Source organism: Manis pentadactyla, chromosome X (genome assembly GCF_030020395.1).
Source record: "Manis pentadactyla isolate mManPen7 chromosome X, mManPen7.hap1, whole genome shotgun sequence".
Taxonomy (NCBI): domain Eukaryota; kingdom Metazoa; phylum Chordata; class Mammalia; order Pholidota; family Manidae; genus Manis; species Manis pentadactyla.
Window position 1 is genome coordinate 9752849 of NC_080038.1, and position 506889 is coordinate 10259737.

The following is a 506889-nucleotide window of genomic DNA, read 5'->3' on the forward strand; positions in this document are numbered from 1 at the left end:
TTGGCCTTCCCGGTGTGGGAAAACTTTCTAATTGGGTATCAGTGGAGAATTTAATGAGCCTGCTATTTATTCTCTCTTGAAGGCCATTAGTGAAGACTTAAAATAAAATTTCCTTTTTTTCTGTGCCATCATGTGTTACAAATTAATGTAATCCTCAGAATGTTAGGAGATTCTATTTTTATTAAGACATGTAAGTAGAAAATGCTAATTAGTCATGTCTGTAAAAGGATGATGAAACATAATACATATTGATTGTTTCATATGGATTATTCTATTAATAAATATTAATCATTCCTACATAATCTGAAATTCCTAACACAATATATGTGTGTGAATTGAGAAATGATTCCTAATTCAGACTATTTGTCAATTCATAATGATTTATTATTATTTATGTATTACTATTTTTTATACAAGGGGAAGTTGCCATGATAGAGAAAAACATACTTTAGTAAGAAACAAAATGCAAGAAAAAAGGCAAATTAGATGGAGATACCCAAATGTTCAGAGAAGAAAATATTAAATAAACTATTTTATAAATATATAACCCCATTCTCTCTTATGGTTGGGACCATAAACTATTAGTTTATTTGAGAAACTGGACTATCTGATTTTGATAGATATTTACTGTCTTTTCTAACAGCTTTATTTAGATACAACAGTGATAAATAATTTTCCCTGGACAATCAGAACATTTAATTCCCTCAACCACAATGATTATTCAGGATTAGGCAGGTGAGTCCAGTGAAGCCAATTGTCCCAATCACAGTCAGTCCCTGGACTTAGTGGGAATGACAGAAAAAAAAGTCTTATCCTTTGGATTTGAACCTGAAATGATGAATATCTAGAGTTTTAGGCTGACATCTTTTCACCACAAGGACTGTGGGAATAGAGAGAAAACAGTAGAGCTGAGAAATAGCAAGAAAATAAGTCCTAAGGATGTATGTAACTTGAACCCCTTGATCAATCTTTTCCTGATGCCAATTCTCTGCCCTTTTTACTTAGGTGACTAACAGGTTTTTTTCTTAGGCTTAACCTGTTTGAGCTGGGCTTCCATCTTACACAGAAAAAGAATCCTAATTGATATATAAGCCAAGTGGCCTTTTAAACAATGAGAGGAAAAGAGTTTCCTTCTATCCCTTCCTTCTTAAAAAGAATGCCAGTGGAAAATTTCAAGGGGCTCATATGCCCCCTAATGGAGAGAATGCAGGTTGGGACCACAGAGCCTCAGAAAAACCATAACCCAAGTTCCTTATACAAAATCAGAGTAATGATCCTTCAAATTCAAGAACAGAATTTGGGTTTTCAATCCCAGGTTGTATTTGTGTATCTAGCAGAATGTCCAGCACTTGATAGGCTGTTGATAAAGATAATGGATGGGTAAATTAATTGAAAAAATGCTCCCTCTGTTTGTACTTCTTAATACAAAGTTTTTATTCCCATCCAGTTCTTACTAGGACCATGACCCTGTGTATGGATCTGTAGCATGTAGCTTCAAGGTCTACTTTTGGTTGTATTTGTCAGTTGCTACTGCATAACAACCAACTACACTTCTGTGAATTGGCAGAGTCTGGACGTTCTAGGTTGGCCTCCAATCGGCTGTCCTGCTTCAGGCTGTGGGCCTACCCAGGGTTGCCTTGCTGGGTGCTAGGCTCTGTCCTGATCAGTGTGTCTCATCCTTCAGCCCAGGCTGAAGAGGTAGCAACTCCCTGGGAAATGATCTTCTCATGGTGACTGCACAGACACAGGCTTGCATGCCCAACCATCAGGTATGCTTAAAATCTTTGCTCGCATCATGCCTGCTAGCATCTCATTGGCCAAAGTAAGCCACCTAACTGGCCCTGCCATCAGTGGAACAGGGAAATGTACTCCTCTAGTAGAGGATGGAAAAAGAGAGAGTATGTTATCAACGGGAATCCCACCACAGTGTTGTAGAACCCTTTTCACATCAACAGTTTTTTTTCTTGAAAAAACAAAACCCACCTTTGATAGCTCTAAGTCAAATTGTTCCTTTCATTCACTTAAACACAACTTATTGAACATCTACTACTGTCATACGTGTTTACGTCTGTGTGTGTAGGAGGGAAATGGAAAGGCTGAAGACCTCTCAGAAGAAATCTACAACTATATTCAGAGGTTGACCTTCTTCCTCAAGGCCAGCCCCACACATCCGATGCCATCCTCCCCTGGACAATGAGTCAACGTCCTGATGACCATCAAGGAGAAATACACGGAAAGCAGGGGGAAACGTGGATGGGATGACAACACGCTTTGTTTCCGCATCAGTATCCATGTGAATTCTCCCAGTGCGGATGAAGCACTACCCGAGTTCCCAAACGAAGCCCTCATTGTGGTCAGTCGTGCTGCCAACGGAATCCGCTGCAGCTCCTTTGTGCCCCACAGATCCGCCCTCTTTCAAGGGGAAGCCGCGAGAATGGCTGTACAGTCTGGGGTGGTTTCCCAGTGCTGAGCTGGTAGCACCTTGTGCTGCCACCTGGGGAGGTCCACTTATAAAAGATGCCGTCACCTACACCCCCACATGTCAACCAATGTTCCTGTCCAGTCAGCAACTCACCCTACAGATCAGATCGCTCCTGTGCCGCAAAGACTAGAGTCTCTGAACTCCCTGCCTTTCAGTGCAGGCTTGCTGAGTCTGCCCTGTACCTGCTCATGAGCGCCAACAAGCAAAATGTCAGGACTAGCGAGCCAACGGCTAAACATGGCCTAGATTAGAAATCAAATTGTGTGAACTTACAACTAAATAACTTTAAAAACAAAGGTAATACTCAAAACTCATCACTTTCTAATGATTTTACTGTATTATATGATCATGCTCTTGAGACCAATCACATCCATCATACCTGTATATTAGAAATACCACATGATGCTGTGGGACTGTACACATCTCTTCCCAATTCTGCATTTGATGATGCTATATCAGTAGCTTGGTATCCGCCACTGTGGGAGTTTTTATACCATGGGAATGAACAAATACTATAAATCAGAACTTTTTAAACATTTTATGTTCCAGAAAACTGGTTGTTCAATATTTACAAGTATACTACTAATGATCTCCATTACCTATTTTATTTAATAAAGGCATATTTATATTTTTGGCCCCTTTTAATCTTCATGGCAACCCAATGGGATAGGTACTGTGGTTGACCCCAGTCTACTGGGGCACAGAGAAGTTAAGTACTCGCCCACACTCACACAGCCAGCAGGTGGGCAGTCTGGTCCCAGGCTCCATGTTATTCACTGCCCATGTACCCTTTCCTTTTCTGAAAACACAGCACATTCTAGGGAGCACTCTACATTCACCCATAATTAGAGTCTGAGTTGTTTTAATCTCCAACATGCTTAATATGCTCTCCCTGGTCCCAGGCTCACTCTGGTAGCTGGTCTCAATCTACAGACTTAAAGGCCCAGATCCAGGGTGGCCTCCGGAGCCTCAATGTGCTGTGGAACTCCCCCTCCACCAGTCTCTCCTCCTTCTCACCCTATAAGCCTGTCTAGTTTGCCAAAATTGTTGCTGTTGATTTCACGTACTAGCATTGCGATCCTGAAGAAATATTTGTAAACCATCAGAGGCTTAGTTTCACCATCCATAAATTGGGGCTCATGACTGACTGGTACCATACATGCAAACCCTTGCTCTGTATCAAGCAAATGTGAGTTGAATTGGAATGAGCTCCCACTCCCCTCTGCACATTCTCCCTTGCTAGCTTGTCTGCAAGGATCCATCCGCAACTTCATCCTGCCTACAACGCTTTCTCCAGTCATCAGGAAAGTGATAGAAGATCCTGCTCCCAGGCAGCATTTCTTGGAGAGTAGTCATTCCTGCTAAGATGCGGGATGGCTGCATGGGTCTGCAACATCAGTAGCAAGCCTTTCCCCCAGCAGGAATCCAATCCAATTTCAATGGGGCTTCTAGGACTTATACACTATGGAAACACAATGACTGATTTTCACTTGTTTTAGCTCCAGCAGTTTCCTACTGGCCCATTCCAATGTCCCCACCTCTCCAAGCCCCTCTGGCTGCAAATCAGCCTCTTCCTTCTTTGTGACAAAAAATTGCCTGTGGGTCTTTCAGGGCTGCTGCCCCCTTTACTGAACATGAGTTCTCCCCTCTAACTCAGTGCTCTCTACCCCATCAGCCTCATACACAACTACGTCCTTGTGCTCTGCTCAGTTCGAACTTGTTAGAAAAGGAGAGAGATCTTGTAACAGAGGAATTAGCTAGTCAGAGTGAACTCTGTCAGACAGAGCAGGACTCAAGCCCTCATTGCTCTACAGCCCAAGTCAGCAAAGTTTCTCTATAGACGCAGATAGTAAATGTGTTACATTTTGCAGGCTAGACAGTCTCTTTCGCAGTGACCCCAGTCTCCTGTTGTAGCTCAAAAGCAGCCACAGATAATCTGTACACTAGTAGGCCTGGTTGGGCGCCACTAAAACTGTATTTATGGACATTACAATTTGAATTGCATATGATTTCATATGCCACAAATAGTCTTCTTTAGATTTCGGGCAGGCGTTTAAAAATGTAAAACCATTCTTAGCTTGTGAGTTATATAAAAATGGACTGTAGGCCAGATTTGCCCCCTGGGCCAGAGGTTGCTGACCCCTGCTCTGTAGGAAATGTCCCGCAGAACGAGTCTGTGGGGTTAACATAACCTTCGCAAGGTGCCAGACGTTCGGAAGTAACACCTGTGCCTGAGCCTACCTGGCCGGGTGTACCTGTCACTGGGCAGCGTCGGTTTTTGATAAGACCTTCTTAATGGCTCTTTAAGTGTTTGAAAAGCAGAGCAGGTCTTTTTAGCAGTTATGTTCATCAGGGAATTATTCTTAAAAGAAATTTTAACCAACTGAGTGGTCACTGCCAAGCCCCTGTCTTAGAATCAGTTGCCTAGAAGGCAAGCCTGAAACAGCTTCGGAGGCATGTGGCTTATCCAGGAAGAGAGAGAGAGAGAGAGATGGAAGCAGGGTTGCGGGTGGTGGGCCTGGAAGAGAGAGAAGGGGCTCGGCTGGAGACCAGCTTCTTCCTGAACGGAGGGAAGCTCTGGAGCATAAACAGCACCTTGTGGCAAGGCGACTGGCCTTTTGTGCCCCCAGCCAACAGATCCTTAGCTGTGGACCCGGGTAGGGAGGGCGGCCTTAATTTCCAGGAGAGGCAGCCGACAGGCAGCTCAGGACAAATCAGAGACGGGGTGGCGGTGAACCGCTAGGGGCCCGCGCTCACAGCAGCCGACGGATGGGAGCCCCGGCCCCGGAATGGGGATCTGCGTGGGGCACCCTCAGGCGTGCAGCCGGCTTCCAACCCCAGGGACGCACGGGTCGCCCTTCCATTCTGGCTCCTTCCTCACCACAGACGGCCCTCCGGAAGCTCTCCCAGAGCCTCCCAGGAACGAGAAGGGACCGTTTGGATGGAAATGCTGCACTTCTCACATTCCCCAGCTGCTGGCCACCTCGGCTCTAGGAGAGCTTTTCTGGTTCTGAAGAAGGCGGCTCATAAGGCAAGGAGAGGGGAACTCTTTGTCGTCCACTTCAGCGGCCACTGCCCCATTGCCAACCTTTAGCAGATGCCATCTTACCTACCCTCCTACTCCCTTCCTGGGAGTCATTTCTAGCCGCTCAGCCTGATGCCCCTGGTAGGCCCCTCACAATGCCTATTTTGGATGAGTGGATCTTCTGTTTATCCCCTTATTGTGACCTACTCAGTTATTCTCTTGGGAGTAGTAAATGTTTCAGCCACAGTGAATGACAGATGCTTAAACTTTAAGTGTAAGTAAAAAATGAGTCGAGGCACCAGAGGGTTCTAAAACCTTGAGGACATAATAACTGGCTTAAATTCACAACCGTGTCTAATTCCTCTAACTTTTGCTAAGTGAAAAATCACAACCCTAATAGGTTTATCTTAAGAAGAAAACCTTGTCATGCATGAAAAAGCAAATTAGAAATATAGAACATAATCCCTAACCCACCTCTGGAGGAAGCCCAGTGTGTGTCCTTTCCTAAAGCCTAAGGGCCCAGTTTGAATATCCCTAGAATGTAAATGCTGTGTGTCTGGACCCTTGATTGTCTCTAGTGCCATAGTTACAGGAAGTGTTTAAAATATACTGGCAAACTTGTTTGCTGTAGAATTTCTCTAAACATGCACAAAGAATGCTTACAGAACTTAAAAGAAAATAAAAGCCTTTTGATGGATTTTTCCCTTCTTTCCTCTCATCCCCCCACCTCTGCACTGAAGCCCCTAATTGGGGGTGGGGGTGAGTACAGTAGACAAAACTGGTCATGTCACTTGTCTAGCATCATTCAGTGGCTTCCTATGCCTCTTAAATCTGCCCCATGAACCCCAAGGTTCTACCTAGTTCAGCTCAGCCCTTCTTTCTGGTTTTATTCACAGTCCTCTTCTCACTCTACACACCAGCCACAATGACTATAAATTAGCCACAGGGCCTTTGCACTTGCTTTGTACTGCTTGAAACACACTTGCTGCCATGTTTCTCCTGATTAATGCTTACTCATTGTTCAGACAGCAGCTCAAATGTCACCTCTATTGGGAAACCTTCCCATACTAACTTCACTCTCTCAGACAAGGTCAGACCCCTAATTTATAGGCTCTTCTAGTCCTGTGTATCTTTCCTGCAGATAGCACTTATATTTTTGTTTCTGTGATAATCTGATTCTCTGCCTCCCTCACCAGATGGTTGGGATTATGTCTACTTTGATTGCCGTTAGTCCTACCACCTAGCACAATGAAGTAATTTTGGGAAACACAGAGTTAAAGAGGAGGATGTAAGTCACATGGAGCAGAAGCAAATGGTCCTAGTCCAGCCCACCCTAGATCAGCAAAGCCCCCCAGTCAACCAGCTAAGTGTTTATTTTTTAAGCCACTAATACTCTGTGGATGTTTGTAACCAGGTATGATCATGGCTCTGGATGATTGATATGCAGAAATTTTCAGAACTTTTATTGTACTCATAGTATAATAAAAATCTCCAGGAAGGAATTTTAAAAATACAGCACTTATCTGACCATGAAGTGCCTTTTGTTTTCACAGACTATGTTATGGGGCTACTTTTCTGAGAACATGATACAGGATTCTGTGATTCTAGAGACCACTTCGCTTAGTTCTTGGAATTAATATGTAGTCCTTTTTTACTAAGATAATTACAGGTTCATATGAAGTTAGAAGAAATAAAACAAAGAGATCCCATGTACCCTTTACCCACTTCCCCAGGGGCAGTATTTTGCAAAACTGTAATGTAATATGACAACCAGGAGATTGACAGTGATACAGTCTACCGATCTTATTCAGATTTCCCCAGTTTTACTTACACTCTTGTGCATATTAATTCTATACAATTGATCACAAGTGTAGTTTGCATACCCACCACCACAGTCAAGATGCAGAATATCTCCAGTACCACAATTGCATAGACCTCTTGTGTTGTCCTTTTATAACCAAAATCCAAAATTAATTCAAAATGGATCACAGACCTGAATGTGAACACAAAACTATAAAACTCCTAGAAGATAACATAGAAGAAAGCCTAGATGACCTTCAGTTTGTCAATGGCTTTTTAAATACAATGCCAAAAGCACAATCTATGAAAAGACATAATTCACTAAAATTAAAAATTTCTGCTCTGCCAAAGTCAAAAGAGTGATAAGGCAAGCCATAGGAAATGTTTACAAAAGACACATCTGATAAGGGACTATTATCCAAAATACACATAGAACTCTTAAAACTCCATGAGAAGAAAACAAAGAACCCAATTAAAAAATGGGTGAAGGCCTTAACAGACACCTCATCAAAGAAGATATACAAATATCAAATAAATATATGAAAGGATGCATATGTCATCAGGGAAATGCAAATTAAAATAAAACCAAGATAGCAGTACATACCTATTAGAATGGCCAAAATCTGGAATGCCGAGACCACCAAATGCTGGAGAGGATGGGGAGCAACAGGAACTCTCTCGCTCATCACTGGTGGGGATACAAAATGGTTCAGCCACTTTGGAAGAAATTTTGGTGGTTTCTGACAAAACTAAATATATTCTTATCACACAATATAGAAATCATGCTCTTTGTTATTTGAAAACTTATGTTGACACAAAAACCTGTACATGGATGTTTATAGCAGCTTTATTCATAACTGCCAAAACTTGGAAGCAGGCAAGATGCCCTTCAGTAGGTGAATGGATAAATAAACTGAGGTACATCCAAACAATGGAATACTATACAGTGATAAAAAGAAATGAATCTCAAGCCATGACAAGACATGGTAGACATTTTAATGCATATTACTAAATGAAAGAAGCCAATCTGAAAAGGCTACATACTGCTCAATTCCAACTATATGACATTCTGGAAAAGCAAAGCTATGGAGACAGTGAAATGGTCAGTGGTTGCCAAGGGGTGGGGGAGGCAAGGATGAATAGGTGGAGCGCAGAGGAGCTTCGGGGAAGGGCAACTACTCTGTATGATGCTATGATGGTGGATATATGTCATTATATATGTTTGTCTAAACCCACAGAAAGGCAGTCTCTCTCCCTCCCTTCCCCTCTCTCTCTCACCACATATACCATATGGTCTCTCAGCACTGCTTCTCCTTGCTCATGTATTTATTCTTTCTTTCTTTCCTCAGTTATCTTTGTTTCTCTGGGTTCAGGGTCATCCTTCCACAGACTCAGAATTTTCATGTCCTCAGTTCAAGCCAGACACAGAGGATTCCTATCCTTCTCTGGCTCCTGATTCTTATTCCTATGATGAAGGATCTGGTTGCCCTAGCTTGAACATATGTTGTCCTCTCCTAGTCAGCAGTGGCCAGTGTCTGGGAGTGACAATAAGGCACCTGTCCCAGAGAACTGCAGTGACTGTCACCCTTGTGGGTGGATCTTCATGGGCCTGTCAAATCTGCCCCATGCAGTCTACTAACGCACAATTCTAACTGGGCCATTGGATGACATTTTGTTAAACATGATACTCTCTCCTCTAGTGGATTTAGATGGATTTTGTCTAAATTAGTTGAATTTCAAGTTGAAATGAGGACATGTTTGCAACACATCTTAAAATGATGAAATCCACATAGATACATTCCTACTTACATTACTCTTAAAATCTGTGACAACTTTGGGCCTTTGGGAGGTTGGCAACAACAAAGCAACACAAGGTTAGGACAGCCCCACATTCTGGCCCACCCCTGTACTTGATGATTGCCAATCCGCCTTTGGCCTGCACCTTATGGGACATCTTTGGATAAGCATGGGGTACTTTAGTTTTGAGTACACCTTTGTTATAATATGTAAAGACAAGAAGTGGAGCTGGAGAAGGGCATCTAGAAACATTTACTTCCTACTGACTAAGTTGTTATTCATGTATGAATTCCCCAAAGAAATAGATATAATAATAAAAACAACAATAATAATAATAATGAATAGCCATAGCATTGCCCTGAAAACGAAATGAGATGACACACATAAAACACTTAGAACAATGCCCAGCATTGAGGAAAAACACAGTAGATATTAGTCACAGGGTAACTTAGCACCATCAGTCACCAACTGAGCGGACGCAGTTGAGGTTCTCAAGTAACAAACGAGATTGAACTTCGAAGTGGTCAGTGATGACTCACACTGACCAGTATGGCTGTGCAGTGTGGTTTGGCCATAGGTAGAACTGGTCTCATTGAAAAAGTGACAGGCTTCCAGATATATGGGTATGTTAAGCAGATACATTTAAGGACTGGTTATCAGCTTCCTTTGTATCAGAAGAATAAGACAGAAATTTAGAATTGGCCATGAATTCAAACTCCAAAGTAAAATAAAATTAATTACAGTAAAAATTCCTTTTGTTTCCTGGGCCTATTTCATTTTCCTTCATAATATATGGATGAAAACATTTTTAGAGAGAGCTGCCAATTTTTAAAATCCGGGCTACTGGCATGTGGGGAAGTGTTGGTATTCACTCTGATTTTCAGGTTGTAATTTTGGTCCTAAGGTATATGTTCTGACAAGAGAAATTAATGCCTGAATTGGAGGTGTTGAGTAATTTTAATTTGAAGAGACCAAGAGAATAAGACACTGCATGTAGATCATATTTTTCTTGTTTATTTCAGTTATTCAAAATAATTATGTAATTTCCTCATTGTTATATATTATAGTTCTTGGGATAATAAACAAACACTGACACAAACAAAAAAATGAAAAACAAAATCCCAAAGTGGAAGGAAAAGTCTACTTAACTCATAAGCCCACAAGAGATCTAAACTAGGGCTTCTCTAACAAAAGGGAAGTATCTCTCCCTCTTCAAAATACCTGAGAATCTGGAAAACTGTTAGGAGAGTGTAAAGTTGGGGTTATGTAGCCCTGAAATAATCTCTCAGAACACTGAATAAAGCACGCCAGATGGTGTCGGTTGGCTCACAATAGTCAACTCCACCGTCTTCTCCCATGCCACTTTCTACAAAGAGGTTTAAAAAAAATACTTACATTTCCTGGCCTCTCCTGTAGCTACAGGTTTCATGTGGCACAGTTTCAGTCAGCTCCATGGAAGAGGAATTCTGCTGCTAACTTCTGGAAAAGACCCTTTTTCCTTGTAAAGGGACAAATGTGCAAAGAGTACTCTGTGGTATAGCTCCTTCACTCTTCCTTCTGCCTTGAATGCGGACAAGGGATGCTCTGATGCTAGAACTGCAGCAGCCATCTTGTGACCATAAGGCAGTAACCTACGGCAGAGAAGCCAACAGGCTGATAATGACAGAACAGCAAGATAAGCCAGGCCCACTCTTTGTTATATAATAACTTTATCTATTCATAAAGTAGGGGGTGGTATGTTCCACAGATATTCTGCTGAACTGCTGAGAATCAGTAGCAATCATGAAACCTAGTGTAACCAGTATGAACACAGTGGTTATGGCAGATTGCTTTCCTGGCCCCAAGCCTTCCCCCTTCCCTGCATCTACACCTTCTGCCCTGCATCTTTGTAGTGACTCTTACCTCTTTCCCCACCTTGTGACATCAGGCTTTAAAGAAAAATGCACTATGTCATGAACTATTCTCCTACAATCTTTATTAGCTGCCTTGTATTCAGTTGGATACATATGGCAGTTACTTCATCTCTCTTATTGCCTATCTATGGTATATTAAATTTTTAGATACAATTTTTCAAAATCCTGTGTAGAATACCTTGAGAAATATTGCTAAATCTTGGTGCATAATAATAATTTCCTTAGGAAAAAGTCCTAGAAATGGAATTGTTAGGTCAACAGATATAAATATGTTTCACAAATTTCCCATACACAAGGGCCGTGTTGATGCTCACACTGTTCTCATCACCGAAAGTTACGAATCCTTTCAATCTTTTCCATTCTGGTGGATGAAAAATAGTATCTTGCTGTAGATGCAATCTGCATTTTAAAAAATTTGGCAAAGGTGAACTTTTAAAAGATATTTATAGATGCGCCTTGTTGGTGAATTTCTTATTCATGTCTTTTGTCCTCATTTCACTACAATTGTTTTGTTAGTGTTCTAACATTATTGACACTGTTAGTGCTCTAATACTATTAATAATAGTATTAATTCCTCTCTTACACATGTTCCAAATGTTTCCTAATTAATCAAATGCTTAAAAGATCATGTTTATTTGGTGTTTATTGACAAAAATTCTTTGTTTTACTTTATGAAGTCAAACCAATCTATTTTTTAAATGGATAGCTTCTGTCTTTGCTGTCACAGAAATGCAACAGAACTTATAAATTTTTATGTCTTGTGTACAATAGTAGTGAAACTTCTCACTGAGTCGATGTAAACAAGTCAAAGGAGGTAAGTTGACTGTATTATATGGATCTTAAGTGTTGTGCACAAGTTTAGGTATCTTCTTATTCTTAACCATATTAAATCTTGCACTTTTGAATGTTCTGTGATTGGGACTATTTTTACAGATGAGAAAACTGAGGCTCAGGAAAACATATGTGTTCATGTTACAGAATTTGGAATTGAATTTTCTGTTTCATATTATTATTATCCTAGAAATTTAAATTTGTTTCTTAACTTTGATGGTACTTTACTAGTCATATTTATTTGATAATCTGGGTCTGATCACGGATCTGACCCCAGCTATAGTTATCTCTTGGAACAAAACTGGCCTCCTAGACTTCTAAGAGAGCAGAAGAACAGGATAATAGAATCTTCCCAGCCCGGGAGTGGTTACTTCAATGCCTAACACAGACGCCCATTCTTGGGGATGGGTAACAGAACTCCAGGTATCTCCAACTGCAACATCAATTTCTACCACTGGATGGAGAGAAACTGGGTTTAAATGGGTTTCTTTCATGAAATCAGGACAAATAAAATACTAAGGAAAGCCCAGAAGAAAACATCTAGCGCTTCGAAGCTTTTAAAATTTGTCTCCTGCTGTTTCCAATCATAAATAACAACCTGGAAGCAAAGGGTCTACATAAACAATGGGACTGCTGTTTAGAACATGTGACACAGCCCCTCTGCCCTCAGTATTCTTAGGATGCCAGGGTCTTAGTTAACAGCAAAACAGTCAACAGGTGTCTGCAAAGCTGGTCCGTGTGAAAGTTTGTGCTGATGAGGAAGCTGCTACGTATCAAAATGGCCAGTGCAAGGGAGGCGAGGGTTCTCAGAAAAGCAAACGCTTTTGGAATTTCCTGGAATGAGCCCACATTCTAGTTTCCAGTGCCTAGAATTCTAGTTTCATAAAGTCTTGGGGTTGGCAGATCCCTTAAAAGTACTTCAAGCAGACTGATGGTTGTTTGGCACTTGGGCAGGGTAGCTGGGACTGACTGCAAATGGGCATGGGGGCACCTTGTGGGGGTGGTGACAATGTTCTAAAATGGAATGGGGGTGATAGTGGATCCACTCTGTAAAATTTACTAAAAATCATGAAATTGTACATCTTAAATGGCTGAAATTTATGATGCATAAAATAAAGCTCCATAAAGCTATTTTAAAAAGTCATTTGGTCCAACTCTGTCCCCAGTACTTATCGTCTGGTGTCTGTGGCCTCATCACATCCCCTCTGGCTTTCTCTGATAGACGGAGCTGGCTTTGCCCAGCCTGCCCCCAATGGCAAGTCAGATAATAGTTCTCCTTATGCACAGTCTCCACCGAGGAGGGATGGAAGGTGATGTACAATAGTGTTTCCAAATTCTTCAGAATTGGAAACAATACATTGAAGTACTTGGGCGTTCTCAGAAGTTCCCCAAATTATAAATTATTCTTTAAATTCATCAACATTCTTCATACTCTTTACTCATTATTATGGATATCTAAAAAAATAATTAATGAATAATAAATATTAAGGTCCGTAGCGTTTACAAAGAATAGTGGCCTAAAGTGAATATTCAAAGACTAAAAATACATCAAAATTATTGCATATTGCCTGAATATTATCTGAATATTCCTATCTCTTGACAAGATTAAGAGCACTGCCCAGAATGACATGTTGAACTGCCAATTTAAGCAATTTGCTTCTCAATCTTTTTATTCTAATGTACAAATCATAGGATTTGTACGAAGTGTAGTCATTGGTATAAACTTATGAACACTTACTTTATTTGCAAGCATGAAATACAATTAACAGACAGGGCCACGAACACACTACACATACACAGCGATACATACAAGACTGATGAATTAGATCATGACCGCTTTCCTGTGAGCTCCCGTCTTTGTTCCTGGAAATGTTGGCCTTCACCTTTCACTCTGTGTGTAAGGTTTTATTCAGAGTTTTCATCCTGCTTTTGAGTTAACATCAGTAGATTCCTTTGCAACAGTAAGTTTCTAGGTTGAGAGTTAAGCTTACATGCTTACAGGAGAATGATACTACTTTACCCCGTTTTCCCAATGAGGTTATCTTAAAAATGTTTCCTAGGGGAAGAAACTCCATAAGAAACACTAAGACCAGCGCTTTTCACAGTGTGGCGCCTGGGTCAGCAGCATCACTATCTCAAGCTCCACCTCAGACCTACAGAATTGGAAAGCTGCAGGTAGGGCCCAGCAACCTGTTCTCACAAGCCCTCTGGAGGTTCTGATACAAGCTGGAGCTTGAGCTAGAGTGCCATATAAACACCCCAGCTCTCTCACCCCTAAGGAGGGAGAACCTCAAGAATGCGTTCTACACTTACTCCCAGAGTGTCCGTCTCCAACTGAGCGCATAGCCTCTGGGGGTAACCGGCTGGATAACATACCCTCTGCTGACTGCCTTCTTTTCCTTTTACTTCTCTACAGGTACTTCCTTAGATTACCTCCCAAATGAGCTACTTACACAGGAATCCTTGTCTCGGGGGTAACTGAAACTTTCAAAAAGGCAGGTGGGGGAACAAGAAAAAAGGAAGCTGGTGTTGGACAACCCCTACTCAGATTTCAATCTGCAGCTTAGAGACTGAGTTTCCTCGTGTTGCCTGCCTGCCTGACAGAGAGGAGGGAAGACAGGTGATGAGAAAGGCCTGGACCTAGAGAGCATTATGCTAAGTGAAATAAGTCAGAGAGAGAAAGACAAAGAGCACACAATTTCACTTATACATAGGATCTAAAAAACAAAAAAGAAACAGACCCATAAATCCTGACAACAGACTGGTGTGGAGGGGGCTGTGGGGATGGGTGAAATAGGTGAAGGGGATGAAGAGGTACAAACTTCAAATTACAAAATAAATAAGCCACAGGAATGGAAGTACAGCATGGAGAACATACCCAATGATATCATAATATCTTGGTATAGTAACAGAGGGCAACTACACTTACCATTGGACAGCTCTAAGTTATGCCGTCCACTGAAACCAAAATAATATTGCACAGCAAATGTGTTCCAATAAAAAAAGAAAGGCCTGGAGGTGCCCAGCAAGTGATAATGATTATTCACAAGACCAGCCGAAGGCAGCTTAGCCATACTTTGAATACTTCCAGATGTTGAACAGCTCTAGTTACGAAATTTCTCTATAGTCTGTCTTGCCTACAGTTATAATCACGGTACGTTAAACAGTAATAAAATAACCCCAAAATCTCAGTACTCTGTTACAACAAAGGTTTGTCTTTTGCTGTCATCACAGTCTGCTGATGGTTGGGAGACTGACTCTCTTTGTCAGCTCTTTTCACTGGAAAGGAGACTGAGTGGGAGATCACATAGCAAGTTTTAAGTCCAAGCCCATCAGTAATATGCATTCTTAGGCTCACATCTCACTGGCCAGCACCCAGTCATGCAAGGGAGTTGTAAGGGAGACTGGGAAATATAGTTTCCCTGTGCACCCAGAAAGGGAAACAGAAATTGGTTAAGAAAGTATTTTCTCTGCCACAATTCATATTCCTGTGGCCAGAGCTGATGAGTGTTATGTTTTGGTGCAGTAAGGTTACCTTATTTTTCTACCTTGCTTGTAAATATTCCACCAAAATGTCATACTCACAGATGTCTCAATGTCCTTCAATATTGAGAATGTTCTTTCAGTCAGTAACACGTGTCTGTGCCTCTAAGCTTGGTGTGTGACCTCTGCCCCTATTCAAACTGGAAGGCGTAATCTTCTCCAGTTCAGTCTTTATTGACTGAGACTTCTGGTGCTGGGGCAGGATGTACAACTGCCCATATTCCCCACCTGGCTGCCTACATGCTATTGAATGTCCCACTTCTCTCTCACCTTGAGTCACTTTACTGCTGTTCATATTGATTGGTCATACGTTAGTTCAAAACTCAAAATGTGAGTCCACTTCTATGTCTATTCCCAATGGAAATGTGTACATGTAGTCACTAAAAAATGTCTCCTAGCATGTTCACAGAACAATATTTGTAATCAGCAAAACCTGGAAACTATGCAAATGCCCATCAGCTGTAGAATGGCTAACTTATGGAACATTCGCACCACAGAATACTATACGGCGTTGAGAGCAAATGACCTATAATCACATGCGACAATAGGGATGAATCTTAACAACACAATGTTAAAGAAGCCAGACAAAAAGAGAACTTACTGCCTGGCTGCATTTATTTAAAGTTCAAAAAGCTAGTCTGTGGTGTAAGGAACCAGGAGAAGGGCTGCCTTTGGGGAGTCACTTGGACAGGGAACAGGGTGGGGGCTGCTGGATGCTGGTAATGTTATGTTTTCTTCATCTGGGTGCCAGTTACATGGAAGTTTGTTCAAACTGGTTTTCAGCTATACATTTAGGATTTGTGCATTTTTGTGCATTGTCGGCTTCCTCCCCTTCTCCGAACCGCAGATAAAGGAGGCGACGCGATGAGATATCAAAGAGCTGAGTAGGCCAGCCAGGGGACTCAAGGCATACCAGCTCAAGAGTGGTGCTGAGAAGGCACCTCTTGTATATATTAGTCACACAAATACATCCAAGGACAGTTGGTGATCTCATGCATACAACCGTTGGCTCTTTATGATCTCAGTGCACAACTCCCTCTGCAACATTCCCTAGCACAACACAATAGGAGAGATAGCTATGTTGTGGGAACTGGCCTTGGTTAAGGTATAGCGTTCTTTTAAGGCACAAACCACATTCCTCATCACTGATTAATAGAGAAGAACAGTTGAGTCATGATATTCTGAGCCCACAGTGCACGTATGCTGTTTCAGTAATTTTAAGGAAAAAACTCAGCACTACGCTACACTACTTAACATTTTCTTCAATAAATCCTCACCATGTGTTCCTTAAGTACAAGGATTTAGTTTTATTCATCTTCCTCTCCCAAGCACATAGTAGAAACCCAATTTTCTTAAAACTGAACATAAATTTTTCTCCACTCTGCTTGGGTCAGCCCACCACAGCTCACTACCAAAAAAAAAAAATCAATTAGTTTCAGTTTTACTTAATTTAATACCTAATTGTTGAGTGGACCTAGCAAGGAATTAGACAATAAAAATAATGTCACAAAAATACCATAACAGCTGACTTTGTTGAGCACTGGCTTAAAGCCAGGTACTGAATTTAATACTTACAGAAATGGTGTAAGTTGTACTTTTATTCTCATTTTATAGATGAGGAAACAGGCACACAAATTATCAGCACAAGGTCCTTGATTAAAACCAAGTGGATCATATTCCAGAACTGCTACTTTTAATCGCTACTTATATTAGTTTTCTATTGTTGTATAATAAACTGCCACAAACTTAGTGGCTTAAAGCAGCATTTATTATCTCACGGTTTCCATGCGTCAGGTGTAGCCTAGCTGGGTTCTCTGTTTGGAGTCTTGAAAGGGCACAGTCAAGGTGTTAACCAGGCTACAGTCCTATGTAGAGGCTTGACTGGGGAAGCATCCACTTCCAAGCTCTTACAGGCTGTTACAAGAATTCACTTCCTTGCTATTGTATGACTGAGGTACCCATTTTCTTGTCAGCTATTAGCTGGGACCACTCTCGGTTACTCAAGGCTGCCCTCAGATCCTTGCCCCCTGGCCCCCTCCACTGGCCCCCTCACAACATGGCAGTTTACTTCTTCAAGGTCAGCAGTAGAACCCCTCTGACCTCCAGACCCTCTTTTAGAGGGCTCACCTGATTAGTACAGGCCCATCCAAGATTAATTTTCATTTTAATTAATTCAAAGTTAACTGATTAGGGATCTTACCTTAGTTACATCTGTAAAATATCTTTCCCATTGCCATCTAATGTAAGCTAACCATAGGAGTGATATTACATCATACCATACTCAGGGCTGAGGGTGCAGGGAGGGGGGTTAGAGGGTTATACAGGACGTGTGCACCAAGAGGTAGGAATCTTGGGGGCCATAATAGAATTCTATGTGCCATACCACCCTATTTAAATGGGAAATAAAGCCAAGAGCAATGTAATACCTTTGGTGACAGATGGTAACTACACTTACTGTGGTGAGCATTTCATAATGTATATAATTGTCAAATTCCTATCTTGTACACCTGAAACCAACACTATATTGTATGTCGACTGTACCTCAATAAAAAATTGTAATACTAAATAAATAAATGCAGGCATGTTAGATGTTAGGAAAGAGGATGGTGGAATATCCAACACTAATTCATCCTGGAACCATCACCCACAGGGAGGGTTTGCATGATGGGGCGTGATGCTGCCCCTGCCCACTTGGCCCTGCCACGTCCCTTGTGAGGCAGGGGTGACATTCATGAAAAAGCAGAAGGACTGAGGTGTGGTGCCTGCTCTGAAGTGCTCCGCGTCTTCTTTAACAGCTGCCCCATCTCAGGAACAGTGCACCATTCCAGAAACCTGAAGGGTTTTTAGAAGCCCCTGGAAGGTACCCAGTCAGTGGCCTGCCCCATGCCCCTGAGGGAGTGGCCACTGGCTGGCAGGCAATCCCCTCCTGGGGCCCTGCAGCCCCTTCCTCCCCGCAGGGGATGGGAGCTAGTGGATAACTGCCCTGGCTGTCTCATCCTCTCCGGGGACAGCTGGGAGGTGGGCTCCACACAGCTCCTCGGAAGGGCCCAACGGCGTCCAGCCCTGGTTGCGTCCAGCAGTAACTGATCACTAGCTCATCCCTTATTGGCTCTTCTTCCTGCCCAGTTTCATGTCCTCTTCCTCGCTTGTACTTTCTGGGGCCGCCCCCCAAATAACTGCCAGTGCCCAGGCCTGTCTGCTTCAGGGGGTGGGGGGCCAAGTTGAGACACGTGGTTCCTCCTCTGTGCCTCACATTTAATGAACACCCAACCTCCAGAATCTCTTGCCTCTCTAACCACTCTCCCCCTGAGGCCTGCACCACTTATTGCTGGGATGAGCACACTAACCTGGCCTCTCTCCGCTGCTTGCACCCACCCTTCCCTTGGCAGCCAGCGTGCTCTGTCTAACGTGCACGCTTTCCCTTGTCAGTCTCTGTCCTCACAATTCCAAAAGAGCTCTTCTTTCTCTAATAATACGAATCTAAATTCCTCAGAGGAATATACAAAGTGATCCATTCATTTGTTCAGTGAGGAGTTACTGAGTGCCCCTCTTGTGCCAGGTACTCTGCTAGATGCTGGTGATGAAAGAGGCAAGCACGGTCCTCCGTTCATGGAGCTTAGAGCTGCAGGAGACAGATCGTCAGCATCCTGGAACTATGCTGTTCAACAGGGTAGCCACCAGCCCCACGTGATTATTGAAACTGAAATCAATTAATTGAAAAATTCAGTTCTTCAGTGTCACTAGCTACATTTCAAGGGCTCATTCATCACATGTGGGGTGGACAGTGTAGATATAAGACATTCCCATCAGCACAGAAAGTTCTACTGAGCAGTGTAGCAAAGGCCTATCTAAAAGGGGGACTGCATCAAGATGTAGGGGGACCTGCAAGTCAGAGGAGGCCTCTGCAAGGACAAGAAATCAGGGCTGAGTCTCAAAGGGCTGGAGGAATTGGCTGGGTTTGGGGCATGGCAGGAGGGGGAGGCAGCGAGGAGCCTGGAGCATCCAGAGAACAGGTGGAACCCGGGACCGAGGGCCAGGCTGGAAGTGCACACAGAGGCTGGAAAGCACGGTAGGAGCCAAGGAGGAAGGCTCTGTGCCAGGTGCGCTAAGGATTTTGACCTTTTTGCTAAGAGCAACATGAAGACATTTCCCCAATTTTAAAGCATGGCCAGGTTCCTGTTTTTAAAATGCCACTTATTGTAAGTGCTTTTATGCAGGAACGAGGGAAGACTGGGACAATTCTTTCTCAATGTATTTTCTTAACTTATTATGTTTTAAAAATTTATGTCAATGCGTATTGATCAAGTTTATTCATTTTAACTGTAATAAAGGACTCCATTGTATGAATAAGCCACAGTTGGGGAATGGCCACAAGTTCTTTAAGGTTTTAAAACATACGAAGCAGTCCATTATGTTAGTGATCTGTACGTGGACTAAAAGCATCTAACGGCATTTATAGGACCCGTATACACACACCATCTTCAGGGGAAAGAGGGAGGAAGAAAAGGATGGGAAAGGGAGTTGGAGATTCAGTTTTATGTGCATTGTGTTCTTTCTTTTAAAAGAGATCTGAATCAACAAATGGAAAATATTTATCTCTGTGAAATCTCCATAAAGAATAAAGTATTGATCTCTGTAAAAGAGGGCTGAGTTACTTTTTCTGAGTTAATTACATAAGTATCTGGTATTTTTTTGTTCAATATTTTATAATTAATATTTGAACAGAGTAAAGATAAGCTTGGGGCAGGAGTGGCCCCAGGACAAGCAGGAAGCAGAGTGTCACGGTGGTCCGAGCGAGAGTTCATGGGCACTCGGCTGAGGACGCTGAGAGCGAGGCAGAGAGGGGCAGCGGGCCTGCACAAGCAGAATCACCAGGACGTGATCAAGTGCACGCAAGATGGCCGCATGGGGTGAGATACCAGGAACGAATCTCGAGTTCATGGGATGAGGACTGGGCGGATGGCAAGGCCATGGCTTTAGACTAGTGAGGTGGGAGCCATAGAATGGGGGAGCGGGAGGAGAGGAAGGTCAGTGACGCCCTTTTGGAAACGTGAGGTTTCTAATACCTCTGAAATACCTACATTGAGATGACAGGTGGCAGATGGTAGTACGAATTTGGATCTTAACAGAAAGGTCTAAGCTGGAGATATAAATGTGGGAGTTAGTATATAATGAGATAGTAATACATCTTAGGTTTGAAAGATGTAACCTACAGAGGAAACATGGCGGAAAGAAAAGTAGGGGCAGGTGAGCAGCCATAGGATTACATTTCCTTCTCCATGGCTCCTGCCATACTACTTTGTTCTACAGCATATGAATTATATAACTCAAAATAACTATAATACAGAGAGTTGTAATGATTAGTTTCTACATTTTAGAATGAAGCTCTGGATAAAAGTTCTCAGATACTTAAATCAGCCATTTAAAACAGATGGAGGACTCCTGTCTTGGATTTGAGTACTGGCTCAGCCACTTGCGTGCTGCATGATTTGTGATGAATTACTTTACTATTGTGATGCTCAATGTCTCTGTCTAAAAAATGGACATAAGAGCACCCTTCTACATCACTTCGATAATGTGAGCTAATACACACAAATTGGTACATTAATAAGTGCTGAGTAAAGTGACATAATATAATAACAGTAGCAGTAATAATATTATCTTTATTGCATTGTGGAATTGCATCAGTAGAAAACGTCTTCCAAATATATCCTAGGCCATTTGTATATACAAGAGGTATTTCTAGCTGGGATGCAAGTGCAGCAACAGAAGTATTGCTTTCTTAAGCTTTAACATTATCAGGTTTTGGTCATTTGCTATTTAAATGTCAAACTATTGACATTTTGCAGCTGAGGCATTGTAACCCTGAAATAAGCAACGGACCTCATTCTGAAATTTGCTTTGAAGTATGAAAAATCCCTTATAAAAACAGCAATAGTACTGCTAAGAGCAAAACCACACTCTTGCTGCCAACTGCTTTTGCTGATAAGAGGAAGTAGTTGAAAGAATGGTGGCTAAGTTTACTTTTTCTGAATAATGCTGGAACACTCCACCCGCCTTGCTCCCTTGCTTAGCACTCCCTGCGTCACAGCTGTTAAAGGGTGCACACAATAGGAATCTTCCCTCTGAATAAGGTAGCATTTGGATTGCCTGAGAGGCAGGAAGGGAATGGCCCAAGCTCTGCATTATCATCATTATTAATAGACCAACTTTAGAACATGCATATGATCCTCTCCATTTGACTCACTTGCAAAATGATTTTCACAAAACCTAGAATATCACGTTTATTTTGCATATTTATTTCATTTTGTTTGAAATTTTTTGTTCTCCTCTTTCCTTATGGAGAAAACAATACCCATGCATGCCGTTTCTGATTTTAAAGGTGCACAGAAAATCTTAGGAGGGGAAGTTAGTATCATAAGATTAATGAGCACATTTTAAAATATGTTAATTATTTCTTTTTCAAGCGCTCTAATGAATCTTCTATTATCATGCCACAGCTTCTTATTTATCAGAACTTTTACAGATAAAAACTTACTCTGTCTTCCCCTAAAAAGGAACAGGAAGATTGTCATGAAACTTCTCCCTCTTTAGCAGAGAGGGCCACAAGCGGGCACCCATCTGGACTCTCAGAGCTGCTGTATCAAGCCGTTTCCCAGCCAGGCTTGCCTCCCCAGCCCAGTGATTCCTCAGGCATGTGTGGGTGTCTTGGGCTGTGGTCCCCAATAAATGGACCCTGAGACAGGTCATCTATCAGCCCTGGAAGTGCTGGTAGGCAGGGAGAAGCTGGCGCAGGGTGGGTCAATGGGTGGATCACTGCTATGGGCAACTGGGTCTCACTCCAGTTCAAGACAGCTGGAGATGGTCTCGAACATGCCTCAGAGTGGCCCCACCTGAGAGGCAGAGAAGTCAGCGTGCTCATTCTATCAGGCAAAGGTGGTGGGTGTTCCTAGAGGCACAACTGCTTGGCACACGGGTGCATGAACAAGTCTGCTTCCATAGTCAGAGAAAGCCCTCAGCCCTCTACAGAGTCTAGTATTTGCACTAGAAAGCCTTTTGGGGGTGTATTAGTTTCCTGTTGTCACAACTTAGTGGCTTAAAACCAACACAAATTCGTTATAATTTTGCAGATCAGGAGTTTAAACTTTGTTGGCAGGGCTGCATTACTTCTGGAAAGTGTAGGGAAGAATCCATTTCCCGTCCTTTTCCAGCTTCTAGAAGCCACCTGGATTCCTTGGCTCAGAGTCTTGTCTTATCTTCAAAGCCAACAGCCGAATGTCTGCCACCTCTGCTTCTGTCACCGTATCTCCTGCTTGGGTTTTGACCCTCCTTATTCTCTCTTGCAAGGACCCTTGGGATTACATCAGGCCCAGGCAGATGTGCCAAAGTAAGCTACTCATTTCAAGATCCTTAACCTAATCGCATCTGCAAAGTCCTTTTTGCCACAGGAAGTAACCTAGCCACAGGCTCTGGGGATTAGGCTGTGGACATTTTGGGGGACCAATGGTTCCATACCTACAATAGGCCATAGAAGATTATGTTGAATGCCCAGGGCTATGTGGGGCATGGATGGTGTTTCTTTCCAGACAAAAATAGGCTTTTGCAAGATAAATGTGGCTAATTAGTCTTCAAAACCTTTAGGGAAAGAAAAAATAGGTGCTGGCCAACTGTTACTTTGATTCAACTAACAAAACCAACACCCTTCGCTGTGAAACCCTAATAAACATACTATCAAGGGGGCATCTAGCCATTAGTTTTAGCATCAGAGTTAACATGTTTTGAGGCCCAGGCTGGCAGAAGAAAATAGAAGGCCTGAATTTCAATTTCTTGTCAGTTTCATAAGGGAACAGAAAGCCTCAAGAGAATCACATCTTATTTTAGGGGCCCATTTAATTGCAGGAAGTTTCAAGAGCAAAAAAAAAAATGTGTTTTCCTAGGGAACACTGCTGTTCTGGTTATGAAAACAAAACCAGCAAGCATCCACACAGGTGCTGGGCAATACAGGGAGGTGAACATCAGGGGAAAGAAGGACTTTGCCTCTCGTGATGGGCTTTTGCAAGAGGAACCAAAAGCTTCGAAACCAAGAGCAACTAGCACTTGCTGAAAAGAATGAGGATGAGTAAGGACGAGGAGAAGAGACCCTGGCTGCTCTCTCTTCTTAAATGGGGCTTTGAGAGGATTATTTCCACCCTTCTTCTTGTTGTTTTTGTTCCAGAATAATTTATTGACTGATTTATTTCTAGAATAACTTCCTGAGTACCTCCAATAAATGCAGGTCTTGGGCTAGATATGGAAATTCGGAGATGAGCAGGAGCGGGGTTCTGTCTCAAGCTGATCAGTCCTTTTTGAGCAGATATAGGTAACTCAAAATTTCAGGACATGGCGACACTGCCTATTGTGGAAGAGTAAATTCTTTGACCCCAGCTCTTTACTCAGCCGAGGGCACATCATATATCCACAGCCTTATCAAATCCTCTTGGTGGGCAGCGTGGCTTCTCTGACCCCTTAGCTTCGGGTTTGGCTCTGGGACTCACTTTGGACAATGGGATGTGAGCAGACATGATACAACCAAAGGCTTGAAGTGGGTTTGCTCTGTCGGGCTTGTCCTTCTTTAGTCTGGTGTGCTGCCTGAGAAACATATGCCCCCCAGAGATCCTGCCTCTTCATCCTGGGTCCCTGAATGAGGCATTTTGAGTTCGCCACATGCCCTGGGTAGCCTCTGGCCCACGGAAGATGAGAGGCATGCCGAACAGAGCTGGATTCTACCTGCAGCCTGGAAGCTGAAGTCTGGAACCAATATCCTGGATACCAGCCTAGCCCAGTCTAGATGCACCCAAACCACAGGCCTGTGAGCACTAGAATAAATGATTATGGCTTAAAGTCACTGAGTTGTGGGATGGTTTATCAGGAAGCATTATTATGGCAGCAGCTGACTGACACACTGTTACAGAAGCTGGGGCTCTGGGATCCCAAAAGGCAAAGCATAAGGAGGCAGCCGAGAAACAAAAAGAAAACGAAGGCACGAAAGCAGAAGAGAAAGTAGGTAATCTGCCTGTGGTGATGCCATCCCCTCTTTATGCACACAGGGCCAGATGAAGAAGGCCGCCAAGTGCCACGTCATCCTGGGCCCGGCTGATGTGGAAGTCAGGATGTAGTCAGGACTTCGTGCCCCTCAGTGTGACCCCCTCCCTCCCACCTCTGCTCTGGGTCCCAAAGGCCTTTTACAGAAACGAATTGGAAAGAATTACAACCTACAAAGCTACACTTAGAGAAAGCCAACAGTCATAGCTTTTTCTATCCTTTACCATCTTATGCAGTAATCTTTTCCTTACGAAAGTTGAAAAAAATGACTTTACATGAGAAAACGTTTGCTACAGCACTGTGAGTCCCAGGCTTAGGCACTCACAGGGGACCCTATATTGTTGTTGCAATGAAAGACTGTCATTCCCTCTGCACTCACCTGCCTCACTCTAAAATGCAGGGACTAAGATGGTGACAATGCCCAATAAAGGAGAGGTTGTAGTCCCATGACTGGATATAATTTCAGACAACATTTGGAAATCTCTTCCAAAGGCTCCTCGAAACATAGCATAGGGAGACCTATCATTCTTTTATAGGTGTTCAGCTGATTAGATTTCTACGTTTTGGTCAGACAAGAATATACAAATTCTTCCCGAGTAATACCCCGAAGTACTCACCTTTGTCAAGCCCACATCGCAAGTACATTAAAAAATAAGCAAAGGTGCCAGGATCTTGTACAGATATCAAGATGGAAGGGTATGTGTACATTAAAGTTAATCTATGTGCTAGGATCCCGAAAATATTTTTCTGTCCTAAGAGTTGAGTCCTTTTAAACTCAAATCATGGTTTGTATGTTTAATGCCTCTGGATTACTAGCTTTTATCACTTGAGAGCAAAGTAGAGATTAAGAAATTCTCTTCTATGCTCCCTCCAAACACACACACACACACACACACACACACACACACACACACACACACACACAGAGCTGGGCAAGAAGTCAAAAGGAAAGCGCTGGAAAAGCTCAGCCCAGCCAGCCCTGAAGACTTTTTTTTGTTGTGATTTTCCCTTTGCTCCCAGCCTTCCAAGCCCTGCACTGGGGGGGTGGGGGTGTCTGCATGCTTCTCAAGTGACTCACACTCCCAAAGAGGTGGCAAGCCTTGCCCTTTATCATCAAGCCTTCTAGCTCACATTCCGGAGGATGCATAGTACAAGCAAATGCAGAAAAGGATTTTGGAAAGAGCTTTTCATCAAATAGGCCACACCTTTCACTGGGAGCTGAGTCCTGCCTGTGGGTGGATTACACAGCCCCCGTCTTAGCTGTTTCCATTCCTCCCTCCTCCCACAGCCTCTCTGTACCTCCAACTGAGATCTTCAAGTTGAGCCTTTGCTATTTGACCTAGCAGCTGACCACAATCCAGATCAACAGGCAGAAAAATAGAAACAGAACTGATACAACCTGAATCGACCCAAACTCTGGGAGGAAAGGGTTTTGGTGTTTGATTTTCGTCTTTCAAGAAAAATAAAACTTGGAAGCCAAAAGCTGTTCTCAGCTGTGAAGGCAGCCCCAGGAAAGTTCTGGAAACTAGCCAAACTCATGTTATACAATTCAGTAAAAAAGGGAGACTCCTTTCTGCCCTTTCTCAGTTGGGTTCTTTGCTTCTGAATAAAAATGCCTCCGCTATGAGAGGTGTGGCCAGAGCCCTTGGGCTAGCAAAATTGTTTGTGTGACCTTGTACAACTGCCTTTGCAAATATGATACAATATCTTTGTACAGGAGTCCACGGAGACCCCTTTCAGTGTAAGCAAATATAACCCAGTAGGTACGGAGCACATTTGTAGCGGCAGAGCGCTGTTTCCTTGGAGGAACAGCCCGACCTGAGGAGGGGCGTTGTCCTTTGGGACAGTCCCTCCCCTGTCAGTACATCCCCGTCCCTCCACATTGCCCATTCCGCCAGAGGAAGCTCCATCCCCACAGCTCTCTCCCCCTTTCTGCTCTCAGGGATTTGTCTCCAATTTTTTTCACCTACTTCTATAAAATTTGTCCTTAACTGAAATGTACCAGGGTCTCCCTCCCTCACTACCTGCCTTTTCTACATTTTTTTTTGCTTATTCTTTCTCACTTAAAACCCTGGGAGTGGCAGGGAGGTGCGGTAGACCGGCAAATCCCAGGCCTCGCTCTGAAGCTCATTGCGCCACCTAGTGGCCGTATGGTCCCTGGCAACTCACCGCAATGGCACTTTTTTCAGTTGAAATATCAGGGTCACCAATTTTGCCTAAGATGATGATTTAAGGATAAAGCGAAATGATCCATGTGAAATTGTTTTGTAAATTGTCGATTGCTAATTGCATGTTATGATAACCAGGAAACCTCTGTTTTATTGCCAGTTTGGGTTGGAATTTTCTTACGTGAAAACGTAAGCACCTCACGCAGAGCTTCGAATTGATACATTTCTCTAATTTTCAGTCACTTCCACCACCCTTTCCATCTTTTGCCATCCAGGGCTTAGCTCAGACCAAGATTCTGAAACACAGCCAAGTCCCTAAATGGCAAAGATAAACCAGCAAAGTGACTAACACTGAAAACTGGGAAAAACCACCTGGTGGCACGAGACGTAGCAGTAAATCCAAAGAAAAGGTAAATTTAAAGGATTCAAGACTTGAGGATCCAGACGACAAAACACCTGACTGTGACAATAGGCATGGGAAAGATAGCTCCGAACAGACCCTGTGGTGTGTCTAACACCAGCCCCAAAGTCCTTGCTTTCCTAAAGACATCGGACTGGAAAGTTATTTAGACTCAGCTGTGGATGTTCTGTAAAAGTAAGAAATGAATTTTTACTGAGGAAGAAGTACAATTTTGTAATTGTGTTCTGAATATGTTTTCTACCCTGAGATTCCTTACCCACCAGGGAAATAGATTCTTGTACTTTGAACAGCTGGTTGAGAGTGTGATGGAAAATTTATATAAAGCTGGGGCTCTGAGGAGACCTCAGGGGTAAAGTTATATCCCCAAGCCTGTAGTTTTATCAATTTTTATCTCTTGTCTGCTGGTTATGGATGCAACTAGCCATGAATACAAAAAGCCTTCTGTTTGGAAGTGCTTCTGGCACTTTCTCATAGGAAAATTTTCTTTTCGAAAAAATGGCCGTGGCACTGACCACTTACAAGGTTAGAATCTATCCAGTCATGGCTCTAGCCATTTAACCTCAGGTCAAAGGGGCATGCTTTTGAAGATCCCTCCTTATCACTTGTGCAATGATGCTTGCTGTTTGGCATCTGATCGTTCTGACCATGTGATTAGACTTGTTTTTAAGGACACCAACACCCCTGTCTGTGTCTGTAGCCATGCTCTATGCAGCCCAGGTCTCAGTTCTTCCAGGGGAACACAGTTGTGTTTTTAAATCACCTAGGAGCTTCCCCACGGGTGGGCTAGCAGTCAATCAATAATTTGGTTTCTGGTTTAATAGGTTGGGAACAGGATGATTAAGAGGTTGGTTTTTGTGTGTGTGTGTTTTTAATCAGAGGATCATAGCAAGTCATTTGCAAAGGTATCGGGTCTATCTTTCTTAAAGAGAAGTATAAATGTTTTCAGATAACAATACTATTAAGGTCTGCTTGGATAAAAATCCCATTTTCTGTCTGTATAGTAAATGTAATTTTGCTTTGAGTTCTGGCAGTAATTTCGGTATTTAGGCCCCCCACCCGGAAACATGTGAGCTGATGGAGTGTAAACATCTTAAAAATATTAATTTACCCTTAAACATCCACATCCTATGCTAACCTTAATGTTAGGTGACTTCAAATTATTTATCTTCAATCTGAACATGTGGAAAAGCATAAAAAGGACAGATAGTACAAAGATCAATTGGACGAGAACAAAACCACCTAGTACTTGCCAGACAATTTCTCTTGAGGATAGTATCAGGTGATAATAGTTTCCACTATACCATCAGCCTGCTCCTCTCCTTCACGTATTAAAACGTGCCCTTGGGCCAACCAGGAATTTGTTGAACAGATGATATGTGGCCAGTATAGGAGAGGAAAAAAAAAACCACACAGTCACTATTCTCAATGAATGTACAGCCAAGTGGACAGCCTTAACTGTGCCTCACCTGTAAAGTGGGGATAATACCTGCTTTAGCAGTGTTATACGCAGCTAAAATAAAACAATATAAAATGTAACTAAATGAAATAGTGTGAATAAATAGAACATGCACTATGAAACTAGCATGACATCTTGTGAATTCTTTAGCTTAACAAGCTTAACACTCCCCAGCGTTGGGTATCGCTGTGCCTGCGAGTGGGTGATGCAGTGAAGAAACACAGCCGGTGTTCCAGAAGGGGATCACGGATGGCAAGGGTAGGCATTTATTCTCTGCTGGGAGAATCTCCCCTTTGCTTGCATCTGTGAAGCTGTGATGTATTCGAAGTTAGTGAGCTAACATTATTTACACTGAACGAAGTTCCAGCTAGATGTAAAGGATTAAAGGTAAAACCAACTGACAGACCCCAGCAGAACAGGGAAAGGACTAGAAGAAAATGAAGGTGTATATTTTCACTCTTGGGGTAGGGAAAGCATTTCTAAACATGACATAAACTCCAGGAGGAGATACATGAATAAGGATAAATTTGCCTTTAAAAAAATGTAATGCTTCCGATTATCATTTAAATTTGAAAGGATTAAACAATTTTCAGATAAGCAAAAGCTGAGAAAATTTACCTCCCACAAATCACCTCTACAGCGCATTTTGGAGGGACTGCTATAGATGGAAGTTTTCCTAAGGCTAAACACCTGTCACCAGGGGAAATAAAACCACAGCAAAAAAAGCAGAACAATTCATTACTAAGCAGATGCAAAATCAAATCAACTACCTCCAAAGTCAATCAAGGGATAGACAAAGAGTACAGAATATGATACGTAATATATAAAGAATGCAGGAGGAAGAAAAAGGACCTTTAGGTTCTGTTTATAATAGCATACTAAGTGAGTTAAATTAGACTGTTAGACAGTAAGGGAATTGCCCTTGAACCTTTGGTAACCACGAATCTAAAGCCTGCAATGGCAATAAGTATATACCTATTGATAATCACCTTAAATGTAAATGGACTGAATGCACCAATCAAAAGACACAGAGTAATAGAAAGCATAAAAAAGCAAGACCCATCTATATGCTGCCTACAAGAGACTCACTTCAAACCCAAAGACATATACAGACTGAAAGGGAAGGGGTGGAAAAAGATATTTCATGCAACTAATAGGGAGAAAAAATCAGGAGTTGCAGTACTTGTATCACACAAAAGAGACTTCAAAACAAGGAAAGTAACAAGAGACAAAGAAGGACATTACATAATGATAAAGGGCTCAGTCCAAAAAGGGGATATAACCATTATAAATATCTATGCACCCAACACAGGATCACCTACATATGTGAAACAAATACTAACAGAATTAAAGGGGGAAATAGACTGCAATGTATTCATTTTAGGAGACTTCAACACACCACTCACTCCAAAGGACAGGTCAACCAGACAGAAAATAAGTAAGGACACAGAGGCAATGAAAAATGTATTAGAACAGGTGGACCTAACGGACATCTACAGAACACTCCATCCAAAAGCAACAGGATACACATTCTTCTCAAGTGCACATGGAACACTTTCAAGAATAGATCATATACTAGGCCACAAAAAGAGCCTCAGTAAATTCAAAAAGATTGAAATTGTACCAACCAGCTTCTCAGACCACAGAGGTATGAAACTAGAAATAAATTACACAAAGAAAATGAAAAAGCCCACAAACACATGGAGGCTTCACAACATTCTCCTAAATAACCAATGGATCAATGACCAAATTAAAACAGAGATCAAGCAATATATGGAGACAAATGACAACAATAATTCAACACCATAAAATCTGGGGGACACAGCGAAGACGGTGCTAAGAGGGAAGTATACTGCAATACAGGCCTACCTCAGGAAAGAAGAACAATCCCATATGAACAGTCTAAACTCACAATTAATGAAACTAGAAAAAGAAGAACAAATGAGGCCCAAAGTCAGTAGAAGGAGGGACATAATAAAGATCAGAGCAGAAATCAGTAAAATCGAGAAGATTACAATAGAAAGAATGAATGAAAGCAGGAGCTGGTTCTTCGAGAAAATAAACAAAACAGATAGAACCCTAGCCAGACTTATCAAGCAAAAAAGAGAGTCTACACATATAAACAGAATCAGAAAAGAGAAAGGAAAAATCACTATGGATACCACAGAAATACAAAGAATTATGAGAGAATACTATGAAAAATTATGTGCTAAAAAACTGGATAACCTAGAAGAAATGGACAATTTTCTAGAAAAATGCAACCTCCCAAAGCTAACCCAGGAAGAAACAGAAAATCTGAATAGACCAATTACCAGCAATGAAATTGAATTGGTAATCAAAAAACAACCTAAGAACAAAACTCCTGGACCAAATGTTTTCACTGCTGAATTTTACCAAACATTTAGTAAAGACCTAATACCCATCCTCCTTAAAGTTTTCCAAAAAGTAGAAAAGGAGGGAATACTCCCAAACTCATTCTATGAGGCCAGCATCACTCTAATACCAAAACCAGGCAAAGACCCCACCAAAAAAACAAAATTACAGACCAATATCCCTGAGGAACATAGATGCAAAAATACTCAACAAAATATTAGCAAACTGAATTCAAAAATACATCAAGAAGATCATCCATCATGATCAAGTAGGATTTATGCCAGGGATGCAAGGATGGTACAACATTCGAAAATCCATCAACATCGTCCACCACATCAACAAAAAGAAGGACAAAAACCACATAATCATCTCCATAGATGCTGAAAAAGCATTTGACAAAATTCAACATCCATTCATGATAAAAACTCTCAACAAAATGGGTATAGAGGGCAAGTACCTCAACATAATAAAGGCCATATATGACAAACCCACAGCCAACATCATACTTAACAGCAAGAAGCTGAAAGCTTTCCCTTTAAGGTCAGAAACAAGACAAGGATGCCCACTCTCCCCGCTTTTATTCAGCATAGTTCTGGAGGTCCTTGCCATGGCAATAAGACAACACAAAGAAATACAAGGCATCCAGATTGGCAAGGAAGAAGTTAAACTGTCCCTGTTTGCAGATGACATGATATTGTACATAAAAATCCCTAAAGAATCCACTCCAAAACTACTAGATCTAATATGTGAATTCAGCAAAGTTACAAGATACAAAATTAATACACAGAAATCTATTGCTTTCCTATACACTAACAATGAACTAGCAGAAAGAGAAATCACAAAAACAATTCCATTCACAATTGTATCAAAAAGAATAAAATACCTAGGAATAAACCTAACCAAGGAAGTGAAAGACCTATACTCTGGAAACTACAAGACACTCATGAGAGAAATTAAAGAAGATACCAATAAATGGAAACACATCCCATGCTCATGGATAGGAAGAATTAATATTGTCAAAATGGCCATCCTGCCCAAAGCAATCTACAGATTCAATGCAATCCCTATCAAAATACCAACAGCATTCTTCAATGAACTAGAGCAAATAGTTCTAAAATTCATATGGAACCACAAAAGACCCTGAATAGCCAAAGCAATCCTGAGATGGAAGAATATAGTGGGGGATGGGGTGGGGGAGCAATATGCTCCCTGACTTTAAGCTCTACTACAAAGCCACAGTAATCAAGACAATTTGGTACTGGCACAAGAACAGACCCATAGACCAATGGAACAGACTGGAGAGCCCAGATATAAACCCAAGCATATATGGTCCATTAATATATGATAAAGGGGCCATGGACATACAATGGGGAAATGATAGCCTCTTTAACAACTTGTGTTGGCAAAACTGGACAGCTACATGTAAGAGAATGAAACTGGGTTATTGTCTAACCTCATACACAAAAGCAAACTCAAAACGGATGTCTGAATGTAAGTCATGAAACCATGAAACTCTTAGAAGAAAACATAGTCAGAAATCTCTTGAATATAAACATGAGCAACTTTTTCCTGGACACAGCACCTCAGGCAAGGGAAAAAACAAAATAAAAAATGAACAAATGGGACTACATCATGCTAAAAAGCCTCTTCACAGCAAAGGACACCATCAGCAGAACAAAAAGGCATCCTACAGTATGGGAGAATATATTTGTAAATGACATATCCTGTAAGGGGTTAACATCCAAAATATATAAAGAACTCACACACCTCAACACCCAAAAAGCAAATAACCCTATTAAAAAATGGGTAGAGGATATGAACAGACACTTCTCCAAAGAAGAAATTCAGATGGCCAACAGGCACATGAAAAGATGCTCCACATAGCTAATTATAAGGGAAATGCAAATTAAAACCAAAATGAGATGCCACTTCACACCAGTTAGAATGGCTAACATAGAAAAGACTAGGAACAACAAATGCTGGTGAGGATGCAGAGAAAGGGGAACCCTCCTACACTGCTGGTGGGAATGTAAACTAGTTCAGCCATTGTGGAAAGCAGTATAAAGGTTCCTCAAAAAACTAAAAATAGAAATACCATTTGACCCAGGAATTCCAGTCCTTGGAATTTACTCAAAGAATACAACTTCTCAGATTCAAAAAGACATATGCACCCCTATGTTTATCGCAGCACTATTTACAATAGCCAAGAAATGGAAGCAACCTAAGTGTCCATCAGTAGATGAATGGATAAAGAAGATGTGGTACATATACACAATGGAATATTATTCAGCCATAAGAAGAAAACAAATCCTACCATTTGCAACAACATGGATGGAGCTAGAGGGTATTATGCTCAGTGAAATAAGTCAGGTGGAGAAAGATAAGTATCAAATGATTTTACTCATATATGGAGTATAAGAATAAAGAAAAACTGAAGAAATAAAACAGCAGCAGAATCACAGAACCCAAGAATGGACTAACAGTTACCAAAGGGAAAGGGCTGGGGAGGGTGGGTGGGAAGGGAGGGAGAAGGGGAATAAGGGGCATTACAATTAGCACACATAAGGTTGGGGGGGGCACGGGGAAGGCAGTATAACACAGAAAAAACAAGTAGTGACTCTAATGCATCTTACTACGTTGAAGGACAGTGACTGTAATGGGGTATGTAGTGGGGACTTGATAATGGGGAGAATCTAGTAACCACAGTGTTGCTCATGTGATTTTATATTAATGATACCAAAATTTTAAAAATGTAATGCTTCCACATGTCAAAAAATTGGTTATGTTAAAAGACAAATGACAGGCTAGGAAAAAAGTATTTGCAACACATATAAAGACAAAGTTCTTTCAAACCAAGAAGGTAAAGACAGCCAACTCAACAGTAAAATCATCAAGGACATGAACAGAAATTCACAGAAGAAGATAACTCTAAGGTGCAATAACATTTGAAAAGATGGTTAAGCTCACTAACAATGAATAAATTGGAAATAACACTGAAGAAGTAGAAAGCCATCTATCAAAAGGAGACTTTAGCTTTATCTATAATGTTCTAACTTTCTGAATAGAATTACCTATGCATATTCTATAATCATAATAAATTTAACAAAAAGATGTTCATGGCATATTAAATGAATAACCAAGTTACAAAACCAAAAAAAAATAAAAGGTTGCCGAAGCTTAAAAAGTGAACTATACCCAACGGAAGCTGAAGAATGGGTAACCATACACCCTCACATATTCTTGGAAGAAATATAAATTCATATAACCTTTAGTAGTTCAAGTTGACAACATAAATAAACTCTTTGAGGCATAATCTTTGACCAAGAAATTACCCTTCAAGGTATTTATCCTAAAGTAATATTTGGAATGAAGCACATAGATTCTTGGATATTTACTGCTTCTGTAGTAGACAAAATTTGGAATATATTCCCGATGTCCACCAATAGAGAGTTTGTTAAATAAATCGTGGTACATCTAGTTTCAGGGTTTCTCCACCTCAGCACTATTGACCCTGGGGCCAAATCGTCTTGGTGGAGAGCCATCCTGGGCACCGCAGGATGCTGAGCAGCCTCCCTGGGCTCCACCCACTGGGTGCCACTGGCACCTTCTGCCCAATTGTGACAAACAAAAATGGCTCCAGACAATTCCAACTGTCCCCTGGGGAGCAAGGTTGCACCCCGCCCCGCAGGCTGGGAACCAGTAGTTTAAGTGAATATGATGTGGTCTTTAAAGGGAATATATGAGAGCCACACACATGGACATGGAAAGACAAGCACAACATACTGTTACATTAGATAAGTGATTGCTGCATGTTCTGTACGTTATAAGCTGATTTGCATAGATAAAAATAATTTTGTATAATTATCTGTGTATAAGGTTAATATGTCCCTAGGGAAAAAAGAAATCAAGAAAAGTCCTGGTAAATCACTGGTCAGCAACGATGATCCTGAACCTCTAATCTTGGACATGAAAGACTGTTTAATACAAGCAAGTCACGTGACCTCTCCGATTCTCAGCATCTCTCATCTCTACACAATGTTTATTCAAATAATAAATGATTCGTGAGGAAGACATTCAGAAAAATGATAGAATCACTTTATGAAAATATTCTGTCTCTGAAAACAATCTAACTTTCGCTTTGAGGCTATTGCGTTTAAACTTTTGCAAAATAGATTCATAATGATTTGTCGAAGAATTTTTTGGAGTTTGAAATTCCAGTTTCTGAACCCATTAACCAATATCTGGTTCACCTCTCTCCCCTGCCTTCTCCACGATCCCCTGGGCGGAACTTCTGCTGTATTTACTTGGCATTTCTCTTTATTGCAATTCATTTATTTTTGCACTGACCTTTCTTTTTAAACAAAGAAAATATGACCTTGAAACTCTGGAGACACAGGCCATTTAAAACACGAAGGTCTCTGGTTGTTTTTTGTCTTACACTGATATCTATCTTATGGACTATGAAGAACTTCCCAGGCTTTCATTGTTTAAAAATAGGCAATGATGATCAGAGGTCTTAGATTTTAAATGTCTAAAGCTCAGAGACTGATGAAGGTTGGGCAGCAAATATGAGTTGTCCTTACTGATATGTCTCTAAATGAAAATAGAGAGGGTGAGCACATTAGCTGTCTAATTCTCTGGGCCTTCAGTGTCAAGTAGAAGAATTTATTTGATTGAGGGCTTTCTGTAACAGGAGACCCCATCTGTGGTAGAAAGAACAAAATTAACTGTTATGTTTCATTTGTTTTCATTATTCACAAAACAGCATGTCTCTGAGATCAAACAGATTGCGTTCTTTTCTTCTTAACGCAGCTATGGCAAGTGTCACTGAGGACAGAAAAATGTATTTTGTCTTGCAGGCCGGAGAGCCTATAGGAAATAGGGAGTGCATCGGATTCGGGATTTTAACACAAATTAAGTAATATGATCATATTCAAAGGAGAAAATGTTCGATGGACATCACACAAACTTCTAGAAATGTCGAATGTAGAAGAGGCATTGCTGGAAATGATGAAAAATTAGGGTACTGGATGGAGGAAGATTAGACAAAAACTCCAATTATGCTCAAACCAGGAGAGCTGTCTTCTGAATTACATGCTCTTTGTATAAGCAATTGGGAATTAATTTCAGAGTGCCTCCCTTCAGCGAGTTCTGTTATTTAATGCCAGTGGCAACTCTGAATCATTCCAAAGTAAGTTATAAATTAAGTCACAAACAGTAGTTTTTTACTGAGAGTAGCCCCCTTGGATAATAAGCAACAGTAGAGGGTCTGATCGGACAGCCTGGCTGAAAGGCCACTCTGCCCTGTGAACAGCCGCATTCCGATCTTCACCTCCATCGCAGCCACCGCCCCACCCCGCGGCATTGAACTTGCTGTGCAACCCTGTCCGCTCATTGTCCTGCAGCTCCTCATCTGCCCAGGGAGGCTTTGGGGTTTTCCACCTCTGGTTTTCCAGAAGTTCAACTCCATGTGTTAAACTCAAAATGAATGATCTGATGGTGGCACCCTGGTCTCTTCCCAGAGCTGCCCTGAGTTTATCATAATTCTTAAAATTCATCTGACACATCAATGGAATTTTCATCAGCAGGAAAGGCTGAAATGCGCCCTCTGGACACAGAAGTAACAGATTAGCATTTTGCTGAGCGCTCACTTTCATGGAATGGACAAAGTCGATTGTTCTTTCCTGCTCTCCATAAACCCACAGAGCTATGGTAAGCAGGCCCCACCTTCAGTTAAATATTTAGTATCTCCTTGTTCATTTATTTCTTGTCCTTTTTGTTTTCTCCTATATGAAAATTTCAAAATCCACTATAATACTTTAATTCTGAAGTTCTTTCCACTGGGAAGAGACAGTCATCTGTGCAGATTAATAAATAATGCACACAACTCTAAGGCTATTTTTCTACTAATCTTTAGCAAAGCATGAACTATTATCTCATCTGTGTTATAAACTTACAGAATTGATGAGCTCTGACCGTGGGGCCACATAACAAGGCATTTGACTCTGTAAGACATTATTCTATGTGAAGAGTTTCCACATTAATTTCTGAAATATGTGGGTTAGTGATATTTCATTAAGAAACTCTTAACGAATGCAAAGTGTTCACTGTCATGGAAGGATTTAGTGGGAACTTAATGGATTTATTCTATTACTTTGCCCATTTAAAAATATTCTTTAATTAGATGTTACTATTAATGGACCTATTACACACATTTCAAGGAGTCTCTCCAATTATTCAGAATTTAATCACTAAAATTTATCAAATCAGATGGAGAAAGCAAAGATGAAAACAGTTATATATTTAGATAAGCATCCTCGACTCTAAAGACATGCTACAACTGAACAACTAAGATCTAATAAGGAGGGGTGTTCCTCAAGGATATTTGAAAAATTGATCATCCCAATTTTTCTCTTATATACAAGAGTTCATTCATTTATTAAACAAACATGCTTATTACTAATAATGTGTGAGCTACAGTGATTTTTGTACAAAGCGGAATTTCAGAATCAAACGAAAGCAGAAATAGACAATCAGACCTGTAACTACACTAGGACTTGGTGTGTGCTAAAGTAAGAATGAGAATAGTGTGCCACGGAGCCCAGCAGGGAAGTTCACCTGACTCAAATGTGAAGGCAGGAAACGACTTTAGAGAGAAGGTGACATTTGAATTGCATCATAAAAGTTGACTTAATGCTAATCAGGCACATGAGAAGAAGCAGGGTGTCACAAGCAAAGAAAATACTGAAACATGGACCCCTGTGTGCTCAGGAGGCCCTGGAGCCCAAGGGGAAATTGGAATCGCTGAAATTAATGCAGTGGCAGTGAAGATAAGGAGAAGAGGATGAATTAGAGAACTATTTCCGAGAGCCTGATGTGCCTCGGGTAACTGGTCATAGGCACAATGGGTTGATGGAGCAGTCTAGGGCATTTACCAGATTTCTGACTTGGCTGACAGTATGTATGGTGGTGCCTTCCACCCACATAGGAAATACAAGAGTAAGAATGGGTTTGTGCAGGTTGGGGTGTCAGGGACTATGATGAATACCATCTTTGACAGGCTTTTAGAGAAGCCTATAGGAAATCCAGATGTCCCAGGCAGCCAGATATTTGATACCCTGGAAAGAGAGCTATACTGAAGACACAGAGTTGAGATAGTTATTATTTCCCTGTGGGGTATCTCCTGATTATATCATGAAACCAAGTTGTTAGGAAGGGTACAAATTTATTTTAGTTGTCAAAGAAAAAATTACCTATTTTCAAAATTTGCATCTGGTATCATCATCTGCCATAAAGCATGTAGACCTGGTGTGTAAGTGCAGCTTGATCTCCTGCACACACTCCTGAATCAGGGACTCCAGTATTCTGCCAAGGACTAGGCATTCCTGGAACGTGGGCTATGGAAGAGGATTTGCTTGGGGTTGGTATGAATGGAGAAAAACCAGTCCCAAGAAAGAAGTCAACATGTGATCAGAAAACTGGGATTAAAAAAACAAATGATATACATGAATGTTCATAGCAGCCTTATTCACAATAGCCAAAAAGTGGAAATAACCCAAATGTTTCTCAACTGACGAATGTATAAATAGAATGAGGTATATCCATACAAAGGATGTTATTCAGCAATAAAAAAGGAATAATGTACTGATACATGTTATAGCATGGATGAACCTTGAAAACATGCTAAGTGAAGGAACCCAGTCATAAAAGACCACAGACTATATGATGACATTTATAGGAAATGTACAGAATAGGCAAATTTATAGAGACAGAAAGTAGATTAGTGGTTGCCGAGGAGCTGGTGGGGGTAGGGGTTGGGAAGAAATGAAGTACCATTGCTAAAGGGTATAGGAATTCTTTTGCAAGTGATGAAATGTTCTAAAATTGATTAGATGGTAGTGATAGTTGTACAGCTCTGTGAATGTACTAAAAGCCATTGAATTCTACACTTTAGGTGAATTGTATGGTATGCAAATTATATTTCAATAACACTCTTACAGGAAATGAATTTTATAGTCTTATTTCACAAATAAGTTTCCGTAACTATTTATTGAGAGCCTACCAAAAAAAAGCAAATAATGTCCACATGACAAATTATTGAGGGAAAGAAAAGTTGCAGATTAATGCATATCTTAGGAACCCATTTTATCAAAGTGAACACCAAGGAAATCCTTAAATATGTGTATTTCTGTTTCTGAAAGCAAGTTAAAGTTATGGAAGGATAAACACATTGCTTTCAATAAAAGAACAGGAATGGAGGGAGAAAGTAGACTATTAACTTTTAAAAATACATGTCTGGATATTTTTCTGTTCTTAAGGTGAGCAGGTTTAATACAAAAATGTATAAAGAACAAAAACAAATGGGGTACCAGGCCTTGAGCCTCCATACAAGGATGACAGCTCTGTCTCTCTCTTGCCTGTGTCCTTCATTGTCCACCCACTCTAACGCTCAACCCAAGATAGGTCAACTCAGCCCTGCCTGACCCAACCTTGTATCCAGGATAGGGATTCATCCAAGCTTAAAGATGGAGGCAGGGCTGGGGGGAAGAATGGATGGTAGATAGAGAGGTGGATAGGAAGATAGATAAAAGCAATAATGGGGTATTTGGAGATCCTTTTGTCAAGCACCTAGTCTGTGCCTGGAACTTTATATCCATCCTCTAAGTTATATCCTCATGACAAACTCAGGAAGTAGGTATTCTTATCTCCATTAAACATACAGAGATGCTCCGACTCAGGAAAGTTAACTCAACCACAGTCACATCATTATGGAATTAGAAAGGCATGTCTCCCTGGCTCCTTCTAAAACCTCTTCAAGCTTTGTGTCCATTTGTCATGGAGATTTGAGTCCATCGGTATATTCAGAGAAGAGGGACAGATCTAGCCTCAAGAACCGAATCAAATTGTATGGGGGTAGTAGTGTCCTTTAACAATAAAGTGGGGTCCTGGCCAGAATCTTTGAGGAAGAAGCTTGGTAGAAACTCCTATGGGCTTGGGCCAACATGGGGGACGACAGAGTGGAAAGACCAAAGACCAAGAGGAAAACAACCCAACTCTGAAATAGCCTAGAGTCCATGAGGATCTTGAGAAACGGGAAGCTTATCTTCAAGGGGCTATACCTTTGGGAGCTGTCTGAGTACTTCTGATTTTTCTGAGGATATTGAGGCTTGGGCCCACTTTGCAGTAAAAACAACTTCTCAGAAAAATTTTTGAGAGTCCCACAGTCATGGCTGGAGTATCAGCAAGTGGTCTAATCGCATGCCCCCTAGATGGAGGCAGTGTCCATGAGGAGGACGGAGTGAGGGTCCACGGCTCTCCTGCCTCTCTGTGGTAAGCCAGGCAGCTTGGCTGGACAAAGGTCCTGAGGAAGAAACTACTGAAAAATGGAAGCTCCTGACTTTTATGGTCAGGAGCTCTGGAGACCTGAGAAAGGATGAAATTCAGATGATCAGGCTGCTCGTTAACCTCCAGACACTGCTATGCTTGTTGTCCTCTATGAAGGAGAAAAGAAACTAAAAGCAAAGCACAGGGAAGCTTCTGTGAGGACCAGTGTTTCCTTCCTTCTATAGAGAAGAAAACCAAGCAGCAGGGCAGGTGCTGCCCCTGAGATGCTGAGACTAGCCCACCAACCACTGAGGAGAACTTCTGTCCTATAGTAGCCACATTTCCTCTGAGGACAGCCGAGTGGGTGTCCCCAGTGGCAGGTGCCAGTGAGCATCTGTTGCTGGCCTGGAGGCTCAGAGGCAGGAAACCCTGGGAACCCCCACTTGGCACAGAGCACCCCTTCTCTCTCTGAAGCAGTGTTTCTCAGTGGTGCAATTCCACCCCCTTCCCACCCCAGGGGATATTCGATTGCCTCGCCTGGAGGCGGGAATGCTACTGGCATGGCTGGTGGGTTGACGGGTGTGAGGCCAAGGATGCTGCTAACATCCTGCCGTGCACAGCAGAGCCCCACCACACATGCTAATCTAGGGCTGGGAAACCCTGCCCTAGAGGACAGTGTGGTGAGTCACTGGCTCAGACAGCCCCCCACCACCCCGACCCACTGGGAAAGAGGCGCGGGGGTCAGAGGCGGGGACAGATCTGTGAGGGTAACAGCAAGTGTCAGGGGCACTGTCCTTTGGTGAAATAGGGCCCTCAAAATAGCCAAGATGGATCGATGAGGCCCTAAATTGGTTTCTATCTTAAATTACTGGTTTCATGTATTTCCTAGAAAAAGCGGTTATCTGGCTCATAGCTGGATCCAATAACTGCGACTCATGCCAGGAAATTTAGTGTAAGCCACCTTTCTTCCCATGCCTGCAACATCCTTAATCAACGATTACGATCATCAGGCTCCTCATAAGATGCTCGGACATCCATTTTTCTGGTTTCTAAGTAGACACAGAAATATGGAAAAGCTGAGGTGCTTCATTATTCAGCAACAAAATTGATTCACTGAGAGCCCACAAGCATAACCACTTTAACTTAACAGGTGCATTAGCATAATTTGAACTGCATAATAGCAAAGCCAAAAAGCCACTTGGTCACTGACAGATAGAAAAAAAACCAAGAAATTTAAAAAAGAACAGCCTTCAAGAATGCAACCTAAACCTGTGCTGGAGAAAGAAAATAATCCTACCAACTAAAGATGCCTCTGATCAATATGGAAGACAGAGGGAACAGATCACTGAAGAGTAAGCACTACCAGATTTATGGGCATGTAAGGAGCTCAAAGGTATCTTACAAAGTCCAGACAGAATTTTACTCAAGTTGGTACAGTGAAGTAGAAGAAAGAATAAATACTTCAATCTTCACTTATCTCCTTCAGAAATAATGGGTTCACCTCATGATAGTCTCCTGTAGACCTCAGGAGGGAGTTCATTTTGGAGGTATGTGTATACCATGCTAGGAACAGAAGACTCCTAACCTCTCATTGCAAAATAAAAGGTTGGGCCCCTCATTGGCCCTATTGTGTTTTCAAGGAAACCCTCTTTGGAGAGGAGGGTGGGGAAGCAGCCACCCCTCCCCTGTCAAAGAAAAGCCCTCATTTTACAGAGAGAAGACAAAGGAGTATTTGTTTCATTCCAACTAAGTACCAGGCATTTAGAGTACAGACAATTCTCGTTATTCACCATAGTTACATTAGCTGAAGTCACCACAGACGTTGAACTAGTGAACACTGCACCAGTGCTCCTGGGAAACACAGGGTTAGGTTTCTGTGATCATCTGTTCACATTTTCATCAACCACTCAATACATAAGCTTGTTTTATGTGTTTCTGTGTAAAGACATTTTATTTAATATATACTACTGATTCATTAATACTGAACTCACAGCCAAGAACACTCTAACTCATGCTTTGAACAAAGCTTATCCAACACATGTCTCTGTAAGGCACATCACAGCCTTCTTGAACTTAGGAAGACTAGACAGCTCTTCAGCCGTGTGCGTGTGGGTCATTTGAAACAATGAAATCATCAACAAAAAGTACAAAAATGCAAAAAACATGGCACTAAGTAGACTGGAAAAAGGACACTTGTTTTCAGTATGAGAGCTGGAACAGGAAGGCAGGGTGCCGGCTTGCTCAGCCTCAGCTGGGGATGTGTGCTTTGGGCAACTCAATTTTTTTTTTGGCATTCTGCACGTCTGTGAATGATTGAGAACGGGACAGAAGTCTTGGTTGGGATTACAAACAAATTTCAGCAAGTAGGAAAATTCACAAATACAGAATTGTATATTACCCTGTTTAAACCTTATAGTGACCTTGCAAAGTAGGCAACGTAATCTCCATTTTATATAAAGACAGTAGGTTCAGAAAGGTTAAGTAAGTTGTCCAAGATTACCAAGCGAATAAGTGATCAATTAGTTGAACAATTCTTGAGCTTCCATTGCACCATGCTAGGACTTAAAGTCCACTGAAGCTCATCCACTAGCAGCAGTGGAAAAGATCAGGGGACTTAGAAGTCAAGACACATTCAGGAGCTGTCCATTAGCTCCTATTAAAACCCGTTCTCAAGTAATGCAGCCGAACACACCCTCTGCTTACCCCCTTCATGTGCTCTTCTGTATCAAAAGGAGCAGCTCGGCGGGCACTGCCTTCTCCTAAGTGGGAAAGGTGAGGCCTAGCCCGAAAAGGACTACTTCACAAACACTGTAACTGTGGGGGCAGAAACGTGTTCCCCCTTAGCCAAACCTCCAAGTTACCTGATACAGTGACTCTGAAAATTTCCCTGTTATTAGAAAGAGCAGCTGACAGAAAGGTAAGCAATGTTCTCCTACTTTGGGCTTCCCTTGCCTCCTACAAACGGGTCAGTCCTCAGTCTGAAAATGGTATATTTACCCTGGTCTGACTTTTCTGAAACTTCCACTGGGAGTTGCAGATACCTCAGGGAGCATTTTCAAAGACCTTGAGTTTCCACACCCATTGGGTCAGTAGCCCAACAACTGCTTTACTTTGTATGTGGAGCACAGCCTCTCCTGCTCTGAAGGTCAGTCCCTTGGTCTTCTGTCCTCTGCAACCTTCCCGTCATCTGTCCGCCCACTGCACTAACTCTCAGGCATGCAGAGCTCCCGGAGACCTCCTGTCAAATCCTGAGGGAAAAAGCAGGGAGCTGTAACTCTGACACTAGCTAGCATGCTCCTGGGCTCCAACCTGGCGAGAATCACTGCCCCTGTGCCCGCCCTCCCTTCTTCCTCTCAGCGAGGCAACCACTGGGCCTCCTGGCCCCCAGCTTGCAAAGACTCACAGTTAACCAAGGCTGGACCCTCCCAGCTCAGGGCAACGGGGAACTTCAGGACAGCAGTCTGCAGCCCAAGCAGTCATCACTTGAAATGGCAAAGGAGAAGAATGCTAGAAGACCTATGTTTACGGGCACATAAGGGAAGCTCCAGGACTTTCCTGAGTTCTTCCTGGGGTAGCAGGAAGGACTTGAGGGAAGAACTGGTTTTGCCAATTATGGGGATGGGATGAAGAAACACTGCTTTAAAATGATTATTGAGACCCTATTTTATGACCAGGCCTCGTGAAACATGGAACACACATATTGGGTCAATAATATGTGCCCAAGCACTCATAGAAAGGCATTCTGTTTACTAAGTCTGAATATGACACCCTTTCTTTCCTTCCCTCTGGAGAGGGCACGGCTGTGTACATCAGTGCAGAGTTCTAGGAGTGATACAGTCCCATGGGCACTGCTTGGGGATATCTTCAAGATTATAACACCCAGCCTTAGTTTAGGGGAATAGAAAATACTTAGTATTAGTCCATATTTGATGCCTACATTTCAAATGAGATTTCTTGTAACTTACAAAAGCATAAGTAGTAAAAAGGAAATTGGGGCTGACAGAGATGACAAATGAAAGGGGTAAATTCAAAAGAATTCTCAGTGTCCTTCAGGTGTTCTCATTTGACGCCTGGCTGAGGATAAGTTACACTTTTTATTATAAACTCCGTAATTTAGAGAGTACGAAGTTTCCATAAATGCCTAATGCATATTTTTAAGAATGTTTTGAAGCACCTTCAGTGAAAAATAAAAGCCTTCAGAATGAACTGAATGAACCTTACTTTTTCAAACATTGATGTTTCCAACTAGATCACTATCTAGAAATTTCGAGCTTAAAAAGCAGAAGGCTTAAGAAAAGAGGCTTATTCCTCACTTTTTATAGAAATCCATTTGCTTCGGGAGTGGGAATAAAATGAGATATTTTTTAAGTGAGCAGGGTTAAGTATCACATAATGGTTTTACCATAATACACAGTGGCTCCTCTTAGGTACCATCCTTTGAGGAAGTGCCATAATTGAGATCACAATAAAATAAGTTGGGTTTTGTTTTGTTTTTTGAGACTAAAGCAACTAACGTTAATGGCTCCCAAGGAGCCTTCATGCCTTTAAGTATCTGCCTGCGAGCTACTTAGTTCCATTTAAAGAGTTGTAATCAATAGAAAGAGACATGTTCCCTTTTGTCAAAGCCAGGTTGTAAACTTGCAAATAACACAGAGTGGCTGGTCAGGAGACAAATTGCATAAAGCTCTAACTCTGGCTTATTAGGGCCTTGTCTTACTTATGAATCAACCATGGTGCCTAGAGCAACATCTTGCTCCTATCTGGTGCCTTATAATTCTTGCTAATGAATTAATGAATGGGTGATTGTACTTGTCATAGCGCGGGGTGGGGGTCAGGACAGAGGAGGCAATGAATGACAGTCTCACCCATGATAACCCATAGGAACTTGTCGCTCAGTAAAGTTACTACTCCCTCCTTTGAATCTGGCCTTTTCAGACAAATTCCATTTCACCTCTTCACTTTCTTGTATGGCAGATTTATTGTCTCCTTTCTTAAGTGGATATACCAATAAGTCAGATTCAGTTTTTATCTGGGTGAAGGATACACCGTACAGGAGGTAAGAATAGGGCCAGGAAATATGTTAAACTCTCTTCCTGCGGTAGCAGTGAAAATCTCAGTATTGCCAAGTTATCTTAACCAAGCTGGTCGTGTGTAACTGTGGAATGTCATTATACACTAGGATGTTCTACCATGGTACCAATGTTTACTATACCTGAATACAATGACACCTTATCACTACAGGCTACAGATACTCAGGGAAGGAGTTCAAGACCAACCCTTCTACGGTGTCCTTATGTGCCATAAATCCAACCATAAGACTAGAGGTCCACCTTGACGTTTTCCCATTTCTAAGCTTTTAAGCTATGGTGGATAAAGTTCCTTGTGCTTTTCTAATTTGATGGCTAACCTTTGGAGGGGATTCTACGAGCTAAGAGAAGAGCATTGCTGCTACTCCCCCCCATTGATTCAGCAGACATTTGGGGCCCCTTGTATGTGACTGGTTGTGAGCTGGGAGCTAAGGATACAGATGTATAAACTATGGGACCCACTCATAAGCCCTTTTAGTCTGGGAATCATAAACATCTGCATAAATAAATAACTCTATAAAGAGAGATATAAGCTGTGATAAATGCATATACAGTGTACAGACAGACCGAAAAGAGACCATCATCAATTCTGCCCAGAAGATTAAGGAAAAGCTTCACAGAAGAGATGAAATTGAACCAAGCCTGAGTAATGAGTTGGTAGCAAAGTAGCTCAACCCCTTACAGTAAAGTGGTATTTTTCAAAGTTGAGCAATGAAATGATAGAAAAAAATGGTTTGGCCTCCAGAATCGACTTGCCGTATTTTTTTATTTGGATGATATTTTTAAATGCCCACTCATTAACCTGTGTATAAAATCCTTATGCTTTTATTCTATTATAAAATCTAAACAAATTCACAAAATACATATGATCAAAGCTACAATACCAATGGAATACAAATTAGCCACATTTCATTTAATGTAATGGATGGTGGTGCTTTGCTGAAACCAAGTTGCTGATGTTGCACCTTCTGTTTCTCTGGCTTATCAAACAGATATGGGCAAAAGTAATAAACTTCAAAACAAAATAGTACCAAAGCGCTTATGATGAGAAACTGCAGTTGCCTGCCCTAGGAGAAACCACTATTTCTAATTTTGTTTCTCTGATAGAGACTGGTTTATTTCTCAATAATTTGCTTATATTGATGTTTTATGTATGTATCAACCGTAAGCATTCTGGATCTATTTCTTGATTTTTAGATGTGGACTTAACCCACTTATCTGCTTCTTGCTTCCCCTCTGTACTGTCCCTAATAGAGGGACAAGAGTCTTTACCTCCGCAACATTCAAGAGCATTTTAAGTCTCTATGTTTGAAACTATCAAACATACGCTCTTCCTCTTTTCTCTCGTTTTGTTCGACAAAGACAGTACTACCCCATTCCGATGTCTGTGTCTGCTCCCTACGTGTCATCTCCCAGCCATTGTCAAATACCTTTCTTTGCATGATAGCATTTATATCCTGACTTGTAACCATCGTTAAGTTTCTTGTGATTTGTCTATGGGTTGATCCTAATGGTTAAAACCCGAGCAGCTTTCTTAATATCGGTTTGGCCAAACATTGTTCACCCAAGAACCAAATGATATTCTCTGGAGGCAGACGGCCAGAGGCAGACGGCTGAAATCCCAGCTCTGCTTGTACCCTCTCTGTAAACTTGGGCAAGCAACCTCCCTGTGCTTCTGTTACCTCATCTGAAAGAGTAGGGAATAACGACTTCACCTACCTCACAGGGCTGCTGGGAGCACCTAAGTGAATCAGTATATGTAAACGTAGAGTGCCGAACCTAGTAACTCCTCAGTAAGCATCAGCTGTTATTTGAATACATTTCTTTCCCATGCCTTTCAGAGGAGAATGTCCCTAGTGTCACGTTCAAATTGATTTATCTTCTCTTATATACTTGACTAATGGCCTTTCCCTTCTGTGTCATCTCCAAATTGTTCCCATTGTCTCTTCTGCTGATTCCCTTTATATCTGGACAGTTTTCTCAGAGAGTCCTCCGTCCTCGGGCCCCTCTCCTCCGAGCTGAGCTAGCTGTCCTCTACGTCAGCTCACACCTTGTTGGCCGCAGATTTCCCTTCCCCATCACCGTGGAACTCCTTTCCACATCTCCTCTTTCTTAGATCCTCTATTTCCTCTGTTCCTTGTCTTCCTATCTCTTGGCTTATTTCACCATTTTTTCCCATCTAATATCGACCTCTCCGCCACTACCAAAACGTGGCATGTCAGATCACACAAACAATTTTGGCCAATAGCCATAAGCAGTGACTTTGCTAACTGGTTGACTGATGAAGTTTCTAGTTCTATGAATAACTTGGTTTTTCTTAATTTCTAAAAAATCTATATTATTGATTCTATTTTATCTTTTTTTTTTAATGTATCCTTCCAAGTAATTTCCCAAGGAAAAAATGCATAGGTGCCCAACTTTCTGAAAGTCCATTCTATCCTCACACTGGTTTCATAGCACCTCTATTTATGGGATTTTAGGTGAAAATCACTTTTCCTCAGAATGTTGAAATTCTTCCTTTAACAGCTTTTAGTAGGGTGCCCATGTGTCCCAGTGTACCTATGACAGTCATGGCTGATGCCTGTTACCCCAGAGACTGATCCACATGTCAAGGGTGAGATTTCCTGGGTTGGACAATAAATGATATGGTCCTTGTAGCATTTAGCATCCGATGTTGCTGATGAAAAGAAAGATGGTGGTTTAATTCTTTGTCCCATTCTAGGTAACATGCGTTTTCTTCTATAAAGTGTTTAGACTTTTCTCTTTATCCTCAGTGTTCTAAAATAGAAATCATAGGCCGTGTAGCATTGTTCTTTTATTGTGATGGCCACCTCGTTGTCCCTTTCAGTTTGAAGCCATTTTCTTATTCAGCTATAGCAAATTCCCTTTCCTAATTTCCTTGAAAACTTCCTCCTCTCCATTTTCTCTATCCTCATTTTCTTTAATTCCTAAGTTTCTGATTTAGGTGTCTGAGAGGATGTTTTGGCCACTTACCCAAACAGGGGATACAAAGGGAGGAGCCGATGTAGTAGTAAGGAAGCCAGTTTTGGACAAACTCTTTGCCTGTGGAACATCGAGGTATGGATCAAGATTACATGTTCTCTTTGCAGAAAGTCTTCCTTTCCCTTTATAATTCTCTCTAATAATTAGGCATATGTCTTATTTGTAGTGTTGTGGGGATTGAAACATTCACTCGGGAAATTATCTGGGGAAAGTATGTTTATCAAAACTCCCATGAGTCAAAATATGGCTTCTCAATGATGCCAAAGGTCTCAGTGTAGGTTACCATTTTCCAGTCCCTGGAAAGAACAAACAACACATCCACTGACAGACAGGGAGGAGTTCATACGGATTCCAAAGGCAGAAAACTGATAGCCAGGGGAGTAGAACTGAGCAAGATGTTTTAAAAGCAGGTCTCTTCCACCCTTTTCCTTTTCTAGTTTCTCCCTTCTTAATCACACATTACCTGAGCATTTCAGCTCTCAGATTCCAGGGTAACTTATAAGGCTTGGAGTATGGTATAAAAATACTCCAAGACCATTAGACATTTCCAGTTGACTATGCCACTTGAGAAAGAGAAGAGGCTTGAGAAAATGGAGCATTAAAATGCCTCTCCTGAAACTCTCCTGGAATCCTGTGGCTGCCACTGTACAAAATGTTTCCTTTTAGTACAGGAAATGGGAGCCTTGGGGTCCCTGGCAGTTGGTTGTTTAGCTCATTTAGTCATTTAGCCTACAGGCAGTTTAGGATGGTTCCTAAGGGATTCTCCTTAGTTTTTTCCCACCTTTATTTCTTTGACACAGTGTCAGCAGACATACATGCTAGTGTTTAAGTGGTTCCAATGTGGTCAAGGAATCTATGTATGGGTATTAGGAGGCCTTAAAGAATGGGCTGAGTCAAGAGACTGCTGAGAATCAAAAGTAGGATACTAATAGCAGAACGCCACCTATCTTGCATGAGACTACACCGCTGACCCACAACAAAGATTTAGAAGTCAAAGTGGTACCTAGAGAAGATATGATTTCCTGCGAGTGATGGAAAATCCTCTTACCATTGATCCGCAAACATCAGCAATACTATGGTGAACACTATGGTGAATTTCCCAGATGCCCCTTCAGGAATGAAGGACTTACATCTCCAGCTGCTGGGAGCCCTCATCAGGGACTCCCTCAGCTCAACCTAGCAGACCAGACCAAGCTCATGCAACTTTGCTTTCCAGAGCAACTTCATCAATGATGAACAATGCAGGGGACATAAGGCCTAGGCCGTGGGATGTCCCTGGACAAGTCTGAAGGGCCACTCTAGCTCTAATGTCTAAGAGGGATGAGATGATGCCTTTGTTTAGCGCCTCCCAGCTCGACTTCTCCCTGGCCCAACCCTGCTTCCTTCCTCTCCCTTCCTTCAGGGCTTATCCTAATCACTCCCTTATAAATGCCTCGGCCCTTAACTCCAAGTACCATCCTGTACCATGTAACCCAGCTTGTAACAAATGGAAAGAGCTTAAGTGCAGGTTCCTTGCCAAAAGGCATCATGATACCTCCAAATCTACAGGAGCAACTTCTAGATGTTTGTGGTGCTGCAAAGTTTACATAGCGCTTTCATCACATTAGTCTCAAATCTCCTCTGTGAGTTAGGGATAACTTCATCTCCATTTTATGGATCAGAAATGTGAATCTCAGACAAGTTAAGTGACTGGCACATAGCTCAAGTCACTAAAACATTAGTGGGTATCCTAATGACAGTGATGCAGAGTGGCCTTTAGGCCTTTAGGTTGGGAGCTGCTAAGTTTTTTTGTTAATTAAGGTATCACTGATATACACTTTTATGAAGGTTTCACATGAAAAACAATGTGGTTACTACATTCACCCATATTATTGAGTCTCCCACACACACCCCATTGCAGTCACCATCTATCAGTGTAGTAAAATGCCACAGAGTCACTACTTGTCTTCTCTGTGCTACACTGTCTTCTGCATGAGCCCCCCACACCATGTCAACTAATCATAATACCCCTTAATCCCTTTCTCCCTTCCTCCCCACCTGCCCTCCCCCACCCCTCCCCTTTGCTAACCTCTAGTCCCTTCTTGGGTTCTGTGATTGTGCTGCTGTTTTGTTCCTTCAGTTTTTTTCTTTGTCCTTATACTCCACAAATGAGGGAAATCATTTGGTACTTGTCTTTCTCCACCTGGCTTATTTCACTGAGCATCATACCCTCTAGCTCCACCCATGTTATTGCAAATGGTAGGTTTGTTTTCTTCTTATGGCTGAATAATATTCCATTGTGTATATGTACCACATCTTCTTTATCCATTCATCTACTGATGGGCACTTAGGTTGCTTCCCTATCTTGGCTATTGTAAATAGCGCTACAATAAACACAGGGGTGGGAGCTCCTAAGTTTGACTGTTCCCTCCTATACAAACTGATACACAGTTTCCCACTGCTGCCATAATAAAAGTCACCACAAACCTAGTAGCTTAAGACAGCACAGATTTATTATCTCACAGTTCTGTAGGTCATCAGTCCTGGTGGCCTTAGCTGGTATCCCAGCTTCATATTTCACAAGGCCAAAATCAAAGTCTTGACAGATTGGGTTCTTTTGTGGAGACTCTAGGAAAAGTCCATTTACAAGCTTATTCAAGTTGTTGGCTAAATTCAGTTCTTTATGGTTGTAGGACCAAGGTCCCTATTTCTTTGCTGGGTATCACCTGGGGCCAGTCTTTGCTCCCAGAGGCTGCCCACATCCTTTCTTCTACTCCGTATGTGCACCCCCAGCCCCACACCAGCACCACCACCACCACCAGCATCAGCATCAGCAAGCCACGTCCTTCTCATGCCTCAAATCTCCACAGCTTTGCTTCCGCTGCATCTCTCTAAATGCACCTTTCTGCCTTCTTCTACCACATCTCTCTTCCGACTCTGGCCAGAGAAACTTCTTTGCTTCTAAGAGTTCATGTGATTAGATTGGACCCATCTGAGTAATCCAGAAAAATCTCCCTATTTTAAGGTCCAGTAACCAGAATTACACTGGCAAAATCCCTTCACCGCAATATCTACTGTTTGGTTGAATAACTAGGGAATGGGAATCTTGGGAGGACATGGTGGAATCTGGCCTACCACATTTCATGACTTGTGTCCCTAAAGCAGATGGCAGCCCCAGGGCCCAGTGAGTAGGCTGTGTCTGATACATTTGAGCTTGCTATCTTTGATTGTTGCCACTGAAATGAAGCACCACGAAAAACCAACAAAATTACACCACATTCTTTACCCTCAGCCTCCATCTCCTTGCCCACCCTATGGTCCAAATATCACTGACAGTTCTTTATGGGCAGGGATTCCCAAATGCTCCTAATGATACATTCACCTGGTTCCCAGGATTTTCCTCTCTAGATCCTGACTTGGTGAATCTTATCCTAAGGGAAGACGGAGATACACTGTCACAAGGCCCTTTCCTGCCACCAGGCGTTTGCATTTGCTGTTCCCTCTGCTTGAGCTTCACCTCCTCCTGGCTCTTGGCAGGTCCAGCTCCTTCCCATCCCTCAGGCCTGTTTTCACCTTCTCTTCTCAAAAGGATCTTCCCTGAACCACCCTACGTACTTGAGATTCCTTCTCCCTGGTTCTATTTCAGTCCTTGTTTTCATTTCCTGTACAGTGCTGATCATAATCTGCACATATTTTATTAAAGAATTTACTTATTTCTTATCGACCTAGTTTCCTATCTACCTAGTTTAGGCACCAGCATGTAATATTGAGCAAGACAAGGACCATTTTGCAATCTCTCCCTTATGCTGAGCGCACTGCTTGATGTTCAACTGGTGTTCACTGAATGAATGAATGAATGAACGAACGAACAAACTGCAGCAAAGTCTACAAAAAAGTCTACAAGGACAAAAAACATTCCCCATTTTCTCATTATGTGAAAAACTAAAATATTTTTGTCCAATTTGAACAGATTTTGGAGATGTGGATGCAACTGTCAGTTAACTGAGCAAAGATCTGTGTAACACCAATATTTCAAATATTAAGGAAGACAGAAACCATTTTATTCCATGAGCACTTATTGATAATAATCATGTGATAGCAATTGTCACAGTTCTCTGCTTAAATATGTACCCAAATGTGTATAGACTTTTGCATAAATGCTAGTGGATAATCTAAACTTTGTGCTAAAAACTACTTGAAGTGTTCCTCAATTGGTTACTGTAAGTGCTGGGTCTAAGTCCTGTCCTTTGGGGAGCTAAGGACCCCTGAAACTGCTTTTGCTTATGTATGTTTCAGATCTGATTCACAAATAAGTACACAAAGTGAGGAGCTCCTGCTTCTTCTCCAGACCATAAATCTCTTCCCCATCTTTCTCTGTCCTCTGTGCCCCAGGAGGCTGACTTCTACAGACTGCATCACGCAAACCTCTGTACCTCTGGCTTCTGGGCTGGGCTTAGCTAATAGGAGTCACCTGGAGAGTGATGAGAGCACAGGAGATTTAAATAAGGTCAAAGTACTGATTCCCCCGGCTCCCTTCCAGCTGCCAATCATTCCTCCATGATGACAGTTCCCGTGGAGCCCCTCTTCAGTGGTTCCAGCTCTCACTGGCCTGCTAGCTGTTTTCTCTTTTGCCTCATCAGGCCTAAGGGTGCTAACAGCCTCCTGATGTTGCTATACTGTGGCATCCCTACATCCCTTAGTGATTCCCTTAATTCTACCCATACTTCCAGATAAAAAGATCACTAAAAAGACCTCTTCAAAATTCCCAGCTGACTGTATTATTTTCCTTGGGGACTCTGACCTATACATTCATTTCCCTTAACCCAATTTCCCATTTCACCTGTGTGATGACAAGAATAGAGAAGCTGAGAGGGCATCTTCTGCTCCTGCCTATCTATAATTTATGACCATCCATGATGCTAGGCAAATTTCCTCCACCAGTCTTTTCTCTTTCTTCATATGTCTGGTGTTTCAAAAGACTGAAAACGGCAAAATAGAAGTTCACAATTGGACAGGGATTTTCTTTTCTGCTCAGTTGAAAAATCGAGCTAAGACTTGAAAGCTAATTTGAATTTTTTTTAAATGAGGAAGCCGACCTTGAGTACTTACATTTGAAAGCTTAATTGTTCCGCTTTTGAGCATTTTCATTGATTTGTGAGTGATAGTAAATCATTTGAGTGGACTATTTTGCTTATAAAGTGCTTCATTTGGCTGTATTTCAAGAAATGCAACGTGGCAAAGCAATACTTATAATATGAATGGTTCAGAAAACAAACAAGGAGCTAATAAGCTCTCAGTCTTTGAATCACTGTAAAAGGGTCCTAAGCGCTTGAACAAAGCTCACCTAATGAGTATTTACCATTTTGCCTATAACTGCAAAGGGGCCACTTTCATAAATGGTTTGCAAAATATCCAATGCCTCTTTATGCCACTGAACTTTTGTACAGATAAATGCGGTATTGTATGGAAAATGGTTGGGATCTTAGGTGGACAGGTGACACTAGTGTTGTGGAAGCAGTGGACCAGGTTCTATTCCTAGTTACGACACATTCGAGAAATCACACTTTCAACAAGTCACTTCACCTATCCGTGCTTCGGCTTTCTCATTCTTAAAGCAATAATAATAAAACCTGCCAACTTTAAAAAAAATGAGGAAATGTATCAGTTTGTGTTCCCTCCAAAGCAGAGCCTGAGACAAGCACTAGAGTGCGGGCTCTCTGTTTGGGAGGTAAGCCCCATAGAGCAGCAATGAGCAGGAAGAACGAGAAAAATACAAGAAAAAGCTTCCAGAATGAGCTTGTTACCACCATGAGAAACTCAAGCTCAAATCCAGTGCACTCACTGACCCTCCATGTAGAATGATCCTGGGAGTCATTTCTCGGAAGGTGGTCACCGGATGTCAGCTCCCTCACACTTCCCGGTGTGTCTCCCAGGGCAGAAAAGACAAGCAATGCTGTGTGTCCTTGAGGTTGGATACCTTTAGGGTGCATGGAACTGTCCACCTCAGTGCTGCTGAGATGAGAGGATGCAACATGGGACAGAAAGGTGTCTGTTATAAGAAATATACTTTACATGTTTTTTGTTCATGGCCTGAACTAAGGCAGTTGTGGTGGCGGTAGAGGGGGTACTAAGATTTCAAGAGACACCTGAGATAGAAATGACAAAGCTTGTGACTAGCCAAATAGAAAAATCTAGAATGAACTTGGTACTTCTAGCATGGAATCCTGGATAGATAATTAAGTTGATCACTGAGGTAGTAAATATGGTGCCAGGACTGTTTGGCTGATGGAAAATAAAGAGATCGGTGTTAGGCCATACTTGGTTGAGGATAAGGAATCTGTTCACTTTCTAGCTTCCACAGCGCTCAGCAAGGCAAGGCTCTCACCATCACGATGTCACTACAGGCCAGTAAGTGGGAAACTAGCGGAGGCCCCTTTTCTGCAGCACAGTAAGTAGACAGTCAGATGGATCAATGAATGGGTTTCACATGGGGTGATGGCAGGGCTGGATGTCCTTAGTCCTCTCCATGGCTCGTATTTCCTTCCCCACGGAGGGATAGCCACCGGTGGGGTCCTTCTGGCCTCACCGTCTGAGAATGAGTACCCTGTTTGGTACAGGATTATAAAAGGGGCTTTCACAACTCTGTTCCTCTCTCCTCCTGTCTTCAGTTGGCCTGCCTGCAGAGAGTATAGGTTTTTTATTTCTCTCAACCCTACCTGTGTATCAGAGGCTTGTGGTTTTCCAAGGATGCTAGTGATGTAGTACAGTAAGTCTGACTGATTCTGGAGACCAGTGTTAAGAAGCCCACTTGTTCACAAATATCAACCACATTGTCCAATACCCTAACATTGGGTATCTCTGTGAGTTTACAGCACAGGTACTAAAGAGTGATGCTATTAGGGTTCCCTGAACTCCTACAAATGAAGGCCATTCAACTAGAAATAACCACCAAAGTCCTGCCCACAAATTGCAGCTCATTCCAGAAAGACCTTTGTGATAAACAGAGACTTCATAATTACTTTGGAATAGGCTAGGTTTCAGAAATGAAATAAGAAAGTGCACATTTCCAGGAATTTAACAAAGGGATAAGCCAGAAATATGGGCCGAGCTTTGACCTTGAATGACCCCAACTGAGCAAACATTCAATTATGTATGTAATCATAATGCATAAAAGGAATACACTGGAATCTTGGAAATACAAAGAGAGAACACAATTAAGTATTTCCTTTTGGAATAGAATGTCTTTATATGACACACTGATCTAATTTACCAGAAAGGACAGCATTTTCTGGCTATTTCTCTTTCAGGGTCAGAGTCAGTTTTCCCTGTTACCAAGCATCTTGGCAGAATTAATCTCTTTGTTCTTCAAAGGGCCTTAAGAAAATTAATCCAGCTCCCTTATTTTTTGCTCCCTCTAAACCAGGGTGGACAAAGGCTTTCATAAAGGGCCAGATAGTATTTTGGGTGCAGAGGGTCTCCGTCACAACTCAGCCCTGCCCTTGTAGCACTGAAAGCAGCCAAAGGCAATAGGTAAGTGAGTGAGCCCGGCTGTGTGCTGAGAATAAGAACACTTGGTTTCCAAAGTCACTGGGCCAGATTTGACCTGTAGGCTGTAATTTGCCCAGTCCCTGTTGCACCCCAGGGCTACTGAAAATGTAGTCTATGGACCAGCGTCCATCTAAAAACAAATATTTGTCATGAGTCCACATTGAGAGAGGTACAGAAATTGACAGTAAGCATTAACAACCTTGCATTGCAATTAGACATCATCAACCCCCAAGTACCTGAATTTTTTTAGTGATACACTTTTACTATATTTAACAAAAGTATCAGCTGCTGATGAATTGGAAACAAGACACCTGATCTTGAGCCAGACCGTCAAGAGAAACAAGACTCTAAATTCCATGCTCATCCTCATTTTACAGACAGGTAAAGAGACTCCGAAAACCAAGCTGTTCAGTGTCATCCAGTCAGTTAGCGGAAGAACCAGACTATGAACCAAGGCTTCCTTAGGCCTGGTCCGGTGATGTTCCCCCGTACGGTACAAATTTCACGGTCTATGTTAAGGACTTCATGCCTTAAAAATTTTCCTGCAAGGCCACAGCTATAGCTCTGAGCCCTTTCATCTGCTCCAAAGGTTAGATGACCCCATGCCAAGTGATGTTCTTTCAACGTAGAGAATAGAAGCCTTCAGCTTCTGAAGTCCTAAATCTGTGTCTGGTATTACCTGGGCCCAGGCTGTTGCTCCAGTCTGCCTGTTCTCAATTATTTAATTAAGATTCTGTAACTTCCAGGGTAAAAAGCAATGAGACAATAAAAATTAAGTCCAGTATCCCTTTTCATCTCTACCCATGCAAAGCTGCTGGGTTATGAAGACGGCCCTATGGCTCTCAAACAAAATAGCCATATAATTCCACATATTCTGCCACCCTCCTATTCTCTACCACCCACCTAGAAGATTTTAAACCTTCTACATACAAACAAATAGCTACTTATATACCCAAAAGGAGTCCAGATAGCTATTAAGAGTACAGTGAGTAAGTAATGAGGGGCAAATGCCTTGTCTCTTGGAAAATGGAGCAGCTGACACAATTTGCGGAGGCCTGTAAAAGCCTGCAAATCTAAATGATGCCAAAGATTCATCAACTGCATCGGCAAGACCAGCTTACAGAATGGTTACTGAAAAGCGAGCGAAAAATATTGACAGAAATGAAGATGACACCTGCTAACATAATTCAGCCTGTGGGGGAAAAAGGCCGCCCCATGGTAGGTCAAGGATCCGTTTTAGACACCATGGTTTCAATTTCATTTAGAGTATATTCTAAACATTCACAACAGTCTTGATTTCAGATTCCCCTGAGTTAACATCATTGGTGAATGATTTAAGATGTGGGCTAAAGTTTGCTTCTTCTGAATAAACTCTGCATAGACTAGAGATAATATTAGACTCTCCTTCTGCACTTGATGCTTACAGACTTTATTTCTGCTTCCACATCATTGTTCTCTGTCCCTTAAATGGAGTCTTGAAGAGCCTTTGCTAAGGAACATGGTGAGCTTATTTGTTTTATTTTGTTTCTAAATATCTGCACGAAACAAAAGACATAATTCATATGTTCTAATGGTTCTGATGGGCCTTTTAATTAGTCCAGGGTAACACTGATGGGGATTTGGAGAACCACTGTGTTGTTAATCTATGTAGGGCAATGAAAACATTCAGGCTGACATTCATTCAAAAATGCTCACGAAGAGGGAATGTAAAATGGTACGGCTCTATGGACAGCAGTATGGAGGTTCCTCATATGAGTGGAATAATACAGTTTGTATGTAACTGGCTTATTTCCATTAGTATAACCTAAACAAGACTGAACCACGCCCTTAAAAATTGTTAACCTGATAAATTGTGTGTGTGTTTTCACCACAACTTTAAAAATTAACTTCAAAAAGTACTCACTGATCGTTTCCTGTGTCATCATGGAGGCTGGAGAGGCAGTGCCGAACAGGAAGACAGCGTGGACTCCGACACTGGCAGACCAAGGTTCACACCCAGCCCTGCCCTCTGCCAGCTCTGCTATGTCAGGCAAGTTAAGGTTCTAAGCTTTGGCTGTCTCACGTGTGATAGCTCAGCTTGTAAGATCGGGGATCAGAGCAGAAGTTATCATCACTGTAAAGCTTCTAGAATGCTCAGAAAATAACGGCTCTGATGATGACGATGATGGTGATGAAGATGGGATGTTGCACCATTCTACAGGAGAGGAAAAGAATAACAGAGAATCTCCAATCTTAAGTGCCTTTTAGTGATATTTAGGTTTTTCTGATTTATTTCTATCTAGAAGATAAGGGGAACCCTCCAGTTTTCCTTACACTGCTGTAGGAAGCCAGTCCAAGTGGCTAACTTAGCCCCTTATTTTACAACAGAGTCATTTCAACAAAGAGCCCACGACCTCCTGTTATTCCAAAGCCTTATTTCCCAGAAGCAAAATAACCTTCTCAAATAATGACCTGCACCCGGCTGCCACTAAGCTGAGTGGGCGTTGGCTATGAAAGAGGCAGTCCGCATGCAAGAGCCAAGAGGAAAGCGCTCCACACCACATTTCATCCATTCTGTCCTTGTAATTCATCTCCATGCGCATAATGTTAGCTGTCCTATAGCCCAGGTGTTTTATGACTGGTAGTCACAGATTACAATGCCATGTATCACAGTAACCCCAGCACTTGTCAGCCGTGTGGATTATTTTTAGGGCCTTCCTTTTGAAATTTTTATCTTAGGAAACACTTCTCATGGGAGATCATGATTTGGGCTGTAAAGAACTCTCGATACAGTGTACTGCATTTGCATGAAATGTGATTGAGCAGAAAATAAAAAGGGCCAGATAGCTAAAGAGTGGTGGAGGGCTTTCACCTTAAGTGATCAATAAACACAAAGTTCTTAAACAGGCTTCAGATTTTGATTCTCTAGACCAGAAGCTGGCAAACGTTTTTGTAAAGAGCTAGACAGTAAATATTTCAGGCTTTCCGGGCCACATTGCCTCTGTCACAACTATTCAACTCTGCTGTTGTAGCATGAAAGCAGCCACAGACAATACATAAATAAATTAGTGTGGCTGTATTTATGGGCACTGCCTTTATAGACACTGAAATGTGTTCCAATAAAGCTGTATTTATGGACACTGAGATGTGAACTTCAAATAATTTCCACTTACCATGAAATACTTTTCTCCTGTTGGTTTTTTCAACCATTTAAAAGTGTAAAAAAAATCATTTTTTCTTACCTGCAGCCTGTACAAAAATAGGCCACAGGCCAGATTTGACCTGTGAGCTATAGTTTTCTGACCCCTGACCTAGGTAAACTGTCCTTTGGAATGTTGTCAATACCAAGAGAGGTCCTAAATGTCCACAAAATAAAATCCAAGCATCTTAGCCTAGCATGTCGAGGCTTTTGTTATTTGATGCACTCCTTTCCCTAGTTGGCTCATGTCCTTCCGGTTCACAGCCTTTTTTGTATGTATGTGATACATATGTTAATGTCATATACCATCAGGGTATTTTTGTCTATATTCTAGCCAGATGGTCATCTCTGTGAGGACAGAAATGTGCTTCATTCATGGCTGTGTATATTCACAAAGCTGATTCTTAACACAATGCTTTCTGTATAACAGGTGTTCAATAAATGTTTGTTGATGAATGGATTTATTAATGTATTCAGACACAGTATCAGAGCAGCTTTAAAATGTGCTACCACACCTCTGTCCTTGTTCCCCTTGAGCCCTGATGGGGAGGCGATGGGGGAAAGGTTTCCTCTGGAAAGAGGACAATTCCTGACATGCTGCCAAACATTTTAGACCACATGCCCTTGGAGCCCTTATGCTGGCAGCAGGCAGGCAGAACTTCCATGGCTCCTGAGACAAGGGTCACATCACAAAGGGATATTTCATAGAATCTTAGCAATTAGAGCTTTAAGTCACCTTGGAAATCACCTAATCCCACCAATCCTTGTAAAATGAGATGGTAGAGCTCAGAGAGACAACAGAACCCCCTGAAACCTCCTTGGAGTCAAGGCTGGGATAGAGCTGTGGGTCAGCTTGTTCAACTCCACTTTGTTGAATATACATTTTTATTCCTTATGGGGAAATAACTAGAAGTAGAATTCCTGGACAAGAGTAAGGTGTGTGTTTAACTGTATGAGAAAATGAAACTGTTTTCCCAAGTGCTTGACCTGTGGGCTATAGTTCTACCTGTAAATTCACATTTCCACCAGTAAAACACAAGAGAATTCACTCTCACCACATCTTCACCAACACTTGGTGTGGTGCGTGTTTTTCATTTTAGCAATTCTGATGGGTAGTGGTACTCCTTGGAACCATATCAGAGGTTCCAGGGAGCTCCTCACACATTTTTAGTTTGCATTTAATTTGCATTTTCCTGTTCACTGATGACGTTGAAAACCGTTCACGTGCTGATCGACCATCATATAGCATCCTCAGTGAAGTGTCTGCTCAAATCATTTGTCCCCTCTTTATGGAGCTCTGTGTCTTTTCACTGGGCTATAGGAGTTCTGGAGCCTGCCATATTTTAAAGAGAGCCTTGCAAATGGTTTTTAGAACATTTGACCAGAATAAATGTATTTTGGTTCACAGTATTTCATTAATGCCTCACCAATATATACTACTTATATCCCACATCATATTCCTAAGCAGTGATACTACTTACACTTCTTTGCTTGCTAAACTGACATACTTTCAACTTGTAGCTGAAATGCTCAATTTCTGCCTGATTTCCACAAAAGCCACAATATTTCAAACCAATATATGAAAGTAGATGTGGAGTAAATTGAATTTCTCATATTGTCATCAGGCCTGTTGACCAAACGCTATTTGATTCACAAAGCTCTTCCCAGGGAGATGGGTCAGTGTTTATTTTCCTGGGGTTTGCCTCTTTTAAATCAAATCAGCCAACCAACAGGCCTTTCTTGAGTGCTCTAAGTCATCTCTGTAATACATTTCATGTACTACGTATTAAATTCCAGTCCACAAGTCAAATTCCTCTTCTTTGACCTAAGGTTTATTTGCTTTTTTTTTTTTGACAGCCTGTATTAAGCCTCTTCATCATTTTTAGCAGCAAGATACCCAATTAGGAAAGCGAATTATTTCCCTGAAACTTGACATCATCATAATTCCAGTACAAGTAACAATAGTAACAATAGCACTCATAAAACCTTAAATTTTTATAATTCATACCATGTGCATTCAATTCAATTATATCTTACTAATACTCCATAGGGTGGAAGTTACTTTTCTGTTTCACTGATAAGGAATAGTTTCAAGGAGTAAGGAAACTCATCTGAGGTCATGTAGCTGATGACTAGTAGGGAGAAAATCTGAACCCTTGCCTCATAAAAGAGCCCACCGGTCTTTCCACATTGTGAGGAATATTTTCCAAAAGGAAAGTCTACTCCAAAACGAGACATGAAACAGGAAATGGAACTCCTGCCAAGTGCTGCTATAAAGCCAGTAGCCTGGGAATTTGGTTCCTTTTTCAGTCCAGGTACAAATATTTTAACGAAATATTCTCACTATTTAAAAAGAAAAGTCAAAGAATCAGAAAAGCACAAAGAAGAAATTGAAAATCAGTTGAAGTCATAGCACAGTTAACTACCTGGAACATTTAAACATTCTTCTAAATTGCTTGCTCCCAGTTTCCCCTCCACTTTGCCTCTCATGGCCCACACATATGCACACACACCCTGCCCTATATGAGATATTGGTATCATGCACCTATATACTTTTATTGCAAATGGTCCTCCACCATTCTTCTCAGAGGTTCCAGGGAGCACCTCACTCACGCTGGGGAGTACATTCCACTCCAGCACCCCTGTTACCTGGCCAACCTGCTGCCCCCCCATTACAGAGTATTGAGAGCTGGACCCTGGATCTGCAGGGCACTGCTTTCTTAGTCAGGTGACTGCTGCTGCTTCCTTACTTGAAATTTTCACAAGAGAACACTTTAGCCCACCACCATCTCCATCACAAGTGAGGGATACACACTCTTCCATATCTCTCACCAGCATATCTCAAACCAGGCTAAGCCTTTGCACAGGACTTTCCTGTAAAGCTGGCAATAATCAAAAGAAAGTAAAAAACAGGATCTTTTGACAGCAGTACCCAAATGGAGACCCATCTTTAGGGTCCCACAGGAGGGGAATTCTCAACCTTGTTCCCAGCCTCCACGTGGAAGATTAACCACCATCCCTAGGAGCTCATGGGGCTGCACGTATCATTCTGACCCTAGATTCCAGAAAAAGAGGAACTCCTTACTCCATTATAGTGGCCACCTGACCAGGCCTCATGTCACATATCAAACTGACCTTTTTACAGGATGATCAAGAGGGAGAATGGCATGCTATCTAGATACAAGTGCTTATTCAACCAAGTATGTGGTCCAATCTTACGGCCTCAACAGAGTTAATTAGGCATTGATCATGACAAGAGGAATACATCCACAGATTGCCCCCAGGCCCTAACAAAATCTGAACCCTTGTTTCATAAAAGAGCCTACCAGACTTAAGCAGCCCATCCCACGCTTGTTTGAAACCAGCTCCCCACCATCAACAACACAAAATCCAAAGGCAACTTACCACAATGAACCTGCCTCCTGTGCCACCAGAGAACTCCACTCATGACTTGCCTTATTCAGTTGATTTCCTCCTTTTTGCCCTGTATCTCACCTTCTTAATTTCTATTCCAAGACATGATGACCTCAAACCTGAATGATATAGCTGTCATTTTACAGGCAAACAACAAACTGAGTTATATAAGAACTACTTTGATTTTTGACTATTTATCATATAAGTTCAATTCCCATCATCACATAAGTTCATTTCCCAAAGATCCCAGCACTCCGTCTTAAATAATATCACATGGAAGAACAAAGAACTCAACAGCCCATTTGTGGCTTGCTTCACCAAACTTCTCAGCTGAGTTTTCTTTTTAACACTTCCTCACTGGGAATTAAATACAAACATTACATACATATGTTATTTTACTTAAATGGTATCATACTACAAAGCAATCAATCTACCAGCATGTGAAGAAATATGACATCATAACCAGCTTCACCGTTTCTAGGAATTTAAAAGTTTTTTCCAATATTTGCATATCAATCATTTAAATTACAATTACCATAAGTCAAAAAAACAAAAAAAGATATTAGGTCAAGGAGGAGGAGAAAATCATGACAGGAAAGAGTACTGGCCTCCCATCTGAGTCAATTTCCTTTAAAAAACATTCCAGGGAAACTGGAACCCATGTTCACTGGTGGTGGGAATGAAAAATGGTGTGGCCACTATGGTAAACAGTATGAAGGTTCCTTGAATAATTAAAAATAGAACAACTATGTGATCCAGCAGTCCTGCTTCTGGGCATATCTCCAAAATGAATTGAAATCAAGATCTCAAAGAGATTGAGCACTCATTGTAGCACTATTTGTAATAGCTATGATGGGGAAACAACCTAAATGTCCATCAGCAAACAGACAGATAAAGAAAATGTGGTATGGACATACAAGTCTCAGTAAAGGGATGAAACAGGAGGCCATTAGACTATGAAGGCACTACTGCCTTTGCAGCAGCCTCTGTAAGCAAACTGAAACCCAAGCCAGAGTCAATTCCTGTAAATGCCTTGAGGTTAAGAAATCAAGACTTAAGAACCACCAATCACAAACAGCCAACTAGACCTTCCCAAATAAGGTAACCACTTAAGCTGTAGCCAAATAGTTTCCTTGCTTTGCTACAGCGCCTGCTCTATAAAAGCCTTTCCCTTGGCTCCAGCTGGTGGCACCCTGACCACTTTAACTCTGATGCTGTCTAATGCAAATCGATGTTTGCTCAACTAAAATCTTCATGAATTTAATGTGTCCCTGTTTAGCTTTTAACAGCCTTAAAAAACAAGGAAAGTCTGCAATAGGTAACAACATGGACAGACCTGGAGGACATCATGCAAAGTGACATAAGCCAGATGCAGAAAGACAAGTACCACACGATTCCATTCCTATGAGGTATCTAAAATAGTCAAATTCATAAAATCAAAGCCTGGAATGGTGGCTGCCAGGAGTTGGGAGGAGAGAAAATTGGGGAGTTATTAATCAAAAGACATAAAATGTCAGTTAAGATGAAGATCTAGAGATCTGCTGTACGACATTGTATGTATGGTCAACAATATTGTATTGCACACTTGAAATTTGTTAAGAGGATAGATCTCATATAAAAGTATTCTTACCACAATAAAATAAAAATTTTTTAATTTCCAGGAAACCTGACCCAATAATTTCTGCTTACCGCTCACTGAGCCGTCCTCATCTTCAAGGAACACTGAACAATTTATTTGAGTCTGGACACATTATTGCTCCCAGGAAAAGGGGGGTCTGTTAGTAAGTCAGGAACACTAGGCAACAAGAGGTGGCTGCCCTTAATTTCTTTTCATGCACTTGATCTGTCAGAGAGATGTTATGCTCTGCCACTACTATTACATTGTGTCACAGTTCCTAATATTATGTTAATTGGATATAACGGTTTCTGACAGTTACATCTTCGTTGTGGATTTTACCCTTGTTTTAAAGCGACCTTTCCTGTCCTCGTTAAAGCTTTTTAATCTCTAATTAAATCCTTGTTTGCTTTGTATTTGCCTACTATATTTCCCACATTCTTTTATGTCTAATCCTTCTGATTCTCATGCATAAGTTTCTCTGATATTCAGCATATATTTGTATATAGTTTTCTTGTACAGAGCATGCACTTTTGTTTTTTAAATACCTGTCTCAGAGCTCTAATATACAGATGTACTCTTTTCCATTGTAAGATAAGACAAACGTTTGCTTATAAATCTTTTCATGGTATTTATATTTTAAACACTTTTTTGACATTTCCTTCATTTTTTCTTTTTTTATGTAATTGTTGGTTTTGTCATCTCAGCTCCTGTCTGGTAAATTTATAGTTCTGTATCTTATTTTAAATTATGATTTTGACTTACACACAGATCACCTAATTAAAATATGTTAATTTTTAAATGGAAATGGAGCATCTATTAACAGTTTTATGGGCAAGGAGAGAAAATTCTGACCCCCCATCACCTCCCAGTTTTGTGACTGCTTCTATGATTTTTAACCCAATCACCTTTATGAAAATTGTTTGTTTATATCATTGTATCAGCTGCAAACTAGAGGCTCTCAAACAATGGCTTAAACCAATAACATTCCTCATTCTTGCTGAAGCTATCTCCCACCTGCACCCTGCCCTGGTCTGATCCTCTGAACCTTGTCTCTCATATCCAAGAATCTTGCACCATCCTCACATACAGAAAAGCTATTGTTCCTCCAAAGTCTTCTCAACATTAACTAATTTTATTGCACCTGGTCATTGTTCCCCAGAGACAAGACTTGGCAAACATTAGGTTCTTTCCTAGTTCCCATGTCAGCTTTTGAATTAAAATTGTGTTGTGTACATTTCTGTATGTATTGATTGGAAGGTAGAAATATGTACATACTTATTCTATTGCATTTTCTAAAATCATCCCCAATTTACTTCTGATACAGTAATGTATCTTTATTGTTAAAAATTTGGAAAATACTAAAATCATAGAGAAAAATCATTTTTATGTGTATATTTCTTTCCATTGTATTATATTTGTGTGAGGGAAGTAGGGGGTGGAATGTTTGGTTTTGGCTTTGTTTTTGTTTACAAAATTGTGACCATAATTTGTAACATCTTTTTTCACTTAATTCAATATGAACATTTCCTCTGTCATCATATAGTCTTTCAAAATACTTAAAAGCTACATAAGGTTTTATTATATAGAGGTACCATAATTTATATAACCACTTCCTGTTTTTAAACATTTCTTTTCTTCCTAATTCTTTGCCATTAATAAGTAAGTAGCGCTACAGTGAATATTGTTTTCCATAGCCTCTGCTCACATCCCAGTTACATCCTTAGGATATATCCCTGGGAAATGAATATCTAGTTTTTTGTTGTTCATTTCCAGTCTGCCCTCCAGGAAGGTTGACAAATGTGGACTCCCAACCTCTATTTTGTTACTATTTAACCACACCCGTAACACTACAAAGTATCATGTGTTACGGGGGAAAATTGCATTTTTGGATAGGCCAAAGAATTCCTCATTATTGCACAAATGACATCGATAGCACTCAGCTACTCAGCTACAAATGATGTATATGTTTGCCATTGTATTTGTTTTCTAATTTTTTCTAGTGCCTTCATTTTTCTATGGAGATTTTATGTTTCATTGATGTGTTTCTGTGGTCTATTGCACGTTCACTCTCCATTCATCCAAACTGCATGTTGAAAGAAAAATTTCAGTGTTTTAGTCTATAATCTAAAGAGGAAAAAGGCAATCAATTTTTCAGCAGCAACTTTTCTTATTCTCTTCCAGAGCCAGAGGCACATTACCATGAAAACTGTGTTGTCTTTATGAAAGTAAAATGTGTGTTCCATCAATGGACACAAGGGAGAAGCTAATTAGCTTGCACTAGAAAACTATATTTAATCTTCTTAGATAAAATTATATGAACTAAACTCAATCAGTTCAGATTTGCTCAGCAACTCCTTGTGAAGTTTTTAACCACGTAAGTTTGTTCTTCCTTATCTTTATCAAAAGAGATGCCTACATGGACAGGGATTGATTTGGGAAATGAAATCTTACACCTTCAAACAGGAAAGATATTAAAAATATTTCATAACTAGTCAGGCATGAGAACTGACTGATCAAGATGGATACCAGCTATAAAGAATGTTTCTGACCCCATGGGTGCGCAGCAGCTAAAAAAGAGTCCTGCCAATGAGATGACTTCTCTCAGAATGAGCCATATCTAGGGGCCTTAGCTCCTTTCTTCTTTTAACTCCTAGGATTCTTCTTTCAGTTGGTATTCTACCATCAGTTCAAAAGCCCCTCAGTATAGTAAAAGAAAAATAATTGCAATTGGTAGGGAAGAAACTAAAAGGGGTGGAAATAGAGAATATAATTTCAGAAAGTCATCCTAATTCAATAAATGTCTAAATTGAGTATTTAAGTGTATAATTACTATACAGGTTTACACAGAGCCCATTATCTAGAGACAAGAGAACCAATTCGAGGATTAGAGGTTCTGCATAAAGGTTAACTATTTAAGAGTTGGCTAAGAACACAAGCCCATAAAAACTATTGGTTTCCTAATTTTAAAAAAAAGAAACATCTCAGAATGTCAAAAAAAAATCCTAATATTGCAAATAAACCAAAACAAATGAAGCTAACTGTATACCAAATTGGCAATATAACCAGAGAAAATAATTATTTCTAGTGTCTCTAAAACACAGTATTTTGACTTTGTAGCCCCAGGGCATCCATGATAAGGAAAAAAGAAATGCAAAAAAATCTTAAATTTCATTCAGTACTTTTATAGCTAATGGGATAATACTGTCTTGTTATTTTGAAACCATTTTTGTAAGAATAAAGCAAATAAATGATTAAATACAAGAGTTTTCAGTGTAAGGGAAAAGTGCCATAAATTTAAAACCAAGTAAGTAAGAATACTGCAAAAATCAATATAAACTTGGTGTGTGTGTGCGTGTTCTAAGGCTGGCCACTGATAGCGGCTGGAAGCAGTAATGTGCCAGAGACTGTGATTCCTAAATGCCACAGACTACTGCAAAGAAGCAGGGCTCTTTAGGCAAAGAGTTGTTTCTAGGCATGAGACAGGGGAAATGCTAGGTGAACACGGGACAGCCTGTTGAGCCAGAAAGCAAGAAGTACTCAGCGACTAATGACATTGAGTCAAAAGGAGCTAGCCCAAAGGCGTACCGCTAGCCAAATATGCAGCCAGGCATCAAACAGTGTAATAAGGGTGTATATCTGAAGAATGCAAACTGATTTTCATAATATTCTAATCAAAATTAGCTGGCAAGTTTATAAACCTCTGCTGCAGTAATGAAAATCACAGGTCTTCCAAAAAACATGACTACCACTGATAGAAACACATGAACTATATTAACATCCATGAGTTTCTAAGAGGACAATAAAACACACATTTGCCATCATTGGAGGAGCTTATTACACCTACCCCTTACTTTGGAATTTGTATTGAAGAAAAAGAAACTGATTCATCCTTATTTGCGATAGGTATTATATGTTGCAGTAATCAAATTGACACAGCTGATGAGAAAGCTCTTTCTCAAACTAGAATGACAGCTGATAAATGTAGAACAAATGATAGATTTAGAAAACCACCAATTGGTAGCCTCTTATGTAGTCCTTCATTAGGGCAAGGATTACCCACAGATGTTAAGAGCATTAGTAAAATTGTTGATGGGGAATTGGATAATCACTTGGTATCAAAAAATCGGGCCCAGAGATTACAAACTGCTTGCCAGAGGGAAAATGTATCTCTGCAAGGGAGGAATCAGGCTGTCACCACATTAACCCAGCGATCAATCAGCATTTCAAATAATAATTCAACGATCAGACCTTATGAGCCCCCTAAGGTGATGTGGTAGGAAATACATACCACACCTTATGAAGTGTTCCTTCCAATAAATTTTTAATGTGAATGCATTCAAGCCTAAAGATCTGACTTCCATTTTACAGGAAATACAAGGAACAATGGGACATGTAAAATTACCCCACGAGGCAAAACCTGAAAAAGTCCAGCAAGTGAAACTATTACGGAACTCTTTTTTGAAGCTGACCTTTGTCTTGGGTCCCACTGATTGTCAAAGGCTTTGGACAAACGCGAACAGTCATCGCACAGTGTAGGCTGAACTCACAGCAGAAGGCTGTACAGCAGGATGTGCGCACTGCAGAAAGCATCATCGGTCATATTACAAGAGCGACTCCCTGTCATAAGTGGCCTTACAAGCAGAGGCAATCTGGGAATCCTGGACTCCAGAAAGGGGCAAACAAGTGTTACGTTGTTGGACGTGTCTACTGAGCGCATCTGGCGGGCTTGGGGGAGGTTGAGGCCACGTGCAACACCATCTGCTGGGGGAGGGAGAGCTGCAATCCCAGCGGGCAGAAAACCAGGCAAGAGCCACCAATTGCCTTCAGCAGACATTTCCACATGTCTCCTTGGGGGATAATCCCCTATGGGGACTTCTGTCCGATCTCTTCAGCAGGTCAGTGGAGGGGGAAAGAGAGAGAGAGATGGGACTCCCAGTTTGTGGTTCCATGTATCCATCCTAACAGGCAAAACCTGAACAAACCAAAAAATCAACAACTCTTCTAAGCTCCCTAGAGCAGTAAGGTCACAGGCCAAGCTGCTGCCCGCCAAAGTAGAGAGACTGCCAAGCAAATACAGAGAATCACAATCTAACAGAGCACAAATTTAGGAGCTGCAGCCTCGCCGGCAACCAGTGTCACCGCAGGAAAACCAGAACTGTAATTGACCAATCGCTGGAGGCTCCTCGTAGACAAATCTGGGAGTTAAAAACTCTGAGGAACCCAATCATAGGGGGCCCCACAATTGTCTTGCCAGTGGGTTTCAGTCCTGGGCAAGTTGACAGCAAAATGTTCTTTGGGGTGAAAGGGTTTATTACCTGGCTTGTTCTCCCGGTTGTAGGTCGAGCACTAGCGTCTCTACCTCCTCCCAGAGGACTGGGCCGAGCTCTCTATATAGCGCAATGATAGCTTCTTGCCTAAAGGTGTGGAAGTGGTAGCCTAGCAACAGGCCAGTTTCATCATCAGGTGCTTTAAGTTCAGTGAGGATCCTGGCCATAGGAACCCCAACTTCCCCACAATGGGGCTGTTGTATGTTGTTCATGGATGCCTAGCTGTGCAGGAAAACATGAAACATGGACTGGGAGGGTGTGCATGCCTCTGTGCCAGCAGCGGGCGCTGGAGAGGGTGGGAGATGGGACTAGAAAGGAGGATGGAGGGGATTTCAGCTTCATCTGTAATCTGCTTTTTAGATATGTGCAAGCAAAAATAGAAATAGCACACAAAATACCAAGTGTGCTCATTCTTGTTAGTTGGTACACAGATATTTCTCTTATTTTTCTCTCTCTCTTTTTGCCTTCTGTGTTTAAAGTGAAGGTTCCTGTGGCCAGGATTCTCACCTGGCCCTGGTCGGCTAGCTCACTACACATGTGTGGGCAATGTGTTGTTATTGACTCTATTTAAAGAGCCCTGCGCAGTGTTCTTGGTGACACAGTGGCAGGGCTGCAAGGCTGCAGGAGAGCAGAGGCTGGAGTGGTGGCAGCACCGAGGACGGAGGCCCAGAGGATGACTGTGTGGCAGAGGGGCCCAGAGGCAGAGACCAGCTTGCTGCATGCAGACTCGCTCTGAGTGGATGGGATTTTAGTGATTGATCTGCCCCATGGAAATAAAGTTGGGTATAACCTTTCACCCCAAGAATGTTCTACTGTCATTTCTTTGGTCACATGGAATCCATAGTGAACTTGCCCGGGGCTGAAACCCATTGATAAGACACCTTCCTTTCAAAATACAAGCATAAAAACCAAAGCAATGGACATTAAAAGGAGGGTGATCATATTGAAATTGTTTAGAACCAACCCTGGGTTAAAACTTACCCTCAAAACTCATCAACTCAGTCTGTCTTTCCAAACCTGGGAACATCTTGATTCATTACTGCAGACGTAGTATCTTCAAGAATTAAACAGGTATTGAAAATTGACATATATATATATATATTCCATAAAGGTTTAATGAATAAATCAAGCCTGCAGATTTAATTATATATTTCAGTTAATATATCAATATGTGATAAAATATTTTAATTACATTTATATTTATGTCTTGCCAATGGGCTTCAGCCTTGGGCAAGTTCACTATGGATTCAGTGAGACCGAAGAATGACAATGGAACATTCTTGGGGTGAAAGGGTTTATACCCAACTTTATTCCCACGGTGGCAGGTCCATCACTAGAATCCCATCCACTCAGAGTGAGTCTGCAGGCAGCAAGCTGGTCTCTGCCTCTGGGCCTCTCTGCCCCTGCAGCCGTCTCAGTCTCTGTCCTCGGTGCTGCCACCACTGCAGTCTCTGCTCTCCTGCAGCAGTGCAGCCCTGAGCACTGGGTGGAGCTCTTTCTATAGAGTCAATAAGAATGCATTGCCCACACGTGTGTAGTGAGCTAGACGACCAAGGCCAGGTGAGAATCCTGGCCATAGGAACCTTCACTTTATCCGCAATTTAATTATATATAAATATAAAAGGCTAGAGTTTATTATCATTTCCTACTGAGTACTAAATGACTGCAAGGAAGCTGAAGACTTTAATTAACATGTCAGTACAAGTCTATGCAGGACCTCTATTAATAAATGTGCTAATTGGATAGCCCTGTTGAGAACCTTCATTCATTTGGAATTAACTGTAGCATACATTATTTCCAATAGGAGATTGAATATTTGGACAGCACTTTTAGCTTTGTTTTAAAACAGTATCAAGATATTGAAAAGTAAAGATTCCTTATATCCTAGGCCCCTATTAGCCCTCCCAAGAAAGAAAACATCAGCAGGTTTTTTCCAGAATTTTTCTATGCAGATTCACTGTTAGATTTCTCCACTTATAATTATCCACCTGGCTTCGTCATTTTTACTTTTTGTTTGGTTTGATTTTTAACTTTTTATTTGAACATTTTTAGCTTCAGTTGAATCATATACTTTCAATTTCCCTGTTTTACACATGAGACTACTAAGGTGCAGAAGGCAGGGCGGATCTAAAACTCAGAATTAAGGTTTGCAATATTGGTTGTCCAATTGCTCCCAGTTGCTGAGGGCAGAAATGATCTGCTAGAATTTAGGGACCAGCTTTGTCAACATGGTACCGGCTTATCCTCCAGTCTGTGGCATGACTTGGAGAAGTTATAAAGAAGGAACTCTACTTGAACTAAGCCTTAAAAATTGGGAGATAGGTATGATCTGAATTAGCAGAGAAAACCAGGAAGGGCCATCTAGGAAAACTAACATATGGGGGATATGAACGTTAATATTTAACAAGTCACTAAGTAATTAACTTCAAAAATGTGATTCACTGGCTTTTTTAATTGTTTAGGAATAGTGGCCCCAGACTTTCATGTCCATCTCTAACAGATCTGAGCAGATCTAATCCATCCTTAACAGATCAAATCCATTCTGGCTAGCCAAAAAAACCTGAAGTCCACATCTTCTTCCTGAGATGCAAATTCCCAACATGTGAAGACATGAGTTACCGGAAAGAATTAGTGAAATTGTTTGGTGTCTTGATCTGGGTGATGGTTCCATGAGTATACACACATGTCAGAATTAATGGAGCTGTACATTAAGATGTGTGCATTTTATTGTATGTATCTTAATTTACAATTTTTTTAACTAAGGAACAAAGAAAAATATACAATGCTATGTCAGTGGTACAATTAAGTACTTACCTAAACAGTACTTTTTATAGCTGTTTCAATTTTATTAAAATCTAGTTATTAGTTACTGATCAATTGCATACATAATTTATATAAACACGACTTTCAATAAAAACAATTTTCTCTGCAAAAAGACATGGGATGGTATGAGTAGTTGAAGGTAGAGATAATAAAATGTGAAACTGAGTCCTTCCTATTTTGAACTTTTCAAGTGAAATTAGAGTCTTCACTTAGAATCTCCTCAATAGGGTCTAAAAGTTTAAATGAAATTAGCAGGTTAAAGTCCTTCACAATGCAATCAGTCTTATCAATTATAGCGGCAGCAGCCCTGAGCACCTTGTGAAGAATTGCCAATAAAAATACTAAAATAAGCTTTGCACAAGATGGGAGCATCATCATATCTGTTTTCAAAATTACTGTGCTGTAATTGTGGGATCTCATTATAGATGGTAAAAACCATATTCGTTCACCTGGGATAAGAGCATGTGATTTTAAATAGCATCACTTCAGAAATGACGACTGTGAATCCATGCTAATTATACTGTTGTGCTGTGCGTGCCATAAAGAGAGAATTCTTACCATGATTTGTATCAGTAAGATGTTTATGGCTATGAGCAGCAATGAAGCTTACCTCAAACTGACTTACGCAGGAAGGTAATGTAAAATAACACGTGCAACTGAAGTCCAGAAGGTAGGATGAGGTTCAGGGATTCACTAGTGCCATTACGGACTTGAGTTTTTCTGTTTCTCCCCTCTGAGATTTGAAATTCGCAAAAAAGAAAGAACTTCTTCCTTCTCAAGGCTGTAAGGTTGGCTTGCTCCTGAGGTATGCCTGCTCTGTGATTGCGGATGGCCGGCAGTCATCTACCCCCATCCAACCTTGCTCATGTCTATCAAATAAGGGAAGGCTTCTCCCAGATCTCTCCTAAGACTGAGGAGGCTTCTTTCCCAAATACTCTGGGCAAGTTTCTCCTAACGTCTGTCTTTGGTCCAAACTGGCTAAGGCCTGTCAGCCCTGAACTGATTACTAGCAACAGGGGTGGAATTTCCATGATTAGAATGGAGACAACATGGCTGGGGTGCAATGGATTCTGGAAAATTAACTACAATATCCACCCTACCATAATATTTTTTAGTTCAATATCAAACCTTCTTAGGACATCAAGGAAGCCCTCTCTGAAAAACTGAAATAATCCCCAGAAATACGGTTTAATTCAGCCAAGTCTGTCTCCATCAGCACTAGAAGAGGGAGTATCTGCCATTCCATCATGTTTCATGGTCCCAGAGATTTTTGTGACAAAATAGGCCATGCCCTGAGAAGTAGCCGCTTAAGAAAACTTCTGTACATAGGTTCTCTGACCTTATTCTCTTTTTGTTTGAAATTTGCAAAAAGGAAGGAGTAGCATCTTCCTAAAACTAGACTTCTCAGTACATAAGCTTTCTCTCCACTCTGGTGTCCAGCAACACCACGTCCTTCACCTTCACCATGATCCGCTCTGTCCAGGTATACAAGTAGATTTTATGGTAACTTTGGAAAATTTGGGGTTCAAAATAATAACTGCTTGGTGGCTGGTTGCTGTATACAGTTAAGCTAATTTACAGATACAGTCCTAATTTGGGCCAAGATTACAAATCCTTAAGACAATGCATCTCCAACTTTAGTGTTCCTGATGTTGTTAGAATGCAGGTTCTGGTACAGTAAGTCCTCAGAAAGGATTATACTAATGCCAGCAAGGGGACCTCCAGGACAGCATGCTGAGATGACGGCTCACTAGGACAAGGGCAGGAAGAACAAAATAAGCCTTCTAGGGAGCGGAGCTGCAACTTGTATCATATTCTTAGAGAAGATGGAGGGTCAAAGTGGGCCTATGGAATCTGCTCTCTGTTGTCCAGAAGACTTAGGCCAGCCGACTGTTCTTCCCACACAGCTTCCTTCTGATGTAACAGATGATCTCAGCTGCCCAGGCTCCTGAGACTTACTGCTCTCTTGCATTTCCCAATTCTGGATCTTAAGTAACATACTGATTCACAACACTGCAATTAGACAACCGACGTGCCAGATCCTGCACACACTTTCACCTGACCTAAATTCACTGTAACAGTCAACTTCCTTGTATACGCACCTGCCAAGCTCTGGAGTCCCTGTGAAGGATGATACCCACCTGCTCCTGTCTTCCATGTGACACTCTGAGTCACATATCTGACCTCACAAGAGTAGGTTTGAATGACAAAACCAGAAGGCCCACCCCTTAAGTGTATCTTCTCCGCTCTCCCCCTGAGACAGATACACACGCTCATGATGTTTGTGAGATCTAGAGGGACTCTCTGTTGCGACAATGCCCCTTGCTGGAGGGGTCCCCAGAACTAAGCCAGTGGATTCCTGCTTCCCCTTCTTAGACCAGTGTTAGGGAGAATGACTGACAGAGAATGATTCTATTCCTGTCATCTCATTCAGTGCCTCTCCCAAAATAAGCATTTCCTTTTGAGCATCACTGAAACCCATTCATCCAATTTCTGCTTGAACTCTTCTGAGGCAGCCCTTTCCTTTTTTTTTTTTTTTTGACAGCTCTATATTTTGGAAGTTCTCTATTCGTAGCTGAAAACAGGCATCACTGTATCACTTCCTCACTTTGGCTTTGGTGCTAATTTTTTTCATTCCTCTTCCCCTTAGAAATCCTTCACAAAGTTAAAGGCAGGAACCACTTCCCCTGAGGTTTTTCTTTCCCCAGTGAAACATGACTGGTTCCTTTAATGATTCCAAACTTCACATGATTTCTGTACTTTACTATCTTAGCAGCTCTTGCTTGTTTCTGTCTTACCAATTTCCATCTGGACACTGCTTGCCCAAGACTTCACCCAATAAAGTTGAAACATTAGAGCAAGTCCCTCCTTGGATGTGAACACTGTATTAGATGTTAACCCAGAATAAGAATCATCTGCTTGTTTGTTTGTTTGCTTGCTTGCTTGAGCAGCCAGTTCACAGCATGGAGTTTTATGGTATTTAGGTCAACTAGAACATCTAGAGCTTTTTGGGTTTCCACAGAAACAGCTATTAAATCAGCCATCTCTCATCCCAGGACAAAAACATGGCACTTAGAATCAGAAGATGTAATCAAGTTTCTGGCTCTCACCACTCACCAACCTTAAATTAGTCACCGTCCTCTTTAGGCCTCTATTTTTCACCTGGAATATGGGACTGTTCAAAAGATCCACCTTTACCTAACTCATGGGGTTCTTTGGAAAATCAATTGGGACAACACATGTCAGATACTTTTCTTGATTGAAAAACAATATCAGTTTTAGTAATGCTCAGTTATTATTCCATGCCTGTGTTAAGCCATTAATCCAGCACCCATTCCATTATCCTATTAATCCAATACCTATTTCATTTTTGAAGCTACCACACCTACAGGATGTCCTGGGTTTGGAAAGACAGAGTGAGTTGATGAGTTCTGAGCCTAAGTCTTAACCCAGGGTCCGTTCCAAACAATTTCAGTATGATCACTCTTGTTTTAATGTCCATTGCTTTGGCTTTTATGCTTGTATTTTGAAAAGCAGGCAAAAAGAGAGAGAGAAAAATACAAGAAACATCTGTGTACCAACCAACAAGAATGTGCACACTTGGTATTTTTTGTGCTGTTTCTATTTTTGTGTTTTCACATATCTAAAAAGCAGAAGACTACAGATGAAGTCAAAATCCCCTGTTCCCCTGTCTAGTCCCATCTCCCACCCTCTCCAGAGCCCGCTGCTGGCACAGAGGCGTGCACACCCTCCCAGTCCATGTTTCGTGTTTTCCTGCACAGCTAGACATCTATGAACAACATACAACAGCTCCATATGTGTCTAAAACAACACGAAGGCGATCATAATACTGTGTGTGTCTTACTGCAAAGGGCTCTATTTACTCAATGGCATGTTTTGAAGATCTGTGTTAAAACACATAGTTTCTGTATTCATTCTTTTTTAAATTAAGATATAGTGACATACAACATTATATTGGTTTCAGGTGTATCCTGAACCATAGAGATCCGACAATTATTACATTACAAAATGTTCACCACAATAAGTGTACATACATGTATTCAGTCTAACCACTGTATTCAACATATGCACATAGTATAATATATTTATAGATTCCTCAGTTGGCCAGTAATCGGGGTGTTTCCCAGTTATTTTATAATTACAAATGATACTACCGTGCATATAGTCCTAGAGCTCTCCTGATGCTCCTACGCCAGACCTTTCTCTGGGATTTATCCCTCAGTGTGGAATCATGGAGTTCCAGGCCATTTTTCATAATAAATACTGTCAAATTTCTCTCCAAAGTGGGTATGCCCACTTCCACTCCCACCAGCAGTGATGAAAGTCACTCCTACCCCACATCTTTTCTAACACTTGGTGTTGATGAGTTTGAAATAGCACCTCATTTTATTTTCCAAGTTTGAGCTTCTGTTATATATATTTATTCGGCATTGATGTTTCCTGTTCTTTAAATCGCCTGTTCCTATCTGTATTCGTTTCCTAACGCTGCTGTAGCAAATCACCAGAAACTTAGCGGCTTAAAACCACACAAACTTATCGCATAGTTCTGAAGGTCAGAATTTCCAACATGGGGCTCACTGAGCTAACATCAAGATGATGTCAGGCAGTGCTTCTGGAAGCATCAGGGAAGAATCTGTTTCCTTGCTGTGTTGTAGGACATTTAGCAACACCCCGGCCTCTAACCATAAAGCCAATAGAACTCCCCTCCTCCTCCCACCTGCCACCAGTTGTGACAACCAAAAATGTCTTTAGACATTGCAAAGGTCCCTTAGGGGTACCTAAGGGGTGGGGGCTGCAAAATTACCCCTGGTTGAGGACACTCAATCTAGAGCTTTCTACTCTGAGTCAGTCTCCTTTTCCTCCTATTGTACTAACTGAAGGTTCTGCCAGAGGTAGAGCTGGATACAAAGACGGCAAAGAAAGATCCTGAATTATCCAGAAGTTTGAGTCATGTAAGTTAGACAACTACACCTGAGGTCTGAAATCTTAGCAAAATGAGACAACCTGGCAAAAAAGGCATAAAGGCATAAAAAAGTTTTAAAAATGTGTTTCTATCTAGATCACATTATATTTGAGAACATGAACGGAGGTAGTTCTGGTTGTAATATGCTTGGAAATAAGGCTTCTGCTCATGTTTGCTAGGTTATTTATAGGTGTACATTATTTCAATATGTCATATATACAATCAAACTGAAAACCTCTCTTCTATTTTAATCTCCTCTCATTTTATGTTAAAAAGAAACCACAATCAGTTATGAGGCAGAGTGGACTAAAATAGGTTCTCTCAGATTTCACCGTGACCCTGAAAATTATCTGAGAAAATAATTGTGACGTGAACAACAATTTCCATACGATTGTAGAATATTTCTATAGGCTTCACAGTTTTTCCTTTTTCAAAAGTCCCAAACCTCAGCTTGGTGTATATTATTAAATTGCTCTGAAGATCCAGGGTGCTTGCAGTTAGAATTCTGACTTCTGTCCATTCCTTTCCTCCGACATTTGAAAAGATCTGAAGGACCTAGATTGTGTCTCCCAGATAAATCTTTCTTGTCCTGCTCACACTGATCTAACATTTTATGATGGTGAGATGTGTGCAGATAAGCCGCAGCCAGTGTAGTCACACACACCGCTCGTGAATTCTTTTGCCATTCCTGTCGATCACAAAGACACGAATTAACCTGCGGCAGGGAGGCTGGGGGGTAGGAGAGGCAGGACGCCTACAAAGTTAGAGGGGCAGGGCGCCCATAAGGACGGGAGAGCAGGGAGAAGAGCGCTGGGAAGGGTCACAGGCCTTGGCTTACGGATGAAGCTGGCAACTCCAGCTGCCCTCCGTTTCCACTCTTGAGGAATGAGGGAAGAACTTAGGCCACATAAAGGCATGGATTCCATCCCATTAGGCTGCACGCATAGCCCTGCCTCAGGACAGGAACGCAGACGGCAAATTCACCCAGATGTACCTTCTCTGAGAACCAGAGAAGTCCTGACACTGGCGAGGGGATGAAGGAGCTGGGGGGAGCGGGCATCTCTCTGAAGAGCCTTTGGTTTTCCAAATGACAAAGGGTGCAGGAGCCTCTCTGAAATGTTGGCTCCAAGGTTGAAATTTAAACATATGCCACTGGCAGAAAGCATAACTCTCACAAGGCCAATTTATAGCATCTACTCAGAGCAATAATGTTTAATACATATTAAATACTGATTATGGCTGATTTTCCCAGGCCTTCTGTCCATTTCATTGCCTGATAAAATTACCCATTTTTCCATGTCCAGAGGGCCAATTACAATACGATGTGTTGAATGCTGCAAGAAGGTTCCACGTAGGGGGCAGGAAGAAAAGAGACCATCATGCATTAGAGAAGGTTCAAATATATATATATTTTTATTATGGATTATTTTAATTTTGTCATGTAAGTTGCTGCAACTTACATTGTGATTTTTAAATAGACTTTACATTTAGAGCAGTTTAAGTTTAGAGAAAAATTGAGAAGGCACAGAGAGCTCCCATATATCCTGTGCCCCACACATGTGCACTACATTGACACACCATAATCACCCCAAATCCATCATTTACATGAGGGTGTACCCTTGGTGTTGTACAATCTATGGGTTTGGACAAATGTATGACATATATCCACCATTACAGTATCATACAGGGTATTTTCACTGCCTTAAAAATCCTCTGTGACCCACCTATTCATCTTTCTCCCCATAACTTTGCCTTTTCCAGAATGTCATACAGTTGGAAGCATATAATATGTAGCCTTTTCAGATGGGCTTCTTTCACTTAGTAATACACATTTCTGTGTCTTTTCATAGCTTAATAGTTCATTTCTTTTCAGTACTGAATAATATCCCATTGTCCGCATGGAACACAGTTCATTCATTTACTGAAGGACATCTTGATTGCTTCCAAGTTTTGGCAGTTACAAGTAAAGCTGTTTTAAACATCCGTGTGTGGTTTTCTGTGTGGACATAAGTTTCCAGCTCTTCGGGGTAAATATGCCACAGAGTGCAATTGCTGAATCATATGGTAAGCATGTGTTTCCTTTTCTCAGAAACCACCCAACTGTCTTGCAAAGCGGCTGTGCCACGCTGCATTCCCACCAGCAATGAATGAGAGCTCCTGTCGCTCCCCATCCTCACTAGCAGGCAGTGTTGTCAGTGGTCCAGATTTTGGCCATTCTAGTAAGTCTGTAATGGTGTCTCATTGCTGTTCTAATTTGCATTCCCCTTACAACATATGTGGAGTAGGTTTTGGTTAAAATATATTTCAGCATGGAGGGCAGTTAAGAGTAGTAGGGAGAGGCTGGTCTTGGGAAGGAGCATGGGGCAGAACTGAAGGACCACAACTGCCCTGGAGGAGGCTGGCTTCATCTGGAGGGGAGGAGTCACTGAAGGGACGAGGGTAGAGGTAGGGATTGGAGCGACATGATCAGACTTGTCTCTCAAAACAGTCATGGCTGCATGCAGAGCATGAACTGACCAGTCAGAATATAGGACTCCAGGTAAGAGACGATGGAAGACATGGAAGGGGGTCTGGAATTAAGTGAATGGATTCCAGAGGTCTTTGGAGGAGGAATAGAAGGGACTTGGACTGACACTGTCTCCCCACAGCCTTCCGTGACAGCCCGTGCTGGTGGGACATCAGGCCTCCTTCTCCTGTGCTCGCCGGAACCCCGCCTGGGCTTCTACGGTCAGGCCTGCTGCACTAGCCAACAGCGGGGAGTGGAGTGGGAGGGCAGAGGCACAGCATGGGAGTCAGAGCGCCTGGTTTTCAGTTCCAATTCTACTACTCATCAGCTCAGCTACGTTAGGCAAATTGCTTAACTTTTTCCATTGTATCTCCAATCCTGTATCTATAAAATGGGAATTCTGTTTACCTTATACATTAAAGTTGGTTTGAGACTCAAATGTGATAGTGTATAAAAGTGACATTAAATAATATACAACTATATTCTGCTATTACTGTTTCCGTGTTCATCACTTACCTCCCCCAGTTACACACATACACACACATCCACACATGCACAGACACATGCACAGATACATTACATGCAAGAGCACAGCGTGACATAAAAGAAAATGATGTGAACGCAGAGTCCAAGGCCTAACCTTGCACCTGGCTGGATCTCTGACACTGGACAAGTCACACTCCCTTTGAGTCTTGATTAATAATAACAGCTAATATTTCCTATGTGGAATTAAAGCTAACATTTTCTAAATAGAACAAAACAGAACTGCTGTGCATGCACTAACTTATTTAATCCATATAACCTTATAAGACAGGTATTGCTATTATTCTTCCCACTTTATAAATCAGGACACTGAACACAGAGAAAGTAATATGCTCAAGGCTACACAGCTAAGAAGAAGTGGAGCTGGGGTTCGACCCAGCAGTCTGTTTCAAGAGCTCACCTCCTTAACTGCTCTGGGTCCCTTGCAGCTCTGAGGGTATGAGTCCATGTTAGCACCTTGCAGTGTTATTTGCCCTGCAAGGTACTAAGGATATTTCACTCTTTTTTAAAGAATGGATTATTTGTATTCTCCATTTGCATTGTTAGCTGTCTTTGGAAATTTGGCAATGTGTACATTTATTTCATTAATTTCTCTTCCCATCAGTATTTCAGGGCTAGACCAACCCTCCTAAGACATGCTATGAGTCACCCTTCCCTATTTCAAATGACTTGATGCTCGGTGACTTCAGCTATTTCTCTAGGGAGCCTCAGTCCACATTTCATATTCCAGTAATTCTTTAAATGAAAGTCATTTCTAAAACCATCCTCTCAATTTCCTTTATTGCTTCCTTGTGGGCACCAGTTTTATTTGGCCCTTCCTACTTGTCCTTAAATACGATCACATGACCTCCATCAGCAGCTCTTTATCTTGGTAATCCACAGCATTCCTCAACCCTGTTCTAATATCTAAAGGTAAATAGGAAAAGTAAACTTGACTTTAATGAATTTTCCATTTAAGGAATATTTATTTTTTCATGCTCTGTCACATGCACAAAATACACTGAATTCAGAGACCTTGCCAAGCTCTTTAACAACGCACATCTTGCGGTGTTCTCCCTCCCTCTCCCCACCCCTCTCTTTCTCTCACACACACACACCTATTAAATTTTTTCTCCCTCATTGGGGACCAGTGAAAGATTTTCTAAAACTCAACAGGCACCTCTGACATTGCACCCTTGTGCTCACTCACAGCTTCAGCCATGGCGGAAACCACAGGGGACCTATCTGGAAGTCTTCCTGGTGGGAGGTGTACAGCCCTGAACCTATTTATAAATAGCCTATCTTCCAACTGGGCATAATTTTATAGGGAAGAAACAGTTACAAGGTGTCTAACAGTCATTTCAAAGACAATGTTTAGATAGTATCTAAACCCAGCAGTTCTCAACCTGGGGTGATTTAGCACCCACAGGGAACTTGCAATATCTGCAGATGTTATTTGTCACTACTAGGGGGAGGGCAGGAGAGGACTACTGGCTTCTAGTGGGTGGAGGCCAGAGGTGCTGCTAAACGTTCCACGATGCCCAGAACAGCTCCCCACAGCAAAGAAATCTAGCCCAAAATGTCAACAGAGCTGAACTTGAGAAACTCTTAAAACCTCTGTCAACATTTAATACAATTCAGCTTCCTAAAAACGTGCTCTCCTAACAGTCACATAACATTTTAGTCTGCAGACAACCTTGATGCCACTAGTTTCCCTCGAAAGTCATTCATTCTGGAAATAAAAGCATGGATCCATTGAGTTACAAAGACAAGCCAGGCCCAAACCTTCGGTAACCAGCAAAATCAGCAATCCACCACCCATTTTTAAGTGTTTCCAAAAATTCTTCATTTTTAAAACCAAATAAGGCAACTTTAAAAAGCATGCCAACTTTCTTCTTGTAATTTAATTTCCTGTTCTGAGAATTTCAAGTTTCTAAGACTTACTGTCATCTAATCTCACCTCTGCCTTCATTTTGTTTCCTATGAGAGGCTCTGTGATCTCAGCCTCCTTGAGTTTCTAAATGAGAGACTCTAATGTTCTGACAAATGACGTAGCCTCAAAGTGCACCACCAGACGCGATGCACATCTGAATAATTAGAGCAAGGTGATGCTGGAAAGGGTTGTATCCTTTTAGTCCTCATACAGAAAAATGGTATTTATTCTTATCAACCTTATTTCCACAGTGAGTCACGGCTGGAAGCCACTGGCACCCTCTCGGTCACTCACGGCCCCAGCCTTACAAACCCAGCCTAATGGCCCTTCTTTCCTCGGCTCAGTGCCACCAGGAACTGTTGGCTCACCCCAAAATCAATCCTCTCAGCTACTCTCTAACTTTCATTTAGTAAATTTAGAATATTATGATGAGCCCTTCTAACCCCTCTCTGGGATAATGTCCAGGAGCCACTTTGCCTAAACAAAGTCATTGATTTTAATGGAACCAATGAGAGCCCATTTGTATAGCATGGCATCCTGACAAAGACGGGAAAATGCTGGGACTCATTTGTCCCAAATTCTATCTCTAATTATAATAACAACTCTGCAACCAAAGCGATCTTTTAAAAAAGCGAATCACATCATGTCATTCCCAGGTCAAACCTCTTCCATAGTTTTCCATTCCTGTTAGGATAAGATCCCAAATCTGCTGTCCAGCCCGTGAAGCTTTTTTTAGGCCCCGCCTCTCTCACCAGCCTTGGTGCGCTCCCTTCCCATTGAGTCCTGGGCTCCCTCTTCTGGAGCTCTTGAAATACTCCTCCCTCTTCCTGGAAAGTTCATATTCTCCCACCTGACTCCTTCCTTTGCTTAGCCAACCCCTTTTCATGTTTCAGATCTTGGCTTCATTTCCTTAAAGAAGTCTTCTCTGCTTGTATAATGTCTGCTAAATATTCCACTTTAATATGACCAAGTCCAATGTCAAAAGGTGAGGATATGTACTATGATAAGGAGAAGGCACGAGAATGGATATAGGAGAGGGGGAAGAAAGCAATCGCCACATTCCTCTTCCAGGTGTGTACGGGTGGCGCCTGGGCATGTGCCCATGCCCGTCTGGACACGAGCAGCCCATTTATAGAGCTGAGAAGTTGTCTCAGGGGTCTCACCTACACTTGTCCTCCACCCAAAGCCCCATCACACCGGGGCCGGGGACAGGTCTTAGTGCTGTCCTGAGCAGGGAGGCAGTTGCACACCTCAGAAAGTGAAGAACAGCCGTCCTGGGGCCAATCCCGATATGCTCAACTAACCATAGGCAAAGCCGACCAAAAATGAAATGTGCTCAGTAAAGGCCAATCCACAACCACAGGAACAATTGAGCACCCCTCTCATGATCAGCATGAGCCACTGACTGCTCCCTCTTCACCAATGACCATCAAGACTTGCTTTAATCCTCCTCCTCCTCCTAGACAAACATTATTGAGATACCCAGTCCCCAAATCGTCCCAGCTGTTGCGAACAGGCAAGATAGAAGAGGCCCTGATTTCTTAAATCCTCCTTAGAGGATTGAGCACAAGCCTGAGCCTTCTAAGGAGGCCCTCTCAGGTCCCTGTCATTGGGATGACTGTAGTTCCTCTGGAAGATGGTATTTATTTTGCCAACAAGCTCAATAAAGATGACTTCCTCTGAGTACAGGTGTGGTATTGGGGTGTGTGCTCAGTGGGCCTCAACTCACTCCTTTTGCTAATTATTCCCTATTCAAGAGATGCAGTGCTCTGACATAGGCCTGGTTTGAAACACTGAATTTCAAGCACAGCTCAGCAGCATAAAGGAGGCTTCAATAATATCACCAAGTGAATCCACGATTACCCAGGCCAGGCAACGTGGTAGGTACTAGATGGATGCAGGAAGCAGTCACTGATCAGACACAATGGTGCTCTTCTGTAAGTCCTGTATGGAATGGTCAGTAACATATCAGAGAGACTGAATTTATTCTTCCATTAGTGCCTAGACTCCAGCAAGATCAAGAAAGTTTCCATAGGATAAAATGGGGTTTTTTTCCCCCAACATTAGCTCCTTATCAGACTCAAACCTGCACAGAGTAAGCAAAACCAGTTCTCACAGGGACCCACAGACTCATTAGTGTGGCCCCAATTCCTGGTTCATTTACCTTCTGCATTTTTCTCAATAAGTATTTTATACTTTCATACATAGCACTGCTTTCATTTGCAGTCACTGAAGACTGGAAATGAGCAGTAAATTTTCACTTCTATCAATTTTCCAGATGCCATCAAAATCATACACTATCATATTACTAGAACACACATGCTCCCCATCACAGAAATACCATTGATCATAGTATTATCAGTAACTGGTACACTCTCTTGAAACAAAGTATTATTTGGAAAAAATATAGATATGTATTCAGCATCAGCCTCAATACCTCACCAGTTAAGAAATGTTAAATCTTATTGAAATATTTCCCCAGGTATTTAACCAAAATAGCTGTAGAAGCAACAACCTACTTTTTCAACGTATCTTAATCCTTCAATTCTATAAACGAAGATGCCTGCGTTTACTCAGATGAGGAAGCGGGTAGGTGACTGACTTTCCAATATGGATTAAGCTTCTATGAATGTTGCCATAGAGGCCTAGGCTCCAGTTTTCCCACTTGGCTTTGCCTTCTTCCTTTCATAATTAAAGAGAGAATTATGCAAATGCAATAGGCTTTAGACTATATGCAAATCCTCCTGTGTCTGCGCTCACGGCCTGTTTGTATTTCCCCACTCTCTTGGATGGCCAGCAAACACTCTTGGCCAGTGACATTCATAAGGGGATATGCATTCATTCCTTCCAGGAGAGAGGCTTTGAGCTGCCCCTGCAGACCCTGTGACATCTCCCCGCGTGCCCTGGTAACCGGTGAAGCTTTAGTGTGCAGGTTTCTGTCAAGTTCATTTATAAGCTTAGTGCTTTCCAACTCAAAATTCCAACAAGAAATTTTAAAAAGAAGTTGAAAGCCCAACCCTAAAATTCATATGAAAGTGAAAACATATTAAAGAGAACCAAGAGAATTTTTAACAAGACATGGAGCAGACCCACCAGCCAACTCATGATGCATGTGTACGCTAATGAGAGAAATAAACATTCACTAAATCATGGAATTTTTAGGTCAGTTCCTCTTCACAGCATAAGCAACACCAAGCAGAGGTGGGCATTTTTACTATTTTAAAAAATAAGGCCTTTTTTCAAACAATACAAGACACTATAGAGCTGCACTGTCCAACACAGGAACCACTGGTCATATGTGGCTATTTACATTAAAAATTAAGTAAAATGAAAGATTCGGCACCTCTGGCACACTAGCCACATTTCAAGTGCTCAACAGCCGCATGTCACTAACAGCTACTCAAGGGGACAGCACAGATACAGAACATTTCCCTCGTCACAGAAAGTTCTAGTGGACAGCACGGAAGGGTTAAATAGTGAAGTCCTCCAATCGCTACCCCTTCACCAACCGCTCCTACAGATTGTCATGCGTCATTTCCGTCCTCCTTCTCTTTTTATTTTTTCTATGGTTTTACATTATAAATACCATATATCTGCATATATACATGTCCACACTGCTTGGTGACTTGCCTTTTTAATTCAGCTAACATGTCCTGGACATCATTCCGTGTAAGTAAATATACATACCCTCGATTCCTACTTCATGGCTGAACAATATTGCTTTTAAGGAATTGTCATACTTCATTTAACTATTTTTCTCCTGCTGGACATTTAGGTGGTTTCTAGAAGTAACCATTCTTAGCATATTGATATGGACCCTTGTACTTCTTTGAGATTCCTAATTCATGCCATTGTATCTTTTATATATTTTTTCCCTACTTTGACGTAAAATATGGTATGTATCATGTTGTGATTTCTCCTTTTCCATTTAAATAACAGTGAAGGTTGGAGATTATCTTATGTCATTTGTATTCTCCTAAATCTTTTCTAATAATTCCATAATTCTGATTTTACATTTAGCTCTTGAATTCAACTGAAATCTATTTCTTAGTACAAAAAGTAACCATCTTAAATAAATATATATAAAATACAATGGTGTGAATTAGGGATCTCAAGTATTGGTTTTTTAAAAAAAAATAGCTAATTCTATCTATTTTATTCTCTGACTAGTCCATCTCTGCCTGGAAAATTTAGTCATCCACTAGTCACAAATAAACATGCATCAACTTTTGAATTCCCTTGTCTGTTTCAATAATCCATTTTGTTAGTTTTAAATACGATTGTGTTTCATTTGAAGCACTGTGGCTCATGGAGTACTTACAAAATATTTTGTTTCTGATATGGCAAGTTATCCTCAATAGTCTTTTTTTAACCTCTCTGGGTTCTTTTTAATACATTTTCACTTTGATATGAATTTTCAGGTTGGGTTGTCAACTTCCTTTTAAAATTGCTGGTTGGAATTTTGAATTGGAAAACACTGACCTTATAGATGAACTTGATAAAAGCTTACATCTTTATGTCACTGCATTTCACCATACAAAAATGTGACAGAACCATGTTTTTCAGATATTCCATATCCTTAACTACATATTGCTTTTTTAATTTTCTTCACCTAAATCTTACAAATGGTATAAGACTTAGTCCTGGCTTTGTTTTTTTATATGTATCTGCTAGTGTTGATATTGTGAACATAATCTTTTTTAAATTCCATTTTCAAAGAGGTTATTGCTGCTATAAGAAGGCTATTAATGTCAATGTTTTTATTTTATATATCCTTAATTATATGAGCATTACTCATAATTTCAATCATTTTTCAGAGAAATCTTCTGGCTCTTCAAAGCAGATAATCAGTATTATCCTTAGGTAAAGACACTTCTCTCTGATATTTATGCGTCTACATCTTTTTCCTGTCTTTCTGCTTTGGCAGTACAGTGCTGAAAATTGGGATTTTGTATTCTTTATGGATTTAATAAAAATGCTTCTTACATTTCTCTATTAAGCACAAGAGAAATCCATCTTAAATTATCAAGTGAATTTTCAGAATGCATAAGATGATTACTAGGTTTGACTCCTTCACTCTGTTGCTGTCATAAATGACATATATAAATGACCAAATTTTAAGCCTTCCATGCATTCCTTGGACAAACCCTACTTAATTATTATGTAATACTGATTTAATATGCTGCTGGATTTCAAATGCTATATTTATTTAGAGCTTCTGTATTGAGCTCAAAGGTGAGGTTGGCCAAATGCTGTGTGTGTGTGTGTGTGTGTGTGTGGTAGTTTCATTATTTTTCTATCAGTATTATGCTAGCCTCAAAAAGTGAGTTTTGAGGATTTTCATATCCTTATATGCTCTACAATAGTTCACAAAGCATGGAAGCTGTCAGAGCTTGAAGGTTGGGAGAAATTACCCAAAAAATGGCATCAGAGTGTAACATTTCTATTTATGTCTTCTTTATTTTTCTTGACATCAGACTTATCAAAGGATAGACTTATGGGTGATCTTTTAAAAGAATCAGGTTTGTAGAGAAGACAAGTAGCGACTCTGTGGCATCTTACTACGCTGATGGACAGTGACTGCAGTGGGGTGGGGGTGGGGGACTTGACGATAGGGGTGAATGTAGTAACCACAATGTTTTTCATGTGAAAGCTTCATAAGAGTGTATATCAATGACACCTTAATACAAAAAGAATCAGGTTTGTGTTCTATTGATCAACTCAATGATTTTTACAAAAATACCATTAACATCTGCTTTTCCATTACGTTTGTTTCTACTTCTTTTTAAGGTCTTTCTCTTGTCCTTCTATTGGGCTTTAGATTTAACTGCTAATTTCATTTGCTCTACTTCTCTAGGAGATGTATTTATAAATGTATATTTATCTTCCAGCATGTTTTTGGCTATACCCCACATGTTTCGTTTAGAGTAGGGCTCTCATCAACCTTGATTGACTTTACAATTCACTTTCCTTTCCTCTTCATTGCAAGAGTAATTTGGGTTATTTTAGCTTTAACTTTGTCACTAATTTCTAATTATATTAGCTTGTGATCAGAAAATATAGCCTGAGATTTCTGCTTTAGAGAATTTGTTGTCATATATGCTTGGAAAGATTATTTTTAGTCTGTTGGTTATGAAAATACATGAAGTTAAGCTTCATAAATGTGCAATTAAAAGCTCAACTATATAGTAGTGCTTTTGTGTTTTTGATATCAGTTCCTGGCAAGTTGTGTTAAATTCTACCAATATGTTTGGGAATTTGTTATTCTGTATGTCTATTGGTTTTTCTTTCATTTATTTCAAAATTCTATTGTTCATAGCTGTTATGTCTTCATAAAGAAATGTTTTGTCCATATGAACCATCTTTTTCTCTTTTACTAATTTTGGCTTCACTTTTAACAGTATTAATATTTCTGCTCTTTTCTTTTGTTTTAGCATTTCATGATGCATCTTTTCCACCTTCACTTTTTCATTTTTCTGTTATTTCACTTTAAGGTTATTTCTTATAAACAGCATATACCTGGATTTTTTTGAATTGTTCAACCAATCTAAGTTTTACTTTTTCTCTTTTTTAAAAGGTGTATTTAACCCATCTACATTTAATGCAATTTTTTTGTTTTGTAGTTATCTCCCTTAGCAATTAATTTATTTTTATTAAAGTATCATTGATATACAATCTTATGAAGGTTTCACATGAACAACATTGTGTTTTCAACATTTACCCATATAATCAAGTCCTCCCCCTCCCCCCGCCATTGCAGTCACTGTCCATCAGCAAAATAAGATGCTATAGAGCCACTACTTGTCTTCTCCGTGCTATACTGCCTTCCCTGTGACCTACCTATATTGTAATTGTGAATTACAGTGCCCCTTAATCCCCTCATCCCTCCCTCCCCACCCCCCACCCCAACCCCTTCCCTTTAGTAACTGCTAGTTCCTTTTCAGTGTCTGTGAGTCTGCTGTTATTTTGTTCCTTCAGTCTTGTTTTGTTTTTATACTCCACAAATGAGTGAAATCATTTGATACTTGTCTTTCTCTGCCTGGCTTATTTCACTGAGCATAATACCCTCTAGCTCCATCCATGTTATTGCAAATGGCAGGATTTCTTTTCTTTTTATGGCTGAATAATATTCCATTGTATATATGTACCAATCTTCTTTATCCATTCATCTATTGATGGGCACTTAGGTTGTTTCCATATCTTGGCTATTGTAAATAGTGCTGTGATAAACATAGGGGTGCACATGTCTTTTTGAATCAGGGACTTGTTTTCCTTGGATAAATTCCTAGGAGTGGAATTCCTGGGTCAATGGTATTTCTGTTTTTAGTTTGAGGAACCTCCATATTGCTTTCCACAATGGTTGAACTAGTCTACATTCCCACCAGCAGTGTAGGAGGGTTCCCCTTTCTCCGCATCCTTGCCAGCATTTGTTGTTCCTTGTCTTTTTGATGTTGGCCATCCTAACTGGTGTGAGGTGATATCTCACTGTGGTTTTAATTTGCATTTCCCTGATGATTAGTGATGTGGAGCATCTATTCATGTACCTGTTGGCCATCTGACTTTCGTCTTTGGAGAAGTGTTTGTTCAGATCCTCCACCCATTTTTAATCAGATTAGTTGTTTTTTGGGTGTTGAGGCATGTGAATTCTTTATATATTTTGAAAATTAACCCCTTATTGGATAAGTCATTTACAAATATATTCTCCCATACTGTAGGACGCCTTTTCATTCTGCTGATGGTGTCCTTGGCTGTACAGAAGCTTTTTAGCATGATGTAGTCCCATTTGTTCATTTTTTATTTTGTTTTCCTTGCCTGAGGAGATGCGTTCAGGAAAAAGTTGCTCATGTTTATATCCAAGAGATTTTGCCTACGTTGTCTTCTAAGAGTTTTATGGTTTCATGACTTACATTCAGGTCTTTGATCCATTTTGAATTTACTTTTGTGTATGGGGTTAGACAATAATCCAGTTTCATTCTCTTACATGTAGGTGTCCAGTTTTGCCAACACCAGCTGTTGAAGAGGCTGTCATTTCCCCATTGTATGTCCATGGCTTATTTATCGTATATTGATTGACCATATATGGTTGGGTTTATATCTGGGCTCTCTATTCTGTTCCATTGGTCTATGGGTCTGTTCTTGTACCAGTACCAAATTGTTGTTTTTTCTTTGAGAGGGCATCTCTCATATTTATTGATCAAATGGTTGTTAACAGTTAACAACAATAAAATTCTGTATAGGGGATTCAATGCACAATCATTAATCCACCCCAAGCCCAATTCTCATCAGTCTCCGATCTTCTGAAGCACAACAAACAAGTTCTTACATGGTGAACAAATTCTTACTTAGTGAATAAGTTCTTACATGGTGAACAGTACAAGGGCAGTCATCACAGAAACTTTCAGTTTTGATCACGCATTATGAACTACAAACAATCAGGTCAGATATGAATATTTGTTTGATTTTTATACTTGATTTATATGTGAATCCTACATTTCTCCCTTATTATTATTATTATTATTATTATTATTTTTAATAAAATGCTGAAGTGGTAGGTAGATGTAAGATAAAGGTAGAAAACACAGTTTAGTGCTGTAAGAAAGCAAATGTAAATGATCAGGTGTGTGCCTATAGGCTAAGTATTAATCCAAGCTAGACAAGGGCAACAAAACATCCACGGATGCAGAAGATTTCTCTCAAAACAGGGGGGGTGAGGTTCTAAGCCTCACCTCTGTTGATCCCCAATTTCTCACCTGATGACCCCCCTGCGACTGTGCCTGTCTTAGGTTGTTCCTCCCTTGAGGAATCTTACCCGTCTCTGGCTAACCAGTCATCTTCCGGGGCCATACAGGGAAATGTAAAGTTGGTAAGTGAGAGAGAAGCCATATTGTTTGAAAAGGTTAGCTTTTTACTTCTTTGCAGATTTATGCCCTGTGGGTTTTATGCCTAGCATTTGTCTTGAGGTATCTTTACCACTTGGAAGAATTATGATACTTGGCAAATTCGATATGAGGCACGAATTCTATTTAAGGGTTGTAAATAGGAAGGAAGAAGAAAAGCTATAGAAGTAGCAGACAGAAGAAAACATGGGAAGATTGGTTATTTCTTTGACATATCTTCTTGTAGAGTAACTTAAGCATGTATAGGTTTTAAACTACTAATTAAATTGTGGACACACATTAACATAATAGGAATACAGTTACATAACCAAAGCAGACCTACAATTACCAGCCATCTCCAGTGAAACCAAGAAAACCAGTTAGGCACCCTAAGCATTTGTGAAAACCTATCTATGATATGATGGATATTGTCTAACTGAATAGTTTGAGAAAAATCAGACAATTTAAAACAACACATTCCTGTGAACTATTCACATCCCATATGTTCTTTTAACAGTAGATAGTCTGTAGTCGCAGGATTTTGGAGCACTGCAACTTGCACTTCTCCTAATTCTTGGTTGAGTTCCAACAGTATAGATCCAGTCAAATTTGTTATTTTACTGTATGCACAGGCCAGTTTAGATATCTCCCCCTTCATTCCAATGGCAATTCCAGGAGCCAGTGGGATGAATGCAGCTACAACTGCAATAGCGCCAGGATCTTTGTTGACATTTTTTGATGATCATCTTCTGGAATGACACTTCCAGAGTATGTTGATGTTGGAAATTCTTCTTCATATCGTATCATATTTCGTTTTCTGGGTAGCCAAATTGGGCTTTGATCCTCTGTATAAACACAAACAGACCCTTTGCCCACACTTTGATATGCCCTTTATACCATTGTGAAGAACTTATCGGAGGTCACCACACAGGAACTGCTGTTAGTCCATTCTTGGGTTCTGTGATTCTGCTGCTATTTTGTTCCTTCAGTTTTTCCTTTGTTCTTATACTCCACAGATGAGTGGAATCATTTGGTATTTCTCTTTCTCCACTTGGCTTATTTCACTGAGCATAATACCCTCTAGCTCCATCCATGTTGCTGCAAATGGTAGGATTTGTTTTCTTCTTATGGCTGAGTAATATTCCATTGTGTATATGTACCACATTTTCTTTATCCAGTCATCTACTGATGGACACTTAGGTTGCTTCCAATTCTTGGCTATTGTAAACAGTGCTGCAATAAACATAGGGGTGCATCTGTCTTTTTCAAACTTGAGTGCTGCGTTCCTAGGGTAAATTCCTAGGAGTGGAATTCCTGGGTCAAATGGTAAGTGTATTTTGAGCATTTTGAGGAACCTCCATACTGCTTTCCACAATGGTTGAACTAACTTACATTCCCACCAGCAGTGTAGGAGGGTTCCCCTTTCTCCACAACCTCGCCAACATTTGTTGTTGTTTGTCTTTTGGATGGTAGCCATCCTTACTGGTGTGAGGTGATATCTCATTGTAGTTTTAATTTGCATTTCTCTGATAATTAGCGATGTGGAACATCTTTTCATGAGTCCAAATTGTTTTTGATTACTGTAGCTTTGAAGTAGAGCTTGAAGTTAGGAAGCATAATCCCCCCAGCTTTGTTCTTCCTTCTCAGGATTGCTTTGGGTATTCGGGGTCTTTCGTGGTTCCATATGAATTTTAGAACTACCTGTTCTAGTTCATTGAAGAATACTGTTGGTATTTTGATAGGGATTGCACTGAATCTGTAGATTGCTTTAGGCAGGATGGCCATTTTGACAATATTAATTCTTCCTATCCATGCACACAGGATATATTTCTACTTAGTGGTGTCTTCTTCATTTAATGCAGTTATTAATATTCTTGAATTTATACATGCCCTCTTATTTAATATTTCTATTTATCATGACTTTCCCCTTGTTTCTTCCTTTTATTTCCTTGCCTATTGCTGTGTGATTGACTACTTTTTGTTCCGCTTAATTTTCCCCTAGTAACCTAGAACTAGTCATCATTTTTCAATTTTGCTACTTGATACTCTTAAATTTTTAACAAAACCAAATTTAAAATTATCGTCTTTTAGTTGTATTCAAAAGTAATCAGTAGCTAAGTCCTCCTCCTGAATAAGACAAAATCTCACTTCCTTGTGTCCCTTTTATATCTCTTTTAACATCTAGATTTTCAAATCCTGGGTTATATTATTATTATTAGGATTATCATTATCATTTTTCTTTTGCATCTATAGTCATGCACAATGATCAATAGCTTTTTCTGGTTTTTTGTTTCCGACTGCTACACTTACGCCACATCTCCCTCTTTTGGCTTATATTTCCACCCTCCCAGCATCCATTTTTCAGTAACGCTTCCAAAGTGACACTGTGAGTCGCTGCATATCGAAAAACATCTTTATTTTTCTTTACACTGGAATGATAGTTTTCTAGTGTATAGGACTCAAATTTTAAAATCATTTCTCTCAACTTTTCAAAAATATGTAACAAGAAGGAAGAGAAGAAGACGGATAATATTTATCCAGGTTGGGCCACCCTGCCAGCCACTTTGAATATGCTCATTACTAATGTGGAGGTAGTGGTTTGCCCGTTTTATGTACATACGTGGAAACCAAAGCTCAGAAAGATGTTCTTCTGCCAGTTACACGGCAAATGGGTGACAGAGATGTTTTCAGTCCAATGTCATTGGACCTCAAAGCCCATGCTCACATATTCTCCAATAGAAATATGTGAGCCACATATGTGAATCTTTTGGCACTAAATTTTTTTTAAGTAGAAAGGTAAAAATTCATCTTAATAACACATTTTATTTGGTGCAACATATCCCAACTGTTATTTTGACATGTAATCAGTATCAAAAAATTAATGAAGATGATACTTGGCTTGCTTTCTTCTAAGTCTTTGAAATCTGACGCCTTTAATTACCTTTACAGTATGTGTCAATGTGAACTAGCTCCAGTTCATGATTTCCATGGCTGCATGTGGCTAGTAGCCACTGTTAGGGGCAGCCCAGCTCTGCACCTGCTGCTTTGAAAGCAAATACTTTCTTTGCTAAATACCAGTAGGAAAGGGTCCTATGGGGGTGATTTTTTTCCAGCCCATTTTGACATAAGGAAGTCTGGCTCTTCCTGGAAATAATTTTATGGCTGATTTTTGCTGATCGCAGATATACAACTAAGCCCTGCTTGGTCCTCATCGTGACTATGTTGCACAGCCTGTCCTCCTGATCTATACAGCCAGAAGTCAGTGGTGCCTTCTTAAAGCCAACTGTTAATCCGTTCAAAAGACAGATTAAACATTTCCCCCATTTGATGCCAGGTGCATGTATATTTTCATACGTGCCTGCCTTCCTTTTTCACGCAAATACCTGGCCCCAGCTCAGACAAGGCTTTGTATCGCTCTTGGGAGAGCCCTGGGGCTGGGTGACCATCAGCTAACCTTCCTTTCCTCAGCCCCCAAGAGTGTTATGAAAAGGAAACAACACACACACAGCAATTATTTTAATACTCTGAAGCAGCCAACATTTCACATTCTCTTCTGCCAGCACTTCCACCAAAAATTAATCTCACCGGCCCCTCATACCAGCTCCCTGGAGCCCCATAACTCCAGCGGTATCAACAACTTAGAAACCAGAGTTATAAATAACAAAGGATACCCTCTCTCAATGGCTCATGTCACGGGTTGACAGGCTGGGATAGCAGAGACCGGATCGCAGCATGTGGGAGCTCTGAATTACAGTTTGCCTCCCATGACAGGCGGCAGAACACAGCTGTTAAAAGCCCGGCCAGAAACCCTTGGGATCAGCACATCACAGCTCTGTCTTACTTCAGAGTTGCAGAATCTTGGACAAGTCACCTAATCTCTCTACCCCTTATTTCCTTCATTTTAATATGAGGATCATGCCTGCTCCAGGGGGCTGTTGGGAAAGTTAAAGGATATGATGTACATAAAGGTTCATTATATCTCCCCCAGTAAAAGGTAGCTGAAAAGTATTTTTAAATAATTTACATTTTATTTTTTCAGCTTAACTTTGGTAAAACTGATGAATGAAATTGTATATATTTCAAGCGTACAATGTGATGATTCAACATACGTGTACTTTGTGAAATGATTACCACAATCAAGTGCATTAACATACCTGTTGCCTCACATGGTTACCATGGTGGAGGGGACACCCAAGGTCTCCTCTCTTAAATTTGTCAAGTACACAACTCAAGAAACACAGTTTCAAGTGTCGTTAATCGGGGTCACCACACTGCACATTAGATCTCCAGACTTAGTCATCGCAGAAATGAAGCCTTGTACCCCTTTATCCAGTATCTCCCCAACTCTCCCACCCACTCCAACCCCGAGCACCATTCTACTTTCTTCTATGAATTCAGCTTTTTATAAAATATTAGATTCTACATATAAGAGGTCACATGGTATTTGTCTTTCTCTGGCTAATTTCACTTTTTACATTATGCATGTAATTTTTAAAATATGTTGATACTAAAGCAATTAATTTCAGGCTTAGATTCAATTGCTGGCTCTGTTGCTTACTCGGTTTGAGACCTTGGATGTGATCCTTACTTTTCTGCTATTCAGCTTCCTTGACTCTAACCTGACAGAGTAAAGGTCTTGGTCTCACAAGGTTGTTGTTAGAATTGAATAAGGCAACCTAGGTAAAGTACTCAGTACAATATGAGCCATACATTGAGTGCCCTGTAAATCATAGCTCTTGTTAGAATGGATTGATATGATGTTACATTGACACTATTTCCATCATAATGTTTTAAGAAGCAAAGGTTAATTCAAATTGACACTCCTGGTGGAGTGTTCATACAACATCCCAGCATACCTCAAACTCTTAAAGATACAATATCCATAGTCAACTGGCAACCTTTGGACATAAAGGCATTTCATTTATTTTGAAAGGAACTCATTTGGATACTGGCAGAGGACACAGACCTGCAAGCCAGCCCGGCTGGAAAGGTGCCTAGTGCAACACTGTGCACCACAGCAGTAATCAAATGGTCTTCTGGAGCTGTCCATCCACCCGGCATGCCCTGTCCATGTTCTCCATCCTCACCTCCTATCATTTGTCCCTATCACATCCAGTCTCTGAGTGGCCTCTGCTCACATCACTCAGGTGCATTCCATCCTGACCCTTCAGCTCCTAATACGAGCTTAACTCCTTTGCTCACTGCCTGACTCCAGTGGCCATTAGTACCATGTGGGCCTTGGATGGGTTTTCCTTTAGCCTCCTTATTAACCAAATGGTATTTATTTCCTCAAATCAAAGAACAGGCACCTTATTACCTGGGCATCAGGAAAGCAAGATGAGAAGGCCGCAGAATCCCAGAGCTCTCATCTCTTTGACTTAAATTTGTGCAGCAAATGAGCAAAAGCTGGATGTGGCAACTGATTTAAATCTATCTATATAGTGTTCCCTGTTTTCTGTTGCCCCCAGAATCTCAACAAAAAAACCCCAATGCCATTAGCCATGCAAATGCCTCTAGCAGAGGCGCAGCTTGTTAGAGGACAGTGACAGCAGGACGTACATGAAACGTCTGATGAAAGGCAGGCTCCTCAAAACAGAGGGCTTCCCCCTGGGAAATTAGGGCTGGCAAGCTCAGGAGCACACTCCATATGTCTTGTCTGCCATCATCAGCTGCAGCCACCTGTGACTAGATAGCCCTGCCTTCTAACGTGCCCCAGGGCTGGGCTCTGCTCAGCTGTTCACTTCTTGCTTCACATCTCCCCACTTGTACTCTCATTTTTGCACTCTCTTCTGCTCTTTGTTCACTGAATTATTCATTCAACAAACATCTCCCTGGCACTGTGAGAGACCATGTTCTGCCCATTTCTCGAAAAGATCTTGCTGTTCTACCTGCATCAAAATCATGTAGGCTAATAATTAAAGTGCATATTTCTGGGTTCCTCTTCAGCTCTTTTGAATGAAACTGTGTCATGTGCGGGAGCTTGAGGGCTTGAACTTGGGACAAACCCTCCATGTGGGACTGTGACACTTTGCTGAGTGTGTCAAGCATTGACATGAAATTCCCTCTGTTCTGTCCACCTTTCTCCTACAGCAGCATCAATCAGGTCGACACAACACCCAGGCCTCTTACCACCAGTTAGACAAGGAAACATTAGCTGCTTTCACAGATACACAGCCCACATGTTGTGGCTTAACACGGTAATCGTTAACTCCTCACTCAACGAAAAAAATTCAGTGCTGTGTAACTAATCATGCAGCTTTCCTCAAAGTGGGGATTCAGGGCCCAGACCCTTCTTTCCTGCGGCTGCATATTTTCAAGGGGTAGCTCCCTAAGTGTCTTCCAGGGGGTACCCTCCATTCCAACCTACCAGAGGAGAAGTAAGGAGGACCACACCTGGGGATTTTCATGAGCCTGGATGTACCATTTCCCACTTCTGTCTACATTACCCTGGTCACATTCAGTTACAGGGCCACAACTAACCTCAAAGAATGCTGGGAAGTGGTCTAGCCATGTGCACAGAGAGCAGAGCATTTTGAAGAAAAGTTATCAGTCTCTACTTCATACAGCTCATTCAAAAAAAAAAGGTATTTCTGTCAGCACCAGTCAACAGTAGCCATAAGCCCACAGACTGGAAGGAGGTATCCAGAGACTTGAGAATTTCTATTAAAATGGGTTGCAACTGCTGCTGCTTGCATGACCCCTGGAAAAGAACAGAAATCAATCTATTTAACCCCTACTCTCTCCATCTAAGCACCACAGGCTACTGCAACCATGCTGGGCCCTAAAGGTGCATTGTAGTCTTATTGTAAAGCTCAGGACCAGAAACCTCAGGTGTCTTCCAGATGGTTTGCAAAAATTTTCCAGCTGGAAGCCTAACCAGAGTTGATTGATATGCTAGGACAGAATATTCTTGACATATGGGAGCACTGCATTGAGGCTTGGCCACTAAAAGCATACAACCAAGGGCATGTTATGCTGATAGAGATCCCATAGCGAGTCCACAGCCAGAACCTTGCAGGCCATGATAAAACGAGCAGATACAGTAACACAGAAAAGCCAGAATTCATTACTAGAGCCCCTTCCTTCTGGGCTGTAGAAGGATTAGCAGAGAAGTGAGATCCACTGAGCTCCTGGGACTCAGTCATTTTTTAAAAAGAGAGAAACCTGCCCCAGGCGGCTCTTAACCAAGAGATGGACAGTTGGTAACAGTGAGAAAGGCACCAGGGTGCTACTGTTTGATGACATTACGAACTGGAGTCTTCTGGGAGCAGGCTGGTTAAATTTTCACTGGACTCAAAAAGAAGCTACAGCTCCATTCTGGCAGGAAACAGGGGGAAGTGGGCTGTTTAAACCCCAGCAGAGCCGAGAGCTCGCTCAGTGGTGGTAATGACAACCACGAAGCAAAAGCATATGGCAAGGATAATCAGGAGCGGACGAGTGAGTGGGAAGAGTGGGACAGGGCAGGGGAAGCGCCCCCATCAGGGTGCCACATCGAAACCACTGCTGTGCGAAACGGGGGTTCCCGTCCACCAGGGAAGCAGGAAAAATGACCACCATAAAGATGGACGGTTGGAGCATTTATAGGTTAGTTTCCTTCCCTCAGAGTGGGGGTAGCCCCTGAGGGCACATTCCTCAGATTCCTGGGCTCTACTTGTCCAAGCACCTACTGAGCTTCTGGGGTGTCCAGTGAGACCCTGTAGCCACACGCAGAAAAGTGTGTGCTAGTGGTGAGACCTGGTAAGTGCAGGCTGTGTCCAGATTTGCAAGGAACGGTCCATCTCAGCTGCAGCTGAAATGAGAGGGTGGCCCAGCGGCTATGACACAGGTTCCCCGGCATCTTCCTTAAGAGATCAGCTGAAAGCTTCCCTTCTCCTGAACTTCATCACTGGTTTCTCTGAAAACGAGCAGCCATCTCTGTTTTCTCACCTACCATTTGATTTCAACCCACTGTGATCAAACTGCAAGCTCAATGAAGCTGAGTTACTGTTTGATTATGGTATTGGGGATCACCAAATCAGATGGCCACTCCTTTGCCCTTCTCTCTGAGAGCTGCTGGTATAACGGTGGCACTTACAGCCCTGGGGCTGCTGGATAAGGCCACTCCGGGTGTATGGACCTTAAGAAGTGTGGCGCAACAGGAAGCCATTCTGCTTAATAGAACAGACAGCAGCCCCCCAAGATGGTAGGTAACTGGAGGCATTTTCTGCACGCCTCTCTGAGCTCCAACATCTGTTCTTCCAACCTACAAAAGCATGACATTAGAAGCTATTCTTGTATTAAGGACTTTTCTGTTTCCCAGAATCTCCAAATACTTTACTAGAAAATATACTGGGCTTTCATGAACTGACATCAGAGCATGAATAGCTAGCAGCCACTAGACCCCAAGATGGTTGGATAAATGGGTCATGGATTCTGTGGTGGGAAAAGGGATCAGTGGTGATTAAGGGCAGCACTCACAACAAGTTCGCTTGACTTCTCAATCTGCCGTGTGCCTGGCCTGAGTTCCAACACCATCTCCCAAAACCCTGTAAAAATGTATGTTCTCACTTCTCTCCTGCTATTTTCATTGTCTCAACATGGCCTTTCCTTTCCAAAGGGCAAGTCAGAGCACCTCTAACTCTGACTTTGGGTCAGGGTCACCCAGCCACTGCCCCACATGAGTTATGACTGCATTCAAGTTCTTTATGTGGATAGGAGCTAAAAACAATACTAATTAGGAGGAGGATGGCGTATATCAGTATACAATATATTATGACTGATATACAATTGATCAATATTCATTGATAATGTATTAATATTTTAATATAAGATTAATTGAACAAAGAAGCTCCAAGTGTGGGTGCTTTTCCTGGGTGCTTCCAGACCCTTCCTATAGTCTTCCCTGATCTTGGCTGTTCCTTTTTATCCACAGGAAGGATGAAAGCAGGACAGGAATGAGTAATTCCATGAAACAATCCAAAGTCCGGGGCAGAGTCATGTTTGGAAAATATGTCAGAGCAGACAAATGGTACCCCTTTCCTTCCCTTTTCTACCTGGCTACTGTGCTCCTCCTGCAGACCCTCCTCTCTGCAAGCCTGACACTAGCAGGCACTTACGGGCACCATCCTCTGCACCAGCGTTTCTCACCCTTGGCCTCACTCCCATCGTGGGCCAGGGTTCTGTGTTGGGGGAGTGGGTCCTGGGCACCTCAGGGTGTTTTGCAGCAGCCCTGGCCTCTGCCCACGAGCCACCAGGAACAACTAGTTGTGACAACCAAAAATATCTCCAGACATGGTGAAATGTTCCCTGGGAGGGGCTGACCATCCCCCCAGCTGAAGACACCTGCAGGCCCGAGAAGTCAGGGAGCCCCAAAGGACCCCAGTGGATACCACGGCTCTGTGCCCGGTGCAGAACTGGCTGCGAGGTTAAATGTTGGATATCGGCACTGAACCGAGACCACTGTCAGATGAGGTTAGAGCCCAGACCCCCACATAACTGAAACAGAACCAAGGGGCCCCTAGTTCTCAGCATAGGGGGATGGTGGAGCAGGCCTTTTATCTTTATTTAAATGGAGCCTTCAGCAGAAAGCATTTCTGAATAGCAAGCCCCATACACAGATCTCTTTGGTAACCTGACAGGCGAGTATCAGCACAGGTGCCAGCTTCCTGCTGTGTTCACACATCTCCTTAAGCTTTCATTTCACCCTCAGCAGTAACAAGCTGATGCCAGTTCATTCATGACCTGCTAATGGGGTGCATTCTCATACTTATCTGCTTTCTCGTCGTCAGTGGCCTTTTGGGAATGCTCCCTGATGGCCCTCTAATCATTTCCCACCCCTTTCGAGAACATTGTATTAATTCAAGCTTGTCAAATCTTCTATGATATATCAGGAGCTAATACCTCATCAACCTTACCTGGCACGGGAAAATTCAATTTCTCAAGATACCAGCTGTTACCCTGGAGACCCTGCATATCTGTTTAGAACAGCTAATAGGAAATGTTCTTGCTGAGCTCATTTTCTTTCTTTGCAGCTGGTAAAATTCTATGAACTGTGTGTAAATTATACTTTGATGAATCTTAAAAAATAAAATAAATTTATGGCATAGTAATTTAAGTGCCTCTTTATTATCACCCTAAATAACAACAAATAAAATAACAAACACAACACATATATGCAAGTCACAGGACTTTTTTAAAAGACATTTTTTGTGAAGGCTGTTGTTACTTAGTTTCAAAAAGAGCACTGGACTGTGGAGTGGCCCCTGATAGGGTTGGAGACACAAAGTATCGGATAACTGATCATATCTGGTTTTTTAATATATTTTTTTATTGAAGTATGGTCCATATATAATTGTATATTATATTGGATTCAAGTATGCTACATAGTGATTCGACAGTTATCTACATTTATAAATGCTCACCCCAACTAGTGCAGTTGCTTTCTGTCAACATAGAAAGGTGCTCCAGAACTATTCACCATATTCTCTATGCTGCACTTTCATCCCCGTAACTAATTTATATATTAAGATTTTGTGCCTCTTTATTCCCTTCACCTACTCACCCAAATCTCTCCCCCATGGTAAGCACCAGTCACTTCTCAGTGTCTATGAGTTTGTTACTGTTTTGTTCATTTTATTTTCTTTTTATACTCCACAAATACGGGAAATCATATGGCACTTGTCTTTCTCCACCTGGCTTATTTCACTGAGCATAATCCCCTCTAGCTCCATCCATGTCGTTCTAAGTGGCAGGATTTCTTTCTTTTCTGTGGCTGAATAATAGTCCATTGTGTGTATGTACCACATCTTCTTTATCTATTCATCTATTGATGGAAACTTTGGTTGCTTCCATATTTTGGCTATTATAAATAATGCAGCAATAAACGTAGGGGTGCATATGTCTTTTTGAATCTAGGATCTTGTTTTTTCAGGTAATTCCTAGGAGCAGAATTACTAGGTCCTATGGTATTTCTATTTTTAGTATTGTGAGGAACCTCCATACGGCTTTCCATAGTGGTAGCGCCAATTACATTCCCACCAACGGTGTAGGAGGGTTCCCCTTTTCTCCACATCCTCACCAGTACTTGTTATTTCTTGTCTTTCGGGGAGTGGCCATTCTGACAGATGTGAGGTGATATCTCACGGTGGTTTTGATTTGCATTTTCCTTATAATTAGCGATGTGGAGCATTTTTTCCTGTGCCTGGTGGCCATCTGAAGTTCTTCTTTGGAGAAACATCTGTTCAGGTCCTCCGCCACATCTGGTTTTTCTTTTAATGGTTACCAATGTTAAAAAGTCAATTGATGGATTGAGATACACTGTAGCAAATGGAATTAAACTTTTACAGCTCATTTTACAAGGTAAACATTATATCCTCTCAAAGACATCACAATTCTCCAGAGCTTTTTTTTAAAATAGGAATTCTAATCTCTATTTCTTTTTCTTTTTCTTTCTTTCTTTTTTTTTTTTTTGCTTTGTTTTGATGGTGATGCTGTTAGTATTTTAAAATATTCAGGTATAACTGGCATATGACATTGTACAGGCATACCTCTTTTACTGCTGTTCACTGACACTGTGTTTTTTACAAACTACAGATCTGGGGCCACCCTGAGCCAAGCATGCTCACTGGCACCATTTTTCCAACAGTATTCGCTTACTTCATATCTCTGGACCCTAGTTTGGTAGTTCTCACAATATTTCAAACTTTTTCATTATTATATTTGTTCCGGTGATCTGTGATCAGTGATCTTTGATGTTATTACTGTAATAGTTTTGAGGCACCACAAACTGCACCCATATAAAAGGGCGAACTTTGTCAATCCATGGGTGTGTGTTCTGACTGCTCCACCATCCAGCTGTTCCCCACCTTCTCCCTCTCCTGAGGGCCTCCTTCTTACCTGAGACACAACAATATTGAAACTAGGCCAGTTAATAACCATACAATGGCCTCTAAGTGTTCAAGGGAAAGGAAGTCATCCGTCTCTCACTTTAAATTAAAAGCTAGAAATGATTAAGCTTAGTGAGGGAGGCATATTAAAAGCCAAGACAGGCCAAAATCTAGGCCTCCTGCACCAAACAGTTAGCCAAGTGGTGAACCAAAGGAAAAGTTCTTGAAGGAGAATGCTGGCGAGGATGCGGAGAAAGGGGACCCCCCTACACTGCTGGTGGGAATGTAAGCTAGTTCAACCATTGTGGAAAGCAATATGGAGGTTCCTCAAAAAACTAAAAATAGAAATACCATTTGACCTGGGAATCCCACTCCTAGGAATTTACCCAAAGAATATAAGTTCTCAGATTCATTAAGACATATGCACCCCTATGTTTATCACAGCACTTTTTACAGTAGCCAAGATATGGAAGCAACCTAAGTGCCCATTAGTAGATGAATGGATAAAGAAGATGTGGTACATATACACGATGGAATACTATTCAGCCATAAGAAGAAAACAAATCCTTCTGTTTGCAACAACATGGATGGAGCTAGAGGGTATTATGCTCAGTGAAATAAGCCAGGTGGAGAAAGACAAGTGCCAAATGATTTCCCTTATTTGTGGAGTATAACAACGAAGTAAAACTGAAAGAAGAAAACAGCAGCAGACTCAGAGACTCCAAGAAGGGACTAGTGGTTACCAAAGGGGACGGGTGTGGGAGGGCAGGTGGGGAGGGAGGGAGAAGGGGACTGAGGGGTATTATGTTTAGTACACATGGTGTGGGGGGTCACGGGGAAGACAGTGCAGCACAGAGAAGGCAAGTGGTGACTGTGGCATCTTACTACACTGATGGATGGTAACTGCAGTGGGGTGGGGGGGGACTTGATAATGTGGGTGAATGTAGTAACCATATCGTTTTTCATGTGGAACATCCATAAGAGTGTATATCAATGATACCTTAAGAAAAAGAAAAAGAAAAAAAGCAACTGCCACAACCACCCCAGCCTTCAGCAGCCCCCACCCTGATCAGTCAGCAGCCGTCCACATCAAGGCCAGACCCTCTGCCAGCAAAAGGGTTATGACTTGCTGAAAGTTCAAATGATGGTTAGCATTTTTCAGCAATGAAGTACTTTAAGGTATGTACATTGGTTTTTTTTGGACATAATGCTATTTCACACTAGATTACAGTATAGTATAAACACAACTTTTATATGTACTGGAAGACCAAAAAATTCATTTGACTTGCTTTATGGCAATATTCACTTGATTGCAGTGGTATAGAACTGAGCCCACAGTATCGCCACAGTGATGCCTGTACTGCAAAATGATCACCACAGTAAGTTCAGTTAATATCTGTCACCATACATAGTTAAGGTTTCTTTTTTTGTAATGAGAACTTTTAAGATTTACTATCTTTGCAACTTTCAAATCTACTCTCTTAGAACTAAGTTTAATGCCAGTTGTAAAAATATTCAACTTCATCATTTGATCCAGAGACAGGAAGATCAATGTCACGTATAATCTTACAGCAGTAATTTTAAAGAAGGAGGAGCATAAAAGATATTTCATAATATCTACAACTATAATGTGATATGAAAATATATGTGAGATCTATGGACAGCAGAGTCAACAAGTCCTGGTATACTAGTCTGGTTGCCTGAATTCCTAATTGAAAGAAATGCTCAATTTTTTTACTATACACATTTTTAATATAAATTTACATGCCTCTTGAATTCTGTCCTTAGATTCCCAAGTTAAGAATTCATGTTCTAACAGACTGACGTAGTACATTGCAAAATGAAGGGAAAAAATAAGGCAGAGTCCAGAAATGTTTGAAAGACCATGTGACTCAGTTGCCCCACTCAACTCAGCATCTGCTCCTTACCTCCTTGAGATTATCTACTGAGTTTCCCCATCATTCATTCAGCCTTGACCTCAGAGACTCCCTTGCTTTTCTCTGAATACAATACTACCTCAGGGCCTTTTCACTTGCTGTCCTCATGGCCCCAGGTGGGGGGACCAGCCTTCAGACTTCTACAGAGCTAGTTCTGCCACCACCTTGAGCTCTTGCCTTAAATGCCACCTTCTCAACTAAGCTCTCCCTGACTTAATATTTAGAATTGCAATATATGCACTGAGAGTTCATTGCAGCATGCCTAGAATTGGCCTACACTCTTCCATTGAGATAAAAAATGCATGTGCATGGCCCTGACCCATGGCCAAGGCATGAAACCTGTTCATTAATAGTGTATCTGTGTGATCATGGGTTTGAGGAGTCTGAGGAGATTTGGACCAGCTTGTCAGTACTGCTTATTGATAACAGTGAGATTGATGATCTGCACCTGGTCAGGGTGAGCCCCTCAGGGGTCTCTGCTGTGAAGGCTGGGTACACAGCAGAAATATGCTTACGTTAACTAGCAAACTATAAAAACCTCCAGCCAAGATTCCATTTCGAATTCACTGGTTCCCTGAGGTACCATGAAACTTCTATGGCTTGTGATCAGAAAGCAGGAGCACACCCTGCCACAGCCCTTACAGACATAGAGGACACCAGATGCCCAGCCCTGATTTCTCCAGACCCCTTGCTACAAGATGGTCCTTGGCTGTGATGCACAGTCTCACTATAGTGCTCTTTCTCTATTGACTCCTTTTCCTGTAATCCACTCCAGATCTGTGAGCACTGTTATATGAGGGCCTGTGAGTCTTCTTCAGCAATCAAAGCCTGGGTGACTGGCACCATCAGCGCACAGTCCCGACCCCAACTCTCCCTCCTCGTCGTCTCTGGTTTCCTTGTGTCCATGGCACTTACCATCACCCGATGTACTATATATTTTACTTATTGATTTTATTACATTAACATATTTATTATTACTTTGCTAATTATTGTTTATTGTCCTCCCACAGGGGCACTCCATGAGGGCAGGGCTTCTGGTCCAGGTTTTTGTGCTGCAGTATCTCTGGACCATAGCAGACCTCCTGCATTTATTATTTGATGAACAAATGAATTAACTGAAGAAAGAAGCAGAGTAGAAAAATCACTTAGAGTTCGAGTCTGTTTTGGCCCAGCTCTGAGGGCTGAAAATCAGCACACAGAAGCTTAGAAAGATGGACAGTGATGAAGAGTGTGTTCACCTGCTGATTATACTCAAGTCAGTTATCATAAGGGACAGAGATGTTAACTGACAGTTGGGTAGAATAGGAATTGAGGCACCTAATCTACACTGACTCGAAGACCAAAAACCGCTGTCCATGAAGGGCTGTGAGTGGCAAGGAGCTTGTCTCCCTGGCAGCTATTCCAGCCTCCAAAGGCAACCAGTCACCCAGTTTCTCTAGTAGTTTCAGAGGCTTTTGTGTTCTTAGGGGCTTTGTCCCAGGGGTGGGGGGAACGAAATGGTGGGCAGCTGGCAAACGCCACAGGGCTCATCAGACAGGGGGATGAGCAGTGAAGTCTGGGGATCTAAGGGCATGGCGGGGAGCCATTTCAGCGTATCACTGCTACAGAGGTTTGGCTGCCTTCCACTGGCAATATGAATCTGTAAATGCCGAGTCTTTCTGGGCTCCCATTTAGACTGCTGATCTAGAAAACAAAGCGTAACTTTGAGAGCTGCTTAGTGCTGCACTAACAGTCCTTTCTTGGTGAACAGCAGTGATTTCCAAATCTTCACCTGCATCAGAATCATCTGAGCAACGTTTTTTGAAATACAGGGTCTATCTACCCTTCCTCTTCACTCCCCACCCTAAATGGGACTCTAAGTCATTAGGTCTGAGGTGGGATCTGGGAAAGCAGTATTTTTAGCACTTCTGTGTGTAATTTCACAGTTGGGGAATATCTTCTCTGAGCTATATTATAAAGAATTGGTCATTTCAAAAATGATTAGTGATTTCTTTTTTTAATTAAGGTATTATTGATATACAATCTTATGAAGATTTCACATGACCAACATTGTGGTTTCAACCTTCACCCATATTATCAAGTCCCTCCCTACCCCATTGCAGTCACTGTCCACCAGCGTAGTAAGATGCTAGAGAGTCATTATTTGTCTTCTCCGTGCTGTACTGTCTTCCCCATGACCTACCTATATTGTGCGTGCTGATTATAGTGCCCCTTAATCCCCTTCTCCCTCTGGAACCCCCTACCCAACTCCTTCCCTTTGGTAACCACTAGTTCCTTCTTGGAGTCTGTGAATCTGCTGCTGTTTTGTTCCTTTAGTTTTGCTTTGTTGTTATACTCCAGAAATGAGCAAAATCATTTGGTACTTGTCTTTCCCCAACTGGCTTATTTCATTGAGCATAATACCCTCTAGCTTCATCCATGTTGTGGCAAATGGCAGGATTTATTTTCTTTTTATGGCTGAATAGTATTCCATTGTGTATATGTACCACATCTTCTTTATCTGTTTATCTACTGATGGACACTTAGGTTGCTTCCATATCTTCGCTATTGTAAATAGTGCTGCAATAAATATAGGGGTGCATATGTTTTTGAATCAGGGATCTTGTTTTCTTAGAGTAAATTCCTAGGAGTAGAATTCCTGGGTCAAATGGTATTTCTATTTTTAGTTTTTTGAGGAACCTCCATATTGCTTTCCACAATGGTTGAACTAATTTACATTCCTACCAGCAGTGTAGGAGGGTTCCCCTCTCTCCGCATCCTCACCAGCATTTGTTGTTCCTTGTTTTTTGGATGTTGGCCATCCTAACTGGTATGAAGTGATATTTCATTTTGTTTTTAATTTTCATTTCTCTAATAATTAGCAACATGGAGCATCTTTTCATGTGCCTCTTGGCCATCTGAATTTCTTCTTTGGAGAAGTGTCAGTTCCGCTCCTCTGCCCATTTATTAATCAGGTTATTTGTTTTTTGGGTGTTGAGGCATGTAAGCTCCTTCTATATTTTGGATGTTAACCATTAATGGATCTGTCATTTACAAATATATCCTCCCATACTGTAGGATGCCTTTTCATTCTGCTGATGGTGTCCGTTGCCGTACAGAAGCTTTTGCTTCCATGTAATCCCATTTGTTCATTTTTGCTTTTGTTTCCCTTGCCTAAGGAGATGTGTTCAGGAAAAAGGTGCTCTTGTTTATATTCAAGACATTTTTGCCTATGTTTTCTTCTTTGACTTTTATGGTTTCATGACTCACATTCTGGTCTTTGATCCATGTTGAGTTTACCTTTGTGTATGGAGTTAGACAAAAATCCAGCTTCATTCTCTTGCATGTAGCTGTCCAGTTTTGCCAACACCAGCTGTTGAAGAGGCTGTCATTTCCCCATTGTACACCCATGGCTCCTTTATCATATATTAATTGGCCATATATGTTTGGGGTTATATCTGGCTCTCTAGTCTGTTCCATTGATCTATGGGCCTGTTCTTGTGCCAGTACCAAATTGTCTTGATTACTGTGGCTTTGTAGTACAGCTTGAAGTTAGGGAGCATAATACCCCCAGCTTTGTTCTTCCTTCTCAGGATGGCTTTGGCTATTCATGGTCTTTTGTGGTTCCATGTGAATTTCAGAACTATTGGTTCTAGTTCATTGAAGAATGCTGTTGGTAATTTGATAGGGATTACATTGAATCTGTATATTGCTTTGGGCAGGATGGCCATTTTGACAATATTAATTCTTCCTAGCCAAGAGCATGGGATAAATTTCCATATATTAGTGTCCTCTGTAATGTCTCTTAAGAGTGTCTTGTAGTTTTCAGGGTATTGGTCTTTCACTTCCTTGGTTAGGTTTATTCCTAGGTATTTTATTCTTTTTGATGCAATTGTGAATGGAATTGTTTTCCTGATTTCTCTTTCTATTAGTTCATTGTTAGTGTAAAGGAAAACCACAAATTTCTGTGTGTTAATTTTGTATCATGCAACTTTGCTGTATTCAAAAATCAGTTCCAGTAGTTTTGGAGTTTCTTATGTACAATATCATGTCATCTGCAAATAGTGACAGTTTGACTTCTTCTTTACCTATCTGGATGCCTTGTATTTCTTTGTTTTGTCTGATTGCCATGGCTAGGACCTCCAGTACTATGTTGAATAATAGTGGGGACAGTGGGCATCCCTGTCTTGTTCCCTATCTTAGAGGAATAGCTTTCAGCTTCTCGCTGTTCAGTATGATGTTGGCTGTGGGTTTATCATAGATGGCCTTTATTAAGTTGAGGTACTTGCCCTCTATACCCATTTTATTGAGAGTTTTTATCATGAATGGATGTTGAATTTTGTCGAATGCTTTTTCAGTGTCTATGGAGATGATTATGTGATTTTTGTCCTTCTTTTTGTTGATGTGGTGGATGATGTTGATGGATTTTCGAATGTTGTACCTTCCTTGCATCCCTGAGATGAATCCCACTTGGTCATAGTGGATGATCCTCTTGATGTATTTTTGAATCTGGCTTGCTAATATTTTGTTGAGTATTTTTGCATCTATATTCATCAGGGATATTGGTCTGTAATTTTCCTTTTTTGTGGTGTCTTTGCCTGGTTTTGGTATTAGAGTGATGCTGGCCTCATAGAATGAGTTTGGGAGTATTCCCTCCTCTTCTACTTTTTGGAAAACTTTAGGGAGAATGGGTATTAGGGCTTCACTAAATGTTTGATAAAATTCAGCGGTGAAGCCATCTGGTCCAGGAGTTTTGTTCTTAGGTAGGTTTTTGGTTACCAATTCAATTTCATTGCTGGTAATTGGTCTGTTCAGATTTTCTGTTTCTTCTTGGGTCAGTCTTGAAAGGTTGTATTTTTCTAGAAAGTTGTCCATTTCTTCTAGGTTATCCAGTTTGTTAGCATATAATTTTTGATAGTATTCTCCAGTAATTCTTTGTATTTCTGTTGTGTCTGTAGTGATTTTTCCTTTCTCTTTTCTGATTGTGTTTATGTGTGTATACTCTCTTTTTTCTTGATAAGTCTGGCTGGGGTTTTTGTTTATTTTGTTTATTTTCTCAAAGAACTAGCTCCTGGTTTCATTCTTTCTATTTTGTTCTTCTCAATTTTATTTATTTCTGCTCTGATCTTTATTATATCTCTCCTTATAATGATTTTGGGCCTCATTTGTTCTTTTTTATCTAGTTTCATTAATTGTGAGTTTGAACTGTTCATTTGGGATTGTTCTTCTTTCTTGAGGTAGGCCTGTATTGCAATATACTGTCCTCTTAAAATGCCTTCGGTGCATTCCAAAGGTTTTGGGGTGTTGAGTTGTTGTTTTCATTTGTCTCCATACTATACTTGATCTCTGTTTTATTTTTGGTTGTTTTTTTTTGTAGATAATTATTTTTTATTGAAGGGTAGTTGACACACAGTATTACATTAGTTTCAGGTGTACAACACAGTGATTCAACATTTATATACATGATAATTCTAGGTGCCAGCTATCACCATACCAAGTTGTTACAATATTTTGACTATATTCCCTATGCTATACATTACATCCCAGTTACTTATTTATTTTACAATTAGAAGTGTGTACTTTTTTTGTGTGTGAGGGCATCTCTCATATTTATTGATGAAATGGTTGTTAACAACAATAAAATTCTGTATAGGGGAGTCAATGCTCAATGCACAATCATTAATCCACCCCAAGCCTAATTTTCGTCAGTCTCCAATCTTCTGAAGCATAATGAACAAGTTCTTACATGGAGAACAAATTCTTACATAGTGAATAAGTTACATGGTGAACAGTACAAGGGCAGTCATCACAGAAGCTTTCGGTTTTGCTCATGCATTATGAACTCTAAACAGTCAGTTCAAATATGAATACTCATTTGATTTTTATACTTGATTTATATGTGGATACCACATTTCTCTCTTTATTATTATTATTTTTAATAAAATGCTGAAGTGGTAGGTAGATACAAGATAAAGGTAGAAAACATAGTTTAGTGTTGTGAGAGAGCAAATGTAGATGATCAGGTGTGTGCCTGTAGACTATGTGTTAATCCAAGCTAGACAAGGGCAATAAAACATCCACGTATGCAGAAGATTTCTCTCAGAACGGGGGGGTGAGGTTCTAAGCCTCACCTCTGTTGATCCCCAATTTCTCACCTGATGGCCCCCCTGCAACTGTGCCTGTCTTAGGTTGTTCCTCCCTTGAGGAATCTTACCCGTCTCTGGCTAACCAGTCATCTTCTGGGGCCATACAGGGAAATGTAAAGTTGGTAAGTGAGAGAGAAGCCTTATTGTTTGAAAAGGTTATCTTTTTATTTCTTACTTGATCTCTGTTTTTATTTGGTCATTGATCCATTGTTATTTAGGATCATGTTGTTAAGCCTTCATGTATTTATGGGCTTTTTGTTTCTTTGTATAATTTATTTCTAGTTTCATACCTTTGTTGTCTAAGAAGCTGATTGGCACAATTTCAATCTTTTTGAATTTACTGAGGCTCTTTCTGTGTCTTTGTATATGACCTGTTCTGGAAAACGTTCCACGTACATTTGAGAAGAATGTGTATCCTGCGCTTTTGGGTGGAGTATTTTGTACATGTCTGTTAGGTCCATCTGTTCTAACACATTGTTCAGTTCCTCTGTCTCCTTTCTTATTTTCAGTCTGGTTGATCTGTCTTTTGGAGTAAGTGGTATGTTGAAGCCTCCTAGAATGAATGCATTGCATTCTATTTCCCCCTTTAATTCTGTTAGTATTTGTTGCACATATGTAGGTGATCCTGTGTTAGGTGCATAGATATTTATAAGGGTTATATCCTCTTGTTGGACTGACCCCTTTATCATTATGTAATGTCTTTCTTTGTCTCTTGTAACTTTCTTTGTTTTGAAGTCTATTTTGTCTGATACAAGTACTGCCAGTTCTGCTTTTTCCTCCCTATTATTTGTGTGAAATATCTTTTTCCATCCCTTCACTTTTAGTCTGTATGTCTTTGGGTTTGAAGTGAGTCTCCAGTAGGATCTTATAGATGGGTCTTGTTTTTTAATCCATTCTGTAACTCTGTGTCTTTTGATTGGTGCATTCAATCCATTTACATTTAGGGTGATTGTCGATAGATATGTACTTATTGCCATTGCAGGCTTTAGATTCATGGTTAACAAAGGTTCAAGGGCAGCTTTCTTACTATCTAACAGTGTAACTTAACTTGCTGTTATGCTATTTTAAACACAATCTAAAGGTTCTTTTTTTTCTCCCTTCTTCTTCCTCCTCCACTCTTTATATATCAGGTGTCATATTCTGTACTTTTTGTGTATCCCTTGACTGACTTTGGGGGTAGTTGATTTAATTTTGCATTTGCTTAGTAATTAATTGGGCTACTTCCTTTACTGCGATTTCATTTTCTCTGGTGACACCTATTTAGCCTTAGGAGCACTCCCATCTGCAGCAGTTTCTTTATAGCAGATGGTTTGTGGGAGATAAATTCCCTCAACTTTTGCTTATCTGGATATTGTTTAATCCCTGCTTCAAATTTAAATGATTATCTTGCTGGGTAGAGTATTCTTGGTTGGAGGCCCTTCGGTTTCATTGCATTAAATATATCATGCCTTTCTCTTTTGGCCTATAAGGTTTCTGCTGAGAAATCTGATGATAGCCAGATCAGCTTTCCTTTGTACATGATCTTTTTTCTCTCTCTGGCTGCTTTTAGTACTCTCTTCTTGTCCTTGATCTTTGTCATTTTAATTATTATGTCTTGGTGTTCTCCTCCTTGGGTCCCTTGTGTTGGAAGATCTGTGCACTCCCATGACCTGAGAGACTATTTCCTTCCCCTGATTAGGGATGTTTTCAGTAATTACTTCCTCAAAGAGACTTTCTATCCCTTTTTCTCTCTTCTTCTTCTTCTGGTACCTGTATAATGCGAATATTGTTCCATTTGGATTGGTCGCACAGTTCTCTTATTATTCTCTCATTCCTACAGATCCTTTTTTCTGTCTGTGCCTTGGCTTCTTTGTTTTCCTGTTCTCTAATTTCTATTTCATTTACTGCCTCTTCTACCTCATCTAATCTACTTTTAAATCCCTCCATTGTATGTTTCATTTCAGATACTGTATTTTTCAGTTTCTATCTTCCTTGAAGTCCTCCCTGAGACCCTGAATATTGTTCTGTAGCTCCGTGAACATGTTTATGATTTTTATTTTGAAATCTTTATCAAGAAGATTGATTATTTCAGTTTCTCTTAGCCCTCTTTCTGGTGTTCACTGAGTTTTTGTTTGTATAAAATATTTTTCTGTTTTGTTTTTCTAGTGATTCCTATGGAATAATAGCTTTGTGCAAGCAGTGCCCTCTAGTGCCCAGAATCTCTACTCTATGGAGCTGCCAAGCACCTAGAGCACTGGCAGGGGTGGCAAGTGAGCTGTACCGGTGCCTGCCAGGAGGAAAGTGCTATTTCCTGCTTCCCAGTTGCAATGCCTGCCTCCACTGCCAGGTCCAGTGGGCTGAGTGCACAGGAAGGTGCCTCTGTGTTATGCCCCTATAGCTGCCATAGGTGGGGCCACCCTCCAGCTGGCTTGTTGTGATGGCAGGGGCATCAGGTGTGCTGACCTGGTGCCTGCTGGGAGGAAGGAGTGGCAGACTGCATATTGCAGTGGGGGTCATTGGGGCTACATTGCCTGCAGGGGGTTGGAGCATCTGAAGCTCCTGAAGGTTCCCAAACTGTTGGGTTAGGTGTGCTGGGATCATTTTGTTCACCTGCCCTTTCTTCTGAGCAGCAAGCTCTATGTAATCTTTGCCCTTTTAGCACCCCTCTTGCTGTTGGGAAGTCTTTCAAAGTGCCCACCTTTATTTTGTACTGGATCAGCTGGTTGTGTGTACCTGTTCTCAACAAGCAGCTGGAATCTCAGCCTCTCCGTGTATTCTACCTATCTTTGCTTTCCAACCGCACTAATTTCCAGAGTACCATGTAATGTGGGCTCATGCTCCCAGAGCAGATCTCCAGGGCTGAGTGTTTAGCAGTCCTGGGCTTCTACGCCCTCCCTGCTCCATTTCTCTTCCTCCTGCCTGTGAGTTGGGGTTGGGGGAGGACTTGGGTCCCACCGGATCACAGCTTTGCTACTTTACCCTTTTCTGTGAGGTCTTACGTTTTCCCCAGATGTAGGCAGTCTGTTCTGCAGTCTTTGGGTCACTCTTTCAGGATTAGTTGTATTTGCTGTATTTTCATGTTATATGTGGTTCTGGGGGGGAAGTTTCTGCCTCACTTCTCAAGCCGCCATCTTTTTCCCCCTGCCCCGTGATTAGTGATTTCAATGAGCAAATCATATTTATTTCTTTTGAAATACAGGGGAAAACTCCCCTTTTTCATGTTCATTTTTCTCTCAAGGAATCTATTGGTTTTTATTTTTTAACTTTTTTCCAGTTGTATTGGGCTATAAATGACATATAATTGTATTAGTTTAAGGTGTACAACATACTGATTTGATATATTATTTCTTACGAGAGGTGCACCATACATCTAGTTAACATCCATCATCTCACACAGTTACAATTGTTTTTCCTGTGATGAGAACTGCTAAGATCTACTGTCATAGCAACTTTCAACTACATAACACTATATTGGTAATGACTGTCACCATGCTGTACATTACATTTTTAAGTGTCAAAGTGGTGAAATATTCTCAGAGGTGACAGTGTGCTTTGCTGTGGGCTTGGGGAGTTTGTGGACACCTTGTTTCTAGCTTTCAATTTATTGTCCTCTTATTTGAACTTCCAGAGGGAGAGAAGATAAAGAGCCAGATGCATAGCCCTATAGGTTTGCTACTCAGTTGGTTGGGAAGAAGCTGGTGCCTGGTTGTTACTCATCAATTGTTGGGGAGGCAGGAAGGGGTAGATGACACCTGGTTTGTCCAAGAGTGAAATAGTCCATAATTGGAAGAGCTGGAGCTAGAAGAAAGACGTTTTCCCCAATGTGCCCACCCACGCTCCAGTGTAAAGTTCTTTCACAGTTCTGTACTGCCACGATGAAATCATGAAGTAGCCAGAGGTCACCTTCAATTGACCTAGAGTGGCCAAATGCATCTGCATCAGGTTAGACAGATTCTCCTCAGCTTGTGCTCAGGCCATAAAGGTGAAGCACACTTATAGGTGACATCATCAAAAACATCCTTAATGCTCCTCTCCAGCAGATATTCTTCTGAAGCAGTTGACGGGAACCAGCCTCACTGTACATGGCCTAACCATTCCTAGAAAGCGTCATGGCTGGAGGCAGTTGGTGTTGGCTCCTAAAAGCTAATTGTACACATGTTCCCAACTCTGCATTCAATGGCATCAGGGTGATAGCCTGAAACTGGCCACAGTGCACATATTTATACCAGAGAAATTGGTAAACACTATAAATCAGATGTATTTCCTTCTCGAGACCCAGATGTTAAACATTTACCAGCATACACCACTCAAAGGCTGCTGTCCATGCCACAACATGCAAAACTAACATGTCATTATGTTGCCTCCACCCATCAGGTAAAGTGTTGCTAAGGTGACCCTCTATATTGAGAGGAGCCAAATATCACATATTGTCCTGTCTTTCCCCATCCAGGGAAAACAAGCCTCCTCACTAATTTCTGAGTCATTCTTCTCAAGATTCAGAGAGATGCTTATTATGCCATGACTCTCCACTCAAAGAAGGTCCATTGCCCCTATCACAGGCCTAAGATGATGCTGAGAGAAAAAGTCATTTGTTTTGATGGCTTCCTCCAGCACAGAACAGTTGGAAGTCTCAAATCAAAGTCAAGTTTTTCTCTCCCTTGTACAGTAGCTGTCTCCAGTCCTGACCGACAGTGGTCACAGGAGACACAAAAATTCACAGCCCAAGGAAAACTGTCTGCCAGCCTCATTTAACAACCAATTTGGCATCCCCACAACTGGTGGGGCTCCACAGAACAGCTGCCTTCAATCCACAGTTTACTGAACTAAAGACAGAGAATTGCTTATTCATTAATCAGAGGGAAAGGAGTCATCATTGACCAGGCATAGGAAAGAGGGGACCTGTAGCACCCTGGCACCTGAGACAGTCGGATGCCCACTGGGCTAAATCTTTCCAAATCTCTGGCGCACTGGTTGTGCTCTGCCTGGTACTAGTACACCTGCCTGGTTCTTCCTCTCTTCTGCTGCTAAATCCCCAAACAGTAGGGTACATGTTCACTAAACCTACCTAACATGGACGTGATCGGAACAGAAGAACTTATTAATGAGCCAAAGGGCACAACAGGGCCTGTTTCCATTATTAACTCTCGGTAGCTAGGGGCTGTGCAGAATTTTTAAGGTTTTTTCCATCACTGTAGTTTCACAGGTCCAGAGCATACCTGATACAACCACATTTGAAATAACATTTCTATAAACACCACAGTTAATGTCAGTTCTGGACAATGCAGGGAGGAAAACGACCAAGGTGATGCTCTAGTTAATAGTCTTCCAAGGAAACCATTCGCACCTCAGATGCTCACTCTTAGCTTTGTCTGAGAGAATCCCTAGGCTGTCTTTGGGTGACAAATAACCCCAGTGGCTCTTTCTATTCAAGTGTCAATCCTCCCTATTAAGACTAGAAAGGTATGGCTGTTACAGCAAGTGGACCTCTTAGCTCTGCCCCTGTTGGGCTTGTGCAGTAAGCAGGTGGGCTTCCCAAGAGGAAAGGTGATTTGCAACTGTGCTGCTCCTCCAGCAGGCTTTTCTCCTTATGAAAAAGGGTATAAAGGACTTCTAGCCTGGGGAACACATCTTATCTAATATCCTAGAAGAGACAAGACAGTGGACCCACTGATGACCAAAATCCTGGCACTCAGACTGTTTCAATAATCATCTGGTTCTAAGGAATAGAATCTACTCGAGCTTGTTTAAGTACAAGGATAAAACTCTCATGGGAGAGGAAGCTGTATAGATTCCAGGTTCAAGGAAGAACAGAAATAAAAAAGAAAGTTTTGAGAAGCTTAACACTAGATATACATGAATACTTACTCTGGTGTCCCACCATTTACTTGACTCAGTGGACCACTCTGAGTCTTTGTAGTGCTTGATTAAAATTTTGCAGAAAAGGAATGTAAGCCACCACCAGTCAGCCTCAGATTGACAACTTTGGGAATGCTGCCCATACCTGTCTCATTATACTGGGCAAAGCCATGTAGGACAGTTTCCCATTCTCAAGGTTAATAGCAAGGAACAAGGTAAGCTAGAACAGGAAACTGGCTGTGGAAAACAGATCCACTAGCATCTTTACTCAGTATCCTAACAAGTCATAGAGTAGTGCCATATAGCCTGCAGTTTATTTTTGAATGAATAGTAATCTGGATTTGCACATGATAAAATTCACCTCTGTAAATTTCACACACTACCATCATGTACACTGGCTCCAACTTACATCGAAAAATATATCTATGTACAAAGTTCAAGTAGCCAACCATTCTGTCATTTCAGCCATCCAATGGGATGATTCACTGTGAAAAAAAAATCAGCTGAGTCAAAATGGTTGAGCTGGTGATCTAGAGCTCACCCAAATTGGAAGGACAGAGGGATTTGACATTTGTGTGGCAAGATAAGTTATTGTGATGTTAATTGTGCTTACTTCTCACTTTTTTTCATTGCTAATTCTAGTTCAGGGGTCAGCAAATGTTTTTCTGTAAAGGACCAGATAGTCAATAATTCAGGCTATGCAGGCTTTATAGTCTCTGTCACAACCACTCAACTCTGACCTAGACTAGCCAAAGCAGACACAGATGATGTGTAAATGAATGAGTGTTCCAATAAAACTTTATTTACAAAAACAGGAGGCAAGATGGATTGGGTCTGCTAATTGTTGTTTGCCAACCTCTATTCTAGATCATTTCTCTTCCTCCCTCTTCAAATCTCTATTTCCTTTTAAATGTATACCATCAGAGGATGCAACCCACTACTCCGCCTTGTCATGGCCATCAACAAATGTCTAGTTTTCAGGCTTGGCTATGTTTGTCATTGATCCTGGCAACTTCTCCCTTGTGGAGAAGATCATTCACCCTACATTCTTGTTTCTCGGCTCCTGGAAGCCTTTACTTCCAATGAGGTTTTCCTCAATCTGCCCACTTTCTCCTAGGGTCTGTCATGTCCAATAACCAAACTACCTCCAAAATCTTGATTTCAAGACTCTCACTAACAATCAACTCCTCTTGCTCAAACCCACTTACTCTAGACACTGACAGTCCTTTGATTCACTGAGGTCCTGAGACTTCCAATCCATTGGCCATTCCACTTTTCTGCTGTCCACCAGTCCTGCCTCCCTGTCCTCCTATCCCTGCTTGCCCAGTTTGGACAGCAGTCACACCCTTGTATACTCCCCTAACTCCCTTGCCCCTCTCCCACTTCTGCACCCCTGCCCCAGCTGCATCTGAGTGCTGAGTGTGGCTGGAGGAGAAGCACAGTCATGACCACAGATCTCAAGTGGGACCTCTGCACGCCCAACAGGCCGACCACATTCCTCCGGTAAAGTTACCTTCTTCACTCTTGGAGACAACTGCTTTACACCTTCGCCATCTTCCAATGTCCCAAGTTACCTCCTCCTACTTGTACTTCCTGTCTCGTTGGGAAAACTGAAACTACCCAAGCCTGTACTTCCCTGGGCACGTGAACACTTACGGTGTGGGGTTGAAGGCTGGGGCTCCCTAAGGGCAGGCACCTACAATGTTAAGTGCCCGCTTTCCTGGTTTGAGTTTCTGAAAGTCACTGAGGGGATCAGGCTAGGTTTTCCCAGAGCTGGAAGGGAGAGGACGGTTGGAGACCTGGGCTGGAATTTGCTAACGTGGGGAGACATTAATTTCCCAAGACCGAAAGGGTGTGCAGCTTTAGGGCAGCTGCCAGAAGCAGGTGTTCAGGTCCTCTTCTCACACACCACCTTGGGGAAGCGGTACGGCATTAAAAGAGAATTGCCCTAGGGTCCCAGGCACCAGGGCTCCCGGCCTCGTTCCGGGCATTTGGTTATGTGATTGCCCCTGAGCTTCCTGTCTCCAAGGAACCACGTGGGCCTAGACAACGAACATTATCAGCACCCACCTCAACTAAAGACCAGGAGGTACTCCCTGCGTGTTCTGGACAACATAAGACCCTTGAGATCACTGCTTCAGTGGACCCCTTCAGTGGGGTCCACATCGTGACTGAGGCTGAATTTCCAGCCAGGCTGGTAGTGGTCTGGGACCAACTGAATTCACTTCAGAGAACTCAAGGAAATGGGCCATTCCTTTTATTTTATGATGAGGAATAAAATGCCCACCACTACATTTGATTCTGTACAATGCAAGTCAAAGAAATAAATGTCCCCTGGTGGCTTTCTGAAGTGCATTCTTATTTAAGGAAAATGCACAAAATGTGAATTGGATGAAAAACGGTGATACCATCCCCGTTTTTATGGTCATACCCCAATGTTTAAAATGTTAATATTTAGTCTTCCAACAGAGATATCTTCTAAGCCCATGAAGCTTACCCACCTAAAACCTGTGTTAAACTTCCCACAGGCTTGTAGAACCACCTGATTTCAGTGTACTCCAAAAAACCAAGCTTTCAAAAAGGGCATAAAAAGTGAAAAAAATGTCATATCACTGGGAGTGAGCAAAGAGGCCTTGGGTGGGGAGGAAAGTGAGAGAAAATCAATTCTACTTGCTTTGGCCCCACAATGGATTTTGCAAAGTGAAGGGTGGAAAACCAATCTTGGCAAATCAGTGAGAATTTATACACTTGAAGGTCGTGGAGGGTGAATCAGGCAGAAGGATGTTCTCTTCCATCACATCATGGAGGATACAGCATGAAGGCTGGACCCTTTCCTGTACTGAAAGGACTGTGCCAAGGATTTTTGTCGTGCTCCTCATCAAGATGAGCCCACAGCAGAAGCCAAGCCTGAAGGTGACTTCCTCAGTCCCGGCTCAAACACCCCGACGGTGGGACTGGAGTAAGACACCCCAGGTCCTGGGAGTGCCTGCTCTTAACTCACCAGAACTGGCCTTCGGATTACATCAACAGAACAGCCTCCTCCCTTAGCCTGCTTCCAGTGGGTGCCTCTGGCTTTTCGGGGCTGCTGGGCCACCAGATCAGACAGACCTCCAGCAGCTGTACAGTAAGGCCATGCTATGGTGAGTAGGGACTGGTGACTCCCAGTGACATCACCAGGGAATCAGACAGGAAACCAGAGAAAGGAAGGTAGGCCTGTCTAGGGCTAGGATTCCAACATATGAATTTTGGGGGACACAGTCCATGATGTACCTAGATTTATGAAGAGTCATGAAGGCCAGTGTAAGAGAGAATGGTGCTCACCCCCTAGGCAGGCATGCCAGTGACCTTGTACTTAGTGGGCAGGCTCCAAAGGGAATGGATTCAAGGCTGAGGATCCCCACTTCTTGGCCCCATCTTGGACCCTCATTTGCCATCGCCAAACGTCGATCTAGACTGCTGTGGTTAAAGGACCTATGTGGTCCCTGACTGAGCTGTATGACCTTGGGTAAGTTATTTGACCTCTCTGTGGCTGTTCCCTTAGTTGTAAAATGGATACAATAACACGCCTATATCATAGGATTATCATATGAGTTGATATTTGTGAAATTCTTAAGAGCCACACCTGGTGTAGAGTTAAGCACTATACACGTTTGATTAAATAACAAAAATAATCATTATCATGTTATATATCGGACTTCAGACAAAACACAAAAGTGATGGTCATTACCCATTAGCAGATATGGTAGGCAGAATTCTCAGACAGCCCCTAAATTGGGCCCCAGGTATATACACCCCTTGTGCCACTTATTCAATTAAACACTAATCTAGGCACTCATTTGACGGGAGTTTGTAGGTATAATTAAGGTCCCAAAACAGAGGATTATCCAGGAAGGCCTAACCTAATCAGGTGAACCCTTTTGAAGCACAGTTTCATCCATCTGGCCACAGCATAAGACTCCGGGAGACGCACTCCATCTGGCCTGCAGGAAAGCCGGCACCTGTGCTGTGCACTTCCTATGAAGGGGGCCACATGGCAAGAACTGTGGATGGTCCCTAGATGCCGAGAGTAGTCCTCAGCTGACAGCTAGCAGGAAACAGGGTTCTGCCAACAACCAGTGATCTTGGAAGAAGACCCCCCCAGGCCCCAGATGAGAACAGTAGCCTCAGCCGCAACCTAGATTTCAACCCTGAGAGACCCAGTCGAGCCGAGAATCCAGTCATGCCATGCCTGGACTTCAGGCCTACAGAAACTGTGAGATAATAAATTTGTGTTGCTTTAAGCCACCAAGTTTGTGATCATTTGTTATGCAGCAATAGAACACTAATACAGCAGGAAAGAAAAGAAAAAAACATACATATACAGCTAGCAAATGAGCAGCCAATTTTGTTCAAAGCCCAGGCAACTTCCTTTAAACCCTGCCAGATTACAGATAAAGATGTTGTCACTGACAAAGTCAGGATAACTCACAGTTCAGAAAAAAGTCAGTTGCCACACTGGGCTTGGTCCCCTGGCAAGGCGTTGTTCTCCACACACCTGTATCAATGGCAGGGCAAGGCTGACCCGCCTGCCCCAAGCGGCGGCAAGTTTGGGGGCTCCCAGGCTGGTTCAGGGGGCCAGGGGAAGGGCTGCGTGAGGGCCAGCCTCAACCTGACCTCATGTCGACCTTTGACCGACAGACCCAACTCCACCTCCACTTGCAAGACCTGCCGGGAAATTCACAGGGGTTTTAGGACCCAGGGACCAGAGCGCTGGGACTGATGGAAGAAAATGAGAAGGCAGAGTGTAATGGTTATGAGTCCTGGCGTCTGCATTAAACTCTGGATCCACCACCTGCTATCTGGGATTCTTTGCAAATTCCTTAGCCATCTGCATACCCATCTAGAAAATGGGGATAAGAATTGTGAAGATTTGAGGTAAGGCTTCTGAATCACCTGCACACGGGGGGGCTCGCCATTAGCAAGCCCTCTAAACTGGGTCGTTGTTTAAGTGCTTTTAATGCTGACTGGGTCTTATACTCAAGCCCTCCCCGGGGCTGCCCTCGGGTGACAAATGCCCACCCCAGTGCCCCAGAATGGACAGCTGAGTGCCCGGTTCCTGTTTTCTGAGCCCCAAGTGTCTGCTTAATGACTAACCACTCCAGCCTGGTGCGTGAAGTATCAGGCCACATCCATCAGCCCCAATACAAACCGAGAAGAGAGCCATCTCCCTTCCCTGGCCTGCTTTCTTCTGTCACTGTAACACGAATTGTGCTAGCCATAGGCACCACCTGGTCAGCGCTTCTACTGGATAAAACCAAGGCAATGCAGCAAGCCAACAGTATGAGACTGGGCCACAATCAACATGTTACGTTTGCACTCTAAAAACAGACAAAGTAATTACCATTTTCAAAAGATGGTTCCACAAGCCTAAAAATTTACATCCCTCATTCATGAAGGTGTGGGGGTCCATGAAACGTCACCCAACCAGCTTTGAGGAGACTTTATGAGGCTGAGCCAGATTGTGAAGATAAAGCAAAGGTCTATCCCGCTGTAAATATAACCACATCTACACTCATAAAAATAGCCTTCCTATTTAAATAGAATCTTCTTTATGAGCATTGCTAAGTGAGGTAATTTGAAGTTTTCCTAAATTGCAGTGAGGGAGGTGGTGGCAGTGTTTTCCTCTTTTGTGAGATGACCATCTATTACATGGATTTGCAAATTGGTTAATTGTCTGGAAGATGTAAGAAGAAAAATGCTATGCTATTAATTCTGTACAGTCCTGGGTTAAACTCAGAGGATTTGGCTAAGGGAAGATTAACATAGGCAAGAGTCTGTCTAATACATTTTATAAGAGAAACCAGGCTATTTTTTTAAACTAGTGTTTTCAGAAAGAAAACAATAGCAAAACGCCTACAGCTCCTCACTCCTTAGCAAATGATGCCCCCAACTAGAGTTTAAGATCCAGGTAGTCTATCTGTTCCTGGCTCCTTCGGTGTGGCCAGCCTGGTGCCTAGCATAGTGCCTGACACAGACACAGGCCCTCACTAAGCACTTCCTGAACAAATGAACTAACAAAATTTAATGAATTAGCAAGTGGCAGGATGCTGGTGTTCCTTTCCTGTCTAAATTCTGAGCAGCTATAAATGTAAACATGATCAGATCAAGGACAAAAAAGGAGCAGGGAGATGAGGTTCTATAGTCGCACTGGAATTTTGGGGTACATTGGAAGAAAAGGAGGAAACCTGGTGTTAATGGAATTTAGCACCATAAAGTTTTCATTCCAGAATGGAAATTTCCAGAGCCTATACTGTAAACCATCTTACAGTGGATCATTTATGGGGAGTAACCCTTTTGCTTAAGTGGCTATGTGGCAGTAGTGCCATCTGCTGGGTAACTAGTTGGGCATTTTAGAACAATATTCTAGAGCCTTTTTGTCATAATAGCAAATTGAACTTAGAATCACAGAAATTACACCAGAAATACCTTTAGAGATCATCTAGGCCGTATATCATCTTATAGGTAAGAATTTGCCATAAGTAGGTAAAATAGTTTCTTTCTATTGATGCAATGGAGCCCGGAATTTTCATCTTTCAGAGTAAAGACTGAAACTACAGCCATCATTGCTAAGTTGTATCACAGGCCTCATGTGAATCAGAAGCTGAGAGGCAGTTCAAGTCTATGTGTCAAGCATCCAAAGTGGGCTGTCCAACAGAAATTTTGGCAACAATGGAGCACCAGAACTTTCTGTGATCATCTGTATGTGTGGGTGCTGTCCCACACAGGAGCCTCTAGCCATGCATGGTTCTTAAACATCTGAAATGTGGCTAATGACAGTGAGGAACCAAGAAAATCTCAACATTGCCAAATGTCCCTTGGGGGTAGCTGAGAACCCCCCCAGTTGAGAACCACTGAGCTAGTAGCTATTGTATTGGACAGCATGGTTCTAGAATGTGCCTAACATGTACATGACATTTTGGTTGAGAAAAAGAACTGACCCCCATACTGTACTAGGCCAGTAGTGGCTTTGTCATAAGAACAAGGAAGGTTAAAAAGAAAGTCAGATGTAGACAAAGAAATGTCTTATCTTCCTTCTCACATCACAGAGATGGAGCCAACATGGTGATACTGGAAAATTCTGCCTCACTCCAAAGTCCCCAGGTCAGCACCAGAAAACCTATATGCACTCGAGTCTGTCCCATGGGTAACCAGACAAACGGACCTTGCTGAGTCTGGGTGTCTTCCCTGGAGAAAGGGGAGGGACCAGCACCCCTGTGATAGGTTCCTGCCAGGGCCGCATGATTTGACACGTAATATGCTCCTGGCTCAGCGCTTGGCATATAGTAGATGCTCCAACAGTAGTTGTTATTTTAGCTGTCCTCTTACAGGGAAGGAAGGAAAAGGTCTCCGTGCCTCCCAACCAACAATACAAAAGTACCCAGTGTGTTTCCATTGAAAATAAAAATCTAATGGAAAAAACTAGGCAAGCTCTATAAACCTGACTTTATTTGTAAATTCCAGCGGCTACAACACTCGATAATGTTTGCCTGTTGTTTGTGACACATCTAAATGTGGAGCAGAAACCGTTTCAGCTCCTCGGGGAAGACAAGGTCAGCGATCTTATGATGCTGTCGGATCCCAAAGCACTTCCGAATTCTAAGGCGGCAGAGGTGCATCAGAGAAGGAGGCTCTGGAGAAAGAGCATAAGATAAGCCACACATTGGTCTCACTGATCTAAGGCTGCCCTCCCTCCCTTCTGTTAAGGCACACAAGCTATCGCAGTTTTACAAAGAAATAGTATGGCTCTGTTTCAGACCATCTTCTAGTTTTTGTAGGAAGCATTTTTAGGCCATGATCTCTCTTTTCTGGTATCTAAATGAAATGGGTTTGTTAGGTTTTGACTTAGAATGGACTGAAAAAAATTCAAAGCTGAGTCTCACTACTAGAGGCTTCCAGAAGCTCATTTCGGAACTACAGAGCTACAGAAAATTCCCCAATAATGAAAATAAAGTTCATGTTTAATGACTTTGTCTTCGACCTTAAAAAAAAAAGGTCATTGTTTCTAGATGAAATATTTTTATAACTTAGAAAGTTTAAGGTATTCAAGGGAGCTCTCAGTGAAGCATATGTGTATGTTCTTATTAAGTCAAGTTTGTTTTTATATTCTGCCTTCAGAGCTTTCCCAATGCTTCAACTCATGGGTGAAAAGTGAACTAGCTTGGGGAATCAAACCTTGCTTAGGCAACCAGCCAAGAGTTTACATGTTAGGGCAGTGGTTCTCAACAGGGGTTGGGGGTAAGGAAAAAGGAGGGCCGTTCTGGGGGACACTTGGCAATGTCTGGAGACATTTTTGGTTGTCACAACTTGGGGGAGCTACTAGTATCCAGCAGGTAGAGGTCGGGGGGCAGCGGGGGCTGCTAACATCCTACAGTGCGTGGACAGCCCCCTACTGGCCAGGGATATGAACAGTGCTGAGGTTGAGACACCCATTTAAGGGGAAAAGGATGTGAAATGATCCACTCCAAACCCCCCACACCAAGTTGTAATGGGAAGTCCCTTTTGGTTATTAAAAACACACACAAAAGCAAAGCTATATACCCTCAGGAATCCCCTAAACCAGCAGTCCTCAATGCAGCCTGCATTTCGGAATCACCTGGGGTGGGGTGGGGGGAGGGGGTTAAACATCACGACATCAGGCCCCACCTCACAGGTGTTGCTTCAGTTGTAGGGCCCGTGCCTGCGGATTATTTTAAAGGTATGTGCCTCAGGTCATTTCACTGTGCAGCCAGGGCTGAGAATACAACCCAAAGGATCTGGTAGCCTCTCATTTCCTATAGCATTACCACAAGCTACAGGATAAACTAGGTTGTCTATTCCTAAGGTGACACAGACAAGAAGTGGACATAGACACAAGCTTAAAGCAATGAAGGCAGCCTTCGCAGTCAGGCCCTCACAGCCCATTCGGAAGGCCCCTGATGGAATAAGGGCACCTTCCAGATGCTGCCCAGAGAGCTCAGGGTATATATTACCAGGCTGCTCCCCGGTGTACTCGAGGCACATAGTAACAAGCTGAGCAAAGTACACTGTGGGGAAACGGAACGTCGTCTCATCTCACCGAGGGCTGGAGAAGGATGTGACTAATCCTGTGAGCCAGATACACTGGCAGGACAACTGTAGGAGGTACTGAGACTTATGAAGAGCAAGAAACGTCAGGCCAAGGCTGCTGGAGAATTAAAAGCAGGACGTCAGAGTAAGCTTCGTGTAACTACTGGTGCAAATGGAGTATCTGGTGGTTAGTGCAAGCTGGGAGACATACAACCACCGTAGCCATGATTCCACGTAAATAGAGCTGAAAAGCCACTGCAGCTGTGTCGCCACTTGCTGGCACCTGCAAGGACACAGGGGGTTTGCCTCACTTCACGATAAAACCCGCTGAATCTATTCGTGAACTGGCATATTGCTTTGGGTCTTGATTTCTTTTTCCCCTCAGCAACATTCACAATGCTTTCAGGCCAAAGCGTACTCGGGCGGCTCCGGTCGTGCTGGGCTCACGGAGTCGCTTTTAGTTTTCATTATGGGCCGTGAGTAAACACTGCTTTACATGCTTTTTAGGGAGTGGTGGTGGTAATATTCCTGAATTCCTTGCCAGGGACACCCAGAGACCAAAATCACTGTGTTAAATCCTCAGGGCTGGCTTTCTGCGCTGGCCTGGCCCCGTGTCCCATGGGCTGCCAGGCTGCTGGGAGGTGACCTCACCAAAACCCCAGAAATGACTCATGGAGGCAAAAGAAGGGGTGATTCTCTCCAGAGGCAAGTGACATTTTATAAGCCAGTGGGGTCACTGGCTGCAGTTGCCAAAATGTGAATTAAACACATTAAAGGCAACGTAGGTATCCAAAGAATGGCTTTGGGAACTGAAGTGGAAGGAAGAGTCAGTGGAGACAGTGTGAACGTCCAGGAAGATGACCTGATGCGGCGGGGGGATCATATACACAGGCAGGTGTGGGTGTGGGTGTGAGACTCTGGCTTCAGGGGCTGAGGCAATGCTGCCTTTGTGCATCCTTCCCAAGTAAAGAAAATGGTATCTTACAACTGTGTCAGTATAAAGATGAACATAATCCAGGTTGAGTTTTACTCATTTTCTTCCTTGTGCTTTTAAAAGAAATTAAAATACTTATGTGGGGGGCCCCAAGCATTGTGCCATCTATGCCTGCTGGAGAAATCATCCCTGAATATTTAGATAGAATGTTTTGGAAACAAGAAATGGTCAAACTGTAGGCAGAGTTGCCTGGTGGTTATCCCCCTGCTTAATGCAAAGGGCTTTCTATTGGACCTGCTCTCCCTGTGCCTGGGCTCAGGCTTCCCTAGGGTGGCTGGCGCAGCTCTGGAAGCACAGATCCTGTATGGGGAGCTCCAAGGCAGGGCTTCGGCCTTGAGCAGCCTGGGGCAGTGGGACTTGGAGGAAGGACTCTGTGGCTACTTTACAAATCTGCCGAGAGCCAGGCTTAATTCTCAGTGCATCGGGAAAAAATGCATATTTCACATCAGAATCTTTCTGGTAGGGAAGCCGGCTTCCAAGTCCTGCAAACCCTAAAACTTAACAAGGTCCACGCTGGTGAGAAAACTGCTCTCCACCTCTAGGTGCGAGTAAGAATGCAATCTGAGGGACCCAGCCCTGACCTTGCGGCCCTGCCCCTTGCTTGCTGGCCAACTACAATGTTTAGTCATTGCCGTCACTTCCCATTTATGGAGGAGGGCAGACTTTGTGTTGATTGGCTTGCAAGAGTGCCCATCTTCAGACTGCTGTGCATCATTATGACACTGCATGAGCTGCATTCTACCTCTGAAAACCAAGGACCCCTGAGTTCTTCCAGCCCCTCTTCATTATACAACCCAAAGAGGTTTCTGTTGCATCATTCTAAAGTACATTTTAAATAATTTTAATAATAACATTTAAAATTTTTGAAAGCTGGTCTACCCTATATATGAATATGAGATCACCCCAAATAGCCTGTCTCCAACCTGCAAAGAGCATGATGGTCACTGACTACATAACCAGCGCTGTACTTTGAACACTAAATATCTCCGTTCCCCATACTTGCTGATGGCAGAGAAGGAGCTTTCTCAGAGTGCTGGAAGTCAGAACTCTGTAAGTACCTCCCCGCTAGGTCCTGCAGGAGTCTCTACAGATTGGGGCTTAGGTTCAGGCAAAAAGAAGCACCTTTTCTCTGCAAAAGCTGGATCACAGAGCTCCCTGGAGGCAGCAACTCCACGGGCCGCTTGTCTTCGGCATTCCTGGCCTGGATGTCTGCTCCAAAGTCCATGAGCAGGTGGGCCAGCTCACCACTGGCTACCCTGGCCACAGCATGAAGAGGGGAATCCAGACCTCGACCTCTGTTCACACTTGCTCCTAAGCAGTCATGAGAACAACAGGGTCAGCGAGAAGCAGAGCCCAAGCATCCCTCAAAATGCCCTAACAAAAGGGCATCCATAGTGGACACAGCAGTTCTCCGGAGAAATGGGAGATGACTTGATTCCACTTAATAATACAAGGAAAATGCCATTTGACAGTGTGGCTGAAGGTACAACATGAGCTATAAGCATATGAGGTTTAAAACCTCACCTTTGATGTTACGCTCAGTGAAATAAACCAGGTGGAGAAAGACAAATACCAAATGATTTCCCTCATTTGTGGAATGTAACAACGAAGCAAAACAGAAGGAACAAAACAGCAGCAGACTCACAGACTCCAAGAAGGGACTAGCGGTTACCAAAAGGAAGGGGCTGGGGAGAGTGGGTGGGGAGGGAGGGAGAAGGGGATTAAGGGGCACTATAATTACCACACACAATATAGGCAGGTCACGGGGAATCAGTACAGCACAGAGAATACAAGTAATGACTCTATGACTATAGCATCTCACTATGCTGATGGACAGTGACTGCAATGGGAGGGTGGTGAGGACTTGATAATATGGGTGAATGTTGAAGCCACTGTGTTGTTTATGTGAAACCATCATGAGATTGTATATCAATGATACTTTAATAAAAAAATAAAATAAAACCTCACCTTTGAGCACTATGCACAGGTGTGATACATGTAAGAAAAATACTGGTGGTATGAAAATGGCACACTCATTATTAATGGAGCCAAGTATTAGCCAGTACAGACCAGAAGTGACGTTAGACGGTGAAATCCCATCTATAGCAAGCAGCCATGTTCACACACTGAGCAACTGCCACGTGGTTTAAAACCTGGGATTTGGAACTATGATCTGGACTGTGAAGAGTAATCAACTTGGGAAGCATCTCTTAGATTGGGGTGGGCAATCCTGAGACCACAGGGAACGTGACAAAATCCTCTTCAGGAGTAAGGTGGGTTTCCAGGACCATCCCCAGCCAGTTCCATCTGTGTGCTCTCAACAAATCCCCACTGCAGCCTGGATGCTGGCCCCCACTGTGGGGACACGTGGCTTTGCTTGAGTGGCTGCCCCTCTAGTAAAATGGGCATCCATGTTTACTCAACAAATGTTACCTGAATTGTTTTTGTATTGTTCTTGGCCTTGTGAGGGACACTGAACCTGGCCCTTTTGAATGTCAAACCTGGCCCTTTCCTGACTAAGGAGCTTACAATATACTTAGGGCCACGAGAAAGAGAAAAAGAGAGAGAAAGAGAAGATCTCCTAACTCATGGCAATGGCTACCAAGTCAGTAGAAGGCAAAAAGAACTACAAGAACATTCAAGGGGGGAAAGATTACAGGAGTTTTAAAAAATAACCAGGATTCAAATAATTAGAGGTGATGAAATGGTGTTCCAACACTGAAGAAAGGACAGGACATGAGCAGAGAAGTAGGAAATGATGCCACATAGGCCTCTTCAAAGAAAACCTTGAATTTACTACAAATGGACAAGTTTGTTTCTAAGGCAAAGAGAATTGGTTATGGAGGGAAACTCAGCCCTAATCCAGCAGCTGAGAGAGGAATGCAGGCTAATAATGTGGCTGGAGGGAGGAGGGAGGTGGCGGGAAGGGAGGGCATCACCAAGGCCCACCCTAGGAGGGGATGTCAGCATCATGATCCTCACCCTTCCCGATAAGTGAGAAACCTAAAGTACAGACAGAGTAAAACAACTCCCCCTGGAAACACAGCCCACATGAACCCGGATCTCGCCCAACTCCACTGCCCACCCTCTTCCTTCTGCTGCAATACAAAGAGCTTGACAATACATTTAACTTACTTTTCATGTTCTTTCCTTGTTTCATTTTGTTTTATGTTTTACCTGACTGCAGAAGCTTCTTGGCACAGGCCGCCTGGTGGTTTTCACAAGCCAAATACAGTGGGGTGCCCAGGTGGCTGATGTTACAGTCAATGTCGCCCCCATGGTCAACAAGGGACTCGATGCACTGCATGTGGCCTGCAGCCCAAAGCAAAAGAAAACGGTTACAGCACAAATTCTCTTAGCTGGGGAAACAACACTTCCCCATTTTTTGTGTTTAAATTTGCCACCAACTTGTCCACTAAGGAAAGGTATTTCCTTTACTTTGACTAGGGAATGGTTGTAAACTCTGCCATCAGTTAACAGCTTGATCATGAGATGTGCTCTGCAGCTCTGGGTGGAAGGCCACGGGAGTTGACTAGCCACAGTCAGCAACCGCCCACCTTTTTCAATTGTCAGTGGCTTTGTACTCAGTCTGGGGACAGAAATTGAAGTGAGAGTTGGGAGAGGCACAGAGGAACGGGGACTGGAGGTGGTCCTGTACAAGCAGGGGCCCAGTGTGGGCCATGGGGCGGGATGGAAACTTCCAACCCCACCAAGGGCAGGGCAGGGGTAGCAGGTCACCCTGGGCACAGGCGACACTTGGAAGAAGCTGTCAACTCCAGCATGCGCGGGGCGCAGTCCAGCAAACCGGACTTGGTAAAAGCTGAATCACTCTCCCCTGGTCGAGAACGTCGTGATTTAAATACTGCTCCTTGGTGTTTCTCTTGTTATACCATTTTAGTTCTATGTATCCCATGAATATGATGAGTTAGCATGTCTCTTAATGAATAAATGTCAATGTTTCGGGAGGTAATTACAATATGGGTGTCACATGCTGTAAGGATCACGGGAAGCCAGTCTGTGGAAAGTCCCTGGGGAAACAGAAAGCAGCAAAAATACGTGACAACCAGCTGATTTCACTTACTTGTGGAATCTGAAAACCAAACCAAACAAAATGAACAAAATACCAGTAGACTCACGGACACTGAGAAGTGACCAGTGGTTACCATGTGGGGGGGGGCCTGACGGGGAGGGGAGGGAGGATGAAGGGATAAAGGGGCGCAAAAATTCTCAGTCATAATAAAAGGTGGTCATGGGAACAGTAGTACAGCATGGAGAATATAGCCAGTGATTCTGTAACATCCTCCTATGTTGACAGATAGTAACTGCATGAGTTGGGATAAGAATTTAATAATACAGGTAACTGGTGAACCACTGCTGTATACTTGAAACCAATGTAAAATTGTATATCAAGTATACTTCAATAAAAAAAATGGTTAACTGTGAGGTGATAGGTGTGTTGATTAACTCGATTGTGGTAATCATTTCACAATGTATATATATACCAAATATATCATTTTATCTGTCAATTATACCTCAATAAAGCTGGGGGTGGGGAAGAATTACTCCAAAGTATATATAACATATTTCTAAAAGTTCAAAAGTTTGCTTCACTTAGCAAACCTAGATGACCCTGAGATAATATTCTTTAAGGCCCTAAAATAGAAGAATATAATTTATTCTATAAAATAACTTCATTTTATGGTCTCACAGATTCAACAATATTTTCCACAAATATTGACAGTCTACTATGTGCCAGGCCCTATTCCAAAAAGATAGCAGTAAACAACATTCCAAATGCTCTAAAAGGGTGGTTCTCAAACTTATTGTGCATCAGAATCACCTAGAGGGCTTGGTAAACAAAACACAGACAGCTGGGTCCCACCCCCAGAGTTACTGATTTAATGATGGGCCTGGAGTGGGGCCCAAGAATCTGCATTTGCAGCCAGGTCAAGCAGATGCTTCTGGTCCCAGGACCCCACATGGCCAACTATTGCTCTAAAATAGACCTCCTTTTCCCTCTTCCTTTCAACAGTAAGATATCCCTTGGAGGAGGAGTAGAAAACTTCAGTTCTCAACAGATTTACCTCTCTTAGCAGCTTCATGGATGGGGGATGCCAGATCACTCACAGGGTTGGGGCTGGCTCCATGCTGCAGAAGCAAATTCACACAGTCCTGGCTGCCACTGACGCAAGCATTAAACAAGGGGGTATGCCACTCTGTAGTGATGCCGTTCACCTGGAAAGGAAAGCTCCAGTGTGAAGCCTTTGCAATTCCTCCCATCACAACATGGAGACTAGTTTTCCCATCCTTGAATCTGGGCTTGTCCACGTGACAACAGGCTTTGGCCAATGGGACAGTCACCAACGTGATGCAAGCAGAGCGCTTGCCCTTTCTTCTGCTCTCTTGGAATCCCTGCTACCATGTGAGCAAGCCCAGGCTGCCTGCTAATGGATGAGGGGTTACATAGAGATTTTCTGTCTCCGCAGACATCCCAGCCATCCTGGCCAAAGGCATCATGAACCAGCCTGCCCCACCTATTTGCTCTGTCTGGGGCACACAGCCACACAACACTCCCCAGCCTCCCTGGCAGCTAGACATGGCCTGAATTCTGGCCAATGGGATGTGGGCAAAATGATATATGTCATTACTAAGACTGCCCCTTAAAAATCTTCCACTCACAGTCCTGCATGTTTTCTTCCCCTTACAGCCACCTGGAACACAGATGACCCCTCAAGCACACATAAAAGTCACTTGTTGAAGACAGCAGAGCAACAGGATGAAGGGGGCCTGTGTGCTCAAATCACCTCTGGGAAAGAGCCGCTCTGGCGGGAACACCCACACTGGAGTTTCAGCTGAGCAAGAAATAAGCTTTCATTGCATTAGGCTACTGAGATTTCAGGAGTTCGTAAATTCTTAAAATCGTTAGAGTTAGGCACATATAAATGCTCAGTAAATACTGCTTGAGAGAATATGAGAAATCCACAATTTTCTGATTAGATTTTTCTATCCCTTTTGAGCATGAAAGGACTTCGTTAATAAGAGACTTACTGCTCCCTACTTTCAAATTCAATGGCTTTGTATCTTCCTTCTCCAGGATCTCATTATGCCATCCTGATTCTCATGCTCTAAACAACAAGCCTATACCTAATCTCTCTCAATCCTCACACTGCAACAAGCTAGGCAATGTTTTTGTTCATTTTCCTCTTTTTTCAGATACAGACTCTAAATCTCAGAGGCTAAACAACTTTCCGAAGTTTCCAATATTAGTAAATGTTAGACATGGTCTGGAACCATTTCTCAAGTCCTATGTTCTTACAATATTTCACTACCTTCCAGCCACAGGAATGAAGGCAGGAAATCTAACCACTATTTATTGGTAGTGGCTGTTAAAAAAGTGATATAGACTTGAGCCATGACTTTCTAGCTAGAAACTCAGTATTTCATCTATCGCTAAAGCAAATAAGCTTGATGGACATAATACTTTTGAACAACACTTCTCTTCATATTTCAAATCAGACTAATCCAAAATGCTGAAAATTATTCAGAAGGTATAGAAATAGTCATTTGCATTCACATTTTCTAAGATGTTACTTGAACTGAACTTACCTGAGCTCCCCATTTTAATAAAATGTTTACACAAGAGGGATGTCCTCCGAGACAGGCTTCATGGAGTGGGGACACGTGATCTGCCGTGAGAAGGTTCACCGGCCACCCCTGGAGGAGGGGAAATGGGCAGAGTAAGGGGTACAAAGCAACAGCTCCATAACGTTGCTTTTCAGCCACAAACCTCGTACTATGACAACTCTTTCAAAAGTTAATCTGCCTCAAGGAAAACCCATTAGGCTATCATCAGACTTCTCAACAGAAACCTTACAAGCCAGAAGAGAATGGCACGATATATTTAATGCAATGAAACAGAAGGGCCTTGAACCAAGGATACTGTATCCAGCATGACTATCATTTAAATATGAAGGAGGGATTAAACAATTCCCAGAAAAGCAAAAATTGAGGGAATTTGCCTCCCACAAACCACCTCTACAGGATATTTTAAAGGGACTGCTCTAGATGGAAGTACTCCTAAGGGCAAATAGATGTCAACAGAGAAAATAAAATCACAACAAAGAAAGCAGACCAACCAAATACTAACTAAAGGCAAAAAAGAAAATCAACTACTCACAAAAGCAGTCAAAGGAAACACAAAAGAGCACAAAATAAAACACCTAACATATAAAGAATGGAGGAGGAGGAATAAGAAGGAAGAGACATAAAGAATCATCAGACTGGGTTTATAATAGCTCAATAAGTGAGTTAAGTTAGATGGTTAGATAGTAAAGAAACCAACCTTGAACCTTTGGTAACCACAAATCTAAAGCCTGCGATGGCAATAAGTACATATCTTTCAATAATCACCCTAAATGTAAATGGACTGAATGCACCAATCAAAAGACACAGAGTAATAGAATGGATAAAAAAGCAAGACCCATCTATATGCTGCTTACAAGGGACTCACCTCAAACCCAAACACATACACAGACTAAAAGTCAAGGGATGGAAAAAGATATTTCATGCAAACAATAGGGAGAAAAAAGCAGGTGTTGCAGTACTTGAATCAGACAAAATAGACTTCAAAACAAAAAAGTAACAAGAGATAAAGAAGGACATTATATGATGATAAAGGGGTCAGTCCAACAAGAGGATATAACCATTATAAATATAGATGCACCCAATACAGGAGCACCAACATATGTGAAACAAATACTAACAGAATTAAAGGAGGAAATAGAATGCAATGCATTTGTTCTAGAAGACTTCAACACACCACTCACTACAAAGGACAGATCAACCAGACAGAAAATAAGTAAGAACAGAAGGCATTGAACAACACACTAGAACAGATGGACTTAACAGATATCTACAGAACTCTACACCCAAAAGCAGCAGGATACACATTCTTCTCAAGTGCACAAGGAATATTTTCCAAAATAGACCAAATACTAGGGCCACAAAAAGAGCCTCAGTAAATTCAAAATGATTGAAATTCTACCAACCAATTTCTCAGACCACAAAGGCATAAAACTAGAAATAAATTGTACAAAGAAAACAAAAAGGCTCACAAACACATGGAGGCTTAACAACATGCTCCTAAATAATCAATGGATCAATGAGCAAATAAAAACAGAGATCAAGCAATATATGGAGACAAATGAAAACAATAATTCAACACCACAAAAAATCTGTGTGATGCAGCCAAGGTTGTGCTAAGAGGAAAGTATATTGCAGTACAGGCCTACCTCAAGAAAGAAGAATGATCCCATAAAAGCAGTCTAAACTCACAATTAATGAAACTAGAAAAAGAAAACAAATGAGGCCCAAAGTCAGTAGAAGGAGGGAAATAATAAAGATTAGAGCAGAAATAAATAAAATTCAGAAGAATAAAACAATAGAAAGAATCAATGAAAGCAAGAGCTGGTTCTTCAAGAAAAAAAAATAGATAAACCCCTAGCCAGACTTATCAAGAAAAAAGAGAGTATACATACATAAATAGAATCAGAAAAAGAGAAAGGAAAAAAAACTGCAACAGAAATACAAAGAATTATTGGAGAATACTATGAAAAATTATATGCTAACAAACTGGATAACCTGGAAGAAATGGACAACTTTCTAGAAAAATACAACCTTCCAAGGCTGACCAAGGAAGAAATAGAAAATCTGAATTGACCAATTACCAGTAACGAAATTGAACTGGTAATCAAAAACCTACCTAAGAACAAAACTCCTGGACCATATGGCTTCACTGCTGAATTTTATCAAACATTTAGTGAAGACCTAATACCCATTCGCCTTAAGGTTTTCCAAAAAATAGAAGAGGAGGGAATACATCCAAACTCATTCTATTAGGCTAGCATCACTCTAATACCAAAACCAGGCAAAGACACCACAAAAAAAGAAAATTACACACCAATATCCCTGATGAACATAGATGCAAAAATACTCAACAAAATACTAGCAAACTGAATTCAAAAATACATCAAAAAGATCATCCATCATGATCAAGTAGGATTTATGCCAGGGATGCAAGGATGGTACAACATTCGAAAATCCATCAACATCATCCACCACATCAACAAAAAGAAAGACAAAAACCACACGATCATCTCCATAGATGCTGAAAAAGCATTTGACAAAATTCAACATCCATTCATGATAAAAACTCTCAAGAAAATGGGTATAGAGGGCAAGTACCTCAACATAATAAAGGCCATATATATAAAACCTACAGCCAACATCATACTTAACAGTGAGAAGCTGAAAGCTTTTCCTCTAAGATCAGGAACAAGACAGGGATGCCCACTCTCCCCACTGTTTTTCAACACAGTACTGGAGGTCCTAGCCAAGGCAATCAGACAAAACAAAGAAATACAAGGAATCCAGACTGGTAAAGAAGAAGTCAAACTGTCACTATTTGCAGATGACATGATATTGTACATAAAAAACCCTACTAAAGAATCCACTCCAAAACTATTAGATCTAATATCTGAAGTCAGCAAAGTTGCAGGATACAAAATTAATACACAGAAATCTGTGGCATTCCTATACACTAACAATGAACTAGCAGAGAGAGAAATCAGGAAAACAATTCCATTCACAATTGCATCAGAAAGAATAAAATACCTAGGAATAAACCTAACCAAGGAAGTGAAAGACCTATACCCTGAAAACTGCAAGACACTCTTAAGAGAAATTAAAGAGGTCACTAACAAATGGAAACTCATCCCATGCTCTTGGCTAGGAAGAATTAATATTGTCAAAATGGCCATCCTGCCCAAAGCAATCTACAGATTCAATGCAATGCCTATCAAAATACCAACAGCATTCTTCAACAAACTGGAACAAATAGTTTTAAAATTCATATGGAACCACCAAAGACCCCAAAGAGCCAATGCAATCCTGAGAGGGAAAAATAAAGCAGGGGGGATCTCACCTCCCAACTTTAAGCTCTACTACAAAGCCACAGTAATCAAGACAATTTGGTACTGGCACAAGAACAGACCCACAGACCAGTGGAACAGAATAGAGACTCCAGCTATTAACCCAAACATATATGGTCAATTAATATTTGATAAAGGAGCCATGGACATACAATGGGGAAATGACAGCCTCTTCAACAGCTGGTGTTGGCAAAACTGGACAGCTACATGTAAGAGAATGAAACTGGATCATTGTCTAACCCCGTACACAAAAGTAAATCCAAAATGAATCAAAGACCTGAATGTAAGTCATGAAACCATAAAACTCTTAGAAAAAAACATAGGCAAAAATCTCTTGGACATAAACATAAGCAACTTCTTCATGAACATATCTCCCCGGGCAAGGGAAACAAAAGCAAAAATGAAGAAGTGGGACCACATCAAACTGACAAGCTTCTGTACAGCAAAGGACACCACCAATAGAACAAAAAGGCATCCTACAGTATGGAAGAATATATTCATAAATGACAGATCAAATAAAGTGGTGACATCCAAAATATATAAAGAGATCACACACCTCAACAAACAAAAAGCAAATAATCCAATTAAAAAATGGTCAGAGTTGCTGAACAGTTCTCCAAAGAAGAAATTCAAATGGCCAACAGACACATAAAAAGATGCCCCACATCCCTAGTCATCAGAGAAATGCAAATTAAAACCACAATGAGATATCACCTCACACCAGAAAGGATTGCCACCATCCAAAAGACAAACAACAACTAATTTTGGTGAGGTTGTGGAGAAAGGGGAACCCTCCTACACTGCTGGTGGGAATGTAAACTAGTTCAGCCATTGTGGAAAGCAGTATGGAGGTTCCTCAAAAAACTCAAAATAGAAATACCATTTGACCCAGGAATTCCACCCTAGGAATTTACCCTAAGAATGAAGCAGCCCAGTTTGAAAAAGACAGATGCACCCCTATGTTTATCACAGCACTGTTTACAATAGCCAAGAAATGGAAGCAACCTAAGTGTCTATCAGTAGATGAATGGATAAAGAAGATGTGGTAAATATACACAATGGAATATTATTCAGCCATAAGAAGAAAACAAATCCTACCATTTGCAGCAACATGGATGGAGCTAGAGGGGATTATGCTCAGTGAAATAAGCCAGGCGGAGAAAGAGAAGTACCAAATGATTTCACTCATCTGTGGAGTGAAAGATAAATTCTAGCTGAAATAAGCAGGCAAGGAGAGGCAACAAAGGGCCAGGTAATTTATTTAAATACCCCCGGGTGAGGTTCTGTGGCCTTCTTGTCACAGGCCATAGAAGTCACACCCGGTTAGGGAGGTGGGGGGCTTATAAGGGATTAGGAGGGGGAGGAGTGGGCAAGCTATCCTAGGGGGTGTGGAGAGGTATGATTGGCTAAAGGTGACACAATAGTCAACTAGAAACTTTTTTCCTTCCAAGAGGGAGGAGGCTGACATCCGGGTCTTAGTTGGCACATCAGGATGGAATTCACGGAGAGCTGTCCCCTTTCCATATACGGCACGGACTTTGGGGTCTTTTCTGTTCTCCCCCTATGGCATCTCTCTGTTCTGTTTGCATGTCCTTGTTTTTCCTTTCTCCAGCCTAACATGGAGTATAAGAACAAAGAAAAAACTGAAGGAATAAAACAGCAGCAGACTCACAGAACCCAAGAAAGGACTAACAGTTACCAAAGGGAACAGGACTAGGGAGGACAGGTGGGAAGGGAGGGATAAAGGGGGTGTGTGGGAAGAAAGGGGGCCTTATGATTAGCCTGTATAATGTGGGGGGGCACAGGGAGGGCTGGGCAACACAGAGAAGACAAGTAGTGATTCTACAGCATCTTACTAAGCTGATGGACAATGACTACAATGGGGTTTTTGGGGGGAACTTGGTGGTGGGGGGAGTCTAGTAAACATAATGTTCCTCATGTAATTGTAGAGTTATGATACAAAAAATAGTTAATCTGCCTCAAAATCTGACAGTACACCAAGGTGCTGACAATGACATAAACCAATAAACAAGGGACTTTCACACTGCTGGTGCAAGTGTAATACCACACACCCACTCAGGAAAACGGTTTGACACTATCTCTGAGAGTTGATGATAAACTTACCTACGACCCAGCCATTTGGCTCTTGGGTGTATGTATACACTCAAGACTGGGCTTCAGTGCGCTCTTACTCTCTCCTGTCCTCTTGGTGGATCATCGTGCTGACGAAGTCCATGACGAGGAACTGAGGCCCCAGTCCAACCACTGTGGAGGCAGTGAATCTTGCTGACAGAGTTAAGTCTGGACTTGGATCCACCTTCAGATGAGTATTAAAATGCCTGCAGCTCTGGCCCCCAATGTGACTGCAGACTCCTAAGGGCCCCTGACCCAGGTAAACTGTCTCGGCATTCCTGACCCACAGATACTGTGAGCTACATGTTACTTTAAGCTGCAAGTTTGGGGGTAAATTGTGACCCAGCAAGAGATGGTTAATATGGGGCCAAAGCATTAGGTGATCCTCCACAGATGGAGAGACGCAGAGAGTCCCAAGGCAGATGGACAATTACATTCTTCCTCTAGGTGCTCTAGGTCTGAAGAAGCGAGTATCTGAAAGGCCCTGGGGTTCATCAACCTCTAGGAAAATGTGCTCTCCAGGAGAGGGGTCATGAGCCCAATTCAAGCAGAACAGTGAAAAAACTCCAGGAGAGGGTCTACAGGCTTCCTGATCTTAGAATCCATTATCCTTAACAGGAGAAAACTGGGTGCAAAAAAAGTTCTTTATCTTGGGATGCATCAGTTAAAAGTACAGTTAGTTTAATTAATGACTTGGTAATATATTGTGCCTTTCTTTCCAGAATAGTTAAAATTTGCCTAAAATCATTCCAATACTCACTCACCATCATTCCTAAGCACTTCTACTTTTATAAATCAGTCCCCAAACCATCCTGGCCTTTTGACTTTTCAAACTTCGTGGGCAAGCTCATACTTTCTGAGATAGCCAATCACTCTGGCCATACACCTGAGTCTCTGAGATCTTGAACCCAGAGCCTTCCTTTGAGGGGGCCTTGGAAGGGGTTCTGTGAGGCCTGACATAACCCGCTTGGAAATGAGAAATTCCAATGTCCTGGACAGTATTTTGCCACCCAGCTCTGCAGTTTTCAGGCAGGGAAGGAACTGTGTCTTTCCTTCCTTCATAACCTCAAATCCCATCTGTACCCAATAGACACCCAATATATGTTGACTGACCCCCCTGACTCAAAAAGAATTTGAGTTATCGCATTTACCCCTTCACAAGTACTGCCCATGACTTTACAATGTGGCATCTGCTATTTCATTTTATTACTGTCATTATTATTTTCTTATTTTTTGGTGGCATCCCTTTAAAGATGTGTTCTCAAATCCTTTTTTCCTCCTCAACACCCTGTATTTGTCCAATCCCTTCCACTCACACTGCTACAGTGTACACCAGAAATTCAGAGCATTTAACTCTGAATTTTTAACTGCATTTTTCTCTGCACAACAGATCATGAGATAAAAGACTATGCTGTAAAGGAATTATTAGGTGTCCTGTTGTTATAAACGTCATCCTCCAGTTACCACTGCCATTTCTACACTATCATGTAGATGCTGCCACATAAGTCCAGGCATATGAAAATGTAAAAGAAAATTCACAGTACAAAAAGTTTACACCACACATCACATATTCACATTACAAAAAGGTTCTTTTACATCAAGGTTTCCTTGACAAATTTAGGATGGCATTTACAGTTCATCACTGAGCTACAGTTCTACTTTAAATGAACTGTGGTGATTTTTCTGAATTCTTGACAAGTCTGAATCATATAATATTTTAAGGTAATTTTTAACCCATTACTTCACACAAGGTTCAATCTACAGTGGGTTCACAGTTTTTTTTTAAAAAAAAAAGAAAAAAAACAGGATTGACTGGCTTTATCTTTAATTTTTCTGTAATCAGTTGTCTTCAGTTGTCTTCTAATGGTAACCTATACTCAGAAGCTCTTTCTGATGGTTCCATGGGGCTGTGCACTATCAGAGCACCCATGGGTGACACTGTGCTCCGTACCTGGCAGCTTTCTGTCCCAGCCCCAAGTCATATGCCCACCCAGACTGAACCAACTACAGGGTTAGGCTTTTTCCTTTGTCCTTTCTGTGATGAACACACTCTTCTGTACACTCAGCAGAAAGGAAAGTCATGAGCGCACATCTCACGTTCATCAGAACACATTCCCTTCCACTTTACCAAGGAGATCAAAGCCATCTTATGGCAGGGCTTCCTACATCCCCTTCCTCCCCACCTCTGCACCACTCTGCAGGTCTCTGATCTTCTTTTCCTTCACTGCTCCTTTCTTTGAGGAAGAAATGTGGGCACTGGCACCAGCAACCATGACCGTGCCGGCCCCTCAGCACGCCTGATCTCCCTCACCCAGCGCTGCTCACTGCGTCTCAGCGCTCTCCTCTGCCAGCATACTTTCCTTTGGCTTTCAAGGTCTTTCTATTGAATGATCACCAGCGACTTCCTCCTTCTTAAACCAATACACATTGCTCCATCTTCCACCTCCTTCCACCTCTGAATTTGCTGTTTTCATCTTGACCTCATGAAACCTCTCATGTGGCTTCTGAAACAGAGCTCTACCTAGAAGCAGCTCTATCTCTGACCTCTGACGGCCATTTTTCTTTCTCTTTCACTAACTCCATCCTCTTCTTCCTTCCATCTCCGAATGCAGTTTGCAAAATTCCGAATGCAAAATATAACTTGGTTTAGTTTAGCAACAGTGTTTTCCAGTATTCTTTGGCTCTCTGAGGTGCTGTGTAGATTGTAATGGGAGAATAAATAACATTTGTGATGACAGTTACTGGAATAGGTAATTTACAAAATGTCATCTCAGTTAATTCTCTCACACCATATAAGGTAACATAATGGATTGAATTTCGGTTCTCAAATCTTTACTGTCCTATAGCATTGCTTACAATCACACCCTTGACATAACTTCATAGTTGACAAAACATACTTCCTTGACCCTTTGGACTTGGTTGTCTGACTTGCTTTGACCAATGGGATGTTAGTAGATGTGATATAAACAGATTAGAAGTATTCTTGCCTAGTTGGGCTTGGCCTACAGTGCTCCAGCCTTTTGCCATGAAAAGAAAATTCCTTAAGGAGCCATTGCTCAAAGGATGGGAGACATGTGAGCAGAGCTGCACCCAATGCACAGCTTAGAGCCAAGCCCAGCCTAGACTGGCTGATCCAAAGACTCGTTAGCAAGAAATAAATGTTTATGGTATTATGACACTGGATTTCATGTGGGCTACTGCACAGCAAGATCTACTACAGGTAGGTATTGGAATGCTCATTTTATGAAGGCAAAAACTGAGGTTCCAAGAAGACAGAGCTTGCTCAAATAATGTGACTGGGCTTATTAGCTAAAGACATGGTTGCAGCTGATCTTCAGTTAACCTATAATACTGAAATGAATGTCAGTCCAATTTAATAAGTGATATATAAAAGCTGCAACGATCATTTTCCATCCTATCAAAAATAAGGTATATTTTATTTTATCTGGGAAGCAACTTAACTTCTTTTAGCTGGAATTATGTGCTACTATCTATATTTCAATGTATAATAGGCTGCTGTTATCATACACTGCTTAAGATAGTGGCTTAGGGGGTCTGCAAATTCTCTCTAAAAATTTAGTTACAGGGGATTTCTTAGTCTAGATAGGTCCATGAGATTGGCATTTTTAAAAAATTTAGAACAATTATATTGTGGAATCACTATGTTGTTCATCTGAAACCAATATAATATCATGTATCAACTGTATTTCGATTTTTAAAAATTAAAACATTTTCACTAACCACTACCTGAAATTTATGATGTCCTTCAATTATTAATATAGACAACACACCACAGTAGTAATAGCAGTACAGAGGACTATTGTTGAGAGGAATCACAGATATTCTTTTACTGCCTTACAATTGTTGCAGATATCTAAAATATCTCAAAATATGCAGTCATCCTATTTAGAAACTATGGTGGTTATTAGAATTGCCAGTAAATCTCCATTTTTAATGCATTAATAAAGAAGTCCATATATTACTATGTCACACTTGTTTTCATATTTTGAGAAGTCATCTCAGTATTGTGTTTTATGCATTTAAAACATCAGTCTGAGAAAGGGTCCGCAGACCCTGCCATGCTGCCCGCAGGGGTCAGCGGTACAGAAAGGGCCAAGAGCTCCTAACTTAAAAGAGCTGCACTCTTTTCAGGAAACAGAACATTCTGAGCAAGAACTTTATTAGAATTTTGAGTGCTGATTTAAACCCTCTCTTCAAGGTGCCTGTGGTTAACTTTCCAGTAACTTTAGACCAGCAAAGCTCAAATTAACGTGTACTAGGAATTACACCTGATGAGCAGAGACCCGCAAATCAAACCGGGAGAGCCACTGTCAGCTGGAGAGTCAACAGAACTGAAAATGTCTGTGAAACTGTACGATTACAGATTTTAAAAAGACACTTTCAAGGGTTTCTTTCGCATCAGGTGTTTTCAACATCAGCACTACTGACATGTGAGGCTAGATAGTTGTTTTATGTGGAAGGCTGTCCTGTGCAATGTAGAACATTTAGTAACATCCTTGGTCTCTAGCTACTAGACACCAGTATCATTCCCCCCTCCCTGCTCCCAGTTGTGACAATTAAAAATATCTCCAGACATTGTCAAACATCCCCTAAGGGATGAAACTGCCCCAGTTGAGAACCACTGTTTCACATGATAATTTTTAAGAACACAGTCTATTGAATACAGTGAAGGCAACTTGAATGCATGAATTGGCCTGTTATTCAGTCAATAGATATTTATTGTAGTACCTACTGTGTGCATGGACTTGTGCTAAACTATAGTGTTATGCCAGCCTCTATATAAAGAAATGTTTTGACAGAATAGGATTCACCTCATTTTGCTGAAGAGAAAATTTTTATCTTAATACCAGGCTATGGTTTTTTTTCTCAGTGAGGTGACTGATAGGATGTTCTTAGTATTTATCTTTGTTGTTTTCCAAAAAGCTACCTACCTGGCTGATGAGGTTCCTGAGAGACAGCACACGTCCATGGATGGCAGCTTCATACAAAGGAGACCAATCTGACACATCATCTGCATGGAAAGGGAGCAACGGGTCACACCCTGCTGGCACACTTTAGGCCCGGGGACTCACCCCAGCCCCTCAGTGAGAACCTCCCAGGTCTTAGCGGACAGAGACACGGGAGTCCATCAACCAAAACTCCCATCAGAACTTCACCACTTTTCCCCTTCATTGACATTGCCTGCACACCATTTATTTGTGATGTCTCAACAGCTAAAGAAGGAACTACAGCCAGTGTGCAAACTGAGAGCAAAAGAGGTGGATTGAGATGACAGGTAGGTTACTGTACTTACATTTACACACCTGTTTCAAAGGCAAATGGTCCATTTAGCTAAGTGAGACCTTCGCTAATGACCAGCATTAGTGTGTTAGCTGTGGTTGCCAGTCTCATTTCCTGCACGAGAAGCCAACTGTGACACCTCAGCAAACAGTGCCATATACTAATCATAGTCATCATGTAATTGCATACACTATTAGGCTTGGAATCAAACCTAAACAGAGCCATATCTATTTATGGATTACCTTCTGTCCCAACATCAAGCACAAATCAGAGTTCAGTCTGGCTTTGGGGGTAGTATTTACCCCTCAAAGGCAACGTGCCAGTGTGGCCAAGAGAAAGCCCTGAACTCAGACCTGTGTGGCTTCTTCTAAGCTGTGGGTCCCTAGACAGACTCTGAGCCACACTTTCCTTCCCTGTAAAGTGAGGACAGCAATATACCTACCCACAGCTCAGTCCTTAGTAGCAACTATTATTATCCTGCCCTAACAGTAAGCACAGAGTCTCGATGACACCCCATAATCACTGCTATTTAAAATAGCAAATTTATTCTACAACCATACGGAAAGATAACACATTCTTAGGAAGGAAAGCTGTAAACCCTATCCTAATGCATTAAATACTTTCCTCTCTTTGTAATCAAGTACGGATATAACCTAAATGAAGCATAGATCTGAATTTTTTTCATCTCAAGCTGCACCTAATTTCCACAACAAATAAATGCAGGAAGTCATAATGTGAGGATGGTTGCCTGAACTTGCTTCAACTGCACCTCTGCCTGCTTGAGTAAACACACTACACACAGACAAGGCAGGATAGTCTGGTACCAGTTGTGCCATGTAAAGGAACTGGTATCTCCTAAAATCTGAGAAGACCTGGAGAGCCAGGGTAGTTCTTAATGCCTTGCAAACTCAAAGGCCCTAGTGGACAAGGCTAGAACACCCTGTACTTAACATGCATTGGCTGGGGTTGACCTGCTACCTGGAGCTATCAATGACCTGGATAATCTGTCCCTGTGAGCAAATCACCATCCTTCCAGATGGATTCCTGAAACATTTAATAGGTAAGAGGAAGCTGAGTCATGCTCCTGCAATGCTTTCCTTCTGGGGTCACTAAGGTGCGTGAGGCAGCTTAGTGAAATGGCTTGTCCTACCTCCAAAACCTTATGCTCGGGTCCTTACAGCATTCTCTGGGGTTCCTCGTTCTCTCAGGTAAAATACTGCTGCTTTTAGGGCTTGGAGCCCACAATCTAGACTGCAGATATGGAAAGATTTCTCTCCAACTTACAATTAAAAGGACAACTAATTTCTCCCCTGTTGGTGCTGCCAATGTAAAAACACCAACCACACAAAATCTTGAGTGAGAAGAGTGAGCCAAAAGTTGAGAAAGTTTTGAAAATTAGTTTTAAATTAATTTGCAAGTGTAGCCTAATGTATCACCGTGTGTGATGATTAAACCATTTCTTCTTCCAAGTGCTCAGCGGCTAAGAAATAGAGCTGCTACACTCCTCTACCTTTCTTAAAGCAACTTCACACAATTAGAGTTGACAGCCCAAACACTCCAGGCGGCTAATTTGGGTCATAAATTGTAACGCTGTTCAGATTTCATAAAAATGAAGCAATTACATTATCAACTATAGAAAAAATGGGCTTTACTTTCTATTCATTCATCATGGAATCATTACTCCTTCTATTTAGGGCAAATAAAGAATTAGGTACTACTCTAAGAGAAAAAAAGAAAAGGGCTCCCTGAGGTTTGTACCCCTGCATTAGAATGTAGCATTTACAGAGCAGGTGAAGACTGTGCCTTTGAGAAGTACAAGGTGTGGTCCTACTACACATGGTGGGGGCTGACAATTTCTATCTGTCTAAAGGCTTTATTGAGTTATAATTCACATACTATCTAATGCACCCTTTAATATGCACAATTTAATGGTTTTCAGTATTTTCACAGAGCTGTGCAACCATCACAATTTTAGACCATCTTTATCATCCCAAAAAGAAACCCCTTGCCCATTAGCAGCCACTCCCCACTTCTGCTTCCCCCAACCCCTGGCAACCACTGATCTACTTTCTGTCTCTATGGATTTGCCTTTTCTGGACATTTCATATAAATGCAATCACACAACATGTGCTCTTTTGAGACTGGCTACCGTCACTCAGCATGTTTCAGGGTTCATGTACATTATAGTGTGTATCAGTACTTCATCCCTTTTTATGGCCAAATAATATCCATTGTACAGATAGACCACATTGTATTATCCATTTATCAGTTGCTAGGCATCTGTGTTGTTTCTATTTCTTGGTTATTATGAATCATGCTGCTATGAATATTCACATACAAATTTTTGAGTGGATGTATGTTTTCAGTTCTCTGGGATGCACACCCAGGAGCCCAACAGCTGTATGATATGGTGACCCAATGTTGAACCTTGTGAGGAACCGCCAGACTATTTTCCAAAGTGGCTGTACTACTTTATATTCCCATCAGCAGTGTATGAGACTTCCCTTTCTAATTGAAAGTCATTTCAAATTAGGGTTTGGGGAGCCTACCATAGTGTGCCTATACCCCTGCCCAGAAGAAAACCTTGGGTCCTTGTAAAGCCCAGATTCATTCCAAACTCATGCAAGGACTTAAGTCTCAACAGGTCTCTGAACAATTGAGTGATTAGATAAAAACTTAAAATTGTAACAATGGATAGGTTGACATTTTTTCTAGCATTGAGTGCATGGAGATACACACGCATACACACAGAGTTTAGGAGATGCCATAATTTGCAACATGGATTAGTCCACACACACACACTCTCTTTAGCTCCTGCAAAAACTGAAGAGAGAGCTGATAAGTGCACCTTGCGTGATCCTGCCTGGGAGGATCGGAGAGCCCTTTCTCCAGGGCTTTCCAGAGCCCACACCCCAAGTGGGCAATGAGCTATAGGCCCAACACATGTGCAATTAAACCCAGAAGCAGCTTTCCCTGCCTTCCTACTGAGAAGTGGAGAGAGTGGAGACTATCGATGAAGGGGACACTCAAGGTCACAATCCCCTTTGCCAAGGGTCCTCCAAAGTCTTTGAAACTCAAAGTCCATTATTTGTATACAATACATCATCGAAGCCCATGGTATGTATTAAGGATTCTTCCCCAACATTTGTTCACCCAGAGTGTACTGGTTTTACTGCCAAAAAATAGATGTCAAATGGGGTCACTGGCAATGCCACAGATCCAATAGCGTAGCTCATGGCCCAAATGGGGCAGGGAACTTTAACAAAAACACTCCACAAGTCCTCCAATTAGCACCATTAAACTTACCTTTCTTTTAAACTGAGTCTCCATCAAACCCTGCAGCACATTAGGAAAGCTGCCATTTCATTTTCATTGCAATTTCTGGAACTATTTTTTAAATTTCCATTATTTCAGAAGAGATTTAAAATGCACTAATTGGTACATTCTGAAAGAGCTATTAACGAAGCTCTAAGCTCTGAGGCAATAGCATAAATCTACCCACCCTGAGAAACATTTTGCAAGGTCAAGAGGGAGAAAGAGAGGTTGGGCTGCTCTGAGAGGGGGGAGTTGGGGAGGGCGGCGTTTGCCTTCAGTCTTTGGGACGTGATGGGGGAGGTTCAGAGGTGTGCACGAACACTGGAGAGGATCTGGGAGCTGTGTTCATGATTACAGTGGACCACGGCTGGATTTTAGGACAAAGAAGAAGAGGAGGAAGAGAAACAGAGGCTCATGGTCAGAAATGGCAATGGAAAGGCCCACTAGGCAACCCTTGGGCAAGTGGGGCCTGTCCACTGCAATCCTTTCTCCAGTTCCATTCCCCAGCCTCTTCTGTCTGTTGGGCCGCCTTCCCCACAGGGACCTCACACCACCACCCGTTCTGTCTGATCAGGCCGGTTTCCCTGGAAAACTCACCCCTGCTGAGGCAACGACCCAGTGCCTAAAACTCCACCACCAGAGAATGATGTTGCTTCCTTTCCACACCTTCTGCATGTGAATACTCTCTACAGGGTGGGCTCCATTTTGTCAGGAAAGGAATTTCTCTACAAAACCCTGAAGGATAGACACTAAAAATGGGACCATTGGTTACCTGCCCAGGGGAGTCTGGGTGGCTGTTAGTCAACCCTTCAATGTATTTCCCAAAATTTCACTGACAAGGTATGTATGGATTAGGTTCCTCAAGCCCTAACAAAATACCACAAACTGGGTGGCTTACTGCAGAAATGCACTGTCCCACTGTTCTGAAGGCTGCAAATCCGAAATGAAGGTGGTGTTGGGGCCACACTCTCTACGCAGGCTCTAGGGGAACCCCTTCCCTGAAGCTTCTAGCTTCTGGTGGCAGCTGCCCATCATTGCTGCTTCTTGGCTTGTTCCGCCCATCACCCCACTCTGCCTCTCTCATCACATGGCCTCCCTATCAGTCTCCTCTCCTCTTCTCGTAGGGACGCTGGTCTCTGAATTATAAGCCTATCTTAACTAATTACATCTGCAATGACCCTCTTTCCAGATAAGGTCATGTTCTGGGGTCCTGGGGGTTAGGACTCCAACATACTTCTTGAGGGGGACACAATTCAACCCCTAACATGGTATTTTCAGGGGAAAAAGACATACTTTTCCCACTTCTGGGGCAGGGGAGGCAAGCACTAGACAAATCTCTGTGAAGAGTTGGTTGACAGTTTCCTCTCCTTTCCTCCCTGTCTGCAGAGGAGCAGGCAGAGAAAGGCCTGTACATAGAGTGCAAGCAGCAATGTTCCCCCCAGACGACCCACACCTGGGCCCTATTTTCCCTCTGACCTGGTCCTGTGTCCTGTGCCAGGGGATACGCTCCACCTGAACTGAGTTTCTCGGCCTGGCCACTTGGAAAAGGCATTGTGAGTGCTTACATTCCATACTCTAAGGTCAAGACTTGAAAAGCATAAACAAATGCAATCCAGCTACAGCGGAGGTTCTGCCCAAGGGGCAGGACTGATGCAAAGCAGAGAAAGACGGCACTGAGGTGGGGAAGGGGAGACAGCCTGGGAGGGTTTCGTGCACATGTGGGGATGGTGGCTCGGCTGGGCATGGAAGGTGACCGGAGTTTGCCAGTCAGATGCAGAGGAGGAGGTGGTAGGAGAACGAGGCGTCCTGGCATCTGCTATCTGCTTGTCTGTCCTATGTCCTCAACTAAAGGCCTGCCCGGGCTCCATGCTCGGCTCTCGGCTCTCGGCCATCCTACCATTTCTCGTTTCCCAGGATTTCAGCACTGCCCCTGTGCAGAACATTCTGAGGTCTCTGATGCCCGAGCTGTAGTCACTCCACAGCCCCCATCCATGCCACCATGGTATGCTGGGTGGTGGGCAGGGGCACTGGCACTTTTCTGTTCAAAATACCAGGCTTCTCCCTCCCCGACTCTGCTGCCAAGCCAGGCCCTCTCCCCCAGTTCTCTGCCACCGAGCCCTCTTTCTTGACAGTACTTTAGGCTTGAACATTTTACACTTTGGGCTGCCTTCTCTCCTTTAGCCCCAGTATTTAAGCAACACAGCCTGACTTCTCTTTCATTTGAAATTGTCACCCATACTTTCCCTTTCTGTCTTTTCCAAAGTTTGTTCCAAATGTAAGCTTCATGCTCGCATTAGTGCAGTGGTTCTCAAAGTGTGGTCCCCACACAGCGCCTGCTACAGCATCAGAAGCTCTGGCAGAGGGTCCCGCTGTCTTCATGTAACAAACTCTCCAGGAGATGTTGGTGCATAGGCGATTTGAGAACCAGTGGATTAGTGCAGGAATTTGCCGTGATCCCATCCCAGTCCATTCTGACTGTGCTACCAGATTCATTCACTTTCTTCATTAGTGCTCCAGAACCATCGATGGCTCCCAGTTCCCTGCCTCCCCAAAGCTAAACCCCTCACCCCATTTTTCAGTCTTCATTATTGGGTTCCACCTCTCCACACTTGTTCTCATGAGACTCCCTAAGGCCCTCTGCATTCTAGTTGGGACAGCGTGTCCATTTTCTAAGTGCCATTCCTTTGAGCATATATACACCTGCCCATCCCCAACCACCCATCCTGCCCCAGCCAGAGCTGGACTGGAACCTTTTGAAACCATCAACAATAAGAAGTGGCTGGTGCCCCTCTCTTGGGTGGAAAAAAAAAGCAACATAATACTTAGCTATGAAATACTCATGCAGAACTCAACCCAATCACTGATTCTTTCCATTATTGATTGGTTTGCTGCTATAAAAATACATTAGGTTCATTTTTAAAAGTGCTTTTTGGTGCCACTCTGCTTCCTATTGCTCCCAGTTTGTATCCGTATAGCTCACTGATTCGGTTCTGCCTTCATGGATCCAAATCCACTCACTGCTGACTGCTCTGCTCATTTCACGAGCAAACTCAGATGAACGAATGAATGAATGAGCAGTCTCGTCTGCTCCATTAGCCAGAGGGAGGGCATATTGCATTTTCTTTCTGCTGGTTTCCCCCCTTCAGCAGCTGCACAGGAGGGTGAGAAGTCCTAGTGGACCGCAGGGTCCCTGCACATTGTCCCTTTGGTCAACAAGTGCTGTGGGCAGCCTACCAGGGTCCTGAACAGAACCTTCTCTCCTCGAATGGGCAGACCTGTTTTCAGAACCTGTCCGGTCAGCACGCACCTGCTGGCAGCTCTCGAGAAATGACAGTTGCCCAGAAGCCTGAGACGCTACACATTAGCGAAGACACCACCTGGCAGGTGAGAATCCTGCCTGTAAGGCACTTCTCTAAAAGTTTTTTTAAAAAGTTTAAAGTGAATCAATCAGTGCTCAAGCTATGAACCTCATTTATAAATCCAGCCCCACTTAAATGCCAGACACCTAAGACCTTTTCATGAATGTTTTAGCAGTAAAAACGTCCTATGTGTAAGTAACTTTCAAACCTCTAATGTAATGTAAGTGACACATTTGAACCATGAAGAATTATTCTTTGGAGTTTTAGTTTTTACTGGAGAATAAATGGGACAGATGACTATATGGTCGAGCAGACTCTGCAGATAGAGGTGTACACATTTTTTAACTGTGTGAAGGATATATATCAGCAAACTATGGCCATCTGTCCAGTCTCCCCTGGACACACCTCAGAGGAGCCACTGAAATCCAGGCCCTCTTCTGTCTTCTGCCCTGAGTACATGAGCCAACCTCCCCAGCACCGATTCCCCAGGCCCCAGACTTACCCCCCATCAACAGGTTTGAAAGGAGCCGGGCATCAGGAAGGTGTCCTGGCCTCAGGGGCTCGCTGCCAGTCCTGTACTGAGGTTCTTTGTCCATGGTGCCCTCCTGGGCTGGGCAAGCTGCATGCTCCACTTTAGTTGCTCTGAGAAAGTCCAAATTCCATGCTCCCTCGGCTCCTGGGAAATTCCAGTGCCTCACTGTCCTGGTCAGACGGTAAGGAACCGCCATCTGCAGCAGAGAACAGCACAGGGAGGGTAATTAGAGCACTACCTGTGGGCAGACGCGTGCACACAGACACACAGGCACATGTTCCACCTAGCTGGCTGGAGGTTGGCCAAAGCCCACAACAGCCCCCCCGCCAACCCCAAGTCTGCAAAGTTGCTGATGTCACGTCCTTTCCAAAACAGACCAATCAGTGAGGTAGTCTTGGTGTTTATCAGAAAGGAAACACAGTTTATAACTTTTGGAGAGCTGGACAACAGGGTGGGGAAAGGAAAGGCCTATGGTAACATTTTTTTTACATGTTCTGCTGTAATCTGTTATTTGGAGGCTTCTTGTTGAAAGGCACCCCCACCTCAAGAGCTGAGAAAGTTAGTTTCACTGTAGCACGGCTGAATTGCTGACACAGCAGCTTGCCCAGCACGCCCTGGCCATCTGCACATGTGGTTCCAATTTTTCGCCGGAGTTCCTTATGGGAAAATGTATCTATATGTTACAGAAATGCACATTTGGAGGCACTGTTTTCTCTCTCCTGACTGCAAGAATCTCATTAACTGTCCTGCTTCCTCCACACATGGTAGTTTAACTCCTAAATAATTAGTGGTTGCTGTTGGAGAAATGGATTGCTAGGTGGCATGGGGGTGTGAGAGAGACTGGCTAGCCATCTTGTAATTGTTAATTATGAAAAGTTTTACTTTGTGATGGCTTCGCCCATTTGCCTTTACAAAATATTTGGGTTTCTGGACATGTGTCTTTTCAGACAAACCCAGTTGCCCTCCCCACACGTAGGGGCTGGTTCAGCTGATGGGTACCCCTAGTCTCCTCCTCGTCTCTTCAAAGTGGAAGGGGATTTTTCTTCCCCATTTGGGAAGGCTCTGAATTAGTCTCAAGCATAGTCTGGCCATGAAATGATTGCAGACTTTCAAGACCAAAGATGTGGCCTTACTGTTTCAGATTTACGAAGCCTCAGTTGAAACACATGGAAGCTATTTTTAACAATTTGAGGAGAGTCCTTCGTATTTTAAAATGCATTTCCATACACATATATGTATACACATTTATCCCTTTACATTTTTCACATAAATGCAATGGGAGATCTTTCCATTTCAGCATATATAGCCATGGGCCTTTCTTTGATCCCTACTATGTAGCAGTCCATATTGTGCCAAAAGTTCTTCATTGCTCCCCTATGCGGGAGGCAGAATATACCATTTCTTTTACTGCTGCAAAAATATTGCAGTCTGTATTTTTGTACATGTGGCTTTGTGGACATATGCAGATATTTCTGGAGGACAGATTCCGGAGTGGAAATGCTGGGTCAAAGGTATGCTCAAACACAGGTGATAATTTGTCTAGAACTAAAGACATACACAAGAGTTGGGTACAAGTCGAACTGGAAAATTTGGAATGAGATCAGTGGACCATAGCAATGCCAATTTCCTGGTTGTAATATTGTACTACAGTTTTGCAAAAACTTATCACTGGGGGAAACTGGGCAAAGCTATAGGAGATCTCTCCATATTGCTTCTTACAACTGCATGTGAATCTACAATTATCTCAACACAAATTTCATTTTGAAATAAAGGGGCTGTTCACTTAAAATTGAGATGAACCCTGCCAAATTGCCCTCCAGCTCTATTTGCAGAATCAACTGAGAAGGCCAGAGGCATATACACTGTTCACCACTACAGGAGGAAAAAGCTGAAGAACAATAAAACTTGTACTTGCTGGGGAGGGAAAAATTGACTCCCAATGTAGACTGGATGACAAGGAGTTAAACAGAGGGGCACAATGGGAAAGCTGGATACCACCTTCCCAGGTAAAATCTTAACAGTACAGCTTCTTTATTTACTTTTAATTACATTCCAAGAAGATCAGGTTTTTCCATATCAAATTTAAGTCTCTTGTCCAAAATGACAAGGATTTCCAGGTTGTAGCCTTATTACCTAATCAGTTTTTAATCTTCCCATTATATTTACAATGTTGATCAACACTTGTGAATATCGGAGAATAGGAATGGATTTTTTAGGTGTTTAACAACAGTTGTAGTCAAGAATTAGGAAGCCATTTACAAGAGAAGTTCATGCACTTTTAAGGCTCTGTATGGGAAAAAGTTGAATTACATGTGTATGGGTTAATGTGATAGAGAAACGGGCGGGCTTATCGCGAACCACAAGCAATCTTACCAGGTTCTAGTCAGTCCCTGTGAGTGAGTTCAGGAAACTTGGCCCAGGTTAGGCAACAAAAGAGAATTATGACCTGCAGCCACAGTAAGGCCACAGTCATTCCTTCCCAAGGGCAGTCTCGACATTAGCCAGGGCCTCCACCCTGCCCTTCACCTAGACACCACAGCTGACATCACTCACGGCGTAGGAGACTTCCTCCCGTAGCCCTTGTGGAGCCTCGCAGGTCACCTCCAATCAGTGATTGTTGGCCCAGGAGCTGAAACCTTTTGTCATTCCAGTCAGCAATTTTTCTAGCACAAAACCTTTAAAACCTAAAAGGTATACATCTCCTCTGAGAGTTTGGAATGATCAGCTTTCCCTGCCCAAAGCCTATCCATTGTTTTGGCGTGACTGGCTCTGCACGCAGAGCTATCTGATGCTGCTACTTTAGAAAGCAGTCATTCATCTTCCTACTCCATCTAGCTGTACAGTAAGAGTCAAACAAGGGTGTTTTTTTAAAAAATCTGGCATAAGGCACTATTCTTGAGCAAATAATCAGGCAAATAAAAATTGAGAGTCTGTATAACAATGGCGAAAGACAAGTTGGTGGGAGGCTTTCTAGATTAATGGAGAATAAAGAGATTTGATAACTATAGGTGATGCATGGTCCTTGACTGGATCTAAGTGGGGATGGGGACAAGGGATAAAAGACAATGCCAGAGTCGTGGGAGCATAAACTATGGACCCTACTGGATAATCACGGCCCATCCATGTCAGACTTCCTGAGTGTGATTACTGCACCTTGTCAAGAATAGAGTCTGTGTTCTTGGGAGACACATGGTGAAGTGCTTAGCACAGAGCCATGTGGGGTGTGACGCAGAGGGAGAAATGCACACCCCTGTGTACACATTTTGCACAAAATGGCAAAAGTTAATGCAAGCTCTATGGTCAAAGGACATGAGTATATAAAAAGCCTGCCTTGCCCAATCTGTTCACAGGCTATTGTCAGTCCTCATAAACCCAAAGATGGCAGGTCCCAGCCCTTCAGGCTGATTGGAAACACTGTTCTCATCACACATTTATGTAGGGTCATAAAACAAACAATGGCCTGTCTTTATTAAAATTTTTGATATTTTGGTCATCATGGGCTTTTTTCCTCAGCACTGAAATTCTTAAATACTGAATGAAAATATTCATGTTGGTGACTGAGTTTGTCAGTGCTCCCTTAAGCTTTCCGCCTCACCTGCCTCATCTAATCCTAGCCCTGGTGAAGAAGCACCAAGTCCGAAGCTCACTCACAAATGGTTCCTTTAAAGAATATTTCTATGCATACTAATTATACATGGGCTTACATCGATGCATATACATTACACAGGTGTGTGGACACACATGCATACATATATGTATACATACATGTATGTGTGTGCACACTGAGAAGCAAATGTGGCAAAATGCTAACAGTTGGTGACTTGAGCTGATGGACATGCAAATATTTGTCCTATTATTCTTGCAATTTTTCTGTAAGCTGGAAATTTTTTAGGATATAACAGTGGCAGGGGCAGAAAAACTAATAAATGAAAATAAAAACCTGGTTTACATTTTTTTACAGGTTAAGCATGTTAAAATATGAAGCAGTGATTCTAAGCATGACCCATGTACTCATCCTAGTATAGACTTGGCTAAGGGAAGGAGATATCTTCCATATGCAAATGTCCATGTAGGAGCAGCCCCTGGCAACGATCTGTGACAGGAGAAAATGTGCAGTTCTCGCATGCGGAGGGCACCCAGCGCTGACACACTGTACTTATTTGACAACTCATCCCCCACCGTGACTGCTTCAGGCAATGTCTCCAAAGCATCAGCGGTTCTCTTTGTATCAAGTGCATAACACCTTCTCAGCAATGGGCACTGTTACCAAAAAAAGAATCATCTGTAAGCCTCAGGTTTACTGGGCATGGCAATATTAGAAACATCAGGGAAGAGAATTACTTTGGGAGAAACAGTTCCTTAATAAAATATGAACAAAAATGTACAGATGTTGAATGACATACCTAACCTTTTAAATAAGAGATGAGGCTTAAACCTTTAAGTGACATAGACAAGCTTTTTTTTTTTAATAATGGGTCAAAGTAGATAAATGATGGATGGACAGATGGACAGACACATGGCATACAGATGGATAAATTAGTGTCTAGTGTCTATATAAAGACAGATGGTATCTGCATAGGTAATGCTGGGTATTTGGTTATGAAAATATTTTTCCCCTAAAATGATTCATAGTATATGTATATTTTAAATTAGTTTAAACTATTATTTTAAGTAGTTTTATTAATCAGTAAATACCACTCCAAACATCTTCTAAGAAATTCCTCAAACACGTAAAAAGATTTATTAAAAAATGAAGTTCATTCTTCAACGAACTGGAACAAATAGTTTTTAAATTCATATGGAACCACCAAAGACCCCGAATAGCCAAAGCAATCCTGAGAAGGAAGAATAAAGTGGGGGGGATCTCGCTCCCCAACTTCAAGCTTTACTACAAAGCCACAGAAATCAAGACAATTTGGTACTGGCACAAGAACAGACCCACAGAACAGTGGAACAGAATAGAGACTCCAGATATTAACCCAAACATATATGGTCAATTAATATATGATAAAGGAGCCATGGACATACAATGGGGAAATGACAGCCTCTTCAACAGCTGGTGTTGGCAAAACTGGACAGCTACATGTAAGAGAATGAAACTGGATCATTGTCTAACCCCATACACAAAAGTAAATTTGAAATGGATCAAAGACCTGAATGTAAGTTATGAAACCATAAAACTCTTAGAAAAAAACACAGGCAAAAATCTCTTGGACATAAACATGAGCAACTTCCTCATGAACATATCTCCCCGGGCAAGGGAAACAAAAGCAAAAATGAACAAGTGGGACTATATCAAGCTGAAAAGCTTCTGTACAGCAAAGGACACCACCAATAGAACAAAAAGGCATTCTACAGTATAGGAGAATATATTCATAAATGACAGACCTGATAAAGGGTTGACATCCAAAATATATAAGGAGCTCACGCACCTCAACAAACAAAATGCAAATAATCCAATTAAAAAATGGTCAGAGGAGCTGAACAGACAGTTCTCCAAAGAAGAAATTCAGATGGGCAACAGACACATGAAAAGATGCTCCACATCGCTAGTCATCAGAGAAATGCAAATTAAAACCACAATGAGATATCACTTCACACCAGTAAGGATCACCACCATCCAAAAGACAGACAACAACAAATGTTGGCAAGGTTGTGGAGAAAGGGGAACCATCCTACACCGCTGGTGGGAATGTAAATTAGTTCAACCATTGTGGAAAGCAGTATGGAGGTTCCTCAAAAAGCTCAAAATAGAAATACCATTTGACCCAGGAATTCCACTCCTAGGAATTTACCCTAAGAATGCAGCAGCCCAGTTTGAAAAAGACAGATGCACCCCTATGTTTATCAGAGCACTATTTACAATAGCCAAGAAATGGAAGCAACCTAAGTGTCCTACAGTAGATGAATGGATAAAGAAGAGGTGGTACATATACACAATGGAATATTATTCAGCCGTAAGAAGAAAAGAAATCCTACCATTTGCAACAACATGGATGGAGCTAGAGGGTATTATGCTCAGTGAAATAAGCCAGGTGGAGAAAGACAAGTACCAAATGATTTCACTCATCTGTGGAGTATAAGAACAAAGAAAAAACTGAAGGAAGAAAACAGCAGCAGAATCACAGAACCCAAGAATGGACTAACAGTTTACCAAAGGGAAAGGGATGGGGGAGGATGGGTGGGAAGGGGGGTTAAGGTGGGGGGAGAAGAAAGGGGGCATTACGATTAGCATGTATAAAATGTGGGGGTGGGGCACGGGGAGGGCTGTACAACACAGAGAAGACAAGTAGTGATTCTATAGCATCTTACTACACTGATGGACAGTGACTGTAAAAGGGTATGTGTGGGGGACTTGGTGATGGGGGGAGTCTAGTAAACATAATGTTCCTCATGTAATTGTAGATTAATGATACCGAAATAAATAAATAAATAAATAAAAATGTGAAAAAAATGAATTCATGCTAGTGTTATTCATAATAACAAGAAATTCAAGTGGAAATTGCTAAGGAATATGATCCAACCATGTAAAAGGATAATTTATAAGGGTTTGAACTTAGAAAGTCATTAGAATGTGGTTTGGAAAAAGCAAGAACCAGAAGTAATTTTATAATAGGATTGCTACATGAAATCAGGCAAAGATACCAGAAAACCAACCAACCAACCACGATGTACTGAAAACACCCTGAAAGGAGTCACTAAAACCTTACTTGTAAAAATTAACTAATAAATATTAAATACCTACATGAATAGTTCTTTTAAAATCCAGTCACCCTGCCAGGGCCCTTGCCTAATCGATCACTTCATCTCAAACAGTAGCTCCACCATCGTCACTCCTTAACCTAATCTGCTCAATTGTTCTTCTTATCATTTCCTGACATGAAGATATAGATGTACGTGCCACTTATTCCCTGTTGTCTCCATGACACATAAGCTTTTCAAGAGCAATGACCTCATCTGTTTTTTTCACAGCCTCAAACAGTATCTGGCACATAGTAGATGCTGAGTAAAAATGTGTTGAATGAATTAATCGATAGGTTAACCTAGAGTACTTTGAATATGATCAAAATTGTAAAATATTACACCATTTTGGGAATAAAACATCCCAGATCCTGTGAAAAATTAAATCATCTAAATTAGTGTTAGGAACCCCCAAAAGCAAGCAATATAATCTCATATAAACCAGTCAATTCATCTGATAGTCTAATTCTGGCTTGATGGAATATAGGGCTCAAAGGGAATTTCAAGACTATCTCATGTCCAATCTCTCTATTCATAAATCCCAAAACACTGCAACAACTCTAAGATACAGGGGTCTGGACCTGTTCTATATCCACATCCTTCTAGTCTCCTGGGACTCAGTTCAGCATCACAGCCCCGTCACCAACACAGACACACACACACCCCTACCAGAGTTGGAAGTCCATACAAATGATCATGAAATCCATGGTCTGCAGTTTCAGAAAGTGGATGGCACAGCAGAATTCTCAAGTTCCTTGGGGAAACAGATAGACTGAATATCCTAGGACATCCTGGGGCTTAACATAGAGCTCAAGACATTCAGCAAGATACAGGTTGACCAAAAAATGCCCTTGGGAGAACACTTTGAATATAGAAAGCTTCCAGTTCCCGAATGTCCTATGATATGTATTTTTTTTCAACTTTTTTATTTTTTTTGTTTTGTTTTGAAATCAGTACTAGAAGCTGCAGTGATCTAAGCAGCAGCAAGTTTGTGCATTCATCCTTTTTTTGTTTGTTTAAATACGATTAAATTATCACACTGCTGGCATACCTCATTTGCATGAAAGTCTGCACCATACATACTAATTGTAGTAAAGTTATACCCCACCCCCAACCCAGGGAAAAGAACTACTCTGGAAGATAATTTTCACTGAAATCTAACCAAGCTCTGTTAAGTGGACTGTGACAAGATTATAAATGATATGAAAAATAACATTTTAACAATTGCCCATCAACTTAAGGAAATGGTTTGCCTATACAAATTTTTTATAATTTTCGTAATTTTAATATATTCCAACCTCATATGGTCCTCAGAATTAACCCATAATGAACAGGAAAGAAAAAAGTAAAGAATGCAACTGAGTGCTAAGGCAGAACATTTTGCCAGAAGTGATGAAGGTAGAGTATATACTAAATATCAAGTGCAGAATTTCGTAAGTCCAACAAGATAACAGTCTATATTTCATACTTACACAGGTGAAGTGGATCTTACAATTACCAGTTGCGTTAAATGCACCAAATAAAGCTCCTAAAATTGATACTATAAGGCACCATCTTAAGTTTTCCAGGCTGAAACTGTGCATAATTTTAAAATGGTTTTTTTTATTTATTTACTTTTTTAAACATAACACAAGGAAGGTGTGAAAACTGGTGTAATAGCTCAATAGAATAAGTATCTCAGATTTTGGGAGGGATGAAGAGGGAGATATTCAGAACCCTTCACCAGAATCCCCCCAACTTGATCATAGTAGATTCATGATGTGCTTTGTGGATGTGGTTAGTCAATGACACCAGCTTGACAGATCTTTCTTTCTGCACCAAATCCCACTGAGTTATCTGGTCCCCTTGGCTGGAGCCATTAGGCGAGGAGCACTGGCATCATCCAGGGTAATGTTCTTCAAGCAATTGACCAACCTATCAGGTCGCAGAGCTGCAACAGCCTTGGGGCCCTCGCAGACTCACCAAACATTATAAGTGCAGCACTTGCCAGTGCGCTAAGAATCACAAAGAATTCCACCTCATCTCCTGCCTGTAGCTCAATGCCATCCTGAACTTCTTTCACATGGAAAAAGAGCTTCTTGCTATCTCCTACTTCATAATTCATGAAGCCAAACTGATCTTTCACACACTCTACTGTGGCCCTAAGCAGGGGTGTAATGTTGTAGGCCATAGACTGTGCATTTTGCCCCCTGACACACAACTGGAACTTGACACTCTCCCCTTGCTGCAGGCAATCCCCTTTGTTGGCCATCCCAACTATGCCAAATGGATAGACTTCACCTTTCATATCCCCTTCCTCCACAATCTCAATCATTCCTTGGTATTCAGTTTGTGTTGGATCAACACTCCTCAAAGGACGAATGACTTTACCAGAGTAGATAGTGGGATCAGCCTCCTCAGTCATGCCATTCACAGAGTGTGTTTTGTTCACTTTTTCTGAACTGACTTTGTTGCCTTTGCCTTTGGACAAGCTGTACTCGACCATGTCCCCCAGTTCCAGGCTATTGACATCACCAGAGAACTCACTGTAATGGAAAAAGATTTCCTTATCATGATTAGCTGTTTCAATAAATCCAAAATTATCCTTCAGAGTCGCCACATAACCCAAGAGCCTCTTAGAGCTGGAATTACGACCTAAAAGTCACACACAAGTTGCCATCTGCTGCCCAGGCCTTTGTTTGTCACTAATAGTAAATTCAACCTCATCTCCTATTTGAGGAGAAGTAGGTCCTTCTACACCCTTGGCTTGAAAAGCAATAGTCAGCTTCACTCCACAGTCATCATAAGCAATAATACCATCCTCAGCCTCCTTTTTTCTTTGCCTTTATTTGGGCTAGTGGTTTTAGGATTGGAAAAAATGGCTTCTTTTTCTACAGTGTCCAGAAAACGATGATGTGAATGGGAATGGAATGAAACCGTGCCCTTGGGAAGCTTTTTAATCCTAATAGCATGATTCCTTTGGGCAGAGAGCATATCAGGAACCACAGTAAACTCTGCCTCACCTGCAATATGCAGCTGGTTTCCATCCAGAATTTCACTGAAGTGGAAGAACATACGAGCATCACGATCCACACATTTGATGAAACTAAAACCATCTCTCAAGGTGGCAATTACACCCATTTCTCTGGCTTCATTAGTGAACTGAAATGTATTTGATAGAACTTCTATGTTGGTTGCTCATTCTAATTCGTCATGTCGGTCTGTTGAAATATTAAACTTGCCATGGTCACCCTCTAGTAGGGTCACCTTGGATTTTGTATCTTTGTCTCCAAAGGGAAGTTCTTTAGGGGTCACAAAGTCAACTTTGATGTGCCCTGGCAATGAGTCATTCTGGTTTTTACAGGGTACTTTGGGGATAACTTTGGTTACAGTTCCTTCAAAATGTTCAATGCTGGTATCTTCAAAAATAACTGTTCCTTGAGGCAACAGTCTCACATCGGTTGCAACTTCTTTACCATTTCTGTCTTTGATTGTGAATTCCACATCATCTCCAGGCTGTAAGGTCTCTAAGTCACCCTTAAATTCACTATAGTGAAAGAATATCTCTTTTATAACATCTCCTCTTTCAATAAAGCCAAACGCCTCTTTCATGGCACAAACTACTCCCTGACAGCGGGCTTGTTTCTTTTCCAACAGCATTATGTTATGAGCACTTACCACACCAGTATGTTTATTGTTATCAATTACAAAGTTTATTTTATCTCAGGTTTTCAGCTGAACATTCCCTTCCACAGCCTCAGGGGTGTAAGTCAGATAAAACACTTCTTGTCCATGGACTCATTCCTCAGGGAGGATTTCAGGTTTTATCTTCACCCGTTTAACAGCAATGGGTTTCCCAGTCCACCGGTCAGATGATACTTCAAATTCAACATCATCTCCTCCTTTTAAGTCCTACAGGTTGCCATTATATTGTGAACAGCGGAAGAATAGTCTAGCTTGACATTCTGAACACTGAATAAATCTGTAAGAGGATAGCAGCTTTCCAATAACCCCAGTTTCACGCACTGCTGCTTAAGTACCATTGGGGTACCCATTGTGTTCATTGTTATGAAGAAGGTTTGGATTAAAACTCATCTTGCAGTGATAATCAAATATTGCACTTTCAGTAGTATTTGCCGATTCTTCTTTTTCAACATACGTTTCAAGGGATGGAAGTTGCTAGTATTAAAAAAAAGAGCGAGAGAAAATTACCTATCAAGGTAATAAAGAATACAACTGCTGCTGCACCCGGCAATCTCACAGTACAGCACTGAAGAAAACAAAGACTACTAGCAGCATTGGGAAGTGCTCTTTCAAAGCTATCAAGTAGGCACAAACTTCTTGTTTCAGATCAAGTGTTCTGTCTTCAATTTAGGTGTACTCTTCTTTGGTCTTGTTGGTTGTTTCAAGGTTTGTTCCTTGCCTGATCTGAACTTGAAGCAGCAGTTTCAGGTGGTAAAGTCTGTTCTGTTCCACTTTATACCCAACAGCTCAGTGCCCCCTCTCCAGCGCCATCATAAGCAGCACCGGCACTATGATATGTATTTTATCAGTATTTTCCTTTAAAGTGTCTGTCTTCCCTATTATGCTTAGAAAAGGCCTTATCTTTCATGTACATTCATGAACATTTTATTCTAGTATTTTACAAGCATCATTTAAAATATTTTAACATTTTCAAAAAAGCAAGATTTGTTTTTGGAATATGATGCTAAATAAGAATTTCACCTTTTTTCCCCAAATAGTGAACTAATTAAGAGTAATTTATCTAATATTCCAAAATTGTGAAAAGTAGAAAAAGGTCTAGCACAGTACTAATAGAAATATAATGCTAATTTCATGTATGATTTAAAATTGTAGTCCCATTTAAGAAGTAAAAAGTAGGATGAATTTTAATAACAAATTGTATTTAACTGAACATACTCAAAATATTATCATCTCCATGCATAATCAATATTAAAATCATTAATAAAACACTTCACATTCTTTTTATTGTCCTGAATCTTCAAAATGCGGCATATATTTTATACTTAAAGCACATCTCAGTTCAGCCTCACCACATTTCAACTGCTCAATAGGCACATGCAGCTAGTGGCTTTTGTACTGACTAGCACAGCTTTAGAGCACTGTGTCCCACCCTCAGCACTCTTGACACTTGGGACCTGAGAAGTCTTTGCTGTGGGGGCTGCCCTGTGCATTCTAGGATGATCGGCTGTATATCTGGCCTCCGTCCACTAGATGTCAGTAGTGTCTCTCCCCAACTTGGTGCAAACAAAAATGTCTCAACTTTGCCAAATATCCCTGAATGGGGGTAGAGGTAGGTCAAAGTTGTCCCCAGTAAAGAATCAAAGGTCTAGAAAAACTGGGTGGGGGGAAATCCATGTATGGAGGCAGGGCAAGGAGAAGAGGCAACAGAAGGGGGTGGAGAGAAAAGGGAAAAAAGGGGGAGAAGAAAAGGGAGGAGGGGGAGGGGAGGGCTGGGTTTTGAGTATACCTTTGGGCTTATTTTGGGCCCTAACTCACAGAAGTAATATTGACCCAGCATTAAACCCATCTTGGTCACTGGCAACAGCAAGCAATTATTTCAAAAACCTTGAGACTCTTGACTTGGAAAATAAGCTGACGGATGCTTGGGTTGCAACACGCATCAAACAGAGTCTTCGGGCTCGGGGAGTTGGGAGCACCTGGCATTGCTCAATCTGAGAACGGTTTACTGCAAAGAACAGCATTTAATATCAGGACTGATGAGCAACAGACCTCCACCCTGCTAATCTCTTCCAACTTCTACCAACCAGGACCTCAGTAACTGGAAGTCTCAACTGTAATGTTTTTAAAGTATTTAGCTTTTTTATATGTAAAAAAGGAAAGGAAATCAAAATTATAGCACAGATTTATTCACAGAAGGAAAGAAAGAAAGGGGGAAAAGGAGGGAACTCAATCAGGAGCACATCTTGGACTACTTACATATTCATCGTAATCACATTCACCGAGATTTACATGTGTCTGTACCATTTTCAGAATGTTGACCATTAGATAATTAAAGATCATGAATCTTCAAAAATAGCTTATGATTTCACTCTACTTCATAGTTTAAGTCTCTAAACAAGAGTAAAATCGGAAAGGTTTCTGGGTGCCCCTTGGTTAATGAGAACATTAAACTAACCAGGAACTTCTGCTCGGAAGTGTTCCAGCTCATCAGGATTCACTCTAACTGGCTTAGCTCATTGGAAGATGTGGAGAGTCTAGCTGCTAGGCGTCTACACTAGGTACCCTGGGTAGAGCAGGCAACAACCTGGTTACTTCCAAGTGTCTTCCCATGGACAGCTGGCACTACCGATATAGGAGGAATCTTTCCAGTGGCTCCGGCAGATGTAGTTTGTGGATGGTTTGATGACATGCTCGGCCCAAGCATTTCCGAACACACAGGCGGCAGAGCTGGGACAGAGCAGGGGGTCCTGAGGAAGAAATAAAAATAGTATGAAACTCATGGTAGTCAGGTGGGGGGTGAAGTGGAGACCAGAGGACTGGAAAAGGGCGAAACTTTCTAAAAGCTCATAAGAAGCTGGCTCCATATAGGAATTATGGAGCCAGGTAGCAGACACTAAATACACACAAGGGCTCCCAGTTAGCACCCCCCAGGACAGGGATGTTTCCTTAAGTTGATCCTCCAATGGTAACTGTATTACTGATATTAAGGAAGGAAGCTTCCCAGAGGCAAGTTACGGATGATGTGTGGGGTCTAAAGGAAGTTCATTCACGTACTATGTGGGCCAGTGACTGTGGCAGGCTGGCCAAGGAGCAAGCAGAAACGGCAACACGAGCACATAGGACCCGGAGACAGAGGTCCAGAGCAAGGGACGACTGCCGAGTGAGTGTCAGCAGGCAGCCCAGGGTGTGGGGTCGCAGGGGCAGGGTTACACGTGGCAGGCGCCTGACACTCGAGCCTCAGGGCCCTCCCGGACCTCCTCACTCTAGGTGCCCAAGGTGGTGCTGGCTGGGTCCTGACTCACACTCGGAGGGCTCCCCCATTCCCACATGGATCGGAGCTCAACAGAGGATCCAGAGAAAGGACGCAAGTCACTGAAACCCCCATGATACCCTGAACCTCAGTCTCATGGAGTCTTACAGAGTCCTCACACCCAAGGCTGAAGGAGAGTAAACTACCGAATGAAGAGTCCAAAATATGATTGCTACGATGGTGTTTTTGGATGGAACACTAGTTATCCGGGGGCATTTGTAATGTCCCATTATTTCCTAACCTGACTGTGTTGATGATGATCCCTTCCAGCAGATCTATGTAATTACTGGACTATGCAAGTTTCTCTTTTCAAAAACCCCTCCTGTCACAGCATCTTGCACCCCATGAGAAATGTGAACAGCGTATGCAAACAGCTGGAGGACACTCAGGTTGTTGTTTCCCAGGAGCATCCATGGGACAGAAAACTACCTGGATGAGCAATAGCCCTTAGTTAACATCTTGGGAAGCAGGAATGGGAAGCGTCTCTACCCATCACCCAGTTAAAGCTCCCCTGGAAAACAGTAACATGGGCAAACTACCCAGTTTGCCTAGAGAAGTTCAGATACCAGAGTGCACAACCTTCTAGAGCAAGCAGCTGTATTTATGAAGCAGAAGACAGAGGAACTTGCTTACAAGAAATATAAATCCTGGACCTGGAAACATTTTTGATAGAAGAAAATAAGAAACATGACAACTGCTATAAACCATTTTCTCAGCCCTGAGCTGGGAAGTACCCAGTATTTCCAAACTGGGACCTGGTAAGGAAGATCATAATTCTGCAAGTAGCGATTCCAATGAAAGAAGAGTCATTAACGACGCAGGCTACTGGAAATAATCTAGACCAGTGGTGGTTCTCCAAGTGCGGCTTCAGACCAGTGGCGGCAGCATCTCCTGGGAGCCCAGGGCATGAGCTTCTGACCCAGGATCTGCCTTTTAATGCCATCCCCAGGTGACTCATGCCTGCTAAAGGTTAAGAAGTATTCACCTAGGGAGTATTCCTAAACTATATTCCTAAAACTACTGAACCAAGCATTCCACTTGGAAGGTATGTAAGATGTGGGGGTGGTTTCACAAAATAGAACTGGTGAGTCAGATAAAACCCTCCCAGCTAGTAACTGTTTCAGAAGACTCGGGCTTGAGGCATTAGAACATTAAGAGTGCACGTTCGGGGGTCAGACTGTTTGGTCAGAATCCTAATTCTACTTCCTTAGTAGCCATGTGACCTTCTGCAAGCCAATCTCTTTATGCTTCTCTGTTCCCATTTGCAGCTGGGATAGCATCAATTACTATAAAGTTCTTGCTGCTTTAAAGTTTTAAGAATTCAGTGAGATTAATCAATGTTTCAAATTCAGCTCAGGGCCTGATACATGTAAAGCTGAATAATTAACAGTCTCCAAAGCATACAAGTGATCAATAGTATAGGCTCAGATAATGTTCTCTTTCTGTATGGACATAGCATGGTTCTTGCAGCTGGACTACACAGCATTTTAGAGACCTGCCTTTCCTTCTCTGGCAGGTGCAGTCACATTGACCCACACTGGAAATGGGAGTGAGGCAACGAGGAACACACACTCACCTGGCTCCCTCATCTGCACAACTGGCAAAGCACTTCACCATTTAGTCCGGTGTTGAAAACGCATGCTCTGTGCCTGCCCCATGTTCTCTAATTCAAGTATTTCTAATTTCCCCTAAATTGCCTACAAGTGTCACAAAGGCACAGAGTTCTGGTCTGCTCAGTGGTGTGCTCATGCCAGGATAGGCATGGTGGCTCCACCTTTTCGTGCTGAAAACCAAGTTCTCTGATCACTTTCTTGTTATGGAAAATGAGAAACAATTCTCTTGTTATAAGGGAATACATACAGCATATAAAGTCCCGCCTCGGTAATGCGAGGACTTGCAGCCTCCCACAGGCCACTCCCAGTTAAAAAGAGAAAAGGAGAAAGGTAAGACAACTGAGAGGCGAGGCGGGAAGGAGAGAGCAGATGTGCTTATGGGAGAGAAATGGACACCCGGCCCTTCCTTACCTTCCCGGAGCAGGAGCGCCTGCTCCACGTTGCTCTTCGGAGCCGCCAGGTCAAGGGCACTCTTGCCCTGAGCGTTCCTGCTCTTCAGGTTCGCCCCATAGTCTGATAGCAGGTGGATGACTTCTGCACTGGACTGCCTCGCAGCGGCATGGAGCGGGGTGTCCAGCCACTGGCCGTGCTCAACACTGGCTCCTTAACAAAGCAGATGGCCACAGTTCAAAACTACATGTTAATGTAGAAGTACAGTGAGCCTGGAATATAGTAGCTATAGGTAAAGACATTGTAAATGCTATGACATATCGGACATATCTCTGAAAATATGACTTAAGCCTAGAACCTCAGCAATGCCTACAAAAGACAGTCTCACAATATTTTGGTGACAAATGAGAAAAAAACATATCTTTAGTCATTTAAATACTTTGCTTTCCTCCCCTTATGAACTGTATAAAAAACAAAATTAAATATTTTCATTTCCTTTTCGATAGTTATTTTGTCTTTTGGCAAAAGATAGAGCTAAGTTTATTTAGTATTTATATTATTCTGGACTCAAAAAAAGATTTCTGAACTGCTATACGGAGTAGTAAATGATGGGGGATAAAATAGGCAAAAAAATAAAATTTCTTATTTAAAGTTCTTACTATAATTTCCACCTTTATGTCAGTGGCTAAGTTTAGGGAATTTGAACCAAATAAAAGTTTCAGAACATTCTGACTTTTCCCTAGACTCTCTCAGTTTCTGTATATTCCTTTCAGAGCTAAAAAAAAATTACTAACTACTTGGCAGGATTGATCTAAAGTAGTCTATGGCAGATACCTGTTGTTGTTACTATCCAGTATCTTCCTGGTATACACACCTTGAGGCCCCTCTGGGGAACCGTCCCCTGTTCATGAGTTACCAGCATAGACTGAAATCTAGGCCTAAGCCAATCAGTGCATTGCAATCCCTTGGCCACCATGACTGAGTCAGAGATGGGCATGTGACTCAAAAAGAGCCAATGAAATACAATTTTTCCCTCCTAAGACTTGAGAGAAAGACTCTTGCTCTTTCTTGAGACCACCAAGGGGAACCATATCAGGTAAAGGGAGCCAAACTCCAAGGACATGGAACTGAGAAATAGAGATACTCATCTCTCTGCGGAAGTTCATCAAACGCTGAACTTTGTCAGAATTTTGTCTAGCCTGACAAGAGCTTTGTCTTTGAAGCCATGGAAAGCCAACAAGGTTAACAGGTGCTTCTCATGAAAAGATATCTGGAAGTTACCTAATTCTAGAAGTTTCTTCACACAGTCTACCCTCTGGTAGATGCAGGCCACATAGAGGGGTGTTCCAAGCTGAGGTACTTCTTGGTCAATGTTAGCGTTATTTGCCAACAGTATCTCCATGCACTCTCTATGACCTGGTGGAACACAAGATAACCTCACTCAAGTAAAGGAAACATTGACTAGTCACAGAATTACAGGATTGCTTATCTGGAATGGGCTTTAGAAATCACCTAGATTCTTTTTTTTTTAAGCAGGAAAATTTTTTTGGTTATCTTAGACATCTCCAAAATAAAACCACTAAAAAGGAACATGCCCATGCTTCCCCCACTTGAATTCCTCTTTGCGGCCCACAAGATACCTCCAACCAAAGGGCACCATGGAGTGCAGCTGAAATCGCTCACTAGAATGAACCCTACCTATTTACAAATAAAGGCTCCAAGATCCACAGGGGCAAATGACTGATTCTATTATTACTGTGAAAAGCCAGTTCTCAAAGCCAAAACCCAGGCCTGACCCCTCTCCATTACAAATCTCTCATTCTCTTCTTCTGCCATGCATGTAAGGTTGGGTCTTTGGCCACACCACACAGTAGGCCTCCTTATTTTGGTTAACCTGGAAGACACCTATGAGAATTAATAAAAAGTCTCAAGTATAGAATATATTTAAATGTACTTTCAAGTTCAGTGGCTAACAAGAACTAGGTAAGCAAGCATTGCCCTTAAGAGTTTCCAATGAATAGACATGATTAATTTGCAGCATATGAATGATTTGTTCAGGGGCAAATTCTTCTGAGATATTGACAGAAACTTGTAAAGAGTTTGTTCTCTTTGAAGATGTAAATGTTTCCTTAAAACAATCTTATCACTAACTTAACCAACCTTTTCTTTATAGACAACATAAAAGTAAGCTTCATTTCAAACTGACTTATCACAGTTTGAAATGTATAATTATGCATCGAAATGTACAAATGAGGGTTCTGTGGATTCAACCTATCTGTTCACATAAGTAAATATTATACCTGGATTATAACATCAATATGTCACAGTATTGACTCAAACTGACCCAGCTTGTTCATAGAAGTTTAAAGCTGTAAGAATCCAGAAATAATATCTAATCAGTATCAAAAAATGGCAAATAGGGGACTCTCTTGTCCCCTCCTGGCCTGAGCCAGGAGCTCTGTCCTTTCGCTTTATCTCTAAATAAAAGCCTCTCCCTGGCTCTCCTACCTTGAGTGTTTGCGAAGTTCATTCTTCAACTCCGTGAACAAAAACCCCGGCATCATTTTGGGGGGCTCATCCGGGATAACTTCAGAGATGGGAGCATCCTCTTCAAGTTTAAAGCCAGACACACCTCTGGCATGCATTTTAAGGAGTTGGGAGCAATTTAAGCCCCAAGCCCTGAAAAAGAAGTGCCTTATCTTCTGCATATAAGCCTGGCCTCAATACAAACTCTCCGATTAGAGTGGCTTGGCCCCTGAGAGAAGTATACAATATAATAAGGTTATGCAGCTAAATTTATTTTGCCATAAGGAAGGAAAATGATCCAAAGTCCTGTGGGCTATTACAATATAAAACTGGTTTTCTAAATCCTTTTATTGGAAATCTATTCTACTTATTGGGTTCATCATTATCCTCAAAAATTGGGAGGTTTTTAAACTAGGCTCCCTGAGACAGAAATTAATCTTCTGCAATACAGCCTGGCTTAAATCTTTCAAAAGAAAAGAATGCTTAAAGAGAGGCTTGACTTTGTCAGGTTTAGTGAAGGTTTTGTAAGTAATCTAGCAATGGTTGTTAAGAATGAGTGAACTAAATAAGTGTAGTAACTGAACTTCTTGGCTGCAAGGATGTTGGATTAAAAACATCCTACATTCTGCAAAATTCCCAAGCCTCCAACATCAAAGGACTAGGAGTGTTTTTCACTGGTATGGTCACCTAGCTTCCATTTTTATACCATCTCTTGGTTTAGAAGATATAATTTGGCATATCAAATCCTTAAGCAATTTTACTCAAAAGGCCTTAAATGATACTATCCAAGGAATAGCTCTCCTAAATACTAAAGTTAAACTAATGTGCCAAGCAGTTATACAAAATAGAATGGCACTAGACATCTTAACAGCAGGACAGGGTGGGACCTGTGCTATAATTAAAGTTGTATATTGTGTGTATATTCCAAATTATTCACAAAATGTCTCTGATTCACTCCAGGACCTCCGAAAGCAAGTCCAAGCTATGTCAGGCCCAGAAGTCCCATAGACTACTACAATATGGAGCTGGTTTTCTAAATCCTTTTGAAGCCATAAAACTGCAAATGGTCATGGAAATGGGACCCAAGATAGAAGTGCCCATCTTCGGAGGCCCTCTCAACTGACCAGTGATGGAGACCTAGCTGCACCCTTTACTGTGACCCCCTCTCAGCAGGAAGCAGCCAGAGTGGTTGTCGCCCACTTGCCCTAGCGGTAGGTAGGGTCTCCATCTGTAGAGGGGGGAATGAGACAGGGACCATGGGCTTAGACAGAGTAGGGTGAGGGCCTCCAGAAAAAACAAAGCAAGATAATCCATTGTGGGATTTGCTTTGGCTGCTGGGGGACCCAGCTTGTTTTTCTGACTTTACGCAGGCGCTGCTTTTCTTCCTCCAGCCCTAAACAAATGATTTACACCTTGGGCAATGTAGCAAGCAAGCCCAAACAACAGAGGAAAAACAGGAAGGATTCCATCTTGAAAATAAGATTGCATCTTAAAACCCAGTTAGTTAAAAAGGAGCTTTCTTAACAAACAGACAGTAACTCAGCCCACCTTGGGAGCAGAGCAGGCAGTCTTGAGTGATATGCTCCCAGACCAGGAAGCTGCTATCCTGGGAGGGAATCAGAGCAGTAAAATTCTTATAAAAAACCAGAAAGACTAATAAGAAACTTAATGTCTCTTCAAAGATAAACATTTAGAGACCATCTGGTGGATCTGCATCCCTAGCCCTTTGTCTCTCAACTGCCTATGAAACCCCTGGACAACACACCGCCCCGGGGCTCTCTTGTCCCTCCTGGCCTGAGCCAGGAGCTCTGTCCTCTTGCTTTCTCTTTAAATAAAAGCCTCTGCCTGGCTCTCCTAAAAAAATAATAACAATAATAATGGCAAATACAGGGTATCTAATAAACATTTTTGAATAATTCTTATCCTTTTTCTTTTTCTTTTATTTTTTTGCAGAACAAACTGAGCCTAGTTTGAGTAAAATTTAAGTATTCTCAGGAAGTTTCTAAAAAATGAATATATAAAAGTCAAGTGATTAGCACTAATTTAACAACATCTAAAATATCAAATTTACTGTTTATCCTTCCTTTCTGTAGACATAGGTCCCTAACATGCTTTCATATACAAAAAAAAAATACGTGGAGACACATGAATCCATTTGTTTACAATAAGCACATATATAGATATTCTTATAACAGACACTCCATATATAACTACCTAAGCACTGGGGAATTACTTATGTGATTCTAACCATTCCCATTTTTAAATATTTGGATGGAAATTCAAATAATAGATTGATTTTACTTAAAATGAATTGTTTTTAATTTTAATACTTTCATATCATTTCTAAAGTAGAGTATTTCCCTACAACTTCAAGGACTTACTTAAAGTTTGAGAAATGAGCAACATGAGTTATTAATCAATACATGTTTATTAAATATGTATAGAACATCAAAATGATAGAGAGTTAGGTCTTTAGAATCATTTAAAGCAATCCACTGCAAAAAAATATTACCAAGTAACATGTTTAATAAATTGGGGGAAATCTTTCAGTATTATCTTTTGAAATTAAGACTTGCATCCCCAATTTTACCAGCAAGATCACTGTTTCACAGTGTTCTAACTTTTCTGTTGTACTTCTGATCTCAATATACGAGAATAACTCCACCGCTGGGTGACACAGAAATGTTGCTCTTTAGGTGTGGCCTTTAACAAATGGCCTTGGCCTTTCAATGGCATCTTCATGTCTCGTGTATGCACAGAATTTTTAAATTCTTTAATTTTAGTCTTTTCTCTCATTTCAGAAGTAAGTGAGAACGTAGGAGTCTAAAGTCAACGTCAAGGTTTCCAATGCCATGCTTTTTAAAGTTGCAACTTTTTTTCAATAACTAATGACCTTGAAGTCATCAGCTCATCTAGAGTTTATTGCTTGTTGTGGACAGTTAAGTTTGATCTTCCGTTAGAGATAACCAGACACTTGCATAATTTATTTTATGTTAGTGGTTAGGTTTTATGGGCCTTGGGCGGTGAGCTGTTCTTTTTTAGTCAGGACAGAGCCATAAGCACAGCACAACTCGTGGAAGTCACCCCTGCCGTCCTGACTCCATGAGCTGCCACCAAGACACCAGCAAAGAGCCTCAAGAAAGGCCTGCCAAGAGACTATCCCCAGGAAGCGGGACACCTGACACACAACCCCAGTCCCAGGTTATGAGAAGAGCTGGTTCATGCCCATAGTGGTATTTCCTGAAGATTTACGCAAACTGAAGTTACTGCTGTGGGATTCCTACGCCACACATGATCTACTGGTGAAGATCTGGGTGATCCTCGCCTGGTGATCACTGTACCACTGATTCCTGCAGACTGGAGTGAGCCCACCACTGTTTTGTGTGCACTGTGATGGCCTATTTACCTCTTTTCACTGCCTCATGGATGGGTGAAGCCAGGTGCACCTCAAGCTGGGACTTGGCTCCAAACTCCAAGAGCACGTTGACACAAGGAGCGCTGCCACTGCAACAGGCATTGAAGAGAGGCGTGGCGCCGTGGACCGTCACTCCGTTGACCTAGGGAAGGGCAAAGAGAGACCCAGAGGGTTTGCTGTTCCTCTCCGGCTATCTTCAAGTGAATTCCTGCACATTGGCCTGGAGAAAGTCCCCATGCTGGTGAACAGGGAAGCGGGGGAATTCTAAATCCTTACCGGATTATGTCTTACAGGCATCAACAGTCTATCAACTCTCACCTATAAAGAATATCACAAGTGGGTAAAATGGGATGCTTTAAAAATGAATTCATGGGTATTCCAGAGCCTCTTAGGAGCCTTCTAATTGTTGAGGGGTGGTCCTATATGGTGGTTAAGAACATGGCCTCTGGAATTATTAGCTTGGTTCAAAGCCCAGCTCTTTCTCTTTTATTTGCTCGGAGATCCTGGTTGGGATACTAACTTTCTGTGCCTCAGTTTCTATCTGTAAAATGAGGATTATAAAGGGATCTACCTCATGAGGTCACTGGGCAGATCAAGTGAGTTTATGCCATGTGAAATGCTTAGAATGCTGCCCGGTGCCCAATGAGCATTCACAAACGTTGGCAACAACATTTCCATTAATATGGAGCTAACCTCCCCTCCCAATCATGAACAAGCATGGCAGGAACTAAAAGGACTACAGAAAGCAGCTGGCGCCAAGCCCCAAAAATCTCCTCGGCAGTTCCCCACTGTTCTCTGTCTCTTGCCACAGATTTCCTTTCTGGTCTACAATAATCCATACAAATTGCACATGCCAGCAATGACCCCTGAAAATATCACGACCAAGCCAAAGGCACAAAGAAAACAGCCATCAACATGGTATCTCCAACCAGCCTCGGTGCCTTCTATGCATGTGGGAGGCACGTGAGAACCAGCACGGCTTGGGGCATCTCTGAGTGTCAGCAGTGAATTAGGAAGAACACCATCCGGGAGACAAGGCATTCTGGCAGGAGGGACCGGCTCTGATAGGACCAAAGTGTAGGACAAGGAGGGCTTTGATGGCAAACCATTTGTCTCAACAACTGTGACAATCAGTATCTTCAATTTTCTTGTTTCAGAAACAAAAAAGATATTTCTCCACAGTGCTAGGAATGCCCCCATCAAACTGGAAAGTTAAAGATGAAATGCTACAATGGCAGAGACAGGCCAAGGATGGGAGAAATGTGTATAATTCATACACTCCAGGGGTTTCTAACCTATTTACATTTTTACTGAGAAATATTCGGTGGAACTGGTTTGATTTGTTTTCACTAAGTATCACCTTATCCTCAGTCCAGGAAGTCTTCTAATTTGATTCCCTGTAAGCTTCTCTCTGTTTTTGGGTCAGTGAACATTTATTGAGCACCTACTAGGTGCCAATGTTTTGGAAGTAAAGGCATGTAAGACAATTGCCTCTCCTTGAATAGCCTGGATTCTATCAGGGAAGACAAGCACAGAGTTAATTTTGCTACAATATTAAATGTTTTAGATTCTGATAGAAGCAGGACAAAGGAGAACACAGACTTGAGAAATGTTTAGGAAGTGGTGATTAGATGGGGATGTGGAAGAAACAGGATGATCCCAGGCTTGGAACTTAAGAAACCAGGAGTATGTTTCACTTGGCCTCTGAGGCTGGACTCCAAGAGGAACTGGTCCCAGAGGGAAGAACTGGGTAAGCACAGGTTCGAATGCATTCTGAAAATCCATTTCCTCTTACTCCTGTTTTCATTTTGACTTACATGTTAAATAATATAATATTTACTATTCCCTCATAAGATTGCTGAAGACAAGGGACCACATCTTAGTCTGTTCTTTGCTCTGCACAAAACCGCTAGGCCCTGCTGTTGTCTGATACTCGCCACCAGCAGTCTGCCTGTGACTCCCGTCATCTAGTTTGAAAGGAAATGGCCCTCAGCCAACCTTGCCCTCATCATTACATGGGAGCTGACTAAGTGATAACTTCAAGAAGCACTTCTGAATGGAAATACCTGGCCACTACGGCATCCTGAAAATCACTTGGCCCAAAGAAGACTTCCGTGTTCAGGTCTACATGTAGAAACCCAACTTCCATATAAAATGCAAAGAAAACCTTTGTTAAGCACTTAGAAACATTACAGCTCAGGAAGGAACAAAATAGCAGCAGACTCAGAGACTCCAAGAAGGGACTAGTGGTTACCAAAGGGGAGGGGTGTGAGAGGGTGGGTGGGGAGGGAGGGAGAAGGGGATTGAGGGGTATTATGATTGGTACACACGGTGTTGGGGGGATCATGGGGAAGACAGTGTAACACAGAGAAGACAAGTAGTGACTCTGTGGCATCTTACTATGCTGATGGACAGTGACTGCAATGGGGCATGGGGGGAACTTGATAATATGGGTGAATGTAGTAACCACAATGCTTTTCATGTGAAACCTTCACAAGAGTGTATATCAATGATACCTTAATAAAAAAAATTACAGCTCAGGAAACAATGAATGCGAGGACTGAGTTTAAAAAAATTAGCAACAAAACAGTATCTGGCAACTAAGTAAATATCATTGAGATTTTTAAAACTTTCAATTGTAGAATTCTTTTTTGATATTTGTATTATATAGAGAGCCTCAGTCACTCCTTGAGAAAAGGATAGAATTTGAAAATAAGATAAAGTTCATTTTGCAGTTTGTTTTCAATATATTACTTACTAAAAGCTCATTTAGTTGGATAATTTTGCTCAGTAATAATACTTGTTGGCTTGGCATGTAGAATTAAGAGTTCTTTTTGTTGTTGCTTTTAAAATAGGTTCTTACTGAAATGGCAGGGTGAGAGGAGAGACAGAGGCTTCCTCCTAAAACCATATACAATTAGAAAATATAGTTGGTGCAACTAATCCTGAGAGCAACAGGAAAGAAGACGGCGTCAGACTGCACACACCTGGAGAAAAGAGCAGACCTCACCGAACGGGGTAACGTACCAGCGCAATGGCCCAGCGGGACCCGAGCCCTTCCCCCACCCCAGCTCTCTGGTGGGAGGAAGACAAATGGAGCAGGGAGGGAGTGGAAGGCCTGGGACTGCTGAATACCTAGCTCCGGAGATCTGCGCTGGGAGCACAAACCTACATTTCATGGTGCTTTCATGAGAGTCGCATGACTACTGGGTTGGAAAGTTAATACAGGCAGAGTTCCTGGGGAGACTGGGATTCCAGCTGCTTGTGGAAAGCAGGGATCCATATCCGGCTGCTCTGGGACAAAAACTTATATCTGTGTGCTTGGCCCCCTGGTTCAGGCAGTGGAGACAGGCACAGCAGCCGGGAAGCGGGGAACAGCTGTTTCCTCACTCCAGGTACCAGTACCGCTCCCCTGTGACCCCCGACATTGCTTCAGGGGCTCAGCAGCTCCAGAATAGAGCTTCTGGACACTAGAGGGTGCCATATACAAACATGAAACGCCAAAGAAACCTTGTCCAGAGTAAAATTGTTAAATCAACTCCCGAGAAAGATTTAAATGATATGGACCTCGTGACTCTTCCTGAAACGGAGTTCAAAATAAAAATAATCAACATCCTAATGGAGGTAAGGAAAGGCATCCAAGAACTCAGGAATGAACTCACGTCAGAGATCCAATCGCTGAAAAGCACGATGGAGGGTATTAAAAGCAGGTTGGATATGGTGGAGGAGACAATAAATGAAATACAAACTAGAGAAGAGGAATACAAAGAAGCTGAGGCACAGAGAGAAAAAAGGATCTCTAAGAATGAAAGAATATTGAGAGAACTGTGTGACCAATCCAAGCGGAACAATATTCACATTATAGGGATACCAGAAGAAGAAGAGAGAGAGAAAGGGATAGAAAGTGTCTTTGAGGAGGTAGTTGCTGAAAACTTCCCCAATCTGGGGAAGGAGATAGTCTCTCAGGCCATGGAGATCCACAGATCTCCCAACACAAGGGACCCAAGGAAGACAACAGCAAGACACATAGTAATTAAAATGGGAAAGATCAAGGATAAGGACAGACTGTAAAAAGCATCCAGAGAGAGAAATAAGATCACCTACAAAGGAAAGCCCATCAGGCTAACATCAGACTTCTCAGCAGAAACCTTACAGGCTAGAAGGGAGTGGCATGATGTATTTAATGCCATGAAGCACAAGGGCCTCAAACCAAGATTACTTTATCCAGCAAGATTATCATTTAAATTTGAAGGAGGGATTAAACAATTTCCAGATGAGCAAAAGCTGAGAGAATTTACCTCCCACAAACCATCTCTACAGTCTATTTTGGAGGGTCTGCTATAGATGGAAGTGTTCCTAAGGTTGAATAGCTGTCACCAGATGTAATAAAACCACAGTAAAATAGGTTCTTACTAATGTTTTACAATAAATTTTCCAAGATCAGTTTTCAAATTACTTTAGTTCAAGTTGATTTTTTTTAAAGGCAGCATCAGAATTTTGAAAGCTTCCTGTGAATTCCCTCATCTGAATGTTCACACGTGGGCACAGAGGCTGCACGGAGAGGAGTAACCAGCCATTCAGAATGTGGACGCAGATCGGGCCAGGCCTGCGCACTTCCGGTGGGCCCACCCTCAGGGGTCACGTCTCTTTAAGTGTTAGCACTTGCCCTGGGCAGACTGAGTTGGGGGACAAGGGAGGGACTCACGTGTGCTCCCTTTTCCAATAAGGCTTTAGCGCAGGCCACGTGACCTCCAAGGCATGCCTCGTGGAGAGCAGAGACCCGGTTAATTGTCACGAGGTTCACATTGACACCCTACAGTTTGGAGAGAAGTGGGTTAAAGGCAACATTCCAGTAGCAATGAAAGCAACACTGTCACACACGTTTCTGAAGTGCTCCGGGCCTGTGGGCATTACATAGAGGAGTGGTGGCTGTGACCTGGGGCTGCTTTGACAAGGCGAGGGAGTCTTGAATTCATTTATTCAACAAAGTCTTATTCAGCATTCTGGACCAGGCATTGTGCTCATGTCTGTGGGGTCTTTAAAGCTTATGACATGGGTCTCTGTCCTCCAAGAGTCTAGTGGGGAGACAGAAATGGGGGGAAAAACCAATAAGGGTATCACTATACTGGAAGCATGTTCAAATTTCAGTTGGGAGCATGGGGTACCCTCCTATCTGGCTTGGCGAGTAAGAGGAAACTTTGCAAATGAGGTCACATTTAGCTAAAACTTGAAGCATAAAAAGTCTCAAGCTAGAAGGCAAAAAAATGAGTACTCCATCAGGAGGGAACAGAACATGCAAATGCAGGAAGCCAGGAGAGTGTGGCCACAGCTGGGCAGTTACTATTTCTGGATCAGAAGGAGCCCACACATGATAGAGGCAGGAGAAAGGTGAAGTAGCTGGGGGAGAGGAAGGTCAGTGAGCTGAAGCCAGATGGTGAAAGGCCTTGGTTTCCAAACAGGGGTGCATGTCTTCTAGGGGATGAGGTGCCTTTCAAGTCTGTGAGGCTGTGGACGGTCTGGAGCGAACAGCTTAGGCCCTTTAGGTAAAGCACAGCAGTAATGCAATAGAAGATTGCTTCAAGAGGTAGGGCTGGGAGGAAGAAGAACCCTGAAGATGTGGTGATGAGTCCAGGCGCAGGATGGTGCGGGCCTGCTATGGGTGTGAACCGCAGTGAGTGTAAGGAGCAGGCAGCAGAGTTCAGGGGGTAGAACTGGATCTGGAAGAGAAGGACAGCGCCAACGCTTAAGAGCAGAAAGTAGGTGGTACTCCTAGGACTCATCTGCCACAGCAGCAGCGCCTGCCTGCCACCGCACCAGTGTGGGGAAGTCTCTGCAGTGCAGGGGCTGGGGGTGGAAAGCAGGGTGCGGCCCCCCCAACCCTTCCTCCTTACCCAGGTAGAGCACCTCTGTCCAGTCTTAGCACATTCCCCCTCCCCATAATACCCTGCTCCACCTTGAAGTCCAGGTGACAGATGACAAGATCAGCCAAGCTGCTATGCCCTGATTTTAACAACCTAGCCCTTAACATTTCCCCCCAAGATTACCACCTCCTGTCTGTGAAAAGAATCAGGTCCCTGCCAGGTCCAAGCTGAGTTCTGCTTTTGATTCTCTGCCTCATAACTGACCTGTTGAAAGCTTCTAGAGCCTAGTGCATGACCCTGAACCCCAAAGCCCAACCTAAGTTCCCACGGTCTCCTGCCAGAGACCTCAGTGGGGCTGGCAGATCCCGGCTATGACCAGCAGCTGGGCCATCCACTAGTGCTTGTCCCCTCACCTGGGGCCTCTCTTCACCTCCTTGGTGCTACCTCATGTCCTGAGTGTGACGTGATGACTCTAGAGCTGTGCTACATATTTCAAATTGGGTATCTAATACAATCAGAAAAGTCTTTTCCTTTCCCTTTTCCTTTCCCTTTCCCTATATATCATTTCCTTTTAAGAAAATAAGAAAAACAGGCCAGTCCACAAGGTGGCAGCCGTGTGCCAGAAAAAAACTGATCCCCTGCAAACTCGCAGGATCCCTGGACTTGTACAAACGTAATGCTGGGCAGGCCTGAAAGAACATCTAGGATGAATCACCTTCACTGTGCATGAGGAAATGGAGAAACAGAAAGTTCCAGTTCTGAAGAAGGCTGGAGGCCACCCAGCTGTCAATGACAGCCAGCCCAATCAGGAGCTCCTGGATCCTTAGTTTAATGTTTTACACCACCACACTATCTGTGAGATAAAGTACAAAATGAAGTAGAATAATACATTTTTCACTAGTGTGTAAGGGTAAAGAAGTGGGATGTACTAGGAAAAAGTTAACTCTGAAAAATGCTCCTTACACATTTAAGCATACTATAGGACCCAACGCGCTTACGACTTACAGGTAAAGATGTGCTCAGGGCAATGTGGGATCCTAGATTGGATCCTGGAAGAGAAAAAGGCCACTAGTAGGAAAACTTGTGCAATCCCAATAGTCGGTGGTTTAGTGTGTCTTGTACCAATGTTAATTTCTTATTTTTGACTACCATCATTATGTAAGATATTCACATTAGGGCAAGCTGGGTGAAGGTATAGGACCTCTGCACTGCACTGCCTTTGCAACTTTTCTTTAAAATTATTCCGAAATAAAAAGTTTCTTTAAAAACACTAATAGAAGTATTGAGGCGGTGTGGGGGGGGGGGGTGAGAGGGAGAAGGTAGACGGAAGGGTTTTCACTACATACCTTTTTATACAGCATTTTAATTTTTGAACTATGTGACTATATTATCTATTGATAACAATTAAATCACATCAAATTTTAAGTGCTTAAAAATAAACAAGTGCTAAAATCAAGCAGAGTCCATCTGGTAATTCCTGGCAGTACTGCTTTCCTTTTGCTTCTACTTTTAAAGTCACATAACTCATAAAGAAGAAGAAGAAAAGGCACACACTCACACAGAGCAACACACCGCAGCTGTTCAAATGTGAAATGGTAAGGAAGCCAGGTTCGCTGGGAGCTAGCACGGGGGAAACGTCTGATGACTTGCTTCCTCTGAACATGCACAGACTCTAAAACAAAGTCAATGGAGTGTGTCTGCTTTCTTTCATTTCACAAATATTTACTAGGCCACTACTCACTATTCAAGGTACTAGGGATAGTCATAAACAAAAATAAAGTATATTTAATAACTAAGACTTTAATAAGCCTTCCTAATGGAGTAAGATTTACCTGTCAACCTATTGTAATGTTTGCTCTTGAAACAGTGTACCATCAGGGAGGGCAGCCTCTAAGAGGGCTCCTGGTGGCCTGAGTCCTGGCGTTGGCTCACTGTGCGATCCCCTCTGCTGGAGTGTGCGCTGGATTTACTGCCTCGCATCTAATGAACAGATTGCGTCAGAAGTGATGGGATGTCACCTTTGGAGGTCAGGTTATAGTAAGACTCCCTTCTTAGGCACTCCCTCATGCCCTGTGGAAAGCCATCTGCCATCTCCTGACGCAGCTCTACAGAGAGGCCCATGTGGCAAGGAACCGAAGAGAGCCAGCAAGCTCATGCATGAGTGAGGTTGGAAGCAGATCGTCCCCCCGGTGGAGCCGCGAGATGACTGCGGCCCTGGCTCATTCTCAGCTGCCTGTGAGAAGTTCAGAGCCAGAACCACCCGCCAAGCTGCTCCTTGGCCCACAGAAACCGTGAGAATCTAAGTGTTTGTTTTCAGCCATTATGTTTTGAGGCATTTGTTATGCAGTGATAGCTGATTAATGCAACGTCAGGGCTGTTGTTACTAAAGCACACTGGGAGAATACAAAGTGAATTAGTGAAACATAAATTTGAGGGCATCCCTCACCCCTCACAGGGGAACTTCCTATGAGGTAAAGGAAGGCCCGGAAGGGAAGGAAGGAACTGGGCAGAAAATGAGCCAGATTCCCAACAAAGGTGAGCCAGGAGGAACAAATGATGACCTATGAGAGGATACGGACACCGAGACTGGCCATGCTGGGACCCGGATGGGACAAGCAAGACTTCTGCTACAAAGCTAACAAAGAATGACACTTGATACAGCATAAGCACAGGGCAGTAAGTCTTCAGTTTCCTTACCTGTGCAATTAAAGTTTTAAGGGTCAGTAAGCGTCCCTGGGCCGCAGCTTCGTGAAGTGGGGATCGATCAGCCCAGCAATCTGAAACATAAATCAAGTTCCGAGTCAAGGTCTGGAGTCTTCTTGCACAGCTCAGTCATGCTGCCCACCACTGTGAAAGGAGGTTGGGGAAGAAGAGGGAAACATGTCCACAGCAGGCTCTTTCATCAGCCACTTTCAGGGTGACAAGCCACTAAGGGTACAGTCCATTTCTTTGGTGGTGTGTGTGGAGGGAGCACAGCCCATCTCTCTGGCTTTCTGGGACAGCTTTAATAACCAACAGATTGAGTTCAAATAAATACGGCTCCATGCTTGAATCCAAGAGCTCTAAATAAGGCAAAGTGAAGGGCCCCGCTGGTCAGTGGGCTTGCCTGCTCCCATCATCTTCCTGCCTCTCCGCCTCTCTTGAGCTCTAGGAGTCAGCAGCCTACACACTGTGAAGGAGACACTCGTGAATCAGGGCAAATGGATTTGCTCTCAATTCCCTAGGTAACTGTGTCTGTTTCATTTTGGCAGTGAGGCATATCTATTACTATAATGCAGATGTCATTTTTCAGATGGCACAGTCCCCCCAAAGTTTCTGTGGGCAGTTGAGCATGATGGCTAAGCATGGAGCCAGTGGGGCCCCACTGCACAGGTTCAAGTCCTAACTCAAACCCTTTCTGCCAAGATGGGCAAGTTACTGAAATTACCTGAACTTCAATTTCCTGATCTATAAAATGGAAGCATAGTAACCTAGCATTTAGCAAGTGCTTTGGTTTCTAAACAGACCAATAATAACACATCTGTAATGTTAGGCACTCAAGCAACTTCTGTTTAAGTACACACAGTAGGGCAGCCCTCTAAGGAACAGCCTCAGCAAACATATTTTTCTTGTAGTTGCTTGTCAGAAAAGAAGACTAACTGCTTACATGGACATATGAGAAGTAACCCTCTGCTGAACATGCCAAACGACAATCATTTGTTTTGAAAGAAAACCCACTGCAGTTTGCAAAATGGTGGCATTCACACTGTAACTGTGCTCTTCACACACTGACTAGCACGTGATCCAGTTTGGATTTAACGCAAAGAACCCATCTTACCAACATTTCCTAAGTGAGCCTGATGGTGTTAAGAATTCAAGTTTTCCTATACCTGCAACTTTGGCAGAAACAATCCCACCCAAGCGGAATTACCTGAATTTGAACCTGCTCGAGGCCTCAATGAGCGAACTTTCTAAGAGATGATAAGCAGGGCTGTCAACATTTCAGTAAGCCCTCTTCTTGTATCAAAACTCAGGTTTTATCTTCTCTAATCCTTTGGGAAATGAAGGTAGGGTGAACTCTACGAGACTGGATTGAAATTGGAGCATTCGGTGCAGAAATGTGATTTTCAATATCTGTGTGTATACATATGTGCATGAGAAGCACGGTGCGTGAGAAAATGTAAACCAGGACTTCTTGGAGAAATGGCTGATTCTAGGGCTGGGCCAGCACAGTATAACATGGCCCTCAAACACCTTGCCAGACAGTAAGGCAGTGCTGAAAGAAGGATGGCTTAGAGAGACTTCCACTGGTCAACTATGGGACTATTTGAGCATCAAAATAAATATGAATAGTAAGAGATCATACCTTTCACCAAATAAAGTAGGAATCTTTAAGTCCTCACTGATATAAATGAATATGTAAATAGTGAGGAGAGGAAGATCTTCCTCACAGCAGAACACCAACTTCAAAATGTAGAATAAATAATAGAATCTACTCAAATTATCTCTTCACAAAATAATTGCTAGCTCTAAAGGGAACAGGAGTAATTTACAGAAGAACAAAACTCTAAAAACAACCTTACAGAAGAACAAAACTGTAAGAACACCACCTTGCCCAGGGGATCAAAGTTAACATCAGGAGTGACAGAACCAACTGGCCCAGTGCGCCATCTGATGGGACACGATGAGCGACATCACGTACTGCTGGGCAGAATGCAATGAAGAGAACACACCATCGCTTATGTGATAATCCTGCTCAAAATGCACAGCCTGAATCTAATCATGAGGCCCTGTGAACCAATTCAAACCGAGGGGCCTTGTACAAAGTAACTAGCCTCTACCCAGTTCAAGGAGGGACTGAGGAATGGCTCCAGATCAAAGGCGGCTGACAAGAGACATCATCTAAAGGCAACCTGTGCACCTGGGTTGGACCCTTTCGCTGGTCAGTACATATTAGGACAGTTGGGTAAACATGAATGGCAGCTCTGGACAAAGAGAACTGGGAATTCTTTGTACCACTCTTGCTACTTTTCTGTCATTTTGAAATTAGTTCCAAAATAAACAAGTTTATCTGTGTGTGTATGTGTGTAATTGCTAGTGTTTTCATATTCCTATATGAATGTGTAATGCATTTACAATAAGGAAAACAATAAAAGCTTTTAACATGGTGATATATTGTGTCTGTATCTCTACTTGTTCCTCAGTCAGTTACACGTTGATGAGTGGAGTATTTTTAAATCTCTTGGGACATTTCTAATTTGCCTAAACTGGGAATAATGAGAGAATGTATACATATAATCCTCAATCCTCAATTATTCAGCCTTGGTTTTCTTCTACTACATTCCCATCTCATTCAATGTGAACTATGCATCAGACATGTTGCCCTCCTGCCTAGTGGCTCTTGGAAATGCACGTTGGCACCGGCGGCTGGGAGGAAAGCCTTCCCCCATGGATGGCAACTCAGCCCCCTGACCAAAGTAAGAAGTCAACACACAGCCATCATTTCGTTATCTTGTTCCAACGATAGCCAGTCACCCCAAGTCACCTGAAGGTATAGAAGTATTTGATTCAAAAATAAGAACAAGATTAAAGTGATAACTTGTTACTACCAACTTCAAATATCAACATGAAATGACTTTATTCTTTCTTAAAGCTTGCCTCCAAGTGGGCTGCAGTGGCTCCTTGCCTTCTGGCAAGCAGGAATCTTAACCACATCTTCATCCTATTTCTACTAACTTGCTGTTACTCATCAGTCCCAGAAGACCCACTCTGTACACACAACTGACAGAGCTCACACACCTAATGCTGAGTGAAGGAAGCCAGACACCAAAGAGCGTGTTCGTGTGATTCTTTTCTACAAAGCACAAAAGGGGGCAAATTCACCTTTGGTGTGAGGAATCACAGGAACCCCAAGGAGGGGCAGGGCTTAGGGAAGAGGTATGGTGGGGGCCGTGCTGATCTTAGGCAGTGTCTTGCTCTTGGGAGCTGGCACCTGATGGTTTGCTTGTGAAAATCCATCCAGCTGTTCACTTTGGATTTGTGCACTTGTCTGTACTTACATCACACTAAAATAAAGAGATTTAAAAACAACCAGGCTACTGGTCAGTCCACTTTAAAACTGTAATCTCTGTTCCTCTGCCCATTTCTGGGAGGGTATGGCTCTCTCTGCCACCTGTACAGCTGGAGGCAGAAGAGCAGTGCATTCTCACACGCCCCCAACTCCTTCTTCTAGGGCCCGGCCCCTCTGGAGCCTTGGGGGTGGGGAGAACAGAGAGAGACAGAGAAGATATCTCCCAGCTAACTGGAAGAGGAGGCCAGTCCTGCTCACTCAGCCTCTACTGATGGGCTCACTCCTGGTCGGTGGCCTTGCCCTTCCAACCACACCAGGGGTCACTGGTATTTGGCCACCTCTCCCAGTGTCCCATCAATGCAGCACCCTTTTGGTGCCCCCAACTCCCACCCCATGCTTCAGAGGTCACAGCAAGACTATGGGGCCACCTCCCAATCCAACAAGAAAGAAAGAGTAGTGGGTTGCCCTGGGCTTCTTTTTCCTTAGTGAGTAGCACAGGGGGCAGTCCGGTGAGTTGTGTAAGCAGATTTCCAACTGGAGTCAAACACCAGGCTCCCCTCCTTTCAGGCACCCCTTATCTCAATTGCCTTTCTTCTAGAGCCCCCCACCCCTGCTCTTCAGCAGAGAAGGGAAGAGCCTTGTTTCCTGGCCAGAACACCCCACAAGGTATGACAACCCCTTTACCCCCAAAGGAAGAGCTCTTACTTCTACTAGGTGGCAGAAATAGGGCTGAATCCAAGATTTGGGCATTTCAGAACATGCCATGTTATGGTTTTAAGAACTGGTGTTTAAATTCTGCCCATCCTCCTGGTAGATTTACTTGTCTGGGATGCTCTGCTATATGAACTTTCTCTCTAGAAATAGCATGAAACAAGTGAATCGTATCGACTTAAATGCAGAAATCCTTTTTGTTTCCCAACTGGAAACAAACCACTCTCAAGGAAGTCACCTTTCCAGTCACATTAGTTTTCCAGCACTTGCGTCAAAGGACCTTGATGAGTTTTCCCACAAAACCCTTTTCCAGCAACTCTTCCGGGCAGGGTGGAAGGTCTCTCCTCTTTTTCTATTCTTATTCCCAACACACCATCTCCCCCTCTGATCACTGTTTTCCAAATTGGAGCTAATTGTGAGAAATTAGGGATAAAAGTTATTTGGCAGCTAGGGAGTTTTTCCATTCCTTTCAGGAAATATGCAACCAAGCTCTCCAAATAAATGAATGCTTAAGTAGGAATCAACCACTCTCTTCGAAGGCAGTCTATTTTTGGTTATTTGGCAGACTGCCTGTGTCACAGGGCTGCAAGCATGTTATAAAGATAGTTTACTCTACAAATATATTTGCTTGTTCCTGATGAGGTGTACGGAAAATGTTCAAGTACTTTTTCATTCCCGCTTTGACTTTTTCTCAGAATGTGATTTCTATCTCTAGTTCTCAGATTCTTTGAATAACAATTTCATGACAACTTGTAGAACCACAGATTTCAATAACAGAATTGGTTCAGATGGAATACAGCTATCTGAGTTCCAAGTGTTCAAGATAAAAACCAATTCTTAGTTTGAATTTTTTTTTGCAATTTTTACTCTTCCTAATTCCAGCAAGTATTTGAGATTGGTTTACTATTTTAAAAACACTAACTGGTTATAACCTATTTATCAAATTTCCAAAATCATATGAAGCAATATCTTCCCCTGTAGCACTTACCAAAGAAAATTCAAAAGGAATTTTAATTGTGAACCAAAATATAGACAAGAGTCTAGTAGAATTAATGATATCTGAAGTAAAACAAAGGTAACTGGAAAAAAACATAAATTTCCTGAGGTATCTAAAACACTATAATAAAATTCAGTTAAAATGCATATTCTCCAGAACATTCAGTTCTGTCAGGAGATGAACCATGGTCACTGAACACCTTTGTGTGGTGTGTTACAAAGAAGGTTCCTTTGAACCCATTAAAAGCAGGAGACCTGAGCTGAAGGTGACAGATAGGGGAGCAGAGCCCCCGTTGAGAACTGGTTGCACCAACTTGGGAAAGCCAGCAGGCCCCTGGGATATGTAACCACTGAGGATGGTTGGGCCAAAGCTTGAGGAGACAACAGCAACACTGAACAAGCCTAGAAGGCTGGGTGGAGGCCAGGAAAATCCTGTCAGAAGGGGAAGGATAAGAAAAAGCAGTCAGGACGAGGGTGAGGCAGGGTGTGGCCAGCAAGGCAAGGTCAGTCTTCTGAATTTAGAACAACAGGCACAACTGATTTTAACATTTAATTTGAACTAATCTTTTAGATTTAGATTAAAATAGCAATTTTTTTTCAAAGAAAGGGTACAATAATTCCATAATCTCTTATGTGCAATTATAAAATCTCCCAAATTCTGAAAACCAAGTTTTTCCCCTAGTTTGATGCAAACGCCATGGTCAGGACTCAGATTAGCAAGTTATTCTTTTTAATTTGTATTTTCATTTAGTGTTTGTATGTTCACTACAGAAATATCAAAATGTTTGATTATGGGAGGGCCCCAGGCCCTGCTGCGTGTGCTGTGTAGTGTTTAGTATATACACTGAGTAATCTTCTAGTATCCCCCAAATTCCTGTCTCCTGAACACCTCTGGCCCAAGAGTTGTGAAAGCAGATTAACAGCCTGTATCTACACTTTATTTGTATCAAGTTTGATGACCAAGCCCCTGTATTAAATATACCTGTAATTCTGGCCAAATTAGCAAAGGTTGAAAATCATACACCACACCTCTCAGGAAAGTGACTGCACCTGCAGAAATATATATGGGCTGAAGGTGGGATCGGTGAGCCTGAGGGAATACGAGGGCCAATGGCAACGTTTCAAACTTAAAAATATATGTATATTATTGGCAAATTACAAACAAAGAGCTTGAAAAATCAAAACTAGTAACAAGCAAACATAGCTTAACTCGATTCTGATGAGTCACCTACAGATGTAATAGTTTAAGTCACAAAGACGTATCAAATGAGGTATTCCAGAAGATGAAATTCCAGAATATAAAATATTTTTTTCCAGAAGATTTAACAGCCAAAAATGTGATGAGGGATTTGATGCTAAGTGCAGCTTCCAGAAGAGAAAGAGTGCCAGGACCTATGACAGGCCAAACTCTGCCCTGGCTGAGCTTTTTACCACCCTCCCCTTGTTTTTGACAGCGCTGACGATAGTTTACAGGAACATAATATGCTATTGGAATCAAGAAATTTAACCTTGAGCCGAGACTTTTCTAAGTCAGTTAGCTAACTTACTGATGAAATGTCACATATTTTCCCAACAAACATGTGTCTGACCAATGAGCCACAAAGTAATTTCTGGTTTGAGTTGAACACTTGTACAAAACATTGTTTTTTATTTTTAATTACACGTATATAGCATCTGCCTGCTTTCAGAGTAAGAAGAAAAAAAACACTGCTAGGATCATGTAAAAACCACTGTTTCAGGCATTTCACTGCCTACATTATCACAGAAAGCCTTATTTACCAAATCCGGATATACCCTCTATTATGGATACGTGTGTATACACACACAACACACAGCCATCCACCCACATATATTATTATGAAGGAAATTAAGCTGAGAGATTATCAGGCACTATTCTCCCCTCACCCCAACCTTTTGTTAATGAAAATCAAAAAATACATTTTTCACTTTATAACATCAGGCTACTTGCAAATTAAATGAATATTATCCTAGGAGCTTGAACAAGTGAAGATATTTGAGCTAAGGGATGAATGAGGTCTATTTAAGAGATTTGTATTATGGTTCCAGACATAAATTCAAAGCATGCTTACGTGAGTTTTGACAATTATAAAACCTTTTTAGGAGTGTGCTTAATTAAGGACCACCAAGACAGGAATAAGGCACACCAGCAAGAGGAGAAAACACCTTAAACACGCACATGGCAATATGCACTTTGTTGGACTTCACCTACTTTAAATCATGAGGATGATGTATCCGTGGGAACATCAAAACTCTGTTACTCAAACTTTTAGAAAGCACTCGCCTAGATTTACAAATTAATAATTTTATTTATCACTTTCTTATTATTTCCTAACATTTGAAAGTAGCATTTCAGATCACAATTAACTTGAAACCAAAGCGAGACGTTTTGTTAAACTAGTCTAAGCAACATACCTCCCTGAAATGTGTGACAAATGTAATCCCCAAAAGAAACCTCTTTCCACACTCCAGGCCTTCTGACAGTTCCTGAAACTTCAAGATTCTTCTTATTTTCCCCAGTTAATTGAAGCATGTTAATGCCTTGTCTTTGGATAAGGCTGCTGTTATCTGTCTTCAAAGTTGTCTAGTATATTGGAATCACACAGCATAAATCTATCTTGAAACAGAATCCTGGATGCAAATTGAAATGGATACTAGATTAAGAATGATGTAATCCTGGAAGCCCTATGAAACACTAAAAATACATAAGAGAAATTCTGAACTGTTTATGGATAAATACTCCTCTATCAAGTGGCAATCCCAGCAGTGACAAGGGTATCTGATTTACTTCTTAGTATCTCACTACAATTAAGGAGAATTATTTCTTGAAAGAAATGGAGACTAAATTCGACAAAGCATGAGTCTTTAAAATGTTTTACCCAAATGTCAGCATTTCACATAATAATAACCTTGGTTTGCAGTGATTTGCATATAAATGGGTTCAGTGACGGCTTCTTCCTGACAGTGGCAAGCACATAATGATAATTGCAAATGACAGCATGAAAATATATACAGCATGCCACTTTGCTGCTTTAAGTCAAATTTACTGATCATTCTATTTGCTGAAGAAACTTAGTCTTGTTAGAATGCCTTGTTAAAGTGTGATTAAAAATAGTAAATAAAATAATCCTATCTAAGTAATTATTTTGGCTAGCAGAAAAGAGGTTTCTCAAAATACGTTTAGAAAGTCACAACTCTATTTACTTTTTAAATGGTAACTGCTAATAGAACTAACTTGCAAAAAATAAAGTTGAAAAAACCCTTCACACATTGGCGCACTCAACACCATTTGCTACTTTAAATAATGACTTTTAAAAACTACCCATTCAAAGCCAAAGTATAAATGAAATCTACCTCCTAGAAATATTATTCGTATACATTACCTAGGAGGTTTTTTTAAATATTGGGAACAAAGTCATGTATTTTTTTTACCTGCAATTCCACCATAGATCTCTTCTGCTATTCTAGCTGCTTCTTTTCTATTTCCTTTGACGATATAGAAATGAGTTAGGAGAGCCAAAAAAACTTTAATTAGAAGCTTGAAGAAAAAAAAAGTAGCAAACATCGTAATAAAAATGTTTTTAAAGCCATAGGAAACAGGACCATCTTCCATTTTGGCTTCCACTCTGTATAGGTTCTTGGGACTGCAAAATTTCACTGAGTCGTAATTGGCATCATATGACATCTATTTTAAACCTTCTAGCCCTCAGTGCTCCTGTTACGGAGAACTCAGTTTGTAGATCTGGCCACTGCATGTGCTGACATTCATGGCAATGTTAAACTAAAGAAACTTCCTTTTACACCTATATTTCTCAGTGCTATTTAACAAAGAGGATTCATATCCAAACCTTTTTTTATTCCTACATTCCAATTTTTGCTACATTATGTTGGAAGGCAGGACTGGAAAGATAAACTTAGATCCCATGGGGACAAAGCAAATCATCTGAAGTCGTGCAAAGAAATGCAAATACATCCTAGGCCCGTGTTGGTAAATACGAACCCCGCAACATTTCGTTTTCTCTTAATTCTGAGGTTTGTGGGAGATAAAAGGCAAAATCTAAAATAGGATCAGTTAAAAAAAAGACCATTTACTCTAAGGCAATATTTAATAAAAGGCCCATCCTGGATGCCTCTCCAAGTGGAAGTGTCAGACTGGAAGCATTAGACCACTTGCTGAAGGTTTCATTCATGACAAGGTCCCCTAAAAAAGCTCCTAATCACTCAATCCCCATTTCAAGTGTCAGTAAAGGTGTTGACTCTTTCTGGAAAACATGAGCTATCCTTGACTATGAAAGAGTTATAATGAAATGGATGAAGATGCCCAAGTTCTGGGCTGCGTGATGTACCCAAAGATTCTATGAATCAATACCCTCCTTTGTTGGGCAACATTCTCTTACAACCCTACCTGTCCAACATGCATCAGCTGGCTAATATAAATGAAATTGATTTATTTTTCATTTTCCTCACGCAGGAAAATTAGGTGAGGAAAATCTAGGTCTCCTCTTTCTTTCTTGACTGTATTATTACATTTTCTAAATTTCTACAACCTAGTGGAAAAGGCAAGCCGAAATAAAATTTTAAGAGCAGACTAAACAAATCATACTTAATAAATGCTTTACACAAAAATGTGGGAGTTTCTCGTGGCATTCAGGCAAATTAAAATGACTACCTACCAATGTAAGAACTGATTCCCTGTACTCTGTTAAAAGGCTGGTGCTGGACAATACAGCCTTGAGTCACAATATACAACACATTCGTTTTAGTGTACCACAGCACTATAAAGATCGTGTTGTTTCCACTCTCAAGAACAGATAACAGATATGGTTGGATTACCTGGTAGAGTGCCAATGTATGAAAATACATGGATGAACACAAGTATTTTTGCTCTTTCCATGTCTTCTTCTTCAACTGTACAGGCACACCTCCGAGATATTGTGGGTTTGGTTCCAGACCACTGCAATAAAGTGAGTCAAATGAATTTTTTGGTTTCCCAGTGCCTATGTAAGTCATTTACAGTATACCACAGTCTATTAAAGTATGCAATAGCATTGTCTTTTAAAAAAAACAATGTACATACCTTAACTAAAAGATGTTTTATTGCTAAAAACTGCTAACCATAATCCAAGCTTTCAGTCGTAATCTTTTTGCTGGTATATGGTCTTGCCTCAATATTGACGGCTGCTGACTGATCAGGGTGGGGGTTGCTGAAGGTTGGGGAGGTTGTGACAATTTCTTATAATAAGACAATGAAATTGGCTGCATGGATGAACTCTTCATGAACGATTTCTCTGTAGCATGTGGTGGTCTTTGATAGCATTTTACACACAGTAGAACTTATTTAAAAATTGGAATCAATCCTCTCAAACCCTGCTGCTGCTTCATCAACTAGGTTGATGTAATATTCTAAATCCTTTGTTGTTATTTCAACAGTCTTCACAGCATCTTCACCAGGAGTAGATTCCAGCTCAGGAAACCACTTTCTTTGCTCATCCATAAGAAGCAACTCCTCATCCATTCAAGTTTGAGCATGAGCTGCAGCAGTTCAGGCACATCTCCAGGCTCCACTTCTAGCTCTAGCTCTCTGCTGTTTCCACCGCCTCTGCAGCTACGTCCTGCACTGAAGTCCTGAACCCCTCAGAGTCATCCACGACAGTAGAAATCAGTTTCTTCCAAACTCCCGTGAATGTTGGTACTTTAACCTCTTCCCATGAAATCACAAATGTTCTTAATGGCATCTAGAATGGTGAATCCTTTCCAGAAGGCTTTCAATCAACTTTGCCCAGATCTGTCAGAGGAATCTCTCTACCTATGGCAGCTATAGCCATACAAAATATACAATTGATTTTTGAATAATGTGGGGGTTGGGGGCGTTGAGTCCCTGTAGTTAAAAAATCCACCTATAGTTAAAAATCCACATATAACTTTTGACTCTCCAAAAACTTACCAAGAGTCTACTATTGACTGGAAGCCTTACTGATAACATAGTCAATTAACACATATTTTGTATATATATTATATACTGTATTCTTTACAACAGACTACAGAAAGTTTTTTTTCAGATTTTTGTGTATCTCCAAAATTTTTTCCAATATGTTTATTGAAAATATGCACATATAACATATACGTGGACCAGCACATTTCAAACCCATGTTGTTCAAGGGTCAACTGTATTTCTTAAATATTAGCACTTCAAAGTAGAAATGACTCCTTGATCCATGGGCTGCAGAATAAAGGTCATGGTAGCAGGCACGGGAACAACATTAATCTCCTTGTCCATCTCCATCAGAGTTCTTGGGGGACTAGGTCAATGAGCAGTCATATTTTGAAAAGAATCTTTTTTTCTGAGCAGTAGGTCTCAACAGTGGGCTTAAAGTAGTCAGTAAACCATGTTATAAACAGCTGTGCTGTCATCCAGGCTTTGCTCTTCCATTTCTAGAGCACAGAGTAGTTTAGCAACATTCTTAAAGGCCCCAGGATTTCTGGAATGGTCAATGAGCACTGGCTTCGACCAAAGTCACCAGCCTCATTTGCCCCTAACAAGAGACTCAGCCTGTCCCTTGAAGCTTTGAAGCCAGGCACTGACTTCTCCTCTCCAGTATGAAAGTCCTGGAAGCCATCTTTTCTAATATACGGCTGTTTCGTCTAGTGTAAATCTGTTTAGTGTCGTCACCTTCATTAATGATCCCAGCTAGATCTTCTGGGTAACTTGCTGCAGCTTCTCCATCAGCACTTGCTGCTTCACCTGCACTTTGATGTTACAGAGACAGCTTCTTTCTTCAAACCTCAGGAACCAACCTCTGTCAGCTTCCAACTTCTTTCTGCAGCTTCCTCGCCTCTCTCAGCCTTCACAGAAAGGAAGAATTAGGGCTTTGCCAGATTAGGCTTTGGCTTAAGGGAATGTTGCTGGTGGTTTGACCTTCTATCCAGACCACTTTCTTCATTATCAGCAACAAGACTGTTTTGCTTTCTTATCATTCCTGTGTTCACTGGAGTAGCATGTTTAATTTCTTTCCAGAACTTTCCTTTGTATTCACATCTTGGCTGTTTGGCTCAAGAGGCCTAGCTTTCAGCCTGCCTCAGCTTTCAACGTGACTTCCTCACGTGCCTTAAGCTTAATCATTTCTGGCTTTTGGTTTAAACTGAGAGACGTGTGACCCTTCCTTTCCCTTGAACACTTAGAGGCTATCATTGGGTTATTAGTTGGCATAATCCCAATACTGTTGTGTCTCAGGGAATAGGGAGGTCTGAGGGGAGAGAGATGAGGAAGAGCTGGCTGGTGGAGAAGTCAGAACTCATACATTATTTATCAGCTAAGTTCACCATCTTATATGGGTGCAGTTTGTGGTGCCCCCAAACAATTACAACAGTAACATTGAAGATCGCTGATCACAGATCACCATAACAAATATAACCATGAAAAAGTCTGAAATATTGTGGGAACTAACAAAACACGAGAGACACAAAGAGTGAGCGAACGCCGTTAGTAAAATGGTGCCGACAGACTTCATCTACACAGGGTTGCTGCAAACCTTCAGTTTGTAAAAACCTCAGTATTTTTGAAGCATAACAAAGTGAAGCACAATAAAATGAGGTATGCCTGCATACAAACAGGCATTCATTTACTCATGCCAGCCCAGTAATGTCATATTGCATAATGTAACATTATTCACCTTATTTTGGACTTTTCACTTAAAACATGGCTGTACTTTCTTTTATATACTGGAAACGTTGGCCATGACAGGCTTGACCTTTTATGGGTTGAAATAGGTATCTACACTATTTCTGAGAGACTGTCTTTATTACATTTCAGCATCATATTTGAGATAGGAATAAAAGGCTACTGAAGTAAGGAGTTAATTCACACTATCTTCTTCAGGAGATGAAATTACACCACCAGGGTTTCTCAGCCTCAGCACCACTGACATTTGGGGCCAGGAAACTCTTTGTTGTGAGGGGCTGTGCAAAAGCAATGTGTGATATTCGGCAGCATCTCTGACCTCTAGCCCTCGATGCCAGTGCCCCCCATTCCCATCCAGTTCTGGCCAAAAATGTCCCCAGACATTGCCAGGTATCCCCAGGGGTCAAAATCACCACCCCACAAACACATCCAGCTGAAAACCACTGAGCCATAGCCCAACACAGATGATAAAGGAAAACCAGCTCCCTAAAGCACTGCTGAATACAAATCAAATTCTGCAGAGAACTTTAATTTTCAGAATTTCATATAAAAAAATCCAGCCTAGGATGATACAACTTAACACCTAGCCAGATTCTTGTGGAAATGCAGAGAAGGATAAGGAAGGCTTTAATAATACTTCACGAAGGTAAACACAGACCCAATACCCTGACTTTGTCAAAAGTATGGTAGAAGATAAATCAGAACATACCAAGGTAGGTGACTGCTTTCCACTGCTTCCAGCAAGAGGGGTGGGAGAAGCTGGGCTTCTGTAAATGAAGTCAAAATTCAAATTTCTCTTAAAACAGCTTGCAGCATATAAACTACAATCACATGGCTCACATACACAACAGTTTATGGATGTATTCGTTTCTCATGTGAGAACTCCAGTGCAGTGGAAAACAAGAACTCGTGTGGATCAGGAAACAAAAGCACAACTGAACTTGGTATTCCCTGAGTAAAAGACAGAGTATGTTCTAGAAAGAAAAGATGACAAGAGTAATTAATCATCTAAAGGATATTTCCTGTTTGAGTAACAAACCAAGCAACACATCAAATTACAATGAAAAAGCAGGTGAGGGAGGGGGATACAGGGGGCATGGTTCAACCAGTGAGTAATATTCTGTTCATAAAACAAGACAAACTCAGAAAATTGTCAAAATGTCATTTTAGTTTTTATTTTTGGATATGTAGCATGTTTTCATAAATCGGTTGTAAATGTGCTATTTTGTAACATTAAAAGAAATACAATATATTTTTTATAAATTCTTCATCTCTGCAAGGTCATTTCCAAATAAATTTAAGCAGCAGGGTAGAATAATATGTTTCCACATATTGACCAGTGCAACACTGACAGTTATGTTACAGTTAAGGTATCCAGGAAGCCTAAAAATTAAGATTTACTAGAACAAGCAAATTTACTTTCATTAAAAAAATTTTTTTAATTTGTAAATTACATCTTTTACATGCAAGAACTTCAAATCCTATTTCCATCTGAAATAAATGACAATTCTGAAAAAATGCTAAGAAACACAAATTTAAGAAAAAAACAGTAGTATGCCTTTTCATATTGCTAAATGGTTTTTAAATTGCTGAAGAGAGTAAGACCAAATATTAGTTTCTCACTTTACCATGAATATTGGCACTATTTCATATTTATATAAGTCAGTTTCTATGCATAAAAATCCCAATAAGACTCAATGGTTTGGGTCAATTCATTTTTCTTTAATAAAAGAACCCCTAACTTCTGGAATTTTAAACACTGCACACCTGCATTTGTGTTTTAGTATAAAACAAAATACATTTCTCATCTGTCAGTGGCAAACAGTTAATAGGCATGTTAACATATAAGAGAAGTTTTGTAAATATTGTCATTAAAAAATATTCCTACACATAATCAGAATACTGCCAGAATCAATGGAGTGCACTCACAGTGCCCCACTATTTTGATGTCACAGTCCTTTATCATAAAAGCATATTTCTAAGGAGTTCAAGGAATAAGACACACCATGTGGATAATTTGGGGTTTAAAAACCCATGGCTCCAGGCAACAAAGATTACAGTTAATAAAATCCATCCACAAAGAGACTGTGTTCCTAAAATTTCCAGACTCAACTTGCTATGAATAAAACATTCTGGGGTAAAGACATCTGCACACTGGTAATACTTATCAGACATCAGCTAGGCCACAAGTGAAGGGGAGTGACTTCTATCAAAGGTACGGGGTAGCAGCTGACTCTGAGATGGCACGCCTCGTACGTTCTGCTCAGAAAACACGAAGGCATTTACAGAGGACAAAATGATGCATGGAAAGAAGTGAAGGGTTTCTCTGCACTATCACCAACAGTGATTTCGGTCCCTAGTATTTAAAACGCAAAAGGACAAAGGCTCTACCTAGGAGAATGCCTATGACAGGATCCGAGGATACTTGGAGTATGCCAAGTTTTTTCCTGGCATTAAAAGCATGAGCATTTTTGGCATGTTGGATATTTTACCATTTCACGTCAACTGTGACTACAATGAAGTGAGCCACATGAGTAACAGAGAGCAATGGCGCCCAGGCCCTTAATAGCAGGAAGCAGCTAGTTCAATGGTCTGCACATAGTAGGTGCTGCATACATGCTGGTAACGGAAAGACCATTTTACTGAAGAAACCTGCTGATTCTAGATAACACTTACTGAGTGTACCCAATAAATGTTTAAGAATGTGACTTAAATGTCTAATAAATGTGTATGAACATGATTTAAAATAGTTCATGTAGTTGTTGTACTTCCCTAAAGAAAAACTGTAAACATCTGGCGAATGTCTAATTAATGGAAGAACATTTAAAATTGGCCAAAAAATGTCCAGAAAACATTTGGCCCTTCAGCACCCAAAGCTCCCAAAATATAATGTTAAAACATCTCTGCTAGAGGGATTTAAGTAGTCTGAAAAATTTCGTACCTGAGTGGCTTAAATGTTCTCTCCTAAATAAGTTTTAAATAAGTGCAAGTAGTTTCTACACTCAGGAATTGCATAAGTTTTTATCTTTCCTCAAAATAAATTGAATGGTATAGAGGTAGCATTAACGTACAAAATTAACTTTGAAAAAAAAAACAAGGAAAAAAGCAAGGTTATTTTCAATAGTCTTATTAATAGAGCTATTCCAAATGTTTAAAACCTTACAATCCAGGCTTTCTTCTACCTGGTTTCAGACATCTCATTCTTCTTGTTCCTTTTTCTACTGTAAGGATATTGATGAGTCCAGGGACTCCTGGGCCCTGTGGCATCCACTGCAACATCGATGTTAGAATCTGGAGTAATCCATCTCAGGAAAATAAGGAAGAAAAAGTTGAATACAGCCAACAAAGCAAATACGTGACCTGTTACTGGGCCACAGTGAGAGATGAATCTATACAGTCGTCTGTCCATCGGTAACACGGCTTCTCCCACCACGAGGTCGTACACCTGGACAGAGAGAGGCCGAGAATGAGCACTCTGACCCACAACAAACAACGACCTGCGTGGAACAGGAATATTATATAGATGCAAACAGAAGTTGCTTACATGTTGCTGTTAGTTTGAGTGATAAGGAATTAATGAAATTAATTAAAGTAATTGTTATCATTCCATTGGAATACTTATTCTAAACAAAACACTGGGCGAGACCCTGGGAGCTCAAGGACAAATATGCCACGGCCCCCGCCCCTAGAGGATCATCAATCTTAACCAACTACAAGGATTCCATAGCCCTGAGAAGCTGGAATCACTTTTCGGGTCACCTTTGTCTAGGCCGTATTTAGCTCAGCAGTGACTCTTAGAGCAGGACTGGCGTTCTAAGATACCCTGTCATGGCCAAGCAGTTCTCACTGCTACCTAGCAGACATCAACCACAATTGGGGCGTCAACCTAGTGTGCTTCTCAGTACAAAGAGGCTCTTCTTTCCAGAGTCACGTGAGGCCATGTTGCTGAAAACAGATGGGGGAGAATATACAGACCCATTTCATGGATTCCAAATAAATGGAGGGGAAAGAGATGGAGGAAATTTTAGCTGATGGTATAGGTCAAACACACTGGCAAACAAAATTAAGTTTATTGCTGAGAATTGGCAGGAGGTGATTTACTTTTTAAAGCACTGCTAAGCACTAAATTCTGAAATAATTTTTGAAAAAAGATCTTTAAACACACTTATTTTGAACACATAAAATGGGCCATCATTGCTTTTTAACTGCATGTGAACATTAGCTGTGCTCATTATCATGCATCAGACATGTACCATCTCCTTTTGAACTCCAGAAACTTATGACATGCGGTATAAGTTCTCTAGGCCAATGGCCTCTGAAAAGGTACAGGACGTTTTCATCCAGTTCTTCTACCCTAAGGACACTGGGGATATGTTTTAATCAGAATTATGTTGAGAATTACATAATTGAGAATTACACCAAGACTGGTGAAGTACAACTGAAAAAGTGTGTTTCCAGCATGAATTCTGTTATAATTTCTTGATCAGTTTTCTAAATAGCATAATTAAACTACAAAGGAGGAATGGAAAACGATCAAAATGTCCTATGTGGGTCAGGTAGAATTAAAAAAGCAACTACAAACTGACCGGTGTGTCTACCTTTATTTCTAGATTAATTAATTCATCATCTTAAGTGACAAAATAGCAATTTACCCCTATTAAGAGAATGACAGAGATGATAATACATTACAGACAAGGATTAATTTTTTTCTGAATGTACACTATAAATCACCATAAAGTATAAAACCAAAAAAAAATACAGATGTTTTAGGATTACTTTAAGCATAACTGAAAGAAAACTTGTGGTTAAAAAAAAAATCCTAATTGGCTCCTTCAATGAAAATGATAACAAACTATTGTCAACATAGTTCAACAAACAGCTGCCAACAGATACTGACAACTGTTTTCAGTATTCTCCCAAATTTATTTTCTATAGTAGCTCAAACTTTTGAGGTTTACACAATGTCTATCAAGAAGGTAAAGTCACAACTTAAGAGCTGTGGTTCTCAATCAGGGTAGAAAGCAGAGTGGGTATCACTGAAAAAACCTGTCTGACCACATCTTCCTGCCAAGCGTTCCCAAATTCCACATCTGCTCCTAAAGGGTCCTATTTAGACCCTAGGGAATGGCTGGAGAAGCTGGAGGACAGGAAGATGAAATAAACAGATCCTGAAAAGGTTAGCTAGGCAATTCTGACATGTACTCCCAGCGGGTAATCAGTGCAATATGCCAACTTCCAAAGGAAAACAAAGGAATTGTTTCATATGGAGGGAGATATTGCAAAATTTCTAGAACGTAAGAGTCTCAGAGAGATTTCAGTCAAAATGGTTTGATCACTAATGTAATATCTTGTATTTCAGTGAAAAATGTATATGATAATTTTTAGAGATAAAGAGTTTTTTTGTACTTACATTCCAATATAGGTTCATCTTATGTACAGGAATTTACAATTTAAACCCAGTAAGAAAGCCTTACAGTAAAGAGCTATTCTGCTTACACAGCACTACCTTGCTTTCTTCCTCAGGCTAGAAACTAGCAGCGCCACTGAATACAATGGTACCATAAAGCTCTAGTCCACACTGCTATCTTCTCCTGCTCCCAACTGGCTTTCTGGCTCAAGATTTCCATATATTAAGAAGTGAAGTCTTTCCATCCAGCTTGTTAAATATTAATAAAAAGCATGAGGCAGGCTAAGTAATGAGAAGTACTTGAACAAAGAAAGGAACTGAACAGAATAAATGAAGTCCCTAACTGGAAATCAGGAAGCATTTCTCACAACCATACTCTTTCCCACCAAAGGGTATTAATCTAGTTCCTGTACTTGTCCTTTTGGAAATGCTCTATTGCTACTTTTTATTTGTGATCATATTTCCAAAATTTACTATGTACATCTTGGATTCTAACTTATTATGTTCCCAATCAGCCTAAACATGCAAAAATTATTTTCCTGTAGAAAATCACAATATTTAGCAAAAGTGGTGCAAGAGTTTTAGGAAGTAACCTGCATTAAATATTTGCAAGTTATAAAGTTGTTACAATCAGGTTAAGCAAAACCATATCTTTTCTACAGATCTACCATGCTTTCAAATCATAAACAGCCTCAAGAAAATGTCTAGAAGATTTTTGTATTACTTTTGCCTCTAATTGTGACTTCTAGGACATTTTATAACTTCTTTATGCCCAGTTTATTGAAAGGTCTAGACTGCATTACTGCTGTTTTCAGATGTCAACCTCAATGACTGACCAAAACAGGCTAGCATGTACCAAAAGTAAGATAGTTCATTTCATTTGGAAGAGACGTCATCAACTTAAGCAACAAAACATAGGTAAAGCTATAAAAGAACAAGCACATGTGTACATGAATCTTCAAATACCCTTTCCTTAGCACAGGACATACCTTTTCAGTTCTCTCCGCAACATTCCTCCAGGTGTAGAAAGTCTTCACTATGTTATGGATATTTTCTGGAGCCGGCAATGCTCCTGACTTCACTTGGAAAATAGCTTTTTCCAATCCCTCACACAAAGATTTTACAGAAGGCTCACATAAAATAATAAGACTTTCTGGAAGTACTTCAGGAATTCCACCAACCCTGGTACTTACAACCTTAAAAAGAAAAAAAAGAACATAATACAGTCTACCATAATTCCTCTCAGTAGAACAAACAAAACCAACTTGAAAACTTATCACAGAACGTGTCTATTTTTCAATACAAATACAGAAACCCCAACAATATAAGCCTTCAAAGTTTTTTACCTGTAAACCACAACTGGCTGCTTCCACAATTGCCATGCAGAATGCTTCAGTAAGGGAAGTATTAAGGAAAATATGTCCTTGAACTAACACATTTCTAACGTCCTTGTGTTCTAAGGCTCCCAAGAGACGCACTCTGATTTTTGAAATGAGAGGAGAGGAGAGTGAAAATCACACCACAAAAGAAATATAATTTATAAGCCAAGTGTGCTATTCATATTATACTTAGATTCTTATTGGTTCTAATGTTTTACATCTCAAAACATTATCACCAAACTGATCTGAAACAGTCTTTAAAGCTTAGTTAAAACTCCTACAGCTAACATAGCTCTAACTTTTGTCACACATTATCAAACTTCATCTTCCCCAAAATTAGTTTGCATTTAATGAAAACATTAATACACTTTGATGAGTAAATGTTAAAGTGTCATTTCTAAACAGGAAAATGCCCCTTTTAAATCGATGCTTCACATGCATACACCTCACCTATTATCTAAGTTACTGAGGAAGACAAACGTTAGAATCTGTACGTATAGAGCAATTTACATGATTTGACCATCATATTTAAGTCACAACTCAGTATGGCTTGAAAATCTGCAAATGTTTCCAATCAAGGCGGTTGTTTTTTTGTGCCTTCCAGGGTGCCTCCAACCACCATGCCCTGAAGCCAAATTATACTGGGCAAATGGTAAAAAGTAAAGGAACAGTTGTAAATTCTCTAACTAGGGTTTCCCATTTTATATAAAGTTTTTTAAAAATAGGCCTTGCATTACATCTTTACATCAGATACACATAAGAGAAGCAGCCCACTTCATGCAGGTACGTAGCCAAAACCAAACTTAGGTGACTGGCATTTTCTCACCCCAGACAACATGAAATCCATCAATACCTGTCATGAAGCTGGTATCTTTCCCGTACTTCTTCCAAAATGATTCTCTTTGGTCCCTCTCCTCCAATTATGAAATTTAAATCTGCATGTTTCTGACAGAGTTCAGGTATTATACCACTAAGCAAATCGGTTCCTGAAAGTGTAAGTTGAATGTTGGAGACGTTAATATTTAAACTTCAAAAATTCATCAAAACTACTGAGAATCCACTCGCTTTGCCAAGGATTAGCTATGCCCTCATGAAGACAAACTAATTCTCCTAAACCTTTCCTGGGAGGGTGGAATCATTCACAAACTGCCAATGGTCCAAGAGTTGCAACTTCTTGAAGATACACACGTTGACACCAATTGTTATCTTCCACACACCCAATACCTGGACTGCTGTTTCATGCTCACCATAATGTTGTTATACACTTGTTTTTATGCATGACCTACTTCTAAAAAGGCTATTTGGGGTAGCTATCATTTAAGTTAGTTTTCTACAGAGCAGGACAGCTGACTGGAAAACAGGTCTTGTTCCAAACTTCCTACGAGCAAGCTCTTTCCTTTCATCATGGGAAAGTTTCCTGATAGAGAAAATGAAGAGACTTATGTACCTGAAGTCCAATGTCTCTCTCGGCTATAAAATTCTACTGGTTTATGGTTCCAATTCCTACCACGGGAAAGGGCTAAGTGACAAAGTGTAACTGCGCCTCCACTGTGTTCAGAATGCACTTTGACTTGGCAGATATACAGAGGATTTTGCATCGTACACTATGGTATTAGCAAAATTTAAAAGAAGTCTATCCAATCCTGCAATAGTCCACTTCCCCTGAATGAGAGTAAATGGAAGTAACAAGACCTCAACTGCCAGGTGACTACAGTCCGTAGAACAAAAGGATACATCTTGTTTTGTTTTTTTTTAATGACATGCTTTTCCCATATGTAAATACAACCTCAGGTAATATAAAGCAATAAACTAAATCCTGCCCTGCTCATCTGAAAGTGGCTATCCAAAGTGATAGCGATGTTGATGCTATTTGGGAATTTAGTTCATTAACAATTATAAATTGTACACATTCAAAAGTAAATGTAAAATACCCAGAAAACGAATTAAGATACAATATGAAGAAGAACTTCCAAAATCAACATTCTCTGGAAGTCATTCCAGAAGATGATCATCAAAAAACTTCAACAAAGATCCTGGCGCTGTTGCAGTTGTAGCTGCATTCATCCCACCGGTTCCTGGACTTGCCATTGGAATGAAGAAGGAGATATCTAAGCAGGCCTGTGCATACAGTAAAACAACAAATTTGACTGGATCTATACTGTTGGAACTCAACCAAGAATTAGGAGAAGTGCAAGTTGCAGCGCTCCAAAATCTTACAACTACAGACTATCTACTGTTAAAAGAACATATGGGATGTGAACAGTTCCCATGAATGTGTTGTTTTAATTTGTCTGATTTTTCTCAAACTATTCAAATTCAGTTAGACAATATCCATCATATCATTGATAAGTTTTCACAAATGCCTAGGGTGCCTAACTGGTTTTCTTGGTTTCACTGGAGATGGCTGGTAATTGTAGGTCTGCTTTGGTTATGTAGCTGTATTCCTATTATGTTAATGTGTGTGCACAATTTAATTAGTAGTTTAAAACCTATACATGCTGAAGTTACTCTACAAGAAGATATGTCAAAGAAATAATCAATCTTCCCATGTTTTCTTCTGCCTGCTACTTCTATAGCTTTTCTTCTTCCTTCCTAATTACAACTCTTAAGTAGAATTCGTGCCTCATATCGAAATTACCGAGTATCATAATTCTTCCAAGTGGTAAAGATACCTCAAGACAAATGCTGGGCATAGAAGCCATAGGGCATAAATCTGCAAAGAAGTAAAAAGCTAACCTTTTCAAATATTGCTTCTCTCTCACTTACCAACTTTACATTTCCCTGTATGGCCCCGGAAGATGACTGGTTAGCCAGAGACAGGTAAGATTCCTTAAGGGAGGAACAACCTAAGACAGGCACAGTCGCAGGGGGGCCATCAGGTGAGAAATTGGGGATCAACAGAGGTGAGGCTTAGAACCTCACCCCCCCTGTTTTGAGAGAAATCTTCTGCATCTGTGGATGTTTTGTTGCCCTTGTCTAGCTTGGATTAATACTTAGTCTATAGGCACACACCTGATCATCGACATTTGCCCTCTTACAGCACTGAACTATGTTTTCTACCTTTATCTTGCATCTACCTACCACTTCAGAATTTTATTAAAAATAATAATAATAATAATAATTATAAGGGAGAAATGTGGGATTCACATATAAATCAAGTATAAAAATCAAACAAATATTCATATTTGACCTAATTGTTTATAGTTCATAATGCGTGATCAAAACCGAAAGTTTCTGTGATGACTGCCCTTGCACTGTTCACCATGTAAGAACTTATTCACTATGGAAGAATTTGTTCACCATGTAAGAATTTGTCTGTTATGCTTCAGAAGATTGGAGACTGTTGAGAATTAGGCTTGGAATTGATTAATGGTTGTGCATTGAGTCCCCTATACAGAATTTTATTGTTGTTAACAACCATTTGATCAATAAATATGAGAGATGCCCTCTCAAAAAAAAAAAGTAAATGTAAAATAACCCAGAGTTAAGTTTATTAACTTAAGAAATGCATACACATACATGTTCATACACAAGAACTGCACTTCCTCTACTGATCTTCCCAAATATAGGCAGATCAGTCATTAAAAAAAAAAGGTGCTGGAAGAAGTAATACACAGAGGGTCATTTTTATGAACTACTTCAAAGTAGGATTTATTAAGTAAACTCTGCTAGCATTTTCAAAATGATTACACTAGCGAACCTCAGTTCACATACAGCTTTCCTGAATCAGGAAGGCTTCTCATTAAAATCTTAGCTATCTTTATTTCGAGTCTATTACCAAATCCACCAATTACATTTCTAGGTAGACCAAAAGTAGCTTGACTTTTAACATTAGCCTACTATTTTCTTTTTTTTTCTTCCTTCACGCCTTCTGTTCTAATACAAAGGTTAAGAACAAATTCATCAAATGAAAAAAAAAAAACAGTAATAATTGCAACTGCTGATAACAGCTACCATTCACTGTTCTTACATCAGGCAATGTACTTTAAACGCAGCATGTCATTTAATCCTGACAACTACCTTGTAAGTGGAACTGAGTAATACTATCAATGATCTATAATATTATTCTAAGAATAAATAAAAAATGTTTTGGGCCTCCAAGAAGAGTCTAACACAATGGAAAATACAAAAGGACTCCTAATTGCCATATTCACAAATAAAGAACAAGGAAAATTCCTGATTCAAACTGCTTTTCAAGGTGGATCTAATAATATTTTAACAAACCTTATGAATCTATGCCTAAGATAATGGTGGCGTGGCTGGGAGGTGGGGAGGGCAGGGAGAGAACAGGAGACCTTAACTCTAGTTCAGGACCTGAACTCATGTTTGTCATCTCTTACTTACTACATAACCCTGGCAAGTTACTTACCCTCTCTGAGCCTCAGTTTCTTTGTTACATTCAGATAACATCTACCCTAAAGTTGCTGAGAGGGTCAAGTGAGGTACTACATCATGCATAAGTTTTATCAACAGCAGAATATAAATATAACTTGTCATTACTACTTCTGCAAGACGTGGGGTGTGCCTGCACACACAGGAGCACTGTGAGACCCCAATGGGAGCAAACCCAGCTCACAAAGAGGGCAGCAGCCAGCTGGAAAACTTGGGCAGTAAGGATTTTTATTTATCCGCTCTCTTAACACACTCCAGTTGGCCTTTGGTATCTGGTCCAAATGAATACCTCCTAAGGAAATTAATGTGTTAATAATTAATGGACCAGAACATTTCTTCTTGGAGGCCCAAAACCTTTTTTATGTATTCTTAGAATAATATTATAGATTATTGATAGTATTACTCAGCTACTCAGTTTTGGGCTACATATGTGGCTGTTCCTTCTCAGAATGTTAGCTTTTGCCTGGCGCCTGGCATAGGGAGAGGGTTCAATAAATATCTGTTACATTATCGAATTGAGAACAGCAAAGGCCATACCTCCACTTTGCTGGTGTGGCTCAGTTGGTTAAAATACCATAAATAATTTAGTAAAGGTAACAGTCTTTGCACAAATAGTTAATTTAGCTCTGATTCTTGACACAAACATCATACTCTTTCCTAGCTAGCTATCTCACACAAAGATGAGCTACTTGATTAAAAAACAAATTAGGCACATTTTCTAAGTTACAACGTATCACCCATATCCCAGGAGAGTTCACAATACAGACTGCTGGTCCATTCACATCTTAATTAAACAATAAAAGCATGATATTGCCTTCACCTTAGAAAACGCAGTTCAGTAGCCGTTTTCTCCCCAACCTCCGCTTACACGGACTGCTGGATCAACCAAGGCTCTCCGTTCCAAATGTTAACCACACTGACCAAGACCCACATCTGGATTTTAGGCCACTCCCTAGTACCCCAGGGTAGACTTGACCCCACCACTTAGTTTCATGCTTACCAGGAATCAGCTGTGTTTGTCCACAAATCTGTGTTTGATGCCAGATGCACTTGTCACCATATCGAGCAATCTAATTCAATAGTACATAAACTAACAAAATGAGTTCCTATGAAACTAAGCTGAACGGTTTGAAAAATCCAACGAAGGAAAGTCACAGAAAAAAAGCTCCTTGTCACATTAGGGGGTACCCTAAACCACTGTGTAAAATAAAATTAAAAAAAACCAGAAGCGCATTACTTCATATACCTTTTAAGTTCCTGCCTCACTTAAAAGAAACCTTCACTGGCAATTGTAAATTATGCTTTCTGAAGGTGATTGTGCAGGAAGATGATGCAGCTGCCATCAGTGGACCAGTGCCGTTGAGCCTGCAGGCTGACACCAAACTATTGGCAATTCAGTGCATGTTAATATTTTGAGTTATATTCAAATATTTAAAGGAGGCTATATGTTATCTTTCAAATAATTCCCTACTTTAAGTGACAATTTTCATTACTGGTAAGTTTTCAAATACCATCCAGAGAACCATTTATGTTTTGAATAACCAGACTGTTTCAGGCTTTTAGCAAATGAGGCCCCACAAACTCTATTGTGGTGTTCATTAACTGCTGCAGAGACACTAACAAAATCCTCTTTGGTAACAGCAGACACTTAACAAGTACAAGCCGGGCTAAGTACCTTATAGGAACCATCACTGAATGCTCATAAGATTCCCACTGTTGCCCAAATTAAATGAAAAAACTGAAACTCAGAGATGTTAAGTAGCTTATCCTTGATCACACAACAGGGTAGAGCCAGGATGGGACTCACGACTGTCTAATCCCCTTACTTCTTCACCTACCTGCCCACATGCTACTAATATTTTATCTATGATTAAATGAAATAAGCCACAGAACAGTAACATACAGAGTAAGTTCACCAATTTTGAGTATGTGCATGAGAGGAAAGCTATAAATCAAAATATTAGGGTCATCCCTGAATAGTAGTAGTTACAGCTGATTTTAGCTTTCACCTTTGTGCCTTCGGTTTTCAATTACTTTTGCAAGCAGAAAGAGAAGGCTGCGTGGTAGGTTCAGTCCTACACTTGCAGGGCTGTTTTAACCTTTATAAAGACCTGATCTATTAAGCAACCCCAGGCTACTGTTCTTATATTTAAGTAATTATTACAACACCAAAGAGTGGGGAGGACAGCATTCACCAGTATTCCAAGAACTTCTTTTTGTTCACATAATATTAGACCTTTCTTTACTATATCTGAAGTGCAGTTTTAAAACCCGGCAACAAAAAGAGAAGCCAAACAATCATTACATAAAAGTATTTAACAGCTTTCTACAAGGAAAAACAAGTCTTTGCAATGCGATTGTAGCTATCATTTCATTACCTTTTCTGTAAACAAGTCTGCTGACAACAACAACAGTTATTACGCTATCATGCCTTCTAAACGGGTCTGGAGTGAAGTCAGTAGGATCTACAGCATTAGGAATGACGGACACTATTTCAGGATTCAGTGCTGCTCTTAGCACAGTGTTTTCCTTACTAGTATAAGAGACACAGATTATGTGGTTTGTGTCACAAAGAGACACAGTTAGAAGCTTGTTCGTAAGCACCGAGCTGACATCAGCAAATCCAAAAAGGGAATGGTCCGTGAAGACTGTCTGGAGCCCCATTGTCTTGGCGTGGAAGAGGGCATCATGGGCCATGGCAGAGAAAGAACTATGTGAGTGGATTATCGTAACTCTCTCCCGAACAAATATGTACCTGAGCAATGGTAGACTGTGAAAGAGGGTCGTGGCTGTAGATTGGTTGTACATGACTTTCAGAGGCAAGTAATAGACTTTGAGGCCATTAGTGAGGTAACGGATGCCTTTTCGATTTCCATAAGCATGGGTGACAATTATGACCTTGTGCCCTCTTTCAATCAGGCACTGAGAGAGCTGGTAAATGTGGCTTTCCACGCCTCCCATATTTGGGTAGAAAAAGTCTGACACCATGCATATATTATGCGTATGGTGTGTATATGCGGGAAGACATCTAGGGCTAACGTGAGAGAGTGCAGCTGAGGTAGGGTGGCCATGCCCACCTCTTCCTCTACAGGCCATGCTGAGATGGTTTAGGCATTACTCCTTAGGGCAACCCAGTAAAGGTATGTGTCATCTAGGACCTGAAAGAGAGAGTAAAACAGGATCTCAGCTCAGAAACAAAATACACTCCATATTCCAAATTCAGATATACATACTGTTGTAATGTTAATATAAATTTTCTAACTTTTCCCCTAGAAATAAAACACAACATACAATGATTTACTCACTTGACATTTACTTGCTTAGCATTTACTATGTGCCATATAACAAAACTAGATTCTGCAATGTCTTTGTACCGAAATTTTGCTTTAAAAATACTGCTATGCTGTCACCATGAAGTGACTGGTGGTTACCATGGGGGACTGGGATGGGGAGGTTGAGGAAAAAAAGGGGCACAAAAATTCTCAATCATACTGTAAGTTGGTCACAGGGATAATAGCACAGCATGGAGAATATAGCCAATAATTCTGTAACATCCTCCTATATTGACAGATAATAACTGCACTAGTGGGGGTGAGGATTTAATATAAGTAACTGCTGAACGAGTGTTGTATACTTGAAACCAATATAAGATTGCATATCAGTGATATACTTCAATAAAAAAAATAGTATGCATAATTTCTACAAGTTTGTTACACCATAGTATATATAATAATTTGCCATGCTAACAAACTATTTAATTCCAATAATTAAATATACAGCCCTTTACAGAAGTTTGCCGACCCCACTCCAGAGCTCAGCCACTGATTCAATTAATCTCATACTTTCTGCTAGTATTAACTTTGTGGTTTACACAAAAACATACCTAGAGCTAGAACTGTCTTTTTGAGAGCAGCTTTTTCAAGCGTCACGAGTAGCACATGCTACAGACACCCACATTTTTCCTTTATTCATGGATGGCGATAATCGAACTGTTCTCTTCATTTTCTTAACCTTTCTTTCAGTTACGTAGGCCTGTCCTCCATAAATGTCCATCCCTTCAGTCTGGAGTCTGAAAATAAAGACTAACCTAGAGATGGGCTGGATCTGGGCCATTTTCTACATCTACAGGAGAAAATGCTTAGCCCAAGATCCCTTAGATCCTTATCAGTGCAAAGTGCCCACTCAGTATTCAGTACTGTTACAGACTTTTAGACTTTTAAAACTAAAGAGCCTTGGAAAGCTAGCAGAAATCTTCAGATTTACAAATGAGATTTCCATGCCTCCAGAAACTCAACTACACAATGGGAAGCCATACTAAAATCTGAGTTTCCGATTTCACCTGCAAACTCAGAAAATGCAAATTAACTGCATATGCAAAGTCTTAACTATACTCAACAACGAATTCATCTATATTTTAAATATGTTCTCAGTAATACCCAGTGTTTGTTGACCTGGATTTACTAATTAAGATTTGTTATTATCAAATACCGAGATTCTTCAGGTTTGTACTTTCAGGTGGCTTCACTAACATTTTCTTACTGTGGTTTGTAACCTAAACCCGAATTCCCAGTTTTGTTCAATTTAAAAAGATGAATGGTAACAAAAAACAGTGAGTAAATAACCAAAGGGAATCATTTAAAGTTTTGTCATTAACCTGCAATGTTCCGTGATGAGTCTGCCTACTGCCATCAGGCTATCGCGCCTAACACCTTTATGGCGTAAAAAGCTCAGCGAACTGCAGAATCACAGAATCTTAGATTTTAAAGCTGGAGAGAGGCTTGCAAATCCAGTGAATCCTCTCTTATTTCACAAATGAGAAGCCACAGAAGTTGAGAGATTTGTCCAACGGTTCCACCCAGCCACTTAAGTGGCAAATGCGAGATGGTCGTAAAATAGCCAAGGAGTCCCCGGACAGTCATTAGCTACAGAGGCTCCCAAGAAGCCTTAGGGAGACCCTGTGGGAGATTGGGGTCAAGAGGATGGTGCTTCCATCCACTTCCTGGGCAATGCCCTGCTTCCCTCACTGAGAAGTAGCTGGGAAGCGCCAGGGCCAAGTCTCGCAAAGCCCAAAGGGGAAGAAAAAAAGGGCCACAGAGTGGGCAGGAGTCTGAAGCCAGAGGTCCCGGAGCCCTTCGCCCCGCCCGCCTCAGCCTCCCCGGAACCTGCTCCAGCGCGGCCGCCCCCTCCTGCGGTGGGGGCAGCCCAGTTCCACCCGGAAGAGGCCGAGAGTGCCGGCGCGGGGAGGTCAGACACGCACTCACCGGCGAGTCCCAAGGCCGTCAGTGTCCAGACCTCCCGCGGCTGCAGCCAAACTCCCAGCCCACTGCCCCGAAAGACCAATCCGGGGCGTCCGCGCTCAAGCGCCGCGCCCCCGAGGCAGCCTATTACAGAGAGGCGCTGAGGTCACGTGCAAGAGCGACGCTCAGTCCCCACCCTCTGGCGTGGGATGCAAGGACCTCGGAGGGGGCGCAGCTCTATGCGATCTGCCGGAAGACTTGTTTTCTCCGGACTGAAAGCAGTAATCCTCAGTTTAACCTTTTACACGAGTTCTTAATGTGGGGGATCTCTAAAAATTGGCCGTGGTGTCTTATGCAAGCACCCCACCAGGACACTTCCGCAGGGTAAAACCAGAACTCCCAGCGTGCTTCTCAGCGAGCCTTTAGCGCTGCTGGGAGTTGTAGTCTAGCGGCCTTTGGCAGAGAATCCAAACTTAGAAAACTCATTCCCAGGATGCACCGCACTTCTAAACCTGCTCCTGTGGCTTGAGGGGAGGGCTCGCGCCTCGGTTGCCTAGTTACAGCGTCTCGTTTCGGGAAGCCTGTTCTCGCAAGCTTCTGATTGGAGAGACTTTTGGATGAGAAGGCTGCAGAAAACCGGGATCGAGGTGGCGTGTAGTTTGTGATTATCTGCGCCACAGCGGACAGTGCTAGTTCTTACCACTCTGGTAAGGTTGCCTGACGTAGCAAATAATACACAAATAAAAAGTCAAATACATTTTTTTCCATTTAAGATAAATATTTTTATATAACTATGTCCCAGATACTGGAGACTTTACTAAAAAATTATTCGTCTTTTATCTGAAATTCACATTTAACTGGGCTTTTTGCATTTATATGGCAACTCTACACTCTGGAGAAAATCTGAGGTCAGAGCTGAAATATCAATTCCCACTAAGACTGGTTCAGCTGGTTATGGTGGTGCTTGGGCAGGAGGCTAATGAATCAATGGGAATGGTCTGATGGTCATCCACCTGTCATGGTTGGTCCTTGGAGTTCTGCAGCCCTGTGACTGTATACACTTCAAGAACTCATGCCTTATTCAGCACTAGCACCAGCACCCCTTTTAAGCCTGTAGAAATTGGAAGTCCTATTTATTTCAGCTCTTTTTGATGCCCTCCTCAAGCTTCCAGAGATAATTAAACCCTCTTTTGTATTTTGATAATATTTTGGCCATATGCTGGTATAGCATTTATCATGTGATACTCAACTTTTTCACCTGGCTGTCATTCCCCTTCCTTTTCAACCTGATCCTTGAACACGTGTAACTTCTTGGGATCACACATGGCCTTTATTCTGAAAGCTGGCAATCGTATTTGCCTTTTCAGCCAGATAGTAAGCTGAGGCAGGGTCTGTTTGTTCCTGGTAATACACATTGAATAAGTTTTAGTTGTATTAACGAATTTCTTTATCCAAGACCAGCACAGTCCCTGATACCTGTTATATATCCAATAAAATGTATTCAAAACATTTCATGGAGTGTACCTTATAAAAAGTACAGTGCAATAAGTCAAAGAGCATTTTGATTATAGGATTTCAAGTGTAGTAATGACTTAACCTTAATGAATAAGCCTCTAGCAGGAATAAATACTCTTCCCTGTGTTAATACTGAAGCATCAGAGAATAAAGGTGATAAAGACTCAAGGACACATATTCACGCTTAATAATTTGCAGTTGGTTTCACAGATAACACCAACACTGCCAGATGACACATTGCTTTGGTCTCCTTTTCATTTTGCAATAGGTTTTAAGACAAGAGTATATGAGGTATAAATGAGGGTTAAGCCTCATTTGTTGAGCCCCTAGTTTGCCACGGCCACACTTCTGACCACAGCACACTTCTGAAACTCTACCGTGAATCTAAGATCCTGATGCCAATACTCCTTCAAGAGTTGTGATTTTTCAAAACAGAGGAAATGTTTTCTCTCATCATCATCAAACATTTACTGAGTGCCTACTCTGTAAAAGGCTTTGTGCAGAATACAAAGAATATTAAATTTAGTACGTATGTTTTAAAAGCTTTTTATCTTTCCTAGATTTTATGTACCTTTTACCAATAGTAAAAAGCAATCCACTTTCCTTGAAAGGTTCTTTGTGCTTTAAATACTGTAGAATAGGCTGCCTTTATAAATAGACATTAATGAAGGCACAGGGCTGCTGAGTCTCTATGGGGGCGGGGGTTGAGAAACTGCAGGCTGTGCCAACATAATCTATAGACTCCAACAAAGTCAGAAAACACTGAACAGCAGGCCCCAGTCTCTGGCCTAGGCACCGATCGTTAAAAGGCACATAAGTCATGATTCTGTGCATGATTCACAATCTCACGTGGGTATGAGACTCCATTTATAGTCAGTTAAACCTTAAGCAAAGGTCTCTATTTAAAGCTACTTTCCAAAAGTCAAGGAAGTTGTAGCAGCAGGATTAAGCTATAAATCTAGGGATAATTCGAATTACAGTTTTCTGCCCAAATGTATGGGATCAAAGTATGCCTTTAGAGAATTTTCTTAGAAACCACTATTACACTAAAACACGTACATGCAGTGTATTCTGAATATGTTTAATAAAATATGAGGGCAATCAATACCAGCTGTAGTACAAAATGACCTAAAGATGTAGAAGGTATAAAATAAATGTGGGTATCACCTCTTGAAATTCAGCTTTTTGCAAATTCATATGTAAATTAGATACCATGGATAATTTTGGAGTAGGAAGGCATCACATTTGTATGGAGAGCCTGCTACCTATGTATAAGGCACAAGACAGGGAAAAATCCATCATGAGCTTTATGCCCAAGGAACCAAGACAGAGTTAGGGCATGTGAGAAGATCTATGATAAAATGTAGGAAGCAGTAAGTGCCATCGGAAAATACAAGAAAAATACTGGGAGTTCAAAGGAGAATAGTATTTCTAGCCACCAGCGTTTAGCTAGTAGAAATAAAGGGTGTTCATGCAACTGTGGAGAGCCAAGATCATTCCCAGAACGAGAACAAGGAACAGAGACAGGTGCCAACTGTCCAGTGAACGCTGTTCTGTAATAATACAGGGAAAGAAGAAAAAGGGTTCAGACAGGAGAAGGGTGGCATTTCCAGTGACGGCGGGGGCAAACTGGTAGAGGATTTTACTAAGGAAAATGGAGTCGATGTTGAGGCAGACTTCCAGCCAAGATGACATTTTCAGTTGATATTTTGAGACTCCTCCATCTTCAGTCTGCTTCAAATAGAAAAATAAGAGCTATAATATGCGCGAGGAAGTTAGAGCTGTGATTTAAAAAAGAACATAAACATTTCCATGTATCAGAAACAGAACCAAAATGCAGAACAGTAATCAGACCAAAGCCGTATAGGTCCTGGGCTCTGAATGTGAAAGCAGAAAGACATGAACCAGGGTTCATCTCTTGTAGAATAGAGACTGACAGGGCTCCACATGTGGCTAGAGACAGGAGCCAGCCTTGTGGGAGACTGGCACATGGGTGGCCTCCAATAAGAAGCCATTTTCCAATATTTGCACTCTTGTCTAATCCCCTCCCACACTGACTCTGGGCTTGGCCATGTCACTTGTTTGGCCAAGAGGACATCAATAAATGAGATGCAGCAAAAGTTTCCTAAGTGCCTATGCACTGGGGCACGTCTGTTGGCATCTTTCTTCTTGTAAGGCAGTGGCTATGTTGGGAAGAAGCTCAGGCAAGAAAATGATGAAAAGCTGCCTGGAGTATGAGTGACCATCCTGGGCCTTCCAGCAGCAGTTGAGTTCCCATTCACTGGTGACAAAATCAATGGAATACTGTTATTAATTAGGTTATTATTTGTTTATTAAATAATTATTTACTAGGCACCTGCTGTATGGAAGACATTGTTCTCACACTGAGGATCCTGAGTAAATGAGACCAAGTCCAGCTCTTGTTGACAGAATGAGCAAAGCCATTAAGCTCTTAATTGCCCCTGAACGGTTCCCTTCCTTAAAGGCCTTAACACGGATTATTTGTGTCATCTCCCCTATCAAGTATGTCAGACAGTATTTTCATCTCATCCAACTCTGACTGCTGTGCTGTCCAATCTGTTTCCATCTCTAAAGGGCTTCTCACCACACTGCTCTAATCGCAGATTTATGATCTGTGCTGTCATAGTCATACAATTTCTGGCTTTGTGGCTTAATCAGGGACACCAGGCATTGCTGGCATTTATCGTGTTTGCTTTAAACTCTTGGGATTTCTCACATATTTTTATTTTGCAGCAAGTTGAGAATTTTCCACCCACATTCCAAACCTATTCGTGTGATAAGTATTTCTGTGCCATGACCAGTGAATTCTAATAAGGCAATAGACCAGTTACCCCACCTCCACCTTGAGGATCAGCCCCATCCCAGCTCAGACACCGCCTCAGGGCTCCAAGTGCAAATCTCCTGGTGGTTAATGGACAGTTGGGTTTTAGAAGTACTAAAGCCAGATGAAAAATAGTTTTGTCCTAGCCCAGATTCCCTCTAATATCTCCATCTAACTGGCAATTTGGAAACCAGAGCCACTAACCAAACATGTTTGAGCTGGCTTTAGGGCAGATCCAGGAATCCAGGACAATCCCAGAACTTCGCTCACAGTCCCCTTCTCTCCTTCCATGTAATCCTTTTAATTTGTAAAGTACCTTGTATTTTTCAAATTGTTTTCACTTAAGGTAATTTCACTTAAGTGAAATGAGCAACTCTTGAGATGCAGGGAAATGAGATTATCACCCACTTTTGACAGGCAAGGAAGCTGAAGCTCTACGAGCTTGCTCAGCCCCAGAATGCCGTGAGGTGGCAGGGCCTGTCCTTAAATTCAGGCTTTTTCTGCTTGTCAGGGATCCAGCCTCTTTTTACCAAAGTGACTCCTTTAACTGTGCGGTGCTCCTTGGACTATCTGCAGCCTAGCTCCTAAGGGAGCTAAACCAAATACTGTGAAGGAAGAGAGGATGGTAGAAAGTGAATGAAGGGGGCTGAATGCCAGTCCATGCTGTGTGCACCCATGACGTGCCCAGGGGGCTAGCAAGCATCTAGCATGACGCGAGTTAAGTGATGCGGTAATGATGGCGGCAGCACAGCATGGACTGGCCCCAGGCCAGGGACCCAGAACTAAAGGCAGGAAGGGAGCCGAGCGCCTGGAGCCACCGGCCACAGAGAGCTTCAGTGAAAGAGGGGAGAATTCATCAACTATTTCGGATCCCAGAGAGAGGAGGGGCAGGGACTTGGGCCAGGACCCAACAATTGTACCATGCAGCATCAGGAGAAACAAAACTATTTTGTTATACTTGTTTGTCATTATCTTTCTGTTTGCTATTGTACAGCTCCACACAGTCTGGCCTGAGAAACATGGGCTACACAAATTTGATAGGATGGTTCCCAATCATAAGGAGGTCACAATGTAGTGGGGAGATAAATATGAACAGAACTATTTACAAAATTGTGCAGTAAGTGCTGTAATAGATTGTGTTTATCTATGCAAGATGCTGGGAGGGCATCAGCTTTTAAGTTATTTGCTAAATAACTCAATTCTGCTAATGCTGCTAAACCCCCTCTGTTATACCAAACTTTCAGTAAAGTCTATGCCAGTCATCAACAAATTGTTTGTGGGAGTATTTTGGAGAAAAGCAAGGGTAAAAGGCCCATGCTTCCTTCCTGGGTAGCAGTGGGACAGAGAGAAGCATCCGCTGGCCATGAGAATTGAGATGTCCATGAACTGAGAGCTGAGTGTGCAGGAACTTGAACCAGAGTTGGCCAGAAGAAACCCGCTCTCAGAGATGTCCGGGCATCAGCAGGCAGATGGGGCCCAAGTCGAGTTAAATTGAATATCAAAGGAAAGATTCCCTTCTTGCTGCTTTTTAGGTTACACTTAACTTAACAACATTTAGAATCTTAAACCTTCTGAGAGCTAATGCCTTTGTTTTCCCCAAACTGCAAGTTTTGTGTGCCCACTTCTATCCCCATACTTCCAACTTCTAAATCGCTTTCTCTCTTTAAAACATTTTTCCTTTTATCATGAAATGTAGAGTGGTAGCATATTAAAAAACATAAAATTATATGGCTTGAATAATGGTGTTTATTTTCTTTATGTACATTTAAATATGAAACACACAGTAGTTCAGTCAACTCAAAACTACAAGCTGGACAGTAATCAGAAAATCAGTGCTGATCATCTGCATAAGAAAGAGTCAGAATAATTCAGAAGACAGTTGCAATTAGCAAAGGACCAGGAGACTATGCAAATGGCCTCCTCTTTCTGAGCAGTTGATCACATGGAACCTTTTCCATTCAGCAAACGAAAAGGGATCACTCCGGTTCCATCCTCTCCATTCCTTCGGGTGCAGAGGCAGCTTCAGTTAGAAGACATCTGTCAGTGAGCCAGGGCGTCCTCAGCTTAATGGAAGGTTGATCTGGATTCACTGTGGTACTAAATAAAACAGATTTTTTCCTCCAACACCTGGGAAAAAACAGTCGCAGCAACCTGGCAAAGAAGCATGCTGTTTAAAATGACAGGCATGGGGGACTTGAGAACAAAGTTGAATCAAGGATTTCCTTGACCATGACGCCCACGGGCAGCCCTTTTCTCCTTTGGAAAGCGGCAATGCTTTGCACAGGTTGGTTTTCCATTTGCACATAGCCTGGCCTGAAAGGGACATCTGTCCTCACAGCTGTTGCAAAAGAAAATAAACATGAAAATTCAGAATCAAGGATAAAAGTCAAAGGAGTAACTATGTTCCGATTTGATTACATTTCAAAGTAAGTTTTCCCGATATGTATTTAAAATGTCAATATAAACTCCTGAATGTTCAGTTATCCCATGTGGAGACAAAATCTATTAAAGCCCGGTTGGTAGCCTCTAAGTGTTCTATTCATCAGTAAATTTCTTGCTATATAAATCCACCGACATCTCCTTCCTCACTTTTAAAGCAAACATACATGAACATATATTGAGACAGACTGAGCCAAAGAGTCTGCTGATCTGAAACCACGCCCCAAATTGTTTAATTCTCATTAATTTCCTTTTTTCTCAAGATCCATAATCCAGCAACAACAGGTGGGGTTTTCTTGATTTCACAGTTAATCATCACTCCATACACTCTCACTTATGCCTTAGTTGCCAAATTTCTGTTCTACTATCAAAAAGGGGCTTGGGCATTAAAAAAAACTGGCTCAATAAGGAATCGCATTGAATCAAAATGGCATTTACATTAAATGTCAATGAATCAAGTTAAGGTGAAGTGCAAAGCCACTGACCTGCAGGTGTCTGGGTGAAATATCTTGTGCTTCTGGCAGCAGCTCTCCAGACTTTCTTGGCACTCAATGCAACTGCAGTTTTCTGGGTGCTGGATGAGGTCTTCGGGGCAGGGCGTCTTACAGATGCACTCACAAAGGTCTTCGTCAAACTTCATGTGCGGCCCGCAGAGAGCCAGTTCCTGGACATGAGAGTGGTCTAAATGGAAATAGAAGAGTCTTGCTTGAATGGCTGTAGTGTGGATAATATGACGACCAAAGATGGATGATCACCAAAGTCTACATCATTCTCAAGGAGCTCAGGTAGCTTGGGACCACCTCACCTCCTTTCCTGTAGATGTGTGACCCTCATCTTTTCTCAGGGTGAAGGAGATTCTCCTCTGATTTCACAATACAAATACAGAACCCTTGTGTTCTCTCAAGTTGGTGGTGGAAATGATTTTTAAGCTGAATATTTTTATAAGATTTTAAAGAGATTTCTAGGTTGGCGACTTGTTAAAAATGCAAACTTTTTGGACAAAGATTAAAGATGGCAGCGTGAGAGTGAGATAGGCTTTCTCCTAAAACTGCATACAATTCGAAAATATAGTTGGTGCAACTAATCCTGAGAGAGTAATAGGAAAGAGGACTGCATTAGACTGCATACACCTGGAGAAAAGAGCAGACCTCATGGAACAGGGTAACATACCAAAGCTGTGGCCCAGCTGGACCCGAGCCCTTCCCCCACCCAAGCTGACCAGCAAAAGGAAGAGAAATGGAGCAGGTAGGGAGTGGAAGGCCTGGGACTGCTGAATACTTAGCTCCAAAGATCTGCTCTGGGAGCACAAACCTACATTTCATGGTGCTTTCAAGATACTCGCGTGATTACGGGGTTGGAAAGTTAATACAGGCAGAGTTCCTGGGGAGACTGGGATTCCAGCCGCTTGTGGAAAGCAGGGATCCATATATGGTTGCTCTGGGACGGAAGCTTATACCTGTGTGCTCGGCCCACTGGTTCAGGCAGTGGAGACAGGCACAGCAGCTGGAAGCAGGAAACAGCTCTTTCCTCCCCCCAGGCACCAATACAACTCCCCTGTGACCCCCGACATTGCTTCAGGGGCTGAGCGGCTCCAGAGAGTAGAGCTTCTGGACACTAGAGGGCGCCATATACACATATGAAACGCCAAAGGAACCTGGTCCAGAGTAAAATTAATGTAACTTGAGGGGAAAGATTTAAATGACATGGACCTTATGACTCTTCCTGAAATGGAGTTAAAAATAAAAATCATCAACATGCTAATGGAGGTATGGAAAGATATCCAAGAACTAAGGAATGAATTCAGGTCAGAGATCCAATCATTGAAGAGCACAATGGAGGGTATTAAAAGCAGGTTGGATACAGTGGAGGAGACGATAAATGAAATAGAAACTAGAGAAGAGGAATACAAAGAAGCTGAAGCACAGAGAGAAAAAAGGATCTCTAAGAATGAAAGAATATTGAGAGAACTGTGTGACCAATCCAAACAGAACAATATTCACATTATAGGGGTACCAGAAGAAGAAGAGAGAGAGAAAGGGATAAAAAGTGTCTTTGAGGAGGTAATTGCTGAAAACTTCCCCAATCTGGGGAAGGAGATAGTCTCTCAGAACATGGAGATCCACAGATCTCCCAACACAAGGGACCCAAGGAAGACAACACCAAGATATATAGTAATAAAATTGGCAAACATCAAGGATAAAGACAGACTATTAAAAGCATCCAGAGAGAGAAATAAGATCACATACAAAGGAAAGCCCATCAGGCTAACATCAGACTTCTCAGCAGAAACCTTACAGGCCAGAAGGGAGTGGCATGATGTTTTTAATGCAATGAAGCAGAAGGGCCTGGAACCAAGATTACTTTATCCGGCAAGATTATCATTTAAATTTGAAGGAGGGATTAAACAATTTCAAGATAAGCAAAAGCTGAGAGAATTTACCTCCCACAGACCATCTCTACAGTCTCTTTTGGAGAGACTGCTATAGATGGAAGTGTTCCTAAGGCTTAACAGCTGTCACCAGTGGTAATAAAATCACAGAAAAGAAAGTAGAACAGCTAATTACTAAGCAAATACAAAATTAAATTAACTATCCCAAAGTCAATCAAGGGATAGACAAAGAATACAGAATATGATACCTAATATGTAAAGAATGGAGGAGGAAGAAAAAGGAAGAGAAAAAGAAAAGAACCTTTAGACTGTGTTTGTAAGAGCATATTAAGTGAGTTAAGATAGACTCTTAGATAGTAAGGAAAGCAGCCTTGAACTTTTGGTAACCACGAATCGAAATCCTGCTATGGTAGTAAGTATATACCTATCAATAATCACCCTAAATGTAAATGGACTGAATGCACCAATCAAAAGACATAGAGTCATTGAATGGATAAAAAAAATAAACAAGACCCATCTATATGCTGCCTACAAGAGACTCACTTTAAACCCAAAGACATACACAGACTAAAAGTGAAGGGAGGGAAAAAGATATTTCAGGCAACTAACAGAGAGAAAAGAGCAAGAGTTGCTGTACTTGTATCAAACAAAATAGACTTCAAAACAAAGAAAGTCACAAGAGACAAAGGAGGACATTACATAATGATAAAGGGGTCAGTCCAACAAGAAGATATAACCATTATAAATACCTATGCTCCCAACACAGGAGCACCCACATATGTGAAACAAATACTAACAGAATTAAAGGGGGAAATACAATGCAATGCATTCATTCTAGGAGACTTCAACACTCCACTCACTCTGAAGGACAGATCAACCAGACAGAAGATAACTAAGGAGACAGAGGCACTGAACAACACAATAGAACGGATGGACCTGACAGACATCTACAGAACTCTACACCCAAAAGCAACAGAATACACATTCTTCTCAAGTGCACATGGAACATTTTCAAGAATAGATCATACACCAGGCCACAAAAAGAGCCTCAGTAAATTCAAAAAGATTGAAATTGTGCCAACCAGTTTCTCAGACCACAAAGGTATGAAACTAGGAATAAATTATGCAAAGAAAATGAAAAATCCCACAAACACATTTAGGCTTCATTACATACTCCTAAATAACCAATGGATCCATGACCAAATAAAAACAGAGATCAAACAATATATGGAGACAAATGACAACAACAATTCAACACCACAAAAATCTGTGGGACGCAGCCAAGGCTGTGCTAAGAGGAAAGTATATTGCAATACAGGCCTACCTCAAGAAAGAAGAACAATCCCATATAAGCAGTCTAAAGTCACAATTAATGAAACTAGAAAAAGAACAACAAATGAGGCCCAAATTCAGTGGAAGGAGGGACATAATAAAGATTAGAGCAGAAATAAATAAAATAGAGAAGAATCAAACAATAGAAAGAATCAATGAAAGCAAGAGCTGGTTCTTTGAGAAAATAAACAAAATAGATAAACCCCTAGCCAGACTTATCAAGAAAAAAAGAGAGCCTACTCACATAAACAGGAATGAGAGAGGAAAAATCACTACGGACACCACAGAAATACAAGGAATTATTAGAGAATACTATGAAAAATTATATGCTAACAAATTGGACAACCTAGAAGAAATGGACAACTCTCTAGAAAAATACAACCTTCCAAGGCTGTCCAAGGAAGAAACACAAAATCTGAACACACCAATTACCAGCAATGAAATTGAACTAGTAATCAAAAACCTACCTAAGAACTAAACTCCTGGACCAGATGGCTTCACCGCTGAATTTTATCAAACATTTAGTGAAGCCCTAATACCCATTCTCCCTAAAGTTTTCCAAAAAATAGAAGAGGAGGGAATACTTCCAAACTCATTCTATGAGGCCAGCATCACTCTAATACCAAAACCAGGCAAAGACACAACAAAAAAAGAAAATTACAGACCAATATCCCTGATGAACATAAATGGAAAAATACTCAACAAAATATTGGCAAACTGAATTAAAAAATACATCAAAAAGATCATCCATCATGATCAAGTAGGATTTATGCCAGGGATGCAAGGATGGTACAACATTCGAAAATCCATCAACATCATCCACCACATCAACAAAAAGAAGGACAAAAACCACATAATCATCTCTATAGATGCTGAAAAAGCATTTGACAAAATTCAATACCATTCATGATAAAAACTCTCCACAAAGTGGGTATAGAGGGCAAGTACCTCAACATAATAAAGGCCATATATGACAAACCCACACCCAATATTATACATTATACTTAACAGCGAGAAGCTGAAAGCTTTTAATTTAAGATCGGGAACAAGACAAGGATGCCCAATCTCCCAACTTCTATTCAACATAGTACTGGAGGTCCTAGCCATGGCAATCAGACAACACAAAGAAATAAAAGGCATCCAGATTGGCAAGGAAGAAGTTAAACTGTCCCTGTTTGCAGATGACATGATATTGTACATAAAAAACCCTAAAGAATCCACTCCAAAACTACTAGATCTAATATGTGAATTCAGCAAAGTTGCAGGATACAAAATTAATACACAGAAATCTGTGGCATTCCTATACACTAACAACAAACTAGCAGAGAGAGAAATCAGGAAAACAATTCCATTCACAATTGCATCAAAAAGAATAAAATACCTAGGAATAAACCTAACCAAGGGAGTGAAAGACCTATACTCTGAAAACTATAAGACACTCATGAGATAAATTAAAGAAGAGACCAATAAATGGAAACACATTCCGTGCTCATGGATAGGAAGAATTAATATCGTCAAAATGGCCATCCTGCCTAAAGCAATCTACAGATTCAATGCAATTCCTATCAAAATACCAATAGCATTCTTCAATGAACTAGAGCAAATCATCCTAAAATTCATATGGAACCACAAAAGATCTCGAATAGCCAAAGCAATCCTGAGAAGGAAGAATAAAGCAGGGGGAATTAAGCTCCCCAACTTCAAGCTCTACTACAAAGCCACAGTCATCAAGACAATTTGGTACTGGCACAAGAACAGACCCATAGACCAATGGAACAGACTAGAGAGCCCTGATATAAACCCAACCACATATGGTCAATTAATATATTATAAAGGAGCCGTGGACATACAATGGGGAAATGACAGCCTCTTCAACAGATGGTGGTGGCAAAACTGGACAGCTACATGCAAGAGAATGAAACTGGATTACTGTTTAACCCCATACATAAAAGTAAACTCGAAATGGACTAAAGACTTGAATGTAAGTCATGAAACCATAAAACTCTTAGAAGACAACATAGGCAAACATCTCCTGAATATAAGCATGAACAATTTCTTCCTGAACCCATCTCCTCGAGAAAGAGAAACAAAAGCAAAAATGAACTCTTGGGACTACATCAAACTAAAAAGTTTTTGTACATCAAAGGACATCATCAACAAAACAAAAAGGCATCCTGCAGTATGGGAGAATATATTTGTAAGTGACATATCCGACAAGGGGTTAACATCCAAAATATATGAAGAACTTACACATCTCAACACCCAAAAAGCAAATAACCCGATTAACAAATGGGCAGAGGATATGAAGAGACAGTTCTCCAAAGAAGAAATTCAGTTGGCTAACAGACACATGAAAAGATACTCCACATCACTAATCATCAGGGAAATGCAAATTAAAACCACAATAAGGTATCACCTCACACCAGTAAGGATGGCCAGCATCGAAAATACTAAGAACAACAAATGCTGGCAAAGATGTGGAGAAAGGGGAACCCTCCTACACTGCTGGTGGGAATGTAAGCTAGTTCAACCACTGTGGAAAGCAATATGGAGTTTCCTCAAAAAACTAAAACTAGAAATACCATTTGACCCGGGAATCCCACTCCTTGGAATTTACCCAAAGAATACAACTTCTCAGATTCAAAAAGACATATGCACCCCTATGTTCATCGCAGCACTTTTTACAATAGCCAAGATATGGAAGCAACCTAAGTGTCCATCAGTAGATGAATGGATAAAGAAAAGGTGGTACATATACACAATGGAATACTATTCAGCCTTAAGAATGAAACAAATCCTACCATTTGCAACAACATGGATGGGGCTGGAGGACATTATGCTCAGTGAAATAAGCGAGGTGGAGAAAGACAAATGCCAAATGATTTCCCTCATTTGTGGAGTATAACAATGAAGCAAAACTGAAGGAACAAAATGGCAGCAGACTCACAGACTCCAAGAAGGGACTAGTGGTTACCGAAGGGGAGGGGTGTGGGAGGGCGGGTGGGGAGGGAGGGAGAAGGGGATTGAGGGGTATTATGTTTAGTACACATGGTGTGGGGGATCATGGGGAGAACAGTGTAGCACAGAGAAGGCATGTAGTGGATCTGTGGCATCTTACTACACTGATGGACAGTGACTGCATTGGGGTATGGGTGGGGAGTTGATACATTGTTTTTTCATGTGAAACCTTCGTAAGAGCGTTTATCAATTATACCATAATAAAAAACAATTTTTTAAATGCAAACTTTCACAAGCCAGTATTAGTACTAAAATACAGGTAGTCTGATGTTTATGAAGATTAAAAGGAGACAGGAACCAAAGGATTGGCATTGTAGAAATACACCTCAGACCTTCCAGCCTGTGGGTAGAAACAGGAATTTCCTCACTGCAGACCAAAACACTGATATAAAAGATACAATATGATAATGAAGTTGGATTCCAGGAACATCTGCTGGAAGATATGCTTGGCTGATAGAGGAGGTTCTGAGAAGTTTCTACACATTTAGCTGACAGATACTTCTAGAAAGAGTGTAAAACAATTGTATAACTAACACTCCACGTCTAATTCTGATCAAGTTGAAATTCATTGCAAAAAATGGGAGAGAGAGAAACTTTGGAAGAACTTGACTCTGTGTCACCTTAACACTCTTGAAGGTTTTGGAGGAAAGCGTGTTTGGTTTCTTCCCAAAATGTGTTTCTCTCCTGGTTTGCCTCATTTAGGGAATGGTGTCATCCTTCTTGGCCCACCTGCCGTATTGAGTCTAATCACCATATCCAACCAGTTCTGCCTCCATGAATTTGTTTTTCCTTTTCCATCATCACTACCGCCACTTCAATTAAGTCAGTACCTTGTATTTTTGGTGTACATGGCTGTCAGTCATCTTGCCACCAGAAGTTTTACCCCTTCAATCCAGTCTCCATAATATTATCAAATGCAAATCCAATCACATCATTCTACTGCGTTCAGTACCTTAAAAGATTTCTCCCTTTCACACACGTGCAAAAGCCAATTCTCCCACCAGGACATATGGGACCCTCCATAAACTGTACCTACTAACCTTCCAGACTCATCTTCTGTCTCTCTTATATACACCATATGTTCCAGCCATACCAAATTACAGCATTTTTTTTGTTCCCCTGATATGCCAGGGTCTTTCAGCCCCATGTATTTAGCCTTGTCCTTCTCTCTGCTAGTCATCCTTTCCCCAGAACGCTTCCTCAATTTTTGGAGGTTAGCTAAGTGCCCTTACCCTGTGCATATTTCTATCCTGTCTTTTCTTGCACTGCACACATTTGTCTGCTTATTTCTATGCTTCTTCCATTAATTAAAAATCCTGAAGGTAATAGGGGACTAGGTCTTGTTGTTCTGACATATAGTAGGTACTTGATAAATGCTTGCTGAATTTATCTGGTGTGATAAAAGGGTCCTGACATAGGCCAATGTATGGAGACTGAAGAATCCCAGCCAGCATTCCAAGACATTGGGTTAAACCACATTATCTTGCCAATATCTGAGCATGAATGATGTACCAAAATGGCAGTCTCATGTCATCCAATCTCATAGTTTTAACGTCTTTGTGGTTGACGATCTTTGAGGGGTCATGTAGAATGGGTGTTGAAAGGCTAGCTCTGGGGGGATTCCAGTCTGAATTGCGTGAAGAGGAAAAATGGTGAGCTTCATAGGCCATATGCCAGAGAGGCGCGTGTCACTCTGGGGCAAGGAGAGAACAGGACAGTTAAGAGGCTCTTGAAAGATTTGCCTGAAGCACTAGGTGGCAGCAAACATTCGCTCAGACAGTTGAAGCCGCTGTTTCTGCACTCTCGCGTAGCTTTAGGGAAACAGCCCCCTCCCCCTCCGCCCCCTACGTGTTCGCTGAACTTCAGCTGAGCAGCGGGCGGAGGATGGCCTCAATGCTTACAGGCTAGTGCAAAGCACCAGAGACTGGGTGGAGGAGGACTAAAGCGAAGCAGCATCCAGCTAAGGGTGATACCCTGAAGTATTCTATACTGATTTCAAGCATAGGGAGGCTGACGATGGGATACCACTGTGTTCCGTTCTCAGCCGTGGTCCATTGATCTTTTTTAATCAATAAGTTGATGGAATTTTTCCAAGTAAATTCTTGCAGTTGTGGCTATCTCGAGGAATCTAAAATGCAGAATTAAGACTCCCCAATATTTTTCCCTTTTTGGGGTATTGTTTGTTTTTTAATAGCTTAGAGCAATGAGTTGAATCTAACAAGATGAAATTAAACTGGACTTGGATTCACTAACCTAAGTATGCTCATTCTGGGAAAAGCAGTCATAGAAAAGGCAGTTGGTTTAACAGCCTCAAGTGAGAAAAAGGTGTTTAGTGAACAGTAAGCTCAGTGGGGCCACTGAGAAGTGACCGTGAACTTGGCCCACATTAATAGAATTATGAGATTTGAAAACTGGAAGTGATGGTGACCTAGGCTGCCTCATGCCTCTCACTTCCATTACTGCTACAACTTCCCACAAGGTCCTTGCCTTCTTCCCTGCCCCAGGCCACCCATCCTCTGCTACACTGTCACTGGGTTGAGTTGGTTAAAATGCTAATTGATGCTGTCCCTTTCCTGCGTGAACAGCTGAGTGGTTTTCTCTTTGTTCTTAGCACCACACCCGAGCTCTGGGACAAGGTTCACAGGACCCCCTGTGAACCTATCCAGTTTCCTCTCTCACATCTCCCCAGCCCCCTCCCATTATTTCCCCAGCATGCTAACCTTCTTCCAGCTCCCCGACAGGCTCGGTCCTCTCAGCTCCAGTCCTGAGCACTCACTTTTCCCCTGCTCAGAGTGCCTCTCCTTCCCTGCTGCTCTTCCCACTCTCACCACACTTAAGCACCAGCTGAGTCCCTCTACAGGCAGCATTACCTTCACCAGAAAGAAGCTGCCTCACCCAAGGTTACGTCCGCTCCCCATGGCATCCCATATCCAATGAGAAGGCCACAGGACCCAGCTCCTTTGCCTCCATTTGAAACATGCCCCCAAGGGCCGTCCCAGCCTCAGCTCACCATAGGATTGGCTGGCACCTCTTAGCAAACCTCTGAGTATAAACCTCTCTCAGAAGCTTGTGTATAAGGGAAACCTCGACTGTAACAGCCTTTAAGCTCTCTATATATTGCCTCCCACGGTAACTTTCTAACACTATTAAAAATGAGTCACACGGACAATTACATTGGTCTACATGGCCCTACAGAGTAAAACCTGAACTAATGGTTTGATGCTCTAGAGCCGGGCTATCCAACATGGTAGTGGCTACTGAACACGAAATGGCAATTGAGATGTGCTGTAAGTGTAAAAGACACACTGGACTTCAAAGACTTAGCATGAAGAATGAAGGATGTCTCAATAAATTTTATATTGGTTGCATATTAAAAAGGAGGCTATTTTTGATATGTTGGATTAAATAAAATATATGAAAATTCATTTCACCTGCTTCCTTTGGCCTTTTTAATGTGAGTACTATAAAATGTAAGTTACATATATGGCTTTCCCTGTAATTCCATTGGGCAGTCCTGTTCTGGAGAGAGAGATTTAGGTTCAGTACAGTTCACTAACAACAAGAGTGTCCCCAGCGGGCTGCCTCCGCGGGTGGCGACTTCCCCTGTGACTGATGCATATTCTGTAGAGGACGGCAGAGCACTTGGCGGGAAGGACGCAGATGACATCCAAGACCTGCATGGTACTTAAACTACATGAACTTTAAGTGTTGCTCAAATCCTGAGTTGAGCTTTTATGAAAACATTCAGAAGGAAGCTACAAGACAGAAGTACAGGATGCAGAATGTTATTTCCAGTTCCTAGGAAAACATTCCTTGGAGTTTAATCCTTACTAATCTTACGTGTAGATTATCGTTTAAAACAAGCAAGGTCCAAAGTACACGACTCCTTGAGATTTTTTTCAGTGGAACATGTCACGTTCTCTGGAAAAACAGTTTTTAACATGCACTCCCTTTCAACCAAATGTTCATCACCAAAATTCATTGCATTTACGAGTTAGGGGCGGCAAGAGCCATGCTCTGCTCTTCCTTCGCCCTAGTTTCACAAAGTTTTCTCTTATTCCCCATTATTCTCAAATAATTGGCATGTTTTCACATGATGCAGCTGAAAGAAACCAACAAGTCCAAAATTACTTTATGTTCCCATGAGACTTTTATACAAATGAAGTAGCCAAATGTGGCTGGCTAGTGTTGAGTACTGAGCTGGCTCCCATTAAAGGTTCCCATCCTCTTCCACGCTCAAGGTTGGGATGGTCTAATCACTTCGGGCTCTTCTTTAAGATTAAGAAGCAGAGTCATGCATTGGCAGGCTTGCTATATAATTAGAGCACATAGGGCTCTGGGACCTGATTGCTTCTATCATTCTTGGCTATGTGATCTTAAGAAAATTACTAGGTATCTTGGTGTGTCCATTTTGTAATTGTAAACACAAGGGGATACTAATAGTACATTATAAGACTGTTGTGAGGATTAGATGAGTTACTACATATCAAAGGCTTATCACAACATTACCTGCTCATAATGTGTACTCAACAAATGTTAGTTGCTGTTGTTATTTTGATTATTATGACTATTGTTTCACTAGCTACCCTTACCTTCCATTCCACTGAGTGGATTCTCCTCCTGTAAAACACATTTACATTTGTTGTTATCCCATAGCATGTCAATAGGACAGAGTTTCTTGGAATGGGAACAGCTAGGAAAAGAAAACAAGAAGCCAGATTTAAAAGCTTTCAAGGGCAATCATACCTTTGGAACGTTTTTTAAAACACTGAATAAATTTCTGAGTGGAGAATAGGTAAGATTTTTAAGGAGCTTAATTCCTATTTATAAACTGCATGTTATCACATAGTGATTCTGTAATTACAAATAACCTATTTGAGAACTTTTGGAAACTAAACTGTCCTTTTAGAGAGTTATAATCTTTTTAAGAAGATAGGTGTTAGAATGATGCAAATTAGCTGTAAACAGAGCTTATTTACTGGAAGTAGATATTGTTCTAACATAGCTCCTAAGCATTATCTTCTTTAACGTGGAAATAAGAACACCGACCAGGACAGCAGGAACACTTTCAGGATGAGTGTTCCTTTTCTATGAACTTTCTTTTCTGCTTGAAAGAGACAGAGGTGCCCTCTCCACTCAGCATTAACTAACATGTAACCACCAGTTCACTCCTGCACTGACCACTCACACAATGTGTGTATTGCTTCACTTTTGCCAGATCTAGGTATCCAACTTCGTTGTTTCATGTTTTCATTCAGTGTTTGTAATTAGCCCTTTCTTTGTTTCTCTATATTAAATTCTTTTCTTTCCAAACCCATGATTCTCACCTTTGATCTCAGAACACTTTGGGGTGTCATAATTTGTCTCATAAGGAATCACAAAATACTCTAAAGAAAATTTCCAAGTCAAATTAATTTTAAGTCATTTGAATTTAAAATAAGAAATTTCCATTTGGTAATCTTAAAAGGGAGGGCAAGAAGACAGTCAAACTAAGATGCAGATCGTTTGGCCACTCCCCATGACTTCAGGAGCCCTTTCTTCTCCTGCTGATTTGAGCACTGAACTGTTTGAACAGCCTGAGATGAGCTTTAAGTTATGCTTGTTCTAGAATGAGGGAACATGTGCCAAATTTGAGGTTGGAATAGAGTCTTACAAGGGTATTAGACTATATGTATTAAGAACAAAGGTGTCTGTAAGTAGACCCGGTGAGTTCCTAACCACTGAGCTTTCGGGTCCTACTATAATATATATCTAACACCTAATAAAAAATATATTTGCCAAACAGTTATTACCAGTAGATCTGGGGTAGAAGCTGAAAGATGAAAACTTGAGGAGAAAGTGATGACTCTATAATTAATGAAGTCCTCCTAACACGCAACTTTAGCAAAGGCAAAAACAATTATAATCGAGTACAAGACATGCTTACCGATCTTCTTCTGGGATCTGGATGGATCTTCTGATAATGGAGTATGGATGGCGGGGAGCTGTTGGCAAGCACTTACAACCTGTGTGGTTGGCAACTTTAATCGGCACTAATTCAGGTACTGATGTCAAAGGCACTGATATCTCAAAGAGCTAGAATGGAGAAAGATAATACATACGTATTTTTTTTAATGATAATAATTTCTATAGTCTGCATTCTTGCCTTTGTCCTTCATGGCAGTGACTTTAAGCAAAGTTGTCCAATAAGAATAGAACTAATAAGGATAAGGCCTGACATGATGGAAAGAATACTGGGCTGGGAGTCAGGAGACCAGGGGTTTCTCCAACTTCATCAAGTATTGAAGCTTGATCAAACTCTTAACTTTTGCTATCACTGGTACCCTTATAAAAGGGACTTCTGGTCCTTGCTTCTGCTTTAAATTCCAGTGTAAATTGGAAGGATTAAATGAAATTATAGCTACAAAGTTTCTTTGGGACCATGGCGAATAGATTAGTGTTCAAAATAAGATTATTTACTTTTCCCTTCTCATATCATCTCTGTTGAAGGCATATCGTTTGCTGTTCCTTGAGTTTAGACTTGGCCATGTGACTTGCTTCGGCCAACAGGGTGTTAGCAGGCATGGCACAACTACAAACTTGAACCGTGCATGCTTGGTGGGGCTGCATATGCTGTAGCCATGAGAAGGGCACAACCTGGCAGGTTTGCTGGTCTAAGGGATGAGACACTGGGAACACACCCGGACTCAACCTGCAGCTTGGAGTCAAGCCCAACTGAGCCCGCTCAGGATTAACTGAATCTCAAACAGATGAGTGAGAATAAGTAACTGTTTGAAGCTACTGAGTTGTAAGGTATTTATTATGCAGCATTACATAGTAATAACAGACTGGTACAAGATGATCATGCCCAACCAAATAATTGTAGGCAACATGAATATCACTCTTTCTCTGTTTCTATATGCCAGGCCCTGTTTTACATCAATTCATTTACCCTTATAACATTATAGGGTGGGGTTTATCCTCCCTCCCCCAACTCCACAGGCAAAGAAACAGATGTATAGAGAGGTTACATACCTTGCCTAAGGCCACCCAAATATTGATTGGAAGAGTAGGGACTGGAACCCAGGCAGTCTACTCTACAGTCAGAGGTGATACTCCTAAGAATATGCCTTAATTAATTTTTGGAATATAACTGCTATGACCAGAAGAAGTAAGGTGGGATCTTGTCAAGTAGAACTTAGAGAAATGCCAATTACTTTGTTTCTAGACTGGTTGTATGATGCATGGATGAATTTGAATTTGATTTTAATGTTCTGCCCATTCAATCACCACTCCATGTAGTCATTACTACATGAGTATTCATTTATTCACTTTGATTCTAAGAGGTATTTTATCAAATAGTCCATAACCTTGGGATGAGAGGTAGTTTTTTAAAAACAACTATTAAAATGTTTAAGCATGCATATTTGGAAAGGAAAACTGCTGTACACTTATGCTTAAGTACCTTCTTAAAAACTAATCATTTGTTGAGTACAGCAGTCAAAATACTCAACTATCTATTGAGTGGAAATAATCCATTAGAGTTGTGTTTATTCTGACCTCTTAATATGTAATGGAACTTCCAAGACTGTAAGTAATAGCGTTTTTAGAGTGTTTACTTTGCATAAACTTTATTTTCTTGTGAAATTTTCCAGCTATGCTCCAGGGAATAACATGGTCTTGCACTAAAGCCTCTTATATTATGCAAACTTTGTTTCTCCCGACAGCTGATGCTAAGCCATACTTATGTCATTTTTTCCCTGTCAAACAGTAAGAGGTCAGAATTTTTACAAGTTCCAAGATCCTCTAAAAGACTTGAGAAAAAGAAACTGCAGTTTGGGGATATTTTGCGGGAGGAACAAAATTAAGAATAGGTTAACCTGTTATCAAACAAATCAGCAATCCATTCTTTCCATCCAGTTAAATAATTACCTAACATGGCTATTTTTAGTGCATATATAATTTTATTGTATACCTTTTATAACCATGAGAATAGACTATAGGCATATGTGACAACTAAATGAATATATCAACATGCATGAGGAATTGACAACATAGAACCAAAAGGAATATACTTTGACTTACAGCTTTTGGATATGTTTTACTCCCTAAGTTTGTTATTACTGCTCTCCTATGCAACATTTATTATATTTCACAACAATGTGGTAGCGATAGAAAGGAAAACTTATCTGCTGAGCAAAAGGGATTTTATAAGACGGAGAGGGAAGAATTATTCCCTTATGGGGACTGCAAAATTATTTTCAAAGTTCTTCTGTGCTAACTAGTCTCCATTTGCCCCTCTAGAGATGCCATCCCCCTGCCTTCCTTCCCCACGGGGCTGTGTGTCCCGGGACGCTGACCTCCAGATCCAGGCCCTCTGGCCTCCTCCACCCCGCCCCCACCCCATGTCAGGCTGGCAGGGGCCACCACTGCTCCAGCGGGTGCAGCAGCCCGCCCCTCCACTCCCTGTCTGGGTGCCCATGTCTGCTCCATCCCCTTGTCTCTTGGGTCTAAGTGGGCACAGCTCCTCCTTTCTGCTAGCCCTGGGAACTTCTAGACTAGCCCGCCCACCTGCCTCTAACCCTGCCCACCCCCTTCACTCAACTCTTCTCCATCATTCCATTTGAACAACACAGAACCTAAGGAATTCACAAGAGCATAGCTGTCTTCATTTCTTTTAATGTCTGTTCTAGTAACTTCCATGATTTTCTGATTATTGACCTTATAGCATCAGAGAAACAGTAGCTGATAAGAGTTCAGGCTCTAGAGTCCCACAGACCTGGTTTGAATCCCAGCTCTGCCATAACTTACCTCCCGGAACCTCAGTTTCCTTACCTATACAGAAGGATAGTAAGATACCCTTTTAGTTTGCTTCAGGGATTAAACAAGGTAACGCACAGAAATTATTTAGACCAGGGCTCGGCAAAAAGCTCAGTAGTAGCTGTCAACACTGTCATCAGCAGGGCTTTGCAGAGGGCACGCCTGCTGAGGTCCTCACACCTGTTTGGAGACGTACGAGGTGCTGGTGTTCACACAGATGAGGCTCTCCTCGTTGCAGCAGCCACCACACCGGAACACGTTCACACAGGGAGGCTTGAAGAACGTGTCGGTGCTCCTCCCCAGCTCGCTGGCCACCTCCACACACGTCTCTCTGGGGCTGCACTGGGTTCTTTGCCATTCCTCATCTATAACTGCAGACAGGAAGCTCATTGGGGCAGCAGCAGAGATGGCCCTGCCATGCCCATGTGGGCCAGGCTCATGCAGAACACAGTCGTTTTCACATTCGGGGGGCTTATTTATTGCTCTAGATGGAGATTTTTTTTGTCAGTCCTTTAACCAAAGACTGCTTTCAGAAAGATTAAACCCAAAGTCTATGTTCTCTCCCATTTATACACTATCTTAGTAGAAGAACCAGTTGACCTTTGAACAATGCAGGGGTTAAGGGCACTGGCCCCCCTGCAGTTGAAAATCCTCAGAAAATTTTGACTCCCCCACACTTAGCCACTAATAGCCTACTACTGCCTGGCTTACTGAAAACATAAACAGTCTATGAACACATATTTTGTATATGTATTATACACTGTATTCTTACAATAAAGTAAGCTGAAGAAACATTTTTTCAAATTGTTGCAAATCTCCAAAAAATGTCCATTTATTGTAAAAAATCTGTATATAAGTGGACCTGTGCAGTTCAATCCCACACTGTTTAAGGATCAACTGTAGTTTTATTTTTCTTTGGTGAAGAATAATACCATGTCCTGCATAGAACTAACTATACTGGGCACATCTGGAGAAGCTGGCTAATAAGGAAGTAAATGGAAGCATGTGTTATTTATTAAGCAATTTATAGGACACAGCTGGATAGCATTTTTTCTACTTGAAGCCAGGTGTGGGTAGGTTTTAGCACCATCAAGAAATACATTTCTGTTAGCTGCTTAAGTAACTGTAATAGGATTCAAACCTGGCAAACATGAGAATGGAAATTAAAGTGCAGCTAATCTTTCCTCAAATGAGAGCTTTCTCATTTGCAAGTGTCGGAAACTGATGTTTACATAACAAGATGAAATAAGTCAGTTCATTGGAACAGAAGAAGCAATATTCTGGCCATTTAGCTAATTTGAAGGAAACAAGAAAAAGAGACAAGCCTCTGGGAATAAAAAGCTTACAAACATTCTTGTAAAACAGTGCTTGTTTTTCTCTCCTAGTTTACTTTTTTAAATTAGATTTTGACGCTTTGATGCTTAATGTTGTACTGCCTTTTACCAGTGGTTTGGGGAAATGACTCAATTTTATGATAAAGCCAGCTTATTTAAAGGCTCTCTTTGAGCTTGCCATGGGGCTGTGGAGTGTTTCATGTTGGGAGTGGTGGCGCAAACCTGTTGGGGTAGGCAGCTTCTACGCTGACCCCCAGCAATGCCCACCCCTGGTGTTCACAACCTTGAAAAATCCCCTCCTCTGTGTATGGGCAGGACCTAGTGACTCGATTCTTATGAAGAGAAGGCAGCCATTGTGATGGGATGTCACTTCCATGAGTAGGTTTTAAAGACTGTGCCTTCTGTCTTGCTGGCACTCTCCCTCTTGCCTTCTCAGCGTGTGGGCTTGGATGAAGTGAGCTGCCACACTGGAAAGGTCCATGTGGCAAGGACCTGAGGGCAGGCTCTGGCCAACCACCAGTGAGGAACGGGGACCCTCAGGCCAACCGCCAGTGAGGAACTGAGTCCTGCAAACCACCACTGAGTGAACATGGAAACTCATGCGGCCCCAGCTGCCTGTGGTCCAAGCTCACCCCTTGACTGAGGTCCCCTGAGAGGCCCTGAAGGACAGACAGATACCCATCTAGGCCATGTCAGCATTTCTGACCCACAGAAACTGTGAGACAAAAAAAGGTTTTTAAGTGGCTAAGTTTTGGGGTAACGATTATATAGCTGTAGACAAACTCTTTTCCATTTTTACCCCATCTTCACAAATTTGTATTGGTCTCTCCTCAGATCATTCTGAATTGCCATGTACGTGAACATGTTTCTACTAGAGAGAACTTCTGTTTGAAGTATACAGATATAATCTTGTGTTGGAGATGTGACCCTCGTTTCTAAATTATCCTCTTAGAACACCTTTTCCATTTTATTTTTCCTTTCCCCCAACCTTAATCTCAATTTTCCTCATGTGTTACTTCTTCAATCACTGAAAACACAAAATACAAGATGTCTGGCCAGCTGAGAAATATTGCATATACTACCCAATTTGCCAAACTTTGTTTTTTTCATAGTAAAATCTTCTATCCTAAGAAATCTTAAAAAATTTTTGATTATGAATAAATTTATATGAGGGGTCTGAAGGCTATAAACATGAGGGAGAAATTACCCCAGAAGGTATTAATGTAGGTATTATTTAATTCACTATTATTAATCATGAATTCCGGAAAAACCAAGTAATCACCTGAAGAAAACATCCCCTGTCTAAAGTTTTGCTTAAATGTTGCTTTCCATTTGCTTTTTTTATAAAACTAAGTCTTGAAACTTGGTGCAGTAAGATATTAATCAAAACTGTGTGGAGCTATGATCAGGGTGCTGACTAAAGGCACCCTAACTCTGCTATTCTTTACTACTGCCCGGCAGGACTGCCCCACCTCAGGGACGACCCTGAAATCCACGACAGAGAGTTGGTGACAAATTATAATTGGTGTGGCACACCCATTTGATTATTTGCCACTTCTAACTCAGTAAGTAAATTTAGATGATCCCCCATGTAATAAGAGACATTTAGAGCTGGCAAATTCCATATTCTTTTATGTTTTTAAAACATTAAAAATTTTTTTTACAGTTTCCTCCTTAGAGAATGTGTCACTAGCTTTTTAAAATCACCTAGTCTTGGTTTTATGGTAATGCTGCTATCTTCATCTCCACCAAGTACGTCCAGGGTCACGTCAGGCCTTCAGACAGGTCATCTGGTTAAGAGGCCTTGGCTCTCCAGGTGAGGCTGGATGCCTCTGTGCTCATAAAGTCCATGTTATTCAACCATCTCAGCTTGTTTAGACACACAGTCACATGCATGAGCACAAGGAATCCTCTTCACCTCACACCTTGGTGCTACCAGGGGTTTTTCCTGCCTAAACACCTCCCCATGGCCAACAGCAGCCCGTGCAACAGTATCTTTTTTACAAACAGAAAAAAAATAAGGATGACTCTAGAAAGGAAAGAATAATTTTGGTCAGTTTGAATTATTAGATATAATCCAGTACCAGGTAATCGTATGTTACTCAAATCTAAAATTGTTCCATCAACGATGCCACAGTGGCTCTTCTTTGTTCTGACATATCATCAAAATGGTAAATGCCTAATCGGAGGCCACACAACTTAATTTGGCAAGTGTTCCACCCATTATGGCCCAGGGCACGACAGACAATGGTTTTCTTATAAAGACCCTCCATAGCTTACTAGGGATCAATCATTCCCTTTATCTCAAATCAGGTTACTTTCTAGTCTGAACAACAGTTTGGATTCTTTCGTCTAGGGACCATCCCCCCGCCATTATTCAGTTTCCAACTCCTACTTTTTGTTTTTACTAAAACATCACAGAACGTTGAAGAAATAAAAAAGCTATAACTAGTCTACTGTTTTTATCTACATACATGTGGCTAGAACGCTCCTCACTCATGACTCTAGGTCGTTTTATTTTTTAGGTAAACCCAAGGATTTTTTTCTATTAAGAACTGTCTTCCTGGATTTGTTGTGCCCTCACACTTCTGAGTTTAATACATTTCTGTATCTTGAAGTGTTCTTTTGTGTTGACATTTGATCTCAAAATCATACTGAATATATTTCTCTGTGGAGTTAATGCAGAAAACCAGGATCCTCCACTAACACCAAAGCTATGAAACCAAAGGCCCCTTTGCTTCTCCCTAAACATCCCTGCCCTACTCAAGCATTTGGAAGAAAATGGCACATCTGTGTCCATCTGATAAAGAGCAAGCGTTGGCCTCCACATGCACACACCTACCTTTCAGTGTTTCAATGTCATAGAAAGTTGCCGCAAACCTGGTGGACCGATGGGAGGCTGAGCGAGAGTCCGTGCTGGTAAAACCTTTGAGCTTCAGTCGGCATTTCCATAGCTTCCAGTTGTCAAAGTGTGTGACTCGCAGCAGTTCCTCCAAACCAGAAGCCGCCCTAATCTGCTGCTCAGATCGCTCTAACATTGACAGAGAGGCCCGCTTAAAAAAACGGCACACAAAAAGACACTGGTTCAACATCAAGGTACTGGAGTTTTATTTGTCTCAATAACTTTCATTGCTAACATTAAAAACGTAAATAGAGCTGAAAAGAAATTACAGAGATGATTCAAATAATTAGGTTATTACACCAGGACCTAGAGAAAATGACATCTAGTATTTCTGATTCACATTCTGCTCATTTATGATTGAATCAAAGGAATTACTTATTCCATCTGGGTTCTCAGACATTTAAAAACGATACTGTGGTGATCCGAGTGGATTTCCGAATGCCGTGTCCCTATCCTAGTACCCTGAACCTGTGAATGTGACTTCATCGGGAAAAGGGTCTTTGCAAAGGTAATAAACTTAAGGGTCCTGAGGCGAGATCACCTGGATTATCCAGGGGGCGGGGTGGAGGGGCCTAAATACAAAGAGTGTCTTTGTAAGAAACAGAGGAGGGGAAGAAGAAGCACAGAGAAGGTTAAAGCGGTGTGGCCACAAACTGGGGGCGCCTGGAGGTGGCAGAAGCTGAAGAGGCAAAGCCGGATGCTGTCTCCCCAAGAGCCTTTGGAGGGAGCACAGCCCTGCTGACACCCTGATTTCAGGATTCTGGATCCCAGAACTGTCAGAGAATAAATTTAATAAATTTCTTTTGTCTTAAGCCACCAAGTTTGTGGTAATTTGCTACAGTAGCCACAGGAAACTAATATAGATTTTTAAATCATACTTTCCCCCTTTTTCAACCTATTTACTATTTCAAAGACATGATTTTTTTCTGATAATATGTACTTTCAGAGTTTATGTTGAAAATCTGCTTTCCACACAGTTGCACGAACCATACTGGCTGATACAATGCATGGATTTTTGAGAAAAAAAAACTCAGCCAACAAAAGATTTTCAGTATGTAGCCTGATTGTTCAAAATTAGGGGCTCAGTTACATAAGTAACCACATACATAAATGCATACAATAAAATGCTGTGGGATCATCAAAAGCAATGATGTAGATGTACACTGGGACAGAGCGAATAGAGCTCCTCCCTGGAGTCTTGCTGGAGGAACGGTCAGGTGGTCTGTCTGTGGTTAGGGACCCGGATTTTCTCTTGCACAGCGAGTGGTTACTGAGCTTTGTTTCGCTGGGTGGTTTGGATCTGTGGGCCGAGGGACGTTGTAGAGCCGGTGGAGGAGGGGATGAAGGACTGGCAGGGCTACAGGATAGTGCTGACGAAGGTGGGGGGAGAGGGAATCTATCCTGCTGCTGGGGAGGGACAGCAGGGTAACAGAGCTGGGCAAACAGGGCTTTTAGGAAGTTCTGCATGGGGTCGTGTGATGTGCTCTCTCCTCTACAGCCCTACCAAAAACTTCAGTTCAAATCTGCACCATTCATCAGTGGTTTGGGAGTAGGACTTTTTGTTTTGTTTTGTTTTAGATATGATGGATACTGAGCCATCATATCCACTGTCCAAGTGGATGCTCAGAAAAGCAAGTATGGTGCAAGTTGTATCTGATTTACTTATGGTATCTTTTTAAATTATTTGTGTAATGTACATCAGATATGTGTGTGGGTAAACAACCAGTGTTAATCATATATATAATTAAATATGTGTATGTCTATACACATATTACATACATATACGCACACATAAACACACGTAAGATATCTGCAGGGAGATACATGAAAATATAAACAATGGCTAATTCTCTACATTGGGGGTTGTCAAACTATAGGTTCCCTGGACTAATTCAGCCTGTTGCCCGCCTGTTTTCATAAACAAAGTTTTATTTAAACACAGCCATGTCCATTCATCTACATATTGTCTATGGCTGCTTTCATTCTACTATGACAGAGCTGAAATGTCATGACAGAGATCTTTACAGTAGTTTCGATCTGAGGTCACCTGTCCTTTTTTATTTAAATTAATATTCTCAGTTTTATATTTCTCATTATTCCATGTATCATATTGCCTCTTTTTTGAAATACTTATCAGACATATATTGTAGCCTTTTAATGTTCTTACCTATCTCTTAAATGTGCCTTCCTATTTATCCATTTTTTTTTCTCCCTTCATCTCTTTCATGTGTTATGGGTAAATTAATTGGTTCATCTTCCCAGTCACCAGTTCTCCAGCTGTGTGAGTCAAGAGTTTATTTTGTGAAGTTTTTAATTTCAATCACCACATTTCTACTTTCCAGTATTTCTTCTTCATTCTCCTTCACATCTGCTTTTTGTTTCATTTCTGTTTTTCCAAATTTGTCATTTTATTTTACATCATTATTCCTTCATCTCTTTGAGGGTCTTAAGTATACTTATGTTAAGCATTTCTTCAAACTGTTTTATATTTTAACCTCCTATGTATGATTTATATACTGATCATTAATTTTATTTGCTGTCTTTCTTAGAAATAATTACCTCTATCTGCTTTGGAATTCTGTTTAGTAGTCTCATCTTCATTGGGAAATTCATTTTTCTTTCCCCATCATTTAGAAGTTTTGTGGCTGCACCCTCCGACTCCTGGGACTCTGCATCCAGAATCTTGTTGGATATTTATGACTCAGGGATCAGCTTGGCTCAAGTCCTGGTTGCAAGGAAGTATGTGCATCCTCCTTTGCACAGGCAGGTTCAAAGACACAGTTCTAGGCAGCAATGAGTGGTGGGTCTCCCTTCCCCTTCCATGGATTTGGTACGGTGCACGCACGGAGCCCATCAGCCACCAGAGTTGAGCTCCAGGTGCCCTCTACCTTCCAGACTCGGAGCCCATCAGCTCTGCAGCTTTGGCTTCATGGGTTTTTTAAAATTAATTTTAATCGGGTTATAATATAATTGACATATACCATACTGAAGTCTGAGGTGTAGAATGTGCTGATTTTTTCAGCTTCATATTTTCGGTACCATTTCTGCAAATGTTTACCATCTGCAGATGTTTGCCATCATTTGATCAATTTTATATTTTATCTATCATTGCTACGGATGGTAAAAGATCTCAAAACATGAATTTAGAAGGCCATCTTGCTGGAAAGTTCAGATGTGAATGCGTGTGTGTGTGCATGCTTTTAATAACGGTGGGAGACTCCTGAATATGCTTGTGAGTGGAGGGAAAGAGACAACAGAGGAAGAAACTGAACACGCATGCAGGAGAGAAAAAGCAGGGACCTAGAAGGGTTGGTTTGACACAAGGTCCAGAGAGAAGTGGACACAGGAGGAAAGGAGGGGAGGGTCGCCTTCTGCAACAGGAGGCTCGAGGGGAGGGTCACCTTCTGCAACAGGAGGCTCACAGAGAATGATATGGCTCTGTAGCCAGCAGGACTGCTGTGGCCCTATGACTTCTCACTTCTCTGTGAAGTTTGAATCAAGGCAGTTTTGCGGAAGCGAGGAGAGAAGGAAGCCTGAAGAGCAGAGATGGGCTTTGTGGAATCGGCACTGAATTTAAGCAGCGTGCGAGAGCTTCTTCATCTAAGACATCTGGAGATGAAACTGAGTAAGGCCAGTGTCTCCAGCAACTCTGAAATTCAATGATTCTCGATTAAGGCTTGTCAATAGTTTCTCTTTTCCTGATTATGCACTGCCTCTTCTACTTGGACACTATAACTACATCATATTCAATTCAATCTTTGAAATAAAATTGTATTACAACACTCCTCCCACAAGATCATAATGAAACCAAATAGCTCTTTAATGTTTTCAAAACTGTAGTATATTGAAAAGATTTTTATTTATTGAGGCAAATTTCATTCAATACCATCCACAAATACAGACATGTGTATGGCTTCATAGTTCTTAAGGTTTCAATTCAGTCTCAGAAATTCTTTTAACCTATCCTACCATGAGAACTCAGGAGAAAACATCACATCTCTGGGTTGAATTGCTCATATGACTTGTCTCATCATAAAAAGTGCAGAGTTTACTCAAGTATTTGAGTTATTTAAGCATTAATTTAAGTCTCATAATTTAAAACCTAGCTCAAAATAACAGAAATTGCAGACAGTCATTTTATTATTACAAGTGGAAGTACTAACAATTCAGCATAAGCAGAAACCTGACAACTAATTCATCCGGGGACTACATTTACAAAGGCTCAAGAATGCTGTTTGTTTCCAATAGGCTTTCTTTCTACACTGGTTGATTTGAGTGTATTTCAGTATGATCTGGTAACTTTATGTTATCTGATTGGGGCAAGACAAAAGTTAAAAACTATAAATACAGTCCCAAATACATATTTAAACCATTGTTTTTAATGGTTTTAACTAGCAAAGCTTTGCCAGATTAATTGCTCATAATTTCTTCCTATTTTCTAATGAAAACTAAAATAATTAGAAAGCACTCAGCAAGAAGGAGGAAATGAAGCAGGGTTACCAGATCTCACTGATACAGCAGCATTTGTGTGTGTGTGTGTGTGTGTGTGTGTGTGTGTGTGTGTGTGTGCGGTAATTAATCCAAGACTATTAGCAATTTCACTTTAAAATAACAGATCATTTTCTGATGTCTCAGCTCTCACAAGCCGGTTTCTAAACTGTGAGGCTCAGGTCTTTGTCACAAGATTTTTACTTTTTTAAATATGGAGTGTTTTCTGCAGTACCATAGGAAGGGTAGCCATTTCTCCTTTTGTGAATTCCTAAGTTCACACAGCACATTCCCCTGAGAATCTGTGCCTCTCCATAGCTCAGGCGTATGCCGCATGTAGGCCAAGTGTGACGAAGATGGCAAGCGAGCTGTTGGAGAGGTCCGGTGGCTGGCTCTGAAGGTGGGTTGGAAGAGTCCATGTTGCGGGGAAATTGAAGGCCTTCTGTACTCCTACTAAAATGAACTCTGAATTTCTGTCCCCTTGCCCCTCAAAAATACCTAGTCAAGGAACATACTCAAAGAGTAAACAAAGGCATAATTTGGGCCTATCAAGGAGCCCCACTGAGAGTAACAGCAGGAGGGTCACTTTGGGCACAGAGCAAGTTGGGGAGGGGGGTCCTGGCAAATAAGGGGGGAAGAGCGGCTGGTGCACTCCGGCTCCCCTCTCCGCCACTAGCATGGCTGAATTCAGAGGCCAGTGGGAACCCAGTGCGGCCAGGGGTGTGGGGCAATGGGAACCCTCGCCCCTTGCTGATGGGATCGTAAAATGGGGCAGGCACTTTGGGAAAGAGTTCAGCAGTTCTTTAAAATGTTAAACATAAAGTTCCCGTATGATTGACTAATTCCACTCCTAAGTATTACTCAAGAGACAGAAAATAGATCAGTGGCTGCCCGGGGCTGGGAGTGGAAATGAGGGTTAACTGTAAAAGGGCATAAGGGATCTTCTATGGACGATGGCTGCACAGCTCAGCAAGTTACTAAAAAGCACCAAATTACTGATAACAGGAGAATGGGTAGATTTTATAGGATGTAAATTGTGGATCAATAGAGTTGTTTCAAACAAGAGAGAAGAAGGATTAGAAGCCTGAAGGCCTGGCTATTTGTACCAGTTCAGTAGGCGATGGAAAACACTGGAGTCTGAACAAGGGGACGCTGCGGGACCTCCACTCCACCAGTGCACTCCCGCTCATTTCTTTTTGCTCTGGCCTTACTCCAAGCTCTTCCCTCTGCTTGGAACGCCCTCCCCTCTCCATCTAGCTAAACCCTTCTCAGCAAGGTGTTACCTTCTTAGGGAAACCTCCCCCACAACGCCCAGCCCTGCGTGGGTCTCCTTCCCAGGTCACAGGGGTTCCTGGCACCCGGTCCTTCCTGCAGTGCTTACCCACACTGACACTGGTGAATTCTTTGTGTCCTTCCTGGCTTACGGCTTGTCTTCCCTCTGGCTGTAAAGGCCACTGGAGCACTAATTATATGTCTTATTCACATAGCAATCGTAAGAGCTAAATAAATATTCATTAAATTGTATGAAGTAACAAACTGATTCATCAAACACTGGAAAATCTCACCCTGAGATTATTCATTTGTTCACATGAATACTTCATTATCTTTTAAGTATCTTCCACCAGGTGTCCTCCTTCCAAGTCTAAATCAAATGCCACTTCTATCAAACTTCCTATGATGCCCCCACCTTGGACTCTATTATTTATAACCACATTGCATTTCCCTTACTAGACTATAGAATATGTGTCTGGTTCATCTTTTTACGTAATAAGCTCTTAATAAATAGCTGAAGAAGGAATCTATGAGTAATAAATACATACACACGTTTGACAAATAGCGACTGGGCTGAGGTTTATGTGGTCTGTTCAATGCTTTGTATAGAGTATTTCTCAAAACTTCCTGCACACACTAATTACCTGATCTTGTCGGGGTGCAGATTCTGCTGTACCAGGTTTGGAGTGCGACCTAGGACGCTGCATTTCTAACAAGCTCCCAGGTGATGGTGACACTGTTGGTTGGGTGGAGCACCCTTTGAGAAGGGTTTGTAGCAGAGGGTCTCAACCTTGGCTTCACCTTGAACAGAAGCTTCCAAGAAACGCTGATGTTTGAATCCCATGCTCAGACATTCTCAGTTTATAGGTCTGGGCTGCAGCTTTGCTATCAGGATTTTTAAAGACTTCCAAAGTTTTGAAGGCAGTACAGCATGGAGAAGACAAGTAATGACTCCATAGCATCTTACTACCCTGACGGACAGTGACTGCAATGGGGTCAGGGGGAGGGGAGAGGTGACTTGATAATATGGGTGAATGTTGAAACCACAATGTTGCTCATGTGAAACCTTCATAAGATTGTATATCAATGATACCTTAATTTTAAAAAAGTGGTTTCCACTTTATAGTGTAGCAAAGGAAAATTGTAAGCTAAATTTAATAAAATTGTTTACTAAGCTAAAAAAAACAAAAACAAAAAGAAACCTTCCTAAGTGTTTGCAAAGTCTTAGGGGAAGCTGGGTGAAAGACACAGCATAGGAATTCTCTCTACTATCTTGGCAACTTTTCTGTAAGTCTAAAATTACTTCAAAAGAAAAAGTTCATTAAAAAAAATCTTCCCAAGCAATTTTAATGAAAACAAGTAATTTGGGGGATGGTGCAAGTTAAAGTTCAAAGACCTGGGTTAGTGACCTGAGCTATGTACCAGTCCATTCAGTAGGGAAGAAATGGTAGATGCATGCTTAGAAATAGTGTTATTTCTTAAACCCCTTTGAGTTATACCTTGGATTCAAAATATTTATGTGAGTATTGAGATGAAGTGAATTTTCAAAGCCTTTTCTTGAGTCACCTGATTGACTGATTGTTTGTGGACCAATTCTCAACCTCTATGATGCTCAACAATACTGTTTTCCAGCACAAGCTGGTGGGCTGCCTTATGAGAGACCATCCTAAAAGACAGAATAAACTGCTGCTAAAATTCCCAAGAACCCAAACAACCCATTTCTCAAAAGAGAATTTTAAAAAAGTAAGTAGTGCTTTTACCTACTGGAATTCAACAGGCAAGAGTACACTGTAACCCTTTCACAAGGCAGTCTATAAACTGCTTAAAAGAAATAGAAATGAGAACATAAACATGGATGCCTAGTGGTTCGGATCCTGGTTCTGGGCTGCTATCAGACATTTAGGCAAGGAATTTCTTTTCTTTTCTTTATCCCCTTCACCTATACCTTAGGCAAGGAATTTCTGAGTGGGGACCCTGGCTGCTTTCCTCAGAGTTGCAAAAGCTTTTCTCAAGCCATTCCAGTCGCATTCTATTAAGAATCCTCCTGATCTAGACATGGAAAAAGAGACCAGCTTTCCAAAATTCCTCACTAGACCTCTTGAGAGCTGTGGGTCTAAGGCTATGTTTGCAAGCATTTTAAAATCTGTTGATGCTATTTTGTCAGACTGTGTTGCAAATATATCTCCAGCAAGTAATAAGGGAATGGAGTGAACAGAAATTGTGTACTGAGAATATCCAGAAGCTAGGGATGAGCTCTGGTGGGAACACATTTCACACAATGCTCCCTAGATTTGCATAGGGATTTACAAGCTTTGCCTGGGGGTACAGCTCTCTATTACTTGCCCTGGGGTTCAGGGCAACCACGCTCAGTAATTTCTCTTTGCTGTGGGTTTAAGAAGGTGGATCAGATTGCAACACAAATAGTTCTGTGTTCCCTCTACCGCTTAGCAATTTCTTGTTTGACTGGCAGAGCATTTTGCATTTCATCTTTAACTCGACATTTATGGCTTAGCCAAAACCACCAAATTTTTCCAGGTTCGGGGTCCAACTTGCACCATTGTGCTCCCAGATGTCCTTTGCAGATTTTATCCCCAGCCCCTAGCCTCCGCTTTCTCACCCTTCCACCTGTCAAAGACTCTTCTCGGGGCCAGGTTACACTTGTGAGTCCAAGTTGAAGTTTTGTGACTTTGTCTCCTGTAGCTCCCAAGCGGAAATAACATCCCCCAAATGGAACTTTGCCTGACATTGTAAACCCCTCTGTCATCTGAACAGACAGCTGACTGGAGAGGGGACAGCATGGATTTGAGTTGTTCAAAACCTGCTTTTAATGGTTTGGAAAATGTGTTGGCAGTTTCTTACAAAGTTCAACATAACATGATATCACAGCAGTCACCCTCCTGGGAATTTACCTTTGATAAATGAGGACTTCTGTTCACACAAAAACTTTTACAGTAATGGGTTTTTTTGTTTTTTTATTTTGCTATCATTAATGTACAATTACATGAACAACATTATGGTTACTAGACTCCCCCTATTATCAAGTCCCCACCACATACCCCTTTATAGTCACTGTCCATCAGTGTAGTAAGATGCTATAGAATCATTACTTCTCTTCTCTGCTTTACACTAATGTTTATAGCAGCTTTCTTTGTAACAGCCAAAAAAGTGGAAACAGCCCATACGTCATTCAGTGGGAGAACGGTTAAGCAAACTGCTACATGCACCCTGTGGAGTACTGCTCAGCAATAAAAAGGAAGGAACTGCTGGTACAGATCTCAAGGGTATCAGGAGTGAAAGAAGCCAATCTCAACAGGTTATACACTGTGATTCCATTTATCACATCTGCAGAAAAGCAAAACAATAGTGATGGAGAACAGAACAGAGGTTGCCAGAAGTTGGGGGGTGAATATGACTATAAAAAGGTAGCAGAACTCATGTAATTGTAGATTAATGATACCAAAAAAAAAGATAGCAGAAGTGAATTTTTCTGTATTCTGATTACGATGATAGTTACATAAATCCATATGAGTTTAAATTCATAGACCTTTACACCAAAGGAGGAAAAATATCATTTTTACTATGTAATAACTTTAAAAACTTAGAGCACACTGGCATTGAATCCAGGCACTACTTCTTTTTAGCTACTTGGCTGAGGGTGAGCCCTTGAACTTCCTTAAGCCTTGGTTTCCTCGGTGGAAGGCAACACAGTTATGCTAATGATCCCACAGAGCCGAGGGGGCGAGTATACGGTGGGAAAGGGTCAGCTATGGAGCAGGAAGTCAGTAAAGCTCCTTTCCTTTCCTTCCTTTCTGGGCGGGGAGGGGAGGTGGAGCTGGTCCTCTGTTGGGATGTAGAGGCCTGTTTTGTAGCCCTTCATTTCCCTTAGTAACCAGAGAAGTGAGTTTGACAAGAGCAAGATGGAGCAACTCCAATTGCAGTAAATAAAAACTAAAAAGAAAAAAACTTTTCCAGGGTCAATCAAGGACAAACTTTTCCTTTTTTTTCAAAAAAACATTTCTTGAGAGGTATTTTCAGATGAAAAGCCAATTTAAAGGATCTCTTCAGGCTTTGCATGGAAGCACCGCACTTCCTGGCCCCTCGCAGTTGGATGGGGCAGTGGGTCAAGGGGCTGTGGCCAGAAGTGATGTGTGTCCCTTCCGGGCTGGAGTGCGTAACTGCCAGGGCAAGACTCTCCAGGGCTCTCCTTCCTTCTGTCATGGTGGCTAATGACCTTCAAGATGTCAAGATGCTCAGCCAGCTTCCTCCTGATGTGGAGTTAACTCTGAATGAACCAGGACAGTCATGTGGTAAAAGCAATAAATAATCCTCTGTTGTTTATGAGCCACCAAGATTTGGGGGTTGTTTGTTACTGCAGCATATCCTGGCCAAGCCTGACTGATAAAGTATCTGCCCAGAGGAGTCTGCCATCATTTGCTGCATCTTCATGAACTGCTTGGTATAAGATGAAAACACAGATGGCACTTCTCAAGGATCTCAAAGATAAAGGAAATCAAGGTGTCCCAAGTTTTACCCTGATCCACTGTGTGGCCAGATGCTGCCGTGCCTCTTTCTCTTTCTGTATCCACAGGGCTGGAATAATGGGCTCAGGTGTGACTTCCCTCTATAACTGGCTTCTAGGAGTAAGCATACCTTATAGGATAGCTTGTGGCTGGAAGGACACTGGAGCATCCTTTGGTACCACCATCCAAATCCTCTCTAATCTCCACAAGAAAATAGCATAGGGTGAATATACTGCTTTATAAAAAAATGCTTTAGAATGAAAACAAAATCAGGCAAGCCAAAATAAGAGTAGATGTTGGAGACTATTTAATGCAGTAGCTCATAACCTGTTTATATCAAAATCCTAGAAGCCTGGGCCATCAATCAGTCAGCACTACTGTTTAAATACCTACCCTATTATGGGCTTTGTCCTAAGTGATTGGGACAAAAAGCAAACAAGACAATAGAAAGTTCCTGTTCTCAAAAAGCTTTCACTGTAGTGGAGGGTGACAAAGAAACGAACTTATACGCAAGCAAATAAAAAACGTCAGGTACTGATACAGACTATGACAAGGATGAAATAGTGTGATGATACAGATCAGGGCTGGCAAACTATGATGTGCAGGCCTAATCCAGTCTGCAGACAATGTTTGTGTGGTCCATCAGGTAAGAATTACTTTTTACATTTTTAAATGCTTGAAATCAATGAAAAGAATATCTCATGATGCATGAAAATGACATACAATTCAAATTTCAGGGCCCATAGTTTTCCTGTAACACAGATGCATCCTACATGACCTGCCCTGGCTACTTCCCTAACCTCAAAAACGGCAGCTGTGCCCTCCACGCTCCTTTGGCCACACGGCTCCCTGGCTCATCCCCAACACCCAAGCCGTCCTGCGCTCAGCACAGCCACTGGACAATGGGTGCTTCTGCCTCCCACCTTCCTTCGGGGGTTTGCACAATCGGAACCAAGTCAGAGAAGTCTCCCCCACCCCGCCCTCTGTGGCTCCTCCCCCTGCTGGCTCTTCTCCACAGCACTCAACCCCCTGACGGTTACAGACCTGCGGAGGGCCTGCCTCCCCTCCCTTGCCTCCCTTTATGAACTAGGACATTACAGCCAGTCAAGGCTTCCAAGATGCAGGGGGGTCTCAGAGTATAATATCCTTGGGCCTTGGTGGAGACTATCAGAACTGGCGATGGGAGAGAGAAAAGTGGCCTTGCCACCACGGAGGCACCTGAAGAAGTGTCCCATCTCCTGTCATCTCAGTCACATTCCCGATTATACACACTTCCCCACACTCTATGCTCATCTCATCTGGGAGGAGAGTTGAGCTTAGAAAGGTGCTCAGAAACAATTTTACTACCATTTGTGTCCTTATTTCTCTAGTACCTCTAAGCACCTGTGGTAGTGATAAATGTGCCTGGGAGTTCCAGATCTTACCACATCAACATGAAGCTCCACACGGAAGCAGTCACATGTCCAAACACTTTATTCCATAAATTGTCTTTATAAGCCTGTCCCAAGAGGGGTTCCATAATGGAGTGCATTCAACAAGCAGCTTTAATGTTTTCTTTTCTAGAGCTCTTAGGGATCTACAGTAAAGGTTTTATCCACGAGTCCAAGTCAGGACTTTTAAGTTAAAAAATAAGTCATTTTTTTATATAAGGAAGTATTATGGTCAAGATATAAGATATTGGGGGGTGGGGTTCTATTTTATCCTGAATACCATTTAAAAAGCTTTGACCACTAGTTAAAAATGACTAACCAGGACAGAATAGATCTGTGTTTGGAGGCATATAATTCAACACATTTAAAAACAAGGTCATAAAAGTAGAAATTAATGGCAACATTTCAGATATCTTTTGTGTAAAGGGCTGTGCCTGAGAGAAAAGTGGATGGGGGCTCATTGGGCCATTTGACTAGCAACAAAGTCAATGGGCTTCCTGTGCATGGCTCTGGACATGGGAATAGAGAGGGAATCGGGGGTGGGTGTGCTTCCGGGGTGGAAGGTGCAATACGGAAGGTGCACTTCAGTCCTTGTCATTCAATTCACCCTCACAACTTCAGGAGCCAGCAAGTGACACAAAGGTTATGAAGTCTTTTCAATCACATGGCTTCACATGAAAGTTAGAGGCATCCCACATTCCTGTGAATCTTGGTTGTACAGAGAGTTTGAATGACTCCAACACCCAGCGATATTCTTCCACCAGTGAAGTTAAGAAAGAGGGGGCTGAAAGGTGGTTTGGGGGAGAAGGAAACAAATTTTGTGAGAGAAGAGCTGGGAAAGCCTACTATGACCCAGAATTATTCCTTTATTGCTCTACCACTATGTCTGCATCAGTGACTGAAAAGATTTTTGGAGGATGGCTTCTCCCCCCAGTGCCTTATGGAGGCACCAAAATTCCTGATGACAAGATTGCTTAGGAAATAAACCAGAAATAGTGCTGTCCAGAAGATCAATGTGAACAACAGGACAGTGAGGTTGCAGGTATTTATTTACTAAATGCCCTGAGTGTTTACACTGTTGTACTCAGGGCTGTCACATGCAGACGTGAGCCCATGTGGATGGAGCATCGGAGGGTTGTGCAGTGCACACCCTGTGCAATTGTATGACTAACCCAGATGCATAAAAAGGCTGGGGAAAGAGACACAGAAAATCCCACATCTAGATGGTTAATCTAATTACATTAGTAAGTCAAGAATAGGTATTAGGTTAACCTTATTTCTAGAAGAAAATGTGCTCTGCTTAGTTTGAAAAACAGCAGCTCAACAGTATATACAGTACATTTGAGTTGAGATTTTCAAACAGATTTATCTCAGATCACAAATCCCATGCACTGCTGACCCAGAGCTCTCCTAAGTACAAGTGCAAGACTAATGACATCAGGATGCTTTACTTAGACTCAAATGGCATTGAGTGCAATTGTCTAGAGTATCAGCAGCTGTTTGCCCATTTCTGCAGAAAAAAAAAAACGTCCAGATGTGTATAACTGTAATAAAGGCAGTGCTAGTGTAAGCTGAAGAAAGAGGAGAATGGGGAAGGCTACAGAGCGAGGACTGTGGGGAAGGGCAACCTCGGGGTGGAAGAGGCACCACTGTCCATCCTGGAAAAGAGCTGGTTGGAAGAGGGGAGGGTAGAGAGAAGAACGTGCTCACGGACCTGCTGCTGAGGAGGCCCCTGAAAACGTCTTATGATAAGTGAAACATATCTATCTGAAAAAGCAAAAAAATTGATTCATAGCCCAGTGTCCAGACTATCACCACCTTGAAGATGCTTTCATACTGAATTTACATTTAAACAAGAACTTTCACATTAAGAAACATGTTTCTTCTTAGATGTTCTTACAAGAAAAAGTTAGGAGGGAAGGAGAAATATACTAACCAATGACACCTCCAGGATGACCCTCACCCCCCACCCCGCGATCCACACCAGAACTTACGCACTACAGCCACCCTTTCCTTCACCTCAGAAGTATTTCACCGAGCTAGGGTTGGGTAGACAGAAGCTCAGTATACGCAGCTTCACTTTTTAGGGGAAATTCAGATACATGTGAAAAACACTGCTGCTAGTATTACTAAGCATATAATGCTGCACCTTCCATGTGTAAGGACGTGTGTTCCATCACATGCAAATTCAGCTGCTTTTTTGCCCTATTCAGTGAGTTTATATGTTAGTAGTAAATTTCAAACATTTAAAACCTCATGGTGCCCAGGATCCCTAAAGAATTCTTTGTGTCCGTGCTCTTTAAAAGAGTTGAACCACCTAAAGAATATTACTTATTTCCAGGAATTCTATGAGTCCTCTTGTACCATCAAATCGATGTTTCAAAGTAAAATGGAGATATTTTAAAACACCATACCAAAAAGTGGGGGGCAGGGGGATGGAAATTTCATGAACCCAACACAACTAAAGGATTCCTGAGTTCTGTGGACTTTAAAAAAAGCTGAATAGCCAGAAGAACCTGATTTGCTTCCAACAAGTGCAATTTCTTGTCCTGTCGCCTAGGCTCAAGATTGGATTCCCTTTTACCTGCAATCTGGCACTGAGACCCAACATCCAGGTGGGTGGCAATGAAGCGGGCCTGAATGCCTGGGATTTCTCCCCTGTGCGTTTGGACTACGGAAAGTGAGGAGGGCACAGACGCTGGACAAGGTGACCCTCGACCCCAGCGCAGTGTTCCAGCTTCACAGAGACTCTGCCCATCTGTTGAGTACCGCATGTATATCCCTCTGTGCTTTCTATTTACCGAGACTTTGTCGCTCCCAAGGACCAATTTCCCCCTGATGGGGGCGGTATCACTCCTGTTGAAAATGCATATCCTAACAACAGCTAAAACCTCAAGTCCACGTCGGACTGTCTGTTCACAGCTAGAAGTTCCTAAACCAATAATCATTTAGCACCACATCAAGCAAAACAATTACATCTGAATCATTCTGAAAATAAAAAGTTGAAAAGAACATCACCTATAAAATACATAAAATGGGGGGAAATACTGCTCAGTCAGTAACATCGCAGGTAATTTTTTTGCTTGCCTCTCAGTGCACTGGGCTCTAACTGATGCTTGCTCACAGAACCAAAGACTTGATTGCTGCTGAATTTTGTATGTTTCAAAAAGCAAAAATATAAACCGACTTCTAATAAAACATTTTTTAGATGGTGGCAATGGGCAATTGGGAAAACCGGATAGAAAACATCTCTAGAAAGCACCACTGTTTTTGATTGGCAGAGGAAATTAACTAAGCTAATTAACTAAACTAACATTTATAACAACAAACGACCTGAAAATAAATGGCCCACAAAGTTATCTATGTCAGAAAAACAAATTGGAGCTTCATCAGAAAATCACTGTGCATATACAATTGAGGGGCAATGTCCCCATCTGCAAAGATTCCAGAATGCTCATTCATGTTCTGTTACTCCTCCCCAAACCCCCCCAACCCCTCCAGCATTTTCAAACACTCACGGCAAGAGTCTTAGCAAGCCTAAGAAATAGAACACTTATTAACAAATACAAAATATAACCTGTCCACTCCCAGGAGTGTTCTCAAAAATAGCGGGGGCAAAGGAAATCCTCTCTCTATAGAAGGCAATAAAAAGCCTGCATCACATTAAAAATTAAGCTCACGTACCTTCACTGGTCCATGTTCATAACTGGAGCCCTGCACCAACTGCAGATAAGACATTGTGAAAATATTCACCACTGCCCACTGTCTGTACATTTTGAATATTTTAATATCCACTGATTACCAAACAGTTGACATCAGGCAGCTAGAGGAAACTGTTTCAAAAGGCATTCTCCAGAAGGAACGCTTGAAACCCCAAGACTTCACATGGAAAAACAAGTATTGGGTTGTGATCAAAATCCAATGAAATGAGTTCAATTAGTCAAGGTACGTTTTTGCACGATCTTTTGGGGGAAGAGAGAGATGAAAAACTTTTTAGATGCTCTCATGCTCCAAAAATAATCAGGAGGTGGACATGTCTTCCACTAGAAATGAGAAAGAGCTCCAAATCCATTTCATGTCCAGCAAATTTTTAAAAATCTCTCCACCCTCTGTCCCAGGTTCTGGCTGCTTTGTAAGGAGGTGGTGTGGCCACCAAGGTTTGCAGCTACAGGAGGCTGGAACCCAATTCTGGATCAAACTTTTTTCACAACCCCCATGGAAGCTTGCTGAAGTATGTGTCTTAAATCTGACACAGATTTTGGCAGAAAATGCAGGGAAGTCTTGGCTGTAATCCTGTCGTGTCCCTACCAATAGCAGGGCGGTTCAAAAAACTGACTTAAACGCTCAGGACTGCTGTTATTTTAATGCAGATAACCTGTAACGTGAAACCCCAGCACACGCGCAGGACTGTGGTATCAAAATTGCATGGCTCAGGAGGGGCCTGCAGATGCTCAGGCATCTACTGCCCATGACACACAGAAATACTTTAAAAAACTCACAACATGCACAAAAATAACAAAATATTTATACACACACACACACACACACACACACACACACAAAGGCAAACCTATGCAAAGTGACTTTTTTAACAGAAGCTTAGTAACATAGGTCAAAACAAAGAACACTGATTTGAAAAGAAGTAACAATTAGGTTTATTTGCATGTGCCAGGAAATACCTCTTATGCAGTGCTATAAAAACCATGTTATCACTTCAGTGTGGAATTCTTTAGGAGTACTGGCTAGGTCAGCTTTGGAAACTGGATGCAGTGAATAAATGGATGTCATGAATGGCAAACTTCTAGAAAGTATTGAGAATTGCTCCCGTGCTCTTCACTAGTTTCCAATCTTTGATTTCCAGGTTTTGGCTCTTTCAAACCCATTTTTTGCATTTCTGAAATCAAGAATGGCCTGAGAAATCTCTTCATTGGTGTTCATCACAAAGGGTCCTAGGGCAGAAAGAGACAGTCAGACAGTTCTGGGTGATGACGATATTTTCTTCTACCACAAGAAATGGTATGTATTTCTGTAGTTCTTAATTTGAAACAAACCCAGGCATATCTGAACAGTAAAAGATTATTTTTGCAGAGTCCAATCCCCGAGGACTGTAATACACGTTTCTTGACTAGGATTGTGTGTGCATATAAAGACGAGACTTCAGATAAACCCCTGTAATCACAGCTTGCCCAGCCACTGCAGGCTGTCATCAGCAAAGGCAATCTCTTTATTCAAAACACTCTTAGGTTTGGTTCTATTACAACCGTTTTTGTAGTTGTGAGGGTTTTTTCTTCCTTATTATTTTTTACTGAGGTATAGTTGACATATATTTTATTAGTTTTAAGTGTACAATATATAATGATTCAGTATTTGCATATAATGCAAAATGATCGCCACACTCAGTCTAGTTAACATCTGCCACTATACATAGTTACAGAACTTTTTTTCCTTATGGTGAGAACTTTTAAGATTTACTGTAGCTGTCAGTTTTAAAAGATTAGCTGATGTCAAGAATTGCACTGATTGTGACACAAAGAATTGGCAAATTCCTCATTGCCTTGCCGTCCACGCAGTATGTGAGGCTGTGTACTTACATGAGGGGTCTAAGTCATTTCTGAAAATTAGTAGCACTGTACTGACAATAAGTAGGAGATCACAAAAATCTTGAGTTGAGAAAGCAACAAATGTTGGATTCTCTAGGGGTTGGCAAACTTTTCCTGCAAAGGGCCAGATAGTATATTATTTTATATTTTGTGGGTCAAACAACATGTCTCAGTGACTCAACTCCTCCGATGAAGCCTGAAAGCAGGCACGGACAACATGAAAGATGGCAGGTAGGCTGTGTTCCAGTAAAACTTCATTCACAAAAACATGCAGTGGGCAGACCTGGCCCCACAGATCAGAGCTTGCCGGCCCCTTTGTCTAATTCCCAGGTTTGAATTCTGGTTTTGCTACAAACGTAGGAGTCCTCCCCTAACCTGCCAGGAGGCAGTCTCTCCCCTTTTCTTCACATACTGCAGGGGCAGAGGGGGGCTGGCCTGGATTGTATCACTCCCACCATCTTTTGAATAAACAAGGCTAGTTTGTATACAGCATTGGCAGTGTCTTGAAAGCAGTTGACAGATGTGTCCATTCAGTATATTATTTTCTACCAGTCTTTGGAGGTTCCTGACAGTCATTTCATGGAAGTTCCTCTAAGGGGCTTTCTCTGAGAGATCCGGATTGAATCATCACTGTATTACTTGGAGGGAATAACACATTCAAACTCCTTCGCCCTTGTTAGCATTATCAGCATGGATTTGATGCTCATTTTAGTCCAACACTTGAGAAGGAAGATGCAGGAAAATATGCACTGATGACGCTGAGGCCTTCTGGGGGGTTGCGGGGCATGCCACAGCAGTAGGAAGGGAAAGCAGGTGGAAGGAGCTAAATTCACTCATTCATTCAATGACCTCTCTAGTGAGGATTTACTGAGTGCCTATTACATGACAAACTTGCGCTAGGAGCTAGAGGCAAGATGAGGCAAGGCAAGGCAACAAGACTGTCTCCCCTCAGGGATCTCAAACCTATCACACAAACACACACGGAAATACAAAACCTTGTAATACATGGGGTGGTAACAGCAAGTGACATCCAGGAAAGGACTCACAAAGGGTGTGATGTCCAAGGAGCCAACACGGAAGAAAGGCCTTTTCAGATTAGCATGCTGGGGGAATTGCGGATGGCGGCAGAGAGCTGGAAGCCAGAGAAGAATGGGGAGGCTCTGATATGCAGGAAGAGGCCGGACCCCTCTGGGCTTTGGATGCCATCCATGGGAAGAAGGTGAGACATAATTCTGCGGGCGATCAGGAATCACTGAAGGGTTAGGCACAGAGTAACAGGATCTGATGCGCAGCTTTTGAAGACGACTTCGGCATCAGGGTGGAGAGGGTGCCTGACCTGGGAGGCTGAGTGGATGGCGGAACTGCGAAAGGTAATTGAGATACAGGGCATAGGAGGCTGAGGGTAGCACAAGGAGTTCAGTTTGGGATATTGTGACAGGAAGGTGGTGTTGACAATAAAATGGCTTCCTGGCAGAGGGGCCTGCTACACTGTTGCAAATTGGGCTCAGGGGCTCCAGAGAGCAATTTTATGTGGGGATAGAGACTTGATCTGTATCAGGTAAGGAGCAATGAGACAGTGCTCATTAGCAATATAAACAGTAAATCTAAGAGGGCTCCCTGGAGAAACCAACTTTTTTTTTTTTGTAGATAATTATTTTTTATTGAAGGGTAGTTGACACACAGTATTACATTAATTTCAGGTGTACAACACAGTGATTCAACATTTATATACATGATAATTCTAGGTACCAGCTATCACCATACCAAGTTGTTACAATATTTTGACTATATTCCTCATGCTATACATTACATCCCGGTTACTTATTTATTTTACAATTGGAAGTGTGTACTTTTTTTTTTTTGTGAGGGCATCTCTCATATTTATTGATCAAATGGTTGTTAACAACAATAAAATTCTGTATAGGGGACTCAATGCTCAATGCACAATCATTAATCCACCCCAAGCCTAATTTTCGTCAGTCTCCAATCTTCTGAAGCATAACGAACAAGTTCTTACATGGAGAACAAATTCTTACATAGTGAATAAGTTACCTGGTGAACAGTACAAGGGCAGTCATCACAGAAACTTTCGGTTTTGCTCATGCATTATGAACTATAAACAGTCAGTTCAAATATGAATACTCATTTGATTTTTATACTAGATTTATATGTGGATACCATGTTTCTCTCTTTATTATTATTATTTTTAATAAAATGCTGAAGTGGTAGGTAGATACAAGATAAAGGCAGAAAACATAGTTTAGTGTTGTAAGAGAGCAAATGTAGATGATCAGGTGTGTGCCTGTAGACTATGTGTTAATCCAAGCTAGACAAGGGCAACAAAACATCCACGTATGCAGAAGATTTCTCTCAGAACAGGGGGGGTGAGGTTCTAAGCCTCACCTCTGTTGATCCCCAATTTCTCACCTGATGGCCCCCCTGCGACTGTGCCTGTCTTAGGTTGTTCCTCCCTTGAGGAATCTTACCCGTCTCTGGCTAACCAGTCATCTTCCGGGGCCATACAGGGAAATGTAAAGTTGGAGAAACCAACTTTTTAAAGGACAGATAGAGGAAAGGGAAAGGGAACTCAGAAAATGAGAACAGGTACTGGGCCAGTGGCCAATTTCTTGCACATCATAATTTTGCTACAGTTTGGACTTACTATGGAGTACCTCTCTCATCCCCCAATTATTTTTCTGTAAAAATGGTACACTTCTGGGCTTGTATTTTGACATTTTTCTGGGTTATTCTGTTGTGCTTCTCAACTTACAATGTGCACATGAATCACCTGGGAATTTTACTAACACGCATATTCTGATTTAGGTGGTCTGAAGAAATAGAAATGCAGAATTGCAGACCCCACTCCTGAATATGTTAGTTAGAATCGACATTCTATGACATCTCGCACTTAATTTGCAGACACATAATTAAGCATACTCCCTAAGAAGAGAAACAAGTCCTTGGCTAACTCATTAAACTGGTACCCGTTTCCAAATAGTCAAGAAATGGCTGCAGCTGTCTTTAAACACGTACAGGTAAAAGGAGAACTTAAATGTCTGAGTTTTAAAAAGTTAAAAAAAAACCCAACAAACGAAATTGCTTTGCTTCTCATTAACTGAGATTTCAAGGGATATACCTGTCTTTTTTGTCTGGTTAATCTAAGCTTGGCGGTGCGGGCATAGGCAGTGCTGCTGAGACGCAAGCCTCTGAGAGAGGATTCACATAACACGCATGGAGACTGACTTCCAGCAGTCCCGCCCCTGTGGTCTGTCACCTCATTCAGGTGGACTTTTGCTTTTCATTATTGGTGCACAGGAGACTGTTTAACTTAAAAGAGTCAGATCCCACACACCCTTTCCCCATCTAAATTCTAGTCACTGTTAATAAAGATTATGATGCTACTCAGTTTGCAGGCTTCTTCTAGAAGAACAAACCATTTCAGTGCTGTTTGATCAAGATGAAAGGGAACAGGAACCATGAGCCTTTGGAGTGGAGATTGAAGTATACAAAAAGGAGGTCAAATGCTGTAGGCTGGCAGGTTATAATTTAGTACTTCCCCCTTAAGTTACTAATAGAGCAAAAAATATTTTTAAAATAGGCAGTGTTCTTTAAATTTATAGTCGGCTGGGGGATTTTTCTGAAATCATTGTGTCTATCTGGAAATTCATGTAAGGCAAGGCAATGTAATGGGATTTTAATGCATGTTAAATTTAATAATTAGGTAAGTGGACATATATATTTTGTTGGCACTTGCCTTAATAATAAGCTGGGTTCTAGGTGGTTTTAGATGTTCCTCATTTAACCAAACAACAACATTATGAATAAAACAAACAATTGCACTGACTGTTAGGGGTACTCATTCCAGAAATTTTTGCCTCCAAGTATAGTTCTGTTTCCACTATACCACAGTTAACTCTATTGTTTTTTTTTCTAAGTAAACAAAGTGTGACTCAAATACTTTAGAAAATCCCAAGGAAATATTCTTAAGAAGCTCCTATTTTTCACTAAGAATACGACAGACTACAAGGCCGTTATTAAAATCACTTCTATTTTTGGTAAAGATAAAAATGATATTCAAGTCCCCAGTAGATCACACAATCTTTAAGTTTAAATCCCCCTGTGACACAATGCAAGAACACAACTTGTTTTCCCCACAGTTCCAAGCTCATTGTCCTACACTTGATAGACGCTCAAGAAATGTTTCTTTAAAAGAAAGAATTAATACAGAAATAAATGCCATGTATATATTTTCTTCTGACAGTGGAGAAATGAAACAAAATCCTCAAATTTGTACCTGGAGAGACAGGACAAAAATCCAGTTCTACCCAATAATACTATACATGTACACTACTTTCAAAGAAAAAGAAAATTATCCTCATTTTGGGCTTACCATGCTGGACAACTGGTTCTTTTAATGGCTCCCCAGCAATTAGGACAAAGTGGCTTCTCTCAGGATCCTAAAGTCAAGAAAGAAAGCATCAAACAATAAACGTATTTATTTTTGAATGTCAAATTAGAAACAATATCAAGCTGACATGCTGGTTAAATGGAGGATGTTTCTAATTCTGAAAATAAATTTCAGAAGTTATTTCCTGTGTGACACTCAATATGGAAATGCTTATTCCTTAAGATGTTTGGTAGCATTTATGGAAGAACTCAAAAATTAAGTCCAGACCACCAGAATATTAACCTTCTCAAATAAAGGAGAATTTAAATTAAGATCTTCTTTAACTGGAAACATCTTTAAGATAAACTATGTCATTTACTTGGCTTATTATGGGGTTTATAATCTACCACAATTTTTAAAAGAGATTACTTATACAAACCCAAAAGGAAGATTGTATTACTTTTGACATTTATTACTATTAATGTAAAATACGCTCCAGAAAGGTTGTACTAAATGGAACCTTATAAAAACATCCAAGGGATATCTGCTCAGGCCAATTTCTCTCCAAAAGGGTCCTACTGTATTATAGTCTCTAGAAGTTTTTGTTTAGAATTACGATTCGGTTTTTTTCTCTGAAACTGAAAAAAGAATTAATTGTAATATCCAGAACTAATGGAGCTGCATGGAGAGACACACCTTTAGGTATCATTCGGGAGATTTTTTTTTTTTTGAGAGGGCATCTCTCATATTTATTGATCAAATGGCTGTTAACAACAATAAAATTCTGTATAGGGGACTCAATGCACAATCATTAATCCACCCCAAGCCCAATTCTCATCAGTCTCCAATCTTCCTAAGCATAACGAACAAGTTCTTACATGGTGAACAAATTCTTACATAGTGAATAAGTTCTTATATGGTGAACAGTACCAGGGCAGTCATCAAAGAAACTTTCGGTTTTGGTCACGCATTATGAACTACAAACAATCAGGTCAAATATGAATATTCGTTTGATTTTTATACTTGATTTATATGTGAATCCCACATTTCCCCCTTATTATTATTATTTTTTTTATTTTTAATAAAATGCTGAAGTGGTAGGTAGATGCAAGATAAAGGTAGAAAACATAGTTTAGTGCTGTAAGAGAGCAAATGTAGATGATCAGGTGTGTGCCTGTAGACTAAGTATTAATCCAAGCTAGACAAGGGCAACAAAACATCCACGTATGCAGAAGATTTCTCTCAAAACAGGGGGGGAGAGGTTCTAAGCCCCACCTCTGTTGATCCCCAATTTCTCACCTGATGGCCCCCCTGCGACTGTGCCTGTCTTAGGTTGTTCCTCCCTTGAGGAATCTTACCCGTCTCTGGCTAACCAGTCATCTTCCGGAGCCATACAGGGAAATGTAAAGTTGGTAAGTGAGAGAGAAGCAATATTGTTTGAAAAGGTTAGCTTTTTACTTCTTTGCATATTTATGCCCTGTGGCTTCTATGCCCAGCATTTGTCTTGAGGTATCTTTACCACTTGGAAGAATTATGATACTCGGTAAATTCGATATGAGGCACGAATTCTATTTAAGGGTTGTAATTAGGAAGGAAGTCATTCGGGAGATTTTATACTGGTACCGTAATCCTTCTGTAAGGAGCGCTCTGATGTCCTCTGACCCAGTAATGGCAGAGAAACCACCAGAAGAACCCCCACCACACTTGTGAGAAATAGCAGATAATTGTTTTAAGTCACTAGTGTAGGGGCCGGCCTACGGCCGAGGCTGAGTCCCACTATGGCTGAACACCGCCCTTCCACTCTAGTTGACCAATGCCCTAAGGTGGCGCACGCTTCCTGGGCGCCACCCTGCCTGGTTAGGTGGCATTAGCATAAGGAAGTTGCTCCTATAGGCTTGATCACCATAGGCCAGCTTCCTTTATATAAGGCATAAGCAGGAAAGAAGCACTCTCTTTCCCACTCTCTCAATCTCTGTCTCTCTCTCCTCTCATTCTTCTTCTCATTCGCTCCCCCCGGCTGTTGCTTCTTCTCACTCACCTTCTCCCGGCCTTCCGAGCAACAATAAAGAACTGAAGTGAACCAGGTCTGTGTACGTATCGCTGTCGTCACCGCAACAAGGGGCGAACGCGGTATCTGGTGCCGAAACCCGGGAGTTTTTCTCCAACCACCCAGAGGAGAAACTAGTGGACGCAGACGCCATAGAGCTTCTTACCCTGAAGCAGTACCTGTGGACCCCGTTCGGAAGGATTGCTCGGGAAGGCGCCTCAGATGAGAAGGGTGAGTGGACCAACGAGCAAAGCAAATGTAGGAGTAGGAAAGGAGATAGCAAGCGGCTGTGGTGGGGATTTCTGTTTTGTCTGTCCGTCATAGTGTTCTTTGTTGTACTGTTTTATTTTGTCAAAAATGTTATGAAAAGTTAGGGCGCCAGTGAAAGTTCGCGGGATAGCGACGAAGCCAGGAAAGTTCGCGGGAAAGCGACGAAGCAAGGAAAGTTCGCGGTATAGCGACGAATGCAGGTTAGCGATAAGAGTTCCCTTTACCCATAAACTTAGAAGTAGCCTTTTATCCTTTAATCGCTAACATGGGATCTGAAGAGTCTAGAATTAGAGTAGAAGAGCCTTTGAGAGCACTCCTGAGGGCCAACAGAACCTCATTAAAAACAAAAACCGCAAGGGCTTTCCTCCACACAGTGGAGAAGCATGCTCCGTGGTTCCTAGATGCAGGAAGAATCACTACCCCCGTGTGGGAAAAGTTAGGCAAGGATCTGCGCAACGCAGATCGCAGGGAGCCGCTCCCGGCTGGGACGCTCCCCATATGGGGGCTGGTTAAGAGCTGCCTAAAGGAGAATAAACCTAGTTGTAGAGAAGCCATAAGGGAGGGAGAGGAGATTCTTGAGGAAGTGAAAGAGGAAAGAGCCTCTGCGAGAGCATCTGAAAGTGGATCTACACAGGGGGGGTCCTCTGATGAGGAAGAGGACCAAGAATTATCAGGAGAAGAGTTAGAGGCTAGGGCTGCTCAGAGAGGACATCGGCCCACATTGTGCTCCTCACTGAGCCGACTGAGAATAAGCAGAGAGGAAGGAGAGACTAGCTCAGCCCCTCTTCCCAATAAGAGCAGTAAGGTAGAAGAGATTGTGCCAACCGCCCCAGATTATCCATTTTGCTCTCCAACCTATAGAGCAGAGCCACCCCTTTACCAGAGTTACTCATATTGTGGTGGCCAGGGGTGCCAAGAACAATTGGGCAAGGATAGATGGAGGGAATGGCTAACCATGGAGGGGAATGCAGTCTTCCCAGTAATAGAAGATCCAAACACCCAGCAAAGATACCATCAAGCCCTAGATTTTAAGCTTGTTAAAAGCCTAAAGGAAGCTGCCATCACCTATGGAGTGCAAGCAGCGTTCACTGTGGCCATAGTGGAGTCATTAGCCACTCAGAATCTAACACCAGATGATTGGGCTAATGTAGCCAGAGCATGCCTTACTGGAGGTCAGTACCTGCTATTCAAAACTGCGTGGGCAGAGCTTTCTCAAGACACTGCCCGGCGCAACGCTGCCGCAGGGAACAATCAGTGGAACCTGGAGATGCTAATGGGCACAGGACCTTACCTAGGACAGCATAATCAGATAAATTACCCTCCTGCTGTGTATATGCAAATAGCTACAGCAGCTGTCAAGGCCTGGAAAACACTCCAGGGCATTGGTGATTTACAGGGTCAATTATCTAAAGTACTCCAAGGACCAAATGAGCCTTATGCAGACTTCTTGGCAAGGTTGATGCAAACTGCAGGCCGTATATTTGGAGATGTTGACACAGCAATGCCCCTAGTAAAACAGTTGGCCTATGAGCAAGCAAATAAATGGTGTAAAGAGGCTATCAGACCTTGGAAAAATAAAGATTTAAATGTGTACCTCAAAGTTTGCAGGGACATCAATGACACTGTAGTGCAAGGACAGGTAATGGCTGCAGCCATAACTCAGGGACTGCAAAATGCGCGCAGCAGGGCTACCCCTCCCAGGGCATGCTTCTATTGCAAGCAGATGGGTCATTTAAAGCGAGTTTGCCCGAAATTAGGCGGAGGAGGAGCCAGTGTAACCAACATCCAACCACAACCGAGATTATGTCCCAGATGTAGAAAAGGAAACCATTGGGCAAGAGAGTGCAGATCAGTAGTAGATGTGGAGGGACGCCCACTACCCCCGCAACAGGCAAAAAACGGGAGGCTGGGCCCCCCACCTCAGGGCCCTCAAATGTATGGGGTGATCCAACAAATTCCCAGGACACATTTTCATCTGACAGATCAAGGATCCAGCTTGGAGTTGAAGAACCAAGGAGAGCCACCTCAGGGAGCGCAGGAGTGGACATCCGTGCCACCACCAGACTCGTACTGACTCCCGAGATGGGAGTCCAGTTAGTAGAGTCAGACTTTAAAGGACCATTGCCTAAAGAGACAGTGGGACTTCTATTGGGCCGGAGTTCCACAACTAAAGCAGGATTAATAGTACACCCAGGAGTTATTGACCCAGATTATGAGGGAGTAGTAAAGATTATGGTCTCCTCCCCAAGAGGCGTTACAGCCATTAATTCTGGAGACCGCATTGCTCAAATTCTTATGCTTCCTAGTAAGCATAGACAATATGGGAATAACAACATGAAAAGAGGTCAATCAGGATTTGGATCATCTGGGGCCCCTCTGACCTGTCTCACATTAGAGCTGGGAGACAGGCCTATGCTTGTCCTAAAGATTAGAGATAGGAACTTCTTAGGACTATTAGACACAGGAGCAGATCGCAGCATTATAAGGGAAGATGAGTGGCCAAAAGATTGGCCTTTAAACCGAGCTGCTCAGACTTTAAGAGGGCTAGGCATAGCCCAAGCCCCATTATGTAGTGCTGCCACACTCCCCTGGAAGGACCCGGAGGGACATGAGGGAGTAATTCAACCTTATGTGCTGAACATACCGGTGTCTCTCTGGGGAAGAGACATACTAACCCAGATGAATCTTAAACTAACAACAGAAACCTTCTATAGTAATCAGGCAAAGTCCATTATGAGGAAGCAGGGCTATACAGGAGCCGGAGGCATAGGAAAAAACCTGACTGGCAGAGAGACACCTATCCCACTTTCAGGAGTGGTACCCAGTAGGGTTGGAGGCCCAGGACTGGGTTTTCCCTCGGGGCCATTGAGGGAAGACAGCAATTAAAAATACAATGGCGATCAGAGGAGCCCGTGTGGGTTCCTCAGTGGCCCCTTACCAGAGAGAAAAAAGAAGCAGCCCACACATTAGTGCAAGAGCAAATTGCCGCAGGGCATCTTCAAAGTTCTACTTCCCCATGGAATACACCCATATTTGTCATAAGAAAGAAGTCAGGAAAATGGAGATTGCTGCATGATTTAAGAGCTGTAAATAATCAGATGATTCTCATGGGATCAGTGCAATTAGGTTTACCATTGCCTATGGCCCTGCCAAAAGATTGGAAATCAATTGTAATAGATATCAAAGATTGTTTCTTTTCCATCCCTCTTCATTCTGAGGACTGTAAAAAGTTTGCCTTCACTGTACCAGCCATCAACCACGATTGCCCAGATGAGCGGTATGAGTGGAAAGTGTTGCCACAAGGCATGGCAAATAGCCCTACTATGTGCCAGTTGTATGTGCATGAGGCCCTGGCAGAAGTTAGAAAAAAGTTCCCTGATGTAATTATCTATCATTATATGGATGATATTCTCTTATGTCATGAAAAGAACAGTAAAGTAGAAGAAGCCCTCTGCTTCTTGCAAGCACACTTTAAGATATGGGGCCTGGAACCAGCACCAGAGAAAATACAGGCAACTTGCACCAAACAGTATTTAGGAATTAAATTGGAAGATACTATTGCTAGGCCATTAAAAATAACCATAAGAACAGATCAATTAAAAACCCTTAATGATTTTCAAAAACTACTTGGAGATATAAATTGGGTAAGGCCATTCCTAAAGCTTACAGATGAAGAGCTCAGTCCATTATATGAGACACTGAAGGGCGATTCTGATTTATCATCTCCGCGCTCTCTCAGTAAGCAAGCCAAGGAAGCCTTGAGCCTAGTCCAATCCCGCTTGCAGCTTGCCCAGGTAGATAGAATAGACTATGGCAAATTGCTATTCCTTATAGTGATACCCAGTAATAATAGCCCAACAGGGGTACTTTGGCAGGAAGGGCCAATTCTCTGGGTATATCTGGCCCACTCTCCAGGAAAAACATTAAGATGGTATCCTCAGAGTATAGCTGATTTGATCATCAAGGGAATCAGGACAGCTATAAAAACATTTGGGATTCCCCCAAACATGATAATAACGCCTTATACTGCTGAGCAGATTGAATGTCTTACTGCATGCTGTGATGCATGGGCTGTTGCTTACACCATCACCAATGCTTCCTTTGACAACCACTACCCAAAACATCCTTGGCTACAGTTCTGCCTCTCTAATCCCGTCATCTTTCCTAAAAACACAAGATGTAATCCCATACCCAAAGCCAAGGTGGTGTTCACTGATGGGTCAAAGAATGGCATTGGGACTGTGGTCACTGGTGACCAATCTTGGACATTCAGTTTTCCAACCACTTCAGCCCAACAAACAGAGCTGTTGGCTGTAGCACAAGCCTTTACGCTTTTCTCACAGGAACCTTTTAACCTTTTAGCAGATAGTCAGTATGTAGTGACTGCTGTGTCCATCTTAGAGAATGTAAGTTATATTAGCCAGTCTTCCCCCGTTGCCAACATTTTTAGAAAGCTACAACAACTAATATGGACTCGATCAGAACCTTTCTTTATTGGACATGTAAGAGCCCACACTTCCCTCCCAGGACCCATTGCTGAGGGAAACAGACGTGCCGATGCCCTGACCCGTGAGTTTAACATCTTAGCTCTATTTGACCCTGTAGAACAAGCTGCTCAATTTCACAAACAATTCCATGTCAATGCACATACCCTTCGCCTAAAATATAATATTACTAGAGACCAAGCAAGAGCCATAGTAGTCAGTTGCAAATGGTGTGTCACACTCCTACCCTCCATCTCAGAAGGAGTTAATCCAAAGGGGCTACTCCCCAATCACATTTGGCAAATGGATGTTACCCATATTCCAGAATTCGGTAAGATGAAATATGTCCATGTGTCTGTAGACACCTGCTCAGGCATCATTTTTGCCTCTTGCCATACAGGAGAAAAATCTAGAGATGTCATATCTCACTGCCTCCAGGCATTTTCGGCCTGGGGAAAGCCCAAACATTTAAAAACTGACAATGGGCCAGCATATACATCCCAATCGCTCCTCAGCTTTTTAAAAACAATGGATATCACCCACACCACGGGCATTCCCTATAACCCTCAAGGGCAAGGCGTGGTAGAGCGCGCCAACCTGACCCTTAAAAATGTTCTCTATAAACAAAAAGGGGGAATAGGGGCAGACTTCAGATCCCCCAGAGACAAACTTAACATCATATTGTTCATTTTAAATTTTTTAACATTGGACAAAGATGGCCACAGTGCAGCAGAGCGGCATAATCGCCGTTCCAGGCCTAAAGACATGCCCGCAGTTATGTGGAAGGATGTATTGGAAGGATCATGGAAAGGCCCGGATCCAGTGTTAATCTGGAGCCGAGGCTCTGTTTGTGTTTTCCCACAGGACCGAAACAATCCCATCTGGGTGCCTGAACGCCTGACACGGAGAGTGGCAAGACCAGAACCGGAAGTGCGAGATGCCGATGCCACTGATGCTCATCCTGCTACTGATTCTTCAGCAGGCGATAGCGGAACACAGAGAACTATGGGTTCTGGTGAAGGCTTGGCCTATTCCACTCCCAGTGACTGAAACTGCACATACCTTTCCTGCCTTTTTCTCTACCTATAGTACACTTAATCTCCCATATCTGCCTTTTGACAGCTCTATGTGTTACTGGCATTCCTTTCATAACCTCTCTAAAGCTGCCAATCTGTCCAGGAAATTAGGCTAGATGTTATCCACCAATTGGTCCAGTGAGTTTGATGTGCTCACCACTCAGCTATGGCTAGAAATATTGAATGTTAGTCCCCAAAAGTTAGAGGCGCTGGCTGTAGCTCAGTTTGCTGAAGCCGTGCTAAATGCCACCAAAGCCTGGTCAGGCATGGGTGTTCTGTTCCATGCAATGGCAACATCGGAAAGTGCGGATGGCTCTGGTGCAGGCCATGGCAGCTATAGAAGAAGGCATCTCCCCTAGGGTGTAGCACAATATGTTGGACCAGTAGTCAAAGACGGGTAAGATCAGGAGGTACGCATACCAACCTAAGACAGGGCGCAGACCTTAGCTGTCTGTTGCCTTATGACGGGTAAGGATGCTGCACCTCCCTGACAACCTAAGACAGGCATGGTCCCCGAGCCTCATTGTGCTAAAAAACAAAAAAGGGGGAGATGTAGGGGCCGGCCTACGGCCGAGGCTGAGTCCCACTATGGCTGAACACCGCCCTTCCACTCTAGTTGACCAATGCCCTAAGGTGGCGCACGCTTCCTGGGCGCCACCCTGCCTGGTTAGGTGGCATTAGCATAAGGAAGTTGCTCCTATAGGCTTGATCACCATAGGCCAGCTTCCTTTATATAAGGCATAAGCAGGAAAGAAGCACTCTCTCTCTTTCCCACTCTCTCAATCTCTGTCTCTCTCTCCTCTCATTCTTCTTCTCATTCGCTCCCCCCGGCTGTTGCTTCTTCTCACTCACCTTCTCCCGGCCTTCCGAGCAACAATAAAGAACTGAAGTGAACCAGGTCTGTGTACGTATCGCTGTCGTCACCGCAACAAGGGGCGAACGCGGTAACTAGCTTTTAGGGAGGTTTGTTACTAAGAATAACTGAACATTATGTATTTCTTTTGAGGTGTCTCTTAGGTTTATCTTTTTTAGAGTAAGTAACGCCATACTGATTAGGCACTTTAAAACAAAGCCTTCAAAGTATAGACAGCTTAGTTCTAAGTATCTGATATTATACTGTACTGTATCATATTTACATGCTTCTACTAATACAAAGCTCTAATTAGAAACCATTCTAGTGTTACTAGCATCGATGGCATCATTGGACTCAATAAAAATGAATAATGATTCTTTATTATGAGTTCTGCTTTTACTTTATTTTTATTGAAGCATAATAGACATTAGTTTCATGTATACAACAGTGGTTCAATATTTATATACATTACAATTGATCACCATGATATAATGAATAATGATGATGATAAAATTAATTATTTAATCATCCATGTAGTTAAAAAAACTCTCATATTTTACAGGACTGAAACTGACTTCTCCTTACAACTCCAACTTTAAAAAATTAAAAGGTTATTCAGGACTGAATGATTCCTGCCAAGGTCTTCATTTACTCCCAGCAGTACCAGGGCTGTCAGTTAGTACATACACCCGGTGGATACCGTAATTATTTTTTCATGGCTAAAAATATCTGTGTTTAAAGCAAAACTGAAGGAACAAAATAGCAGTAGACTCACAGACACTGAGAAGGGTCTAGTGGCTACCAAAGGGGAGGGGTGGGGGAGAGTGGGTAGGGAGGAAGGGATTAAGGGGCACTATAATTCACAATCACAATAAGGGTAGGTCACGAGGAAGGCAGTATAGCACAGAGAAGACAAGTAATGACTCTATAACATCTTAATAATTAATAATTAAGAAACATGCTGATCACTCAAAGTTATGAATAAGTTAAACTGTGCATAATATAACCTAAGCCCCAGGAAAGGGGAAGGTCTCTGTCTGAAATGGTATTTGTTTTAATGTTATGCTTAAATGACTAAGAATTCAACTTGAAAAGAAAGGCACACAGTTATCAAAAATGATGTTCTCTCTACGGGTTTTGGAGAGGCGAAATTTTAGTAGAGAATCAATAGACATACGAAAGAAAAGTATCTTAGGAAAAAATAGTTCTGGTCATTAGCACTACATCATTTATGATTTAATCTGAAATAAGCTTTCACTAAATAGTGCTTGGAGGCATTTGTTGGCAGGGAGACACGCTTGAGTTTTAGGGTCAGGAGGCAGAGGAGGAAGGGTCCGGGCTTACGAGGGAAGGGGGGTGCCTGTCTCCTGTGCCACAGATGCGCTGCCTCCTCAGAACCCTAGTTTCTTAATTCAGAAGGTGCCAACCTGTCCTACACTTTACCCATTTTACAGGGATAATAAATGTTAAGTTCTGCTCCTTTTGATATTACTCAAATGAAATGACTTTCCATTGATATTTGGGACAGTAGGATAAAAGGACACTTGCATTTGGTCTGGAATGAAAAATGGTTCAACTGCTGGGTACTGGGGAGTTCGGGAACTTGGTTTTCTACTGCAGAAATTGGAAAGATGGTCCAAGCCTCTTTTAATGACTTTCCTAGAAAATTAACCTCTGACTGGCCCCTTCTCCTCTAACCTAAACCAGCTGTCTTAGGTCTTTGTGTTTTTTTCCTTCCTTTAACTAGCCTTCTTCAGTGAAAGCTGATAATTTTGCTGGATATTCAGTAGAGTGCTGATGTGGCTGAAAATCCCAATTGCTGTTATCTTGAAAAGTCCTTGTCTACAGCGACCTTATGTACTCTGTCAAATGATGAAAATCATGCAAAAGCAAAGAGAACGCAAGATGGGTTTAAGACACCAGTCCCTGTGTGGGTCTAAGTCGATGCCATTCTGGAGTTGGATGAAAAGGCCCCACGCAAAGGTAACACAGGCCCACTTGCTGCTTAACATATAATTACCCCAACTAGAGTTCATGATCTTCTCGGGCCCAGACCATGGCTTTTACTTTGGTGCACCTTCTCTGAGTCCCTAGTTGAGAGTTAGGCCCTTCTGGGTTTACTTAATAATTTACTTTCACAAATTGTCCTTGTTATTCCATACATATTATCACCAAGACATGTCTTGAGTTCCACTGATATCAGTAAATGATCAAAGCCCAGATGAAGAGCCTATGATTCATTTAAGGTATTGATAACTTTCTATACAATAAGTATGTGCTCAAAGCTTGCTTGATTATGAATATATAGCTTAAGATGACAGTAGGACTCTGAGAATGAATTAAGGGCATACTTTCCCTCAAGAACATTTATTATAGTGAAAAAATTACCAGAAAGAAACTGAACTTTAGCATGACTTTAACTGTATGCAACTGTTCCTATTAGATTTCAATGTTTATACTTCTCCAGCCTATTTAAAGATAAAACAGTATAACAACAGAGCAAAACTGAAGGAACAAAACAGCAGCAGACTCACAGACTCCAAGAAGAGACTAGTGGTTACCAAAGGGGAGGGGTGGGGGAGGGTGGGTGGGGAGGGAGGGAGAAGGGGATTGAGGAGTATTATGTTTAGTACACATGGTGTGGGGGGGTCACGGGGAAAACAGTGTAGCGCAGAGAAAGCAAATAGTGAATCTGTGGCATCTTGCTGCACTGATGGACAGTGACTGCATTGGGGTATGGGTGGGGACTCAATAATATGGGTAAATGTAGTAACCACATTTTTTCATGTGAAACCTTCATAAGAGTGTATATCAATCATACCTTTATAAAAAATTTTTTAAAATAAAGATAAAACAGTCAACCATTATCAATTTAAAACTATTGTTTATTTTGTTATAAATTTTTACACATACATAAGCAAAAAAGTGGCCTCTAACTTTGATCGGGTGTTTTATTTCTTTCATTTCTTTCAATGTAATTAAATGTTAATCTGTGTTAGTTTAAAGAGCCCCCATGAATGGTGCCAGCTAAAGAGTATCAGCACTCTCAAGTATGACTTTGATGGCAGCCAGTGAGAAATGACTGTCTACATGGACAAACTACAAGTGAGTTTGCTAATCCTTGAGGCTTAAGACCTTCTCAACAAGATGCTAGTATAAACAGGAGTCTAAAGGTGGGAGCAAGCCTTTCGTATCAAACTCACATGCTTCTGATCATTGAGCCATCCTGGCAACCTGAGCACCAACAGTGGGCCAATGCGGCACAGGGAACCTTAGCCCTTGAAACAGAGGCTGTTCCAGGGTGGCCAGTACAGCCCAGGATTAAATGTCCAGAATAGCCTGGGGTTGGTCCTAATCTCTAAGAACTCTTTCTGAAAGTTAAGACCCTCCCCCTTTTTTAAAATTAAACTATCATTGATATACAATCTTATGGTGGTTTCACATAAACAACACTGTGGTTTCAACATTCACTCATATTATCAAGTCCTCATCCCCTCTATTGCAGTCACTATCAGCATAGTAAGATGCTATAGAGAAGTTAAGACCCTCTTTAAGAAGACATTTTTGGGGTTTGGGCTTCCTCCAAGAAGACACAGGGTGTGGCTTAAAGACTCAAATCCAGCACAAACTAAGCCCCCTGCAGTTGCTACCTACCATGAAGACTTCAGAGTAATGGTCACAAGAAACAATCTACTCTCTGAGTGAAGAGGACAAGAACTCTGCAGCCTAAAATGTGCTGGCCTAGGATGAGCCAAATGCTAAGATGAAGCAGAGAAACCTGGGGAGAGAAAAAGATATGCTCTACATCACCCCTTCCTTGCCCTCCTGTCCTGCCCTAAACTACTGGTTAACTAGGAAGACAGTGATGGTGCAAGACACAGAAACTGGTAGTGAGAGGGCGGGAAGAAAGGTGCTAGAAGGAAGCCAGGGAGCGTTATCAGCTCCTCATTCTTGACCACAACTCAGTGCAAATGGGACTAAAGAGAGCATCAGGAAGTCTTATCTTCCATCTCTATCTAGTCCTCAGGCTAAGTCTAGTTCCAAGTGAAGATAACCCCGGCCTAGAGCCCCAGTGAATCAGGGTCCATCAGGGCCTTTGTTCAGCTGCAGTATCTCTTATGTGCCCTAAACCTTAGGGCCTAAGCTATGAATCTTCATTAGGTAACTGGTACCTGGCATGACTATGTGTTAAATTTGGTATGTAGATCAGTGAACTTCCACTATCATTACTGGGTACCCACTATGTACTAAACCAGGGATTAGCAAACTCTGCCTTGTAAAGGCCAGAGAGTTAATATTTTCATCTTTGTGGGCCATCCAGTCTCTGTTACACTGAATCCTGCCATTGTGCTCTGAAAGAGCCATAGACAAAGAGAAATGAATGGGTGTGGCTGTGGACCCATAAAACTTTATTTACAAAAACAGGTTTGAATTTGGCCTGTTGGACATAATTTACCAACCCCTGTGCTAGATCTGCAGTAGACTCTTGACATACATAATCTCATGTATTCTAACAACCCCATGCAGTTGGTGTCATTATTTCAATTTTGCAAAGAAAATGAAGCTCAGAGAGGTTGACAAAAATGCCCAAAGTCACACAGCAACAACTGGCAAAGCCAAAATCCACAATTCACAGTCTCTTTTCTGTTGTATCTAAGGTGCACTTTCTACTCTTCCTGGATGTAAATGACATACGCCCATTTAAACACTAATTTTTTTTAAAATAAGTTTTTCATAGAAATCTTTCTAATGCCTTGATGGCTCAGGCTATGCTTATACACAGCAATAATTACAGAAGTTCGCATAACGGAATGATACCCCTGGAGCCAGAAGCACTGCTTGCCAATGGACGGAGAGTTTCAGTCGACTCTCCTGTCCCAGCTGCCTCCTCTCTCTCTGGTTCCCCTCATCACTTCTTTCTGATGTTCCATTTCAGCTTCTAAACCCTTATCATTTGCAATGTGCCCTCTGCTCAATTACAGGAAGAGCTGGGGTTGTCAAGTTAAACCAGATAACATTGCAAATGAATCTGCTATCAGCAGGTTCTGGTCTATGTGGAGCTTCCATGCCTCTTCCTTGCATTGCGTTGAAATAGATGAAATGGCCATTTTTGTAAGTCAGAAGTGGCAGTTTCATACAGTTCAACCTAATAATAGAGCATACAGACCCTGAGATGTGCATTTTCTCTGGTGCCCATGAGGTTTTTCTTCTATTTACTTCATGGCAGCATTGCAGATAATTAAAGCAGCAATGGGTTTGCTGCCAGGAAAGTGGGCTAAGATATAGCAATTCCTCAAATCCACTGCATCCTACAATGCCAAGGTCAGAGGGCCAGACGTCAGTCAGATCACCTCTCCACTAGTCTCCTGCACACTCAAGTAGTTTCCATCTCTACTTTCCAAAATTCATCTTTTCAGGAGCTTTTGTATAATTGTCTCCTCAATTCTCTTTATTCGGAGAACACAAAGCAGTCAGAAGGGCACCACAGGCTCCCAGGGTTGTGAGTGCATCAGCCATGTGAATAAAACCAACACAGGAAAGAAACTTGGCAACCTGGGAAAAAAAGGTCCTAAGACTCCTGAAACACCAGAAACCTTCCTTAAAAAACAGGGATTCAACACGAAAGGACCATGAAATGCATCATATGCTCCTCTCAGTTCGAGAAGGGGTTACTTTCAAAAGGCTCTATGTGAGTGTATGTGGAGATCGATATTGATACTCCTAGAGGGCTGATCATTTTCACTTATGCTAAAAATAAATCAATGGTATACAGAAAGAAAATTAAGAGACAAGGAAGACGTGTGTTGCCTCCAGATTCGTATTTCAAAGGGGTAAACATTAGGAACTTTAGATGATTCCTGAAGATGAAGAATCAGTATATATAAAAAATAAACCAATAGAAATACCAAGTTATTGAATGAAGGGGTTGATAAACACACTTGTGGCAGTTTCTTTGCCCAAGAAATAGAGAAATATTTCCAGCTACACAGGAGATCTAGGCATTTACCTGGAAACCAGCAGATGGTACAAGTTAGGACAATGAAGGCTGTTATCTACTTACCTTGTTTTCCACCTGGACACTGTTGCCTTCCCCTAGCACTGCTGTATGATGAGGTTCTATTTTTTGCTGTGCATCATCAGGCCCTACAAGAAAAGACGACCCACTAAATTTAATACACATTACAGTATATTTATTACATGGCTACAAATTCAGTTAACTACATAACACTGTAATATTCATTTCAACTTCAGAAATAACAGCCATAGGAGGAATCGCCTTAAATCTCTAGGCTGATGTTATTTGCAATCATTAACGTCTGAAACTGGCTGGTTTCCAGTTTATTAAAGAGCAGGGAGGTGAATCCTGCACTGGGTTTCCACCTACGCTTTTCATGTCATACCTAATAGTTCAATTAGTAAGCGAAGTCCTTGGCATCACATGCTAATGAGTGTTTTCCTGGGTAAATTATAAACCTCAGAAGAATTATTCATACTTAGGAAAATCAATAAATGCCATCATCAGTTCATTTCAACAAGTATTTATTGAACATCTACAACTGCCCAATACTATGAGAAAATACAAATGCAAAGCAGGTTCCTTGCCTACAACAGTTCACAATCTCATTGGGAGAAACTAAATATGTATTCATAAGATAATCAGAGAATAATTAAACAGAAAAATAAGTAAGTTGGAGAGCTACTGAACTATGAACAAGGCCCTGTGCTAAATGCTATATGTGGGGCAGTCTTCAGGATAGATATGTTTCCATCCCTTCTATATTGAAAATAATACAAATGAAATTGTGTCTTAAGGGCAACAATAAAGTAGTAAGCAAAGTTCAATGACAGAACAGAGGTTATAGAGGCTACTCAGGTCTAGGGACCCTAGGAATTTGTTGTAGAGGTGTTAAGACTTGAACAGGACTCCACGGGATTAGATGGGCCTGCAAGAGGCAAAGCTAGGATGGAGGGCATTCTAGGTAAGAGGATGTACTGCAAAGGCAAGGTGCTGAGAATGTGCAGGGCATCTCCAGGGAAATGGTGAGCCTTCTACCATTGCTGGAACATTCTTCTGGGAAGAATGATGGAAATGTAGACTGGCTGCAGATCAAGGCAAGACTTGAAGGCCATGCTTATCCATATAAAATGGAGGGCCTTTGTAGAGACGGTGTGTCTGAGAAATGGTCAGATCTGTGTCTTGGTGAAATAATTCTGGGAGCAGGGCACAGAATTACATCGGAAGGGCAAGGCTGAAGCTCGGATGACCTATTAGGAACCGAAAAGTAAGTGGAGAATGGGGCAGGCCTTCGTCTCCAGTAGAAATCACACCTATTTTCATGTCACATCACAGTGTTGTAGATATCTCAACATACAGTTTATGCTCATCTCTACTTAGAACTCAGGGTGGGTTGGCTGCTGGATCGTGTTACTTCAAGGGTCATTAGAGAAGCACATGTCATAACTGTATCATAAACTTAGTCCTGTAAATTTTAATGACTTCACTGAATTAAAAAAAATGGTTCAGAGGGAGACCTTGGCAAATATTAAAGAATCCATGGCACAAAAAAGATTAAGAACTTTTGTCCCGGCAGCAGTGGTGTGCTAGTTAATGTTTAAAGCTGGTTTTCGGGGAAGAAGGGGGAGAAGAAACCTGATTTGTAGCGCGTGCCGACTTCTGTGCTGTAATGCTCCCACTGGGGCCAGTTTCAAGCTACCAAGGTGAGGTCAGGGAAGAAGAGGGGCACGGTCAGCTCCAGTGAGCCGGCCCAGCCACCCAGCAGAGCACTAAAGGTGTTTTCTCCAGCAGCGGTTCAGGTCAATGCATGTCACGGAAGCGAAGGTGGATCTCCACTGCTTTTCGCCTCATGTATGCACTTGCCAATAAAACAGAGGTCTGGGAGTTCAAGAATCATCTCATTTTGAGTTGCGTAATACATCTGCAGCATTGTGTCACATGTGCTCTGAGATTCCCTGGGAGCAACAAACCACGTCTTCAACTAATTCATACCTAACACTATTACCTGCATGGTCTACTCCTGGCCCCTGGTGTTATCGTGTAGGCTGTTTCATGATACATGGACCAAAACAGTTTATAAAGTTTATAAGGCTCCTTCACTGTCCTTTAGTACAGTGAGCTGGCAAGAGACAGCTCTCAAAAATAATGCTGTGCTGGGATCTCTCTATACCTCTTATCTGGGTAGCTTGCCTGACTTCAGTGTTCTTTGCTTTGTGAGGAACTGAATTTAGAAACGAAGAGTTCATGTTTTCCTAAGAGTTCTAGTTCTAACTTTACATGGAATGCAATTTCTACCCATTCTTGCTGATCTAGGAGAGATCAGTGCTGATTTTGCGGAGGCCATCCGAAATGCTCCACACTAAGGCGGACCTTTCTCACAGCTACTGGAGTCAGGGTTCCAGGTGAATCATTCTAAGTGCACCTTTAGCTTCTGTATTATTTTAGGAAATGTTTAAAACAGGATCACAGAAAGCAAACACTGATTCTATCTTCGTGTCATTTCTATGCTATTTCACCCATTTGGTTATCTCCCAAACCCAAAATAAGTCTCAAGAAAATATATTTTACTGTTTCTGACTACTTTCACTTACAAATAGAACCAAATCAGATAATAAATAGTTTCCATTAAGAAGCTTTGCCAAGAATGTTAAACGTAACAAAGCAGTTAAGGAAAATTTAACTGAAAACAATTGAATTGCAAATATTTTTGTTTGCCTAAACAGTCACAAAAGGGCAAAATACTTTCAAATATATTTTAATGTTAGAGCTGCATCTTCAGTCCGTGATTACTTGCTGTGCAACTTTTCTCCATATGCCTGATTTCCTTGTCCTTCTTCTTCTCTTTGCAAGAACTGCTGTCTCATTTACTCTCTGTTCCACACTTTCTGGTACTTTCATCATCAATTTTGATGTCATCAATTTTAAAAGTACAACTTGAAGTCCTCTTACCTGATGCAATCAGCATTAATTGAAAAAGAAAAAATGTCTCATTTTATTTTTAATTAAAGTGTAAATGTGCATCTGCTTGCCAAATTGTAGAAATACAGTGAAAGTGGGTCTGCTGATTGGACTGAAGCACCGTCTTTCTTTATAAAGCAACACTGAAATCCTTCTAGATCACACTGGTTTCCCCCAATCTTTTGCTGTTCTCCCACCCACATTAATTTGAAGGGCTTTCTTCAGTAATCCATGCTTACAAAGCATTTGATTTAGTTGTTCTAGAAATATCGAGTCTTTTCACAATTAGTTCATTGATATACATATTGTTTAATTAAATCCTTTAATTGCAATTATTGGTGCAACTGGCATAAACAGATTTGAGAATGATCACAACTACCTCTAAGTCCACTTTAACTGGGCTGGAGGGAGTAGTAATGGACAGGTAGACCAGGGGAGCTAATCATCCTGGATGCTCAAGCACTTCACTCAGGGTATTCCCCATGTAATGAGCACACTGGTTAGTGCAAATTAGGCCAGTTTGGAAGATGTTTAGTATGTTTCCTCAACTTTATTGAGATCGAGGGGCTGTGTCAAGCTTAACACCACCCAGAACCAGAAGCAAAGGGCTGAGTACAGACTAAGCCTGTATAATTACTTAAGTTGGAAACATTTTACTACCTACATAAGCCAGTCAGCTGTCACTTCAATAACCACAGACAAATATTTTTAGATTTCTAAATATATTCTCTAAGTCCCACCAGTATACTTGATACTGCTCCTTCTAGGGGCCTGGCATACAAGCTGATCAACTGTCCCAAAATTCAGGGATACGGGATATAAATTCCTCTGCCCTTTTTTTGATCCCTGTGTTAATGTGTCATGTCATTTTCACTCCACCTGCAGCAAAGGGGTTCAGTGCTAGTATCTTTGGGACCCATTAGTTTTCTGACTATGTAGTTTTTATTTATTTTCTTTATCATATACTGCACAGATTTCAGCTGAGGGCCAAAGGACTTGTTGCCTCAATAAAAGATTGTTGTCAAAGATCTCTCCTGCACAATTCTTACTACTCAACAGTCAGCTTAGAAGGCTTGAGAAAAACCAGTGTACCAAAAATTAAGATCCAGGAAAAGCATAAAACATTTCAAATAAATCATTTTTTAAATAAGAAAGTGCTAATTCTACTCATCTCATTTTAGTTCTGTTAACTCCTTCCCTTCTTCAGGGGGTCCTTAACAGGGCAGTTCTATCACTTCACTGTACTCACCTTGAACTTTGTACAATGTCTGTTCTGACTAACTTAGACAACCAGTAAAAGTCCAGCATGCTCTAGCATTCAAAACTCCACCTGTCCCTAACTCAAACTAAATCCACCAATGTCCATCTGTTGAGCACATCCTCCATCAATTAATATTTTCATGTCATATTCCTCCTAAATCTCTATTGTATGGAATCCCCCCAAATTACTTTCTCAACCCAAATTAAACTCTATTTATTCCAGCCTGCTATACTAAGTACATACAGTTATAACATGACATTTTGAACAAGACAATTACTTGCTTATCAGTTCCTGCCATCTGTGGCTGGCTGGTGCCATCCAGGTTTTATAAGCAAGATAGAATTGAGGCAGTAAAGTCAAAAGGCATTTTCTGGATCCTCTCTATAGATTTTATGTGCCAGTATATATTTAATAGCTATTTCTGCTTTGTCATTTCTTTTTCTCTGTTGATTTGGTCTTGCCCTTTTGTTTTTCTCATTAACATCTCTATTAGGGGGTGGGTAGGAGGAAGGGAAGGAAATGAAATTCAAATGAGGTCATCTGGCCAGTCACTCATTGGCTAACACAGAGTCCCCGGAGGCCAGTTTTGCAAACTGAATTCTCTCAATGGTCCAGTTTACTTTGGACAGATGCAAGTTCATCCCAACGCTATGGACTGTGACCCCATTTCCTGCCAGATGTTTTACACTTGTGGCCCTGGCCAACAGAGGTGAGCAGGCCAGTGAATAGAGATGACTCAGGAAAATCCTGCCTCACTAGAGAAAACCAAATGGATGTGTAAGTCCTATTCTTATCACTCAAATTGTTGAGCTTTCCACTCGTTAAATTTTTGTACCAAACGTCTGTCAAGAAACAATGCTGTAACTACTGATTAAAACAGGTTTTGAAGATTGTTTTGATTTTTCTCCCCTTCGTGAAAATAGATCCATAGATCCATGGAACAGAACTGACAGTCCAGAAATAAACCCGTGCTTATACCATAAATTAATACACAACAAATAAGGCAAGAATATACAATGGGGATAAAGACAGTCTCTTCAATAAATGATGTTGGGAAAACTGGACGGCTACATGCAAAAGAATGAAACTGGATTACTGTCTTATCCCATATACAAAAATAAACTCAAAATGGATTAAAGACCTAAATGCAAGATCTGAAACCATAAAGCTTCTAAAAGAAAACATAGGCAGTAAGCTCTTACATATCGATATTAGCAATATTTTTTTGGATCTGCCTCCTCAGGCGAGAGCAACAAAACCAAAACTAAACAAGTGGGAAGACATCAAACTAAAAAGCTTCTGCACAGCTAAGGACACCACCAACAAAACAAAAAGGAAACCTACTGAATGAGGGAAGATATTTGCAAATGATGTATCAGATATGGGGTTAATATCCAAAATATAAAGAACTAGTACTACTCAACATCAAAGAACCCCAAGCAATCTGATTTAAAAACAGGCAGAGGATTCTGAATAGACATTTTTCCAAAGACAAGAAGGTGGCCAACAGACACATTAAAAGATGCTCCACATCACTAATCTGGGAAATGCAAACCAAAACCACAATAAGATAACACCTCACACCAGTCAAAATGTCTAAAGGGAGAAAAGGGAACCCTCCTATCCTGTTAGTGGGAATGTAAGTTGATGCAGCCACTGTGGAAAACAGTAGGGAGGTTCCTCAAAAAACTAAACACAGAACCATCATACGATCCAGCAATTCCACTTCTGAGTATTTATCTGGTGAAAATGAAAACACTAATTCAAAAATATATATGCACCCCTATGTTTATTGCAGAAAATATTTACAATACCCAATATATGGAAGCAAATGAAGTGTCCATTGACAGATAAATGAATAAAGATGAGGTGGTATGCATGTATGTGTGTGTGTATAAAAATAAATGGAATGGTTTTCAGTCATAAGAAAGAATGAAATTTTGCCATTTGTGACGATATGGAAAGAGCTAGAGGATATTACTTTAAGTGAAGTAAGACAGAAAAACAGAAATATTGCAGGATTTCATTTCTATGTGGAATCTAAAAAAACAAAACAGACTCGTAAATACAGATAACAGAGGGGGTGCAGAGGGGGTGCAGGGATGAGAGGAATTGGTGAAGGGGATAAAGAGGTACAAACTTCCAGTTATAAAATAAATAAAGTTAACCAGAATGAAAAGTACAGCATAGGGAATATAGTCAATAATATCATACTCCCTTTGTATGGTGACAGATGATAACTGGACTTACCATGGTGAGCATTTCATAATGTATATAAATGTTGTGTCACTATGTTGTACACCTGAAATTAATTTTGTATGCCAACTATATATTTCAATTAAAAACTGTGGAAAAATAAAAAGTAAAATATTTTGCTTCTGACCTATCATTGAAATGCTATTCAGTGAAAGAGGAGCGAAGCCCATTTCTACTATATAAAACCAAACCACATGGGTTTGTGTTACCATTATTTCCAGAAGAATCACTTCAGGCAACTGAATTCCCCTTTTGGAGAATACAAAGAATGGTTAAATGGCTGCAGTTGTGGCCTTCAAGTCCTAAGCAGATGGTCAGCAGTAAGCCAGCTATCCAGGGCTGGGAGTGTCCTGCCCAAAGATGCAGTCATGCTACATGGTTCTCTAACTTCAGGCTTTCCCAGAAGCACAGCCTGAGGTGCATATCTGAGTGCAAGGAGTTTATCTGGGAGGCAATTCCAGGGAACATCAGTCCAGGGATTGGAAAGTTAAGAAAAGGTAGACCAGGAAGGGTGTGTTATCAAGTACTCGTGCACAGTGAGCAGCTTCAACATAATCCCGTGGGGCAACTCTAGGAAAAGGGCAAACACAGGCCTCAGAGTGATTCCACCTGAGGGGCGAAGGCAGTTTCCAAGAATGTTGATTCCTTAGCACTTGAGTCCTGCCCGCATTGGGGCAGAGCAGTCCGTCTCGCCTTCAGAGACAGCCTCGGGCCAAGAAACACAGACACTCCTGGCAGGTGGAAGCTGGTCTGTGGGCTCATGACTGGTGTTCATATTCTCCCTCACTGAACATGCTGGAAGCCGAGAGGCACCCTGCCCTGGGCATAGCGCGATGCACTCTGACTAGAGAGGGCTAGTGCCAGGAGGAGGCATGGTGTTCAATCACATGAAAGTTTCAGCTTGCCTTTCCTCACCTTCAGTAGTGTAGATTATATCACAACTGAACCCAAAGCCACGAACCCATCACTTACCAATATGCACATTTCCACATATGGTATAAATGAAGCTTGTCCACCCTGAAAACGGACCAGCGACATTAAAAGGTTAGTGTCCATAAGGCCGAAAGGAACAAAGATATAACAATATATTTGACAAATATCTCTGTATCTGACATATAAATATATACATTTATATAACAGATGTAAAAGATACATTTAGAGAGGAAATCCTTTTTCTTTTAGATATATATTTAAGAATGTAAGTTCTTCCAATGGCCTAAAACACGCACTCCCACAACCACATACACAGATGCAGGCGCACATGTGTGCACACACCCTAACCTAAATGACTTGGCCCCAGATGTGTTCGAGCCACCCAAGTAGACCATGTACAATTATTTAACAAACAGTTCTACCATGCTATTTAGCTTCTAGTTTTATCATGCTAATAATAACTGCAACACACCAGTCTGGCCTATCTTCAAGGTCACTGTGCCTCCAGGTAGTTTAAAGTGTGAAGAGAATGCTGAGAATACACTTTTCTTCACTTGGTTGCATTTTAGTTTCCAGTGAACTCACTCCTTTTCATTCATCCTAAAATAGTGCCTTAGTTCCGGGGATGCAGACATGAATGATCTCTGGCCTTTGGATGGCTCATGCACTCCCTGGAAGTGTGTGCACTTCTCTGTGAAGAGAGTACCTGGCAATCACTAGACTCCTACTGTATGGCCTGTGGGACAAGAGCTTAGACCCACAACCTGCGCTTTGCTCTCCCAGCAGCAGCACTGGGTCTTCATGGATATTTCTGTGCCGTCCTCAGGGCCCAGAAGAGGTGCTGTAGTGCCACTGAGAGACATGAACCTAGAAATGGCCAGCTCAAGACAGAGTTGGGACACCACTCCTTGTGTCTTCTGTGGAAAAGGAGATCTGGGAAGGGAATGTGGGGCACAGTTCAAGGTGATGGGGCAGGGCCCAGACTGGGTCTGTGTGAGGGCCAACATGGTGACAGAGTCAGCAAAACAAAGGCAGGCATGAAGGGTCACAGAGGACCAAATATACTTTAGGGATGTGGTTATGATGGCAGGTGGGTTGAAACGCACAAGGGAGACACAACAGAAAAGGTATAACTGATAAAACATAACTTGAATCTGGATCAGGAAAGTTCAGAACAAAGACACTTAGGTGGAAGTCAGAGGGCATTTTATCACATTCCAATTTCAGTTTTTCCTCTCCGAGATTTTACCAGGCTACGTTTAAGGCCTTGGGAAGTACCTGCTTAGAGCTCACATTCCTTCTCCGTTACCGACCCACTCACTCAGTCCACCACCATTCAGTGAGCGTCTACCACTCACGTGCATTCGTGGTAGGAAGAGACACAAAGGTGAGTGAGGCACAGTGGGGTGCTCAAGGGGCACAGTTTGAGGGAGGGAAGTTCTCGGTTGATGCTGAAAACATGTGAACAATTCACATCCCGATCTCACAGGGCTCCAGCGGGAGGGCTGGGATCTTCTAGAACCCTTCTCTCTGCTTTCTAATGGATGCTGAGCTTCCCCAGTCCTATTTAGCCTGATTCACAATAAAACTCTGCAACAAAACCCCTTTCTTCACTGCTTTTGAAAAAAATGTCACCATTGAAAATTGTTCGAATTTATTTTTCAAAGAGCAAATGTCTTTATTGTTTTTGACTTATATAAAAGTAATATGCATGAATTTATATAAAAGTAATACACTTGAAAAAAAAAGTAATACACTTGAAAACCTGTGTGCACACACTTGCAGGGAGTACATGAGCCTCCAAAGGCCAGACAGAGGTCATTCATGTCTGCATCCCTGGAACTGAGGCACTATTTTAGGATGGATGAAAAGGAGTGAGTTCACTGGAAACTAAGTGCAACCAAGTGAAGAAAAGTGTATTTTCAGCATTCCCTTCGCACTTAAAACTACCTGGCATTTTAAGGTATTTTAAGACTGCAAAAGCATATAACATCTAAACTGAAAATCTCTGTGACCTTCATGCTCATCCTGACATAAATATTATCAGCAATTTGGTTATTTGTGATTTCAATTTCTTGGTTCTTTAATGTACTATATACTATTTGCTTACAAACTTGATGCTTGAGTTTGCATAGCTGTCCATGTTAAAACATAGAGAAATGACTCATCCTCGGGGAAACCAGCCTTCCACTGTAAGGCTGTGTCGTAATTTTTACAACCTGTCCCCTGACCTTTGTGGCTGAAAGGTATTAAAAAATTAATGGTTTCTGAGTCTGACAAAACCTCAAAGCTCTCAACTGCTCAACTGAGTTTGTATTTGGGATTACTTCGATTGTTCTAATCTCATTTCTCCTCCGCCCCCTTTGCTTGATTCCTACTCTCCCTCAAAGCAGAAAACTAGTCCACACCAAATGGCCTCCATCTGTTTAGTTTCCCTTTTTGTCTTCCTACATGATGCAGAAGGACCAAGTATTTTCTTCAAGGAATGGCCAAGTCAATGTATTAAGTGCATCCACCTATTTTTGCTCCTTGTCAAAGTCTTATATTAGGACGTGGAGCACATCTTTACCAGTAATACCACAAGTCATGTGACTGCTTGGGAAGCACAAAGTGTTAGAGGGAATGGAATAGCAATGGGGGGCAATTCCCCCTTTTTGTCTCTTTAACATATTGTCCACCTGCACTTGCTTCTCTTAGACCTTGTTTAATTTCCATTAAGCATTGTTTCTCAAAGCTATGGCAAAGCAAGCAAATCATTTGAAGGATTACTATATGTTTAGGAACCACATCTTATTGGAATTCCTTCTCTGCTAAGGGCAGGACTGCATCAGCAAAGAGCTCTCTTGTGAGATTTTCAGGCCCTTCTCATCTTTCTTCCCCTGCCATTCCTCCCACTTTCATGTCTGCACCAGGAACTGATGCCATCCCCCCATCTGTACTGCTCTGTTAGAGGTCAGAGGTCACAGGCCCTATGGTTTCCTTTCTTCTACAAAAATGGTGTCCAAGCTACTGGCTTTCTGCAGCTGCGAAGCTCTTCCTTCCCCTTGCGCAATGACAAAGAAAATGAGTTGGGAGAGGGGTCACATTTTACTTCTGGCCCTGTAGGACAGCTTAATCAGGAGCACATTTAAGTCAGACCTCCTTTAGCCAAACAAAGAATGTAAAACTTTTCTTCTAAATATGTAAATCATTTTCTGTGGCATCTGCTCTCATTTCCAGGGAGGTTCCCAATCCTTGCAAATGTCCCTCATGAGAGCTTTTCTTGGCCTACATTCCTTGCCCTAACCCAGTTCATTTTCCTCCTGCTCCAGTCTTAAGAGTTCATTATTTCAGTGAACTTTACTACTACTCCTACATGTATGTCTGGAGAAAGTAGAAAAACATGATCTGGTGACACACCGCATCCATGACAAACCTCAGCTCTGGAGAGGGAAGGAGAGAGGAGAACAGGACTAAGGAAAGAAAATGGATTGGAGGCGAGCAGTTTCTCTCACCTATATGATTTTATCTGTAACAGAAAAGATAGGAGATAAATATGGCAACGTATGTTCATTATTTCATCCTTTGTGCTCTTTCTTCTGAATTAAAAAAAATTAAAATGTTGAAAATAAATAAAACTCTTTTTTCCAAAGATGAAAGGGAAAGCGATTAACAGTTTGGTCCAATGGTGAGGAAACGTCAGACAAACCCAAACTGAGGGACATTCTAGAAAGTAACTCGTCTGTACGTTTAATGAAAGAAGACCGAGGAACTCCCTTGGAAGGAGATTAGACCTGCCAACTAAATGCGGCATGTGACCCTGGGTTAGAAATTGTTTTTTCTTTTTGCCAGAAAAAGCATTACTGGGACAGTGGGCACGTTTTGAATAGTTGTACAGAGATAATAGTGTTGTATTGATGGTTATAAGTTTTTACTAATATTATGTCAACTTCATAATTTTATAAGAACACTGTGATTACATAGGAAAATATCCTGGTTTTTAGGAGACATATGCTAAAACTTATTTCAAGGTAAAGGGGTATCATGTCTGCAAGTTTACTCTCAAATATTTCAGAAAAAAGGAATAATCCATATTTCTAGAGAGGAGAATGATCCATTTTCTACACACAGCAAATGCGATCTCTGTAGAAGCCCCACTTTAAAACCCTTCAATGGCTCCCTGTTCCCCAGGAACTCCTGACCCTAGCAACCCTAGCAGACAGACCCTTCTCAGTCTGGCCCAACACTTCTCCAGCACCATACCTGCTCTGCTTGCTGTGCCTCCTTCATTAATTCTGGCCCAGCAAAGCCCTCCGGGAAAGGAGGAAGGACGGCAGCAGCAACTTTAGAGGGGCCTTGTGGCACTGAAGCAAACCAATCAACTACGTGACTGAAACAGCAACCAAAATGCACACACACAGTCCCAGGCAGAATGGGGGGCAGGTGTGAAAATCAGCAATGACCCTCAAGGAGATCTAGGACCAGACTGTTAACCCCTTTGAGCCCATCTCTTGGTTTGTAAAATAAGGAAATACTATGTACACCCCAGGGCTGCTGTGATGGTCACGTGCTGCTGCATACGGTATACACATGTCTGCATGTACATATACAATATATATATATGTGTGTGTGTCATAGGTTTTTTGTCTTCTCTGCACAATGCCCACACTTAGCAGGCATTTACCAAATGTCAGTTCCCTTCCCTGCCCCTTCCTTCTCTTTGCACTTTCCTCTGATTTTATGCAGGTCAGGAGGTTGCAGTGGCTGCTATGTGTGCCTCTGATGGGCTATGACCCAAGCTAGAGAAGGGTCATCACCATAGAGATGGCCTCACACTCCCCAGAGGATCCCCCTCAACTCCAAGCCACCAGTCCCTGGGTGGTCTGCACCATACATTGAGCAAAGCTCAGCAGTGTTATTTCACAAAATGTAGAAAACGGATCCTCACTGTCCCCGTCAAGTACCACTTTGGATATTGTCTGTGTGGCAACAAACACTGCAGTCTAGTACAAGTAATACAAGGTGGGCTTTCTAATCATATAGCAACTGACAGCTCACTGTAAGATCTATAAGCTTGCCACACACAGGCATTTCACCCCCATCTGAGAACTAAAACAGCAATACAGATGTGAACTTTATAGCTCTGCAGTCTGGAAAAGAGATAGGTTATCACATGATGTTGTGGGAACCTCTGCAAAAGAATACAAAAATGTCCATTTTACGGAATTTGATGAGTGACAGCAATAACGAAATGCCCAAAGATACTACATAGAATGGTACCAACATAAACATAGTTGAGACCACTGGCTTTCCAGAGTAAAATCTAGTCAGAATGTTTCATACACTCTAGAATGATCATACTATGGTTGACATGATCCATGGACACATAACATTAAGAGCCATCTCTAAAGATCTATATGGTAAGCAAGGACAACTGCAACCTACGAAAAAACCTCCCCCTAGGGCTCAGGCTGCACTGATGATACTCATTGCAACAGAAATGAGTAACTGAGAAGAACAGAAAAACTGAGAAATAGATAAAATTTAACATTTTGAATGAGAAATATATCAGCACGTAAGCTCTTTGGAATGTAAAATCTCAGAAGACAGCTGTCTATGTGCTCAGAATGGAGCACAGCCCGCTGGAGGACAAACTCCACTGATCATTTTCTTGCTAAAAAAACAGCAAGAGAGAAATGTACCAAAATCTCCTGGAAGCTTATCCTGCTCTTTAGACTAAGTCTACATAGAAGCTTTCCTGCCAACAAGACATTTAATGTGATCATTTTTAACTATAATAATACACGTTATTGTTTCTTGGTTTTATTTGAATAGACCTTTTTTCCTCTTCAAATATACTGTATTCACAGTTGGTTTTTCATTGCTCAGAAAATAATTCAAATATGTAGTTATAATCACAAAATTATATTTAGGACTACAAAACAGAAACTATTTTAGGCATCTGAACTTAGACTGAAGCCAAGTTTATAGACAATGAACTAAAATACAAAGAACTTTAAGGATTAAATAAAAGCTCAGAAAACAATAAAGCTGAAATAAACAAAGGATGTCGTAAGTATTCCTAAGATTATCATAGGGCATATTTAGACAACTGACTGCCTTGAAAGAAAAAAAATTTTTTTTTTTTGGAGTTTTCCTGTTTTTATTTTCCCTTGGCGCCTGTTTCCCTGAATTGAAGTACACAATCTTCCCGTTATGGCCTGCTGATATCATGACCTTAAATTCGCTTTATGCTATCATTTTTATTGAAAGAAAAAATTTTTAAGTAGGACCTGGAAAATATGAAAAAAACTACACCCTTGTCAAAATTGAAATGTGTTACATTCTTAGAATAGTTTCTTTACATTAACCATCAATTTAATCTGTTCCCTCTTAAAAATGACATATTAAAAAACATGATATAATTCTCAAACTGATGAGATAATTCATTTAAAAAAATTTTTAAATACTCATTTTTCTAGACCTATCTACAAAATCTTGGGTTTATTTACCAATATGCCCAAGGCACTACCAATAGGGTACTGTTCACTATAGGGCCATTCGTCTGGCCCTTAGTAAAGAGCTATAGTGAAAGTCGGACTATGTAGGTTAGAATCTCAGCCCCAACACTCACTAGCTGGTTGACCTTGAATTAAGTTGAAGTCAGGTAAGTAACCTCCCTGTATCTCAGTTTCCTCGTATGAAAACTGAGACAATCATAGTCCTTATCTCGTGGACTTGTGAGAACTGCAGGTGTTAATACAAAGGAAGTTATTAAAGTAGTTTCTGGCAAACAGTCGGCATTTAATATATGTTGCTATTATTATTACTATAGGATGATTCAGTGAACTGTGAGCTCCTGAAAAAGTTCATGATATTTCCCATCATGGATTCTGTCCTTTTCCTCCTCTCAAAACCACATTTTAAAAAAATGTGATTGTACCTCACCGTGCATGAAGATCAATTGCAGGAGGATTAAGATAGTGGCATGAGAAGTGAGACAGAGGCTTCCTCCTAAAACAGCATACACTTCAAAAAAATAGTTGGTGGAAGTTATCCTGAGAGAGCAACAGGAAAAGAGGGCTGTGCCAGACTGCATACACCTGGAGAAAAGAGCAGACCTCACAGAACAGGGCACCAATACCACTCCCCTGCGACCCCCGACACTGCTTCAGGAGCTGAGCAGCTCCAGAGAGTAGAGCTTTTGGACACTAGAGGGCGCAATATACAAATATGAAACACCAAAGGAAATTGGTCCACAGTAAAATTAATATAACTCTGGAGAAAGATTTAAATGACATGGACCTTATGATTCTCCCTGAAATGGAGTTCAAAATAAAAATCATGAACATGCTAATAGAGGTACAGAAAGATATCCAAGAACTCAGGAATGAATTCCAGTCGGAGATCCAATCATTGAAGAACACAATGGAGAGTATTAAAAGCAGGTTGGATACGGTGGAGGAGACGATAAATGAAATACAAACTAGAGAAGAGGAATACAAAGAAGCTGAGGCACAGAGAGAAAAAAGGATCTCAACAATGAAAGAATATTGAGAGAACTGTGTGACCAATCCAAACAGAACAATATTCACATTATAGGGATACCAGAAGAAGAAGAGAGAGAGAAAGGGATAGAAAGTGTTTTTGAGGAGGTAATTGCTGAAAACTTCCCCAATCTGGGGAAGGAGATAGTCTCTCAGGCCTTGGAGATCCACAGATCTCCCAACACAAGGGACCCAAGGAAGACAACACCAAGACATATAGTAATAAAATTGGCAAACATCAAGGATAAGGACAGACTATTAAAAGCAACCAGAGAGAGAAATAAGATCACATACAAAGGAAAGCCCATCAGGCTAACAACAGACTTCTCAGCAGAAACCTTGCAGGCCAGAAGGGAGTGGCATGATGTATTTAATGCCATGAAGCAGAATTGCCGGATCCAAGATAACTTTATCCAGCAAGATTATCATTTAAATTTGAAGAAGGGATTAAACAATTTCCAGATAAGTAAAAGCTGAGAGAATTTAACTCCCACAAACCATCTCTACAGTCTTTTTGGAGGGACTGCTATAGATGGAAGTGTTCGTAAGGTTTAACAGCTGTCACCAGAGGTAATAAAACCACCGTAAAGAAAGTAGAACAGCTAATTACTAAGCAAATGCAAAATTAAATTAACTATCCCCAAAGTCAATCAAGGGATAGACAAACAATACAGAATATGATACCTAATATATAAAGAATGGAGGAGGAAGAAAAAGGAAGAGAAAAAGAAAAGAACCTTTAGATTGTGTTTGCAACAGCATATTAAATGAGTTAAGTTAGACTCTTAGATAGTAAGGAAGGTAACCTTGAACCTTTGGTAACCACGAATCTAAAGCCTGCAATGGCAATAAGTACATACCTATCGATAATCACCCTAAATGTAAATGGACTGAATGCACCAATCAAAAACATAGAGTCACTGAATGGATAAAAGAACAAGACCCATCTATATGCTGCCTACAAGAGACTCACTTTAAACCCAAAGACATACACGGACTAAAAGTAAAGGGATGGAAAGAGATACTTCATGCAACTAACCGGGAGACATAAGCAGGTGTTGCAGTACTTGTATCAGACAAAATAGAATTCAAAGCAAAGAAAGTTACAAGAGACAAAGGAGGGCATTACATAATGATAAAGGGGTCAGTCCAACAAGAAGATATAACCATTATAAATACCTATGCTTCCAACACAGGAGCACCCACATATGTGAAACAAATACTAACAGAATTAAAGGGGGAAATACAATGCAATGCACTCATTCTAGGAGACTTCAACACTCCACTCACTCTGAAGGACAGATCAACCAGACAGAAGATAACTAAGGAGACAGAGGCACTGAACAACACAATAGAACGGATGGACCTGACAGACATCTACAGAACTCTACACCCAAAAGCAACAGAATACACATTCTTCTCAAGTGCACATGGAACATTTTCAAGAATAGATCATATACTAGGCCACAAAAAGAGTCTCAGTAAACTCAAAAAGATTGAAATTGTACCAACCAGTTTCTCAGACCACAAAGGTATGAAACTAGAAATAAATTATGCAAAGAAAATGAAAAAATCCCACAAACATATGGAGGCTTCACAACATGCTCCTAAATAACCAATGGATCAATGACCAAATAAAAACAGAGATCAAGCAATATATGGAGACAACTGACAACAATAATTCAACACTACAAAATCTGTGGGACACAGCCAAGGCTGTGCTAAGAGGAAAGTATATTGCAATACAGGCCTACCTCAAGAAAGAAGAACAATCCCATATAAGCAGTCTAAAGTCACAATTAATGAAACTAGAAAAAGAACAACAAATGAGGCCCAAATTCAGTGGAAGGAGGGACATAATAAAGATTAGAGCAGAAATAAATAACACTGAGAAGAATAAAACAATAGAAAGAATCAATGAAAGCAAGAGCTGGTTCTTCGAGAAAATAAACAAAATAGACAAATCCCTAGCCAGACTTAGCAAGAAAGAAAGAGAGTCTATTCACATAAACAGAATCAGAAATGAGAAGGGAAAAATCACTACGGATGCCACAGAAATACAAAGAATTATTAGAGAATACTATGAAAAATTATATGCTAAGAAGCTGGAAAACCTAGAAGAAATGGACACCTTTCTAGAAAAATACAGCCTTCCAAGGCTGTCCAAGGAAGAAACAGAAAATCAGAACAGACCAATTACCAGCAATGAAATTGAGCTGGTAATCAAAAACCTACCTAAGAACAAAACTCCTAGACCAGATGGCTTCACCGCTGAACTTTATCAAACATTTAGTGAAGACCTAATACCCATCCTCCTTAAAGTTTTCCAAAAAACAGAAGAGAAGGGAATACTTCCAAACTCATTCTATAAGGCCAGCTTCACCCTAATATGAAAATAAGGGAAAGGCACCACAAAAAAAAGAAAATTACAGACCAATATCCCTGATGAACATAGATGCAAAAATACTCGACAAAATATTAGCAAACCAAATTCAAAAATACATCAAAAAGATCATCCATCATGATCAAGTAGGATTTATGCAAGGGATGCAAGGATGGTACAACATTCGAAAATCCATCAACATCATCCACCACATCAACAAAAAGAAGGACAAAAACCACATAATCATCTCCACAGATGCTGAAAAAGCATTTGACAAAATTCAACAGTCATTCATGACAAAAACGCTCAACAAAATGGGTATATAGGGCAAGTACCTCAACATAATAAAGGCCATATATGACAAAACCACACCCAACATCATACTTAACAACGAGAAGCTGAAAGATTTTCCTCTAAGATCGGGAACAAGACAAGGATGCCCACTCTTCCCACTTCTCTTCAACATAGTACTGGAGGTCCTAGCCATGGCAATCAGACAACACTAAGAAATAAAAGGCGTCCAGATGGCAAGGAAGAAGTTAAACTGTCCCTGTTTGCAGATGACATGATATTGTACATAAAAAACCCTAAAGAATCCACTCCAAAACTACTAGATCTAATATGTGAATTCAGCAAAGTTGCAGGATACAAAATTAATACACAGAAATCTGTGGCATTCCTATACACTAACAACAAACTAGCAGAGAGAGAAATCAGAAAAACAATTTCATTCACAATTGCATCAAAAAGAATAAAATACCTAGGAATAAACCTAACCAAGGAAGTGAAAGACCTATACTCTGAAAACTACAAGACACTCATGAGAGAAATTAAAGAAGATACCAATAAATGGAAACACATCCTGTGCTCATGGATAGGAAGAATTAATACTGTCAAAATGGCCATACTGCCTAAATCAATCTATAGATTCAATGCAATTCCTATCAAAATACCAACAGCATTCTTCAATGAACTAGAGAAAAATCTCCTAAAATTCATATGGAATCACAAAAGATCTCAAATAGCCAAAGCAATCCTGAGAAGGAAGAATAAAGCAGGGGGAATTACGCTCCCCAACTTCAAGCTCAACTACAAAGCCACAGTCATCAAGACAATTTGGTACTGGCACAAGAACAGACCCATAGACCAATGGAACAGACTAGAGAGCCCTGATATAAACCCAACCATATACGGTCAATATATGATAAAGGAGCCATGGACATACAATGGGGAAATGACAGCCTCTTCAACAGCTGGTGTTGGCAAAACTGGACAGCTACATGCAAGAGAATGAAACTGGATTATTGTTTAACCCCATACACAAAAGTAAACTCAAAATGGACTAAAGACTTAGATGTAAGTCATGAAACCATAAAATTTTAGAAGACAACACAGGCAAACATCTCCTGAATATAAGCATGAGCAACTTCTTCCTGAACCCATCTCCTCGAGAAAGGGAAACAAAAGCAAAAAGGAACTCTTGGGACTATATCAAACTAGAAAGTTTTTGTACGGCAAAGGACATCCTCAACAAAACAAAAAGGCATCCTACAGTATGGGAGAATATATTTGTAAATGACATATCCGACAAGGGGTTAACATCCAAAATATATAAAGAACTTACACACATCTCAACACCCAAAAAGCAAATAACCCAATTAACAAATGGGCAGAGGATATGAAGAGACAGCTCTCCAAAGAAGAAATTCAGATGGCCAACAGACACATGAAAAGATGCTCCACATTGCTAATCATCAGAGAAATGCAAATTAAAACCACAATGAGCTATCACCTCACAGCAGTAAGGATGGCCAGCATCAAAAAGACTAAGAACAACAAATGTTCGTGAGGATGTGGAGAAAGGGGAACCCTCCTACACTGCTGGTGGAAATCTAAGCTAGTTCAGCCATTGTGGAAAGCAATATGGAGGTTCCTCAAAAAACTAAAAATAGAAATACCATTTGACCCGGGAATCCCACTCCTTGGAATTTACCCAAAGAATACAACTTCTCAGATTCAAAAAGACATATGCACCCCTATGTTCATCGCAGCACTTTTTACAATAGCCAAGATATGGAAGCAACCTAAGTGTCCATCAGTAGATGAATGGATAAAGAAGAGGTGGTACATATACAGAATGGAATATTATTCAGCCATAAGAAAGAAACAAATCCTACCATTTGCAACAACATGGATGGAGCTGGAGGACATTATGCTCAGTGAAATAAGTGAGGCAGAGAAAGACAAATGCCAAATGATTTCCCTCATTTGTGGAGTATAACAATGAAGCAAAACTGAAGGAACAAAATGGCAGCAGACTCAGAGACTCTAAGAAGGGACTAGTGGTTACCAAAGGGGAGGGATGTGGCAGGGCATGTGGGGAGGGATGGAGAAGTATTATGTTTAGTACACATGGTGTTAGGGGGATCACGGGGAGAACAGTGTAGCCCAGAGAAGGCAAATAATGGATCTCTGGCATCTTGCTGCACTGATGGACAGTGACTGCATTGCGGTATGGGTGGGAACTTGATAATATGGGTATATGTAGTAACCACATTGTTTTTTCATGTGAAACCTTCATAAGAGTGCATATCTATCATACCTTAATAAAAAATTAAAAGAAAATCAATTCCAGGTGTAGATATACGAATATGGTAGGCAAAAAAGCAGAGCAGCTATAGCAGAAAATTTTCATGACCTTGGGCTAGGGAAAGATTATTAAGGAAGTCACAGAAAATACTAACCCTTAAGGAATAGATTGATACACTGAAAGAATTGTGATTTATTAAAATACAAAAAAATAGTATAGAAGAGTGAAACGGTAAAAGGGAGAAGATCTTTACAACACAAATAACTGACAATGACTAGTATTTGGAATACACAAAGAGCTCTTAGAATGAGCTAATCAGCATAAAAGAGATAAATAACCCACCCAAAGGAATGTAATACGAAGCTTATCAACAGATAATTTTATATTTTGGGTTCTGGTTCATGTTCATCACTGTTCTGCTGCCTTACTGACTAGCATTCATAGCTGTTGGGCATATATTCTAAGTATGAAGAGAATGGTGATTGAACTTTCTAATGCACTACTGGTAAGTAGAGAGCTTTGCAAAAACCACACATGAATTAAATCATGTATTCTGTATAGTGAGGAAAATTAGCCTTTGCTCTCTCTATAAAAACACCTGAAAATGTAAAATCCCACTTGAATCATTCACATTTGGGGACTTCTCCTTTAAAAAGTTGATGATGACTCTGCAAAGACATTTAGACAGGCACTCTGAGAAGAACTCGCCGTGTATTTCTCCAGGTTCACGCATATAAAAAACATCAGTACTTCATTCCTGAGGCATTAGATGTGTGACGTTCTGAACCAAGATCATAAGTTTGGCAAGTTGACTCTATAACACCCCCTGCCCCCTGGTATTCACGCCCTGGGTAATCCCCTCTCGCCTGAGTATGGGCTTCACCCAGTGACGTGGCTCAAACCAGGAGAGTAAGGCACAGTGATGGAATGTCATGCCCGAGACTAGGTCACATAAACACTCTGGCTTCCATCTTGCTCCTCCTCTTCTGCTCTCTCACTTGCGGGCCCTGACGAAGCCAGGGGCCGTGTGGGGAGCTGCCTTATGGAGAGGCCCGGGTGGCAAGGAACCAAGAGCAGACTGCGGCCAGCAGCACTCCATAAGCTGAATGCTGTCACCAAGCACTGGGTGCACGCTTGGAAGCGCAGCCTTCCCAGCCGAGCCCTGGGATGACCACAGCCCCTGCTGGCACCTGGATGGCAGCCTTGTGAGAGTCCCCGAGCCTGAGCACACAGCTAACCTGTGAGGCACCAGGAGGCAACCAATGCTGTTTCAAGCCACTACGTTTTGGAATAATGTGTTGTGCAGCGATAGTTCACTAATACAGAAAGATTTATTTAAACATATCCTAATGTGACATACTGAGTAGCCACTATATGCACAGCATTACGATTTACTTTTTAAAAAGTGTTTTGAAGCATTTCTTTTCTCCCCCACCTTTACTGAGATGTAATTGATGTGGCTAATGTCCTTATTTCTTCCCTGAGAAGGGAAACACGAAAGTAAAAATACACTGACAATATTTAAGAGGGTGTGTTAGTTTCCTACGGCTGCTGTAACAAATTACCACAAACTTGGTGGCTTAAGACAATACAAATTTATTCTCTTTTAGTTCTGGAGGTCCAAAGTCCAAAAGTGGGTCTCAAATCAAGGTGCTGGCAGGGCGGTATTCCTTCTGCAGGCTCTAGGGAAGAGCTCCTTTCCTGGCCTTTTGTGGCTTCTAGGGCCTGTCCCTAATTCCTTGGCTTATAGCCTCTTCCATTTTCAAAACCAGTGGTTGCGTCACTGATCTTTGCTTCTCTTTTTCTCACTGACTTGCATTTCCCTCCTTTTACTGACACAGATCTTTGTGATTGTATTGGGCCCACCTGGATTATCCAGGCTAATCTCCCCATCTCAAGACTCATAATCACATATGCAATGTCCTTTTTACCATATAGAGTAACATATTCCCAGCTTCCAGGGATTAGAATGTGGCTATCTTTGCAGGGCCATTATTCTGCTTACCACAGTAGGGGAAGGGAGGCTCTATGTCCTCTAAAGAAATTTTGTGGACTGATGTATAGACACTGTAAAGAAAAGTAAAAAGCTGAAGGAAGCAAAAGAAGCTTACAAAATCAAGTTTTTCCATCCCACAACAATCCTCCATGTTTAGTTTGCAGATCTTGCTTGTAAATACCCAGTAGCAGAGATGCTATGAAGGAAGATGGGAACACAGAGGGCCAAACTCCAATGCAGTCAGAAGACAAAGGGGACATGAGGATCATAAGTCACAGGTTTCTCGGGAAAACTTGATATTTTCCTAGAAATACTGATGTATGTCCTTCTCAATGAATGATCACAAACAGTATTATCTGTATATCAGTGTACCACAAGGAAAATCAGATTGCTTAGTAAATGTCACTGCAAATAACAACTACTACTTCTTATTTTAGCCAAGAACTAACATGAAAAACATGTGGCCAATGTGAAAAGAATCTGGTACTGTCAGAGACTTGACAAATTGGATTCCTGGTGAGTGATGCACCATCCAGCTCAATTCCTGATATCAACTGCCTTCCAGATCAGCACTGCATGAAACATCTGTTTTCAGCAAAATTAGCACAACTCCACCAAAATGTGTCTCAGATGAAGGAAATAAAGAGATGGTCAAAATTGATTCTTATGCTATTTATGGGAAGGAATTCAGATAAAACCTAGCCTGATTCATGAGAAATGCTTCCAATCTCCTTTAACTGGGGGTCACTTGGGAAACATGCATTTTTCTGGTATCAGGGATGGGATGGTAGCAGTGGATGCCTCTATTAGTTTGGTAATGATACAAAGACATCAACATTAAATTAGATTGCAAAGCTCACGTCAAAAGCCAAACAACCCAGACATCCATGTCAAATCCCTTTACCATGAGTAACAAAACAATCAAAATGTTATAAACAAAACATGTCCAGGACTCAGCCAATGGCTCACACATTTCAAGGAATATTTGATGCAGCAGAGCACTGAAATAAAATTAATTTAGACAGTCCTTGGATTTTATAATGGAATTTGACCTGGAATGGTGGCTTTAAAAAAAGGGGAAAGGGTGACCTTGACTTGAATGACTTAATTATAAAATGTATGCAGCCCAGTTTTACCAGGCAATATGTGAGACACCCAGAACTATCAAGTGTGTAGCTACTAAGTGCTTTATAATACCTGACCTAACCTAAGGACAGAAAGCCCTAACTTTGCATTTGTCACCTAATGCAATGCAGGCATGGACAAGTGTGTGTAGGTGTGTATGTGCGCACGCGTGCGTGCACGTGCAAGAGAAAGACAGAGACACTGAGAAAAAGAGCACAGACGCAGTAGAACTGGAAGTTCTGCTTCAAAGCTGGGTTTATGGTGATGGACAAACGTGCGGGCACTAAGACCGCAAGGCATTCATTTCCTCCTACGGTGGATGCGGACGCCGGGAGGAGGAGAGCCCCAGAGCGAGGAGCTGGGAGCCGAGGCACAGGCAATGCTCAGCCCTGGATGTAGCTGAGAGGCTGGGAGAGACCCACCGCCGGAGACCGAGCGAAAACACGTAGCGACACCGAAGACCAGCCCCAATGAACATGTCAGTGTTGACTTTACAAGAATATGAATTCGAAAAGCAGTTCAACGAGAATGAAGCCATTCAATGGATGCAGGAAAACTGTATATTCGGTGCTCTTCGAACTGGTGCTTATATGGTGTACATTTTGATGACCAAGGGCCTGAAGCAGTCAGTCTGTGACCAGAGTTTTTACAATGGACCTGTCAGCAAGTTCTGGGCTTATGCATTTGTGCTAAGCAAAGCACCCGAGCTAGGAGATACAATATTCATTATTTTGAGGAAGCAAAAGCTGATCTTCCTGCACTGGTACCACCACATCACTGTGCTCCTGTACTCCTGGTACTCCTACAAGGACATGGTTGCCGGGGGGGGTTGGTTCATGACTATGAACTATGGCGTGCACGCCGTGATGTACTCTTACTATGCCTTGCGAGCGGCAGGTTTCCGAGTGTCCCGGAAGTTTGCCATGTTCATCACCTTGTCCCAGATCACTCAGATGCTGGTGGGCTGTGTCATTAACTATCTGGTCTTCTCCTGGATGCAGCAGGACCAGTGTTACTCTCACTTTCAGAACATCTTCTGGTCCTCCCTCATGTACCTCAGCTACCTTGTGCTCTTCTGCCACTTCTTCTTTGAGGCCTACATCGGCAAGATGAGGAAAACCACAAAGGCTGAGTAGTGTTGGAACTGAGGAGGAAGCCATAGCTCAGGGTCATCAAGAAAAATAATAGACAAAAGAAAAATGGCACAAGGAATCACATATGGTGCAGCTACAACAAAACATATGAGCAAACACAAAACCCAAGGCAGCTTAGGGATAATTAGGTTGACTTGACCCAGTAAGTTTATGATCCTTTATGGGTGAGGACTCACTGAGTGCACCTCCATCTCCAAGGACTGCTGCTGGAAGACCCCGATCCCTCTTTATCTGACAACTCTAGGACACATGGGAAGGAAAGGGAGCCAGAGGCACAGAGAGAGAAATTGAAGGCAAACAAAGGCTATTAACACTAAACGGAAAGAAAAAATAGTTAAGTGTTACATTTCTCTAAGGATGAACGTTTACGTGAGAAACTGTGTGTGCGCGCACACACGATACTTCTAATCTTTTCTGACACTAAACTGGAGCCAACAGAGCAGATACCAGTGGAAGGGACACAGGACGTATACCTTGGACAGTAATGCTTTTGCAAAAATTAAAGCCTTTTTAAGAAGTGTTAAGCTGCAGCCCCATGAGAAAAGATGTCTTAATCACCTCTTATGAAACTGGATATAAACAACTATTACTTCCACTGAGAGAAAGGCGTATTTTCCCCTTCACCGCACAGCCTCAGGCTGGTGAATGTGCCAAACCAAAGGGGCACAATTTTTTTCCCCCAGGGTTCTTCCTGGGAGGATGGAAACAATGCAGCCAGTTCCTAAAGGTGTAGCTCCATCTCGGAGCAGCTCTGATAGATGAACTATGATTTCTGATCCTAAATGAGATAGGAAGCATTTTCCTTGGTTCAGTTGCTCCAGGCTTTTGAACAGAGTAAATACAGAATAGAAAAAATAAAATTCAAAAATTATTTTAAAAAAAAAAAAAAAAAAAAAAAAAAAAAAAAGCTGGGTTTATAACAGAATTGTTTCAAGTGAGTTTTACAGTGACTCACAAAGAGGTGTGCGTTTCCAAGCTGCTTGCTTTTGGATCCCTCCAAAAATGTTTTTGAGAACAAACCTCAGGTTTCAAACTTACAATGACCAATAGGAGAAGTACAGCTTTGTAAGCTCACAGATACACACACTCTCAGGAGGCAGCATAGGGTGGTGACTAAGTGTAGAACACAAATGAATGGGAAGAAGCAGGAAGAACCTGGTGCTCTCTCACACTGCTGATGGAAAGCGTGACTGCCTTTTTGGATTGCAGCCTGACAATGTCTTTTACCATGAAACATGCACATACCTTGTGGCCATCCCTGGAAACCCACCACAACAAAGCAAGTCCCCATATGGAAGGACACGTGCACAAGGATGCTTGCTACAGACCAGTGTGCAGTAGCCAAGCACCAGGAACAAAGGGAGAGCCTATTCATAGGGAATTGCTAAATGCACTGTGGACAATCCGTGTAACCTGAGGTTATTTATTTTAAAATAAGTGTTTATTTTAAAAATAAAATTGGCCTTAAACACTTGGAAGTTTTCTAATTATTCTTTGGATTAAATGTCCACCTAACGCTAAGTCCTCCATAACAATACCTTTATCAAGAGACACCTGTATCTCAATCAAGGCTGCACTTGTTTCTAAACGACACAGTTAGAATCTCTGGGAACACTGGTGAGTCAATAGTAGCTGGGAAGTGGGGAGACACGGGAAAGGTATGCCTTGTCCAGCAAGGTTTCAGGTGGCCTTGGACAAGTAACTAATCAGGTGGGCTTAGTGTTCACACTTACCAAATGACGAGGGTGGCCCAGACAGTCTGGGCTTTATGTTCTATAAATTCTACCTGACTCTCTTAAATTGAAGGGCCCCAGCAGCATTTGCTAATTTAAACACAGTTAAACATCAAGTTCACTGAAGTTTGTGCTGAGGTTCAGAAACAAGCACAGTACAGAGAAAGCAGCCCCTTGGGTTTTTTTTTTTCCTGAATTGATTACTAAACCCCAGAACCCATCATACCTTTAGGAATAGGCTGGGAATGCTTTGCTCCTTGATCCAATTTGAAGTCCAGATATAAGGTTGGTGTGCGAGTGTAAATCTTGGACTGAAAAAAAAAGGAAACCATCAGTGCCTTTCCAAGAATCAAGTTCTTCACTTCAGCTGGGCCCTTCTGGGATGGGGCCTGGATCCATTATGTTTACAATTTATCCGTGGGAAGTGCTATTAAAGCAGGGGATAGGCTGCCACTACAGCTCCTCTTAACGGTCTTGGTCTAGAAGTCAGCCCTCCTAGCTTTAGAGTATGGTTGACGAGCTACTTGCAGGATGATGGCCGTCTCTTCACAGCCATTTCTCAGACATCCAATGGTAATTTACTGGCCAACTGTTACTCCAACTTTCTCCTTCTAGTCTCCACTGGATATGGTAGGTTATCTCACATCCAAATGTATGTTTCTTCTCCAGGTCTTAAAGCCATGTCCATTTTGAAATTCAAAAAAAACTGGCCTGTAAATATTTTTCATTGTTCTGAATCGACCCTCCTGAAAAATCTTTTTTAAAAAAGGTGGTCCACCATGGCTGGCTTGAAAACACCACAACTCCAAATGTAAGAAAGGCAAACATTCACAGGATTTTCCACCAGCGACAGTGGCTTTGATTCCATCAACAGTTAAGTAGTCTTTGTAATTCAGTATGACACCATTCTGAATCATGGGTGTAGACCAAAATTCAAGGGATTATCACTGTTGCTATGAACTTGATGATGTCTCATTATTAATCACAAAGCCCCAGTGGTTCTGTTTAACTTTTCTTAAAACTTAAAATACACACAAAAGTGAAAAAGCATGTAACACCAAATTTGGCAAGAATGTGGAGTGACTGCAACTTTCAGACATACACTGCTGGTAGGACTATAACTTGGTATAAATACTTTAGAAAACTGCTTAGTGGTATGTGGTACAGATGAATATATACATAATCCATGAAGTATCACTGTTCTCCCCAACAGAAATGTTCACTTAGAGACAAGCACACAAATCTTGATAGTGACATGGTCAGCAACAGCCAAAAACTGAAAATATTCCTAATGTCTTTAACAGAATGGATGAATGAGTTGTAATACACAATGGAATACTATACAGCAGGGAGAATGAATGAACACCACCACATGCAATAACTCAGAGGAGTGAGCATAACACTGAGCACACGAAGGCGGACACAGAAGATCATATACCATATGATTCTGTTTCTATAAAGTTCAAAACAAAGTAAAACTAACCTATGGTGTCAGAAGTCAGAAAAATGGTTCTGTTGGGAAGGTTAGTAACTGGAAGGGATTACAAAAGGGGCCTCTGGGGCCTGGCAATGTTGTTCCTTGACCTGGCTTCTGGTCACGGGTATATTGACTTGGTGGAAATTTTCTGGGCTGTATACGTGATTCATGTACTTTTCTGTGTATGCTATAGTTGAATGCGAAACTTATGCTCATTAACAACATGCACATATAAGCAGATCAAAAGAGAATCCAGAGCCCAGAACTTTTCCTTGATAAAGGCATCAGTTGCAGAGAATAGTTATGTAAACTACACGAGGACATGGACATCTTCGCGTTTTTCAACCAGGGTCAACCCATAATGCCTGTCACATAGTAGGTGTTCAATAAATACTTATTGAATGATTTCATAATGGAAACTCATGCACAGGGTATTCATCAATGTCTTTCCCTATACAGAGTAAGGTGCCTCTTCGGAACAGGTGATTTGGTACGATCAAAGCACACAGAACTGTAAGTAATGCTCTCACAGTACTGCTCCCCTTCCTATGACTGTCTCGTGTAGTTAAGCTTTGGCCTTCACTGGTCTGGTCAATGGCTTTACATGGCTTAGAAGGTCAAGCTGCATCAACACAGCTTCAAAGGCCAGACAAGTAAATCCCCCTGTGCATACACAAATGAAACCAGAAAGACCTGTGACATTAAGTGTAACCTGAGGCCAATGACTCACAATCAACCTCAAGAGCTTGAAACCTGCATAAAACCAGGGGAGGACCCGTGGGACACAGGATCCAATTCTCTGGGATCATTAGGTGTATATGGTACCATCTGGAACAGGTCTAATTTTGTCTGATGAAGACTTCTAAAATTACCCCTAAAAAGATCAAGGATAAACTTCACGTACCAGATGACTCCCTGGCCTGGGCAATATTTTGCTGTCTTCCAGTAAAAGAATCCCTGTTTGATTTAAGCGTCTTTCCTAACCTCTGACTCAGTGGCAGATGTAGTAGCCCTGCCTACAGAGAAGAGATTAATCACAAAAAGGCTCCTGGTTTAATTTTTACTAGAATTCTCCCAGAATGTACTCATATCTGTCACCTAAAACAGAGTTCTGATCCTAACATCCTTTTTGTACTGAAAATTGAATCACTGAAGGTTTCAGTGTAACACGTCTTGAATAATCAGCTACTCCAAACCTAGATGTACTATTATTCTATTTCAATTAATCCATAATGAGTCAAAATTCCATTTGGGAGCTGTTCCATGAGTGTATGTATAGGGGTATATATGTATGTGTGTACACACACACACACACACACACACAACACATGTCTTGAAAAGCAGGTGGGTTTTTGTTTTTAAAATTTTGATCTTTCATGGTCACTGTTGAAATAGCAAATGTAAATTATGTTCATTTAACTCAAGGATGATAACGCCAACCTCAAATGTACTTTGTGCAAACCCGGATTTAATTCTTCTATTACACACACTGCTGATCTACAACCATAAAGAAATACTGCCATTAGGCACACATTTTTTCCTGTCCTCTGTTTCATCTGTATGTAGAGTATTAAGCTATTAATAGACCCTCAAAATAGAATGAGAATTTAATTAAACAAATCATTCTCTTTTGGTTAAAACTTAGCTATCAATGTATCTATTTCCACAGGTTTAAAATAAATCTGTCCATGACAACTTAAAATAAAACATTTCTCTATAAATCTGTCTCAGCATGAATAGAACTAAGGCATTTAAATTTCATCAGTGAAAGTTTTCTTTCCTTTTCTGTTTTGGTCCTGATTATAGTACCTGCACAGGTGCTTAAACCCAAAGCTATTCCTCTTTTGCCTTTCTACTCATTTCAGAATTCTGTTAGAAAGTATTTAGGAAACTTATCTTTAATGGTTGGTCTGTATTTGAAAAGCCTAATGGCTTAAAATCTTGCAGTTCAAGTATCATGTAGGCAAAGTTTCCAGAAGGTAAGTAACCTACAACAGGGGTGCTACCAAATGCAGACAAGCCTTGTCTCTCTGCCTCTATAAATATGTCAGAATTAAACCCTTAATGAGCCTAGGACAGCACTCCAATAATGACTGAAAACAACCAAGGCAGAAAAAGGTCTACAAAACCATTTCCTTCGGAGCCCCAGCTACCTTCGTATTACATCCTTCAAAGGCTTCCTGCTTACCCTGCCTTTTGGTATGATACCCATGTCAAGCCGGCTTCCTTCCTCTGCTTTTATTCGTAAATGTGATCTTAATTAGGAGATGAAATCACTTCCACATGGAGGCCATGTGGCTGAAAACACGTCTTCCCCAGAAAAAGAAAAGGGCATGCTCTGCTGGCTGCTACGTCTGAGTGGGGCAAAGGAAATCTAGCATTCTGCCACTGCTCCTTTCACAGAGAACTGCCACCCATTTGTCCCTGAATGCTGCCAATTTTGCCGCCACGCTGGCCTTCCCTAAAAGCAAATGGTAGCAATGCATCACATGCCTGAGCTGTAAGATACGCTTTCACATTTCTTCAGGGGAACGTTATGATTTAGTGAAAATGCCCTCAAATTCTCAATCTTACATATGTTGCTTAAGCAAATTACTCTAACTACTGTACAAACAAGTACGAATCCTCAGTTTCCTAGAAGAGAAAGGAATGGTGTTTGCACCCTCACCCTCGTACTGGATCACTCCCCTAATATTGGACATTATGTTTTATGGTTCATTTTCTGCCTAATTGCTAACTTTGGATGACTACCTCTGCACATAAATCTTTGACCACATTTTAGTTTTTTCCTTCACTGAAATTTTGGGTCCAAAAATTAAGACATTTTAAGGGCTCCTGATATACCTGTACATTTACGGCTCAATGCAATGTAGCCAAAAGCAAACTGGCCAGCACGATCATACGACCGAACAGCCATTTCATGGAACACGTCTATTTCCAGTCATTGGTTTTTCTAATCTGGGTAACAGTGCTACACCACAGGATGGCTTTTAAACTCATTATGTGCTCTAAATATTGTTTTTTCCCCCTCCTCTAATCCCTTTTTGTTAGAAAGTTAACTCATCCCAACAAATCCCCTACTGTTGCACATTTAAACATTCTTTCCAGTAAGCTCTTGTCACAAACACAGAAAGGAATGATTGATTGCTCACCAAAAAAAAGGGAAAAGAAAATATTCCTGAAAAATCTGATAAAAATGGAGATAAAGAAAAAAATAAGGAAAAATGTTTAACCTAAAAAAAGGTTTAAGGGCACCATTTCCATAGCACAAATACCAGTATTTGAACAACCATTGTCTAGCAGTATGTTTTCTTTTATTAAGGTATGATTGATATACACTCTTATGAAGGTTTCACATGAAAAAACAATGTGGTTACTACATTTACCCATATTATCAAGTGCCCACCCATACCCCAATGCAGTCACTGTCCAACAGTGTAGTAAGATGCCACAGATCCACTATGTGCCTTCTCTGTGCTACACTGTTCTCCCCGTGATCCCCCACACCATGTGTACTAAACATAATACCCCTCAGTCCCCTTCTCTCTCCCTCCCCACCCACCCTCCCACACCCCTCCCCTTTGGTAACCACTAGTCCCTTCTTGGAGTCTCTGAGTCTGCTGCCATTTTGTTCCTTCAGTTTTGCTTCATCATTATACTCCATAAATGAGGGAAATCATTTGGCATTTGTCTTTCTCCACCTGGCTTATTTCACTGATCATAATGCCCTCTAACTCTATCCATGTTGTTGCAAATGGTAGGATTTGTTTCTTTCTTATGGCTGAATAGTATTCCATTGTATATATGTACCACATCCTCTTTATCCATTCATCTAATGATGGACACTTAGGTTGCTTCCATATCTTCGCTATTGTAAAAAGTGCTGCAATTAACATAGGGGTGCATATGTCTTTTTGAATCTGAGAAGTTGTAGTCTTTGGGTATATTCCAAGAAGTGGGATTCTGGGGTCAAATGGTATTTCTATTTTTAGTTTTTTGAGGAACCTCCATATTGCTTTCCACAGTGGTTGAACTAGCTTACATTCCCACCAGCAATGTAGGAGGGTTCCCCTTTCTCTGCATCCTCACCAGCATTTGTTGTTCTTAGTCTTTTCGATGCTGGCCATCCTTACTGGTGTGAGGTGATATCTCATTGTGGTTTTAATTTGCATTTCCCTGAGGATTAGCGATGTGGAGCATCTTTTCATGTGCCTGTTGGCCATCTGAATTTCTTCTTTGGAGAACCGTCTCTTCATATCCTCTGCCCATTTGTTAATTGGGTTATTTGCTTTTTGGGTGTTGAGGTGTGTAAGTTCTTTATATATTTTGGATGTTAACCCCTTGTCGGATTTGTCATTTACAAATATATTCTCCCATACAGTAGGATGCCTTTTTGTTTTGTTGATGATGTCCTTTGCCATACAAAAACTTTTCAGTTTGATGTAGTCCCAAGAGTTCATTTTTGCTTTTGTTTCCCTTTCTTGAGGAGATGGGTTCAGGAAGAAGTTACTCATGCTTATATTCAGGAGATGTTTGCCTATGTTGTCTTCTAAGAGTTTTATGGTTTCATGACTTACATTCAAGTCTTTAGTCCATTTCAAGTTTACTTTTGTGTATGGGGTTAAACAATAACCCAGTTTCATTCTCTTCCATGTAGCTGTCCAGTTTTGCCAACACCAGCTGTTGAAGAGGCTGTCATTTCCCCATTGTATGTCCATGGCTCCTTTATCATATATTAATTGACCATATATGGTTGGGTTTACATCAGGACTTTCTAGTCTGTTCCATTGATCTATGGGTCTGTTCTTGTGCCAGTACCAAATTGTCTTGATGACTGTGGCTTTGTAGTTGAGCTTGAAGTTGGGGAGCGTAATTCCCCCTGCTTTATTCTTCCTTCTCAGGAATGCTTTGGCTATTCGAGGTCTTTTGTGGTTCCATGTGAATTTTAGGACAATTTTCTCTAGTTCGTTGAAGACTACTGTTGGTATTTTGATAGGAATTGCATTGAATCTATAGATTGATTTAGGCAGGATGGCCATTTTGACAATATTAATTCTTCCTATCCATGAGCTTGGTATATGTTTCCATTTATTGGTATCTTCTTTAATTTCTCTCATGAGTGTTCTGTAGTTTTCAGAGTATAGGTCTTTCACTTCCTTGGTTAGGTTTATTCCTAGGTATTTTATTCTTTTTGATGCAACTGTGAATGGAATTGTTTTCCTGATTTCTCTCTCTGATAGTTCATTGTTAGTGTATAGGAATGCCACAGATTTCTGTGTATTAATTTTGTATCCTAACAGTATGTGTTTTTGAACAGAAAATCATTCTGACCGATTGTTATACTAACTGAATTGTTTTCACCCAAACTGTTTTTTGTCAAATCACATGGTAATTACCTATCTCATCAAAATGTTGACCATCTTATTTTGTTAATCAGGTAATTTAAGAAGAAGAAATTGGCATCTCCTTACTCTTTTAATATGACTATTAGTATAGGCGATATTATTTTTCATTTAAAAATATCATTAAATATTAATAATAAGTAAATAACACTAAAGGCTTAGTATGTACCAGGTACTACTGTAAGTGCTTCATGTGTATTAATTAGGCTGCTTATATTTCTCTTTTTATAAAATATCTGCCCATTAGCCTATTTAAATTTCCATTCACTCATTAATTAGCTCCTTCAAGAAATTTTGAAAGCCTGTAGTGTGTTGGTCATTACCTATGTATACTGGTGACCAACAGATCAGCTCAGCCTTTGTGGTGTTTACTTCCTAGTGAAGAAGACAATTTTACAAGTCAAAGATAAAATTACACATGCTATAAAAGAAATAAATAGGGTGCAGAGAAAAATTAAATGGGGGAGTAATGGATGGAAGGCCTTGAATGAGAAGAGTTGGGGCTAAGAGGTTTCTGGGCAGAGAAAGGAGCACAGCATGTCCAAAGGTCTTGAGGCGCTAAGGAACTCGGATGATTCAGAAACCGAGAGGAGAGCAATAGGCAGACAGAAGGACATGGCTGGAGAGAATGTCATGAGATGAATATAGAGAGTTAAAAAAGACCCAGTCAGGGGTAGGCCACAGTAAGGTGTTTGGGAATTCTTTAAAAGAACGATGGGAACACACTGATTCAATTTTTCTCTTAAAGGAACGTCCTGAGCTGCTATGGAGAACTGGAGGGGAGTAGGAACTAGAGAGAGGAGGTCCCTGATGAGACTGCTGCAGTGGGTCTGGCCAGGGCTGGGCAGCAGATGGGGAAGAGGTAGATTTGAAATATATTTTGGAAACAGAAAGGTTTTGCTGATGGCCTGGATGTGGGTAGGGGAGGAGGAATAAGGATGGCCACCGTGTGTTCCCACTTTGAGTGATGAGTGAGGGCGCCAGTCATTTGCTGAGATGCAGAAAACTGGAAGGGAAGCGAGTTTTCGTCTGTTTGTTGTCAAGACTGGTGGGGGTAGTAGAGTAAGACTTCAGCTTTTGCTACTTTAAACTTCACATGCCTGGGAACCAAGCAAGTGGAGATATGAAGCAGGTAGTTGGATATATGAGCACACATTGCTCAGAGGTGAGGCTTATGCTGTGAAGGTAAACGTGGGAGTGGTTAAGACTCTAAATGGCACCTAAATCCACAGGATGGGTAAGATGAGCTAGGGAGATGATGTTCCCTGGGAGAGGAGAGGACGCAGGACTGCGCTCCAGGGACCTGGAGCAGCCAGGGGTCCTTTCTACCCAAGAAAGGCAACTGTGAAGGAGCAAGGAGCATCCAGAGACACAAGCATGTATGATCTCAGAGGCCAAAAGAGAAGATAGGCTGTAGAGAAGGTGGAAGCATGCAACCCACGGGAAGAAAGAGTTAACACGAGGAAGAGAAAAAGAGCTCGGCTTGGGCCACACGGAAGTCAGTGGTGTCAGTGCACGGGCGGGGTGGACGCCAGGTTGAGAGCATGGAGGAAGTGGGGAAGTGGAGGCCCCATGCACAGACCAACCCTGTGAAGCTGGGTGCTGAGAGCGAACAGGGAACTGGGGACTTTGGTGCTTCCCTTATCAATGTATATGAGGTGGTTTTTAAAAAATAAATTAAGGCTATTAGCTTTTAATAATATGTGCTCTAAACAAATCTCCTGGTTTGTTTTTGGCCTTTAATTTCATTTATGGCATTTTTGACATGGGTCAGATCTATCCATCTCTTCCTTCCAATACTTTTAAACCTAAGAAAGTCTTTCACTCTACAAAGATCACATAAATGTTTTCCCGTATTTTTCTAGTTCAAAAATTTTAACATTTAATTCTTTCATCTGTGTTGGATATATTTTATAATGAGGTGTGAGATCATGAGCTAAAGTGATTTCCTTTTATGAATGGTTAAACCAATTGTCCCAGCTGACTTACTCTTTTCTTTTCCCCAGTTGACGATACTCTTCTTTACCGTTATTAAGTCTGCACATATACTTAGGTCTATTCAGGTAGGTTCTCTTTCTGCCAACTACAAGAAAGAGCCTCAATGGAGAAAATTTCACTAACGAGCTCAGAAGCACCAATTAACACAGGAAGATCTACTTCCGAAGAGGTTCTTGTCATCTTCTAGGACATATCCCACAAGGGCTTTGCAGTGGGGAGAACACCCATCAGCACAGACCCACTTACACCTTCACACACACTCATGAAACTCACCGCCAAATCTCTTGGCCCTGCATGGAGAACCATAGTCTTTCTCCTTATGGACACCCTAAGGCTTTGAGGAAATGAAAAGTAGATTTACCACATTATTTAAAGCAAACTTCCAACTTTTATTGTTCAGAATAGGCTGACACTCTTCAACAAAATGATAAATCTTCTGTCCCCAATCCATAGCACTCTTATTTCTGAATTTGTGATTATTTTAAGTAATTCTGATAAGAAGTGGGAGAAGTTTCCATTCCCAGTGCCAAAGGTACCGTGGGAAGGATTAAAGCCCTGCAATCATATCTGACATATACATGAAGTGCTACTCGAAGAGAAGACAAGGAACTCGTAGGCAAAATGCCAACAACTCTGTGCAGGACAAGTGAGAGAGGGCCAGACAACATGTTTAACCTTGATCAACCATAAAGCATTGTGAGAAATCTCAAGCAGCTGTCCAGCTGACCAAGATTTTGGAGATGGTCAAATTATCCTAGAGTTTAGTCTCTAGAGCAACCCTTTTCAAGCAGCACTTTCCTCACTGGTAACACTCTAGTGCCTCCCCTTTCCACCTTTTATTTAGGGAAGGGAGTGAGGCGAGAAGGCTGAAGAGAAGAAAATAAAGATGTTGACAGGACTCGCAGCCCTGAAATTTAACCAGAGACACGTTCACTGTGAAAGTGGACTTCGATTTCTTCATCCTTTGAGTCAGCATTCTGGCCTGAAGTTGGGCTACAGATGTTCTAATTTTGGGTAAAATTAAAATCAGAGAAAGATCAAAAGGCCCTCTCTTCTATGAACAATCCATCCATAATCCTACAGAGGCAACAGTACAATAAAACCACAAATAACCCCCAAATATGCCAACAGGGAGCTTTCCAATCCCTTATCTCCCCTCCATGGGTAACATGTTCCAAAGCTGAGTCGGCAAATCGATTAACCTAGATTATTCCTAGAATATTCCTCACAGGGCTTCATGATATTTTTAAACTCTATTAGTTATCTTTGGTATTTACTGAGATGTTTTTAAGAGTTCTTGCAAGAAAGTGCATCGAAATGGGAAACTATTTTGCAAAGATAAGACTTCACAGATCTCTGGGGACTGAATACCTTTGGGTAAATATGATCAAGGGGGAATTTATGGCACAGGGCTTCTCCTATGTGGTCATTCACAGGGCATTCTGACATAGGGTTGTCTGCATGTACAGATGTGCCTGAAGGTACCCTTTTGGTGTAGAAAGAGAAGAAGTTTCATTCTGAAGCTTCTTTCTGTGAAAATGAGCTAGGGCATTCCCAAATCGAAGGGAGACACACTGGGCAAGCTTATGTACAAGGGCTGAAGGGTGTGAGAAGGCAGGGGTACAGTAAGTAAAATGGGGCAACATTCAGGAAACCTGAGTTTCGGTCTAGGTTTCTTCTGCAATGAGCTGTGTGACCTTGGGAGAGACTTCCTGCCCTGTTGGGGTGCAGCATTCTCACCACAAAGCAGTGGAGAGCTGGACAGCTGATCTCTCCTGGCCACTGCTGCCTAACATTCCTATTCTGACAGAAGCACCAGAAGAAAAAGGAAGAGTAGGTCTTGGTTGGCTCTGAAAAGCATCTCATACTTTCAGGAATTCTAGATACTTGCTGCCCTAAGCACTTCATTCAGATCCTAATACTCCATGATAGCAATGGAAGAGGTGAATGAATGGAAAGTTTCCTGTACAACTATTCTATAAATGGGCAGAGATGGCCCCTGTGCACTAGGTGAAAATGGCCTTCATGTTTACTTCTTTACAGCAGGCTAGGACCTTCAGCCACAGCCTGCTGGAGCCCACCTCAAATCCTCACACTTCTGACTGCTTTAAATGTATTCCAGATAAACATACTTCTAGCCACTTGGCGTCTACCTACTTTACTACCCTGTAGAACAGCACCCAACATCTGCTAGCCATAAACAGCACACCCTACAGTTGTCACAGAGCCCAATCTGCCGCTGCCTGCAGGAGCCCTCTGATCCAGAGACCTTCCACTTAGTTGCTGAGTGATGGCACCTAGACAGGTGAGCCCCTCTCTGATTCCCCCTACTCTGGTAGTTTCCTTGCCCTGTTCCCCTTCTGAGTGGTGGTCTCATGCCACTGTATCTGGAAGGTCTCCAACTGTGAGGGACTTCCCTTCTCACACAACCCTGTCCAAGCACCACTCAAATAAAGCTTGTGTGTTCCTGCCTCTTATGAACTTGTCTCTTCCTCAATCAACTTCTAAATCTCCCAAATCACTTACCAACCCATCTAAATAAAGTAAGTATGCACAGAGGCTCCAACAGTATTGAACATGGCTTCCCATCTATTCCAAATAAGAAGAGATGAGGTTCCCTACTGTGAGCAATAGTTCTGAGAAACTGAGGTTTCTCAAATCGGCTGAAGGGCTGGGGAGCTCCAGAAGGGGTGAGAATTCCTGGGCAAGTAAGAAGTGGTCAGCTCCTAAGCAAAATCACAGGTGGGTCAAGAATTTCCTCTGAACCCCCCCAACACCCAACTCTCTCCTCTTAAGCCCTCTCTCTCTTTAAAGTTCCCATGGATAAAAACCTGCTCTCAGCAGAAAACCTGATTTATATTGGGTTGCGACAAATTGGTAAAGAACTGCGTAAGCTTGTGGTTAGGAACACAAACTCTGGAGCCAAACATGTACTTAGAATGCCAGCTCTGTCACTTAGTAGCTGCCTAACCCTGGGCAAGCTGCTCACCTCGCTATGCCTCAGTTCCCTTCCTCACTAGGTGGTTGTGACCATTTGACTGAACGCATCTTATGTGCTCCCTCAGAGTCTCTCAGCCTCACTAGCTCCTGAGCCCTTGGCCACTTAGGGAAACCCCTGGGTGCCACTGCCGTTGCACTGTTGACATCTTCAACTGCCCTGGCCCCTTCCAGACTGCCTGCCAAGCTCTGAATGGCTCCGAGTGCCCCCACTGTGGTGGGAGCTCCAGCAGCTCCAGAGCTCCTGTGCTTGACCTGACAGGCCCACGCCCAGATTGGAAGAAGATCCAAGCCACCTGAGGCGGGAGGTGGCCTCCTTAGAGGCTGCCTGAAGGGGCTATGTGACCTGACCCAGGAGGACAGGGAATTAGCCCTGGGGCAGACTTTGGCCAAAGAGGGATGGAGGACATGGGATGATACAAAAATTCTCCCTTTCCTTCTCCACTGGAAGGTCCTGAGGTAGTTTTATGACAGGACTCCTGTACCACCAAATATCTGCCTCATTTCCCTTCTCCCTCACTCTCAGCACCCTGGGATTGCACCCAAAACTGCCTTAGGCTCTGTTTCCCAGAGCGCCCAAGTTAAATCCAAGTGAAAGTGCTGATACATTTTATTGTCCAATACCATTGCCACTGACCATCTGAGCTACTGAGCACATGAAACATAGTGAGTATGAACGAAGGTCTGCTGTGAATGTAAAGTACAAACTGAATTTTGACAACTTGGTACAAAAAACTGTAAAATATCTCACTATAATTTTATATGATTATACGTTCGAATGTTAGTATTTTGGATGTTTGGGTTGAAGTACATTAAAATTAATTTCACTCATTTATTTTTACTTTTCAAAATATGTCCACTGAACATGTTGCTTCTATTTTATTTTTACTGGACAGCTCTGACTTAGTATTTAGTACCTTGCAAGCCCACAGAAGATGTTAGCCATTTTCATTTCCCTTCCCAAGAACTTCTAGAGATTTGCTGTCAGTAAAGCCTGATGATAAAAGGGAATGTGGGAGCAGAAAGGGAGACAGATAGGGAAAAGGGAACAAATATTTACTATGTACCCTCTATGTCACTAGGCACGTTATATATCATACAAATAACTCAAAAGACTATTCATTATTATCCCCATTTGGCAAATCAGGAAATACAGCATCAAAAATAATTTTGCATCAAAAATAATACAGAGGTATTAAACAACAAAGCTGAAATTTGGACCCAGGTCTGCTTGACTCCATAGCCTATGCTTTTTAACCTACTATTCTAAGGATTGACTCTTCAATGGTGTAGTTTTGATAATGTAAATGAGATAATTTGGCATGTCTTAGAGCTTTCTAGAATTCTTAAACCACCCACACAGGAGGTCAGCTACATAACCAAGTTACAAGCTGATGCTGAAACAAATCAATCTCTATCTCTCTCTTGCCATGGATGTATGAAATGGGATTCAGTTGGTCATACACCATGGTCCATGGCACATGGTCACCGTACAGCCATGAGAACCCCTGGTTTTGTGTTTTCCCCTGTCATCTCCATTGCCAATCCCATTCCCCCACTCGCTCTCAGTCAAGCTTATGTCATGACATGCTTCCAATCCAGCCTTTGTATGTTTATTTAGATATATAGGTATACTTGAAAAATAAGTTGTATTGTGTGTAAAATTGATTTCTTGTTCTGATTCATGCCACATTATTTCCTGAGATCTAACAATATAGAGATAAGTAAATATAGTCCATTACTCCTGGCAGCTACATTGTATTCCATCATACGCAACCACCATATTTTTCTTATCCACTCCCTAAGTGCAAACACCTACATCATCTCTGATTCCTTTCAACCACCCATGATGCTGGGATGACCACTGTCATATGTCTACTTTGGTAAGTTTTGCTGGAGTGGAATTGCTGAGTCATACCCCATATGCAGTGTTAGCTTCACTAACTAATGCCAACCTGCTCTCCACAACAAATACGGTTACATTTGCTTGTGGTGCAAGGAACTACTATCTCTTCCCACCTTTGCCAAAACTTAATACCCAACTCTCTACCTTTTGTCAGCTGGAAGGATGTCAAATGACAGCATGTTATTTGAACTTACATTTCTCTGCATATTGGTCAGAAGAACATCTCTTCATAATCTTATCAGCTGCCAATAGTTGGGGGTTGGCTTCTCTTTAGACCTAGTGCCTGGAGTTGTCACCAACACAATCATCTAACTTCTCATGAGGGTAGGAACACTTCCTCGGAGAAAAGGCAGTATGGATACATGGCTTTCTTCTCCCAGCTACATTAATGCTCTGGACTGATCACATACATCAAGTTCCTGCAGCTAAAACTGCTCTAGGGCTTGGAGATTTGCTTGTGCAACAAAATCTCATAGAACCAGGACTGCTATTGCCATAAATGTGTCTCTCATTACCTTTGGGGACTATTTTTAAAGAGAGACAAATGAGAATTGGGTAACATGAATTCCAGTTTGACAGTCCGGATGGAGCTGCATCCAGTCCAGGAAGGCAACCCAGGCTACGGTGCATATAAAGCAAAGCAGAATTAAAATTGGATAAAGGTACCTTAGAAATTTAGAATATAATTTATAATCATGATTTATTTTGACCTGGTTTCTAAGAGCAAGGGGTTTTACATCAGCAGTTTAGATTTCTTCTTCAAATTTGATGATATGCCCAAATGTGGGATATTTTACTATCTAGATCATTTTCACACTGCCACTAGGGATTCTCACATACCTCTCAACACAGGAACAATTTGGCAAGGAAATAATACGGGGAGTAAATGTGCAGCCTAGAATATGGATGTACCTTGGTGTTAATTTAATGAAAATATTCTCTCTACTCATTCCAGACCCTTCTGGGGATAAAATTTAACCCAGAGAGAAGTTAGCTTTGGCGGGAGGAGGTCCATACTCTCAAACTTCCTTCCCAGAGTGGGGGCAGTCACTGCTAAGTGTCAAATGCAACAGGTTAATAGAGCAAAATGCTGGAGCATAGTGGGGAGGTCTCCAGACCCCTCCCTGATGTCCCCATGAGGCAACAGCCAGCTTCTCTCTGCCTTCCTCACTCATCCCTGGGGGTGCAGGGCAGGGGAAGGGAAGGCAGCCGGTTAGTGAGGAAAATTCGAGGAACTGCGCGTGCTCAGCTCATAGCCACCCGGACTGTTTTCTTCCTTTTTTTCTCTGTCTTCTGCCACAGCGCCATAAGCCTGACTCTGAAAAGGATGCCTACCACTGGACAGCTCTGCCTTGACATGTTTAATGAAGTGGGGGAAGTATTAGGAAGCCCAAAAGATCTCAGATGTTAAGTCATGTGCTCTTATCCAGATTTTACTGGTAAGAAAGATGAGACTTGGGTCCCCATCTGACCAACTCCTTAGTGTACCCCTCAGTTTACTCTGAACTTAGAAGCGGAGGAAAGAATAATTATCTGGTGATCTTCTGTCCATCTCAGCTCCCTATTCTACCCAATTCTAAGGCCTCTTCCGTTTTCATCTGGCTGACAGACCCTGTCAGTGAAAACGTCTCAAAACATTTAATCACAGTCACCAGGAACTCTCGCTCAACACTTCTTTTGGACTGATCAGTAACAGATGGCCTTAAATCAGTATCTGATGCTAGGGAAGTCCACCAGCCATGTTTCGGTAGTTACTCAGAGACACTCAAAGACTCTGAGGCAGACAAAGACATACGTGGGAATATAACATTATACATGTCAACTGCACTTCAATAAAAATATACACTTAAAAATAAAGACATAGGCGGGTACTGAAGCCCAACCAGCACGCAGCCCGGTGTGGAAGCTGCTGGGGAAAGGAATCGGCCCAGGAGACTCAACTGGCAGCACGTCTCACTGGTGGTGGTGACTCGGGGATGGGGATCTGCAAAAAAACAATCCAGTGGAGGAAGGATGGAAGGGCACAGAAATCAGTATTAAAGGAAGATGGAGAGAAAAGGTGTTGGGTTATTTTTTCTTCCCTGTCTCGGCCCAGCTCTCCCTCCCTCTCTTGTGTAATCAGAGAACAGCAAGAGGGGGACGAGAAGGCCAGCAAGGCTCTCTAGAGATGAGACGAAAACTGACCTCCAGCGCGCCCTCCCACCAAGTTGTCGGAAGGCGGTGGGAAAGGAGAGCCTTGCTCTGGACTTCAAAACGGTTTCCTCTAAAGGGAAGCATTTAAATTTCCCCAGCTGCTATTTGTAGATGGACCAGGAAAGAAAAATTTTGTCCACCATGGTTTCCTTCCATGTCAAAAATGACCATCTATATGGAAGCAAAGAGAACACGGGGGCCTTAAGGTTTCATGAAAGAGGCAAATTATTGTTTTGCTCTTCAATGAACCTGGACGAGCTGGACCTTAACCAATTCATGTTGTGCTTCACATGTTAACAGCTATATTCTCAACATGGATGACTCCCACAGAGTGACATGAGAACACTGGATATCTTTGGAATTTTGCACTATTTGAGTTTTGATCTGAGAGAGAGAGAAAAGGCAGAGGAGGCAGAAGAGCAATTAATCCAGATGAACATTACTGGTATATTCAGACGGTTCTAAAGACAAAAGAGAATAAAATTTAAAAGCAAAAAAAAACTCAGAGAGAGAGAAATTACCAGTAAAGTTTTACACAGTAGAGATAACTTTTCTAACTTCCATGCTTAAGACAATGAACATATGTTTCCAAGACCTTCTACCAGCACTGACTTATTCTACTGGACACTCACACCTCTGCAGAAACACCTCGTAACACCTCTGTGGCTTCGCACTGTCTCCTTTGCACTGTCTGGACTTTTTCCATCCTTCCATGCCAGGTCACGTGGCTCCTTTAGCCTTTGGCCTGCTTTTCCTGAACCTCCCATTTGGGCTGAGCCTCCTCTCTATTCTGCCTTCCCCTAAACCTGCGGAGCTAACAGTCTGGTGACTGTCCACAGCCCCCCAGTGTTAGCCCTTGGTCCCTTTCACTGTGCCCTTCAAGCTCCTTTTTTTTCCTCCCACCATCACAGGGTCTCACACACACAGTTGGCCCCCAGTACATATTTGCCAAGCTCAACTGAGCTATCCTGGTACAGTCACCTTTCTGGGAAATCCTTCCGATTCCCTGTGGACTGTGTGGAAGGCCTTCCATGAACGGCAGGCCATTCGCTGCACTTTACTAAGCCAAGGGAGCACTAAACAGCCCACTGACATGCACCAGACTGCATGAAGGACTCCCTACAGCTTTAAGACCACAACATGTGCCTCCTTTGAGAGAGTAATCCCTAGCCATGATTTAAAACCCATCTGAGATGAAACTTTTAAATTCTTACCTACCTTGGAGTACCTATAACCTGTTCACAGGAGCAGCATTCTTACTAAAGCTTCAAGTAATACAAACTATATCTGACACCAGATTTTCTCATCACAGTTTACGGTGAGTTTGGTCAAACCGTTGACAAGCTACAAGAATGCAAGGATTTGTGCTTCAGTCAAAACAAAACACTGTGTTTGCACCTATCAACAGCGTAGCTTTCCATATGCCAACACCAGTCATTAAAATAGTGACACCTACCTCATTTATATCCACAAGAGCTCAGCTTTTAACCTAGCATGCCAGAGCCTCTAAAGTTCTCTCCAGCTGTCCTGCATTTTTCACTGTGGTTAGAAAGATATGCCATGTGTTCCTGGGGACGGATCATTGTATCCTAAAAGTACAAGCCTTGACAGCAACAGACCTGATTACAAGGATATGCAAAGTGTCCAGCCACCTTGACTGAGGGTGACACCTTGCTTTTTTTATAGTTTTCTTATGCTTAGTCTAAATTTCCTTGCTAATTTGTAATCCTGATTACTATGGCCAACAAAGTATAAGCGGCACAGGATGGAAGTTCTGCTTTAAAAGTGCACCTATCCATCTTTCATTTACTGGCAGAAGAGGGCCTGTCGACAGCACTGGAATGTACTTCCTAGGTGATGAGGTCAGCAGGAACATCTTGAAGGAATAAGAACATCTGGTCCCCTTAGTGCACACCAAGAATGGTATTTCTGGGGTGAGCAGACTGCCCTGGGCAAGTGCAACCTTTTGTACAGCAGATCTGAACAGATTCTGACCACTGTTTGTTTGAACATTCCTAACTGTAAATGAAGTGCCAACTCCAGCTGCCTACACAGGACAAATCTGGGCAGTTGCTGGGTGTGTCTCATTGGCACCCTCCTCTTTACACAGGACTAGCAGACCTAATTGTGCCTATTGTCAACACAGAAGCAGAACCACATTTGGCACTTGCCTGTGGGGTGATGCCAATCATCTGCTCGGGCTCCAAGGCCCCGGATTGGGCAGGTCCTAGGGAATGAACTGGTTTTTGAAATTGGAGATGCCACAGGACTGCACACAGCACCCCACCCCACCTTAATCTCAAACCACGCCACTGAAAACCCAGGGAGAGAGGGACATAGGAGTACACACTCACCCAAGGTCAGCCTTAGGCAAAATCCTGTAGACAAACTGGGGTCTTGCTTTTCCCTCCAGCCCAATATTTTGCATCATTTCCTTCTTCCCTGTCGCAACCCCACTGAGATCTGGTTGCCCATGCAGCCCCCATCAGGACCCAAAAATCGTTATTGCACTCCCACTATCCAAGCCTTTCAGACAAGCCACTGTCTTTTCCTTCATTCCCTCCCTACATCCACACAAGCGCAATCAATCCTCCTGCACACTACCATGGGAGTTTTACATACTGCCTCATATCCCATTTCTCATATCCCATTATACTTTCCATGTTTGTCAGTTTCTCTCCTCAGCTAGACTGTGACCTTATTTTGAGGACAGTAGTTGTATCTATTCATAGCATATCTCCAGGGCACTGCACTGTGCCTGCACACAGCAGGTGCCTAATAGCTGAATGAATAGATCTCACAGAACAATGGCACCTGTGAATTAAATAACTGTCAGTCCAAGAATCCAATCAGTTGTGAAGATAGATGGCTGTGTGGATCTAGGGCAGCTGAGAAGACTTGACCAAAGGGAGGGACGTAGGCTGGACCTTGGTGAATAGCAGTGAGGAGACGGAGTTGGTGAAATCCTCAAGTTCACATTTCTACAGGACTTTGCACTTTTTTCCCCCAAATGCTATTTCCCCCTTACCCTGTGTCAAAGGGAGACCAGTAGGCTCTCTGCCATAAGCTGGTATATCCTTTCTTCTCTCTCCACACTCACCCATCAAAATACATTTATTTAGGGTCTCAAATGGGAAATTCAATCTTGGGTGGGGCTTTTTTTTTTTTTTAGCATTCCTGATAGTATCTAATTAAACCTGCACCATAAAAGTCAAGTTGATGAAAATAAAGAACAAAACTCTCATTAGCAATAAACATAAAATTGCACCATTATATCCTGGATTCTTAAAATGATCAAATCATATTAGGTTTCCAGAAACCACCTTGTAGAGATAATGGCCATCCATTTTTTTAAATGTCCATTTAATGTCTAATATAGTATAATTATAATATAGTATAATATAATATTACACTATTTCTCTTAGCTCTTTCATATTTGCACCTATATTTTTACACTGAAAATCTTGATTCCTAAAAATATTAACAAAGTTACTCATTTGTTTTATTTCACAAAATACACAAATCGGTCTTAAGATTGTAATGCCAACCCTAACAATAAAACTATGGAGTGAAGCTTAACATTTTTGTGCCATTCGTTTTCTCTTTAGAATATATCCCACTAAAAATGTACAGAGAACTACGTTTAAAAACCCTTAAAACAAATATTTTCTCTGTGTGGTTATGTTGCTGATACTGTTACACAAATTTTTAAGTTCTTCCTTTGTTTCTGTTCGGCTTTAATTTTAAGATTTGTTTCTTTTTCCTTTTCTGGTTTAACTTGGTGTTTTCAATAAGTAAACACATCTTTCAAAATTAAAAATAAAAAGACACCCTGAAAGAAGTCTCAGACCCATCTTTACCTGCCTCACCCCAAAGGGAACATTTTTAAGTCTACCGGAGTGCTCTGACATATAAATAAGAACAGAGGCCTCCGGAAGCGCCGTGTCCCCCACCCCCATCCGCGTGCGCCCTGGGGCAGCTGGAGCCTGTTTCCTCCAGCTCCCTTTGTCCAAAGCCCACTGCCCCACTCACAGCCTCTGCCAGGAGTAGATCCATCATTCTTTCTCCAGCCTGACCCACAAACTTGCTGGAATACTTCAAAGGCAAAAAAAAAAAAAAAGAAAAAAAGTGTGGATCTGTGCTACCTGTTTTCATGACTTAATAGTTTTTAAAATGCTACTTAAGGAAGTCATGCTGCGTTTGGCAAAGAAAGAGGCCTCCCATGGGACGGGGCCAGCGCTCCCCCACATCACACAGTGAACAGAAGCAAACTAAACCCGGGGTGGGGGGGGGCTGAGAATTTAGAGTCAGCAGTAAAGTAAGCAAGATCCATTTAAAGTGGGCCGGGGACAATCCAACAATTCAAAGTTCCCATGTCTTGCCAATGGGTTTCAGCCCCGGGGCAAGTTCGCTATGGATTCAGGGTGACCAAAGAAATGACAATAGAGTGTTCTTGGGGTGAAAGGGTTTATTGCCCGGCTTGTTCTCCCGGCAGTAGGTCCAGCACACTGGCAAACTCTTTTGGAAATGAATTCTTAAAATTTTGTTTATAATATGAAATACAGTCTGACCATCAAAAAGAAGATGCTTTTTGTTATGTTTGTAGGTCACATGAACACTATACAAAGCTTTGCAAAGAAATAAAAGCAACAACTGCTCATGAAGGGCTTACTCTGCACCAGGCATTGTTCTAAATTTTTATACATATTAACCAATTTAATCCTTCCAATGACCCTCTGGGTCATTATAATTATCTCCATTTTATAGATGAGAACACTGAGGCCCAGCAATTTTTTTTGGTATCATTAATGTACAATTACATGAGGAACATTATGTTTACTAGACTCCCCCCATCACTAAGTTACCCCCACATACCCCATTACAGTCACTGTCCATCAGCGTAGTAAGATGCTGTAGAATCACTACTTGTCTTCTCTGTGTTGCACAGCCCTCCCCGTGCCCCACACACACATTATACATGCTAATCATAATGCCCCCTTTCTTCCACCACCCCCTTATCCCTCCCTTCCCACCCATCCTCCCCAGTCCCTTTCCCTTTGGTAACTGTTAGTCCATTCTTGGGTTCTGTGATTCTGCTGCTGTTTTATTCCTTCAGTTTTTTCTTTGTTCTTATACTCCACATATGAGTGAAATCATTTGGTACTTGTCTTTCTCCACCTGGCTTATTTCACTGAGCATAATACCCTCTAGCTTCATCCATGTTGTTGCAAATGGTAGGATTTGTTTTCTTCTTATGGCTGAATAATATTCCATTGTGTATCTGTACCACATCTTCTTTATCCATTCATCTACTGATGGACACTTAGGTTGCTTCCATTTCTTGGCTATTGTAAATAGTGCTCTGATAAACATAGGGTTGCATATGTCTTTTTCAAACTGTGAGGCCCAGCAATTTTAAGTGACTTCTCTAAAGCTTGTCAGTGGTGGAGCTGGCCTTGAACCCAGGCAATGTGGCTCCAGGTTGCCTTTTTCTGACCCCAGTGGGGCTGAGGCCTCCTTAATGTTTGCTTCTGACATAATGGAATTTAAAAGAACAGGAGGCAAGTAAAGGCATTTGTTGGAAAAAGAATCATGTTCCAGAGAGAACTGGCAATAAATATTGCTGATTGGCTGCCTGATAAGGATGGAATGGGGTTTGGAGAATTTCATTCTCTCATGAAATAAACATGTGATTTTGACCTTACAGAAGTGACAGAAACTATATAAAGCATCCCATTTTTATCTTTCCCCCTTTCAGCCTTCACTTTAGACCGTGATGCCCTGGCAGAATCTTGCTCAAAATTGGCTGTGGCTTCCCATGGGCTAAGACACATAGAACCTGGAACAGGGGTACATTTTGATGTCCTCTGGGAATATCAAAAGGACAGCTGTGTTGCTTGCAAAAGCTTACAACTTCTTGCAAAAACCCCTTCATCTTCTTTTGTGGATGTAGGAAGTAAAGTCCAGAACGGTTAAATAAGACTTGCCAGATGCCAGAGAGGTGGACCTTAACATCTTCTAGAGGTGCCTCATTGAACTGCTCCCCATGATGGGAAAACCCCCGGGTCTTGGAGCCCCCCATGGTCATTACACATATTGCAAAGAGCTGCCCTGGACCGCAGCATCAGCGTCACCTGGGAGCCGGAGAGAACTGCGCTCTCAGCCAGCCGCTGAATCAGGATCTGTGTTTTAAGGAGGGTCCCACGGTAATCCATATGAGCAGTAAAGTTGGAGAAGCACTGGAATGGTCACTAATTCCATTTTCTAGGTATTTTAGTTGTGGGGAAGGGAGTTGTTCTTGACTCCATACTGGTTATAAGGACATCAATCTCTTGAAAGGTAAGAGTCCCAACCTCACCTTGCAATTTAAGTTAAAATTATCTTCCTGATGCAAAATCATCTTTGGCTTGTTTTTAAGATCCAGTCATTCCTTGGTGAGTAGCTATTAAAGCTTCAGATGTACAAAACCATGCTTCTTGTGAGACCCAGAGAGAAATGGCCAATAGTCCCCCATCTTTACAGTAACTCACATTGGTACCTTCTGGATAAAATAAGAGTTTCTGTGGCCAGGATTCTCACCTGGCCATGGTTGGCTAGCTCACTGCACATATGTGGGCAATACATGGCTGTTGACTCTATAAAAAGAGCTCTGCCCAGTGCTCTGGGCATGACATGGTGGCAGGGCTGCAAGGCTGCAGGAGAGCAGAGCAGAGGCTGGAGTGGTGGCAACGCCAAGGACAGAGGCCCAGAGGATGGCTGTGTGGGACGGCTGTGCAGAGAAGCCCAGAGAATGGCTGTGCGGACAGAGGGGCCCAGAGGTAGAGACTGGCTTGCTGCATACAGACTTGCTCTTAGTGAATGGGATTCTAGTGACTGACCTGCCACCTGAAAATAAAGTTGGGTATAAGACTTTCACCCCAAAGAACGTTTTGCTGTCAATTTTCTTTGGTCACACTGAATCCATAGCGAACTTGCCCGGGGCTGAAACCCATTGGCAAGACATACCTTTTCTTCAGAGCAGCCTGATTACCTTTCCCAAATCCCAGCAAGCGCCTTTAGTGTAGACAGCAAACATAAATCTCAGCCCAGCTCCTGCCCAAGTTAACACTAAGCAATCAACATAGTAATAGGAACAGCCACCACTTAGGTGGAGCTTACAATGTGCCTGGCACTGATAGTAAAAAAAATAATAATTTAATCCTCACAGCCATCCTACTTTATGGATGAGGACAATGAAGCACAGAGTCCATGTCTGTAACCACAGCACAACACTGCCTCTCAAAATTCAAATTAATTCTGCCCATAGTTCTAAGAGTTCCTTATTCAAATGCCCTTATAATAAAAACTGATCATTTACACAGGAGAATCTAATTCTCTTCAGAGATTTTACCTGACAGAGAGAAAAAAGAAACACTGGCAGCTACTAAGACATTATTTTACAAAGTTGAAACATTACCTCTGGTCTCTCATTCTTGGTTGTGATTGCAAGACCGTGCAGTCTGCTGCTTGGAAGTGCTTTAAAATGTCCTGCCTGTAATTGGAACCAGCTCCCACATTAAAATTGCATCAAGTTTTCTATAAATGAGAAGCAGTTGTGAACTCTAAGGATTCGTGATATTGCTGGCTTTGCTTCTCTATTAAATTGGTGGTTCTAACTTCTCTTTTTAGCTGCGGACAGCTCAACTCTTTTTCTAAGTGAAATCTTAAGGCCAATTCTAGTAAACACGAAGGGCAAAGGCTTGTGCTTTGAAGTGGAGAGGGGAAAATCCCCTGACTTCCACCATCCACTTCAGGATCCCTGAAGGCAGGCCCCTAGCGCCCGGGAGTCCTGAAGACACAGAACGCGAACACCACAGGGAACAGTGCGCCCTTCTCTTCTGCGCTAATTCTGCCCTCCTCAGGCCTCCCTGCTGATTGTACACACAGGCTGTCCTTTGCCTTATACCAGGAAGACCTCACAGGACCGGAATTCTGCTCTTTGGAGCTGAAGGAAGGAAACTCTTGACCTACGGTAGAAAAGGGCACTGCCCCAGCTGGGCAAAACAGAACAGTTCACAGAAACATGATGAAGGGCCATGTTTCCGACTGCAAAATCGGCCAGAGGCCTGCCAGAGGTATAGACAGCAGTCAGATAGATATGTGTCATAGGGAGCGAATTTTGATTTTTCTTTTCCTTCAATTACTTCTGTTTGTACTGGAAACACAAAGCAAAATAAGGCATACATCTAGACCCAGTACAGGTAAAGAACTGTGGTTACAGTGCAAGAAATATCAAAACCAGTGAATCCCAACCGCTGATCCTGACTGACCCGTTAACCATAACATGCATCCCACTGAGTGGCTGGCGAGTAGCCGCTGCCAGGACATTATCCCTGGGAGTGCTGAGAGACAAAATTTAAATGGACATAAATTAGAGTTTAAAATAATCTAAAGTGCTGCTTGCCCACAGGGACAATGGCAAAGCAGTTCTCAATATGCTGACCTCTCAACTCCAGAGGGTACGTGTGGGACTGGACGTCAGGGCCCCTCCCAGACCCCGAGATCCTTTGAACCATTTCTGCGCCCCACCTGCTCCAAACTCAATGGCCGTAAGTAATGGCGAGAGGTAAGGGAGCATGAAGGCCCAGCTCCCTAGCCCGGAGTGGGTTGGCACCACTCAGGGGCAGACTGATCTCCCAGAGTCCCCGTCCTCTTTGGGACTTTGCATGAGATGAAACCTCTGCTTGGCTCCCTTCCCTTCCCTGTCCTGGTTCCTTTCCCTGCTCCCCTAGAGGCGCTTCCTTTAAAATCACACACACATGAATTCTCATCTTGGCGTCTGCTTCTGGGAAATCCCACCTAAGGGGCCATGCTACCCAGCCTGTCATCCAGCCCACCACTACCTGGGTACGACTGCCACACCCTTTTCCTACCACACAGCTGTCCATCATCTTTAGCCTAAATTGACTTTATTTGACTAAAAATGTGGGACCCTAAACCTAAATATTATAAAGTCTCGGTTGAGAAGAATACAGGGCATGGCATGTATGGGTTAAATAAATGTTCCAATTAATTTTAAAAACCTTTTCTATGATATAGTAGCATGCTTTCCTTCCTTACTAAGTGGAGCATATATAATTTAAACCCTCAGGGACCAGAGCAGGTTTGGGTTTTTGTTATTTTGTTTATTTCTTAAAGGTGGCAATTTCATAGCACCAAGGAGCCATAAAATTCCACTATAAGCAAAAGAAAATAGGCTAAATCTGCACATATGAAGATATACCTTGAAAATTTGCTTTTTGACCAAAGTTTTGATATGAGGCTGCTTTCTTATAATTTTCCTAACACATGGGTTTGCATGTGGCCAAAAATTTCTGGGTTCTCTTAGGTTCTACTTATGCTGACACCTCGGAGGCAAGTCTGCCCCACAGGACATGAACTGCGGAAGCCCAGTGAGAGCTGAGGACCCAGATGGGGCCAGCTGTAGGTCACTGCACGCACACACAGCAGCACGCCTTACCTTCACTCCTAGGGCCTCTCCAGAAATGACAGCCACTGTCACTCCATCCTGACTGGGTTTAGGGATTTCTTGGCTTTTCAGTTCCTGGTACTGAGGCTCCACCATCTTCTCTGAGCTCCTCAAATTAACCCACAGCTGGAGGCCATGGGCTGGCTCTTCTGAGCAAGGCATCTCGGCATGCACAATGCCCCGGCCAGCGGTCATCCACTGCAAATATCAGACCAACAAGAAGGGACTGTCACCCAGTCTCTAACAAGTCTGTTGGCGGGGAGGGGGCACTATGGCACCGGTGACTTGGCGAGGCCCCCTACTCATGCTCCTTCCAGAGTTCATGGGCGCCCTGAGGAATCACAAAGCCACAGGGACAAGACTGCAGCCCTTGCCAGCTTTCCACACACTTCCCATGCTTCCTGCTTGCCTTCAAAGCATCAAATCTGGAATCCCCACAAAAGAAAGGATCTTCTCTTTGGATCCCCGAGTCTTAGACTGAGCCCTGAGACGGAGAGTTGCAGGCAGTGTATTGGGGAGTACCCTTGGGAGCTACACCTTGAGAAGTGCAGAAACCGAGACTGATGGGGGAGAAGCCAACCAGCAATGTGGTTGCAACTGGGGCCTTAGCCGATCCAATGGGCAGCTCTGTCTAGAGCTGGATCAACCTTCACCTGCGTCCCAAAGTGAGGTGAGGGAGCTGGACTTTTCTATCCCTGCATCAGCAAACCACCGACTGGGGGCCACCCCCCACCCCAGATGGGTGGATTTTTCAAGTATTCGTTTGTTTCTTTATTAAGAGCATACTGGGGGCCAGCCCCAGACAGTAGTCTCGGGAACCAGGTATGAAAGGATGGAATTTGACAGTTGCCCGCCCGGCTGGGCCTGGGCACTTCCACAGAAGGTCCTGAGACAGGGACTGGGCTGAGCGCAGTTAGTGTATGTGGAAAGCGATGCAGTTAGCACAAGTGCAGGAGCAGTGAAGAGTGAGCCAGGCAAGGGAGAAAGCCAAAGAGGTGGTAATGAGCGGGTTACATCTGCGGATGCCTGGCCCAGCCCCATGGGAACCGTGCAGATGCACTTCAGAGCTGCAGCACAGGGTGGAGCGGAAGCTGGGGCGTTTGTCCACCACTCCCATCCTCCCTGACCAGAGTTTCCCTTGGGTGTTCAATCCCTGGCACTTCTAGCTACTGAGTACTTGGGCAGTGGAAAGCCCTGAGCACAGTAGCAGCACTTGAGATGGGAGTCACCCACACAGGGAACTGTCACCACCAGGTGGGTCAAAGGGCTACAGGGCTGGCCATCAAGAGCACCTGCCACACTGCCCTCAGGGAGACAATACCTCAAGCAATTACACAGGTGATGACTGACATGATGGTCATGCTCCGCGCCGTGGAGAAGACAGGCCTCTGCGAGAGCCCAGGCAAGGCAGCTTACCTGAGGGGGCAACCTGCAGGCTGAGACCCGAGCAAGGAGGAAGAGCTGACCGGGAGAAGGGGAAGAGGAAGAGTCCACACAAAGGGAACAGTATGTGAAAAGGCTCTGAGACAACAACGAGTGATATTAGTTCAAGGATCTGAAAGAAGGCCAGCACATATTTTAGAGTTTTCTCTCTTTCACTGAATCGAAATAGATTTCCCTCTATCTGACATTTGACAAGGCTGATGCAACCTTCTACCCCAGGGGTCTCAAATTACAGCCCAAGGGCCGAATCCAGCCTACCACCTGGTTCTGGACGTTGAGTTTGGTCAGCACACAGACACGCCCATGAATGGACATATACCTTCAGGTCTGCTTTCCTGCTACAAAGGCAGACTTGAGTATTTGCCTCCAATCATATGACTCACAAATATTTACTATGTGGTCCCCATGGAAAACATTTGCTGGCCCCGGCTCTCCTGCAGTGTACAGTAGCTTCCCCTGCCAGAGGACAGCTACAGGGCCGCCAGGACCCCTAGCCTCCTATCTGTGTTTCACTGCCTCTGCAACACTTCCTCTCGCCACATTTCCATCTGCCTTTCCTACCTTGGTTAGCCATTTTTTAGATATAACCTGTTTGGCAATACCTTTCTTACTATGGCCCACCCATTGGATTTGGAGGGGAGAACAGAGTTTTCTTTTCAACCTCCCCACCTGTTATCCCTGAAGCCATGGAGATCTTTTTTTTTTAACATCTTTATATCCCCACTCCCTCATTTTTAAAATGAGGTAAAAATAATACTTACCTTAGTGAGGTCATGCATGTGAAAATGCTGGCTAAACTGAAGGACACAATGCAATCATTCTCCTAATCAAATGTGAAATTCTAATGGTAGAAAAGGTGTTGGCTAGTGCCTACCTAACATGTACGGCTGCAGAGGCAGCCTGATGGCAAGGGAAAAAAGCCCAAAAGGGGTGTTAATGCACAGGTTACATCTGTGGGCACCTGGCGCTCAATCCTACTGGGAAGCAGGCAGATGCCCTTCAGAACTGCCACGTGGAGGGCAGAAGATTCGCCACCTCCCTAGTCAGGACACAGCCAGTCATGATATCCACCTCTCGTTCTGTGCCAGTGAGAGGGTACTGTTGACTTTGGGCCACAACTTTTTGTGCTCTTATTTTTCTGCCTTTAAATATCATATTCACTGAAACACCGTGATTCACATGTTTGCAGTTATCAAGCCACATAATATGTAAATGATCCCTGAAAGCACCTGATTCTGAGTTCTGACTTAGAAAACTGGCAAAGATGAGCCAGGCATTTCCTGGGGATTTTAATTCCAACACATCTCAGACAACTCTAGTATGGCAGCAGGGTTTAGGTCACTGTCTTAGGTGACAACATCTACACTTGCAAACGAGTTGGAAGATAAATAGCAAAGTGCCTCAACTGCAGCAGAAAGGTCTGGAAACATGAGGACTAAAACTGGTACACTGCATATGGCAACTGGGATGTAACGTGTGACCATTCCCTGAACAACTTCACTGAAGGTTTCAGGGGTTGCTGAGAGGCCAACCCTGACTTCAGAAAGTGAAGGACGAAATGGAAGCTAAGGAAGTTGAGACAGCCACTCTTGAGTACTCTTTTGAGAAAAATGAGAAAAAAAACTAAGTAGGAGCTAAAAAATGATTGAGGGGGGTGGTCAAGGAAAGGTGGGGGGAATAAAAGAGACCCACACACACAGGTTTTCAGGCCGAGTGGAAGGATCCACAGAAAGGGAGAGGTCAAAGATGTGAGAGAGAGAGGGAGGGAAGTGTGAATGTACCGGAAGTGGAGAGAGCAAGCATGCACACCCAAAGGCTATTAAGCCATCAGCAATTCCTTGTCCTTGGCCATACCTGCAGGTCTCCTGGGTTCATCTGACCAATATGTCCACAGAAGTCTTCATGGGCCATGCTGCCCCCTTCCAGGAGGTAAGACACCTTGGAAACAATAAGCAGAAGAAAAAGTAGGTGTTGGGTAGTTGTTCACTTTTCCCCCCAGAAAATGTGTGAGGAAAAGTGTCAGGAGCAAGGGAGCAAGCTAAGGGAATGAATCAGTGACAGGGCCGTGCTAGCCCACACAAGGCTTTGGAGAGAATTTCAGACAGGCGCCCCTGCCTGCCTCTGGACAGCTGCAGCCCTGAGCGTGCCGGAGCTCACAGCCAGGGGAGAGAAGCCCCCGCTGATGGGTCTGGCAGGTCATGGCCCTGCTGTCGTGTGTCCTGGAGCTCAGGGTGGAAGAGAGGAAGCTCCTGCTGAAACAGCAGGGGCCCTGCTACCAAGGCCATGTTCGCCCAGGTGTGTGGGGTGATAGATCTCATGTCTCACACCTTCCCCTAAAAGCTGATTTGAGAAATCCAATGGAAATGTATTTCTGACACCAGGTACACATACTCACTAGGTGCTTGATAAATCTTGGTAAAATATGTCAAATGAATTCATATAAATTAAAGTCAACTTTTCCAGAGGCATGTCCACACTAAATCTCAAAGTCAAAAGAAATTCTGTGTTGTTTAACAGAGTAGCCACAAGCCACGTGGAGCTGCTTAAGTTTAAATTAAATGAAATTAAAAAGTCAGCTCCTCAGTGGCCCTAGCCACAGTTCCAGCGCTTAGTAGCCCCATCTGGCTAGTGACTACCATAGTGGACAGTGCAGATTATGGAACATTTCCATCTTCATGGGAAGTTCTATTTGACACCACTGGTCTGGACAAATGAATCTTCAATCAGCAGACAGCAATAGCAGGCATTTTCTGGGGGCAGCAAAACCTTCCCGGGAACCTCTGCATCACACAGTACCTCTTGGTAGAGCGAGATGTATACAAGCTCTGAGGAGCAGCAGAAAATGAGCCCTTATTTCCTTATTTTACTAAAAGGAAAAATGAAGCAACTCTAAAGTTCTCAATTTTAAAGCTATTGTGATTTTTCCAACAAACAAAGCACCCAGATACTTAGAATTTAAATTACCCCCAGAGACATGATGACATTGTTATTTGAAATAGACAATTTAATATGTAAAGCTTAAAACGTGTGTGTTGGGGTAGGAGTTCTCTCTGTACAACTCTATTTTGATTCAACCATCCACTCTGCTCATTTTGTACACATTTATGAAACTCATCTGTAATTCCTACAAGAAATACCAAACAGCCTAAACCATTCTGAAAGGTATATGCAAAACCATGTTTATTTGCAAGCCACACATGGTTCCCTGCCTCAGGCTCACGGGTGACAATGTCTAACATTTACATTACTGGATGAAGATCTCAGAGTCTAGCTATCCCAGTGTTTTCTTTAAAGCTTACTGTGTTTATTCTTTCTAATCATGGAAATTTCACTTTGCAATTCTCTGTAAACATTACTGAATGAGTGAACCAGAAAATGCAGTCTGCAGTTAAAATCCCACCATCTCTTGTAACAATCTAAGCCAATCTAATTTTCACTCAAAGACCCACTCTACCAAATATAACCATTTAAAACAGTACATAAAATGAATAAATAATGCTTTTACCAACAAATCACAATTTCCTAAAACCACAAAAAGAAACAGAGTAAAAATATTATATGTAAGACAGAAAAACAAAAAATTACACCCAAGAGGTGAGAGAAGAGAACTTAGGAAGTTCTCAGCATACACATCAGATAACTGCTGCTCCACACAAATAAAATTATGATTTCCTTCTCCATAGCAGGATCCATTACATATGTCTAGGCTAGATTGTTTTTGTAGTATATGTTTTTGCTTCATCCTAAGGCAGAAAAAGTAGACTTAACTAATCTTTTTTTAATGTGAAAATTCATAAAGTTGTTTTATAAATCACAAGAGGCAATGGATTTTTTATCATTTTCCTATATAATTGTTTACTTGGGAAATAGCCAAAAGATGATCAATTCAGATACAAAACCTGTGACCGAGTATTTTTCAAGTAAGAAATTAAGGTAAGTTCACCAACAACATAATACATTTATGAATTCACTGAACAAATACTCACTGAAATCTTACAATGGCCTAACTACCATGGGAGATAAAGCAAAAAGCAAGACAGAAAACGCAACTGTCTTCACGAAGCTTATATTCTGACGCGGAAGAGAGTAATGGGGAATCACGTATGGAATAAGTGTTCTGCTGGCTAAGTACAGGTTACTGGAGGCACACAGGAAGATATTTAACTCATGCTTGTATGGAAGGTAGAGCTTCTCAGAGCAAGTGAGATCAAAGCAGGGATGGGACACAATGTGATTCCTTCAAGGAATGGGAATGGCAAGAGATGAGACTAGAGAGATGAGAAAGGTCCAAGAAAATGCGCTAATGACAACACTAGATTCAGCAATGACCTTGGTCTCCCACGGCCATGTCCTCACCTACACCATGGGACCCCTGTTTCATCAGCCACAGCAGATTAAAGCAGGCAGGACCTTCCACAACTCGTCAGGGAAAACCACTGCTCCCCTTTCTGATATTCCCTTCCCCAGGGAGGTACTCCACCACTGTTACCACTCCTCTCCTCTTGCTGTGACTCGGCCGCCCCTCCATAGTGGAAAGGGAACTTGATCTGACTGATGGACCTGAAAGAAGGAACTGTGCTTTTGCACAGCCAAACCCCTGCCTCCTGCCCTCCTCTTTGGGAATCAGTCTGCCCACATAGCAAGCGTCCTCTTCTGCTCTCTGCTTCTGTGAGAGAGCCAGCCCCGAGAGTGGTGGCCTGCAGGGGTCCAGCACAACTGGTGAGGTCCACATAAAGTCTGCCGAAGCTTCAGATACAGTATTGGAAGGTCCAGCTGCAAGCAGATATAAGGTACATTCTCCAATATCAGCTCTACCAGAAATAAAGGTATGTTTCTGTCTGCCATCTTTCTTACTTTTTTTTCTTCTCGACTGTTTCAGAATTCAGGTTAGAAAAACAGGCCATCATTTATTTTGCTTCCTCATACTCCAAACCAAAGGCAATTAAAGATCTCCTTTGAAATCTTACACTGTAGCCTTAAAAAAAACCCGTACTTCTGGAGCTAACTTTATTGGGTGCCATTTCCTGAAACCACGTATTGATAGAGCACTTAGTACAGCGCAAATCAGGGCTGGCTGACATGAGACGTCACGTGTCATTCTGCAGAACAATGTCAGCCACGTACACTGTGCGCAGTAGGGCCTCGGCAGGTAATTCCATTAACTGTTGTAGCCAACTTCAGATGGCTACAGAAATTGGAGGTTCTAGGTTGTGATGGTTAATTTTACATGTCTACCTGACTGGGCTAAGGGATGCCCAGGTAGCTGGTAAAACATCATTTCTGGATGTGTCTCTGAGGGTGCGTATGGAAGATATTAGCATTGGAATGGCAGACTGAGGAAGGGAGATGCTGTCACCAGTGTGGGTGGGCATTGGCCAATCTGTTGAGGGCCCAGAGAACAAAAAAGCAGGGCAAGGGCAAATTTGCTCCCTCTCCTTCCGCTGGGGTGTCCATCTTCTCCTATTCTTGGGCTTTGGAGTTCTCAGTTCTTGGCCATCAGCCTCTGGGACTTACACCAGCAGCGACCCCCGCCACTCCCACCCCCGGCCAGTTCTCAGGCTTTGGATCTCAGGCTGAATTGCACCACTGGCTGTCCTGGCTCTTCAGCTGGCTGACGGCAGGTCATGAGACTTCACCTCCATAACCACGTGAGCCATTTCCTATAATAAATCTCCTCAGATATTTATCTCTATATATCCTTTTGGATCTGTTTCTTTGTAGAAACCTGACTAGGTTTTAAGTCTAAAACTCCCACCTGGGAAATTGCTATAGTATGTGTGGGAAATTAATATATGATGACAGCAATTTCAAATCAGTTGGGGCAAGGACACATTTTCCAATCAAGTTTTGGAACAACTGACTGACCGTATGTAAAACATGTTCCAAATGGATTAAGGATTTAATGTAAAAAATATACTTCTAAGATTAAAATCTAAGGAGACAAGACTACAAAATGTCTGCACAAATCTGTAATACCAAAAAGACAGGAACAATCTGGATGATGGGCTTAACAGGATACCTTAGCTAAATTATGCTACAGCCACACAAGAGAATATTATACAGCTGTTAAAAGTTATATGGATCTGTGTTTACTGACACAGTAAAATATTATTTCAGAAAAGCAGGTTACAGGACAGCAATTTTGTTTAAAAGGGTCAAATTCAATGAGGTATTTAAATAGATTCATTTACATAAAACTGTATCTAGTCACATTACAGTATGCATGGAGGTGCCTACATGGACACACGCAAATGTGCACAGGGGTCAAATCCATCCGGAGAATGGAACTGCAGGTATATTTTATTGTCTTCTTTCCACTTTTCTGATGTTTTGGATTTCCTGTAACGAGTAGTTTACTTTTTTACAACAGAAACTTTTTATTTTGGAAAAACATAAAGATGCTGCCACTCATCAGTTGAATGAAAATATGCTTTGTTCTGCAGAGATGCTGGTGAGTTTGTTCTCTTTTTTTGTAAACTGGGGCTGGACAGGAAGGCCATGAGCCATCAGGGAAAACACTAAGAATCCGAGAGGAATGACCCCATGTGGCATGTGAGAACTCACAGCTAGCTCTGACTTCATGTTACTAGAAGGAAAAGGCCTGGAATTATTATAAAGGGCACTCATGCCAAAACAGGAATTAAGCACTTAGGACCCCTTACAAACCTTAAACTTAAGAGGACAAATAAAAAGGTTCCGAATTTCAAACAGCCAGCCAAACCAGACAGAGCAATGTCTAGAATTGCTTTCCTTTTCTTTTATATATACATTTTTTATTTCAATAACTGCATAATAAAGGCAATTTTCCTTCTGCTTGGGCTGCCAGCTCTCTTTGGGGGTTCTCAAAGGAGTCCCCTTCAAATTATATTCCTTACATCCCCCCAAATTTTTCAATTAGCCAAGCAGGGGCTTTTAAGCTGCTAATCATCTAAAATGATGTCAGGCAACCGTACAAAGTAAATTGTGGTGAGCACGACTCATTTAAAGATGAAAATTTACATGAACACCAGGAGAGGGTTTTTTTGTTGTCTTTTTGCAAATTTTATTTTAGAGAGCAAGCCCAACCCTGGTCCTGTAAGACTGAGCAGATATTATGTCTCCTTTTCCTCTACTTTTGTGTGTGGATGACCTCCTTTCTCTAGTAATACAAAAGTAAGCATCATTTCTCCCATCCTAAATACTATAAAATCTGAATTAGAGAAGATTGGTCAATGAAGCTTTCCTGAGTCCATCCATAATGTTGACCTTTTACTACTTCAAGGAAAAATTATACTTTTAGCCTTTGGGGGGGAAAAAAAACAGAAATCAAGGAAACTGCTGACTATTATCTTTCATTGAGTTCTGCTAAATGCTGTAAGTGCTTAAGTATAAATTAATGCCTACTGAGGATTTTTTTTTTTAACTCAAGCAGTACTTCAAGAGTTGATACAATCCAGCTGACTTTTTAGGACATTCATAATCGCAAACACCTGGAGAACTGCCGTGGGTGGTGGACGGAATCAGGAGTGTTGTGTTCAAATTCCAGAGTGGCGTGTGTCAATGAAGTAAGAAATCTGGAATCTCAAACAGGCGTTCTCATAAAGGACTTGCCATGCTTCCGGAAGTCCTTTCCTTCTTCAAGTCATAAATTTTCCATGAGTCTTTACTAAATCTTTCTGCTTCCTTGTCAGTTCTTATTTCTGTGTGTGTTGTATTTGGAAGGAAAAGGACAGAAATCCACACCAATAATGAAAGAAACGTGTCACTTGCTATGTGAAACTTAGGAAAGGTGTACCTCAAGGAGCTATAAATTCATTCTGAAGAATTACTGCACAAGATAAAATGTGTTTCTTTCTCTCTGCCTGGTATTTAGAAGGAAGAGTGTGACGACCTTATTCGGTGTTACACACGTGAGACTTATTTTTTAAAGCAAGAAGTTCATAGTACAGAAAAAACTGTTTCTTTGAATTTCCATTCACCCTAAAGTGGTGGCTTTTTTTCTATTGGTAGCTGAGTTGGAAAAAGAGAAAAACCAAAACAGGAGTTGAGGTCCTGGCTGATGAGAGGCCAGCAGGGACCACGTTGCAAAAGAGAAGTGACTAGCTGGCCTGCAAGGGCTCAAAGAGTAATGTTTGAATCCATACAATAAAGGACCCAAGCTATTTTACGGATTTGTTTTAATGAAGAGCAATCACTGAGAAACCTGGAAAATCAGCTCACCCAATCCCACATAACACCGTCACAAGTCCCAAAAGGTGGTTTTAGCAGAAAAGGAAAAGATAGCCAACATGGTTTAGGTATTCAGCCAAATATTTTAAAGTTCTACCAGGTCCTGCACTGTCATTTCCTGCCCCAGCCCTGCAGGGGTGCCAATGCTTTGGGGCCGCCTACGACGCTGCCCCCTGCTGGTGGGGCCCTTCCTAGGGGAACCGCTCTGGCTTTCTGGTCCTTCCTGGAATCTCAGGTTTGCCTTTCACGATGGGTGAGATGTGGGGTGAAGTCCTTTAACTTCTTTAGAGCCTCAGTTTCTTCAAGCACAACAAAGACCCAGGAGATGACCTCACCAAGTGTGCTGAGGACTAAATGGGTCAGGTGTGCAAAGTACCCAACACACACCAAGTGTTAGTTCTAGAATTTGTACATCTGACATTTCCTGGGGCAGAGGGTCCTCCCTCAGATCCTCATTCGCTTCTTGACATGTATTTACCCCCCCAGTCTCATGGTCTGCTTCCTCACTTCATTTAAGCTTCTCTTCAAATGTCACCACCTAAGAAAGGCTGCCCCCAACCAGCCCATCAAATCAGTCAATCTGTTCTTTATCCTTCCACCCTAATTTGTTTCTTCTTCCTAACTTTTCCATGAAGGGACACTGTCCATATAATTATTTGGTTATTTACTTATTGTCTGTCTTCCCTAAGACAGTGTAGCCTCCCAAAGGTTGCAGCATACAGCTGGCACTGAAGACTTGTTGAATGAATGAATGAATCGTAGCATCTTCAATAGGCACAGCATTTCAGGATCTACAAAGCACCTGATCCTGAGAATGTATTATTATCTACATGGTCTTGATGAAAGCATTGTGGCTTAGTGTGATTAGGCTTACACATTAATAATAGCAGAGCAAGGACCTAAATTAACACTTTCTGTCTCTGATAATAAAACTCTTTCCACCATCCCACGGTGCCTCACAAATTCTGATGCCCTCTCAGCAGTAACCTATGCACTGTGAGCCCAGGGCTCACCTTCCAGGAGAGATCTGACAGGAGTCACAAGAGCAGCCAGGATTGCCACCTGCAGGGCCTTCTGGTGAACTGGCCACTTCTGGCAAAGAAAGGGTCTTTGTGCCACTGTACACAAAGCTGCAAATGGGCCTCATGGTTCCAGGGTAAGGTGGAAAAGAGGCTGATGGAGGGACAGGCAGCCACAGGATCCTGAGATAAGGTGATTGTGGTGTAATTCCAGGGGTGTGGGAGGGAATAAGTTCCCAGCCCAGGGCAAATAAACCTTTGAAGCCAAAATCAGTCAAAGGGAGAAATAAACTGGGAGAAATCCATTTACTGCTTACAAGCAGTCATCTACTCCTGCTGTCTCTCACTACCCAGTTACAAAGACCCCACCAAACCTCTTCAGTCCAGGTGTGAGCTAGCTCTCCACCCACTTTCTAATCACCTACAGACATGGAGATGAACTACTTCTCTCCACCCCCTGGAAATATCTATTGATATGGAGATGCACTAAGGCCAAGTGAAAGACACTGGAAATATTGCAATTTTTCCCACTGTGGGATCCTTCTCTCATGTAGACCCTTGAGAGTTCTACCCAACAATGTCTAACCACAGAAAAAAACAACTTACAGGCAATTTTCCTTTTATATTTTTTCATTGCTCCCATTCTCAAAAGTCTCCCCTATCAATTAATTTTCCTTTCACTCTGAGTAAAATTCTAGACATGCACATCAAAGTTCTAAGATGATCATATTCCCAAATCCAACTAGTCAGGTAGGCTAAATTGCAGACACCCTGAGAACCTGCCAGCTGCTTCTAGAACACTAGGGCCAGGACTGCCTGCCCTTCCTCTTCAAACCCCACTCAGGATTCAACCTTTTGGGGAATCTCTTCAGACAAACAACTGCTGGCTTCCCCAGGCAACCATCAGGCCAGCTTCTTGGCCGATACCACTTACCTCTTGTAAAACTGTGGTCAAGGTGTTCATGTCTACTGTTTTATTTCCCAAGTTATAGTGAAGGAGCCTCAAGAGAATGGTTTGCCAACCTCTATGATTACCAAATTTCCCTCATATAAAAGAGTCTGTCTGCACCCGGGGGTGGGGGTGGGGAGTGGGCAGTTGCAAGTATTGTTGCTTAAGAGTGCCCTCTGCTGATCCTAATGCTGTGTGCTCAGACTGCTGAAAATTAAGTACGTCTTCTTAGTGGCGTGTGGTGTCTCTGCTTAAAGACCATGTGTCCATGTGGCAGGTGGCCATCTAGTCATCAAGGGATGAGCTGTACTGTGGTGTAGAGGGACATTTCCCTGCCAAGGCAGACATCTAAGAATGAAGGGGTCCCAGGCAGGTCTGGGGCTCAAAGGGCTCAGACACAGAGAGAGGCTTAAGGGAGTGATGTCAATTTCCCTCCTGTTTTAAGACCTTGCTAACATTTCATTACAACACTATCTAATTTAATTAAGCAGCAGATACCTTTTAATGGCTTCATTATTATTATTCCCTGATACAATTCACTGTAGGGACTTAACTGGTCAAACTTTCAGTGAATGTGTTCATTATACTTGATGTTACTAGGCCACAGGGGCTTCAGGAAGCAATAAAGCATTTTCTAATACAGGGTTCTGATACAGGGAAGCCAATTTTTTCTTTCTTTTGTCTTTTCTAATAAACTTTTAATTTTGGAATAATTTTTAATCTCTTTCATTTTGACTTGCATAAGTGAAAATGTCATCACAAACTCAAAAATGGGAAGGTAGAAATCAACCAAAAGGCACAGGGCGGATCATCCCTTCCCTACTGTCAGGAAGCTACCGCTCCAGCAGCGGGGACACTACTGAAACAGTCAGATAAGAGAAGTGAATGCTCAAGAGCAGAGCTGTCCAACCAGTCTCAGTGAAAACACAGATAATTTGGCCAAGGAAGAATCTGGAGGGATAAAGGGTAATTCAGGTAGGAGGCAGCCTCCCCAGCTGGTCCATGAAAGATCGAAATATTGGGGAAAAGCTGAGATGGAGGACATAAAACTAAACAGAAGGAGGGTAAGAATTCTTCGGTTGTAATAAAGGGTCACAAGCAGTTAAAGCATGATTTTGTTAATTATCATGTTATTACTAGATGATGAATGGTCCCTTGTTGAACACAAGAAATTAAATGATTGTCCTCAAATATGCAAGCACTTAATCAACCTAATCCATTTCTTCATTATACAGGAAGTTAAGAGAAGTGAGAACACTACTTTGCACTTACAAGCAGGAAAATTTGGATCCCTGAACCATGAAAGCATTGTGTCCCACAGTGAGTGAGTAGCACAGTGAGTATGAGGTGTTCACAGTTTGGGGCTCGGTGTCACCTGTGTCATCTATGGCACTATTTCTAACAGCGTTAATGTGGCAATGCACCGAGACAGTATCAGATGTACAGAAAGGGAACTCTGTTCCTGAAGGAGTAGGAGCCTGGCAGAGTGGACAAGCGTGGGCTTGGGGTCAGGCGGGCCCGCCCAATCCTGCCTTGTATGGGCTGCGTGAGCTTGACCAAGTGTTAAAAGAGAAACAATCCCCAAATAGAGTCATTTTGTTAGGTGGTAAGATAGACATGAGCAGCTGGAAAGAAGATAAGGTTCAAAGGAAAAGCCGCCCAAATTCTGCCCAGGGAAGGGGTCCCATGTGGAGACAACAAAGGCTTTGCAGGGAGGTGCCACGCTCACTGAGAGGGACGGCTATACAGATGGACCCGTTGATCAGACCCCACCCTGTCAGTCAAAGAGGCGCCTCCCAGCCAGAATGCAATATATAGACAGGCCTTCTGCCTAAAAGTTCGGGGCCTTTGTCCCCTTAGAGTGTATAAATAAAGCTTTCACTCTGCTTTGCTGCGTCTCTGCCTTTCAATTATTTCTTGCAGCGGAGACAAGGACCAAGTAGAACGAACTCAACCCGTAACCACCTGCCCCCTTAACAGCAATCCGAGACCTGATTATAGTTTCACCCTATCTCAGCATTGTGACCTTTGAAGTCAATCTGAAATTTCCAGATCAGCACTAGTAAGGCAATCTGCATGATAAAAGCCCTGCCACTCCCTTCCCCCAAAAGGAAGATGTCCTGCCCTGTAAGAATCCTGTATTTTCTTTGGCTAATAATTGCCCCCACCCTCCCATCTATAAAACCCATCTAGCAAGTAGAGGGGAAGCTGCCTGAGTCTTGGAATTGTTTAACAAACCAAGTAGATCTTCAAACTTAACTCGGTTGAATTTTGTCTTTTTAACATGTCACCACTTCTCCCAGCCTCTGTTTCCTCATCTGTAAAATACGGGGCTCAGAGTTGGAAAGAGGCTTAGAGGTAATGCACTGAAAGCTTGTGAAGCTTCTCATAAAGCTGGAGCTAATATTATTGCAGAGCGTATCTCCTTCAGGTTTAATCCGGCCTGGTCAGGCAGGCACTTCATTTTAAAAGAGTCAACTGAGGGATGACGCTGAAGCAGCTTTGCTAATAGTGTCCAAGATGTGCAAGAAGCTTTTTATCATGTAATGATCTATGTTTATTTATTTTGGACTTATTCTTAGTTTCACTTAGGAAGCATTATTTTACATTTGGTGACATAAAACCATATTTAATGAATGGTTTGTTACAAAACCCCTCCAATTTGTCTACTTAAGACCTCTAGGAATGTAGTCTCTCAGACTTGCATGGTTTGTGTTTGCAGTTGTAATAGGGTAGGGGTGGGGCGGATAGGGAAATTTGTTGGGAACTTATTTGGACTACTTTCGAAGAATATTTCGGTTAAACCGCTACTTTCCCTCTTGTGACCTATGCTTGTTGACAAAGACAGGGTCTCATTGCTGTGGGGGGCTGTCCTGTGTACTCGAAGACGTTTAGCAGCATTCCTGGCCTCTACCCACTAGATGGCAGTAGTTCCCTCCAGTTGGTATAACCAGAAATGGCTCCAGAAATTGCCACAACCCTCTATGGACAAAATCACCTCCAGTTGAAAACCACTGACATAGACAGTCTAAATGCCAGACTTTCAGACTAAAGATGATTCTAACTTAGAGCGAGTGTGTTAACTTGGAGTTTCAGGATATAAAATGCTGGCCATTCATGTAAGTAGAGCTGCAGCTTGGCTTTGAAGGCCCAACCCACAGCTTTAGATCCCACCCCACCCTATACATCCCATTTTTAATCTGTCTAAACTAGTCACTGTTTCAAATATATTCCAACACATGTTCTTTACCTTTTCCTTCCCTGTCCAGAGTCATATCTAATTTATTCATTACGTTTCAGTAAATAGCCAATTTTTCCCTGAAACCCTCCCAGATCTTTGTCACACACACACACAGATTTAATATCCTTTCAGTCAGGGAACATGTTGAAGTGGAGAAAGGTATGCTTTTTAATTTTAAGCAGGCATACCCAACAATCAAGGTGTAAGTGGAAATAACCTGGATACCCAGCAACAGACGACTAGATAAACAAAACATGGCATATCTATACAATGGAAGATGGTTCGGCCATAGAGAGGAATGGAGTTCTGCTACAAGCTACAACGTGGATGAACCTTGAAAACATCATGCTAAGTAACAGAAGCTAGACACAAAAGACCACGAACAGCATGAAGTCCTTTTATATGAAATGTTCAGGACAGGCAACTCCTTAGAGACAGAAAGTGTGGCTGCCAGGGGTTGGAAGTGGGAATGAGGAATGACTGCTAAGAGCTGTGGGCTTTCTTTAGGGGCGATGAAAATGTTCTGGAATCAGTGGTGACAGCGGCACGGTCTTATGAAAACCTAAAACCACTAAATGTTTTTTTTAAAAGCTTCGTGAATACATACTGCTGTCTCTCGTTGCATGTGTCTGTTTTCTCTCTAAGCACTATATCTTCCTTTGGAACTGTACCATGAATTTTCCTTTCTTTGCATCATTCTTTTTTGGGTTTTTTTGCATCTTTCCTTTCTTTGTAATAGTCTGTGGAAGTATCATTCATTAAAAGAGTCTATCTTCCCCACAGTAAAATTTATAATAAACCACTAAAGGAAAGAATGAAGGTATAATCTTTGCTTTTTATACAAATTCTACACTAGACCATAACAATTCTGGACCTTGCCTTTCCAACTATAATGGACATTATATTAGGATATATCAAGCTGTGACATTCTTCTTAATGGCTGTGCAGCATGTTGTCGTATGGACACATGTATTTCAACCACTAGTTCCCAACTGGGGGCAATCTGGCGGCCCCAAAGTAGACAGTTGGCACTATCTGGAGACATTTTTTCGTGTCACTACTGGAGGTAGGTGGGGAAGCTAGTGAATAGAGGCAAGAGATGCTGCCAAACATCCTACATGCACAGCCCCCCACAGCAAAGAATGATCCACCCTATATGTCAATAGTGCCAAGGCCGAGAAGCCTCGATTTCAACTGTCCATGATTAAGAAAAATTTTAACTAGTCACAGTATTTGTTTGAGTTTTGCATAATATTCCATCTCCCAGATATATAATAATTTCTCCATTTATAATTTCCAGATAGAATCATCCCCCTATTATTTTGGATTCTTACTTTCTTTTTCACAACTTTTAAAGATTACAATGGAATAAACATTTGTGTAACAAGCCTTTGTTCTTCCTCTGTTTTTATTCTCCCAGGAAATTATTGGGTTCTTAGCAGTAGCATTACAGGGTTAAAGGGGAATAACTTTCTCCTCTGGCATTATATGGGGTTCTTATTGTTCTTATGAATGATATGTTCCCTGCATTATATCTGGCTATTGCTTTTATGCAGGTAGGTGGGTTATTTTTTGCATAGTTATTGAATTCAGTCATTTACTAAGAGGTTTTTGTTGATATTCTTAGCATGGTGATGCCAAGGGGAGTCTCGGGGGTGAGGGTGGCTTTAGCTTCCTCCCTGCAATTTGTTAGTGTCACTCCAAATCTTGAAAAATGAACGCATAAGCTAAAATCCATGTGCCTGCACTGTAACCACAGCTTCCGGACAAGACCTGTACCCTCCATCCTCCTCCAATCACGTCACTGCCCAAACCTGGACACTGCCACTGTGGGGTTTTCTTTTGTTATCAAATTATCTAGAAGTAAATAATTTTTCCTCCTCCCTTCCAATAGCTGTAACCCTTATTAATAGCCTCAAAGCTTCCAGAACCATATTAAATGGTAATGGTGCTGGTAGACATTCTTGACCTTTTTTCTCAAATTAACAAAATTATGTCTGATATCTTGATGTTATTGGGTATTGAGGTAAAGCAAGGACATGGGACAAGCATGATGATGAATTTTTCCTGCCTATTAAGAAAAATGCCAAGATACAAATAGTACAGTAAAAACAGGAGGGACTCCATCTTAAGGCTGAGATTCCATTTTAAAAACCAGGGAGTTAGAGGAGGTAAGATTCCTAACATATTTTATAGTATTTAGCCAACAACCAGACCCTATCTTAAGGAAGGGCAAGTAGTCCTAAATGGTATGTTTCCACTGCTTGAGGGTAACTACTATCTTAGAGAAAAATAGGATTAATAAATTCCTTAAATTTACTTTACAGAATATCTAGAGGACTCTGGATAATGACATAATGTTTCTCCCAGGAATAGACATCATGAGACCAGTCAAGCCTATGCCCCCACCCCCCACCCTTTGCCCCATTCTTGAAGTCCTTAAAAGACACGAATCCTCAGCATTTAAGTGCACCTCCTCTCTGAAGCTGCCTGCAGTCCCCTTTCTCTGAATGTGTACTTTGCCTTAAATAAAGCCTTCTTGCTATTCGACTTACTGGTTTTGTCTCCGCACTCTTCCAAGCCTCTTGGGAGATTAGTAAGAAACCCCTTTTCCCAGTGGTAAACATCTTTGATACTCTGTTCAGTTTTCTAGATTTAAGCACAAGTCTTCACTCTGTTTTACTTCAAACAAGTAGGAAAGGGATACTAAGTTCTCCGATTTGGCCTTGCAAGTTCCCATCACCTGGGTGACCCGGATAGGACAGCAGCTGCTGCCCAAAAACCTTTCTTTGCCTTTGGGAAGTTCTCAGAACATAATCGCACTCCACCCCGTGCTCTGCAGCTCCCCCAAATCCCCAGAGGCTTAGTTCTCATGCTGTGCAGATTCAGGTGGGTCCTGGACGCCAGGTGACGCTGGCTTCAGGAGCTGGCAAGGGATCAGCCCTGTGCCGAGCAGGAGTTCCATGAGCTTCCCTCTCCTCCCTCTGCTCTGCCTTGCTCTCTGCTGCCTGCACAGGGGCTGCCATTCACTGCCACTCTCGCTTTAATGAATTCCTTCCTTACCTACAGTTGCCAGACCTGCTCCTGAATTCTTTCTCAGAGTCAAGAACCCTCCCTCCTCTGGGTTGAGGTTTCACCTAGTGAGCAGGGAGAGACCTCCCCAGACGCAGCTGCCCAATGACAATATGACAGAGGATGTTCATTGCACAGCAGAAAGTCTTCATGATGCTGAGAAAATACTTTTCTTTCCTATTTTTCCTAGAGTAGTTTTTTTCTTTCCAAAATGAATTTTGAATTTAATCAAGCTGGGTTTTTTTTCCGGCCTTGATTCAACAATGGAATAGTTTGGTTTTGAACATGCACACAGCAAGCTAGGAAAAACAGGCTGTGCAGGCGACGACGGGAGGTTAGACTCCGGTTATAAGCTTTAGGTGTGAATCACCAGGACCTTTCCTTCTTCTCCAGGGTATTGTTCAGGCATTGCATGCAAACACTGCTGGCTGCCAACCAGTACATACGAGTGTGGCATTTCTGATGGGCGTGCCCTTGGAAACAGGATGGGTCTGTTCTGAAGAAAATAAAAGAACCTGTGGAGGCCTGTAGTGAAAAACTTTTTAAATGTCCCTGTGAAGCAGGCATGATGGTTTACCCCTAACAGTTCTTAAATTTAAGTAAGTAAGAGTGCCCAACCACGTTGGTTCCCCAGGACTGAGGGGTTCCTAGGAACATGAGCCTTTCAGTGCTAAAACTGGTAAGCCCACAGGCTATAAATTAAAGGATGACTTTGAAAGGCACAAAATACTGTTTCTTCTCAGAGTAGGTGAAGAGTTCATCAAGAGTTTGTGAACTTGAAGTACTTCTTTTTCGAGCTAAACTCTGGCAGGGAATGGGTAAGAAAGGCCATGGATTTTTCAGATGGTTCTTTGTTTCTGATCATTTATAGCTGCCCTAAGCAAATCAAGCTATCAGGCCTGACTGGAAATTGCTAACTGCAAGATTATTCAACCCTTAACTATTCAGGACTTTCAAAAACAATGTTCCCCAGAGTCCAAACTCCACACTGAATGCATTTTCCCCTTTGTCCTGGTGGCACCTGCTGTGCCTCCCTCTCCTGGGCTTTCCTTCTTCCTCAATTTTCAGGCAAGTTTTTAACAGAATACATTTAAGTATCCAAACCAAAGAGATCAGTTTAAAAAAACGATTAGCCACTAAGTGAAATCACGCTCTTGTTATTACCTCATAGAATTATAATACTTCTAGTTTGGAAAATCATCTGGCTGGGCATGCCTCAAATTTTAATGTGCATGTCAATCACTCGAGGATGTTCTTGAAATGCAGATTTTGATTCTGTAGCTCAGATGTAGAGCTTGAGACTCCGGGGGGGTACCACTCCTGGTTCACAGATCGCCCTCAAGGTAGTAAGAATTTTGTAGAGTAATACGCTCCACATTTCTTTGATCATGTATCACTATTAGTTTTAAAAAATGTGAACATGCACTCAAAACATGTATTTTTTTTACATTCATGTGTTAGGACAGCATAATTTCATTTTTATTTTAAAAATTAATGTAAGCTCTAATATTTTATTCCAGCACAGCACTGATTCACCTCATGCACAGCCTATTTTGAGGGCCACTGATGCTGCTAACACTGTTGATGGTAACATTCGGTGCATGCTTGTATTTCTCCAGGCAGAAGGAAATCGCTTTGATCAGGGAGCCTATTTTATCTTTGCATAACGAAATGTTAGAAAGTTCCTTCTATTGGTTTGTATCTGTGCTTTGTATCCAAAGGTTTGTCATGCAAAACAAACCTAATCCCTCTTAACACTCTTGTAACTCCTATCACTGAAAAGGTCCTAATTTCCTTAAAACATAAAGACCTTCTATCACAGAATATTATCAGCAATCTAACAGAAAAAAATTGGCCAAGGATATAAATGTGTATGGTGAACAAATGTTTAAAAATGGGAAGATAATCAACCTCATTCAGATAAGAGAAATGCAGATTAAAACTATGGTGAGACAATTTTTCACTTGTCAAAAGGCAAAGATAAAGAAAAGCTGAGTAAATAGAGTGTGTTGGTGATGCTGAGGGAAAACAGGAACCCTCACATACATCGCTGTGGTACTGTTAGGCAGGAAAATAGCTCTGAGTGGGGTGGAGAGAGAATCAAGGCCATAAAGCCCACTACAAGGGACTCAAAGAGTTAATCAGCTAAAACTAGAAACCCATTAAAGACTCAGATAATCAGTTAATCAGTTAAAGCTCAAAAGGCCAGGAGCAACTTGGCCTGGAAATGTTTGAATATTCCCCAGATAAGGAAAAAGTATCTGAGCACAGCCCATGTCTTCATTGTGTCAATTAGATAATGCCATTTTATGATTTACTTGGCCTGCTAAAAGGCCCAGCTATAAACTGCATAATAAAGACAAGAAAAACTCCATCTTAAAGCTAAAGTTGCATTTTAAAACACAAGAAGTTAAGAAGATTCTTAACTTACTCTTTAGCAAACAGATGATACTCAGCCCACCTTGGGGGGCCAGGCCAGCAGTCTTGTTTGATATGCTCCCAGACCAAGAAGCTGCTATCTCAGGGAGAAATCAGAGCAGTAAATTTCTTGTGTTAATTTTAAATATTCGGGGACCACTTAACAAGTATGCACCCCTAGCCCTTTTTCACATTCCTGAAAAATCCTTTAAAGGGGGAACCCTCAACCTTTTGGGGCACTTGTCTCTCTGAGGTCACCCATACTTTGTAAGTGCATAACCTTGACTTTTTCTCAGTCTTTCAGCGCACGTCTCTCTGAGGTTGCCTGCACTTTCTAAGTGCATAGCCTTAAACTTTGTCTCTCTGACTTTTCAGGGCACCTCTCCTCCCTGAGGTCACCTGCACTTTTTCTCTCTTTAAGTAACTTTAAATAAAACGTTTACTTTGCTTCACTACTGTGTCTCTGCCCTTCAATTCTTTGTCGCGGAGGAACTGAGAAAAATACACTATGCCCCACTAACAGTACAACCTTCACAGCAGGTGCTTGGTGAAGCCATTAAAGATTAGTTTTTTGAGAAATACTGGGAAAATGCTAACAGTATAATGTTGGGTTAAAAAAAGGATGCAGAACATGTAACATGATACCAGGAAAAAAGTACTAGAAGAAAATACATCGAAACAATAACAACACCTATTTCTGGATGGCAAGACAACGTAACAGGTGATTCTAACTTTGTTCTTTATACTAATTAGCATTTTCAAAATTTCTAACAAGCCTGTAGAAAATGTTCCAGGGAGGAGGTGATGAGAACATACAAGCAGGCCTTGTTTTAAACTGCAGATTTTTAACATTCACCTTAAGAGACAGCTGGCTCACCTACACTCCTGGGGAAAACTGATAACTGTCTATACTAGTTACTTGTGGTAGTTATGTTTTATAAAGTTGCCATGATCACTGAACTAGCAAACACTGAACCACTGCTCTGGGGAAATACAGAGTTGTGTCCTTGAGTCTCTGACTACAATAGCTGCATCAATCAATCAAGACACAGTCTCACACTTTAGAACACTAGATGATGGCACTTTAGCACTACATTTGGGAGCCATTTTAAACAGTGAAATCACCCACAAAAAGCACAACAGTGTGACAAATGTGGCACTGAACAGACCTCAAGACCTCAAGGACACTCGATGACGGTACGAGAGCTGGAACAGGAAGGCAGAGTGTGGCCCTGTTTCTCCTCAGCTGCAAAAGTGCACATTGGGCTGCTCCAAGCATGCCCACAAATGACGGCTCCAGCCCACAAGTAAGGATTTGGGGTTTGCAAATACATTTTAGGAGGTGAATTCAGGAACACAGCATCCACAAATAATGAGGATTAGCTGTAAGTATAACTACAGTTTTAAGGAAATTCTTACTCAAAAGTAAAGAGCCACCGGTGAGATCCCTCATCTTTTCATCAGTGAAAAGATGGCTGTCTTTGAACAAGGAAGTAAGCTCTCACCAGACATCAAATTTGGCACCTTGGATTCCCCAGCCTCCAGAATTGTGAGAAATAAATTCCTCTTGTTTATAAAGCAAAAAAAAAGTAAAGAGCCAATGAACTCTTCACAGAGTAAAGTGGAGTACTTTATAATTTATAAATTGTAATTTATAAAGGAAATTGAATTTCCTTTCCATGATGGAAAGGAAAGCAATGTGTTTCATCATTCATTTTATTTAAAATATTCATCGCCTTCAGCAAAAATTCTTTTTATTACCCAATTAACTTCAGCCAGTCTCTGTCTAGGTGGTTCTCTCCACCTGTAGAACATGGAGATGTATGGGATTATCTCAGCTGAAGCAATTTACAGCCCTCTTGGCCTTAGAAGGAGAGGTTGCAGCAATGCCTAACTTTACAGCCACAATATGATAGCAGCCATCATAAAGGTCTAATGTGCATGAGACTGGTAAAAAGATAATGCTATGGGGACCAAATGAAGGAGAAGTGCATCCTCTTGGAATTGTCTGGAAGACGTGATGGAGATAGAGTTATCCAAAAAGACCTTGAAGGATTAGTAAAATGGTCACCAGAGCAGTGGGATGATGGAGTGGCAACCAGAGGCAGAAGGGCACAGTGGGGAGACATGCTCTGGGAACCGGTGAGAACCCAGCACGGGTATAGGGTAAGTTACAGGAATGGCGTTCGTTACTATTGTAAAGCAAGGCACAATACCCCCAAGTGTTAACAGGGAACATAACTAGAAGGCAAATGGTAAGTGAAGAAAGGAGACCAGCCCAACTACCTTGATTCTTCATGCTGTTTTCAGCAGCTTCTTGGTTTAGTCAACCTTTACACTGCTGCGGTTAACTCTTTACCAGTTCCTTTCACCTCCTTAACCAGACTGCATACCAAAGGCAAGCAGGGACCACACTGCATTCTTCCTTAGCCTCCCCCACTCTGCCTTCCACCCACACTCCCCAACACACAAGCACACACACCCATCATACAAAAGATCGCCCAAGGCCAGCACCTGCATGTCACCAGTCTTCAGTAAATATTTACTCAGTCAATAATTAATTGGCTTGAGAAACAAACTAAGCCCTAGTCTGTTACCTAAGAATATAGCTTTCTGTACAGAGCAGACGGCTAAACTTTGTTAGTAACTGTCCCTACATTTTTCCAGAATGTATATATGTGTAGAGAATGGGAATCTTGAAAAGTGCCATAATATTGTATTACACATTTTATTTCCTTTCATAAAACTGAAAATATGCATCTAGCAGAATCTATAAATTTTATAGTTAAATTTGTAAATATATATGTATGGTTCTGAAATCCTAATGTTTAGGCTATCTTCTATTTCAGCCTCTTGATTCTATAATTCCTTAGAACTGAGTTTAATTACCAACAGTGTTCTTGGATTGTCTTTGGGGCATAAAATATTTTATTACATAAGGTTAAACATTTCTGAATATTCTTGAAACAAGTATATAAAATTATTTAATCACATCTTAAATTGTTTCTTCTATTGCCAATAAATTATTTTAATTACGTATTTTAAGAAGCCCATTCATGCTCTTTATTAACTACTCAAAAAGGAATGTCTTCAGTGGCACAAATTCAAAGAACATTAAAGAGTAAATACTTAAATGTGAATATACTTCTTGTAAAATAGAGAATACAATTTTATAGTAGCCAGTTTAGAGCCCGGAACTCATAATTTAATTTCTGCCTATTATTCATTGCTTCCAACTTCAAATTTTCTATTAGAAGTGATTACTGAATTTAAGAACAGAGGGAAATTAAAAATACATACCTTTGCAGTTAAATTATTTTACTTACCGTTTCAAAACCTCGATGTGGGTGATCTGGAAATCCACCTGGCCTACCGCCTTTAAATTCATCAAACAGTAAAAACGGATCCAGATTTTTTAACTGAAATAAAGATAAAATTCAGCAGATTAGACATGCCTTTTAAGCCACTCTACTAGGGGCTACAGTTACGAACACATCTAGCAAAATTCATCAAACACTACATAGCCAATGAGCAACTCTTTGCAATGAAAACTGCTTTCATGGAAGAGCTCCTTACACAGACACACACACAGATTCACTAAGTTACACAGTTGACATTTTATGAGAAGTGCAAAGAGTGGACAAACATTTCATGATCTTCTAAGATCTAAATAGTCAAGCACAAACAAGGTAACAGTCTGAACAGATTCAAAATCTCATGGGAGGATGGACCAGAAAGCCAGTGTCTGCCCTGTGATGTTAAGTGCTCCGGAGGAAGACAACACTTAAGAGAGGGGAGTGGGACCAGGGGAAGTTCTATCAGGGAGGTGTCACTTGAGCTGGGTCTTGAAGTACACGTAGGAGTTAATCAAGTAGAAGAGGGAGAAGGAAGACTATCTCAAGTGAAAGAACAGAGAACAGCTTGGCAAGCTTGAAGAACAGCAAGGAGCTGACTGGGGCAAAAGATGCCCACACAGTTATGATGCTGAAGGGCTGAGGATAGAGGGCCACATCCTACAGGAGTTTGGGTTTTCTCCTGAAGGTGATAGGTTCTGAGCAGAGGTTGAGATGATCATATTTAGACAGATCACTGTCACATACATGTATGTGGAAGATGGTTTGGAAAAGGGAGAGACAGGAAGCAAAGAGGATTTAGAAGGTGATTTTGATAGTCTGGGCAAGGACAAGGACCAGGACTAAGGCAATGGCAGTCATGATGGAGAATGGGGGAAAAGGAAGAGCACTTGATGACTCCCAAATTTCTAGCCGTGGTGCCTGGGATGACCACAGAGCCATCCAGAAGCACAGGGAATGTCACAGTAGAGGCAGCCTTGAAATAGCCATCGTGACTTCATTTTAAGTCACACTGACTTTGAGATAGCTATATAAATGTTATCTGTATAAACAGAACTATGAATAGTCACAGTCCAGTATATTGTGCAAAAGCTAAAAGGCAACTGAAAATAAATCTTGAGTGAGCTCAAATGAGAGGTAGAAACGGATCTGACCATCATCAGCATACCTTTATGGTTGTTGTTTTAGTTATTCTTGGCCATTTGTTATCTTTTATAAATTTTAGAAAACTTAAAATTTTCTACAAATAAAAATGCTGAACTTCTGATTGGAACTGCTTCAACTCTATGGATCAATTTGGGGAAGAATTGACATTTATATAACACTAAATTTTCTTACACAGTTATCTTCATTTATTTAGGTCTTTTAAAAATGTCTTTCAATAGGATTTATAATTTTCTCCATAAAGATTTTGTATATATTGTATAAAGTTTTCTAGCTAACATACTTTTAATAGTATTGTAAATAGTATGTTTACATTATGTTTTTGAACAGTTTGCTACTGGGAATTAGAAAAATGAATAGAAAGGTGATGTTGAACATTTCCATGTGCATCGATTTTAGTAATCCATCTGTAGCTCCTTTTGGGTTGTCTTTGCAGACATTCATATCACCAGTGCATTTATCAGTAAGCTTTTGCCCAATATTTCACAAATTATGCTTTGCTTGCATTAGATTAAAGCTGTGGCAGGCTGTAGTTTCTGGGTTTTGCTGGGTTTGGGAAGCCTCTACATGTCTTCTCATTCTGGGTCCCAGGCTGAAACAGTGGCCACCATCTAGGACAAGCTGTTCTCATAACCAAGGGCAGGAGCAAAGGTGAGCTGAGCCAGACATGCACAATCACATTAACACACCCACTGCTCAAAGCACGTCGTAACACGCCAAACCCAAAGGTAAGGAGGACACTTAAACCCTCCCTATGGGACTCATGGGCCATACACCTAAAATGGGGTGGGAGTGTATAATTCCTGCATAGGGAGGAAGTGAATATTTGGGAGTAATATAATCCAACCAACACCCATCAGTAGATAACTGGGTTTTTTTTACCCCCTTCATTTTCAGTCTTCATACTTTCTCTTTCTTTCTTTCGTTTTTCCTGCAATCTAGCACCTCTACAACAATGTTGGGTAGAAATGAGGGTAATAGACATCCTTGTCTTGTCCCTGATTTTACATAGATTGCTTTTTAAAGTTTCACCGGTAACCAGGTTGTTTAATTAATGCAGGTTTTCTGTAGATACATTCAGGAAGTAAAGGAATTTCCCTTCTATTTCTAGTTTACTAATTTTTTAAACATAAATAAATGTTGATAAAATTTTTTTATTAAGGTATTATTTATATACACTCTTATGAAGATTTTACATGAAAAAACAATGTGGTTACTACATTCACCCATGTTACCGTGTCCCCCCAATACCCCTAGATGCTGAATTTTATTGAAGGCTTTTTTTGCACTGATTGAGATATCTCCATGGTATTTTTCTCCTTTAATCATTTCCTGTTGGTAAATTATACAATTAGATTTCCTACTATTAAACCAAATTTGCTTTCTTCTGATAATCCAAACTTGGTCATGATACATTATCTTTTGTTATACATTGCTTGGTTATTATTTTGCTCATGAATGCTTACAAAATGTTTAAACAAAATATTTATAAACGCCATGTAATTAGCCTTTCACTTGCTGTCCTTGTCTGGTCTGGATGCAAGGTAATGACGCTTCATAAAGTGATCTGAGGACCCCCTGGAGCTTCATATCCTGGAGAGTTTGTGCACTGTTGCAATTATCTGTACCTTAAATATTTGGAAAATCTGTCTATAAAAATCATCTGGACCTGCTGTCTTTGTGATAAACTTTAAAAATAAAGACTCAATTACTCTAATGGCTATGAAACTGTCCAGATTTTCTATTTCTTCTTTCTTCCTCATTTCTCTGGGCCCTAAGCATTTCTCTAATTTCCTGATAGCTCAGCTAGTTCATCTTTAAAGTTATTTATTTGTTTGTTTATTTCAGGGTATCTATTCTGTCATATTGCTAAAAATGAAAGTACCAAACCCTCTCTTTGTCTCTGTCTTTGGTCTGGACTCTATTTTCACTTTCTATGCGAAAAAACATACAGACACACATGCACACACACGTGGATATATACATATAACAGATATATCATACACAAACACACACAGAAATTCAACAAGCTACTGCAAGCTTTTCAACTAACCAAGTCGGTTTCTTCACTTCAAAATGTGGACTGTAACCCATATAAAACTGGGCCACTTTGTAGCCTATCTCAGCCCAGTGTTTAATCCAGTCCAACAGTAAAAAGTACTTAAAAAACAAAATATTTATTCTCTTGAAAACACCAAAGGGAGCTTCAACTTAAAGATATGTTTCAACCTCCCCTTACTCTGCTCTAATATGTCTCTAAAATTTCCATCTTCTCTCACTTGAACTCTTCCAATCTTCCCAGCAAAATTCAGTATCTATTTATGTTAACAAAAATTAGTAAACTAGAAGTAGAAGGGAAATTCCTTAACCTTATGAATGTAATCTACAGAAAACCTGCATCAAACAACCTGGTTACCAGTGAAAGTTTAAATAGCACCGTCCTTTTCTCCTCTTCCTCTCATGTTCTGAGTGGCCTGGGCTCTCCCACCAGAAACTCTGTCCTTCCCAGGGAAAATCCGAGCCCACTGGACCCTTTTACTCTTGTCACAATGCCACTGCAGCTCCTCGGAAGCCCTGAAATGCAAGTGGAGTTGGGAGGACTGTGGGGGGAAGGGGTAGTGGTATTCTCAAACTTTATTGTATGGGTTTTCTCTCCCACGATAATGCATGCCTTGAAGGACCAGAAACAATGAAGGTAGGGCACCTGACCCAGTGCCTGAAGCACTGTAGGTTTCACATAGATGAGTACCTTCTGTTACACTGCCACCAATCCCAAAAATCTCTGAGCCACAACAGTCCCCGCCCCCCACTCCCCAGGCCAAACAAAGGGTTTAGAGTTTTAAGATGGATTTTGAGTTCTACATTATTGTGGTTCTACGGTATTGAAATGTGCATAAAGATGGGATAAAGAAATATTTTTTGCTTTTGGTATCAAAGAAATAGGTGAAGGGGACTAAGAGGTACAATCTTCCAGTTATAAAATAAATTAAGTCACCAGGATGTGGAGTACAGCATAGGGAATATGGTCAATAATAGTGTAAGAACTAAGGCGACACCATTTCACAACATATACAAGTGTTGAATCACTATGCTGTATACCTGAAACTAATTTTGTATGTCAATTATGCTTCAATCAAAAAGCAAATATATTTTAACACACACAGAAAAGAGAAAACTGTTAAAAAAAAAGTTTCATATGAGCAAACATGTCCTAAGGTTAAATCATGAAAACAAGAGGTTCCCTCTTTCTAGCCCTACCCTAATCACCACCCACCACCCACAGACCAGACTCACCTTGGAAAGTACAATTTGTGATACACTGACTGTACATGTGAGCCTTCCGGTTACCAATCCATGGCCTACAGACACACACAGGAAGACAGGCAGCACAAGGAAAAGACTGCAGGACCCGGGGGCTGGCTGTGGCTGGAGTCAGACTGACGAACTGTTCACCCAGCCAAATGAACGCATGTGTGTTAGACACACTTGTCCTCCACAAGCAAGGGTATCTTGCAATAGACCCTGGTACTTAAGTGTTAGCTGCAGGGCTGGGTGTCAGCCCTCAACAAAGTTCCTGATATTCTTTAATCATTAGGCAAGTATTCAAAAACATGTCAAAGAATGTTGTTATCTATTCGAAAGATCTGATTTATATGAAAACTGATTTTCTAAGATGTTTTGTTTTAACTCGGTCCCCAACTCATCCGCATCCTTCTCTCTCTACATGTTAAATAAAAGATTTTTCAAAGTTTTGGAGCCATGTGAGAATTTCCTGTCCTTCAGTTTCACACCCGGTAGCTGCCAAATTCAGGTAGCAGCTTCCAAGCGATTTCTTTTGAACTCTTGACAAGGCCAGTCAAAACCTGTGGCCACCACCCCTCAAGCCTGTGGCAGTCCCTTAATAAAGCTCCAGCAGCCTGGCATTTTATTTGAATTGGGAAGCACAGGCAGTGGCCATTAGGAATGCCAGTTCCTCAGGGATAGGGCCGACAATCTTTTTATGATACTCCACTGAATCTGGAACAGTTCTGTGTACATAGAACTGTGTACAGTTCTGGGTACCCCCCAAGCATCCCATGTGATATTATGGTAGGCCCCTAGCCCTCCTTGCAGCTACGGGTGTTCATGTGACTGAACCTGGCTACTGAGAGGTATGTAGAAGTTGTTGGGTGGGACTTTAAGGGAAATCTCTACAAGGAGGATGCCCGGCTGGCATGCATCGTTCTGCCTTTCCTCTCTTCCTCCTTTCTGCACCCAAGGGCAAATGGTTGCTATGGCCCCAACAGCCCTCTGGGGCCATAAGGTGATATACTAAGAATGATGAGCTCAGACAGAATGAGTGTGGGTCTCTGAGAAATGAGGAGCCTGTGGGCCTACCCTGGACTGCCCACTTTGGGGCTTTCGAAAGAGGAACAAATCCTTACATATGTAAACCATTGGTTTTAGAGGACCCTTTCTGTTACACCCTGCTGAACCTAAACCTGATATAAGGGCAATCATGCCTGTGGCAGCCACCTAGAATCATGTGAGACCCCACCCTCCCAACTCTTGGCAAAAGGCCAGCCTCCATCAGGACAATATGGCAGAAGGGCGAGGCCCCTCGGAGATAGAGTCCAACAGCTCAGACTACCTTCTGGGCCCACTCAGCCTCTAGACGGGCCTGCGGGTAACAATGATACGCGAGAAATTAACTGATAGCACGTAGTCCAGACCAAGACCTAGACACGGCCTTGAATGGGCTTGAGTGGTGACTCTATGCTTCTCTATGTGACTCACTGTCTAGAGGCTCTGACAATGGAGAGAGCCATCTACAGAGGCCGTCAATCAGGACCAAGATTAGTCAAGGTTACTTGGAGATTCTAAGGAACTCTCATTTTTAAATGCTGATACTGGGATTATTGTTACATTTTCTTTAGTTTCTTCTCTTTTGATTTGGAGACACAAACTGAAATATTCACAAATGAAATTATTCACTTCAAAATACTTTGAGGGAAGAAATGAATGAGGACATAGAGGAAACAAGATTATCCATGAGTTGATCATTGGAGATACTAGGTACATGGAGATGCACTATTTTCTCTCCTTTTCTATATTGGAAATTCTTCACTATATATATATATATATATATATATATATATATATATATATATATTTAAGAGTGGCCCAAGGAAAAACAACATTCCACCAAGGAGTGTCTGGTGGAAAGCACAGTGGGGCACAGAGGCAAACACACAGATGAGTAGTGGGTTTCCCTCCTGTTGGAATCACAAACCACCCACTAACATCATGCTGTGCAGTCATCTGAAATCCAGCCTGGTGGTCCCAGACCACATATAATTGTAATGAAAAGCTCAAGCCAACCCCACTCCCTCCTCTAGATCATCGTCTGTGAGAACACTATAAATTCCTCTGCCTCTGCATTAGTCACAGGGAACACTCACTTAGGGCCACCAATACTAAACACTATTGTAAATTCTATGCTAACAGCTTTGGGATCCAAAGTGTATGAGATGTTTCTTCAGAGACAAGGCCTTGGTGCAAAAAAGGTTGAAAAGTAACTGCCTTGAAACTAGATTAATGCCTTCCTTCTCTGTTGATTGGAGAGTTTGGGGTCCACCTTTCTGACAAGTTGGTAGTATGCAGAGTGCTAAAAATTATAACAATGTAAATGCTCAGAAGTGGGGCCACGAGTAAGAGACTATGGTACGCCCATACACTTGAATGTGTTTATAGCCTATTTAAATGATGTTTATGTGAAATGCTTACGCTACCATATTGAATAAGAAAATAAGGACACAAAATTGTTTGTTGGGTATAATCCCCATGATGTAAAATATACAACTAAATGGAGACAAAAGGAAACTGTCTTAATAGTGATTAAACCACGCTGATGGCATTAGGAATGATTCTTATCCATTTATTTTTCCTTAAGGTACAGGCACACCTAATTCAGAGACCTAATTTGGGGACTCTCTGAATTAGGAGGATGTGGCGGGGTTCTTTAACGCATAGATTTTCAGCCAGACTCTTACCTGGGTACCATGGATAGAACTCAGGGTGGTGATAAACTTGGCTGGGAAAAAAAATCATATCTTTATTTTCACTCACCTCTAACTGAAAGTTTTTTTCTTCTGGATTTTTTTTTTAGTAAAATAAACATAACATAAAATGTACCATCTTAGCCATTTTGAAGTGTACAGTTCAGTGGCATTAAATACATTCACACTGGTCTGCAGTCACCACCATCTGCCTCCAGAATGAAATTTACTATTGCCTTCAAGGGACGAAGCCAAAGAACCACGGTGAATTACCAGCACCTGTGACTTTGTCACCAACAGAAATCAAAACTATCTTCATGTCATATTACAGCTGTTGCAGGGACTCTGAACTGTTGTTCATGCTCCTCACAGCTTTGAAATTTAGGTAGTTAGGAGAAATGCCACCATGTCTCGTTATTTAGGTAAAAGTACTACATTACAAATCTGTTTTGTGATACTTTGCTAGCTATATTTCAATATAAGTTTTCCTTTATGATCCTATGCATTTTGTGCACTTAAAACACGGTATTCTGAGAAGAAATTGATAGGTTTCACCAGATGGCCAAAGGGGTTCACAAGACAAAAAAAAATTATGAAACCCTCATATGCGTTCCTGACAGATGGAGTAATTAAAGTATTCGCTACCCTCACCATACAATAATGGGTGTACCAAATTCTTTACAGTTGTTCTGTTGGTGATGTGGCCTAGTAGAATATGATACCACATCCATCTGCATCTCTCCAATCCACTGTGCACTTAGCCCTGGGAATAATCCCGTATGCATGCATCCCTTTGGAAAACAATGTTCAGTGGACCCCAAATGACATTCACAGGTGAATAGGAAGCTAATAGCAGAAAGAGCATGAAGGTATCAGAGCAGGTTTTAAAAAGAGGAACAAACCAGCCTTACTTTTCAAAAAGAATCCATTTCCCTGATATACTTCTTCCTTTATTCAAAATATTTTTTTGAAGACACTCCTCACTACTAATCATCAGGGAAATGCAAACCAAAACCACAATGAGATCACCTTACACCTGTTAGGATGGCTAGTATCAAAAAAACAAGGAATAACAAGTGTTAGCAAGGATGTGGAGAAAAGGGAACCTTGTGCCCATTGATGGAATGTAAATAGGTACTGCCACTATGGAAAACAGAATGGAGGTTCCTCAAAACATTAAAAACAAAACTACCATATGATCCAGCAATCCCACTTCTGGGTGTTTTTCCAAAGAAAATGAAAACACTAACTTAAAAAGATACATGTCCCCCCATGTTCACTGCACCATTATTTACAATAGCCAAGACAGGGAAACAACCCGAATGTCTACTGGGGGATGAAAGGAAAAAGAAAATGTGGGATATTATTCAGCCATAAAAAAGAATGAAATCCAGCCATTTGCAACAACCTGGGTGGACCTCAAAGGCACTATGTGAAGTGAAGTAATTCAAGGGAATACAAATACCATAAGCTCTCACTTACATGTGGCATCTACCAAAAAAAAAGCAAAACACTAAGCTCATAGATGCAGAGAAGAGATTGGTGGTTGGCAAAGATGGGGGTGAGCAAAATGGGTGAAGGGGGTCAAAAGTTACGAACTTCCAGTTATAAAATAAATGTCAAGGGGATGTAACGTACAGGATGGTGACTATAGTTGACAATACTGTATTGCATATCTGATAGTTGCTAAGAGGCTAAATCTAAAAGTCTACATCACAAGAAAAAGAAATTTTGTAACTAGATGTTAACTAGACTTACTGTGGTGATCACTTCACAATATATACAAATATCAAATCATTATGTTGTACACCTGAAAATGACATGTTACATGTCAATTATACCTCAATTAAAATTATTTTTTGTAATCTGTTAGGGTGCAGGGTGCTGTATCCCTTTGGCTATGACCATTATTTGATACTTTTCTATGCATATAAGATTTTCCTTTTTGCAAGTCCCTTGTCTCCCATAATTTTCAAATAAAACTGTTCTCTAATGTTGAAAGATGTCTACCTAAACTACAGTTGCCTTCTCTGAGGGAAGCCCCCACCACAAGAGGGTCACAGAGTTGGGTCTCAGTGGTCTCTCTATGAGCCCCTCTCTAACAGTGGCTGACTGGCCAAGGGTAGAAAGCTGACTCAAGCTGAGCCAATCAAATTCTCTCTCATGGGAATGTGGAACTGGCACCCAGAGTTACTTCCTGGTGCTTTGAACTTGGGCATATAAACTTGGGCGTACAAGGTAGCATGTTTGGTGATGTGCCTGCTAAGGCTGAGACATCAACCCAGGGTAGGACATGGGTGTGCAGAGAGGGACGGAGATGCTCCGGCTGCACCTTCTGCCCAGGACGTCTGCATTCACACACAGAATCCTCCTAGTCTGAGGCTGGTCCTCGGGAACCCCAATTGCTAAGTTTAAAGTTGGCCCCTATGCACCCCCCAGGACAGCTCATGATCAACTCAGCCCTCTCTTCCCGAGCACGGCCTTAACGTCCCACCAGTCCCTTCTGCAAGAAGCCACCTAAGCAGCGTACCTCAGGTCGACCAATGCTTCTGCGGACACGTGCTCCGACTCCTTCTGACTGCTCCCGGCTGAGCACTGAGAGCGTGACCTTCTTGGAGGATGCCATGTTCAAGTCTAAGACGAGTGTGTTCTGATGCTGAGCTGCAGAGGATGGAGGGCAAAAGGAGGGACAACAAAAAAGAGAAGTCACAAGGAGGGCACATCCAAGGACTACAAAATAAAGGGCATTAATCTCAAACCCGCTCAAAATATTGACAGCTGCAATTTATTGATCACTTACTCTGCACAGGACCTGGGTCAGGTGACATAAAACAACAGTAATGATGGTGAACCCACGTGAGTGCTAACTAGGCTTCCAGCACCCTACTAATTCTTTACAAGCACTACCTTACGTAACCCTATAGGCATCTTTTACAAGGTTTGGCAATATCAGCTCTGTTGGGTACTTACTAAAACCTCTAATGAGTACTTTCTCTGCTTTATCACATCAAAATCTCTTAGCCTCCTTGCAGCCCAGCGCTACCTCACAAGATAGGTGCCAGAGGTTGACAGAGAGATCTGTGAGGCAACATTGGGAACACGGAGAAAAACCAAGATGTCCGGGACTCTCACTGCAACCTGCTGAAAATCCCGGCACTGAAAGGGATCTTGAGGGTAATCACATTCAAAGACCCATCTGTCCCTGAAGTTCAGGACCAACTTCAGGGGCAAGGAATCTTGAGCATTCTCATGACAGCTTCGAGAGCACAGAAAACTCATGCAGGAGGTGCCCCTGATACTGCATGCCATATTTCACCAATGATCTAAACCCTGGGTTTATTATTCAAGTGTTTCCTCCTTGTGGGTCTAAGTGGTACTGGATGGAGTATCAGAAAACAAGGATAATCAATCCCTTTTCCACTTCAAATGCTTATGACACTACCTTCAATTCCTAAAGCTCCTCTTCAAGTGAAATATAATTCATTCCTTCAAAGACTCTACTCAAACCAAGAGCGGTGCTTTAGCAAGAAGCACAGGCTCTAGAGCCAGACAGCCAGGGTTTGCATCCTGGCTTCACCACGTCCCAGCTGTGTGACCTAAGGGCAATTGCTAAGCCTCTGTGTGCCTCAGTTTTCCCATCTGTAAAATAGGGTAATAAGTCTGTAATAAGACTGCCTACCTTAGGGGGTATAATCAGTGCTCTAAGAATGTTAGCTGCTGTTATTCAGAGCGCTCTCCTGGAGATGTCTTCCAGTCAGTCTCAGTGTGTCCTCCCCAGAGCAGGCAAGTATTTATTGGGTGCTGGACTGTGGCGTACCGAAACGAGGTTCCTCTCAAAGCCACACAGAACTGTCAGCGCCTACATATCAGCAACTAGCAAGTATTTTACCCCCATCTGGACTACTCCTGGGTCGGTCCAGACTGCTGCAATTCAACTCGATGCATGTGAACAATGGATGAGCTACTCACCCGGCCGCCGTGCTTTGCAGAAAGAAAAGCCGTCTACCACTTCCACCACCTTGCAGGGCTCTATTTCTGCACGCCCTTCGTCTCCCTGGGAGACTCCCCCAGGGCCTGAGGCGGGCTGCGCAAGGCGGGGCGCCGCCGACTGCCGGCCGGCACCCCCGCGCGGGCGCCCGGCACTCCCCCGGCGGCGGGGCGGCGGGGCCGCGGGGAGGGCGCCGGGCACTCCCACGGCGGCGGGGCGCGGCCGGGCCGCCTCACGGTGACTCAGCACTTCGCTGCCGGCCGCCGTGGGCGGGCGGGAGGCGGGGGCTCTCGGGCGCCCCGGGCGGGGGTCACTCCCTTACTCCCCGCCGCCCGCCGCCTCCCCCGGCGCCGCCCTCCGCCCTTTCCCCCGGCCGCCCTTTGACCCCTGCGCCCCTCCCGGCCCGGAGGGTCGCGCGCCCCGCCCCTGGGGGGCGCGCTGGGGCCCGACCGGTGCCCTCCTCAGGTCGGTGGGCCCCAGCCCGCCCTCGTCGGAAACCCGTCCTTGGCGGGAGTCAGCTAGTCACGCAACCCACGGAACTTGGTTACGCGGGTTCGAGGCCTGCCTCCATCGCTGGTTAGCTTCATGACCTTAGGCAGGTGGCTCAGCCTCTCTGTGCCTCCGGAACTTCGGGTGTAAAATAGGGATAGCCATGATAATAGTACCAGGCGGGTAGCATCGTACCAGGAATCAAATAAGCATGGCATGCCCTCAGCACCACACCGTTGTTACATAAATAAGTTTTCTGTTGTTTACCATTTAGAATGGGAGAGCGGGGCAGTGTGAGAGCCGAGACATTTTTTTCCTGCCTAAAGAAAAGGCACACTCTAGTGGGGAAACAAGTTGGTTAAGAGCTTGGATGTTGGACTGCAGTGGGCAGGCTTTGAAGAATTTTCCCAGGGGGGTGCGTTGTTGCAGAAGCCAGAGAGGACATGTAGTTCATTGCTAGGGTTCTTGACCAGGGGTACAGGCATGGCTGCGGGTTTCTGTCTTCTGAACACCAGAAAGCTCCACGTCCGGTTCTGAGAAAGGAAAGTGGCACTTCTAAAACAGGGATTGGCTGATTTGTAAAGAGCCAGATGGTAAATATTTTGGCCTTGCAAGCCCCATAGGTTCTCTGTAGAAGCTGCGCCAGTTGGCCTTTGCAGCAACAGAACAGTCGTAGACAACATGTAAATAAACAGGAGTGGCTGTGGTTCGATAAAACTTTAATTATAGATAATTTGAATTTCATATAATTTTCACTTGTTATGAACTATTATTCTTTTGATTTTTTTATTTCAACCACTTAAAAATATAAACACCATAGTTAGCTGGCAGGCTGTACAAACTAGGTAGTGGGCCAGACTTGGCTGCAGACCTAGGCTGCAGACCCCTGCTCTCAGAGAAGAGAACAGGTTAGTAGAACAAGGAATTGCGCCTGGCTTCCCCATATGTCGGTGGGGCTCACACCCTGCCACACACACACACCTTACTGAAATGATTCCAGGCTAAATGGCTAATACACATGAGCATTGAAAGTGCCATGAAATAATGAAGTATTGTTGCTGACCATCATTATACTTACTTCTTCAAGTGTCTCCAAATAAAATGGAAGCACGGACTCCCTGGCACTTTGCAGTCTATAGTGAATGCTCCTGCATGATCTACCAAAAACTTCCATGTTAGCCAATTGCCTGAGCCTGAAACTCAAGCTCTCCCTGTCACTCTTCCACCTTGAAATCCTGTGGATTCTGCTCCTAATATCTCATAAATATATCTGCTCCTTTCCATTTTGACTGCCACCAGCCATCTTCTATGATAGCCACCCCACTCTTCCTGCCTTCAGACTCACCACCTGCCAATCCGTTGTCCAAGTTGCAGGGAAATGTAACACTTGCCTAAACCCTTCACAGCCCTCAAAAGAAAGTCCTGTGATGTCTTTAACCTGGCCTCTCCCTCAGCACGCTGACTCTTGCTCAAGGATACACACACACGCACATACACATACACAGGCACCCCCTCTTTCCAGCATGCTCAACTCCGTTTAGGCTCTGGGATGTGCACTGTCCCTCTTGTTGGCTTGCTGTCCTCTGTCTGAAACTTTCTTCCTCTCTCCTTGATCTGGCTTATCCCCATTCACCTTTCAGCTCTCAGTTTCCCTGTCACACCCTCTGGGAAACCTTCCCTGGCTTTCCCCTAGAGTCCAGGTGTGATGTTTGACATGACAATCATCACAGCTACACAGTGTTGACCAGAAAGTCATTGTTTATCATCATTTGAAAGATTCTGTTTTCCTAAGGTGGCTCCAACAGTATCTCTGAACACACATATCCTCTTCTGCAATGTGACCTTGACACTCCCCCATCACAAGCGGAGTTTACTTCTCTTCCTCTTGAGTCTAAGCAGGACTTGTGGCTGTTTTGACCAATGCAATACAGTAGAAGTGACACTGTGCCAGCTCTGGGCGTGGCTCTGAAATGGCCTGGCGGCTTCTGCTTCCTGTCCACTGGGAGCCAGCTGCCGTGTGAGAGGAGCGGTGGCTCTGAGCCCACCATTCTGGGAGAAACCCATGCTGTGGATAAGACATGAACGCCCAACTGTGTCCTTCCCAACTTCCGGACCCACAGAACTATAAGCCAATAAAAGTGATTGTTTTAAGCCACTCAGCTTCCAGCTCGTTTGTTTCATGACAATAGGTAACTGGAAAATATGCTCTTATTCAAGAAGAGAGACAAAGTGGATTTTCAAGGCTCTCTGGGCTAAAGAAAAAGTCTTAAAAATATTTACCCTTGCAGAAAGCAGATAAGTCCACTTAATTGTCACTACCAAGGCACACAGCCATCCAGCAAGATGAACAACTATGAAACTCAACTTGGGAGACTAAATGTTGCATCCCACTGGCCACGCAGTAACCTCTGGAGTTCAGGGGTCCTAAAGGCTCCTCTGTTACAAGTAGTGTTTACAAGGACAGCTGCATAATAAAAGAAAACAGGACATTTTTTTCCCTGTACATTTTTACCCACTTCTGTACTGGATTTGCGACAGTCTTGGGAATGCTTCCAGTTTATTATCTTTGCAAAGCTCCCTCTGGTACTCAGAAGCCCCTCCGCCTCCAAAACTGTAACAGGACTTAGAGCTTCCCTCCCTTCCTTCTTGTCCTGGAGAAGCCAGTCACGGGCAGAAGCTAAGGCCAAGGGCATGCATCGTCAGGGCAAGGCAGGGGATTATATGTGCAGGCCCCTGCAGAAGACAAGAGCAGGCCTGAAGAGCTAGACTTAAAAGGAAGCAAACAAAACTGAGAGACAAGCGAATTTGCACACATGGAATATGGGGCATGTGATGCTTCACCACAATGACCCACTTTTGAGATGAGAAATGTGACCCTGTAAGTGGAGCTTTGAGCACTTTCACATTGTCATTTGCCATCCAGATGGACATGTCGACCAGGCAGCTGGGTAGATGAGTGTGTATACACCATCAATCACCTTTGGAACCCTAGGAAATGGGGACAAAACGCCATGCTGATATGACAATGAAGAAAGCCTTCCCTAATGGTTCTGAATAATACCTTTATATCATCTTTAGAGACACCCACATTACCAACACGTGTGACCTTTTTTTTCCTTTTTTACCCCCAAATTTTATTTCCCCCTTCTGTATGACTTATTTTCTTCTCAAAAATATATATTCTAGAAATACATGGGCATCTTACATATCTCATCATTTCCAATTTTTTTTTCTCCTTCAAGCAGCAACTCAAAAATTCCTTCTAGCAGATTGGTCAGGTTTTGGTAATTTGCCACCCAGAGCACTGTAACTGTGGTTCATTAAGTGACAAATACCTCTGGAATATTCCATAGTAGGGATGCATATTCACTGAATGCAAGGAATCAACTGGGAACCCAGGGAATCAATTAGTCAGGGACTGATTCTTTTTTAAACATTAGTTTATGATGGCCATTAATGTGCTGGCAGTTGAGGACGTCCAAATACATCCAGAAATACGTGACTCCCATTTCCAGCAGCGTGAGAGCACTCTGCACAGACCCGATCTGTTTCATTGACCAGGGTTCTGACTCAGAAGTTGCATGTGATCAACCACTGCATGAAACTTGTAACTGTTCCTCTCTATCTTTCCCGTGGGTTTTTCGCCACATACCAGAAAAGAGCAGCTTATGATCCTCTCTTTTGAGCCACAGAACTTTCTTAGGATTCATCATAAGCAAAACATTCTTGGCCCTGATAGGCCAGTTCATCGTGAACCAGGGAAGTGGGGAAATGTAAATGAATGATTCCCCTGATATCAGGGGAAGTGTATATGAATGATTCCCCTGATACCTCGATTACCCTGATAACCTTGCCCAGTTTTCAGCTTTTGTAAGGTTGGGTCTTCTGGCCAAATGAGGGCTGCTTTCAAGATGATAGTCTTGGAGTTAAAAGGCTAATTTGAATACCTCTATGTAGTCAATTTATGTATGCTGAGGGATTTACAGATAAAGTGTACTGATGTCTGCAATTCACTTTGAATGCACCAAAAATAACAACAGCCGTCATAGTACTAATACCAATAAGGTGGATTGATAGATGGATAGAGAGATGGACAAATGGATAGATATATGACAAAGTAAATATAGTAAATGTAATTGTAGAATCTAGATGGTGGTGTATGGGTACTCACCATAAATTCTTTTAAATTTTCTGTAGTTTGAAATTTTTCATGATAAAATTTTGGAAAAGATTATTTGAATCAAAGTAAGAATCATGGCTGGAAGGGTTCCCTAAGGATACTCACTTTGCCTACTTTCTTCACTGCCAACTCTGTCACCTTGTACACAGTATGATTCAGTGAATGTCTTTTGAATTGAGCTCTTGAACTAAATTCCAAGCTACTAGGTCACTTCCACAGCTGGCAGGATTCTTCTAGAGCGTGAGTTGGCAAATTTTTTTCTGTGAAGGCCAGATAATAAATATTTGAGACTTTGTGGGTGTACCATCTCTGTCACAGCTACTCAGCTAAGCAGCCACACACAATATGTAACGAATGGTTGCAGCTCTGTTCTGATAAATTTTATTTACAAAAACAGAAACAGATATGCCAAATGCAGGTGGTAGGCCAAGGCCATGTAGATGCCAAGTCTTTACCGTCCATAAAAAGTGGGAGTAAAATTGATAAAATACTAATGGGCTATGTAAAAACTTCACAGATGTCAGGAAAGGTTGTAACAAGATGAAACAACAAAGTTGTTCATGTCCACCTCCACCTGCCACTCACCGATCTCCTTGCATAAGGAACAAGGCTATTTGTTCCACCATTGAACCTGAGGTTTAGCAGGCAAGCACCCTTAGAAGAGGTGATACATTAATATTTGATTCCAGTAAGTGTAAACTATTTACACCAGATCCCAACCTCCAAATGGGTGGTTTTAGCACCAGAAGGAATCAGTGCAGAAGGTGACAGAGTGATGCCCTCAGTGCGGAGATTCCCATGGAGAATGCTCAGGTTGCAGAGAGAAGCCATTGGAGCCCTTGTGGGCTTACTCTTTAGTGAGGAGAGACAGACATTAAAGGCAGTAAGTAATTATGTAGCAGGTTTTAAGCTGGAAAAAGGAAGCACAGAGCAGAGTAAGGGAGATTGGGAGTGCCGGGTGGAATGAAGTTGTAGTACTGCCCAAGGTGGCTCAGGCAGGGCTCATCAGGAACATGCCATTTGAAGCAGAGCCAGGAAATGAGGAAATGAACCAGGCAGACATCTGTGACAGTTTGCCAAGCATGCCAGTACAAAGGCCCTGGGGCAGATGGCACTTAGAATATTGAAGTAGTAGCAAGGAGGCCAGTTTTAGGAGTGGCAATGGGGGTGGAAGACTCATGGGATGATATTAGAGACAGTACTGGGGACCAGAAGTGGGGGACCATTGAAGAGTTCAGACTGCAGCAGGGGTGGGATTGGACTTAACATTTAAAAGCAGAGACTTCAGGGAGCAAGAACAGAAGCAGGCAAAGCAGTTAGGAGGTGAGGGCAGTACTCCAGGGGAGGGATGGTGGCAACTTAGACTAGAAGGCAGCAGTAGAGGTGGTGAAAAGTGGCCAAATCTGGGATATATTCTGAAGATAGAGCTAACCATATTTCATGAAGAATTGGAGGTTGGGTGTGAACGAACGGCAAAAGTCAAGGGTGATTCCATATTCTGGAAGGATAGACTTGCTTGGAGCTGAGGAAAGGAGACTAGGAGAAGCTAGTGTGAGGGATTCGTCAGAAGGTCAGCGTTGGACATGTTAAGTTTGACATGTTTATTAGATATTCCAAGTATAGATGGACAAGTGGACAGTCAAATACAAGTCTGGATTTCAGGGGAGAGGACCTGGCTGAAATTCGGAACTATAAGAATATATTTGGTGTTTAAAGCCATGAGTCGAATGAATTTTTTTAAAGTGACAAAAATAGAGGTCAGCTGGAAGCCAGAAGAACACCTCCCTCTCTCTGACACACACAAAAAGAACTATCAGGTTCTTTCTTCTAAAAATATAAGCACTCCTCCTCCCGAGTGAACAAGCTTGTTTATTTGATGAAGTCAAATTGCCCCCTGCTGCGTTGCCATACAAGCTTGTTGCCTACTAACCGCCTGCCTGCTTGAACAAGCTTGAGAGAAAATTCCTCAGGGTCACCCTGGGTGGAGCTGACAGCACAGACTGTACTTTGAGCACATAAAATCACGTACTCAAAGCAGCTGATTGCCACAGGTTGGAATTAAACTAAAAACATGGAAAATACAGAGCCAAAGAGAGGTTCAAGAGAAGCAGCCAAGAAGTGAAGGAATAAATAAGTAAATAAATTGGTGACATTTTGACTCGAAGGAAACCACTCCTCCCAACTGCCCTTGAGTGTTTCAATCCCAGGAAGGGATGGGAATCCCAAGAGACTGTGGCCAGGTGTTTCCAGGGTTCTACCACTTCCTTCTTCCCCTCCCCTAAATTTACCTTTTATTCTAGAATTGAACTGCCACCATGCTACCATGTTCAAAGAGTGGAGTAAATACAAATTGCCATGTGTAGAGGCTGCTGTGTCACTGTCACTCTGCTTCATCCTGCTAATTTCTTTAACAACTGCCTATTTTATTCCTAGAGGATGGAGAGCTATTGGGAATCCCAGTGACTTATTTACTATCAGAGTATAATCTCTCCTCTTTGAGTTCTTCTGAAAGACTCTTTGCCCTTCCCCAGAAATATTTTAAAAAAGAACTCTGCAAGTTATTTTTCACACACTCTACAGTAACTTAACGTTTATGTGGTTCCTCTTCCACCAGACATTAGCCTCCTGAAGATGTGGGCTGTATAAACACCAGCCGGAACAGAATGCTTAGCACGTGGTAGGATCTCAGTAAGACTTGACTGAATGATGCTAATTCTGTGTCCGCGCCAAAGAATCCTTCTTTGAAAGTTGGTAACTTCTCTCTCCTTCGCCAACCCAGGATTTCATCACACTGTAGATGTACAAATGGGTTAAAGTAGCCAGCCATCTGCAAGCTACACAGTATGTGAATGCACACCAAGAGGATGATGCATTTTCTCCACCATCCATAGCAGAGCCTAAAGTAAGTCATTAGGTTTCCTGTATATGACCAGCCAGTGTGCACCAGAGAAAATGGTGGAATGAGGAAAGCCAGAAGTTGTGATAATGGCATAATGCCGTAAGTGAGGGTCACACTTGCTCTCTGCAATCTTGGTGCCTGGTACCTCAGCATTTTTCCATTTCTGTATTTATGAATAATTTAAGCTGTGGAAATGTGCTCCTTTTCGGTCACATTAACTGATGGTGCTCGCTCATATATTCTCTGGCCTCCCTTTGGGCCGGGTCGAGTTGAAGTTTTCATCGCTTATTCTGTGCCCTTTGGCGGCGTTACCTCATGCTTCCTGACTCGCGTGAGAGAAGTCAGTGTCAGAGTTGGTGTTTTGCTATTTTCTTGTCCTTTCCAGCGGAGAGCTCTCTAAACAAAGGCAGGGTTATCACATGTACCCGAGAGCTGCCTGGGAAAAGCAGGAGCCGTAGTTATCAAAGTTGGAACCTTTATGAAATGTGCTTTTGTCTCCGTTTTTTGTTGCATTCAATCAGATCAACAAGTGTTGGCTAAGTGTTGAGCGTGGTTTCCTGTGGGATTGTGTAAGGCCTTGCAGGACAATAAACGTTTGGGGGGCACTGAGTAATGTAGCCATTTCTGAGCCAGCAGCCGGGAAAATGTGAGACAATTCGCTGCTGCTGGAAGGAGAGCCGCGGGGCCGTGTTCCTGCAGGAGCAGATTAACTTTACGGCGCTGGACCCGGGCGGAGCGAGCCGAAATGGTGCGTTTCAGCGGCCGGCAGCTGCGCAGTGTCATATCCTACAGGAAGAAAGGTTCAGATCCGGGTGCTGTAGAGTCTGAGGTTCACAGAATTTGGGGAACCTGCTTTACACAAAATACTACAAAGTTATGAATATGAACTAGCGGGGGCCCCTCTGGGCATTTTGGATGTGACTGTGTAGTTTGGGGGCCTGCTGTAGCTTCTCTGTAAAGTCCCCGCAGCTCAAAATCTCACTCAGGGAAGTGGTCAGGTTGTGTGTGTATCACCATCAGCTCCATCTCGTGTGTTACTTCCTCTGCTGACTTTCTCCTCATTATTCTTCAGGCGGGGCCCTTCCATGACTTTATGTTGGCTTCATAACTGCTTCTGAAAAGATAAAGAAATGTTAGTCGTGTCTTCTTTTATTTATCTGTGTTTTTATAATAGTATCTTAACTACAAATAATTGTTCTTAGGCCCCCGAAATCTCTTCAGGGGCCTTGCAGGTATTTTATGTGGAGATAGAAAGATGGGAGGGAGGTGAACCATATACTTGTGGCCACATTGTTACAATTTTGGAAGTTTCTGGGGACCACAGTGATTTCATTGGATCTGAAAAGTAGCACTTTGATGTGGCCTAGGTCAGTACTTTTCAAACTCTCCTGGCACAGGAATTCCCTGGGGATCCCACTAAAAGGCAGATTCTGATGCACTAGGCCTGGGTTGGGAACTGAACCTCCATTTCTAACAAGCTTCCAGGTGATGCTGGGACTGCCAGTCTCCAGACTGCACTTCGAATAACACCCAGTATCGGTTTTAAGGCATCTGGTGGCACAAATACATAGGCAATAAAGGGCTGGCGCAACCTGAGTTTAAGGTAACCAGTCCCAGGATTGAAAGCTTATAACAGACCTACAGGCAGGTGCCTGTTGACCTAAGAAGACATGGGGGCTTCCTGCCTTCCATTACCTCCTGTGCCAGGAGGTGGGCAAAGGGGATAAGGACTGAAATTTTATTACTGAGGGTCATTTCATTATCTTCAGTTTTTAAATTTTGCTATGGTCTTTTTTAAAACTTTACCTACAGGGTGATGAGGGAAGAGGTACAGGAGCTGAGGCCATCTCCTGGGGTGCTCGGCATTGTACTACCATTTTCTCTTGACTTCTCATAACCCTTTGAGGTGGTTATTGTTTTACTGGTTATTGTTTTACTCCCTTTACAGATGGGGAAGCTGAGGTTTAGCAGGGTTAAGTAACATGCCAGTTGCACAGGGCAGAGCAGGGATTTGAACCCCCCAGTTTGGTGCTTTGGCATGCACCAAAATGTATGGCCAAAGCAGTGTTATGTGCTACTAATTCAGCATGAGTTATGAGGATATGGATTTATCACTTGCCTTTTTCCTAACCACCCCATAGGGTGACTGAATTAGAACATACCACATAGGATGGGGGTGTTATGACCTGCCCCAGAGGGTGGCTGTGAGCAGTAAATGAATGCATATTTTTAAGGCGCTTTAAATAGTGCCTGGCACATGGCAGGCCCTCCTTCAATGCCAGCGAGAATGACTATTACTGGGATCACTCATATCTTTCAAGGTCCACTTTTAATGCCCTCCTTCCCATAATATCTTTTTTGATTAACAAAAAAACAACTTTTCCTTCTTCAGGCCTTTCATAGCGAACAGAATGGACTCTGCTCTCGCACTTGGGTCGTTTCTTTCACCTCTTCCTTTTTGAATAATGATTCAGTGCCCACAGTATGCCAGAACTTTCACTTACGGTTTCTCATTTCAGTCCCACAAAATGAGAGCACTGTTACTCATCACATCTTAACATCAGAGAGCTGAGGTTTAGAGCCGGGAAGGAGGCTCGGTCAGGGGGACACAGCTCACAAATGACAATCCTGTGACTGCCTCCAAGCCTTCTGTGTCCACCACCCCACAGCAACCTTTCAGGTTGATTAGTTATGAAACCTATTTTCTGAATCTGTTCCTTGTTGCTCAGGCTGATCTTTGTTTCTGGAATCAGTCACTCAGTGTGGGGCCCACTGTAGGCTCAAAATCAAGTGTGCTGAATAGAGCTTCACAGCTGAATTCCTGACTCTTATGATATTGTTGTCATATAAATGCTAAGTCATCACAGTGATTCCAAGTCGTGGTAATTCAGCATGCACCTGTTACACACGTGACAGGTTACTTATGAGTTGCTGGCATCCTTACAGAACAGAACAATACTGATTTCCGCTAGTTGGTTTTCATTTTTTACCTCCCCTGCACTTCAACCTCTTTCTAGTTTCATGTGCTTATGGAAACAGGCAGCCTGGGCTATCTGGTAAGCAAATTGATGTGTATTCTATATAGATGGTAATATGAGAGTCCAGTCAAATCCCACTAGCTCCTCTATGGAAATAGATTTCTGGTTAATACCTACTAGCTTTAGGATCTCATGCTTTTTAAGGATTTTCTTTTTAACCTTCTCAACTGAATCTGCCTTAAACATGGGCAGGCAGAGTTGAATTTGCTAGTTGGTGGACAGGCATTTGAGTCAACCGTGGTGCCTGAGCCCTACTGACTTGTTGTCCTAGTACAAAGGAGGAGACACTCCATTTCTAAAAAAGTAGTCATCACTGATTATCACCTCCTATACTAAGGGACACCAGAAAAATGTCTTCAATGTAGAATCTAAGGCTAATCTAGGGTGAGAAGTACAAGGAAGGGATAGAAGTAAAGAGAAGGAGAAAGGCAGGTCCAAACCCAAGCAGGAATCGGGGGTTGTGTTAGAAGAAACTGATCTGGAGACGTCAAAGGTGTGAGTCATCAAAAGGGGGCTCTTCAAGTTTGTTGGGAAGCTCCGGAGTCCAGCTTAGGGAGTGGGGCTCCGAAGCACTTCAAAGACAAGTGGCTCCAGGTGTTTGTTACATGCGAACAACAGATCACAGACCCAGAGGCACAGTATGTGAGCTCATTTTTGTGACAATAAACACGCGCATGTGCCTGTCTGAAAAAAATCTAGAGGTATGTTCACCACAAGGTTAACAGCCATTTCCTATTGTTTGTCCGTACGTAGTTCTTGGTTTTGTAGGATAAGCCTGTATCACACATTTTTTAAAAGGCAAGCCAAAAAATTCACAAAGGGCTGGATTTGGGAATAAACAATTTCGCTGAACTTTGCCAAATTATATTGCATCAGGTGCAACGAGGTTATGAGCCCTGGAGATTTACTAGAAAATGTGCTCGCGGACTTGGTACCTCCTCACTAGTCAATGTTGTTCCCTTGAATGTACAGAAGCCATTCTGTGAATTCCAGTTGTCATCAGTTTCTGTGGCTCACCATGTTAATTTGCTGGATCAAATTCCCCAAAAAACCATCTTTAGTATGATGAATGCGCAAGTTCTATAAAGAAAAATGTGTGTATATCAGTATGTGATACTGGGAATGGTGGTGAACTGTCTTAGGCAATAGGATTTGCATTCTTTCAGTGTTCCTAATGTTACAAACTGATGCAGCATCTGAACAAATTTTGGGAAATAAACTTTCTGTTCAACTAACCAGATCTATTTAACTAGCACTCTACTTTGAGGAGTAATGTTTTACCTGTGGTTATAAAAGACTTCAGACAAGAGCTTTCATGGTTTTTCTCTTTTTGTTTTGCTAGTAAGCAACAAGGTTATGAGCCCTGAAAAATTTTTGCTAAGGTAGACATATAAAAGGCAAAAGTGCCCTATAGCTGTGCCCAGTGTGGTATGTCTCCACCAAAGGGGACTTTAACTCACAAAAAGTAGACCCTCTATAGTCTTCAAGCAATTCCCTTTCTGCCAAAGAGTTTGGGTGTAGAAACTCATCCTATTTGAGCTGAGCAGGCATAGGTACAGTTTATAATGGAGGCCAAAGTAAAAAGTAGGCATGCTGCCTGCCTTCCCAGGTCCTGCTGGGTTTATGACACCCTGATCCCTGTCCTGAGTTCAGGGCAAAGAAACCAGACTATGGCTTATAGCACCCACTATGCATAAAAGAAGCCCATTCTACTTCCCCCAAAGAATCCCATTTTTCCCAGGTAAAACAATATTCAAAGCAGAAAGTGATCCAGACTTTATTATATTTAATGTATAAGATTTCTATGACTTCTGTCTGGAGATCAAACGATGCCTTTGGAGAACATTTGAGGGATTAATACTGGCCTTATCTAAATAAATAATAGAAGCTGATTTTCTTGATTCCCATTTCTAGAGTGGCGTGGTCTGTCAGAAGGGAAGCTGGCTGGGTCTGATTGTGGTTTATTCAGTGCCAAGCTATGTTTCTTAGTCTCCCTTCCTTTCCGCTCCCCTAGCATAGTGAACCCACCATACTCCTGAGCCAGTGAGAAGTGCCCACTAGTAACTGGACAGGTTCACTTGGCATCCGCCTCCAACCAGACAGAGCAATGCCTGTGAGTGTGCTTCCTGATGGAGAGTGATAAATAGGATGCAAATATCTTCTTTTTAATGCATGACCTCGGCATTGCCAGAGTTCAGAATATGAGTGAAGGTGCCTCAGAGCGGTAACTTTTTGCTTAGAGCTTGAGAGTTAAGGACCCATACTCAGACTTCAGCTTGAATGTAAGGTGAGTAAAGGTAATTACCTTCCAGTTATCAATGAACAAAGAAAGATGGTAATTATTGGGCATCTGACTGCTAGTAACCATGTGATTTCACAAAGCAAAGAAAATTATGAAAGTTTCTTTCTTGTGGCTTACTGCTTAACATTACTTTTCATTATCAGACCTACATCTGACTGAGGTTTGGAGCAACACTCTTAGTAGAACCAGAAAATCAATGCATTTGTTTTCTAGAAATACCTTAAGTTTTAATGTTTTACATAGTTTTAGAAGGAAAAGCAAAAGTGTTTTTAATTTATAAAGTGCCAATTTTTTTAAGTTCTTTAAAATCTCTTTTGATAGCATTTAAAAATGTTTTCTTCTCAGAAATATTGGGAAGTATACCCATGTCCTTTATGTTAAATATCTGATCATGATCAGGACCTATGGGTATGATTTACAATGATATCAGAGTAGTATGGATAATTTGGTCAAACAACTGGCCACATTAATGGAGAGAAATTTCAGCTGATCAATTCCTTCAGACACAGTGAGCTATCTGGAGTTCAAATTTTTAAGTTTGATTTTATCCAATTCAATTCAGCAAATGCCTATAGAATGCTTAAGGAATAAGGAGAACTTAGACAAGGTGGTCTGGTGGGTTCAGCAACGATGGCAAATTTATGATCCAGAGTAGGAGATGAGTACAATGCCTAAAATGCTGTAAAAAAAATCAACACATTTCAAGGCAGTGGAAAAAAATGCAGGTATGTGTGTATTTAAGGTCCTGCTTAGTTACATTTCCCTCTATAACCCTAAATCTAATTTTTAAAAATTACACTTTTTATTATCCCTGAATGAGAAATAGTTGAAAAAAATTACGAAAGCTAAAAGAGAACTAGCTGGATGCTACAAACACTTATTTTAATTATTTTACTTTATTTAGGATGACAATATGGACACAAAATCCATTCTAGAGGAACTTCTTCTCAAAAGGTCACAGCAAAAGAAGAAAATGTCACCAAATAATTACAAAGAGCGGCTTTTTGTTTTGACCAAAACAAACCTGTCCTACTATGAATATGACAAAATGGTGAGACCCTATTTATTCTACTGTCTTTATACTTATTTTTCTCAAGTCTCCACAACATGCTTAATTATAATGGAACAACATCAGGTTTCTTAGCTTGCACAGTAAGGATCAACGTCCACTCACTTATCATATTGTCTTTTCTTAACCAAGGTGTAATTAACTCAAGCTAAAGGATGGTCAAACACTGGTTAACTTTCCTAAGGCAAATTGTAACTTAGAACAGAGGTTCTCAACTGAGGGTGATTTTGCCCTCCAGGGGACATTTGGCAATGGCTGGGGGCTATTTTGGTTGTCATAATTTGGGGGATGGAGATAGTACAGTACTGTGATCTAGTGGGGAGAGGCCAGGGATGTGCCTAAACAGCCTATAGTGCCCAGGACAGCCTGCACCGCAAGGAATTACCTGAGTCCAAATGGGGGTGAAGATGAGAAACCCCGCCTCCACAGAGTGCTGGAAATAAAGACTATTTCTATACGGTTGAGGTCTCTATCACTGTAGAAATACTGAAATACTGTCATAAAATTGAAACAGATGAAGATGTTTTGTGGAGTTAAATCTTAATTTCCCTGAGTAGATTAATCGCATGGCAGATCATTTGAAATGTATTTCAAGATTATCAAGCAAAATTATTCAGTGCGGCTAGAAGTCTTGCTTTTGAAAGGGTGTGTTTGCAAACTTTCTTTTGTGTCCACACTTGAAAAATATACTCTGTTGTCATTCAGTTTTGATTCTCACAGAATGAGAATGATTTGCACATGTCCGTCCCATGTCCCAGTGTCTCTCCCAAAGTGTAACCTTAACTTTATGCTTTACTTTTTAATCCAGAAAAGAGGCAGCCGAAAGGGACTGATTGAGCTCAAGAAAATCAGATGCGTGGAGAAAGTAAATCTTGAGGAGCAGACCCCTGTGGAGAGACAGTACCCATTTCAGGTAAGGGGCGGGACAACATTCCACTGGCCGGATGGTCCCTCTGAATACTTCCCATTATGAACTTGGTATATGGAGGGGCAGGGAGGTAAATAAACAAGTGGTGAGACCAGTCATTAAGACAATGAGGCTTGCAGCATGTGCTGATGGGAGCTGGGCAGTTTGCTAAACTTCTGTGCACCAATCTGCCTTCCTTGGAGGGAGAAGAACGACGATGGCCTAACTGCCTCAGGGTCTGACTATCCCTTTGGGCAAAGATGCTGTGCATGCCCACTGCGCACTGCAGGGTACTAAGCACACTCTGAGGAATACAATGCCTTCCCTGTCCCCACGGCATTCTCAGGTCATTATAAAACAGTGAGGGTGAGGGCTGAAATGGAGGAGGCTGGGGTGCCCCAGGGAACGGAAGCTTTGATGCTCACTCCAGGAGGTCAGGGAGATTATCTTTTGGGGTGACTCTCTGGGAAGGACAATTGGAGCTAGGCTCAGCCAGAACAGGAAGGGCAGCAAAACGAAAGAACAGATGGTAAGGCAGTGATAGGCGACCTAGGAGAGGTCCGGGCAGTCCTTTTGAATACAGCAGCCCTGTGAGACGTGAAGGACGGAGTCCAGAAAGGTGGGCAGGGCCACACCATGAAAGGCTCTCACCACCTGCTAAGGAGTTTTCATTTTACCCTGAAGTATTTTAAGCAGTGGTGTTCCATGGAGTGTGCCTACAGTACCCTTTGGAAGTGGTCTGACCCAAGTCATGTGCTACTTTTATTATATCACGAATACTTACCTTTCTGATTTAAATGCAGGTGGACGGTCCTTCCAATGGCCAGACACCCAGTGCTAGTATGAGGCAACTGTGGCCCAAAATGAAATAAAACAAAATAACCCAGTTGATTAGCAACCCACATTTCCCACTTTAAAAAAGAACATTTCTCCATTGGGACAAACCGGGCAGTGTGTGCTCGTGGAAGATGCTTCAAATTCACACCACAGAGGCATGGAATAATCACAAGAATACAGGCTTTGGAGCCTTGGAGAGCTAGCCCCACTGCTGAGATTTCTGAAACCAGACAACACGCTCAACCTTTCTCTGAATTCGTTTCTTCATTTGCAATATGGGCATAATCAGATATTTTTCATGGTGTTGAAATAGGATTAAAATATTAAAGTATGTAGGTAAGAGCTTAATAAATGGTCTGTATTACTTACCCAGAGAAGTTGAATAAACCAGAGAAGGATCTGGGGAAGACAGCATAATGTTCAAACACTTAAACTAGTGTCTTAAGGAGTAGAAAATGACTTAGGCTGGGGATTCCTTGGGGGTGGGGAGATATGACCCAAGAGAATGAAGTAACAGGGAGACACGTTTTTACTCGATATAAGCACAAAATATATGGAAATTGGCAAGGATGGCATAGCAAAGTAAAGGACAGTCCATCCCAGAAGATATTTTTAAGGGTGGAGCAGGTAAACATTTTCCAATGGACTGTAAAGGGAATCATGCATCGGGCAGGTGAATGGTCCCAAGCACTCCTTAGACACCTGTAATGTCCAACATTTTATATTTTTATAATTCTCCATGGGCCAGAGCACCCCACCGAGACTTCAGTGTTAGAGCTGTCAGACGCATCATTGCTGTGATTTTCCAAAGTGTAGAGGTGTCTGGGATGACAGAAACTGAGGCATGGAGGATAAAAATAATAGATTGCTCTCGTTTAATTCCAGAGCTAATGCATATTATATGAGAACTCAACCTTCCTTTTGGATAACAGAAAATCTGCAGTTGCACCAGAGTGAACTGTGTGATGCAACTATATATACACGCACCAAATCTTTTCCTTTCCAGATTGTCTATAAAGATGGGCTTCTCTATGTCTATGCATCAAATGAAGAGAGCCGAAGTCAGTGGTTGAAAGCATTACAAAAAGGTAATTTAAAACGTCATAAAGGGGAGCCATCGGTTGAGTTCTCTTGAGGTTTGCTGGAGGAAAGATGGGGCAGTAAAAGGACCTTTCGCCAAAAGAGAATCTCCTGATTTTCCTGCCAACCTCAGAGAACGTGCCTAGCTCATCCCCATCTTGCTGGCTCATTGTGGCAGAGAGGAAGTGGGCGAGCGGTTCCGTCTCCAGCCCTGCGCGGAGGTGGCTACCATGCCTTCCCACTAGCTTGGAGGAAGCCAGGCCACCTGCTCTCCACCTGCCGTGCTTCCTTTACCAGGGCAAAGCCTAGGTCCTCCTGGGGCTGTGTCATGGCCTGGGGCCACTGTCCTTTGGATGTTCCCAGAAATTTATATCTAATACTTACTAAGCACTTAGCATTTGCCAGCTACTTAGTCACGTACTGGTAAGCCATTTTCTTATGTAATCCTCTTGAGAACTCCACAGAAAGGGGTAATATTATTCTCCATTTTTCAGGTAAGTGAAGTTCAAGAGACTTGGTAAATGTTACATACCTAATTACAGAGAACTCATAATCACTTACCCAAACCCAACTTTCCAACCAGTAGAGCATAAACACTAGGTAAAACTGGGGGGTTAATGCAGCTTTTGTTCAGTGATTCTGAGGTTATCCTGCTAACAACCATTGGTAGGAGAGAAAGGGGAGAACTGTCATTAGTAGTTGGACACTACGATGTTTCTCCCAGCAGTTTTTGTACTTTAAGGTGGTGTGAGGATGATACTGAACTCAAGTGAATGCCTCCTTTGTTGCACTTCACATATTAAGCTCCCAGATGGAGGACACTTTTATTTCATTTAAGTTTTAGGTTAGCGCTCTTTCTCAGCACACCTCAAATGACACCACTTTAGAAAACCGCCAACTCCATTTAAATGCAAACACATCCTTTTTTTTTTTACACATTGGGCTTACTGTTCCCTTTACATGAAGGGGTTTAGCAACCTGTGCTGTACGCTAGTCAAGTGTTCCCTTCCACCTGCCACCAGCTTGCTGAGGGGAGAAGGCCATCTGTCTATGAGTCAGACAACTTCGCACCCAAGTCCTGCTTTCCTGTGTCATCTAATGAAATCATGTAATGTCTATGGGTCCCAGTTTCCCGACCTGTAAAATGGGATATGCCACTTCTTTTTTCCTAGGGGGTCAGGAGCCACAAAGGAGTGTTTCGCAGGCAGAGGACAGTACCCCCTCTCACTGTGGCTACAGTGGGGCCTCCAGGAGGTGCTCTAAGATGCGGTTTCCCAGTCAGTCCCCTTGGGGCATTTCCTGAGGGCAGTTGCTGTGTGGACACCTCCTGTGTGCAGCTATTGGTCATGCCATAGAGGCTTTTGCAGATCCTTCTGGAATTGTATAGGGTAGGCAGGTTTGGGTGAGCCATGGACAGCTCATGTGAGGGCATAAGGGGCACAGAAGATGAGCAGAGAGAGCAGCAGTGAATCTTTCAGCCCCTCCTCATAAAACTCCAGAGATACCCTATCACTAGGGCGGCCATATGCACAGTAAGTGATCTGTATCAGCTAGTAATGCTTTGGGAGGCAGGGAAATAAACACTGACAGTTGCTGGAACAAATACACATTTGTTCCTCTCACACAGTGACAAGTCTACAGGTAAGCAGCTTGGAGAAGCCTTAGGGGCTCAGGCCCTCCTAGCTTTCTGCTCTGCCCCCCTTAGAGATGCTTGGAAAGGCTCTGAGTTTTCCCAGAAGCCCCCTGCAAACTTCTGCTCATGTCTCATTGGCCAGGACTGTCTCACAGCCATCTCTATGTGCAAGGGAGGCTGGAAGACCGTATCTGGCTTTTCCAGCCTCTGTGGTGGAAGATAGCAAAAGAGAAGGTGGGTGGGATCCACTGCCAGGTTGCAGCAAGCAAAAGAGAAGGAGGGTGGGATCAGCCACAAGAAAACAAAGAGGTTCCCTCACTCAAATCCTGTCCCCTATGAAGTTTCACTCTGACATAAGGACCCTCCCCACTCCTGCCCACCACCACCTTTTTGGTTCTATAACTTGGCTCAGTCATTATAAACTGAGGTGGACACTGGAAACAGAATTTTCTAGGTGATAACCTACAGTTGGGAAGCTTGGGCTGATTCAGGGGGGACCTAAGGACTGTCAGCTACCATGGTACTGAATTCAGCTGGCCACATGTGGAGAAAGTGTGTCCCTCTTCCAAAAATTCAAACTGAAGGGGGTTTGGCAGGGAAGCTGGCATCTGTGCATCAGGATGTAGTAGAAAAGCTTGGCGTTGAGTCTCAGATATGCTCTTTGCCAGGTTTGTGAACTTGAGCACGTTATGCCACCTCTCTGCACTTCAGTTTTCCTAACTCTGTAAAAGCCATGATAATAATAGCTACCCCCAAGGTCATTGAGTAGATTAATGAGATGGCCTACATGACAGGAAATACGTAAATGTAAAGTCCTGTACACATATTAATATGTGAGTTCCTCTTACGGTCATTAGTAAATAGCGGGAGTGTTGCAATGTGAACTTTTGGACTTAGTTGGAAAAGAATTAGTTACCCAGGAAACTAAATTCATACAGTAGGAAATAATAGGAATCATGGCACGCAGACACCAGGAGCTTAGAGAGCAAGAAGGCAAGGTATGTGCCCAAGGAACAGCAGTGGCCCTTTGGGACCAAGGTCAGGAGCCTGTGTTTAGTAATCTTAATTCCTTTTGCTTTTTGTGACTTCTGTAATCATTTCCCTTTAATTCACATTACTGTTTAGTAAGGATTTTTTAAATCCCAGCATTTTCAGCTATGCTCAGCTGAGTTAAACTCAGGGAATGATAACTGTAAGGCCCACTCTTCACTGAACACCTACTCTGAGCCAAACACTGTACCAGATGCTTTATATACACTATCTCATATCCTCCCAGTGATCCAGCAAAGTAGTCATTATTATCTCTGCACACGTCCTTCAGTCAGGGTTGAAAAGGAGGAGCAGAATTCTCCTGGGATCAGAAAAAGGCCTCCTTAAGATGAATATAAAATCAAGAAGGGAAGAGCTGAAGTTACACATAGAACCAATCCTCCCCACCTAGACACTCTTCTTGAACTATTTTCTACTAAGACCTTGTGGGTTTCTCTGCTGTATTTCGAGAGAGGCTAGCTGGTTGTAGCTACAGAATTACTTCCCAATATTAGAATTGCATTTCTTTGGAATGAACGTCACCCTATTCTCATGGTTCTTAAAAATAAGCACATATTCCTAGAAGGGGAGTCCCATAAACCATTCATTCCTTAGCATAAGCAGGTCAAAGTCATGAAAAAGAAGGGATGAGGTACTGTTCAAGATCAAGAGCAACTAGATAAATAAATGCCACATGTGATTCTGGATTGGATTCTTGATCAGAAAAAGTAGATTACAAAGGGTATTATTGGAACAGCTGGATGAATGTGAAATAAATTTTGAATATGAACATATTAAGTTATATGTATATGTTACATATACTTATTATATATAACATATATAATAAGTGTTGAATATGAAATATATATTAAATAATAGTATTATACCAATATTAAATATCCTGAATTTGATCACTGTATTATGGTTATATAAGGGAACATCCTTGTTAACAGGAGTTACATGCTGGAGTATTTATGGGTGATGTTATTTAGGTCATGATATCTGCAACTTACTCTCAAATGGTTAAGCAAAATAAAATGATGAAAAAAATGTTTGAATAATATGTGTGTACAGAGACAGAAAGAGATAAAGCAAATGTGGCAAACAGTGAAAAATCGGTGAATCTGGGTAAGGCATATATGGACATCCATTGCACTAGTCTCACAACTCTTCTGTACGTGTGACATGTTTCAAATTAAAAAGTGGGGGGCAGTATATGTTTATTACAGCCTTCTTTCCTTCTTGCTAAGGTCTAGCCTTACCCTCTGCCTCCTTTCACCACAAGAGAACAGCATGTGCCACACAACCCACTTACTTCCTTACAGGTGTATCTGGAAAATCCTAAACACCAATAGCTGATCTGTATATGCATTTCCTACTAGTTGTTCTTTTTTAAAGACTGATGTAAGTTATTGTGCTGTTCGCACTATGTACATGATTAGACTTTTGGGCTTGTTAACTTCTGAGTGAAAGACATGTCCTCCGGGAACCATTGCTCTTACCCTGGTTGCTGGCCAAATGAGGTTTTCATTGTTCTGTGGTCACAGGGCTCACTGAATGTGTTTCTTGTCTTGGCCAACGTTTGCTCATGCTGTGTTTTCTTCCTGCCTGCTTCCCAGAGATAAGGGGCAACCCCCACCTGCTGATCAAGTACCACAGTGGGTTCTTCGCCGACGGGAAGTTCCTGTGCTGCCAGCAGAGCTGCAAGGCGGCCCCGGGATGTACTCTCTGGGAAGCATGTAATGTGACCCCTCTGCTGGGCTGCACCCTGGGTGGACGGTGCCCCATTAGGCACACCTGCCAAATTCCAGAACAGTTCGCCAGCTCAGGAAGACAAGATGTGTCAGATTGGCAGGCACCCTGAAAATCCAGCCTCAAAGATGCAATCTGGCCAATGGAGTCTAATTCTCTAGGGTCAGCTGAGTCATGGTCATTAAAATAATAAGAATATGAACAACATCTGCCATTCTTTCATTTCATGAAGGATATTCCAATAAATTGGAATCATGAATCAAGAAAGCAGCTCTTTATTTCCTCCCGTAAATCTTCTTGGTTTAATTGAACTCCGAATGAGTAGAATGTGGTGAGCATTATCACCATGGTTCATAAACTAAAATAATAAACTAAAAAGACCAACATTCTTTTTAAAAATATGTCAAAGAATAACATTTAGGTAACACTTTTAATCACCAGATATGTCAAAGTGATACATTTTAAAAGACATATTTAAAGTGGTTGGCCATTCTCTACAAGTTTTTGATTCCTTGACAACATCAGAGAAGATAGTGAAGGATTTGCTTTAAGTGCAATCAGATTCTATCCAGAGTTATATTCTTAAGGAAATCTGCCTGAGCCTTTATCTGGGCCCAGAGGAGGAAGCCCATCGCGCGGCTTTGAAGGGATAACGGAGGGAAAGAATTATGTTGTGTTCTGCGGGTGCCCTACGGAGTCCCGTTCCATCACCAGGATACTTCCATGAGAAAGTCTTATATATTTTCACAGTTTATCATTGTTTAACAACATGAAGTTGTCAATAAATTCAAAATGAGAACATATAGTGGTAACCGTTTTACCAGCCTGGACGCCCCCCAAAAATGCTTGGATACAGCTTTAAAGAACAGAATGAGATCAGCTGCAGGACAATATTCCATGAACTATTAAACATGGAGTATTGATATCCAATTGTCATATTAATCTCAATCTGGGAATTTTACAACAAAATCAATGAATAAATATTCATTGTGTTTTCCATCTCAATTAGACAACACAATGAACATTTTAAAATCTTGATTACATCATAACACTCATGAGTTATAATGATTTAATGAACTACAGAAATTGCTTCCCTCCACTAGCGGGGCTGAAGAGTAATGTCTCCTTAATCATTACTCCTCTCTCCCAGTGACTCTGGCTATGGTCTGGCACCATTACCCAGTAGGCCAGACCCCAGCTCTGACCTTGCCTTAACTCCTTGGGAAGGGAGAAGGAAGAGCAGTCTCATTCTGTAGCTGGTGACCTGGCATAGCTATTAAAAGTCTGCCTAGGTCTTTAAATGGCCTTCTCTGCGTATCTCTCTGTGGCCTCTCTTCTTCCTCTAAGGACACCTGTGTTTGGATTTATGGCCTGTCCTAATCCAGGGTAGAAATGTTCCAATTTGGCTAATAAACCATCTGGCCACCCTACTTGTAAGGCACAGAATGGCTTTCTACTCACAGCCTGGACGTCTATGTACTGGTGGACATGGAACAAGAAACCAATAATTATCACAAGAACAGGAAAAAAAAAAAAAGCATGGCACAGGTCTGCTCACTTCTCAGTCAGCTCTGTGAGCGTCTTGTACAAGCCCCTCAAGGAGGAATCTGACGTGGGTTCTGACCCTTAGGATCATAGCTACTACCTGAGACAAGATCTGTTACTCAGATACAAAGTGGAAATGTGGTATGACTGAAGAGTTTATGGGATTGACAGGAACTTGAAATTTTTATCCATTTTGGGAGGATATTGGTAATCACTGGTGAAGGAGCAGTGTTTGAGTTGGGTGTTACGCAGGGAAGCAACAAAATCCCTCCAGATGTTGTGTCTAAATCATTTACTCTGGAGTGTTGCTCACACAGGCTGGTTTATTCTTTTGACTCATAACCCGGGGTGCTTTGCTTTGCTTAGTTTTAAGTTCCCTCTGATGTTGCTTGGTTTTATTTTTCAGATGCTGATCTACACGTCGCAACCAATGAAGAAAAACACAGAGCTCCCACCTTCCCAGACAGAGTGGTAAGTCAACACTTACATTTCTTTCAGAGCCAGGATGTCAACACTTACATCTTTTTTTCAAGTAAACCAAGAGTTTCCAGACTCAAGACTAGACAATAGGGGCTTCATTCAGACTACTCAGCAAAGAGAGAAAAGATGTGAGCCAGCATCAACAGCAATGACAGTGTCAAACAATAAATTCAAATATGGAACCATTTTCCCATTTTATACTTTCATACTTAATAACGGGGCCTTTTCATAACCTGCGAGCACCTAAATAGTCACCAAAATATGGGTGCATGTGGCAGCAGTCTTTACGATGGCATCACATGTAACATTCCTCTGTGACCACGGACACAGCCAAGCCTGCTTCCTATAGGTATCCTGCTGATGAAACAGGTCTCTGTAGGGCACACACAGCACAGAGCACAATTCTTTCCCTCTGTCCTTCGAATCACAGGGAGGTTCTTTAGTTCTCCAGTCTCTCTTAGAGGACATACATTTTCCCAATTACTAGCAGACATGAGAGCAGCCTCTAAATTGTCCTGTCCGGTGTTGTAATCACACGATTCCAAATGTCATTCTAAGTTAGAACTCCTTCCCAAAGGCAGAGTTGGCCCGCAGGGGAACAAACCAAACCTTGACGGCTCTGGTCAGTAAAACGGCACGTGGCTCGTTTGTGGTACAGGCTGCTCAGCTTCCTTGAGTTCATGGCCATAGTCTCCTGTTTCTAGGTTTCTCAGGCACATGTTAGCCTCCTCAGATGCCAAAGAAACAGAAAATGGCCTCCCAGTGGTTCCATGGAAGGTCGCCTTAAGGTAGAGAGGGTCTCCACCCAGGCGCCAGCTCTGTGGTGACTTGGATACTTATTTTTAGCTGCACACATCCACACACACTTCTCTCCTTCTATGTGGGTAAAAGCCATACACTTTTTGTGAACAAACATGAAGTACAAAAAGAAATCCATTACTGTACTGGGCTGAATCGTGTCCCCCACATTTCACGTCCCCTGGGACACTCAGAGATGAGACTACCCTGGATTAGGACAGGCCATAAATCCAAACACGGGTGTCCTTAGAAGAAGAAGAGAGGCCACAGAGAGATAAGCAGAGAAGGCCATTTAAAGACCTAGGCAGACAGGACTGGAGCCCCAAAGTGGGAAGAGGCCCACAAAGCTTCTCTCCTAGGGCTTTTAAAGACAGCGTGGCCACGCAGCAACCTTCATTTGGGAATTCTGGCCTGCAGAACTGTGAGAGAATAAATTTGTTTTTTTAAATCCACCCACCATGTACCATGTACTAATCTGTTATGACAGTCAGAGGAAACTAATGCAATTGTTAAGGTTTGGGGTTTTATTTTGTTATCACTGGCATTGCTGTTTGGGTCTGGATGCATGCTCTAGTCCTGAAGCTTGAAAATTATGGCCTTGTGAAACACCTAAGCACAATGTCCAGAACAAGCAAATCGGTGGTGACAAAAGGTCGATTAGTGGTCGCCTGGCGCCAGTGTGGGATTGATAATGACTACAAGTGGGCATGAGGGAACTCATTGGAGTGATGGAAATGTGCTGAGACTCCATTGTGGTGACGGCTGCCCAACCCGATACATTTTCTAAAAGTCACTGAATTCTACATTAATAAAGGGTGAGTTCTATGGAATGTAAATCACACACCAGTAAAATTTGTTTTAAGCAAATCTAAGAGCAGAGGATAATTTAGGAGCCAGAAACCATTGCATCTAGTCTCTGGCAAGGAATTCTTTGGCGAATGTGTTGAAAATTATCAGTCAGGCCAATCAGTAGCCAAGAGTTCCTAGGTCTGTTTTGATTAGAAGCAGCCCTAAGGGATCAGGGATCAGAGAGAGTATCAAGAAAAGCATAGTTTCCATTGTTTTGTTTTTACCAGAGCAGTTAGTAGAGGACTTACTTTACTGAGCTGAGGAAAATAAAAGTCCACTTTCTAGCCGTTCTGTTCAGATTTCCACCACTGGGGGAATTTTCCACTGCGTTTATCTTTGGAGAGAACCACCTCACAGCTCATAAAGAGCAGCGTCCTGTGTAACTAACATTTCCAGGACGTCAATGCCCGAAAAAACAAAAGTAAAACACAGTGTGAAAAATTAAATTCAGAGCTTATGTATTTTATGTGAATTTTTAATTGGAATATAACATCACTTAGAAAAGTACACAGGTCCTAAGTGTTCAGCCTGATGAATTTTTACACATCTGTATAACCCCTAATCAGATTCAGAAACAACATCACAAAGCCCTGGGGTACCCTCCTGGTCCCTTTTGGTCACTACATCCCACCCAGAGTAATCACTAGCCTGATTTGTAACATCACAGATTATTTGCCTGGTTTCGACCTTTATATAAACAGAAACATAAAATGTGTGATCATTTATTGTCTGTTTTCTTTTGAGACTCCCCCATATTTTAGTACGTGATTGTAGTTTATTCTCATTGCTGTATGAAATTCCATTGTATTATTTTTTTGTTGCTGCTTTAACAAATTACTGCAAATTTAGTGACTTAAAACACCACAAATTTATTCTTTTATTGTTCTGAAGTCTCAAATGGGTCCAGATAGCTGTGTTCCTTCTGCAGGCTTTAGGGGAAAATCTATTTCCTTGGTTCCTGGCCCTTCCCTCCATCTTTAGAGCCAAAAGAGTACAATCTTCTTTCCTCTCCGATCTCTGTTTTCATCCTCACATCTTCTTCCTAATCTCTAACCTTCTTGTATGCTTCCAATAAGGGCCCCTTTGATTGCCTTGGTCCTACTCCAATCATCCAGAATAATCTCCCCACCATAAGCTCTTTAACCACAACTTCAAAGTCCCTCTTACCATGTATGGTAACATATTCACAGGTTGCAGGGACTGGAACATGAATGTCTTTGGGGGATATTATTAAGCCTGCTACAAACCACAATATGTTTATTATTTTATCTTTTTAACAAGCATTTAGGTAGTATCCAGCTTTTATCCGATTGAAATAATTCTGCTGTGAACACTTCTACATATCTTTTGATTTCACTGTTGGGAATGTATATAGACTTTCTGGATCATAGGGTATGTGAACATCCAGCTTTAGCAGTGTCTGCAAACAGCTTTTCAATGCGGTTATGCCACTTCACACTCCAACCAGCAAAGTAGGAGAGTTCCAGTTGCTCCATATCTTTGCCAGTACTTAGTATTGCCTCTTTTCTTTCTCTTTTTTTCCTTCCTTCTTTCTTTTTCTTTCTTCCTTCCTTTCCTCCCTCCTTCCTTCTTTCTAACTTAGGAGCTGATCTACCTTGGTTGTTAGTTCTCAGTACATGAATCTGTGCCTCACTGTGGTATGTTAAAACCTCTTGTCCTCCAAAGCTGAAGATTCCTCGAGCAGTTCCTATTTTCAAAATGGATGAACCATCTTCAAGTACCACTCTAGCCCAGTATGACAGTGACTCCAAGAAAAACTATGGCTTCCAGCCAAATGTCAATATGCAATATATCCCAAGAGAAGACTGCCCTGACTGGTGGCAAGTAAGAAAACTGAAAAGGTAAACTTTGGCTTTTAGTTTGGCTTCCCAGCATGTAGTATAGACACTGCCCCACTACCTTGACCCTTGGCCTTGGCCGAGATAGGGCCAGCCTCCCCCAAAATGTTCGTGCTTGTGCCGGAAGCACTGGGGAATAGAGCAAACTTCCCATTCAGGTGATCCAATCTAATGATCAAAGTCATACTTGAGCATTTCCTCCTTCTCTTTATCTCCCCTTTTCCCACAAATAACCCCACCTTCTCAGGATGTACACCATCACCTCCTGACAGGATTAGTCTGCCCACATTTTTGAGCCAAAAGATGCTACCTAAAGCTAGAACTGGAACTGCCTTACAGGCGGTACTTAAGCTGTGTATATCTCTGGGGTACCAAGTTGACCCCACACTTGATGCTCAATAAAGATGGAATTGAATTGCAAGATGATGACAGAGACAGGGTCAAGTGATGGCCCTTCCTTATTGGCAACCTCAGATTTCCTCCATCACGGTGCTTGCAATCTGACATCTTGCCTTATTATTAGCATCCCTACAGGGGTCCAGTGTCTGTCTTTCCCTGCAGAGGGTGCGGCCTGTATCTCTTTTCTTCACTCTCTTTCATATGTATTTTTGCCATCTTCATCATTTCTACTTAGAGGACATGTCTCACTGTACCAATGATAAAGCCCCAGGGCCATATAGAACCAGAAAGAATGTAAGTGTATTCTAGTTGTTGTTTTCAGTAGAACAAGTCACGGTGCCTATAATCCAAGTGTATTAATCTCTCCCTGGAGCCTGAGGCAGCTGTTACATTTACTTTATTTGCCTGCAGCCCTGTGTTCTTATGGAAGGAGACCAACAATAATCACAGATCCAAACAGAGTGGATGTCATGCCAACTTTGTGTCTGGTCCACTCACTGCCAGAAGCCCCAGGGATTCCCTGAGAGAGGTGTGCATTGACATTGACAGAACAGTTTTCAAATAAGTCCTCAGCACTATTGATTCACATGGGGCTTCTACAAAGCTACCAAACTATGGATTGCCATATCATATCTTTGTTTAAAATGTTATTTTGCTCCTTGTGGATGTTTTGCATTAATTTCATTATAAAAATATTTCATTAAGACAATATTTAGCTTGATTACTGAGTTTTTGACACCCCCTTTGATTTTGCACCCATGATTTAGTCCCGAACCCTGGATTTTGCCTAGAATTTCAGAAAGCTAGTTATCTGAAATTGATTAATCACTCCTTAGCATTACATCTCTGAGTGGATTATGGTGATTGTTAAAAGGTCGTCATGGAGCTTGCATTTTAAAAATGCAGCCATGATTGCTGACTCATGTAAGAAGATAATACTTTTTCTCAACTTTCTGTCATTTTTGCTGTCTTTGCCTGAGCTGATTTTTAATCTTTATATTTTCTGAGTAGCAAAATAATCCATGCTTCCATTAAGGCATTCAAACGTTGCAGACTGTATATATTTGAATTACATATATTGCCATAAGTATACAATTCAAAAATCAGGTTCTCACCACGAGCCTTCTTTGCCATTTGTTCTCTTCACTTAACATCTTGGACACTTGGCCCATTTGAATATGTAAGGATATACTTTTTAATTCTTTAAAACTTTTAACTGTGGTAAAACATAACATACAATTCATCATCTTAGACACTTTTAAGTGTTAAGTACATACACATTGTTGTGCCACCTACCTGATTATTCTGCATGTCTACACAGAATTCCATTATATGATAAAACCTAAGAGATGCACTATTGATGGACGTTCCCCACGCGTTTTTAAAAACAACAAATAGGCTCAATAAACTGCTTTGCCTTTTTTAAATAAGAGTTTTCTTAAGAAGAGATGAAATAAAAAAGCTCACGAGTGCAAGTCTCTTTGGGAAGGCAAAGTGGGAAGGCATTTTAGTGTGGAGAGCTTTCTCCAGGCATTCCTTCAAGTGGAGCCAGAGGAGCATTTCCTTGTTAAGGCAGCTTGTGTCTGTGAAGTGTGGTTTTGAAAAAAAAGCCCTGGATGGGCCGGCAAATAGGAAATAGATCTACATTCTAAATCAAACGGCCTTTGGACTTAGGGTAAGCACTTCCTCATGCTCTACTTAATATCCAAAATAAAAGAGAGGAAGTGATGGGGACAGAGGGTGAGGAAAATCCTGCAGGTCCAGCTGTCTCCACATGGAGTTCAAAGTTCAGCCTTCTCAAGACTTTCAGTTGCAATCACAAAGAGCAAAGAGGAAAATGACCTATTTTATAATATGTAGGTGACAGTATGCTCACATATCTACAAGAAAATCAGGGCAAACCCAGTCAAGATGCTTTATCAATCCAAGTCTTCTATTGTTTGGGGTTATTATGAGCCATTATGAACAATTCTCTTCTGAGAATACCATCAAACTACCACTTTTTATCAGAGTAACTGACAGGATGAAAATGTGAAAATAAGCCAGCAGCTGACATTTCTGAACTAAGTGAAATGTATGGGCCACAATGTTAAATAAAGCTAAAACATACCCAGCAAAATTACTTTTGTCAGTTAACCCTCACAAATAAACAGAAATTTACTGGACGTGTTTTTTTCTGTAGCAGTGAAGATCCTGCAGGCAGTAAACAAAAAGATGTCATGGTAAATCAAATTCAGATACTCCTTTATGCCCAGGATCTGCTTCCATCTGCAGGAAAGCTGACCAAATTTGCAGTAATTCTGCAGCTAGACTTCACGTTTAAGATAAAATAAACCCAAAAAGTCCATGTAGTTTGCCCATAAGCTGGGCTGGATGAAAGACTTGGGGACCACAGGCTTCCGTCACACTGGTTCTGGCTCTCCATCATCCATGACAGACCCTGGTGTCAGCGTAAACACTAACATACCTAGCTCCGGCATCTCTAGCAGGAGGAAGAACGACTTAGAACCGAATAGCTCTATGCACAAGCAGAGATTTATTTTCACCTTTATAGCACAGCTCTCCCTGAAGGCGCCTTTATCCATTTCATGAGCCTACTCTTCTGAAACAGGCAAAGAAGGAAATCCACGCACCTGGGGACCTCCTGTAGCAAAGAGCCATTTTCTTAGTACACTAGGGACGAGCTCAATTTGTGAGCAACTCTCCTCACTTTGCTGACACCTTCCCACGTGCAAAAAGGCAAACCCCACAGCCTACGGTTCATTCATGTAGATGAGAGCAGGGTGGGATTTGATATTCTACCACCAGGCACTTGGGTTATTTCTTGGTGGATTTTTATTCATGTCGTTTCCTCCTTCTTATGGGGATTTCCTACGTTGAGCTCCTCTGAAGAGGAAGAAAACCTGGCTGACTATGAGTGAGTATCTCAAACCCTGTGTGTCCTCTAAAACTAGGCATGGATGTTTCTATTCTCTCCTTCCCCAAAGGCATCCAAACAGATGGCTCAGACTTGCTCAGGAGGCCTACCCCTCTGCTGCTCTGATATTGAAATGCAGAAATAGTTTTTTAAAACAAACAGAGCCAGGCTGCAGCAAAATTATGACGCAGGCAAAGTGTGTCTGTGTGTCAGGGTGGGGGAGGCTTATACACGGTCTCACCTCACCTCTGCAGGCCTGTCTTTATTCCTGACCACCACTTTCTTCTACCTCCCACAGGCATATATCCTGAATTATTTTCCCTGAAGAGTCTTTTGATCACCTATGATTAACTTAAAATATTAATAAGAAAACTATCAGTTAATATCTCAAATGTTAATTATGTTATATCAATAAGGGTAGAGTTATTAAAGAGACTTTGAAACTTACCCAGCTCAACCCTCATCCTAATTTTACAAATGGGGAATCCCGAGGTCAAAAGAGGCTAAGTGGCTAGTCCAAAGCCAAGCAACGACTTATTAGGAAGCTATGTCTGGAACCCAGACCTCCAACTGGTCTAAACCTCTTTGCACTTCATTAACCTGTGTACAGATGACACCTCCCCACCTTACCTAATACACTTCTCTCCTCCTCAGGTATTACCTTCTAGCCAGAGGGTGCCCTGAGCTCCCACACCCGTGCCCATCGCACCTCACACCCTGTTCATTTCCTTAGTGTGACGTTTGGGCCTAAGCCAAAAGGCTGTGGACGCTGACCTCACATGAGAAACAGCTCTGTGGCCTCTTGAGCTCCACATACAAAGTAGGATGTGATGTTCTTGGCTAGTTCAGTACAAAGGGCAATGTTTAAAGACAACACCTGGCTGCCCCACATCATCTTTTTCTCAGTTTGCTATAATTATTCCAGTTTTAATATAACCACAGACACTTACCTATTGCTCTCCTGCAAATACATATTTTTTGAAAGCATTTTCTTTGAAAATAGATGCCATAAAGTGTGCTTCTATCAAATTATTAAAATAAAATTACAGGGTTGAAAGGTGTTAGGTAAAATCGAGCCAAAATATTTGCTGGTCTGGTTAGTTACAGGCGGAAGAAGTCGCGCCCAGCAGGGCAGGCAGCGAGTTTTTAAAGAAGGTAGGGGGAGGAGGAGCACAGATTTACAGCGGCAAGAGGATTGGCTAGCCTAAGGCACCATTTCCAGGTTGGGAGGGGGCAGCAGCTGGGGATTTTGGCACGTCATCAGCGTCCGACATGCTCACCCCTCCCTCCGGTGCCTCCAGCCTTACAAAAGGCAGGAACTTTCATCCTTGGCAACTTGATGTTCCCATTGGAATACCCTTCATTGGTCTAATCTCTGGCTCTTATTCAAAATGGTGAAATGCGGGAGAACTTAGAGATCACTCAGAAGGAGGCCAAACACTCCTCAATGTCAGCCCATCTAAGGATGCAGAATGGCAGGCCCAGCCCTGAATCATTATTGGGTGGCAGAAACTCAAGAATCTATGTTTCTGAAAAGCTCTTCAGGGATTCCCTTTAGCTGCCAGATTGGGGAACCCCTGATCTAGGCAACACCTCATTTTACAGATTAGAAGGCTGAGGGGCAAGTTATGCAATTAAAAATGATTAACTCTCAAATGTGGAATTCTTTCCCGCTACAGCTGGTTTGCAGGTAACATCTCCAGGTCGCAATCTGAGCAGTTACTGAGACAAAAGGTAAATGATCTAGTCTTTAACATAGCCTCTAAGAATCTCTTTCTATTGTTGGGCCCAGAGGGTAACACACTTCTCAGAGAAACCTGACTGCTGATTGTGAAGGGAGGTCATCATAGTGGCAGTTGTCCAGCCTGTGGCTTACGGGGCCCTTCGCACAGAGCCACAGCCTCTGTTTCCCTTACTACCGCTGTGCAATAAACCATTTCAAAATGCAGTGGTTTGTATGACCTCTCGCCATTCTGGGGATCAGCTGGGCCAACAGTCCTTCTGCGCATTTGCTTAGGGTCCCGCACGTGGCCGCACTGAGCTGGCGGGTTGGGTTTAGCGGAGGCGGTTGCGGGAAGAACACGGAGCTCTCCACGTGGCTAACTCGGGCTTTCTTCCGGCGTGGAAGCCTCAAGGCAGTGGTTGAAGAGGACAAGCCCTGCAGTTCAGTGCAAGCAATTCCCGAGTCTCTACTTTTGTTAAATCTCCCATTGTCCAAACAAGTCACACAGCCTAGCCCAGGGTTAACGTGGACACGAATACAGAGCGATGGTCTATTGGGGGCCATCCATGTGACAGTCTACCTCAGCACTGTCACTGCTGATTAGCACGTAAGCCAGAGTGCAGCAGCTGTAATGCGGAATGAATCTACCTGACTTTGTTTCTAACTGGTATGCGATTACCAAGAGCAAAGGGTTTTGACCTACAAAAGTGACACTTTGATATAGTTCAACCTAATAAAATACACCAATGTTTCTTCGAGCAGTACTAGTGAGAATATGATGATCTCCCTACCTATCTCAGTATTTTGTCACATTCAGAGTTTATTAGCAGCTCTTTTTGAATCTGGATCTGCTTAGAAGTAGCACAAGTCATTTAAAAGACAACTGAGTATAGAACTTGAACAAGTGATTTGTTCTGCATCTTTGATTTTCTAAAACCTTCCGAGGGTATGGTATAGTGGTACGTGCTTTTACATTTTATTTTTGAAAATTAAACTATTAGATTTACGCAAATACAAAATAGGGAAAATGATCAGAGAGAGTCAAAAATTAACTGGCAAAGAAGAGTGTAAGCACACAGGGTGGATTTACAAAGAAATTGAGTGTGAAAGGGGGCAAGCTAAGCAGTGGGTTCCCCTCTGTGCCTGCTGTGTGATAATCTGTACCATCCATGACGTTTAAGTGGATCTAAAAGATTTATTTTCCTACCACCTACCAGGAAAACTAGTTTTCATGAATAATGAAAATGTTTTCTGTTCCTTCCACACTTTCCTTCCTTTTCAGGGAAAAGAAGGAGCATATATGGTTAGAAACTCCAGCCAGGCGGGAATGTACACTGTGTCCTTATTTAGTAAGGCTATCAAGTAAGTATGACGTAGATTTATTCTTTGTCTTTTGTGTATGTTGTTTGAATATGCTGGCTATTCACTCACATTTTGGGAGAAGACATCATCTTTAAACTCTGGAATTTGAGGTCAAAGTATTCCTCTTGAATGCGACCATTTATAGTTGCCTTTTTTTTTTTTCCAACTTGCAAGGGGCTGGTCTCTGGGTGTTCCTCTCCTGCCCATCCCAGGTGGCAGTAGAGTGTCCAGCACAGCATGCCTCAGTCAACATTTCTTAAAGGAATTCTGGGTTATCCCCTTCAATTTGGTCCTAAGCCTAGAAAGAGAAAAATAGCAATGGAGCCTCTATAATCTTGGCCCTAGCCACCTGCTGAACTGAGACACCTACCCCAGCGTCTGCTTTTTAGCAAGTCTCCCCTACAGTGGCAGAATTAGCAGTTTGAATCAGCATAGCTTTGTTGCCAGAGAGCTTCTTTCTACGATCTGTCCTCTTGGTGTGGTTAAGAGTTCGGCTTTGAAGCTGCCCTTCTGGGTACAAATCCTGACTCTACCATCTCAAACTTCCAATGTTTTGGAATAAGAATCTGGTCAAATCTTGATTAGGACCATTTGAAAAACAGTATTTCTATGTGGACAACCCTCTTTTAATGGTTGGTTTGAATGACCCTCTGCTGTGGTGCTTTCTCCATGTGCCCTGCCCTGTGGTGCATATATGTGTTTTTGTAATAATTGATTTAAAAGTTATTTTGAGAATTTTTTTTACAGGGTACCTACCCCCAGTTTGAGAGGACAGGATGTACCCTAAGAAGCCACCCGGCATTTTCCAATGGCCAGAAGCCATGTCTCCTGTGCATCTCATGTACTAGGTTGCACACCTGGATATTGGCTAAAGCCAACCCAGTAAGACGTGGCAGAAGACTTGGTTCACTGAATATCAAAAGCTCTGTGGCCCTCTGGCTCTGCAGCTTCAGCCAAATCTGGTATCAGAAGTGCCCCTAGTCATGCTTCTTGACACCAGATTCATTTTTGAAGGTGACCAGATAGAAAAATCAGCAAACAGATAAGCAATCAATTGATAATATTCCAAATCAGTGGATACAGAAGTCTCCTTCTATGAAACACCATCAATGGACTTGAGTGGACTTCATGTTGAGATTGAGAGCAGATTAAAAATTTGCAACAAGAAAGCACCCTTTCTGCTTTTTATAATTGCAGTTTTAACTAGGCTGGCATTACTGCAACACCAATTTGTTAATACTTTCATATGTGCCAAGCATAGTGCAAACTGATATATAAATAATCTCATGCAATTTTTATGACAACCAGAACAGCAAAGCCAGGATTCAAAGCCAATCTTTATAACAACCAGATGAGGTAGCTAGCACGCAGTAGAACTGGACTCAAAGCCCAGCTCTTGACTACCATGCCATCCTCCAAAATGTAAGAGAGGCATATTATTCCTGATATGCCTAAATCAATGTACATCAATTCACCATTTTCCAAAAGTAGAGCTGAAGGAGAGAAAATCATTTTATGTGGAGAAGTTAGAAGTTCACAAGAGAAAGTAAAGGACATTCCCCACCCACTTCATCTTACATGCTGCACTCCCAAAAGAGCCTTGCTCTGGGTGAGAACGCCCACAATCCAATCACCTTCGCCTCCCTCATTATCAACTTCATGATTATCCTAAAGGAGAATTGATGCTCAGAATAACGGTCTGAAAACACGGCAGGGCTCTCAGCCATCAAAGGAAGATTCCAGCTGTATACTTACATTTTATTGGCCACAAATTCTGTGTGTGCACCGAGGCTACACTGAGTTCAGAGAGGAGCACTTTCCCATATCGCGAATTGCCATAGATCCCTCCAGAGAAACACCAGATGTCTAGACTGAGAAACGCTCTCTGACTTCCTTCTCCAAAATGTGCAAACGCACCTAACATAATCACTTAACCATTGTTTAATCAAGCTTCAATTGTGTATTAAAAACGTTCAACATTCTTTCTTCCTTACTAGTGATAAAAAAGGAACTGTCAAACATTACCATGTGCATACGAATCCTGAGAACAAATTGTACCTGGCAGAAAACTACTACTTTGATTCCATTCCAATGCTTATTCACTATCATCAACACAATTCAGCAGGTAATTTACTTCAGCATTTCTTTTATGGGTTCTCACTGATAAATATAAATTTTCTTGGCTACTACTGATCCTCTTAATAGTCTTAATTATATAGGGAACCATGAAAGTAGGGGAAAAAGGTCTCTCAAGCCCTATGCCTGCTGTGATTTTTAAACTGCATTTCCTAGAATATAACATTATACACTCCATAATGCCAGGAAAAATGAACTTGAATGAGTTGAGTGGCTTAGAAGTAGAGGTTCTTGTTATAAAAATATTTGCAGGTTTTTTCTGCCTATAGAAAGAAGTAAGTTGATTGCAAAACTCAAACATTATAGAAAATGTAACTTCCATGGACCAAGTTAGTGTCTATTCTGACTGAATTTTTTCTATGCTGATACTAACACTTATTATTCATGATGTATTTAGAAATTATATATATGTATATATATTATATTCTTATAGATGAGATTCTATACATACTACTTTTCATCCTTTCTTTATTCAATGTCTTAGCAATCTTTCCATGCAAATTCATAGTGCTAACTTTGTTCTATTTAACAGCTACATAGAATTCTATCAGAGAATTACTTCACAATTTATTTGCCTAACCCTCTGTTGATTAGCGGTTGGATCACATACAATATTTTCACATTACAATCTATGTTTCTGCACAAGTCCTGCTCCCACAGCTCTGAGCACCTCTCTATTTCTGTAGCCAAATTCCCTAGAAGTGGAATTTCTGAGATAATGCTTAAAAACATTTAAAATTTAGACATTGGCAAATGCTTTCCAGAAAGGTACTCTCCCACCAACAGCAATTTCTTCATCCTCACCAACACTGGGTACTATTACTCTTTTTAATTTTTGCCTAATTGGTGAAAATGTATATTGAACTCCCTTCTAAATGGAGGTGTTAACTAACCTTATTGTGATAATCATTTTGCAGTATATACATGTATCAAATAATCTTGTAGTACACTTTACAGTTATGTATGTTATAGGTCAATAATATCTCAATAAACCTAGGGAAAAAAAGAGAAGTGAAAAAAAGAAAGAAATCCCGTCTGAATGTCTTTTCTAAACTAGTGCCCTTTAGGGGCAGTGTGACTGGATGAATTTCTAGCAGTGAGTAAAAATAAGCTGTGGGCTCAGCATCAAATTTGTGCAACTCTGTCTGACCTGATTACATGCACATAGGTGAACTGGCTTCATTCCTGGCTTTGATTTTGGTTCCTGTATTTTTCCTTTGCCCCAATTTTCTCAATTGTTTATTTTAATGTGTAGCACCTGAGAAGTACACTTTGAACAAGCTATTATATAAATAGACTCCAAGTGGAAGGACTCCATGCCAGAGAATGCAGGAAGAAAATATTAAAATGTTTATTTAGATTTGTCTTTTAAATCTCAGTCTCTTAAGTTTCCTATCTGTGAGTGTATTTTATGATTCACGTAATGTATCGATACAGCAGCAATCGTAACATATACACGTTTTGGAGGAGTGTGCTTTTTTTGCCAATGAAAGTTGCAGGATTTAGAACATTTGGAGACCACTCATATAAAAAGTAAATAAACGTATAGAAAAAGGAAGGAGAAAAAGGACATAGGTGACAGTTCCCAAGACTTGGAAAATGTCACACACTTAAGGCAAGAAACATATATATTTTTTAATGAGTTCTTTCAAGTCACTGTACATACTCTATCTTAAACCAGCTTTACCATAATTTGAGTAAACAATTTAAAATGAGTTGGCCACTTGATGCAGTGCAGGAGGAGCTTCCATTTTTTAAATGAAAGAGTCTATCAAGCAAGTAACTTTGATGGGATTTTTAAAAATCATATAAGGTGGTTTTACTCTTTCATTTTTGCTTTACGTTGAGCTACTTATTCAAGTCAAGCAAATTAATACAACTACAAGATGACTATGCACCACAGCCTCCTGAACTCTGTGCTTTTTTAGCGAGTTCGAAGAGAGCGTGAGCAAAGGCGTGAGCTGATGCGGTGTCATGTCATGTCATGTCATGTGCTGCTGATTCCATTGCAGGCATGATCACACGGCTCCGCCACCCTGTGTCGACCAAGGCCAACAAGGTTCCGGACTCCGTGTCCCTGGGAAGTGGTATGGACACACCCTTGGACTCTTATACTCCATGCCATTTTTGGTTAAAAAATATACATATGTGTGTGTGTGTGTGTGTGTGTGTGTGTGTGTGTGTGTGTGTGTGTGTGTGTAATTACTTCCCTGAAAAAAGAGTTAATACAGGAAGGGGGCCCGTGTATAGATTGTGCCAGGGAGGGCTTCAGCTCTAACATATTGGTTCATTTTCTTGAAAAAAAAAAAAAAAACTAAATTAAAATCTTTCTGTCCTCCTAACCCAACTGGGTAACTTTCCCAGCATTGCCAAAAAGATTGTCAAATTTTTCCTCTTATTAGATCTAATCATCAGCCTCTGGAACCCCATTGCCTGTTCTTTCTTCCTCTGGGATTCTGTGTCTGCTCAGGGGAGCCAGTTTTCAACCTTCTATATTTAGAATAATGACATCCACCGAGATCGTAGTTCAATTTGCTTTATAAGAAAGCGTAACAATATTTTACCAAGCTAAGGGTATGGGGCCCACTTGACACCAAGTCTTTCCAAGATGCCTCCGGTTAGCAAAGTGTTTTTCCTCTACTCTTGTCAATAACTGCAGCTGCTTCAAAAACAAGATTGTCCTGGTGGCATTATCCTGTGGCCTAATAGCCCAAAGACCCCATTACTAAGGTTTTTTTCAAAGAGATCAGATTAAAACAAAAAGACTTGCTGTTCTTCATACGGTCAGTGTGAAACTCTCATTGGGGAGAAAAATCCCTCGGGAAGCCTTCTCTTCTCATCCTGAAGAGTGTCTGTCTTGCCTGATTAGGAATCTGGGAACTGAAAAGAGAAGAGATCAGCTTGTTGAAAGAACTGGGGAGTGGCCAGTTCGGAGTGGTCCACCTGGGCAAGTGGAAGGGGCAGTATGATGTTGCCGTGAAGATGATCAGGGAGGGCTCCATGTCCGAAGACGAATTCTTCCAGGAGGCCCAGACCATGATGTAAGTTGCTTGGGAGGAGTGGCAGGTTAGCCCTCACCCCGGAGGACATTCATGCTAAGCGGCCTGTTCCTAACATCTGCAAGGCCTAGAGCAAGAGCCCACACATCAGATATAAATATTTAGAAGTTATTAATCAAGCCAACACACTAATAAATCAAATCAGTTCTTTTGCACTCCTACTGACAAATATACCTTCATACCAACCTGAAAAGCCATATTCAAATTTAGAATTTTCAAGACTTTTTAGAGAAACCAGCCCCTGGCCCTTGGCCCCACCCCCCAACTCTGCTTTCTCCTGCCCTTCCTACACACCCCCTCACCAGCTCTGCCCTGCACTGCACTGTGCTCAGTGCTATGGGCAGACAGAGCATTTGGGGCATCCAAGCTCCCTCTGTGTCTCCCACAAACAGTGATCTGCTGGGTAATGACCTTGGTTAGGGGTAGGCACACTACCAGTATGGTTCAGTCCTGGTGAGGACAGACCCAGAAGAGTCTGCATGGGTCCTGGAAGTGGCCTCAGGATTATGTGGACAGGAGATCCCAGAGTCCTGGTACCCCAAAGGTGATCAAGAAAGGGATGTATGGGTTCTCAGTGGGCATGTCTCCTTGGCCCTCTGGCCTCCTTGCCCTGTAGGAGGTGCATGGTGGGGTGAGGGCGGAGTGGGGCCCTATAAAGCACGTGCCCCTAAGGCTGGAGACCCTAGAGGCCAGGACTGAGGCAATACTGAAAATGAATGCCCTCCAATGTCCTTTTCCTTCCTGGTATCTTCATACAGTTTGGTGAAAAACTCTTTCTCACACTACCTCTTCCCTGATCTGATAAATGAAGCTGCCTTTCCCAGCGGCCTCCGCTCCAAGCCCAGTCCTCAATTCTTGGCAATATGCCTGTGTTCTCTCTCTCTCATCCTTATAAATACGAAGAATTATTTTAAAGATTTAACCTCTTTTTGTTACAATGGTGAATCAGACTTTGAAGGGTGACAAAACATCCAGGTTTGCCTGGAACTGTCCTGGCTTTAGCACTAGAAGTCCTGTGCCCCAGGAATCCCCTCAGTCCCAGGCAAACAGGAATAGCTGGTCAACAACTTTTATGGAACAAGTTGGCATGATATGAAAAACAATGCTATAATAGGACTTTGGTCAAAGATAGTTGAAATCACAAATCCTAGCCTGCTATGGAGAAATAACAATTTAAAAAATTTGACTTAAACACTTGTATGGTATTTACAGGCACCTCCCTGAGCACTTTCTAAATATTAACACATTCAGTCCTCCTAAGAGGCCTATGAGGGTTGTACCATTGTTATTTTTACCTTATAGGAAACCAAAGCACAGAAATGTTAAATAACTTGCCCAAGGTCACCAAGCTAGTAAACGTGGCAAAGAGGCGATCCAAACCCAGGTAGACACACCAGTGTCCCTTCCCTTAGCCATGCCTTTATGGGGACCAAAGGTACCGAATCACCTTCACCCCAACTGCAGAACTGTTTGGAAGCAGAGGTCCTGTGTGATATAAGCCCTCGGCTGGGGCTGGCTTTCATGGGCGTGCAACCTGCAGTCTAGAGGTCCCTGCCCTTAGAAAGGCCGCCCACTTGGTTTAATGCTGGGATGTCACCATCTTGAAAGTCTTCATAATTCTTAAACAAAGCTGCCTGCATTATTCATTCTGCACTGGTCCTTGAACATTCTGCCTCTCATTGATTGTACCATCATAAAACTGCAGAGGGAGCCCTTAATGTCCTCCTCTCGTAGGACAGAAAAACCCGGCAGAAATTCCCCTAGGCTCATGGTGTAACGCAGTGGCCTGGTCTCATTTTGGTAATCACACAGAATCATAAAAAGTCACTAACAAATCACCTAGTCATAAAGAAAGAGATTAAACAGTACCATAAGCGGAAAGTGTTCTGTACTTTCTTCCAAAGGTAGATTATTACCTCCAAAGGTAATAATCAAACTAAGGCTTATCGTGCGGAAAGCATCAGTTGACAGGGTGTTCCCACCATGTGCCTCCTGATCAGCAGCTGAATTTGCTCAGGGAACAGTGCTTACTGGGTGAGGGACCTTTGGCCCACAGCAAGCCTTCCCTCCGCAGGGAGCAATGCTCAGTACCACGCAGGTCTCTGCTACTGCTAAGAGATGCATAACTAAGCTCATTGCCCTGAGTGACCTAAGGCATGTCCCTTTGGTGTAACTAAGAAGGAAGAAAGTAACTAAGTATTTAATAAATCCTCATTTATTTAAAAAGTTAAAAGTTGACATGTTAAATGTAGATTTACTTTCTACATTAGAATAGAGAATCATTCTGTAAATTGATCAGAATGGCTCGATTGCATAAGCACAAGCTGATGAACACATCGTAATGGCTGAGTATCCATCTGTCATGACCGACCACAAGTGCTACATCATGTGGTTACTCTTTTCTAAATTTATTATTCAAATATTGTAACAACAATGTGGAATAAATTTTTTTTAAAAGAAAAATCAGGCCTAATCTCACTTCCCTAACAAGGCAGCTATTTTCATTTTACCTATGCCTTCCATATTCTGGTACTATTGTTTTTTTAGAATGAAATGTTTAGACAGGAAAGTCAGATGTTTGAAATGATTGTTCTTTGGGGGTAGCTTCCTCCAAATCTGTCATGGAAGTCCTCAAGATCACACAAGACCAAACAGGATTTCCAAGGCAACAGATCATTGCGCCCCCGATTCTCAGTGGGAAAGGTGAACACAGTACACCCACAAGTGCTGAATTGCAGCCGGCATGGTCAGTGTCCAATACGAGGCCACATTTTTTACCTTCAAAGGCTTGTGCTCCCCAAACAAGACCCTAATCTTTTCCCTCTCTTTTTATGTTCAAGTAGAAGAGGGGGAATTAAACATCTGAAAGTGATTCCTTTAGGACATCTGGAAAATGGAGTGTGGAAATTCAGTACTGAACTTTGAAAATCTGTTATTTCCAGGAAACTCAGCCATCCCAAGCTGGTGAAATTCTATGGAGTGTGTTCAGAGAGATACCCTATATACATAGTGACTGAATATATAACCAATGGCTGCTTGCTTAACTACTTGAAGAGTCATGGAAAAGGACTTGAACCCTCCCAGCTCTTAGAAATGTGCTATGACGTTTGTGAAGGCATGGCCTTCTTGGAGAGGCACCAGTTCATACACAGGGACTTGGTAAGCAAAGCTTCTGGAAGCTCACAGAAAGGCAAGAAAGGAATGCACAGTTCCTGCCTCCCATGATAGGGCCTTTGGTCAGGGGAGGCGGGGGCAGTCCTCATAAAAGAAAATGGAACAGAAAGACTTTGGTTAACTTAGTGTTTCCTGGAACCATTAAATCCATGTAAGTTGACCTTTACTCCAGGAAAGCTTCATGCTAAAGCAGTTGTTTGGTACAATAACTGAAGAAAAAAAAACCCCAGAAGGAAATGAAATGTGTGTGGGTCTTCAGGTCAGGGTGGGAGTGTGGCATGTTCTGCACCGTGTGCCCTGGTATTTATGTTCAGAGATTTCCTTGTGCTGAGCAGCAAGCATGCCATGCACACTCGTTCAGTGCGTTTGGTGGCTCCTGGCACAGCGCTGATGCCTTCAAAGCTCCTGTTAATGTGCCCCTTCCTGGCGGTGGAGAGGGAACTCCTAGAAATGATTTTTCCCTTCTCGTTCAGGAACTAAGGTTCTCTGTAACACGAAACACCTTTCCTGTTGTTTGACAAGGATGGCTGCTTGGCTGCAAATACTTACGGGAGCACCTTTTCATTTGGAAAAATTTTAAATTACAAAGGAGAAAAAGACAACTTCTCGACATTTGGGGCTTTGATAAGCAATCTTTGATTTTGCTGAGAATTCTGCCGAAGACAAGGATCATGTCAGATTTGGATGTCAGGACATTCTTGGTCACTTTTACTAATTTGTAATTTTGTTTTTCCTCCAAAGGCTGCTCGAAACTGCTTGGTAGACAGTGATCTCTCGGTGAAAGTATCTGACTTTGGAATGACGAGGTAAGCCAGTGCCAAAGGGATGACCGATGAAAGAGAGATTTCTGTACCACCTCCGACTACCTATGAAACCCGTTTTACCTCACTTCACCTGTAAGATGGGATTATTCCTCAGCAATTATCCAAAGTCCCTGATTAGTTTTCAACACCCTGATATTTTCTAAACTTATTTGGATAAATCTGTTATATATATATATGTTAACTCAATCCAGGCTCCTTTAGTCCTTTCTAGTTTCCTTCTTAACATATGTTCAACTAGGCAGAGCATTCACACTAGGAAAGATTTTGTTGTTACATCATTAAATTTTCTGTATCACCAGGTAAGGTGTGAAAGAAGCCTCTGAGATTCTCTTGATGGGCATTCTACCACTACTACATGATTTACAGAAAGTATTTTGTCGATATTGCAGTTTAAAAGAGTCTTCCATTTTCTTAATTCAGAATCCTCAGACTATTTAAGCCTCACAATTTTCATGCTTTTACATAGGAAATGAAGATGTGTGTGTTGGCCTTTCCATTTAACAAACATTGATTGAGTGCCTGCTAAATGCCTAGGTCTCATGGGTGACACTGATGTAAATGTGATCATTCCTGCCCTCCAAATGCTCACAATTTCATCCAGAGGGCAAGTGGATGTCCCTGAAATTGAGATAAAATACAGCTATAACGTTGTGCTGATACAACATAAACACATAATTCTGAGGAGGAATAACAGTTTCAAAGACATCTAAAGAGTTGACCACGGCCAGCTCTATTTAGCAAACATGCCCCTAAAACACCATAGGAGGGTCTGTTTTTTTTTTAAGTCTTCTCCAAAACTCAGTAGTAGGAAGTGCTCCTCTTCTGGGCCCCTCAGCACGCTCTAGGTGTCCCTGGAGCTGTGTGCCACCTGCCATCACTCCACCCGCCATGCACCGAGTCTCCTACGCTCACCCTCCAAGTGTGCAGCTCTCTTGAGCACACGACAGCAAGCCGCTCACAGCTGCTTAGAGCAGGGAGAAGCTCCCAGGACAAGGGCACTGATTCCCACTGCGTTCCCAGAGCAGGAATCCCGGCAGTTGTGCCAGCCTCCAGGGGCTATATGGTCAGGTTCTTTGCAGCTTAGGAAAAGGGGGACACAACGTCCTCCTCTGATTAGAGGATCCTGGAGGCAATGGACCAGGTCCTGTGGGTCAGGAAGCTCGTGGCCCCATCATTTGATGCCTGTGGCTTCACTTGGTCCTGATGATCTAAAGAAAGGTTTCAGCCATGAGCAGAACCCAGTCAGGGGTACCAGTGTAGTTTCGGGCTGTCTGGTGGCACCTGAGGAGCCCAGGTGAGCCCAGGGAGGAAAGTATGGAAGGTACTGTATGTAATCCAGAATGACTTACTATTACTCTCATTAATATTTCAAAGAATGATTCACCAAACCAGCTTTTTCTGATATTTTAAATATAGTAAATATCTCTAATACATTTTGGTAGTAAAGTTTTCAAATTATATCCAAAATTTGTCTCCATAATGTTCACCTTCCTGTTTTCTTAAGAGTCATTAATTATTTGTTCTTTTGTGGGGATAATAGGGGGTTCCCCTCTATTATGTAAACATGTAATTATAAGAAACACAGCAATAGTGTATACAGTAAAAAGTAGAATCTACTCCCCACCCCTTCATGTCATTTTCAGCACTAGGAGTACCGCTGCTCAAACACACGGTGGCTGGCCTGTCATACCTTATTCCTAGGTAGACCCAGTCATCTTCACAAACGTGTACATTTACTGTTTGTTCCCACAAAAATGGAATCACGTTATACACACCTGCTTGTCCACATAACCACGTACCACAGGCATCTTTTAGTTTTGGTAAATACAGTCTTAGCTCATTTTTAATGGCTGCATACTACTCTACTAATGTTCCACATTATATTTAATCCATCCTCAACATGTGGACATGGAGGTCGCTTCCATTGTTATTATTATAAACAAAAATATAGTCCATAGCCTTGAATATGCATTTAGTCTTGCTATCCCCATGGGATATTGCTGTTCATCATGGTTTATAACCACAAAAGATTAGAGGTTACTTCCTTCCATGGTTGACCAAATTCTGTTGATCCGTGAGAGGGAAGACTATTCATTCCATACCCATGATGCTGCAGGAGAGCACGGAAACAAATGGGGAAAATGTCCTTGGTATGCCATTACTGGAAAAATCCAAGCAAGCCACAGTATGACAGACACCCAATTTTGTTCAAATTATACATAGGAAAAAAAGATCAGAAAGTACAAGCAAAAATGTATCTTGAATGATAGAATTACAGGTTATCTTTGGGTGAGATTCTGAGTGATTTTATTTTTACATTTCTGTGTTTTTCTGTATTTACCAAATATTTGGCATTCAGATTTTGGTATTGTCAAAGTTAGATATGATTTTTAAAGCTCACAAGCCATTAGCAACCTCCAGCCAAGGTCACACATTGAAAGGGCACAACAGATCTAGAGAACCGGGGCACCCAGTGGAGACTGGATGGCCTTCATCAGCCTGTGCCCCCACGGAGCTGTGGCGGCCAGCAGGGGTCTTCCCATTTTGCCCAGCCAAGTGGCCTAAGGTCTGTGTTGATTTTCCCCTGCAGGTATGTTCTTGATGACCAGTACGTCAGTTCAGTAGGAACAAAGTTTCCTGTCAAGTGGTCAGCCCCAGAGGTGTTTCACTACTTCAAATACAGCAGCAAGTCAGATGTATGGGCATTCGGTAAGAATGTGGCCACACAGGCCCCGGCCCCATTTCGTAAGCTAGCTTCCACAACAGGAAACCACAAGAGCAGCAACATTTTTAGCAAAAGCCCTGAGCACTTACAAAATTTACCCAGATGGCCTGCGACAAGCAAGAGATTGAAGATCCTGATGACCTTGTCTTGGGTCCGTGTTAGGATGTCCGCCACATATTGTATAATTTGCATCTTCCTAGCACCTACTCATCAACTCATAGGGGATAGAAGCTCCTCCACAGAAGATTTCAAACAGTTTTTAAAAAGGAGTCATGAAAAGCTAAATCCAAGTTTGCACGAAGTCTAAAACGTTGAAGGGCTTACAATGAAGTCATCGACTTGCTGCAGGAAAGCAGCCGTGATAAGCATTCCTTTCTGAATTGACTGATTCTTTGGGCTTGCCTGGTATAAACACCAAGCTTTTGGGGCCCACACCAATTTCAACTAGTGCCCTTGATAAAATTCCTCAATTAGAGTGGCAGTCAGCAAACCACAGACCAGGACCAAATCCAGTGGCCTGTTTCTATAAATAGAGTTGGACTGGAGTACAGCCATGCCTTTACATCCATGCATTGTCTCTGGCTGATTTTATTCTGCAACAGCAGAGGACACTAACCAACACAGATACTGCGTGACCCACAAACCCTAAAATACTCTGTGGCCCTTCACAGAAAAGGTTTGCTCACCCCAATTTTATTAAAACAACTACATATTTAGTACAAATAACTATCAATCCAGTAAAGGTAATGAGAAAAGCGAAACAATTCTTAAATTGACATTTTTATAGATTTTCTGATATTTTTCTACACTGGGGGCAATGTCTAGCCTGTTTACAATCACTTGTTGCATGGATCCGGGAAAAAGAATCCAAATTATCATAAAGCTATGGAATCTATTAAATGCAGCTGAGACCTATTTCATGTCTGTCTTAAGTATAATTAAGCATAATTTGACTTTCTAGATGACATCCAAAAGACTGCCTGACAAAAGGAAAATTCAGTTTGCCATTTACTTTCCTATATGACACAGTTTTTAAAAATAATTATCCCTTTTGTAAAACTGATCTTGTTCACTTAAAAAAACTATCCAATGTACACAGAAAAAGGAAACACTGTGAAGATGGCATTTTGGTGAACCATTTGATATCGCTTTGGGCTGATTAACTTGCCAAAATTAGTTTCAGCCTTCTGGTATCAAATGACAGGCCTTATGAAAGATGTTTTTTAAAGTCAGTAGCCTCACTCAATAGTTACATCTGCGTTTTGACCAAGCATTTGCATTTACCCAGCTTGCTTACCCCCCTTCTGCCCAGAACTTGACTCCAGACACTTTCTGTTTCCAAAAACTAAATCCATTCTGAGTATTCAAAATGAACCAGGGCCTCTGAAAGCAAATCTCAAAGAGGGAATCCCACAGACAGTTTACACAGTCATATTCTTGAGATACGCAAATAACTTTCCAAAGAGAGAATTGTGGAGGGAGCAACATGTATTCGGGTGGTTGTTTTAGCATGTTTGCTTAAAACAAAAATACTGCCACAACTTGTAATGTTGCCTTATTGTAAATATTTTACATAAACTCCTTAGCCCTAAAAGCCAAAGAAGTTTTGAAGTTAGTACTTCAGTTATGGTTCTAGAACAATTTTCTTCCTTTTTACATATGCCCGGTTCTTCAAGGTTTTGAAGCTGGCTGACTGTTGAAATTTTCTGGCTTGGCCAGTGTGACAGCACAATGGCCACCATTTAGAGAGCATTTCAAATGTCCTTGTGCTCTTAAGTGCTCTGCATGTTTTATCCTATTTAATCCTCAAGGCAACTCTATGATGTGCAAACATCCATATATTACAGACAGGGAACCTGAGCTGAGGAGAGTTAAGACAATTGCCCAGCCTGTAAACAGCAGAACTGGGCCTCAAAAGCCGCATCTGACTGATCCCAAATGCTACCCTCTTGACCACCATGACCAGAACTCAGTTTCTTAACCTGGAGTCTGCAGTGCCCTGGATGGGCTTCAGGAGACTGGGAACAACCAGGAACCACACGCAGAAGTGCCATGCGTTCACTTTCCCAAGGGAGAGCCCGTGCTTTTCTTTCAGATTCTCAAAAGGACACCTGACCCTCAAAATATTATGAACCATTGTGGCAATATGAAAAGGAGGAATGCTGCCAATGATTTTATCTTGAAATTTCCCCTGAAAGGTAACTGGAGCATGCAATGACATTGTCGCACACAAGTGCCAAGGCAGAGAGATAGGGCAAGGACCTCAGTCAGTGGCCCCTGAGGTTTGGAGCAGGTGGTCGTCACTGTGAGATTGAACAAGGCCCCAGGCACCTCTCTGAAGCAGTTCAAGAATCCTGGCCCCAAGGAGGTGCCACTGCACCTGCCCTTGCCATTTCTCCATTTACCAGCAAGCAGGGTGCCTAGGTCTCAGGGAACATGGAGAAGAGGCCCAGGCTCCAGAAGTCATGGTACAGGCCCACCCTCCACATCCTGTCCTTTTTGCCAGACCTCATTCCCCAGGGATTCCTCACTCTGAACCCTAGCCTTCCTGGCCTGGTGTGTGAAGCTCATTTGACAGACCCTACCTTCTGATGTCTGTTCTCTTTCCTTTTCTTCTGCTGGCTGTCCCGTTGGTTCTCTGCAGGGATCCTGATGTGGGAAGTGTTCAGCCTGGGGAAACAGCCCTACGACTTGTATGATAACTCCCAGGTGGTTGTGAAGGTCTCCCAGGGCCATAGGCTCTACCGGCCCCAGCTGGCATCAGACACCATCTACCAGATCATGTACAGCTGCTGGCACGAGGCAAGTGGAAGGTGGGCCAGGTGGATCCAGGGTGGTTGTGCAGCAAGAGTGGGGAGGCAGTTTTGAGGGAGGGCACCTGCTGCAGAGAAGCTGAAATGGCCCCGGGACCCTGCCTCAGGTGTTCAGAATCTCAAACCAGCACTCCAGGGGCCGACAATCTACCAACTTCTGTCCAGCACTGCTCTAAGAACTTTATTAATATTAACTCATGTATCCAACAGGAAACACAATTTGAGGTAGGTACTATTATCACAGATAAAACCAACAAAAGAGGAAACAGGGACCTAGAGAGTTTAAGTGACTCACCCAAGGTCACACAGCTATTAAGAGGCAGGCCGACTAGTGTTGGAGTCCCTGTTCTTAACCACAATGCTAAAGGTCTCTCCTCAAGTAGAAAACGTATAGCAGAGAACACGTGGCCACATACAGAGAACACATTATGGTCATGATTCCTTCCTCTCTTCCCACACCCCACAAATCATGAATAAAAGCATTCCAGGCAGATAAAGAAAAAGGGTATCTTTTGGGGCCAACATGGAGCTGAAATTGCAGGGAATTCATCTGCAAAGCATCTACTATTTGTAGAACTAAGGGGGATGCATGTTAAAGAAGTATGAGGCACCATCTCTGCCCTCACTTAACTCACTGTACACACAGACACACACACACTCATGCACAGTGGGACTGAAAACACCAAGCAGTTTATAATTACACATGCAAAATAGAAACATAGACAAGTACGGGAAGAATTCAAAGCAGAGGGAGACCAGCTTCCCGAAAGCACTGATGTCTGAGACAGGTCAGGAAGTCTCGGCGGTGTCCATAGGTATGAGTGGAGACGTTGTCAAAGGGTGTCCATGTGAGACCAGCACAAGCAGAGGTGCAGAGGCCAGAATGAGCATGGTGTGCCTGGCTGTGCTTATTGTTGGAAGGGCTGGAAATTGGTTTGGAAGAGTCGGTCTGGTCCAGATGCTGCAGACTGAATGGTGAGGAGAAGAGTGCAAGGTTTTCTTTTTACAGGCAATGGGGAGCCATCAAAGACTTTTGAGAGTGACATGATAATAGAGGACGTCTAATAGCAGTACTCTAAGAGCCCCCAGCTCATACTCATACCATTATATGGTACTGCTTCATTGATGTAGGGCCTAGTGCTGTATTCATGCATTCATTCATACCCTAGTAAAAGGCAGGCTGCTGTCATGTTTAAGCATGTGGACTCTGGACCCCAAATGTCTGGGTTGAATACTAGCTGTGTGACCTTGTACAAGCTGCCTAACATCTCTGTGTTTCACTGTAAAGTAGTTAACTGGTAGGATTACTGTGTGGATTGAACAGGTGGATATTATGAAGTCCTGAGCACAGTACCCAGTACACAGTATGTGTGTGCTCTAAGTGTTTGTTGTTATATATTTCAGAGCATTTATGCACCAGGCACTATGCTTGGTGCTATGAACAAATTGCTGCACAGGACTTAGAGAGTTCCTCATCTCTCCTGTTGGAGCTGAGGATCCCACTTTGGAAGAACTGCTGACTGCATCACATACGATTTTATCAGTTAGCCTGACATTATCTCCCAAAATATGGCGCCTCCTGAGTTCCCACCCTAGGGCACTGGCAACACTACAGAAGGCTGCCCTACCCGTTTTACCCTAGCTGTAGTGTCAAAGGTGCTGAGAGCCTCTGGCAGGGCTGGAAGATTAGACAGGGTCAGCTGACAGTGAGAGACCTGTCCCTGCCCACAGCCAGGCTGACTTGCCCTGTCACCTGTCGGATGGAGAAGCTGGGTTGAAGCCCAGAAGCCCCCTGGTCCTCCCACTGTGGCTGCTGGCAAGGTGACTATGCCAGCAGATGCACAGGGGCCCCAAACAGCAGGGAACTGCCTTCTCCCCACATTTGGCCCAGAAAAGTGTGTGCATTGCGGCAGAATCCATTGAGAGGCCTGCAGAGATAATCCCCAGGTGAAGGCTCTGTGTGTAGTGAACATTTTCATTTGCCTAGCTACTTTTTTTTTTTTGAGAGGGCATCTCTCATATTTATTGATCAAATGGTTGTTAACAACAATAGAATTCTGTATAGGGGAGTCAATGCTCAATGCACAATCATTAATCTACCCCAAGCCTAATTCTCGTCAGTCTCCAATCTTCTGAAGCATAACGAACAAGTTCTTACATGGTGAACAAATTCTTACATAGTGAATAAGTTCTTACATGGTGAACAGTACAAAGGCAGTCATCACAGAAACTTTTGGTTTTGATCACGCATTATGAACTATAAACAATCAGGTCAAAAATGAATATTCGTTTGATTTTTATACTTGATTTATATGTGGATGCCACATTTCTCCCTTTATTATTATCATTATTATTTTTTTTAATAAAATGCTGAAGTGGTAGGTAGATGTAAGATGAAGGTAGAAAACTTAGTTTAGTGCTGTAAGAGAGCAAATGTAGATGATCAGGTGTGTGCCTGTAGACTATGTGTTAATCCAAGCTAGACCAGGGCAATAAAACATCCACGGATGCAGAAGATTTCTCTCAAAACAGGGGGGAGAGGTTCTAAGCCTCACTTCTGTTGATCCCCAATTTCTCACCTGATGGCCCCCCTGCGACTGTGCCTGTCTTAGGTTGTTCCTCCCTTGAGGAATCTTACCCGTCTCTGGCTAACCAGTCATCTTCCGGGGCCATACAGGGAGATGTAAAGTTGGTAAGTGAGAGAGAAGCCATATTGTTTGAAAAGGTTAGCTTTTTACTTCTTTGCAGATTTATGCCCTGTGGCTTCTATGCTCAGCATTTGTCTTGAGGTATCTTTACCACTTGGAGGAATTATGATACTCGGTAAATTCGATATGAGGCACGAATTCTATTTAAGGGTTGTAATTAGGAAGGAAGAAGAAAAGCTATAGAAGTAGCAGGCGGAAGAAAACATGGGAAGATTGATTATTTCTTTGACATATCTTCTTGTAGAGTAACTTAAGCATGTATAGGTTTTAAACTACTAATTAAATTGCGCACACACATTAACATAATAGGAATACAGTTACATAACCAAAGCAGATCTATAATTACCAGCCATCTCCAGTGAAGCCAAGAAAACCAGTTAGGCACCCTAGGCATTTGTGAAAATTTGTCTGTGATATGATGGATATTGTCCAATTGTACTTGAACAGTCTGAGAGAAATCAGACAAATTAAAACAACCCATTCCTGGGGACTGTTCACATCCCATATGTTCTTTTAACAGTAGATAGTCTGTAGTTGTAAGATTTTGGAGCGCTAGAACTTGCACTTCTCCTAATTCTTGGTTGAGTTCCAACAGTGTAGATGCAGTCAAATTTGTTGTTTTACTGTATGCACAGGCCAGCTTAGATATCTCCTTCTTCATTCCCATGGCAAGTCCAGGAACCGGTGGGATGAATGCAGCTACAACTGCAGCATCGCCTGGATCTTTGTTGGGGTTTTTTGATGATCATCTTCTGGTATGACTCTTCCAGAGAGTGCTGATGTTGGAAGTTCTTCTTCATATCGTATCTTAGTTCATTTTCTGGGTAGCCCAATTATGCTTTGATCCTCTGTATAAACACAAACAGACCCTTTGCCCACACTTTGATCTGCCCTTTATACCATTGTGTAGAACTCATTGGAGGTCACCACACAGGAACTGCTTTTTTTTTTTTTTAAGAGAAAGGAATATTATCAGAAAAGTGTACCTCCATAGCCGATCATCTGGCACCCTTTAAGTGATCAAAATTAAGGATATTTGAAACATGCATTAATCGTTGATTTATCGTTAGTTTGCCTAGCTACTTTTGCACAATTAAAAAAATGTATGAACTAGAGCATCATTCTGTTCAGTCTGGAACAGACTTGCTCGTATTTTGGAGGAGATTGTATTTCATTTGTATTTTTACTTGGGAACTTTGACATCTTTAGGATATTATTTTGTCCTAGTCAAGAACAAGCAATGTTTTCCTATGCGTTTTAAAGTTTTCCTCATTTGGGGGGTACATTTATGTCAGTATTTTATTTTGGTGGTGTGGCTCATGTAAATGGGCTTTTCTCTTCCATTCTATCTTCTAACTGGTTATTGTTCATATATATGAAGGCTATTGATCTTGTATGTTAGTTTTATATACTGCTCTTCTGGTATGTTCCTTTATCATTGATTCTCTTGGTTCTTCCAGGTATACAATCATCTCTTATGCAAAGAGTTTTACTTTTTCTTCTCCAATTCTCAGGGCTCGAATTGTTTGCTCTTTAGTAGAAATGTCTGCAGAGTTTCCACATTTAAAAAGTTGCTAGCTTTGGGATGAGGCATAAATGTCTTATGTATTTTATTTGTAACCATAACTTTCATAAACTAAACCACTGGGGTTTTCTTTTATTTAGCTTCCAGAAAAGCGTCCCACATTTCAGCAACTCCTATCTTCCATTGAACCACTTCGGGAAAAAGATAAGCCTTGAAGAAGAAATTAGGAGATGTGATGAGGACGAATATAAATGTTGGCCACCATTTTCATTCTTTCAAAGGACAGTAGCAAGGCACGGACAATGTCATTTAGTTAGTTCTTAATAGTGTTCTGTGTGCTGTTTGTTATTTTATCTGGAAATGAACAAGGTATGAAACAAAAGATTTCCTTGGAATTTAGGTCAAATTAGTGATTTTGTTTATGCTGCTCTTAATATTACACTTCCCAGCGTATAGCAGAAGCACATTTTCTGATTGCAATACAGAGAGGGTGAGTACTATGTATGAAAATTGAATGGAATTGGAAAATTATCTGTTGGATATTCTTTTCTTTATGTCACCACTATCATGATAATTAAATATGCTACCAACAAATGCAGAAATGTGGACATTTGCCTTCATGTTTCAATGTTCTCAAACTTTAGCGTGCAGGAAAATCAGATGAAGAGTTTATTGAAACACAGATTCCTTAGGAACTACCCCAGAGCTTCTGGTAGAGCAGGGCTGAGTTGCAGCCTGAGAGTTATTTTTAACAAGCTTCCAGATGTTCCTGCACAATCAGTCCGAACTGCCTCTAGGGGGCCACCTTAGGTAGTACGGCCCCCTTAGGTGGTCCATAATTCAATGCAAATGACACAGTTCTCTGATAATCCAGATTAGGACAATGACTATGTCATGTACACAAATATACAGCTAACTAAAGTTAAGTAATATTATTCAAGAACGTATTAAATATATTTTCATATATAAAAGATGCTAGGGTATAATTTGGTGCCTCTTTACTTAACATTAACCGTTATCAATTATCAGTTCTCGACTCAGTATAACCCTGGTCTTATTTCTAGAATTGATTAGATTGCTGCTTTCTAATCATTTTAAATTCTTGAGTTTGGCACCCTGTGGCTTCTGACTAGTTTGGTAAGTGAAGTCTCTGTTTCAGTCTTCTATCTTGACACAAAGGTTCAAAGTACTATTTTAGCTTCTAGTGGCTTTTGCTAAAAGGAACTTCAGCTTCCACACTGTTCCTGGGAACGCCCTCCTTTGCAGCCTGCTGCTGACCCATTGTTTTAATCTGTTGGAGTACCAGCGTCTCTTCTATAATGCCAACAAAGGAAAGAGAAAGGTTATGTGGAGAACACTATTAAATGAAAAGACCCCCTAATTAAGCCCTGCTGCTTTCCAGGAACAAGTTAATCTCCCCTAAGAGACCTTCACATCCTTTCTCACCCTACTTACTCTCTCAGCCCCCAGCTATTATCAACGGTCCCTCTTGGTTATTTGTTTCTTGACATTTAAAAACTGACTCCTGTATTTTCAGAAGAATTGACTTATGATAATAGTCTTCCATTTTTTTACAGAGGTACACAAATCTCAGTTTATAAGGAAACCGAACTTTAAAAATAACCACTAGGGCATTTATACATTCAGCGAGCAGTACCTAGCAGCTGCTATGCCATTCTTTCCCACCCGCGGGAAACGAACAGGTAACACGACCCCTCCTCCTCAGGGGCCCGGAGTCAGGTCGGGGTGCACCGGGGCTGCTCCCTCTGATGCTGCCCACCAGGGGCCTGGGCCCCAGCTGCTACCCACCCAGAGAGTTCCCCTGCCCAAGCTGGGTCTTTCTGGTCTTCCTCTTAGAAGCGGTTTTCCTTTCTTCTCTTTATATATTTTAAATATAATCCTTTTTATAACAAAAGTAATACATACTTGTTGCAAAAAAGTTTAGACAATACAAAATCATCTACTATGAAAAGAGCTAAAGCCTTGATTAGATGCCTGGTTCCAGAAATCAAGTCAAGCAAGATTTTAAGATACCAGTTGCAGAGTATCAAAAACTCAGGAGGTGATGCTAGGAGGAGCTAAGAAAAGGAACTATTCAGAGGCTTTTGAAATGCCATTTAACTACTCAGTGGGGCTATCTAGCGTTCATTGTCGTTTTAAACCAGGGGCGTGCCTACACTCTTGGAAGTGAAAAAAAAGGTCATCCTTCCCTGACTTGTCTAACTGATCAACCATTAACATTAGCTCTGTAGAATATTTCAAAGACAAAGTTACTCTAACGTCATGCTGGTCACCACACAGAGTGAGTTGGTGGGTAGAGTTGGGAGATTTTAATCCATTTAATCTATTCTGAATCAGTCTTCAGGTATGAGCTCAGAACTGTGCTGGGGGCTCCGAGGTACTTAAAAACAGTATTAGGCTTGGTTTCTAACCTGATGGTGTATACAGTCCTAACACAACTCTTTCTAAAATGATTTTGTAGTTGTTTTGTACAATAAAGCAATTTGAGAAATTGGGATACATTCCAAGACATTTGGGAGGTCAAGGTCCCAGGGAGACAGCAGCTTCGTCCATGGAAGTGAAAAGCAGACAGAATCCGCAATAACCCCAGCACATAAGTACAGAAGAGACTCCAGGAGTGCGTAAATCTAGTACATATTTATTAGTGTCTGCTCTGTGCCCAGCACTACTCACACTGCAGGTGAATACAAAAGGTTGAAGAGATCAGGTGCCCACTTGAGAGGGTGACATTCAGTTGGGCTTTCTATTCATTCCAGGGGTAGAGAACAATGGAAATGAGTTTCTATCAGGCTTGCTATGGGTGGGGGGGGAGGTGCTCACGGAGGCCCCTGGTGCTAGTTTTACGTTGTCAGGGAGATGATGATCAAGCAGCTTGGAAACGAGAAGGTAAAAACTGGCTAACAGCTCTTTGGATTCTTCTTCCCTCTTTAGACCTGTTGCCCTAAAGAAGGCATGTTTCAGTCCAGTCACCACCGAGGGCAAATGACTCCAGTACTTAGTTTAGTTAATGGGAAGAGAGTGTGTCATCCTTCACACCTGAATTAGAGTGAACAGTGTGTGCCATTCACGATCTCTGCAGCTCCACCAGGTCACGCACACCGTCCTTAAAGTGATTCCTTCAGCTTCCATACAAGACTGGAACACTTGCTCCCACCAGAAATCCTTTTTTTCCCCCCACAACTCCAGCAACCCAACAGACATTTCTATTTCCTTTACCCATGAACAGCCTGGGAGCCCAAAGTCACACTTTCTCTATTACTCTCAAATATAAACATCTCTTTTAGAAACAGAAGAAAAGTCAAATCCCAAGGCAGAAATAAATACTGAAAGCAAGTGAAAATGCTCTCTCCTCAGGCATGTCTTCTTTGGACAACTTTTCCTGGACAGAGCCAGTGTTTTGCTATTTAATGACATCTTAATAATCTCATATTTTCTGTACTATGAAATGAATGTTCACATACCATAAAATCACCTCAAGAGGAAATCAAATAGATTTTTCTAAAACGAAGTCTGAACATCATCAACATTTTGGAATCCTGGATTATTTTCTCCTTTACTCAAGTCTACAGAGGCATAAGGATTCTGTTCACTTCTTGCTTGATTTTTCCTGTGAAATAAAGTGAAGTCACCTTATACAGTGATGTTAGAATGGCACTGCCTCCCTCGAGCTCCACGGGGCCCAGGCATCTTTTACGCCTTGGGATCAAATCACTGGGGTAACTCCTTTGCTATCAGAACCCTCTTAATGGACTATCAACACTGCAGTGCTTTGGATTCACTTCTGTAGCCCAGCAATTGGTTGGCACGATGGTCGCAGAGTGTGGAAGTCTAGTTAGAGGAGTATGAGCTCTGGAGTTAGGGTGGAATTGGGGAAGCAGGGGGTGGGGGGCTCTGGGCCTCGGTTTGCACATTCAGAATATGACGTCAATTATGTAAAGTCATTGAAGTAATGCTAGCAGAGCACTCACAGGACCTGGCATATAATCCACAATAAACATTAACCAATATGGTTAGGAACTATTTTGTTTTAGGAACTCAGTGGTCATTTAGCCAATCACCTCACTTTAAAGCACTTCCCTACTAAATTATCAACTTCCAAAGTGTGAAGATCATGGTAGGACAGCTTTGTAGTACAACCAGCTTTGAAAACAGGGTCTATATTGCAACCTGTTACTGACTAGCTGTGTCAACTTGAGAAAGTTACTTGGCCTCTCTGAACCTCGGTTTTATATTTACACGAAGATAATTACATATTTACATCACATGTTTTGCTGAGAACATTCATATGTGAAAGTACTGAGAAGGGTAGCCGGTCTTATTTTCCTGTGTACCTTCTATTAACATGGTGCAGCAAGAAGGAGGTGCCCCCTAATAATTTATTTAATGACTTAACTTTGGAATAGTGTCTCATGTGCAAATTTCTGCTATGTAGAAGAGTGCTTCTCCAACTGTCATCACCTGGGGGGGCTTACTGAGATGCAGATTCTCCAATGCTAGGTCTCCAAGAAACTGATCATTTTGGCTGGCTTTGGGAAGGACACTTGGAGGCAAAGGGTGACAGGGAGACTGGATGTATCCTTTTGTATTTTTTAAATTTTAGCCATATGAATATATCTATTCAATGCCTAATTTTTAAAATGAAGCTATTTGGGGGACTAAAAAATTTCTATAGTGAAGAAAATTGAGCAAAATAGATTAGTGCATGTAAAAATTCTATAACAAATGTGTTCAAACAGACCAAAGTGTGCATAGAGATTTGTTAGGTGCTATAAAATGTTATTGACCTTATTTACAGAAGTCCAATGAAAGTAAATGATTTCTCAAGGTCAGAAAAAAAAATTTAGTGGCAGAGCAAGAGTGGGAATCAGGTCTCCAATGATTTAAACCCCTCGATCTTCAACTCAATAACCAATGAGAGGCTGCCTGACTCATGAACTAAGGGGATCATACCAAGTCTGGGCTACCTGAGAAGGAATGAAGATGATAAGAGAGTAGTAGTTGGAAGCAATTCTCAGAGCTCATTCTTGAAGGACTGTCCGGTTCAAACCCATCACCAATCCAGTCTCTAGGGCCACTTCTAGACCCCGGGGGACTCATCAGTAAGGAATACCCCCAGCCCGCCCACCCCTACTAAGTCTGCAGGGCCTCTTGGAAGTAGGGAAATGGCGCTGTGGCCAGGATGGAGTTACCAGGGCATGCTAGAGAGCCCCAGGCTGGGCATCTATGGTGTGGTAGGGCTTCCTGGGAAGGCAAAATGCTAATATAATCTGGTAAATTTCTAAGGGATGCATCAGAATATTTACGTGCAAAATTGTCCAAATGAGTAATTGGCTTGTACAACCTACCACTTATTGTGAATTTCCCAGTTAGTTTTCCCTCAATCTTTCTGTTTTAGGATAGGTAAGTCCAGGAAAGGTCACTTACTTCTTCCGATCTCTGATCCCGGTGAAGATGAGCACGACAATACCAACCACTATCACTCCCATCACAACCCCAAAAACAATCAGCCATATGGTGACAGGTGGTTGGTATGGGGGCTCCAGTGTCGGTTGGATACCCAGAAACTCCAGGCTGTTGTCATCCAGGCGGAAAACATCATTGATACGGCTCCGGGACATCCTATTCCCAAGAGCAAAACATTCAGGCAAAATGAAATTGTGTGTAATTACTTATTCCTTATATCATTGTTCCCAAAAGGATCTGATAAGGCTCATCCTAAGAAGGTACATCAAAAATAGCAATGAAATCAAAGAAGATAACCAGGTCCAATGAAAGATATGCGTTTGATAATTATGCCTCTTTTGTATCTTGCATCTTAGATTAGATGTGGCAACAGCTTCACTGAAAAATTGGATGGCAAGTGTGGAAATGTACTAATGGTTGGCATTGGCTCATTTGTGGCTACTGTGCTGTGAAGGCAGAAATAGCATACTTGGCAAGAATGTCCCTTTTGTCGGAGTGTGCCTCCAATGGCTTCACACCCATCACATAATGCAAAAGAACAATTGGATACACTTCTACAAATGTATCAGGTCTTATACCCAAGTGACAGTGGCATTTTCCAAATAAAAGGTTTTGACATTTGGAGGCAGGGAAGGGACATAGGAAAGGGGCCTTTGCCAATTTCTCCAGCACTGGGATGGGATATGGCTGGATTTTATAGGGGAAAAGAGGATGAAGATTATCTTTTAAAACAAAACAAAAACTAGTGAAATGAAGAATATTCTGGATTGAAAACCAGAGTGTCTGGCATCCCATCCTCCTCCTTGGGTTTAGTACAGGTCGGGAGGTGAGAGCCCTCCCAGAGAGGGAGAGAGATCAAGGGGAATTAGCCTTGTGGCCCCCGCCACCTCTGCCCAGCACTTCTCAGTTCTGCTTCCAGACATAACCAGCAGCTCAAGAGGGCCACCTAGTGAGCTTCCCTGTCGCAGTGGGTACCTTAAGCCGTTTTTGAATGACAAGGGGAACCATCTACATCCATACTTGGCTCTGGCTGTTTTGGGACACAGTTGAGGCAAACTGGGCATTGTTCCTTCTGAACACTCACTGTGCAGAGTGAGTCCCCCCCTAGTGTGAAGGCTAACCAATGTCTGTGGAATCCTGTTCTTGCCTACCTCTTTTAGACCACAGTAAGTTAGAATCCTGCATCGAAGTCCCTGACAGCATAGAATGCTAATGCCTGTCCAGGTCCCTTCGGCACTTACCATTTCCCAGGCATGCTGGCCAGACTTTCTGCGCCAGTACCTGCTGCCTTTGCCTGAGAGCATTTTCAGGCCACAAGATTCTGCCCTGCCTGCAGGCCAGGAATGCTGCAGGGTTAATGTCACCTGTGAGCAGTTCTCAACCAGTGACAGATGGGAGGTGGCAGATAAATATCCCAGCTCTGATTGGACACTTGAGGTGCATTTTCCCCCCAGTCTCCCAGGTTTCCCCGGCAGACTGGAGCTTCAGTTGCCCACAGTGGTACCTTGCTCGATAGCATGTCGTTTATTAGCTTCCGTTCCCTGTTTCTCATCTGCATTTCTCTTCACAGCTTCTTGAGATCACCTCCCAAATAAATTCCTCACACTCCCACCCTTGTCTCAGGGCCTACATCGGAGGAGCCCAGATCAACACCATTCCCTTGCTATGAGATCCTTTTAGAATGAAACCCTAAGTTTTTAAGATGAGGTGAAACACAGAAAAGCCTCTGAAGAGTGCCTGGTGCGTGGTAAGAACACCTCAGTATCAGTTCCTGTGGCTGTCACATCTGTCAACCCCCTCGCCCTCACATAATTTGTTTGAAAGTAAAATATCACCTGATGGCCTCTTCGACTTCAGCTCTGGGAATGACGGCAGACACGTTTTTAGGTAAAGTGACGAAGAAGATGAAGGAGACCCTGGGTTTCAGGTCACTCACCCTCACGCTCTCCTCCCTGTGGAGAGAAGAGAAACGACTTCCCTGGTGGCACAGAGGACACAATAGGGAGAGTGAAGACTTCCCTGCCCGTGAAGAGGAGGCGGCGGGGGAGGATCGCGGGGTAAAGTAGAGACTTGGGGCAGGGCAGACAGCGGAAGGATGTGATTGTCCAGAGCCTTCACGCTGCTGAAGCTTGGGAACCCAACTGCAGAGGCTGTGAGAGCATCTCGACACTTGTGTTCTGCCCCCGTGTGAGAAACACATTTTTTTCAATGATGGGTAAATTTCAAACTGAAAGCACCAGGGGTATCAGCGAGGATTCACTGGTGACCCAGGATTCTGATAAACAGCCAGGACAGAGGTGGCGCTTACATCCTCCAGCCCCTGAGGCAAAACCTGTCATGTGACATTTCCATGGCGGAGGATGACAAGGAGTGGGGGTCACCGCTGCCAGAGGGACTCTAATAAAACCGAAGGCACAGCATGTGGCTCAGAGCCCTTCCCACCGAGAAGGAAAGCGGGAGCCTTAGAGGGGCTTATGTGGCCTCTGAACTTCCTTCTCCCGCTCCAGCCCCAGGCCCTCCGGTTCCCTGGCCGCGCCTCCTTCTCTCCCAGTAACCGGCTCTACCCCAGCCGCTCTGGCCTCCTTGCTGCTCCTTCAAAAGGTGAGCGGTATTGCTTCTTCAAGATCTTTCCACCTGCTGCTTATCCCTCATGAAACGTGGCCCTTGCCGGCACTGCCGGCTCACTCTCCTGATTCGAGTGTTCCGATTAGCAATCTAAGTTCTTATTAAGCTGCCCCCTTCCCTCCCCTCCCATTTTCTCCTCAAATATTGGCGAGGTCTTTTCTGACCATTTCAGTTAAATTGACTTCTAGATACGCGCGCGCGCACACACACACACACGCACCAGCGTACCCTAGCCCCTGTCCTGCTGTATTTTCCTCCCTAGCGCTTTACTATCATCTAATTCTGTATTTCACTTATATATTTTGTTGATTGTCTATAACATACACAAACACATACAGTAGAATAGAAGCTCAATGAGGGCAGAGATTTCTGCCTTTTTCTTTCAGCTGAGGATGGAAGAGAGCATTTGGGGTAGGGAAGGGGAGAAGAAAAGAGGAGAGAGGAGAGGAGAGGAGAGGAGAGGGGAGGGGAGGGGAGGAGAGGGGAGGGGAGGGGAGGGGAGGAGAGGGGAGGGGAGGGGAGGGGAGGAGAGGGGAGGGGAGGGGAGGGGAGGGGAGGGGAGGGGAGGAGAGGGGAGGGGAGGGGAGGGGAGGGGAGGAGAGGGGAGGAGAGGGGAGGAGAGGGGAGGAGAGGGGAGGGGAGGGGAGGGGAGGAGAGGGGAGGAGAGGGGAGGAGAGGGGAGGAGAGGGGAGGGGAGGGGGCAGCTTAATAAGAACTTAGATCGCAATCTACAAGTCAGAAAATCACAATCATCCCTAAATAGAGGAGCCCAAATTCCAGGATATTGAAGAAGCTTAAACATTATAGGAGGTTTCTCTTAATTTCACTTGAATAAAAGTTTAAGCGTAGAATCTGCTCAGACCCAAGAGTAAGGGAAGTATTGATAGTGGTAACTTGAAAGCACAGCAAATCGACTCACTCAAAAGGAATCGTCTGTTTTTTGAATTTTGAGAAATACTCTCTCATGGCATATGCAACAGATGACCGGAACAAGTACATTTCACTGTCGTTCCATTCATACTGCAAATTCAAAAGAGAAGCACTGCTCAGTAGGGATCAGAGGATACATTCAAAAGCGGATATTCTACACGCATTGTTTTTAGATTTTTCTATTAGCCAAAGATTCTAGCTATTCATTAAGTCAGTGACCTCCAACTTGAGTGTGCGTCAGCATCACCCAGAGGGCCAGTCAGACCGCTGAGTACCGGGCCTGACCCTCAGAGCTTCTGATGCAGAAGGTCCTGGGATGAAACCAAAGGATCCGCCTCGCGAACAAGCTCCCAAGTGGTGCTAACGTGGGTCAGGCAGCCACGTTCTCAGAAGCGCTGTGTTCATTTACCCTTTTACTTTAGTTTGATGTGAGCTGAAATAAAGACCCTGAGGGCAGGTTTAGAGATAGGAGTCATGCAAGTTATGTGTTCTGGTTAAAATATCCATGTGTTGCAGACAAATACGCTGAGTTTTTACTATTTTCTATAGTAAGTTCTCACTCACTTATAAGTGTAAAAAAAAAAGAAACAAGGGTCAAAGGCAAAAATAAGTCTGTTAACAACAAGGTAGCTTGTTCTTGTTTTTCAGGGCTAAACAAATGGCTAGTGTATTTGCAGTCTCTGAGAAACTTGTTAAAAGAAAATAAAAAGCATTCACTTTTTCCTCCAGTAGCTGGCAGTAGAGATCGATGAATGGCACAAATTTTTGCATCTCTCCTTTCCCTTTTAGGAAAAACTGACAAGATTTCACAAAAGAATTGCACATTAACTTCAGCTTTGTATCACTCAGGTTTTAGAAAAAGTTGCTTTAATAGTAACAATAATAGTATTAACATTACTGTTGCTAATATTCTAGCTGCTGTTTTATATTAAAAAAAACTTAAAGATGGAGCTCTCAAAATAAGGCCAAATACCCAGTTGAACTTTACCATGAAATAGCTTGCAGTGGGCAGATATTGTGGTCCTGATGTGTAGGTGTGCTTAAAGTATGGTCTGGTCTCATCAAAGCAACCTGTAGCTAGGTGATCGGCCCTCAGAATAGTATCCCATCAAACCCTTTCAAGCCCATTTACCAACCCCTCACTGCAAGGAATGAGAATGTGGGACAAATGTCAAGAAAAAAGAAAATAAATGAAAAGAATCCTGATCTGCTAGATCCTTTCATTTAAAGTAATTAAGATTTATTAGGCCAAGAAAGAGCTAATAAAAAGAAGACAGAAAGAGAAATAACCCCACAGATACTCAGTGATTGCTAAGAAATAGGAACTCGAATGTTCAAAGTTTGCGAAGGGATGCACCTCCATTTTTATTCTTTCTTTTTTAAAGATCCATTTTTCACTCTTACTGAGTTGTTTATTTTTAGATGCCTTACTTATCTATGAAAATTACAGCTACTGTGGGGCCTTGGCCAATATTTAACTTCCCAGGAAAGCATCCCTGGGAAATACAAGCGACAGTGATAAGGGTGAATGGGCGGGGGATGGCCACTTGATATTTAAGACTGGATGTTTTCTCACTGATCTTCATATCTTCAAAGTAACCAGGAAAAAGTAGACATAACCAATCCTATATGGAATGTCTGACTAAAAATCCCAGAGTCTGGGGCTTGTAGTTTTGAAGAGAACCATGTGGCCTCTCCTCTTTCAGACACGCTGGAATTGGGCTTAGTGGCCATATAAGGGAATGAGTTACAAAGTTATGGGCACGCTGTCTGGGATACTCACTGCTTTTTCTCCGAGCGCTGACTTCAGGCTTATCCTCACTTTGATGCTTTGGGCAGCATCTGATGAAACAGAAATCACAGACTGTTAGTTACAAATGACAGAACCGATCATGTGTGTTTACATCCTTCCCTCCCAAGATCCCACTACGGTGATAGTGAAGGAATGTTTTAAAAGGTATAAACACGCTTTGGGAAAAGGAGAAGTATGGAGAGGGATAAGCCCTCTCCCAAGGGTCAGGAGGCCATGTGTACACAGCAGCAGAACACACCCAGGAGTCCCAGGAGTTCCAGAGGGGCGTGGGATTCAGGTGCAGCAGGGAGTGGAGAGAAGGCAGGGACTGAAAACGAGGAGAAATGGAATTCAAGGCATGGTTAAGGCCACTGGGGGAGCAGTTGACCCTCCTCCCCGCCACGGTCTCACTTAGAGAGTCACTTGGAGGCTGCGCGGCTGCGGAACAAGAGGTAATCTAGGAAAGAGACAGGGACTCCAGGAAGCACTGGATTCAACCCAGGAAAGCACCAAAGGGGTGACCCAGGCTGACAACCATGGCCAGATGGAGACGGGCTGGGAGTCTCTAACAGGGAAGAGTCTTTAGGACAGAATGAGACTGAAAAGAGTAGATAGGCTGGGGTAGTCGGAAAAGATGAATGCAATGTAGATAGCAAATTAGGCATGTAGAAAAAGGCAGTAGACACGCCACAAACAAAAAGCCATATAAGAAAGGGTATAAAATGCTACATTATGGCTCAGCAGGCATGATGATGTAAATATTGATCATTTCTTTACTAAACATTATGAGAAAAATTATTATTAGGAGAATGAGAAAGGGAGGTGGACGAGTAGGCAGAAGCACATGTCTAAAACTGACCAATGAAGACATAACAATATAAACAAATTGTTTAGCAAGATGGAAGTCACTGCCGGAAAGAAGAGGTAATAGCATTAAAATTGTTAAAAGGTATTTTGTCTTTGGAGAGCAGGATTCGAGTACAGTGAGTTGGGGACAGTTCAACTCTTTCATTTTAAATATGGGGCTAAAAAGCAAATTTGAGAGAGAGAGAATGTGTGTATGCCAGTGAAGTAGTTTTCACCATGCCTGGGCCCTAGCAGGAGCTCAACAGATGTGCGTCCTCCCCAATGAAAAGGCAGCCGCCCCCACAGCACAGCCAGCCGCAGGGTCTGTGCCGAGGGAGAACGTGCTCTGCTGGGTCCTGGCCCCATGACACGAGCCAGAGAAGCAGATGAGTGCAAGCAGAAAGGGAGCCATTCAAAATGTGTCAGTGGACTCACACGGACTCCAGTCGGTGTTCCATCCCACAAAGGAATTCTTGTTCTGCTCTTTCAGCCAGGTAAGCAAGGGCTCAAAGTAGTTGAGCAGTGGTCTGACATCCATGTTCTTGGTTCCCACAACACGTTCCAATGCTAAGGTCCAGGGTTTTGATTTTCCAAGGCTCAGCATTTGACTACATGAAAAAAAGGGAGGGTGGGTTCTGGGCCTTGTGAGAGGTCCACGTTTACATGTCTGATCTATGGTATCTGCTCTTTGCCTCGGCTAAGTTTGCTGCCGGCAGATAAGAAAATAAGGTGGGTTAACAGCTGTATTCATCCTTCAATCTCTCCCTTCTGATTACTATGAAGCGAGCTCTGTAGTTATGGCAGGGAGAGAGGAGGTGGCCCGGACAAGGTCTAGGTTCCTGTGTGGCCACAAAATAAACATTTAATTTGTGGATAAGGACATTTTGAGGCCCCACATTTGAGGCCCCACATAATGTTGGATAGAAGGAGAGGTTCAACATTTTGAAGCATTTCTTACAGTAGCTTCTGCCCAGCTTCAGTGGAGTTTGAGATATCGCATTTGTGCAGAGGACCTTCATGCTTAGCAGTCTGACAAAGGGCTTCTTGAAACTGGAACTGATAAATGGTCCTTGTGTAATATCTGTAAAGGAGACACAGAAACAAAAAAGCAGTCCCGGGTTTAGGAACTATGGTAGAGCGAGACATAGACTGGGCATGTGTTCAAATTCTGAGGCCCTCGTAACCAAAGAGAGACTAGTTAAACCCCCTTCTCCAGTAAGACCCAAACGTGAACCCTACAGATTCATCATAATCTGCTTTTATTTATGTATCAGCTGATTAAAAAGAGGCAGTATTGTTTTGTTAAATATTAGCTCACATTTGTATTGTGTTTTACAGAGTTAGAGCCTTTTCATATCAATGATGCCAACTGATTCTTATCGCAGGTCAACAATACCATTTCCATTTTCAAAAAAAAAAAAAACAGAGGCTCAGCAAATTCAAGATCTGGGGCTAACAGGTGAAGAACACAGGATTTTGGACTTCAAGTTAAAAACATTCTTTCTATTACAATGATTCTGAACTCTGCCCATAACAAGAAGAAAAGCAAAAATATTTTTATTCCTCCCCAGGATACAATAAATTCCTTGACGGTGGAGAAAAGATCTCATACAAGTTTTATGCAACCCAGCAAGTCATTGTTGAGTTGCACTGAATTGAAACTGATCATCTCTTTGGAAATTCTAGTGGGGAGGTGGGTGGAGACAGAGAAATTATAGTCATCACTTCATAGATCCCCATTTCTTTGCCATTAGCACAGCTGTCCACAAACCCTAGGAGTTACACAGTGAGAAGGAAACTGTCATTTACCGGATGAATGAGTAATCATTAGCAACGTGGAACAGAGACGCAGGATCACAGTATGTCTCATCGTGGGGCACAGGTTCCACCACCCCGACTATCTCTCGCCTTTGGTAGAAAGAGAGGAAACATTAGCCGCGGGTCTCTCCTTTTGGGAAGGTATGGTTGGGGGCGCTGAGCGGGTTTCGTCAGCCAGTGATATTTATACTGGAATTGGTTGTCGGGGGAAATAGAAACAGTGTGAAAAATTATAGAATAAAATCCATTATGTGGTTATCTCTTCCTTTTTAAATTCAGCCAGAATATAACATTGGAAAATAGCTGTATCTTCAAAATACTAACTTAATAAAGTGCACAGCATGGCCCAAAATGTACCGTGAAAGTCCTGATAATTCCCCTTTGGCATCACACTTTATGTGTTCCTGGCAGACAGAATTTTCTAAAATTGAGATCTTGGTTATCTTCAAGGCTAGCTCAAATGTCCCCTCGTCTGAGGTCTGTCCTTGATCCCACCCCCCATCCCCCACCAGCACAGTGAACCCCTGCAGATCCCTTCACCTTCTCTAGCTGTATCCCCTTTTCCATTTCTCTCTCCATTTTTTAATCATTGACATACAGCTCTTCTTGCCCTGGAGACTTGAACTCCTAGAGGGCGATGCTATGTCTTCATTATATGTACAGTTCCAGTGTCAACACAGGACCTAATGCTAAGGAAAGACTTCACATCCATTTGTTGAGTGAGTGGAGTAATTCAGGCATTAATGAATCGTTTGAAGGGTCTGATTCCACGTGCCTTTAAACATTAACTAAAAGGGATCAAAAATGAATTCAATAAGGAAAAAGTGGGGGGACCGTGTATCTGGCATTGTTTAAGCCTGACACATTTGTCCTTTCTGACTGTGGGACTCTTACAGACATGATTTCAGTAATACTCGAATGCCAGAAACAGTTACTGATGCTGCCTCCTTCCTCCCAAGTAGGATTTATCTTAACAGAGGGAATCTTGGCAGAAGAGTGGCACTGACTGACTTACAGATATGGGGCCAAACCTTACAGAGGGAGAGCTTCCCAACAGAAAGGAAAAGTAGGAAAAAACAAGGGCAGATAACTGACGGGGGGGTGACGGACAGATGGTGGGGAGAAGATTTCTGTCTTTCTTCCTTTTTTCTCTCATCCTCCCTTCCTTCCCTTCTGTCTTCTTTTGTATTTCTTTCATCCAAAACCCATTTCTTTCTTTTCTTTTTTTTTAAGGGCAGAAATGTTTTATTTATTTTCAAAGTAGTAAGTGTTATAAATAAATGAACGCATGAATGAATGCAGGGCTGCATGGGAAGAAAAGGGGACATAGCCAACTTTTACAAGATTTTGGATTGTCTTCATAGAGTAGAGGGATGAATAGCAACTCGTGTCTACTGCTCTTTCCCTGGAAAGGAAACCTCAGAAAAGTAGTTGCAATTTCGCTACTGTAGTATATGGATCTGGAATATCCACTTAACTTCCCCTGAGCTTCAGACTTGAAGCATCCATTGTCTGAATTCATGACAATATTATCACATAGATCAAAACGCATTTATTTTATATGTGCATGTCGCACACCCTGTGCAAGGCACTTGGGATACACTGATGAATAATGTAGTGCTGAAGCCCTTTAAAGGGACCACAGCCTGTTGCCTAAATGTGCTAGGCTCTCTCCAGCTTGGGATTCTCTCCGTCCCCTCTTCCTACACCTGACTAACTCGCACATCTCCCTCAGAGCTCAATGTGGGTGCCTCTCCTCATCCAACTGGCCTCAGCAGGCTGGGGATCTCCCCTTGGGATCTCACGGCCTGCATGCGCTCCCATCACAACCCAACATGTGGCAGTGGCTTCGTTTCCCACATCCCTCCACAAACCAAAAGGTCCTTGAAGTCAAATCAAGGAGAACCTCTGAAATGAGCACCAGTGGCTCCCCAGTGCCTTGCTGGAAATGTGGGGTTAATATTTTTGTTTAAAAAAATGGATAGAAGAATAAATAAAAATGAATAAATTGAGCACTTCCTAAATAATATTGCAGTTCAGTGGGTGACCAAACACTTAAGAAGCTAGAAAATGAGAACTTGTCACAGGACCCTGCTTGGTGGGGGAGGGCAGAGCCACGAAGATGTTGTCTGAGGAGAAGGCACCCAAATGGAGACTTAAAGGATAAAGAGGGAGTTAACGTACGCCTGCGCACAGGGGTGGTGTGTGCTGGCGCTCTCCTACCTGAATGCGCTTCTCCCTCTTTGTCACATATTTAAGCCCACATCCCCGGATTTCAGGATTGAGCTATTGAAATCCCAGTGTTTCTGACTATGAAGAATTCTGAGAGCTCCAACCCTTGCTGTTTTAGATTAGGATCTCACAGAAGCAGACCCTGAGACAAGGTCCTGAGAAATGATCCCAGAAAACATTGGCAAGGAAGTGAGACAGGAACAAAGGAAAGCAGTCCCAGGGAGGTTTGTTATCAAGCTCGTTACCATTGGGGGTAACTGAGCTTCATCCCAAGGGCCTCTAGGATCCAGCAGAGTGCACGCACTCAGAATTCTCCCACCTGAGGGTGAGAAAGAGGAGGTATTTATCCACCAATTCCCATCAGACACCGAGGGCTGGTGGGGTGGCATTCATTCCTCAGTCCGTTCTGCCATATGAGGGTTCTAGAGACCAGAGGAAGACCTTAGGCAATAAATTACAGATTCTGGCACAGTGCTTGTGTGTGTGTGTGTGTGTGTGTGTGTGTGTGTGTGTGTGTGCAGGCCAGCCAAATGCTTTTAAACAGACAGCAACTCATGAGAAAACATTTTACTGATCGCACATTCATTGACTTACTTCATCTCCCACCACTTTTTCATCCACTGCTCTTTGGGAATTTGGCCACTAAAGACCATCCACCTCCACTTTTCTAACATGTAAGTAAATGGTAGAGTTCCAACAATTGTGAGTGCTTGTTTGAGTAGGAAATTTATTTCTGTTTCTGAAAGTAAAATGGAAAAGGATAAATATTACAACAAGGATGACAGTAGATATTTTGTGCCAGATGATTTCCCAATCTCAAGATATACTTTACCATAAGGATGATTACATGAGAAAAATTGACAGTGGGCATCATAATATGTATATATTCACTTTCTCAGCTAAGGGATTTGGAGTAGATGAGGCCTTGGTTAGAACAGATAAAATGAACCCACAAGTAACCCCTAATCCTCCTTTTTTACATTAGTTTTGTTTGCCTTCCGTAAATACCTTTTAGCAGAGCTAATGGGGGCTATTTCATCCACTTTGCCAATCATATTCTTTATTCTTGTAAGCTCTATGAAGGCAGTGGCTGTTAATGTCTTATTCAAGATTGGATACCTAGCCCCGTGTCTGCTACATGCCGCCCTCTCTGAGTCTTTGTTAAATAAACAAATACTAAACAGATGTGGCCAAAGGCCAGTAAACCAGGGAGGAAAAACAAACAAACCAAAAAGAGCCTCTCCAGAGGAAACCAGGCACCGGATGAGCAGAAGTACAATGCACTTTAAATGTTCTGACGGCTTCCTTACCTGAGCTGAAAAAATGGTTTAACAAATTATGTTATTCCTTCCATCGCATATTAGCGATGGGAAAAGGCAGTAGAGCGCATCTCTGGTGCACAGATGAAGCTCACTGAAATGTAAGCAGGGGGATATTATCTACTGGGTATGCCACCATATCTCTAGTGTCTAGAAAAATGCCTTGCACATGGTATGTGCTCAATAAATATTTTGGGAAAAAGAAGGGGAGAGTGGGGAGGGAGAGGGAGGGGAGAAGGAATGAAAGAATTTATTTGTTTAACATCATTCACAGACTGGGGCAGGGCCAAGGAAAGAAGCTGGAGTTTTTCAAACCAGTGGTTTAACCGTGTCTAGTACTATCTTCGTAATTCAATCATCTTTACCTCTGTCAAGGAATATCAAAAAAAGGTATTAAAAATTGCCTGTTCATTTACTTAAGAATGATATTTTAAAGCCAGGAAGCAGGTGTGGTCACCATGAAGCCCCTGTCCTCTGTTGCTCCCTTCATGGCAGGATGCGGCTCCCTGTCTATTACCTATCGGGTCTGTGCTTCTAGTAACACTTCCAGACGTGGTGACGCTTTCCACTGACCTGCTCTCAGGCCCTTATGGGGTCACTGAGGTCTGGAGCAGAAATCCAGGCAAAGTTAACTGCCCACACAAGGATAGAGCTCATGACCTTGACCTCACTGACCAACCATTCCAGCTAGGAGAGCTGACATCTATGTCCCAAGCAGCTAGACCCAGGGGAGAGAAATATACAGAGGAGAACAACGCTTGTCCCTAAGGGTCTTCCCCTTACAAGGAAGAATCAAAAGGCTCGGCATCCTCACTGAAGAATCTGGATCCCAGGAATATTTGTCATGTTCCATCAAGTCCCACGAGCCAAAGAGAAACAGGCTGGCTCAGGCAAAGATGTTGAAGAATAGCAGGGATCTGAGGGGATGTGACAGGGGCAAATTCATGCTTCAGCTGGTTGAACAAAATGCTTCAGTCCCTTCTAATCTTGATAGTCCATCACCTGCTCTTTAAGAACTGCCAAATTTCAAGTTATACTTTGCTTTGCATATTATCATGGGAAAAATGTTAAGATTAGGGCCCTGGTTCCAGTTCTGCTATGTTGTTTTTTGACCTTGGGCTAGTTACTTTCCCTGTCTTGTCTTCAGCTTGCTTCCTTTGCAGAATGGTTTTTAGAATTGGTTCCATGTCTAACATTTTGGGAAGTTCTTACCTACAACCAGAGTGATTTAGTCAGAACTCTGACGCTAATTAGCTGAATGACTTTGGATAAGCCTTTTCAGTTCCAAGGACCTGTTTTAGCATCTTTTAAAAAAATTTTCCATTAGATGTTTCTCAGAGTACCAAGACCATTCATTCCGTTACTTTTCTTATGCCCTTTTCAAAGGCCCAAAACCACACGTTGCCTTGTCCTGATATATACTTAAACCATTTTTTTACCAATAGTAATTCCTAATTACCCATAAATACCTTGTACTTTATGTGCCAAAAATTTAATATATCCTACACATGACAATGAATACCTTTGCCCACATCAGAATCCCCCAAACAAGCCATGAAACAAGTGTCCATACCATTGTCTTCATAAAAGTCAGGAGGCAGAAGACCAATGTTTTTCAAATGCTTGGGTGTAGCTGCAGAAAGTGACATGATCTCCCCAACAGCCTCATGGAACCCTTCGTTAGCTCCGTTTCTTAGCAGGTAGGGCTGCATGGCATAGGCCATGTCATACTGGATGTGTCCCATCTCATGATGGGCTGTCAGGAAGTCATCCATCGTCACCTTTGTGCACATTTTGATCCTGCACAAAAATGGGCAAGATTAACATGAATCTCATTGAGTCACTTTTAATCATCACAGTAGAGCTGTATGGGATTTTGGTAGCAGGGGTCATCTTCCCAAGGTTTATGCACCAATGAATCTTGAGGACCTACCTTTTATGTCCTAGAAACTGTACTAGGTGCTCAACATAAGGTGAGGGGCAGGGCTGAATCCTGTTCTCCTGCTCACAGACTAAAAGAAGGAAAGATAAGCAGAGCCTTCTGCAAAAATGCTGAGGCAAGTCCTATATAAGTAATCCATAAACATGGCCTGGATGCAGTCTCCTAGAAGCCCAAGAAGGACCCACAGGATGCCGGGAGCAAGCTGGACCTTGCCCAACATGCAGGACTTTGCCAGGTAGATAGATGGCAGGGAGGGCCAAGAGGTTGACATTCCTGGAAGTGCTCAGTGAGAAAGGCTTGAGAAAAATGTGGCATTCAGGACATGCCAACAGCTTGCTACAGCCGGGATAGAGAAGTAGTAGGTGAGGGGGCTGGAAACTGATATTTGGGAATCATTAGCATGTCAGTCAGTGAGCAGAGGCAATGCCCACGAAGCAGGTGTAGAGTGACAAGAAAAGAAGGCCAAAGACAAAACCCTAGGAGGTCCCAGGACTACAGAGTGGAGAGAGGAAGGTGTCCCACAGGAGGTGGAGAGAGAAGTCAAAGAAGTCCAGAAAGGATGACAACACAGAAGCCAGTGAAAAATAGCATTTCAAAGACAGCTCATAGGCCGCGCCTAATGTTGCTGTGGCCTGTCAAGTGAGGACTGCATGTACAGTTAGGTAGGTGTCCTTTCCAACACGGCAAGAGCAGTTTCATTCGGGTGAATGTAGGGGTCGTACTTCAGTAGGTTCCCCAATTAATTTCCCTACCACTCTGACCATGTCATCCCCCTGATAAACACCCTTTCAGGACTCTGCGCTGCTCAAGAAAAAACTCAACCTTTATGTGCCACAATACCAGCTGCTTTTCTAACTTGGTTTTTCTTTCTTCTCTTTTGAAACAATTATAAGGATGCTCCTGTTTATTTAATGTGTAGTGTATGTAAGATCTTGTGCTAGGGAACTTACATCCACTTACTCATTTCTAAGCCTCATTCTCATACTGGAGTCAGTAAACTGCTTGGATGAACAAGGCTTTACTGGAACCCAGCCACACCCATTTGTTTGTGTATTGCCTATGGCTGTTTCATGTCATAAGGGCAGGGCTGAGTAGTTGGAACAGAGACCCACAAGCCTAAGCTATCGAATAGCTAACGCTTTACAGAAAAGGACTGCCAGCCCCTGCTCTAGCAATACCGCCGGGGCTCTGCCCAGATACGCTTTACCGTGCAGATCCACCGGCTCCCAGTTGCCTGAGTCACAGCTGTTAAAGGCCAACAGCTGCTTCCTCCTCTTCGCTGCCTTTGGCCAAATGGGAGGCGCCTCATCCAGGAGCTTCTGTCCCCGACACTATGGGGCAGTCCACAGCCAACTAACGGAAGGCCGGCCTCTCGCCTCAAGGTGAGACCAACTCTGTGGTACAAATCATGCCCCAGAGAGCCCCGTGGGATCAGGCTGAGGCGAATCTCCTTACCTCTTTACCTCCTTCTCCTGCACTCCCCTTGGCCTGGAGGGCTCCCTCAATGAAGCGCTTGGACAAGAAGCTCCACCTCAAGCTGGGGAACCCAACCTAAGACACGCACATGCCTGCAACCTGGAAATCACTGTTCTACTTCACAGACAAGGAAACTGAAACCCAAGAAGGGTAAATACCTTGCCCAAGGTTGCCTAGTCATCAAGTGACACACCTGGAATTCAAAAGCCTGTGCTCATTCTGCAGTAACACCCAGACCTTTCTTCACACAGCCTTTATCCCAGCCTAAACCGCTGACTCTGAGTACACAGTACCGGGTCCAGCCTCTGCCCTTGATCCTGCTCTCCTCTTGGCTGGTGTCCTCCTCCCAGCTCTGTCTGTCCAAACCCTTTCTGCCTTTCTAACTCAATTCAAATGCCACCTGAAGAGCCCTGTCTGATCCTACCAGGTATGGTCAGCTCTCTTCCAATTCCCCATAGAGTGTTCTCTGTGTTTCTCTTACGACACGTACCGTTTTCTCTCTTTTGTCCCAGCTGATTTATTCACCTGTCCTGTCTCACTCAAAAGAAGGAAACACAGAGGGGAAGACTGATGTCTGATTCATACGTCCATCTTTCATAAATCTTAGCACCAAAACTTTCCTAACATGGGCACCGCCGTACTAATGGCCATGCAACTCAAATGGGTGCATATTCTTTCAAATGAGGCAAACTGTTTAGAGGTTCAGGTTAGGGCCCACTGGCAGCCCCCCTTTCCTGGGAAAGCCTAGATATGTTCTCATGGATTCCCAGCCTTTCTTTAAGGAGAGTTCATGCATCTCTCCTGTGCTCAGAGAAGCAGAGAAGGAATCCAAATTCATCCTCATTCCTGCCCTCTATTGTCTCCCATTTTAGTACCAGCTGCTTAACTGTCAACCTCAGTACCTGAAGTCGTGCTTCCCCAGATCCCACGCTGTTGGGTGGCAGACTACTTTCCGGCCATCTCCTGGCTCAGTTAGCATGGAGTTTTCCCAGAATGTCTGAGTCATTTTAGGAAGGCCAACAGATACAAAGAACTTCTCAGCCTCCTTGAATATCCTGTTTGCATCCCAGGTCTGGAAAAAAAAAAGAACGGCATTAAATTCTAGCATTAAAATAACAGCATTCTTTCTGTTGGAGATATGCACATATATATATATATGCATAATCTTTCTGGAAGGCAATTTGGCAACATGTATGGACAGCTTTCAAAGTGTTTATACTCTTTGCCTCAGTAATACTATCTCTAGGAAACTACCCTAGGAAATTCTCAGAAACTGGGTCAAAGAATTACATTTAAAATAATCCATCTCTTTTTTAAATTGAAGTACATTTGACATATAACATTGTGTAAATTTAAGGTATATAACATGTAGAAGAATTTTAATAGGAAAAAAAGTAGTACCACCACCAGAATGGTTAAATAAACAATGATGCCATTGTGAAATGGAAGATCTAAATAAATGAGATTTATAAAGAATCTTTATTGATGTTTTTAATAACAATAGTAAGTGAAAAAGCAGACTATATAAACCACTTATATAGTATAATCTTATAAGAGTACAATGAGGAAATTCACAAAAATATTAACAGTAGACTGGATTTTTGTCTTTACTCTTTGTATTCTAAGCATAAATATAAACAACCATAACCTCTTTGCTAAAACTATTCAACTCAAGCCAATGGGCACTGAGTGAATTCCTTCAAGGGGCAAGGCCCTGGCATTAGGTTCAGTGGAAGACACAAGCAAAATGGTGGACATGAAGTCGTGGGCTTTGGGAACTAAAGGGGCCCACATGTGACCCAGCAGCCAGTGGGTATCAGGCCTTGGCTTCTCCGTCTGTGGGAATCTGAACTTTCTGAATGTCCTGGAACTGGAGAGGGGCCAAAGTAGGTGTCTGCCATCCAGCAAAGCCTGGGAGCCAGCGTTCCTGGAGCTGAAGAAGACTTCTTTGGAGATAAGGCCCACATCAGGCAAACTAAGCCTGCATAATTGGCAGATACTTCATAAATCACTTTTCATGACACAGAAAACTTCCTCTGATCTCCAAGACCAGTCGAGTCTGGTTTTCCTCCTATGTCAGCCTCGGAGATATGAAACAGGATATGACACTATGGATTCTTTTTTTATTATTGACCTTCGGAGGCTTACTGTCAGGCAATACTGGTATTAATGAGCATGGCATTCTTAAGCAGAATGAACATATACCAAAACAGAGTAGACTAGGAAGTATAGTTAACATGTGTTGAATGAAGATTGAATGAATAAAAAAACCAGACTGGAAATACCAGTAGTTCTGAGTTCAAACCTTAGCTGCCACTGACCATCTGTGACTTTGGCCAAATCATTTACTTGAGCCTCAGTTTCCTCACCTACAACATGGAACTATCACAATACCTGTCCTCCTGGTCCCACAGGTTTGTTGTAAAGATAGCATTAGGAGAGATGTGGGTGTAAAATGCTGCAGACTGGCCAAGGGGCTACAAAAAGGTGGAACTCTGCTGCTGCTCAACTGCGAAATGGGGCAGCAACAGCTACAGGAGTTTGGAGAGAGGCCCTCGCAGTTTCATGCTTTTATTCTGCTGTAGGCTTTTCCCCAGAGTCTGTTATGTATGTGAAGATGTGCATTGCATTGCTGCTTCCAGATTTAAAACTGTTAACAAGAAGAAGTCCGGCAATGCGTAAATAGTAAAGTAAACTGTGGTGCAACCATCTGAAGAAATTTTATACAGCCATTAGAAGTATGATTATGAATTCTACCCAGAAATGTAGAGTATTAGCAGAATAAAGAAAAATATACAATCATGACTGCATCAGTAGAAGGGAATGCAGAGAATTTAAACAATTATACCAAGGAGATAACAAAAGGTGACTTAAAAATTGTTTTAAAGACTCTTGTAGTATTTTTAACAATGCTTTTTTTAAATAAGCAAAAATCTTCTAATGATATCACCTTTTTTTATTATTTGCAGAGATTACTGTGGATTACTTAGCAATGACTAACTTTGGAAAGATTGATGCCCACCAGTTGCTATTTCCACTTAATGGAAAACCCAGGTCATCTCCACCTTTAAAATCTGTCAGCAAGATCAATACCACATCTGTTATAGAAGGTGCTTGACGTCACTGACATTGTAAAGTACTTTCCCATGAAAAGCCAGGTACATAAGGGATAAATTTAAATTAGCTTGAATTTTTTTTATTGACATGGTTTCATATGCAAAAGATAAGACAAGAAGGATGGCATAAATAGAAATGAAATTGAGGATTTAGATTCGGTTGTCAAGGCCTCTTTTTCCTACCTGGTTCACCATTGCATCAGTAACATCTATGTTTGGTTTCTGTCGAAAGGGAACCGTCAAAGGGTACAGATTTGTCCAAAATCTACCCCACATATCACCTATTTAAAAAGAGATTTCATTAATACATGACCAGGATACAGAAGCATAGGCATGATTTTACACAGGGCATGAGGTGAAATGGGTAAACAGACTGTACAGTGTTCTAGATTTAATCTAGTTTTCTGCCTCCTTCGCACTACCTCTTTTTCTTGTCTCTTATGTTAAATTTTCAATCTTCCCTCCTTTTTCTCTCTCCTCTAAAAGGTTATAATGGCAAGTGATTATGGGGATAGGCAACGCTTGTTAGGGAATCATCCCAGTTTCTGTCATTTGAAATTATGATTCAAAGGCACAGTTCATTATATACACAGCACATCACAGCTATTATAGATTAAAAACAGATTAATATAATCCACCATCCATGGGACAAAATACTACAAGTTAAGCTATTAGTAATCCCTAATATTGTTTGTCTAAAGGGGAACAGTTTAAGAAAGTGAGATGGTTAAGAGAGATCATATAGGAACATCATTCAGGAATCTCTACTAACTAGAAACTAAGTTCCACTTTTATTACTATACTATAGTAAAACACTTAACTGGGTGATTTTTTCAAACATTTCAAACAAATGTTAAATTGGATTCCAAGGCCAGAGCCCCTAAAAGGGAAGATGGATCTAGAAAAAGTCAGTCTATTAGCAGGACCAGAATCCTAGCACTAAAGGAATGGGGTACCATAAGTACATGAATACTCCAATGGATTCAAGTTTTAAAAGATAAAATACAGTAGAGGTAAGTGTGAAGTCCTATGCTCAAATTTTTAAAGAAAAATCTATCCCCTATAAAAATATGTGATATGTGACATCAGGCTGAAACACAGTCCACATGTAGAAGACTGAAAGGGACCCAACAAACAGTGGGACATGACTCCTAAAACACTAAGGTGACTGTAAGGTAAATGAATAGAGGGATGGTGTCTAGAACAAAGGAAGCTATAGTTCCATTTTTACTCCACATTGGTCAAACCTCATTGGGAGTAACTGTTCAGTTCTGAGCACAATATTTGAAGGACATCAACAAAGAATAGCTTGTCCAAAGGAGAAGAATTAGAAAAGTGAGATGTTAAAGAATGGTTGAAAATCCACGTAAGATATTAAATTTGAAAAAAGAAAACAGTGTATACATGATGATAGTAATAATACTCACTAAAATATACTGAGTACATACTCTTGTGCCAGGTACTATGCTGTGTCTTATGCAATGGTTGTTTACAAATATCTGGAAGGCCGTCTTGTAGAAGAAGAGTGGACATATTCTGGGTAACCTCATAACATGGAATTAGGTGGAATGAATGGAAGGCCTTGAAGGGGTGTTGATTCAGTTCTACATAGAACTTTCTTAAATTTGGTGCCACGTAGCACTAAATTACTCTGTCTTGGAAGGAAGAAAGAGCCACAGCGCACCAGACGGGTTTAAGCAGAAACTGAATTACTGAAGAGCGCCAGCCAAAAACATTGTAGAGAATATGTACCTATTGCCTTAGAGTAAAAAGTCCCCACTGGTCCTCTGTGCATATTCTCTCTTGCTGAGAGAGAGGCTTGGCTGTGGAGAAGAATTAGGTACCAGCAACTTAATTGACTGTAGTAGGAATGCTATGTATGCTTGACATGAACCTTTCACACACATATATTTTATTTGGCCTCAGCTTCTGGAGTCGGGGGGAGGGGGAGGGGAGGATGGCCACTCTCCAGAGGTGAACTAGGAGGTTCAACAAAGGGCCCCAGGTGCTGCACAGTCTGCCAAGGCTCTGTGGCAGAATCCAAAGTTCTTGGAAGGTGGAGTCTCCTCCTAAGCCTGGCATCTTGCTTTATGATGAAGACTTCATTCGTTACTCACATGGTACCAAACCAAGCACTTTCCAGCAAAAGTAATCAGGGCAGTTTAGAATGAGCTTATGAAGCTTTCAATCAGGCTGTATCTTAATTCTAGAAAGCCTTTCCCTCACCCCTGACCACCCCCAGCCTCCCAAGCTTCTTTCCTCTGACAATATGATGCTAAAATCCCAGACTGCACCTCAAGAGCTTAGCTAACCAACTTGAATAGTAAAGCTTATTTTCCCCCTTTCCACTCTCACTTGAACTTGCAGTTCTTTCTCTAGCTATCTTAAATAACCCCTTTATCCTTTGGATTGTCGCCAACATAATAACTCCTTCTGTATACAATAAATAATGCAATAGAGAAGGATTTAAAATGGATTTTCTGTTGAAGAAAGTGCTTTCAAAATGTGATTTCTACAATTAACTTCGTTCACAGCATTTTTCAAAAGTTTTATGTTGGGCCTCACTCCAAAAGACAACTTTGTTGGTGGAAATAAAACCAAGAGCAAAGTACACAGAGAATTCGTGGAGTTTCTTACCAAGCAAATGGGCAGGAAGGCATCCAGTTGGGCTGATATGGGAAGGGTAGTTGTCCATCAGCTTTGCCCTCACATAAGCATGAAGATGTTCGTATAATGGTTTGATCTGAAGAGCCCAGGAAGAAAGTTTAAGACCAAGTGTAGCCTACTCCAGTTTCCAATCCCTAGCCCTAAGTGTAGGAGCTTCTTTATATCAGTAGAATTGCCCTAAATTCTCATTTCTTCTCCTCTCAAATATTCTGGAGAGTTTGAAGCATTCGCTCTTCCCAGATATTACTCCATGGCATAAAGCAATAAACACACCTGGACGATGCAGAGCCCAAAACATAAGCAGATGCAAACAATATTCATTTTTCAGATGCTACCTACTTCCTTTGTTCTTAGGTTGAAGGCTCATTTACAAGCCATAAAATGCCCCCATTTTTACATGTATAGTTCCGTGAGTTTTAGTCAATTTATACTGTTGTAAAGCCATCATCACCACCCAGTTTTAGAACATTTCCAGCACCCCAGAAATTTCCTTATGCCCATTTGCAGTCAAAACTACTCCCACCTCCAGCCCCAGGTAATTGCTGAACTGATTCCTGTATCTGCAGTTTTTCCCATTTATCTTTTGTCTATATGGATATTTCATGTACATGAAATCATACACTACGGGGCATTTTGTGTCTGGCTTCCTTCACTTAGCATGTTTTCCGGTTCATCCCTCTTACTGCCTGTGTCGGTGCTTCATTCCTTTGTACTGCTGAGCAGCATTTCATGCAGGGACATCAGAACTTGCTTCATTTAGTATCTCATGGATAAAACTCGCCTGTTGAAGGGAGACTAGATTGTTTCCAGTTCGGGGTTATCATGAATAATGCTCTTGTGAGCATTCGTGTGCAAGTCCTCGTATGGATACACATTTTCATTTCTTTCACATAAGTGCCTAAGAGTGGGATACCTGAGTCACATGGCAAGCACGTGTTTGGCTTTTTCAGAAACTGCCCAACCATTTTCCAATGGGGCTGTGCCCCAGTACGTTTCTGTCAGCAGCATGTCAGGGTTCCGGCACCTCCACAACCTCGCCACCACTTGGACTCATCAGTCTTGTTAAATCACAGCCACTCTTGTGGGTGTGTAGTGGTTTGTAATCATGACTTGAACTGGCATTTCCCTAATAACTTTTTACTTGCTCATTTTCCATTTGTAAAATTTCTTTGATGGTGTACTTATTTAAATCTTTTGTGCAATTCGGTTGTGGGGGCTTGTCTGTCCTTCCATTTTGATGGCTCTGTGCAACCATGCCTGTGACAGAGCCGCTTCGCCTGAGAAATGGGAAGGCACGGGGGAAAGGGGGCACGTGGGGGTCAGGACGGAGGAGGGTGACACTGAGAGGGGTCCGCGGGACACTTCTACTCAGAGGCCTCTCCCCTCCCTGTAAAGGCTCCCTGAGTCAAAGGTAAGGAAACAACACCAACAGTTGTCCTGAGGAAGGAGGCAAGGCCTGCGGCCCTGTAGACAAAGGAGGACAGTGCCAGCGCCAGGCCGCTCGCCAAGACCATCCCCTCCTATACTCGAAAAGACCATTCCTTCCTAGAATCTTTCCTTCTGACAGTCCTGCTATTGCTAATTGCTGGTCGGTGGCTGACCAGTTGGAAAGCAGAGCAGTTCTGATCATCTGGAGGAGCTGCCCTATTACTCTTTAAAATCTTGTTAGGCTCTAATAGCTCATGACTCTGGGACCTGGGAAAGGCTGACCAGGGTGGTAAGAACATGCCAGAGTGCCTTTGGTGACATCTCTTCTTCCCGTGCGCTGCCTGCACCCGTCTCTGTGGACCGTTCCTCAGTTACCTGTGTAAAGATATGTTCCACATCTTCAATCAGGTGGTCGCGGCTATAGTTATAGCCATTGGCCCCCTCCGTTTCGTAATCTCCTCTCCAGTAATCCCCGTAATCCTCATAATCTGTGTTGAGAAAGGAGAAGAACAGAACATAAGGGAAAGAGACCGAGAAAGCACGAAATACATAGAATTAGCCTTGCTGGGAGGCTCAAAAACATCCAAAGATCTGTCACCTTTTTATTGCCCTTGTAAATTTCAGCTCAAAGGGATGCAAATGAATAAGAGCACTAGCTAAAGTCTCTTAAGCACTTGCTTGTGCCAGAAATTTAAATCCATTATCTCTAATAAGCACAATAACTCTCCAAGGTTGCCGTTATTGTAATAGCCACTATGAACCGCCTGCTCTTAGATAGTGACATCATTTGTCTAAGGTCACGCCAGTCACTGGTAAACGCAGAGGCACACACCTCGTCCCCTAGTCCCGGTCTCTACTCGCTCCACAGGTCACTTTGCATCTTTAGCTTTAAAACATGTGATTGCATCTGAATTTAAAAATTTTCATTTTGGCCTCATATTTTTAAATCTAACCCAATTCATCTTAGACATGGCCACAGTGGACCCATTCCGAATTATACGTAGGCCCAGCTCATCTTTGTGTGCTCCGTGTAGTAGCTCGTCAAGACACGTGAGCTTGTATTAGGGTATTAGCTAATAAAGTTTGAAAAAGCATTTTAATGATTTTTATTTTTACATGCACATTGGCAAAGAATGATCAGGAAGAAAAGAACAGAAATAAATATTTGGATGGAAGGACATGGCAATAAGCTACTGTCTCCAGCTTGCCTAGGGCTTGAGAAGATGCGCTGAAGAGGCAGGGAAAGACATTTACAAAGAGCAGATGAATATAACTCTTCCTTACACAACCCCAGGAGGCAGTGAATCACCAAAGCATGAAGTTACTCATAACCCCCCTGGCTTCACCTCATTATTCAGGCAGGAGAATCAGGTAGGAGATATGGAAATTCCTCCCTGTATTAAGATTTTTATGACCACATGATTCCAGCTATACTTAGAAATGCAGAAAATAATGGATTTCCTGCCTACATTAATCTGATTTGTTTTTTTCTTTCTGGGACAGCACCCTGAGGTAAACACACAAATGAGAAAGAACTGTGGTCAGATGGGAGTTTAGATGAGAGATGGTGTCTCTGTCTCTCATCATGTCTAACAAACAGAATCCGTACTCAGTTCCCAGACTACCTTGGGAACCCTCAGGAAGCTGTAGAATGTCAGCATACCTCTCCTTATTCCCTAGTAGTTTCTTAAGACAGGTAACCTGGATTGTTCAGCAGATGATCATTAACTTTGGGATACTCCTTATATCAAAGGGCAGCCTTGGCAATTCATGAGAAATAGCCCCGTGGCCCCATGGAGAGCTGCAGGACCTCTGCAGACCGGCGAACTTACGGTTTGCTCTCGCCATCTCATTTTTCAGGACCACATACTCTTCATATAACGGCCTCAGCTGCTTGCCAACCTCAGACCTCCAGCCTTCCCAAGCCCAGAGCCTCTCATTGTAGTCTTTGCTACTTTCCATTATGTTATCCAGACCTGTTATTGTGAAGCATCCAAAGGGAAAGAAGTGTGCATTTGTAAGATTTTTATTTTGCAAACAATTACGTGAACTTTAAGGAATTAAAAGACTGGCAGACACGAAGATCATAAAGTTATTAAATGAAATCTCACAATTCATTAGTTTCCTCACCCTTATCATAGTTTCAAAATTTTCCTGCTGAGAAAATAAACTGCTGAAACCATTTAACTTGATTAAATTACTTGACTGCGACAGAATTTACAATGAGATTTTGCCAGAAGTTAGAAGTTCATCTGTGTGCTCAACCACATATTTGGAATCTTATTATCTTTGGATCATCCATCTGAAAGGCACAGTGTCATCATCTCATGTCCATCTCATTTTAAAAACTTGGAATAAGAAAGTAAATTTCATAGTCACTGTTCAAAATTAATAGCCTACCTGGTTCAAGTAATGAGCACTCCTGTGGATTACCTGGGTTACAGACTTTCCCGGTGCTGTAGATGGTGCTCATTGTATTTAGAATTGTGTTCAACTGCAAATTAAAGATAAGAAACAGTATTAAAAATGTAAAATATGTTAAAGAGAATGCTGAAGTAAAGATGTCCTTTTGGTCATGCAGTTTTTTTATGCCTTAAAATACAGCAGTTCACATCCTTGCCAAGTATCTTCCTGTATGTAGGGCAGGAATATCTCATTTAAATTTTCCCAGTATTTATAGCACATAATAAATACATGTGGAGTCACTGAAATACTCAGGTCTATGAAAATCCTGAGGATGTCTCACACCTGCATGTGTACAGAGAAGCACTCTTGCTGCCTCCCTCAGTGCTAAGTGCACGCTTCCTGAACATCTCCTATGTCCTACACTCTGACTATCCTGACATGAACAAGTCACCGTCCTCAAGGACCCCCCAGTCACTCGATACTAAGGCAGCCATGAAATCTCTAATTATATGACAGAGTGACAAGTATTACAACTGTCACCAAAAAGTGATGTGACACTAAGGGGGGAGTGGCTACGTTAATAACCTGGAGATTCAAGAATAGCTTCAAAGAGGAGGGGACATTAGAGGTGTGCCTTGGAAGAGAAGTAGGAATTGGTCAAGTAGAGAAGGGAGATAGAAGGCAGAGCCTAAAGGACAGAAGGAGGCTGGACAGGACGAGGCTTTTCCAGGGAGTGACGACGTGGGGAAGGACCCTGGAGTGGTGGCGCCGTTGAGGAGGTCGATGTGGGACTGGAGAGGTGAGCAGGAGCCAGATCACAAGGGACCTTCCATGCCATACTGAAGCATGTCAACTCTGCCCTGTAGGTAAAGGGAGGTAAAGGCAACAGGGTAAAGCAGTGCTGCTCAAAGTGTGGTCCACGGACCAGTGCAAGTCAGCATATGGTTTGCTTACATTCTGAGACAAGTACAGGAGCTGAGGGGAAAGAAATTTATAAACTTTCAAAAACAATTTGATATTTCCATGACATGCAAGCGTGTGGTCAATGATTTAAGCAAGTATTGACCTTTGATGGATTGGCAGTAGAGGAAGAAAGGAAAGAGAGGGAGAAAGGGAGGAAAGGAGCTGGGGAGGGAAGAAGGAAGAAAGGAAGGACTGCTTCTCTCCCATAGATGATTTAAGAATTACTGGACAAAGGTCGTGTTTCTTCTCCTATCTACCTCTTCCACTACTCTTTCACTCAGCTACAAGAGTCATTCCCCTAAAACATGAAATAGATCTCATGCATAAAACTTCAGCAAGATTCCATAGTCCAGAGGAATCAACCCAAATTCCTTACTATGGCACAAAACTCCACATGGCTTTCTCTACCTACTTTTTCAATCTCCTTTCCTTCCTCTTCACTGAATTCTTGCATCCTTGAGTCTCCCCTCATCCCATACACCTCAAGATCCTACATGCATTTCAGTGGTTTTCAGTCCTGGCTGCTCATTACAATTATCTGGGATCTCTCAAAAATACCATGCAGAGATTCCACCTAGGTTAGATCAGGCTGTCCAGACTCCAAAAGGTTTTACATGGTGTCTTTGTATAAAGGATGAGGAAGCATGGAATGCATAAGATAATGTGTATTAATAACTAGTTAGATAATTAGAACCAAAGAATGCAGAATGATAACTATCAACTTGTAGAAAGATACGTGCCATATGGTTACATCTTTGTCCTTATCACAGTTTTTCTTTTTATAGATGCAGATTACAAGTTCCAGAGGACAAGCAACTGAGAAAGAAGACTTTGATGTTAAATAACCAAATATTTTAGATAAAGATATTTCAGTAGGCTAGATCAAGGGGCTGTAAACTATGACGTGCAGACCAAATCCTGCCTGCTGTCTGTTTCTGTAAAGTTTTATTGGAACACAGCCACACCCATTTGTTTATATATTAGCTATGGCTGATTTCCTGCTAAAACAGCAGAGTTGACTCATTGTGATAGAGACAGTATGGCCCACACAACCTAAAATATTAACTGTCTTTCCTTTTATAGAAAAAAGTCTCCTGACTCGTGGGCTAGAGGAATAGGATAAGAGATGTCATTTTAACAGGAGTGAGTGTAGGCTTTCTTCAATTTGGACAAACTAAGAATAGAATTTTAAAAGGTAGCATTTTATAGCAACATTGGTGCAAGAGATTTGAAGACTTCATTGACACTGACGTTGATATAAGCCAACCATGGAATCTGACTGTCAAAAAAATAAAACCAACCGAACAAAAACCTAATACAGTCCTAGACCATCTTAGATGTAGAGCACAGGGCATGAAATGTCTATTCCTGCTCACCCCCATGCAGACCAGAATCAACTCAGAGTGCTGTGTTTGGTCCAAGGACACTGACAAAATGAAGACAGCAACTAGCACTGGTTAAGGGACTTGAAATCACTGTATAGGGGAAAGTGAATGGAGTGAAGGATGTTTATCCTAGAGAAAAAAAATTCAACCAGTGGAAAAAAAAATTTAGCTGCCTTCATTTATTTAAAGACTATTCTAAGAAAGAGCAATTTGGGTCCAGGAGGCAAAACACAGTGGAAGTAAAGCACATAACGCTTATCGGAGGGAGGATCTTTCCATAAAAGACAGACCCTCACATGGAAGCGATGTGTTGGCAAGAGGTGAATCACCCATCCTTAGGGCGCTCTGAGCGGAGGTTGCTAGACACTTGTCAAAGCACTTGCAGAGGAGAGTCAGGAATGAAAGTGGGAAGGACTGAACTGCATAAGGGGCTTTTCAAGCTCAGCACTGCTGGCATTTTGGACCAGATAGTTCTCTGTTACTGGGGGGCTGTCTTGAGTACTGCAGGATGTTTAGCATCACCCCTACCCACTAGATGCCAGTAGCTTCCACTCCCTGCCCTCACCAGTTATGACAACACAAAATATCTCCATTGTCAAACTCCCTGGGGGGAAGAATACCCCCAGTTGAGAATCACTGACATAGACTAAGTGTATTCTTCAGGCTGCCTGGTCCTCAGGAAGGTGACCCCTGATTGGGTGTCCATTTACAACACAGTGCCCAGACTATCCCAGTTTAACTCCATGGACATCCTAACATAATTATTACTAGTGTCTTCTTTCACTTTCAGAAGGGTTCCAGTTTGGACGATAAATTATGTGGTCACCCTACCTAGGCCCAGAGCTCTTTCTAAAGTCAGCATTACTATCTTTGCAGATAAAGGAAGCAGCCATAGGTTATATCAATGTTTAAAATTTCCCAAATATTTCAACTCTTAGGAGAAGTGCTAGAATGTTCACATACTCGTTGGTTCTTGTCTGCTGAGAGTGCTGATGACCCACTTAGCTGAAGGGCCTGCAATTGACGCTTGATTGTGTCATTCTGAATATTTTGTAGTTGATAATTTTTGGCGATCTTGGACTGTTCTTCATAAAAGGTGGACCATTTGGCCCCAGCAACATTCTGAAATGACAAAAAATAAAATTGAAGTCGGAATGGCACTGTTTGAACAGATGGAACAGAAGATAGGGTCCAAAGAACATCTGGTAGAACATGTAATGTTTCCTAAGTGGTTTAGTTCTCTACTTTGCTGAAGGTCAAGGCTTAGGTTAAGAGTGACCAGGTCACTTTTGGTCACTCTCTCTTTCTGGCCCAGGGCCTAAGTCTTCCCAAGGGCCCTGTCCCTAGAACTGGAAGTGAATTCTCACAGATGATTCACACTGTGGGGAATTTATAGCCTTAGTGCTGTGATGTGCGTGAGTTGACTGAAGCTTCAAGGATGAATGCCCTAGAGGCAGAGACCAGTAGAGCTCAGAGGAGGCTTAATGGCAGTGCAGTTCCTTCGAGGTAACGGGAGCCATAGAAATGAGAACCAGTTTGCAGTAAGCTCCATGGTGCCATGACTTACCAGAGATTCTGATCTTAAAATATGTTCACCAAAGAAGGTTGCCTGGAATTTGGTAGCCATGGTGCTTTTCTACCAGCAAAAGAAACAGCAAGCAGGTGATGATGCCAGGACTCACTTGCTCCCCATCTTGAACATCAGTAGGCAAGTGGACATCTTCAGATTTCTCTAGTGCAGTCTTCTCTCAATGCACAAATACATTTCCATTTATCACAGACTGAAATGAGCTACTACTCTGTATATTGTACTTCTCTAGACCATATAGAAGAGGTAGCACATGAGACAAGTAACATCTCCATTCCTGGAGTCAGACACCTCGACTAGCTGTGTGATCTTGGGCAAATTACTTAGCTTCTCTGAGCCACAATTACCTTATCTATAAAATGAGAGTAATAATAGGGCTTACCTCAAAGGGTGTTGTAAGGATGAGAAGAATTAACCAACAATAGAATGCTTATCAGAGTCCCTGACACATCCTAACCATTCAAAAAAGCTAGGAATTTTATTTAGAGACAAAAGGCCCTTGTCCTTAGGTTGCTTAGTTTTATCAGATAGATAAGGTATGCATCATAAATGTTTCATTAATTAAGCATAAGAGCATATAATGGTGTATAACCTATGAGTGGGCCAAGCAGTTCCTGATGTAGAAAAAGAGAGGCTCATGCAGCAACTAGAGTCAGCCAAGCCTTCATGGAAAAGGTGGGGCCTAAGACAGGCAGGAGTTAAAGTAGGTAGGAGTTAGATGGGTGTAGAATGCACTGCAAAATAATTTACCTCATTTGATCTTCTTAGCAACCTTGTAAGAAAGAAAATCATTCTATCTCCATTTTTCATATATGCATGAAAGGGCTGAGAGAAATACATAGTGGAGCTGGCAATCAACTTCCAGTATCTGGATCCTGGATCCTTGGGTGGACACACTCTAACCAGTAGAATATACCAAAGGCTACAAGATGTACATGTTTATGCTACATAAGATTGTAATTTTTATCTTTCTAGAAGACCCTATCTTCCTTGCTGACTTTGATGCAGCAAATCCATGTTATGTACTACCCTGTGGAAAGGGCCACTTGCTGAGGAATTGAGGATGGCCTCTGGCTGACATCCTGCAAGAAACTAAGGACCTCATTCCAGCAGCATACAAGGATCTGAATGCTGCCACTAAGCACATTAGCTTGGAAGTGGATTCATCCCCAGCTAAGCTTCAGATGAGACCACAGCTCTAGTCAGGACCTTGACTGCAACCTTATGAGACTGTGAGGCAGATCTAGCTAAGCTATGCCTGGACTTCTGAACCCACAGAAGCTGTGAGATAATAGATGTGTGTTGTTCTAAGCTCCTAAGCTTGTGGTAATTTTTAACACAATAGATACCTAGTACAGATCCCAAAGGCAGGACTCCAGGCATGATTCCATTTTCAGGCCAAGGAATTGTATTTTTATCCTGTGAATAATAGAGAGTCACTTAGGGGTTATAAGCAGATATGTGACGTGATGGAAATGGTACAAGCAATGACAACAATGGATCAGACAAGAGATGAAGAGAGTAGCGTGAGTGAAAATGGAAAATAATTTCTCTCTTTTTGAGCACACAAAACCCCTCAGGAACTACTTCTCAATTAGTCTTCACAAATGATCTTGTGAGGTCGTTGTGATTTTCTCCACTTCACAAATGAGAGAAATGAGGCACAGAGTGGGTAAGTAACTTTCCCTATGCCACACAGCTAGTAATTGGAAAAACCAGGGCACCAACTCAGATACGTTTACATCAAAAGCTAATGCTCTTACCCATCAATGATAGATTATGTTGGACACATTCTAGTCTTCTAACATGAGTAAGTGGGAAGGAGGGAGCTATGGAAAAAGGAGTTTGGTCTAGAGCACAGACTTATCTATGCAACCCACCACTCACCTCTAAATCCCTACCCTTCTTCATAAGCAGGGCGATTTACTGTCAAGCAAAATTTCTGGTAAAACTTTGATACCAAATTATAGGAACAATTTTATTCTCAACCTAATGTGGATACAACTCACAGTCCCCCAAAGGCCTCAGTCTTAGAATTTCTTTTATTATACTGCATATGGGAACTCTGAAGGTGTCTGTTTTATTTTATTTATACTCCCATACTACATGTTATATTTTCAATCACCAAAAAAATTACATTATGCTACCTTGAATGCTGACCCATAAAAACACAGTGTTCCATCCCAAGCTATTCTTTTTCCAGAGCTCTAGGGACCTAAACTAGTTTTTTGTTAATTTCTTGGCTCACTGCTCTGGCACCGTACTAGTAGTGTAAATTCAATTTCCACCCCTCTTACATGACTCAAATGTGAAACCTGAGTTGATCAAGTCTGTAGATCAGGACTCTGCCCACTATCTGTTTTGGTAAATAAAGTTTTATTGGAACATAGTCCAATAAAGGAACCCCCACTGATGTATTGTCTATGGGTGCTTTCGTGCTACAACAGTAGAGTTGAACAGAGGCCTTAGGATCCACAAAGCCTGAAATATTTACTCTCTGGCTTTTTGCACAAAAAAGTATTCTGACCTTTGCCCTAGATCCATACCTTTACAAGAAATGCAGAGGACAAAAGGGCACATGAAGCAATATTAAGGAGGCGCAATCAGCAAATCCAGAAAGTGGGAATTTCTATGGGACCAACAAGTCAATTCTCCACAAATAAACTACAAAGAAAACAGAAAGAAAGGGAGGGAAGGCAGGCAGGCAGTAAGGAAGGGAGAGAGGGAGGGAAGGAAGGAAGGAAAAGAGGGAAGGACTAAATTAAAAGAGACTTAAAATACATTCATCGAAACAATTAGAAAGACAGGACCTTGATAGATCCAGATTCAAACAAACCAGCTGAAATGTTTTTAAAAAGAGACAGACAGTAGAGTGTATTTGAATACTGACTAGACATCTGGTGATAACTGAGGAATTCTTAGTACATCTTTGGCATAGTACTGTCATTAAAGTTTGTTTTAAAAATTCTTACTGTGAGAACTACGAGGTGAAATATTTACACATAAAACTATATAGTATTTGGGATTTCCTTCAAAATAATCCAATAAATGTGGGGTGGGCAGAAAAATAAAACAAGATTGGCCCAAGAGTTGATAACTGGTGAAGCTGGGTGATAGGCATAAGGAGATTCAGTACACTAGTCTCTTCTTTTATACTTGTTTGAAAATTTTCATGATAAAAAGTAAAGGAATACTGTTTGTCAATAAAAAGGGGCAAAGTAATGTTACATGCTACAACATGCGAAGTGAAAGAAACCAGTTACAAAAGACCACCGATTGTTCAATTCCATTTATATACAATGTTCAGAGTAGGCAAATCTAGAGACAGAAAGCAGATTAGTGGCTGCGGAGGGTGGGAAACGTGAGGAAAAGTGACTGCAAACGGGCGTGCGGTTTCTTTTTGGAGTGATGAAAACACTCTAAAATTAGATGGTTGTACAATTCTGTAAATATACTGAAAAGCATTGACTTGTATACTTTAAATTGATGAATTTTATGGTGCGTAAATTATATCTCAATAAAACTGCTGTTAAAAGCCCTCAATAGTAGAAGTAAAGAAAACCACCACCTTGTTCCCTATGTCCTCTGACTAGGTCTGAAACTGCCACAAAACTGCTGCCTACCAGAGCATTTAGCCACAATTAAACTAAAGCCCTTTACCCCGGTTACCTGGCACACACCAGGAAGGGCAGCGTGTGCTGACAGCCAGGCCGCCTCCCTGGGTGTAGTGCTTGCTTCTTGCACCCCAGTATTTTTACTTCGCATTAAAGGGCCCGTGCTATCTGCAGTTGAGCCACACTTTGTGACTGATTCATACCCCTTCGTTTCTGGCCTTTGCTCTAATCATCCAGTGCAATTCAGAAGTGATAGCACATATGATCCCGAGGTAATTTCAACAAATGGCACTGCACCTCACCCTAGAACGTGCCTTCTCAGCATCTGGGCGCTTAGCAGAACTGTGACATGTCTCTGCAGCGATTATAACTCTCACACCAATAGCAAAATCTCATCATTCTCCCATGCTCACAAGCATCAAGCACTGTTTGGTGGTTCTGTGCATTAATTCAGCCTTCACAGTGACCCTACGTGGCAGATATGAGTGTAATGTGCTTTTTTGCAAGCAAAAACACTGAGGTGCAGAGAGGTTCAATAACGAGCTCTAGTTCACCAGCTAGACTGTGGTGGAGCCAAGATTCACACCTTGGCAGTCTGGCTGCAGAGCTCGTGGGCCTGACGCTGGTCCAGCGTCACCCCCGCCTACGGGACTGTCTGCCTGAGCATGAAAACAAATACATGATACCCTCCAACAGAGATCAGATTTTAAAAAGTGAGGAAAAAACAACAATGAATAGATGAAGAGAGGTAAGACCAAAGTATCTCTGATGACAACTCTGAGCTGTCAAAATCTCCTGGAGTTCTTTGAGCTTTAGAAAAATTGAAAACATGCTCTTGCAGGAATTTCAAATGAGGCAGTTGGTCTCAGGTTTGATCTGTCCCGTGAAGGGCAGTAATTTAATTTAAACATGCCACCCACCAAGCATTTGAAGAAAATAAGCTTCCAAACTGTATTTTTGAAGGAATGTAAGGCTGTGCGAGTGGCACAAAAATCTTTGCTTAAGTAATGTTGCTCAGTTTCCAGCACTAAATGTGTGAGGAGACTTGCTGCTGAAGGATCTGTGAGAGAAGAAATTCCTACATCCTTGCATTTGTCAAACAAAGCATCTTGCTTTCCCAGAGCCTTCTGAGATTTGTCAGGACTGGTGTAACTACGGTTTTTCTTGGATGACTCTGGATGGATCCTGTGACCTTTGGAAGTCCCTTAGAGCTCTGTGACAATGAAGGAAGGAATTCCCAAGTCCAGCCTCACCGACCCATGGTTAGCTTAATTACTAGCTAGCTCTTTCACTAAGCCACCAGTTGCATTTTTCAGACTCTCTAAAATAATATATTTTAGATATTCCTGTTGACACTGTAGGCTTGGGGAAATGATTAACTCATTAATTTATGGCATTTCCACGAAATGCTTTGACATCCTAACTATGATGAGAATTGTGGTGGCAACTTTAAAGTATGTTCACTGGTTTCCAAAAATCTGGGCTGAGACCAGTGAATTTTTTTATAACAATTTTCCAGATGAACTGCAGGGTCAATTAAGTTTAGACATCCGGGACTTCAGAATCAGAAATACTGAAGCAAACATCCAACTTCACAGCTCAGAGCATTTCTCTGATTTCCCTTTTCAGTTGTATGGACAGTAATCTAATCTAAGCAGCAACAAATCCCCTTATGCAGCCATAAGAACTCACCATCTTTTGGACATTCTCGTCGGTAATATTGGTGTTATAATTCCAAGAAGCAAGTGAACTTTGATAAGACAGCTCTTCAGCTTCAGAGTTAAACTTCTCCAAAAATGTCTTGGCCTCTTCGTCACTGGTGGACTGAGCAGCAGTTACAGCAACCAGGCTGAGGAGGAGCCAGGAAGAGCCTGACATCTTTCCCTGTGCGCCAAGATCCCATCCACTGAACAACTTTCCCTAGAGTAAAACCTCTTCATGAGTTTTTCTCTCTCATCAGCCTTTGAACTTGGGCTGGGCACTGAGCAGGGAAGACGGAAAAAAAAAAAAAGAAGAAGAAGGAGAAGGAGAAAAAACAGTAAACAATCTGCTGAACCAATATAAAGTTTATCCTGGACAGGACAGATATGTACACGGATCTTAGAATGATTTTTAAAGGAAATCAGATAAACAAATAAATGTTATTCATTAATCCTAGAGAATCACAGCTCTCCTAGCATTTCATAGCCAGATCAAAACTTGCACGTTTGGTTAATATGTTCCTAAAAAGCTGTTAAAGATACACTGAAGGTGTTATAATTTTACAGTGACCAAAAGCAGCCTAGAATTAGGGTTCATGGGGGTGATGTTGGTACTTATATGTTTTCCAGAGAATTCCATTAAAAGTCAGTTATTGGGAGCAGGGAAAGGGAAAAAAAAGGCTGGTGATCACTCCTTTCTTTTTATTCCAATCTCATATTTAGAGAAACTCTCTATTTGGGTAATTTTCCCTCCCTGTATAAATGACTTTGTCCTTGTCTTTTTGCAGGTCATTTTTTTTCCTGAAAAGGTAACCCTCCACTCCACAGATTCATTCTCCTCATGTGGCTTGGGAAAACTTTAAAAGGCTTGCTTTCAATTTCTCGGATGGCCATGTGAAACACCGGTTCTATAGCTGACTTCACCACGCGCCCTTCCCTTTCACTTACCTGTGCCAAACTCACTGGAGGTCACAGGAACTAATAATGCCTCTGCATGATGGGAGAGTCAAAGAGTGTGCATGTCACGTCTGGTCATGGGATCATGACTAAAACAATGGAGTCATGGCAACATACAATTCAAAGAGAACTCCGTGCTTATCCTGTGGAATCTCAGGAGCCACATCAGTGTCCTCACTCCCAGGGTGAGTGTGACATAAAAGAGAGGAGCCACTTTAAAGGCAGGGCTCATGGGCCTGCTTGACAGTGATTATGAAACCGTCACACAGGGAAATCATTTCTTCACCCAGAAAAACAAGTCTTCCAGGCCCAGGTGAAATGGCAGTAACCAAGCCTTCTAGAAAAGTTTCCACGTCTTCCCTCTGTCCAACGTTGCACATACTATTGTAGAACAGGAGAAAATAATCTGAAGTGTCTGTTCAAAGTGATTTGCATTATAATACCTCATGTAAGCATTACAACAAACCTAGAAGTATTTTGTGTCACCACTACACAGATTAAGAAACTGAGGCTCAGAGAACTTAAATAAATTGCCTCACTTAGCCAGTAACTGGTAGAGCCAGGACACAAATGCATGCCGAGTCCAGGCCTCTCCGTGGTCGTCACGGGTCTCGGAGCGGTAGCAAAGGTGTAGATAAAGGGCAGCGGAGGCCCTGCGCCTTCAGTGAACGTGGTGGCTTGGTCCTGCCACGTCAAAGAGAGGTGGGTTCTTATTCCCCTCAATGTGAGTCAAAATAACACGATCCTTCTAAGAAATAAAGTAATGGATAAATTTAAGTAATTATGATAAAGAATGTTAAAAGGAAGCAAGACTCAGAGAGGATCAGTCCCTGTCAGTTAGGCTCCTCCCACACTGGGGGAAGCTGAGATCAGCCGGCTTCCGAATAAGAGGCAACAGTGCAGGAGGCTTTGAACAAAGAGCTGGAATGTTGCTTTAATGAAAGCCGAAACCAGCTCTACTCAGGTCACTTCTTGAAGGAAGCTCTTGCGTTTAGAGAAAAAAACTGGGAGTAGTCCAACTTCAGTTCACTGAGGCAGAAAATCAGATTAATGTGATCAAATTGAAATGGAGAAAGCAGGATATGAACTCTGAAAACTAAAAATAGATGGACAAAAGAGCCTGAGGTAACAGGGAGGCAGGAAAATTCTGGAAGCCAAAACACTCCCAGAAGTGAGGGAAATAGGAGACTTGTCCGCAATAATTCTGTAGGAAAACTAGCTCATGAAGGCCAACTGCAAGCAGTGACTGGATTGTTGGGATTTTTGATCACTCTCCACTGAGAAGGTGCCACTGTTCTGGGAGCAGCCCAGAAGCGCTCGCCCTAGCCCATTCTGAGAATGGAAGGAATCCACCAAAGACCCAGGGAATGCAACCCAAAAACATGAGCCTAAAGGAATGGGTTGTCTTGGAGAAAGAATGGAGAGCCAGAAAAATCTAGGAGACTGGGGATGCAGGAAACCTCTTCCATTTTTCAAAAAGGCTGGAGAGTGGATTTTGTAAGTGGTAGGTGGAAGAGCTTGATCTTGACACCTGACAAAACTAGAAAACATAATTTTTGGAGTGTGGTTTGCACTTGGAAAATATATATCTCTGATCCCAGATATATACTAGGGATTTACTAGGAACAAGTCAGATGCTCCCTGCCTCATTTCCTTTCTGATAAAAGAATAAAATAGTAAAAAAAAAATACAAGGACACAATGTATCTTCCATTTTGATAAGGGATTAACAAAATGTAAAGTTCTGGGACTAGATCTAAATGTCCCCAAAACAACCATACAGTAGAAGATTAAGCAGTCCTCTGATCAACAACAGTTATGGTCCAAAACAACAAGAATCTTGATTTAATAATTGTTTATTGGCTACGTACAATATGCCAGGCGCTATTCTCATTATGGGATATGCACTAACGACTAAGACAGGAAAAGTTTCTGTGGGTGTCATCTTATACGAGGTATAGCAGAGGAAGGGAGCCCAGAGCTGGTGATAAATGCTATGACTTCATGATAAGCAGGAAAGGAGGGTGGTGAATGACGGCGTGGGAATGAGAGGGTGACATTTGAGTGAAGACCCTAAGAAAAGAATGAGAGCCTGCAGTGATCTGGGGAAATCCATTCCAGGCAGAGGGAACAGCAGGTACCAAGGGTACAGGCAGCGGGCAAGAACACCAGAGGTGTTCGTGGCTGGAGCCCAGAGCACGGGGAAAGTGGTTGGCGCTGAAGACGGACAGGAAGATGGGGGCCGCCCCAAAGGGCCTTCCAGACCATTGCAGGGCTTTGGCTTTTACTCTGAGTAACGTGGGAAGACACTGGAGGGCTTCAAGCGCAGGAGTCATCTGGCAAAAGTTTTAATGGACCCGCTCTGCTGATTAGAGAACAGACACCACAGGGTCAGGGTGGAGGCAGGAGACCAGTCAGGCGCCTATTAGAGCGGCCCACTCAGGCTGGCCGGATAAAAGCTTAATACGAGCTGTAAATCCCACTTGGCTGCCCAACCAAAGGTAAATCCATCTTAGACCATCTTAGACTTTGTTAATAGAAGTTTCAGATGCAAAATAATTTACGAAATCATGCCTATTTCACAGGGACACAATTTTAGAGAGCACAGAGGAAAATAAACAAGAGGAGTAGATGGGTGTAAAATAATGTCATTTGAAGCCAAGCTCAGACAAGGAAGAGAAGACTTAGGATGGACGGCTCTCCTATGTTACGGGATTATCATTTAAAAGATGCAGTTATCAAAATGGATTTGCCCTGCCACCTACCAGCTGTGTGACTTTAGGCAGAGAATATTCTCCCTGCACCTAATTTCCTTATTTCAAAGCTAATGGTACTATTATACCCATTACATAGAGACGGTGTAAGTAGTAAACGAATTAATACCTGAGCACACAGAGAAGAATGCTGAGAACCGAGTAATAAAAGCCCCTGAAAATGAGAGGGGCTGGGAAATAATTTGGGAACTTTGACAAGTGAGGGAAAGGAGAGAACTGCCTGTAGTAGCTGCTTAGGAAAACTGTCAAATTCCAAGAATAAGCAGGCCCACATAAGCACCGCTGAAATGTGCTGCTTTGATTACTCCAGTTTTGCATTTGTAAACCATTTAAGATAGGAATTTTTCTCAAATATATTCCATCCTAATCAGAATGTTGTCTGAACATTATTTTAAATGTCTTCCTTGGTCAGATGCCTCAGTGTCATCATCTATATATTGCTTACCGACTAGGCTACAAGGTGACAATGTCTTCAGGGCTTTACGTTAAATGGCTCCAAACAGCTTTATTGCTAGTAACTCTACTGTCTCTGCAGGTTCTGAATTCATGTCAGTTCCTGAAGAATGTACCTCTAGTAGCTCTGCCCACCACAAATCCCCTCCCTGTTTCTGATGTGCTGTCTGCTAAAACCCACCAGGAAACCAGATAACCACAGAGTTCAATCAGAAAGCTCTCTCTTCATAGCCTCAGGCCTGAGGGTGGGTCTTCCCTCAGCTTGAGTAAAGTGCATAGACTTTGAGATCCTTATCTCTGTTACTGCTCAATTTTTTATATACTTCCAACTGAGTCATAAACGGAGAGCTTGCCAAATGGCTACAGTGAAAATGTTCTCTAGTTCTCCAAGTTGAGAGGATAACTTTGGTAAACTTCAGAGGAAAAAAAGGATGTTTCATGCAATTTCTTGTCTTAAACCAATAGAGCAATGCTTCTGACAGAAATAAGGGAGGATAGATATCATGAATAAAAAGAGAAATTTAAAACTTCACATGGCCAAGAATTATTTGTGTTTAGTACAATTGGTTTTGACCACACATTTATCAAAGTGAATTTATGAGTACTTTCAGAAAATAAATAACCAGTTGACTTTTTAGCCCAAAGGAAAGCTAAAGCTTTTCCTGTTTACATTTCTAGTTGAATAGCAGTCCTTTCTTCCTACAGATAGAGCAAAGATAATCTTCTTTAACCAAACTGATACATTTTTTCAAAAGACAGAGTTCAAATTTGTGAGGACAAACTGTGGATTCTGGAGAGGTTGTAGTGATTATTCCTGGTCTGAATTTATGATATAGTACAGTGCTGGCCACTTACTTATTTCCACACACTGACTGTCCAAAATAGAGGGTAACTAACAATGCAGTCACTAGTATATATATATATATATATATATATATATATATATATATATATATTATATATATATATATATACAGGGTCTTAGAAGCAAAACCTGAGCCATTATCCTCAGTGAATCCATGGTAGAGTTTGACACTGGCATGGCATGACCTCACATTTGAAAAGAATCACTGCCTGCTCTCTGGAGAACAGACTGCACAGGGGCAAGACCACAGGCAGAGATCTGTGAGGAGGCTGTGGCAATAACCAGGTGACAGATGATGGTGGCTTGTTGGTAGCTGTAGAGTTTGTGAGAAGATGGCTGCATTTAGAATACAATTGGAAAGTAAAGCTAACAGGATTTGCTGGTGAACTGGATGTAAGTGGGAGAGAAAGTGAGAGTCAGGGATTGCTCCATGGTTTGGGGATTGAACAACTGGAAGGATATCTGGATGGCTGACATCAGTTGAGGTGGGGAAGGTTGCAGGTAAAACAGCTTGGAGGGATTCTAGGAGTTCAGTCGAGTTTGTGGTATCAATTAGAAATCCATGTGAGGCTGTTAAGAAGGCAGTTAGATATACAAACCTGCGCTTTGTTAGAGAGGTCAAGGAGAAAGATGTACGTTTGAGCATTATCATCTAGAGATGGTTAGTCAAATATGTCTTTTCATTAAGACCAAGAGGAAAATACCTTACTTCTTCACGATCTCAGTGTGCTGGAAAGTATTATTTAGTCCACACTTCAGGGAAAATGGGATGGATAAATAAAGAAAAAGGCATTTGAAATAATCCCCAGTAGAGGAGCATCTGCAGACTGAACAGGGAAGTGATCAAAGAAGTTGGATGAACTTGGCTAGAACATCTTATTTCTTCACTGGTTCACAGCAAAGTAGACACACCTCAGGATGGTTGAGCTGAAGTAAGGTGCAAATTCAGAGAACACAGCTTACATGAGAAATAGTCAAAGTCAAGTGTCTCAGACCCAGTCCAGGTCAAGGCTGAAACAATGACGGGCATTCAAAACATAGAAGACTCCTTTTGGAGCCAGATCCTGTCTCTCAGCCAGAGTCTGAGGGTGACTCAAGACTTTTACACTTTGATTAATACTTCCTAATTGGCTCTAAATATTTTAGAATAAACCTTCATCCCTACTTCATGCATACCTGCTATGCATCCCATAGCATAAGAGCCATGTTTTCTGATCCAACTAGAAATGTCCAACACTAGCTGTCCTCTGGAGGTCCAGCAGGGCCATCACTGTACCCTTCTCTCCTCATCTTCTAAGGGATGTGTCTGGTCTGGGCCATCAGTGGAGCCTGACCAAGGCTAGTTACTGCCTCCATCCCCAAGGGACTAGGATAGTTGGCTTTGACTAAGCAAGGTTTACATCTGATTCATGTTGGAGCATGGTAGACATCCAACTAAACTTGGCTTTGCCTTAAGGAAGTAGGAGGGATGTCTTTCGTATAGGTAGTATAGGGAGTGCTTGTTCTACCCACCGTAGAAGGGGCTGTTTGGGGGGACACTTTTTGCAGAGATTTCACTCCAACTATGAGTTTGGGTTTTTTTGAATTTCAGGCACAGAAAACAGAACTTCAAAAGCTTCCTGAATTATGCCTTGGTCTGGAGGGAGTTTCCATCTTAGTATCAATAGCATGCTGATGCCTTTACCCACTGACCATATATGATATAACCTGGTAAGAGTGGGAACAGGGAGGACACAGGCTTGATAGGAGAGGAGTGATATTTCCCCAAACTACTACCCAGTTTTTCCCCGGGGGATATAGTCTCCCCACCCCCACCCCCCACCCTGCCCAGTGTTAACTACTTACCCGATAAATGAGGTGAATGAGGGCATGCAAATCATGTAGAACACATAATCTCTGGTTCATACATCCTGTGTTGTTAGGAAATTTTACTCAGATGACACAGATAAAAGATGATATGAATAAACTCTGACTTGTAAAATTATAAAACTTTTCAGGACTTCAGAGAAATAGGAAGTCAGAGTGGGCCCGAGGAGTCAGGTAAGCTTTGTGAAGGAGATGAGACTCTGAATCATAGAAACTAAAACTACTACTCGTAGTAACAATAATAATATCTAAGCTTTGCTGGGTGTCTATTATGTGCCAGGCAGAGTCTAACTGCTTTATGTGTGTCCCCTCATTCCATCCTCACAACAAGTCTCTGAGGGGAGCAATCGCACCGTCCTCATTTTCTGGATGTAGAAACTGAGGCACAGAATCAAGATCACAAAGCTGGAAAGCAGTGGAACTGGGATTTGAAACTCAGCAGTCTGGCTTCAGGCCCAGATTCTTTGTGGTCAGAAAGGGCTTTTCGAAAGAATTCTTATCACAGGACTGGAAGGGAGGGACAGTAAAGGCCTGAGGGAACATAAACAGTGTGGCTGCCGGACAGCTTGAAAAGTGGTCCCAGGATGACATGAAACTTACATTAGTTACAAACAGACTCTCCTTGCACTTAAACCACATTTATCTTCATGATTTTCACTGAGGAGAGACCATTGGCACTCTACTCTGTCTTGGCAAAAAGCTATGTTATTCTCACTAGGATGAGAATATTCAGGAATGGAGAGTAATTCGATAGTACAAATTCACAGATGACAACCTCAGGTGGCAACCTCCTACAACCTCAGGAAGAGAGCAATTTTGTTCTCTTCAAAGCAAGTCTGTGTCAGCGCTAGAGAGCACCGGTTCTCAGCTACGGTGATTTTGCGTCCCGGGGAACATCTGGAGACATTTTTGGTTGTCACAACTTAGGGGAGGATGCTACTGCCTCTAGTGGGTGGAGGTCAGGGCTGCTGCTAAACACTGTACAATGCACAGGACAGTCCCCATGAGAAAGAATTATTTGGCCCCAAATGCCAAGTGCTGAGGTTAAGGGGCCCTGATCTCAATAGTGCCATGAATGTAGTACGCTCAAGAACTAACGTGTGATGATTCCACCTCCCCGCATCTCAATCAGAGTCAAGCAGAAGAATGAATGACCTACTCCCAGGAGCAAAGTTGCCAAGGCATTCAAGTGCAAAGTAGCTAATCCTGTTTAGACATGTACATGCATGGATATACTCTGGTCTCAATCACAATTAGGAGAAAGCAGGAAAAAATACAACTTAAAATATCAGTCTAAATAATTAGCCCTGGCTTGAACATCACAGGGGAGAGAATTAATACTTAAAGTAGTTACTGTATGCAGGGCACTGATGCATATCACCCTGCAGAGTGTTCACAACCACCTTCGTGGAAGTTGTCACTTTCAAACACTCAGTAAAGTTAGCAACTAGCTCTATGCCACCCAGGAAGAGAACTGGGATTTAACCTGTCAGTGTGTTTCCCATTTCAACTTCTGTCTCTTTCTATGGGATGTGGTGAATGTTCAAAAGAACTAGTAAGATTGTTGAAGAAGAAAGTAATTATAATTCTTAAAATAGGTGAAACTGATGTGGCATTTCTGCCTTCAAGTTTGTTGACGTCAATATGTAGGAGATATTATCCAGACAGCTCTGTCTCTCCCAAGAAAAGAACAGGAAGAAATGGGCTGAAAAGATACAGTGAAAAGCTCATGTTTAGTCCTAAGGGAGAATCACTTGACAGTTGTAAACACTGATACAGACTATTGAAGGGTATTGTGTAATCTTCATCTCTGGAGGGTTTCATAGGCTGCAGAGGGTTTGAATGTGGTCTTAACTGGGGGGAGGACATGGGTGGCCAGAGCTCCAGTCTAATGCTGCTCTGGGAAAAAGAAAAGAGAATGAAAAGGAATCAAGGAGGCCTATGGGACTTCTAGGACACCATTAAGAGAAACAATGTATGTACCACTGGAGTCCCAGGAGAAGAGAGGCAGAAAAAGGCAGAAAGCTTATTTAAAGAAATAATGGCTAACAACTTCCCAAACCTGAGGAGAGATATGGACATCCAAGTTCATGAAGCTAATAGGTCACCCCAATATGATCTTCTCTAAGACACACTATAATGTAATGGTCTAAAATCAAAGACAAAGAGTATTTTTAAGACAGCAAGAGTAAAAAAATTCTCTCATACAAGGAGCCCTCATAAGGCTGTAAATGTATTTTTTCAGCAGAAACCTTGCAAGCCAGAGATAATGGGATGATATATTCAAAGTGCTGAAAGAAAAAAAACTGCCAGCAAAGAATACTTTACCTAGCCAAATTGTCCTTCAGAGATGAAGGCTGGGTAAAGAGTTCCGCTAACAAATAGAAGTTGAGGGAGTCCATCACCACTAGACCTGCCTTATAGGAGAATGCTGAAAGGAGTTCTTTAAGCTGAAATGTAAGGATGCAACTTAGCATGAAAACATATACTGGTAAAGGTATGTATATAGTCAGATTCAAATACTCTCATATTATAATATTATAGGATGCTAACCACTTAACTCTAGTATAAAGGTAAAGGACAAGAATATTAAAAATAACTATAACTACAATAATTTGGTAATGGATATACAATATAAGAAGATGTAAATTCTGACATCAAAAACACAAATGAGGGAGAGTAAAAGGATAGAGTTTTTGTATGTGATCAAAGTTAAATTGTTATCAGTGTAAAATAGACTGTTATAGCTATATATATAAGCCCTGTGGTAACCACAAAGCAAAAACCTACATTATATTCACAAAAGATAAAGAAAAGGGAATCAAAGCATACCACTATGGAAAACCATCAATTCATAAAGGAAGGCAGCAAGAGAAGAATGGAACAATGTAACTGCAAAACAGCCAGAGAGCAATGAACAAGATGGCATTAGTCAGTCCCTATCTAACAACAATTAGTCTAAATGTAAATAGGTTGAATTCTCCAATCAAAAGACACAGAGTGGCTAAAAAACATGATCCACCTGCATGCAGCCTTTAAGAGACTCACTCCAGCTTTAAGGACACATACAGGTTCAAGGTGAAGGGATGAAAATTGATAATCCATGCAAGTACAGACACCAAAAGAGATCAGACAAAATAGACTTTAAGCCAAACAAGAGACAAAGAAAGTCATTATCTAATGATAAAAGGGTCAAATCATCAAGAAGATATGACAGCTGTAAATACAGATGCACCAAACATTGGAGCACCTAAATGTATTAAGGAAATACAGACCTGAAGGGAGAAACAGACATCAATATAACAACAGCAGGGCATTTCAGTACCTCACTTTCAACAATGGATATATAATCCAGACAGAAAATCAACAAGGAAACATGGAATTTGAACCATGCTTTAGGTTAAGTGAACCTAGTAGATGTATACAGAATATTTCATCCAACAGAAATAGAATACACATTCTTTTCAAGTACACATGGAACATTCTCCAAGATAGATCATATGATAGGCCACAAAATAAGTCTTAGCAAATTTTAGAAGACTGAAATAATACCAAGTATCTCTTATAATCACAAAGGTATGAAATTAGAAATCAATAATAATAGGAAAGCTGGAAAATCCACAAATATGTGAAAATTAAACAATGCACTCCTGAACAACCAATGTGTCAAAGAAAAAATCCACAGGGAAATGAAAAAATACTTTGAAACCAATTAAAATAGAAAGACGACATACCAATATCTTTTAAAAGGCATTTTTCCAAGGAAGACATACAAATGGCCAACAGGTATGTGACAAGATGCGCGACAGCACTAATCATCAAGGAAATGCAAATCAAAGCCACAGTGAAGTATCGTTTCACACTCGTTAGAATGGCTGGCATCAAAAAGGCAAGAGATAACAAGTATTGGTGTGGGTGAGGAGAAAAGGGAACCCTTGTTCACTACTGGTGGGAATGTAAATTGGTAGAACCACTATGGAAATGAGTATGGAGGTTCCTCAAAAAATTAAAAAATACAACTACCAGATGATTCATCAATCTCACATTTGGGTATATACCCAAAGGAGATGAAAACAAGATCCTGAAGAGATGTCTGCTCTCTGGTGTTCACTGCACCATTATTTACAACAGCCAAGAAATGGAAATAAACTAAATGTCTGTCAATGGATGAATGGATAAAGAAGATGTGGTGTAAGTTCCGGAAATGTAACGTACAGCATGGTGACTATAGGTAAAGCAGGATTGTTTATTTGAAAGTTGCTAAGAGAGTAGACTTTGTAAGTTCTTACCACAAACAGAAACACTGTAACTATGTGAGGTGATGGATGTGTTAACTAACCTTATCCTGGTATGGGTTTGCAATATGCACATATACCAAATCATTATGTTATATATTTTGAACTTACACAATGTTATATGTCAAGTATATCTCAATGAAGCTGGGTAAAAAAGACACAGTATATGTATAATGGGATCTTACTGGCCATGAGAAAGAAGTAAATCCTGCCATTTGTGACAACATGGATCAACCCTGAAAGCATTTTGCTAATTAAATAAGTCAACCGGAGAAAGACCTACACCATATGATCTCACTTACATGTGGTCTCTAGAAAAGCTGCACACTCAAAACCAAGAGTAGAATGGTGGGTACCAGGGGCTGGTGGGGTAGAGAAAATGGAGAGATGCTGGTCAAAGGGTACAAACTTCCAGTTATAAGACAAATAAGTTCTGCAGATTTAATGTAAAACATAGTGATTATAGTTAATAACACTGCCTTATATACTTGAAAGTTGCTAAGAGTGTAAATCTTAAGTGTTCTCACCCCAAAAAAGAGATGATAAAGAAGCGGCATGCTGGAGGTGTTTGCTGACACTATGGCAGTGATCATTTTGCAGGTAGAAAAGTATATCAAATCAACACGATGCACACCTCAAACTTCCACAGTGTTCCATGTCAATTATATCTTCATAAAGCTGGGAAACAGACAAAATGGAAGGTGGCTCTGGGAGTGAGTCCCAAACACAGCCCCACTGTGGCCCCTTCCCCACTCCTCTAAGCACCCCTACCCCCACTCCCAGTGTAAAGGCCTCGGTATAATAGGCAGCCTAGCACACCCCAATGACATCTCAGCCCAATCTGCTGGTGGGTCCTCCTGGCTTTCATTTCCAACCCTCGCAGGACCCCATCTCTCCTGGCTTTTCATAATTTCAGTTTTGAGTGATTAGATCTAGGTGGCAGACATGTGGGCATTCATTTATACTATTCTTCCAACTTTTTCTATGTATGACAATTCCTATACTACAAAATAGAGGTGGGTGTCAGAGGCTGAGGACAGACTGGGCAGGGCCCTGTCACCACTTTGAGGCTTTGGGTTGCCCTGAAAGAGGTGGGTGGACGTGGGGAGGTTTGATATGACCTGACTTCCTGTTAACAGGATGTGTTAGGGTGTCCTTGCTCCGTTTAAGTCTGACTCCCTATAGGACGGGGCAAGCTGCAGTCCTGCTTCTGGTTTTCCCAGAGCCTCTACCCCGTGCCTGCATTGCCCCCAAGCAAAGCACAAATAGCAAAGGGCCGAAATCCAGGAATGGCCAATAAATGATTATCCGAAGTGCTACAGAAATTCTGAAGAAAAAATATCCTCATTTAAAAAATTTTGTTGTGTGACAAATACATCAATCTGCTTAAGAGTCTGATTTCTCCCAGTGTCACTGCTCATGGTACTGTATTTGGTTTGGACCAGGAATAATCCTGGCCACCAGCCTGCACATGGCTCAGTCATGGGGTTTCAGGCACCTCAGTCCCCGCTCTCGTCCCCCATTGAGTTCACCTGACATGACCTGGATGACATGCTCAGGTTATCCAGGAAGGGGAGTTGATGACAAAGTACTTTTTAAGTAAGCTAAAACTAAAACAATAATAATTAAAACATGAAAACTAAAAGAATCAGTTGCTATGAATCCTTTAACATAATGTATTAACATTTTTAAATGCTGTATGAATTTGGGGCAAGATATTTAAATTCACTTAGCCTCTACTTTTTTTGTTCAATAGGATTAGTAGTACTTATATTGAATGAAATAAATAATGAAAAACAGTAAAAATTAGTTAATAAAAGGAACCCTGTGAATAACTTCTATTCTTTATAAAAAGTGATACTGGAACTACTCAGCTTGGGTACATAATGAAAAGAAAAAAAGATTTCCTTAGGGAAAATATTTTACTATATGGATAAATACTTATATCCACAATGACAGAATCTCAGAAGTAGGGCGACCAATCTATTGGGAAAGAAGCAGATCTGGCAGGGAGGTGGTGAAAGGGAATCCACAGGCAGGTAAGGCACCTGTTGGGATTCTCAACACAAAGGACAAAAAGAACTACAGAACTCTGAGAAAAACTGCCAAGTATAGATTTCCAGCCCCCACAACACCCTTAATTCCCTGAAAAGACTCCAGTATGATCTTTGGGAAAGTTTTGTAACTGGCATTTTATTTGCTGACCTATTGGAATGTTCTCTGTCAAAGCTGTGCATTTGAAACTGTAACCTGAGGCTCTGTGCAATCACAAAATGAATCTTGGTGTTCCCTTTACAGCTAAGCAGATGATAATCTAGCAAGTAGATGCTATAACATGTGATGGAAATTTAATGTGAGCCTCAATCACCCTTGGAATGATGATGAAGATATTAACATTGGCAAACCTCTGTCACATTTGAGCAAGCAGATTTTAGTTCTCACATTCATTGGTTTAAAGTTTCTTTAGGCCTTCCAAGAGCACGTTAGCTTACCTGAAATTGTGCTAAATAAAAGCCTAAAGGCTTGTTGTATGAATGACTTGTTCCACTGCTGGCTTGTGACCCTCCCCAGGGGACCTTTGAGTCTTTGCTTGTAAGAGCCCTAAGCATGAAGAAATAGGATGGGTGATTCATCCCCACATACCTGGCAGACAAGTCACAGGCACCAGTCCTCAATGCAAGAGACTGTAAGTATCATTAGAATTTGGCCAAATGTACAAAGTTCTGCCATATGGACTAGTTAATTCAACAAAACAGCCTGTCCATCCAGTCAGATAGAACTTTTTAACTGAAATGATTGGGAGGCCAAATGATTCAATAAATGCCAACTGGTTCAACGGTAGTCATAGAATCCAAACAGGAGTAATCATTTTAAAACATGATCATCATTACCTAGTTGAGATGAAGTCACTACTGGGATTATTAGCTGAGTTACCGCAGGTTCTCTCTGTCTCTGTCTGTGTCTGTTTCTCCAGGATTACATCCTCTTGGGGAAAATGAGGATCTTGTTGGAGCCAGAAGCAATCTGTACTTGGTAGTTTTTTCTTTGCATTTATACTAGCAGTTTTGTAGGTTTTTCAAAAATGTATTTGTGCTACAAATTCAAATAGACATTTTATCTATATTCCTACCCACTATCTCCCTGCCAGACCTACATGGGGTTGTGTGTTTCCAGATGGATAGGTAATCTATGTCTGAAATGCATTCATTGTAGGTATGAATATATATTCATATAATAAAATATTTCCCTTAAATAAACCCTTCTATTCCTCTTTATGGCCTCAAGTTGAGCAGTCCCAATATCGATTGAAATAAATAAAACTTTATTCATTTACAGAGCACATTTTCTGTAATAATTGTGCTACTTTTTATTATTTCTTTCATTTTATACTCACAATAACCCTTTGGGCAGATAAGGCAAGTGTTGGTTCCTTTTTAAAGTTAGTCTGTTTACATTAGATGGAGAAAAGTTACTTCACTGGATCACTCCTCCCCACTTGTATGAATCCCTGCACATCTGGGGCCACTGGCTTAGTAAGCGGTAGTGTTAGCGTTAGAAGTCAGGCAGTACAGGTAATACTGTACATAGAGCATATATTAATGTACTCCCAGCAGGATCTGGGGCAGCATCCTACCACCAAACACTTGAATGTTTCTGCATTCAATAACATGAAGGACAATAAATAAAGAGCATTAAGTAAAATACATAAAGATCACAAAGAGCATCATGTCTGTTCAGGTCAGGAATTGCCATCACGTGGCATTGAGAGGTTTTCAAATTTGAGAGTTGTAGACGAGGGACTGTGGATGTGCACTGCTCCAGTCCTGGTGCTCTCTGCCACGGTGTGGAGCAACTGATCATTGAATATACAATGACTACTTGAACATCTTTTCTCTTTCTTCCCAGGGCTTCTCTGGATAGCAGCAAACCTACTGGTCATCAGCAGACAGAACCATTAACCCCAAGTATTTTCTCCACCACCTCCATGATGCACTTCAAGATGCAATTCTCTTCTTCCATCACTACTAAGAGAGCTCAACTACACTTTACACAAATCACTCAGTCTTTCACCTGCTTATTTCTTTCTCTTTCAACTTCTTCTCTGGCTTCTTTAGGAGTGGTCGGAGAGAGGAAGAGGTGTAAAAGGATAGGGCCATATCACAGGAAAGTCAAGAAGGGACAGTGTGTCAAGAGCGGAGCAGGGTGCCCCACACAGGAAAATGAGTCCAGAGATTTAGGAGGGGAAGAACCAAGAAGCTGTGACCTTGACAACCAGAAATTCACTAGCGACTGCCCAGGGAGCAGCTTCCTCAGAGTCAGGGGAATGGAAGCCAGATGCAAAGCTGGAAAATGAGGAGAGGGTGGTGAAGCCATGACAGTGAATACAGACCTCATTTGTACACATCCTAGTTAGCTAAGATCAGTGACCTTTAAAGCTCTTCAGGAGTGTCTAGAAATTCTTTTTACTAATTCTATGTACTTCTTTATTCTTCCATTAAAACCTGCTTTCCTCAAGTACTGACAACAAAATACAGTTAAAGCTGGTTCTTATTCAATTGTGTTTGTTTTTGTTCGTTTTCATTAAATTGCTGGCATTATAACAGTTTGTCTTCTAATATTTTACATCATGAATATACAATATTTCAGCTACATTATGGGTTAATGAACTCCTGTGAACTGGCCTGAAGGCTGTCTTAACATGTATGATGTATTTCGATGGGGAACATCTTTCCTGAACTCCGAAGAATTCACTAGCAAACTAACAGCTTGAACCATTGGAAAAACTGGCCATTACTGTAGGCCAAAAATGAATGCATAGCATCAGTTTCATCTGGTCCAACTTCATCAGTTTTCAAATGCAACCTTGGTACAAACTGAATGTGGCCACAATACTTCGAAGCTCACTAACTACAGTGAGCTATGAACTAATGGTTAGGATAACAGATGGAGTCCAGGAGCAATTAAGACCTGAGTCTTAACTGAACTTTTGCTAAATTTGGCACATGAGGGCCACTGGTTCACTGTAGCAAGGCACGTGACCACAGCACCTTCTAGGTTTGCCTGCCCATGGTGGCCAGTGCTCACCTTTGTTCTTCACCATGCTGGGGGGCTCTTGCTCCCCAATTTCCCATGGTCTTGGCTATGACCTAGCCCTGTTGTTCTGGGAACTTACTCTCAGGTTGGGTCAAAAAGAAATCAGATGCTTGGAAAAAACTAGGATCACTCTTTCTCAGTCTGATTCAAAGTGTCTCCCTTCATCCAACACTCCACACCCATATTATTGTCATATAATCACTAATTTTCAAAAACTACAAGCGACAGCAAGGAGTAACTATGGAAAAATTACACCTAGGCGCACAGCTGTCATTTCTTTACTGGCCAAACTGTCTGTGACTGCCCAGTACCACCAACTATTGTATCCCCGGTACCCTAATGTGTCCTCATAAAGAGGAGTCTAATGCTCTACTTTATGAATCAGGTCTGACCTTGTACCCATAACTGATATAAAATGCTTTTTCAAACAATATTGTGAAAATAAAGAGCAAAATGACTCAATAAATAACCAGAAATTTTCCATTCATTCATTCAAACCAAAATCCCCTAGAAGGGAATGATATTCTTAGTGACCATCTGAATCTTGTCATAAAAATAATGAATACGCCCTTTCTAGGACATTCTTTCTCTGTTTCTATTTCCTGAACCTAGCATGATAGATTGCACAGAGTGGACATTCAATCAGTTCTTGAAGCAGATGGGAAGAAAGGAAGGACAGATCTAGGAAGGGTAGTCGGGAAGAAGGGGGAAAAACTGCTGTGCATTTGCTTATGTAATTGAGGTAACTAGGCATGTGATTTCTATGAAGGAGAACATTTTTTATGAAATGAAATATTATGTTAAGGCGCTCCGTGAATTTAAAATAACTGGGGATTTGACCTCTGAGGGATTTTTTTACTCTTTTTGGTTCTTAATTTGTGTTCTCTCCTATTTATTCCTTACGCAGGAATGGTAAATGTGCACCTTTCACTTGGTAACATTCACATCTGGAATCTGATCATGGATCATTCTAAATGCAAGAACTCACTGCATTCTTTTATATAGCGATGTTTTGTATCTGTTAGTTCTTGTGGGAAGCGTGGAAGTTGAAACTACAACAAACAACCCAAAGGCTCCCTGCATTTACATTTCCTCTGTGAAACAAGTCCAGATATCACCATCCCCGATCATTTCTTCTGTCGTGACTGGGTTTTCAAATGCTTCTGTCTTTCCAGTTTCATTGTAGTTTTGCTAAGGACTAGGAGACGGGAATGACGTCTATATTTCCACTGGCTGTACACCATTTTATTTCCAGTACATATCACCTCACAACGTGTTCCCTTGCAGCACATTATGGGATCATCAAATTAAAAGTGGAAGGCATGGTTGATGATTGACTGTTCTCTAAGTACCCAGAGTGTTTGTCAAAGGCAGTAGGCAGGAGACATAAGCACCATTTTGCTGTTATAGTGAATGTCAAGTTTATGGCACATCTCTGCTAGCGTAGACAACCTCCCCAACAAGGATATTCAGTGAAGCAGATTTTTACAAGTGGAATAAATGCCCTCCGCACCTGAATAAACAGACAGTGAAGAAAATGATCTGGTGATCAAATTGGTTCACCCCCTGCCTTCCAAATAAGCCAACCTAGCAACAGTGTTTCTCAGCCTGCTTTACCCCAGTACTGAGACTTCTCAGACATCTTTTCCTAGTAGCTCACCCAGGAGATTTTAATGTCTTGTATATGCTTTCTATCTGCTCAGGTCCTATGTAAACCATTTGGGTGGACCATAAGCCACGGTAATACCCTGGCTTTTCTCTGTCTTCCAAGAACAATGTCCACCCTCTTACGCATGTGTGCCTTGGATCATGCTTGCTCACACTCAGACAAGGCTTCACCATGCCTACGTGCAAAGCTATTCCAGAGGATACAACTCAGGAGAATGTAAGATAGGAAGTGGTTCTTCACTAAACCATACGTTGCCAACTGAGAAGGCAAATGTCATTCCTCTCCTGAAAATAACGAAGTCCTAGTACTATGAATAAAGCATCTGGTTCAAAGTCAAAATGGTGTCCAAGCAAAAAAATATCATCCTCACAATTTCAAACTCCTTCGTGTACAGGGAGAGATGCAGGCGTTGCTCTCAAAAGGGATAAGACTAGGCATTTGCGACAGCTATCGTGTCATTTGCTTGATTGTAGTCCACATTTATTGAGCAGTTATTATGTAAACTTTCAGCTCTATGAAGTCAGGGATTGTGTTCAAGTCTGCTCATCAGTGTAGTAAAGGAAAGAAAGAAGAAAGGGAGAAAAGAAGGGAAGGAAAGAGGAAGACAAGGCACTATTCTAAGGGACCTGAACACTGCCTCTAAGAATATTGTATGTAGTGTGAAGACACAGATGTGTAAACAAATGAAATAGTATAATCATCATCAATGCTAAAAGATGCACAGGAATGGTGACGTTACAAAGCTGCAGTTGATTCTATCTGGTTAGAGGTGGGACGCAAGTGAAGTGGGTTCAGAAAATATGTATGGAGACAAGGCTGTCTGAGGACTTCCGTGGGCCCTAGGGTGCCTTGCCTTTGTGGTCTCCTGCCTCCACAGAAACACACTGAGATGCAATGATAGTGCACTGGCAAATGACAGCAGTATCTGGGCAGTCTAGGAGCACATAGCTGGGAGGTCCAGCAAGGACCTCCAGGAGGGCAAGGTGTTTAAGGGAGAGAAACCCTAAGGACAAGCTAGAAGAGTGGCTGAGAGGTTGGGAGCAGTGTGCCAGGCAGAAGGCACAGCGTGTTCAAAGGCCTGGAAGTGAGAGATCTATCATGACTGGCAAAAAGGGAGAGAAAGGGGAGAACGGCTGAGAGAGGAAGTGAGGATCATACTACAGTGGACCTGTGTTAAGGAGTCTGCCTTCATCCTAAAAAGAATAGGAAACCATTTAGAAGCTTCTGTTAGGATCCAACTGGATCAGGTTTGCATTTTGGATGTTTATTCAGGCTGTGTTGCAGCCAATGGGCTAGAGAGGATGCGGTGCACATTCTGGGGGTCCACCGGGCTCCCTCTTCAGGGCCCATGTACCCAACCCCAGCTGCTGGGAATACCGGCTTCTGAAGGCTCACAGCCGAGCCCTTCAGTGGGCATTGCCCCCAGCCACAGGGCACTGCCTTTCCTGAGAGCAAAGCCTGCTGCAGAGAGCACCCGTGGTCATGACCGACTAACGTGGGGGTGCAAAGGCCCAGCTACTTTACCTCAGTCAGGGACAGGCCCAGCTCCTAAGCTCCCTGTAGGATCAGCGGGGCCCTCTGGTCATCCAGTTGCTGCTGACTTCTCCCTTCGTCTATCCTCTTAGTTTCTTGTTGCTGCATATTATCACACTCTTCATGGCTTAAAACACACACATACCTATCCTATCTCACAATGTCCATGGGCCAGGAGTCTGGGCACAGCTTCACTGGGTCCTCTGCTCAGGCTGCAATCAAAGTGTTGGCCAGACTGCATTCTCATCTGGAGACTTGACTGGGCAAAAATCTGATTCCAAGCTCACTCCAATTGTCAACAGAATTCATTTCCTTGTGGTTGTAGGACCGAGGAGCGCAGTTTCTTGCTCACCGTTGGTTGGAGGCCGTCTTCAGTGATGAGAACCCACCAGCGATTCCTAGAGGCTGTTCATGGTTTCTTTCCTGTGGGCTTTCCCAGCATGGCCACTTATGTAATCAAGCCAGCACGGAGCATCTCTAGAAGTCTGCTGGCAAGAGAGACTCAGACACACTATAAAGTAATAACAGGCGTGACATTTCTCCCCTTTGCGTATTCTGTTCATTAGAAGAAGTCACAGGTCCCGCCCTCTCTCAGTGGAGAGGGGATTACACAAAGACAGGAACATCAGATGATGGCAGACACCTGAGTGTCTGTCTAGCTCAGTTGCCTTCCTCACTGCTTAGAGGTGTATCTCCTGAGAGCCCCCCCCAATAAGCCTTCTGCATGCCACTACCCATCTTAGAGTCTGTGTCCAGGGAGAGGGCTGGAGGCAGGGAAATGAGTTAGAGACTGTTGCTACAACATCAACGCTGAGTGACAGCCCTGGGAGATGGGGCAGCAAACTTTCTTTTTATTAATAAATGTATAATAATTAATGTTAGAATTTAGAATGACACATGGTCTACCTGGAAGTAAAATACAGTCTAAACACGACAAGGTATCCTGAAGCAAGGATACACCCAGAAAAAAAAATCATTCATTTCTAGGGCTATAGAGCAGAATAAACATAACCAGGAAAAATTAGGTTTACTATGTTCCACAGTGTGAAAATAAATCTCAGACCACCATCAGTCACATAATCAAAAAGAGATGATTAGCACTTTATTAGGTTAGCAGAGGCTGTACTTTTACAGATTGCAGAAATAGTCAACAAACAGAGCTGCCCTAGAAGAGACGGATGGATAAGATATAATAACTGTTGGTAATAACAGGATCAAATTCCACCTTGTGCATCAACATGCTCATTTTCATCCATCCTGTTTACAATGATTACTTTTCATTCTTGCTTACTTAGTCATGTACAGAGTGCTATAAATGATATCCAAAAGGATTCATTTTCAGTAATTTATACACCATATTATAGGTATTTTCTACTAGAAAAATGTTTTTCCTTAGGTCTTCCAACTTTGAAACATATATCGATATATATATATATTATATCGTAGCCTGGCCTTATCTCTGGAAATGCTGAAATACTAATGCATTTTAAAATCAATAACTATAAACACCACATGACTACATTTATGCACTGTGTTCTCAGAGAAATATTTTAGACTATTTTGAGTGGCTTATGGTTCCAAGGGTCTTCACGGGTGTAAAGGATTGCCTTTCATTGTCATACCCATTGAAAATTTCTTAAGAAAGAAGGATGATGAAACTAAAAGTATAATCTGCCCTCGATAACGTGTGATGCTCAGCAGTTGCAAAGAACAAGTGTTGAGTGTCTTGGGGAAGCGGAACAGCAGCCCTTCAGAGAGGGGTGAGCCGCTCATCCTCTGTCATGAAGGCATCATTCCTGTGGCCTCCCTTCATGTCCAGGGAATCGCAGGGCATGCCATTTTCAATTGTGATCGTGTTTTCACACTTATCTTCAGTGTCATGCACTTCAGTTGGTCCTTTGTTCTTCCTGAATGCACACAGAAAGAATGATTGGGATCTAGTGGAAAAAGCACGATCTTGAGTACAAACACGGAGAGCAGAAAAGGGGAGAGGAATCTTAGAATGGTGAAATAATTGATGATGATGTGTGTTTTCAAATACATGTCAAAGATCATAAAGAGCTGATGAGGTGAAAAGATGCTCTCGAGATAAGAAATCTGCATGGATGATATATACATATTTATCAGAACAAGTCATCTTATTTGGAATACTAAAATAAATACATATAAATATGTATTTGAATGAATATACACGTGTATAGATATGAATGTTTGTCTACACACACATACATTCACACACAAACTGTATGAAGGAATATAAAGAAAATATATGGTAAATTGGCAAATTAAAAAGTTTAGCTCTAGAACTTTATAATGGTAAGAAATTTCTCTCATAGGGTTTGACATCTAGTAGTCTGCCAATTTCTTAAAAATTTGAGAATCAGGTTGAAATAAGATATCAAGAAGCAAAGTCTCACCACTTTGCAGAAAGGAAGTGACCATTCTAAATTGCATATATCACCCCTTGACTCTACTCATTACAAAGTAGTTGTGTTCATTTATAAGTCAGGTTTTTGGGACTCAGAAAACATTTTACTAATTACAACTCACAGCTGTAATTTCAGGTCATTCCAAAAACTCTATATGACAGGATACATTTTTGTGTTTCTCATTCTCAGGCCCTTTTGTAGATCCTGCTACCCAAGTGGTAACCAAACCCTTAATATTTTCTTGGGGTGAGGAAATCTGAAACCTTGAATTCAAAGGTTCTGCCTGCCTTGTGAAAGACCAAGACACTGAGCCAATGATTCCTGACATCACAGAGGGAGGGGGACAAAAGACAGGTGGGTGCCTCTAGGCAACCGGAGGAAGAGTTTCCCTGAGGCTTATCACAAGTTAGATGTTGGGGCACCATGGAAGCAGGATGGTGGGCACTGAGGCTCCCAGACTTGCCTGAGATCCTCTTGTCCCAGGAATCTGTGGAAACTCCAACGGGGCAGGCCTGAACAGATCATGTGGCTGGAGTGGTGGGCATTGGAGTGGTGAACAGGATGGCCCCCCAGTGCTGTGGACGTCCCTTAGAAACTTGCTGGGTCTCTGGCAGGTAAGGAGGTAGGGAAGAGGCCCAGTGATGCCCGAGGTAGTTTCCTACTAGTCCCACATGAGAGTGCATCTGAATGTGTCTTAAAGAATACAGTGGAGAAGGCAGGGAAAGGAGAGAGCTCTTGTCTGCACAAAATGACAACTAACATGGAGGGAGTAACAGAAACAGAAAATCACCACTGCAGTAATAATTGATTTTGATGAGGCTCATCAGTGGATCCTCAACCACTGAGTGAGGGAACAGCACAGTCCCATGATCTCAGGGTAGCTCCCCCACAAGCAAAGCAATGGACTAGTTTTAAAAATGCATTTGTATTTTGTCAAGGGAGAATTTGGTGAACATCACCAACAATTAGAAACACTGACAAGTGCCTCTGGATGTGATACACTGATATTGTGTGTGTGTGTGTGTGTGTGTGTGTGTATTTACTTCATTTATTTATAAAATTCTGTGTCCCTGCCCTGTCACATTCTTACCTGAATGTCTCAAGAGCAACTAATGAGAAAAATCCAAATTTAAAGACATTTTGTAAAATAGTTGATCAGGACTCAGCAGAGTAGACGACACTCAACTAATGTGCATAGCTGGAGGGACAGACACATGGGTGACTGACTAGCTGCTTAGACAGAAAGATGTACGTATGGATGGACAGATCAATGAATGCACATCAGCGGCTGCCTGGCTGGATGATAAATTAATGGACTAGTGGACAGATGGTAGTTAGGTGACTGGACAAACAATTGGGTGGATGGACTGATGCTGTAGGCAAAGTTCCTCAGACAGTAGCTCAAGGTAGACCTTGAATGAGACCCACCACAAGAAAAGGAAGGAAAGGAAGGAAGGAGGGAAGGAAGGAGGGAAGGAAGGAAAGAAACATATATATATACATATGCACACACACGTGCACACACACACACACGATACTTCTTATCTCCTATAATGTTATTTTTTCAAATGGATGGAAGGGAGTACTCATTTTCCTACCTTATGAATTATGGGTTAGTGAGTTAGTATAGATTTTGCCAGGCTTCACTGATGGGTGATTAGATAATTTCTAATGGTTAGAGTTCCCAAAGAAAGGCCAAGTAGCATTCCAATACCGGAGACCTCACTGCCATCATTTGAAAGTATTTTGCCATTGCATATGCCAGTCTCAAATGTCACAGTGTGTCACTACAGGCCCAATGCTGGGTTGGAAGTTGGGGATGACAGCCCCAGAGACCTAGGGAAAGACAGGCTTCTGTGATTTTCCAACCTCAGGGAGAAGACTCTGCACTGGCCATTCCAAGCCCTGGCCAGCAGCCAGCAGCACAGGCTGGGGTGGGCACTGGAGTCTCGGGGGGTGAGGATTAGAGTACTTGGGTCCCTCCTCCTGGGGGCAGGGCTAGCGTTCCTTTCCATGTCCTCCAGAAAGCAAAAGCAGTTGACAGTCTCTAACCAGCAGTCACATCACTTCCATTCTTAGCAGCCAACATTCCTTCTATAACTGTGTTTTGAGTGCCTACAATAGTTTAGAAGAGACACAGTTCTTGTCCTAAAGTGAAAAGAAACGGTTCAATAAAAGGGAAAACCTCCAAATTCCCCTCATCCTTCCTCCCCTATTTGTATGGATTATGAAAGGGGAGTGCTGTTTCAGTGGGGATAAAGCCCTAGTAACAAATGTATATTTATAAATTATCATCAAAAAATGTCTAGCTCATGCAATTTCCCCCCAGTCATGCCTCAGTGGGCTTGGAGTGGATAAGAATTCTCCGTAACAGTAAACAGATTTTGTAAACAGTCAAATCTTACCCTGAAATTTGTGTATATGAGTATGAAACCCATATTAGAAAAATCTCAGTGAGTGACGCATTCTGAAGGAGCCACTGAAACGGTGGTCTTCTGAGTAATGATGGCCAGCGTGTATTTGCCAGCGTCTGCAGTTAAGAAAAAACGTTTCTACAGAATTAGAAGAAAAGCTGCAGAGTGCTGGCCACATACAGGTCACTGCGAGGGATCCTGCCTGCCCCGCGCCCACCACAAAGGAAAAGACACCCGTTGGGCAGCACAAGGGAAGGTGGGAGAACTAAACGGGAAGGTGCCCATGGCTGAGGACAAGTCTCTCTTCTCTAGGAGGGTTCCTCAACCAACAAGATTCTGAACAAGACGGCTTGGAAACTTAGCAAGCCCAACGGTGTCAGTGGCAAATCAGGGGCATACTGTTATTCTGTGACCTTGCATCCGGTCGTTCACAGTCTTGGCATTGCCGGGCTTCCCAAACTGCAGCGTCAGGAACTCGCTGGCCGATGGACACGATATGCAGATCACAGGTTACCTGACAGTAGTACAGCACTTTGGCACATTTCTCAGTGTGTCATAAACTGCAATCAACTGAGTCACTGCCTGCACATGGCTGTCACTAAGAATAATAAAACCTAACTATCTTTCTGGATCATTCTGACTTGATATTCTGCTACAAATAGACATTATTTTCCCTGAAAAATAAAAATAAGTATTAATGACTTCCGCTCTTTCTGCGACGTCAGGCGATTCACTTCAGGAAAAGGACTTTTGCAAAGTGACTGGAGTGTTGAGGGTGGATATCTCTCATCAATCCAGAGAAAAGAGTGGCAGAAGAAGGCAGAAAAGGGGTAGCAGGAGGCCCTCAGAGTGAGAGGCTGTTGAGCACCAGGGTTTGCACAAGAAAAGGTAGTGTTGGCTGAAAGCAGAAAGAGCATTGCTCTCTCCCTTCAAACTAGATGGGGCTGAAGAGCCAAGGCCCAAGAATAAACCAAACAGCAGCAGAGGACAGGCAAATGTGATTTTAAAACAGGACAGAATCATTTGCAACAACATGGATGGAGCTAGAGGGTATTATGCTCAGTGAAATAAGCCCGGCGGAGAAAGACAAGTATCAAATGATTTCACTCATATGTGGAGTATAAGAACAAAGGAAAAACTGAAGGAACAGAACAGCAGCAGAATCACAGAACCCAAGAATGGACTAACAGTTACTAAAGGGAAAGGGATTGGGGAGGATGGGTGGGAAGGGAGGGATAAGGGGGGAAAAAGAAAGGGGGCATTACGATTAGCATGTATAGTGTGGGGGGGGGCATGGGGAGGGCTGTGCAACACAGAGAAGACAAGTAGTGATTTTACAGCATTTTACTATGCTGATGGACAGTGACTGTGAAGGGGTATATGGGGGGGACTTGGTGAGGGGGGCAGCCTAGTAAACATAATGTTCTTCATGTAATTGTAGATTAATGATACCAAATAAAAAAACAGGAAAGAATGAATTATCAGGGATTGGGACTGCCCTTCTCCTCAGTAGGGACACCTGGGGAAAACGGCAGTCTTGCTGGAATGATCTCAGGGAAAGTGGCAGCACACTGAGACCGGTGGGCTTTGGCATCAAACCTCCCTGGTTTTAAATACCGGTACCACTATCTTCTAACCATAAGATTACAGGCACATCACTTTTTATCTGCCATGTAGCAGCAATAATAATAATCAGTATGTATTACATGGCAGAAACCAGACTAAGGGCTTTGTATACATCATCTCATTTAATTGCCATTGCAGTATTATGTATACGATATTATTATCCCTGCTTTTCAAATGAAGGAGCTGAGATATAAATTATATAGAGCAACTTGTCTTTCAGAATGGAACGAGATTGATGGAAGGAGTGGACCTAGAACTCTATTTAATCGCCCCAGGCTTCATTCAGAAAACGTGTTTGATTCCTACTGAGCATGTACATTAAAGAACAGCAAAGAAAAACGGCTATTTGGTGTAACATTTCTGATTTCATTTACACTGCAATTTTTGAGACAATTCACTTAATTAAGATTTTATAAGAATGCAAAGTTTCCGTATATAAAAATATTGGCTGAGCCCCATCCCCTTGTATGAAAAGCAAGATCTGCAGAAATCTAGTGCATTTCTACTTACTACTGACCTTTTAGGAATAGAATATAACCAGGGTTCTGTGTCCTGAGTCCCTGACCTGTCTTTGATTACTACAAGATCACAATCTCCTTGCAGGCAAGGACCAATCATGTTATCCCCGTATGTGTCCTCCATGGTACACACTACAGCTCCTACCACAGAGTGGATGGTCAATAAAGGAATAAGATATTTTTAGCTCTCGGAGCCTTGGCTTCTGGGAAGATGGATTTAGATCATTGTTAAGGTTCCTTCCTAAGATCCTGATATTATAACAGTCTCTTTATATGCAGTATTCATAAATCAATTATATGTACATGCAGGTCTGAAATGGTGCTGTGTCTGTGACTCCTTTTATAGAACAAAGTGCCACGTGACACAGAATTAGCACTTTGTAACTGCTTTCTGATGGTAGTGCTATTAGCTCGTATTGATAAAGCACTTTCCAGTGTAGAAAGCACTTGTGTATATTCTCTCCTTTGTCTTCTCATCATCATAACTATATAAGAAAATATGATCTTCATTTGCCACACACGACCTGCTCAAGATCACTCAGCTGATAAATGCCAGGGCCTGAGACTAGACCCCAAAACCAAGAGTATTCATTGTACTAAAACACACATCATGTCAAAAACATCACCGTCGTGACCATCACGGCCGCTATCGTGCACCATCACCAGCATCATCAAGCTGACCAAAGGGCTAGAACATCCACTTCCAGGCTGGGGCTGGACACAGACCTGACACAGACATCGCCGCGAACTATACACAGCTCTTCGTGGTGGCCTTCCTATCCAGTCAGCACCCTAACTGTTGCTCAAAAGTTCAAAAAAATAGCACTTTCCCAACTTTTTCCCTTCAGCAAATCTCTCATTTCCCCAAACTGCTATTCTCAACTAGATGGTGATAGAGAAGCAACCTTCTCAAATTCTTACACAAGGAGGGGGCAGTTATAAAGGTGTACTGAAGCTGGCCGGCACTAGCTTTCAAGTGAGCGTTAAGTACTCAGAAATTTCATACTTGAGAGGAAATTGGCAAATGCTACAATTGGGGTATATAAATTTTTTATTTTTTAGAGAGCTGGTTAACCAGTTGACCACTATTGTAGTAAACAGTAGGCCTAGTAAGATAATTTGCCTTATAAAATGGGTGCTTGTTAACTAATAAAATCCAAAGCAATGAGACACTGAACTGGAAAATTTTCTACAGTATGATAGCAACATCTGGATGGAAAAGAGACCCTTCCTCAGCATCCCTTAATCACAGAAATGACTTAAGCTGATCTTGGATAATAATAATAATTACTGTTTCTTTAGTGCATATTATATTCCAGGTACTTTATACACATTTATCTCATCCAATCTTCACGGAAGCCCTGTGAGATATTATCTCCCTATTACAGATGGAGAAACAGAACCGTGGAAATTAGATGACTCAACCAAGGTCATTCAGCTAAAGGGGATATAGGCGGTATTTGAGTTCACCTAGTTTGGGCTACAATGACTTCATGCTTGAACCTAGTGGCTCTGAGTAATCAATGCAATGCTGCTGTTGACACAGCTAACAGAACTGTTCAAGCTTTACTTAAGAAATCTCCTCAATAGTAGGTTTAACCATGGATATGTCTTAGATGACATTGGCATCTTCTCCATAGAAGCAGAATGCTTACTTAGATGACCCCATGGTCCCTCCTGGTCTTCTAAGTTTAAGATTTCCTATCACACAACACTATGTCTATTATTATCTAACGTATGGATCAGACTGTTGAACAAATCTTTGTCTTCCTGAAGACTAAGGCCTTTAGAGGCAACACCTATCTCTCCCATGATTAGAAAGGTCTTCGCCACAATGATCAGGCTCCCCCCAGTTCAAACTGCACCCTCTCCTCCCCTTTGAATATTTTGCCCAAGAGAAACCCAACACAGGCTGTATCAAACTTAAAACACAACAAATCAATTTATCTTCAGAAGGTTGTCATAACTGTCCTGACTATATTTGCTAATTATTGATGCTCTTTAGGTTTACACAAGAGATTTGTCCATCTGTGTTCCTCATGTGAACATGAGATGAATTTGAAAGTGAGATTGTGACAATAGCCTCATTTCTCCCAGGCAACAGATGATGATGCCACACGACCAGTTATTATATTACTGTAGAATCTGCTCAGCAGGAGAAAGGTAGCTGATCCCAGCGCAGGCTTGCTCAAAGACCAGAAAGGGGCAGGACAATAAAGTAACAGTAACAGCTAACACTTACTGAGTGCTCACTGTGGACCAGGCTCCACTCTGAGTACTCCACTGAATTAACTCTTTTTATCCCACCACGTTCATTATTTCCAGTACACTTAGATGTCACTCCAGCAAAGTTATCTATGCCCAGACAGCAAAGACTTAACCAACTTGACTCTAGCACCACAAACCATATTTTCCTGGGCTTGGCTTCCTGACTCATGACCGACCTGTGCTTCCTGATGTGCACACAGTTGACGGGTTATATACAAGAGCAGAATCTAGGAGAAAAAGACTTTGAATCTAAGCAGTCTATCTCGAGAGTCCACTCTCCTAACTCCTACTCCATCTATATCATACTAGTGAGAAAACTGGGAACCAAGGAGATGAAGTGTATTTATAAAGGTTACCATCATTAGAAGCCACAGAATCAGAGCACTTTTGGAGTGATACAGAACTTAAAAGTCTAAGGAGGTGAAAGACCTGCACTCTGAAAACTATAAGACACTCATGAGAGAAATTAAGGAAGACACACAGAAATGGAAATCTAAAAAAACATTGAAAATCTTAAACGTGGGTATTCACATATTACTGGAGAATATTTTTTAATATTCAAAAAACAAAACAAATTATCAACTGGTATGAACACTCTTTACATCACATGTCATGACAAGATGAAGAAAATCAAGCAAGTACAACTTGAACTTGATCTTAAGCTTACTGTTTAATTTTTATAAATAAATAAATCACATTTATCCCATAGCATTTCATTTATCATCTGTGACAAAAACTACAAAGCCCTCATATTTTAAATGATAACCTTCTGCTGGTAACTAGAATGGAACATACAGAAAGCAGTAAACCTCAGGAGAAACATTTAGTTGAACACACACTTCACCAAACATGTCCCCCATGTCCCGTGTGACCACCAAACCTTTGGGAAACCAGTGCAGGTGCCCCCATTTCTCACTCACCAGAATTCCTCTTCTGCACTGTTAGAAGTGAAAGTTTATGACGCAATGAAGTATCTAGGGAAGAGCAGACTCGCTCCACTTCCCTCTGGATCAGAGGTACTGCTAAACCAAATTCTGTTCTCCTTTCATCACGCTGAGAAATCCTGTCTCCTCTCCTGCCCCCATCTTAGTGACTCCCCACCTGCTCTGTAATTCACTCTTGAAGTAACATTGGTAATTTAGGTGCAAAGTGTACAAGGGCCTCAGGATCCAGGCAGATGACCTGGAAAAGTGGGAATCTATATAGAAGCAGTTACATTGGAAGCTCTCACACTAAGTGAAGTAGAATAAACTGGATAGTCATTAACATGCATCCCCTTCAGAGATTCTAGTTTAGAGGGTCTGTGGGAGGGCAAAGGAATCTACATTGTAAACAAGTGTTTCAGGTGATTCTGGTGCAGGGAGTGGATCTGAAGTCCACTTTGAGGAACACAGTTCTACGTAGTGTCATAGACACTAGAGAGACGAGCATCCATCAAAGTGCGGGAAGTATAAGACAGGGCAAAAATATGTGGCACAAGATGGTGGCTGCAGGCACGGGACCAAGAGGCAGGCCAAGGAAGGAGGCATGGAAGGAAGGTGGGACTGCCGCCATTTGGAGGTAGATGACTGCGGAAGATTCACTCTGCCTGCCAGGCAAGTCTGCTTAGCTCTGCAGCTTATGAGGTCCTAACAAAGATGTTGAAATCAACTCTGGATATGAAACATTCATATGGTGTAGAACACAGAGAAAGGAAGTAGTGGAAGGAGCTAGCTAAGGGACATTGGACTCTAAAAAGTCTCTAAAAACAAGAACACAAGTGATATTTTGAAAAATCACCAGTTTTTTCAAAGTTTCAGATTTAAGGCATTATCTTCAAATTTCAGGCTAAATTCTCTCCTTATTTTTCTGAATCATGACCAAATAGGATGATGCTCTTTAAATTACTCCCTTTCCATATCTTACCTTCTGCGTTGTCGGATTCCTGATAAAACCAGTAGTGTGATTGCAACAATGACGATGCAGAATATCACCCCAAATACAATAATCCAGATGGGCACAGATGGGTCAGTGGGAGGTGCAAGAGTGGAAGGAATTTGTAAAAATTCCAGAGTCTGGTCATTCAAAAAGAAGACACTGTTGATCCGGTTTCTATTCATTCTAAAATATAGTGATTAAAAACAAAACAGGACAGAAAAAAAAATTAGAAACAGAAGGTACAGACCTCTCTCTCCATAATTCCCCCTATCTCTGTAAACAGAGCGTCCCCATAGCAAGAGACTTTAGGCTGACTAGACAGTTCAGGAAGGGCAATTGTGCTGTGGTATTCTTTGCATAAGCTGCAGTGCCGGCTGCCGGAGAGATGCTTGTCTATGCATTACTGCCCCCCATTGGCACTGATGTCCCAGAAGTAACCAGAAGTCCTGAGCTTCAGGCTCTGCCCACCAGGTTTTATTTCCTGAGCAGTAGCACCTACATTAAAATGACAGAACTCTGTGTGCGGTGGCTTGCATAAATACCGATGGCCTGAAAAGTGTCTGAAAAGTGAGTGATAAACATGAGAAGAAAAGAAAAACAGGAATGAAAACATGAAGCCAGGAGCAGCTGCAAATTCATCAAAGTGATCTCTTTTTTTTTTCCATTAGTTCAAGAAATATTTGCTGAAAACTTACCAAGTAAGATACTGTGTTAGGTGCTGGAGATACAAAGTGAAATGAAAATACCAAGGAGCTTACAGTCTGGAAGGATGGCAGATCAGCCCCTCCACAGCCAGAGTGTGGCGCAAAATGTTTGGTGTGAATGACGCAAATATGGGCACAGTGGGAGCGCAGCCAAGGGGGAAGGACATCAGAGCATGAAGTCAGGGCTGCTGAATGAGAAGGCAACTTTTCAGCTGTATTTTAAGGGGCAAGTAGGGGTTCTTCAGACCAAAGCGTGTAGTGAGCACAGGAATGGAGACATGGTATTATTAATTGCTGGGTACACTGCAAGTAGATCCATATGATTAAAGGAAATGGTGTTTTAGGAGTCTGAAAGTCTAGAAAAACTATAAAGGTAAATGTATTACTTCTCCTGGGGAAAACCTGCGTTTTGGGTGATGGTGGCAACTGGGGAGGGATTGGTGGCAGAGACTTACTTGACTGAAACCTAATAAGTGAATTTCTAACCAGAATTTACAAACTAGGTGAGGTGATTTCTTGCAGATATTATACGGCCTTTACTGAATTCCCACTGGACTGGCTGACTTCATCTACCTCCAGAGCAGCACTGGAAAATAGAAATATCATATGAGCCTCATACATGACTTAAACATTTCTAGGAGCTGCGTTTTTTAAAAAAAGGACAAAGAAAGTTTAAATGGATTTAAACAATATTTCTGCCCAATATATCTGAGAAAATATAATTTTAACATGTTATCAATATTGAGCTGGTTCGCAGTTTATTTTGTAGTAATTTTTTGAAACTCAGTGTGTACTTTACACTTAGAGCACATCTAATCTTGGACAAGCTACATTTCAAGTGCTTGCTAACCACATGTGACTGGGGACTACTGGGTTGGATAGCCCAGGTCATGAACCTGACAGTAATGGCTTGAGAATCTCTGCAGACCAGCATCAAGCTATCAAGAAAGCTTCCTCGAGCAAATAAAAATCTGTGCTGAGGCATGATTATTCATGAATGTGAAGGACAGTCGCAGACAGATCATCTACAACAGGGGATAATTTCAACATACTTTTAATCAAACTATGGGATATTTTCTTTTCTCATACCTAATATTGATAATCTGGGAACACAAACCCTTCTGCAAAACAATAAACCACTACTGAGGTACAACTCAGAGTAGAATGAGAAGTTGCTCTGTGTTCTCTGTCTACCTACCTGGTTGGTTAACACTTTGCTGTTCTATCACCTCTCAGGATGACTAGAAATTGTGGCTCAGTAGAGACTAAACCCACCACTGAAATCTCCAGTAAGTGTCAATCACCATGGATGTCTTCCAACCAAATTGGCCTTGAACAAGGCCAGGCCCTCATGACAGAGCTAAAATAGACATCTTCAAATTGGTCAGTTAGTCTCTCACCTAATTCCACTGGTGGGGACACTTTGGTAGAGAAGGGGAAAAAAAACCCACTGGATGTAGTAACAGTAAGCCTGAGTTCAGGCCCTCTGTTTTTATTTTTCTAGCATGGTGACCTCAGCAAATCAGTTAAATCTCCCTGAGCCTTGATTTCCTCATTTATAAATCAGGGATGATAGTAACTACTCAAAAATGACTGGTGTTGATATTAAGTGCTGCAGATGCATAAGAACATGCCTTGTGAACCAGGAAGTGTTATACGAATATTAGGTAGAATTAGTATTTTTGCCCAACCACATAGATTCTTCAGCCTTGAAATTCCTATAACCTGCTCTGTAGGGACCATCTCTTTTCTTCTCGCTCTACCCTTCCCCCCCAGTATTGTTTCCTTTATTTTCCTACAATCCTGCTGAGCCCTGTCCATTCCCTGATAAATCCTCACCCTACTGGCCATCCTCACCCCCCAAATGGCTTCTCCTGCTAGAACCTCCAAAACAGACACTTTCCTGTGAACATGAAGATTCATCTACATCCTGAACCTTCACCCCAAGCACTGCCTCTCCCTCCTCACAGTCACTGAAGGCTGGTTTAACTACAGTGCCTTCATTTTCCATGTAGTCCTCCCAGATCACAGGGCTTGCATAAAACCCTTGTCACGGGAAATACAATCTTCCTGATTCTTACTTCCCAAGTAGAGGGTCTTAACAGCATCCTTAAGGGCAGAGCGCTGAAACAATTCCGTTCAAACCTTTTTGTTCACCAGGCTAAATCACTACCCGCTGGTACAGATGCTCAATGTCTTTGCTTCAGCTAAGTAAAGAGATGACTGCTCACACAAAAACCTTTGGCATTTGATTATATACTCGTTATCTTGAATGTTAATATTTTACAGAGAGCAAATGAGTTCCCTCACTAGATATTTCCCTTGGTAAAGAGAACAATATGCATTTCAGTAACTTGGAAGGAGTCCTTTGTGAGGAGAGTTCTGTGGTTTCAGTCTTTCTTTCTCAGTAAATAGTTTCTTTCCTGCCTCCTTCCTCCAATATACCTTTGCCACCAACATCAATCATGTGTGGGATCTGGAGTTCTGACCCATATAAGGTACACACTAATTGAAATAAACACACATTGCATCTTTCCACTTCTGTGAAGTAAACAATACATTTCACTTTTGAAAGGTTGTTATGATCAAGAGAGAAGAGGAGTCGAACTGTCAGGAAAAACTATGTAAAACTCGAAATGGGTTAAAAAACATTAGAGGATCTGGGGAGGGCACTTTTCTGGACAATTTCCACCTTTTATTGTCTTTGAGTTATTTTGCAAATCTACAAATTATAGAAAATGGATGAAATATAAAAGATTCTTGTGCATAGAAGACCAAGGGAACTGTGTCTGGTGGAACATGGTAGAGTACTGCCCAGTGCGAAGCCTGGGTGGGGCACCTGTTTGTAAATGAACATCAGCATTCCTCAATCACTGTATATGCGTGGTGCCTTGAAGTCTCCTTTGAATTGATTTTATCATTTTGTTAGTTCCCCCATTAATTAATAATAAAAGCCTCTTGTTATGCCTCAGAAGATTGGAGACTGACGAAAATTAGGCTTGGGGTGGATTAATGATTGTGCATTGAGCACTGACTCCCCTATACAGAATTTTATTGTTGTTAACAACCATTTGATCAATAAATATGAGAGATGCCCTCACACACACACACAAAATAGTACACACTTCCAAAGGTAAAATAAATAAGTAACCGGGATGTAATGTATAGAATAAGGAATATAGTCAAGATATTGTAACAGCTTGGTAGGGTGATAGCTGGTACCTAGAATTGTCATGTATATAAATGTTGAATCACTGTGTTGTACACCTGAAACTAATGTAATACTGTGTGTCAACTACCCTTCAATAAAAAATAATTATCTACAAAAAAAAAAATAATAATAAAAGCCTCGATAGCACTTATTTTTAATTTGTAAGACAGTCATGACATTCCCTTTTTCCTTTAAAACATATCTTTTAAAAGTAAAGACTGTATATTGACTAAAGAAGGTAAGTCCCTAGAGACCCAAGAAATGTGAATATTTTTCTTGGCTTCTAAATAAAAGTCAAAGGTATGACTTGTCCCTCAAAACGCCTTATACTTGTTAACTCATTTAATCTCCCAACAACTCTGAGAGAGGGGTACCATCATGATTCCCATCTTATAGGTGAGAAGAGGAAAGCAAAATGAGGGGAAGTAACTTGTCTGTATTCAAATAGTTAACAAGAGACAAAACCAGAATTAAAAACCTAAGCATTCGGGCTCCAAGACCTGTGTGATGAAGCATCACACAATAGGGCCACACAAAGTGCTGTTACCAAAACATGACACTACCGAATGTTCTTAGCAAACATCAAAAGCAGGGCTTCTCAAGCACAACATGATTGACATTTGGGGTCAAATAATTCTTTGCTGTGAGGGTTGTCCTGTGTATAGTAGGTGGTTAGCAGCACCCCTAATTTCTGCCTACTCGATGTTGGTTGGCCTCCATCCCCCACCAATTGTGATATTGCCAAATGTCTCCTTGGAGGGAACACTGCCGCAGTAGGAAAAGCACAGATCTACACTGACCTCTAATACAAACTAACAAAGTGAAAGCTTTGACATATTAATAAATGAGTCATTGTGAAGCAGAGTGAATTCTTCAAAATCTATGAAAACAGTTGAATTAGTCAACAAGTTGATTTACCAGCACAAGACATATCTAGTGGTGATTACCTTATGGCTGACTGTATCTCAACAGCAGGAAGGGTGTGGTTTTTTGAAGGATCTGTAACCACAAACCAGAATGACACCCTCTGGGTAATGTTGCAAAGTAGAACATGGGGAATGCTGCAGATGATGGAAAGAAAAAAGACGTTTAAGGAAATACTGCCAGATTGCATTAGAACATCCAATCTGGTGTTACTACATCTAAAGATGCATCTTACCTAGAAATGAAAAGTCATGTCTACCATTAAGAAGCTATGTCTTATTAAGAAGAATACAAAATAGGAAATTTCCTTTGTTTCAAAATCATATAATTAGGGATTATTCCTTAACTAAGAATCTACCAAATTAAAAAAGAATTTCTCAGTAGAGATCATTAGGGATCTCATTCTCCATCAGCATTAGCTAACAGCACGCCTACTTCCCCAGCACGTGGCCTCTCTCTGAACTACAGAAGCCTTTTGTGTTTTGGTTCAAGCGTTCCACCTCTCAGACACAGAAGAAAAATCTGTTGCCCACTCTTGATCCAATCCTTGCTTGCTCTGTTGGCCACTATTTCTGCCCCTTCCCACCTCTAGTATTAGGGCCAGCCCAATAACAGACCTCCAAACTGATATGCTATCAACAGTTTACCAGCAGCCTTTGAAAACTCTATTTGTAGTTACCTGATTTCCAACTGCAAATTGGAACTGTGTCTCATTCTGCTCTGTATACACGGATTACCAGTAGAAATGACAAGAAAGAAATGGCATTAGAGTTCAGACTGGGGATGATCTATATATGAATGTTTGAAATATATGAAGGTTGGATTTTAGAGAGTTCACATTAAATCAATGATTTTGGGGATAAAACAGAAATGCTGAATGGCTTTCACCATTTCCTTATGAACAAAGCTGCAAACATTGACATGAGCAACCATTCCAGAAAAAAGGAACACATCCCTCTAAAAGCTAGTAAAAGTGAACTGATTAGCTTTCCTTTAAAAGCATCCTAGAGGAGTGCTATGTTCATTTTACAATGACGCAAGAGTGCCTGCCCGTCAATTTCCTGTACTTTTCACGACCTGGTAGGAATGATTCCATTTTCCCCCTTACATGTCAGGTACAAAAGGCAACGGCTCCTCGGCTCCTCTGGCCAGAGGCAACCCCCTGGGCCCAGCAGTGCCAAGCTTGTTCAGGGGGCGCGTGTGCCCCGGGACGGTCGCGAGTCCGGCGGGTGCTGACCTGGCGCGGGAAAGGCCACTTGCCCTGGCGCCCCCACGTGCTGTCCTTGCGCCGCGAAGCCAACGGTCAGCTTAGCCCTGCGGGTCTCCGTCCGTGGAACGTCGGAACATCGGACCTTCGGAACGTCGGGAAGCTGAACAGTGCGCCCGCCACAACGTCGCCAAGGGACAGTACGTGGGCAGAGCCTGGGCCCGACCATCGCCCACCGCTGGGCCCAGCCGCAGCTCTGCGTCCGCTGGCGACCGATGCCCGCCGTCCCGCCCGGCTGGGCCTGCAGCAGAGCCCGGAGGGGTGAGGCCCCCGACGCCCGAAGGCGCTGGCTCCGCAGGCTGCCCGGCCCCCACCCCGCCGCACCGCAGCGGGGCGAGCCCTTCCCGGCCGGCGCAGGGCTCTGGTTGGGAGCTGGCGCTGCTCCGCCCGCCGCCCCGGCGCACGCGGAGCCACGAAGCCCTGCAGGTCCCCCAGCCTGGGGACAGAGGCGGCCTCTTCAGGGGCCCGCCCGCCAAGCGGTACTCGCGCCAGGCCAAGGACACCGAGCTGAGGGCCTGCAACCCGCGCCGGGTCAGGAAAAGGAGCCTCAGCGCACCTCCCCGCCTCGAAGGCCACGACACCAAGGGGCTGCAGCTGAGCCCGGAGCCTTCAGGTCCGCGCAGACAGATGTAGGGGTACCCGCCTGCGCGTCCAGCCCCGGCCTCTGGGACGCCTCTGCTCCAGGCGCTGAGGAGCCCCTGCTGACACCACGACCACCTCCTGCCCCCTGCCCACCCTCCCCTCCCTCCCCACCCCAGGAGGCATCTCCCCTTTCCTCGCCTTGCCCCTATCTGAATAGAAACAGGAGGCAGTTTTCTGTTATACAGTTTGTCCATGTCTTTTTTGGATAGAGTCACAGAGCGGGATCTCATCCACGCCACAGTCTCTCCCCGAGGCCCTGGGAACGCCTGGGGTCGGATAACTGCGGTTGGCTGGCTGCCGTCCTCTGCACTGTAGGGGTGTAGCAGAATCCCTGGCCTCCCTGCTCTAGGTGCTGGTGGCATACCCCCATTGTGAAAATAAATAATATCTCCAGTCATTGCCAAATATTCCTGGGGTGTCGGGGGGCGGGGCGGAGCGGGGAGTACCTGTCAAAAAAAAAAATCACACCTGTGGAGAACCTCTGAGGGACAGTTCCCTCTGCTGGCAGAAACAGTCAGACTCGGGCTCCGAAAATGGGGGGGGGGGTTTCTTAGCCACATCAAGATACAAAGGTGAGCACCATGAAGTGCTGTGCGCTTGCCAAAAACACTGCCCTCATTGTGTAGAATGCTGTGTGAATTATTCATGGTTTTGCCTTATCAAGAACCAACCAGATCATGTAAATGTAAAAAAATGATTTGCTTATTTACCCTCTGCTTGCTGGGAAACATTAAAAAGTTGAACAATATCAAATACTGCAAAGACAGAACGGGAGTCCCAGGCAGTGCTGCGGTGTCGGGGGGCAGCCATCCGGGAGCAGCACTGGGGAGTGTTCCCTGGAACAAAGCGCTGCTTCCAGAAACTCAATGCGCGTGCGCAGACACAGACACAGACACAGACACAGACACACACACACACACACACACACACATCGGTGAGGCTGCGGGCAGCACTCTGTCAGAGCAGCGAGTTGGAGCAGCCTGAACACCCACCAGTAGTGGAATGCATGAAGTAGACGCGGTACGTGCTGTCAAGGGAATACTAGTCCACAGATTAAAGGGAACAAATAGGCCAATGGGCTCCTGGGCTACTGGGCCAGAGAATTCTATGTGGGGGGTGGATGCCCTGTGCCCCGGCGACTTGGAGCATCGAACCTGGCCTCTCTCGGTCACATAGCACTAGGACCACCTCCAGCAGTGACAATCAGCAGTGTCTGCAGGTGCTCCCAAATATCTCATGAAGGATGCAATGACCTGCTCTTGCAAACTACTCAATTACAGCTCCACGTGTGTTACAGAAGGGTAAATCTCAACACACACTGTCAAAGGAAAAAGACGGAGTATTACGTGCAGCACATGCCATATGCACAAATTAGACAAGTACAAAGCCGTATCGCTAACATACTAGAGGAGGCCAGAAACCAGCTAAGAGGTCATTTGGCCACTTTGCCTGTGTTGTTCTTTCCAGCTCAAGCAATTTTAAATACTGTTCAAGCATGGATTTTATGGTATTTCCCTTCAGAGAGTCAGAGAATATGCTACAAACAAAGCAAAGTCCCTCCTCCCAGAGATCTTGCTTTCTAAGGGGTCAGAGACAGAAGATACAAGTAAATAAATGTACACACTGGCAGGTGGGGAGAAGGGCTTTAAGAAAAGCAGCAGGAGGGATGCACACACCTCCCTCAACACAGCTGTGGCCCCAAATGCTTTCCTGGCCCCATTGCCACGGAACCACTACGCTATCTCTTACTATGAATTCTAGTTCTTTTTTCAGTGTTTCCATTGGGCTGCAACTCATGCTTTACTGTAAAATCTCAGCAAATAAAATGAAAACATTTCATCTAGTTAGAAATAAAGATTTCCCAAAAGATTCAAATTGTTGCTGAAAACATTAAAGCAAAGATTTTCAGTAGAGACACTTACTGTTAGATACAAAAAGTCCTGGACTGAAACTCTAAAAAATCAAGCTTTTACTTTGAAGTTGACTACCTGCCTTTTGCTAGACTTGAAGCAAGGCATTTCAGTCTACATGAGTTACTAGAAAGGACTTGAGAGCTCTGTGCGGCATGGAGGGCACTCTGGTTGCCATTTTGCTGAGGAAATGCCTTGTTACATGAGACTGTCTTGAGCCTGCAACCACTATGATTACCAGTTATCCCTACCCTCTAAATGCCATGAAACTTACAGTCATGGATGAAACCCCAAAGCACACATTTACACACGCTGCCTGTGCTATGTGGATGGGGTCGGTATCACAGCCAGGTGAGAAACACTTACAACTCTCTTCAAAAGTATCAAGCTCAAAAACACAAAGGCAGACGAAGCTCATGAAAATCAAAGGAAGATGGAGAAACTGTCACAGATGGGATCAGACTAAAGAGGAGTAAACTCGGGACCAAAGGGTATTAGTTTTAACAAATGGAAATCTGAAAAATTGCATAGCTTAATGATATTGAACCAAGGTTAATTTCTTACTTTTGATATATGTGTCATGGTAATTTAACATGATAACACTAGGGAAACTGGTCAAGCGTCTAGAGCAGAGTTTCTCAACTGCAGCACTATCTACACTGTAGGCTGGTGAACTCTTGCGTGTGGGAGGCAATCTATTCTCCTGTGGCTCGTAGAGCAGCATCCCTATTCGCCACACTGGATGCCAGTAGCACATCCAACTGTGAAAACCAAAAGGCCTCCAGACATTTCCAAACATCCTTGGGAGCAGCAAAATCCCCTCAGGTTGAGGACCATCTGTACATACACAGGATCCCTCTGTATTATCTCTGCAACTACCTGCTCAATATGTTTTTTCCAGATTAAATGCACACACACACACACGAATACAGGAGCAAAGCAGTTATTTTTAAAGTTGCCTGGGCACAGTAAAATGATCTACAAGGATAAAACAAGGCAATGGGTTAATAATAGTTCTTACTAGCTTCACTGAGAAAGCGATAACAGATACAAATGACTTCAAAGATAAGAAAGAGCCGTATTCAAATACAAGACACTGGCATTCATCAGCATAAGTGTGGTCTTAATAACTTTGTAAAATTGTAGACATTTTCTTATGTATTCAAAAATTCCAAATATCAGGATAGCTCCCACTGTATTAGTGTCTTTGGAAGCACCATTTCCATCATTTCTCCAAGACTGATAGAAGCAAAGCAGGTGACTAGTTTCAGCTGCTTAGTCTTCTTCCACAGAAGAATACCAAGTATCCCTCCTGCAGGAGCATCTACCAAGAAAAATAAATATGAGGTTTTAGCAAACAAAAAAGGAACCTTGCACTCAAAAAATGCCCGCCATCCAAATGTAATTGCAGAGATATACTTATATTCTGTTCAGAGACAGGCAGTTGGACTAGTAAAGAGTGAACCACTTCCTAAAGCAGACAGGCTGTGGGGAGAGCTCCCCCTGCTTCTGGAGACAGCTGCAAGGCAAAGGCTATAGATGGAGACACGCATGTGCGCCTGGGCTTTCTCCGTGTTTGGATGATGCTTTGAGAAACGAACTGATGTCCTGACTTCACCAAGAGTGAGAAACTGAGTCTCACCAGAAGGTTAAAGCCAGGCAGTGGGGAGCTACTTCGATGGCCATTCACACCATACCCCCCATGGGTGTATCTCCCCATGGGACTAAGGTGGAATGGAGGAGAGATGGGTGGGGGGGCTCTGTTTTCTTCTGTGCACTGTAGCCCAATAGACAGGCCCCTGGTTCAACAGCCAGGACATTAAGAGTGCTTCATTCACCAAGAACAAATGTTTCCTGAGACCTAACACTGATTACCCAATAGGGTTAGGAAGAGAGTTCCTACTACAGGAACATTTAGTTCCATGACCTTGCCCATAAATGCCACGTGCTACTAAGTGAGACCCTTAAAGACCAAGGTCACAGTGTCTTGAGCCCACCAGAAGATTGCAAACCAAAGTAGAAGTAGGTAACTCCTGAGATGCCAGAATGTGCACACAGGACTACATGCCCTTTGAGAAAATAGACCTGGGACAATGGGGAGGGCAAAAGGCTCCTAGATGTCACGTGGCTTGTCCACAGTCTGTGTTAGAAGGGTCTCTGATCCCTGCCCTGATTTGAACTTCATCATCTCTAAGCAAAGAACACCTTTTGAAAATATGTTCAGCTGAGGGCCACCAGGGAGACTATCAAATAGTCTGTCCATCTGCAACACAAGAATTCCGTGGGCCCTGGGATGGGAGGGCAGGGCGCCAGCCTGTGCTGCTGCCAGCCCCTGCATTCCTGAACCATGTGGGCACGGGGTAAGTGATGGCCAAATGAATGGGTGGGTGATGAATTAGTAGAATGGAATAGTGAACCCCATTGTTTCTACTCACTGTTTCTACATTATTCTAAGAGGGACACACTGAGAAATTAAATCAGACCATGACTATAACAATAGGAAAGGGAGGGAGGAATGGAGGGAGATTACTTCCTGAAAACTTTCTACCCAATCACACATACTCAGACAACACAATAACCCAGAGAACTCTCCAGTATAAGAAGACCCTGAATGCAGCTTAGGTAGGGGCACGTAAGTGTAAGTGCAAATGTCAGGAATTGTAAGGAGAGAAAGTTAATGCTCAAGTGGGAGTAACATGAAGACTGATTGTGCGGACTTCGGCAGTTCATTTACTTAGCAACCAAAGGACACAAAGCCCTTCCAATTATAGGTGATGTACAAAGAGTGTGACTTCTTCCATGGTCTTTCCTCCAAATGGGACAACGCTGAATGTCCTCTAACATATGCACAAAATGAAAAATCAACCCATAAGCACTTGTTGAGCTAAACATGTCTTTTAAAAGTATGTTCTGATGTAGTAAGTAAACTGAAATGCCTAACCTTAAGAGCTCTCATCACAAGAAGAAAAATTCCGTAACTATATATGGTAATGGATGTTATGCAGACTTAGTGTGGTGATCACTTCACAATATATATAAATAATGAATCATTATACTGTACACCTGAAACCAAAATAAATAATGTGGTATGTCAATCATACCTCAGTAAAAGAGAGAGAGAGAAACTAAAATGCCATTAGCACCACTGAATAGAAAACCTACATTTTCAAGATTGTAGATACCAAAGGGCTGATGGGATTATGCGAACTCATTGCAATAATCACTTTGTCCAACTGTTTTACAAAGTAATAATATTTATACATATATGAATGGCTTCTTTCAGAAAATCACTAAACATGTAAAAGATGCCCACTCTCTTTCCTTAAGTGTGGGGAGCCCAGGTCTGATACTAATCTAAGAATTGGCTCCAGTGCCGTTTCTCATCAATGGTGCAGGACAGGGCCAATTGCATCCAAGTGGTGGTAAGAATTGGGATTTTGGTTCTGGAAACCAAAGGACTAAATAGGAGCTGGGCTGCTGTTTTACAAGCACAAGACTGTTAATCGCCTTTCTATGGACACAACAGCCCGTTGTTCCTTTGTAGATCATGAGACTTATCCTTGAATAGTTAGGAGGAAGAAGAAATCCATTGCATGCCCCGCACCATTTAACTAGGGAAGAAAATGCCATGCCTGAGTTAAGACTTCTAACTCTCTTGTTAAAATGGTACACAATCCTAAACGCCACTGTTTCAGTAAACTAGGCAGATAAGTTTCCTAGTTTAACTGGGAAATAGATTAAAGTTTAAATTTAGGTTGTATTTTCCTTAGAAACTACTTTCAGTATTTAAAAACTCCTGAGAAAATACTTTACTAAATTGTACATAAACCTTACTGTAAACACTAGAAAACAGCTGCTTGCCATCTTCAGTCAAAGCTCTAAGAACACCTCAAGTAACCTGACCTAATGAAACCAGAACTTTCTATCATTTAAACGTTTCTATCCACTTTCCATTCTGCTTTTAAGAAAATCCAGGAAATAACAAGAAAACCACTTGATATAAGGATTCGTAAGTAATGACTTCAAAGGGATTGTCTCAGTTCTGTGACATTTAGTCCATCTTCATGCAGTTTCTACCAGGGCCAGCTTCTTGGGTGCGGGCCCTGTGCTGTTCGGGATGGGGTCTAAGCCATCATATTAACCCCAGGGCTTAGCACATAGGTAGCTTTCCATGGAAGTTAATTGTGTGGCTCCAATCCAGCAATGCAGTTCGGCGGGTTGCTTTCCTCACACCACTGCCTGTGGGTGCCATCCGCATTTTCCCCTTCACTCCTAACTGTCACTTTCCAGTCACTTCTACCTGTCAGAGGGCTCAGGACAGTCTAGCATAAGCTTAGGTCACAGTGTCTTCCACCTCTGACGTCCACAGTGCTGCCCAAGGGTGTCCACTCCTGTGCTCTGCAAGCTCCACCCCTCCTTGCAGCCCACCCTGCCCCAGTCACCCCCAGCCTGCCTGTCACCTGGCCCTCTTTCAGGGACAGAGAGGAGAGGGGAGGGCGGGAAGAGCTGGAGGAGGGACCGCCAAGCTCTCTCCTCAGCCAGGGCTCTCTGTGGCTCCCTCTCTCTGCTTGTGGTGCACATGTTCTCCATTCAGTGTGCACTCTCTGGGGACCTGTCTGGGGATGCCTGCACGGCATCTCCCCAACGTGGGTGATGCACCCTGGGCGGTTTCCTTCACCCCACCCCTGCTGGCACACCTGCAGCATGGCCTCACTGCCTTCGCTCTGCCCGCGGTCCTCAGCCCAAAGGCAGGGGCCGGCCCAGCCCCCGCTGCAGCCTCTGTGTGGCCCCAGGCCAAGTACACTCAAGTGCCCTCTGCTCTCAGAGCTGCCCCTCACCCAGTCACAGGAGGCTCAAGCCGGCCTTCCACCTTTAGACTTGGCCAGCAGATTGATGGCCCCGGTTTCCATTCCACAGGGACACCTCAGTGACGGGAACACCGCCATAATCTCTAGAACTCCAGGTGCTGCCCCTCCGCGGGCAGCTTGAAGCAGTCCTGAGAATGTCGGCCCGCTGGGGAGCCTCCAGAGGAAATGGGCCAGCGTCTCCTCTTACAGACAAGTGCACTTTCCTCCAAGCATTATGTTCTAATCTCCTCTTCTTTGAGGACACCGTTCATATGGGCTTAGGGCCCACGTATGTTACCTCGTTTTACATTACTTACCTCTTTAAAGATCCTGTTGTGAATACAATCACATCCTGAGGTGCTGGGGGTTAGTCAGGACTTCAGCATGTGAGTTTTGATGACACACAATTCATCCCATAATAGCTACCTTCCAGAATTTTTTCTGCCCCAAACTGTCACCAAAAGGTGTCTCTGAAAGGCAGATTTGAAATCTGATGCTTCTGCCAAGCTACTGGTGTCTGAATCCACCTGCCACACTCCAGAGAGGCTGCCTGTCTGCAAGGTTGTTTTCAATCCCATCTTGCTCTGCGTGGTGCCCTTTCCCACAGGGGAAGCCTGTTCATGTAAACAACAGCCTCCTTTAGGGCAGTGCGAGCGGAAGCGGGCCCAGCACTTGAACTGCATCTTAAACACATCCTGATTCATTAGGCAGCCTCATCACTCAGCGCCTGACAGCAGTGTTGCTGGGAGTCATACTGCCTAAGTGTTGACAGAAAAACTTTTGTTGACCCTGTATCTAGTCTCTCACTTTCCCATTTTTTCCATACTGGCAAAAAAAGGTTTTATGTATCTTGTGCACCTATTTCCAAGTAAGACGCTTTTGCAAATAAACCAGGTCAGATATTCACAGGTTCCTACAATGCCTGAGGTTGCAATTAAACATTCAAAAGTGAAGCAGACTCACAGAACCCAAGAATGGACTAGCAGTTACCAAAGGGAAAGGGACTGGGGAGGGTGGGCGGCAAGGGAGGGAAAAGGGGATTAAGGGGCATTATGATTAGTACACATAATGGAGGGGGGCACTGGGAAGGCAGTGTAGCACAGAGAAGACAAGTAGTGACTCTATCACATCTTACTACGCTGATGGACAGTGACTGTAATGGGGAATGTGGTGGGGACTTGATAATGGGGGGAATCTAGTAACCACAATGTTGCTCATGTGACTGTATATCAATGATACCCTAATAAAAATGAATAAGTAAAAATCAAAAGTGAATTCCTCAAAATCAAGCTGAAATGTTACATATTTAAATGGTCCTCTTTGCCAGGTCCTGAATCATTGTAGCATTAAGACAAAAGAATGAAGCACATAGGAGACCAAAACAAAAGGCTAGGCTAGAGGATAAGACTTTAATCAGCAGGCAAATTTCCTTTGTAATAAAAAAAGAAAATCCTGAAATGAGATAAATTCAGCTACTATGTCCCAGGTAGAGCTGAGCAGGGGGGCACACGTTGCCACATCCTGGAGTAATATGCAAGAAGATATTTATCACCTGTATGATATGGCACTTACCAGTCTCAATAGTGCTCACCTGTAAACAGCTCACACAGCCTTCCAGGTGTGTGTGCCCACCAATGCAGGGCCTGATTCTGTACTTAGTACAGGGAGTAGCAGAGAAAAACGCCCACTGCCTGACAGCAGACCAGCTACTAAACGGAAGGGGACCCACTCACAGGATCTCCTTCCCACTCACCAATAAGAAGATAGGCCATTTTACTTCTCAAGGAAAAGAGTGCAGTAGGGCAGAAACAGCAACCTAGGGTGTTACCTTAATCACAAATAAAGATGCAAGAAAACATCACACAAAGAGAAGATTCCTCTGTAAGAACGGGTAAAAACGTAAAACTGCTAACAGCTGTACTAATGCATTTAAGAAAATAAACAAGGTGCTGGGGTAGATAGCAAGAGGGGGTTGAATGCATTCATATTCATCTTCAAAATGAGTGTTATGGACTGATTGGTTCCCCTTCCCCCCAAATTCATATGTTGAAGCCCTAAGCACAAAGATGACTGTATTTGGAGGCAGAGCCTATCCGGAGGAAATTACAGCCAAATGATGTCATAAGGGTGGAGCCCTGATATGCTAGGATTAGTGTCCTCACAGAGAGGAGGCACCAGAGAGCACCTTCTTCTCCAGCCCCACTTTCCCCACTCAACAAAACAAGAGGGCACTGAGCACTCAGCATTGTGGCAGCCCCTGCAAGGCTGGGGAAGAGGCCTCAGCCTGAGCCCTGCCATGACCTTGGACTTCCCAGCCTCCAGAACTGTGAGAAATAAATGTCTCTTGTTGCAGCCCCCCCAGCCTGTGGTTTTTTGTTACGGCAGCCTGAGCTGACTAATGCCATGAAAGTAGAGTTCTTTTCTGTATCTCCGTCTTTCTGGCTACAAGAGAAATTCTAGGTATACAGTAGAAATGTAGGAAGTTTATGCCATATGACTACAGTTTTTAAAATGTTTATTTTCAGAGTGGTTACTGAAAAGGAGCATTGTTGCATCATGATATAAACTGTAAGCTGAGCTGGGTTACAAAAGTTTTTTCAAACATTGCATAAAAATATGGCTCCCTTTTTAAAACTAGGTCACCAAACTGTTTTCAAGATGGAGTTCTGAATGAATGCACTGTTTCAAATAACACTGCAAATAGTCAACTGAGATTTTTCACTGTTTACTTACTCTGTTGTTTCTCTGTTGGGAACTTTTCTCATGGAGAAAGCCACCATTGCTTTGAAGAGATACTCTTCATTTGTATCCCAGGCGTACTAAAAGAGGCAACACAGAAAATGTGAGAATAAAGGCATGGGATAAAGAAACGGTCCACCGGCACCAGAATCTAACTGTGGCCACAGTGGTTTTAGCCCCCCTCTCCCTCTTCCTCTCCCTCTCGCGCTCTCTCATCCTTCTCATATATTCAAGACTGGACACCATGATAAATCATGTCCATAACGTTAGGGTCGCGTTTCTTGGACATTCTATCATTCCCAGTATGTCGCTGCTTTCTGTTGCATCTCTTCCTTCAGAACCTGCTGTAGTAGCGGCCTGTCAACAAACAGGGCGTGTGGACATCTCATCTTGGACACACACAGTCAGTTCCCTTCCTTTCTCTCTTCCCTCAGAAAATGAGCCCCCCACTCACTTTCTTTCCTTTATTAACATTGGTATACTTTTCTTTTTATATTTTTAGCTAGAAACTTGAGTGTATGTGCATGGTATGGGCTGAATAGTGTCCCTCCCCCAAATGACATGTTGAAGATTTTTCACTGTTTGCTTACTCTGTAAGTAAGTCCTAGTCCCCAGGACCTCAGACTGTAACCATGTTTGGAGATAGCATCTTACAGAGGTGACTAAGTGAAGATGGGATCATTAGGATGGACCCTGATCCAATATGACTGGGGCCCTGGTAAGAAGAAGACAACTGGACAAAGATGTGTACAGAGGGGAAGACACAGGGAGAAGACAGCCATCTACAAGGCAAGGAGAGAGGCCAGGACAGACCTGCCCCTCACAGCCCTCAGAAGGAGCCACCCCCGCCGACACGCTGATCTTTGATTTCTACCCTCCAGAACCGAGGGGAAAGAAATTCCTATCACTCAAGCCACCCAGTCTATGCTACTTTTCACGGCAGCCTGAGCAAATGAATGTGGCTGGCCCCACATTTCAGGTGAGTAATCATGTAGAACAGGAGACAGTCACAAAACAGGGTTTGTTGGTCTAACTCTAAATTCATGATGTCCTTCCCAACATCCTGGGAAAGCCTTCGGTGTCTCCGTCAGTTTTGTCTCTCTCACAGCTCACAGCGACTATTTCCAACCTCTCTCAGGCCCCCCCTCCACATTCCAGTGCTTTCCCTCAGACATCACCCTTGCCAGATGGTTGTTTCATATTCGCAATTCAGAGGTACATCTCAAGCCATCAGGGGAAGCTCGCCCACCCTCCTGCCACAGACCACGAGATGTCCTCCACGGGCACACATCCTATGTGTGCCCTCCCTGGACGGCCAGGTGTGGTTCGGGCTGCTCCTCCCACCGAGGGCGATCCCACCAACGCTATTAGGAAGGCTCCCTTTCTGCCTGTCCCAGGATCTAAGCCATACCAGTTTCCCTCCTCTCTTCTGTGTGCTGGACTCTGACTGGAGCCTGTCCATTGCCTTCTAACCACTCCCAAGTCTCTCCCATCAAGACAACAACACAAACAAATCACTTTACTCAGTACTCCTCCACCCACCTGCTGCTGTCTCTCCCCACACCCCTCCCAGGCACAATGCTCAAGAAGGGGTCCACATGTCCATTTTTACTTGCTCCCCGCCCCTGCTGACCTGCCTCCAGTTCCACTGTTCCACAGAAATGGCACTCCCTGAAGTTACCAATACCCTCCACAGCCCTCAACTCAATGAGTGCCTCTCAGCCTCACTGTGCTTGGCCTCTCAACAGCGTTGGCCACTCTTGAACACTCCCTTCACCCCAAGTACTCCCTTCCCTTTCGTGATACACAATTCCGCTGCCTCTCCTCCTGCCCCTCTGCTCCTGTGAAGGCTCACCCTCTCCTACAAGGCCTTTGCTCTTGAGAACCTCTCAGTGCTAGGCTAGACCCTCACCTCTTGTGGCTCTGTACTTTCTCCCTCAGCAACGTCATCTACTCTAGGCTTCCATCATCACCTTAGTGCCAATGCATCTCATGCCAGCTTTGTCCTTGCCCATTTGTCCACAATGTGGCAAACTCAAGCAGTCCAAAATGAAGGCCACGTGTTCGTGTCCATACCTGGCTCCCTAACTCATAAATGGGCCACCAGCCATCCAGCTGCATAACCAGAAACAAAAGCTTCCTCCTTGAGGCCTCTGTTTCCCTTCCCTGTCATACACTCCCTGTGGCTCTCAAATCCCTTCCCTCCACCAACACGCTGGACTCCAGACAGGCAGCATTTCTCACCTGCATTCCTCGAACCGCCTCCTTGGTGGGTGCCTCCTTCCGACTCTAGCCCAGCCTGCCCTCCACACTGGCCAGCATGGGCCAGACACAAGTTCTATCGTGACATCTCTTCCCCCAAACTCCCACCTGCTGAAAGGCAGTACCCAAACTCTGTGACACAGACCACACATTCTTCGGCTGACCCCTCCTTTCTCTTGACGATCATGACATGCCCTGTTCTTCCTCCCTGCTCCAGTTCCACATAGCTCAGCTTTCCTTCCATCCCTCCCTCTCACCAAGTTCCTTCTTGTAATAAATAGCCTTTGCATGCACTGTTCCCTCTACTCTTTATTCTCTTATTCCCTGATTCACTTCTACTCCTGCTTTAGATCCCACAGCAAATGCCAAGTACCGAGGCCTCTGCTGAGGCCCAAACCCTCATGTACTTCTCCTTCCTGTAATACTTATCCAGATGGCACATTTCCGTTTGGTTTACTGATGCCTACTGGACAACCTATTTCCCCACTGCTATAAGCTCCATGAGGGCAGGAGCAAGCCTGCTTGCAGCTGCCATTGCATCCCCAGCACCCAGCATGGTGCCTGCCCTCAGAGGATCCTGGGATAAGCGCCCCTACACACAGGTAGAGAGAGTGGATTCTGCTCAGCCTGCCTGCTTCAAATCTTACCTCTGCCACTGCTGACTTGAGATCCTGAGTAGGTCACTTACTTTCTCTGTCCCTTGGTCTTCTCATCTGCCCTGTGAGAATGTGAACACCCATACCACCTGCCTCCATGGGTTGTTGTGAGGGCTAAATGAGCTGTGAGTAGAAGTGCCTGGAAGGACCCAGTTGGAAAACAACCTGAGTTCTCCATAGATGCAGGCTGTTAAAATGCTTATTACTCAGCGAGTGAATAAAATGATATATTGGTGGATTGGTCTGCAAACAGATCATGTGCCTCTACATTTCTCTGGTGCTCTTTCACTCTTTCTAGCCTGAGGCATCTTAACACACCTTCTATGGGGGAAAACATCACAAACCACATTGAGATACTGGAATTAGATTGACACAATGTCATCTTATTAATTGGACAGTCTTTGTGGTGCCTATAGCTATGTGAGCCCTGTGAGTATTTTTTTTACCTTCAATTTCATAAGCATATATTGCATGTTGTTGCTCTGATATTTGAAAAGAATTGAAGAAACGTCATGTTAGAACTGGAAAATTTTTGTGCTGACAGACCTTACGCAGGTGGAACCAAAACTGAGGCCGACAAAATCCAAACCGTTGCAGCAGTGAGGGACAGAGCCCAGGCCAGACACGAGGGCCCGACTCAGGCCCTTTGCTCCGCTATGCTGGGTTGGAATGTTCAAGTTTGCTAAACTACGCCATGCAATACACACTTCACATGTTTTCTGGCACATACTGCAGATTAAATACTTTAGGCAAAATCATTTTATTAACAATTTCTAACTCACAATAATTTCTTTTTCTTTTAAGAAAAGATCAGATTTGAGGTCTTTAGAAGTAATCTATGCAAGCTTAAGATAACTATGCAGAGAGGCTCATTAAGAAGGCACAGTGCTGCTAACAAAAGTCAAAATGAACATGCAGGTCCTCTACTTACTGCTTTCTCTCCCCGAGCTGTTCTGATACTAAGTCTCACTTTAAAAGCATTTTCTGCATCTGCCAGAAAGAAAAAAGAGAGAGCAGTGTGCGATGATAAAATCTGCCCAAATGGAGCCTGATAAATCCCAATATTTTTTTAGGTAACTCAAACCAACAGAACACAGAATTGAAATTCAACTGCCCCCAAATACTCCTGAAAGGTTAACTGCAATCACCTTAGATGGTTTTAAATTCTCCTTCAAACTCATAAAACAGTCACAGGCTCAACTTGCAAACTACAACACTCTGCAGATTCAGAAACATAAAGAGGTCTCTCAGCCAGACTTGTCAATCATTTAGAAAACTGTTACTCGATTTTTAAGTTTCAAGGCTACGTACCTGGCTGACAGAGTTCAGCATGAATAGCAGTGACCAGGAAAAAGAGCAGCCACAACATTCTTTCAGAGTGGAAAACACAAGGCAGACGGAGGGGGAAAAATCCACTCTCCACTTAAAGCTGCCTTAGCCATTCTGTGACCTGGATTAGAGCAACAGAGAAGCAAGCCAGCCACCACCTAAAAGGTTTAACGATTAACCCCCATCATTTGGGTTAATACTCGGATAGAAGAAAGATACTTTGATACTCTCCTGTCACTTATTTACGAAAATCTATTTGGAGAACGGATTAGTTGTCTTTTCCAAACTCTACCTCCCAAGAACGTTTCCTGGGCTGACTCAAAGTCGGAATCCTGCCCCGCCCCTTCTGTTATTGGCTGCTTAAGTGTATGGTGGAAAGAACTGAGACCCCTCGGGAGCTGCTCCTTGCCGTGAACTGTCCATCTCTTCACGGCTAAAATACCTGGCTCACAGATAGGCTATCTTAATTTGGGACGCAAACATTGGTCCTTTCTATCTGGCGAACAAAGTGCGCCCTTCCACGAATGGCCACCCCTGACTCTCACCCCTGCAGGCCAGCCTCGGAGGAGAGCTGCCCATTCAGAGGGGATGAAAACGGACTGCGTCCCTAGACGCAGGGGTGGCCATGCCGGCGCCCTGGAGCACATGAAATGGGGCTGCAGCTGCTGGGAAACGGGAGTTTTATTAATGTCATTTGAGTAGCCACCTGTGGCTGGGGACTGTCCTGGTTCGAGCATCTACAGAACAGGAATTATGAGCTACCTACCACGAGCGAGGCTGGCTGGGTCCTTTCTCCGACCCCCAGACAGCACCTCCAAGTTGCTGTTGTTACACTCACATCACACAGGAGGGAACTGAGCATCCGGTGTCTAAGGCACTGCTGGCAACGAGAGCAGTGGAATGGGTGGCACTCTGCCAGCCTGGCTGACTTACACTTGAGCCCCATCTGCACCACCCTGCACCCCACGACGTCTGGGGTCATCACTGGTCACAGCTGACCTTGCAGGGAAATCTTGGAGATGCTCTGAGGATTGGGGTGGCGAGTGGAAGGCACTCTGTCCCACACTGGGCGCTCTACGGGGGCCAGCAGAAGCCCTGGGCAGCTTGCCATCAGGCTCTCCTCTCAGCATGAATCCGGTCCCCTAGTTCCACCTCGGTGCTCGGAAACCATGAACACAATCAGGGTGGGTGACCCTGATGTGAAAGAGAAAATCTGGATTTTTAAAGCAGCAGTGCGAAAAACAGCAGCAACGACACTTCCACGACACTTTGGACGTCGTACCATTTCCCGTCCCAATCCGGGTGACGTTGTGTCACAGATGGCCCGTTTCTGCTCGCTAACTCCAGCTGAGGCAGCTTCTCCTCCCCTCCTGTACTTGGTCGCAAGGGCTCAGTCAGAAGTTCTCCTAGAGGGAGAAGCAGCCAGACGTCAGCCCAGTCGTTCTAGTGATTTCATTACTCAGCAAGATGGAAATTTCCCAAAAGGAAGAGCTTCCACATCTAACGCCTGAAAACAAAGCCAGACTAGATGAAGCTACCTTGAGGAATTTCAGACTACATAAAGTCATCATGGGAAGGAAAAGCCAGTAGAGAGAGACTGTAACAAAGCCAGTAGATAGAAATTGTATCTTCTGGAGGATAAACCAGTAGAGGTTGTAGATGGAGATTTGCATCAAGAAGCAAAGCCTTGTTAGAGACAACGGAAATCTGCGTCAGCTTTCCCTTTGGCTTAAACTTGGTAAAAGTAACATATTTCTCCATTTGCTTTTATTTAGTCTCCTGTGGGACCAGGATTGAAGGCAGGAACATACTGAACTGAACATAGTATAAGCCATTCCTTTGAAAAGAGAAAAATACCTTGAATTATGATTCTCAATGCTTGTCGTCTTGTTTTAAAAAGATAAAAAGAATAATAGAAGTTCTACATAGAAAATACAGAGACAAAAAAGATGAAAGGACAAAATATCTATACCACCAGCAGCATGACCAAAGTTAATGTGTCTTAATAGTTGTCACACGCATTCTTAGCCTCGGACCCACCTGTGTGTTCTTGTGTGAGGTCACTGTGTCACAGCAGCACCATCAGAGCAGGGGGACCTAATGGTGGGAAGCACGTGGGCCCTTTCCTCCCTTGCTCATGAGAGTGCTGCCCCTCCACAGGACCTGGTGACGTTCTGTAAATCTCATGTGTCTGTCATGAGATGGGTCTCCTTTTAGTTCTAACTCACTAAAAATTCTTTGTACCAATAATTGATGTTGAATTTTATCAACTGCCTTTTCAGCATTTATTAATATAATCCTAGAGTTTTTACCATTTGGTGAATTATATTAATGAATTTCTTTGCATTGATCCAAGCCAACGTAAGCTCAGTTTGATGATTTTTAACATACCTGTGGACTTCATTTTTCCTTAGGTTTCACTGTGGTTTTCCTTAGGTTTTAAAACCTATATTCATAGAAGAATATCACTTAGGTTCCTTTTCAAGGGCTGATTCTTGAGGTTTATTTTTTTCTGACCCTTATGTTACCATCTTGAAAATAGTAGAGAACAATTTCTAACATTATCTATGTTTACAAATACTTACAAATGCAGAAGAAATAAAGATGTCGGAGTTGAAAAATCTGGACCCTACGTATTTGTGGGGAAGGGTTCATTCAAAATCTTCATTTCTTACATTGTCACTTATTGCAGGCTTCATATTTCTTTCTGAGTCCATTTTGGCTATTTACAATTTCCAAGAAAATCATTAATTTCATCAAGATTTTCCAGCATTTTCCTGGAGCTTAGACAGTATTTCCCATAAAATAACTATATTAGTTGCTGTGGTCCATTTATGCTTTCTAGTGCATACACTATATTTTTTCTTCATTTTCCATTATTCTTACCAGAAGTTTATCTATTTTCTTTGTTGCTTAATCAAAGAACAAGATCTTGAATTTAATTTTCAATTCTTTTCTTTCTGCTTTTTGATTCACCAATCTTATTTACATTTATTAAGTCTTTGCTCCCATTGGCATATACTGGTTTTCTTGTTCTTATTTATAATGCTTGAGTTGGCTAATAGGCTTATTTATTTGTAATCTTTCAGTTAATAATGAAAATATCCATGGCTATGAATGTTCCTTGGAGTACTCTTCTGGCCATATAAGAAGTACAGATGGACAGTGATCTCATTCTTAATTTCTAAATAGTCTATAATCACAGTTTTAGTTTTTCTGTACCCCAGTATTTGCTTAGAAACTTGACAATAGCAAAAGCAACAGATGCCAAAAATGGCATGATGAACAACTTTTACACGTACTGTCAGATGAATAGAAAAAGTATGATAAATAAGACACACAGTCAGTAACTCTTACAAGGCATGGATCACACAGAATGTGCTAACAATGATTTAATAACTAAAGACTTTGATAACTCAATAAAATAGGTGGGACACAACTATATAACATACTGTCTTTTTTTCTTCCACTTTTCAAAATCTTGCACAATCTTTATTTTCTATGCACAATGTTAAGTTTAAACCTGCAGAGTATTCAAATCAAACTTGCTTCATACAATGCTCATTTCAGCAATTTCACCTATAACAGCCTAAGAATTTATCAGCAACAGTGGTAATGAGGAGAAATAGAGCACTTTCAGTTATTCTGAAAATGTTGCTATTTACTTCCAATGTTCAGAGTTTAGAGAACACAGATAAAAAGCTGAGATTAGTGTTGCCATGAGCAATACAAAAGGCACCGAGTCTCCTGAGACAGGAAAAAGAAATTGATTTCTCTGTGCTTTTTCATACTCTACAGTACTATCGAAAAGCAGTTTCTCAGCACGTAACTATTGATCTATTGCTCTCAGGGTAAATTAAATATGAGATCACACGCAAAGAAAACATGTGAGTCATTCTTTTGATTTCATGTGAGATGCCTCTTAAAGTTCATCACAGTTGTAAAAGCACGTGAGAATATGTACGCTCCATTTACTGCAGTAAAACAAGAGGTAGGAAGGACCCAAGCCACTTCTCAATTTTGACCCTGATTATTCGGTTTCATTATTACACACAAATTTATTAAACCTATAGCACCTAAATGTACTACA

The 506889-nt window shown here is 42.1% G+C and overlaps 9 protein-coding genes and 1 pseudogene across 21 annotated transcripts; 2 read left to right on the top strand and 8 right to left on the bottom strand.

The window, feature by feature from the left end:
- Nucleotides 1-124247: 124247 nt before the first annotated feature.
- ASB9 (ankyrin repeat and SOCS box containing 9) lies at nucleotides 124248-151819 on the bottom strand. The gene is made up of 7 exons (XM_036912938.2): nucleotides 151451-151819; nucleotides 143926-144005; nucleotides 133458-133565; nucleotides 131936-132086; nucleotides 130029-130163; nucleotides 127974-128162; nucleotides 124248-124442 (listed from the first exon to the last, which is right to left on the bottom strand). The coding sequence occupies exons 1-7, from the start codon at nucleotides 151674-151676 to the stop codon at nucleotides 124318-124320; spliced, it is 1014 nt and encodes a 337-aa protein (XP_036768833.2). The 5' UTR covers nucleotides 151677-151819; the 3' UTR covers nucleotides 124248-124317.
- Nucleotides 151820-159677: 7858 nt separating this feature from the next.
- On the bottom strand, nucleotides 159678-162730 carry LOC118926275 (cold shock domain-containing protein E1-like; annotated as a pseudogene).
- A 1345-nt stretch (nucleotides 162731-164075) lies between these two features.
- On the bottom strand, nucleotides 164076-195237 carry ASB11 (ankyrin repeat and SOCS box containing 11). 6 transcript variants are annotated; one of them, XM_057495309.1, is made up of 8 exons: nucleotides 195182-195237; nucleotides 191628-191748; nucleotides 181718-181797; nucleotides 177865-177972; nucleotides 173151-173301; nucleotides 168500-168634; nucleotides 167240-167431; nucleotides 164076-164652 (listed from the first exon to the last, which is right to left on the bottom strand). In XM_057495309.1, the coding sequence occupies exons 2-8, from the start codon at nucleotides 191686-191688 to the stop codon at nucleotides 164528-164530; spliced, it is 852 nt and encodes a 283-aa protein (XP_057351292.1). In that variant the 5' UTR covers nucleotides 191689-191748; nucleotides 195182-195237; the 3' UTR covers nucleotides 164076-164527. The 6 variants fall into 6 exon arrangements, with proteins under 6 accessions (XP_057351292.1, XP_057351291.1, XP_036768830.1 ...); XM_057495308.1 differs by lacking the exon at nucleotides 195182-195237 and adding an exon at nucleotides 189210-189425 and having other exon boundaries at nucleotides 191628-191719; XM_036912935.2 differs by lacking the exons at nucleotides 191628-191748; nucleotides 195182-195237 and adding exons at nucleotides 189210-189425; nucleotides 190227-191177.
- A 385-nt stretch (nucleotides 195238-195622) lies between these two features.
- PIGA (phosphatidylinositol glycan anchor biosynthesis class A) lies at nucleotides 195623-210981 on the bottom strand. The gene is made up of 6 exons (XM_036912930.2): nucleotides 210912-210981; nucleotides 208029-208808; nucleotides 202112-202244; nucleotides 201226-201358; nucleotides 200869-201075; nucleotides 195623-197917 (listed from the first exon to the last, which is right to left on the bottom strand). Exons 2-6 carry the CDS (start codon nucleotides 208744-208746, stop codon nucleotides 197651-197653), a joined length of 1458 nt encoding a protein of 485 aa, XP_036768825.1. The 5' UTR covers nucleotides 208747-208808; nucleotides 210912-210981; the 3' UTR covers nucleotides 195623-197650.
- Nucleotides 210982-216979: 5998 nt separating this feature from the next.
- VEGFD (vascular endothelial growth factor D) lies at nucleotides 216980-253702 on the bottom strand. The gene is made up of 7 exons (XM_036912929.2): nucleotides 252852-253702; nucleotides 237398-237608; nucleotides 233402-233592; nucleotides 230349-230497; nucleotides 229015-229115; nucleotides 218169-218364; nucleotides 216980-217582 (listed from the first exon to the last, which is right to left on the bottom strand). The coding sequence occupies exons 1-7, from the start codon at nucleotides 252939-252941 to the stop codon at nucleotides 217456-217458; spliced, it is 1065 nt and encodes a 354-aa protein (XP_036768824.1). The 5' UTR covers nucleotides 252942-253702; the 3' UTR covers nucleotides 216980-217455.
- A 96-nt stretch (nucleotides 253703-253798) lies between these two features.
- On the bottom strand, nucleotides 253799-360530 carry PIR (pirin). Of its 4 annotated transcripts, none has more exons than XM_036912924.2 (12): nucleotides 360171-360513; nucleotides 358732-358862; nucleotides 348973-349065; nucleotides 328594-328677; nucleotides 325288-325494; nucleotides 300042-300126; nucleotides 284664-284730; nucleotides 283423-283547; nucleotides 281348-281392; nucleotides 273946-274028; nucleotides 259158-259224; nucleotides 253799-254116 (listed from the first exon to the last, which is right to left on the bottom strand). In XM_036912924.2, exons 2-12 carry the CDS (start codon nucleotides 358825-358827, stop codon nucleotides 254004-254006), a joined length of 1065 nt encoding a protein of 354 aa, XP_036768819.2. In that variant the 5' UTR covers nucleotides 358828-358862; nucleotides 360171-360513; the 3' UTR covers nucleotides 253799-254003. The 4 variants fall into 4 exon arrangements, with proteins under 4 accessions (XP_036768819.2, XP_036768820.2, XP_036768823.2 ...); XM_036912925.2 differs by lacking the exon at nucleotides 360171-360513 and adding an exon at nucleotides 359881-360108; XM_036912928.2 differs by lacking the exon at nucleotides 325288-325494 and having other exon boundaries at nucleotides 360171-360530.
- LOC130681942 (elongation of very long chain fatty acids protein 6-like) lies at nucleotides 297218-298924 on the top strand. Its single transcript, XM_057495819.1, has one exon. It carries the CDS (start codon nucleotides 297399-297401, stop codon nucleotides 298062-298064), a length of 666 nt encoding a protein of 221 aa, XP_057351802.1. The 5' UTR covers nucleotides 297218-297398; the 3' UTR covers nucleotides 298065-298924.
- Nucleotides 360531-368356: 7826 nt separating the features above from the next.
- Nucleotides 368357-412921, top strand: BMX (BMX non-receptor tyrosine kinase). 4 transcript variants are annotated; one of them, XM_036912923.2, is made up of 19 exons: nucleotides 368357-368505; nucleotides 374002-374148; nucleotides 374975-375079; nucleotides 376917-376998; nucleotides 381272-381391; nucleotides 383356-383420; nucleotides 386763-386938; nucleotides 389517-389560; nucleotides 390170-390251; nucleotides 391931-391985; nucleotides 393257-393336; nucleotides 395334-395461; nucleotides 397485-397559; nucleotides 398342-398513; nucleotides 401474-401690; nucleotides 402447-402511; nucleotides 405120-405238; nucleotides 407899-408056; nucleotides 412441-412648. In XM_036912923.2, exons 1-19 carry the CDS (start codon nucleotides 368503-368505, stop codon nucleotides 412513-412515), a joined length of 1968 nt encoding a protein of 655 aa, XP_036768818.1. In that variant the 5' UTR covers nucleotides 368357-368502; the 3' UTR covers nucleotides 412516-412648. The 4 variants fall into 4 exon arrangements, with proteins under 4 accessions (XP_036768818.1, XP_057351797.1, XP_036768817.1 ...); XM_057495814.1 differs by lacking the exon at nucleotides 389517-389560 and having other exon boundaries at nucleotides 390216-390251; nucleotides 407899-408067; nucleotides 412441-412921; XM_036912922.2 differs by lacking the exon at nucleotides 389517-389560 and having other exon boundaries at nucleotides 390216-390251.
- A 1999-nt stretch (nucleotides 412922-414920) lies between these two features.
- ACE2 (angiotensin converting enzyme 2) lies at nucleotides 414921-451988 on the bottom strand. The gene is made up of 19 exons (XM_036912921.2): nucleotides 451624-451988; nucleotides 445693-445851; nucleotides 442376-442469; nucleotides 441808-441951; nucleotides 440351-440463; nucleotides 438518-438623; nucleotides 436064-436161; nucleotides 433667-433836; nucleotides 430920-431146; nucleotides 428622-428766; nucleotides 425787-425885; nucleotides 424936-425058; nucleotides 424413-424585; nucleotides 423123-423181; nucleotides 421329-421429; nucleotides 419620-419736; nucleotides 417746-417940; nucleotides 415783-415928; nucleotides 414921-415262 (listed from the first exon to the last, which is right to left on the bottom strand). Exons 1-18 carry the CDS (start codon nucleotides 451807-451809, stop codon nucleotides 415820-415822), a joined length of 2418 nt encoding a protein of 805 aa, XP_036768816.2. The 5' UTR covers nucleotides 451810-451988; the 3' UTR covers nucleotides 414921-415262; nucleotides 415783-415819.
- Nucleotides 451989-472208: 20220 nt separating this feature from the next.
- CLTRN (collectrin, amino acid transport regulator) lies at nucleotides 472209-502958 on the bottom strand. 2 transcript variants are annotated; one of them, XM_057495817.1, is made up of 6 exons: nucleotides 502782-502958; nucleotides 502402-502460; nucleotides 498547-498632; nucleotides 487171-487284; nucleotides 482297-482491; nucleotides 472209-473043 (listed from the first exon to the last, which is right to left on the bottom strand). In XM_057495817.1, exons 1-6 carry the CDS (start codon nucleotides 502837-502839, stop codon nucleotides 472887-472889), a joined length of 669 nt encoding a protein of 222 aa, XP_057351800.1. In that variant the 5' UTR covers nucleotides 502840-502958; the 3' UTR covers nucleotides 472209-472886. The 2 variants fall into 2 exon arrangements, with proteins under 2 accessions (XP_057351800.1, XP_057351801.1); XM_057495818.1 differs by lacking the exon at nucleotides 502402-502460 and having other exon boundaries at nucleotides 502782-502927.
- Between the last annotated feature and the right edge of the window lie 3931 nt (nucleotides 502959-506889).

Coding starts and splice junctions, on each gene's coding strand:
- PIR (XM_036912924.2), bottom strand. CDS start 358,827: ATGGCATCCTCCAAGAAGGTCACGCTCTCAGTGCTCAGCCGGGAGCAG. Junction 349,066..358,731: donor GAAGCATTGGTCGACCTGAG/GTACGCTGCTTA, acceptor TCTTTATTTCAG/TTAAAAAATCTGGATCCGTT. Junction 274,029..281,347: donor ATGTGGAAATGTGCATATTG/GTAAGTGATGGG, acceptor CTTTTCTTGTAG/GGCCTGATGATGCACAGCAA.
- ASB9 (XM_036912938.2), bottom strand. CDS start 151,676: ATGGCGGTTCCTTACCGTCTGACCAGGACAGTGAGGCACTGGAATTTC. Junction 133,566..143,925: donor TCAGGAACCTCATCAGCCAG/GTAGGTAGCTTT, acceptor CCCCTCCTCCAG/GGGTGGCCGGTGAACCTTCT. Junction 128,163..130,028: donor CAAGAAGCTTCTGCAGTCAG/GTAAAACATAAA, acceptor ATGACTGCTTAG/GAGCAAGTGTGAACAGAGGT.
- VEGFD (XM_036912929.2), bottom strand. CDS start 252,941: ATGTACAGACAGTGGGCAGTGGTGAATATTTTCACAATGTCTTATCTG. Junction 218,365..229,014: donor TCCACTCAGTGGAATGGAAG/GTAAGGGTAGCT, acceptor ATTTCCATTTAG/ACCACTCTCATGTCCAGGAA. Junction 217,583..218,168: donor TTTCACCCAGACACCTGCAG/GTCAGTGGCTTT, acceptor CTTTTGCAACAG/CTGTGAGGACAGATGTCCCT.
- PIGA (XM_036912930.2), bottom strand. CDS start 208,746: ATGGCCTGTAGAGGAAGAGGTGGGCATGGCCACCCTACCTCAGCTGCA. Junction 201,359..202,111: donor AGATACCAGCTTCATGACAG/GTATTGATGGAT, acceptor TTCAAAAATCAG/AGTGCGTCTCTTGGGAGCCT. Junction 197,918..200,868: donor TTGCGGAGAGAACTGAAAAG/GTATGTCCTGTG, acceptor CTCTCTGTCCAG/GTGTACGACCTCGTGGTGGG.
- ASB11 (XM_036912932.2), bottom strand. CDS start 190,479: ATGTCATATGATGCCAATTACGACTCAGTGAAATTTTGCAGTCCCAAG. Junction 181,798..190,226: donor GATCTATGGTGGAATTGCAG/GTAAAAAAAATA, acceptor TTTATGTTTCAG/ATTGCTGGGCTGATCGATCC. Junction 173,302..177,864: donor TATTGGAAAAGGGAGCACAC/GTGAGTCCCTCC, acceptor GCCCTTCCCTAG/GTCAACGGAGTGACGGTCCA.
- ACE2 (XM_036912921.2), bottom strand. CDS start 451,809: ATGTCAGGCTCTTCCTGGCTCCTCCTCAGCCTGGTTGCTGTAACTGCT. Junction 441,952..442,375: donor GTGCTCATTACTTGAACCAG/GTAGGCTATTAA, acceptor TCACAATAACAG/GTCTGGATAACATAATGGAA. Junction 438,624..440,350: donor TGGAACATATCTTTACACAG/GTAACTGAGGAA, acceptor TGGGCTCTTCAG/ATCAAACCATTATACGAACA.
- CLTRN (XM_057495817.1), bottom strand. CDS start 502,839: ATGTTGTGGCTGCTCTTTTTCCTGGTCACTGCTATTCATGCTGAACTC. Junction 498,633..502,401: donor CAGCTCGGGGAGAGAAAGCA/GTAAGTAGAGGA, acceptor TGCCTCTTTTAG/TACGCCTGGGATACAAATGA. Junction 487,285..498,546: donor CCCAACAGAGAAACAACAGA/GTAAGTAAACAG, acceptor CATCATCTGCAG/CATTCCCCATGTTCTACTTT.
- BMX (XM_057495814.1), top strand. Junction 395,462..397,484: donor TCATCAACACAATTCAGCAG/GTAATTTACTTC, acceptor ATTCCATTGCAG/GCATGATCACACGGCTCCGC. Junction 402,512..405,119: donor TCTGACTTTGGAATGACGAG/GTAAGCCAGTGC, acceptor TTTCCCCTGCAG/GTATGTTCTTGATGACCAGT.
- LOC130681942 (XM_057495819.1), top strand. CDS start 297,399: ATGAACATGTCAGTGTTGACTTTACAAGAATATGAATTCGAAAAGCAG.